We start from the raw sequence: 576716 nt of genomic DNA, 5'->3' as shown, positions 1-576716 counted from the left end.
CTTAAATGTTTTACTTGTTTTATATGCTCTTATGCCGGTCTGGTTGGCCGACCACCATCACCAGTATTTTCTGTGAAAATACTGGTGATGGTGGTGGGTGGTAGATGGCATTGGTGTAGATGATGATGGTAGTTGCGGTTTCATTGTAGTTAATGGATTGAGTGGTGGAGACAGAGAGCTATAGAGTAGGTGCACTCTCTCGATGAGTCTTTGGAATCCTTGGAGGGATCACGTAATAATCATAATAACGATTGCTTCTCCATTCAGAATGTAGTTGAAGTTTTCTTTGTCTTTGCATTTCATAAGTGTTTGGCATTTTTGGTTGCTGATTTTCATGCCTGATTTTCAAGTAGACTAATGTGGGCAAATATGAGAATGGGGAACTGGACAATGAGACTTATTTGTGCCTATGGTCCCACAGAAGGTTCTACTAAGGTAGAAGTGGAGGAATTTTTTGAGGCTTTAGAAAAAGCAACTGACACAATGAAAAATGAAAAGTTGGTCCTTGTTGGGATCTAAATAGCAGAGTAGGAAATGATTATGAGACATACAAAAATATTTTGGGAAAATTTGGAGAAAAGAGCAAAGCTAATAATAATGGCAAATATCTGTTGGATTTCTGCTCAGGATATGGAGTTATTACTAACACCATGTTCCAACATAAAAATGTGCACAAATTCACATGGAGAGAAGGGCTAGGAATAAGAAAAGTCTCATTGACTATGTTATTGTTGATAGTGATGTTTTCTCCCTGGTGCAGGACACCAGACTATACAGAGGATTTGAAATAGGAAGTGATCACTGTTTAGTCTTGAGCAGGATAAAATTGAATTTCATATTGAAAAGAATAACATGTAAGAAAGTTTTAAAGCGAATAAAAGTTGAGCAGCTCTCAGATGTGAGCTGTAGACTAAAATACACAAAGATTATTGAAGAAAAAATGGAAGAGTTTGAGAACAGGAATCAAACCGTGGAGATTCAGTGGCAAACTCTGAAGAAAACATTGATTGATTCTGCCAGAGAGGCATGTGGTGAGGTTGTCTGTAAGGTTAAAAAAATCAGAACTCCCTGGTGGACACAGGAAGTTAAAGAGGCAGCGAAGGAAAAGAAGAAAGCATACCAAAAGTTCCTGTCAAATAAGTCAGCTTGTGCTCTTAGAGAATATAGAGACAAATGCAAGAATGCTAAACAGTGTGTAAAACTAGCTAAACAAAAGTCACGGGAGGACTTTGGCAAGAATATAGAAAATAAATATCAAGAAGGTGGCAAAATATTCTGGAGGTTGTTGAAGAAGCTTAAGAATGGAGGAAAGAGTGCTATAAAAGGAATTAGAGATGAAGGTGACATGAAAACGGGAGAAAAAGATATCCTTGAAGTATGGAGTAATTACTTTGAAAAACTGCTAAATGAAACAAGCAGTGATGACAGCACAGTGGTAAAAAACACTGACCAGGCATGCAGTCAGGAATACATATCCATACTTGAAGTAGAAAAAGCCATCAAAGGCTTGAAATGTGGAAAGGCAGCAGGAGTAGATGATATTCGACCAGAAATGCTGAAGTATGGTGGTATAAGAGTCTTACAGTGGCTGCACTGCATAGTTCAGAAAGCCTGGACAGAGGGACGAATTCCCGATGATTGGAGTAGAGCTCTCATAGAACCCATATATAAAAAGGGAAATGAAACTGCATGTGAGAATTACAGAGGTATTTCCCTACTGAGTGTTCCTGGCAAGATCTATGCAAATATACTTGAGAAACGGTTGAGAAGAATTGTGGAAGAAAAGCTTGGTGAAGAACAAGCTGGATTCAGGCCAAATAGAGGCTGTCAGGATCAGATCTTCACTTTACGACGAATAGTCGAGAAAGCATTGGAATATAACAAAGATCTGTATTTAAGTTTTGTCGATCTGGAAAAGGCATATGACAAGGTGCCAAGAGAGAAGCTATTCAATACGCTGTAGTTATATGGTGTCAATGGGGCATTATATCAAGCAATACTCAGTCTTTCTTTGAGTTGTAAGTCAGCAGTTAGAATTGAAGGAAGTACAGGAAGATGGTTTAATGTTAAATCTGGTGTGAGACAGGGATGTACATTATCCCCTCTGTTATTCGTTATCTATATGGATCACATTATGAAGGAAAGTGGTATTAAACATGATATCAAAATTGGAGATGTTAATGTCAGCTCTTTGCTTTATGCGGATGATGTTATACTTCTAAATAAATCCGCTACAAGTCTGCAAGATTCTTTGACTAAATTGAATAGCTGTTGTAATAGATATGGTAAAATAGGCAGAATCATTGAAAATGTCAACTGTGTTGTGAATGGAGAACCTGTGGAACAAGTAAAACACTTCAGCTATTTAGGCACGATTTTTACTGAAGATGGTAAATTAAATATAGAAATAGACAACAGAATCAGCAAAGCTGGTATGGTGGGAAGTCAATTGAATAAATTCATATGGAATAAGAGAGAAATTAGTCGGAACACTAAATTAGCTGTATATAAGACAGTGTTCAAACCAGTTTTAATTTATGGATCTGAGAGCTAGGTCAGAAGTAAAACACTTGACCAAAGACTAGAGACCACAGATATGAGAGTCCTGAGAAAGGTTATAGGCGTGAACAGATGGCATCAATGGCAGTATCATATTAAAAACGAGGATATTAGGAAAGAACTTGACATTGTCAGCATCCAGGAATGCGTTAGCAGGGCTAATCTCAGGTGGTATGGTCACTTAAACAGAATGGGTGAAGAAAGATTAGCAAAACAAGTGTTCTCTGCCAGGTTGGCAGCAAAACGACCCAGAGGAAGACCAAGATATAGGTGGAATGATACGGTACAAAGTGCTTTAGACGATAGAAATATAAGATCTGATAATGTTGGAGTGTTGACAAGTAACAGACTGATTTGGAGGAAAATTGTAGATAGGAAATTAATAATGATGTAATTTTTTCATGTAGTACTATCATATCCTGTACACCCCTTGAGGGTACATGGCAGGAATTTGATGATGATGATTTTCATGCCACATTTGTTAACAGATATTCAATTTAATAAAATAATCCTTCAATGGGTTTATTTTGATGTTAAGGATTTATTTTTGGAATATAACATCTGCATAAAGTTAAGGGCTCCAATTAATATCTCCAATTTTGATATCAGGTTTAATGCCACTTTCATAATATTGTTTTATATAGATGAAGAATAATAGTGGAAATAATGTTCTCCCTTGTCACACCTAATATTACATCAGTCTTCCTGGTATTAAACCTGATATCAAAATTGGAGATATTAATCTGAGCTCTTCATTTTATGCAGATATTATATTCAGTCAGCAGTTAGATTAATAACTTATAGGCTGTGTGCCACTGAGCACAATGTCCCATTTACACCATAATCATCGTGCATATCAAGGATTTAAGCGTAGTGTGGCCTGTTCCGGCCTTAGAAGTCATCGCTGAATTGTTTAAGAGGACGTCCTGGTTTTCTTTTTTCCTAATAACTTGTACTTTAGGGGTTGTTTTGGTAATCTTTCTATTTTCATTCTTTGAATGTGTTCCATCCATTTATGTTTATATTTTTTAATTTTTTTTATTACTGATTTTTATTTTTTTCATTACTTGGTTTAGTTCTTTCATAATTTTTTCGTTTCTTTTGTGATCAAATAGAATATACTTTGCAGTTTTTCTCATAAACTTCATTTTTGCAGTTATTAATCTTAGTTTGTCTGTTTGTTTTATTGTCCAGATTTCACTTCCATACAATAAGACTGGTAGGGCTAATGTATTGTATACTTTTAGTCTGGTTTGTTTTTGAACTAGGTTTGGTGGTTTAAATATAGAGTTAATTACACCTGTTATTTTTAAATATTTTGCAATTTTTACGTTTATATCTTTTTCATTTTCATATGTGATCATACATCCTAGGTAGTTAAATGAATTCACCTGTTCTTGTTATCTATTACTGTCTTAGTTCTTGCTGGATCTTGTCCTTTAAAGGTCATAGTTTTTGATTTTTCTGTTGATATTATCATACCATAAATTTTGGCTATCTCATTTAGATCTAAAATAGCTTTCTGTAAGTTATCTTCAGAATTTATAATTATTATTTGGTTGTCGGCAAAAAGAAGAGTGTTTATGTTCACAGTAGAGAAAGTTTAATACCTTGATGGAAATTTTTATTCCATTTTATTATTATTTCATTTAAGTAAACATTAAAAAGAGTTGCTGAGAGGGGACATCCCTGTCGGACCCCCTTGGTTTATCTCTCTCGTGTATGATTACTCATGATTTAATCTTATTTGTATTTGATTATTTTCATATATACTTATGATAGCTTTTAGGATGTTATTTGGTATTTGTCTTTTATTTAATATGTTAAATAAAATGCTTCTTTTAACTTCGTGAAATGCTTTTTCAAAGTCAATAAATGCAATATGTGAGTTTCTAAATTGTATTCTCTTCTTTTCTCTATTATTAATTTTAGGCAAAAGGCTGGGTCTATACATAATCGTCCTTTTCTAAACCCATTCTGTACTTCTAAAATAAAGTTTTCGGAATATTTCATTAGTTTGCTATTTAAAATGCTGCTATATATTTTGTAACAGGAATTTAGTATACGTATACCTCTATAGTTTTTTAGGGTCATCTATATTACCTTTTTTAAAGATAGGAATCACAATTGCTTTTTTCCATTCTATTGTGGGGGGGGGGGTTACCAGTTGTATAAATTTTATTTAAAAATAATAGGAGTCTTTCTTTGAATCTTGTTCCTGCATATTTATATAGTTCTAAATCTAGCTTATCTTCTCTAGGTGATTTTCCGTTTCTTGTTTCTCTCAGGCTGATTTCTAATTCTTCTTTAGTTATTTCATTTTCATTAAGTGTTTGCCAGTTGTCTTTTTAAAATATTTGTCTGTCCACATTTCTGTGTAGAAATTTAGAAATTCTTCTAATTTCAATTCGATGTTTAATTTTATGTTTTCTATAGTATCTGCATTTAGGAGTTTCAAAATCTTATATACATTGGGTCTTATTTTATATAAATCATGTTCTAAATTAGAAACTAATTTGTTCCATGATTCTCCGTCTTTTTCTGACTTCTCTTTTAGCTATGGCTCTTCTTTTTTTATATTCTGTTTCATCTTCCAATCTTTTACTGCTTAACCATTTATGATAGGCTTCTTTTTTTCATTTTGATTATTTCTTGGGTTGTATCATCCCATATATTCAGTTTTTTCTTTTTATTGAATTTTTTGGTCTTTCCTAAGCTTTCATTTGCTGCTGCATTTAGTATCATTTTTATATTAAGCCATTCTATTTCTGTTTCTTCATTTTGTTTTATTTTATCTAGATATTGGTTAATTCTTTGTTCATATAGCCATTGCATATTTGTGTCAATTAATTATCTAGTTTTATAAACCAATATTTTAAATTTTCTTTCTGTTCTTGTTACTTGTAGCCATTTAGGTGGTAATCTTAATTTTACTTTAACAAGGAAGTGGTCACTGCTCATTTCATATCCTCTCTGAACTCTAACCTCTAACAAAAACTTTGTCTTTTCATTTAAGATAAAATAATCTAATATTGATTTCCATCCTCTTGCTGCCCAATTATATTTATGTATATCTTTATGTTTATAGAAATAATTCATTTATTTTTAGGTTATTATAAACTACAAAGTTAATCGATTTTTTACCATTCCTGTTTAGAGTATGTTCTCCATATATTCCTATATTATTATTAATTTTCGTGTTTCCGATTCTTGCATTTAAGTCTCCTGCTAAAATTACATAATCATTTTTATTTTTATTATATATATTTTGTAGCTGATCATAAAATTCAATATTATCCTGTTCTCTTCCTTCTTCTGGGGCATATAAACCAATTATTGTTAAATAACCTCTATTTTTATTCTAGCTTCTATTTCTTTCATTCCATATTTTATAATGTTTTAACTGTTTTGAAAGGGAGTTATGAATCCAATCATGACTCCCGCTTGTGCTCTTTGGTCTCTGTCAACTCCACTGTATATCACATTAAAATTTTTGGTTCTCATGGTTCCTTTTAATTTCTTTTTTTGTTTCAGTGATTACTGCTATTTTAAAATTTCTTTCATTTAATATTTGGTCTAATTCTATTTCTTTTTATATTCTATTCCTCTTACATTGCTATATGTTTTATATTTTGTCGTTTCCATTTTTGTTTTACCTTTTCCATTCCAGGGTTGTTTTTCATAGATTCATTTAGGTTACCTTTTTCTGTCAGCTTAAAAGTACAATTATGTTCTCCATGTCAGGTGACTAGCCTGACGATGGAATAGTTCAGACTAGCCTTCTTCCAAATTTAAACCCAAAAGGAGGAATAGGGTATAATGAAGGGGAAAGAGTAGATTATAGGAGAATAGAATAGAATTATAGTAAAGGTTTATAGAGGGGACATAGTTGTAAGGCCAGAAATGGAAAGAGCCCCATGGCCCTTGAGTACTCTAATAGCATAAGGGTCATAAAATAAGAGTTGGCTTAATAAGCCATATAAGAAAGATTAAAGTGAGTGGATCTTCCTCAAAGTAGAAGAAGAAGAGGATAGATCCAGCTAGGGGCCAATGGGAGTGCCACTTCCCTTACAATCAAGATGATTGCCCTGTTGGTCCACGAGTCCTTATTCAGTATATTCAGACCACCACACACACACCCACACACACACATGGTGGGCTCTCCCTATCTGCCACCCAGGGGACACGCTCATGTTTGCTGTTTTATGTTAGCGTGCGCATCCACTAAAACATTCGTTAGCCGAGTCTGAAAAACAGCAAAAAAATCTTCGTGAGCCGAAAAATTCGTTAGCAGGATCACTCGTTATCTGAGGTATCACTGTACGTCTAACATTCCAAGATGCGGTTGTGACTTTCATTTATTTGTCTGTTTTTGCAATCCTTTTGCAAATTTCTTTGGAAGCGTAAGTAATAATAATTCCCCTACAGTGGTTGTTAGTCAGAATGAGGCAAGTCTAGTAAAAACAAAATTAGGTGAGATTGCCACCTGGACCGGTATATTGTCATTGGAATTATTCTTTTTAGAAAGGGTTTGGAAATCTGTAGTACACTTGTACCCTGGACAGGCTAAGGATTTTTGTTTTTACTTTGATTTTCACCACCACCACCTCAGTATATCTGGAGTGGTGGTGAATCTACACTTTGCAATGAGCAGCATGGTTTTACTAAGGGAAAGTCATGTTTGAGCAGTTTATTTTATGCTTCTGTTGAACTAGACCAGGGAATAGATACACTGTGATACTATTGGATTTTGCTAAGGCATTTGATAAGATACAGCATGGAAGACTGTTGGAGAATATGGGATTGGATTATAAAATATTAACATGGATAAGAGGATGGCTGATTGACAGATATCAGATGGTAGTATATGGAGGATGCGAGCCTGCGAGATTTAGGGTGACCAGTGGTGTATCCCAAGGATCAGTCTTTGGTTTATTGTCATTAATGTCTTTACATTAATGACATTGGGAAAAATTTGACAGGAGACATACAGCTATTGCTGATGATGCATAGATAGGTAGGGTAATTAGAATGTAGCTGATATGTAGTTCTTGCAGAATGATTTGAATAAACTGGAATTGTGGGCATGTGAAAATGGCTGTCAGTTAAATGTTAGTAAATGTAAAGTCATGCACTTTGGTGTGAAGAGATATCCAATGTTAAGTATATTGGTGGGATTATGCTAGAAGAAATTGATCAGACTAAAGATCTTGAAGTTTTAGTAGATAGGAAGTTGAAGTTCAAGGATCATATAGCAAAAATTACAAATACGACTCGAGGATAATTGCATTGCTGTAACTTGATATGTAAAGATTAAGGAAGTTGTTTTGCCTCTGTACAAAGACCTTGATACCACCTTACTTGGACTGTTGTCCAAGGAAATCTATCTCCTGGTTTAGTGATAAAGTGGGGAGAGTGTTAAAGATGGTATCAGGATTGTGGAATATAAGTTATGAAAACAGAATTTGTGGATTGCAAACAGAAGAAAGACACGGTGATGTGATCGAGACTTACAGCTTTTGTAAGGTTCATAAAGGATGCTAGTAGAAGAAATTTTTCATTTTATGGAGATTGGGGAGAGGATGAAAGGGCATCCATGGAAATTGAAAATGAATGCAGTCAAGAAGGCTACATGAGCTAGATTTTTCTGTTTAAAGCGGTTCATATTTTGAATGGTTTGCATTTGGAGATGGTAAGTACAGGTAAGGTGAATTAATTGAAGAAAAGGTAGTACCACTAGTTCAGGTGATATGTGGCCTCCCTCAGTGAGTCCCTGATCCCATGGAGATCTCTTTTAATAATGATTTTATATATACCTAAACCTGTAGATTTGCATTGGAAATAGTGTGCTGCCATTTCAGACACACCACTAAGTAATCAGAACCCTGTTCATTCTTTTCCAAACTGTAAAAGTTGACATTTGGTTGGATATATCTGTAAGATGTATTTCATTAACTTGTTAGTAGCTTTTAATGTCTATTAAAAAAAAAAAAAAAAATCTATCTCTTTGAATCGAAGAAAAGGTCAGTGAACAACATACTTGATATCATTTATTAAGACTAGAGAGGTTTAGGATCTCTCCCCACCAATCTAGCTGATATAATACACATGGAAACATTGTGTATACTAAATTCAAACAAAAAAAAAACTAAGCAGCAACTTAAACAGGGTACAGCCATGGGCTCTGCACTCCCCCCCCCCCCCCAATGGAAGACTTTGAGCAATGTGCTCTAGAGACAACATGTCTAAAGCCCAAAATTTGGCTCAGATACGTCGAAGATATTTTCACCATTTGGCCCCATGCCGCAAAGCACTAAATACATTCCTTAGCCACCTAAACAAACAACACAAGTGTATCCAATTCACCATTGAAATGGAAAAAAACAACTCTCTTCTGTTCCTAGACACACTTATCACACACCTTCCTTCTGGCTGTCTCTCTCTCTCCTTCTCAGTCTACTGCAAACCTACACACACACACAGGCCAATACATACACAAAAACTAGGTGTCATAAGCACCCTTAAACACAGAGCTCAAACTATTTGTTCAAATGAACAAGCTCTAAACCAGGAATACAGGATCATCAACCAAACATAAAAAAATGGATACAGTAAAAAAACTACTCACAAGATATTCCACAAAGATACCAGTAAGAACAAAAAAGATTTCAGGAATGCCCATTCCTTATGTTAGAGGCATTTCTGAAAAAATAGACAGAACACTACGCAAATACAACATTCTGATTTTTAGTGGAACCTGTGACATAGTAATTAAATAATAAAGCAACACGTAAAAACCATAGTGATATCTTCAATTAGTAAAAGGACAGATATTTCTTACTAAAATTAATAGTACATCTTCAGTGTCTGTAATAGGAATGGAATACAAGCAAAACTTTCGGTGGATCACCTATTAAAATACAATTGTTACTGCATGCTAGGAAATAATAGAAATAACAAATTTCATCTATTAAGATAAATGGTTTTTACATAAGATAAAAGTGTCCCAGATCTTTGAGAGAGACATAGTTATTTCTATTTAAATTAGGTCGGTGTTAGATAGTTTCACAACTTTCTTTGAATGAGCGTTCATATTTGAATCTGCATCTATGGAGGAAAACAGCTTTATCCCATTAGACACTGAGTAGAGTCAATACTGTGCTGTGCCAGACCAGACTTCAGAGGTTTGTTATAATCAATATAATATTGATGTTCTTTTATTCTTTTTTCCAAAGAACGGCCAGTTTGTACAAAATAAGAGACATCGCATTCGCAAGGTATTTGGTAAACGCCAGCCAAAGATAGAGAAGACAGTTTTGTTGATAGGAATATATGTTGGAATCAATTGATACTTTTTCAGAATTCTACTTATAGGTTCTGAGATTCCTGGAATGTATGGAATAGGAACTGTGGACTGTTGAAGAAACTGTAGGTGTTGGAACATAAGAGTCAAGTATCTGTTGGATTTGATTGGAGTTGTAATCATTTGATTCCATTAACTTTTTAATGATGGAAAGTTCTTGTAAGATTATTGGGGAAGAGCAAACTTTATGTGCTCTATGAATTAGAGATTTAAGAATGCCAAATTTTTGAGACATGTGGTGTTCAGACTTTTGTGAATGTATCTGCCAGTAAATGTGGGTTTTCGAAAGACACTTGTAGATAAGGTACCAGAAGACATTCTAGTAAGGAGGATGTCCAAAACTGGTAAAGTACCAGAGTTTTCTTTTTCCATAGTGAATTGGATGAGTAGGTGAAGGTTATTTATCCGTTGTAGAAAAGTGGAAAGTTCATCTTCAGTGTGTGGCCAAACAGCAAAAACATCATCGACGTAATGGTGCCAAAGAGATGGTTGATGATGATGAATGGATGAGAACATAGTATCTTCGAATTGTATCAAATAGTAGTTTGCCAAAGGTGGAGACAGAGAGCTACCCATGGCAGTACCTTCAATTTGTTTGTAGATTTCGTTTTTCTAACTGAAATAACCTGAGTGGATGACATATTCGAATATCCTTGCGATATCTGGAGGGTAATCTTCATATAAAGAATTGACTGTGTCGGTTAATGGGATATTGGTGAACAGAGAAATAATGTCAAAACTGACTAATATTTCAGAATCTGTAATTTTAATATCCTTGATTTTTTCAAGAAAATCTGTTAAGTTTTTTATATAGGATCTGGAATGACCAGTGAGAGCACTTAAGGAACATGATAATACTTTTGCAATCCGATAAGTTGGAGAATCAATGCAATTTATAATAGGTCGTACAGGACAGCTTTAAGAAAAGATAATACAATATCCATTTCTAAAGTCGATAAAGGAAAAGCTATTGTAATCATGAATAAGACTTAAGTATAATTTCTGGGAAATTCCCATGCTACTCCTCTAAAACACTATTAATATAATTAACGGCTATTTTAGCCTGTTTTTGTTTAGGAGTGTCCTTTATATTTAATACATTGGCTAACATAACTCAAAAGGGGTATATATATAATTTAGGACATTACGGGCGAGTGTAGAAGGCAATTATGGCAGAATAAAAAATGTTGAAAAATTATGTACATACCTTGATTTTGGTTTAAAGATGCCTTCTAAATCCAAGCTCTTGTGGAAGGGGGGGGGGGGAAAGAGAGGGAAAGAACATGGGGATGTACTTGGGACACGGGAAATAAGTTTGGGAACCCGGGTTACTATTAATAATATATATATAAATATATATATATATTATTTTGTTGTGGGAAGAAGGGGAGGGAAAGAAAGGGGAAGGGTATCCTTATGTGGAAACTGGGGCAAGGGTTTACGGGGTGTGGACCGTTTCGGTCATCGTCGGAACTTTGTGGGAATGACTTAGGACTATGTCAAGGCTACAAGATGTATCTGCCAAATTTGGGCATTTGTTGTCGCTAAGTAATATATATATATAGTGTCGCTAAATAATATATATATATGTATATATTTATATATATATTATTAATAGTAACCCGGGTTCCCAAACTTATTTCCTGTGTCCCAAGTACATCCCCATGTTCTTTTCCTCTCTTCCCCCCCCCCCTTCCAAAAGAGCTTGGATTTAGAAGGCATCTTTAAACCAAAATCAAGGTATGTACATAATTTTTCAACATTTTTTATTCTGACATAATTGCCTTCTACACTCTCCCGTAATGTCCTAAATTATATATATATATACCCCTTTTGAGTTATGTTAGCCAATGTATTAAATATATACCCCTTTTGAGTTATGTTAGCCAATGTATTAAATATAAGGGACACTCCTAAACAAAAACAGGCTAAAATAGCCGTTAATTATATTAATGAATAAGACTGACTATGAGACAAAAGGAAGTTGTTTTGCCTCTGTACAAGACCTTGATACCACCTTACTTGGACTTCTCCAAGGAAATCTATCTCCTGGTTTAGTGATAAAGTGGGGAGAGTGTTAAAGATGGTATCAGGATTGTGGAATATAAGTTATGAAAACAGAATTTGTGGATTGCAAACAGAAGAAAGACACGGTGATGTGATCGAGACTTGCAGCTTTTGTAAGGTTCATACAGGATGCTAGTATCCAGCCTATTAGAAGACACCACGATCTACCAAGAGATTACACGTAATCCTACTAATTCACAAATTAAACAACTAAATAAATTACTTGATGAGGTTATAAGTTGGGATCCTAACTATGTGGATAAAATATGCACCTACTTTGGAAGAACTCCTCTTCTTTATAGACTCCCCAAAATCCATAAAGAAGGCTGTCCTGTATGACCTATTATAAATTGCATTGATTCTCCAACTTATCGGATTGCAAAAGTATTATCATGTTCCTTAAGTGCTCTCACTGGTCATTCCAGATCCTATATAAAAAACTTAACAGATTTTCTTGAAAAAATCAAGGATATTAAAATTACAGATTCTGAAATATTAGTCAGTTTTGACATTATTTCTCTGTTCATCAATATCCCATTAACTGACACAGTCAATTCTTTATATGAAGATTACCCTCCAGATATCGCAAGGATATTCGAATATGTCATCCACTCAGGTTATTTCAATTGGAAACACGAAATCTACAAACAAATTGAAGGTACTGCCATGGGTAGCTCTCTGTCTCCACCTTTGGCAAACTACTATTTGATACAATTCGAAGATGCTATGTTCTCATTCATTCATCATCATCAACCATCTCTTTGGCACCATTACGTCGATGATGTTTTTGCGTTTGGCCACACACTGAAGATGAACTTTCCACTTTTCTACAACGGATAAATAACCTTCACCTACTCATCCAATTCACTATGGAAAAAGAAAACTCTGGTACTTTACCAGTTTTGGACATCCTCCTTACTAGAACGTCTTCTGGTACCTTATCTACAAGTGTCTTTCGAAAACCCACATTTACTGGCAGATACAAAAAAGTCTGAACACCACATGTCTCAAAAATTTGGCATTCTTAAATCTCTAATTCATAGAGCACATAAAGTTTGCTCTTCCCCAATAATCTTACAACAAGAACTTTCCATCATTAAAAAGTTAATGGAATCAAATGATTACAACTCCAATCAAATCCAACAGATACTTGACTCTTATGTTCCAACACCTACAGTTTCTTCAACAGTCCACAGTTCCTATTCCATACATTCCAGGAATCTCAGAACCTATAGGTAGAATTCTGAAAAAGTATCAATTGATTCCAACATATATTCCTATCAACAAAACTGTCTTCTCTATCTTTGGCTGGCGTTTACCAAATACCTTGCGGATGCGATCATTAAAAAGTTAATGGAATCAAATGATTACAACTCCAATCAAATCCAACAGATATTTGACTCTTATGTTCCATCACCTACAGTTTCTATTCCATACATTCCAGGAATCTCAAAACCTATAGGTAGAATTCTGAAAAAGTATCAATTGATTCCAACATATATTCCTATCAACAAAACTGTCTTCTCTATCTTTGGCTGGCATTTACCAAATACCTTGCGAATGCGATGTCTCTTATTTTGGACAAACTGGCCGTTCTTTGAAAAAAAAATACAAGAACATCAATATTATATTGATTATAACAAACCTCTGAAGTCTGGTCTGGCACTGCACAGTATTGACTCTACTCATAGTGTCCAATGGGATAAAGCTGTTCTCCTCCATAGATGCAGATTCAAATATGAACGCTCATTCAAAGAAAGTTGTGGAACTATCTAACACTGACCAAATTTAAATAGAAATGACTGTATGTCTCTCTCAAAGATCTGGGACACTTTTATCTTATGTAAAAAACCATTTATCTTAATAGATTAAATTTGTTATTTCTATTATTTCCTAGCATTCAGTAACAATTGTATTTTAATAGGTGATCTACCGAATGTTTTGCTTGTATTCCATTCCTATTACTGTTACAGACACTGAAGATGTACTATTTATTTTAGTACGAAATATCTGTCCTTTTACTAATTAACGATATCACTGTGGTTTTTACATGTTGCTTTATTATTTAAATACAACATTAAAACCACCTTTAAACCCTCCAATAAGTTAAGACACCTACTCAGTTCTTCTAAAGATCCTCTTCCACACCTAGTCCACCCAGGGGTTATACAAAATACAATGCACATGTAACATACCATACATAGGGGAAACAGGGCGAACTATCCCAATTAGACAAAACGAACACAAATGACTCATTAAATACCTCCATTTTTGAATAACCGGCTTTTCTGACCACACACTCCAAACATACCACAGAATTGATTGGAAAAATACCAAGTCCCTATACCGCACCAAAACCTGTTTTGAGAGGAAATTTAAAGAGTCATGTGAAATGCTCAAACATAACCCAAATCTTAACAAAAATGATGGCCTAACCATTCCAAGAATGTGGAGGACCCATCTACAACCTGTATAACAACCTAAAGAAGCCGAAGAAAAATCCCACTGCAAGAAGACAACCTAGTGAAGTGTTTGTAACATTCAACAGCAACTGAAGGAAATCATAACAATCAGAACTGTACAAATCCAGAAGAATATTAATACATGAGGACTTTAGCAGTTTAATGTAGTTGTATATTTATTATTTTTTTAAAATTTTTTAATTTAATTTTAGTTTTTTTATTTTTAATCGCTAGAGGTCAGGCTAGGAAAAAGGATAAACTACGTAGATTTAGTTTACCGGTATGTAGGGCTAGAGCATATAACTTAGATCCTTATATGCATGTATCCTTCTGATGATGACCTCGATACAGGGGGTCGAAGCGTCAAGTGTTATTTTATTAATAATTAGTAAAATAATCTTTTCAACATGTGTGTTTTTGTGTCCCTAAATTTATAAATATGAATGCTGATCACCGTGTAACCTTAAAAGAAAGTATCTGTATATATTTATATATCTTTTTCTTATCCTAGATATAAAAGTACATACCAAGCATGTTATATTTCTTTGTTTACTATATTAGGTTATACTCTGTCCAAGGAGGACTGCACCGAAGGTCTTACAGTTTTCAGTTCCGTCACAATTCAGACCTATATACATTTATTGGAATTGATGCATGTATGGATCCTGGACCAAAGTGGCCATTTAATTTTTTAGGTGTGGTGGATAAAGTAAGTTTACACTTAGCTTTATTATCCAATGTTCTCTGCTTAATTAAAACTGTATTGTGTTAAAATGTAATACCTATAAGTTTTAAATGTATAATTATTTTATTTACAGATTTGCAAGTCAGCTAGTAATTTTATGATTAGGCATTCATAAAAATGGAAATGAATCTTGATTTATTTTTTGTTTTCTTAAGCAAGAAAGGGTTTAAATTATACATATTTGGCCATAAAATACTTAAAATACTTCCAACCATGCAATTGACTAGGAAAATAGCTCTATGCCATATTCGGATAATGATTATGGTTACAGAATTTTCAAGGAAGCGGCAGTGGTATTAAGAACGGGTAACAACCTCAACAGAAATCAGGATGCCATACTGAAAGATAGTTGAAAAAACTTAATCAACTCGCTCAGTTTAACAGAACTACAATACGCGAAAAATCATGTAGCACGTGTGTATACGACACGTATCCATGATACTGACTGAAGCTTCTCAACACATGAATGCATTGTCACGCATAGTTTCAAACTTAACTGCCTAACAGTTAGCAACGTTTCTGTATTCTCTCATATTTTTTTTGTGTGTACCGTTCAGCCTTGATAAAGTACCGATGGTCTCATAACCAAAAAAGTCTCATTTTCAAGAAAGGGTTTGTCATTTCTTGAACTATTGCATCTTGTCAGTATTTGTTTTACTGTATCTAATTGTATATACCACTTAACTTTTAGATTCTCATTCTTTCATAATGAGATTTAGGGAAAATAATCAGTACCTGGTAGTCATTAAATCATTACCGATATTTGTTCATGGATAATCTCTTCTGGTTTGTGATTTAATGTAAATTTTTGTTGAGTTCTTTATGCTGAAAAAACCATGTTGGTTTCAATTGTCTAGTGCAGAGCTTGCATACTTTTTTACACCCATTTTTTACTTATTTCTTATTTTTATTTTTTAAAATTATTATTTCTGATACTAGCAAAACAAAGTTTAAAAAAAAAAGTGCCAAGTTATTTTCAGAGTTTACTTGATAATTTTGCTGAAGTTAGCAGTCTAAAAAAATCAAAATTTATCAAATTGATAGATTTACATATATTTTATATGGTAATTTTATTCTGATGTCTTAATTTTTACAAATTAGCGTATGATGAAATTTTTATATGAAATTATCAAAAGCAAATCCGAACATGTCTATTCCACCATCTGATAATTTTAGTATACCTGAACTTGTACATCTGATGTTATAAGTACTCGTAATCATTTGATGATTGCGAGTACTTCTCTATGGAGCATGTGAGTCTCTTGGCCTATTAGTCTCACTCATTCTTGAATCAACTCCTAAAATTATTCTCTTCAACAAGAATGAAAAGTAAAAAAGATATTTCTGTATTCATAAATTCTTCATCCCCAAACATTTCAGAGGTTCTAACAAAGTCCCAACCAAGTACTGATACTATAGATACAACATTTGGTAATAGAAGTAAGAAACAAAAGATATATAATACTAGTATAAATGTACCAGTGTTTTTGATCATTCATGCAACAGATGAAAAGCCACTAGGGAAAATGTCACCATTCTTTATTCAAAAGGGTTTAGGACTGGCAGGACCTCCCAAAAAATGTTAAGAAATTGCTTTCTGGTGATATCCTTGTGGAAACATTGTGTCAGGAACATTCCAAGAAACTACTGGGAGCAATGTCAATGGATGGAATACCAATCACAGTAATACCTCATAAGACACTCAATCAGAATGCTCCATGTTTCTGATGAGATTATGTTCAGAAGTTAATGATCAGGGAGTGATTGATGTGAGGTGCATCCTGATATGTAGGAATGTTGCCTGGATTCAACTAGAAACATCATCCTTACTTTTGATACACCTAAGCCTCCAACATCTGTAAAAGTAGGGTATCTCTGCTGTCCTCTCCTTCCCTAATTGAGTGTACATCCCTAATTCGCTAAGATGCTTTAAATGTCAGAAATATGGGCATGCCCAAACTGCCTGACGTGGTTCTACTACCTGTGCCTGATGTGGTAGTAAAGAGCATGATAACAAATCTTGCTGTGCAAAAAAAAAGCTATATGTGTCAACTGGCAAGATCATCCAGCTTACTCTTGTGTATGTCAGAAGTGGAAAGATGAAAAAGAAATACAAAAAATGAAAACAGAACAAAACATGTCATATCAGATGGATGCAGAAAGAAAGCTAGCCACCATCACAACTGAGGGGACTTGTATGCTTAGAAGGTAAAAATTAAGAAAATGTCAACAGCAACTCAAACTCACATGTCTATTCCACCTTCTGATAATTTCACCATACCTGAACTTTATGATCGAGAGTGCTTTTCTGTTGAGTGCATCAGTCACAAGACCTATAGCCTTACTCCAAAGACAACTCCAGAAATGGTCACATTTGATGAGGATCCACTTGTCAAAAAAACTATGGCAAAGAGAACGATTTTTTTCTTGGGCATGTCTGGTGGTTTATCACTTAAAGATAAACCACCAGACATCTTCACAGAAAAAAACTGATACTTCAGTATCCACGGAAAGTCAATTAAACTTACCAACTGACCCTAACACATGTATTGAATCATATAACATCAAATGTATTAAATATTTTACCAGATGAAGAGATGTACGCTGGCCATCCATACTTACCAAAAACAACTGATAAATGTAAACCCTTAACTTCCCAAAAACCAGACAAGTCTGTAAAGCCAAAACAATAGGAAAATTTTTACAATGGAACCGTTATTGATTTCACCAGAATATCGATATCATGATTTTATTGCAGAAACACAAACCTTTCTTTTCTGTATACAATAAACATACTTAAGACCGAATTGAAGACCCTCCCTTTAGGAATTTTGCTGTTGTATGCAAGGACAGAAACTTGAGATGGTCCATGTAGAATGATCTACTAGATCATTCTATATGGACTAGTCTCTTTTCTCTGCATTGCAAAGCTCAATATCACACACATCAGATTGCCATGTGTCCTTTTGATATGTATGTTAAAGAGACTGAGCAAGCTGTTGGTATGAATGACAACATTGTCTACACTAAACATAACAGCATTCCTCCATGGCAACTTTATTCTCCATCTGCAACCTCTCACTTTATCATCTACAGAAATCTCATACTCCATCTGTCTACCTGCAATTGCTTAATGCACACAGAGCAGCCCACTCTGATTTCTTGTCCATCTATACTGATGGTTCAATACTGATATCTCTGTTGGCTGTGCTGCTGTGTTTCCTGACATTATTATCTCACCAGATCCTACCTGATTGCAGCAATTATACAGCAAAGTTGCATGCCATTCAGCTTGCACTTGTGCATATAAAAGAAAACCATTACCAAAGTGTGTTATACAGATTCATTGAGCTCTTTACAAGCTGTCTCCTCTCCTATGTATAATCCATATCCAGTACTGTATGAGGTATTACACTTGTTGTACAAAATGAAAATCCTTAATTTTGATGTCCAGTGGTGCTGGATTTCCCAGCCACATTCGAAGTAAGGGAAATGAGGCTGTAGATGTAGCTGCTAAATCAGCTCATACTTTCTCCACATACTGTTTGACAGTACCATATACTGACTACAGACAGTTAATAAGATCAAAGCTAATTGCTCAATGGCAGTCATCATGACAGGAAGCATTGACAAACAAATTATGACATTAAGCCTGATATTAAACATTGGCATTCTAGTCAGTATGTAAAGAGAAGAGAGGAAGTTGTTCTTGCTAGGCTCTGCACATAGGTCATGTGTAAGATGACCTATGCCCAGACCCTTAGTAAATAAGAATTGATGACCCTCCCATGTGTGAAAAATGCAATACACATCTCACTATTTGTCATATACTGGTGAAGTGCCAGCACTTTACATAAGAAAGGAATGAAATTTTTACCTATCTACCTAAGCCATATACACTCAGGCAGATTGCATGTTGTTTCTAACTTTTTGCAAAGAATTAATTTGTACAAACACTTTTGACTAATTTTGTTTATATGTAGATACTGCATTGCTTAACTTTTGTACATATTATTCACTAGGTTATTTTCTGACTAATTATGTATTGCTATAGCCTTTGACCTTGTATATTTGTGTAAACTTAATTTTTATGCATGCATATTGTATAATAATTCCTTTTTTGCTTATTTATGTACTGCTGTAATAACATTTGTTGTAATTTTATCTATATGTAGATACTCCATTCCTTGACTTTGTTTTGTACATGCATTTTGTTTATTATCTTGTACTGTTGACGAACTGCTGTAATTTTAACCTTGTGTGTTGCTGTGACCTCTGCAGTAATTCTGTTTATATGTAAATGCTGCATTGTGGAACTTTATATTTGTATATGCATATTGTTTACAATTTTCTTTAACTTTTATGTGTAGCTGTAACATTTACTGTGGCACAGTATGACCTTTGTTGTTTTTGTGCCAAATAAACTATAAACCAGACCTTATTTTGCACTGGTACAGCATGAGGCATGTCCTGAATTGGATGTGTTAATTTTAAAACTGATTACAAAATATCTTCAAATCAGATATGCTCAGCATCAAAGGCTGTTGACTAATCTTCTGTTTAAGAGGCTTCAGTCTCATTAATTCTTCCTGCCTTCACTATTATTGTATTTTTAAACAGCCAGCATCCAACAGTTTTCTCTACTATAGAAAAAGATTAACTGTTTTATTTATACACTTTTTCTTTATATCACATTTATAGGCAATGTGAGATTCCCAAAAACTGGTCAACTAATCAGTGACCAAAATTTATATTGGTCATTGATTAGTTGACAGTTCTCCTGGTGTCCAAAGAAGTTGGCTATTGATGACCTCCCCCATCATTTTAGACATTTAACACTGAGGTGATAGCAGTATTGCCAGCCTGGTTGGCCAAATGGTTTATCATACTCTCTCTCCAACCAATAAGCCACAGGTTTGAATCTTGCCATGGGTGTGGATGTTTGTGGTTGCCTTTAGGTGTGAGATGAATTTCATTGTCTAGTGCAGGGTTTCCCAAATTGTGTTCTGCAGAAAACGGGTGTTCTGCAGAAGGTGAATAAGTGTTTCAATAAATAAGTGAATAGGTGAATTTTTCATGAATAAATATTTTATAGTGGAAATATTCTGAGGAGAATAATATTCGTGAATATGTCGAAAAGCTCAGACCCAGAACGCCTAATAACATCTGTGTAGCAAATGTTAGTGACCAAGCCATGTATTTTTAAACTTGGAAGTATTCATGAATTATCATTAATTTTTACACATCGAAACCTTTCAACATTTGGGAAAGGGAATACCGCTGTTTATGACCATTCATAAAAATTGCCTGCAAGTGGATTATAACAATGGGTGGCATATTCTCTGTTCTCAAAACTGAAAGAAATAACATCTGTATTGCAAATGTTTGTGACTAATCAGCAAAGAAGTATAAAGAACATTTTTCTACTAAAATTGAAGATCAAGGTAGTCTGTATCCAGTTCTCAAATCTAGTAATTCTGAATGCTTTCTTTGCAAGTTTGTATTGTAGGATGAAAGTTTCGAAACCATAGTGCCGTGATTTTTTAAAAGTAATAAGTCTGCAGATTTAAATTTTAATATGAATAAGAGACAAAGGACTTTGTTTAATTTTGGTATTAAGAAATCTCTTATTGAAGGTGTTTATGACTCAACAGATAGTGAGTCATCCACCACCAATCTACAAAGCGATCTTCAGGATGTACAAAAGGAGGAGAAAACTACCAGCACACAGGAGAAAAAGTCTGCATTCACTCGTAAGTACAGGTAGCCCTCGTATAATGCGGATGTTAGGTTCCATAGAAATGGTGCGTTATATAAATCGCATTATGTGAGACTCAGATCACATAGAAAAACTAGGGTTAGGTTCCGAAAATTTTTTTTTTTTAAGATTATATAAACAATGACATATCCAACAAAAAATATTTTTATTTAATTCAGGTAATTCATGTAAGTTAAGAAAACATAAACTACGAAACAAATACATAGTATAAAATTGTATATTGTACATAAACTTCATTGCATATAATGCATGAATGTTTTAGGCAAAATAAAGTGTATAATTTCATAGATGTTCTTTATTTATGAGTGGTCGGACGTGGTCATCACTTGAAATCTCTTGGACATCATTTGTATAATTCTCATTGCATAGTTAAGCTGATTTAGTTATCAAGAAGTCAGTAATAAGATCTTGCTTCTCACTATGCTGCATTTTTTTTTTATTAAGTTCTTAATATGGAGCTAAACAAATATCCAGTTGTCTCATGAATTTTCCGAAGCACTCCATTGAGAGAGATCATTATCCATAAAATAACTTTCTTGCAAAGTTCAATCCTTCTGCTAATTTCTTAAACGGAATTCTTTAACGGATTCATCGCAATCAGAATCTTCGGCAGAATTTTCCCTGCCATTTGGTTCGACATCATCTATTAATTGTACCAGTTCCTCCTCATTTAAATCTATTTCCCCTTTAATTAATTCACTAATTTCGTTTTAAACCATGTTGCAAAAGTGCTCTAAGTGGCCATTACTATAAAAATAAATTTTTTACATAAAAAAAGCATTAATATTATATGTAGCTCACCAAAAAATAAAGTGCTCAGCTTGAGATTAACACATGATTTTTAATGAGCTATCCTGGCAGAAAATGAAGACAATTTTTAACAACAAACACTTTATATGGTAAGCAATTGACGTATATGCATGCTAAAGGGTTTTTCCCCTAATATAAATTTGCTACCTTTTAACTGCATGCACGATGCAAATTTCACTAAGATAAAATTTGATTTTTAAGTCTCGCATTGAAAAATATATGAAAAGATAAAGGGTATTACAGTTTGTAGACCATCTTATATCGAAACTGCGTTGTATAAGCACCGCGTTCAACAAGGGATACTATAATTTGTAGACCGCGTTATATCGAAACCACGTTGTATAAGTATCTCATTATACAAGGATTACCTATACTTATAATAATATACATTTTTGGTGATCAGAATGGGATATGTCAATGAAAATCAACACAAATTATTTAATGATGATGTTTAATTGATAATTATTATCCTCAAGGGCTCACTTTAGTGAGTACGGGCATGGCAAACCCAAGGTACCTGATGCTGGACCATGCCTTACTTCATGTAATATATATCTGTTATATTATTCTGTAGACTGGTCCCTCCTCTTCTTTCTTTGCTTCTTTCTCCTCTCCTTGCTCCTTCCCCCTGATGCTATTAGAGTATTCGAGGGTTAGGGGTGAGTCTTTCCTATCTTGCTAAGTCATTTCGTCTTATGCAGCCACCGAAGGAGGCAAGCTAGCCTCAATAGGTGCCGGTCCCAAGCCCGGATAAATGTGAGGGTTGATGTCAGGAAGGGCATCCGGTCGTAAAACTTCAGTGCCAACTCAAACTATGATTATGAGTCTAAGAGAAAATGATATAAGGGCTAGGGCGTACCCCTTAAGCGACGCGCAGCCACATCGCCCTACAGCTGTGAGAAGTGGACGAGGGCTACCGCATCAAGGGCGGGTGCGGTTAAAGAAGCGAGCCCAGCAGGTGGAGAGGATGTTGCGAGTGGGAACACTGAATGTTGGAAGCATGACTGGAAGGGGAAGAGAGGTGGCAGACATGATGAGGAAGAGGAAGTTGGACATTTTATGTGTGCAGGAGACAAGGTGGAAAGGGGGAAAGGCAAAGGAACTGGGAGATGGATATAAATTGTTCTACTCTGGAGCGAATAACGAGGGAAGAAATGGTGTAGGAATTGTGGTGTGTGGTAGAATGAAGGGTGAAGTACTGGACGTGGGTAGAAGGAACGACAGGATCATGCGAATGAAATTGGGTCTTGGAGAAGAGCGGGTGGTCGTATTATGTGTATATGCCCCGCAAGTTGGTTGTACAGCAGAGGAAAAAGATGAGTTCTGGAACGTGTTAGATGAAGAAATGAGGGAATTGGAAGAAAATGAGATGGTGATTGTCGGAGGAGACTTGAACGGGCACATAGGAAGACAGATGGGGGGGTGGGGGGGGGGGGGGGTGGGGGGGGGGGGGGGTGGGGGGGGGGGGGGGTGGGGGGGGGGGGGGGTGGGGGGGGGGGGGGGTGGGGGGGGGGGGGGGTGGGGGGGGGGGGGGGTGGGGGGGGGGGGGGGTGGGGGGGGGGGGGGGTGGGGGGGGGGGGGGGTGGGGGGGGGGGGGGGTGGGGGGGGGGGGGGGTGGGGGGGGGGGGGGGTGGGGGGGGGGGGGGGTGGGGGGGGGGGGGGGTGGGGGGGGGGGGGGGTGGGGGGGGGGGGGGGTGGGGGGGGGGGGGGGTGGGGGGGGGGGGGGGTGGGGGGGGGGGGGGGTGGGGGGGGGGGGGGGTGGGGGGGGGGGGGGGTGGGGGGGGGGGGGGGTGGGGGGGGGGGGGGGTGGGGGGGGGGGGGGGTGGGGGGGGGGGGGGGTGGGGGGGGGGGGGGGTGGGGGGGGGGGGGGGTGGGGGGGGGGGGGGGTGGGGGGGGGGGGGGGTGGGGGGGGGGGGTCTTTTAAGCATGATATTAATTTTTATTTTACTTAAAACTAAGTGATTATCACTTCCAATTTCACAATCTCTGCATCCTCTTGTAAAGTTGTGGCATCCTCTTTCGTAAAGCATTTTAATTTCACAGATGTAGGCCATGATGAGTGATATGTATTCTAAATCCACAATTTGTTACATAGGCATCATGATATTTATTATTGCTTTTTTTTTTTTTAATGTCACATTCTGTTAATGTGACAACTGTTTTAAACTTTTCTCTTTCACCTTTCGTGTCAATCTTTTTAATATTCCTTAAGAACTACGTCAAAGTGTGTGAGAACCTAATTGAATAAACAAATTTATTCTTTTTTCATGATCAAAGCATTTATTAATACTCATAACCATAGAAGCAGATGTTAAAAACTGTAATTTTATTTGCTCAAAGAATATTGTCTAACATAATTTCGTAATATTTTTATCTTTCTTTTATTAGGACGAGTATACTTTATTGCAACAAATGTTACAGAAAAGTAAAGGCAGTAATATGACAATTTGGTTTGGTCATTATCCTACCTCCACAATAGTTGCTCCAAATCCTGGTGCTAGGGAACTTATGAGGTTAGTGTGAAAAAAAAAAAACCTTTAGTTGGGATGTTCAACAATGATTTAAACAAGTGATGTATTTAAAAGTTTGAAGAGAGAATTTACCTCTAAAACAGTTTACTATAATTTCAGAATTCAAATAGTTTGATCACTGTACGTAACCATCCTGCTTGTTGGAGTGTTAGACTGTTCACCTTATGTTATATAAGTTTTCATGGATGGGATTGTCATTAAAAAAAGAAAAAAGAAAAAAAAAAGCAAAATATTGTCAGAAATATCATGTAATATTTCTGTACGGTATTTTTTTTATGTGATACCCATCCAGAAAAGGCTGTGAACCTTTATAACACATTATAATAAAATAATTTTTATTATTTGTTTTTTTTATTCTTTTTTTTTTTTTTTTTTTTTTGTATTTTATGTAGTCTGGAAATACTGCTCTAGAGACTAAATATGGAACTTTTCAACCACTTCAGGCCTCCATTAAGCAAAGCAATGGTTTCAGTCTGTTAATGAAATTCATCTATCACCTAAAGATAATCGCAAACTCCATGCCTACTATAATAGGATTTGAACCCACAGCCTGTTGGTTGGAGAGTGGATTCACCAACCACTCCTGCAAATATTTTTGCATATTTTTTTGAAAAAAAAATAAATGTTTGCATCAAAAAAACTGATTAATAATAGCAAAGTCACTTTTGTGGCAAACTTCCTTGATATGCACTATTATACAGTCATCTGATTATACCACATTCATTCACCCTAAATTATTACAAAGTCCTGACTAAATCTCTAAAGCAGCAATGCTGTTCTAAAGGAAATTTATTATAGCAAACTTGCACACTGTATACAAACTATTGCAGGATTTGAACCCGCAGCCTTTTGGCTGGAGAGCAGATACGCTAACCACTCGGCCAACCAGGCTAAACACATTATTCCACAAAAAAAAAAATTGGATTGGAGGTGGTGTTCAAATAAGTTTGACGTCTAGTAGAAAACAATGCCCAATAAGGTTTCACACCTAATTTATGGGATTATTACTGAATAGGAATGGAATGTTGAGAATTGCAACGATATCAGAGGATAATACATGCAAAATTGATATCTGTTAGACAAAATAGAATGAAATTTTGATGTAAGAATCAGATGACCTTATATGATGAAACAGCAGTCATAGAAGTATTTATAGAAGATGCAAGCAGCAGAAACTGAGTACCTATGTGAAAGAGAGAGATCATTAATTAATCTGACTGACCTTTTCTGTATAAAATCCAGTACTTTTAGGGAGCTCTTTGAGGCACCACTCGAGGTGTAAGAAAAATATTCAGTGGTTGGGTAGATTTGTGATTTGTATTGGGTTAGGAGCTGGTTGGAGTTAAAGTGAAACCTCAAATGAAAGAGAACCTAGTTTTTTTGGATGCAAAGGAGGCAGTATTTGTAATACACCCTCTGTTCAAAAAGAAACCAAACTTTTGATAGAAAATAAACCACAGGCCAATTATAATTATTCAAATTATTTATTTCAATCAATATACTCTCCTTCATCTTCGATACAGCATTTGGCACAGTCAATTAATTCATTAAATGAGTTTTTTTATATTGGTTTTTGGGATACTGTTGAGGGTCGTGGTTACGGCCGCTTGCACATGTTCAGTGGTGTCGTATCGCTTTCCTTTCATCGGCAAATGAAGTTGGGGGGGGGGGGGGGGAAGAAAGAAGTCACAGGGTGCTAAATCAGGTGAATACAATGAGTGATCAAACACACAAACTTGGTTTTTGCTCAAAAATTGTCTCACAATGTTCGAACGATGAGATGGTGCATTATCATGCAAAAGTGACCAGCTGCCTGCATCACGATATTCATGCCGTATGCAACGAATTCTCGCTATCAATCGTTCAAAACTTTGAGATAAAATTCACCATTGACCGTTTGGCCAGGCAGAACGAATTCTTTGTGGATAATGCCTTTGGAATCTTAGAAACAAATCAGCATTGTCTTTACTTTTGACTTCTCCAAGCCAAAAGTAAAGGCAATCACTTTTTTTTTCGGATGCCCCTCATCTGGTGGTCTCTAGCACTTTGTTTCGGGCTTATACTCAAAATACCACATTTCGTCACCAGTAATGATCATTTCAAGGAAATTTGAGTCCTTACGAGCGGTTTTAATGAGGTCCTTGCAGCGTTCAATTCGATACATTTTTTGGTCGTCGGTTAACTTGTGGGGAACAAATCGTGAATTCAATTTACGAAGGTCCAAATGCTCGGTAAAAATGTTGTGCACAGTTGATTTTGGAATCCCCAATTCATCTTCAATCAAACTCACGGACGATTTTGGGTTTTCTTTGATGAAATCACGCACTTTTTGGATGTTAACTTTACTCAGTCCAGTTTTTGGACAGCCCGGGTTTTCGTCGTCCTCAAGCATCTCACGACCACTTTGAAATCGCTTAAACCACTTGTAAACTTGAGTATGGAATATGCATTCATCACCGTATGCTTTCTGAAGCATTTCATACGTTTTGGTAAAACTTTTACCAAGTTTAACACAAGTCAACTGCAGCTCTCTATTTGAAACTCATTTTCTGACCGTTTGTCAAAACACTGTCACTCTTGGCACTATAACCCAGCTTCTAATGAAACAAATGTCATAAACAGTTGACACAACACTAATGAAGGTTGCCACTTTTGACAACAAAAAGATACAACAGGTGGCGCCACTAGTTTCTTCTATTTTCTAAGAGTTTAGTTTCTTTTTGGACAGAGGGTGTACATCTGTTCCAAGAGAGATTTGAGGTTGAGTTACCCCAAGATGAGTAATCTCATCTCGAATAGAGATTTGAGTGTTTTCAAAGGGAAGGCTGGAAGAAAAAGTTTTTTTAGTTAATAAAGATTATCGAAATCACAGGGTTTGTCTGAAAAGGTGGACTGCGTATTGTCCACTGTCATCAGCATATATGCTGTTGATAGATGATTGATATATGGAGAAAGAAGAGGGTGAGAAAAGAATAGAGCCTTGTGGGACTCCAGCATTAGTTGTATAGTTAGAAGATCAGGAGCTATCTACTGTCACTTAAAGTGAGTGTCAGTCAGAAAGCTAGCAACCCAATTTGTACAAAAGTTAGGGTTGACTGAATGATGGGAGTTTGCTTAACAGACCGGAGTCAAAAGCTTTGGAGATCTTTGGAAACAAATCAGCATTGTCTTTACTTTTGACTTCTCCAAGCGACTTTTTTTTTTTTTGGATGCCCCTCTTCTGGTGGTTTCGGGCTCATACTCAAAACACCACTTAAAACTGAGCTCAGGGACCTTTGCAACACCTAAGCCAATGGCTACATCCTGTATAAAATTGATAAAATACTACATGCACTCCCCTCCTCCTAATCCTCCTTGCAACCATCTCACAGGATCGCAGCAAAACTAAAATGCTCTACAAATATGGTCTCCATGCCACTTTTAAATCATTCATGCAATTAGCTACCTTAATCTGCTCTCCTAAAGAACCTCATCCTCTTGCACATTCTGGAGTGTATAAAGTCCCTCATTCCTGCAGTTTGGCCTACTTTGGACAGACTGGTAGATAAGTTAACAGCCACGTTAAAAAACACAAAATTACATTCATGATCATCTTTATGGCAAGTCAGGACTAGCAGACCATGCTCTGGATACTCTTTAACATAGGATTAAACTGAGGAAAACATTGGTTTTACACAGACATCACTATAGCTCCAAAAGACTTTTAGAATCAGCATCTGTTATGAAGCATTCTTCCTACTTCGATAATATGGTTCCATTAATTTGCCAAAGATCTGGGAGACAGTCATTCTGACACCAGACAGCCTGACTTCTCCAAATTAATTTTACTGTTAACTATCCCATAATGGGCACCTTTATCGGGACATTAGTTCTGTGTCACTTACAAACTGAATTGTTTCTAATGCTTTAGTGTAGTGCCTATGTGCCTTGTCCCAGTTATAATTTGTGCTCTGAAGATGCCGAGTAGAAAACCAGCAAAATATTAATTGATGTAAGTTCAATAAATTAATTTATTTTTTCCTCTCTTGGTGGTGTTTATACTGTGAAGCACTATTATGAATAATCAACACCTAAGTCTTTCAATATGAATGAACGAAAGAGGTGGAAGCACAGATGAGCAGAAGTTATGTCCAATGGCTTTTGCAAGTATAGTTTCATTAGCCTTAGAAAGATGTTTGGTTAGCTAAACTGTCCTTTTCAGGACAGTATCAAGAAATTTTTAGTTGTTTTGCTGCACCAACCAGATGAATGATGAGAGTTTACTTAATAGATCCTTGTGCCAAACTCAGTCAGAAGCTTTGGAGACATCAGGGGCAGCCACTTGAGATTCGCCAAACATTTCCATGGCGTTTGTCCAGAGATGGGCGACGTAGGTTAGTAGATCCCCTGTAGTGATGATATTCATACTGTAGATTATTTATTGGATGAGTCTTCAAGGTAGTGTAGAAGTTAGGTTTATTGGATCTTTCCATTACTTTTGAAAGAATTGACGTGAGAGAAATTGGACAGTAGTTTGAAGGTAAAGATTTGTCACCCTCTTAGGAATAGGTTATATGTGGGCTACTTTTCAGACTGCAAGGAGAGATGCATTGTGGAATAAAGTGTAAATAGTTGGTATTGAGAAGGAGTCAAATATGGAGCACAGACAACTTTAGAATAATCAGAGGAATGCCATTGATGCCAGGAGACTTTTTAGTATCAAATTTGAGTAAAATTTTTCTGGTGAAAGGTGAAATACAGTGTTTGGAATGGTTGAGGGGATATATACCAAGATCAGCTATGCAAGAAATGGTGAAGTAGGAAGCTAGGAGTTTTTTGTTGATGATAATGTAATTGTATCATCTGGGTGTAATAGTTGTGGGAGTATACAGGAGAAGGGTCTTAATGTTTACTATTTTGTTTAAAAATTGTTTTTTGTAATTCTTTGTTGTAATGCCAGTGGACTTAATAAATTAAAAAAAAAATCAAATAAATCCTCTATTGCCTTTTATACCCTAAAAGGGAGTAGGAAGTGTAAAAATCCCTTAGCAGGTGGGCAGCAATTCTACATCTTTCAAGCCTTCTAGAATTGAATTTAAGAGTGAATTTTTTTTGTGGGGGGGGGGGATGCTTAATACTATAGATGCAATTGCTATTTCCACAAAACTACGCAGGTGGGCAGCAATTAATTATTAATTTCTTAATCTTTTTTGTTAGATTTAGTAAAGTTGGGTGGGGGGGGGGGGAACATTAACATCAAATTAGTTTGAATTCAGTACATAAAAAGTACTGAATACAAGTTAGCTTATGAAGCGTTGAAAAATAAATGATAAAGGAGCATGTTGATAAATATTTAATTTGATCTAAAATATCATTTGTGGGAATTTTTGTTATAATGGAGATGATTTCTGTAATATTAATACAGACAACCTTGCTATTGCAAACCTTCAGGGGGCCACAGGAATGGTTTGTTACAAAGGTTTACTATAGTTATTATTCTTTAGAATCGCATAATATCTATGGGGATTAATTTTCATCCTTCATGCTTTGTTATAACAGTAGTCACTGCAATGAGAATTTACTATCATATGTAATGATGCAGTTATTTATGTTTACTGAAATGTTCATATTCTAATGGTGCAATCACATTTAGCTAAAGTTTACTGGAAATATATTTCAATTGATGGTTTTAACTCCCACCTATAAACTGAGGTTATAGACTGAGTTTAGATATTTTAAATTCATTTTTTGACAAGAAAAATTTTTACATGTATTGGGTTGTCAAATAAGTTCATTCGGTTTTTCAGAATGGAATGAAACGCATTTTATTTACTATATATAATACATACTAGTCAGTTATATATTGACCCTCTTTATTAATGACCTCTTGCCATCTGTCCACCAACTTCATTATGCTGCATTCATAAAACTCCCGAGGTTTACCAGCAAAAAACTGATTCAGGTGTCTTTTGACAGCCTCCTCATTAGCATAGGTTTTCCAGTTCAGAGAATTCTGCAACAATCTGAATAAGTGGTAATCGGAAGGTGCCAGATCCGGTGAATACGATGGATGTGGCAAAACATCCCAGTCAAGACGTAACCGTTTACTCCTGGTTGTTAACACTGTGTTGTGGTGAAAGACAACTCCCTTCCGATTTGCCAATTCAGGTCGTTTTGGGCTAATTGCACAGGCCAGTCGCATTAACTGTGAGCAATAGCCAGTTGAATCAATCGTTCTGCCTGATGGTAACATTATCAGCAAAAAGCGTAGTGGACAACACCTTTTATAATCCCACCAGACAGAGAGTATGATCTTCTTTGGGTGCAATCCCGCTTTCGAGGTTGTTTGCGGTAGTTCGCTCTTGTGTCCCCATGATCTTTTACATACCACATTATCATACACGACCCGTTTTTCATCTCCCGTAATCATCCGCTTCAAAAATGGGTCGTTTTCTTGGCAATGTCGCTGCAAATCACAGATGGATATGCGAGCAGTTCATATTGGCCTCAGTCAATTCATGCGCCACCCAAACATTGAGTTTTGAAACATATCCCAGCTTGTGCAAATGGTTTTCAACGCTTGGATCGGATATGTTCAGTACTACAGCAATCTCCTGCACTGTTTGCGATGGATTTTTGTCAACAATATCCTTCACAACACTTGAATCAACCTCAGTCGGGCGACCGGCACACAGCACATCACTGACGTCGAAATTTCCAGAACGGAATTTGGCATACGCATTCTGTTAAGGCACTATCCCAATATACGCTGCATATTTTTTTATGGGCTTCAGCAGTTCATTTGCCTTTTTTGAAATAAAAAAAGCAAAATATGTCGGTAATGTACGTTATTTCCTTCCATTTCTAAAAATATGTTACAAACATCAACTGAAGTAGGCCAAACGAAAATTCACTGAAAGGTTATGTGAAATGTTGCCTTTCAACTGTGCAATAGCGTTGCGTGGTAGCGCAACAATAGTGACAGGCGAAGCGGCGTAAACTTGTACTAACTCATAAACCGAACGAACTTATTTGCCTACCCAATATTTATGCAGGGAAACTTTCTACAACTGTCTCTGATCAAGAGTATTTTAATATTATGTTATTATACTATTTCATTACTTGTATATGAAAAATATGACTTGTGCATTGATTTATCTTCCTGGTCTAGCACCCACTGAAGAGAACTCAATAAATGTTAAACTTGTCTAGCTAGTATGGGCCTTCCCACAATGCTTTTGCATTATAATAGGATACTGAGGCAATTGGAGTGAAGCTAGCAGCCTCTTTATGCAAGCACACTATACATAAAGATATTTCACATGCAAACTTTGGGCATATTTGGGTAAAAGGATTAAAACAAGATTATAAATTCTTGCCAAGTATAATATACTTTTGACCAAACAGAAAAACTTTCTAAACTATCTTTTCTGGACACTGCTCTAAGATGAAACATGTAACTCAAGCCAATTCACCGAGACTACTGCCCTTCTAGTAAGCAGGGCAGTAGTCTCACACCAGATGATGAAATTCATCCCACTTACTGACATCTGAACATCCATACCTATGGTAAAATTTATGGTTGGAGAACAATTATGATGAACAACAATGAAATTCTCAACCAGGCTAGTGAAATGAGGACAAAAAAAAAGTTTTTTTTTGCTGATAATTGAGACACTTATAAGTCTGGACAAGTACACGTAAACCATGGGTAAAGAGACCTCATAATAATTGTCTTATAAGATGCTACCTGGAATTTTCTATACTTCTGAACAGTGACTTTAATTTTCTCAAAACTAGGTTTTTGTTACTTGTGTACCCCTTGGTTTCTAATGCCTCATTTAAACTAACATATCTGATTAAAAATAGAAAATGCTACAATAAATGTTGCATGTGGTATAACCATTGTCATATACATAATTTCTTTTTAGTATCTTCTTATCAGAAGATGAACTGCAACAGTTGCTTTTTTTTTTTCTTCAAATTTATTTGGTTTATGGATGTGCATATAAATTTAGAAAATAACACTTGATTAATTGCTTATTTAGCTCTATACATTTCATGGTAGTGGATTTTGAAATAAAGTTCATTTTCATTCTTGTGAAGTACATAAATGAATCCACACGATGCATGGTGATTCATGTAAGATTTAAACTCGAAGTTAGTTTTTTTGTGATGCCCATCCATGAAATCCAAAGTACATTAGTATACTGTAGGTGGATGGTCGGAGGGTTTCTTTATTGAATTTCTTTTTTAAATGTATATTTATTAATCTAGAAACTCTCTCGTAGAGATCAAGCAGGAACTTTTTTTAAGCCACTTCAGACCTCCATTAAGTGGTGCATTGATCTTACACCAGACAATGAAATTAATCTTCCACCTACATTCCTAAATAGCCATGCTAAATAAAGCCTGTCAGCTGGACACTAGATCTGCTTGACCAACCAGGCTGGTAGTGGGAAAAAAAAACTGTGTACCCTTATAACAGAGTAACTGAAGCAACTGAAGGGCATTTTCTTATGTCTAGCAACATTAGAAAAATCAGGTATACATGTGTGGATCATTCAATGCAGCTCCTATTCTCCCACTGAACTGTGTATTCTTCTAGATGGTTTTGTATTATGTTAAACTGTTTAATGACATCATAACATGATTCTGCAGGAAGGAAATTTAGTTGAAATGATGTAATTGTTGAATTCTGTCTCAAAATTTGCATGACATGAAAAATGCTGAAATAAACTTAAAAAAAAAAAAGCATAAACAATGAAATTATTTGTAATTATAATTTCTCCATGAATTGCAGTTGCCATGTTTTCTAGTGTAGTGAACATCCTCAGAAAGTATCAATGGAATGTTAGTATGAATATCAAAGTAATACTCCATTGAACTCTCCCTTCCCTCCCCTCCCTCCCATTTGCATTAAAAATGTACATTTTGATTAGTGTGATTTAACATTTCTATTAGGAAGGGATAAATTTCAGCTTTTTATGACTCCGTTGCCCCTGTGCAGGAATTTGAAACGGGATCAACTTTGTCTTTAGGTGCAACCCTTTAAGGGAGAGAAGGAATGTCAGTAGTTGCATAATAAACTTTCAGATAGTTAAGGCAATACAATGGAAAGTAACAGCAACAGCTAAGTTGAGAATTGGCTGAGAGCAGAATCTTTAAAAAAATATAAAAAATCTAAAATTTTCACAAATGCATAATTTTTACAGATATATATAGCTAGTAACAAAATCAACACTGTTTCAGATACACATATTTTGTTAAATGTTGTTTACTTAAACTACATATCATTAATGCGGAAAAATTTTTAATTTTATAAATGAGAAAAAAAGAAACCATTCATAAATAATGCCTGTGCTTGAATACCTTCTTTCCTCCACACTTCCAGTTTGTAGTATGGAAAAATGCTACTTCTGAAGTCTTGATGCATGTTCTTAGTCCGTCAAAAAATAGACATCATCATTATGCAATTGATGAATTCGTGTATAAATATTTTAGTTGTTAAAATGGCTGTAAAAAACAATAATTGAGAACCTCTTGTTTTAATATTATGGCAAAACTTTCTTTATTATACTGTTATATTCGGAGTATCATCAAATTCCTGATATACCTCAGGGAGTGTAACATGATATACCTGTACACACATTGATATGATAGCACCACACGTAAACTCATACTTCATTACTGACTTTTTATGTACCGTTTTCCTCTAAATTAACCTGTTATCTGTCAGGACGCTAGTTACAGATCTTATTTCAGTTTTCTAAGGTGCTTCTTGCTGTATCAATCTGCCAAGATTTTGGTCTTTTTCTGGGTCTTTTTCATATCATCCTGGCAAAATACACTTGTTTTGCTAACCTTTCATCTCATGCCTTCTCCCCATTCAGTTTGAGTGACCATACCATCTAAGATGAACTCTGCTCACATGCTCCTGAATGCTATGATGATGATGGTGGTATCTGTTCACTACCCTAATCTTTCTCAGAAGTCTCATATCTATGGTTTCCAGTCTTTTATTAGGTGTTTAATCTAACCCAGTTCTCAGTTCCATAAATTAAAATTGGTTTGAACATTCTCTTGGTTGTAGCTAAGTCAGTGTTTTCAAAATTTATTCAGTTGATTTTCTACCATACCAGTTTTAATTCTGTTCTATTTCCATATTTAATTTGTCGTTTTCACTATCAATTGTGCCTGAATATAGTTGAAATGTTTTATTTGTTCTGAGATGATAATGTTTTAAGATATAGTTGATGTTTTTAGTATTCTTCCTGCCTATTTTCATAGTATTGTTTTTCTTTTTATTATTGATTTTCATTCTTTTCAGTCTTCAGGTTTGTTTAGTCAAACAAACCTGAAGACTCGATGAATTTTAACATAACGGCATCTATAAAGAGCTGAAATTAACTTCTATTTTGATATCAGTTTTAATGCTGCTTTTCTTCATAATATGATCCATATTGATGAATAACAGTGGAGATAACATGCACTCTTGACTCACACTTGATTTAACATCAAAATATCTTCCTTTACCCCTTTCAATTCTAACTGCTGACTGATAAGTCCGATATAGACTATATATATTTCTTGATATAATGATCCATTTACATTATCTAACTAGTGTTTTGAAGAGCTTTTCTCTTGACACCTTGTCATGCCTTTTTTTTTTTTTCCCTTTCAGGTCTACAGATCCCTGTTATATTCCCATGATTACTCAACCATTTGTCTTGAAGTGAAAATCTCATCTTTGCAACCTCTTTTTGGCCTAAACACTGTTCTAACCCAAGTTTCCTTTCTACAGTTTTCTTAGCCTTTTCTTATTAAGAAACATAAGCATTAAATTTTTTTAAAAATCATATTGATTTTGTTTACTAATGACTTTTGCATATGATCTTTTAAATAAAAGCTCTAACATTAATTTTTTTTTTTAATAAAACTGTTTTAAGTTGCATGGTTTTGCTTATTTTTTCCATATTTTCATATTTAATGTTATATATGAATTATTTTGTGAATTCATATAAAGTGACATGGCTTAGTCAACAGTATTTCTGAAATAACAGTGTCAAGTTAATGACTTTTCCCATAAGGCAAATGATGGTATAAGTCACATAAATAGTATTATAAAGTTAATGACCAACAGTCTGAACATTTATTTAGATTTTTCCACATATTAATTAAAATGCATATTCCACATTACTTGTATATTATGTACATTACTGGATCATATATATTATGCCCACTTGGATATAAAATTATTTATAATAGTGCCATATGAATGCTGAGAATCGTTGATTTTGCTGTCAGTGTCTTTGTTTGCTAAAATAGAAGCAGTCCTCTGACTTAGTTATCAGATTAATTTCAGTATATTTGGGTTTGGTCTACTTTGATTTTTCATCACTTTTATTCCTTTTCAAACACTTAATTTCAGTGTGGATGACAGAGCTTTTTTTTTCCCCTCTCACTTTCTTTGCTTTGTTTACTTTTGTCACTAGCTAATGTGATTCCTTTCTGTTTATAAACATAAATATATTTCTATTTTAACTGCATTAACTGAAAATTGTATAATGTTCCATTTTATGTTTGTATTCCTCCAAGCTCAGCTGTAATGAATATTCTGTGCATCTTTATAAAATTTACTTGATTATGAAATGATTGGAATATGCAATATTCCAGTTGTTTCATAAATTGAAATAAAAGCTAAATAACAAAGTATTATAGTAAATGCAGATCATAATCATGTAATAAAAGTATTAAAATAAATTTTAATAACAAATATTTATCAGCTGAAATTTTGTATAGAGAAGGATGAGTGTGTATATATATATGTGTATATATATATATATATATATATATATATATAAAAACTGTTGTGAATGCATTTTTTATTTTATTTTTTTAGAGGTAGTGGACCATATGTATGTGGTCACTTTCACACTGCAGGAGGTTTAGTACCTCAGATGTATACCTTGCAATCTACAGGGGCACTGGAACTTGAGTTAGGAGACTGGAAAGATAATCGAAGGTAAGTGAACTATTCTTTTGCAGTAGTGATTACAGTTATCTCCTGGTATAGCAGACATTGTTCACTCTAACAAATTTTCAAAGTCCCAGTCATGATTCAATAGCATTGCTGTTATTCTCAAGGAAATTCGCTATAGAAAAACTTTCTCTGTATTATGGATGCATGAATGGATAGCATCCCCACTCTCCAACAAGCAGACTCCTCTCTTGGTTCTGATCTGACTGTAGCATAGTAACTGACTGTGAAAGCATTTAGGGGACAAATGATTTCTGTTGCCTGGCATGAAACCTAACTCTGCTAATTTGAATGTTTGAAATAATTTGAAAAAGTACCACAGCAAGAATATTGAATTATCTTTAACCAACTCTCAATGCTAAAAAACACTAAAATAGGTTTACAACCATTCTTCAGCCAAGATTCACATTATAAAAAATAGAAAGCAAAAACTATTTTGAAATTTATGGCTTGTTTTTCGAGAAAAACAAGCAAGTTGAGTGTAAGTTAACAAATGTCAGTTTTATTTTCAGCATCTCCTTGACTAATACATTAATATATATACACAAATACCATAAATTAATATTTTGAATTTTCTGAAATCTTCATGTAGTAGCTCTTAATATTAGATAAACAGAAAATAGCAAGCCTTTTTTTTGTGATAGTGGAGCTGTCTCCTTGCATTCCAGTAATATTCCTATAGGCTAAAAATAGTTTTACTGATTAAAATTATTAGAGTAGTTGTTTGACATATCTGAGTTTTTTTTTGAAGGTAAGGATGATATAGTATTCAGTATAAAACTTAAATGATTGAGCCAAAATAGTATGAGATAAAAGTTCATCTGTTACCTGATATTCAGCTAGGTGTGTATAGGATACTGTGAGAGAGTACTACATGATGTCTTTCAATTTAATTAGTCACTTCTCAGCTGCAGTATTCTTAGATCTTATATTTCTGCCTTCTGGCTCACTTCTGACTGCATCAAACCACCTAGATCTTGGTGGTTCAATAAGGTCTTTCTACAGACATCTACAGGAAATCTACAACTTATGGAAATTATCTTGAAAGGACCATGAAAACACATTCCGTTTTTGTACTTATGTATTACTATAGGTTGATCAACCGACCTCTCATATATGGGCTCAAATTAAAAAAAAAAAAAAAAAGTACTCTCAGGGGTCTACAGGATAATTGATAGTGTGTGTGCACGTGCGTGCGTATGTGTTGTATATATGTGGTGTGTGTGTGTGTGTGTTTCTGCATTTTTCTCCCAATAAACATACGAAAAGGTAATTTATTTCCTATGCGCTCAATTGCATACAGTAGATATATGTAATTTTTCAGGTACTGATTAACACTTATATTTTTTTTTGTATCGATATTCATATTTACATTTAGATTTTTACTTCTATCTGTAGTATTCTGACCTTTACATCCATGTTTATTTATTTACACTATCATTCATACAATATCAATAATTTATGTTACAATGACTGGAAGTTGATCTTGTGACAAAATTAATCAATTCTAAGTAATACTTCTGGATTAGTCTCTGTTTACACACTGGCCACTTGTCTCCATAAGTGATGTGTTATATTAGGGCACCTGGGTGGAATACAGTAGCTGAGAGTCATGAAATATGTGATTGACAGTCTGTTGAAGGTGCAATCAACAAATGCATGATGGGGATTCCACGATAATGGAATCTGTAGGTAGTCTTAATTTTCCATGTTCCATTAGTAGCGTGGTTAAGTGGTATGTTTTTCCAGCTGGAGTCTGCTTCTGATACTTGCCAAGAATACTTTTATTTGATCCATTTTTTGATGTTTTCCATTCTTCTTACTGAAAGTTTGGGCTTATTTTTTCTGCAAATTCTTTTATAGCAGATTTCTAGAGCTTTTGGTAACTTATTTCTAGTCATTCATTTATAGCTGTTTCTTTAGCCAGTTGATCTGCTGTGTGTGTTTAGGGTGTGCTAGGTATGCAATTTCATTAATATTATATTTTTGCATTTATTCCTATTAACGACTACCCTAACTGTTTGCTAGCCTCGCATGATTCCTAAAACTAAACATAATATACTAATGCTCATGATGAGGAGACGTTTTGATGCACACCCAGACTATTATCACGTGTTAATAGCCTAGGTGTGCAGTCAAAATACGGATACCTTTTGAGTCCTTTAAACAGACTTGCAGATGTCTCGGCATGTCAAATTCATTACGTTCCAGCGATTTTAAATGGCTCAGAAAGCCAGGCTGGGTGTGTGCCTGAGACAATAGCACTCAGAAGTCATTAGTGGCTGTGATTAGTGATTGTGTGAAGCAATCCAATTGAACATTGTCTTTTGTCATGAGTTGCTGTTTTTGTTGTCTGAGTTTCGTCTCTTTTGCGTGCGTGAAGTGTGAACCAATGCATTTTACGACACCAAGTTTTTAATATATTTCTAATTTTATAAATGTTTTTAAAAAGTTATAAATACTTCATAACTTTTTGGTCCATATTTACAATGGAATTTCACAGTGTCCCATTTTCTGCCAGAGTTTTTGCAGATTGTATGATTATAGTCGGAGGTTGGAACTTGTGTATAAATAAGTAAAACAAGTTATTTCAGACTTTCTTCGGAAAGTTATTTCGGAAAAATAATAATTTCCTAGGTGATTACTTTTTCCAATTTCTGTGTGTATTATATGGCTGTATTTAAAAATCATATGAAAATTAAAATTATCCATGTCTCACTCTAGTATTTGCAAATATTAAGCATATTTATTGTTCATTTGACCTTTATGTTTTCCACATTTAAAATTTTATTAATTGATAACTTAAATTATTCGAAAGTATCTTGTAATTAATTGCATTGGGCTAATTAAGATGGATGTTGATGTCTTTCATGCATCTTTCATACATAAAGCTTTCATACATCAATAAAAATGCAATCACCCACTCAAATTGACGTGAATTTTGTAGTGCATGATTCATAAGCCACACGACAGCACACCCAACCTAAATGGGCACTCTTAAAGCATGCTAGGAAAAAGTTCCTGAGACCAACACCACCTCCACTAGAATGTTGAACCCCCAACTCGATGCCACTGGGGTGTGTATACATTGAGTTAGTTTTGCATTAAGAACACTCACCTAAGAACGCTTTAGCCCACCTCTGTCTGCAGTCAGCTCGCAGACATCTAGGAACAGATTCAACATGGTTTCGAAAAACCTCCATAACTAACTCGACCTATGTCTGCTGCAGCAACTCTGTCAGTTCACTCATTCCGTGGAGCAGGATCAGCAGTTCTCACACCCCACTCTAGCATATCCCACACGTATTTAATTGAGTTACAGTCAGGAGAATTTGTGGGACAAGGCAATGTGGTACTCAAAATTGTTGTCATGTCCCTCCAACCTCTCAGTAGTTTTACAAGCCCGATGACAAGGTGCCTTGTCCTGTTGAAAGATGGCACTGTGGCTTTGGTAAACCTCCTGCATATATGGATGGAGATGATTGGCTAACAGGTCCTGTAGCATTCACTATTCAGTGTATGTGGGATAATAAGCAATGGACTTAAAGCATGCTAGGAAAAAGTTCCTGAGACCAACACCACCTCCACTAGAATGTTGAACCCCCAACTGTGCAACCAGGGAATAGGACTTCATGCTGTTTATTCCAATTGTGAGCCCATCCATCAGCATGGTGCAGCAGGAAATGGTACTCATTACTCCAGATGGCCTTCTTCCGTCATCAGAGGCAGTTTGATCCATTTCCACATGCATCGTGCGAAATGTTCCCGATGCCTGGCTGTAATCATAGGTACCCTTGTTGGTCTCTGACTATGGAACTGCAGGAAAAGCAAGGTACAGTGCATGGTACATGTGGGAATGAGTTGAACTGCTCCACTGTTGTTACTGGTGGGTGACCTGTGTGACTGTTTCTTGATGTTGTTGTTGAGATACTAGTCATGACACTTAACACGCACTTCTATTATCAACCATGCATAGCTGACCAATGTGAGCCCTTCTGCTAGATGTCTGTTCATGTTTAATCCAGTCGGAAACAACCAAGAAGTGCAGCTGTTTCCTAAATACTGGCACCTGCCCTCTGGGCCTTAATTATCTGATTGTGGTCAAATTGGCTTATCTAACTATGTTCCCCATTACTGATAAACATTTACTGATTACACAGTCCAACACAATTTTTGCTGACTTTTATATGACACTTGTTTTTTACTAATTTGGGTGTGCTGATTTCAAATATCAAACCCATTTTTCTCTATCATGTCAGGTTATTCCTCTATGGCATTTTCTTTTTGCTAATTTGTAAGTTTTTGATAGTTTTAAGGAGGCAGTACTATTTAGAGGATCAAAAAAATCGATTTTTTAATATTATTTTCTGAAAGTATGTACTTTTAAAAATCTGTTCCTAACTTTTTATCAAGAAATTCAAAAAATTCCCGAAGATATAGCCTATCATTCAAAGCGGTGCACAGATCAGAATCGAAGCGCTCACCGCTCTCGCTTGTTAGTAAACAAATAAATGCGTAAGAACCTGCAACAGCACGTACTGGTGCTTTGAATGCGAGAGAGGCCGATAATTAGATACATAACTACTTAACAATATTCATTAAAAATTACAAGAATATTTATAAAAAAATAACAATTTTACTTACACATGAGTTTCAAGGAATAAATTTTTGTTTGTAGCAATTTCTGCTGTGTGATCGCCTACTTTTCATCACCTAAATGTATTAGGTCGGTTATCGGCCTCTCTCGCATTCAAAGCACAAGTATGTGCCGTTGCAGGTTCTTACGCATTTATTCGTTTACTAACAAGCAAGAGCGGTGAGCGCTCCGATTCTGATCTGCGCACCGCTTTGAATAATAGGCTATATCTTCGGGAATTTTTCGAATTTCTTGATAAAAAGTTAGGAAAAGATTTTTAAAAGTACATACTTTCAGAAAATAATATTAAAAAATCGATTTTTTTGATCCACTAAATAGTACTGCCTCCTTAAAACTATCAAAAACTTACAAATTAGCAAAAAGAAAATGCCATAGAGGAAAAACCTGACGTGATAGAGAAAAATGGGTTCGATATTTGAAATCAGCGCACCCAAATTAGTAAAAAACAAGTGTCAGATCATGATCAGCAGAAAAAAAAATTTTTTTTTGTTGGCCAGTGTTATGTTCAGAGGATAGGAGTACTCATTTATAGTATCCGCATGTGACTTTGATATCACATGGTACATTATCGCTCCGAATATGTAAATCAGTGGAGTATTCCTAATGAACAACTAACTCAGTGTATATTTCTGTGTGTGTGTGTGTGTGTACATGTATATACATGAGTTGAGACCTATGACTGCAATACTAATAGGTTTTTCATGTGCCCATGAGTTCGAAGCCATGTGGTGTGAGGTGGAGTCTAACAAAATCATATACATAGTGGGATGTTGTTACAGACCTGGTAGATCAGTTGCTAGCGATGAAGAATTGCATCACTAAATAAAGACAAAGAGCATGAAAAGAGTATCATAATGGGGAACTTGAATTATCTAAACATTGATTGAGTATCAGTAAAATCTCATGAGAACAATGAAACTGAATTTGTTGTGCTGTTGCGAGACAACTTCCTCTAGCAGCATGCTAGAAGAACTCTGTCAGTGAGGGTTAGATTTGATTGTAGTGTCAGAGGGTGTTTCAGTTAAAGATGTAATTATTCTGATTCCAGTTGGTGACAGTTGCTACTCACTTGGGATATGGCTAAGTTTATGAATATTCCATTCCAGAAAGGTTACACGCTGTACTACAAAGTAGGAAATTATGACCAACTGAAGCGTATACTGAGTTTAGTTGCAATGATATCAGTTGCTGGATGGGAAGAATATTGACAGCACATGGGAAACATTTAAAATATACTTAAATGTTGTTGAATGTGTCCCGAGAGTTCGAAGAATAAATAGGTAGGAATCGAATGGATGTGTAATCTTATCAACCAAGAGATTCATAAGAAAAGGATGGAAAAGGAATTGGCTGCAAGGAAAAGTAAGAATGAATATGAAAGAAAAACTCTACTAGATGCAGATGGTGTGAGGGTGATGGATGCAAAAGAAGGTTTTTGTTAAAGCTATTAACCTGGTGTAGCAGTGAACTCAATGTTGCATACTGGTTTGAGTTTATTGCTACCTCTTCACTGGGTGGAGAAACCCAGGTTTACGAGGAAGAGGTACTAAAGCTGTTGTACAAACTGAATAATAATTCAGCAATATGAACTGATGGGATATCAGCATGAGTGCTGAAAGAGTGTTCAGCTGAACTAACTGTTCCATTAATGAGGCCATATTATGATTTAAGTCTCTGAACAGGGAAGATTCCACAGGGGTGGAAAGAATATATGGTCATCCCATTGCCCAAGGGCAGTTCAAAGACTGATGTATCCAGCTATCGACCAATTAGTATCTCATGAGTGGTGGTGAAGATTTTTGAAAAGTTGGTTAGAGCTTGCATTCAAAAATAGGTTGATAGAGAATTCTCTACTTTGCAATGAACTACATGGGTTTACTAAAGGAAGATCATGTTTTAGCAACTTGTTCACATTCTATAATAATGTACCTGGTCTAGTTCAGTGGTACTAGACAAGTCTAGTACATGATACTTCTGAATTTTGCTAAGGCTTTTGCCATACACAATGGAAAACTATTGCATAAATTGGAGAATATAGGATTGGATTATAAAATCTTAGCATGGATAAGAGGATGGCTGACTGACAGATATCAAAAAGTGGTATACAGGGTATGGATGTCTGCAAGATTTAAGGTAACCAGTGGTGTACCATAAGGATTAATCCTTGGTCCACTGTTATTCAATCCATAAAGCTTGAATCAAATCCTTCCCAATGACATTGGGACGGATTTGACAGGTGACATACAGATATTTGCTGATGAAGCAAAGGTAAGCAGGGTAATCAGGAATGCTGCTGCTGATATGCAGCACTTGTAGGATGATTTGAAATAGGCTGGAATTGTGAGCATGGTAAAATTAATGTCAGTTCAATGTCAATAAATGTAAAGACATGCACTTGGGCATGATTAGATATCCAATGTTGTATTATATTAGTGGGATTATGCTAGAATAAACTGATCCCGCTTAGGGATCTTGGAGTGTTAATAAATACAAAGTTGAACTTCAGGACCATGTAGCAAAGATTGCAAATTCAACTCAAAAGATAATTGCAATGTTGAAATGAACTTTGACATGTAAAGATATCATTTTGCCTCTTTACAAGGCCTCGATAAGACCTCACTTGGACTATTGTGTGCAGATCTGGTCTCATGGTTTCCATTTTGATTTTATATAGTGGGGGGGGGGAGTGCAAAAAAGAGTGCTAAAAATGATGTCAGGATTGTGGAATACTGATTATGAAGACAAAGTGAGAATTTGTGGACTGTAGATATTAGCAGGAATGTGCAACAAAGACCAAATTTGACCAGGCTGAGGAATAATGATGTCAACAAGACTGATGACAATCCCAGCCCACAAAATCACCAATCAGATCATCATAAAATAACTCTCAGAAAGACCTTCAAGATAGGAACATGGAATATCAGAGGACTCCTGCAACCTGGGAAACTAGACATAATACAGAACAAAATGGAAGACAATAAGATACTAATCTTAGGGGTTGGGGGAAACTCACTGGAAAGAAAAGAATGTGGTCATTTTACAACACATAAGGGAAACAAGGTGTTTTTCTCTGGTCCAGACAATAACAGTGAAAAGGGAAGTTGCCATCATTGTTAATAAAAACATAAGTAAAGCAGTAAAAGGATACAACCCAGTCAGTGACAGAATCATAACAGTAAGATTAACCACTAACCCAATTCCAACAACGCTAATACAAGTTTGTTTATGCATCCACATCAAATGCAGAAGATGAATTAAGTGAGAAAATCTACAAAGATCTAAATGAAACTATGGATACAATACCAAGAAAGGATATTAGAATAATTCTAGGCGATTTCAATGCTAAAGGTGAGATCCAATGTACATGATCACTTAAATGGAATCATTGGAAAATATGGACTGGGAATTAGAAACGAATGAGAAGAAAAACTATTGGAGTTATGCATTGAAAGGGAATTAGCAATCACTAACACAATGTGTTAGTGATAGCACAAGAGGAGACTATACACATGGGTAGCACCTGTGGATCGATGTGAGAATCAAATCGACTATATTTTAATCGACAGAAAATAGAGGATACTAATCAATAACACTAAAACACTGCTAGGTGCAGACTGTGGATCAGACTATCAATTATTAATCTCTAATTTAAAGATCCATCTGAAAGCAAACAAGAATAACAGCAACAAAAGATATGACTTTTCACAAATGGACAACAAATTTACGATGGACATTGAAGCAGAGCTCAAGAAACAAAGCATTGAATCACATTGGACACAGCTAAAACAAACCATTGCAAATCTGCAGCCAAAAACATCCCAATAAAAAAGAATGGCAGTCCGTGGATTACAAAAGAAACCCCAGAACTAATTGATAAAAGGAAACAAATTAAAACAGATTGGCAAAACCCAAATTACCTGAATAAAGATTAAGAAATCTTGTCAAAAAGATAAAAATAGATATATCCAAAACATCTGTAAAGAAATAGAAAGACACTCCAACGCTAATGAAACAACAGATTTATTCAAGAAGGTTAAGGATATAACCAAAAAATTCAAACCAAAACTTAATATAATTACAGAGGAAAATGGCAAGATCTTAATTGACATTAATGACATAGCCAGAAGATGGAAAGAAACGTTACACTGAGCTTTACATGACCCAGCTATTCAACAAGAAGACGAAGGAGCTATGGAAAACACAGAAATGGAGATCCTCAAAAGTGAAGTAGAACAAGCAATCAAAAAATTAAGGAATAACAAAGCCCCAGGTCCTGATTGAGTACCAGCTGAAATGTTGAAAAACCTTGGAGATAATGCGGTCAACTGGATACATGATTTATGCAACAAAATCTGGAAGACTGGAAGCTGGCCAAATGACTGGACTAGTTCCAACATTATCCCAATTTACGAGAAAGGCAATCACAATAAATGTGAAAACTACCACACCATTGTCTTTATCCCACATACCAGCAAGATTTTACTACACATTAAGGAAAGATTACAAAGTTTTATAGACCATCAGATCTCAGAAGAACAAGCAGGATTCAGAAAAGGTCGAGGAACTGGAGATCGTATATCTAATATCAGACAAATAATCGAAAAAGCAAGGGAATTCAACTTAAGCCTTTATCTATGCTTTATAAATTACTCCAAGGCCTTTGACTGTATGAGATGGGATATTTTATGGGATGTCATGCAAGAATCAGGAATACCAAACCATCTAGTAACCCTCATAAAGAACTTATATCAACAAAATCAAGCAACAGTAAAAATTGAAAACCCAGTGTCCCTTGCATTCTAATTTGAAAAGGTTCAAGAGCAAGGATGCATACTCTCACCATTACTATTCAACCTTTACAGTGAAACTATAATGAAAAGATCTCTAGAAAAGTGGAATGGAGGCATTAAATTAGGTGGCCGAACAATCACTAACCTACAATAACCTACAGATGACACAGTGATAATAGCAACAAATGAACAGGAATTAAAATTCATCCTAAATCAATTAGAATGGGAAAGCTTAAGCCATGGTTTACGAATAAATCAAGACAAAACCAAAATAATGGTTTTAAACAATGCAGAAGAGATAGATGTAGAAGGAATTGAAATTGTCAACAATTTCAATTACCTTGGAGTGATAATAACAAAAAAAAGATGGATGTAAAAAAGAGATAAGAAGAAGAACAGCACTAGCTAAAAAAGTAATGACTGATTTAACTATGATCTGGAAAGACAGGCACATCTCCAAAAAGACCAAAATTAAGCTTGTAGAAACCTTAGTTTATTCGATCTTTCTCTATGCTTCTGAATCTTGGACAATGATAAAAGATGACAGAAGAAGAATAGAGGCATTCAAGCTCTGGTGCTGGAGAAGATTGTTAAGAGTGTCTTGGACAGAAAAACGAACAAACAAAAGTATCCTAGAAGAACTGAATATTCCCACGACTGATAAACATAATTGGAATTGTTTATTTTATGGAGGATAGAGAAGGAACGAGGGCATCCTTGGAAGTTGAGAATGAATGCTGCTAAGTATGGGATGAGATCTAGATTTTTTTTTATTGAGTGGTGCATGGTTTGAATGGATTGCCATTCAATGTTGTGTGTGCAAGTGGTGTGAATGAATTCAAGATTAAGTATGACAGCTGGTGCATAAAGGACATACAGAATGATCACTAATAATTTTTCAGGATTATTGTGCTCTGCAGTATTTAACTGTTTCATCCCACACATTTTCCTGTCTCTCTCTTATGTATTTTGATTCAAACACTTATGCCTATAGCTTCCATTCTGTGTTTAAATTATCATGCCATCTTAGATTAAGATTCTAGAATGTAGATTAATAAATGTCAAGTTTTTTTCTGATATTTTTATTTTCATATAGTTCTGTCATTGATACCATATGTCTCTGGTTTCCAGGGTTTTATCATCTGTTTAACTTTTAAATCAACTTTCTGATCACAATGATAAAATTGGTTTAAAGATGTCTTGTGTACTGCTACTAGGTCTCCTGATTTATCTCTTCTTTATAAACTGATTCACTTGACTTCCAATAATACTAGCTTTATTTATTCTAGTATCTTTCCATATTTAATTTATCTTCACAAAAAATTGTGCTTAAAGAGTTAAAATACGTAACCTGTTCTATAGGAATATTAATAAAAAGTTGATATTTTTCATGTCTACATATTTTCAGAATTTTTATCTTTATTGCAGATTTTGCCAAGTTTGTTTTAGTAATTATTTAATTTGGCTAAAGATACTTGATGACTCATAGATTTATCATCACATTTCCTGACATCTCAAGAGATGTACAGGTCATTACTAGCTTCCTGTTTTTTTTTTTTTGTTTTGTTTTGTTTTTTCCCAGATTAATCTGATTTGTCAGGATTCTAGTATAATTTTGGTCTTCTAAAGCAGGTCTTCCCAACCTTTTTCATGTCACGGCACGCCTCACAAGCATAAATAATTTCACGACACACACTATGAAGGAACATTTTTTTATTAAGATGATTAATTTCTTCTATTTCATACAGGGCTTCAATTAATAAGATCTTTCTTTCAAAAATTTTTGCATTATAATACATAAACATTCCAGCTAGACATTCATTTCAGATAAGTCTTCTTATGCAGTCATAAGCACGAAATAAACGAAAAAAATGGAATGAAAATACCTAATCCATACATCCTCAGTGATTGATATTTGACATAGTTTTTATATCGCATCTATGAACTAAATTGTCAGATTTGACTGAATGAAACTGAGATTAAATTTTTAGAACACTTATTTTATAAAATTATGTGAAAATACAAAAGTAAAATTAATTATACACAAAAGAATTACATACTATGTATAAATATGCTAATAATAATAATTTAATGACAAAATAAGCATTTTAAATATTAATATAAATATCTACAATATTCTTTTGCCACAGTTAATACACATAATTCCTTCTCATTTCAGTGAGATGCTTGGGCTTGTTTCTGTGAACACAACTTTTTTATATCTGGGTCTATGGTTGAAAGAGCTACATGCAATTCATGATCAAGACTCTTCAATGATGACCTCTTTAAATTCTTGATAGTGAGCATAGAAGAGAAACTTTGTTCACACATGTATGTTGTAGCAAATGGTAAAAGAATGTTAATAGCTTTTTTGCCGATGGATGGAAACTCCATTTTTGCAGTTACCCAGAATTGAGATAATGGAACATCCTTAAACTCAACTTCAAGGGTACAATCACTTTTTAAATCTAATAACTCCTCCTTTTCTTTCACTGATAAATCGAATGGCATGTGATCTAATGAAGATGCAAATGGATTTCGAACCCAATCGAATTTCTTTGTCTCCGTTAATTCAAAGTAGTGATGAAGCTTTCTCTCAAGCATGCATAGGTGTCGATCTACAAGTTCTTGTAGTTCTTTTTTAGGATTCGAACTACAACACCGACTAAACATTTCAAGGGAACCATTTTTCACCACATCTTTCCAAAGTTGAATCTTGTTTTTGAATCTATTAATTTTGTCAGTGCAAGTTAATATATTCTCAAGCAGTCCTTGCATTTTTCGATTAAGTTCATTTAGGTATTCAAATATGTCAGCTAAGTAGGCCATTTTTTGCAACCAGTAATCGTCTTCCAACTTAGCTGAATACTGAGAGTTATCTTCAAAAAATACTTTTAATTCTTCTTTCGACTCTCCATCTTGACAACCAACGAACTTCAGTATGGAACAACAAAGATTGATACTCTGATCCCATTTCATTGCATAAAATTGAAAAAAAGATCCGATTGAAGTGGTCTACTTTTGATGAAATTCACCATTTTTACAATGTCATTAAGTGTGGACTTTAATTCTAGAGGTAAACTATTTGACATGAGAGCTTCTCTATGAATAAAGCAGTGTATTATTTGAACATCAGGGTTTTCAGACCGAACTTCGGATGCCAAGCCTCTGACCCCTTACTGTCGTTGCAGCCGCGCCATCAGTACATAAACTTGCGCAATTTTTCCATGAAATTTTGTTTGTATCAAAGTATTCATTGATCACTTTAAAGATTTGCTTCCCAGTTGTTTGTTTCTGAAGTTCTTTGCAGAATAAATAATGCTTTTTCAACCCTTTCTCATCAGGAACAAGTGCAATTAGCTGATAACAGTTGCTAACATCTGTTGCTTCATCAACCTGTAAGGAAAATTTCTTAACTTCGCAAATTTTCTGGATTAGTGTTCCTTCTATGCTAACTGACATGTCTTCAATGCGCCTGCTGATCGTATTATTTGAAAGCAGTACGTTTTCAATTTCTTTTACTTCATCGATTCAAAGCATAGTTTTGACAATTTCCACACACGCTGGTAAAATGAGTGATTCAGCAATTATGTGAGGCTTCTTGGCTTTAGCTATCAATCTCGCGACTTTGTAACTTGCTTCTAGAGCTCCATTAGATACCATTGTGACTGATCTCATGAAAGAACTTGCATTTCAATTTGAGTTCGCAGACGTTTAAAATAGTTAAAATCCTTATCTATGTATGAAGGATGCTTGGTAGAAAGGTGTCGATGTAGTTAACTTGACACCATCGCTTCATTTGACAAATTTTCCAGGCATATGAGACATTGAGGCACAGAAGAATTATCGGAGCACATGAAACAAAATTTCAGATAATCCTCTTTATATGGTCTATGACTATGTTGCGCCTTAAATTTTTTCTTTGGTTCACTTTCTTGGGCTCACAAATTTGATGGATTTTCTGATTTTTTTAAATATTTGTCCATTATTGTGGGTAACTGAAAATTAAATTTAATAGAATTAAAATATATGGAAATAAACAAGCCATTGAATAGAAAAATATAAATCACATGAAACTAAAAATACTACGTTATAATCGAGGATATCAAATAGGCATTGTAACTAGGGCATCCAAAATACCGGAACATGCAAAACTGTGTTAGGAAAATGCCGATTAATGACAGAAAGTCTACATTTACCAAGCTTAAGCTATACAAATTACACATTAATCATTTTGTAATTCATGTCAGCATCATTGTCCAAAAAATATCTCGGATACCTTTTGATTCCGAAGAAAATACATTACGAAAAAATGGTTAACTATAAGAAAAAAATGACTCACCAGTGTTTATTTTATCATGCGAAGGTACTTCTTTCTTGTATTACCATTATAGCATAAGCTAAAATGAATATTATAAATTGACAGTAACAGGAAAAAGCGTCTTTGTCAGCAAATAATAACAATTCGACTTATGTTCACAAACTATCACATTTGTTAAAACACAAATTCAGAAAAAGACGCAATAAGACATTCCTGCTAAGGTGTTTTACACAGACCACTTAGCAACACTGAATATCCACTTGAACGCAGTTCTTACAACAATGATATTGAAACACTCGACTGGTACTCTCACAACACAACAGACGAGTTGAAACTGAAGCAGAGTAATGATCTTCTGAGTCGTAGATGCAAAATGTGAGGAAGAGAGTAATGGGAGGAATGGCACCTATGACATTGTGGGAGGTCGCCTTCACATATACCTAGCTAGAAAAGAGCAATAAAGAGAAAAAGGAACCACTTGGCAGCCTAGCCCTCCGGTACCGTCGCCCCATAATTAGGACTTTGCGGTTAAATTTTTCACGGTACACCAGTGTGCCACAGCACGTTGGCTGGGAAGCACTGTTAACCGTATCAGTCAGTCTACATCTGTGTTTAATCTAACAGATAAGCTTAGGCGTTGATGGTTATTCATGACTTATTTTTCACGGTATTAACAACACCACAAACACTTTTATCAACAAAGATGTTTTATTAACGCTAATATTTCGCTGATTTTCAACTCAGCATCATCAGAGCACAACACACATGTAAACGCGACAGTGAGTGAAACAATATAATTGCAAAAGACAAAAGATCTAAAGTCCTATTTTTGGCGCCCTCTAACGGAAAAAAAAAAAAAAAAAAGCAGTTATCCAGGAGTTTTACTTAGGATAACCGTCTCCCAAATTTTTGGCAAATTAATGCAACCATATTTGTTAAGGTTGGGAGAATTCTTCAAAGCCATTGCTGACTCAAAAAATAATCTTTCAGATCTATAACGACTCCTAAATAGCACATTCGTTTTCCTCCATCTAATCCTGTGTGAAAGAGTGTCCAAGGCGTGGTCTGCCAGTCCTGACTTGCCATAGTAATAGTAGCGAATGTATCTTTCATGTTCTTCCAGGCGGATGTTCACTGATCTTCCTGTTTGCCCATAATAGGCCAAGTCACAGTCACATGGAACTTCATACACTCCTGGGTGTGCTAAAGGGTGAAGTTTATCCTTTGGCGAGCGGATCAGAGTTGCCAGCTTGACATGAGGTTTGAAGGTGGTGCGAAGGCCATGTTTCAACAATACTTTGGCTATCTTTTCCGATGTACCTCTGATATAGGGAATAGAAATGGTCATGTTGTATTCTTGTGTATTAGGGGAGGGCAGAGTATTGGGCCTATGTAGTATTTTATCTATTTTGTAGGGGAGCCATTTGTTCTAACGATACAGCTCTGACCACTGAACTCCAATACCTGCACCATACGTTCTTAGCCAACGGCTACAATCCCTACAAAATAGATAAAATACTACATAGGCCCAATACTCTGCCCTCCCCTAATACACAAAAATACAACATGACCATTTCTATTCCCTATATCAGAGGTACATCGGAAAAGATAGCCAAAGTATTGTTGAAACATGGCCTTCGCACCACCTTCAAACCTCATGTCAAGCTGGCAACTCTGATCCACTCGCCAAAGGATAAACTTCACCCTTTAGCACACCCAGGAGTGTATGAAGTTCCATGTGACTGTGACTTGGCCTATTATGGGCAAACAGGAAAATCAGTGAACATCCACCTGGAAGAACATTGAAGATACATTCGCTACTATTACTATGGCAAGTCGGGACTGGCAGACCACGCCTTGGACACTCCTTCACACAGGATTAGATGGAGGAAAACGAATGTGCTATTTAGGAGTCGTTATAGATCTGAAAGATTATTTTTTGAGTCAGCAATGGCTTTGAAGAATTCTCCCAACCTTAACAAATATGGTTGCATTAATTTGCCAAAAATTTGGGAGACGGTTATCCTAAAAAAAACTCCTGGATAACTGCTTTTTTTTTTTTTTTTTTTCCTGTTAGAGGGCGCCAAAAATAGGACTTTAGATCTTTTGTCTTTTGCAATTATATTGTTTCACTCACTCACTGTCGCGTTTACATGTGTGTTGCGCTCTGATGATGCTGAGTTGAAAATCAGCGAAATATTAGCGTTAATAAAACATCTTTGTTGATAAAAGTGTTTGTGGTGTTGTTAATACCATGAAAAATACATCTCTGTTGTCCTGAGTTTCTTTCCTGTCCTTTCATTGCCTGTTCTTACCAGCATTTTACTCTCCCATTCTGTTTGTACGACTACGAATAATGCAGATTTCTTTCTGATATCATTATTTTCGACATCAATTTATATCATCTGCTCACTCCTAATTTTTCTCAGCAATCATATTTGTCCTTTAGTCTTTTAAATGTAATTTCTAATCCATCTATCATGATGATCAAGAAGGTAACATTGGTTTGAATAGTCTTGTGTATTGCTAGTTTAGTGTTTTGACTAATTTCTCTTATTCAGTATAAATTTATTCAGCTGACTTCCCACCATATCAGCTTTGCTTATTCTATTACATATTTCCATATTTAATTGGCCATATTATATTTTAAATAGCCAAGAGATTGTTCTATGTGTTCTCCATGGGAGAACAGAGAACTTCTTTGAGAATGCAGTTGGTTTTTCATGTTCCTGCCTGGTTCATAGTTTTATCTTGTTTTTGGTTTTCTTAAAAAAAAATTGCAATATCAGTTATTCAGTTTGGGTTAGTCCTGATGACTTCTATTCGATGTATTAAATCATTTGTATAAGGCAAAGAGCTGAATCGAATATCAGGTTTAATGACACTTTCTTTCATAATGTGCACTGTCTCTGTATACAACAGATAGTGCATGCACACACATCCCTCACCTTATTTTAACCATCTTCCTGTATCTCCTTCAATTTTTAACAGCTGACTTTCAACTTAAGTGCAGGCTATGCATTGCTCTGTATAATGTTTCATTTACATCATATAACTGTAGCATTTTGAATCAGGCGCATCACTTGAATAAGGTTCCTATAGTTTTCTTAGGGAAACCAAACAACAATTTTTTCACGTAACTAACACCAAATCCATTCAAGCATGATGATTCTTTTTTACCATCATAAATATTCTATATATCAACATGGTGCACACCATTTATTTTAGACAAATTATGGACCCTGCAACCATGTTAGAAAGAAATAATTATTTTAATTTCCCAACGTTTTGACCTTCATAATGAGGTCATCATCTAGAGTATGCACATGCACACAGATACATATATATATACAGACAAATTATATTACATTTCACAAAGTATGCTAATGAGACAATGATTTGATCAAGTTATTCTACTGGCCTGACCTATATTGAAAATAAAATAAAATTAAAATAAATAAATGAATTAAAATAAAACTACATCAAAGCTATATTCTATTGAAGATAACATCAGAGAAACATTCTTTCATATAGATAGTTTTATAGTAAAAATGATGTCCTAATTGAACATGACAATTGTTATATTAAATGTAAGACCTTGGATTACCTTATGGTCCTGTTTATAATTAACTCTTAGGAAGAAAGGTTAAGTGAGTAGAATATGTGCCTTCCATATTCTTGGGATTTTTTAGACCATCATTATTGTTAAGATTAGGTGGTTGATAAGAATCTCACAGGCCTCCTTAAATTTACATTCATACCATGTTTTGGTGTGCTTATTTTGGTGTGTATTTTATTTCATTTATTTATTTTAATTTAATTTTATATTTTCACTTGAGGGCAGGCCAGTAGAATACCCGTTGATCAAATCATTGTCTCTTTAGCATACTGTGTGAAATGTAATATAGCTTGTCTCTCTCTCTCTCTCTGTACGTGTGTGTACTCCAGATGATGACCTTCATATGAAAGTCAAAACGTTGGGAAATTAAAATAATTATTTCTAACAGTTGTAGAGTCCGTAATTTGTCTAAAATGAATACTGATCACTGTGAAACACTACAGAAAAGGATGCACACTTACACAAATCCGGAGTTACGCGGTTTCTTATATGTACATAATCCCATCCTGCTTAATGCCTCGCCACTAGTCGTATCTTTCAGGCGCTGGCTGCATTCGCCAGTGTCGCACATGCTGTGAACAAGCACTGACGTGTTTCGCGTGGTCTCCATTCATACACGATTTTTATAGTCTACAAACCTTACGATTGTTTAATGTTATGTTCTTGATAAAAATTTTATCACATAAAAAATAATAATGTCATCCAAAAGAAGCAAGTCCGATTCTTCTACAGCTAGCAAGAAAAGAAAAGCATCGACTTTGGAAACAAAACTCAACATTATTAAGGATTTTGAAGGCGGAATGAAAATTTGTGAGCTAGCAAAGAAGTTCGATCTACAGGAATCCACAGTAAGAACAATCACAAAAGAAAGATTTACAGATTTTGGAGGACATAGATTCTAACGAAGAACAAATTGTAGCCACAAGGCAAGGAATAAAAAAATCATTAGCTTGCTATGAAGAAATTTTGCATGACAAGAAAAAGACATTATGCTGTCAGACGAATCTATTAGATTTTATGAAACCATTGACATCGAAATAAATTCCTTTTTTTTTATATAAGAAAAACTACAATTACGATTATATTTCTTAAAAAATATAGGTGTTTTTGTAAACCTTTGGTCCCAATCGTATGTTTGTGTATATAAATTACATGCAAAATTATACCCCGAGTTACGTGCTTTTTCCCACCTACCACGTAACTTCAGGGGTTTACTGTACATTAAAAGCAAGCATTTTTATAAATTTTACATTTTCAAAAAATTATTAGTAGTATTATTATACGGGCACCTCCGCAGATCCTGAAGACCCATCACGAGAGACCCAGTCTATCATACCTCTCCTTGAACCCATTAACAGACAAAGCAGTCACAGCTGACTCTGGAAATCCATTCTGCTCATTCACAACTCTCTAAGCAAAAAATCGAGTAATCATACCCCTACTAGCCACACCTTTATTCAACTTCCAGGGATGACCCTTTATTCTGGTCCCTCTAGGCAAGTGCTGAAACACTTCTCCTGCACCAATCCTGTAAAACCATTTAAGTAACTTAAATGTTTCTATCATATCCCCTCTTTTTCTCCTGTCAGCCAACTTCTGCAATCCACACACCTTCAGTCTATCCTCATTGGTATCATTTCACAGGCCACTCACCATCTTGGTCACTTGTCTCTGAATCATCTCCACCGCTTCCTCATGCCCAAGAAACCCAGGGGACCAGACTTGAGCACAGTAATCCAGATGTGGGCATATCAAGGCCTTATAAAGAGGAATTACAATTTCCTTATTTCTACTTGTTAATGTGTTCTTCACTAGCCAAGTAATCTAATGGGCTAATTTAGCAACCTTAGCAATATGCCCTCTAAACTTTAATTCTCTGTCTACCACTACCCCTAAATCCCTGGCTTCATCTGTTTCCTGGAGTACAGTGCCATCAATGTGATACACAGCTTGTAATCTATTTATCCCAAAATATAACTCTACGTTTCTCGACATTAAACTGACACCATCAACTTTTGCCCATACTGACAGCCTATTTAAATCTTTCTACAAGCTCTCCACATTACCTTGATTGACTATTATTCTACCTAATTTCGCATCATCAGCAAACAACTGATATATTTCCTATCAGGTTATTTCCTATATCATTACTGTATAAATTTATGTACAGCAATGGTTTCAGCACTGAACCTTGTGGCACACCACTAGTCCTGTTTTTGCCTCGATTCTGCTTCTCCGTATACTACTATTTGATATCTGTCCAGCAGCCATTCCTTTTCTCCAGCTGCATTTGTTCTAATCTGTGTAACAGTGTTTCATGTGATATTCTGTCTAATGCCTTTGCAAAATTCATCAAAATCCAACTCAGCTGTTACTCTATTATAAAAAGATTGTAAATTTTGTAAATACTAAGGCATGAACAACCCTTCAAAAAGCCATCTTGACCCTTGTACAGTATCATATTTTTTTTCTCTATTCATTCTTGAATTCTCTTTTTGACCATTTTTCTAGGTATACTTTTACTACCACACCTTTAGATACTGATTGATCTATAATTTACTACTGTAGTCTTAGAACCTCCTTATGCAAAGGAATAATTTTACCCTCTTTCCACTCCATTGGAACTCTGCCAGAGCTGAGACAAATGAAACAGCTTAGTCAAAGGCATTTGCCAGTTCCCTTGCACATTCTTGCAAAACCTAGCTGATATCCCATCTAATCCCACAACTGTATTTACATTTGAGATTCTGCAATATCCTAAGAACCTCCAATTCATCCACATCTGTTCCCACATTTGTGTCTGTCACATGAATTAAAGCAGTAACCTCACTAGGACAATATATGCTTACAAAGTGGTCACTCAGTAACTCGACTGTTTTATCTGCTTCTGTCTCCTCGTGACCATCGTCACTTATTAAGGTTAATCTTCCATAGTTATTCTTTCTCTTACTTGCCACATAACGAAAGAACTCTGTGTGATACTGATTGGTCTGTAATTTGCTACTGCAATCTTAAAACCTCCCTTATAATTCCCTTGCATTCTGTGCTCTTTCCACTCCCTTGGAACTCTACCAGAGCTGAGACTTAAAGAGCTTGGTCAGAGGCATTGCCAGTTTCCTTGCACATTCTTGCAAAACCCCAGCTTGATATGTTGAAAGACAATCAATAAATATTGCTAAACAATTTTATTGAACCATAAAACAATATAAAGACAAACATAAAACATAAAGACAAAAATGAACCATATTTTTATTTATATAAACAAATTTTATATTTCAAAATATAAATGGGAACTTTAATGAAAATGCTAACATACATAACACAAAAACACGTATTTTCAACATGTGTGTTTTTGTGTCCCTAAATTTATAAATATAAATACATAACTTTTTTTTATTATCAAGTGTTATTTTTATTAACATTATCATGTAGAAAACAAATTATCAAGCCTGTCCTGAAAATGTGACCTAATTTTTGTACAGAATTAATCCAGTGCAAAAAGCTCTCTCAGATCTGACGCTTATTGTTCATTAAGCAATTAAAAGCCACTTTAAAATATTTCTGATTATACAATGCAATAAAAATCAAGGTTTAATTCTCCATCAAGTGTGGTCAGCTCTAATAAAAAATCTACCTCAATCTGAGCTCGGACTGTATGAACGAGAACAAGAACACATGACATCGTCCAGTATTGTTTAACGTCAATAACGTTTTATATCTGCATTCTGTTATTTGAGTTTTATGAATAGCCAGACAGTTATGATTTGTATTTATTAATTCTCTTGTTTAAACTTTAAGTTATACTATTTACCCCCCTGAAGATGTAAATCCTACGATTTACGAAACTTGTCAGGAACTATTATTTCAATGTGGTGTAATCACCGAAATATATCTTTTGAACCAATTAGCCCCAGAAGTCTACGCCTGCAATTTTTGATTATTTTTTTCTTTTAAATATGAGGGTATGCTGGAAAGTGGTGAAAATCACTATGAAGGAATTGAGGTGGAACCATGTAACTACACATTATTCTACATATTCCCCACGAAGTGTTATACGCTTGTTACAATGCTGCTGCATCATTTGCAATCCTCTGAGAAAAAACGTCTTTTCCTTTGTCACTAAAATTGATCTATCCTAAAGACATCCATAGACATCGAAGTGGATGGTGTGTTCCTCTCCAACCATTAAGTTGTGGATTTGATGAGTGACTGCAGGCATTGATGTGCATAATTGTACAAAATAAGTTTCTCTATTTAAGAACAGAGGGAAAAAAAATTCAAATGCCATTAACTGTTACTGTAACATATTAATTTTGGGGGAGAACTTTAGAGAATAAGCAATTGTTACGTTACACTTCTCCCCTTTATGTGTATATTTGTCTACTCAAACTTTAGTTTCATTCCAAAAAAAAAAAAAAACATTGAAATTTACTTGATATTTTACATATAAATGTGCTATGACATGTAAATTACTAAAAAAAATTATGAAACTAATTTCAGATTTCGTTTGATCGCTGTTGATCATGGTTTGTTTTCTTTCATTGATCACAACCTCAATAGATGGCCACTTATACTTGTCACGAATCCAAAGCATGCATTCTATACAATGCCTACACTGGAACCTTTATTACGCATGAAAAAGTCAACACATATACGGTAACTTAAGTTTTCTTTAATTTTAATTCACTTATTGTTATTTACATATGTTTAAGAGGTGTATGAAAAATATCAAATTGTCTTCGTAAAGTTGAAATTATCCAATAGATAAATATTGGATGCTGAGATGTTAGTTACTTCATTATTTTGCTGCAGAGTAACTACAGTGTCACTTCCACTCATAAAAGGTTGTAGGATATCTATTATATGCTATTATTATAGATTTAGGTAGCTATTAGGAAAGAAAGATTACTTAACTATTTGGAAAAATTAATGGTAATCTTGGAAACATAATAAGAATACCTATTTGAACTTCATTACTTCATTGATCTTGCAAACATATAGAACTTACCAAGGAATCATTAAACCATCATTCAGTTTGTTATTATGTGTTGTGCCTATTTCCATTAAACTGTCCACAGGATAATTTAAAGGAAATGTGAACAGTTTTCTCCTTGACCCATAGAGGATCGATCCCCTTCACAATCTTTGTCTCAAGTCCTAGGAAGAGCACTCCTGATGGCTCCAAGGCTAGGGTCCTAGAATTAATACCACCCAAGTTTCCTCCCCATCCTGGAATTTGATACATCTATATATAGACTAAAGGTTTTAAAGAGCAGCTAATTTCAAGGTCATATTGGTATATGCTACAATCATGCATAGCATCCCCCCCCCCTTTTTTTTTTTTTTTTGATTTTGTGAGTAGTGATCATGTAGAAATTACCTTTGTAGTTGTGACTTGATGCTTTTTTATGTTCTTCCAGATGTTGTTAGATCTTTCAATTCATCTGCAGTAGGCTAGCTTGCAGGTAAGCAAAGTGTTTATGCATCTCAAGCTGAGAGGTGAAAGAGAGAGAGAGAGAGAGAGATCATTTTCATGATACCAGATAAGGATATTAGCATGATATGGAGTTAAAAAATACTGTTCATAAATTGTATTTCTTTAAAGTTCTGCTTATTTCAAAAACTAGCACATTTGGAAGAAGGATGGGACCTTGTGCACTTCAGTTGGAAAAGATCTGAGTTGGATTCTCAATGTGACAGTAATGGCTTTTTCAATGGAAGGTGTGTTAGTGTGAGGTAGCAGGTTCCCCCCCCCCCTCCTGGAAACTTAGGTATTTCATCCCACATAAGCAAATCAAACAGAGAATATACACACAATTTGCACACAGAAAATATTAATGGATGGTAGGTAGCATTGTAAGTTGGCAGATAGTGGCACTATGTGATAAAGCAGTAAGTAGTATGAACAATGGGTTATATGGAGTAGTGTCCTTCCACAGTGAGTGCTTGAACTTCTTGGAGGTGTCAAGTAATAATCATATATTTGTTTACTCTCTCCTGTCCATTCTCAGTACATGTCCATTTCCATCTGTTTATTTTATTTATTTATTTTGCTTGTGATACACTTTTGCTCATTCCATTTATATAATTCATTTGCTATGTTGGAGCTGAAGCATTTTTAATATTTTATGCAACCACTTTGTGTTTGAAAGCTATTTAATTTAGCTTCTTCGGTCACTTTCCATGTCTATGATCCATATAATAATAATATGGCCTTAACAGTGCTGTTGAAAATCTTTATTTTGGTTTTATTATAATATTTGGATGATTTCCATATTTATTCAGTTTTCTGAAATCAGTATTTGTTTTTGTCATTCTTTGCATTATATTCCCTGTTAATTCCAGAAAAATGGTTTAATGTTAAATCAAATATAAGTAATGGTTGTACATTATTTCTGCTGTGACAATACACTTATATGTGGACCACATCATTAAGGAAAGTGGTATTAAACCTAATAGCTGATTCAGATATCAGCTGTAAATTTTGAAGAGTTTTTAGGACAATGAAACAGTTTTGTTAAAATTTATTATAAAAATCTGCAGTGGAGAATGACTGTACGAAAACAGTCAAGAAAATTTCAACTCCCTTCTCAGTAGCAAATGTGTAACTGAAATGTTGTTTAGGTACACTTAAGTGAAGATGGCAAACTAAATACAGAAAAAGATAACATAATGAAGGATATTTTGTGTCCATTCTTGTTATTGGCAGATGTATACACTTTTGTGTATACATCTGCCAATAAAATCTGTCTATAAAACTGTCTATGAAACTTACCCATGTATACATGGGTAAGTTTTATACATCTTTATTTACCTGAGTATACATCTTCTTATAACAGATGTATACTCGGTAAGTTTTGAAAGTTACCTGAGAGAGAGAGTTTATGATAATATGACCTTCAGCATTGCAAGTTACTTTAGTTTGCATTATGTAAGACATGGATGAAGAGTAAGACATCAAGGATGAAGGGATCCTTGATGGTGAATTATATTTTTTAATTTGATAATTATCAGATTGATTTTAAAATAATTGGTTTTCAAATATAATTTGTTTTAAAGTAGCATTAAGATTGTAATGGTGTAAAATTCTATTTATGTTATCTGATAACAGTTTAATGTATGCTGTGGGCTAGCTATAATCTTTACTATAATTTTACTGTAATCTATATTTGCATTTTTTGACAGTTTTATGAAGAATTTTATTGATGGCCATTATTTATAAATGCATTGCTAATAATATATAATTCTTGTTTTAAGAGCTTGTTCATTAGATCAAATTGTTATAACAAATAAAAGTGACTTTCCTGTCACTTGAAAAAATATCAAGATCTCTTCATCCTCCCAAACTCCCACATCACCCAAGGAAAAAACCAGGGGTTTATAATATTCATTGTTCTTGTGGCATCTGCTATGTGGGCCAGACAGGGAGATCGGGGAAAATCCGCATGAGCGAACATCAAAAGGACGTACAAAAGAAGAGAGAACATAAATCTGGCTTAACATATCACACAGCTTTTACCAGTCATGATGTACTTTGAGATAGAACAAACATGTCCTATATTGATAAGAATTGTTTCACAAGAAAATTCAAAGAGGCAGCAAATATTAAAATTCCTATGCAATGTAACAAAAACTAAGGTTTAATTTTAAATGAAGTTTGGTAATCGTTTATTAAAAATTTATCCAAGACCTCGGACAGAGTGAGCACGAACTGCAGAACTCGAGAACAAATAACATTGTCTCCAATTAACATGCATTGACAGTTGTGTAGATCTGTTATTCAGTTTTTTAACAAACTTTTTTTGATGTTCATAATACCAGCAAATGAACGTGTTTTTCATAATTTCTTATAGTTTGTGCTTTAAACTGTTAGTTCTCTTTACCCCCTAAAGATATTAGTCTTATGACTAATAAAACTTGTTGGATTATTTTTAGTACTTGTTTAGTTTTTTAAAAAAACAGTTCTCTAATAAACATGTGGTCACAAAACCGGAATATTTCAATTGAACTTCTTAACCCCAGAAACCTACACATGAAAATAGAGGCCTGCTTTACCAAAATTATTAATGTGTCATTTGTTCTTTTTTCCACATTGGAATTGTGTGTCCAGTTTCACCAATATAAGGTAAGTGAGACGTGCACTGGATGCAATATACTCCAGGTGGGCCATGGCATTAGGGGAAGGTATCCTTGGAGGAGTTGAGTATGTTTGTAATTTTAAAGGTGGTTTAAAAGTAGCATTAAAGTCATAATGGTATAGCATTAGATTTATTTTATCAGATATACCTTTAATATATGAAATAACTATGGTTTACTGTATTCTATAATATTTTTTTACAGTTTATTTTGTTTTTTATAGTTACACACACACACACGCACGGACAAAGAAATTAGCGCACCTGGAAGTAAACATGGTACAATGGCGAAACTAAGCAGATAGCTAGAGTGCGAGGTGGTATGGAAATGATCCAAGTTTGGTGTGATTGTGCAGGTCTGCGCACCCTGCAGTGGTGCTGCAAGCACGAACCAGCAGCCTTATAGAGCCGGTGTGTAGTCAATAGCCGATTAAAGCGAAAAGCACCGGCCGACGCAAGCTGGAGTACAGAGTGACAATGCCGAGTAGATGCCAGAGATGTTGATTTTAGCAACTTGCGGACTTTGACAGAGGCATGATCATCGGCCTGAAAAACAGAGGGTGGTCGGCACGCCGTATAGTCTTACACATGAACCGTTCTGACCATACCGTCCAACAGTGTTGGGAGCTGTGGACACGTTCTGGCACTGCTACACGGCAGAGCGGCACCAGTTGGATCAGGAGGACCAACGCTAGAGAGGATCGACGGATCGTGCGGCAAGCATGGAGGATCCATGCTTGCCACATGATCTATATTGCATGGAAGAAATTTAATACTTCTTTCAGTGTGGTATATAATATCTAGTTTATTAACCGTTTTAGGTGCTACTGGAAAGTTTATGGCTTTATTAACACCCCAACCTGCAATGACGTCTATAGACGTCCAGCTAAATCTGGATACGATTCTGTAACACCATGTTGAATAACATGGATAAGAAGTGGAATTTGGTCTCACTGTTTCGTCCACCTCGGCCAGTAGGAAGGTTAAATAGCTCTTAATGATTTGCAAGTGACCAAATAACAGAACGCCAGATTTAATGTAGTAACTTTAAATTTTTCAGGAAATGACAACTTATACTAGAATATTAATTAAAATCTTTAATCAATACCTTCTTATAATTTGGCAATCTTACATTGCCATTTTCAGGTATCACAAGACAATATGCAAGCACTCACACTAGCAAATGAGGCTGAAGAAAGGCAACTGAAGTCAATCCTAGTCTTAAAGGTGCTCCCTATTTGACTAAATTTTGTTTTCTTGACTGTTGGTCAAATGATCTTAGAATGCAAGCTTCCGAAATTTGGGGCAGTCTGATGCACCCAAATTTCTTGAGGTTTGGGAAGATTTTCAGAACTGAGGCTGATTCAAGGAACAATCTTCCGTACTTATACTTGCTGCAGTGTAATAAAGTGGCCTTCTTCCAGCGTATTCTCTGGTGGGTGTCCAATGCATGATCAGCAAAACCTGAGTAGCTGTATTGGTGGAACTGGATGTAGTCATGTTTAGATATCCTGATATTTGCTGTCTTGCCTGTTTGACTGTAATAGGACAGTTTGCAACTGCAAGGGACCTGGTATACTCCAGGTAGGTCTAGGGGAAGTGGCTGGTGTTTGGTTGAGTGGATAAGAGATGCTAATTTCTTATGTAGTTTATAACTAGTTGTGAGATTGTATTTTCTTAGGATTTTTGTCAGTTTTTTGGATGTACCCTGGATATATGGAATAGTGATAGATATAGAGTAATCTTTCTTATGAATGGGGTTGTGGTTTACTGGTAATATTTTTATATTACCAGTAATATAAAATAATATTAATATTTTTTTGAGAGTTGTACCCATTGGTTAAGGTGTTAAGGATATGGCTAAGTTCAGTAGTTAGGGCATTGTTATCTGAAGTGATTAATTTTGCTCTGTTATATAGGATTTTTATAATCCTATATTGTTGGGGAGGGGGGGATGACTGCTAGTGAAAGCCTGTATGTTTAGGTTTTCTGTAAACAGAGAAAGCCAGGGATCCATCAGGCTGGCATGTAATCAGAGTGTCTAGGAAAGGGAGACTGTTTTCCTTTCTAAGGTAAACTGGAACCTGGGTTATTGATTTTTTTTAAGTGTGGAGAAATTGTGGAGTGTATCCAGACCATGCAGCCAAAAAGCAAACATATCATCCATGTAGATTAGCCAAACAGTGGGCTTATGTGGGGCAGAGTTTAAGGCTTTTTTTTCAAAGGTCTCCATAAAGAAGTTAGCCAGGGGGTGGAGAACCCATGGCTGTCCCCTCTATCTGTTTGTAGAATTTTCCTTACTAAACTCTACTAATCTCTCCTCTACTGCTAGAAGAGTGAATAGCAGTAGAGGAGAGGGAATGAGAGAGACCTATAGGAATGAAAGAAGAGGAGAGAATGGAAACAAAATACTTCATTATTTTGCTGCAGAGTAACTACAGTGTCACTTCCACTCATAAAAGGTTGTAGGATATCTATTATATGCTATTATTATAGATTTAGGTAGCTATTAGGAAAGAAAGATTACTTAACTATTTGGAAAAATTAATGGTAATCTTGGAAACATAATAAGAATAGCTATTTGAACTTCATTACTTCATTGATCTTGCAAACATATAGAACTTACCAAGGAATCATTAAACCATCATTCAGTTTGTTATTATGTGTTGTGCCTATTTCCATTAAACTGTCCACAGGATAATTTAAAGGAAATGTGAACAGTTTTCTCCTTGACCCATAGAGGATCGATCCCCTTCACAATCTTTGTCTCAAGTCCTAGGAAGAGCACTCCTGATGGCTCCAAGGCTAGGGTCCTAGAATTAATACCACCCAAGTTTCCTCCCCATCCTGGAATTTGATACATCTATATATAGACTAAAGGTTTTAAAGAGCAGCTAATTTCAAGGTCATATTGGTATATGCTACAATCATGCATAGCATCCCCCCCCCCTTTTTTTTTTTTTTTTGATTTTGTGAGTAGTGATCATGTAGAAATTACCTTTGTAGTTGTGACTTGATGCTTTTTTATGTTCTTCCAGATGTTGTTAGATCTTTCAATTCATCTGCAGTAGGCTAGCTTGCAGGTAAGCAAAGTGTTTATGCATCTCAAGCTGAGAGGTGAAAGAGAGAGAGAGAGAGAGATCATTTTCATGATACCAGATAAGGATATTAGCATGATATGGAGTTAAAAAATACTGTTCATAAATTGTATTTCTTTAAAGTTCTGCTTATTTCAAAAACTAGCACATTTGGAAGAAGGATGGGACCTTGTGCACTTCAGTTGGAAAAGATCTGAGTTGGATTCTCAATGTGACAGTAATGGCTTTTTCAATGGAAGGTGTGTTAGTGTGAGGTAGCAGGTTCCCCCCCCCCCTCCTGGAAACTTAGGTATTTCATCCCACATAAGCAAATCAAACAGAGAATATACACACAATTTGCACACAGAAAATATTAATGGATGGTAGGTAGCATTGTAAGTTGGCAGATAGTGGCACTATGTGATAAAGCAGTAAGTAGTATGAACAATGGGTTATATGGAGTAGTGTCCTTCCACAGTGAGTGCTTGAACTTCTTGGAGGTGTCAAGTAATAATCATATATTTGTTTACTCTCTCCTGTCCATTCTCAGTACATGTCCATTTCCATCTGTTTATTTTATTTATTTATTTTGCTTGTGATACACTTTTGCTCATTCCATTTATATAATTCATTTGCTATGTTGGAGCTGAAGCATTTTTAATATTTTATGCAACCACTTTGTGTTTGAAAGCTATTTAATTTAGCTTCTTCGGTCACTTTCCATGTCTATGATCCATATAATAATAATATGGCCTTAACAGTGCTGTTGAAAATCTTTATTTTGGTTTTATTATAATATTTGGATGATTTCCATATTTATTCAGTTTTCTGAAATCAGTATTTGTTTTTGTCATTCTTTGCATTATATTCCCTGTTAATTCCAGAAAAATGGTTTAATGTTAAATCAAATATAAGTAATGGTTGTACATTATTTCTGCTGTGACAATACACTTATATGTGGACCACATCATTAAGGAAAGTGGTATTAAACCTAATAGCTGATTCAGATATCAGCTGTAAATTTTGAAGAGTTTTTAGGACAATGAAACAGTTTTGTTAAAATTTATTATAAAAATCTGCAGTGGAGAATGACTGTACGAAAACAGTCAAGAAAATTTCAACTCCCTTCTCAGTAGCAAATGTGTAACTGAAATGTTGTTTAGGTACACTTAAGTGAAGATGGCAAACTAAATACAGAAAAAGATAACATAATGAAGGATATTTTGTGTCCATTCTTGTTATTGGCAGATGTATACACTTTTGTGTATACATCTGCCAATAAAATCTGTCTATAAAACTGTCTATGAAACTTACCCATGTATACATGGGTAAGTTTTATACATCTTTATTTACCTGAGTATACATCTTCTTATAACAGATGTATACTCGGTAAGTTTTGAAAGTTACCTGAGAGAGAGAGTTTATGATAATATGACCTTCAGCATTGCAAGTTACTTTAGTTTGCATTATGTAAGACATGGATGAAGAGTAAGACATCAAGGATGAAGGGATCCTTGATGGTGAATTATATTTTTTAATTTGATAATTATCAGATTGATTTTAAAATAATTGGTTTTCAAATATAATTTGTTTTAAAGTAGCATTAAGATTGTAATGGTGTAAAATTCTATTTATGTTATCTGATAACAGTTTAATGTATGCTGTGGGCTAGCTATAATCTTTACTATAATTTTACTGTAATCTATATTTGCATTTTTTGACAGTTTTATGAAGAATTTTATTGATGGCCATTATTTATAAATGCATTGCTAATAATATATAATTCTTGTTTTAAGAGCTTGTTCATTAGATCAAATTGTTATAACAAATAAAAGTGACTTTCCTGTCACTTGAAAAAATATCAAGATCTCTTCATCCTCCCAAACTCCCACATCACCCAAGGAAAAAACCAGGGGTTTATAATATTCATTGTTCTTGTGGCATCTGCTATGTGGGCCAGACAGGGAGATCGGGGAAAATCCGCATGAGCGAACATCAAAAGGACGTACAAAAGAAGAGAGAACATAAATCTGGCTTAACATATCACACAGCTTTTACCAGTCATGATGTACTTTGAGATAGAACAAACATGTCCTATATTGATAAGAATTGTTTCACAAGAAAATTCAAAGAGGCAGCAAATATTAAAATTCCTATGCAATGTAACAAAAACTAAGGTTTAATTTTAAATGAAGTTTGGTAATCGTTTATTAAAAATTTATCCAAGACCTCGGACAGAGTGAGCACGAACTGCAGAACTCGAGAACAAATAACATTGTCTCCAATTAACATGCATTGACAGTTGTGTAGATCTGTTATTCAGTTTTTTAACAAACTTTTTTTGATGTTCATAATACCAGCAAATGAACGTGTTTTTCATAATTTCTTATAGTTTGTGCTTTAAACTGTTAGTTCTCTTTACCCCCTAAAGATATTAGTCTTATGACTAATAAAACTTGTTGGATTATTTTTAGTACTTGTTTAGTTTTTTAAAAAAACAGTTCTCTAATAAACATGTGGTCACAAAACCGGAATATTTCAATTGAACTTCTTAACCCCAGAAACCTACACATGAAAATAGAGGCCTGCTTTACCAAAATTATTAATGTGTCATTTGTTCTTTTTTCCACATTGGAATTGTGTGTCCAGTTTCACCAATATAAGGTAAGTGAGACGTGCACTGGATGCAATATACTCCAGGTGGGCCATGGCATTAGGGGAAGGTATCCTTGGAGGAGTTGAGTATGTTTGTAATTTTAAAGGTGGTTTAAAAGTAGCATTAAAGTCATAATGGTATAGCATTAGATTTATTTTATCAGATATACCTTTAATATATGAAATAACTATGGTTTACTGTATTCTATAATATTTTTTTACAGTTTATTTTGTTTTTTATAGTTACACACACACACACGCACGGACAAAGAAATTAGCGCACCTGGAAGTAAACATGGTACAATGGCGAAACTAAGCAGATAGCTAGAGTGCGAGGTGGTATGGAAATGATCCAAGTTTGGTGTGATTGTGCAGGTCTGCGCACCCTGCAGTGGTGCTGCAAGCACGAACCAGCAGCCTTATAGAGCCGGTGTGTAGTCAATAGCCGATTAAAGCGAAAAGCACCGGCCGACGCAAGCTGGAGTACAGAGTGACAATGCCGAGTAGATGCCAGAGATGTTGATTTTAGCAACTTGCGGACTTTGACAGAGGCATGATCATCGGCCTGAAAAACAGAGGGTGGTCGGCACGCCGTATAGTCTTACACATGAACCGTTCTGACCATACCGTCCAACAGTGTTGGGAGCTGTGGACACGTTCTGGCACTGCTACACGGCAGAGCGGCACCAGTTGGATCAGGAGGACCAACGCTAGAGAGGATCGACGGATCGTGCGGCAAGCATGGAGGATCCATGCTTGCCACATGATCTATATTGCATGGAAGAAATTTAATACTTCTTTCAGTGTGGTATATAATATCTAGTTTATTAACCGTTTTAGGTGCTACTGGAAAGTTTATGGCTTTATTAACACCCCAACCTGCAATGACGTCTATAGACGTCCAGCTAAATCTGGATACGATTCTGTAACACCATGTTGAATAACATGGATAAGAAGTGGAATTTGGTCTCACTGTTTCGTCCACCTCGGCCAGTAGGAAGGTTAAATAGCTCTTAATGATTTGCAAGTGACCAAATAACAGAACGCCAGATTTAATGTAGTAACTTTAAATTTTTCAGGAAATGACAACTTATACTAGAATATTAATTAAAATCTTTAATCAATACCTTCTTATAATTTGGCAATCTTACATTGCCATTTTCAGGTATCACAAGACAATATGCAAGCACTCACACTAGCAAATGAGGCTGAAGAAAGGCAACTGAAGTCAATCCTAGTCTTAAAGGTGCTCCCTATTTGACTAAATTTTGTTTTCTTGACTGTTGGTCAAATGATCTTAGAATGCAAGCTTCCGAAATTTGGGGCAGTCTGATGCACCCAAATTTCTTGAGGTTTGGGAAGATTTTCAGAACTGAGGCTGATTCAAGGAACAATCTTCCGTACTTATACTTGCTGCAGTGTAATAAAGTGGCCTTCTTCCAGCGTATTCTCTGGTGGGTGTCCAATGCATGATCAGCAAAACCTGAGTAGCTGTATTGGTGGAACTGGATGTAGTCATGTTTAGATATCCTGATATTTGCTGTCTTGCCTGTTTGACTGTAATAGGACAGTTTGCAACTGCAAGGGACCTGGTATACTCCAGGTAGGTCTAGGGGAAGTGGCTGGTGTTTGGTTGAGTGGATAAGAGATGCTAATTTCTTATGTAGTTTATAACTAGTTGTGAGATTGTATTTTCTTAGGATTTTTGTCAGTTTTTTGGATGTACCCTGGATATATGGAATAGTGATAGATATAGAGTAATCTTTCTTATGAATGGGGTTGTGGTTTACTGGTAATATTTTTATATTACCAGTAATATAAAATAATATTAATATTTTTTTGAGAGTTGTACCCATTGGTTAAGGTGTTAAGGATATGGCTAAGTTCAGTAGTTAGGGCATTGTTATCTGAAGTGATTAATTTTGCTCTGTTATATAGGATTTTTATAATCCTATATTGTTGGGGAGGGGGGGATGACTGCTAGTGAAAGCCTGTATGTTTAGGTTTTCTGTAAACAGAGAAAGCCAGGGATCCATCAGGCTGGCATGTAATCAGAGTGTCTAGGAAAGGGAGACTGTTTTCCTTTCTAAGGTAAACTGGAACCTGGGTTATTGATTTTTTTTAAGTGTGGAGAAATTGTGGAGTGTATCCAGACCATGCAGCCAAAAAGCAAACATATCATCCATGTAGATTAGCCAAACAGTGGGCTTATGTGGGGCAGAGTTTAAGGCTTTTTTTTCAAAGGTCTCCATAAAGAAGTTAGCCAGGGGGTGGAGAACCCATGGCTGTCCCCTCTATCTGTTTGTAGAATTTTCCTTACTAAACTCTACTAATCTCTCCTCTACTGCTAGAAGAGTGAATAGCAGTAGAGGAGAGGGAATGAGAGAGACCTATAGGAATGAAAGAAGAGGAGAGAATGGAAACAATAGGAGAGAGGGAATGGTAAGAGGTATAATGTATGGTGACTCAATGATCCGTAGTGTTCAAGATAGGATGCGTGAGGAGTGTTTGCCAGGAGGAACAATAGAAAGGGTGGCTATGGGAATTAAGAGAGGTGAAGGGTGGATGAGATGATTGTGATGGTAGGAACAAATGACTTGAGTGGTAATGTAAGTTGGGCAGCGAGAGATATGAGATTTTTGCTTGAGGCTGTACGGAAGAAGACAGAGAGAGGAAAAATAGTGTGCGTGTTGCCTAGGTATGATAATGATGAGCTGAGCAGAAGAGCGGCGATATTGAATGGCATAATAGCGAGAATGTGCGACAAGAGAGGACTGGTATATGCGGATGCTTGGAGTGCATTTGAGGAAAGAGGAATTGAATGAGGACGGACATAGGCATGTGGAGAGATTGCTGTTCTGAACGAGTCAGTGTGTCCCAGGGAGGATGATAGCAGGGGTGGCCTCTTGTGGGAATGGATACTTTGGAGAAGGGAGACGATTTCAGGTAACGCCGAGCCCAGTGGAGTCTAGAAGGGATAATGCTGGGTATAGAAACAATGGCATTTATATGCTTTATACTAATGCCAGGAGTATCTGGAATAAGGGAGAGGAATTGATGGCACAGATAGCATCAGCCTGGCCAAAAATTATTGGGATCACTGAGACGTGGTTGTTCTTTCGCTTGGTTGAACAGCAGGAGGGAGTGATAACAAGAGGCCATCCCTGGAAGTTACGAAAGGAAACTGTGAGCAAGAGGATGAGGAGTGGTTTCTTTGGGTGGAGGGTGGTTGAACCGTGGAATGCATTGCCTGATGGAGTGGTGAGAGCGAGAACGGTCAATGAGTTTAAGGAGTGGTATGATAGACTGTGTTTCTTAGGAAGGGCCTCCCACGATGAGTCTTTTGACTCCATGGAGGCCTGAATAATAATAAAATAATAATAAACAAAATAGTCTAAATTCATGGTGAATTAAAATAGGGCCAAAATATCAGGAGGAAATTTGGCTTGGATGAGGGCTAAGGTATCTTTGAGTGGGACATTGGTGAATAACTACACTGCATGCACATATTGTTTTGTGATCCCTGAAGATGGCAGTGTAACATTGCTGAAATATAGGAAGGTATTGATTAAAGTTTTTAATTAATATTCTAGTATACATTGTCATTTCCTGAAAAATTAAAAGCTATGTATAACCAACATATAATCTTATCTACAAGAATATAATGTAAGATTTTTTTTTTCCCCACCAGTGCTCAGACTTCTATTGTTAAGGGTTGACCAAATTAGTACGACTTTTGCATACTATGTAGAGATTGTAACGTAGGTTGTTTTTCTATATTACATGAATGCTCAAGAAATGTCAAATAATTATTTTGGTTTATATAAACTGAAGTTTTACTATAACATGGCAGTTGTCTCCATAATTTTTTAATAATGAATGCTGATTGCTGTGTAACTATGAAAGAAAGGAAATCCATGGAAATCTAACTCTCAAGTGGTGCATCATTACAAAATCTAAAGTTACAAGTTTTACTTTTGATCAGTCAGCTGGCTTAAGAGGTGTAGAGACTGCAAATTTTATTCCTAACTGCATCAAGCTTAAAAAAAAAAAATACTTTGACCAAAGCACTTTAAATCTATGTCCAGACAAAGAAAGTAATACTTAGGGAACAAATTCAAACAGCCTGCAAACACCTAGCAATGGCCAAAAATCAAGTTACAAATTTGAAATCTGAAGTTTCTAGTTATATGGATTCTTCTTGAAAAGCTCATTGATAACTCAGCTGAACATTATTATCTGTGACCTCTAGGGAGTTAAGAACTCATCAAGAGAGGCTATAAATCATCCAAACCAGCTGCCATACCTTCCCTTAAATTCATTCACACTAGATGCATTCACATATTCCTGAAGACAAACTATTCCACTCACTCACTACTCTATGAGAGAAAAATCTAGCTCTTAACCCTTTACCCAAACTTAACTTCCATGGATGTCACTGTTTTCTCCCCATCTTATATATAATGAAAAATTTCATCAGATGATATCCATTCAGAAGTTTATTGACCTCTATGATATCTCTCCTCTTTTTCCTGTTAACCAGAGTCTGTAAGCTATATACTTGCAATTTGTCCTCATAATCTAAATCCCATAATCTTTGCACCCTTTCCACAGTTTCCTTTATCCCCTTGGAAATTGGAAGACCAAATCTGCTCACATTAATCCATGTGCGGTTTTATCAAGTCCTTACAAAGAGGCAAAATGACTTCCTTATCATTACATGTCAAGGTTCACTTCAACATCTCAATTATCCTCTGAGTTGTATTTGCAACTTTTGCTATATGACCTTTGGACTTTGAATTCCTATCCACTATTATGCCAAGATCCATAGCCTTATTAGTTTCTTGTAGCATAACCCTGCTAATATAATATACTACTGGAAATTTCATCACACCAAAGTACATACATAGCTTTACACTTATTGGCATTAAACTGACAGCCATTTTCGTTGTCCAAATTTCCAGCCTATTCAAATCATTCTGTAAGTGATGGATATCAGTAGTAACCCTGATTGCTCTGCCTCTCTTCATATCATCGGCAAACAAATGCATATGTCTAGTCTCATATGACTATCACTAATGTATAGATTGAACAGCAATGACCTAAGGACTGAATCCTGAGGTACCATACCACACTAGTCATAGTTTTTCCTCCTGCAAAGCAGGAAATGGTCTAAAGAAAACACAACGCTTCACAGACAATTACACATGGTTGAGCTTGGGGGTAACAACCTCACCTCATAGTGAGCTGAGGCCCAAAAATGGGAGGCCACAACCCTACATGGGACTGTAGTGCCGAAGAAGAAACCTTATATTGGTGAAACTAGATACAAAATTTCAATCCATAAAAAAAGAACACAAACGACACATTAAATTTAACAGTTTTGCTAACTCAGGGCTCTCAGATCACACTCTTAACACCTACACCAAATTGATTAGAAAGGTGCCTGTCAAATTTTGATCAACCATCCTAATTTAAACACTAATGGTGAAATAAAAATCCTAAGAATTTGGATCGCATGCATTCAGCACACCTAAGTTCTTTGTTGTTCTCTAGCAAACCCTTACTTTAATACTCAAAGCAATAATTTCAACCCTATTGGCCACTATCTATACTATTTTGGTACTAATGTATCTGTGAGTAATTATTATTATTACATAGCACCTTCAAAGACTCATCGAGGGAGGGGGGGGGGGACCTACTCTATAGCTCTGTCTCCACCTCAATCTGCCAACTTGAACCGCAACTACCATTATCATCTACACCAATGCCATCTACTGCCCACCACCAATAGTATTTTTACACTCGCAAACATCCATGCCCACGGTGGAAATTGAACCCGCAGCCTTTTGGCTGCCGCAACATGCTGCAGCCCGCGGCATGTTGCTCTCTTGCTTTGATGTACTGTATGCCCACAGATACGAGACCACCCTTCGACACCTCTGCACATGTCAGAATTAGGAGAATCAATTCCACTAATAGAGTAATCAATCCATCATGTGAGATGAGTTGTTTATTATTACACCTCAGAAAATTAACTTTTTTTTATGAACATTGTAGTTTTTAAAGTGGTAACTATTTTGTTTGTATAACAGTTGGAAAACTTTACGTATAAAGCATGTGATTTCGTGTTTTAATGACCAATTCACACATCCTTTATTTCTTTTACCCAAATTAAATTAGTGTGACTTTATATGCTATGTGTAGATTGTAATGTACTTGGTTTCTTTGTGTGTGTGTGTGTGTGTGTGTGTGTGTGTGTGTGTGTGTGTGTGTGTGTACACACACACACACGTATATATATGCGTGTGTACTACAGATGATGATAACCTTGATATGAAAGTTGAAACATCGGGTGATTATTTTAGTTTATACCAAACTGATGTTTTACCATAACATAGTAGTTGTTCCCATAATTTTTTAATAATGGATGAAGAATGAGTTTCTAAGGCAGAAAGATAAAACCATTATGATTTTGTTGAGATTATTGCTGGAGTTACTAAAGCTATGAGGCCAGTAGTTTTTATTAATTGCATCTGTTCTCAAGCTCATATGCCTTTCTGCAAAAGGAAAAACTCAGATTTAGAAATGCAGGAGAAAAAAACTGCCACCTCTGTATGGGACCAGGTAAATAACCTTCAGTTTAAAAGTCCCTCATAGAGTTGAATAATCCTAGACTTGATTTGAATCTAGAATTTGAATTTGAATCTTTTCCAGTGAAAGGCCAAACATCATGTTCTTCAAGCAGCTGCTCTTACAAAGGTACCAAACATCTATATCCTTCCAATTCCTTTTTGTGAGGGGGGGGGGGGGGAGGCTTTGTTTTACTTCAATTTTTCAAGCATTTTCACTGAGTTAACTACAATCTACAGTCTTCTAGATTGATTCAGCATATGCTTTCACAGCTGTTGAAATTACAGCAATTCCCCTTTTTTTTAGTTTTTCTGAATTTATTCTGAATGATAAGACCACTGCTCTTAACTTTTTGGACCAGTTCTAATATTCCATCCTATTGGTGTGACCATGTCTCTGAAGAATTTTTCTTTCAGTTCTCTCTTTTATATTTTCACCGTCTTCCTTCTGATGTCATCTCTTCTGACTCAATATCTTTTGATATTCAAGAACTTCTATTCTATTCTATGAATTTAAATTACTTTCAATCTGGGTGGAATTGTCTTATAGCATTTCATGATCAAAGGCAAGAATGTGTTCATGCAGATGTTTAAGTTCCATAATACAAAATTTAGTTACGTAGTAAGTAGCCATCTTTAACTCTTTATTTTTCATTTCCTTTGCTAACATTTCACTTCTCTGGAAATCACAGCAGAGATCTTTATATATTTCTAATCTTTGTTTCAGATTTCCATAAACAACTATTTCTCTCAGTACATTATATTCATGTCAGTCTTCATGTAACAAATGTGTTATTTGTTTCATCTGTTCACCATTGCTAGTCATGACTATAGCTGCAGAAAATAGAAAATATACTTGATTTCTCAAATGGAAGTCCATAATCTCTTAGACTTTCATGTGTTGAGGTTTAAGTGCTGTGAGAACATCATGTTTGGAGGCTTAATGGAATATATACAGCACTCGGAAAGGATTAAAACTGATATTAATACTTCCAGTATTTTGTCTCAGTCACTGAGACATCTTCAGGGATTACAAAAAACTAATGTAACACACACAAATGCAACACAATACTAAGCTAAACACGTGGGTGACTCTAAAGTCCTGTCTAGATGGTTCACCCTCTATGGGTGATTGTAGGTGGCCTAGAATGTGAGGGGTGGGATCTCCGATAATTAATGTTTCCCAAATTTTTTGAAGTGTAATGCAACCATATTTATTTAGATTCAATTGATTTCTGAGTGCTGCTGCAGATTCTGAAAATAGTCTTTCTTTTTTTTGAATTTACTGTGGTGGAGCATGGTGGTTTCTTTCCAGGACCACCTGGAAAGAAACTACCATGGGTTGTATCCAAAACATGGTCTGCCGGGACAAACTGACCATAGTCATGATTGAAGATGTATGATTTGTGTTCTAAGTGGACAGTTGCTGATGTACCTGTCTGTCCAAAGTATACCAGCTTGCATGAACAGGGTACTTTATAAACTCCAGGCACTTAGAGAGGAGGGAACCGATCTTTGGTAGAAAAGATAAGGGTAGCAAGTTTACAGTGGGGCTTAAATGCAGTGTGGAGGTGGTACTTTGTTAAGGACTTGCTGTTTTTTTTTTCTGATGTGCCATGGATGTAGGATATGGTGATGGCATTTCTGAACTCCTCCTGAAGAGATGGCCAGGGAATGGGGGAAGAACTGATTATTTTTTAAATTCTGTAATCACTGTAGCCATTGGAGATGAAGGTGTGTGTGTATGTGGTTGAGTTCGGTTGAAAGGGCAGTTCCACCGGAACAAAGATTGTGGGCTCTCTTGATTAGAGTTTTATGCCATATTGTTGAGAGGAGTGGTGGTGGGAGAGTTTATGAATGTATCTGCATGTTTGCATAGGTTTGCTATATACAGTGAAGCAAAGTTTACCATTAGGAAGGCGTGTAACTTAGGTGTGTAGGAATGGTAAACTATTGTTATTTTTCTTTTCCATCGTAAACTGGATTCTTGGATATAGGCTGTTGAGGTGACTGACGAAGGAATCTAATGTGTCTAAAATAAATATGGTTGCATTAAACTTCCGAAAATTTGGGAAACATTAATTATCAGAGATCCCCACCTTACATTCTAGGTCACCTGCAATTGTCCATAGAGGGTGCACCCCCCCCCCCCCAGACAGGACTTTAGAGTCACCGATGTGTTTAGCTTAGTATTGTGTTGTATTTGTGTGTGTTACATTAGTTTTTTGTAATCCTGAAGATAGTGACAGACGAAACATTTGAAGTATTAAAATCAGTTTTAATCCTTTGCAAGTGCTGTATATATATTCCATTAAACCTGCAACGTGATCTCTTAGACTTTCTTATTCCAGTTCTTTCTTTTCATAAATATTTTAAATAGAACAGGTGAAAAGCACAATCCCTTTTTCAAATGCAATCAGTACATGAATTGGCAGTGTTCACTGTTGTCATGTTTAATTTAATCTTGCCAAAAATGTGGTTCTCTTTACTATTGCTTTTTAGCCACTGGCCACAACCCTTTTAAAATAAACAAAATACATTACCCTTGCTTTATCCCTTCATTACCTGAGAAAAATCACAACAAAACAATTCCAGTCTCAATATCCAGGATACATCTGAAAAGATATTTAATAAATAAGATTTAATCAAGCTCTGGTATGTATTAAGCTGTTAATATTATAATGGATTTCAAACCAGCATCTTCAAAGCACACATTAAGAATAGAGCACTTAACAGGTTTTAGAAACAATTTGAATCATATTTTTTTTAAAAACAGTTACCTATAAAGGCTGTGACAAGCTGTCAAGACTAACACAAAAAGGGAAAATGGAAACTTATATTGCCAGATGAAAGGAATAGAAATTAGGTTTGATATGGCTTAATATATTTCTAATGTTTTAAAATTTTTAAAAAACTGTCTCTCATATCTCCTCTTCTCTTCTCAGACTAGCCTGCATGTTATTCTGTTCTTCAACATTTTCATGTGTAAGAATGATATTAACAAAAGAAAAGAAAACTCTAGATGTACAGAAGTTAATAACATAATTTATCATATCTTTTCATAACATTTACCTGACTAGACTTAAGTGTTGTTGTATATGTTTAATTGGGAACTCTTTTAATCAATACTTAAGTATAATCAGGTAAATGTTCTGAAAAGCTATGCTAAATAGCTTTTCATAACACCAGAAATTGTCACTATCATTTTAAAGTATAATGAGATTTAAATTATACCTGAACTGTTGTTTTCTCCTTAGGGTATTAGTGTTTTCTCCACATTCCATAGCACTTGTGCAGTTAAGTATAAATGGGGGTAGCTGGAACAATCTATCTCATGTGGAAGGGCCACTTTTTATACGTGCTTGGAAACCTGCTGATTATCCATCAGGAATACATAACATGGAAGTATATGCAAGAGTAAGTCTCTTGTTTTAAAATTAAAATTGTTTCTTGTACAAAGCTGTTTATTCTGTGTTAAAAGGTATACGCATTTCAGTCAAAATGTGAAAACCACCATCACTGTTTCATAATTGGACATTCCACCCTGCCAGGTGATACCCATCATGATGAAAGCTGGTATGACATACTAATTGTTTTAAAGTTAATGATCGTCATGAGCAAAAGAATGTTATCTGATGGGCTTGGAGAAAAGACATGGCTATAGAGACTAGTGGAGGGTAGTAGTGTCTTGGGAACTGCCAATATTGTAAGCCATTTTGTAGAATGCTGTAGTTATGGTGTTCCAGAGTGGAAGGATACTGGACAGAACAGCATTTGCTGGGTTAATGTTAGGTGTCCACACATCAGTGCTTGTGTAAATACAGTTTGTTCCATGTTGTGCAAGCTTGTAGATGAAAAGCTATGGAATTTAATTAGGATATGAATGGTAGTGTTTTCCATATCACAACTTAAGGTATTTCCTTCATATTAGCACCAGTCAGTGTATCTTATGCCTAATCATAGGCATCTGCAGTTTGCATCTGAGAGATGTCTTTGGACTATTGGAGATTAAGAAAAAAGTGCCTTTTTGGGCAAATTTCATTTCCAGCTATGTGGATGGTAGGTAGAGAGTTAGGTGAAAACATGGATAAAGAATTGCTAGATCTCATGGTCCAGTGAAATAGGCAAGAGGTGGCAGAATTATATGGGGAGATGTTTTCCTGGGAATCTTTTGGAGACTTGATACCCATAGATCATAATATGAATGCTACAAAGTACCTATCCATTGTGGCTGATCAGCCACAGTGGATAGATATGGAGTATTCCAGAAAGATATTGCACCTTGCTACACAATTGAACATTCACGAATGGTTTATTGATCACAACAGCAATTTCTAGTTGGTACCATCTCTGCTGAATTTCACAAATTTGAATCCCTTAGGACATCTCTGGAATTAGATGGATTTGAAAGTTTAGGCATTCAAATCACCTACCCAAACCCTCACAGTTCCATGGGAAACAATCCTGACATTGTGGTGCAGAATACCTCCAGCAATGTTCAAATCTCTTAGTTCATGCTATGCTGCACAGTGGTAATTCTGGCAACAAGAGGTCCTGTGGCTTATGAACTATTATGATGGTGGTCATAATATTTTGACTGGATACTGGTGTAATAGTTTAGACATTTACTTTGTGATTGATGTGTGGTCTAATATATGTCAAGTTATTTACAAGGTTTAAAGTCTAAAGCATTTGTTTTCTTATTGTAATCCCAACTTATAGTAACAACGATAGTATTGTTTGTGGAAAGTTGAGAAGGAAATTTCATATTGGACTTCAAGATTTGCAGATTAGGGTTAATGTGAAATTATTTACATGTATATAATGTGAAAGAATTTTTTTCCCACACAGAGGCAGTCAACTTATGGCACTTGGATAATGTATTGAGCAGGAAGAGAACAAACTTTTCAATCTTGGATTTGAAGAGATGCAGCTTTTTTATGTTGATCCCATGATTTCATGCATGTAGTTTTGGTCAATCTATAGTACATTAATACTGTTGTGTCCTGAATAGTCAGAAATTGAAAATTAAAATTTTATTTATTCAGGAACAACTATCTTTAATTATAGGCAGACGGATGTTGTGTTTTTGCATAGATATTGAAATGTACATTATAACTTTAAGGCAAAACTGAAGAAATGTTTAGTTTAAGAAATGTGAGGCTTAACCAGTTTGGTACAGAGTAAAGGAATAAAGGAATTTATTTGAGGTTATTATTTAATTAGAGTTTCCCATTCTATGTATTGTATGAAAGCAAGTTGAGTGTAAGCTAAAGTCCAAGGGTCACACTTTAGCTGTCCAGTATAACGTATGGCCTAAGGGAAAGAGAAATTATAAGGAAAGCGAAGCGAGAACGCATTCTCGGAAGAACGCCACGCACACGTGGATGAGTGCCGTGCGGTAAAAAAACGTAGCTAAGCGTGAGAATTTCCGAGATAAAAAAGGAAGAATATAAGGGTAAGCCCCCCCCCCCCCCACACACACACGGGGCTTTTTGGTTCCTGTTTCCTGTGCTTGCGCTCTCCACTAACATGAAGATTCCGGGTCAGCCGTAGAAATCGTGAAAGGCCTATCGATGTTTGCGAGGCAAGACTAGTTATCTCTTCATAACGGAGTAGCTAAGCCATATCGAGTGACCAGTAATCCAGATGTGTGACTGCAGAACCAGAGAAAGTCCAGAGCGGCACATCGCCTTATTGGGGAACCAGGCCGTGCTGTTATCGTAAGTGATCCAGAGAATCGCAGACCAAAGGTGCCTTGATGTCCAGACAAGGCTGATGATAGAACAGAAAGTCATTACATGGGATGGTAACATAGAATGTTAAAGTATCTGATTTCCAATTAAAGATTTGAATGAACTCTATAGGTTAATTTGTGTATGGACATGCTGTAGAGAACTTTAGAGATTATCCCAATTTGGCAGTGACCTGTCCCTGTTTTGAAGAATGTCTCCCCAGAAGGGATCTGTATGTGAGATAACTGAGACATATTGTGAGATATGAGTAGTGATCAGAGAGTGATTGAAGATAATGTTAAATTAAGCCAGAAGTTTGTATGTTTATGGAAAAACTCTGGGATCTAGTTATTATGCATGTATTCTTGTGTTAGTAATGATATCAGAATTTTACTAGGAAAGTGATTAAGTTAACCATGTACTTTAATTTTCTCATGTATCTCTTAAACCTAAATAAATATGTTTTATAGCATTCGCCTGAATCTAGCCTGTCTTATGAATTCAAGTAGCCACTCATAAAATTATTATCGAACCTAGCGGGAGGGATATATAAATGTAGTGTGATTTTCCAGACCACGACTGCATGCAAAGACAAAGTGAATTGAGATTAGTTGAATTAGTGTTAGAAAGTTCATCACTGTGTAATACTCTGAGAGAGCCACCTTGGATAAGAGTCTCATCTATCCTATGTATTGGCTGGTGCAGCAAAATATAAATTCGTCAATATTTAACAGGCGGACTGTCTCAGAGGTTATATTTTAAGGCCTTGTCCCATACTTAGACAAAGCCCTTATGAATGAAAGAATTACACATGACTAAACTTAGGAACGGTCCGAATCATAGTTTGTTTAAGGATAGGAGGGTGATAGCTGATTTGCTAAATTTATTGGAAAACTATTACAGAAGCTAGAAGTGAAATAACTGTGTATGAGTGAGGAATAGTGAAACATACAAATATATATATACAGGGTGTTCGGGATAAATTTGACAGTTTCGTAAGGAAAAAGAAAATCTTCTTTGTATCTATTAAATTTAATGAATTGACAAAAAAACATTACAGGCAGAGTTAATTACAATACTATCAACAAGATTTACTCAAAATAACCACCATTAGCATCGATCACAGCTTCAATTCTGCTTCGGAACCTCGAACAAGCTGATGCTACAGTCTCCCTGGGAAGGGCCGCAAAAACTGTTTTAATTTTATCCATTAACTGGGCTTTTGTATTACTGGAAGTGCGATTGGTGTCTTTTTCAACTGCGCCCCATACAAAATAATCCATGGGGTTAAGGTCTGGGGAGTTTGGAGGCCAAACATTTGGACTGGTGAAGTCGTAGAAATTTTCAGACAACCATTTTTGACTTTTCCCAGAGGTGTGGCAAGGGGCCGAATCCTGCTGCCATACATACGGCCTACCATTGGCTACCCTTGTTATCCAGGGCTTGACTACAGTTAGCAACTCCACGAACAAAGCCCGAATTCCAATGCCAGGGTTCTTCAACACCTGTTCCTGCAGATTTGCGAGGAATTCTGCTGTACGAACGCAATCAGATCGTCTGCTAGGGATCTTTCTTCTTGCTACATCTTCATAGTCACCATTGCAAGTCTCTAGTTCATGCCTGATTGTTTTTACTGTATTCAGGGAGCATTGGGCAGCAGTCGTAATATCCTTATTTTGATGGCGGGCACGAATCATCATGATACAAGTTATTCTCTTCCATGATTCAGGTGGGTTCCAGCTATCCATCCTTTCTGACATCTTGTATATGAATGAAGAAGGGTCCAAACTTTTAAATGAAGAGAAGTGTGTGTTAATACATGTAACTTACGGAAAAATATAATTAATTATAAATATGTCAAATTTATCCCGAACACCCTGTATATATATAAAATAAAAAGAGGAAGTAAAGGCGTATAACAATACCATGGATAATTGCTACTTAAGGAAACTTTAAGAAAGAGTGGTTGTTCCAAAAACTTATTCTCTTAGTTGTGAGTTAAACTATGAAGTGGTAGCAATGATCTGATGCACAGTCATAGAGATTTAGAGGAGAATGGAAAAATTATAATTTCTCCATTACAAATTGCATCAATAATTATTGATGCAATTTGTAATGAATTGTAATCAGAGAAATCTGTAGAAAATGCATACAGCAGAAATTGAAGGAGGGCAGAGTGAATTAATAAGAGACTGTCATTGATCAACATAATTGTTTTCATCTGTACTGAATTAAGAAAATTACAAGATTATTAGCGACACATCCCAAATGTGAGAACAGTATTCAGCAGTTAGATAAATTTGATTTGTGTAGACTTAGCTAATGCATAAAGTGAAAAATTAAACGAAATTTCTTGGAGGTTCAGGAAGAATGTCATTTTTTTTGTGACAAGTAATGTAGAAGCTTACAGGGGGTTTCAAAAGAGAAATTCTGAGTAGAGATTTGGATATTGCTAAGTGAGACTAAAAGTAAAGAATTCTTTATTTTTTTTTTTTTTTATAAGAAATGAGAAGATTGGGTTGTTTTGGGTTTATGGCTGAAGCAATTCAGGCTATCAGCCCAGTGTATCATGTCTATAAATTCCATGTGTTGATCTGGCTGGTTTGCTGTTTGTGGGATGAACAGGGTTAAGTTTGTTGTTAGCATAGAGATTAACAAGTTTTTCAGAACTCACTGAAGAATGGTTTGGAGATCAGTATTTATGTAAAAGTATAAATTGTAGAATCTTTTTCCTTTAGTGTTACACAATGATCAACATTCAATTCAGACAAATTATGGAGACTACAACTGTGTTAGAAATAATTACTTCAATTTCCCAACATTTCGACCTTCATATTAAGATCATTATCTGGAGTATACACACATATATTAAGAGACAAGATATATTACATTTCAAACAGTATGCCAAAGAGACAATGATATAATCAGCTGTTATTTTTACTGTCCTGACCTCTAGTTTAAAAAAAAAAAAAAAAAAAAAAAAACTACATTAAAGTTATATTCTATTTATAACATCAGAACAAATTCATATAGATAATTTTATTACAGCAAAAATGACGTCCTAATTTAACACGAGCATTGTTTTATTATTATATGAGCACCTCCATGGAGTCCGAAGACTCATCGCAGGAGACCCAATCTATCCACACATTTCATACCTCTCCTTGAATCCATTAACAGACAAAGCCATCACAACTGACTCTGACAACCCATTCCACTCATTCACAACTCTCCAAGCAAAAAATCTAGTACTCACACCTTACTGACCACACCTTTATTCAAGTTCCAGGGATGATCCCTTGTTCTGGTCCCTCTAGCCAAGTGCTGAAACATTTCCCCTGCATCTGTCCTTTAAATCCTTTAAGCAACTTACATGTTTCTGTCATATCTCCTCTTTTTCTTCTATCAACCAACTTCGGTGCTACACACATGCCTTCAATCTATTCTCATAGGAAACATTCCACAGGTCACTTGCCTCTGAATCCTCTCCACTGCTTCCTTATCCGCAAGAAACCCAGGGGACCAGACTTGAGCACAGTAATCCAGATGTCAGCATATCAAGGCCATATAAAGAGGAATAACAACCTTGATATGCCCACATGATATGGCTATCTCTACTTGTTAATGTGTTCTTCAATAGCTCAGTAATCTTATGGGCAACCTTAGCAATATGTTCAACTCGCTGTCTACCACCATTATTAAATCTCTAGATTCATCTATTTCCTGAAGTATTTCACCCCTGCTTAGCAGCCTTCATTCTCAGCTTCCAAGGATGCCCTCTCGTCCTTTTCCCACCTCCATAAAATGAAAAATTCCATCAATTGAAATCCTGTATGATTCTTTCAGAAGTTTGTAAGTCTCAATCATATCTTCCCTCTTTCTCCTGTTTGCTAGTGTCTGCAGTCTACAAATTCTCAATCTGTCTTCATGATCAGTACTCCACAATCCTGATATCATTTTTAACATCCTCCTTTGTACTCTCTCCAATATATCAGATACTGTGTGAATGTTGAATAGTTGTTCTTGACATGATGTTTAGGGCCTCCCTCAATGAGTCTAAGGAGTACTTGGAATTGCCCGTAATAATAATAATAATAGGGCGGCAAGGAGAGAGTTGAATTTAGAATGGAATGGTGTGAAATTGGTCAATTATTCAAATCCAAGTTACCTAGGTGTTACACTAGATAGGACCTTAAATTATAAGCGACACATAGAGAAGACAGCAGCTAAAACTCAAACACGTAATAATATTCTGTGCCAATTAACATCACCTTATTGAGATGCAAATCCACAAGTACTGAGTATCTCTGCACTGGCGCTGTGCTTTTCAACAGCTGAGTATGCTAGCCCTATTTGGGAAAGATCATCACATGTCAAAATTGACAAGGTTCTTAATAAAACATGTCGGCACATTACTGACTGCCTTAAGCCTACAATAATTGACCATCTATACTCACTGTCTGATATTGCACCTCCACACATCAGAAGGACTACACAGAGTAGATATGAGCAGAAACAACTAAATGATGAACGGCATCCTTTGTATGGACATGTTGCAGTTCATCAAGGAAAAGTTTTATTCACTCAGTGGAACTGTTGATTCCATAAAAGCTACAAGGTCAACAATGTGGCAAGAACAATCTTCAGAGGCTCTGAACTTAAATGAATCTCTTCCTTCTGACTTGCATCTAGACTAGCAAAAATGGAAGACATTGAATAGACTTCATTCTGGAATGGGCAGATCAAAGCAGAATATGGCCAGATAGGGCTACACAGACAATGACAGCTGCTCATGTGGTGAAACACAAACCATGGATCATCTTTTGCAATGCTGCTTAATAGACATTAATAATATATGTACCTAAGAAGATTTAATGCAGTTTAATGAAACAGCTTTAAAGTATATTGGTCACTGGATGAGCAAGAAACATGTGCTAAGAATCAATTACCAGCTAAGATTAATTTTACTGAGGTATCAGCTTTGCATATCAGAACTAAAAATATGAGAAGAGGAAACAATTACAAGGATTTAAATAATTGCAGAAGGAAAACCAGAAGAATGGATTACCAATATAGAAGATATACTACACTGGAACGTGATAACAGTAGGAATTTAAGTAAAGACGTGGAAGATAATACATGCGTTGTAGAAAACACAGGAAGGAGTTTTATTCAAACGAGGTATAACCTAAGACCCAGAAAAAAGGTAGTAGAAGTCTGATTCCTCCACCAATGAGTTTAGTATAAAAAAAAAAAAAAAATTTAAAGAAAAATTTTTTAAATGAAAGAGTAAGCCTTTGTTGGATTCTAATTATGTAGAAAATAGAATAAATGTTATTTGATTCAGAATCCAACATGAATTTCCATTGCAAAGGCTGCGTTGTAAATATTATTTAATGTAAATAACGTAAATATAATTTGATATCATATAACTACCTTAATTATATCAATTATTTAATCAAAGAAATGTGTTAATGGTAAATAGATTCTGTATTAATTATTATTAAACTATTTTATTTATTGTTATGTCAATATTATAAAAACTTGTGTTTGCAATATTAACTACGCATTTATTGAAAAGCAAATATTCTAATTATTCCTATTTGTGTATAAAGCTTAACGTATTAACGACTCAATGTAGTAGTATAGCCTTGTCTAACATTGGCGAGAATGTTTGTTTGTCTGTTGTCATGGAGAGCGTGAAATAAAAGAGCGTGAGTGGAACAGAGCGTGGGCTGAAGAGAGAATAAAAAATATATATATATGAAGTAAGGAGTTGGGACGGAAACTGGGAAGTGAAAGGAAGCAGGGTGATAAAATAAAGAAGTAGAAGTAAATAAAAGGTTCTTAAGGGTAGAAGTTAAGTGGATAATTTTTTATAAGTGAGCAAGAACGTAACGAATTTTATAGTTAGCTGAAATTGAAATCAGCAGTAATAATAGAAGGAAAATTAAAGCTACGATCGGATAAGGTAAAAAGCTGAACATTCAAGGAAGAATTCTGAATAAACCCAGCTGATCTAGTATTGCAGCTTATTTCCGATTTGCCCAAAAGAGAACCTCACGGTGTTTTAATTAATTTATGAGTGGTAATAAAGAAAGTTGAAGTGCCCTAATTGATGTCAAGAATTCTGAAGCGTAATTGATAGTGCTTTAAGTATAACTGCGGATAAATTTTTGTACATGTGTTTTTATTCTTTAAGTGTGATAAGTAAATTCCAGAAGTTTGCTCACAACATAATAGATGTTCTAGGAACCATTTCCGGTAAGGTCTATCATAGTGAATTATTAACTTTAACTGTGGAAACCCTTCGTGATTGAGAGTTGGAGATAGGAATTGTTTGAAAGATATTTTCAGCTATTAGATCTTGTAATATTTTGAACTCATAGCATGACTGAAAAATGTGGGAAAATTAATTAGATTGGATGTTCTATTGTATTCATTTAAGTGTAAAAACTTTATAACCCAGTAGCTAAGAAGGTGTATGTGAAGACTTGGAAGATTGTGCTAATGTAATTGACTTGATTTAATGTTTGACTTATTTCTATTGTTTAAAATTAGAAGTAAAATTTATGTAAGTGTTATATGACCTATATTAAATACTTTATTTGTTAACCTAACTGTTGTATTTGCCTGAAATTCTTTTTACTGCACCGTTCACAAAAATTCGAATCTAGCGGGAATCCCAGAGAGAGAAAATAAATACTTCGGCCTGAATGAATGAAAAGACTGCTAACTAATTTTGAATTGATCCTACTAATTCATATAGACTTATCTAAGGATAGAGTGGCGCAGTATAATAGAAATTTCTCTACCCTTAGATCAGTGATTAATTTACAGTTAGTTTTCCTTTATTTTATGAAAGTGACTTTTAGCAAGATGGCGGATTCGAACATCAAGAGAATACGTCACGACAATATGTACCTAAGAAGATTTAATGCAGTGTAATGAAACAGCTTTAAAGTATATTGGTCACTGGATGAGTGAAATTTGACATTTTGTTTTCGCTTAATATTTTATGCAAGTGGCATTTTTGTCTTTTAATGTATGCTTTTAATGTATGCTTTTAATCTCTATTCTTTTAATGTCTATTTCTTGAAATGTATGCTTTTAATAATGTATATGTATGCTCTTACATTTTCTGTAGTTCACACACAAAATAAATAAAAATAACCATTTATATTCCCTGTTCTGTAGCAACAGAACAGGGAATAAAGATGGTTATTTTTAAATATCTTGTCTTATAAACATCTATCTCATATCATGTACTCTCAAACCATTAGTGTTATTAACACTGAGATTCTCTGCTGCCATGTTAACCTCCCCTATCCTGCCAAGTTAACCAAGTTTCACTGATATCAACAACCTTTGGAGAGACTGAGTTAGTATCTCAAACTCAGTCTACACATTCCCTTTATTCCTAATACTCCTAGCATTAATATACAGAAAAACCACTGTATTGCCAGTATTCTCATAGCCCCCCCCCCCATAACTCCATCTAGCTCTGTAATAATAGTGTAACACCCCCATTTCTCAAGCCACTATTTCCACATGAGTCTATTCCTACAACATTCCACCTGTACATTTCTAGTTTCCCTGTCCCAACACACTTTTTTTGCCCAGAAAACAACAGTCTTTCTAAATGGCTGCGAGATGTAAAACATCTTTTGCATACAGCTCTTTTCTGTCTTCAAGCATACTCGTCACATCCACATATTCCAGACCCTTTTTTCCCCTGCACGTTCTTGCTATCATTGCTCTTCTCATCCACTCTACATGATCATTCCGAGGCAACACACTCACTGTCTTTCCTTTGACACATTTCTGTTGCACTATATCTAACATCAACCTCAAATTTCATGCTTCATAATTCATGCTACATCTTGGGTCATCCGTTCGAACCATTACTATCATCTCCTCCATATTTTCACCTCTCTTTTCACTACCATTGCTGCTCTCTCTCTATTGTCCAACAAGGCAAGCACTCCTCTGACACTTTAATCTGCATATCCTGAATCATCGAATCTCCATATGGCACTTTGAACAGATTCATTCATCATTCTCTCACTGGCATCCCTAACTATTATAGTTTTCAATCTCTCCCTCCTTTCTCTCTCACTCTCCCTCTCTATCTATAGAGGAGTTGACCATGGCAAATCGCATCCTCCTGTGTCCAGGACATTGCATCTCATGTCTCCTATGACCTTCTATCAGAAGAATCTTGAATAATTTAGATACCACAAAGGCAGCCAGTCCTGATGGGATCCCATCCATTCTCCTGAAGAGATTTGCTCCTGAACTAACAATTGTTCTATATCATCTATTCACTACAACATTATTTTATTCACATGGACTTTCTTCCATGCTATTAAAATAATGTTGTAGTGAATAGATGCTACAAAATCAGTTCCCAAAAAAAAGGAGATGCTATCAACCTATTAGTTAACTTCAGCACCTCGAGAACGGCTACCTAATTAGTGACAAATATGGATTTCATCTTTCTAGATCCTTGCCTACATCATGCTTCTCTGAAACCATTCCTCAGAAAGGTTTGCAGAAACCTTTGGCATCTTCAAGGCTTTTGATAAGCTTTTGGACCGAGGGCAGCCCAAATGATTACCATGATTTGGACTGCCCTCATCCTTGTTTGCGTAATTGAATTGCCAGTTTTCTCTCAGATCAATTCCTATGTTTAAAAGCAGGTGTTCTCTTTTCAAACTTTCATATTAACGCCAGTGTTCCTCAGGACTGTCATTTCTCCCACCCTCTTCCTAATATCTGGAGCTTCAAGATCATCTGTAATAAATGCCCTGAACACTGATCTCCACAGTATCCTTGATATCAAGATGGTATTTCTCTTCTGAACAGTTACTTTGTGTATAAACCTCAAATCTGACCATCCTTGGAATGCTGCTTTCATGCTTGGGGTGGTGCTTAGGTGCACCTCCCTAATGATGCTATTCAGAAAAGGGCAGTTCAGTTGATTAATGACACTTCTTTTATAGATGCTTTTCAACCAATTTACCATCCACACAGTTAGCCTAGTGGCTTTGCGCTTCGCAACCATATGCCTGAGGAAGGAGTGTCCTGGGCTCGATTCTCATCGGCGACATGAGGAGCTTAAGGATCTTCCTCAGCCATAGCCTAGTTAGCCAGTCTTGGGCGTGGACACCAGGCCCCCCCCCCCCCCAGTTTATCTGGGGGTTTTCATCCTGCATGCAGGCAAACTGGCCCCATGAACACAATAGGGATGGGGGAGAAAAGGGAGGAAACTCCATATGAATAAATAAATAAATAAACCAGTTTACCATAGAGGATCAGTTTCTGTTCTACAGATATTTGACCATTTTTCAGTGGAACTAGCATCCATTATGCCTCCCATTTCTGTCAGAATTGCTGGAACTCGAGCAACAGCTTCTCAGCATTACTTTACAGTCGAACTGCATACTCATTGAACCTATTACTCTCAGTTACCTTTCATTCCTTCCATCTCAATTCTGTTGAATGGCCTCCCTTGTGAAGTATTTCCAAAGGACTATGGGTCTCCAACAGTTTCAAGAAGAATATCAACAGATTATGTTATTTCTTATCTTTCCCACATGCACTGCATTTGCTTACTGTATGGTCTTCTGCCTTAAATAAAGAGAAATAAAGATCCGTTTAGGGAAAATCCAAATGAAACTTGATCATTGAGCTGACACTTGTCATATTACTGACTATCTAGCAGTGCTGTTTTGAAAAACTTTTACTTCTAATAGTGTATACTATAATTAGTAGTATGTTAACATAAAATAACTGCAAAACTATTATTAGATTTAAAACTGAACTTGCATCAAAAACTTGACATTACTCCACAAAAGATTATTACACCTATCCTTTAACAGTACAGTTCACTACATGTATATTTTCCATCTTACATTTATTTCTTGGAAGTAGTAATTAATAGTTGTATTGAAAATAGCACCTAATTCTTTGGTATACAATGTACAGCAAATTCTTAGTTCAACTAATTATTTATACAAATTACAGCAGTTAATTATAGATATTTCTGTAATTTTTATCATTATATGTTTACTTTGCAGGATGAAAAAGGTAATGAATTGACAATCAACCACCAATTTTCTCTAGATGGGACCAGGCCAACATTTCCTTTAGGTGCTAGATTTGCCTTAATGGGACATATTTCTGTAGTGAGTATTTTTATTTTTTCATCATCATCAAAATCCTGGTATATACCCTCAAAGGGTGTACAGGATATGATAGTACTACATGAAAAATTTACATCATTACTGTTACCTGTAACCCGTATCTTACCTGTTACCTGTAAAAGACTCCAGTATTATCAGATCTTATATTTCTGTCTTCTAATGCACTTTTTACCGTATCAATCCACCTATATCTTGGTCTTCCTCTGGATCTTTTTTTCCTGTCAACCTGGCAGAGAACACTTGTTTTGCTAATCTTTTCTCTCCCATTCTGGTTAAGTGACCATACCACCTGAGATTAGCTTTGCTAATGCATTCCGTTATGCTGACAATGTCATGTTTTTTCCTAATATCCTTGTTTTAAATATGATATTGCCATTGATGCCATCTGTTTATGCTTTTAATCTTTCTCAGGATGACTCTGTCATATCTGCAGTATCTAGTCTTTGGTTAAGTGTTTTACTTCTGACCCAGCTCTCAGATCCATAAGTTAAAACTGATTTGAACAGTCTTGTATACAGCTAATTTAGTGTTTTGGCTAATTTTTCTCTTATTCCATATAAATTTATTCATTTGACTTTCTACCATACCAGCTGTATTGATTCTATTGTCCATTTCCATATTTAATTTACAATCTTCACTAAAAAATCGTACATAAGTAGCTGAAATGTTTTACTGGTTCTATAGGTTCTCCATTCACAATGCAGTTGACATTTTCAATGTTTCTGCCTATTTTCATTGTCTTTGTCTTTTTAATGCTGACCTTCATACCATATCTATTATAACAGTTATTCAATTTAGTCAAGGAATCTTGAAGACTTGTAGCGGATTCATTTAGAAGTATAACATCATTCAAATAAAGCAAAGAGCTGACATTAACATCTCCAATTTTGATATCAGGTTTAATACCACTTTCCTTCATAATATGATCCATATAGATAATAAATAACAGAGGGAATAATGTACGCCCTTGTCTGACACCAGATTTAACATTTTAACCACCTTCCTGTACTTCTTTCAATTTTAACTGCTGACTTACAACTCATATAAAGACTAAGTATTGCTTGATATAATGCCCCATTGACACCATATAACTGTAGCGTTTCGTATAACTTCTCTCTTGCCACCTTATCATATGCCTTTTCCAGATATTCAAAACTTAAATACAGATCTTATTATATTCCCATGATTACTCAACTATCTGTCATAAAGTGAAAATCTGATCCTGACAGCCTCTATTTGGCCTGAATCCAGCTTGTTCTTCACCAAGCTTCTCTTCTACAATCCTTTACAACCACTTCTCAGGTATACTTCCATATGTCTTACTAGGAACACTCGGTAGAGAAATATCTTTGTAATTCTCACATTCAGTTTTATTTCCCTTTTTATATATGAGTACTATGAGAGCTCTAGTCCAATCATCTGGAATTCGTCCCTCTGTCCAGGCCTTCTGAACTATGCAGTGCAGCCACTGTAAGACTTTTATACCTCCATACTTGAGCATTTCTGATCGAATATCATCTACTCCTGCTGCCTTTCCATATTTCAGTCTTTTGATGGCTTTTTTTCTACTTCAGGTGTGGATATGTATTCCTGACTGCATGCCATGTCAATAGTTTTTACCACTGTGCTTTCAACACTGCTTGTTTCATTTAGCAATTTTTTGAAGTAATTACTCCATACTTCAAAGATATCTTTTTTCTCCTGTTTTCATGTTACCTTTACGATCTCTAATTCCTTTTATGGCACTCTTTCCTCCATTTCTAAGCTTCTTCAACAATCTCCAGAATATCCAGAACCACTTGATATTTATTTTCTATGCTCTTACCAAAGTTTTCCCATGACTTTTGGGAAGACTTTGGTAAGAGCAATTTTTTAGCTAGTTTTACACAGTGTTTAGCATTCTTGCATTTGTCTCTATATTCTCTAAGAGCACAAGCTGACTTATTTGACAGAAACTTTTGATATGCTTTCTTCTTTTCCTTCACTGCCTCTTTAACTTCCTGTGTCCACCAGGGAGTTCTGATTTTTCTATCAATGCAGACAATCTCACCACATGCCTCTCTGGCTGAATCAATCAATATTTTCTTCAGAGTTTGCCACTGAATCTCCAAGGTTTGATACCTGTTCTCAAACTATTTCATTTTTTCTTGAATAATATTTGTATATTTTAGTCTACAGTTCACATCTGAGAGCCGCTTAACTTTTATTCACTTTAAAACTTTCTTACAATGTTCTTATGTTCAATATAAAATTCAATTTTATTCTGCTCAAGACTAAATGGTGATCAATTTCAAATCCTCTGTACACTCTGGTGTCCTGCACCAGGGAGAAAACATCACTATCAACATAACAGTCAATGAGACTTTTGTTCCTTGCCTCATCTCTCCATGTGAATTTGTGCCCCATTTTTATGTTGGAACATTGTGTTAGCAATAACTAGTCCATGCCATTATTATTAGCTTTGCTCTTTTCTTCAAATTTTCCCAAAATATTTTTGTATGTCTGACAATCATTTTGTACTCTGCTATTTAGATCCCCAACAGGACCAACTTTTCCTTTTTCATTGTGTCAGTTGCTTTCTCTAAAGCCTTAAAAAATTCCTCCACTTCTACCTTGGGAGAACCTTCTGTGGGACCATAGGCACAAATAAGTCTCATTGTCCAGTTCCCATTCTCATATTTATCCACATCACTCTAATTGCCTGCCATTCAAGAAGAGTAGCTTCGTATTTAGTGTTGAATACTATGGCTACTCCTTCTTTTCCTTGATTGTCATTGCTGAATGTAACATTTTGTATTTATTGCTCAGAAAGATCTCGCCAGTTTTTGCCTTTTTTTGTTTCAGTCATCCTTATTATATATCGATCTGGTACTTATCCAATTTTTCATCTAGCTTTATTTCTTTGCCATTCAGACTTCTTATTTTGATAGTACTGATCTTTAACTCTGGTGATGTTGCGTTTTAGGATTTATTCCAGTAGCTAACTATTCGCTGTTTACTCTGGTTCCTTGGCGAAAACAATGGGGGGGGCGCCTTGTTTAAATGGGTGATGCCCCAGCTGGCATGAAATTCTGTCATGTTGTACCATCATTTGATATTTGGATTTAAGCCAATAAGAATACAATTTTTTGGCTAAATGCCAAATTTCCAGCCCATCCTCATTCGTTTAGTATCTAGGTAGATACCTAACAGGGTGCACCATGAGAAGGTGAGAAATGGACATTAGGTCAGAAGCAGTGGTCGGTTCTCCACATAGCCATTAAATTCCTTTAAAAGGCTATGTGGAGGTCTCCTCTCAGTTATATAGCTTTGACCATAAGCACCCCTTTTTATTTTTTTAGAATTGCAAAAAGTTTTGTCGATTCCATAATTGAAAAAAAAAAATTTTTTTTTTACCATATGTAAATATAAACTGTTTTTGATTCCTCATTTAAAACATGCTTCATCCAAGTATCAGTATAAATTTAATATAAGTCATTGGGTATACTAAAAAAAATTTAAAAACGATGTCAGCCTGTTTTTAAATAATCCTCAGTTCTCTATTTTTCAGATCTTTGGATTGCCTGTTGTTGTATAATCAGATCTGTTGAGATTTCTTAGCAGCAGGCTGATGGTGTTCAACCTGCTGCTGTAAAACATAATAAAACACAATATTCTTGGTTAACTGTGTATATTTTGGTTGTATGCTACTGAAAACTGATAGATATAACGGTTTTTCCCAGTAACTGACAATCTTAGTGCAGGCAGTTGTTTTAATAATAAGAAATAGTCTTAAAAGCCCCATCTTTTTTTTTTTTTAATGAATAATTATATGCACTATAAGTTGGAAATCTATAGCGCATTAAATACTGTGGTAGTTTAAGAGTCAAATAAACCAGGTAATGCATTTCTTAGCATAGAATATATGCTTAACTATGTCTCTTCTGCTGTCCAAAATAATTTAAATTTAGCTTACAGTTTTTGATTATAACTGATATCCACTAACATTTGTTCTAAACCTGTAATAATAACTCAAAAAATGGAGTTTATTGGGTGATGGAGCTACCCTACTCTCTCCAGCCAAGGACTAAATTAAATCTACTTTTTTTATTAAAAAAAGTAATAAAAGAAAGACATCCAGCTTGAGTTGAAAAGTATAATAAGAGAAAGGTGTTGAGAATGAAGCTCAGTTATGTGAACTTAAATATGTATATACAGTAGTTGAAAATGAAACATAAATCAATAAACAAGGAAGATGAACTTTACTATATATGGACTATAGATTTTAAAAGCTTTAAGAATTAAAATTATTATTATTATTATTATTACAGGTGACTCCAGAGAGTCCTTAGACTCGTCGAGGGAGGCCCTAAATATCATGTCCACACAACTATTCGATATTCTCACGGTATCTATCATACCTTGCCTTGAACTCACTCACTGTCATAGCACCCACAACAGACTCTGGCAGCTTATTCCACTCATTTACCACTCTAAAAGTAAAGAACCCAGCTCTAACACTTTTTGCCCAGCTTCCGTAGATGTCTCCTAGTTCTCCCACCAATAGTCCTGATCTCAAAAATATCCTCTGAATTAATCCTATAGAAACCCTTCAGCAATTTGAATGTCTCAATCATATCTCCCCCTTTTCTGCCTATCAACCAATTTCTGCAACCCACAAATCTTCAACCTTTTCTCATAAGGTTCATTCCATAGACCTGCTATCATCTTGGTCACTCGTCTCTGGATCCTCTCCACCTCCTCCCCATCAAGAAACCTAGGTGACCAAATCTGGGCACAGTAGTCAAGATGAGTCTTATCAAGGCTCGGTACAGAGGAACAGTAAGTTGCTTATCTCTGCTTGTTAAAGTATTCTTCAGTAACCAAGTGATTTGATGAGCTGATTTAGCCACTTTTGCAATGTGCCCCCTAAACTTCATCTCCCTATCCACCAATACTTCCAAGTCCCTGGCCTCATCAATCTCCTGGAGTACAGTTCCACCAATGTGGTATACTGCTGTTAATCTTTTCACCCCAAAATGCATAACCTTACATTTTGTCACATTAAATTGACATCCATTCTCCTTAGCCCAGAACTCCAATCTATCCAAATCATCCTGCAAGATTTTGACATCTTCTGCATTCACTATTGCCCTACCCAACTTTGCATCATCAGCAATGAACTGTTCCTCTTATTAGATCCTTCCCTGTATCATTAATGAACAAATTAAACAGCAGTGGTCCAAGAACAGAACTCTGCGGCACACCACTAGTCATAGGCCATCTTTTGGACTCTACTCCTGAATAAACTACTCTCTAATATCTCTCTATCAGCCACTCACCTATCCATCTCACCAACCCTATTATGAAAAAACTAAAAATTAAGGAACAAAAACTAGTTAAGTATATTACATAACCAGTAACATGGTGTGCTGGCCATGGAAAACCTTATTAGATAATAAACAATACAAAACTGACCTCAGTTTTGCACAGATTATAAATAGTGCATAAACATAAACTTTTCTCTTAACAGCTCTCTCTCTCTCAGAGACATGAACAGTTACTGCACTTGGAGATAATACTGGAAGGAAGAGATAAATATTCCAAGAGTGATGTGAATTATCTGATATTTTGGTTAGAGTAGGAACAATAAAGACATTGGCTAGAGGAAATGTTTTAACATCTCTTCTTACTAGGTCTGGAATTGGGAAAAAAAGCCATTCACTGTTGTGGACAATAAAGTTATCAAAGAAGATATTTTTGTTGTTCATATAGTTGAACTGCAGAAAACAGATTTAGGCATAGAAAGTCCAAGAAGTCAGTTATTTTCAGACTCTAAGAAGCAGAGGTAGCAAATAAATGACAATAATAATAATACAAGGAAATATTGGACCATGACTTGGCACAATGAAACACATAAATGCTACCACTTAAGGTTTGATGGAAAAAATTGCATGCTCATAGTTCAAGCATTTCTTTATGGTATCTGTAGACTGAGGCAGTTCTATTGAGAATAGATTAGCTTGCATTGTATTAAATGGTAGTGTACATTTATATTTGTTAATACCATATGTATTTATATTTATGAAGTGGAAAAGTTTTTTTGTTGGATTTTTTTTTAAATCATACATTAAAGTTATATTTTAATAATTTAATATATAATCTATAATAATAATTAAAAATTATTATTATTATAGATTATATGATATGCTATCCATATAATGCACACTAGTTTTCTCTCCAAGGCATACCCTTAACATTTCCTATCATTATATTGCCTGGCAGGGTATGTGGCAATGAGATTATGCACTAGATGGTTGGAATACTTCTGACACATTTGATCATATAAATTGCCAATTTACAGAAATGTTTTATTGCTATATCCTTGGTTGAAGAAGACAGTCTCTATAGTATGTTTTGCATCCCATGAAGAATCATATGTAAGAAGAGAGTTAAGAAGTCATTTTATAGACATGCTGTGGAAACCAGATAGGTCATTATCAGCTTCTCATTTTTTCACAGTGTAATTCACAGTTCATCTGCCATTTACTATTAGTATTACTTCTAAGCCTCTATACCAGTGGTTCTTAACCGGTGTATCCCGGAACACTGGTGTTCCGCGGAAGGTGAATAGGTGTTCCGCGAGAAGTTCTGGAATTTGTCATTTTTAAATTAATTTGTCAGCACATATTAATTTAATGATGGTTTAATTGATGTTTAATTAATTATTAATCAATAATTATCAATTATTGATTAATAAACAATCAACTAAATTACCAATTATTAATTTATACATTACAAAATAACCAAGGTGTTCCGTCAAAATTTCAGAATTTGTGAAGTGTTCCGTAGTTGAAAAAAGTTTGAGAAACACTGCTCTATACAATCCAACAACTTATTGCAGGAGAGTGAACTTACATACTGCAATAATTATCATAACTTGCCTTGAAAACATTCAATGTTGGTGCACTTACCAGCAGTGTATTGCACTCATTCACCTGCAATACAAAAATTTTCCTTTTCATTTCCATACTTACACTTTTCAGAGATGACATCTTGTTCTTTCATCACCCATTAACTTGTATAATCATTCTCCTGTATCTATCTGATAGGCTCCTCTCACCAGCTTATATCATGTCCTCTATTTTCTTGACTATTTTCTTCATGAGAAAATAGTCAAGAGGAAAATACAAGATTGGATAGATGAAAATGGGATACTGTATGGGGGGACAGCATGGTTTCGTGAAGGGTAGATCATGCCTCAGTAACTTGCTCATGTTCTATAACACAGTGACGGCTGAACTGGGTAACAGGTTTACAGTGATTCTACTGGACCTTGCTAAAGCCTTTGATAGGATACCACATAGAATTATAAACAGTAAACTGCAGCATATGATAATGGATATAGGGTTGGTGAGATGGATAGGAGGGTGGTTGATGGAGAGATATCAGAGAGTGGTTTATTCAGGAGTAGAGTCCAAAAGACGACCTGTGACTAGTGGTGTGCCGCAGAGGTCTGTTCTTGGACCACTACTGTTTAATTTGTTCATTAACGATATAGGAAAGGATCTGAGAGGAACTGTGCATCTGTTTACGGATGATGCAAAGTTGGAGTAGAGCAATAGTGAATGCTCAGGATGTCAAAATTTTGCAGGATGATTTGGATAGTTTGGAGAACTGGGCTAAGGAGAATGGATGTCAATTTAATGTGGAAAAATGTAAGGTTTTGCATTTTGGGGTGAAAAGATTAGCAGCAGTATATCACATTGGTGGAACTGTACTCCAGGAGATTGACGAAGCCAGGGATTTGGGAGTGTTGGTGGATAGGAAGTTGAAGTTTAGGGGACACATTGCAAAAATGGCTAAATCAGCTCATCAAATCACTTGGTTACTGAAGAATACTTTGACAAGCAGAGATAAGCAAGTTATTGTTCCTCTGTACCGAGCCTTGATAAGACTCATCTTGACTACTGTGCCCAGATTTGGTCACCTAGGTTTCTTGATGGGGAGGAGGTGGAGAGGATCCAGAGACGAGTGATCAAGATGATAGCAGGTCTGTGGAATGAACCTTATGAGAACAGGTTGAAGATTTGTGAGTTGCAGAAATTGGTTGATAGGTGGAAAAGGGGTGATATGATTGAGACATCAAATTACTGAAGGGTTTCTATAAGATGAATTCAGAAGATATGTTTGAGAATAGGACTAGTGGGAGGACTAGGGGCCATCCATGGAAGCTTGGTAAGAGTGTGGTTAGCCAAGGGTGTTAGAGCTAGGTTTTTTACTTGGAGAGTGGTAAATGTGGTAAATGAGTGGAATAAGCTGCCAGAGTCTGTTGTGGGTGCCATGACTGTAAATGAGTTCAAGGTGAAGTATGATAGATACTGTGTGAATGTTGAATAGTTGTTCTTGACATGATGTTGGGCCTCCCTCGACGAGTCTAAGGACTGCTTGGAGCTGCCTGTAATAATAATAATATCACCTCGTGTTCTTAGATCTATCTTACTAAACTCCTACTGACCACATTCCCTTAAATCTCTCCTTGTACTTAAATTCCAGAGTTTTGAGAAAGTCCTTAGTTTTTCACCTCTGCACTTACTCTGTCCCCGTTGTTTTCCTATTGCCAGTGTAGCTATTTGATGAGATTTGTGCATAGAAATTCAAATGAGTCCTGATTAGTTCCTTATACAGTGAAATTATGACCTCCCTGCACCAGTGAGTGTTCTTCACATTAAGGCAGCAATTTTTTTGAGTAATCCTTACAACTTTAATGATTTGACCCCTGAACTTCATCTTCCTTGATCCCTTGCCCGAAAGTTCCTCCAATGTGATAAACATCATTCCATATTATCTGGCCAAAGTGAATAACTTATCAACATTGAAGTGACATCTCCATTTTTCAGCACAAATCACCAACTTGTTAAAATCCTTTTGCAACATCATGTCAGAACTTCCCGACATTGCTCTTCCAAATTTAGTATCATTAGCAAACATCTGAATATCTTCTCTCACATCCTGAATTCATAAATTAAACAACAGAACTCAGTGATAACTCACTTATCACTTTCCTTTTTCTGGACAATGCACCCCATATACACTGACTCCTATTAGTCAACCATCCCTGTGTAAGGAGACTATCAATTGACCATCCATCCTTCTCATGCTCAGTTTCAACAGTTTATCATTGTGGTACTTTATCAATGCTCAAAGTAAAATAAATCACTATATAAGTATCTTCTCTGTCAATACATTAGTTACCCTGTTATAAAATGTAACCAAATTACTAATTCAAAACTTCTTAAAAAATCCCATGCTGCTCTTGAAAGATTTCCATTCTCATCATTTTAGCCTTTCTAATGCCTGACTTACGCAGTTGCACTATTTTTCCATCTTGCAAACATCTGGAACACATTCCATTGGTTTGAAACACTGTCCAGAGCCTGTATGCAAAGCTATGTGAGATTCCAAACTCTCTGGCAATATCAGTAATTCTGTGGCTTTCTTCAAGCTTTGTAACAATTCTTCCCCCCATATGAAATCATCTAGATCAGGGGTGTTCAACCCTCATGCAGCCCCCACAAGATCTTAAAAAACTTTTAACATTATTATGTGATGCGAAGAATATGCTGTCTTTTTGTTTTGATACAAGAATTGGAGAATAGGTTTCAAGATTTTTGGGGAAAAAAAATCAAATTTTTTGTATATTTGCGACTCCGTTTTCAGTCGACTTAAATACATTACCTTCGAATTTTCAAATGGAACGTATAGTTGCAATTAGATATTCAACTCAAAGAAAAATTTTATCATATCTCTTTGCTAGATTTTTATAAGACCTATCTTCCCAGAGAAAAATATCCTTTACTTCACAATCACACTTTATTCATGTCATCGCTTTTTGATAGTACATACATTTGTGAACAACTATTTTCAAGAATGAAGCATACGAAGAGTAAAGTTAGATCAAAAATTTCTGATAACTTTCAGAGCTCACTACAAATTGCAACCACTATCATCAAATCAGACATTGATGTATTGGTTTCACATAAACAAGGCCAAATATTTTGCCCAGATATGGGTGCCAGGGTTTCTTCTTGATGGGGAAGAGGTGGCGAGGATCCAGAGACGAGTGACCAAGATGATAGCAGGTCTGTGGAATGAACCTTATGAGAACAGTTGAAGATTTGTGGGTTACAAAAATTGGTTGATAGGTGGAAAAGGGGTGATATGATTGAGACATTCAAATTACTGAAGGGTTTCTATAGGATTAATTCAGAAGATATTTTTGAGAATAGGATTGGTGGTGGGAGGACTAGGAGCCATACATGGAAGCTGGGCAAGAGTGGTTAGCAGGGGTGTTAGAACTAGGTTATTTACTTGGAGAGTGGTGAATGAGTGGAATAAGCTGCAAGAGTCTGTTATGGGTGCTATGACCGTGAATGAGTTCAAGGGGAAGTATGATAGATACTGTGCGAATGTCGAATAGTTGCTTTTGACATGATGTTAGGGTCTCCCTCGATGAGTCTGTCGACTCCTTGGAGTTGCCCGAGATGATGATGATAATAATAATGTCACTAGTTTTGTATTTATGCAGCCCTCTTTTTTTTAATGTTATAATAAAGAATTTTAAATAATAAAGGTTTTCTTACTTATATACATTAACTACAATATGTTATACATTTTATATGGGGCCCAAGACAATTCCTCTTCACTCAGTGTGGGCCAGGCAAGCCGAAAGGTTGGATACCCATGATCTTGATCAGTGCTTCCCAAACTTATGGATGTAAAAGCCCCCTTGGAAAAATTTAAATATTTCACGGCCCCCTATCGGAAAAAAAATTGTAATACAGACACATATTATTATAATATTTATTGTATTTATATTCAATACAAAACATACACAGCGAATATTGCAAAAATCAAATGCAAATATTACATTTTTAGCATCTTACATACACATTTGACATGGTACACTTAGTCTTAAAACATTTTAAATTTGTTTTCATTATTTCACGGCCCCCAAGGGGGCCACGGCTCACAGTTTGGGAAGCGCGATCTAGATCAAGGCTGTCCAAAACACTGCTTACGGGCTGGATGCAGACTGCAGGACGATTTTGTGCTTCCTTCCAGTGAGTTTTGATTTTCACAAGCGAAAAGATAAAATAATAATTTGAATCTAATACGTATTAGATATTGTAATTCTATCATTAATTGATAATCTCAATGTTGGTAATTTTATGTGGTGTTTTTACATCACTATATACCAGAGGTGGCAAACTACACATCCTTTTGGAGCAGAAATAATTCTGCGAAGACTTAGAAGAACCGCAACCTTTGACCAATGTGATGGTACGGGAGTAAGTGAGTGTTCGCATGGCGAGGTTGTAACGAGCTTGTAAGAACTACTTTGACTAATTACACACCTACTTTTAAGGGGCTTACTAAGAAAATGGATACAAGGAAGGCCTCTGCTAGTAACTAACTAAAATTATTTTTTCGACTTTTAAATTATTCTAATTGTTCAAAGTAAACTTTATTCAATGTGTTTAGAATTAAACTTTTTTTATTGCAGTAATTTTTATTAACCCTGTTTTTCTCTCTCTCTCTCTCTCTCTCTCTCTTTTTTATTTTATTTTTTATTTTTTTATTTTGTTCCTCTTTTGTTGTCTCCTCTTCTCTTTTTGTTTATTTTTTCCTGGTAAAGCATAAAGAGCCATGTGATGCATGTATGCGAGCCACGTGTGGCTCACGAGCCATGTTGTGGCCACTCCCTTCTATATACCCATGTGTTTTTCAAATATTAGATGTGTCAAAGAAGCGTTCTTACTCTGTTTTGTTCCAATGTGCATTCTCTGGGCGCTCACGCGGAACCTGAGAGCGCAATTAGTGTTGTTCGTTTATTCAGCTTTGTTCGTTTATTCAGCTTTCGAGGTTATACACACTGCTGTGATGTGACCCTGGAATAAATCTTTTTTTTAATGCATCCTTCGGATTACCTAAGGTTGGACAGTCCTGATCTAGATGATGACTTTGAGACATAAGACATCCAAGTTTGAAACTTTATTCCTTCACGAAAAGAGCTTCCTTCAAACACAATTCACTTAGCACTGCCTTTTATTCTATTGAGTGATGTCATGTGACCCTTTTGTGCATGATTCAAGAATTTGAATGTGTACCCACTCTTTACTCGAACTCATCAGTTATACAAATTGACACAAGGTGATTTGTTTGAGTTTGCAGTTGTAATCTTCAGAAATAGTATTCATACTTAGGTTTTGGACACCAGCATATAATGTTTGTCCTGAACATATCACCAAAACAATTCTTATTGTTAAGGAGACATTTTCCATTCCATTTTAAGTTCTCATTCTTTATCTAAGTTTGTTCTCTAAGAAATCTGTCAAGGCTGTACTGTAGAATTGGAGAATTTGATACTTTCCCATTTGAAGCTCAACTTCAAATAACTACAGTACAGCCTTGATACACTTCTTGGAGAACTAAAGCTTAGATAAAGGATCTGAACTTAAAGTCAAATGGAAAATAAATGTCTCCTTAACAATAAGAATTCTTTTGATGATATGGTCAGTGCAAATATATCAATCTGAAGACTGAAAACAATCCAACAAAAGAAATGAGTCATATGAAGATTTTACTACTTTTCACTCTTCCCTGGATTTTTTTTCTTGTCATTGGACACTATTTTTATTTGCTAGTCAATTTTTCCTTCTCCATTTTAAGTGAACATAGCAAATTAGATTGATTTTAAGTGGCTGTTGGATTGGTTTTGGGGTCATAAACATAAGCTAAATGTTGTATCCCAGTATTAATATGAATTTGGGTAAATTGGACAATATATACAATACAATATTGTATTGTATATATTGTCCCAATTATACCACATAATTGTTAATGATTTGAAAAACTTTTCTGTTACCACATTGCCGTATGCTTTTCTAGATTTGCAAAAAACTTAAATGCAGGTTCTTGTTGTATTCCCATGTTTCTTTGACTGTTTAAAGTAAGAATTGCTCTCGACAATCCCTGGAGGTACCAATCCGTGTTTTGCTTGAAGTTTCACAATATTTTCAGCTTATTCTCAAGTCAAGCATCAATCTTATCTGAAACACTCAGTAAGAAGACTTCTTTTTAATTAGATTCCTTAATAATTCACACATTGCTTTATTTTCCTTTTTGTAGATTAATACATTTAACTGAAATGTGAGAACTCAAATCAAATGGAGCCTCTGTAGCTCAGTCAGTATACACGAAGCCCTTTGGTCAGAAAGAACTGGGTTCGATTCCTGTCAGTGATGTGAGGAACCTTTATCTGGTCTTGTTCGACTAAAGGTGAGTTAGCCTGTCTCATACGGAGGTAGGAGTTTTTTTGTTCTCCAGAACAGGCAAACTGGTCCGTGAACACATGCATCTACGGATGTAGGACACACCGTGAGACATAGGGCTAATCGTCTTATCCTTGATACAGTAGTAGTTAAATCTAGAAAAAAATCCTCGACACTGCAAGGTAAAAGAGGAGGGAAGGAATTAGAAAAGAAAACTCAAATCATCCAAAATTCAACCTTCACCAAGGCCTTCTTAATTATGTAGTGTGACCATGGTAAAATTTTTATACCTCCATATTTGAGCATTTCTGGTTGAACATCATCTACATTTCAGGTTTCCAATACTTGATGGCTTCTCTGACTCAAGTATATTGATATATACTCCTGATTTTATTCCTCCTCTATATTTTCTACTGCTTCTGTCATTGCTTATCTCATTTAAATCTTACAGAATGATTGGTCCAGACATACAGAATTTCCTCATTTTTCAATTTTTTATGTTATCTTCATGATCTCCAATTCATTATATATATATATATATATATATATACTCTTTTCACCATTTTGCTTTTTCCCAGTAGTTTTCTGAACATGTTTTCCATTAACATTTATCTCTTTTATGTTTCTATTAAAATCTTTCTATGACTTGTTTATCTGTTTTTACACACAGCCTAGCATTTTTCTGTTTTCTATGAGTCATTATTGGTTGGACTGACTTACTAGAAACTTTTGATATGATTTATTCTTTTCTAGAATTGCCTTCTTTAACTTTTTGAGTGCATCACTACTCAATAATTAAAAAAACTTTTTTTATCTTTGCAGAGTTTCACCACCACATGCTTTCCTTGTTGTATCACTAAACATTTTCTTCGGATTTTTCCAGTGAGTCTACATGGTTCGTTTTTATTTTTAAAGTTTCATTTTTTTTTTTTCCTCCAGTAATAATTTGTATATTTGAGCATACAGTTCAACTCTGAAAGCAGCTTGACTTTGATTTCTTTTTAAAATTTTCTTATCTTATTCTACTCAAACTAAATGGTGATGACATCCAATTTCACTTCCATATATCTCTTATCCTGAATGAGTGTAACAATATCACCATCAACAATAATATAGTCAGGAAAAATATTTCTTGTTCTCTCCTTGTGCATTTATGCACATCTTTGTGGAATATGGTGTGAGTAATGAGTATTCTCTGTCCTGAAAGAAATCCAGCAATGATACTGTTTTTTTATTTTTTCCAAAACATTTCTACGTCTGATATTCATTTGTACTCAGATCTCCAATTGAGGCTTTCTCATTCTTTACTCCCTCCCTTCCCCTCTTCTTTTGTCATCTCTCCACTCTAATTACTGTCCACTGAAAATTACTCTTTCTTGGACCATTAGCAAATAAATTCTCATTGTCCATTTCCCATTTTGAGATTTTCCTCGTATTTCTCTGCATGAAATTATATGTAATTCAAAGGTTTATCTTCATATGTAATGTTGAATACACCTGCTCTCCTTTATTTCACCCATTACTCTTGCATGAATATAACATCTGATTGTTATTTAGGAGTATTCAGAGGATTACTCTTTTTGAGTTCTATTAAAGATTGTTTTTCCTATTTATGCCAGTCTTGATGAACTAAAAGTATCTGGCTAGCTATTGATCATTTAGCATACAATATACAAATGATATACAAATACAGATGGTCCCCCCAGGTTACAGACGACCCCCAACTTAAGGCATTCTGCACATACAAACGAGCTCCCCATAAGGATAATTAAATTAATAATTCAAGAACTAGTTTCTTTCATGTATTTAAATAAACGTGCACTTCGCCACATTATTAAAGCAACTCTTAAGGCCTGGGTCACGCTTGCCATGTTTGAAGATTGTTCTTGAATTGTTTTATTTCTGCTGTGGAATGTTATTGTTTATAAAAGAAAATTCCCTTTAAAATTCTGCTTGTGCTGGACATCCAACATTTTTAGATGACCTTCACCCTAATGTAAAAGTCGTACTTTTACCACCCAACACTACATCGTTACTACAGCCAATGGACCCTGGAGTCATTTCTGCATTTAAGGCTTATTACTTATGGAGTACATTCCTGCAAGCATTCAGGGCTACAGAAGATGATGTGATGGCCTTGAGAGAGAGTTCTGAAAGAATTATAACATCCATGATGCCATCAAAAACACTGCTGATACTGGGAGGGAGGGAGTGAAGCAATCAATTAAAGGGGGTATGGTACAAACCGTACCTTCAATTCTGTAATGATTTTCGTGGCTTCACAGACATTGCTAAAGTCAGAGAAGCTGTGGTGGTTAGTGGCAATGCACTGCAATTGGGCATCAATGAAAATGATATTATTGACTTACTAGAGTCCCATTCACAAAAATTAACCAATGAGGACCTTATGGAGATAGAGAAGCAGCTGATAGAAACACAAGAGCATGAAGAATCAGGAGATCCAGAGCTAAGAAAGTTTATGACAAAAGAATTAGCTGAAGCCTTTCATCTCATTGAAGCAGGATTTGCTAAGGGTCTTGAGGAGCAAGATCCTAACATTCAGCAGTTTACAAAGGTTTACTGTGCAGTTAGTGAGAACATCAACTGCTACAAGGCCATTTATGATGAAAAAAAATAAAGGCTATGCAAACAACCCTAGATGCTTTTTCAAGAAAACAATTTCAGTGGTAAGCTCCCCTCATCCAGAAACAGAATCAAATCCTGATTTTCCAGCACCAGGTCCATCCTCTCTAGCACAATCTCCATCATCATCTTCCAATTAATGTTAGCCTACCTTCTTGCCTCAGAAATGCTCCTTCCAGTAAGCAAGACATTGATGCAACCTTTAATATTCTTTTTTGAAATTTCCACTATACTTTTTGTATGAGTTTGTTTTTATGTTCTGTTTGTTTGAATTAAAAGAAAGAGCACAATAGTTTCTGTAACTTATTATTACAGTACTACACTGTATTATTATTGCTACATATGAGCCATTATAGTATTATTATTATTACTGCATATGCACTGTTCATCAGGGATCCGAGTTACATACATACCAACTTAGAGACTTTCTCAGAAACATATCTTGTTTGTAACCTGGGGACTGTCTGTATATGAAAAGAAAAGAACATAACATGCCCAATATGATTTGCTCCTCCATCAACCCACATGTATTCCTACCACACCCACATGAATCATTTAGCATACAATATGAATGAAGATTGTTCTTGAATTGTTTTATTTCTGCTGTGGAATGTTATTGTTTATAAAAGAAAATTCCCCTTAAAATTCTGCTTGTGCTGGACATCCAACATTTTTAGATGACCTTCACCCTAATGTAAAAGTATATCATAGGATAAGCCCTTCCTTATAGTTATTTACTGAGCTAGCAATGTATACAGTTGCAGTTTCTTATTGGTTAGTAATTTATATTTTGCAAACAAATCCCTTTCTATCTATTCATAAGTTATTTTTTCTTTAAATTATGTCCATAAATGTAAACATGAAAGTCTAGAGTTCATAAGATCATGTATTCTTCACACCATCCCCCCAGATACTTATAACACAAGCACATACATAATATCACAGATGTAAATTATTCATAATGCATTTTACAGTACTGAAAGTATTTTTATTCACCTATTCTTTCTCTTCCTTATATTCATTATTCTTTACATCTTTTTAGTAAATCAAGTATAGTAACTAATAATCAAATATATAATTTTCTTTAATTATTGTTTTTTAATATATTACTCCCTCCATGTGGGATTAGTTACAATTGAAGAAACTGTCATGAAAAGTGGTGCATATGACAACACAAGAACGAAATTGCCAGTTGCTGCCATAATTCCGCTCACTTTTCCAGATGTTTAGGTTTGTGGAAAGAGAGAGAGAGAGCGCTACTATCACCCTCACATGAACATGTTAAGACCTGATGAGGACCCTACCTTTAGAAATTTCACCGTTGTACACAAGGACAGAAAACCGAAGGTGGTCTTGCTCATGGAGGAGTAGCTATCCTAGTGGTAAGTCATACCCCTTTCCATCATGTCCAACTTAATACTGGATGCTGTAGCGATTTCCCTATCCATGGGATTTCTTACTATAGTATGTCCAATTTATTTACCACCGAGTGCTGAGTTAAATGAAATCGATCTTGATAACCTTATCTTGCAACTGCCTGAACCCATACTACTTATCATCATCATGAACCATGAACACACTGCCTGTTGGTGCCTGATGCCTCCTCCACTATCTTCTTCCACCTTTCTTTGTCTAGTGCAGTGTCGCAGTTTCTGTAACCCCATTCCACACTACTCCTTTGTCGTCTATCCATTCTCTGTATGGTCCACCTCATCTGTTTACACCATCCATAATACCAAACATGAATGTCTTTATCTTCCTATCCTCTCTCATTCTGCAGACATGTCCAAATAATTGTAGCTTCCATTGTATAATTTTCTGCATTAAATTTCCTTTTGTATCTTCTGATAGAGCTTTTCATTTGATTTTCTGTACTCTTGCTATTCTTAGAATCTTCCTGTAAATTCTTTCAAATGCTAAAATTGCTTTTCTTGATTCCTTATTTATTACCCATGTTTCAGATTCTTGCAGTACACCGCTAAAGATGCATGTTTCTAGTTCTCTTAATTTCATTTGCAGGCTAATCATTTACTTTACCAGATGTTATCCATAGCCTTCAGATAATCCGTATGAGACTGGCTAGCTCAGTTTCATCAAAAGAGACCAAATAAAGGTTCCTCACATGACGAATGGGAATGGAACCCAGGTCTTTCCAACCAAAAGGCTTCGTGTATACCGACTGAGCTACTATTCATATATCCTCTCACATATCCTTAAAGACATGTATTATGCTATGTATAATGGGAAGGGCTACTACACACACACCGGTTTTGACCTTTGAGGTCTCATCAGTGGGAGCCAGATCCAGAAATGATACCAAGGTTGAAGTAATACAGAAGTCATATTTCCACATACAAGTAGCCAAAAAATGTCACACCTTATTATTAAAATACTCTGGATTGGAGATAGATGTTGAACTTTTTCTGAGTCTGGCTCCCATTGATGAGACCTCAATAAAGGTCGAAACCAGTCTGGGTAGTGGTACTTCCCATTATGCATAGCATGAGATACTAATTGAAATGACGTAAAGTCATTAGTCTCTATATACAAATAACCAATCGTGAAGTGACATCATGCACGAACCTTGTTTTCTTACACTTGGATGAGGGATGAAACCAAGAGTATAATTTCTTGGCATCTTTAATTTATAGTATAACCAAATGAAAAAACTTTCAGCAGCTCACCATCCCTTTAAACATGAACTATATACTCGATAAACCTGCTGCTCACTATCATCTTTCATTCAATCCGCCTCAATCCTGCGGAATAGTCTCCTGTGTGAAGCATTTCCAAGGGACTACGATCTCCAACAGTTAAAGAAGAATATAACAGATTACTCTTGACCCCAACCCTACAGCCACACATGCACAGCATTTATTTGCTATATGTCTTTTGTATGTATCTCTCAAGTTTGAAGAAGAAATAAGGTAGAGGTGATGGATATTCAGTTTTATTAAGCAAGAGATTCTTAAGGTCCTGTGGAAGAAATGCCATGTGAATAAGCATGTCGGTTATGAAATTATAAGGTGCAAGTTAAAGGAGGCACAAGTATTGTATGAAAAGTTAGTCTCAGTTTGAAAAACTAGCTCTGCAAGCTAAAGGACAAACCAAAAGAATTTTATGATCATGCTACAAGTTAATGAAGAAATGAGTGCCAAAGAATAACTAATGAATATAGATGGTGTGCTTATGGCTGATGCAAAAGAGATTGGTCAGATAATGAGTGTCCATTTTGCTAAGAGCTATCAACCTAGTGTAAGCAACTTTGAGCTTAATGGTACCTCTTCAATGGATGAGGAAACTCAGATGTATGAGGAGGCACTAGAGCTGTTGTTTAAATAAGAATAAAGAATTTAATTTAAGCTGTTGCTGAATTCTTACTCACTTTATGCAACAGGGAAGATTCCTCAGGAGTGGAAAGAATGTATGATAATCCCATTGCAGAGGGATGGTGCAAAAGCTGTTGTGTAACTATCAACAACAGATGAAAAATGGACACTCTTTAAAGACATTGTACATGAAGCAGCAAGAGATGCATTAGGAGGGAAAAAAACAGGTTAATCAGTAAGCATTTGAATGGGTGAAATATAAGGAGAACCAACTCTTTGCTCTTTTCAGTTATAAGTGGAGATCATGTACTAAATTTGATGGTTCTAATGGATATCATTTAGTAAAAGTCGAAAGATTTTTAGCTGACGGTTGGGGGAGAGAGATGTAGCTTACATTACAGTCCTTACATAACTTCAACACTAGAACACCTTTTATACACCGAAAAGACATAATTACATCATAAATAGTTAAAGAATGAAAATCAAGAAGAACAAAAGTATTCATTTTTGTAAACTGCAATTCAGAGGAGCTTAATGCTCATTTCTTTCACGTGATCTGAAAATAGATAATAATGTTAATGCATGCATTCATGTTAGTAACGAAAATAAAATAATGTACTTGGGTTTATTTTCAGAAACTCTGGAAAAAATATGAAAAAAAATTTTTTTTAATATTTTTCACTGACTTTTTTATTGACATTGAAAAAACATTTTGACATTTTTTCAAAAAAACATAACTTTTAATGCTGTCATTAATAGGATATAATGTGACATGCAAGTGCCTTAGTAATGCATTTCTGAGGACAATCTGGCATTTCCTCTTTGCAATCCTGTCTCATCTCATTTGGAGTACAGTAGTAATACCTCCCTAGAAACTTTTTTTTTTTTTTTAAATCATACAAGACTGGAAACAATGAAGAGAAAACTTCTTCATGTGTCATCCCATAGAAGGAGGTTGGCAATCATGTCACGGAACCTTTTTCTTTCTTTTGCTGCTCTGGAACATTTATGGTAATTCAGTCCAGTCCTTAATGTCATCAAACCACATTCTCCTGGGTCTACCTCTCCCTCTTTTTTCATCCAATTTCCCTTCTAATATTAATTTCTGAATGCCTTCTTGTCTAGTTAGATGTCCAAAATATTTAAGTTTTCGCTCTTTATTTATTTTCATTAATGTTCTTTTCATTTTTGCTTTCTTTAAAACATTGTTTTTCATTTTCTCTGTCCATGGTATTTTCAACATTCTTCTGATGGTTTTGAAAGCTTCTAATTTTTTCTCTGCTTCTTTATTTAGAGTCCAAGTTTCACTGTAGTAGAGAAGGCTTGACCAGATATAGCATTTTATTAATCTTTTTCTTGTGTCTATATTAATGTCTCTGGATGTTAGAACAGTTTTCATATCAGTAAAGGCTTTTCTTACTATCTCTATTCTTCTTTTTATTTCTTTAAGGGAATTTCCTCTGTCTGTAAACATTTGTCCCAAATATATAAAAGACTGAACCTGTTCAATTTTCTTTTTGTTAACAGTTATGTTCAGTTTCTTATTTATTGGTTCTTTTGATATAATCATGCACTTTTTCTTCAGGTTAATAATTAGTCCCATGTCTACGCTTCTGTTGTAAATTCCTGTGATTAAGTTTTGAAGTTCAGATTCAGCTATAAGAACTGTGTCATCTGCATACCTGAAGTTGTTGAAGTTCTTACTTCCGACTTTTACACCCTTCAGTTCTGAAATATTTTTAAAAACTTGCTCACTATATATATTGTTCAGTAAAGGTGATAAGACACATCCTTGCCTTACTCCTTTTTTGATTTCAAAGTTGCCAGAATATGTATTTTTATATTCTTGAAGAGAAAACTAGACTAAGAAAAATTACAAATTACTCTTTCAATATCTTATCAGAAGGGAAGGGGAGAATCATTTGTTAACCTCTCTTGAACAGCATCAAGGATTTTTGGTGCACCACCTAAAATGTGAGGAAAGTATTATAAAGTTGGACAGATTATAGATTGGTATAGAGTGTAATTCAATATAAATGGCCAGCCTTCTTGCCATAGTAGTAGCATATCTGATCTCCAACCAACAGGATGTGGGTTTTGTTGATTGGTGTGAGACAACCACACTTTTTATTGGAGACATGAAGTAGCTCAAAATGTTTTGTTTCTCTAGAGCAGTGCTTCCCATACTGTGGGCCTCGGCCCCCTTGGAGGCCTTCAGTTTTGTTGAATGGGACCGTGAAATAATGAAAACAAATTTAAAATATTTTAAGACTAAGTGTGCCATGTCAAATGTGTATGTAAGATGCTAAAATATAATATTTGCATTTGATTTTTGCAATATTCACTGAGTATGTTTTGTATTGAATATAAATACAATAAATATTATAATAATGTGTCTGTATTACGATTTTTTTTTTTTTCCAATAGGGCCATGAAATATTTTAATTTTTCCAAGAGGGCCTTTACATCCATAAGTTTGGGAAACACTGCTCTAGAGCAAGGATGAATCATTGAATTTATTCACCGAGTCTTCCAAAGTACTTACAACTGCCTTTGGTGATCCATTCCATGCATTCACTCCAAGCAAAAAATCTGAACCTCAATTCTTTGCTAACCACACTCTTACACAATTTCCATTGTGACCCCTTCTCCTTCCCCACCATATATTGAGAAAGAGTTCAGTATCAGTTCTATAGAACCCTTTTAATAACTTGCATGTTTCTATCATATTCCCTCTTTTCTATCAACTAGCATTTATACACCATCAACCTTCTGTCCTCAGAGAGAGAGCATTCCTCTGGATCATCTCCACCATTTGTTCATCCCCAAAGAATTCACATCTGTGCTTAATACAGAGGAAAAGTTTAAAGGAAAAATGAATTGCTCAATTCATTTTTCCTTTAAAAATTCTTTTCATTAAATCAGTTTCTATATCATTGAAGTACAAATTAAATAGCAGCAACAATCCATTAGTCCTGTGGTATGCTATTAGTCACTTGCTTTCTAGATTCATTCCTCCATATACTACACTTTGTTTGCCCATCAGCTTCTATTTTATCCATATCAGTCACAGCTGTATATTATTATTTTTATGGACAACTCCAAGGTGTCCTTAGACTCATCAAGGGAGGCCCTAATCATCATGTTAAGAACTATTACATTTGCATATCTATCATACTTTACTTTGCTTTGAACTCATTCACAGTCATGACACCAACAACAGACTCGGGCATTCCATTGATTCAAATCTCTCCAAGAAAAAATCTACTAACACCTTTGGTAACTACACTCTTGATCAGTTTCCAATGATGGCCCTTAGTTCAACCACCACCATCATACCCATTCTGAAAAATTTCCTCTGTATTAATCTTACAAAAACACTTCAGTGATTTGTATGTCCAATCATATTGCACCATTTTCCGCTTGTCAACCAATTTCTGTAACCCACAAATCTTCAACCTATTCTCATAAGGTTCAATCCATAGACATGTTACCATCCTGGTCATTTGCCTCTGGATCCTCTCCACCTCTTGCTTATCACCAACGAACCCAGGTGACTAGATCTGCACACTCTAGTCAAGAATGGGGGTCTTATCAAGGCTCAGTAAAGAGGAATAATAACCTGCTTGTCTCTGCTCATCAAAGTATTCTTCAGTAACCAAGTAATCCAATGAGCTGCTTTGGCCACTTTTACTATGTGCTTTCTAAACTTCAACTCCCTATCCACCAACACTCCCAAATCTCTGACTACATCAATTTCCTAGTGTACAGTTCCATCAATGTGGTATACATCTGGTAATCTTTTCTCCTCAAAATGCATAATCTTACACTTTGCCACATTAAACTGACATCCATTCTCCTTTGTCCAGACTGCCAGTCTATCCAAATCATCCTGCAAAATTTTGATATCTGTATTAACTATTGCTCTACCCAATTTTGCTCATTGACAAACAACTGAACACTTCCTCTCAGATCCTTTCCTATATCATTAATGTACAAATTAAACAGTAGCAGCCCAAGAACAGTCCTGTGACAAGCCACTAGTCACAGGCATTCTTCTGGACTCTATCCTGAATAAACTACTCTCTGATATCTCTCCCTCAACTATCCTCTTGTCACCTCACCAACCCTATATCCATCCTCATGTGCTGCAGTTTAATGATTATAATTCCATGTCAAAAGCTTTTCCAAAGTCCAGAACCCATAACCTTTATCCAGCACTACTTTGCTACTGTTACTGTATTATAAAATGTGAGCAAATTACTGAGGCACAACCTACCCTTCACAAAACCATGCTGTCACCATACTGTATTCCATTTCCATCTATGCATGCTTGTATTTTTCTCTTGACCAACTTCTCCAATATCGTGACAATAATTCCTGATATGCTGATCAGTCAGTAATTTGCTGCATCACTCTTGGCATCTCCTGTATGCAATGGAACTATTTTTCCCTCTTTTCATCCCTTTGGACTAACCCAGAGCTGAGATTTTGGTTAAAGGTACCAACAATTTCCTAGTATCACATAAAATTTGAGCTGGTATACCATCTAATCCCATAGCTGTATTCACATCAAGGTTCTTTAATATACTGTGCACTTCCATTTCATTTACCTCCATTCCCATGTAAGTCTTTGGTTCTCTCGTTACTGCAATATCACCACCTGGATGATATACTCTTGCAAAGTGTTCACTTAGTCTACTATTTCGACTGATTCAGTTACCTCCCTACCATCAGCATTCATTAAAATCATTCTGCTATAAACATTCTTCCTTTTACTTGCAACATATCAAAAGAACTGTTTGGGATTATCTTTTGGCTTGCACTGCTAATTTCCTTTCTTACCACACTGGTTACCCTTCTGGCCACTTTTCTACTTGAATTCTCTCCACAAATAAGAGGGGGATGTTTTCTTGTTTTTTTTTTCATTTTTTCTTCATTAATGTTTATATAGTTGAGTCTGCAATTTACTAATAAAATTTGCTCAACTTTAATTCTGTTTAATTAACACACTGGTTACCCTTCTGGCCACTTTTCTACTTGAATTCTCTCCACAATTTTTTCTTTTTCATAACTCTAGCTTCATGGTAATATTCATCCATTTGACTCCAATATCCATCTCAATGTGTCATATAGATGATGAATAAGAGGGGGGATGTTTTCTTGTCTTATCCCTGATTTTACATCAAACCATCTTCCTGTATCTCCTTCAATTCTAACTGTTGACTTATAACTTAAGTATAGACTGTATTGTCCTGTATAATGCTACATTTACCCCTTATAATCTCTCCAGCCAAGAGGCTGCAGGTTTTAATCCCATCAAGGGCATGGATGTTTGTGATTGTCCTACTAACCAATTACCATATGTACTACTGTGACCTGTGTCCTGGCACAGTATGATCCTTGATGTCTTTATGCCATTAAAAAAAATCATAATGAAATCAAACCATTTATAATTGTAGTGTTTTGAAAAACTTTTCCCAGGGCACCTTGTCATATGCCTTTTCCAGATCTGCAAAAGTTAAGTGAATCTCCCTGTCAAATTTTTGATTTTTCCGATCTTTACAACCTCTATTTCGCCTGAATCCAGCTTGTTCTTCTCTAAGTTTCTCTTCCACAATTTTTCTCAACCTCTTTTCAAGTATATTGCATAAATCTTACCAAGAACATCATGTGTCCACCATGATGTTTCAGTGGCAGTTTGCCACTGAAACTCCAAGGATTAGTTCTTGTTTTCAGACTGTTTCATTTTTTCTTCATTAATGTTTGTATAGTTGAGTCTGCAATTTACTAATAAAATTTGCTCAACTTTAATTCTGTTTAATAAGTTTTATTTTATTTATTTTTTAGTCTTTGAGCCTTATTTTTTAATGTCTAATACTAATTAAATTTTATTTTGCCATATACTAATATATTATTAGTATTTAGTACTAATGTATACTAAAATGTATACATTAGTACAGCATTTTATCACTAGAATTATTACATGTTATCTCTATGGAGTTCAGAGACTTATTGTTGGGAGACTTGCACTGACATTTACACACACACAAAATCTGTCATACCTCTCCTTAAACTCATTCATTGTCAGGACACTCACAACTAATTCTGGCAGTCCATTCCACTCATTTACAATCCTCCACACAAAAAATCTAGTCTTGCACACCCTTACTGACTACACAGATGATCCCTAGTTCTTTGGTTGTCATCATCATCATCATCATCATCAAATTCCTGCCATGTACCCTCAAGGGGTGTACAGGATATGACAGTACTACATGAAAAAATTACATCATTACTAACTTCCTATCTACAATTTTCCTCCAAATCAGTCTGTTACTTGTCAAGACTCCAACATTATCAGATCTTATATTTCTATCGTCTAAGGCACTTTGTACCGTATCAATCCACCTATATCTTGGTCTTCCTCTGGGTCGTTTTCCTGCCAACCTGGCAGAGAACACTTGTTTTGCTAATCTTTCCTCTCCCATTCTATTTAAGTGACCATACCATCTGAGATTAGCTCTGCTAACGCATTCCTGGATGCTGACAATGTCAAGTTCTTTCCTAATATCCTCATTTTTAATATGATATTGCCATTGATGCCATCTGTTCACGCCTCTAATCTTTCTCAGGACTCTCATATCTGTGGTCTCTAGTCTTTGGTCAAGTGTTTTACTTCTGACCCAGCTCTCAGATCCATAAGTTAAAATTGGTTTGAACACAGTCTTGTATACAGCTAATTTAGTGTTCCGACTAATTTCTTTCTTATTCCATATGAATTTATTCAATTGACTTCCCACGATACCAGCTTTGCTGATTCTGTTGTCTATTTCTATATTTAGTTTACCATCTTCAGTAAAAATTGTGCCTAAGTAGCTGAAATGTTTTACTTGTTCCACAGGTTCTCCATTCACAACACAGTTGACATTTTCAATGATTCTGCCTATTTTCATTGTCTTTGTCTTTTTATTGCTGACCTTCATACCATATCTATTACAACAGCTATTCAATTTAGTCAGAGAATCTTGCAGACTTGTAGCGGATTTATTTAGAAGTATAACATCATCCGCATAAAGCAAAGAGCTGACATTAACATCTCCAATTTTGATATCAGATTTAATACCACTTTCCTTCATAATGTGATCCATATAGATAATGAATAACAGAGGGGATAATGTACATCCTTGTCTCACACCAGATTTAACATTAAACCTGTACTTCCTTCAATTCTAACTGCTGACTCACAGCTCAAATAAAGACTAAGTATTGCTTGATATAATGCCCCATTGACACCATATAACTGCAGCGTATTGAATAGCTTCTCTCTTGGCACCTTGTCATATGCCTTTTCCAAATCGACAAAACTTAAATACAGATCTTTGTTATATTCCCATGCTTTCTCGACTATTTGTCGTAAAGTGAAGATCTGATCCTGACAGCCTCTATTTGGCCTGAATCCAGCTTGTTCTTCACCAAGCTTTTCTTCCACAATTCTTCTCAACCGTTTCTCAAGTATACTTGCATAGATCTTGCCAGGAACACTCAGTAGGGAAATACCTCTGTAATTCTCACATTCAGTTTTATTTCCCTTTTTATATATGGGTACTATGAGAGCTCTACTCCAATCATCGGGAATTTGTCCCTCTGTCCAGGCTTTCTGAACTATGCAGTGCAGCCACTGTAAGACTCTTATACCACCATACTTCAGCATTTCTGGTCGAATATCATCTACTCCTGCTGCCTTTCCACATTTCAAGCCTTTGATGGCTTTTTCTACTTCAAGTATGGATATGTATTCCTGACTGCATGCCTGGTCAGTGTTTTTTATCACTGTGCTATCATCACTGCTTGTTTCATTTAGCAGTTTTTCAAAGTAATTACTCCATACTTCTTTGGTTGTTTGTTAATATATTAAAAAATGTCCTTTGCATCAATTTTATAAAACCCTCTTTAATATCTTATAAGTTTGTCATGACCCCTCTTTTCTGCCTATCAACTAAACTTTGTAACCCACACACCTTCAACTTCTTCTCATAAGAAACATTTCATAGCCCTGTAACCAGCTTGTCACTTGTCTCTGAATCCTCTCTACCATCTCCCGATCCCCAAGAAACACATGTGACCAAATCTGTGCACAGTAGTCAAGATGCAGTTGAATCATAGCCTTATAAAGAGGGATAATAACTTTCCTATCTTTACTTGTTAGCATGTTTTTTGGCATTCAAGTAATCCTTTGACCTATTTGACCAACTTTTGCAATATGCCCTCTGAACTCCAACTCTGTCCACCATTGTCTCCAGTTCCTAGCATTATCAGTATGTAACCTTTTCAGCCCAAAGTGCATAACCTTACATTTTGCGACATTAAATTGACAATCATTATCCTTTCCCACAATACCAATTTATTTAAATCATCCTGCAGGATATCTACATCACCTTTATCAACTATTGCCCTCCCCAGATTTACTTCATCAACAAATGACTATATATATTTTTCCTTAAATCATTCAACATATCATTAATATACAAATTAAAATACAAATATATTAATATACAGTAGCCCTAGTGCAGAATCCTAAATTACTTCACTAGTTGCCCTCATTCCCCCTAGATTCCACTTCACCATATACTACACTATCAGCCACCTCCCTATCCATGATACCAACTTCATATTCATTCCCATTTGCTCCAACTTTTGTAATAGTTTCCATGTGGTATTCTGTCACATGCTTTTGCAAACTCCAACAGTATCATGATGTAACCATTTCCACTATCACTTTATTATAAAATGCAAATAAATTATTAAGACAATACCTATTAAAAAATGGTGCTGCCCACTATAGAGTATTATATACCTATTCACCTACTGTTTGAATTTAGCTTTAACCAAAGCCAATACCAACTACTCCTGATATATTAATTGGTTTGTAATTTGCTACTTTTGTCTTTGAGCCACCTTTATATAATAGAACTATCTTACCCTCTCTCTCCACTCCCTTGGAACCTTGCCAGGGTTGAGCCTGATTGAACAACTTCATTGCACATTCACATAGTACATAGGCAGACAATGCCATCCAGTCACACTGCTGTATTCACATATTTTTTCAATATACTGCACACATGTTCATCTACCTCAATTTTGACATGCATCTGTCACATCAACTTCAAAACTTCCACATGGGATGATACACCTTTGACAAATGATCACTCAGCAACTCAATTTTTTTTTTCTCTGTCACCTTCCAGCATTGATTAAAGGTCATCCTACCATAGTCATTTTCCCTCTTACTTGCTACATTAAAAAGAAAAAAAATTGTTTTGGATTTACTTTGACCTGCTTAGCTAATTTTCTCTCAATCTAATTTAGCCTTTCTTAGCATATTAGTCACCCTTCTTGCTTGCACTTTGTATTGCTCATGAATATGATGAACTGATCTCCTTTTACTTTATATTTCCTTCACAGTGTTTTCTCTTTTTGCAGCTCTTGGTTTATATCTTTACTCTTCCACTTGGTTTATCCTCGGGACCTTGAGTATGCAGTCTGATAATGCTTCTCTTAAACAATCTGACCACTTTCCATGCACTACAGATTTTCTTTCCTTGTAGCTTCTCAACGATAACACTGTTCCAAGATTCCTAAGTATGTCATAATTACCAGCTTTAGTTTTACATAAACCCTTTCTTGACAGTGAATTCCACATATTGAGCAACTTCCCAGAATAAGATGGCATGGTCACTCTTTGATTGGAGATAAAGGGGTCTCTCTCTCGCACACACCATATTTTTATTTTTTTTTTCTATTTTTTTATATATATTTTCTAGAAAAAATATATAAAAATATATATATATATATATATATATATATTTCAAAAAATAGATTTAATGACTCCAAGACCGAGATAACATATAAAGATTTTAATGATAAATACTACTAGTTTCGGCATATAGCAGCCTTCTTCAGGTATTTATAAAGGAAAGGAATACTAATAAACATTGAATTATTTAAATAAACAAACTGGAAATTACAGGTACAAATTGCCTCACATAATCGATACATAAAAACGTTGTATTTTTCAAGTTGTTCCAACTGGCGTGCCATTGTTTGTTGCAATTGTGCGTGCAAGTTCACGTGAACGCCAATATTGAATAACTGCAGCATGGCTATCTGGGATGTTATAACTTAAATTATTATTTAAGTGGACCGGGTTCAGTAGGATTTCCCTTGATTCTACGATTTTTCTTTCAAACTCATCTTCACAGCGAAAAATATTATAAAAAAAATATAATATCAGGACCTTCTTCACCACACTTCCAAAAATCCGCTCTCTAATCAGCCATCCAAAACCTACTCATCACAACCTTAAGTACCCTGGAGTATATAAATTGTGGTGTGATTGCAATATCCCATACTTTGGTCAAACTAACAAATCTATTGAACAACGCATAGAAGAGCATAAGAGATACATCTCATACAAAAGATCTCATGCAACTGCGTTATCCAGTCATGTTCTTTTTTCAAATAATCCTAATGATGAGCAACAAAGCCACTCTGTATGCTGGAATAGATCAGAAAATATTTTTCGCTGTGAAGATGAGTTTGAAAGAAAAATCGTAGAATCAAGGGAAATCCTACTGAACCCGGTCCACTTAAATAATAATTTAAGTTATAACATCCCAGATAGCCATGCTGCAGTTATTCAATATTGGCGTTCACGTGAACTTGCACGCACAATTGCAACAAACAATGGCACGCCAGTTGGAACAACTTGAAAAATACAACGTTTTTATGTATCGATTATGTGAGGCAATTTGTACCTGTAATTTCCAGTTTGTTTATTTAAATAATTCAATGTTTATTAGTATTCCTTTCCTTTATAAATACCTGAAGAAGGCTGCTATATGCCGAAACTAGTAGTATTTATCATTAAAATCTTTATATGTTATCTCGGTCTTGGAGTCATTAAATCTATTTTTTGAAATGTATAACAACCGAGTAAAAACTAATCGCCACATATATATATATATATATATTAATGTTCATTATTTACTCGGTAGAACTGTATATAAAAAAGGAAATTAAATGACTATACCGAGAATGACAAGTTTAATGTTAAGATGCAACTAGTTTTGTTGAATACATCAACTTCTTCAGGTATCACAGGCAAAGAATTAAATAAAAAATAACAGTCATGATAAAATACATTAGCAGATCTAGTATAAAACACACAAGTACATTTACACGAATGCGTGCTTGAGTTCCAACTGACGTTGACTATGTGCGAGAGCTGGCGTAAGTGCACCAGTATTGGATAGTGGCAACGTGTGCATCAGAGATATTATAGCTAAGGCTATTGTTAATATGAGATGAATCAAGCAATATTTCTCTAGATTCAATTATTTTTCTTTCAAGTTCATCATAGCACACATGGATATTAGAAGTTAGTGGCCAGTCTACGAGGTGTTGGCGGCCCTAATCTGAGTTGATAGAGAAGAGAACATGGCTGGAGAGAGTGCTGGCTCTGGTTCTGTTGTAGGAAATGTCTATTTTGTGTTCTTCCATGCGTAAAAGGATGGATTTAGCTGTCTGGCCATAGTATGGTCTGCCACAATCACACAGAATCTTGTAGACTCCTGGATACTGAGCAGGGAGATGTTTCATTTTAGGTCTACTAAGTATGGAACGAAGTTTAGGAAACGTAGCGAAGCAAGTTCTAATGTTGAATTTCTAGAGCATTTTAGCAAGTTTTGGGGAGAGAGAGCTGATGTATGGTAATGAAATAAAAGCTCTTGGTGGAGAAGAATCTTCAGCAGCAGTTGAGCGGTGGACAGAGAGAAATTTATTAATCTTCTTAAGAGAGAATCCATTGTTAACAAAAGACCTTTTGAGAAAATTCAGTTCATAATCAATTTCTGTTTCATCTGTAAGTAACGATCTGGCTCGATGTGCCAGGGTTAAAATGATACCAAACTTTTGTGGAGGGTAGTGATGGGAAGAAGCATGAAGGTCTGTATGAGTGGGTTTCCTAAAAATGGAGATTTTGATATTTTCAGCGCCTCTCATAAGTTTTAAATCCAGAAATGAGAGACAGTCGTTGGATTCAAGTTCACAGGTGAAATTGATTTTCTGATGAAAATTGTTGAGGTGGTCTAGAAAAAGGTTGAGGTTGTCAACGCCATGTTCCCAGATGAGGAATACATTGTCAATGTAATGATACCATATTTTAGGTTTAAGACTCGAGGAATTAATAGCTTTTTCTTCAAACTCCTGAAGAAATATATCGGCAAGAATCGGAGAGAGTGGACTGCCCATAGCTAAACCTGAGTTTTGTTTATAAATTTTGTTATCATATTTGAAGTATCCTGAGTTCACACAGAGAGCAAGAAGAAAAATTTTTTGGATAGTTTCATTCTGGATAAGGTTAAGAACCTCTTGAGTAGGTACATTCGTAAAGAGGGAAACAATATCGAAACTTGCTATTAAATCTGATGTGTAGAGTTTGATGTCTTTTATTTTGGAGACAAAATCAGCTGAGTTTTTTATATGACAAAAAGGAAGTACCACAAAGGTTTTTTAAAAAGGAGGCGAGGTATTTTGAAAGGCTGTAAGTAGGGGAGGTTATGCTTTCGACGATTGGTCGTAGTGGAGAGTTTAATTTATGGATCTTATGGAGTCCATATAACCTAGGGATTAGAGGATGAATCGACCTAAGGGAAAGACGAATGTTTCTTGGTAACTCAGAGGTGGTTTTCAGTAAATTGTTGGTTTTATTATGTAGTTCTTTTGTAGGATCACTATTTAGTTCAGAGTAAGTGTCAGTGTTAAGTAGTTCAAAATTTTGTTATGGTAATCCGATCTATTTAAGATGACAGTAGTATTCCCTTTGTCTGCAGGGAGAACAATGATGTCATTATTATATCTGAATTTTTGATAGCTGATCTCTCAGAATGAGAAATGTTGTCAGAAGGTGGTCTTGCATGATTTATGGCAAAAATAGCTTCCAATCTGAATTCTGCATTCATAAAAAAAGTTGTTATAAATAATTCTTCCCATCCACTCTCTACGGCAGAAGAAAGTGTACTTGCTAAAGGTCTCAATTTTGTTATCGGCCCTACTTCAATACCTAAAGAACTATTCTTAACTAAGATAGAAAAAGCAGCATCCTCATTACTTATCCACGAGGCAAACCTTCGTATGGAAGCTATTTTCGCCATAAATCATGCATTTTTAGGGATGAGGCTGATTCTATGAATAGTCTTTCAAATTTATAATTGTCACGGTGTATTATTGTGGCTTTCTTCCAACGTATTCTGTGGCGAGTATCCAGAGCATGGTCTGCAAGCCCAGAGTGGCCATAATGGGGAAACCGGATGTAGTCCTTGTGTTCTGATATTCGCTGTCCTGCCTGTTTGGCCAAAATAGGACAGTTTACAGCTGAAAAGGAACTGGTAAACACCAGGTAGGTCTAGGGGAAGTGGTTGATCTTTTGTGGAGCGGATAAGGGATGCCAATTTTCTGTATGGTTTGTAACAAGAGGTCAGGTCATATTTTTTAGGATTTCGGTTATTTTTTCAGAGGTGCCCTGGGATGTAGAGGATAGTGATTGATTTAGAGTAATCTTTGTGTAGGTGGGGGGGGGGGGGTTGTGGTTTACTGGTTTTAGTAATTTTTGGATTTCTTGGGAGTTGTAGCCATTGGCTGAGAACATGTTAAGGATGTGATTTAGTTCAGTGGTTAGGGCCTTGCCATTTGAACAGATTCTTTTAGCCCTGTTATAACAGAGCTAAACTAATCTGTTCAAATATTTAACCAAAAACAGTCACTCTTTTACTCCTTCCTTTTTCAAACTAACACTTCTCTAACATCTTTGATCTTCACACCTGGGAGACATGCTTTTATCGCTTAAGTATACCGCTTATTATTGGATCTCCATATAATACCGTCTCCTTATTTCCAGTGTTTCTCACTCTTTCATAATTTCTCCATTCACTTTTTCTTTCATTCTCCCATGATAGCTGTTTCTCCAGTCATTTTAGCTTCCATTTTGTCCAGTGAAGGACACCATATAAGCATGCTATTTCACTCTTTACATCATCCACATTACTTTCAGCCACGTCTTTCATGCTTTCATTTATATATTTCACTCACTAGCATTCACTACTTCCACTTTCTCCAGAGCACTTTCGATTTTTTCCTTATACAGGTAACCCTCTTATAATGCAGTTTTGATATAACACAGTCTACAAATTGTAGTAAGCCTTTATCATTTCACGTTTTTCACCGTGCGACTTGAAAATCAAATTTTATCTTCGTTATATTTGCGTCTGCCCGCATCGTGCATGTATCACACGTTTATATTGGGGAAAATACCCTTTAGCACACATTTGTCAATTGTTTACCGTGTTTTTTGTTGAAAATTGTCTTCGTTTTCTGCCAGGAAAGGGCAGTAAAAATCATAAAAATGTTAATCTCAAGCTGAGCACTTTATTTTCTAGTGAGTTACATAATTAATATGTTATCCTTTTTTATGTAAAAAAATTATTCTTATAGTAATGGCTGCATACTGTTACCTGTATCATTTCTCTCAAAGAAAAAATTAAAATCATGGATTGGTTGAAAAATGGAGAAAAACCAGAAGTTGTTGCAAGGATTTTGAATTTAAATGAATCAACAATTCGAACAATCAAACAAAATGAACATAAAATCCGAGAAAGCGTTTATTGCTGGGTCAACGATAAGTGCAAAGCTCGTTGCTCATATACGTGATATTCTAATGGAAAAAATGGAGAAATCTAATGATTTTGATAGAAGATTGTACTTAGAAGAAAATTCCTTTGGATGGAAATCGTATTAAACAAAAAGCTCTCAAAGTTTATAAACATTTATAGTGCAGACCAGGTGTTCAATGCGGATGAACACCTGGTGCATTCCAGGTATTGAATCCAGGTTGTATCGGGGAAAAAAATAAAATGCAAAAATGCACCTATATTTCTAAAAATGAAAGATCCACTCCTGGATTCAAATTTTCCAAAGATAGAATTACTTTACTCTTTTGTAGTAATGCATCAGCATCCATCCTGATCCTCGCATCCTTGTGCTATGAAAGATTAAAATACTGTATGCACTTTATTTTACCTAAAACATTTATGCATTATGTGCAAATAAAATTTACATACAATATGTAACAATTTCGCCAGGGAACCAGGGCGAACAGCGAAAAGTCAGCTACTGGAACAAATCTGAAAACAAACCCCAACTCAACATCACCAGAGTTAAAGATCGGTACTATCAACGTAAGAAGCCTGAATGGCAAAGAAATGGAGCTAGCTGAGGAATTAGATAAGTACCAGATCGACATAATAGGGGTGACTGAAACAAAAAAGACCAAAACTGGTGAGATCTTTCTGAGCAATAAATACAAAATGTTATATTCAGGCAATGACAATCAAGGAAAAGGAGTAGCCATAGTATTCAACACAAAATACGAGGCTAATCTTCTTGAATGGCAGTCAGTCTCAAGTAGAGTAATGTGGGCAAATATGAGAATGGGGAACTGGACAATGAGACTTATTTGTGCCTATGGTCCCACAGAAGGTTCTACTAAGGTAGAAGGGGAGGAATTTTTTGAGGCTTTAGAAAAAGCAACTGACACAATGAAAAAGGAAAAGTTGGTCCTTGTTGGGGATCTAAATAGTAGAGTAGGAAATGATTGTGAGACATACAAAAATATTTTGGGAAAATTTGGAGAAAAGAGCAAAGCTAATAATAATGGCAAATATCTGTTGGATTTCTGCTCAGGACATGGACTGGTTATTACTAACACCATGTTCCAACATAAAAATGTGCACAAATTCACATGGAGAGAAGAGGCTAGGAATAAGAAAAGTCTCATTGACTATGTTATTGTTGATAGTGATGTTTTCTCCCTGGTGCAGGACACCAGAGTGTACAGAGGATTTGAAATTGGAAGTGATCACTATTTAGTCTTGAGCAGGATAAAATTGAATTTCATATTGAAAAGAATAACATGTAAGAAAGTTTTAAAGCGAATAAAAGTTGAGCAGCTCTCAGATGTGAACTGTAGACTAAAATACAGAAACATTATTGAAAAGAAAATGAAAGAGTTTGAGAACAGGAATCAAACCTTGGAGATTCAGTGGCAAACTCTGAAGGAAACATTGATTGATTCTGCCAGAGAGGCATGTGGTGAGGTTGTGTGCAAGGATAAAAAAATCAGAACTCCCTGGTGGACACAGGAAGTTAAAGAGGCAGTGAAGGAAAAGAAGAAAGCATATCAAAAGTTCCTGGCAAATAAGTCAGCTTTTACTCTTACAGAATACAGAGACAAATGTAAGAAAGCTAAACAGTGTGTAAAACTAGCTAAACAAAAGTCATGGGAGGACTTTGGCAAGAATATAGAAAATAAATATCAAGAAGGTGGCAAAATATTCTGGAAGTTGTTGAAGAAGCTTAGGAATGGAGGAAAGAGTGCTGTAAAAGGAATTAGAGATGATAAAGGTAAAATGAAAACAGGAGAAAAAGATATCCTTGAAGTATGGAGTAATTACTTTGAAAAACTGCTAAATGAAACAAGCAGTGATGACAGCACAGTGATAAAAAAAAACACTGACCAGGCATGCAGTCAGGAATACATATCCATACTTGAAGTAGAAAAAGCCATCAAAGGCTTGAAATGTGGAAAGGCAGCAGGAGTAGATGATATTCGACCAGAAATACTGAAGTATGGTGGTATAAGAGTCTTACAGTGGCTGCACTGCATAGTTCAGAAAGCCTGGACAGAGGGACGAATTCCCGATGATTGGAGTAGAGCTCTCATAGTACCCATATATAAAAAGGGAAATAAAACTGAATGTGAGAATTAGAGGTATTTCCCTACTGAGTGTTCCTGGCAAGATCTATGCAAGTATACTTGAGAAACGGTTGAGAAGAATTGTGGAAGAAAAGCTTGGTGAAGAACAAGCTGGATTCAGGCCAAATAGAGGCTGTCAGGATCAGATCTTCACTTTACGACAAATAGTCGAGAAAGCATGGGAATATAACAAAGATCTGTATTTAAGTTTTGTCGATTTGGAAAAGGCATATGACAAGGTGCCAAGAGAGAAGCTATTCAATACGCTGCAGTTATATGGTGTCAATGGGGCATTATATTAAGCAATACTTAGTCTTTATTTGAATTGTGAGTCAGCAGTTAGAATTGAAGGAAGTACAGGAAGATGGTTTAATGTTAAATCTGGTGTGAGACAAGGATGTACATTATCCCCTCTGTTATTCATTATCTATATGGATCACATTATGAAAGAATGTGGTATTAAACCTGATATCAAAATTGGAGATGTTAATGTCAGCTCTTTGCTTTATGCGGATGATGTTATACTTCTAAATAAATCTGATACAAGTCTGCAAGATTCTCTGACTAAATTGAATAGCTGTTGTAATAGATATGGTATGAAGGTCAGCAATAAAAAGACAAAGACAATGAAAATAGGCAGAATCATTGAAAATGTCAACTGTGTTGTGAATGGAGAACCTGTGGAACAAGTAAAACATTTCATCTACTTAGGCACAATTTTTACTGAAGATGGTAAACTAAATATAGAAATAGACAACAGAATCAGCAAAGCTGGTATCGTGGGGAGTCAATTGAATAAATTCATATGGAATAAGAAAGAAATTAGTCGGAACACTAAATTAGCTGTATACAAGACTGTGTTCAAACCAATTTTAACTTATGGATCTGAGAGCTGGGTCAGAAGTAAAACACTTCACCAAAGACTAGAGACCGCAGATATGAGAGTCCTGAGAAAGATTAGAGGCGTGAACAGATGGCATCAATGGCAATATCATATTAAAAATGAGGATATTAGGAAAGAACTTGACATTGTCAGCATCCAGGAATGCGTTAGCAGAGCTAATCTCAGATGGTATGGTCACTTAAATAGAATGGGAGAGGAAAGATTAGCAAAACAAGTGTTCTCTGCCAGGTTGGCAGGAAAACGACCCAGAGGAAGACCAAGATATAGGTGGATTGATACGGTACAAAGTGCCTTAGATGATAGAAATATAAGATCTGATAATGTTGGAGTCTTGACAAGTAACAGACTGATTTGGAGGAAAATTGTAGATAGGAAGTTAGTAATGATGTAATTTTTTCATGTAGTACTGTCATATCCTGTACACCCCTTGAGGGTACATGGCAGGAATTTGATGATGATGATGACAATTTGTAACTTTTATAATTTTATACTATGTATTTGTTTCATACTTTGTTTCCTTAACTTATATGAATTACCTAAATTAAATTAAAATATATTTTTGTTGGATATGTCATTGTTGTTTATATAATTTTAAAAAAATAAATAAAATGATTTCGTAACATAGTCCCACTTTTTCTATATGATCTGAGTCTCACATAACGCGATTTATATAAAGTGGAATTTCTATGGAACATAACATCCGCGTTATATGAGGGTTACCTATATCATTAATATTTGTTACTTAATTTTCCTGCTTTCGACGTGACTCACATTTTTTGCCATCACACACACACACACACAATACATTTATAATAAATTTAGTTTAATCCATTATCCAAGTGTGAGCAAACAAAGTTTGCACCTGAAAGTATCTTCAGGACTGGGGTAAGGTGGTACAACACCGGGCAACTCGTTGCAAAGGTGGAGCAAGCTGACATCACTCCTATCTCAGTATCTTCCATAATGCAAAGCACATCTCCTTGCGGATATGTATAATGCTATGCATTAAGGGAAGGGCCACTACCCAGACTAGTTTTGACCTTTATTGAGGTCTCTTCAGTGGGAGCCAGGCCCAAGTGGAGATACCAGGCAGAAGCATTAGCAAGGTCATCTCTACCTATAGGAGTTGCCAAACGATGTGCCACCTTTTTATTAAATTACTCTGGATTTAGAGAAAAATGTTGAAAGTTTATTTCCCACTGAAGAGACCTCAATAAAGGTCGAAACTAGTCTGGGTAGTGGTCCTTCCCTTAATGCATTATACATATCTGCAAGGAGATGTGTTTTGCATTATGGGAGATACTGAGATAGGAGTGATGTTAGCTTGCTCCAGCTTTGCAACAAGTTGCCCTGGTGTTGTACAACCTTACCCTAGTCCTGAAGATACTTTCAGGCAGCACAAACTTTGTTTGCTCACACTTGGATAAAGGATTAAACTAAATTTATTATAGTCTAACCAAGTGGAAAATAAACTTTCAACAATACATTTATGCATGCTCTCTCACTTTCACACATCTGCTTCCATTTATAAGTAGTCTAATCGTAAAGTTTCTTCAAATACAAATTTAGTTTACATTTCTATAAAGAAATATTTTTTGTTGCAAGTGTAATTGACTTAATGGTAATCATTGCTCACCTAGTATAGAAAAACTATTTTTAGTTGACTAGTGTAATATACATTGTACTAGAAATCAGTAGTGCAAGGGACTTTTTTTAGGTTATTTATTGTATGTATTTAAAAAAAAAATCACTTTGTTAGTAATTTTTTTATTTATTAATTTTTAGGGACAAATAGTATTTGGTGTCACCCTTTTGATTGCAGTACTTCCTTTGTGTCTTCTCAGGTCATTGCATTGTATGGGCAAAGGTATGTATTCAAATCAAAATGAAACAACCTGCTGCACAGTTACATTATGCACACAAGATGCTTCCATTTCTTTGGCATTCTTTTTCTTTCCATTATTTTTTAATTTGTACTTTTTTTTAGCACATATAAAGAGATACTTTCTTTTCTTTTTTTTTTAATCTTTTTCTGCTTTGATGAATGCACAAGATTGGTAGAAGGGATCAAATAATTAAAAGATTAATCTGACAGCCTACCAATCCTTGGTAGAAGGGATCAGAGGTAGGAAGAAAATATCCATATTGAAAAGGTGAAAAATATAGATATAACTATCATCTTGATAGTTATGTAGAGAATAAAGTAAAAAAAACAGTGAGTGGCATATGGTATAGGGAAAAGACTAAAAAGACCGAACAAGATGGTAGAAAAAAAGATATGAATAAATCTAACTTGAAAGACCAAGATTTTCTTGAAATGTGCTATCATTGTCTAGTGTGTGCATGTCATATGGTCAGTCAGTGTCTGCTTTTTTGTTTTAATAATATGGTGTACTAGTGCCTAAGGAGAGGGAGGGACTGATTCGAATAGTACAATATGTCAAGTCTAATGCTGTGTGCAGGTAGTGTCATGTCTGATTTTAGCAGTATTTGTCATCATGTAAAAGTCAGTTAGCCTGAGAAAATATGCAGTAGTGAAGTAATATTTATGGAGTTTGAAATTCATATTTAATGCACTAGAAGTAATCAGAATGGAAGCTATTCAGTAAGCCTAACCAACTGTATGATAATGACCTTCTGTGAGAGTGGTCGACATTTTGCATGTTGAAGTTATGTGCAATTTCCAGGAAATGTGTATTTTCAAATTTCATTTATCCTGCATTAATCATTGTATCCACTAGAGCTATAATATTACACTCTTTCTCTCTAATCATTGTAAATATTTCATAACCATAAGTAAACTCGTAAAATGCGAAGCTCTTCATTTTCATTGTAATCGCCGAGAAAAAAATCAGTGTACTTTTATGCTGCTCATGTACAACAGATTTATTAAGATTAGCATGACTTCACAGCTTATCTCATGCCTACCTTCTGCTTATGGTTTATTACAATTATTAAATACCTCGTGTATCCCTTAAGGGAGTGTACAAGATATTATGATTCAATTTTGATCCAAATTAATTGTCAACTATGAGCACTCCGATATTGTCAGATCTTATATTTTGGTTTTCTATGGTATTTTTCAGTGTAAACTAGATTGTGATTTCCTGTGGAGCTTTTTCCTGACATTACTCTTTTTAATATATCAGCTTCACACACACAAACACGAGATCCCCAAGACAGTGTAGAAAAGAAGAATTTGATGTTTTTTGAAAACGTGAAGGTTGTAATCGAATGGGAAGACTGCTTCCAAGAGCCAAGGTAGGAAATGAGGGCAGAGGATGAGAAGTTGGTTCGATGAATTTGGAGTTGAACTATAAATGGGTGTTGACTGGCATCGTCTTGTGTTTGTATATGAGTACAGGAAAGTGGCGGGGATGCAATGGTCAGTTCAGAGGAGCTGTGCCCGTGAAAATACCTTTAGAAAAGACATAATGCAGCAACAATAGAACATCTATAGGAAAGTGGCTGGAGGGAGGTGTTGAGGAAGGGGTCATCAGTGAAGTGAATTGCTTGCTTACATATTCCTGAAAGCCAGCAGCATTGATGTCCTTTCTAATACTTTCATTTTTTAATAGGATTCTGCTGTTCAAGCCATCTGTTCACTCCCCCTAATCTTTCTCAAGTCTCTCATATCTGTAGTCTCCAGTCTTTGATCAAGTGTTTTATTTCTGATTCAGCTCTCATCAGATCCATGAGTTAAAATTGTTTTGAACACATTCTTGTACATAGCTACTTTGGGGTTTTGACTAATTTCGCTTATCCCATATGAATTTATTCAGTTGCCTCCCTGTCACACCAGCTTTTCCAATTTGCTATTTCCATATTAATTTCTCATCTTCATTAAAATTGGGCCTAAACAGCTGAAATGTTTTTACTTAATCATATGTTCTCATTTTTAATCTGATAGCCCCTTTTGAAGTCTGTCCAGCCTTCTCTTTCCAATTGGTTGATATTTATTAATGCTAAGGGTATCGAGTGTTGGTCATTTGACTTGCATGTTCTATCCAATTTTGTTTACATTTGTTTAGTTTTTTTCTTCTGTTGATTTTATTTTAGTTCTTTTAAAAGTATCTTTGTTTCTTTTTTTTTTTATCTATAATGTATATTTTGTGGTTCTTCTCATGGATCTCATTTCACTTGTCTTTATCTTGTTTATTTATTGCTTGAATTTCAGTGCCATTTAATAACGTGGGTACTGCTAAAGTATTGTATATTTTTAAGCATGTTTTTTTTTTTTACAAGATTCAGATTGAGAGTTCTATTTATCAAGCCTATAACTGTAAAAATGTCGAAGTTTTTAATTTGATGTACTTTTCTCCTTCATATTAGATATTTTACATCCAAGACAAAAGTATTGGGGTGCTTAAGGGTCAAAGCTGTATAACTGAGAGGAGACCTCCACATAGCCTTTAAAGAAATGTGGAGAACTGACCAAAGCTACTGACCTAATGTCCCATCCTCACCTTCTCGTGGTGCACCCTGTTAGGTATCTACCTGGATACTGAACAAACGAGGAGGGGCTGGCAATTTGGGATTTAGCTGACCAAATTGTATTCTTATTGGCTTAAACCACAATATTAAATGATGGTGCAACATGATAAAATTTCATGCCGGCTGGAGCATCGCCCAGTTCAACAAGACCCCTGTTGTTTTTGCCAGGGAACCAGGGCAAACAGCGAAAAGTCAGCTACTGGAACAAATCCTAAAACACACTCCAACTCAATATCACCAGAATTGAAGATCGGTACTATCAATATAAGAAGCCTGAATGGCAAAGAAATGGAGCTAGCTGAGGAATTAGATAAGTACCAGATCAACATAATAGGGGTAACTGAAACAAAAAAAGGCAAAATTGTTGAGCTCTTTCTGAGCAATAAATACTAAATTTTATATTCAGGCAATGACAATCAAGGAAAAGAAGAAGTAGCCATAGTATTCAGCACTAAATACGAGGCTAATCTTCTTCAATGGCAGACAATTTCAAGTAGAGTGATGTGGGCAAATATCAGAATGAGGAACTGGACAATGAGACTTATTTGTGCCTATGATCCTACAGAAGGTTCTCCCAAGGTAGAAGTGGGGGAATTTTTTCAGGCTTTAGAAAAAGAAACTGACACAATGAAAAATGAAAAGTTGGTCCTTGTTGGGGATCTAAATAGCAGAGTAGGAAATGATTGTCAGACATTCAAAAATATTTTGGGAAAATTTGGAGAAAAGAGCAAAGCTAATAATAATGGCAAATACTTGTTGGATTTCTGCTCAGGATATGGACTGGTTATTACTAACACCACGTTCCAACATAAAAATGTGCACAAATTCACATGGAGAGAAGAGGCAAGGAATAAGAAAAGTCTCTTTGACTATGTTATTGTTGATAGTGATGTTTTCTCTCTGGTGCAGAACACTAGAGTGTACAGAGGATTTGAAATTGGAAGTTATCACCATTTAGTCTTAGCAGGATAAAATTGAATTTCATATTGAAAAGAATAACATGTAAGAAAGTTTTAAAATGAATAAAAGTTAAGCGCTCTGAGATGTGAACTGTAGACTAAAATATACAAACATTATTCAAGAAAAAATGCAAGAGTTTGAGAACAGGTATCAAACCTTGGAGATTCAGTGGCAAACTCTGAAGAAAACATTGATTGTTTCTGCCAGAGAGGCATGTGGTGATGTTGTCTCCAAGGATAAAAAAATCAGAACTCCCTGGTGGTCACAGAAAGTTAAAGAGGCAGTGAAGGAAAAGAAGAAAGCATATCAAAAGTTCCTGGCAAATAAGTCAGCTTGTGCTCTTAGAGAATACAGAGACAAATGTAAGAAAGCTAAACACTGTGTAAAACTAGCTAAACAAAAGTCATGGGAAGACTTTGGTAAGAGCATAGAAAATAAATATCAAGGAGGTGGAAAGATATTCTGGAGGTTGTTGAAGAAGCTCAGAAATGGAGGAAAGAGTGCTGTAAAAGAAATTAGAGATGATAAAGGTGATATGAAAACTGGAGAAAAAGATATCCTTGAAGTATGGAGTAATTACTTCAAAAAATTGCTAAATGAAACTAGCAGTGATGACAGCACAGTGATAAAAAAAAAAAAAAAAAAAAAACCCTGACCAGGCATGCAATCAGGAATACATATCCATGCTTGAAGTAGAAAAGCCATCAAAAGTCTGAAATGTGGAAAGGCAGCTGGAGTAGATGATATTAGACCAGAAATGCTCAAGTATGGAAGTATAAAAGTCTTATAGTGGCAACACTGCATAGTTCAGAGGGCCTGGACAGAAGGATGAATTCCAGATGATTGAAGTAGAGCTCTCATAGTACCCATTTATAAAAAGGGAAATAAAACTGATTGTGAGAATTAGAGGTATTTCTCTACTGAGTGTTCCTGGTAAGATTTATGCCAGTATACTTGAGAAACGGTTGAGAAGGATTGTGGAAGAGAAGCTTGGTGAGGAACAAGCTGGATTCAGGCAATAGAGGCTATCAGGATCAGATCTTCACTTTACGACAAATAGTTTAGAAAGCATGGGAATATAACAAAGATCTATATTGAAGTTTTGTCAATCTGGAAAAAGCATATGACAAGGTTCCAAGAGAGAAGCTATTCAAAACGCTACAGTTGTATGGTGTCAGTGGATCATTATATCAAGCAATACTTGGTCTTTATGTGATTTGTAAGTCGGCAGTTAGAACTGAAGGAAGTACAAGAAGATTGTTTAATGTTAAATCTGGTGTCAGACAAGGATATACATTATCACCTCTGTTATTCATTATCTGTATGGATTACATTATGAAGGAAAGTGGTATTAAACCTGATATCAAAATTGGAGATGTTAATGTCAGCTCCTTGCTTTTTCGGATGATGTTATACTTCTAAATAAATCTGCTACAAGTCTGCAAGATTCCCTGTCTAAATTGAATAACTGTTGTGATAGATATGGTATGAAGGTCAGCAATAACAAGTCAAAGATAATGAAAATAGGCAGAAGCATTGAACATATGAGCTGCATTTTGAATGGAGAACCTATAGAACAAGTAAAGTATTTCAGTTTCCTAGGCATGAATGTTAGTGAAGATGGTAAATTAAATATGGAAATAGACAACAGAATCAACAAAGCTGATATGGTAGGAAGTCAGTTGCATAAATTCAGAATTTAGTCGGAATGCTAAATTATCTGTATACAAGACATTGTTCAAACCAATTTTAACTTAAAACCAATTTTAACTTATGGATCTGAGAGCTGGGTCAGAAGAAAAACACTTGACCAAAGACTAGAGACCGCAGATACGAGAGTCCTGAGAAAGATTAGAGGCGTGAACAGATGGCATCAATGGCAATATCATATTAAAAACGAGGATATTAGGAAAGAACTTGAAATTGTAAGCATCCAGGAATGCGTTAGCAGAGCTAATCTCAGGTGGTATGGTCACTTAAACAGAATGGGCGAGGAAAGATTAGCAAAACAAGTGTTCTCTGCCAGGTTGGCAGGAAAACGACCCAGAGGAAGACCAAGATATAGGTGGATTGATATGGTAAAAAGTGCCTTAGAAGATAGATATATAAATATAAGATCTGACAATGTTGTAGCTTTGACAGGTAACAGATTGATTTGGCAGAAAATTGTAAATAGGAAGTTAGTAATGATGTAAATTTTTCATGTAGTACTATCATATCCTGCACACCCTTTGAGGATAAATGTCAGGAATTTGATGATGATGACAAAAGTATTTATCTGTACTGTTATATTATTAACTTTTACTTTTAACTGGAGTTTGTCCTTCCCAAAATGCCAATATTTAAGTTTTATCTGTGGATATTTTCATTCCAGACTGTTCTACTATAATGTTAAAATTATATATTGCTCTTTGTAAATTTTCTTCCTTATCTGATATTATTAACTGATTTTTGAACATAAGGTATTTATTTTATTATTTTGGGGAATTTCTGTATCTGGGTTATATAAAGTGTTTCACTATATTAGTATTAAGAGACAGGGAACCTTGGTTTATGATTTTTTTCCAGATAATTTTTAATTTATTTTTATTTCATTACTTTGTATATATATTCTATCGATATGCTACAAATAAAAGAAAGAATGAATATGAAAGAACTTTAGAAGAATAACTCTTCTAAATGCAGATGACATTAGGGTTACAGATGCAGAAGAAATTGTTCAACTAATGAGCGCCCATTTTGTGAAAAGCTATCAACCTGGTGTATGCAACATTGAGCTCACTGCTACTTCTTCACTGGATGAAGAAACTCAGGTGTATGAGGACAAGGTATTAAAGCTGTTGCACAAACTGAATAAGAATTCAGCAATATGAACTGATGGGATATCAGCACAGATGCTGAAAGAGTGTTCAGCTGAACTGGCTATTCCTTTGACAAAGCTGTTTAATGAGTCTCAGAACAGGAATGGAAGAAATGTATGATAGATTTCACAGGAATTGAAGAAATGTATGGTAATTCCATTGCACAAGGGTGGTGCAAAGACCAATATACTAACTAGCGACCAGTTAGTATCTTAGGAGTGGTGGTGAAGATTTTGGAAAAATTGGTTTGGGCTCGCATTCAGGATTGACAGTGAATCTCTATTTTGCAATGAGCAACATTGATGCCATCCTCTTATTATGTTTTAGCAACTGGCTAAAACATAATAAGAGGATGGCTGACTGACAGATGTCAGAAAATAGTCTTGGGGGGGGGGATGTGGGTCTGTAAGATTTAAGGTAACCAGTAGTGTACCACAAAGATCAGTGCTTGGTGTATTGTTATTCAGTCTGTACATTAATGATTAGGAAGGATTTCACAAGTGACATACAGCTATTTGCTGATGATGCAAATATAGGTAGGGTAATCAGGAATGCTGTTGATATGCAGTACTTGTAGAATGATTTGAATAGGCTGGAATTGTGGGCCTGGGAAATAGATGTCAGTTCAATGTTGGTAAAAGTAAAGTCATTCACTTCAGCATGATTAGATATCCAATGTAGTATTATATTGGTGGTATTATGAAGCTAGGGATCTTGGAGTGCTAGTAGATCGGAAGTTGAAGTTCAGGGGCCATGCAGCAAAGATTGCAAATGCAACTCAAAAGATAATTCCAATGCTGAAACGAATCTTCATGTGTAAAGTGTCATTTTGCCTCTTTACAAGGCCTTGATAATACCTCACTTGGACTATTGTGTGCTGGTCTGACCTCCTAGTTTCTGTTGTGATTCTGATATACTGGAAAGAGTGCAAAGGAGAGCGTTAAAAATGATATCAGGATTGTGGAATGCTGATTATGAAGACAGATTGAGAATTTGTAGACTGCAGACGCTAGCAAACAGGAGAAAGAGGAGTGATATGATTGAGACTTGCAAACTTCTGAAAGGGTCGTACAGGATTTCAATTGATGGAATTTTTAATTTTATGGAGGGTGGGAAAAGGATGAGAGGGCATCCTTGGAAGCTGAGAATGAAGGCTGTTAAGAAAGGGTGAAATGCTTCAGGAAATAGATGAAGCTAGAGATTTAATGATGGTGGTAGACAGTGAGTTGAACATATAGAGATACGAGGTATCTCTAGCGCCCTCCTTCACCCAAAACTTTCTGTCCGACACTTTCTTTTTTTGCACCCGGCTCCTATTTTCATTCCTATCTTCCTGGAATACTTCGTATGCGTGCCGCATCTTCCCAGAAAACACCGTGCATGTGCCGTTCGCACGTAAGCAGCAATTTGCCGTCGGCTATACAATTTATTCAAAGTTGTCATTAATTGACTTTGATCCTTCGCTTTGAAACTTCTAACATTATAATCTTTTTACAAATAAATGACATCTTTCACCTTTAATTAATATTACAAAATTTGTATTAGCATAATTCTTTAAACAAAAATTGGTATCTTCACTTATTTACAAGCATTTTCGTTATTGTTTTAGCTAAATTTGTTGGATCTTGAAACAAAAATTAATTTTCCAAGGAAATCCTTTCATTCAAGATCCAACACAGGTAAGTGGAACTGTCAGTTCAATGTTGGCAAGTGTAAGGTTTTGGGATTTGGTAAGCAACGATGGGATGCAAAGTATACACTTGGTGGGGAAACTTTAACGATATTAGAGGAGATGAGAGATCTAGGAGTGATGGTGGACAAGGACCTGAAATTCACGGGCCACATTACACAAGTTGTGAAGATCATATCGAATAATGGCAATGATGCAGAGAACACTGGCATGCAGAAATGGAGAGGTTATGATTCCATTATATAAGGCCTTGATCAGGCCTCATATGGATTATTGTTCAGAGATTTGGTTGGCGGGTTTTCATGGTGGCGAGGATATATTGAAAAGGGTATAGAGAAGATTCACAAAGGTAGTCAGTGGTCTTTGGAATGTGAAGTACGAGGACAGGTTGAGAAAATGTATGTTGCAGAGCCTCGTGAATAGGAGGGATATGATTGAGACATATAAACTGGTCAGGGGTGGGTTGTTATCAGGTAGACATAGAAGAGATTTTTCATAGAATGGGAGAGGGGAGTAGAACAAGAGGCCATTGTTGAAAACTGTAAAAGAAGGGTGTGAGCAAGGGAGTGAGAGGCAGGTTCTTTGCATGAAGGATGGTTGGTGAGTGGAATTCATTGCCTGAGTGTGCTGTGGATGTGGACACATTGAATCAGTTTAAGATGCAGTTTGATGAGCATTGTATGCAGTAATGAGTACCTCCCATGATGAGTCTGACTCCATGGAGGTCAAATGTTAATAATAATTTTTTTTATTATTATTATTAACATAAAACACCAATAAGAATACATTTTATCACCCATATGCCTGGGGAACGAGTGTCCTAGGTTCAGTTCCTGTCAGTGATGTGAGGAGCTGAAGGATCTTCCTCAGCCATAGCCAAGTTAGCCGCTCTTGGACATGGGACAGTAGGATTTTTTCCCCAGTTTATCCTGGGATTTTTCATCCCACTAAAGCAGGAAAACCGGCCTTGAGAACTCAACACTACAGGATAGGATACACCGGGGCATAAGATTGACCACCTTATCCTGTGAACAGTTTGAGGTCCAATGATTAATAAACCCTCGACACCGCAAGGCAAAAGGAAGATGAGATGACAAGAATAGAGTTTGGTTGGTGGCTAAATCCCAAATTGCCAGCACGTTCTTGTTTGTTCACTATGTGAACAAGTAATGAGGGTATGCCACAAGAATGTGAGGATTAGACATTGGTTCAGAAGCCCTAGTAAGTTCTCCATATTCTTTAAAAGGGTATGTGGAAGTCTCCTGTCAGTTATTTAGCCTTGTCTCTATGTAAATAGTTAAGTTTGACTTCTCCTTTTTGAGTTTGCTTATTGTTGGGTGAACAAAAAACATTCAAGGATTAATGTTAGTATATGAAATTAGTTTCACAATTATATGTAGCAGTAATTCTTATAAGGTACCTCGCTTTGAATACTTGTACATGGCATACTTTATTTACTCGAATATTACTCACCCTTGTGTATATCTCACATCCCTGATTTTACTTGATAAAAAAAGAAATTAAAAATTTTTGCATGTACCTCGCACATGAAAAAAGTTTAAGAAATAGATAGTGAATGTTGTTATGTCAGTTTCAGATATTTTGGAATTGGTTGAAGAGAATCAGCATTTTAACTCGACAATTGTTGACTTACCTTTGTCATCAAGTTGCACGATCTTTTGTTAATACCGCACCAGTCATATACATGTTTTCATAGCTACACTATTTCTACTGGCCTACCTTTGCTATCTGTTTCATACTCTGCTTTCACTTCTCATTAGTCATTCGTGAAGGATTGTTCATGGTGTATCTCAAGTCTTTACTAGTAATTTTTACTTGAAATATGGAGAAACATTCTAGTTACATGCTGGTTTTAAACTCAAAAAGCATATGATTCTGAAATGATTTTCAGAATCATATGATTTTATTAGTATAAAAAGATAAGTAATAATGAAACTGTTAGTTTTAATTTAATTACAGAAGCATTGTCGCTAAAGATACAAATATATCGTGTTATGAAGGTGAGCGGCTGATAACATAAATAACATTGATAATTAAAATTTAAATGCATTCATTTTATAAATGTGTGGAATTATAAATTATAATGAATATTTGGGATTTAATTATAAACATCAATTTAATTTTTTTCCTGAAAAACTTTAGTTTCCAGAAATCCCTGCATATATCTCACACCATTATTTTTTAACTTTAATTTTTGGGGAAAAATGTGCAAGGTATATTTGAGTAAATATAGTATTTCTTTTTTTGTTTTTGCTGCATTTGTCATTTTTGACTTTTCATGATGCAGCATTTACCTGCTTAAAATTTTAGATTTAATATCCAGACAGTGATTAAATCCACATTTTGTCATTCACATTGTTAAAAGTATTTTACAGTTTGTAATTCATTTCTTTCATATATGCTTAATGCATTGTAGGCTATTGCATACTGTGGAACCCATGCTTAGAACGTGTTGATTATTTATGCTAGAAATATGATATTCAAGAATGCAATGTATACAAGTCCTATCTTATTCTATAAATTACCCGTGCAATGAGCTGAAATCAGTTTACCACTTAAATAAATAGCAAATTTATTTTGAAAATATAGAACAGAATAAGCAAAGCTAGTGTTGTGGGGAGCTAGTTGAATAAATTTATTTGGAATAAGAAATAAATTAGCGAAAACACCAAACTAGTAGTATACAAGACAGCATTCAAGCCAGTTTTAACTTATGGATCTGAGAGTTAGTTTAGAAATAAAGCATTTGATCAAAGACTAGAGACCATGGATATGAGGGTTCTGTGAAAAATTAGGAACTGATGGCATCAATGGCACAATCATATTAAAAATAATGAATGGAGAAAGGAAAAACTGATAAAAATGAAGGAAGGAACTTGACTTTGTTAGCATTCAAGAATGTGTGTGAGCAGAGCCAATCTGGGGTGATATTGCTACTTAAAATAGAATAGTGAGGAAAAATTAGCAAATCAAATTTGATGCCAAGAGGCAGGAAGGAGACTCAGAAGAAGACTGAGGTCTAGGTGGATTGATTCAGTCAGAAGTGCCTTAAAAGCATGAAATGTTAGATGCAACAATATTGGAGTTATGACAAGTAATAGACTAATTTGGAGGAAAATTGTTGAGAGGAGATTAATAATAATGTAAACTTATCATGTAGTGCTGCCATAGCCTGAACACCCCTTGAGGGTACATATCAGGAAGTTCATGATAAATAGCCAAATGAAACTTAAGCCTTCGGAATCGTCTTAACAAAGCTGTGTTTTAATGTAATACAGTGTAGTCAGTTGCACAATGTGATAAAAACACAACTGTTTGTAGAAAGTTTTTTCACTTGGTTATACTATACAAGGGTTGTTTGAAAAGTTTGGTATAAAAAAAATAAGGTAAACACATTTTTTTGGAAAAAATCACCTTTACTTCTCAGCATAGTCTCCATCGAGGTCTACACATTTGGTCCAGCAAGTTTCCAATTTTTTCATCCCATCGAAAAAGTAGGATTTGTCAAATTGTGCAAAATAGTCATTGACAGCCTTGATGTCCTCGTTCGAAGAAAAGTTTTTCCCACAGAGCCAAATTTTTAAGTTTGGGAACAAGAAGTCGCACAGGGCTAAGTCTGGAGAATACGCTGAATGTGGATCCATTTTGAACCTCATTTCATGCAATTTTGCCAGTGCGACGGCTGATGTGTGAGGCAGTGTATTGTCTGCATGAAAGAACACTTTTTTGTGTTCCAATCTTGACTGTTTTTTCTTCAGTTCTTTTAAATGGTCCAGCAATGATGCGTAATAGACTCCTGTTATTGTCTTACCCTTTTCCAAATAGTCTATCATGATAATTCCTTGGGAATCCCAAAAAAGTGGCCATCACCTTCCCAGCTGACAAAATGGTCTTCGCTTTTTTCGGTGCCCTTTCACCAGGCATTGTCTACTGTTTTGACTGCTACTTGGATTCAGGTGTGTAGTGGCGGATCCAAGTTTCGTCTACAGCCACGAATCGATGCAAAAAATCCTGCAAATTGCAATTAAACATCTCCAAACACTGCATTGAAATTCTTTTCGCATGCGTTTTTAATCGACACTCAACAAACGTGGCATCCATCATGCACACAGCTTTTTCGTGTGGAATGTTTTGTGCAGGATATTATACACCCGTTCAATTGAGATGCCTACAATCTCAGCAATCTCACACACTTTCACTCAGTGGTCTTCCATAACGATACCATGGATTTTGTTTATCATTTCTTGATCTCAGTTGGGCATCTGGAGTACGTTTCATCTTTGATGGACTTACGACAATGTTAAAACTCATTTATCCAAAAATAAATAGTCTTTAATGCTGGTGCAGAGTTCCCATGAACTGCATCTATCTCTGCACGGCCATCCACTTCAAATAAGTGTTATCACTGCACAAAACTAGTTTTCTCCATTTTTATGAAAAATGCGAACACAGTCATTTTAAACGTTTGCCAAATGAGAACTACGCATTGCACGTGGCTAAAATTTTGCCAGCGGTCATGAAAAAGATATATGCCGACACTGGTATGAATGAATGAATTGTGTCGTCTATTGGAAATTTACCAAACTTTTCAAACAACCCTCATAAATTAAAGATGCCTAGAAATTATATTCTTGGTTTCATCCTTTTTTCAAGTGTAAGCAAAAGTTTTCATGTGAACGAACTTCACAACTGGGCTACTTGCATGTAGTGGCTAATTAACTTTACATCAATTGCCTAAGTATCCCATAATGTAAGGCACATATCCTTATAGACATGTATAATGCTATGCATTATGCGAAGAGCCACTGGTCATGGCCCTTTCCATTTCTATGAAATGGAAGCAGTGTAGTAGATGAATCTTAGACTAGAAGATGCTTTGGTCAATGTCAACTCCATGCTGTGCTAGACCAGGCTTCTCACTTATTGTAGATGACATATGACTAGTGTTCATGTAGTGTTTTTTTAAAAAACAAAAGTCTACAGGAATGTGTTCTACCAAAAACCATAAAGAAAGTGATCCTCTTAGACCCATTGTTGATTGGCTCTGCTGCTTATTGCCTAGCAAAAACTTAAGTGCTCTGACTAGCTGTTCCCACTCTTATTTTAAAAAAAAAAAAAAATTTTTTTAAATAAAATAAAAAAAAAACTTTACAGCCTACATAATATCATGGCAATTGCCGTTCAAATCCTTATATGAAACTCTAGTTATTATCACAGACAATTTTTTTATTCCAGATAAAGTCGCATTGTTTGATTTCATCATTCACTCTGGCTGTTTTGTCTGCAAAAGTGAACTACAAACTTTCATGGAAAATCCTCTTTCTCCAGCCTTATACAGTGTCTACTTTGACATCTAGAAGACTCCCTATTCTCTTACACATCCCTCTCCCCATTATTTTGGGTACACTATTTTGATTTTTGTCTTATGGCCTCACCCCAAAGCTCTACCCTTTTTCTTAACAAAAAAATTAACATCCTGAAACTCTACATCACATTTATCATGGAGATAAAAAGGTTGGAAAATTAACTTCTTTCAATCCTACTCTTTTAGTAAATCTACTTTATCAGCCATTATGTACAGCAAGATGTGGCATATCATCTGTCTCAAAAAATGGATATCATCAAAACTTTGCTGAATATAGCTCATATTGTTTTCTCCAAACTTCATACTAGAACTTGACATCTCTTGTATTATTATGCAGCAGAATGGCTTCCGTCCCCCCCCACACACCATGAAGTATTCAGCTCATTCTTGACTCTTAGAAGCCTGTGTACAGAGTTCTTTCTTATATTGCTGAAATATCTGAACGAATTTCAAAGATCCTCTAGAAATATAATTTAGTGCATACATTTTTTCCTGTCAGCAAACTTTTCTTTGTTACCTTCCAAGAATAAATAAATGGTCTCCTTCATCCCTGTCCAATGTTTACCATGTTCCTTGTCATTGTCATCTTTTACTTCAAACAGGATGATCTGTTGAGAGAAGAATACAGGAACAACAATCTATCATCTATAAATAAACCTGAAAAGTCTGGTCTAGTGTACCACAGCATGGAGTTGGCAATGACACTGTAACAGACGAATCATAATGAAGATTATTCATTTATCACACTGTTTTCAGCACTCTTTGAAGAAGCATTCAAGTTTGAATACTTCAAAAAGTGCTGAAGCACTACTACATAATCTCAACTTGAACTGTAATGATGGCCCTTAACCAAAATTTGGTGGTCTTATTTTCTTTTATATCATTTCCCTGTCACGAGAGGATGCAAGGCCTTTAGCAAATAATCCGTGGGCCAGGCTCAAGAACAAAATAATTGGTTACTCTTCCTCTTAAAAAGCAATGGGTGCAGTCTTGGAGAAATACTTCATTGGAAAGGCTGTTTGACAACAAGGTGGATGGAATGGTGACTTGAAGTAGCGAGTTTGTTGGGCCATTGTTTAACTGTAAAAGAATGTTGTGTTGCTGTAGGTGTAACAGAAATGGAGAGCATTATGGGTGATAGTTTGCTGAACAACACCCATGATGGAAATGCCTGTAGAAGATACATTGTGTAAACTGACACTGTGAGTTAGTATGACTGTGTGAGAGAGGAGTCATTAATCAGCTGAACTGCAGTTTTGAAACGCATTAAGAATTTTTACAAAAGTTTTAGGGGTCAAAGCTGTATAACTGAGAGGAGACCTCCACATAGCCTTTAAAGGAATGCGGAGAACCGACCAGTGCTTCTGACCTAATGTCCAATCCTCACCTTCTCATGGTGCACCCTGTTGGGTATCTACTTTGATACTGAACGAACGAGGATGGGCTGGCAATTTGGGATTTAGCTGACCAAATTGTATTCTTATTGGTTAAACCAAATTAAAAAAATGATGGTACAACATGACAAAATTTCATGCCGGCTAGGGCGTCGCCCGGTTAAACAAGGCCCCCGTTGTTTTCGCCAGGGAACCAGGGCGAACAGCGAAAAGTCAGCTACTGGAACAAATCTGAAAACAAACCCCAACTCAACATCACCAGAGTTAAAGAATTGTACTATCAACGTAAGAAGCCTGAATGGCAAAGAAATGGAGCTAGCTGAGGAATTAGATAAGTACCAGATCGACATAATAGGAGTGACTGAAACAAAAAAGACCAAAACTGGTGAGATCTTTCTGAGCAATAAATACAAAATGTTATATTCAGGCAATGACAATCAAGGAAAAGGAGTAGCCATAGTATTCAACACAAAATATGAGGCTAATCTTCTTGAATGGCAGTCAGTTTCAAGTAGAGTAATGTGGGCAAATATGAGAAAGGGGAACTGGACAATGAGGCTTATTTGTGCCTATGGTCCCACAGAAGGTTCTACTAAGGTAGAAGTGGAGGAATTTTTTGAGGCTTTAGAAAAAGAAACTGACACAATTAAAAAGGAAAAGTTGGTCCTTGTTGGGAATCTAAATAGCAGAGTAGGAAATGATTGTGAGACATACAAAAATATTTTGGGAAAATTTGGAGAAAAGAGCAAAGCTAATAATAATGGCAAATATCTGTTGGATTTCTGCTCAGGACATGGACTGGTTATTACTAACACCATGTTCCAACATAAAAATGTGCAAAAATTCACATGGAGAGAAGAGGCTAGGAATAAGAAAAGTCTCATTGACTATGTTATTGTTGATAGTGATGTTTTCTCCCTGGTGCAGGACACCAGAGTGTACAGAGGATTTGAAATTGGAAGTGATCACTATTTAGTCTTGAGCAGGATAAAATTGAATTTCATATTGAAAAGAATAACATGTAAGAAAGTTTTAAAGCGAATAAAAGTTGAGCAGCTCTCAGATGTGAACTGTAGACTAAAATACAGAAAGATTATTGAAAAGAAAATGAAAGAGTTTGAGAACAGGAATCAAACCGTGGAGATTCAGTGGCAAACTCTGAAGAAAACATTGATTGATTCTGCCAGAGAGACATGTGGTGAGGTTGTGTGCAAGGATAAAAAAATCAGAACTCCCTGGTGGACACAGGAAGTTAAAGAGGCAGTGAAAGAAAAGAAGAAAGCATATCAAAAGTTCCTGGCAAATAAGTCAGCTTTTACTCTTACAGAATACAGAGACAAATGTAAGAAAGCTAAACAGTGTGTAAAACTAGCTAAACAAAAGTCATGGGAGGACTTTGGCAAGAATATAGAAAATAAATATCAAGAAGGTGGCAAAATTTTCTGGAGGTTGTTGAAGAAGTTTAGGAATGGAGGAAAGAGTGCTGTAAAAGGAGTTAGAGATGATAAAGGTGACATGAAAACAGGAGAAAAAGATATCCTTGAAGTATGGAGGAATTACTTTGAAAAACTGCTAAATGAAACAAGCAGTGATGAAAGAACAGTGATAAAAAACACTGACCAGGCATGCGGTCAGGAATACATATCCATACTTGAAGTAGAAAAAGCCATCAAAGGCTTGAAATGTGGAAAGGCAGCAGGAGTAGATGATATTCGACCAGAAATGCTGAAGTATGGTGGTATAAAAGTCTTACAGTGGCTGTACTGCATAGTTCAGAAAGCCTGGACAGAGGGACGAATTCCCGATGATTGGAGTAGAGCTCTCATAGTACCCATATATATAAAGGGAAATAAAACTGAATGTGAGAATTACAGAGGTATTTCCCTACTGAGTGTTCCTGGCAAGATCTATGCAAGTATACTTGAGAAACGGTTGAGAAGAATTGTGGAAGAAAAGCTTGGTGAAGAACAAGCTGGATTCAGGCCAAATAGAGGCTGTTAGGATCAGATCTTCACTTTACGACAAATAGTCGAGAAAGCATGGGAATACAACAAAGTTCTGTATTTAAGTTTTGTCGATTTGGAAAAGGCATATGACAAGGTGCCAAGAGAGAAGCTATTCAATACGCTGCAGTTATATGGTGTCAATGGGGCATTATATCAAGCAATACTTAGTCTTTATTTGAGTTGTAAGTCAGCAGTTAGAATTGAAGGAAGTACAGGAAGATGGTTTAATGTTAAATCTGGTGTGAGACAAGGATGTACATTATCCCCTCAGTTATTCATTATCTATATGGATCACATTATGAAGGAATGTGGTATTAAATCTGATATCAAAATTGGAGATGTTAATGTCAGCTCTTTGCTTTATGCGGATGATGTTATACTTTTAAATAAATCTGCTACAAGTCTGCAAGATTCTCTGACTAAATTGAATAGCTGTTGTAATAGATATGGTATGAAGGTCAGCAATAAAAAGACAAAGACAATGAAAATAGGCAGAATCATTGAAAATGTCAACTGTGTTGTGAATGGAGAATCTGTGGAACAAGTAAAACATTTCAACTACTTAGGCACGATTTTTACTGAAGATGGTAAATTAAATATACTATAATTAAATAGACAACAGAATCAGCAAAGCTGGTATGGTGGGAAGTCAATTGAATAAATTCATATGGAATAAGAAAGAAATTAGTCGGAACACTAAATTAGCTGTATACAAGACAGTGTTCAAACCAGTTTTAACTTATGGATCTGAGAGCTGGGTCAGAAGTAAAACACTTGACCAAAGACTAGAGACCGCAGATATGAGAGTCCTGAGAAAGATTAGAGGCGTGAACAGATGGCATCAATGGCAATATCATATTAAAAATGAGGATATTAGGAAAGAACTTGACATTGTCAGCATCCAGGAATGCGTTGGCAGAGCTAATCTCAGGTGGTATGGTCACTTAAATAGAATGGGAGAGGAAAGATTAGCAAAACAAGTGTTCTCTGCCAGGTTGGCAGGAAAACGACCCAGAGGAAGACCAAGATATAGGTGGATTGATACGGTACAAAGTGCCTGATAATGTTGGAGTCTTGACAAGTAACAGACTGATTTGTAGGAAAATTGTAGATAGGAAGTTAGTAATGATGTAGTACTGTCATATCCTGTACACCCCTTGAGGGTACATGGCAGGAATTTGATGATGATGATGATGACAAAAGTTTTAGAGGCATTATTCCCAATGTGAGAGCAGTATTCTCTAGAGTTGTACAGAGTAACTAACTGAATGAAAAGTAATCTCTTCAATGAAAGAGGATGCTATGAAGTGATGTAATTATACTAGAAAAGATAGTTAAGATAGTCACTTGTTGGACTTGCTGGCGGCAAACATTTTGTGAATGACCAGTAGGTTGAAAATGAGGTGCAATGTTGTCTGAGACAACAGACAAAAGAATTCTATGCTACTGGTTTCGAAAGACTTATAAAGTAATGAGATAGGAGTATAAATGTTGAAGGGGATTATGTAGAGAAATGTTATTCTGAGGTTTGTATTTCACTTCTTTTATTTTTTTATAACCATGTGTAACTTACTGACATTCCCTCATTTCTGAAGTAAAAAAAAAAACCTGAACTTGCTCCAACATATGTCAAATACTGCAGATGGCATGTTTAAATGTTTTTCTAGAAGATACAGACACCGGCTGTCCATACTTTCCTAAATCAATACATACATACATATAAGCCTGACAAAGGTAAGTCCTCAACATCTTGAAAATCAGACAAGTTTACAAAGCCAAAACAATAGGAAAATTTGTACATTGGAACTGTTGTGGGTTTGCCATAATATTGATGGCAAAGGTTCTGCTGCAGAAACACAAATCTTTCTGTCTGCAGGAAGCCTATTTAAAACCAAGTAAAGATCCAACCTTGAGACATTTTATTGTTTGTAAGGGCAGAACTGGAGATGGCCCAGTGCATGGTGGAGCAACTATGCTAATGGGCAGTCATACTCCTTTCCAACATGTTCAGCTTAATACTACTTTGGAAGTAGTAGTAATTTGCATATCTGTGGGATTTCTTATTACAGTATGTTCCATTTATTTATCACCCATGTTATGAGTTAAATTAGATTAAATTTGATAATCTTTTATTGCAACTGCCTCAGCTCATACTTCTCATGAGTTGACTTTAACGGACAACACTCTTTGGGGTAGTTCCAACATGAATGGACAAGGTTATCATTGAGTGAATGTTTGACAATCATGACCACCTCCTTAATAATAGTGGTGATACTTTTTTCCATATGCCTCTCTGCTTGTATTCTGCAATAGATCTTAGTCTGCTTCCCTGTCATCTTTCTACTGCTCATTTGGGATGTTGAGAAGATCTATGGAAGCGATCATTTTCCTGTTTGCACTATAACTTTGCAGGAACCACGTTCTACATGGATGCCTGTGTGGAAAGTTGGAACAGGCTGATAGGAATGTTTTTTCCACCTTGCAAAATATAATGCTGAAGATGTCAATCAAATACCTGTGAACTGTGAATGAAACAGTGAAGTATCACAGATTGTATTGTCCATGAAGCAACATCTGCAATTCTAAATACACTATCTCAGTTTCCACTCTACCCAATCCTTGGCGGAACCCAGAAATGCCAAGCAGCTAAAAAATATCAAGACAGCATAGATTATATTTTGTATATAATGTATATCTCACATAATGTACTTGGGCCAAAGTATATTATGTGAGATGTCATAGTCAAAAACAGGCTTGGATCCAATTTACATCATCGATTAATCAAACCAAGAATTGTATGGAATAAAATCCAGAAAATGAAATAGAATGCACAAGAGAATGGTAGATGTACAACAAACCATTTGTCTACCTTAGAACTTAATAAATGTGTTGTTGCTGATCCTAATGATCTTGCATACACTTTGGGAAATAATTTTGCTAGAATCTCAACAACACCATCCTATCCTCCTGAATTTTTAATATTGAAAGAGCAACAAGAGAAACAGCAACCAAACTTTTCTACCAATGTGCGAGCTGTACAGTCAGCCTTTCATTACAGAGGAACAAAAATGAGCTCTTCTAGTTTGTCATGCCAATGCAGTAGGTCTTGATGACATCCATTGTGAGATGATGAAAGAAATCTTCCATCATCTTCCATGGATCTCGTTCTCTTACTGTACAACAAAATACTTACAGAGGAAGAGTTTCTGAATGCTTGGTATAAGTCAATTGTCATTGCTATCCTGAAACCTGGAAAGGATCCAACACAAGCAAACAATTGTTGATCTATTGCTCTGAGCAGGTGTCTTTGTAAGATATTGGAAAAAATTGAAAATGCAAGGCTTCTTTGGTATTTAGAAAAGCAACAAACTCCTTTCCAACATATATGGCTTTCATAGACACTAATCAACATTGAACCATTTGGTCTGTTTAGAAACACGTACGAGATGTTTTCCTGTAACAAGAACATCTCATACGTGTTTCTAAACAGACCAAATGGTTCAATGTTGATTAGTGTCTATGAAAGCCATATATGTTGGAAAGGAGTTTGTTGCTTTTCTAAATACCAAAGAAGCCTTGCATTTTCAATTTTTTCCAATATCCTCTTTCTGTCCAGCCAAGTCTTCTGAATCTGAGTGAGAGGTATGTTATCTCAGCCATATCATTGAGAAGGTGTTCCTCAAGGTTGTGTCTTAAGTGTGGTAACAGCTTCCTCCCACAGTAAGCAATATTCTTTATGTCAGTGACTTCACAATTTACTGTCGCTCCTGCAATTTGAGGGAAATTGAAAACAATTTCAACAAGCACTAAATCATATCTCTTTATCAGCTCTTAGTAACGGGTTCAGGTTTTCAGCAGAATACGGTGTATACTTCTGCTGGAAACATATTCTTCACTCAGATCTTGATTTAAGAAGAACAAAGCATTATTCCAGTATCACCTTAGGCCAAGTTCTTATCTTTGACAGAAAGCTTACATTTTTTATATGCATTTATCAACATAGGGTCAAATGCAAAAAAGCATTAAATCACCTTTGCACTCTATCCTCTACAAAATAGGATTGATCGATATTCCTTGCTCCTCCTTTATCGTACACTTGTATGGTCAAAACTAGATTATGGGTCCCAGACTTAGTTCTGCAAGGGAGACCCCACTCTGATAGTCTGACCATATCCATCATTCATAATGCTAAATGGTATAAACAGCAGGAATTTTTTTTCCCAAGAAGGATAAAATACATTTATTAAACTCACTAATATTTTGCTGGTTTTCTATTCAACATCATCAGAGCACAATGATAACTGTAACAGGCACACAGCGCTAAACTAAGTAATTGTAGAAAAAATGTAAATTGTAACTGACACCTAATGTCCTTATGTAGTACCATCTGTGGGTCAGATAACAAAAAAAGTTAATTTAGAGAAGTCTGGCTATTAGGTCTTAAAAGTATAGTCTCCCAGATCTTTGGTAAATTAATGCAACCATTCTTGATGAGGTTGGGGGAGTGCTTCATAGCTAATGCTGATTCTAAGAATATCCTTTCAGACCTGTAATGACTTCTATGTAATAAAGATGTTTTTCTCCATCTGATCCTATGCGAAGGAGTATCCAGAGCACACGGTCTACCAAGCCTGACTTGGTATAAAGATCTCTGATGTAATTTTTGCATTCTTCAAGGCAAATGTTAACTGATCTACCAGTCTGTCCAGAGTTTGATAAACTGTAGGTGCAGGGAACGTTATACCCTCTCAAAGATGTTCAAGAGAGTGTGCTTGATCTTTTGAAGAGCATGTGAAAGTAGTATGGAGATCATATTTGCAGAGAACTTTGACTATTTTTTTTTGATGTACACTTAAGTCATCCTGTAAGCCCTCACTTCAAGTACAGAAGTCTCATACTCTGTGATCTGTTTACCTGAAGTTTAATGCACACAGAACAGCTTAATCTTCTAATTTCTTGCCCATCTCTACTGATAGTTCAAGATCTGAGATCTCTGTTGGTTGTTCTGCTCTGTTTTCTGACATTACTAGGAGTATATCCCTCCAGATCCCACATAATTAGTAATTATACATCAGAGTTGCATGCCATCTAGCTTGTGCATATAAAAGAAAAATGCTACCAAAAGTATTGAATTCTTTACAGGTCATCTTGTCTCCTATGTATAATCCACATCCCATGCTTTGTGAGGTTTTACAACTATTATACAAAAATGATGACCCTAAATTTTGATGTTTAGTTGTGCTGGATTCCCAGCTGCATTGGAATTAAAGGAAATGAGATTACACCTTTTTGATCAGCTCATACTTTTTCCATTATCTGTTTGACAGTCCCATACAGACTTCAGACAGCTTATGAGATCAAAGCTTAGTATAATGTTTTAAATAAAGCTTCACATGTAAGAGAAAACTAAATAGAATTTATTACTCATAATATATATTTCACTCGGTGTCATAAGCTTCATTCAGGGAGAAGGCAGAAGAATTGGTAACATTTGAATTATGAATACAAGAATGAGTCTTATAGCATACATATAATATCATGTCTTGGTTGTAGCTGTGCAGTATAAGGAAACTTAGTGATGTGGATATAGATGCATAAAAATTATAAAAAGAAGTTTTTCTTGCTAGGCTCTGTATAGGTCACAGTCATCTTACATGTTCTTATTTATTGAGAGCTGATGACTCACCTGTGTGTGAAAAATGAAATGCACATCTCACCATTTGTCATGTTCTGGTGGAATGGCAGCACTTTATACGAGAGGAATGAAATTTTTAGTAATCTAGCTGAGGCCATATATACTCTGTCAGATGTTATCAGACTCAGACAAATTGCATGGTATGTTTAACTTTTTACAAAGAATTAATTTATTTAAACACATTTCATTATGAATTCTATTTTTGTATAGATACTGAATAGCTTAATTTATAAATTTGTTTTTTATATAGTATATACTGTTTACTAATTTATCACTTTATTACTATTTATTGTTGCATGCTATTCAGCATGCAACTTTTGTTTTGGTAAAATGTGACCTTTGCTGTCCTTGCACCAATAAGCCATAAATCAATTAATCAACCTCAGGAAGTGCAGAATTATCATAGTGAAATAATTCTCTAATTATGGCTTACGAGAATGGCAGGCCCCTCCCATTCTCGACTGCGGCCCATGCCAACATTTGACAAATATTTAATAAATTATAAAAGAAATAAAATACTCAATTTTAAAATTAAAATTCATAACTTTGCTTTTAATTTAGAAATATATTTATTGTCCATACAATCAAACACAACTTAATGTATTTATTTATCTTTATTATATCCTACTAATTCCATACAGTTTTATGATTACATATGTGCATAATTTACTACATTTATTAAATTTCACTTGTCAGCATCTTTTAGTATGGCAAAAAATATGGCAAAGTTATTGTAAATAAAATCAGAAAAGTGGCTACCCGAATGTCGGGGAAAATGTTTTGAGTAATGCTTGACATGCAAGCTGTTGGCACCACCAGTGATGTCGAGCACCACTCGAGACCCAAATAGAAAAAGGTTAAAATCCATGTGTTTTTCATTAGTGCATCACGAAACTCTATGTATGCAATAATATACATATAACTATATTCATTGACGATTGAGGTTTTACTGCAATTTATAGAAGGTAAGAAATTTATAAATTAAAATATAAATTTGAAATTTATTTGTATTCAAACTTAAAAAAAAAAATATTTTGTTTAATTTGTAGACACAAAATTAGTGTTTTCAAGGAATATAATTTGATGTGTCATTATGAAACACACCACTGAGTGTGAACAATACTGAGGGAAAATAAGTAGTAGTATAAATTGAGAAGGAAGCTTAAAATCTGCACTTCAAAAACAACAAAATGTATATACAAAAATCTGTAATGACAATGTGAATGTGGTTAAAATTATCTGTTATTTCAGAACTAACAGCTAAACATTCAAAATGTTTTACTGAAGGTGAATTTGTGAAGCATTACTTAGTGAAAGCTGCTAAAATTCTTTATCCTTAAAAGTTAAAACTTAACTTTTTTTTTTTTTTTTAAATTTCATTATACAGAAATAGTTGCAGAAAGAATTAACAAAATTGCTGCTGTATCGGTGACAAGTTTAAAGAAAAAAATGAAAACTAGTTTGCATTTTGCAATTGCATTCAATGAAAGCATGGATATTAGTGGACTTGTTTGATTAGCTATATTTATTCAAGCTTGTAAGAAAAATTTTACTGTAGTAGTAGTAGTAGTAGTAGTAGAATTGTTTGTTCCTTCCCTTAAGGATACAAGTGAAGATAATTTTATGGAAGCACATGGACTTTTAGAAAAGTTTCATCGGCCATTATCTAAATTAGTGTGTGTGTGTGAGGTTACAGATGAAGCACTGGCAATGACAGGCAAAACAAATGGAATTTAACATATAGTTTAAATTGTTAGCTAATCAGCATGAAAAGGCTCCTGATAGTAAATTTCATCATGTTCGCTTCATAATGCATCAGGAAGTACTCTGCTCAAAAGTAGTGAAAATGGAATATGTGCTGAAGTTTGTTGCAAAAAAAAAAAAAAAAAGTGAATTTTATACATTTCCAAGGATTAAATCAACAGCAGTTTTCTTCGTTGCTTTCAGAAATTGAAAGTGAAATGGAAATGGAAAGCTTGCTATATTATACAGAAGTGTGCTGGCTCTCTTGTCATAAGGTTCTGAAGTGATTTTGTGTACTACACCAAGAAATCAAAATCTTTTTAGAAAGAAAAAGTGAGGTGCATGAGCAGCTTTAACGATAAGAACTGATTGCAAGATTTGGCTTTTGCTGTTGACATCATAAGGCATTGTGATTTAACATATTTTTTGAATGCAAAAACTCTCAAGTCATATGGTTCATATGATTTCAACAAATATGCTCCAAATATTCAACAATTATTTGATTTTGAAAAGTGTTTTGAAAGATTCTAAATTTATGAAGATAATTTTTTGTATTATTTAGTGCCCCATTTTCTTTTGATGTTGAGAAAGTAAAAGGAAATATTCAAATAGAACTTGTTGAGATTCAGTGTGATACATTACCAAAAGAAAAGTATAATGAAATTAGTATTCCTAATTTCTATTCTTGTTTGCCATGTCATTTTGTTGAAATGTGCATGTTTGCTACAAGTATCTTAGTTATGTTTGGTAGTACATACCTTTACGAGCAGTTATTCTCATTCTTGACAGCAAATAAAACTTTGCATAAGGCAAGATTGAAAGGTGAGCACTTATTATTTGTACTGAAGACTGTTTTATCACAAAAATTAGAAGCCGATATTAATGAAATAATTTCTCACAAAAGATGTCAAGTTTACTAAATCAATTATAAATTAGATTTTTTTTATGTAACAATTAGTGATATTTTGGTATTGATATGTTGACATACTTATTTTAAAGTGTATAATTATGTTATGCATTTGATTTTTCTTTGCCTGATTTGGTCATGCCATTGTCAAAAATTGTTTTTGAGTTTTAAACAAAGTTTCATTAAAATGAGTTAAAATACACAAAGTTATGCACTTAATATTTAAAAATTTTACAAATTGATTTGTCGACATTAAAATATATTATAGAGGTAAAATTAAAACCTAAGGTTAAGAAAAAGTAAGTAAACATTTAGAAGTATTTTAAAATTTTAAGTTTTTTTTTACATGCAACCCACACTATTTCAAATATACGCTTAAGTGACCTGTGTTCCTATTTGAGTTTGATACCACTGATGTAATGTATTTCCACATTGAAAACATTTCTTAAATACTAGTTATGTTTAGAATGTGTAACTGATTTTTTTGTCCTATATACAGTATGGTGCAAAAAAAAAAAGTACTAAACAACTACAATGATATATGTTATGAAGTAAACAGGTTTATTAACAAAGAAATATATGTTTATACATATGTACATTCACAAGTATCGGTGGAATCTTGGTCGAATAAAGCATTAACAATGGTAGATTACTTGCGCAAAATGGGCACCTTGTCTTTCAAGACAGGTTTCATAGCACATGCAAAGGGTTCTCTGTCATCTTGAAGAACAAGGATTGGGACATCTGCTGGACATATCATGCAATTTTAACCCTTACTTCATCAAGGTTTGAAGGCGTGTCATGGTGGAATACCCATTTTTTTCAACATATAACCCAAACAAAGGCATTAAGTGATGTGAAATCAGGAGAATGTGAAGGGTAGGAATTTTGTAAACCTTGAAATGAACACTTACCAGGTAGGTGTTCTGATAAATAGCTATTTATTGGAGCTATTTAAAGGACAGTAGAGCTGTAGAGCTCCTTCTAACAGGACAGAGCACCTGTTGCTCCATCCTGTTGGAAGATCTGTACACGAACACGAAATGGAACGATTTTGCATGATGCATCCTATGCAAATCCTTGGGGGGGGGGGGGGGACACAACCAAAACATCCTTTAATGGTGATTCATGGTTATACCATCATCTTCAATGAAGTAGGGCAGAATTATGTCATGGCTGGAAACCGCACACCATGCGGTGACCTTCTCGCTGTGAAGAGGTTTTTCCTGGACAAATTCGGGCCTCATGAAACCAAGAAACCTGTAGGTTTGTCTGCTTAGATGGAAATGCCCTTTGTCCAAGAACTAGACATTATAGAGGAATTGCGGATCTTCATAAACATTGGCCATATGTGTGCATAGTATTCCCGCCATGCATCGTAATCCGTTGCTGACTCACCTGAGTGACACATGAAAAGACACCACGTTCCTTTAGGATTCTCTGTAGTGACTGCCTCAGTGTCCCAAGTTTTACCACTGTTCTGTGTTGACTGTTTCGGAGACTGTAACACTTTTTCCAGCACGTGTCCATGATTCTTATTTGTATCGACAGTTCATTCTGTTCCCGAATGCCCTTTGCATTGCAGTTCTGGTACGTCAAAACATCTCAATTAAAGCAATGATGACACTATTGCCTGGAACACACTTATGAAAACAATAAACAAACTGTTCACAAACATTAAAATATATCACAAACATTAAAATCACAGGCTTGTGAGCAGGTCCAAGCCTATATATATGTTATATATAGGCTTGGAGGTCCAAGCCTATATATGTTATAGGCTTGGACCATTTGCTCTACCAACTCCGTATGAGCAAAAGAGTAAATGTCTTTTCTTCCAATGTCAACATCATTGCTACAGCTAAATATAATGGCATAGACTCTAATTGAATAGCATATCTCATGGTGTGTGTGTGTGTGTACTGAATGGGGCATCTGTATTATTTTCAACATACTGTATAAAGTATAGGATAAATGTTTTATTCTATACTATATTAATAAATTATCACTCATATATTAAAAAAATATTTTTGACACGTTTTTTTTCATTTAAGTAGAAATGATTATGCAGTTTTATGATCTTTCTTTTGTTACTGCAGATCGTAATATTCGTGTAAAGTCAGAGCAAAGTAGTTGCAGAAGATGGTTATTTAAACTCTATTTGCTTTCATGTATAGATCGGTTGTTTTGGCCTGTAATACTAGCTGCAGTATATGTGGCTTTTGGTAAGTACTGCATGGAAATAATTATGAATTCACACATTTAAGCTTTAAATACAAGAATATATTAATTGGGTATTTTCATTGCATATTTAGAAGCAGATACCATCATTACTCATGTGGTTTAATGTAATGAATACAGCACATATAAGTTTAATTGATTAGTAAAAATTCATAAACCCAATAAGCCTCTCCATCCCATAGTGGAAACTACTGACCCCACCCCTCTTTTAAGTTAGCCAAACAGTTAGCTAAATCCTTAATCCCACTTACTTCATTGTATTTAGAAAATTCCACTCATTTCAAATCTTTAATCCAAAATATAGTTTTAAGCAATAATGATATTACAGTAAATTTTGATATTAGCTTTGTATTAAGAATATTCCTCTTTCTGTTTAAATTAACAGTTTTAAATTTTCTAAAAAATGTTCTCTCCTTTCCCCAATATCATTGATCTTTTTAATTTTACCATTCATTTTGTGTACTTCACTTGAAAAGAAACCATTTATAAACAGATTGTGAGGGTACAGCTATGGGCTCTCCCTTCAATCAATGATTATATAAAGCATTTTGAAAAACATGTTCTTGATGCTATCCTCAAACCTTCCATCTGGCTAAGATACAGTGATAATGTGTTCTCTATTTGATCACTCAGACACATGATGCCTTCTACTCCTTCATCTCAACAGATAGCATCCCAGAATCCATGTCACTACAAATAATAGCTTTCCTCCCTTTTCTAGATAGTCTAATCACACATTTTCCCAATGGCACCCTTTCTTTCTCAGTTTACAGAATACCCAAACATACAAATAGATACATACACACTTTCCCATCACCTCCCCCCAACCCTCTCAACAATGTGGTATTATCAAAACCTTTGTTAATAGAGCCTTCAATCTCTGTTTTACTAACATCAAACTTGCAGCTGAACTGTCCTTTATTTGCCAGATCTTGTCCATTGGTTACAATGTCAAAAAGATCAACAAATTAATTGTTCCTCCCATCTCTTCACATCCCTCTCAACATGCAGACTATAATAATGGTATTGTTGTGTCCCAATTTAAGATTATTAGGCTTTCAACTATCCTTACATGTGAAACTCTACTTGTCTTTGTCCAAATCTTATTTATATACGAGATATCACCCAAATACAAATATTCAAGCTTCTTCTCCCCTTAGTGTCCCTAAATATTTATTTCATACTGTGCCTTTCAGGACATTTAGTTTAAGATATAAAATTCAAAAACAAGGAGCAATTACCAGAACATGTCTGAGTGTGAAACTAATATGCAGTCGTGACCTTTATCTTGTAACTTAACACCCCCCCCCCCCGTGATTAGGTTCATACGTTGTTACAAGTGATGCATTGAGCGGCAATCTCAGATAACTGTATTTTCAATGAACAAAAGTTTATTGAACTCTTAAACATGGTATAATTCATTCTTTATCAAATAAAAAACTCAATTCAATACTAAGAATATATATAATACAAATTTTCACTAGCTAAACACAAGTACTAGGTTAAGATCCTACATGAGAATTGTGATCATATCACCATGACAGATTCTATACATATAAACATGTATAATCCTAGAACTAGTTGATCTAGTTCTAGGATTATACATGTTTAACCCCTTACTGGTTTGATCACGCTATAATTCTGTATTTTCTAGGACACATACAATCAGTTACTCTAATTTTCTCACTAAGACAATATGGATTAAAATTATCCTTTCACTGAGCTAATACACACTTTTGACCTTTAAAACTCTCTTAATTAAAATACAATGTACATGCATAAATCTCTAGGCACATGAATATGTATTAATTAATAGTAACAAGCTCATTTTATTCTAGTTTGACATGTACTCAAGTCCTAGTATAATTCTCATTAATCCTTTCAACTGTTCTGTAATTGAACAATGACTACAGTTACATATGATTTGAATTGACATGAGATTTTACAGTACCTTTTGACTTGGGTCTTCTACACTGGTCTCTACCTTTTTCCGATATTTTACCTTCCTAGGACGAACTCTTCTATAACTTATCACTCCTAAGTTCTTTTGGCACTAAGATGGGCTTTCACAATCTTTACCTTACATTCTTCAATCAAGGACATACATAGGGATCGTCTATTCTATGGCTGTGAAATTCACCATGTGGGCACTGACTTCTTTATAGAATTTTCTTTCTCTCATTATGATCACTGGATGATGAAACACACTATTATCTTCTTTCTTTTTAACTAAACGGCATCCCTCATTTCTTACAATAGGAACACGGAATTGTAATCCCACACACTTTGTTTCCTTATTGTGTAGGATGGAGAAATCTTCTAACCTGTCACTCAGGAAACCGCGTGAGACCTATACGAAGACTCGTGAAGAAAACTCCGAGGAAAAAAAGCCATGTGGGGGGGTCCTAACCCTTTTATATGATGACCCCCTACCGGCACCTTCTTCAATTTCTTTTCTTCTCCCCTTACTGGAGTCGATTTCACTGACCAATTAGAGTGGCGTTTTTCTGCCAAAACATCATGCGGTCCATGTGCACGCGACTGACACGTGACGAAGTCTCAATTCGGGAATTATGACCTTGAGCTTTGGTTTTTGTTTAAGCTAACCTCTATGTAATCTATACCAAATTAATCCCTTTTCCAAAATTTTTTAAGAATTAATTCGAATCTTTAATCTCTTATTTCAAGTGTAAAAAAACTAGCCTCTCACATAAAAAAATCCTATGACTAATCTTCTTTGCTTTATTTAACCTTATTTATCATATCACAACTGTAATAAAATTCCCTTCTTTTTTCTTATTTAGTTCAACAATGTCAGCTATATTTTTCACTTGGATGCAAGCATGTTTTTCTTTCTTTATATTTTTTGTATTCGTTACTTTCAAAGGCTTTTAAAGATATCTGCTTAGGAACAAGCTTGCTTACTTAGTTATCTATACAGGGGGTTTATTTCTTCTCTTGTTACATCATGATAACTGAAATTTTTACATTCTTAAGTTATCAGGGTGTAACAGTATCATTGTTCCTTATATCCAGGACACCTCAGAAAAAATAGCTAGAACTCTAAAAAAGTAAATCTCTATACTTCATTCAAACTTCATTTGAAGCTGGTTCTCCTCATCCATTCTCCAAATAATACTCTATCTCCTCTCTCTGTTCCAGGTGTTTACAGAGTTCCTTTTTCTTGAAACTTATATGGTCAGATTAGAAGATCTGCCAGCATTTACCTGTTCTTCCAGGTAAATGCTAGCATTTACCTGGAAGAACATAAATACATCTATCACCACAAGTAGGGCCAATCAGGTCTAGCTGGCCATACTTTGGATAATTTGCACAGAATCAAATGGAAGAAAACTACATATACCAGCCACTGAATTAGAAACCTTTATGCAGATGTACGTAACATCATGCAGCATACATGAAAATACTAGGTCACATGCATCACCAATGTTCTAGCCAACTATTTAAGAAGGCAGCACTGGTCAGTAATCGTCAATAGTGTTGATCACAATGGGAAAAACAAAAGATCTTTCAGTTTGATAAAGGGCTTATTGTGGGTGCCCATCTGGCTCTAGACATGATTTTGCAAACAGCAAATCTGACTGGTTTCTCAAAAGGTGAGATATCCCGAGTGTTTAATCAGTGGAAAATAACCTACATTGCTTGTCTAAGAGGCATAACTCACTGAACTAAGCACAGGAAATTGAAGAGATTTGGTATTAGCAGTCACATGCTTAAATGGAAACCACTAATTTTTGTGAAGAACCAGAAAGTTTGTCTCTACATCGGTGTCAGCAATACCATGACAGCACTAGAAGAATAAAAAAAGAGAAAACATGCCTTGTCATGTTTTCTCTTTTTTTCAACTTTTTTTCAGTCTTCCAGTGGCAGTTTGGAGAGGAGCCCATGAAGCAATGAACCCATCTTGCCTTGTAAATCCAACTCAAGGTTCCAACTCAAGTTTTTGAAGGTGGTGTCATGGTGTGGGGCATGTTCTGTTGCTACAGAACTGGTCCTCTGATATTGCTTGAAGGTCACATGTCCTCCAAGAAATATGTGAACATTATTGCCATTCAAGTTCATACTGTAATGTTGACTTTTTATCCAACAGGTGACAGTTGTTTAATGGATGACCATCATGCAAGAATTGTTCAGCAGTAGTTCAGCAAGCATGACAGCAACTTCTGTCTTCCCTGGCTACACAAATCCCAGATCTGAACCCCATTGAGAATATATAGGACATGTTAGAAAAACAGATTCAAGAACAAAGTCTTCTTCTTCCATCAAACCAGAGCTAGTTAAAGGACTTTCTGGCGAATTCCTAGTATATTGTAACATTAATACAGTCCAACGCCTTGTGGAATCTATGACAAAACATACACATATGCTGTAATTCGGGCTAAAGGAGGTCCAGCACAATATTAAATAAAAGTTTTTGATTCAGTGGCCGGTATATGTTCTATACTTCACCACAGCAAATACGAACTTGAAAGACTCTTTGTTTAGAATAAGCAGCAAATTTCAAAAAACCTAACCAAATCTTAATAAATATGGTTGTATTAAACTTCCCAAGGTTTGGGGAAATTTAATTGCTAAGGCTAACCAACAACAACACCCATAGAGGATGCCCCTCATAAGACTTCAAGCTTTCAATCTAATTTTTTCTATTTATTGTTTGGAGCATTTTTGTGTGTGTGTGTTTTTTGCAGTTTTAATATTGTTTCCTTGACACTGTCTCAGTGACTGAGATAAAATGTAGAATCAATTAAACTTGTGTTTAATTATTTACACTATGCTGTATTCATTCCATTTAACCTTATAAGTTCAAACCGGCACTTATGTGCTGGTTTGAAAGGTAGTCAAATACCATCATTAGACATTGTATAAGTTATTTCATTACTATAAAAATAGCCCAATGTCCAAATCGGTCATACCGCTTAATGAATTTGTATTTATCATATCATTTTATTAATTTGTTTTGAAAAAAAAAAAACAGTTTTAAAAAATGCATTACTGTTAATCATAGAAAAAGTACTGCTATGTCCCTGTGGACCAATTCTACATGAAACATTAAAAAAAAAAATTCCAATACAGTGTCTGTTTAGCTATCAGATCGAGATATATCAATTATGTGTTCTCTAATTGGGTAATTCAAATACATGGAACACGTTCCTCCACTACCTAAACAGCCAATGTCCTAGAATCCAGTTTAATAAACAAAGAGAAAACAAGCTCATACCATATGCATTCACTAGCAAATCCATTCTCTCCAATACAGAGAGTATAACAACAGTATAGCATTATTAAAACAATTTGATTATATAGAGAAACCTGTGGAGAATTCATGACTAAAATTAACACACGTGAACCACAGTAGTAGGTTTTTTATTACATAAATATTTCGTCCTAGGTATCTTAGGACATCATCAGTACAGTAGAACAATACTAGGAATGACACAAAGGATAGAGTGCATACATACAATGGAATCCAAATCCAAACTGATCTGCCTGTCTGTCCATAATAAGAGAGTTTACAGGAGCATGAAACCTTTTATACACCAGGTAGTAGCATAGGTGAAAGTTTATCTTTGGGCAAAACAGGTTGTGGATCTGGTTGATGGGTTTGTAGGTAGCAGTAAGATTGTATTTCTTCATAATTTTCAAGAGCCATTCGGAGATGCCTTTGATATAAGGTATGGGAATCCTATGGGCTTGTTCTTGTCTAGGTTGATGTGTAGAGAAGTTGCTGATGATTTTTGAGTTGTTTTGAGATTGTATCCATTTAGAATGGCTGTGTTTTTGATTATTTCCAATTCTTGTTTTAGAGAATCCTCGGAGGAGCAAAAGCAAAATCAAATTTACATTAGGAAAAGAATCCCCACAGGGCATCCCCTTTCTGGATTTACACATCCAAAGAAAAGAAGACGGTTCCATCTCCACCTCTGTCTATCGCAAGCCAACATTTTCAGGTTGCTACATTCACCATACTTCTGCTCACCATCCCTCTCAAAAATTTGGCATCATTAAATCATTGGTAACCAGAGCACACAGATTTTGCTCCTCCGAGGATTCTCTTAAACAAGAATTGGAAATAATCAAAAACACAGCCACTCTAAATGGATACAATCTCAAAACAACTCAAAAAATCATCAGCAACTTCTACACATCAACCTAGACAAGAACAAGCCCATAGGATTCCCATACCTTATATCAAAGGCATCTCCGAACAGCTCTCGAAAATTATGAAGAAATACAATCTTACTGCCACCTACAAACCCATCAACCAGATCCACAACCTGTTACGTTCTTCCAAAGACAAACTTTCACCTATGCTACTACCTGGTGTATACGAGGTTCCATGCTCCTGTAAACTCTCTTATTATGGACAGACAGGCAGATCAGTTTTTAAACGCATTTCGGAACATCAAGACCATATCCGCCTCATCAAACTGCTAAAATCAGGCCTCGCTCAACACGGAGTTGAAAACTCAAACCACAAGATCCACTGGAAAAAAACAAAACTCCTACACAGATCTTCATATAAATATGAACGCTTATATAAAGAAAGTGCTGAAGCCCTACTTCACAGACCAAATCTAAACCACAATGATGTTCTTACCATCCCTAAAGTATGGAAATTGTCATACAAAATTGTGTAAAAATAACTTAATTGTAATTTAATCTAATTTAAGTTCAGGCTGCAACTCGCCACTGCATGCAAATTTGGATTCCATTGTACGTATGCACCCTATCCTTTGTGTCATTCCTAGTATTGTTCTACCATACTGATGATGTCCTAAGATACCTAGGACGAAATATTTACGTAATAAAAAACCTACTACTGTGGTTCACGTGTGTTAATTTTAGTCGTTAAAACAATAGCTAACATTCAGTCAGTAATCTGTTCCAAGTTAGCATCAACCATAGATGAATGCAATCATTTCTGCCATATCCTCTTAGTCAGTGGGTACATTTTCAACATAACAAAATGCTGAATTTATCCCTCCCTCCCATTGTGTGCACATAAGAGGATGGTCTGAAAAGTTCTTGGCCTAACAATGAAAAAACAAATTTATAATTTCAAAATTATTTTTATTTTTCCACATAATCTCCCTTAGGGACACGGTCAGCTGGGCGACGGAATAAAAGATGAAATATGCAATTCTATTCTGTTGATCTATTATCAGATAAAAATGAGTTAAAAGAATGATATAAACAAAAAAATTGAAAAACTTGCTTATAATTTTTATTTCTGAGCTTTACTGCGTAAGGTGTCTTGTTTGGCAATTTTTCATTTGGGCGTTTTGTGTGCGGTTATTTAGTTTAATACGCATTCGCAAGATATTTTGACTTCTATTAAACAGTAAGACTAGTTAAAATATCTTGCGAATGCGTATTAAACTAAATAACCACACACAAAAAGCCCAAATGATAAATTGCCATACAAAAAAATTGAAAAATCTTATAATTAAGTTTATTTAATTTTATTTTTATTGTGTAGAATTATTACGAATTGTATTGAAGTTATATTGAAATTTCCCATAGAATTACGGTATAAACATAAAATTTGAAAAATCTCGCTTATAATTAAGTTTATTTTTATTGTCTGAAGAAGTATTTCTGAGCTTCACTGCATAAGGTGTCTTGTTTGGCAATTTATCATTGGACGTTTTTGTGTGCAGTTATTTAGTTTAATACACATTCGCAAGATATTTTGACTTCTATTAAACAGTAAGACTAGTTGTTTGTTTATTACATCGTTTCCAATATTTGTGTCAACGTTACAGTTACCACGTGCAAAGAACAAGTTTCAGTAAATAAAAGGTATGTATTCAAAATTTATAATCTTAATTGTATACGTGACATCTAAAATAAGAAAGGTTCAATTCAATTTTGGCGATGTGAAAATAAAAACAAAGGATGCAACGGCAGAATCTGGACAAGTGTCAGTGATGGATCACTAATTTCTGGAAATGCAGCCAGAGTAATAATGCAAGAAGTTAGTACAACAGCCAAAAAATTAGCTGATGAGCAACCCATCACAAATCAGAACTCAAGTTCTACAAAATGTTTCTTCTGCAGTAGAAGGAATGCTTCCAGTTCATAGCAGTCTGTGCAGAAATATTCAAAGAAGAAGATTAAAAAATTTAAAAGCCCAATTAATCCTGATTCTAGGGAAACAATAATTATTCCTGAAGAATACTTAAATTATGAATTCAGTCCATCACAATTTGAACTTTTTTTTATCGGCTGATTCTGGATCAGAACAGGTCGATCCCATGAGAATATTAATTTTTGGTCATGAAAGCCATGCAGTGTGGAGCCAAAGCATGAATGAATTATTTATGGATGGCACATTTTTACTTTCTCCCCCTCTTTTTGCTCAAATTTTTGTTATTTTGGCTAGAAAGGATGGAGGTCCTGTTTTCCCTATTTTATATTGTTTATTACCTAATAAGACTCTTGAAACATACACAAAATTATTTTATATGATGCATGAAATGTGGCCATTACTAGATCCCGAAAATATAAATGTTGACATTACTTAAATTAAGGGGATATTAAATCCCACATAGTTTTAAAACCGAATAAGAAACTCAAAGATTGGAATCAGAGAGTTATCTGAATCAACTCTCTGATTCCAATCTTTGAGTTTCTTATTCGGTTTTAAAACTATGTGGGATTTAATATCCCCTTAATTTAAGTAATGTTTTCATTGCCGAAATGAAGCTTATTAGCTCTTTATACTTAAGTAACTTAATGGTTGCACCTGTTTGGAAAACTCGTTCGCAAAGTACATAAGTTCTTTTCGCTATACACTTTGGTATTAGGTCTAGCTACTCACTGATGAAGCCTCAAAAAAGGCTGAAACCGGTCTGGGTAGTGACCTCCCTCCATAATGTAATAACAGCATACATTTCCTAGGAAATGTGTTTTTACATTATGGAAAATACCTAAGAATAGCGATCTGAACTTCTTCCTCCACCTTTGCAACGAGCCGCCCAGTATTGTACTACGTACTAGGATCACTTGCATTGGCTAACGCTAGTGTTCGCCGATACTTTATAGTTTACTATATTCGGCAAGTAACTCTCTGATTCCAATCTTTGAGTTTCTTATTCGGTTTTAAAACTATGTGGGATTTAATATCCCCTTAATTTAAGTAATGTTTTCATTGCCGAAATGAAGCTTATTAGCTCTTTATACTTAAGTATAAATGTTGATTTTGAAATTGCCATTCATCAAGTGTTACGTATAGTATTTACACAAGCTAACATAAATGGTCGCTTTTTTTTCATCTCGTACAAAATCTTCATAAGCATTTAGCTTCATGCAGTGTTTTAACCAGATATAATTCTGATGCGCAATTCGCTTTAAATTCAAAAATGATCACTTTGCTTGCTTTCGTTCCAGAACAAGATATTATTTACGCTATTTCTGAACTTGAGAATCATTTATCCAATGAATTTGAACCAATTTTAGAATGGTTTACAAACACATGCATAGGGCGTCTAAGGAATAACAGAACCAGGGCTCCACCGATTTTTCCCTTAAACGTTTGGTCTGTGTACCAAAGAACAGTAAATGGAACTGATAGGACAAATAATTTTGCAGAAGCCTGCCATCGAAAACTGCAATTGAGCTTTGGCAGCAGCGCGAGTCATCCAAATTTATGGATTTTTATAAATGGACTACAAAAAATTCAAAAAACATATGTTGATTATGAAAGAGCAGTAGCAGGTTTTCAACGTGAGCACAAACGTTGATGTTACGATGAAGCTGACCAAAGAATTTTGAAAAAAGTTATTAATTACGATACGGAAAATATAATAAAATATTTACATGATATTGCATATAACTAAAATATGAATTAATAAATTCAAAAAAAATTGTTTTGAATTTCATATACTTTTTTGTTTTAGTGTATATATGTAACATTTGTAAATATGTTTATTAATTACAAAATAATATTAATAAATGAATTTTAAAAAAAACTATTTTTTCTTTATTTAATACTGTGCAATTATACCTTTCATTTTTAAATTATTTTTGGACCACTCTTTTTAACCATCTCTTTCTTAAACGATCCTACAAATTTTGATATATGATATAAACAAAAATATATAATATAAATATTAACTAGCTGACTCATTTTTTTGTATGGGAAATTTCACTATAACTTCTATACAATTCGTAATTCTACACAATAAAAATAAACTTAATTATAAGTGAGATTTTTCAAATTTTGTTTATACCGTTCTTTTAATTCGTTTCTCAAAAAAAATTTTAATTTACCTGGTAATAGATCAACAGAATAGAATTGCATATTTGATCTTTTATTCTGTCGCCCAGTTGTCATGTACCCTTCCCTTGAGACTAATACATTTATTTCAGCGATGCTCCAGTGCCATTATCCCATCATTGTAGTGGTTCTCAGTAAGATCTGCAAAATGCCCCTCTACAGCTGCAATCACCTCTTGATTTGAAGAAAAACGCTGACCATCGAGGAAGAGTTTTAGTTTTGGGAAGAGAAAAAAAAGTCAGAGGGAGCCAAATCTGGGGAATAGGGCAGATGTTCCAACAATTCATCATAGTGCAGATCCCTTAATTTTCCCATTGCCAAGATACTTTTGTGGGCAGGTGCACTGTCCTGATGAAAGATGATTTTTTTTTTCTTCTGCATACCTAGTCTTTTCTCACGAATTTTTTTATCTAGTCTGGTTTAATTCAGGAAATATTATTCGCTGGTTATGGTTTTACCCTTTTCAAGATAATAAACAAAATGCCTTTAGCATCCCAAAACGCCGGTGCCATGACCTTTTCTACTGATGGAACCAACTTTGTCTTCTTCTGTCCACTGTTTGGATTCTGGTGTGTGTGTGTGTGTGTGTGTGTAATGACGAATCCAAGTCTTATCCATAGTAATAATCGATGCACAAAATCAGGTTTATTCTTGTTAAAATGCTCCAAGCACTGTTCAGAGATTTTCATGCGAGTGCGTTTTTGATCTGCTGTGAGCAAGCGCGGCACCCATCTTGCGCAAAGCTTTTTCATTTGCAATTCTTCATGCAAATATATCCTACATGTTCTTTTTGAAATGCCTATAGTCTCAGCAATTTCACGCACATTGACTCACCAGTTATCCAATACCATATTGTGCACTTGATCAATGATTTCTGGTGTTATTACACTTTTTTGGACGTCCTCCATGTGGATCATCTTCAAGGCTGGTATGGCCATGTTTAAACTCGGCAGCCCATTTCTTAATTGTCAAACGAAGGAGAAGAGTGCCCATAAACTTTTATGAACTTTAAATGAATTTCTTTTGCCGTTAAACCTTCTTTTAGAAATAATTTTATAACCGCACAATACTCAATTTTATCCATTTCAAGGGATACAGACAACTCTTTTGCTTCAGGCAGCTGTATAAAACAAACTACTTGTGTTACACCTGATATTTTAAGAATGTAGAATTCTCAGCTATCATGGTGTAACATGAAGAGAAATAAATTAAAAACCCTGCATAAAGGCTAATAGCTAATTTAAATGAATTATTTAAAAGAAAAAGAAATATTCTTGCATCCAATAAAATATATAAAATATAAAGGTGTTTGTTAAACTAACTAACAAAAAAAGAAAAGAATATATTAATGTTGTAATATGGTATAAATGAGAAAATTTAACTAAATAAGACAGAAAAGGATTAGTCATAAAAGATGGTATGTGAGAGGCTAGAGATTAAATTCATATAAAAATTTTGGAAAGGGGACTAAATTAGAGGCTAGCACAAGAAAAACAACAGACAATCGCTTAGGGTCAATTCCCGGATTGAGACTTCGTTACGGGCTCGCCGATCAAATGACGTTTGGCAGAAAAACGCCACCCTAATTGGTCGGTGAAGTAAAAACAAGTATGGGGCAGAGAAAAGAAGTTAAAAAAAGGCGCCGTTAGAAGAGCAGGTATAAAAGGGTTGGAACCCCCCCCCCCCCCACAGGAGGCTTTTTGGTTTTTGTTTTGGTTCTGTTCCCGAGGAGTTCTCTACGAGCTCCGTGGCATAGGTTTCATGCGGTTTTCCTGAGTGGAGATTGGGGTTATATCTCCGTCGTCACAACATGGAAACAAAAGTGAGCGGGATTTCGATTCCAAATTTCCTATGTAAGAAGCAAAGAATGCCATAGAGTCAAAGAAAAGGAAACATATTCTTTGTGTTTCAACTTCAGTGACAACCATGAGAAAGGGAAAGCTATAAAGATATCGATATCCACGTCGCGAGTCGCACAGCCATCATATAGATGATTCCTGAATTACGAAAGTTTAAGACCATGTAAGCATAGTTCAACTCCAAAAGGAACGTAGGAGTAGCAAATTATCGGAGAGGTTATACCAAGCTAGTTCAATCGGAAAAAGGTAAAGGCCCATATAAAAAACTCAAGAAAGAAAGGTACTGTAAAATATATCTAATGTTAACTAAAATTTGTCTGTAATAGGTATCATTATTCTAATACGGAACTGTTGAAGTGACCAAGGAAAATTTATACTAGGACTTTAGTATCTGACAGAATATATTAAAAGTAAGCTGGCTAGTGTTAATGTTATATGAATAATTAAGTGTCCTGAGAATTTTGCATGTCTATTGTAATGTATAGGAAAGTTAAAATGTCATAGTTGTGTGTTAGTGCAGTAAAAGGTTTATTTAATCTACTTAAGTTTTGATAGTTAAATAGTGTGAATTAATCTTATATGTCCGTGTCAAATGAATTTGTGTTGAATGTGTATGGCGGCATGATCGTAATACCCATTATTGGATCATAGCCTAATTACTTATGATAAACTGTCAGTTTGTAAATATTTAGTATAGCACTGAATTGAGTAATAACTAATATTTGAATTGTACCATGTTAAGGAATTTAATAAACCTTTTCTCCAATGATAAAACAGTTGTCTGAAATTGCTGTCCAATGCACCACTTGAAAAATTACGAACCTAATCATGTGGGAAATTAATGTGTTGAGAAACGAGATAAAGTGTCATGACTGCAACATAGTTACACTTTCAGACATATTTTAGTTCTTTCTCCTTGTTTTTGTATATAATATCTTAAACTAAATGTCCCAAAAGGCGCAGCATAATACAAATATTAGGGATACTAAGGGGAAAAATAACTTTGATATTAGTAAAAATTTTTGGTGATATCTCGTGCGTAGATAATAGAACATAGATAAAGGGGAAATAACTAGATAGAATAAAATCATAAAATGGGACATAACACTTGATAGAATTACTTGCAGTTTCACATGGATGCTTATGACAAATGTGACAACTTAGAAAAAAAAAATCTTGCTGATAGTGTTGCCATCTATGGTTGAGGCCGAGAACTTTTCAGACCACTCTCGTATTACAGTAATCAGGCCTAAAATCATGCCACCTCAGAAAATATAAAATTTTTCAAATAAAAAAATTACAATTTCCATACTACCGTTATTGTTCTACTAAAGATAAGCCACTTACTTTCTCAGTTTCAGGAGTATACAGAATTGCTGGTTCCTACAGCCTGCCTCTTATCAATAAACTGCAAAAAAAAATAATAGTGGTATCTGCCTAGAAGAACATAGCTATATCTCCTGCTATAGCTAAACATTCATGCCTAGGCACTACTCAGAGAATCGAATTTAAAAAAAGTCGATTTTTTTAAAAAAAAAAAGAAAAAAAAATAGCTGCCATACTTCATCATTGCAAGTTTAGACACAAGACAGTTATTATTATTTTTTTTTTTTCATGAAATCTATAGATGTTCTAACTGCCAGCAACGTTAATAAATACAGATATGTCATACTTTCAAGGATATGGGCATTTGTAACTTTAAGGCCTCTTGCTTAATAATCAGTGCTACTGACTATCATCCATGAACTTCACAATCTAATAATTTCCACTTCCATCGTGTGACTTGCCTGCATGCATGTTACAGTTTAGTTGTAGAAGATACAATTAGTCATGAAGATACTTCGTGTGCAAACTTTGTTTTGCTTATGCTTGGATAAAGGATTAAACAAGAATATAATTTCTAGGCAAGTTTAATTTAGTTACAGTTTAGCATATGATATATGTATGATATCAATGAAATGTTGGAAGCATTAAACTAACATTTTAATTTTACTTCTCTGGAATGTGCCATGTGTCTATTAAATGTACAATATAAGTTATAACCAATACTCAAATGTATATATATGCTTGATCACGAAACCTTTTGAAAACTTAGCTATGAACTGACAGCTTCTTTCAGTGAATGCTGTGCATGTGTGTGTGAGAGAGAGAAAGAGAGATTGTCCTTTGTATAGCATTGTAATAATATGTTGCTGAAACCCACAGATACAGTTTGTGTTAGATCACGGATAACAGTAAAGAATTTGGCAATTCTTCCACCTTGATCATTAGAATTGGAAAAGGGAAGCCAGTTTTTGTTGACATTAAAGTCAACAAGGCAGATAGCATTCATTGTTCAGGCAGTTAAACTTTGGAGATAAAAGTCTGAAAAGCTTGGAGATTGAGAAAAACAGAAGTGTAGCAGAATGATGCAAGGATAATATTCTAAGTTTGTTATTATGGCATGTTATGAATACATAGCCATTGTTGTGATGAAAAATCATGGAGAGTTGTTTAAGCAGTTAAGGACTTGGGTTGTTGCAGCTACCAGTTAGGAGTTTTGTTAGAAATAAAAGATCGAGTCAGGCCAACGCGCGCGCGCGCACACACACACAGAATGGTCTCCCAGCCATAATATGGGCTCAATAGTGCTTTCCATTTACCACTGTATATTGATTCCCTCTAGGCATATGACTTAGCAGATTAAGGTTTCAGTAATTATTTACAAGTTGTTGGTTGATTGAAGCTTCTTGATGCATTACCATTATCGGGTTTATTTGTAGCTACTGTCTACCAGACAGTCTGCAAAACTTTACTACAGTACCTTTTTGGCATGCATTTGAAGGATGTCACCTAGATTATGAGGTAGGGAAAAAAACTAACTAGAAGCTTTCTGTGGAAATCAGATGTGGCAACAGTCATTTCAGGTCCTCACCTGTCTCCCATCACCCATTAATCAGTGTAGAATTTCACCAAATGATAAATCATCTGGCATGTAAAGTCTCATGACAAGAGTGTATTGCATAAGTCATGGAGATGAATAATAACCTAGTCACACAGATAAGAGGGTAGTGGTCCTGAATTATTATAAGAATATATGAAGGAACTTTTATAGGAATGCAATCAGCTGATAGTGCTTTTCTTTTGTCTGATGTTTTAATTTCTGTATGAATAATACCTTTAAGGGCATAGAGGGGAATATATAATTGTTTGCTGATAAAAAGTTAAAAGGAATCTTAAATGATTATAGTATAACCTTAAGAATTTAAATAGACTGGCATTATGAACATGAGAGAATGAAGCCAGACCAGTGTCTTGCACAGTATATAATTTTATATCTGAAGTTCTGTGTTATGATAGTCATATATTCATACAGTCAAGATATTGATAGTGGACAGGAAATTGAAATGCAGGAGACATTCTCTAAAGGCACTGAAGACAAAAGAATTACTGAATGTTGGTTCATTTTATTTGACTGCATCTGAAATTCTGTGCATGATTGTAAAGAAATATTTGGAGAGAGAGAGAGATGATGAATTGTTGGTATCATCTTAGAAATAACTTCTTCCTATTTATGTATTAGGCCTAGTGGCCTGTTACAGGGCTGTCCTTAGCCCTTCCAAACCATATCCGTCCCGAGGATAATGTGGTTAGTCATGTCTGTAGATGCATGTGTTCACGGGGCCTATTTGCCTGTTCTGGGGGATGAAAAACCTGAGTTTCCATGTAAAAAAAACTCCCTACCTCCATATGAGACCAGCTAACTCACCTTTTGTCAAAAGAGACCAGATAAAGGTTCCTCATGTCACTGACGGGAATCGAACCCAGGTCTTTCCGACCAAAGGGCTCTGTCTATACCGACTGAGCTACCGAGGCTCTTTTAGAAATATCATTATTGTTACCAGACCTCCATGAGTCAAAAAAGACCCATTGTGGGAGGAACAAACACTGTTACACATAAAGCCCATAAAACCATGCTTTAAAACTCATTCAGTATATTTCATTCAGAGTGTATTCTCATTCACGACAATGTCAGGCAATTCATTCCACTCACCAACCACTCTCCATGCAAAGAACCTACTCCTTATGTCCCTGTTCACACCCTTCTTATTCAGCTTCCATAATGCTTCCTTGTTCTAGCCCTTCTCCCATTCTATGAAAAATTTCTTCTGCTAATTCAGTAACAACCCTTTTACCAATTGGGTATATGATTCCCATATTAATGGAATCATATCTCCTCCATTCTTCCTATTCACATGGTTCTGTCAACTACATTCACTCAATCTGTGTTCATATTCTACATCCCAAAGACCAGTTACCACCTTAGTTATTCTTTTCTAGATCCTTTTCAACATATCCTCATCACCATGAAAACCAGAGGCCAAATCTGTGTGCAGTAATCATATGTGGCCTTATACTGTATAGCATGGCACAAAAAAATAGTACTGAACTTTGACACCTTTACTAACATATATTGTCATTATAGTTATTCAGTACTCTTTTTTTTTTTTCACTATACTGTACAATGGAACCAGAACCTCTTCTTTATTTCTGCACATTAAGATCCTCCACATCATTGCTATAATAATAATAAATAATAATAATAATAATAATAATAATAATAAAATTCAACCGAACATGTTAAAATTCGTAAACGTGTTAAAACTAAGAAATATATATATATATATATATATACAGGGTGTTCGGGATAAATTTGACATATTTATAATTAATTATATTTTTCCGTAAGTTACATGTATTAACACACACTTCTCTTCATTTAAAAGTTTGGACCCTTCTTCATTCATATACAAGATGTCAGAAAGGATGGATAGCTGGAACCCACCTGAATCATGGAAGAGAATAACTTGTATCATGATGATTCGTGCCCGCCATCAAAATAAGGATATTACGACTGCTGCCCAATGCTCCCTGAATACAGTAAAAACAATCAGGCATGAACTAGAGACTTGCAATGGTGACTACGAGGATGTAGCAAGAAGAAAGATCCCTAGCAGACGATCTGATTGCGTTCGTACAGCAGAATTCCTCGCAAATCTGCAGGAACAGGTGTTGAAGAACCCTGGCATTGGAATTCGGGCTTTGTTCGTGGAGTTGCTAACTGTAGTCAAGCCCTGGATAACAAGGGTAGCCAATGGTAGGCCGTATGTATGGCAGCAGGATTCGGCCCCTTGCCACACCTCTGGGAAAAGTCAAAAATGGTTGTCTGAAAATTTCTACGACTTCACCAGTCCAAATGTTTGGCCTCCAAACTCCCCAGACCTTAACCCCATGGATTATTTTGTATGGGGCGCAGTTGAAAAAGACACCAATCGCACTTCCAGTAATACAAAAGCCCAGTTAATGGATAAAATTAAAACAGTTTTTGCGGCCCTTCCCAGGGAGACTGTAGCATCAGCTTGTTCGAGATTCCGAAGCAGAATTGAAGCTGTGATCGATGCTAATGGTGGTTATTTTGAGTAAATCTTGTTGATAGTATTGTAATTAACTCTGCCTGTAATGTTTTTTTGTCAATTCATTAAATTTAATAGATACAAAGAAGATTTTCTTTTTCCTTACGAAACTGTCAAATTTATCCCGAACACCCTGTATATATATAGTGAATGTTGTTATGACAGTTTCACATATTATTGGAATTCGGTTAAAGAGAGTTAGCATTTCAACTCAATTGTTGGCTTGCTTTTATCTTTCTGTTGCGTGATCTTTAGTTAATGCCACACGAATCATATTAATAATAATAATAATAAATAATAATAATAAAATTCAACCGAACATGTTAAAATTCGTAAACGTGTTAAAACTAAGAAATATATATATATATATATATATAGTGAATGTTGTTATGACAGTTTCACATATTATTGGAATTCGGTTAAAGAGAGTTAGCATTTCAACTCAATTGTTGGCTTGCTTTTATCTTTCTGTTGCGTGATCTTTAGTTAATGCCACACGAATCATATTCACGTCTTAATAACCTGCCATTGCTGTCTGTTTCGCGTTAGGCTTAATTACCGTAAAGGGAGATGTGATAATCTGATGTGATAACTTCCCAACTTGTGCAGTGTGACCTCTGAACTTCAAATTTTTGTCCATCACCACTGTCTTCTCCAAAATTTCTCCACCAACTTAATATTTTGCATCCCATTGTAGCCTATCAAATTTCAGAACCTCACACTTTGCAACATTGAACTGACAGTTCCCTACTGTTGCCCACTCATATAATCTATTCTAGTCCTGTAAGGCCACAACATCTGTTTGGTTCCTCAACACTTTCTTCAGTTTGCATCAAAGTGATCAAACCTGGAACCTTTCACACATAAAACAAATGTGATAGCCACTACACCATGGAACCTGCTTGTGAATATCACTACTCTTGACTGTTGATTGTGAAGGTAATTTAACCTGTATTTGTTGTGTAGATAGAATGAGGACTTGGGTTGAAAGAATTTAATAAACATAGGAGAGTTGTTTTGTACATAAGATGGAAAGAACAAGGGAAAGTTTATTCTTTCAAGCTGAGTTAGTGGTCAGTGAAATGTTGCCAGAAGAAGCAGTGTGTTGGTGGCAAATTTTAGTAGTAGTATCATAATAGATATTATGTAAAGTGTTGAGTCTTTTCAAGATGAGCCATGGGACATCATAGTAGTGTTCAAGTAATAACATTTTCAAGGCATTTTCAGTTACATGTCTAATCTTAAACAAGGCTAATGCCCCCCCCCCCCTTCCACACACACACACACACACACACAAGAAAATTGGATATTTTTCATCATGCAGCATACTCCATAAAAACACACAATTGATAGACATTAGACAACTTTTTGTTTTATGTGCTTCGCTATTAATTATGAATAACTTTGCTTATTTTGATCTTTTACAAACACTGTCAGTTCAGGTCTACATATTATTCATTTATTGTATCATGCATTAATATAGTGTCTTGTTTATGAAATAGGTCCATGGTTCATAGGAGAAATAATAGATCATCATATTGGTGCCTGTTTTGTATGGGGTATCTTTATTGCAGGAACATTTTTACCTGGTGGGCTAACTTTTTTTGCTGGTACTGCATATGTAAGTGTCCTTTGTTAATTTTTTATTATTTGTAATTTTAACAATTTCAGTAATTTTTGGTGGCTTTTGTGATGTGACACCTTCTTTAGCAACTTGTATGGTAAAGTATAAGTTCTGCACCACTTCAACCTGAGTATCTGGGTCTGGCTTCCACTGATGAGACCTCAAAAAAGATCGAAACTGGTCTGGTAGTGATCCCCCCCCTTCCCATAATGTATAACATCATACGTGTCTGCTAGGAGATGTTTCTCATTATGAGAAATACTAAGGATAGTGATCAGAGCTTACTCCGCCTTCACTACGAGTTGCCCCTCATGAAAGGTTTGCTTATGCTTGGATCTGCCAAAACTTTTATAGTTTCTATCTATATTCAGCATGAAACCCTTGTAGTTTCTCTATTCGGCTTTGAAATAATGTTGGATTCCATATCCATTTAATTTGAATAATTTTGCATCGCCAAAGTGAAACCTTTTGGCTCTCTTTTTCACTAGTTAACAATTTCATTTTGTTGAAAGAGGAGAGAAGTTACAATTATTTTTTTTTTTTTACCGTAATGTCTCAAATATGAGATTCAACATGGGTAGTTTATGTTGATCATAATAAAAATAGATGTGCAAATTCATGATTAGTATGTATGGATTAAAGTTACTTCTACATCTCATCTAGAGCAGGAGTTCTTAATATTGTCATTGAAATTCTCTGTTTTCCCTCCCCTTTTCTGTTCTTGGCAAATATCTAATACTGTAATGTAATAAGATTCAAATTTAATTGAAGTGCTGGAAATATTATGCTGATTTCATGCACATTTAATGTGATATTTAAATAATTACAATCTGATTATTCATAGAAATACACAAAGCACACCACTTCTTTCAATCTTTGGCAAGTACCTTGACATCATTCCGATCTACTTCACTATCTCTTTCAACGTGTTTTGGATGCTTCTCTCCTATGTCTGCTTACCTCTGCTTCTTCATCTTGTCAGGCTCATTTTCCATTCTTTGAATGTGTCCACACTATCTGAGTTATGCTTCCTGGATAATTGTTTTCAGTGGTTTTACTTATTGTTATTGTTTTTTCTTGTTTCTTCTGATTTTATTGTCTTTTCCTAAACATTCTCAATTCAGTGGCTGGCAATTGGCTGAAGTGGCAGTTGGTCACTTCTTTCTTCCAATAGAGAGAATGACACCTTCTAGATTCTCAAGCAAGAAGAGAATTTTTTCTCCCTCATAAAAGAAATTTGCAGTTACTTTTAGCATAAATATCACACAATGACTTTTTTTGGTATGAGAAAAAACATTCATAGACGCTCTAGATATTAAGGTGGTGGGCAGTGTTGCACAGACACCATCAATTATACTATGGCTGTGACATTCATACATATCACTTGTTGCTTTTCTTTCTGCAGATTACCCAAATATTCCACCCCTCCTGCTGTCTACCAACAGGAGGGGGTGGAATGGAATTCTCTGATTTTGTGCTTGTACAGATGATTCAAGATCGAGGTTCTAGTGGGATCTGCTGTCTTCCCAGAGAGCATATCTGCTCAGATAGATCCTCTGGAATGTAACTTCACTGGTGAGCTCTATGGAATAAGAGCTGGCCAACTATATAACACTGCAGTGCATTATATATACTGATTCACAAAGTTCTCTACAGGCAATAAGATATCTAGAGCTGCAGAAACATCTGGACTCTCTTATATTCATGTCCTCCCTCAGTTATGGAAGCTATATATGGACATGCATCTCTGTTTGATCCCAAGCCACGTTGGGATTAAGGAAAATGAGGCTGCAAGCAATGCAGCTAGGTCAGCTTTTTTTTCTCAAGCTTTCATCAAACTGCATATCCCCTACACCAATTAAAGGCAGATCATCAGACAAACCTTTATTACAGTGGTACTCATGGAATAGAGAGACCATAAAGAGGATGTTGTTCCTGCTCGGCTTCATTACTTGTTTTAATTGTAATTATTACTTGTTTTAATTGTAATTATTACTTGTTTTAATTGGCTGTCCTTGTTTCATCATTGAGTGCAGTGACTATTTTAGTTATATTAGTAATGTCTGAGCCCTATACAGTTGGGGATTTTATCAGATTCATCAAGTGTTATTTTCATTTTTAAATGTTTATGGTTAAATTTGCATATCGTATACATTTGTTTTGTTGAATTTTTATGCATGTTTTTATGAATTTCTTACTTGGTATACTTGTTTTTTTACATTTGCTTTTGAATGCACATATTCTTACATCTGTTTATGCTATTATTTGTATGTATACTTACTGTGTATTTATTACCTTGTGTACTGCTGTGACATGTATTGATACAGCAATGATATTATCGATCCTTGCACAATAAACCTTAAACCAAACGAAATCTTATATACAGTAATACTGTACATAAGATTATTGCGTCGTATGAGCGGATCATCATTCATACGATGATTTTTCAACTGTGTTCAATGTCCATTTATACTAAGCTGCATTTGTTCACACATGGTATAGTGGCATGATGATACCATAAATCGACCAATGTGAAGGTGTTTATTTACGACATCATTGCTCGCTACAACATTTCTGTGTTTGGCATTTTTCTGTGAATTATAAACTGCTTATAAATTATTTTAATAAAATGATGGCAGATAAATCGAAAGTAAGGATGCTGTTGCATCCAGTGAATAGAATAAGAATAAACATATTGCATTGCATTCTAAGATTCAAATTATTAAAATTAGTGATAATGGTGTATCCAACACTGAGATAGTCTATAGACTGAACTTGCCTCACACTATTGCTGTTACATTTCTTAAAAATATAGATAGTGATTAGTGCTGCACTAGTTAATACTACAGTTATCTATAAACGTGACAGTTTTATTTCTAAAATGGAAAAACTTAATTTAATAGTATAGATTGATGATCAAACTAGTTGGCATGTTCATTTAAGTCAATCTATTGATCCAGTTTTTCATTTCCAAAAATTATTTAACATTTTTGGTTTGCATAACCAACACAAATTAATGCTTTATTTGCATCGTTTATGTACACACTGCTTGGAGAGTAGTCGCAGACCAATGGGCAAAGCGTGTTGTGCCATGTAACAAGTCATGTTTGTAGTCAGTATAAATTGGTTGATTATGCTCCAAGTCAGCGCAGCTGTGTCCAGTTGAAATGGCTGCAAGAAGGGAACCGATGGAGTTTGAAGGAGGCATTGTGATAGGATGCCATGTTGCAGGCTTATCTGTTCACAAATTGAGTCTTCCAAGGTCAACAATCAGTGATACCATACTGAGATGGAAGTGCAGGATGTCAACTGCAACCCACAATGGATGACTCACTGAATGTGACCGTAGGGTGCTACAAAGAATACAGTGAAGAATATTGTCCTCTGAATACTGAACAATACAGTGCTTCCTAAATTATGGCATTTCTACAGAACTGAACATTGTCCTGTAGGATTATGGTAGGAAAGTATGTCCTGCATCTTATTAAGGTGACTTCCATGGCTGTTTGTTCCTCGCACTATGGTGTCTGTTGACTTCTTTCTAAGCAGTGTATATGACCACTTAAAAATGTTTTTAAACTATTACATGCAATGACAAGCTGGAAAGCTGTGTTATGGAATCAGTGATTCACTATACAAAAAATTCAGTATATGAAAATGGTCTTGGAACTTAGTGTGCCTTATGACCAAGGTAATACTTGTAGTTCTCACACTGTGTGCAACTCGTTTTTTTTTTTTTTTTAATAATAGATGCCATTGTATTTCTGGTAGCCTCTGAAAGCTTAAAAAAAAAATATTTCACAATCTCAGTCAAAATCTTGAACATTTTCATACCTTGTCATGATCTTGCTCTTGAGTATTGCTTTATTTTTCTTTTAATGACTTCATTCCATTCTCTCTCTTCCTAACTTACTAGCAATTGCATATAATTCTTTGTGATTCCTCCCCCCCCCCATATGAGCACTTGTTTGTTGTAGAGTAGAGCAGACCTCCCAATTGCATTGCTGATACTTTTTGTTTTTTTTTAAATGCTTTCTTCTCATATTCTTCACTCCCTTCTCCTGAGTTTTTTTTCTATTGTATCATCCAGACCATCATCACCCACTGGGATCTAACACCTTACCACTGCATTTGCGGTGCAACTAGTGTACATCCAGAAACCGGGTTACTGATCATCTCATTGATTGGAGTGAGGAGAGGACACACGGGAGGAAGGAATTGGATTTTATGCGGTTATTAAGGGATAACTATCTGCGACAGCATGTAATGGAAAATACTAGGGGTCAGAGAGCGCTTGACCTAGTAATTACATCTGAGGATTTGGCTGTAACAAATATGACCATATTGCCACCAATTGGTGAGAGTGATCATAGGGTCTTGACTTGGGAGGTGGCTAAAGGTGTAGAATTTTCAATTAAGACGGGGTACATGTGGAATTATCGGGCTGGAAAGTATGACAAGCTTAGGAGTTTGATTGGTTCGGTGCCATGGCATGTACAACTGCAAGGACTAGAAGTTGATAATGCATAGGAGGTAGTTAAGAAGTGCTTGCATGAAGCAATGGCTGACTGTATACCTAGAGTCCGAATAATAAATCAAGTAGGGGATAAATGGATGAATAACACCATTAAGCTTGAGCTGCAAAAAAAGAAACAACTATGGAGGGAATTTAAGGAGAAAGGTGACCGGCAGGCACATGAACGGTATAAAGCGCAGGCCAGAAGGGTGACGAGTGTGGTAAGAAAAGCAAAAAAGGATTACAAAAGAACATTGGCCATATAGGCTAAAGAGAATCCTAAACAGTTTTTTAGATATGTAGCAAGTAAAAGGGAAAATGTACATTCTCCTGAGAATGAAGACTTCATCATCTTTATTATCAGGGCCTTAACAAGCCCCCAACATGTCAAGAAACCATCATAATATCATATGAAATAATAAGAAAATAAAACATCAGCAACAGCAACAAGAGTACCAATAGTTAGTTGAGGGGATAAAAATCCCTTATTGTTTTTCAGCCAGTAAGCGAAACTAAGATCGAAAACTACGATCTGTAACGTTTCATGCCGACGAACTGTCGGCGTATCCAAGCGTAAGTGACCACTTGGTAGTGCCACACCACGGCAACACATTGCAAAGGTGGAGCAAGATCCCTCACTGTTCTTGATATTTTCTCATAAAGTAAAACACACAGCTCTTAGGTGATGTAGTACTGTTTTACATTATGAGGAGCGGTCACTACCCAGACCGGTTTCAATCTTTTTTGAGGTCTCATCAGTGAGTAGCTAGACCTAGAATATCAGAGTTTAAGTGAAAAGAACTTACATGTACTTTTGCTATACGATTGCCAGAAAGGTGTGTCACTATATTATATTACATAGTATAACTAAGATGAAAATCCAAACGGCTATTTTTTTCTGGCGAGGTTGATAAGTTGAGGGGATAAAAATCCCTTATTGTTTTTCAGCCAGTAAGCGAAACTAAGATCGAAAACTATGATCTGTAACGTTTCATGCCGATGAACTGTCGGCGTATCCAAGCGTAAGTGACCACTTGGTAGTGTAGTGTGAAGGTAGTGTCCGCTCCTCAAAATGTAAAACAGTACTACATCTCCTAAGAGCTGTGTGTTTTACATTATGAGAAAATATCAAGAACAGTGAGGGAGCTTGCTCCACCTTTGCAACGAGTTGCCGTGGTGTGGCACTACCAAGTGGTCACTTACGCTTGGATACGCCGACAGTTCGTCGGCATGAAACGTTATAGATCGTAGTTTTCGATCTTAGTTTCGCTTACTGGCTGAAAAACAATAAGGGATTTTTATCCCCTCAACTTATCAACCTCGCCAGAAAAAAATAGCCGTTTGGCTTTTCATCTTAGTACCAATGGATTTTAATACGAGTGATTGTGGTTTACACTTAACTGTGATGGTCACTTTGGACAATGTCATCCTTTTTCATTTAGAAGAATTTGAAAGAGAGTTGGCAGGATCCTCAAAAATCATGAAGACACTCCATTTGGGGGATATTCTGGTAGAATTAACATCACAAACTCAATTGTGGCACCTCCTCTGCACAATGTTTATTGGGGAAATACAATCATGTTCACCCCCACAAAACTTTGAATTATTCTCAAGAAGTAATTTTGGAGTGGGAGCTCAGTGTTCCATACAATGAGATATGCTCCAAAATGGAAGATGAAGTGATAGCCACGAGGAGAATACTTATACGTAGGAATGGTCACCTGATTCACACCAAGAACATTATCCTTACTTTCATTACATGTAAATTACCATCATCTGTGAAAGTGGGATATCTAAACTGTTCAGTTAGGCTCTACATCTAAAATCCTTTGCATTGCTTTAAATGTCAAAAGTTATCATTCTCAGTCTGCCTGTAATGCCTTTGAAATCTGTTCTCAGTATTGCAGTAAAGATCATGAAACAAGAACTGTAAGAGCACGAAATTAATGTCCTAATTGTGAAGACCACTTTGCTTACTCATAAGCATGCCAAAGGTGGAAGGATAAAAAAAAAAAAGAGATCCAAAACATAAAACTGAGCAGTGCATCCCATACCAGGAGGTGATGAAGCAGTATCTCATGAACACATGAAAATCCATCAAAAGTGTGCAAAGATGTCTACATGTATAAGGCACTAGAGAAGAATACAGATCTGCAAGTTGTCCAACTGTGTTATGTAGGCTGCAGACAAGAGTATACAAAAGAACATGCAGGTATATTATTATGTCTGTACATGAATGCTAGGAATATCAGAGACAAAGGAGGTAGAGTTTGATAAGTTGGAACCTCAGATTGTAGGTATTAGTGAGACCTGAATCAGACATACTAACTGGTATCGAGTGTAAAGGGTGCACTATTTTTAGGAAGGATAGAGGGGATAGGAGAGGAGGGGATGTGCTGCTAATGAAATCGGATGACTTGAATCCAGTTAGTTAAGACCTATGATTGTAGTACCACTACTAACAGTGTTTCATGTAGCAGTGAGTTTGAAGCCATCTGGTGTGAGGTGGAATCAAGCAAGATCAATTATATAGTGGGGTGTTGTTACAGACCTGGTGGATCTGTTGCTAGTGATGAAGAAATGCAACACCAAATAGACAAAATGAGCGCAAAAAAGAGCAATCATAAGGAGACTTTTATTATCTAAATACTGATTGCATAGCACTAGAATCTCGTGAGAAGAATGAAAATGAATTTATTGAGCTGTTGCAGTACAACTTACTCAAGCAGCATGTGACAGAAGGAACTTGAGGTCAAAGAGAGTTACATTGATTATAGTGTCAAAGGGGGTTTCAGTTAAAGACATAACTATTCTGCCTGCAGTTAGTGATAGTGATCATGCAGTACTCACTTGGGAAGTGACTAAGTTTATGAATGTTCCATTCAAAAAAGGATACATGCTGAACCACAAAGCAAGAAATTATGACCAACTGAGGAGTTATACAGAGTTCAGTGGAATGGGATTGGTTGATGGATGGGAAGAATATCGACAGTGCATGGGAAGCATTTAAACACTACTTAAATGATGTGATATCCGAGTGTGTCCCGAGAGTTTGAAGAATAAATAGGATAGGAGTTAAATGGATGTGTAATCTTAAGCAAGAGATTCATAAGAAAAGGATGATGTGGAAGGAATACCGTGTACATAAGGATGATGTGCATTAAAAATTATAAGCAACAGGCTAGAATAGTTACAACTGTTGCACGAAAAGCAAAGTCTGAGTATGAAAAGAAACTGGCTTTGCATGCTAAAGACAACTTACAAGAATTCTATCAATACTGCAAGTAAAAGAAAGAATGAATATGAAATAGTAACTCTTCTAAATGCAGATGGCATGAGGGTTACAGATGCAAAAAAAGTTGTTCAACTAATGAGTGCCTGTTTTGTTAAAAGCTGTCAACCTGGTGTACACAACATTGAGCTCACTGTTACCTCTTCACTGTATGAAGAAATTCAGGTATATGAGGGTGAGGTATTAGAGCTGTTGCACAACTGAATAAGAATTCAACAATAGGGATTGATGGGATATCAGCATGTGTGCTAAAAGAATGTTCAGCTGAACTTGCTATTCCTTTGACCAGGCTGTTTAATATGAGTCTCAGAACAGTGGAGATTCTGCAGGAGTGGAAAGAATTTATGGTAATTCCATTGCATAAGGGTGATGCAAAGACTGATGTATCCACCTATCGACCAATTAGTATCTTAGGAGTGGTGAAGATTTTCGAAAAATTGGTTAGGGCTTGCATTCAGAAATAGGTTAACAGTGAATCTCTACTTTGCAATGAACAACATGGGTTTACTAAGGGGAAGGTCATGTTTTAGCAACTTACTCACATTCTATAACAATGTTACCATTGTACTTGACAAGAGGAATGGATACATCATGATACTTTTGGATTTTGCTAAGGCTTTTGACAGAATACAGTATGGTAAACTGTTGCATACATTGGAGAATATGGGTTTGAATTATACAACATTAGCAAGGATAAGAGGATGGCTAACTGACAGATATCAAAAAGTGGTTTGTGGAGGATGCAAGTCTGCAAGATTTAAGGTAATCATTGGTGTACCAAAAGGATCAGGCTTGGTCCATTGTTATTCAATCTATACATTAATGATATTGGGAAAGATTTGGCAAGCAACATACAGCTATTTGCTGATGATGCAAAGATAGGTAGGGTAATCAGGAATGCTGCTGATATCCAATGTCATATTATATTGGTGGGATTGTGCAACTTACTTTGAAGAAACTGATGAGGCTGGGGATCTTGGAGTGTTAGTAGATAGGAAGTTGAAGTTCAGGGGTCATGTTGTGAAGATTGCAAATACAACTCAAAAGATAATTGCAATGCTGAAACGAATGTTCACATGTAAAGATAAGGATGTCATTTTGCCTCTTTATGAGGCGTTGATAAGACCTCACTTGCACTATTGCGCACAGGTCTGGTTTCAGTTGTGATTCTGATATATTGGAGAGAGTGTTAAAATTGATATCAGGATTATGGAATACTGATTATGAAGACAGATTGAGAATTTGTAGACTGCAGACACTAGCTAACAGGAGAAAGAGGAGTGCTATGATTGAGACTTATGAACTTCTGAAAAGGTCATACAGGATTTCAGTTTGATGGAATTTTGCAATTTATGGAGGGTGAGGAAAGGACAAGAATGCATCTTTGGAAGCTGAGAATGAATGCTGCTAAGAAGTGCTAGATTGTGGTCTAGATTTTTCTCTCATAAGATTGTGCATGATTGGAATGGATTGCCATTGGATGTTGTGAGTGCAAGCAGTGTGAACGAATTCAAGAATATTGCATTGGATATGAGGTGGGAGCGAGCAAAAGAGTTAATAGTATTAATTGGTACAAATCATTTGAGAGAGAACAAAGAGCATGTCAAAATGAATATCAGGAGGCTGCTTGGAAAGATAAAAGAGAATAGTGTGACAAGAAGGGTAGTCAGTGTGTTGCCTAGGTATGATTGTGGTGAAATGAGGCAGAGAGCAAGGATTATGAATGATATTCTGGCTGAAATGTGTGAGGAGATGGGAGTACAGTTTGTTAATGTGTGGAATGAGTTTGAAGGACGAAGTGAGCTGTATGGGAACGATGGACTGCATTTGAGTGGTTATGGTGTGAGTCGCTTGGAGAGACTGCTGCTGCAAGGTAGAGAAGTGAATACAGAGAATGAATCAGATCGAGAGGGGAGTGATGTGGAAGAGCAGGAGAGTAAGATAGGAGAGATTGAAGAAGTGGATATGAATGGGGAAGTGAGTGGTATGAGTATAGAAAATGAGAGAATGGGTGTGCAAGAGGAGCTGGGAAACGGGGAGGCTCAGGGTGGACAGGGGTACACAGCGTGAGAAAGGTGGATGCTCCAAGAGGAGGTGAGAGCATATGTAGGCAGGAAAGAAATGGGATGACCAGGGATCAAAAGGAAACAGATGGAATTGCAAAGGGTTCTAAAATGAAGAAGCAGAAAGGGAAATGGCCCCAGTCCAGCATGGAGAGATCACATCGAGTGAGTGGTATCAGTGGAACTAGCTGTAGATCCAGAAATGAGCTGTTGTGTTTGTATACCAATGCTAGAAGTATAAGAGGTGGATGAAATAGTTGCACTAATTGCGTCTGTTCACCCAAAGATTGTCGGAATAAGTGAGACACGGTTAGATGAGGACGACATCCTGACAGGAACAGAGATGGAAAGGTATGATGTTTTTCGTGAGGATAGAAGGGGTAAAAAGGGAGGGGGTGCTATTGATGATAGAGAAAGAGTTATGTCCATACAAGGTAGAGATGCAAGAGGGAAATAGGGCCAGTGGTTTTGAGGCAGTATGGTGTGAGATAGAGGTGAATAGAATCAAATACTTGGTGGGATGTTGTTATAGGCCTGGTAATGTGGATGGTGGTGATAGTGAAATGTATAGTCAAATAAGCCAAGCAAATAAGAAAAGGGTGATCATTATGGGTGATTTTAATTATGGCAATATAGACTGGAATGAAGAGATAGCAACTGGAAGTAAAGAAAATGAGTTTATTGAGTTTTTGAGGGATAACTACCTCAGACAGTATGTAACAGAGGGGACACACGAGGATTAAGGATCTTGGATTTGGTCATCTCATCAGAGGATGTAATTATAAATGAGGTGTCAAATCATCCACCAATTGGTGAAAATGACCATGAGGTGATTACCTGGGTGGTTGCCAGCAGTGTGAGGATCTCTGTAAGAAAAGGGTATATATGGAACTAGAAGGGGGGGGGGGTGATTATGAAGAGCTTAGGAGACAGCTTGCAAGTGTAGCATGGAATGAGGAGTTAGCTGGAAAAGAAGTCAATGCAGCTTTGGGGGATTTTCAAAAACTATTTAGTAGATGCAATGTCTAAATGTATTCCACGGGTGAGAAGGTTAAATAAGGTAGGTGTGAGATGGATGAATAAAGAGATTAAGCATGCGATACAGAGAAAAAGGGCATCGTGAAGGTAGCATAAGAGAAGTGGAAGTAAGTAACCAATTTCATGAGGTCTACAAAGACCAGGTAAGGAGGGTGACTTGGTTGGTTTAGAGTAGCTAAAGACAGGTATGAACAGCAGTTAGCTAATGAAGCCAAAAAGAATCCTAGGGAGTTCTTTCGATATGTAGCCAGCAAAAGAAAGAATGATTATGGAAGGATGACATTGATTGGAGGAAATGGTATAAAGACAGCTGTTGCAGAATGTGTGGTGGAGATACTTAATGAGCAGTTCATAAAGATCTTTCAATCTTGTGAATGTGACTTCATGGAGAGATTGAGAGCAGTTGATGATGGGGAGGAGAGACTGACTGTAAGTGAGCAAGAGGTGTTTGGGGAGTTGAGTAAACTAGATATAAATAAGGCTGTGGGACTTGATAGAATATCACCGCATATTCTGAAGGAATGTGCCAGAGAGTTGACACCTGCCTTGACATATTTTTTTAATACGAGTCTTGCACTTGGTCAAGTTCCTAAAGAGTGGAAGGAGGGCAAGATTGTGCCACTTCATAAAGGAGGTGATCGAACTCAAGCATCAAACTATAGGCCTATCTCTGTGTCAGGTGTTGTGGTTAAGTTGTTGGAGAAGCTTGTGAGAACTAGGATCCAGAGTTGGGTTGACAACAATGGTATAATCTTTGATGGATAGCATGGATTTGCTAAAGGGAGGTCGTGTTTTAGTAATCTACTTATTACAATAAAGTGACTGCTTCCTTGGACAGAGGAGAAGGATACACAGTAATATACTTGGATTTCGCAAAAGCTTTTGATAGAGTACCTCATGATAAGTTGACAGTCAAACTAAAGCAGTTGGGGTTGAATATTAGATTAGTGCATTGGATTGGAGACTGGCTATCTGATAGGTATCAACAAGTTGTGTATGGGGGTGCGATATCCAGGAAAAGGAAAGTCACTAGTGGAGTGCCTCAGGTGGTCTGTTTTAGGACCATTACTATTTAACTTGTATATTAATGATATTGGCGAAGATTTGGATGGAGATATTCAGTTGTTTGCAGATGATGGGATGAACCATAAAGTGTAGTGAAGATGTTGTGGCCTTGCAAGAAGACTTGAATAAATTGAGTGATTGGGCAAGCAAATGGGGATGTGAGTTCAATGTTGCAAAATGTAAGATTTTAAAATTTGGAAAACAAAGATGGGATGCAGAATTTATGCTTGGTGAGAATATATTGTTGGAAGTAGAGGAAATAAGAGAACTGGGGATGATAGTGGATAAGGATCTAAAATTTAGAGGACGCATCGCCAAAATTGTGAAGACAACACAAAGACTTCTGGGAATGATGCGGAGGACACTGATGTGTAGAAGTAGGGAGATTCGTGTTCCATTGTATAAGGCTTTGATTAGGCCACACATGGACTATTGTGCCCAGATTTGGTCACTGGGTTCTCAGAAGGATGAAGAGATGTTGGAAAGGGTCCAAAGGCAACTGACTAAGGTAGTTTCTGACCTCTGGAATGTTGAGTATGAGGAAAGATTGAGAAGACGTAATTTGCAGAGTCTGGTGGAGAGAAGGAAGAGGGGGAGATATGATAGAGACCTACAAGTTGGTAAGGGGTTGTTATAGGATCAGTGGTGGTGAAGTTCTACAGAGAATAGTGGGAGATCAGGGGAGAACCAGAGGTCATCCCTGGAAACTGTATAAAGAGGGTGTGAGTAGGCGAGTGAGAGGCAGGTTTTTTTCATGCAGAGTTGTGAATGATTGTAATGCCTTGCCTGTGAGTGTGGTGTCTGCATGGAGTTTGAGTGTGTTTAAGACACGATATGATGAGATGTGTGTGTGTGTGTGTGTGTGATAAAAGGACCTCCCAGATGAGTTTTTGACTCCTTGAGGTCTTCTTTGATAATAAGTATAATAGCTGGTGCATGTAGTATGTAGCCTCCCTTGATGAGTGCCAGACTCCCTGGAGGTCTCTTATTAATAATAATTATTGGTTTACACAGATAGCATCTGTGTAAAACAGATGCTATATGTGCATCTCTGAGTAATCATATTATCACAAACTTCGGAAATTAACATAAAAAATAATTTATACAGTGTTTTAAGTAACATCTTCCAAAATGAATATACAGGTATCCCTTGCTTAACGTGGCGAAATTAATTGTGGCAATCCCTTGATATACGCGGCAAGAGTTTTGATTAACGCACCTTTAACCCTGTGGAGCTCGCAGCTGGTCTGACAGATACACGCAAAATGTTTAATATAAATATTCTTACACAATTCAGTATATAGCTTGGAAGTCATGAGTAGCTGTGCATTCATATGTTACGAGTGATATTCCGCACTGTTTTTTTTTTGCTGTCAGTTTGGTTTAACACGTTATGTACAGGTTTGTGATATTTGACAGTAAATTGTATCTGAGATACCGCGACCTCCGATGTCAGTATAGTATGGTTTATTTTTGTTGTTTTTTATTCTTTGTTCAATAATTTCTAGATTGTAACTGAAAATAAATAAACCATCATGTAATACTGAAATAGAGAGCCAAAGACTTATTTATCAGACATGTCCTCTAGGAGATGTGCTTTACATTTATGGAAAATACTAATTAAAGTGATCTGGAGCTTACTCCACCTTTACTACGAGTTGCCCATAAGGTTGCTTATGCTTGCATCCGCCGAAACTTTTAGTTTCTATATATTCGGCACGAAACTCTTGTAGTTTCTATATTCAGCTATGAAATAACGTTGGATTCAATATCCACTTAATTTGTACCATCATGCATTATATTCGCAGTGTTTTTCCTATGTTTTATTGCTTGTTTGCCCGGGTCTAGAGAGTCATTTTACTTGTTATCGTAGAATTCATGCTGATAAGAAAAAACTAAAATTGTTCAAATGACTCTTGATAACTTCTTTTGATAAAAAAATTGCAGTAAATAATATAGTTACAATTATTTATTAAACATTTACTTTGCATTAATTTTTTATCTTTCCTAAAGGAGTACCATATAAAACGAATTATTAATACAGTAATTGATCATGGATGAATTGTAATTTTTACCATTATTAGATTTGATTAATGCGATTTTGATATACGCGGTAACATGGTAACATTGAGGGATTAATTAACCATGTTAATCGAGGGATACCTGTATCTCAAACAACCAAAATATTGACTGGGAATTTCCTAATAGAGGAAATTCCAGATGACACAGTTCACTCTTCTAATCAAGAGGTTATAAAGGTTGAAATTCTGTTATAGTTAATGTCATTCTATGATTATTTCTGATGTTCATTTGGCTAAAATAGTAAGAAAATAATGTGCACTTTCTTTTGAAAAACCAAGCAAAGAAAGAACGTTTTAAATAACATTTTGTTCTAAAATAATCACTCAATTAAAAAAACAAAACATATTTTCTTATTATTATATGCTATTTTCTTGTAGTACAAAAAATAAATCACTTCACATTTGAAAAAATACATTTACCCCTAGTTTAGATATGGTGTACTTTTGAAGTAGCTATACTTTTACTACTATTTTACGCTAAAATGCGTGAGCATGCTCCCCAAGTAATTTACGTTTATAATAATAATTGTCTTGTGAATGTTTGTGAAAATAAATTATTTGAAATATCTGCAGGATTAATAGTTGGGCAAACCCCCCCCCACCCAAAAAAAACAGTACTTATGTAATACATACGTATGCACATTTTTTTAACACATCAAATCCTTCCTTTCCTATATAATTGTATTAATTAATTTATAAAGTTTCTATAATAAAATTAAAACTGATTTATTATAAATTAAGAAATTATTTTGATATAAATACTGAATCAGCCTCTTAAGGGTGTGGGGAATCAGTATTTCTGTTTAGAAAATAATTGAAAACAAAACAAGACGTTGCTGCGGTATTTTGTACTACAGCTTGAAGCGCCTTAGTGTAACTTCTGGGGAAGTGTTCTTTCTTTCTCAATAGCAGTGAGAGTAAGCTAAGAATTTAGTCCTTGACCTTCAGATAAGAGGATTATTATCTAGTATTTCTAAGATATAGCTTATTTGAAATGACAATCAGCAGCAGTAAAAGTAGCAATATTTGGAATTTGGGGGGGGGCTTACACTACTGAATTTCTTTAGTTGTACATACATAGTTTTTATATGGTGAAAATATAGTATATTATTTTTAAAACCTAAAATAATTTCAGCAGACAGTTGAACAACTGATTGTAGATTGCAAAGAAATAGTCTAATCTTTAGACGTACCTGTGGCATAATTAAAATTAATAAGTTAACATATATAAAACCAATAAAACAATTCTTGAATGAATTAAAGGTACAAATATTTTGTACTGAAAGTAACAGTACATCATCAGTGTAGAACAAACAGTTAAAGGAATGGAATACAAAGTACAGAGCAATTAAAGCTCATGCAATGTATGTTCGTGCAAGTTTTTCCTTGATACGGAACCAACTTCGGGTGACTAAAAAAGATTTAGCATCTAACAACATTCATTCATTCATTCATTCCATTTTGGATCTTGAAAGAAAAATTTCAGCTGTCCTGGATGATAAATTACTGGATATCGTTCTTCTGGGTAATTTAAACAAACACAATGATCTGTGGGATAGTGTTCAAATAAACATCAAGGGAAACATTATTGCATGTATGCTTGACAACAATCTCTCCCTCTTAAATACAAGAAGCAATACCTTCTGAACATTCACTGTTTGACAAAACTATCAGCTCACCCTCCCTTTTTCCACTCTTCAAGTGGGAAACTAATGAGAATGTATTTGGGAGTGATCACTTTCCTGTGATATCCCCTTTTCTGCATGAGCAACCATGCACTCCATCACAGATATCATATTAGAAAAATTTGAGAGGTTCGAGAGGAAATTTAAATTTAAAGAAGCATGTGAAATGCTCAAACACAATCCTAACCTGAACAAAAATGACAGTCTAACCATCTCAAGAATGTGGAGGACCTATTTGCAACCATCATAGTAACCAGAACAAGCCAAAGAAAAATCTCAATACAAGAAGAATTGGTGAAATGTTTTTTAAATTAATATTCAATTGCAACCTAAACTGTACAAATCCAGAAGAAAATCTTAGTACAGGAGGACTTCAGCAGGATTTATTTTTTATTTTTTCTTGTTTGTTTGTTTTTACCATTAGAGGTCAGGCTAAGTAAAAGATCAATTAACAGCATAGATTCAATTTACCTTTGTAGAGTGCAAGAACATGTAGCTTGTTTACATATACTCGTATCTTTTTGATGATGACCTCAATACAGGGTTCGAAACGTCAGTTATTATTTTATTAATAATAAGTAAAATAATCATTTCAACAGGTGTATTTTGTGTCCCTAAATTCGTAAATATGAATACTAATCACTGTGTAACCTTAAAAGAAAGAGATAATAGAAAAATGAGCAAGCTGACTGGTCCCCCCTTCTCATCATTGGCAGAATTTGATTCTGCAATTGTTAGCTCCTCTTCCATGAGCAGTGTAGTGAATTGTATTACACAAGCTGCCACAACTGCAATTCCTAAAACTTCTAGTCAATTTCAGTGTCTCCCTAAGCCATTGTGGAATAGCAATTGCATAGCATCCAAAGAAGCTCAGAAGAAAGCTTGGAGTATCTTCCAAAGAAGCCCCCATGACAACAAACTTATTGCTTGCAAATGGGCTCGAGGAAGACACGTCTAGCATTAGTCAGATATGTCTGCCTCGTCATAGTCAGATTTTAGTCAAAAGGAATCTTGGATCCAAAATATATCCTCCATAACAAGAAAAACTTACACTAAAGAATTCTGAGACAAACTCCAGAAAATGAAGGGAAGACATACCACCCTATCAGACTCGCAAACTTCTCTTTAGGCAATAAAGTCTAGAGCTATACTTAAATGTACACATGTACACTTCTGTTAAATTACAAGTCACATTGGAATCAAGGGAAACGAGGCTGCAGATATTGTAGCTTAGGTCAGCTCATTTCTCAAGTATCCACCATTTGCCTGTCGCACTGATTACTGGCAGATTATTATTATTTTGGTAACCTCTGTGGAGTCGATACTCTTCATGGGAGGCCACTCAACCAGCATGTCTGTCATGATGACCTTTGAAGTTATTTACACTACCTACATTGACAATACACTCCAACAATGCATTCCACTGACTAACAACTCCCCACATTAAAAAAATAGATCCCTCACACTCTTCTTCATCACATCATTATACAATTTCGAGGGATAGCTTCTCGTTCTTCCCATCTTAACATCCACTTTTTTTTATAATTCATTCTGTATTAATCTAATAGAATCCCTTAACTAACTTGGTCTCTATCATATCTCCTCTTTTCCTTCTATCCACCAACCTGTGTAATCCACATTCCCTCAAATTATAATCAACATTCCACTGTGTCCTGATATCACTTTGGTCATTCGTCTTTGGACCCTCTATAGCATTTCCACATCATAATGAAAACCAGGTGACCAAATCTGAGCATAATAGTCCATATGTGGTCTGACCAGTGTCATATATAGCAGCAGCACCACCATCTTATCCTTACATGTCTATGTATGATAATTTTTATCATAGCATCAATACAATATGCAGTCTTTGCAGCACTTGCAATGTGCCCTAGGAACTTCAGTCTGCTGTCTACCATCACTCCAAGATCCAGAATCTCATCCACTTCCTGAAGTACAGCTTCAGGAAGCGGATGCATATTCTTATATCTCTGTATCCCAAAGTGCTACGCCTTGCATTTATTAATATTAAAACTAAACCCCACTCATTTGTCCAAATTTGAATAGACCTAAAAAGTCTTGTTAAAATCTTCCTGTAGAGAATTAATTATCTGCATTACTCTTGATAATTCTACCTAACTTTGCAGCATTGGTAAACATTTGAAGATTCTTAGTCAATCCACATGAAATATCATTAACAAACAAGTTAAACAGTAGGGACTCAATAACAGAATCCTGAGGCATGCCACTGGTCAACTTCCTTTTCTAAGACGCTGCTCTATCATACACAACTTGCTGGTACTTTTTAGAAAGCAATCTTCCTATTATCTAATCCCATCTTCTGCAGCTTATACACTAATCTATCATGTGGTAATCTATTAAATGCCTTTGCAAAGTGAAAAAAAAAAAAAAAAAAAAAATCTGTATATGAATCTCCCGTATCTAACACATTTGTCACCTTATCATAAAACATAGATGATTGCTAAAACAAGACATGCCTTTCAGAAACCCATGCTCACCATTGTAGAGAATCTTATGTCCATCAGTCCAATCCTGTATTCTATTTCTAATTTTTCCAACACTTTGATCCAACTCCAGAAATACAGCCTAAGCTATAATTGGAAATTTCTATTCTCAAACCATGCTTGTGGAGAGGTGTTATTTTGCCTTCTTTCCACACCTTAGGAACCTTCCCCACTACAAGACTTGCAAATAATAGACTAAGTATTTATGTGCATTCTTTAAAAATATGTGGTGATATGTCATCCATTCCCACAGCCTTATTAGCATCTAACCCAAGCAATCCTTGTTATACCTATCATTCTTTCACCTGTAATTTTCCTTATACTTGCTTCCCTTCTAGATATTGCACAGCATCATTCAGAAAAGTCATAACCATGTATTCCAGCGATTTTTCAAAAATTTTCTTTCCTTCTGTGTAAAATTCTTCAGATTCAACTGGAAAGAAAAATTTTGAAAGGTCATTGTTTTTTTGTTTGTCAGGGCCTAGCAAAGTCACTCCTCCAATCACAGGCATGTGGCAGTAACCTATCATCTGATTCCCTTTAACTTAAGCAACTTAAACTCTGATTGTCAATAACACATCATATCAGATATTAGGTACCCTTTGCATGTGCTTACTCAGATTGATACAGAGGGACACAACTGCTTGTCTTTCACAAGGCCTATCAGTGCAGCAATGTTTATCCAGATCTTGCATTGGAAACCTTTTAACATTTTTGAAAAGCATTTAATTATTTTCATTTGTTTTAGTTGCAGGTTTTGTTTATGATCATAACATAGTTTCATATTGAAAGTTTTGGTATATATTGATAATTTATTACAGTTTTGAAAAAAAAAATTAATTTGTTCATATTTATTTCAGCTTGTGACATTCTTTATTCCATTAACTTTGTCAATATCCCATTGTCTTTATCACCATCATCGAAGTCTTTTAGATGGTGGAGCACCATCATACAGTCTGTTGTCATATATGTGGTGCCACCTGCTAATGCTGCTATTTATTACTTGGCAGATGTTATGTGCTGTTGGTTATTATTATATGTATGGCACTCTGGCATTTCTCCTAGGAATTACACATACATGGTCAGTAATACTGGCTTTGATTTTATGGAGGGTGGCAGTTACAGTTCCTAAATCTCAGTTTACTCAATTAAGTACACCTGCTTTAGAGGATAGACAAGTTATTGGAGAACCTCTTATGTCAAGGGAGACTACTAACAGGCATGAAGCTGGACTCGAAAGTGATGGTGTAAATCCTAGCTGATATTGAAAATACATTGATGTACATAAGTATTTCCAAATATTAAAAACACTATTAAATTTATGTGATTTTTGCTGGTATTATATATATATATATATATATATTAATACCTATGCTTTGGAATAACTTAAATGGAATATATATATATATATATAAATTAGTCGGAAAACTAAATTAGCTGTATACAAGACAGTGTTCAAACCAATTTTAACTTATGGATCTGAAAGCGGGATCAGAAGTAAAACACTTGACCAAAGACTAGAGACTGCAGATATGAGCGTCCTGAGAAAGATTAGAGGCATGAACAGATAGCATCAATGGCAATATCGTATTAAAAATTAGGATATTAGGAAAGAAATTGACGTTGTCAGCATCCATGAATGCGTTAGCAGAGCTAATCTCAGGTGGTATGGTCACTTAAACAGAATGGGCGAGGAAAGATTAGCAAAACAAGTGTTCTCTGCCAGGTTGGCAGGAAAACGACCCAGAGGAAGACCAAGATATAGGTGGATTGATACGGTACAAAGTGCCTTAGATGATAGAAATATAAGATTTCATAATGTTGGAGTCAAGTAACAGACTGATTTGGAGGAAAATTGTAGATAGGAAGTTAGTAATGATGTCAATTTTTCATGTACTACTATCACATCCTGTACACCTCTTGAGGGTACATGGCAGGATTTTGATGATGATGATATATATTCCATTTAAGTTATTCCAAAGCATAGGTATTAACTTTATTTGCAGTAATTTTTAAGTCTGATTTATTGTACTGAAACAAGATTAAGTTTTAATCAAATTTACAAATTAGAATTAATTTTATATTTTAACTCCTTATAATTCCGGTTTATCAGAACATAATTTGTGCCTTTATATTTTTTTTTATAGATTTAATGTTATTACTAAATGCTTCCATTATAAAATTTCCAGTATTTAAACAGGTGCATAATTTAATCTGTTATCTTATGTAAGATAACTCATTGCTAATAAGTTTCAAAACCATGTTTTAAAATGTTGTTTATTGAAAAACTATACCTTGCCAATGATATTGCTGATGTCTAAAAATATTTTATATGAAAACTATTATGCTAAGAGATTATTCCAGTTTAGAACTGTTTTCACCACTTTTATAGGTACTTTTGGTGTTATAACTTGGTGAATTTATTATATCTCTTGTTTTTTAAGTATTTTTCGGAATTCATTTCCCCCTCTTTTTTTAACATATTGACTGTTTTAGTAAAAAGTGGGAACTTTGTGAGAGTCCAGTTATTTTTAGCAGAGTTAAAAGCATCTGCTCTAAATTAAAGTGTGTGCAGGTTGTGCACATACTATTATTTGTGTTTTCAGATATTTTTATATAATATAGTATATTTAGTTACGTTGTTTGCTACTTGTCTTCTTCCATAACAAAGTGGTTGTCAATGGAATGCAGTCTAAAATAACTTCTTTCAAAGATGTCTACTTTTTTTTTCATTACTTGTCATTATAAGGAAAGCACTAGACTAATGTTACCCATGTCACTGAAAAGATATAGTGATAACAGACTTTGAGACCTTTTAATTATGAGGATGTATTATATATTATCATAAATGTAGCTGTATCATTCAAAGTGCTGTCAAAACTATCATTATTTGTTGCCATCATCATATTAATATTTTTCTGGTCTAGCTAATGAAAAGCTTCATATAATTCAGCTGAAGAAAACTATTATATGAACAGTTGACTTGCATACATACATACATTCATTAGATTGTTAATCTGGTAAACATATTAGAAGCATTGGCACTTAAAATAAAGTTTATAAATAAAGACCAAAAGGAACTTTTCTTTGTGTCTATTTAAATCATTTCTCTTTCAGAAAATTAAAAGCATTAGAGAGAGAGAGCTGATAATTTTCTTATGACTTTCTGGCAGAGGGAGGCTTTTTTTTTTTTTAAATAGTTTGTAAAATCATACCCTTCCCATTTTAGTCTTTTTTGATAAGCTAAAATTGGAAGAGTATGATTTACATCATCAAATTCCTGCCATGTACCCTCAAGAAGTGTACAGGATATGATAGTACTACATGAAAAATTTACATCATTACTAACTTCCTACCTACAATTTTCCTTCAAATCAATCTATTGTCAAGACTCCAACATTATCAGATCCTATATTTCTATCATCTAAAGAACTTTGTACAGTATCAATCCACCTATATCTTGGTCTTCCTCTGGGTCGTTTTCCTGCCAACCTGGCAGGGAACACTTGTTTTGCTAATCTTTCCTCGTCCATTCTGTTTAAGTGACCATACCACCTGAGATTAGCTCTGCTAACGCATTCCTGGATGCTGACAATGTCAAGTTCTTTCCTAATATTCTTGTTTTTAATATGATATTGCCATTGATGCCATCTGTTCACGCCTCTAATCTTTCTCAGGACTCTCATATCTGCGGTCTCTAGTCTTTGGTCAAGTGTTTTACTTCTGACTCAGCTCTCAGATCCATAAGTTAAAACTGGTTTGAACACTGTCTTGTATACAGCTAATTTAGCGTTCCGACTAATTTCTCTCTTATTCCATATGAATTTATTCAGTTGACTTCCTACCATACAGCTTTGTTGATTCTGTTGACTATTTCCATATTTAATTTACCATCTTCACTAAAAATCGTGCCTAAGTAGCTGAAATGTTTTACTTGTTCCACAGGTTCCCCATTCACAACACAGTTGACATTTTCAATGATTCTGCCTATTTTCATTGTCTTTGTCTTGTTATTGCTGACCTTTATACCATATCTATTACAACAGTTAATCAATTTAGTCAGGGAATCTTGCAAACTTCTAGCGGATTTATTTAGAAGTATAACATCATCCACATAAAGCAAAGAGCCTGACATTAACATCTCCAATTTTGATATCATGTTTAATACCACTTTCATTCATAATGTGATCCATATACAGGGTGTTCGGGAAAAATTTGACAGTTTCGTAAGGAAAAAGAAAATCTTCTTTGTATCTATTAAATTTAATGAATTGACAAAAAAACATTACAGGCAGAGTTAATTACAATACTATCAACAAGATTTAATCAAAATAACCACCATTAGCATCGATCACAGCTTCAATTCTGCTTCGGAACCTCGAACAAGCTGATGCTACAGTCTCCCTGGGAAGGGCCGCAAAAACTGTTTTAATTTTATCCATTAACTGGGCTTTTGTATTACTGGAAGTGCGATTGGTGTCTTTTTCAACTGCGCCCCATACAAAATAATCCATGGGGTTAAGGTCTGGGGAGTTTGGAGGCCAAACATTTGGACTGGTGAAGTCGTAGAAATTTTCAGACAACCATTTTTGACTTTTCCCAGAGGTGTGGCAAGGGGCCGAATCCTGCTGCCATACATACGGCCTACCATTGGCTACCCTTGTTATCCAGGGCTTGACTACAGTTAGCAACTCCACGAACAAAGCCCGAATTCCAATGCCAGGGTTCTTCAACACCTGTTCCTGCAGATTTGCGAGGAATTCTGCTGTACGAATGCAATCAGATCGTCTGCTAGGGATCTTTCTTCTTGCTACATCCTCGTAGTCACCATTGCAAGTCTCTAGTTCATGCCTGATTGTTTTTACTGTATTCAGGGAGCATTGGGCAGCAGTCGTAATATCCTTATTTTGATGGCGGGCACGAATCATCATGATACAAGTTATTCTCTTCCATGATTCAGGTGGGTTCCAGCTATCCATCCTTTCTGACATCTTGTATATGAATGAAGAAGGGTCCAAACTTTTAAATGAAGAGAAGTGTGTGTTAATACATGTAACTTACGGAAAAATATAATTAATTATAAATATGTCAAATTTATCCCGAACACCCTGTAGATAATGAATAACAGAGGGGATAATGTACATCCTTGTCTCACACCATATTTAATTAAACCATCTTCCTGTACTTCCTTCAATTCTAACTGCTGACTTACAACTCAAATAAAGACTAAGTATTGCTTGATATAATGCCCCATTGACACCATATAACTGTACCGTATTGAATAGCTTCTCTCTTGGCACCTTGTCATATGAATTTTCCAGAGCGACAAAACTTCAATATAGATCATTGTTATATTCCCATGCTTTCTCAACTATTTGTCGTAAAGTGAAGATCTGATCCTGACAGCCTCTATTTGGCCTGAATAAAGCTTATTCTTCACCAAGCTTTTCTTCCACAATTCTTCTCAACCGTTTCTCAAGTATACTTGCATAAATCTTGCCAGGAACACTCAGTAGGGAAATACCTCTGTAATTCTCACATTTAGTTTTATTTTCCTTTTTATATATGGTACTATGAGAGCTCTACTCCAATCATCGAGAATTCATCCCTCTGTCCAGGCTTTCCGAATTATGCAGTGCAGCCACTGTAAGACTTTTATACCACCATACTTCAGCATTTCTGGTCAAATATCATCTACTCCTGCTGTCTTTCCACATTTCAAGCCTTTGATGGCTTTTTCTACTTCAAGTATGGATATGTATTCCTGACTGTAGGACTGTTGAGTGTTTTTTACCACTGTGCTATCACTGCTTGTTTCAATTAGCAATTTTTCAGAGTAATTACTCCATACTTCAAGGATATCTTTTTCTCCAGTTTTCATTTCACCTTTATCATCTCTAACTCCTTTTACAGCTCTCTTTCCTCCATTTCTAAGCTTCTTCAACAACCACCAGAATATCTTACCACCTTCTTGATATTTATTTTCTGTGTTCTTGCCAAAGTCCTCCCATGACTTTTGTTTAGCTAGTTTTACACAGTGTTTAGCTTTCTTACATTTGTCACTGTATTCTCTCAGAGCACAAGCTGACTTATTTGTCAGGAACTTTTGATATGCTTTCTTCTTTTCTTTCACTGCCTCTTTAACTTCCTGTGTCCACCATGGAGTTCTGATTTTTCTATCCTTGCAGACAACCTCACTGCCTCTCTGGCTGAATCAATCAGTGTTTACTTCAAGGCTTGCCACTGAATCTCCAAGGTTTGGTTCCTCTCTGGCTGAATCAATCCGGGTTTTCTTCAAGGCTTGCCACTGAATCTCCAAGGTTTGGTTGCTGTTCTCAAACTCTTTCATTTTTTCTTTAATAATCTTTGTGTATTTTAGTCTACAGTTCACATCTGAGAGATGCTCAACTTTAAAACTTTCCTACATGTTATTCTTTTCAATATGAAATTCAGTTTTATTCTGCTCAAAACTAAATAGTGATCACTTCCAAGTATGACTTACATACTAAATTTTATTATTATTCAGGACCTCTATGGAGTCACAGGACTTATTGCAGGAGGCCCATCCTAGACAACACAGTCTATCATGCCACTCTTTAAACCTATTCACCCTCTACACACTTACCACTCTATCAGGCAATGCTCTCCATGGAAAAAAAAAAAAAAAAAAGCCACTTCTTACCCTCTTACTTACCACCTCCTTTCACAACTTACAAGAATGCTTCCTTGATCCGTCCTGTTATTCTAACAAACGAAAAATCTCCCCAGCATCAATCCTGTAAATACCTTGCAGCAATTTCACTAATTATGTTAGCCTTCATCTTCCATCTACCAAATTCTGCAATTAGAATGTTATCGGCCAGTGTACCCTTTTCATGGTTATTCCTCTTGTTCAAATCCTGGTGATCAGATTTTAGCACACTGATATGTTCTGATCAGATCATTATATAATTGAATAACCACTTATCTCTGCTAATCAGAGTCCTTCGCCACCGTCTTGAAATGTTTTCTAAACTTCAGATTTGCAAACGTTTTATAAACAGGAATGGGCAAAAGCAGAAGAAAAAGTATTTTTTAAAAAAATAGTTTGACAGAATATGAAGGACTTAACTTTTTTTTTTAATAATGCATTTCCATAATATTTTTGAACTTTTCTATACATCAGATTTTATTACATCACTGCAATGTGCACTGATAAAGAAAATGACTAAAACAAATTACCCGATAATCATGGTAATTAACTTTAATGAAATGAAAGTTCAGATATTTCGTACTGAAAATAACAGTACATAATCAGTGCATAGAAACAAGCAAATCAAAGAAACGGGATTATAAGGTATATATACAACAATCGGTGGTTTGCCAATTGAAAACTGTTGCTGCATGCTATAAATAATAATAAAACTATTTTTGATGATTGCATAAAATGAGAATCTTCCAAACTTTTGGAGGAGAGAGACAATCGTTCCGATTCAGATTTGGCCAGTGTAAAAGGGCTTTGTAACTTTCTTTGTAAAGGCATTCATATTTAAAACTGCTTCTATGCAGAAGATGAGTTTCATCCTACTGGATACTGTGTTTAGTGTCAGTATTGTGTTGTACCAGACTTTTGAGGTTTCATGTATTTAATATAATATTAATGATCATTAATTCTTTTTCCACAGAATGGCCTGTCTGCCCAAAGTATGTCAGATTACATTCACAAGGTATCTGGTAAATGCTAGCTAATGATAGAGGTGACAGGTTGTCTTTTGTAAATGGCAAATGAGAGAGTTTGTTGATAGGAAAATATGTGGGAGTAAGGTGATACTTCAAAGTTCTCATTGGTTTAGAGATACCAGGAATATAAGGGATAGGAACCCTGCAATTATCTGCTTCTTTATGAAGCAGATAATTGACTCATATGTTGGAACATATGAGTCAATTATCTACTGGATTTGATTAGCGGTTGTAACCATTAAATTCCATTAAAGTTTCGATAGAAGTTCTTGTTGTAGGCTTGAGGGAGAGGAGCATGCATTGTGCTCTATTAATTAAAGACTTTATAACACCAATTTTTTGAGAGGTGTGATAAGCAGACTTTAGATGAATGTATCTGCCAGTAAAGGTAGGTTTTCGATAAACACTGGTTGATAAATTACTGGAGGCTATGTGCGTAAGAAGGATGTCCAAGAATGGTAAACTACCAGCATTTTCTTTTTCCATGGTGAATTGAATGCATGGATGAAGGCTATTGATCCATTGTAGGAAAGTGGCAAGTTCAATTTCGGAATCAGGCCAAACAGCAAAAACATCAACATAACGAAACCAGTGAGAGGGTTAGGGATGAATGGATAAGAACAAGGTATCTTCCAGATGGTTCAAAAAATAGTTTGCCAAAGGTTGGAGATAGAGGGCTACCCATGCCTTCAACCTGTCTATAGATCTTGTTTTTCCAATTGAAATATTGTGATTCTATAACATTAAAAAATCCTCGCAATATCAGGAGGGTAATCATCATATAGTACAGGGGTTCTCAAACTTTTTCTACGACAGAACACTTCACAAATCCTGAAATGTTCACGGAACACTTTGGTTATTTTGTAATGTATTAATTAATAATTAATTGGTAATTTAGCTTATTTTATTGTTAATAATCAGTAATTAATTATTAATGGTTGATAATTAATTAATAATTAATTAAACCATCATTAAATTAATTTGTGCTGATTTTCATTGACATATCCCATTTTGATCACCAAAAATTTATAATATTATAAGTACTTATGAGTGAATGCAGACTTTTTCTCCTGTGTGCTGGTTTTGAGATTAGGTAAATATAAATAAAATAAATGAGTAAATCTAAGCGTTAAGAAAAAAACAATCATTTATTGTCAAATGTTAATTACTAAAAACAAAACACATAAAAATAGTAACACATATATAGCAAATTAAGTTCTTAATGACTCCGATGTTTTTGGGTCTTTGAATTACAAATTCTTTTGATATCAGGCACAATATTAGAAAGTTGAATTCTCATATTTGGTGTAGCGTCAAATATGTTCCTGGACTTTGATTTGGTTGCAGCATAATATGAAAATCCTGCCTCGCATAAATATCTCATCGTAAAAGGAAGTAAAACAAGAATAGCTAGTTTTGGCACGCTTGTCCAGAAATCATTTATTGGCAGTTCCTTGTATTTTTGTTTTAAATCAGAGTCGCTAATTAAGTCAATTAGATTTTCCTAGTCACTTGTGCTCAAGCCTGCTGGCTTAGCTGTCACTGTAAATGGATTCAGAACCCAGGAATTGTCCTCACCGCATTTTGGAAAATATTGCAAAAGGGTTGATTGCAAGTCATGCAAGTGTTCTAAAATTACGTTAGATACTTCTTCATTTACATCAGAATTTATTTCAGTCAAAAATTCATGCAAGGTGGGAAAACAATCAAAATTAATCTGTTCAACTGTAGAAATCCAGAATTGCAACTTCCTATCAAAAGATGCAATTCTATCTCTTGTATTAAAATTGTAATATTCTTTCCTTGTAATGATAAGTTAATTTCATTGCACTTTGTAAAAATATCTGCCAGATATGCAAGACTCGCAACCATGAAGAATTTCTTAATAATTCAATAAAATTTTGTCGTGAATTATGTGACATCAAGAAGACCATTAACTCACTACGAAGATGTTCCTCTGGATAGCCATCTCACTTCAGTATGTAATAAAAGTGTGTTATGTGCTCTACCCATTTCAATGCACAACATTTTAAATAATCTGGATTGAAGTGTTCGAGATGTTACATAGTTGATCAATTTTACGGCTTCATCCAAAATAGTTTTTAAATATGTAGGAGTTCTTTTTGTTACTGGTGCTTGTCTATGCAAAACACAATGACTTTTGGTGATGTAGCTACTTGCAGAATATGGGTTACAACTCCCTTTATCTTTCCTACCTTTGCTTGAGCACCATCTGTACAAATATCAATACACTTCTCCCAACCGATTTTCTGTTTTGTAATATAATTATTAATACAGTTGAATATATCTTCTCTGGTAGTTTTTTCTTGTAGATGTTCGCACATTTCTTCAATATTTTTATCAAATATGTAACGAACAAACACTAGTAATACAGCGAGTCCTGCGACATCTGTAGATTCATCTATTTGGAATGAATATTCACTGCAGTCTAAGTCGATGAATTAGCTCTTTTTCTATGTCAGCAGAAAGATCTTTGATGCGGCGTGAAACAATATCATTTGATAATTGTACTGCATCTATTTTTTTAACAACCTGCTCGTTTAACATGCATGATACAATGTCTTTCACACAAGGCTTAATGAGCGTCTCACCAATTGTATAAGCTTCACCATGAAGTGCAATGCGGTAACTCACGCGAAAAGACACCTCTGTTGCATTTTCAGTTGAAGCAATTGTAGCCATTTGAAGTTTAGATTTTTCTAGCGAGTCGCGTCATCTCTTTAAAAAATGTATATCTTTTCCTTTGTAATCAGTGTGTTTCGTTTCGAAGTGCCTAAGAAATTTAGCTGGAGCCAAAGAACTGTTTACTATTATTTTATTACACAAAACATCAGGAGCATGTGTATTGCCAATACACATAAATCCATAATTTAAATAACTTTCATGGTACTTCCATTTTGGTCTGTTTTTAGATGACTCTTGTTCTTTTATATTAGCTTTTGAAGAAACTGCCATTTGCAATTCCATATCTTCTCCAATCATATGAGTAGATGTGTCAGCAGAAGTACTTGCTCCTCCTTGTGTTAAAGTTCCTGTCTTTAAACAAGAATTATTATTGTTGTTGTTCCGGGCAACTCCAAGGAGTCGACAGACTCATCGAGGGAGGCCCTATCATCATGTCAAGAACAACTATTCGACATTGACACAGTATCTATCATACCTTGCCTTGAACTCATTCACGGTCGTAGCACCTACAACAGACTGGATGCTTATTCCACTCATTCACCACTCTCCAAGTAAAAAACCTAGCTCTAACTCCCTTGTCAACCATGCTCTTGCCCAGCTTCCATGCATGGCCCCTAGTCCTCCCACCACCAGTCATATTTTCAAAAATATCTTCTGGATCAATCATATAGAAACCCTTCAGTAATTTGAATGTCTCAATCATATCACCCCTCCTTCACCTATCGTCCAATCTCTGCAACACACAAATCTTCAACCTATTCTCATAAGGTTCATTCCACAGACCTATCATCTTGGTCACTCGTCTCTGGATCCTCTCCACTTCCTCCCCATCACGAAGAAACCCTGGTGCCCATAACTGGGCACAGTCCAGATGGGGTCTTATCAGGGCTCGATACAGAGGAACAACAACTTGTTTGTCTCTGCATGTTAAAGTATTTTTTCAGAAGCCAAGTGATTTGATGAGCTGATTTAGTCACTTTTGCAATGTGCCCCCCCTAAACTTCAATTCCCTATCCACCAACACTCCCAAATCCCTGGCCTCATCAATCTCCTGGAGTTCCACCAATGCGATATACTGCTGCTATTCTTTTCACCCCAAAGTGCATAACCTTACACTTTGCCACATTAAATTGACATCCATTTTTCCTAGCCCAGTCCTCCAAACTATCCAAATCACCCTGTAAAATTTTGACATCCTGTGCACTCACAATTGCTCTACCCAACTTTGCATCAGCAAACAAGTGAACACTTCCTCTCAAATTCTTTCCTATATCATTGATGAACAAATTGAAAAGCAGTGGTCCAATAACAGAGCCCTGTGGCACACCACTAGTCACAAGCCATCTTTTAGACTCCAGTCCTGCATAAACCACTCTCTGGTATCTCTCCTTCAACCACCTTCCTATCCATCTCACCAACCCTATGTCTATCCCCATCTGCTCCAGTTTACTAATTAGGGTTCCATGTGGTATCCTGTCAAAGGCCTTGGCAAGGTCCAGTAGTATCACTGTAAACCCATTACCCCTATCCAGTTCAGCCGTCACTGTGTTATAAAACGTGAGCAAGTTACTGAGGCATGATCTACCCATCACAAAACCATGTTGTCCTCCATACAATATCCCATTTTCATCTATCCAATCCTGTATTCTTTTCTTGACTAATTTCTCTAAGACCTTGACAATGATTCCTAATATGCTAATCAGTCGGTAATTTACAACAGCAGTCTTGGAACCACCTTTATGCAGTGGAACTATTTTCCCCTCTTTCCGCTCCCTCGGGACTAACCCAGATCCGAAACTCAAAATAAACAAAATGGTCAAGGGTACTGACAATTCTTTAGCTGCTTCTCGTATGACACAAGCTGCTATACCATCCAATCTCACGGATGTATTGACATTGAGGTTATGCAATAGACTACTCTCCTCCACTTCATTCACCACAATTCCCATATAATCTACTGGTACATTCGTTTCTGCAATGTCACCACCTGGATGATATATACTTGCAAAGTGCTCACTCAGTAACTCGACTATATCAACTGATTCGGTTACCTCCCTACCATCGGCATTCTTTAAAATCATTCTGCCATGTACATTTTTCCTTTTACTTGCTACATATCTAAAAAACTGTTTAGGATTCTCTTTAGCCTGCATGGCCAATGTTCTTTCGTAATCCTTTTTTGCTTTTCTTACCACACTCATTAGCCTTCTGGCCTGCGCTTTATACTGTTCATGTGCCTGCCGGTCACCTTTCTCCTTAAATTCCCTCCATAGTTTCTTTTTTTTGCAGCTCAAGCTTAATGGTGTTATTCATCCATTTAACCCCTACTTGATTTATTATTCGGACTCTAGGTATACAGTCAGCCATTGCTTCATGCAAACACTTCTTAACTGCCTCCCGTGCACCAGCAACTTCTAGTCCTTGCAGTTCTACATGCCATGGCACTGAGCCAATCAAACTCCTAAGCTTGTCATACTTTCCAGCCCGATAATTCCACATGTACCCTGTCTTAATTGAAAATTCCACACCTTTAGCGACCTCCCAAGTCAAGACCCTATGATCACTCTCACCAATTGGTGGCAATTTGGTCATATTTGTTACAGCCAAATCCTCAGCTGTAATTACTAGGTCAAGCACTCTAACCCCCCTAGTATTTTCCATTACATGCTGTCGCAGATAGTTATCCCTTAATAACTGCATAACATCCAATTCCTTCCATGTGTCCTCTTCTCACTCCAATCAATGCGACCATAGTTGAAATCTCCCATAATAATTACCCTCCTTCCACTCATTTCTTCTATTTGTTTATGCATACTATCTCCACCATCTATTCCATCAACTGGTCTATAGCAGCACCCAATTGTATATTTAGTTCTGCTGCCACAATCTCACACCAAATGACCTCAAATGTGCTCTTTTCTCTATCCTGCAATTCAACTTCTATTCTCCTTGGCTGTAGCTCATCAGCTATCATCAACAATACTCCCCCCCCCCATTTTATTCTCCCTGTCATTCCTGAACACACTATACCCATCACATTTAATCCCACTAGCTATATCATCTACAGTCAGCCATGATTCACTAATACCAATAACCTGTGTTCTGGAAGTGCCAACCATGGCCAAAAACTCTTCCTTCTTGTTCCTAATACTCCTAGCATTAGTGTACATAAATTTAAGACCTCCATTAGCCCCATCCCTACCTTGATGCCTTATATTAACTATCCCACTCTGATTTCTTGTCCTTATTCGCTCAGGTGTATTATATTCATTCATACATTCAACTGCCTCCCTAAGGACTGTATATCTACCCCGCCCCCTTAATAAATCTAGTTTCCCTGAATTTGCACATCCATTACATTCAGCAACACTTTCTCAAGTCTCCTTACACCGTAACCAATCAAATGTAAGCTATCCATCTTATATACAGGGTGTTCGGGATAAATTTGACATATTTATAATTAATTATATTTTTCCGTAAGTTACATGTATTAACACACACTTCTCTTCATTTAAAAGTTTGGAACCTTCTTCATTCATATACAAGATGTCAGAAAGGATGGATAGCTGGAACCCACCTGAATCATGGAAGAGAATAACTTGTATCATGATGATTCGTGCCCGCCATCAAAATAAGGATATTACGACTGCTGCCCAATGCTCCCTGAATACAGTAAAAACAATCAGGCATGAACTAGAGACTTGCAATGGTGACTACGAGGATGTAGCAAGAAGAAAGATCCCTAGCAGACGATCTGATTGCGTTCGTACAGCAGAATTCCTCGCAAATCTGCAGGAACAGGTGTTGAAGAACCCTGGCATTGGAATTCGGGCTTTGTTCGTGGAGTTGCTAACTGTAGTCAAGCCCTGGATAACAAGGGTAGCCAATGGTAGGCCGTATGTATGGCAGCAGGATTCGGCCCCTTGCCACACCTCTGGGAAAAGTCAAAAATGGTTGTCTGAAAATTTCTACGACTTCACCAGTCCAAATGTTTGGCCTCCAAACTCCCCAGACCTTAACCCCATGGATTATTTTGTATGGGGCATAGTTGAAAAAGACACCAATCGCACTTCCAGTAATACAAAAGCCCAGTTAATGGATAAAATTAAAACAGTTTTTGCGGCCCTTCCCAGGGAGACTGTAGCATCAGCTTGTTCGAGGTTCCGAAGCAGAATTGAAGCTGTGATTGATGCTAATGGTGGTTATTTTGAGTAAATCTTGTTGATAGTATTGTAATTAACTCTGCCTGTAATGTTTTTTTGTCAATTCATTAAATTTAATAGATACAAAGAAGATTTTCTTTTTCCTTACGAAACTGTCAAATTTATCCCGAACACCCTGTAGATCCTTTCGCTCATCGAACTCCACAAATTTCACACCACTCATACGCAACCCACGCATAGTCATTTGCAATTATGGTCCTCCTTTTAAACATTTCACTGTCATACAGTGGCAAAAGACTAATCATTCTAACTCTCTTTTCTTTTGCTACCGCAAACAATTCATTCAGGTCTTCTATCATTTCCATTTTATCTCCTTTCAAATCATTCATACCTGCTACAACAATCATTTCTTTCACCCTTTCCTTTTGCTCTCTAATAGACTCAGTTACATCCTTTATGGTCGCACTAGGTTGGTACGATTTTGTCAAATCCTCTACTAACGCACCTCATACTAACGAGTCTCCATACAGCACTCTATCCTTCATTTTGTTAATGTTCACACTCGTACGCCTATTTTTCCTGTCATACTTTTTATTATTGGTTGGTTCATTCAGTCGACTTTTGCTTATACGCTCTAGCTGTTGTTTTGCCCTTTGTATCGCACCATTCAACAACGCGATCTCACTCATTGCATCTATCTCTTTTTTATTCTCTGTAAAACCATTAATACTATCATTCACACTCACAATTCTCTGGTACAACCTTGCCGTTTCTTGTCATATCCCTATTTACTACATTCTGAAGTTTGACAAAAATATCACACTCACGATCCGAAATACACTTCAATTCCTCATTCTCCCTACATTTTCTACACACATTCACTCCTTTATTATCATCTAACCGCACTCCGTGAAGCGTACATTTCGCAGATAGTACACTGAATCATCTCTTTTACATTACTGTTCTTGAAAGAAGATGGCAAACCATCATTACTGGCCGCCATTTTCCTTCGTACTGCAGCCATACTAGTAACGTATTTTATCAAATTATAAATTATAAACACATAGACGCATTAAGATACGCAAGGCAAACAAAACTACGCAATACTAAAGTAACTTTATGAACGATAACTGAAAATAACGCTTAACTTATCTGGAGTTTTCACGAACACTACACACTACGAATCCCTCTAGCGGCGACTTCCCGACATAGATTATGTTATAAAACACTTTAGTACACTAATGAAACTACAATAATATACTAAAATTACACAATTAAATCTAACAAAATATTAATAAATCACAACTTTCAGGAGCTCTCTGACAGTACGTCCTTTCTCCAGCTAGCCTCGACACCAGTTCGAGAATCCATGGGTATTTTTTCAATAATGTTCAAATTCCAATATTTGTCAGAGCTATATAACAAAAACAAATAGAATTGTGTTGTAAAGGTAACTTTAGTATGAAAAACTAATTATAAATAAATGTCGATTAATATAAAAGTAAATGAATGCAAAATAGGAAAAAAAGACCAACACAAAAGTAAATATGAATTGTAACAATACTTGTAAGAAAAGTACTAAACTGTATCAAATAATGTAAAAGCAATTGTTGACAAATATAAATTACATTTAAATTGGTTATCAATCACTGGACTAATGAAATCTTGCAGCATGTCGTAGTTTCTTCAGGCAAACATTAAATTAATTTGTGCTGATTTTCATTGACATATCCCATTCTGATCACCATATATAATTATAAGTACTTAAGAGTGAATGCAGACTTTTTCTCCTGTGTGCTGGTAGTTTTCCCCTCCTTTTGTACATCTTGGAGATTTTTGTAGACTTGAGGTGGATGACTCGCTATATGTTCCATCACAAACACCTTCAATAAGAGATTTCTTAATACCAAAATTAAAGTGCCTTGTCTCTTATTCATATTAATTTTAATTCTGTATTCCTATTACTTTTAAAAAAATCATGGCACTCCGATTTCAGAACAAGCACTTACTGCAATACGAACTTGCGAAGAAAGTATTCAGTATTAATAGATTTGAGAACCGGATACAGACTACCTTAATCTTCAATTTCAGTGGGAAAATTTTCTTTATACTTCTTTGCTGATTGGTCACTAATATTTGCAATGCAGATGTTATTTCATCAGTTTTGAGAACACGCCTCCCATTGTAATCGGCTTGCAGGCAATTTTTATGATCGTTCATAAACGGCGGTATTCTCTTTCCTGATTGTTGAAAGATTTCGATGTGTGAAAATTAACGATAATTCATGAATACTTCCATATTTAAAAATATGCTGCTTGGTCACTAACATTTGCTACACAGATGTCATTTCCTTCAGTTTTGAGAACAGAAGATACGACACCAGTTGTTGTAATGGGCTTTCGCCCAATTTTTATGACCCATCATAAACAGTAGCATTCCCTCTCCCAAATGTTGAAAGGTTTCGATGTGTGAAAATTAACGATACACAGATCTGGGTCTGAGCTTTTCGACATATTCACGAATATTATTCTCCTCAGAATATTTTTACTATATAAAATATTTATTCATGAAAAATGCTTAGAAAACTGAAATGACAAATTTCAGAAATTCTCGCGGAACACCTATTCACCTTCCGTGGAACACAGTTTGAGAAACCCTGATATAGTAAATTAACAGTGTCAGATAATGGAATATTGGTAAAGAGGGAAACAATGTCAAAGCCTGCCAACAGATCACTCGTATTTGAATACCCTTGATTTTCTCAAGAAAATGTGTGGAAATCTTGATGACTGATCTGAATTGTCCAGTATGGGCAGTTAATAAACGTTACAGAAATTTAGCAATTCTATAGGTGGGAGAGTAGATACAATTCACGATAACCTTTATAAATTTTTGGGAGGCCATATGAAATGAGTTCTTCCAAAATGAATCTGCAACTTGTCCAAAGTATTTTGATCCCAACTAACAACTTATTTGTGTTTTTGTGGGGTTATAACTAATTTCTTGATAGGTGCAGGTATCCTGTAAAAGGCAGTCTATCTTCCTCTCATAGTAGGCCTTATACATTATCACTACAGCTTTTCCTTCATCTGCTTTCGAAATAGATATGTTGCTCTTCATTAAGACAAAAGAGCAACATATTTATTTCGAAAACGGCGCACAGGTTTCAGCACTACATAAATTACACGGGGGTAATTTGCTTTTATAGAATAAAGCAGCAACTTCAAAGTATAGTATATTAGCATCTTTGCTTGAAAGTTCCGACCAATTGCGTCGATGTTATTGCAACAAAAATTTTTCAAATTTAGCGAGCCGGTTAATATTTTTAAGTCCGGCGAGCCGGTATGATAAACACATTTATTATTATTATCATGAAAAATAAATGCATAAAGGAGAATTCACAAAACTCAAACTCAATTTACGAACGGGAATTTGGAAACGATTTTATTTACTAAACAATGTCTGTATTCATTAAAACACAAACACGTTATCAAAATTCCCTTGCTGGTTATTTGAATAAACAACGCCTTATTTTTGGTAAATTTTCAAGAACTTGTAACATTAAGTTCTTGGAAATGCAACAATTTTGCACTATTGATAAAAATTCGTCGCGACGACTACAGTCTCTGGTCATTTGATTGACTACTCACAGTCAATGTTTCCTCTAAGCTGTGCGTGCGCACACGTTTTACAACTAGTGCACAAAGCAAAAAATATGCGCACACTAGATTTTCAAGATGAAATTAAAATTTATTAAGTTCCACCTAAACATCAGCAAAAAAAATCAGCTAACGCCTTTTTATTCCCGTATACGGGGAGTAGGCGAGGCCATTTAGCCCTATCTAACTTTTGGAGACTGAGTGGGCAGTTCAATCTCCACTGGTACCAATCAGAGATAGATGGCCCAAGGCTATCACTAATTAAGTGGTACTCAGTGAAGAGAGACGGCTCAAATGTGCCGCCATCTCGTGGTCTCTAACCCTAACACAACATATTTATTGTCTGAAATAATGTGGGTTCTACGGTCGATTTTCTTGACTTTACAGGACGAAAAACCCGAGTTTCCGGGAGGAAAAACCTGCTTGCCCGTGCCAGAGATCGACTAACTCGGGAACCGGTCGAAAAGAGGCTTAGAAAAATTTCCTGTAGTCGCTGACTAGACTCGAAACCAAGTCTTCCTTCGTGTGGCCAAGCACCGTGTTTGGCAAACGCCACATCCACTGAGCTACACAGGCTCTCCACCTAAACATTAACCTATAAATTTAAAAAATACGCTTACTCAGCAACGCTCAAGCCTATAACAGCATTTTTTATTACGTTCTTGAAGTTGCACAAAACTTATAAATTATTAACAGTTACCCTATATGATGCCAAAGTGAAAGGAGTGTGGCTTAAATGTGTACTTTTTTAAGTAGCATGTAGAATGGCACGTGGTTTGTTTACATCTCAGGCCTGATTCATGGAAAATTCCCAAACGTGATTGGCTGATCAAATTAGTTCAAGATCAAGACGAATTAAAATAATGGTTTCATAATTTTAATAAAAATAATTAAATACTTTTAAAAATTTAAATTGGAGTACAATTAAAAATATTGTATTTCAAAATTCTCTAATTTTTAAAAGAGTAGACTAAATAATAACATTCGTGTACACGCATTGAGATACAACCAAGTTAATTAAATCTAGCCTCTAGGCATATCTTTTAGTTCTTGTGTTGCCCTCAACAATGTTTATTGTTGGTTCAGCTTTTGCCTTGCCAAGTTATTCAGTGAATAGTGTACATTTGTAAATTTATAAAAACAATAAAAAACATTCTTCAAATAACAAAATTGCAAAAAACTGATGCACCATGTCAAATTCATGTGAAGCGAAAACGAACTGCTAGCTGCTTTAAAAGTGAATGGCTGGATGAAATAGTGAAAACTGCTACGCCAAAAGCTCATGAGTTGATAAACATTCAGCTGCGTGAAATATTTATGTATGATGCTACAATTGGTATTGTTTGTATTTATTGTCGTGATGCAAAGAAGTTCAATGTCACTTGGACTTTTTGAAACGCCATTTGACAAGTAAAATACATCTGGATGGTGTACACAAACTGGCAACAAAATTGTTCATTGCCAGCTACAGGAGTACTGCATATGCTATGAAAGTTCAGATGACCGAGAGAGAAAACGATCCAACCCACAGCAGATTAAAGTTCTTATTGACAGTGTCTTATTAGTTGTTAAGATGAATAACTTTACTTTCAGTTCAGAATTAATGAACATACTTTTCCATATGTTCATTAATATGTTCATATTAATGAACATATGGAAAAGTATGTTCAACTCCCAGACAGCTGGTGAGGCAAAAATGCTGCATTTGAATTTCTGGAAACAATCAATTTAATTGTTGAAAATGACATGTTTCAGCAAATTGCATCTGCAAATTTCCACACGTTAACCATTGATGAAAGCACTGATATAACTTAACAAATGTCTCATTCTCTATTTTAAGTTTAGACCTAAAGATTGTAATGAATATAAAATATTTTGGCGGAATAATTCAGTTGCAGCCATGTGATGCCTCCTCCATTGTGTTAGCTATTAAACAGTTTTATGAAGAAAAGAAACCTAATCTCCAAAAAATGGTGATGTTTACCTCTGATAGAGTTGCAGTGATGTTGGGCAAAGTTAATGGTGTCGCTGCAAAACTTAAATTAGAAGTTCCACATCTTGTCCAGCAACACTGTGTAGCTCACCGTGAGGATCTGTGATACGTGGAAGGAAATTAAACTAATCAGAGATATTGATACATTAATGAGAACAGTGTACACTTTTCTTGTTCCACAGTGAAAATACATGAATTTAAAGAAATTGTCGAGGCGTCTGAAAATTAAGCTATTGTCTTTCAGACCACTCAATGAAGTGCGGTGCTATCAGACATTTTGCATTACATTCAATAAGAAACTATGAGGGACTAATCACATTTTGAAAACGACAAATCAAATGATCCCGTGGTGTTTACCTCTGATAGAGTTGCAGTGATGTTGGGCAAAGTTAATGGTGTCGCAAAACTTAAATTAGAAGTTCCACATCTTGTCCAGCAACACTGTGTAGCTCACCGTGAGGATCTGTGATACGTGGAAGGAAATTAAACTAATCAGAGATATTGATACATTAATGAGAACAGTGTACACTTTTCTTGTTCCACAGTGAAAAGACATGAATTTAAAGAAATTGTCGAGGCGTCTGAAAATTAAGCTATTGTCTTTCAGACCACTCAATGAAGTGCGGTGCTATCAGACATTTTGCATTACATTCAATAAGAAACTATGAGGGACTAATCACATTTTGAAAACGACAAATCAAATGATCCCGTGGTTAATTATTGTCACAATAAATTAACTAACGTGACATTCAAAGTAGCTGTTAATGTTTTAACTGATGTTTTTGAAGAAATGGCTTCCCTGTGCAAAATCTTACAAAGGAGTAACCTTACACCATTAGATAGTCATCATTTTGCCAGAGGGAAGATTAACAAAATCAGGAATCAGTATTTGGAAGATGACGATTGCTGGAGTGACAGAGTAAATGCTTTACTTAAACAAGAAGAGACTGAACCGGTAGATACTAGGCCCTGTTAAATTTTATAAATTGTTTATGTGCACATTTAGAGGACAGATTCCCTGAGAATGAGATACAAGAATGGTCAGTGTTTGATATCTCTATTTCACATTGTGATTTCTCATTTGGTTGTGAACATGTTAATGCCCTTTGTCTTAAATATCATGATTTTCTGGATGTTACTACAGAAATAATTAGTCAGTTTAATGATTTCAAATTTTCTGTACAAGAAAAATTAAATGCAAAATGATATAAAATTTTACACAAATGATTGAATTTGCTTAAAATAAAGAGCCAATAGGCTTTATTTAAATTAATAAATTAAATTAAAATAAAGAGCCTATTGGCTCTTTATTTTATTATATTATATAATATATTTATTTTATTATATTATATTATATTATATTATATAGAGCCTGTGTAGCTCAGTGGATGTGGCGTTTGCACACTACCGCGCTAGGCCGCACGAAGGAAGTCTTGGTTTCGAGTCTAGTCGGCGACTAGAGGAAATTTTTCTAAGCCTTTTTTCGACCGGTTCCCGAGTTAGTCGATCTCTGGCACGGGCAAGCAGGTTTTTCCTCCCGGAAACTCGGGTTTTTCGTCCTGTAAACTCAAGAAAATCGACCGTAGAACCCACATTATTTCAGACAATAAATATATTGTGTTAGGGTTAGAGACCACGAGATGGCGGCACATTTGAGCCGTCTCTCTTCACTGCGTACCGCTTAATTAGTGATAGCCTTGGGCCATCTGTCTCTGATTGGGTACCAGTGGAGATTGAACTGCCCACTCAGTCTCCAAAAGTTAGATAGGGCTAAATGGCCTCGCCTACTCCCGTATATACGGGAATAAAAAGGCGTTAGCTGATTTTTTTTTTTTTTTTTTTGATTTGGCTCTTTATTTTAAAAAATTTATGGGTGCACCTTTTTGACAACTCGTATAGCAGAGTATATATAAGTTCTTTTCGCTATACCCTTAGTATTATACTTTGGTCTAGCTACTCACTGATGAGATCTCAATAAAGATCAAAACCTGTCTGGGTAGTGACCTCCCACCATAATGTATAACATCACCCATCTCCTAGGAGATGGGTTTTACATTATAGAAAATACTAAGACTAGCGATCAGAACTTTTCCACATTTGTAACGAGTTGCCCTACTTTGAACTACGTGCTTTAGCTTACGCTAGTAGTCGCCGATACGTTTATAGTCACTATATTCTGCATGAAACTTTGATTCCGACCTTGAGTTTCTTATTCGGTTTTAAAACAATGTGGAATTTAATATCCCCTTAATTTAAATAATGATTGTATTTGCTGTTCAAAATGAGCAGTTTTGTGATTTGGCAAAGTTGATGGATATTGGAGGAACCTTTGCATCTAGTGCAGACTGTGAGCGAGGTTTTAGTCTAATGAATCAAATAAAAAACCAACTTAGAAACCGTTTAGGAGAATGTCATTTGGATATGCTAATGAGAGTGAAAAGTTACCAATTATATGGAAATTCAATTAATTTAGATAGTGTGTATAAAGAGTGGGTGAATGCCAAAGACAGAAGAGAAAAAATAAAGAGAACTAAAGATGAGAATTAGTAACGGACTTATTATGAATGTTTAACAAGGTGACAACTAGTAATGGGAATATTTTATTATGTATGTTTAGAGTTATTTGCAAAGTTAGAAAATTTAATTAAAGGCAATCAGTTACTAATGTTATCTTTTTTTTTACTTTATTTCTTACTTCTAATCAGATCAATATTAAATACATATAAAATATGTATGTTAGCTCTGTGATTGTCACACAACTTACTTGGTGATGGTAATAATACACATGCTCAGAATCCTATTTAGTACAGTCGGTATCGTGTTGGCCTCGCATGCGTGAGGTCCCCAGATCAACTCCTGCCCAAGGCTTGTGAATCGTGATTTCTGACTGTTTACTGGGGAGGCTACTGCCATGTGTGGGAACACGGCGGGGAGTTGGGGGTGACCTGGCTGACATCCCATTGACACCAGAAGGTAAAGAGAACTAAAATCTTTTAACTTTTTTGCTTAAATGATCAGTATGGTGACTCGTATGGTGGGTGTGCACATACTTTTCAAAAGAAGGCAAATTTTGCAGACGCAAATTTCTGCGCACACTCACAAGCAAAAAATTGGAGAGAGCATTGCTCACACTGTATAATTGTACCAGTCATAAACGAGTCATAATATTAGTGTTAAATTTTTTTATTTTGATCAGGAATTTATTTGATAATACATAATGATTGTTGTAGGTAAGCTATAGGATAGGTAATATAGGAAAATTTTCTTTATATGTTTTTATTTCGGTTATTTGTTTTTTTTTTTTTTTGTTTATAATTAAAATAATTTTAATCAGGGTTAGAGTTTTGCAGTCGAAAAAGTGGATAGTCGTTAGTTAAAAAAAATGAAATAGAAATAAGCGACAATAAATATTCTGTTTTTTAATATATGTATGTAAGAACAACATAATGCCTTTCCATTAGAAAAATGTTAAGAATATTTTTTTCCAGCCCTTGCTATTCAAAATGTCGAAGGGGCAAACCGATTTACGAATTTTTAACAACCGGCTCGCTTTATGTGACCGTCACATGAAGCAAGCCGAGTAGTAGGGTGGTCACTTCTGACAAGATCAAGATAAGATAAGGAATCGTGACATGATTGGCTGTTGGGATGATGCCGTCATGAGTTTGGAATGTTAGGAATTTTTCTGGGGACCATCTGTGTGTGTGACGTTACGTTTTGTTTTGTTCGCACATGGAATTATAGGTGATGGTAGAGATAAGGATTCATGTCGTGATTGGTGGGGCAGTTTGATCAAGATAAGGAATTGTGTCATGGGTGTGTATTGTTTTCAGATGTAGATAAGTGACAGTATTGTTTTGAATGGAAAAGGGAGATATATTAGTGGATAAGGATTCGTGTTGTGATTGATGGGACACTTCTGATAAGATCAAGATAAGATAAGGAATCGTGACATCCATGTGTGTGTTGTTTTCAGATGAAGATAAGTGCTGTAATTTGTTAGTTGTAAATAAGTGACGTTATTGTTTTGAATGGAAAAGGAAGATATTAGTGGATAAGTATTCGTGCTGTGATTGATGGGATACTATGAACAAAATAGGAGTAGGGTGAATGAGGGAAGCAACATCAGTGTCTTTGATGTGTATTGTTATGAGTTGTAGATAAGTAAATGGTTTGCATATGGCATAATGGTGATGGATAGTGATAAGATAAATTTTGGAATGTTTGGAATTTTGCTGGGGAGCCCCCCTTCTGTGAGGGACATCACGTGGTGTGTTGGGTTTGCATAAAACATTGTGTGTGTTATTTAGAGATAAGTAATCATGACATTATGTGTTTGGAAATTTCTGGGGAACATATGTCTCTCTGTGATGTCACATAGTGTTTTGGTTTGCCTATGGAATTATGGGCGATGTTTTTGAGATAAGATATCTTGGAATTTTCCCAGGGTGACACACATCCATCATTGTCGTCAAGTTTTATTTTTGGTTGTCTATAGATGGCTGTACTAATTTTCCAATGCATTTTTGGGTATTTCTTTCCTGTTAAAGGGTGGGAATTCTTAGAGTAGAGTCGTGATGGCTGCATTGATTAGGCTTTTCTGAATAATTTAATTATATGCTGGTGTCCCTCAAACACACTTTTTTTCTCATATACATAACTCATCCGATTATTTTGAGTTGTCTACATTTAAAATCTTAAAATTCATTACTTTTCTTATTAACGTTATCTTTTTTGCAAAATGTTTGGCTATTAGTATTTTTTACTTTACAGTCAAGAGAAAAACTAAATGACATTTAAAAAATAAATTAAAATAAACAGACAATTAATGGATTACAAAACCTTTTGTATGTATTCTAGAAATTCTAATGATAATTTCAATTATTTAGTCTTTCCAGAATGGCTTTTCTAAATGTGAATATTACAAATAAGATATTCCAAAATAGTTGTATTTTATATCCACAACACAAACACTCACACATGAGTTGAAACAACAATATTTCTCTAAATAACTAGAAAATATAGTTGACTACATCGTTTAGATTTCCACCCGTTTGGTTCTGTTCGTTTTCCTGAAGATGAGTCATTAATTTCCATTCTTCGTTTTCGCTCCTCTTTTCAGACTATGGAACTATAGTTAGTCATTTTGTATACAACTAATTACATCCTGTATTAGATGACTTGCAGTATTGTTCATAAGGTATAATTTCCCACGTTTCTTTTTTCCCGTGCATATGGAGCTTCTCTGATTACCGACATCATGGAAGAAAAGTAAACTCAATGCTTGCCTTTCTGTTAATCTCATTTATTTTCGGTCTTAGTCTGTATTAATCACATCCTGTAATATATGAGTTACGGTATTGTTCAAAAGGTATCATTTTCCCACGGTTGGATGTTTCTCAAACTTACATATGACTAAGTGATTAGCATTCATAATTGCGTTGACACATATCCTAAACTTATTCATTCCTCATTAAGGATTTTATGAACTTATTGTTTTCAAGTAGATGACTTGTTTGTTTACATTTTGTGTAGCTAGGAAACTGGAATTTATTTCGAATGAATATTAGCTCTGTAATATATACTTTGTTAATTTCTATGTTACCTTTTATTTGACTAATATTATTAACAAATTGTATTTATTGCATCTAACATACAGAAATTAAATAAAGTGAAAAAGACAGTATTTTTTTTTTATTATTCTGATTTAACATTTGTGCTGATGTTCATAATGTATGATTTGCCACTGGTGCTTACGTGTAATTCACGTGATTTTTCTCCATGTGACATTTCAAAACAAGTTGAACTATGGTTTTTACATAGTTCAACTGTGTAAAACTCATTTCCGTTAGTCCCAATTGACTGTTGTCCTCTCAGCCCGACATTTATTTCACAGTAAGGATATTTTTATATATATTTTGACACAATTATTATATTAGATATTCTTTCCCATACAAATAAATAATTATTTATTCTTATTTCAAATGAAATTAGCTCAGAAAGAAAAATTGTAAAGGAAAAAAAAATGTTTACCCTCAAATCAATATTTATGGTCACAGCAAACAAGAAATTCATCAGCTTTTTCAAAGTTTTGAAATTCATTCACATATTGTTTTCATCATTTGGTATCATTTAAATGAAGAACTGATCTGGCTATTAAGTTTAATGTTTTTTTTCACTTCCAATGACGAGTATTAATTGATATATGCATGTTGATTCACTTGATTTTATCTGCACACTACGATACCTTTTTTCTACAGCAATCTTTTTAAGAGGTTTAGTAACATGTTGGGTTAAAATATCTAATGTCTCTCTATAAAACTACCAAATTCTAACAGGTCGGATTTTCGAGTATGTGAACGAAATGTCTGCAGTCTCTAAAATTCTTATCTTTGTGTGGGGAAAGGTAAAATTTGTATTTGTGTTATCTGGAGAGTACAAACCTTTTTTTCTATACCAAAGTTTGTCACATTTTGGGTTAAATTATCTGCTGTCTGTAAAACCACCAACAGAAATTTCACAAGAAAAAAATTAATTTGTACTTTATTCATTTCAAATGACCTAATTACATTATTAGCTATCACATCTGTTTTTTGTTCTCCTAATGAAATAGCATGTGTTCTCAAGTTTTGAAAAAAAAACTTTCAACTGCTAGTCATATGTTTTTAAACTTTTGTCATATACAAATGTTTGAAAAGAAAAGAAAAATGTACCTTCTTTTCTTTTCTACACCAAGCTTTTGTAACTTTGATAACGTGATGGGTTAAAATATCTGCAGTATCTCTGTAAAATAACCAAATTCTTATCTTACTTTGTGGGAGGAAAGGTAAAATTTGTATTTGTGTTATCTGGAGAGTACAAACCTTTTTTCTATACCAAACTTTAAAAGTTCGTCAGTTTTGGGTTAAATTATCTGCTCTCTCTCTGTAAAACCACCAACAGAAATTTTACAAGAAAGCAATTCATTTGTACTCTATTCATTTCAAAAGACAATTACATTATTAGCTATTGCATCTGTCTTTTTTTTTCTTTTTTTTCGTTCTCCTAATGGAATAGCATGTGTTGTCAAGTTTCGAAAAAAAAAAAAAACTTTCGACTGCCAGTCATATGTTTTTAAACTTTTGTCATATACAAATGTTTGAAAAGAAAAGAAAAATGTACCTTCTTTTCTTTTCTACACCAAGCTTTTGTAAGTTTGGTAATGCGATGGGTTAAAATATCTACAGTCTCTCTGTAAAATGAATTCTTATCTTACTTTGTGTGAGGAAAGGTAAAATTTGTATTTGTGTTATCTAAAGCATACAAACCTTTTTTCTATATCAAACATCAAGAGTTTGGTATAGAAAATAATAAGTCGCGTTTTGGTTAAATTATCTGCTGTCTCTCTGTAAAACCACCAAATTCTAACAGGTCGGATTTTCGAGCATGTGAACAAAATGTTTACAGATAACTCGAACAATGTCAATAAGTAGCATTAGACAAATTTCTAAATAATTAATTACAGGATATCAGGTTTCCCATGTTCCTGGCATTAATTTCACAGTAGTGATATGTTTTTACAATAATTAAACAGAATTGCATTAAATAATTTGTTTCAATATGGAATCGCACTGAATTTTGATTAATTCCAACTGTAAATTGTCATCAACAGTTTCACCATCAATCGATAGAGAAGTAAATAGGTGAAACTGATTTTCATATTTCTTAAAATCTAAAAATCTTCTTTCGAATTTATTTTCTAATAACTTCATTTGATTGACATTCAGAAAATTTCAATTTCGGTAATTTTTGTAATAATGATTGACAACATTCAAAATGGGATAAATTTTCTTTTCGAATTTGTTTTTGCCAAAATAATTTCTGTTTGAAAATGTTAATATTGTCAAATAACATGGTAACTACTTGATGTTTGCCTTGTAGCTTAAGAATAAGGTGACTTGTAATGGCGACTGAAAAACCAGGTCATTTTTTAATATTTCATTAAAAATTTTTCGATTAAAAAAAATGATAATTCGTCCAGCAATTCGAAGAATCGTTTTAAAACTTTGACTGGAAAGCCATCTAATTTCTGTGTAATAAGGTAGATCGCTATATTCACTTTCTATATCTTCTAGAAAGTTACTAAATTGGCGATGATTAGGCCCATGTGCATGAATATAATTTACAGTTTTACTGACAATTTTTAGGACATGTCCAATATTTAAAACTTTTGAGCATAGTGTTTGCTGATGAATAATGCAATGAAAATGTTGAAAATTATTATTATCTTGCTTTTTGCATTTTTCTTTTAAATTTGTAGCAACTGGTTTAACAACACCAGTCATGGAAGGAGCACCATCAGTTACAAGACAAACTAACTTTTTTAACGGTAAATTTTATTCATTCAAAACTTCCATAGGGGGCGTCAAAAATATCAACTCCAGTAGTTGTATCGTGCATAGGAATAATTTCTAAAAGTTCTTCACTTTTAAGTTCATATCACATCCACGAATAAAAACAGCCAGCTGAGCGATATCCTGTACATCTGTACTTTCATCAATTGCAAGGGAATAGGTCTGAAATATTGGAGTTATTGATTTTAGTTGATTCCTTAAGTTCCCGGCTATATAATCAATTCTGCTAGCAATGGTATTTCGAGATAAGCTTATATTTTTAAATTTCTTTAATTGATCAGGATACAACACTTCAACTGCTTTAAAAATACATTCGCGAATAAATTCCCCTTCAGTTGAATGGTTTCGACTTGCTTGCAATTTAATGTGATAACAAATAACTGGTTTTTACCATAGCTCTATTATCTTCAATAGGTTTGATAAATACATTTTGTTGATTTGAAGTGTCAACTTTAATTCTGGCATTTAATTTCACGAAGTTTCATAACATATTTGTCATAGTTTTCTTTATGATTTGTATCGTAATGCCTTTTACTATTATATTCTTTGCAAACTGCAATAGTTTCTACATATCAGGCGTTTTTTTTCCCTCTTGAATACAAAAATATTGTAACTCCCATTTTTCTTGAAAACTACGATGTTCTTCAATTAATCGTTTTTTTAAATCATACTGGCTGAAGGTTTCGACATTATTTTTATAAATTCTTTATTAATTATAAAGAAAACACTATACTTTCTTATGACTTGACAATTGCTAACAGCTAGCCTCCAATTGCTGTGGTCAGCAGATGTAGCCGCGTATGAAGACCTGCTTGGTAAAATTCGATATTTATGCAGTGGTGTAACAAGATTTTTTGAAATGACGAATAGGACATTATTTCCATTAGAAATTGCAGAGTAGTTTGATGTATAAAATAATCTTGAGTTTAAATGTTAATATTTTAAATATGTTTATTTAGTTCGGTGTTGTTAAAAGTTAAATAACCATATTGGTTACAAAGTTTGGTGGGCCACATATTATTTGTCACAGGCCGCGTGTTTGACATGCTTGGTGTATAACATTAATTTCATATTTATAATTCACTAATACCACTGCCCATTGTACAAATTAACAGCTTCTCTTCATTCTTTGGAACAGCCAACAGATGTTAGATCTTCCAATTCCTAATATATACTTTCATTGGATGTACAGCGTACTATGATGGCACTTCATGAAAAATTTGCATTATTAGTAACTTCTGTCAACAATTTTTCTCCAAATTAATCTGTTAAGATATTAGTCTAATGCTAATAAACTGCATATTTTGATCATCTAATCCAGAGTACTTTTTGTTATATTAAAATATCATATTAAAGTTGAAAATAATGAATCCTTTCTTTCATGCTTACATGGTGATCAGAATACATTATGAAAAATTATGGAGACAACTACCGTATTAGAGCAAACCTTAGTTTAATATAAACCAAAATGAGCATTTCGCCTTTCATAGCAAGCTCATCATCTGGAGCATACACATATATACAAAGAAATTAGCTGCACTGCAATCTACATGGTTTGCTAAAGTTACTGACCAGCTGTTACAACAATTATTGGTCTGACCTCTGGTGAAAAAAAAAATATTAAATGAAAACTAGAGTCCTATTATTATCTATTAGGTTACAAAATTAAATTGGGCTGGAGAGCAACATGTTACCTTTATTGAGATGTCATCAGTGGAAGTTAAACCTGTGGAGTTATACTGAACTAACTCAGTATACAATGGCAGAAGTCATTTCTGTATGTGAGTAACAAAATAATGTATTGCTGGATTTATTGCAATACTTTGGATTAAAGATAGCTGAAAGAAGTTTTTCTTCTCAGAAGAAGAAAGTGGGGGAACTTGCTATTTTGGTATGCTGATCAAATTCAGTAGTAGGATTGTCATTTTCCCATTGTTCTTATATGCAGATTACTTCTCATATGAAAAAAAAAAAGTCTTTGGTAAATAGTTTTATATTTTTGAACAAGATTACAAAATGCAATTGCTCAATAGTATCTAGAGGTGGTATTTCAGACTATTTTTCTGTCAATCTACTCATAAAATGTTTAGTAGCTATAATATAATATATTACTACAGTGAATAGACCAGGAGTTAGCAGGGAACTATTTTGGAGACCAAATATGGTTTTATGCCACTTCAAATCTCCAATAATAAATTTTGTGTAGTCATACTTGGCGACAAAAATCTTCTACTGCCTGGTTCATTATTTTTATTTTAGTTTTTAGGCAGCTAATAAATTTCAAAGCAGAAAAGTGCTTCACAAATATTCATGCTGCAATGGAATTTAAACCCATAACTTATTGGTGGAAGCAGAAGCTTTATTTATTCAGTAACAAACTTGCACTCATTGACTCAGGTTGATTCTGAAATGAATCTCTCTCTCTCACACACACACACACACACACTCACACACACACACTCTTTCAGCTTTTATAATATAAACTTTTGATGTGATCTGATCTTCAGTTATTACTACTTTAATCCAACTTCTGTTATTTAGAACAACTTGCTTTCACATGTATTTCCTAATATAATATAATCTACTTTTATCAAATTTGTTTATTTCTTTTTGACCTTCAAACCCTGAATCAAAACTGAGTGAAGTTTTCAATTGAACTTAATTATTTAATATTTAAAATGTTTATATTATATAAACTTACATTAGTCTTTCTCAAATCTTTAGGTTTTTTAACATTTCTCTGGCATGTGACAACAGTTTTAATTGATATACTGATTCTTTTATTTACTTTGTATTCCTGTTCTTTGAATTGCTTGTTTTCACAAAAAATCACAGATATTTCATATGGAAATTAACACAACTTGATGATGTACTGTTAATTTCAGTATGAAATATCTTTGCCTTTTTATTAAAGTTTATTACTGTGGTTATGATGTTTTTTCAGTGCTTAAATCTCTGTGTTAGCTATTACTGTTGGTATTTGAACAAAACAAGTATCCAGGTTTTTTTGGAATAATGTCAATGTCGATTCCTGCCATTGGTGCCCTTTTCAGGCTTATGTGGTCCTATGGAAATGTTTACATCCATAGCGCTAGGCCACCAGAAGAAAGACCATTCTAAGTTCGATTCTAGTTGCTAACTACAGGAACATTTTATAAACCTTTCTTTGGCAGTTCCCAAGTTAGTTGATCTCTTGCATGGGTGAGTTTTTTCTTCTAGAAACTCAGCCTTTCATTCCACAATATCAAGGGAATTGGCATTATTCCAAACAATAATATATATAGTGTTAGAGACCAGAAGACAACAGTGGTTATCTGTTAATCTTTGATCCCTGGATGCAAATTGAAATTACTGATAGTCGTGGGCTAGCTTAAAAAGTTAGGGATAAAAGCCGTAGCCTCATCTATTCCTTTTGAGGAATAAAGGCATTATCGGATTAATTAATTTTATATATATATATAAATTAAACATTTAAAAAAAATATTTTTTGAGTATATAATCCAAAGAAAAGGGTCCGTCTGTGTTTACTTTAATTACACTGCTCATTTTCTTTTCTCTGCTACACAATGTTCATTTCTACTTGTCTATTCCGTGCTGTCAAAGACGGTACGTTTTTTATGATTTTTGAAGAAATTAGAAAGGAAGGAATAAAGATATGCAAATTTATATTTGGTATGGTATAGTATAGCACTGCCTTAGGCTGGTGGATGATTTAGGCATTTACTCAACTTTGTTTGGGTAAATGCCTAAATACTAAACTGTGATTAAAAAAAGGTTCGACCCTGCTTTTTTTCAATCACCTCTATGCACCCACACCAGAGAGGTTACAAAACGTGAGTGTGGTTACAGATAAAGAAAGATTTGGATAATGTGTTGCTTGAAGGACTGAGTGTTATATTCATTAGGGTATGGGAAGGCAATTCCGAAGAAAAGATTAATTTGGAGGAAGAAGATGAACATCAAGGTTGTTGTCCCCATTAGTTCAATACAGTCGGAGTTGGACTATGTTTGATGTTGACCAGTGGCTTCTTAGAAGATTGAACTGAAAGAATGGTATTGGCCAGTTCTGCGGTGAAGAGTCCATGAACGTACTTTAAATAAAAAAAAATCATGCTTCAGAAATGTTTTATCTATTAGAAAGCAAATGAAAGGGTAAGTCACTACTACTACACTGCTATCCATAAATTAAGAAAAACAGAACAATCACTATAACTCCAAAATTGTGTAATGAATTTTTATGCAATTCACTGAAAAGCAGTATGATAAATGAAAAAGAAACGCCTACAAAAATTATAAATAAATAGTTTAATTCACTAACAAATAGTAATACCAAGACACTGGTCAAAATGAGGTTTTCAACTGCAGTAAGGTTAGCAATACATGCTCACGTTTCATTCTGTTTATAATGGTGTCCAGGAGCTCTGTCAGTAATGACAACCATTGTTCCTGCAAAGGTCTCATAGGTCTGTCAAGGTTTTGGGAAAGGAGATTGAAAGCAGCAACATGTCTACCTAGAGAGTTCCAGACATTTGTCCATGAGCCTCACTTGAGGAAGTCGACCATTATTGTTTTGTATATCCTGCCACCCGCATACAAATATACATAAGGGCCAGTATAGACATCGTTTCTATAAGTTGCAGTATTCATGGTTCCGCTACGAAGCCCATCAAGGTTGTTGTCCTCCCCCAATGAGATGCCTCCCCAAATTATCACAATACTTTCACCATAAGTATCCCTTTCAGGGATAGTAACGTGTCCCTGGTTCTCTTCAGATCAGAACACATCTGGTATCACTTTGTAATACTAGAAAGGGACAAATATCAGAAATATTAGAAAAGCAAACGATTAATCGTCATCATGGATATCAAGGATTTAGGCCTAGCTTGGCCTGTTCTGGCCTTAGAAGTCATCGTTTAAGAGGACGTTCTGGTTTTCTTTTTCCTAATGGCTTGTACTTTAAAACTTGATTTGGTAATCTTTCTGTTTTCATTCTTTCAACGTGTTCCATCCATTTATGTTTATAGTTTTTAATTTTTTTTCTATTATGATTCTTAGTTTAATAACTAATAATAATAATGTCCTGTTTGTTAATAAAATAACATCAAGAATTGCTGAACTAAGTCTCTTCATAAATAAAAGATACCAACTGAAAATTATATAAGCATATTCCCCAACTACAGACCATCCAGATGAAGAGATAAAAGATTTCTATGAAACATTAGAATCCACATTAAATAATTCTAAAGAATTATGCTAATTATAATGGGTGACTTTAATGCCAAGATTGGAAGCAGAGATGAGCATCTAAACTTCATCGGTGGATTTGGACAGAGTAATGAAAGAGGAGAAAGACTTATGGAATTTGCAGAAGAAAACCTCTTTTTTATGAGCAGCTTTTTCAAGAAGAAAATCAACCGAAAATGGACTTGGAGAAGCCCAAATGGACAAACTTACAAATGAAATAGACTTCTTCCTCTCCAATAGAAGATATATAATAAATAATACCGAAGTGCTTAATAGGTTTAACACAGGAAGTGACCACAGACTAGTAAGGGCAAAAGTATAGATCAACAAAAAATGGGAACGCAATAAGCTCATAAGGAAAAAGTCCAATTTAGTGAATCTACAAAACCTCTACCACAATAAAAGCTGTTATAGAGAATCACTCAAAAATGAACTAAAAAAGTTAAACACAGCTACTACCATCGATGATGCTACTGAAATATAAAAATCTATCTTGAATTGTGCATTAGAAATAGGATGTGAAAAAAGGCACCAAAAGACAGGAACACTTAGATGTGATGAAGAAAATAAGAGATATGAAAAGAGATTTGAATGACACCAATTAAATAGAATATGCGGAAATTTGTAAAACTAAACGTAAAAGGATGAAATATGAACTTAGATCATATAATACTAGGAAAATTAAAGAAACAATAGTAATATGAATTATTACTAATAAAAGAACATTATCAGTTGGAACAAAGGAAATAGCTGCTGTAAGAGGAAAAAATAGAGATGCAATAATCAAAACAATTCAGGAATTTTATACTGAACTCTATGAAGACTAAGACCGTGCCATCCAAGAATCATCTATGGATAACTCGAGTGAGGAAGAACAATGCGAAGTGGAAATGGCACTGTGAGAAATGAATGGAAAGGCCACAGGAAAAGATGGAATTATGGTAGACTTAAAACTGGGAAGAAGCCCTGTCATCAAACAGCTGACTAAACGCTTTAATAAATGCCTAAAACAGAAAAATTCCAAAAAATTGAAAGAATTCACTTTTAATATTAATTTTTAAAAAGGGCAATAAGGAAGAAATTAAAAACTACAGACCTACAGTATAACCCTACACATCATATATAAAGTTTTCACAAAAATTATAAATAATAGAATAAAATCTAAACTAGAGGGAATGCAATCCTGTGAACAAACTGAATTAAGAAAGAATTACAATACTTGGGTTGGGACCATATTCACACATTAAGGCAGCACATTGAAAAATCAATTGAATGCAATAAACCCTCATGTCTGGCCTATATATATATATATATAGACTACGAAAAATCATTTAATTCAGTTAAAACATCTGGAACACTAAAAGCACTTGAAACCCACTGAACTGAGAAACCATATATTGAAAGACTAAAACATATTTACAATAATGCAACTTCTGTAATTAAATTATATAAAAACAGCAAAAAGTTCCCAATACAAAAAAGGCATCCAGCAAGGCAACACCATATCTTCTAAATTATTTACAGCTGCACTAGAGGAGTCTTTAGAAGCCTTGACTGGGAAACAAAAGGAATAAACATAAATGGAGAAAAACTGCATCTGAAATTTGCAGATGATATTGTCCTAATAGCAGATGATCTGGAAGAAAGGCTAAATCAACTAAATGAAGCCTCCAGAGTAATTGGATTCAAAATAGAGAAAAAACAAAAATAATGATGAATAAATATATTAACCATAGAACTGTCAAAGTTGAAACCATGAAATAGAACAAGTTACTTCATATGTATATTTGGGCCAATTGTTATCCTCTGAGAAGTACCAAAGAAAAGAGATTGAACGAAGAATTCACCTTGGATGGCTTATGGGAAAATGAGAGACATATTCAGAAGTGATATCCCTATAAGTCTTAAAAGGAAAGCTTTCGACCAGTGCATACTTCCTGTCCTAACATATGCAGGAGAAACATGGACTTTAACAGAAGCCCTAAACAAAAAGCTGAGAACAACACAACATCGCATGGAAAGAAGTATGCTAAAAATAACATTGAGAGATAGGAAGACAAATACCTGGATGATCAGATCTCAAACAGGTGTCATGGATGTTGTAAAATACATTATACAGGCTAAGTGGAGATGGGCTGGCCATATTGCTAGATGCAGTGACGGGAGATGGACTAGAAAAACAACAGAGTGGAGACCAATGGATGGAGCAAGACCGAGAAGAAGGTGGAGGGATGAACTGGAACAAATTGCAGGAGTTAGATGGATAGGAGAGGAAGAAAACCGAGTGATCTGGAAAAACCATGGGGGAGACCTTCGTCCAGCGGTGGACAGAACCAAAAGGTTGAAGAAAAAGAATAACAACCGACTAAAAATAACAATGCAAAGAAAATAGTGTGATTGAGAATGTAGCAGGAGAATTGAAGGTTAGTTGACAAAATATGAATGAGATTATGAGAAGTGGCTGAAGGTAATGTCGATTGTGAGTTTAAATAAATGATGATGCCGGAAAAAACGCACGTAAAATATTTTATTATAATTTTCGCCTAATTATCAAAGGCATCTTCAGTACATGTAAAAAGCTAATCGAACAATAACTGACAATTTCAAAAGGTGCCACCTAAGTAGCTAATGTAAGATAACTAAAAAAATCATTAAATTTCCTAACTTATATGTGTTTGAAGATTTACTCGGTTTGGTATATTTAAAAAAAAAATAACTAGAACCGAGGTTAAAATAAAAAACTTTAATTATACTACTAGTTTCGTCTAATATTAGACTTCATCAAGTGTGAGATAAAGATATATATGTATATAAATATAAATTCCAGTAACCAATCTAAAGAAATTGATTTTTCAAAACATAGAGTAACGTACCTAACAGTGAAAGGAATAAATGCTAGAGTTTAAATAGAACAATGAACTCTGACTTCATTATGCACATGCGTGTGTATGAGGTCTCGAGAGTGCCAATATTGAAGGGTAGAGCTGTTAGAGTCTGGCAGGCTGTAGCTTAGGTTGTTATTAATATGGACGGGATTGATAACTATCTGACAGTTTCATCCCAGAGTATCTGATGTGGAAAATCACCATTTGAGTTCGCTGAAAATAACACATGACTGGACAAGGCACTGGCTCGATTTCTGTTGTAGGTAATGTCTCTGGTGCTCCTCTAACCGGGGTTCGATAGATTTCTCCGTTTGTCCAAAGTCTAGCTTACCGCAGTCTCAAAGGAATCTTATAAACACAAGGATATTTAAGATTATTGTGTTTAGTTTTAGGACGACTTAAGATGGTACGAAGTTTAGGTAGAACGTCTTGATATTATATTTCATTAGAATTTTAGCTAATTTTGGAGATAAAGAACTGATATGTGGCAAGGAAATGCTGCCCTTAGAATTGTTTCTTCATACTATCGTGGATGAGGGTTGAACAGTAATCTGTCTATAGTTTTCTTGGAGTATCCATTATCTTGAAATGTAACTTGAAGATGATTAAATTCATTAAGAAGTTACTCTTTGTCCAACAGAACCGACCAAACTAGAGTGGACATGATACTCAACTTCTGTGGAGGAAAATGGTATGAGTTAGCATGGAGGTACCTGTCCGTATGTGTCAGTTTTCTGAAAATACGAAATTTGAGATGTTCAGCCATCTGGGTTACTTTGATATCTAAGAATGCGATAGAGCAAGGTTTCCCAAACTTTTTTTTTCCGCGGCCCGGTTATTGTAATACTTCATCTTCGTGACCCACTAAACTTTTTATGACCAATAGGTAAAATAAAACAGATTTTTCATTTATTATTATTATAGAGAAGCATTTACTCTTACAAAAATATAAAGACTGACCGCGTTTTTCGTTTCTGTTAATTAAATTATTTATTCATTAGTCCAGATTAAACGCTTTTTTCTTGTATTTTCGTTTCGTGAAAAAAATAAAACCCAAATACGAAACACCTAGGTTTTAGAGAGTTTTTTTAGGTGACCTGCCATTTAGATTTCGTGTCCCAGTCCCAGGTGTGACCCACCATTCAGGAAACGCTGCGATAGAGCCATCAACCTCCAGTTCAGATGTGAACTTAATATTCGTGTGTATATCATTCAAATGTTCTTGAAAGAGTTTGAGAACTACCTAGACCATGTTCCCAGATAAGGAAAGCATCATGGATGTAGCGAAGCCATATCTTTGGTTTTAGGGGGAGAAGATGAAATTGCTTTTTTCTTCAAAATTCTCTAGAGAAATGTTTAAGAAGATGAGACAAAGGATTTCCCATCGCTAGCACTGAATTCTGTTTAAAAATCGAGTCTTCAAATTAAAAATAACCTGAGTTAAAGCAGTGTGACAGTAATGCGAAGATCTTCTTTGAAACTTTGTTCTTAAAAGAGTAAGAATTTCTTCAGTGGGGACATTAGTGAATAAAGACGCTACGTCAAAACTAGCCATAATATCTGAGTTAGTGACTTGAAAGTTTTTTAAGTTTTGATATAAAGTCTGTTGTGTTTTTAATAAAGGAAGTACAATTTCCGGTAAAACATTTCAGAGAAGATGCAAGAAATTTTTAAAGTTGGAGAGTTGATATCCTCTACTATAGGTCGAAGAGGAATATTCTCTTTATAAATTTTAGGAAGACCATACAGTCATGGTATTAGAGTATGTAGTGATCGGAGGGAAAGGTGGTCACGAAATCTAAGTGGCAGGTCACCTAAAAAAACTCTCGAAAACTTAGGTGTTTCATATTTGGGTTTTCTTTTTTTCACGAAACTCTAAAATACAAGAAAATAGCGTTTATTCTGGACTAATGAATAAATAATTTAATTAACAGAGACGAAAAACGCGTTCAGTCTTTATATTTCTAGGTAATTCTGATGTTCTTAGTAGATTATTGGTGTGGTTGTGGAGTTCTCTGGAGGATCTCTATGAAGAAGTGAATAGGAATCAGAACATAATTCAGAGATTTTCTGGCGGTAATCCGTTTTGTTCAGGATTACTGTGTCATCTTTGTCTGCTGGAAAGATAATGATGTCTTGGATGTTCTTTAAATGTTGGACAACCTGTCATTCAGAAGGTAGAATGTTATCCGACTGAGGTCTAGTACTGTTAATTTATTATTTATCGTATGGCATGTACACATGGTTAAAAAGCAATAAGATAAAAGACACATGAATATAGATAAGATACGCATATACAGGGTGTTCGGGAAAAATTTGACAGTTTCGTAAGGAAAAAGAAAATCTTCTTTGTATCTATTAAATTTAATGAATTGACAAAAAAACATTACAGGCAGAGTTAATTACAATACTATCAACAAGATTTAATCAAAATAACCACCATTAGCATCGATCACAGCTTCAATTCTGCTTCGGAACCTCGAACAAGCTGATGCTACAGTCTCCCTGGGAAGGGCCGCAAAAACTGTTTTAATTTTATCCATTAACTGGGCTTTTGTATTACTGGAAGTGCGATTGGTGTCTTTTTCAACTGCGCCCCATACAAAATAATCCATGGGGTTAAGGTCTGGGGAGTTTGGAGGCCAAACATTTGGACTGGTGAAGTCGTAGAAATTTTCAGACAACCATTTTTGACTTTTCCCAGAGGTGTGGCAAGGGGCCGAATCCTGCTGCCATACATACGGCCTACCATTGGCTACCCTTGTTATCCAGGGCTTGACTACAGTTAGCAACTCCACGAACAAAGCCCGAATTCCAATGCCAGGGTTCTTCAACACCTGTTCCTGCAGATTTGCGAGGAATTCTGCTGTACGAACGCAATCAGATCGTCTGCTAGGGATCTTTCTTCTTGCTACATCCTCGTAGTCACCATTGCAAGTCTCTAGTTCATGCCTGATTGTTTTTACTGTATTCAGGGAGCATTGGGCAGCAGTCGTAATATCCTTATTTTGATGGCGGGCACGAATCATCATGATACAAGTTATTCTCTTCCATGATTCAGGTGGGTTCCGGCTATCCATCCTTTCTGACATCTTGTATATGAATGAAGAAGGGTCCAAACTTTTAAATGAAGAGAAGTGTGTGTTAATACATGTAACTTACGGAAAAATATAATTAATTATAAATATGTCAAATTTATCCCGAACACCCTGTATATATATATATATACAGTATATTATAATATAAATAAAAAGTAAAACATCTACATTCAGACAAAATACAAACACGAATTTTATGACAAGCATTAGACAGATGATTAATCATATTTTAACATTTAGGTTTTTAATCCAATTGATCGCCTCTAGGGATAGGTCAAAGATATCCTTAAAGTCACCTGGATATGCCATCAGCTCATATTGGAGATGTATATATGGCGATTGGAGATGTATATATGGCGAATGGTTTGGGTCTCTGCTCCACAGGGACAGTGGAGAATTGATATCTTACCCCACTTTGAACGTAAGTCTCCATATACACCATGGTCTGTATAAACCCTGTTAGCTGTCGTCCATATATATTAATGGGCAGGTCAAATCTAGATGGTTTTTGGAAAATGTTTATGTAATTACGAATTTCAGATGATACCGCTTGGGACCACAGTACATCCCACTTGCTCACTGTACTGTCATTCTGGCTAAGAAGATTACGGGCGGTTTTTATGAAATGTAGTCTATTAGATAAAGCATCTGGAATAAATTCATGTAATGGGAGATTCTGGTTATTTAAAATTCTTTTATATTCACGAAGCAAGACTCTGTTGTCGCAGTTCCGGAGGAGCAATATGGCTCAAAGTGAAGAGCCATTGTAAGAGTGTACTTCTAATGCAACCCGTTATTAAACGCATAGTCAGTGCCGGCGGAAGCGGGCATTCAGAGCATGCGGTGCATGCGCGCGTGCTACGAAGGGGGCGCCGCTTCCTGGGCATGGTTCATACATTTTTAAGAAACAAAATTTTTATCATAAAAACAATAGAATGATCAATATTAAAATAAATAAGGCCGGATACGCCGAATAAAAATTTTAAAAAATTGTATATAATTTGTATGTTTACAATTTTGCAGCAAGAGCAGGGTAAATGCTTGTCTGCAGAATGTTGTGTCTACTGCAGTCTATCTGAAGTGAAACAAAACGGATTTCTGTGTAGAAACTAATTTTCATACAAAAATTTTGTTGCTAGGTAAACAGTCATATGATATGACTGGTTACCTAGCAACAAGAGCCTACTGACAGTAGCGCAGTGCGCACTATAATTTCGTCTCTGTGTCGTGTTGTGTAATAATTTTTTGTGGGTATAAATAGAAACGGAATCAAAAATTTGGAAAAAAAAAGTTATCCGGTGCACAAAATCGTAAGCGTCATGCTGCGAAAGAAGCAGATATTAAGAAACAAACTGGGGCTCTTAATAAATTTGTTAAAATATTAAAATATTCTGATGCAAATTGTAACCAACTCGATACATCAGAAATCAGAGTTGACGAACCATGCACATCATCCAATTTGCATGAAAGTACTATTGCAACTATTGAACAAGATAACAAGACACATGATTTAAGTGAAAAACAGAAGATTTAGTCGTAGTTGACCACGAAACTAACACATTGCTAGTCTCTGTAAATTTAGAAGATCCAGGTGAATGGGAAAATATTGATGAAAAATTACGAGTTGTTTTAATTGAGATAAGGCCTGTTCAAAAGAAAAATATAATATATCCCAGAGATACATATGGTCGTAAATTTGGCGACACGTATTGTAATAGAAAAATGGAAAACGAGGAGCTCATGCCAAGAACATGGCTCATTTATTCCGAAACTTTAAATTCTGTTTTTTGCTTTTGTTGCAAACTTTTCCCACCTACTGAATCAAGTAGTCTTGTAGAAGGTTATAACGATTGGAGAACTGTAAGTACAACTTTGCATAGACATGAGACTAGTTTAACTCACATGAAAATTTCTTAAAATAGAAGGAACTTGATAAAATTTAAAAAACAAAACTACTATTGATTGCCAGACTCAAAGCATGTATGAAATGGAAAAGAAACATTGGACGAGTGTTTTAGAACGCTTGATTGAAATTATAAAATCCTTGGTAGCCAAAATTTAGCTTTTCGCGGATCATCTGATAAATTATATGAAAGGAATAACGGCAATTTTTTAAAATTAGTCGAACTATTTGCGAAGTTTGATCCCGTTATGGAAAATCATGTTGAAAGGGCCCTACAGCTAAACAATAGAGTACACTATTTGAGTAAAGACAGTCAAAATGAAATATTGGAAACTTTAAGTAACTCAATTAGGGATACAATTTTATTATCAATTCGAAAATCTAAATATTATTCCATAATTTTAGACTGCACACCTGATGCAAGTAAAACAGAACAAATGACCATTATTATTCACTTTGTTTCTTGTGACAACGGAATTGTCAAGATCAGGGAAAACGTTTTAGGTTTTGCAGATATATCACATTCCACAGGACATGGTTTATGTGCAACAATAATGAAACAACTGGAAAAATTGAACATTCCCGTTGAAGACACGCGAGGTCAAGGGTTATGACAATGGGGAAAATATGAAAGGGAAAAAATATGGGCTCCAAAATTGGCTTTTGAACAAACATCCTCGAGCTTTTTACATGCCATGTGCTGCTCATACTCAAATTTAATCATTAACGATGCAGCCAAAGTGAATGCAGATACAATTAGTTTCGTTGCAATTATTCAAGAAATATACAATTCATTTTCATTCTCTCACAAACGTTGGGCAATCCTTTTAAAGTTCGTAAAAATTTAACATTGAAACAGCCATCAGAAACGCGATGGGAAAGTAAAATTAATGCAATCCACCCTCTACGATATCAGTTATGAGAAAATTACGATGCACTTTTTGAAATTTTAAATAATGAAAATTTTAATAAAGAAACTCAGCATGAAGCACAAACATTATGTACTAAAATAAAGGACAAATTTATTTGCTCTCTAATAACTTGGCATGATTTACTTAACAGAATAAACCCTGTGAGTAAAATTCTTCAAGACAAAAATATGAACATTACACTTGCTTTAGAATCTATCGAAAACTCTTGTATCGATACTCTTGAATCGATACTCTTGTATCGATCTATACAAATTTTAAAGAGGTTCTAAAAACGGCAAAAGAACTGAGTGAAGAGGTGGGTGGAGAACAAGAATTTAAAACTGGTACGGAAGTTGTACGACGAAAGAAGACACGACAATTCAATTTGACTACGAACACCATGACAAAATGCCACAATCGCCAGAAGATAAATTTAGAGTAAATGTGTTTTATACACTTCTAGACGTTTCATTGTGTTCGTTAATAGAACGTTTTGAACAACTAAAAACATATAATTTCAATTTCTTATATAGATTACCACAAATTAATAACGAAGATTTACGAAAACATTGTGACGATTTAGAGATTCTCTTGAAGGACGGCGACAATAAAGACGTAAATGCAATAGAACTGTATGACGAGTTATGTGCTTTCCGGGATATTTTTCGGAAGGATAATTTAAATATTGAAAACCCTTTCGATAATCTTAATTTTATTGTGTCCAATAATTTATCTTTCCCTAACTTTTCAATTGCTTTAAGAATACTATTAACCTTACCTATTACTGTAGAGAGCGGTGAACGTTCCTTTTCCAAGTTGAAAATTGATTAAAACCTACTTAAAAATAAGTATGTCACAAAAAAGGGTTGTTAGTTTGGCGTTAATAGCTATTGAAAATGATCTATGTGCGGAATTAGACGTTAAGATCATTATTTCTAATTTTGTGAATATGAAATCAAAAACCCTAAAATTTTAATTTAAAAAATTTCAAGTATATTTATGTAATTTAATTTATTTTCTGTTATTCTGTAAAGATTGTATTTTTTGAATACTTATATTAAATGTTCTAATTATTTCTGAAATCTTTTCTTATTTTCTCATCTATCTTGAGTTTCTTTTATTTTCCTAAAAGATAGTTCCACTTATAAAAATTATTTAAAAAAAAGTTACTAAGAATTTAGTAACTTGTAAAATGCAAGAATTTTTTAAACTTTGGTTCAAATAAATTTTAACTTTAATTAAAATTCATTTTAATTTTGTTAGCGATTTAACGATTAGCCTGCCTAGTCAACGCCCTGGGTTCGTTATATTTAGCGAATCAACGTGTAGCTGTTCTATCAAAATTTATTTAAGAAATTTTAAATAATTAAAATTTTTATTGTCGTAAATGAACCACATACGCCCGGATCGTTACAGGAGCGCTTAGATAGAAATTGCATGCGGGCGGCAAAGACCCTATCGCTGGCACTGCGCATAGTGCAGGTAAGTTGAGCATCTTGCTTATTGACATGGTAACTATTGAGCCAGACAAAAGCACCATACTCTGCTGCACTGTAAACTAGTCCCATGGCGGTGCACCGCAGAGTTGTGGCACTTGAGCCCAATATAGTACCACAAAGCTTCTGAACTATGTTATTTCTGGTGCGAACTTTAGTAACGATAATAATCATATGCTGTTTATATGATAGAGTTATTCCCAAATATTTAGGTGTCGGATTAAATAAAATTAATGGTCCATCAGCATATATCTCTGGTTTTTGATTTACAAGTCTGTTATTGCGGTGAAAGCAAGAACTTTCGGATTTACCAGAATTTGGTGTTAAACTCCATTTTTTTTATAGAACTGGCACAAAGCAGACAGATTATTTGTCACTATTTCTTCAGTTCTTTTTATAGACCTGTCTCTGATCACCAAAGCTAGATCATCTGCATAAGCAAACTTCCCGCTGGCTGTTTCAAGAATATCTGCTATGTAAAGGCTAAAAAGCAGTGGTGTGAGTACCGAGCCCTAAGGTAATCCATTCTTAACACACTCTGTTTACTGATGCTTCCTCTGGTGACTACCCTGAAAAAGGAGATGACCCAATATTTTACGTGGGATAATCTTAAGAAATTTATATATATTAGGCCTTCCCTCCAAACAGTATCGTAAGCCGCTGTTAAGTCAATAAAAACTGCAATAGTCTTCAGGTATCTTTGAAATCATGTTTCAATGTAAGTTGCTAAGCTAAGAACTTGATCTGTGCAGCTGCGATCTTTTCGGAACCCCGTTTATCCTATTGGAACATGTTCCAAACTTTTCTCACTGATCCTATTCAATATTAGGCTCTACAACAATTTATAGGTTGTACTTAAAAGGGCTATGGGGCGATAGCCTTCAGTTCTGTCTACTGGCTTACCTAGTTTTAACACAACAATGATTTTTGTCCTTTTAAATTCTTTAGGAACGCAGCCACTTTCAAGTATATCGTTAAAGAACTTAGCCAGCCACAATCTTGCATAAGATCCACAGTGTATCAGGAATTCATTATGAATAGAGTATTGTCAAATCCAGGAGCCTTCCCCATTTTGATATTTTGAAACGCGGAAGATATTTCTTCATGGGGAAAAGGCAAAGAGAACTGTTAATTATTTTGAGTTACAGACTTCATAGCCTTTAGTTCGTGTTTTACCTCTTTAGTATGTTCTTTATCTATCGGAGCTCTAGAAAGCGAAACAATACGAGTAGTTATCTGATTTGGATCGACAAAAGGAGATTTGTTTGGTACAGAGGGGCTTGTACCAAGCTTTTTTTTTTAAGTAGCGACCAGGCTTTCCTACTAGAGTGTTTGAAATCTATGTTTTCAGTTATTTGAACCCACTTTTCCCTACGAGCAGCGTTGAGACTATGGAGTAGTTCTTCTATTTCGGGATCCTTACTTTCAAGGAATACCCGATACAGGAATTCGCTTTTATTGGTCCATCCATACACGTATCTTTTCGGTAGCCTCGAGGAATGTGTATTTTTGCCACCGCTATAACCACTCCAGTGAAACGTGTATAGTTTATGTAAGTTGGAGGAATTCTTCTAAGGTACGTCTAGATCTGCAGTGACGTTTTCCCAGTCCTAGACCAAGATGGAAATTCCATCTTGGTCTAGGAAATTATGTTATCATTGGAATTTGGGCTCCTAATTTTATAAAGATGGGACGGTGCTGGCTGTTCGGAAAAATCTCAAGAATACGTCGGAAAGTCTGTAGAGGTTGATTTTCACTATAAGTGGAAACGAATGTCAAATCTAAGTTATATTCCTTATTCTAGCTTCTTGATTTAAAGGTTCCTTTTTCCTTGGCATCAAAAACCAAGTGGAAACGGTGTTGATGTGCCCATTCAGCTAATATTTCCCCGTTTTGATCATTCTAATCGTATATTTCCAAGAAGTATGATGCCTGTGAAAGTTCTCCAGAGTACACCGTTGGGTGGTGTAGAACATCATTTGGCCAAACAGTTGCAGGTGTTTATATACATTCACAATCGTAATGTCCGCTATTTTAACAGCGATCTTATGGATTTCGTCGTCAGTAGAAGAAGATATTAACACAGCATTCTCAATATCATTTCAGACATATGTTATGTTGCCATAGTTACAACTGCAAGTAATCCCAAAAATGTCGTAGTAGCCACAAATTATTGCTCTAGATTTAACTTGATATTCAGTTTCGATATATGATTTTTGAATGAGAAGTAGATCGACGTTTTTTTCTCGTAGAAGTTTAGAAAGACATTGACATTTTGATGCGCTAGTAACCTCAACATTTAACTGGCAGATACGGATATTATGTCCAACATCCCTTATCAGCTGGTTCAAAGAAGAACCGTTGTGAAGGTTTTGAGTTTACATGTGTAAATATGTTCAGGAGATTGCACAACGGTCTGGCCGCCAGTTGCTCTAGCTATTTAGCATGACCCAAGGTGAACCACGAAGAGGCGAGCTAGAATTGCATCCTAGCAGCGGGGGCTCGTCCATAGGCACTGCAGCACCCCAGTTTTTCTCGATATATAAATATATGTATTAATTTATTTATATTTGATTTAATATTTATTTGATTTAATATTTAATTTTATCCTCAACAATCCTATACAATTCTCTTATTTTGTAAAAAGAAATAATAAAAATCCATCTTGTAGCACTTAGGAGGGCGAAGGACGTTAGCGGCACTGTGTTCTCCACAGTGCCATATTGCTACGCGCACAAACATACATACGTCATAGTGAGATGCGGGCTATTAGTTTATTTATTCATCTATAAGGTACCCAATAGTTATAATTATTTGCAGAAATTTATAATTATCCGAAAGAAAAAATAAAATATTCCCTAATTATTTTGAGCAGTGTATTAGTTTTATTAGTCGTTTGTTTATAGCCCCGATTTGCTTTCGTAATATTTCTGATATTTCTCTCTTTCTGGTATTACAAAGTGATACCAGGTGTGCTCTGATCTGAACAGAACCAGGGACACGCTACTATTCCAGTAATGTGCATGAAAGGGATACTTATGTGAAAGATTGTGATGATTTGGGGAGGCATCGCATTAGGTGGATGCACAAATCTTGATGGGCTTCGTAGCGGAACCACGAATACTTCGACTTATAGAAACGATGTCTATACTGACCCTTATGTACATTTGTATGTGGGTGGCAGGGAACACTCAACAATAATGGTCGTTTTCATCAAGTGAGGCTCATGGACAAATATCGTTAAGAAGACTATTGTACATATGGACTGGCTAACCAGGTCCTGATTTCCATCCTACTGAAAATGTCTGGTACTCTCTAGATAGACATGTTGCTGCTTTCAACCTCCATCCCCCAAACCATGACAGACCTATGCAGGAACAATGGTTGTCATTACCGACAGAGCTCCTGGACACCATTATAAACAGAATCAAACATGAGCATGTATTGCTAACTGAAATTGCAGCTGAAAATCTCATTTTGACCAGTGTCTTGATATTACTATTTGTTAGTTAATTAAACTATTTATTTATAATTTTTGTGGACGTTTCTTTTTCATTTATCATACTGCTTTTCAGTGAATTGCATAAAAATTCATTACACAATTTTTGAGTTATCATGATTATTCTGTTTTGTGATATGATATGAATTCATGATTTTATTTGCTTACCATTTCATTTGCTTTCTAATAGATAAAACATTTCTGAAGTATGACTTTTTTATTTAAAGTACGTTCATGGACTCTTCACCGCAGAACTGGCCAACACCATTCTTTCACTTTAATCTTCTAAGAAGCCACTGGTCAACATCAATCATAGTCCAACTCTGACTGTATTGAACTAATGGAGACACCAACCTTGATGTTCATCTTCTTCCTCCAAATTTATCTTTTCTTCGGAATTGCCTTCCCATACCCTAATGAATATAACACTCAGTCCTTCAAGCAACGTATTACCCAAATCCTTTTTTATCTGTAACCACACTCACGTTTTGTCACCTCTCTGGTGTAGGTGCATAGAGGTGATTAAAAAAAGCAGGGTCAAACCACAAAGTTGGATAAATGCCTAAATCATCCACCAGCCTAAGGTTTTTTATTTTTATATTTAATTTATAGCAGATTTATATTTATACCAAATATAAATCTGCATATCTTTATTCCTTCCTTTCTAATATTTCAAAGAAAAGACGGAACAAAAAACATGATCTGTTGAAATGCCTACTTCAAAAACCATAAAAACGTACCGTCTTTGACAGCATAGAATAGACAAGTAGAAATGAACACTGTGTAGCAGAGAAAAGAAAAATCAGCAATGTAATTAAAGTAAACACAGACGAACACTTTTCTTTGAATTTCATGCTGAAAAATCCACAAAAAATAAAAAAAAAATTGCTTAGTTTATATATATATATATATATAATAAATTTTCTAACTTGGGGATATTGTATAATTGTCTGGAAACCCTGATCTAGAGACGAAAGATAGAACTTTTTCAAGCCACTTCAGACATTCGATAAGCAGGGTGGTGTGCTCATACAGGCAATGAAATTCATCCTAAAAAGAAATCACAAACACCCACCTGTGATGGGATTCAAACCTGCAATCTGTTGGGTGGAGAGCAGATACAATAACCACTCGGCAGACACCAAATATTTCTTTTCCTTTCTTTTAGTGTTGCAAGGTGATCAGCATTCATTTTAGAAATTATGGGTTTTACAACCGTGTTATAAATAACTATTTTAATTTCTCAACGTTTCGACCTTCATAATAAAGTTATATTAAGCCAGAATTATCACCTAGCCAAGAAATTAGCAGCAATGCTCAAGGAGTTTGTAGGTCATTCCCCCTCTTATATCAGAAACACACAACACTTCATAAACATAATCAAAGACATTACATTAGAAAAATATGATTTATTAGTCAGTTTTGAAGTCTCTGCCCTCTTTACGAATGTCCCAATCAATGACACAATTCTTCTTTTACAGAACAATTCCCTCCAGATATCACGGCGATCTTTGCGCATGTATTACATTCTGGTTATTTTGTACAGCAAAACGCTTTCTTCCTACAAAAAAGAAGGCACAGCCATGGGCTCGCCATTATCCCCCCTATTAATAACTTTTAAATGGAACATTTTGAGCAATATGATCTAGATTCCTCTCCTTTAAAACCCAAAGTCTGTTTAGATATATTGACGATGTTTTCGCGATCTGGCCCCATGGCTGCCAAACACATTCCTTAGCTACCTAAACAAACAACGCAAACAGTTCACAATTGAGATTGAAAAACAGAACACACACAGCCATTTCTAGATATACTTGTGACACCTTTTCCTTCTGGCAGTCTTTCCTTCATTGTTTACCAGAAACAGACACACATTGGCCAATATATACACATAAACTCCTACCACTACCCAACACAAAAACTAGGTGTCATTAATAGTCTAAAAAAAAAGGGCTTTGAAAATCTGCTTCAATGAACAAGCGCTGAAAGATAAATTTAAAGTTATCAGCAATACTTTTCTAAAAAATGGTTACAGCAAAAACACTATTAACAAAATTCTCTACAACACCTCAATAAAAAAAAAACAAAGATAAACCAGACTACAATAAAACTATAACCATTCCTTACATTAAAGAGACATCAGTTAAAATAAACAAAACGCTACAAAAATACAACCTCAAATCACCTTTAAACTTCCTGCAAAATCAAAAAGCTTACCATCTCATCCAAAGACCCCATTCCCTCTGCTGGCCCACCCTGGAGTATACCGTATTTATTGCACCTGTAATATACCATATATATAGGGAAAACAGGACACACAATTCCTATCAAACAAAAGGAACATAAATTACACATTAAATATAATAACTATGGTGAAGCTGGCCTTTCTGATCATGCCCTGAACACTTTACATAGAAAAGCACCAGTTGTTTACATCACACCAAAAAATTATATAAACACAAATTTAAGGAAGCCTGTGAGATTCTTTTCAACCACCCCAATCTGAACAATAATGATGGTCTAAAAATCCCAACCATATGGAAGGCACATATTCTACCCATGGGACCTTTCTCCCTAAGAGTTAACTATAAACAGGACTGTAGATAATCCAGAATCCTAAATCTAATCTAATAATTGTCATGTTAAAAATAAGACATCATTATTGTTACTGTAAGAATACTATCTATATGAAAAAATGTTTCTCTCATGTTATCTTAAATAGAATTTAGCTTTGATGTAGTTTCTAAATAATTAATTTTTAATTTTATCTATATTTTTTTTTTTCACTAGAGTTCATGCCAGTAGAATAAATGGTGTAACAGTAAGCTAGAGAAACAATGATCAAATCATTGTTTCTTTAGCTTACTGTGTGAAATGTAACTCAGCTTGTCATTGTATATACACCAGATGATAACCTTGATATGAGGGTCGAAACGTCGGTAAGTTTTTTATAGCATGGTTGTAAAGTCCATAATTTGTAAAAAGTAAAATGAACACCTAGAATATCTTTATATTCAGTTTTAATGTCACCTTTAGCACCTTGTGCAAAATAAATGGATTGATTCCTACCAAGTATATATAAATATCTAGTGATATTTCTATTTTATGGTTATAGTATGCTATCTACAAAAATCAAAAATAAAGACAATAATGGAAATGAGCATTTTTCCCTTCTTATCTCTAGAAATATTGAGTTGCACTTGTCATTATTTTATATACTAGTGTCAAATATTACTGTTTACAAATATATAAACATATGTATATGGTGTTGTGGGCTGAATTCATGTCTTTTAAGTAGTGCAAACCAGGCAACTCTGATGCCAATACAAACCAATAGGGCACATAAACGTCTGTGAATTGAGAGGAAACTGAAAAACATACTCATTACAACAGGGATTTCAAACTAGAATGCCAATATTTTCAAATTCTTCAACATAACTCAATTTAGAGGTTTTTAATTTGGATTACTGCAATTCTGCAAATGATATTCTGATTTTGAATGTAACATGATTCTGCAGTAACATCACAACAAAATTTAGCCTATTTTTCTTTTTCTTTTTTTTCAGCCATCTGTGCATTTTCCAGACTGAAATTCAATCATCCTTCTACTTTGTAACAAAAGCATTTTTTCACTTCAAAATGGTTCACTGATGTCTGGTTTCTGCTCTGTTGGCAAGAACTTGAAAATGATGCTATAAGTTTATAGTCACAAAAATGAGAAGTAGCTGACTTTGTGTTCTCTAAACAAAGTTGAAAAGCTGTAAACCGTGAATAATTGTGATTTTTATACAATAACTATAAAACAAATTTAAGATCTTAAATGAATGCAAATGTGGATGAAAGAAAATTTTACAGACTATGTACAACCTGCTATACTAAAGCAGTGGCATAGCTAGGGGAGGGGGGGGCGGTTTGAACTTTTACAGTTAAGTCTAAAATACAGTCTCGAGAACTCATTTCCAAATATTGTAATACTACTGCGAATTTTCCTCACAATTGCTGTAAGTGTTGCTAATTGTGATTTCTAAATAAAACTTATTAAGAATTACCTACATTACTATGAAATAGACATCGCTAATGTCGTCGATGATTTTGCTAACAGAAGAGCAAGAAGTATAACATTTTAGAATGTTGAAATTAAAGTTTTACTTCAAAAATAAACAGTGTTTTAATTTATTTCCCTATACATCATTTTGACTTTCTGTAGTATTTTTAGTGTGTATTGAGAGGGTTGGCAAACTTAGGACTGCCCCAGGGCAGCAAAAGCTCTAGCCCACTGGGCTAAAGTTGTTTATTTCTGATGTCAAGTTGGTTTGCTATGGTATTATACATTCATTTAACTAATGAAAGTAAAACATAAGCAATCTTTTTATACTGTTATCTAAAAATTGTTTTCAAAATTATATTTCTTTATATACTGAATTAAACTCATATTAAGGTAAGCTATAGGAGTAAAATTCTGATTATTAAAAATTAATATATGTTATTAATATCAAGGATATTATATATCCATGATTATTATCACAACTAGATTCAAACTTTCCTGAGAGCGTATGAGAACATAACCTTCGGCATCAGCAAGGCCGTCGCCAGATTATATTGCACCCTGATGGATTACAAGACAAAAATATAAGAAAATCTCCAATTGTTATTTTGTTTTTATTACAAGAGAAACACATTAATGCAAAACAATTACATAATAATTAAATGTTTGCTCTATGATGATATTGCACAATAAAACTGTTTATAAGTTCTTCATAATTTAAATTATAAGGTATGTCCGCTTCTATAGAAGTAGTTGCTAGACCAACCAATCTTTCTTGGATCATTGCTGTCGTAAATAATTTTTAATCAGTTTAAGCTTGGAAAACTTCTTTCTTCATTTGCTACACTAACAGGAATTGCTAACAATATCCTTAGGGCAGTGGTTATTACATTGGGATAAATTTCTACAAGATTTTGGTTATATATACATTATAAAATAAAATTTTATGAGGACCACTTTTCTCTTTTATTATTTTTGAGAGGATTTTTAATTCTTCAAATAAATCTATTGCATCTACATCAGATGTTTTGCTACTAAATGCCATATATTTGTAAAATATCTTGTTGCCATATACCATGGTTTGCACTACTTAACAGACATAAATTCAGTCAACGAGCCAATATGCTCATCTTTTATTAGGTGCCTTTAGGTTTCACTGGCCTAACATCTAGTTTTAACTGTTAGTTCTCAATATGTATTATGGGCAGAATTCATGTCTTTTAAGTAGTGCAAACCAAGGCAAATTCTTATGCTAAAGTTTATATTCTGATATGCTCTTGGGAAAATTTGAATCTGGTTATAACAATAGTGGATATATCATCATCATCAATCTCCTACAATGAGAGCACTACATCATTAAGTTTACATTATTATTAATCTCCTATCAACAATTTTCCTACAAATCAGTCTATTACCTATAAGAACTCCAATGTTGTCATATCTAACATTTCGTGCTTCTAAGGATGAATCAATCCACCTAGACCATGGTCTTCCTCTAGGTCTCTTTCCTGCCATCTTGGCATCAAACACCTGATTTGCTAATCTTTCCTCACCCCCTCTATTTAAGTGGCCGTACTACCTTAGATTAGTTCCGCTGACATATTCTTAAATACTAAGAATGTCAAGTTCCTGTCTAATATCTTCATTTTTAATAAGATTCTGCCATTGATTCATTCCCATGATTTTTCTTCTATCTATATGTTCACTGGACATCCACAGATGCCGTATGGTCGCTCTGATGCTCAGTGATGTGCCACACCAGGCCTTGCCATGTAGTCCTTGTTGTTTGCTTTTCTGGAGACTTCAACTCTCTGAAGATTAGTTGCTCCACACACACACACACACACACACACCATCCATCTCCTTGATGGTCTACTCCTTCCTCTTTTTCCAGGAACATTCCCTTCTATTACTGTTCTGAGAAGTCCTTCCATCTTGGGAAAATTTGAATCTGGTTATAATAACAATAATGGATATATCATTATCATCAATCTCCTGATTTTTCTCAGAACCCTCATATCTGTGGTCTCGAGTACCCAACTCTCAGATCCAAATGGATCGAATACTATCTTGTATACTAATAGTTTGGTGTTTTGGCTAATTTTTCTCTTATCCCATATAAATTATTCAGCTGGCTACCGACCATACCAGCTTTGCTTATTCTGTTGTCTATTTCCAGATTTAACCTGCCATCTTCACTAAAACCTGCCTAAATAGTTGAAATATTTTACTTGTTCTATAGGATCTCCATTCAGAATACAGCTGAAGTTTTCTATGCTCCTGCCTATTTTCATAATTTTGGTCTCTTTATTGCTGATTTTCATGCCATATTTGTTACAGCTGTTATTCAATTTACTTAGAGAATCCTGGAGACCTGGACTAGAGGTGTTTATGAGTACATCATCATCATCATCTGCATAAAGCAAAGAGCCAAGTCTGACATCTCCAATTCTAATATCAGGCCTAATGCCACTTTTTTCAAAATTTGAATCATATACGAGCGTGGTCTGAAAAGTTCTCAGCCTCGACCATAGATGGCAACATTATCGTCAAGGTTTTTTTTTTTTTTGTAAGTTGGTACATCTGTCATAAGCATCCATGTGAAATTGCAAGTCATTCTATCAAGTATTGAAAGTTTATTTTTCACTTGGTTAGACTATAATAAATTTAGTTTAATCCTTTATCCAAGTGTGAGCAAACAAAGTTTGCGCCTGAAAGTATCTTCAGGACTGGGGTAAGGTAGTACAACACCAGGCAACTCGTTGCAAAGATGGAGCAAGCTTACATCACTCCTATCCCAGTATCTCCCATAATGCAAAACACATCTCCTTGTGGATATGTATAATGTTATGCATTAAGAGAAGGGCCACTACCAGACTAGTTTCGACCTTTATTGAGGTCTCTTCAGTGGGAGCCAGGCGCAAGTGGAGATACCAGGCAGAAGCGATAGCAAGGTCATCTCTGCTTATAGGAGTTGCCAAAAGGTGGCACACCTTTTGGCAACTTCTCTGAAATCTTCACTACCACACTAGAGATACTAATAGGTCGGTAGTTAGAAACATCAGTTTTTGCAGCACCCTTGTGCAATGGAATTATCATACATTCCTTCCATTCCTGTGGTATCATTCTTGAGCTGCGATTCAAGTTATACAAATGTGTGAAAGGCCTAGCCAATTCAGTTGAAAATTCCTTTAGCAAAAGGGCTGACATTCCATCTGTCCCTATTGACAAATTCTTACCCAGGTTATGCAAGAGCTCTTCAACCTCATTTTCATGAACCTCTAACTCTTCATCCAATGTAGCAGTAGCACTGTGCACCATGCTACATACACCTGGCTGATATATCTTAGCAAAGTGAGTACTCATTAACAGAACAATCTCCTTTGCTTCCGACACGTGTACCATCTGCATTCAATAAAGTTATTCTTCCACATTCATTCTTTCTCTTGCTTGCAGCATAATGATAAAATTCTTTTGGATTGCCTTTAGCTTGCATGGCCAATTTCTTTTCATACTCCGTTTTAGCTTTTCTCACAATACTCGTTACTTCTCTGGTCTGAGCTTTATATATTTCATAACTCCTCTCACTCTAATTCTCACGATATAATATAAGAATTCAAGGAAAAACAGCAAAATAGTTTGATATAAAATCAGGAGTGATAAGGATGCACATTTTCACCACTCTTATTCCTCATCTATATGGATCACATTATGAGAGAAAGTAGTATTATACATGACATTAAAAGTAGAGGTATCAAACATAGCTCTTTACTTTACGCAGATGATGTACTCTTAAATACATCAAGTGAAAGTATTCCAAGTTCTCTAACAAAAATGCATAACATTGTAACAAATTTGGTGAAAATCAGCAATAAAAAGACAAACTATTAAAATAGGTAGAAGATTGAAAACATCAAATGCATTCTGAATGGAGAATCTATAGAACAACAGAGTTGAGCAGAAATAAAGCACTTTATCAAAGACTAGAGACCACAGATATAAGAGTTCTGAAAAAAAAAAAAAAAGAAAAAGGAGAGTGAATAGATGGTATCAGTGGCAGAATCATATTAAAAATATACAAATATAATTATTTACATAAAATTTATTAAAAAAGATTCCATAAGAGCTACACTTTCTCTCACACTAATTTAATTTCAGGAATAAAAAAAAGCCTAACACAAATCAAGGAAAACTTGGAAATAGACAACATAATAATCAAAGCTGGTATAATGTGGAGCCAGATGAATAAATTTATATGAAATATGAAAGAAATGATCCAAAACACAAAACTAGCAATATACAAAACAAAGTTCAAATCAGTTTGAACATATGGATCTGAGAGTTAGGTTAGAGTTCTGAGGAAAAATTAAGGGTGTGAACAGAGCAGTGGTATGGCCACTTAAATAGAATAGGTGAGGAAAGGTTAGCACAACAGGTGTTTGATGCCAAGATGACAGGAAAGAGACCCAAAGGAAGACCAAGGTCTAGGTGAATTAATTCAGTTAGAAGTACCTTAGGAGCATGAAACATTAGATATGACAAGATGAGTGATGGCAAGTTTTAGACTAATTTGGATGAAAATTGTTGATAGGAGATTAATAATAATGTAAACTTAATCATGCAGTGCTGTCACAGTAGCCTGAATATTCTTTAAGGATACATATCAGGAAACTGTTTTGGTTTATTTTATTATGTAGCTCCTACTCACAAAAGATTTATTTTAAAACCTATAGTACAGTCATGCCATTTGTTGGGCTAAGGTTTTTTTTAAGTTTTATTATTTTTTGTATTTTAAGTTATTTTTTCACACTGTCTGGAAACCCTGCTCTAGCAGACCAAATAGGACTTTTTTAAACACTTCAGACCTTCAATAAGCAGGGTAGTGGTCTCATAACAGGCAATGATATTCATCTCCCACCTAAAGACAATCACAAACATCCACCCGCTATGGGATTTGAACCTGTTGGATGGACAGCAGATATGCTAACCACTCGTCCAACCAGGGTTGGACAAGTGGTTATATATAATGATATAATATCCTATATATCAATATCATACTTTTGCCAGAATGAATCCTTTTAGCCTCTTTATTTTAGTAATATATGTTGTTTTGTTTTTGTCATTTTTCTAACTATTATATATGCTTTTATCATTTTTCATAAATATAAATGAACAGGCACTCCATGTACTATATTTTGTTTCTATTTCCTTACTCACCTTCTTTTCTCCCCACTGTAAAATCTTGAATGAAGAGATTTCATTGTGAAATATCTCATTCAGGATTTTACAAGCATCAAAACACTGAGAGGAATACTTGTATATAAGTAGAGATGTTAATTGCTTGAAAAATTTTAAATAAATGCTTTTTATATTGGACTATTCTATGTAATAAAATATTACCTGTTCTTGTAAATTTAACAACGGAAGAAAATTTGATGAGAATTATGTTAGTATGTAAAAGTGATGAAAAAGTCTGGTAGTGGCCCTTCCCTTAATGCATAACATTATACATATCCGCAAGGAGTTGTGTTTTGCATTATGGGAGATACTGAGATAGGAGTGATGTTAGCTTGCTCCACCACTGCAATGAGTTGCCCGGTGGCAACTCGTTGCAAAGGTGGAGCAAATCCTGAAGATACTTTCAGGCACAAACTTTGTTTACTCACACTTGGATAAAGGATTAAACTAAATTTATTATAGTCTAACCAAGTGAAAAATATACTTTCAACATCTTTCTCTAAATCCAGAGTAATTTAATAAAAAGGTGGCACACCATTTGGCAACTCCTATAGGTAGAGATGACCTTGCTAATGCTTCTGCCTGGTATCTCCACTTGCACCTGGCTCCCACTGAAGAGACCTCAATAAAGGTCGAAACTAGTCTGGTAGTGGCCCTTCCCTTAATGCATAACATTATACATATCTGCAAGGAGATGCGTTTTGCTTTATGGGAGATACTGAGATAGGAGTGATGTTAGCTTGTCCACCTTTGCAACGAGTTGCCCAGTGTTGTACTACCCTACCCCAGTCCTGAAGATACTTTCAGGGTGCAAACTTTCTTTGCTCACACTTGGATAAAGGATTAAACTAAATTTATTATGTAAAAGTGAGTTGAAAGTTCACAAATGAGACACTCGAATTAGTAACATGCCCCACAGCAGTCACGTACGCACGGAGTAAGTTGCATGCAGGAGTTTCCCGGGAGACGCGAAGAGAAGGACTGGAACTGTGTGCAAAGGAGTAGTATGATGCTGTAGGAGCGATGCTCAAGGTACGATATAAAAAGCTTGACACCACTAGCTTGTGCTCTCTGGTAGGCTTTTTTCTTCTCTCTCAACTTTGGCACAGGTCACGTGAGGGGTCAAGCTCGAGTAATTCCCTGAGATGAATACATGAGAGCGGTCAACAGAATGATGTCTAGACGCAGTTACGGGGCCGAGTAGCAAGCCAAGTGCGGGCATTTCGTCATTAAAGCAGGAGAATCAATGCAAGCTGATCGTTATGCTAGACCACATGGACCAACTTAAGCAGAGCTGTTCTCATCTACATCGCAGAGGATAACTCATGATTGTGAGTTCCAGGCTGGCCCATCGAAAAAACAACTGTGAAAAAGAAGAAGGAATGATCTGTGGAAAGAATTATAAGGATCGAGAGATAGACCTGATAAAGTCCGAAGGTCCCGGTAACGTACAAATCTTTTAGTTTCCTTTGTGTGTATAAAAGAACTTTGGGTGTAATAATGTGCAAAATTATTCACAAACAGGACTTCAGAGCTTAGCCTGATACCAGAATGTTTTACCTCTGAGAATGAATTCTGATATGGTGTGGTGTTAATTTGTATGTACTATGTTATAGCTTAGTAATGCTTGAAGTTTGATAAGTTAAGCATTGAGAGAAATTGTAGTCCAATTATTAGAGATCAGTGAATTGATTCACAATTAATATTGTCTCGTGGTAGAATTCAACTAGGAATACTGAAGTTATGTATAATTAAGTCTATTAACTTAGAAGAAAGATTTACTTTAGTTATGTGACAAGTCTTGTAAAATTGTATTGTGATAGTTTGATGAAACCATTTTTCTTTCACCTAACAAACTGCCTGATGAATGAATCCAATGCACCACTCATCAAGTAGAACCTGAGCAGAACTAGCTAATTGGGGAAGACCATGACTGCAATGAGAATTTAAAATAAGGGATTTAGTTAACTTAGTAACTGATATTATATAGATTGTATAATCGTGTGTCACTCTGAGAGTTCACTCCTTGATTAAGAAGCTTTTTCCTAATCTTCTGGATGGTGCACCATTAACAAAGAAATTTTCCAGGACCCAATGAGGAAACAGCTCCAGATTTTCAAATAAAGGAATTGGCTCAATCCAGGGGCAGTTTCTTATCTGTTTATCGAATTCGCACATGGGAGCAATCTAAGTGACAGCCACAGAATTGATAAATAGTTTGAGTATTGATAGGACATATAAAGAGGAATCAAAAGGAAATGTCCACTACCTAAATAATGACATCTTAGATCATAACAATAAAAAAGAACAGGAAACAACATGTATAACACCACCCCTCCTAACCTTAAAAAATTAAATAATTTCTACAGTTTGCTACAGCATCCATTTATTGCTTACTAACTCAATCTGGACCTTGCCTCCAATGTCAACCTACTTGTTGGAATTTTCTATGCATACTGTAAAAATGGTTACATTGTTGCTACTTCATGTGCACTATCTCACAGTTGCAAATACTATCATTAGGATATTACTACTACTGGTTTGATGTGGCTAACGTTTCCATGCAAGTGATATGTTTAAATTGTCATGTAACTTTATATTTCTGCAAAATATGAATTTCTGTAGTAGATCGTATAGACTTTCTTTCCATTTCTATTTATACTCTTAATTCCAAAGAGCAAACTGAACAATTAATGCTGTTAAATAAACAAATGCATCAAAACATGTTTTCTTTCATTATTATTAGAAATAAATGCATGTTCAGTATTTTTATCAAATATGGAAACTAAACACACCACAGAAAAACTGTCTTCTAAAATTTCGTGCAAGCTATTTCAGAACTAACATTTCCAAGTACTATTTAATCATTACTCTTTGTTATCAAAGAGTATAAATTTTTCTATGACTAACTATAAGAAAGAATACTCACACATTAATTTTTTTTAAAAAAAACTTTACTGTGGACTAAAAGTTTAAATAAAAACTTTACTGGAAAACATCATTACAATGTCTGCCCAAACATAACTAGATAATTTCATCGTAAATACATTTCCTAAAAATGCAAAATCAACGATATCTGATGATAATTATGAATGCAATGAGAAATGGCAAAATAAAATCCATTTCCTGAAAATACAGTTTTACTACTGCTTCCTCTGAAGTTGAACATTAACAATGTCCCTTCCAGATGCTGTCATGTAGATGATCTCCAGTGAAGTTGCACTCAGATGGTCATGGTTTATGGTCAGGAATCATAATCATCATCATCATCTGCACTACCGGTAGTGTTACAATTTTGCATATATAGAGCCTGGCGGGGATGACTGAAAATAAATAAATTTTATATATACATATATATAGCTTTATCTTCTTATTATGCATAGCAACTGGGGAAACACAGCAATGGTATCAGTTTTAAATATGCTTATCCACTATAACAGTTTTATCACATGACTAAAAGTGAATGATTACTCTAAATTAAAGATACCAAGAAATTATATACTTTTATCCAAGAGTAAGGAAATAGTTTGCACGTGAAGTAACTTCACAACTGGGCTACTTGTATATGGAAGCTAATGACTTCAATATACAAATTACTTCACATCAATCGCCTTAGTATCCTATAATGCAATGCACATATCCTTATGGACATGTATAATTACTTTAATTTCTCGATAACCTTCATATTAAGATCATCATTTGAAGTATAGACATACACACATATATATCTATTCTATATATATAAAAAGATAAGCAGACATTTGAAACGTTTTTATGTCACGTTTTTTGTCTCTTCGTTGTTTTTAAACGTTCAACAATGTGTTTGCCTTCATGAGACAAACACATTGTTGTCTCATGTCTCGAGTCATCAGAATTGAAGGAGAACTGGCTTACCAGCCCGGAACTCGGGGGTTTGGGCACCATAGGTGCCAGGGAGTTGGAGCCCTTCCCCCCGCCCTAGTATGTGTATATATATACACACACACACACACAAAGACAAGCTATATTACATTTCAAACAGTATTCCAAAGTGACAACGATTTAATCAATCTACTGGCCTGAGCTCCAGTTAAAAAAAAAAAAAGAAAAAAAAACTTATAATTAACTCTTAGGTTGTGTGGGTAGAATATGTGCCATCCATATTCTTGGAATTTTCAGACAACCCTTATTGTTAAGATCAGGGTGGTTGATAAGAATTTCACAGGGCCTCTTTAAATTTGTGCTTATACCATGTTTTGGTGTGATGTAAAGATCAGATGCCTTTCCAGTTAATTTTATGGCCTGGTGCTTATAACTATCATAACTGACACCATCCTTATACACATGGTATTCTTTCCACATCATCTTTTTCTTATGAATCTCTTGCTTAGTTAGATTACACTTAATTTCACTCCTACTCAATTTATTCTTTGAACTGTAGGGATACATTTTGATATTGCATCATTTAAGTAATTTTAAACACTTCCCATGCACTGTCGATATCTTTCCCATCCAACAACTGATACCATGGTGCAGAATCCAGCATACTCCTCAGGTGGTCATAATTTCCTGCTTTGTAGTTCAGCATGTAACCTTTCCTGAATGGAGCATTCATAAACTTAGCCACTTCCCAAGTGAGTGCTGCATGATCACTGTCACCAACCAGAGGCAGAATGGTTATGTTGATGGAAGTTTTTTTTCACTTGGCTATGCTACCAATTATATATTTGGTTTAATCCTTTATTCAAGTGTAAGCAAACAAAGTTTACGCCCGATGTATTTTCAGGACTGCGGCAACTCGTGGCATAACTTCTCATCACTTGCCTTAGTATCCCATAATGCAAAGCACATCTCCTTGCAGACATGTATAATGCTATGCATTAAGGGAAGGATCACTACCCATTATTGAGGTCTTATCAGTGGGAGCCAGATCCAGAAGTGGTGATACTAAGGTGGTAGTAATAGAGAAGTCATATTTTACATATATCAGTTGCCAAAAGGTGTCATACGTTATTATTAAAATTCTCTGGATTAGAGATAAGTTGATGGAAGATTTTTCACTTGGCTATGTTACCAACTATATATTTGATTTAATCCTTTATCCAAGTGTAAGCAAACAAATTTGCGCCTGAAATATTTTCCGTATTTTCAGAACTGGGGCAACTCGTGGCAAAGACTTCTCCATTACTTCCACCTTAGTAACACCACCTCTGGGTCTGACTCCCACTGATGAGACCTCAATAATGGGTAGTGACCCTTCCCTTAATGCATAGCATTATACGTGTCTGCAAGGAGATGTGCTTTGCATTATGGGATACTAAGGCAAGTCATGAGAAGTTATACCACCTTTGCCACGAGTTGCTCCAGTCCTGAAAATGCTTCAGACGCAAACTTTGTTTGCTTACACTTGGATAAAGGATTAAACCAAACATATAATTGGTAGGCTGGTTATGTCTAAACCGAAACTCCCAATGACAGTATAATCAGATCTAACATTCTTTTACAACAAGTTCCTTCTGTCACATGCTGCTCATGGAAGTTGTCTGATAACACTTCAGTAAATTCAGTTTCATTCTTCTCATGCAATTTCACAGCTACCCAATCAATATTCGGATAATTAGTCTCCCATTATGATTACTCCTTTTGCACCCATCATCTTTATTTGGTAATGCATTTCTTCATCACTAGCAACCGATCCACCAGGTCTGTAACAACGCTCTACTATGTATTTGACCTTGTTAGTCTCCACATGTTGGCGGAGACTAACAAGGTCATATACCAGTGATTCATTCATTTGAAGACTAACAAGGTCATATACCAGTGATTCACTCATTTGAAGCCATCAAACTCACTGCTATATTTCATATAGCAGTGAGTTTGATGGCTTCAAACTCACTGCTATATGAAAAACTGCTACTAGTATTGCAGTCAGAGGTCTCAACTCTAACTGGATTCAAGTCATCTGATATCATTAACAGCACACTCCCTCCTCTCCAATCCTTTCTAAAAATGCTATACCCTTTGCACTAGATGCCAGTTAATATGTCTGCTTTCAGGTCTCACTAATGCATAAAATGTGAGGTCCCAATATATTAATTTGTTGCCCAAGGCAACAAACTCTACTCCTTTGTTTCTGATACTCCTAGAATTCGTGTATAGACATAATAAGTTACCTGCATGCTCTTTTGTATATACTCTCATCTGTGGTCTGCATGACACAGTATGACAACTCAGATCTCTGTTCTTATCTAGTTCCTTACAAATACAGACATCTTTACACATGCTTGATAGGTTTGAATCAGATGAACACAGAATTGTTCTCTCATCATAATCATTTCCATAATAATAACCACTCCCATCATTAACACAGTTACCTAATATTGTCGCTCTTACACATATAGAGATTCTCATGATTCATCAGAATTCAGTTTTCCCAACTCTGTGTTAGGTCTCATATCAGTTAATCTTTTTTATTTCGTATGGGGTCCCCACTTTTAGGAGACCTTGTAATGAGGGATTAAGTATGTTTTTTATGATTGTAGATCAATGTGCATTCTGGGGGACGAAAAACCAGAGTTTCCAGGTGAAAAAAAACCCCTACCTCTGTAGACTGGTTAACTCACCTTTAGTGGAAAGAGTCCAGATAAAGATTCCTCACATCTTGGAGAGGAATCGAACCCAGGTCTTTCCGACCAAAGGGCTTCATCTATACCAACTGAGCTATGGAGGCTCTATATCAGTTAATAATTTTTTGAGACTCCTGATGCCAAATGGATTCAGGTGTAGGCCATCCTTCTTATACAAATCCGATCTTCCCTCAAACTCACATCCATTCCTTCTTCATTCCTCCATCAATTCATTCACATCAATTGCATAGAATCGTTTGCTATCATAGGCCCTTCTTCGTAATTCATTTCCATCATATCTAGGGAATATACTAACGATTTTTTACTTTTCTCACACACTTCACACTCACTTCTTCCAACAACCTTTCATATTCCCTCACATACTGAATTTATCACATGCTAAGTCACCAGAATTATGACTTCATTTACTTTGCTTTTCTGTTTTTCAATTGCTTGCATTATATTTTTAATTTTTGCTCTGGGAAAACTTTAAATTATAACCCATTCATTAATGGCATATTTTATGAAAGAGTCACAATACCAAATAGCATCCTTCTTTTTACAATCAACCTTACTAGATTTTTGTTATTACACAATAACTTACTTGATTCTATGCTTTGTTGTTTTCCGTTTTGCTCTTCCTGTGTTGCTCTAAACGCTACTCGACTTTCTTTAATTCCCTCATTCTGTCTAATAATCTGCTTTAACCTCGCAATTTCGGCGGTTAAATTATTTTTAATATCCTCTTAGATATTGTCTTTAGTGGAGAAAACCTTGTTCACTATTTCTCTGTTCTTGTTAGGTTTTCATTTCTTCTGCATTTCCATTATATCTACGTTTGATATTGTAATAAACATAGATGTAAAATATCACAATATAAAAATATGTTATAAAGCCACTAAATTCTCTAAAAATGGAAAATCTATTCAAATATACTATAAAATATTTCCTTAGAGAATATTAATTTTCTAAGGAAAAAAACACAATATAACAGACAAAAATTACCAATTTTAGATGAGTGCTAAATTACACAGACAACTTACAATATCTATGAATTACTCACGATGAATGATATATTGGGGGGGGTGCTTAAGGGTCAAAGCTGTATAACTGACAGGAGACCTCCACATAGCCTTTAAAGGAATGCGGAGAAATGACCAGGGCTTCTGACCTAATGTCCAATCCTCACCTTCTCGTGGTGCACCCTGTTGGGTATCTATCTGGATACTGAATGAACGAGGATGGGCTGGCAATTTGGGATTTCGCCGACCATATTGTATTCTTATTGGCTTAAACCAAAATACAAAATGATGGTACAACATAACAAAATTTCATGCCGGCTGGGGCATCGCTCTGTTAAACAAGACCCCCCCCCCATTGTTTTCACCACGGAACCAGGGCGAACAGCGAAAAGTCAGCTACTGGAACAAATCTAAAAACACACCCCAACTCATCACCAGAGTTAAAGATCGGTACTATCAACATAAGATGTCTGAATGGCAAAGAAATGGAGCTAGCTGAAGAATTATATGAGTACCAGATCAACTTAATATGAGTTACTGAAACAAAAAAGACAAAAACTGGCAATATCTTTCTCAACAATAAATACAAAATGTTATATTCAAGCAATGATAATCAAGGAAAAGGAGGAGTAGCCATAGTATTTAACACAAAATACGAGGCTAATCTTCTTGAATGGCAGGCAGTCTCAAGTAGAGTGATGTGGGCAAATATCAGAATTGGGAATTGGACAATGAGACTTATTTGTGCCTGTGATCCCACAGAAGGTTCTACTAAGGTAGAAATGGAGGAATTTTTTGATGCTTTAGAAAAAGCAACTGACACAATGAAAAAGGAAAATTGGTCCTTGTTGGGGATCTAAATAGCAGAGTAGGAAATGATTGTCAGACATACAAAAATATTTTGGGAAAATTTGAAGAAAAGAGCAAAGCTAATAATAATGGTAAATACTTGTTGGATTTGGACATGGACTGGTTATTGTGAACACCATATTCCAACATAAAAATGTGCACAAATTCACATCGCAAGGAATAAGAAAAGTCTCATTGACTATGTTATTGTTGATAGTGATGTTTTCTCCCTGGTGCAGGACACCAGAGTGTACAGAGGATTTGAAATTGGAAGCTATCACTATTAAGTCTTGAGCAGGATAAAACTGAATTTCATATTGAAAAGAATAACATGTAAGAAAGTTTTAAAGCGAATAAAAAATTGAGCAGCTCTCAGATGCAAACTGTACACTAAAATACACAAAGATTATTGAAGAAAAAATGAAAGAGCTTGAGAACATGAACCAAACCTTGGAGATTCAGTGGAAAGCCTTGAAGAAAACCCTGATTAATTCAGCCAGAGAGGCATGTGGTGAGGTTGCCTGCAAGGATAGAAAAATCAGAACTCCATGGTTGACACAGGAAGTTAAAGAGGCAGTGAAGGAAAAGAAGAAAGCATATCAAAAGTTCCTGAAAAATAAGTCAGCTTTTGCTCTTAGAGAATACAGAGACAAATGTAAGAAAGCGAAACATTATGTAAAACTAGCTAAACAAAAGTCATGGGAGGACTTTGGTAAGAACATAGAAAATAAATATCAAGAAGGTGGTAAGATATTCTGGAGGTTGTTGAAGAAGCTCAGAAATGGAGGAACGAGTGCTGTAAAAGGAATTAGAAATGATAAAGGTGACCTGAAAACAGGAGAAAAAGATATCCTGAAGTATGGAGAAATTACTTTGAAAAATTGCTAAATGAAACAAGCAGAGATGACAGCACAGTGGTAAAAAACACTCAACAGGCATGCAGTCAGGAATACATATTCATACTTGAAGTAGAAAAAGCCATCAAATGCTTGAAATGTGGAAAGGCAGCAGAAGTAGATGATATTTGACCAGAAATGCTGAAGTATGGAGGTATAAAAGTTATACAGTGGCTGCACTACATAGTTCAGAATGCCTGGAAAGAGAGACAAATTCCCAATGATTGGAGCAGAGCGCTCATAGTATCCATATATAAAAAGAGAAATAAAACTGAATGTGAGAATTACAGAGGCATTTCATTACTGCATGTTCCTGGTAAGATATATGTAACTATACTTGAGAAACAGTTGAGAAGAATTGTGGAAGAAAAGCTTAGTGAAGAACAAGCTGGATTCATGTCAAATAGAGGCTGTCAGGATCAGATCTTCACTTTACGACAAATAGTGAAGAAATCATGGGAATATAACAAAGATCTGTATTTAAGTTTTGTTGATTTGGAAAAAGCATATGACAAGGTGCCAACAGAGAAGCTATTCAATATGCTACAGTTATATGGTGTCAATGGGGCATTATATCAAGCAATACTTAGTCTTTATTTGAGTTGTAAGTCAGCAGTTAGAATTGAAGGAAGTACAGGAAGATGGTTTAATGTTAAATCTGGTGTGAGACAAGGATGTACATTATTGCCTCTGTTATTCATTATCTATATGGATCACATTATGAAGGAAAGTGGTATTAAACATGATATCAAAATTGGAGATGTTAATGTCAGCTCTTTGCTTTATGCAGACAATGTTATAGTTCTAAATAAATCCGCTACAAGCCTGCAAGATTCTCTGACTAAATTGAATAACTGTTGTAATAGATATGGTATGAAGGTCAGCAATAAAAAGACAAAGACAATGAAAATAGGCAGAATCATTGAAAATGTCAACTGTGTTGTGAATGGAGAACCTGTGGAACAAGTAAAACATTTCAGCTACTTAGGCACAATTTTTAGTGAAGATGGTAAATTAAATATGGAAATACACAACAGAATCAATAAAGCTGATATGATAGGAAGTCAAATGAATAAATTCATATGGAATAAGAGAGAAATTAGTCGGAACACTAAATTAGCTGTATACAAGACAGTGTTCAAACCAGTTTTAACTTATGGATCTGAGAAGTGGGTCAGAAGTAAAACACTTGACCAAAGAGTAGAGACCGTAGATATGAGAGTCCTGAGAAAGATTAGAGGCGTGAACAGATGGCATCAATGGCAATATCATATTAAAAACGAGAATATTAGGAAAGAACTTGACATTGTCAGCATCCAGGAATGCGTTAGCAGAGCTAATCTCAGGTGGTATGGTCACTTAAACAGAATGGGTGAGGAAAGATTAGCAAAACAAGCATTCTCTGCCAAGTTGGCAGGAAAACAACCCAGAGGAAGACCAAGATATAGGTGGATTGATGCGGTACAAAATGCCTTAGACGATAGAAATATAAGATCTGGTAATGTTGGAGTCTTGACACGTAACAGACTGATTTGGAGGAAAATTGTAGATACGAAGTTAGTAATGATGTAAATTTTTCATGTAGTACTATCATATCCTGTACACCCTTTGAGGGTACATGGCAGGAATTTGATGATGATGATGATGATGTTAGTGGAAAAGTGTGAAGAGAAAGGTGTGCAAATTTGTTAATGTGTGGAATGAGTCTGAAGGATAAACTGAACTGTAAGAGTGCTTGACTGCATCTGAATGGTTTGGTGTAAGTCATTTGGAGAGACTGCTCCCGGAAGGTAGAGTAATGAGTGTACAGAATGAATCTGAGAAAGGTAAGAAGCAATGTGAAACACCAGAAGAGTAATGAAGGGGAGATTAAAGCGGTCCTTATGAATAGACAAGTGGGCAGCAAGAGGGAAATAGTGGCAGTGGTTTTGAGTCAATATGGTGTAAGATACAGGTGAATAGAATGAAGTTCTTAGTCTGATGTTGCCATAGACCTGGTATGTGAAATGTAGTGACTATGAAATGTATATGCAAACAGTAAAAGGGTGATTTTAATTAATGCAATATAGATTGGGATGACAGGATGATAGCAAATGAATGCACAGAAATTCTCAAGTTTTTGAGAAACAACTACCTCGGACAGTATGTAACAGAGAGCATATGAGGACTGAGAGTATTGGATTTGATCACCTCATCTGAGAATGTTGTTAACTGAAACTACCAATAACACTATAATCGGATCTAACACGAGGTATTAAATCTCCCTCCAGTTGGTGAGAATGACCATGAAGTGATTACCTGGGTGGTTGCCAGCCATGTGATTATGAGAAGCTCAGGAGACATCTTGCAGCTGGAGCATGGAATGAGGAGTTGGCTGGAAAGGAGATCAGTGCTGCTTGGGTGCTATTTAAAAACTATCTAGTAGAAGCAATATATTCTAAATATATTCTAAGGGGATTAGAAGGTTAAATAAGGTAGGTGTGAAATGGATGAATGAAGAAATTAAGCAATACAGAGAAAGAAGTCATTATAGAGGAACATAAAATAAGTGGTAATAATCAATTCTGTAGGATATCTGTATTAAAATTGACATATCCCACAAGTTTAAAATATAATTGATTTAGAGATAAAAAGTTAATAATACAATATTTGTAAAGAGATGTTAGTTAAATGTTTCTTTTTGTATGTCACGAGCTAGATGTTTTTTTTTGTTTGTTTGTTTTTTTATCTTTGGCTACTGAAGTCTTGCTTAGTTATAAAATAAATGTGTTTGGATTAAATATTGGAGGCAAACTATAATTTTGCATGAGTTGTCAAAAGTTGTAAGGGTCATGTTTTTATCTAAATAAATGTTTATGATATGTTGTCAATAGCGAATGAAGTGAAAGTTGACTGCTGTATTATTGAAAGTGATTAAATGATCTCACCTCAGTGCATTAAAGGTAGAGAAATGAAGAAATTTATAATTTCTGGCTGTTTCATTATGAAATGATAATTAAATAAACTTTTCTGCCCTGTGAAAAAAGAACTTCGTTATTTCGAGCCCAACACTGGAAAGCAGTAATGGCAGCACACAATGGTGGACTTGAGCAGAAATTTCTCAGTTGCATTTCTGAGCATGCACAGAAGTAAAAAGAACATTATGGAACGTTACCAAGTGGTCAGCTATCCATGGAGTAAAAAAAGAACGCAGCAGAAGAAACCTGTGGCATTTCTGCATCTTCGATATATGAAGACTGGAGAAATAAATAGACAAGTTAGAAACAGAAGACTGATGAGGACATCTTTGTATCAAGAGATAAGTGTGAAGTTTTTAGTAGTCATTAATCCATATTGGATTTATTTCAGCTGAAGGTGAAAGGAACTTTATTGATTTCCAGTTCATATAGAATGGGCCCAGTAAAGTTTGTTTTATGTAGGATTCTCTGTCTTATAAGCTTATCCACAGTAAGATTTCTTACTGTAGATAAGCTTTTCTACCCACTTAACCTTTTGGTCTAAAAGTTAATTATAATTAGGACTGTAAGCAATCCAGGATCATCACTCTAATATAGCATTCCTGTTAAATTATGGATTATGCTACTACTTTGCTGTATGAAAACTATCTATATGAGTGTTCTCTGATGATGTTATAGAGTATAGCTTTGATGTAGGTTTTTTTTTTTTTTTTTTTTTCACTAGAGGTGCCAGTAGAATAATGAATGATCAAATCATTGTCACTTTGTCTTACTGTTAGAAATGTAATGTAGCTTGTCTTTGCATATGTGTGTGTGTGTACTCCAGTTGATGACCTTAATATGAAGGTCAAAATGTCGGCAAATTAAAGTAATTATTCCTAACATGGTTGTAGTCTCCATAATTTTACTACAATGATTAATTTTTAACAGTTAGTCATACTGTTAATAACAACAGTTAATCAATTTAGTCAGAGAATCTTGCAAACTTGTAGCGGATTTATTTAGAAGTATAACATCATCCGCATAAAGCAAAGAGCTGACATTAACATCTCCAATTTTGATATCAGGTATAATACTACTTTCCTTCATAATGTGATCCATATAGATAATGAATAACAGAGGTGATAATGTACATCCTTGTCTCACACCACATTTAACATTAAACCATCTTCCTGTACTTCCTTCAATTCTAACTGCTCACTTACAACTCAAATAAAGACTAAGTATTGCTTGATATAATGCCCCATTGACACCATATAACTGTAGCGTATTGAATAGCTTCTCTCTTGGCACCTTGTCATATGCCTTTTCCAGATCTACTAAACAAGAGTTGTCACTTGTGTTGCTATCATGTAGAATTGTGGCATTCTCCTGCATGAAATCAAGAAAGAATAAAGGTTCTGTAGGAGGCAAGAGACTAAGGTTACAGGAGTTTTGTCCGTATAGGACAATATTTGTTGGTTTATGTGATTGTAAAGAAATTGCATAGTTATAAAATTTTTCTTGTGATTTGAGGAAACTACACTGGTGCTTATGTAATAATAAAGTAGTTGATTTGATTATGTTGAATTTTTTCTTGACAATTATTCATAAGACTATTACACTTTTTTATAAAATGATTTTTATAAGATGATTTAGAACCATCCGTTATAACCTAGTCTGTAACCTTCATTTTGTGCTTACTGATTTGTATTCCCTGAGGATGCCAATAGAAACAGATTGGCGAAACATTTAGGAGGATAAAAATAAAGCTACTTGATAAAGATTTTATAAAAAAGTGTAATAGTCTTAGTTGATTTGATGTTGTATATATTTATGTTATGTGAAAATTAAAGATTTTTATTTTGGTTAAAAAGTGTTTGAAGACTCAATCTCTTAATAAGTTTAATGGGTGTAATGGGATATTTAAGGTTAATTTAGTTTACATACAAGATATTCTGAAATACGAACCTTTGTGCAAGCTAGATTTGAAGTTTAGTTTCAGTGTTTTCTTTTTATTTTGAATTTAGGAGTTTTAACCACTTGGAGTGTGTGTGGGTGTATATTTACTTATTTCTCTCACAGATGAGTGCAAAGAACAGGTAAAGGGGGGAGGACTCGGTTAGTAAGGGTAGCAAAAGTACAGTACGAGCAGCAGTTAGCTAATGAAGCCAAAAATACTCCTAAGGAGTTCTTTCGATATGCAGCCTGTAAAAAAATAAAAAAGATCATGGTAGGATAATTTTGATTGGAGAAAATCGTATAAGGACAACTGCTGTAGAGGATATAGTTGAGATATTTAATGAATAGTGCATAAAGGTTTTCATCCTTGTGAATGGTGAATGTGACATTATGGAGAGTTTGAGAGCAGTGGATGAGGAAAGACTGACTGTGAGTGAGCAAACTTGATGTTAATAAGGTTTTAGGACTTGACGATATCACCACATATTTTGAAGAAATGTGTTAGGGAGCTGATATAGTTGTTTGGGAGTTGCATATTTGTTTAATATGAGTCTTACACTGGGTCAAGTTCCAAATGAGTAGATGGAAGGGAAGATTGTACCACTTTACATGGGGGGGAGACAGAACTCAAGCATCAAATTAGGCTAATCTGTGTGTCAGGTATAGTGGCTAAAGTGTTGGAGAGGCTGGTGAGAACCAAAATCCAGAATTGGGTTGACAACAGTGGTACTATCTTTGATGGATAGTACAGATTTGCTAAAGGTCATGTTTTAGTAATCTACTTAATTATTACAATAAGCTAACAGCTGCATTGGATGAGGGAGATAGATACACAGTAGTGTATTTAGCTTTTGCAAAGGCTTTTAATAGATTACCACATGATAAGTTAATAATCAAACTAGAGCAGATGGGATTGGATATTAGACTAGTGCATTGGAGTGGAGACTGGCTATCTGATAGATGACAGCAAATATTCCATAAAAGGAAAGTCACTAGTGTGCATCTCAGGGACAGATCTGTTTTAAGGCCATTGCTGTTTAACCTGTATGCTAATGAATGGTATTGGGGATATTCAGTTGTCCGCATGATGCAAAGGTGGGAAAAACCTATGAGGCGTAGAGTAGATGGGATGTAGAATTTACTCTTGGTGGGGATATATTGTTGGAGGTGAAGGAAATAAGAGTTTTAGGGGTGACAGTGGATATTGATCTAAAACTGAGAGGACATACTGCCAAAATTATGAGGAAAACACAATGAATTCTGGTAATGATGTGGAGGACACTGACTTGTAGAAGTAAGGAGATTCTGGTTCCATTGTATAAGGCCTTGATTACGCCATATATGGTAGAAGTGGAGGAATTTTTTGAGGCTTTAGAGAAAGCAACTGGCACAAAGAAAATGGAAAAGTTTTTCTTTTTCTTGTTGGGGGATCTAAATAGCAGAGTAGGAAATGATTGTCAGACATACAAAAATATACTGGGAAAATTTTGAGAAAAGAGCAAAGCTAAGCTAATAATAATGGCAAATACCTGTTGGATTTCTGCTCAGGAAATGGACTGGTTATTACTAACACAATGTTCCAACATAAAAATGTACACAAATTCACATGGAGAGAAGAAGCAAGGAATAAGAAAAGTCTCATTGACTATGTTATTGCTGATGTGGTGTCTTCTCCCTGGTGCAGGACAAGAGAGTGTACAGAGGATTTGAAATTCGAAGTGATCACTATTTAGTCTTGAGCAGGATAAAAATGAATTTCATATTGAAAAGAATAACATGTAAGATTTAAAGAGAATAAAAGTTGAGCAGGTCTCAGATGTGAACTATAGACTAAAATACACAAACATCATTCAAGAAAAAATGAAAGAGTTTGAGAACAGGAACCAAACCTTGGAGATTCAGTGGCAAGCTCTGAAGAAAACACTGATTCAGCCAGAGAGGCAAGTGGTGAGATTGTCTGTAAGGATAGAAAAATCAGAACTCCATTGTGGACACAGGAAGTTAAACAGGCATTGAAAGAAAAGAAGAAAGCATATCAAAAGTTCCTGGCAAATAAGTCAGCTTGTGCTCTTAGAGAATACAGAGACAAATGTAAGAAAGCGAAACATTATGTAAAACTAGCTAAACAAAAGTCATGGGAGGACTTTGGCAAGAATATAGAAAATAAATATCAAGAAGGTGGTAAGATATTCTGGAAGTTGTTGAAGAAGCTCAGAAATGGAGGAACGAGTGCTGTAAAAGGAATTAGAGATGATAAAGGTGACCTGAAAACAGGAGAAAAAGATATCCTGAAGTATAGAGTAATTGCTTCAAAAAATTGCTAAATGAAACAAGCAGTGATGACAGCACAGTGGTAAAAAACACTCAACAGGCATACAGTCAGGAATACATATCCATACTTGAAGTAGAAAAAGCCATCAAAAGACTGAAATTTGGAAAGGCAGCAGGAGTAGATGATATTCGATCAGAAATGCTCAAGTATGGAGGTATAAAAGTTATACAGTGGCTGCACTACATAGTTCAGAATGCCTGGAAAGAGGGACGAATTCCCAATGATTGGAGTAGAGCTCTCATAGTACCCATATATAAAAAAGAGAAATAAAATTGAATGTGAAAATTACAGATATATGCAAGTATACTTGAGAAGAGAAGCTTGATGAAGAAAGCTGGATTCAGTTCAAATATAGGCTGTCAGGATCAGATTTGCACTTTACGACAGATAGTTGAGAAATCATGGGAATATAACAAAGATCAGTTTTAAGTTTTGTAGATCTGGAAAAGGCATATGATAAGGTGCCAAGAGAGAAGCTATTCAAAACACTACAGTTATATGGTGTCAAAGGTGCAATATATCAAACAATACTTAGTCTTTATTTGAGTTGTAAGTGAGCAGTTAGAATTGAAGGAAGTAAACGAAAGTAGTTTAATGTTAAATCTGGTGTGAGACAAGGATGTACATTATCCCCTCTGTTATTCATTATCTAATATGGATCACATTATGAAGGAAAGTGGTATTATACCTGATATCAAAATTGGAAATGTTAATCTCAGCTCTTTGCTTTATGCAGATGATGTTATACTTCTAAATAAATCCATTACAAACTAAAGTGGATAACTGTTTCAATAGATATGGTATGAAGGTCAGCATTAAAAAGACAAAGACAATGAAAAATAGACAGAAGCATTGAAAATATCAACTGTATTGTGAATGGAGAACCTATAGAACAAGGAAAACATTTCAGTTACTTAGGCACGATTTTTAGTGAAAATGGTAAATTAAATATGGAGATAGACAAAGGAATCAACAAAGGTGGTATGTTAGGAAGTCAACTGAATAAATTCATATGGAATAAGAGAGAAATTAGTCGGAACACTAAATTAGCTGTATACAAGACAGTGTTCAAACCAGTTTTAACTTATGGATCTGAGAAGTGGGTCAGAAGTAAAACACTTGACCAAAGACTAGAGACTGCAGATATGAGAGTTCTGAGAAAGATTAAGGGCATGAACAGATGCCATCAATGGCAATATCATATTAAAAACGAGGATATTAGAAAAGAACTTAACATTGGCAACATCCAGGAATGCATTAGCAGAGCTAATCTCAGGTGGTATGGTCAATTAAACAGAATGGGAGAGGAAAGATTAGCAAAACAGGTGTTCTCTGCCAAGTTGGAAGGAAAATGACCTAGAGGAAGACCAAGATATAGGTGGATTGATACAGTAAAAAGTGCCTTAGACAATAGAAATGTAAGATCTGATAATGTTGGAGTCTTGACAAGTAACAGACTGATTTGGAGGAAAATTGTAGATAGGAAGTTAGTAATGATGTAAATTTTTCATGTAGTACTATTATATCCTGTACACCTCTTGAGGGTATATATCAGGAATTTGATGATGATGATGATGATTAGTTCATACCTTCCTTGTTGTACACCTGAATTTACATCAAACCACTTCCTATACTTCGTTCATTACTAACTACCAACTTACAACTCAAATACATAATATGCAATGCTCTGTATAATGTTTTATTTACTGCATATGATTTTAGCATTTTGAAAATTTTGTCTCTTGTCACCTCGTCATATGCTTTTTCTAGATTGACAAAACTTAAGTACAGATTCTTGTGATATCCTCACAATTCTTCAATTATTTGTTATAAAGTGAAAATCTGATCCTTACAGCCCCTATTTGACCAGAATCCAACTTGTTTTTCTCCAAATTTCTCTTCCACAAATTTTCTTGGCCACTTCTCAAGTATGTTTGCATAAATTTTTCCTCTGTAATTCCAACATTCAGTTTTATTTCTCTTTTTACAGACTGGAAGTATAAGAGTTCTGCTCCAATCATCTGGAATTCAATCTTCTGATTAGGCATTCTAAATTATACAGCTGTAAAACTTTTATATTTCCATATTTGAACATTTCTGGTCAATTTGGAAAATGACTTGCTTTTGGAGGTGATGGATGCAAGCAGCAGGAATGAATTCAAGAAAAGGCATAACAACTGGTGGAGGTGATATGTAGCCTTCCTAGATCGGTCCCTGACTACCTGAAGGTAATAATATCATCTTCAGCTGCCTTTTCATCAGAAACATCAAATAGGGTAAGGCAGCTAAAGCAAATTATTATTATTAGGTCCTCCTGATTGCATTCAACTTGAATATTATCTACACTTCTTGTTTCATTTAGCAACCTTTCAAAGTAATTACTCCAGACATCATGAATATCTTTATCTTTGTTTAAATTACCTTTATCATATCTTGTTTCCTTCATAGTATTCTTTCCTCCATTTTGAAATAGTGTATGGAATATTTTGCCACATTGGTGATATTTTTCTTCCATATCCTTACCAATGTCTTCCTGTGACTTTTGTTTAGCTACTTTTACATTTCTCTTATATTATTCTGTGTACTTGCTCAGCCGCCTCCTGACTTACTTGAGGAATTTTTGATACACTTTTTTTTTTAATTTCTACAACTGCCTGTAACTTTTGTGTCCACTATGGCTGTCTGATTTTTCTATCCTTGCACACACTTCACTGCTTTCTACAGAGTTTGCTAATGAAACTCCTATATTGAATAATATTTGTACAGACAATTAGTGTTTTTCTTTTCAATTGTGAAATGAATCTGTGAGGGAGATGTTATCAAAAACACAAAAACAACACATCCTTGATGCCTATAGTGGACAGTATTGGTTCCCCTACTTATAAAGCAACTAAACCTTTAGCCCAAGAGATCTCTCTCTCATTACTGCCAACACTTCTTCCCATATTAAGCTGGCACTTCAAATCTTAGCTTGTCAGATATGATTCTCAAAGACATTGACATCATGGTCAGTTTTGATATAGCTTCCTTATTCATTAATGTGTCCCTAAAAGAAACCAAAGAATTCATTCATACATTTTATCTTCCTGCCCCAAAACATCACCTCATTTACTTTTACTATGCACCCTGGCATTTCATTTAGAAAGGAAAAACTTATAAGCTGATTGAAGGCACAGCTATATCTACCCCCCCTCCTCTCCTCCCTTTAACAATCATTTCATGGCACTTTTTTTGAAAATAGACCCTAAACTCTGCCCCCCCTCAAACCCATTCCACATTTGGCCAGATGGTGGACATATATTAGAAACGTTTTAGCACACTTCAACAGCTAATACCCATGGCCCCATTTCACCACTGAAAAAGAAAAGAGTAATTGTTCGCCTTTCTTTAGCACTCTAGTTACCTGGCTAGCCACAGATACTTATCCATTTAGGTGTAGAGAAAGCCTGCCCACACTGGAAAATACATTCTAACATCTATCACATCACCACCCATCCCAACAGTATGATTTTTATCAAAACCTTAGCAAATCAAGCTGGAACCATCTGTTTGGATCACACTAGCCCCTCTGCCAAAATCAATCAAATTCTGACTATGGCTTAACCTCTCTACCAGCTGAGGTGGATGAAATAGTGAGACCAACTTGCACTTCTTATCCATGTTATACATAGGTGTTACAGAATCGTATCAGATTTATCTGGACATATATATATGTCCTGGCTAGTTGGGATGTTAAGAGAACTCTCTGCCTATCCTCCAGAAGAAAATCTCCCTATTATACAGAAGGAGATTTAAATCAGAGACTATTTTTTTTTTTTTTTAATTTGCCATAGCATAATAACATGCTCCAAGCTTAAATAAATTCAACTGCATCACATTACCAAAAATCTGGGAGACCATCCTTTAGGGACTTTCAGCAAGATTCCATTATCACAACTCCAGAGGGTGCCAATCAACACTGTAGCAGCCTGTCATTCACAATCGCTCTCTGTTTTCTTACCTGCTGGTGTGCCTGCATGCACATGGCTTGGTGACCAAGGCAAAACATTGGATTAGTAATCTAATTAGCCATATAAATTTAGTCAGTTAACTTTTCTATTTTCTTTATATCAACTGCTTTCTCTAATAATTCAAAAAAAAATTTCTCCACTTCTTCCTTAGGAGAAGAGAGAAGTGGAGGAATTTTCTGTATGACCATAGCCACAAATAAGTTTCATTGTCCAATTACCCATTTTAAAATGTGCCTATAAGAATAATCATGCCCCAAAAGAAGTTTGTCTTCATGTTTGATCTCGAGTGTTATCACTACTCCTTTCTTTACCTGATCGCTACTGCCTGAATATGACATCAGATATTTATTATTAGCAAGATTTCATGTTTTGGTTTTCTTTATCTTAGTAACATCAATTATGTTCACATGATACTTTTTTAGTTCTTTCAATTTAATTTCCTTTCCAGATGGTGCATATCTTCAATTCTTCTGATGTTGAGCGTGTTCTGGTAGCTTTTCACTGCAATCTGCCCTGATGAAAACAGTTGGGGGGGGAGGGGGGTTGTTTAATGGGTGTGTGTGGGGGGATTCCTCAGCTGGCATGAAATTTTCTTATGTTGTACCATCATGTTTATTTCTGGTTTTAGCCAATACAAAACATAATTTGGTCAGCTGAGTCCAAAACTGCCCTATCTTCATTCATTCATTCATTCAGTAATCAAGTGGGCACCTACTAACAAAACATACCACATGAAAGTGCGGAATGGACAGGTCAAGTCCAAGTTGGTTCTCCACATCCCTTAAATGCTATGGTTTTGACCTTTAGGTGATTCAAATATTCATAATAACCAATATTCAATAATATTACACTTGACAAGAAATTATATTCTTGTTTTAATCATATGCGTAAGTCTCGTTGTATATAAAGGCTGCTGACTTCACATCTTCTGCTTTAACTCTGGTATGTTTTTTTTTGGGTCTGGCTACCCCCTGATGTGACCTCAATAAAGATCAAAACAACCTGGGCAGTGACCCTTCTCATAATGTTTTTGAATTACAGGATACTAAAGTAATAGATATGAAGTCAACAGCCTCCATATATAAGTAGACTAGTTATGAAGTTACTTCATGCTTATAGGATTAAAACAAGAATATATATATATATATATATATATATGATATATGAAAATGAAAACGATATAAACGTAAAAACGGATTAAAACAAGAATATATATATATATATGAAAATGAAAAAAGATATAAACATAAAAATTGCAAAATATTTAAAAATAACAGGTGTAATTAACTCTATATTTAAACCAAAAGTTCAAAAACAAACCAGACTAAAAGTATACAATACATTAGCCCTACCAGTCTTAATGTATGGAAGCGAAATCTGGACAATAAAACAAAAAGACAAACAAAGATTAATAACAGCAGAAATGAAGTTTATGAGAAAAACTGCAAAGTATACCTATTTGATCACAAAAGAAACGAAGAAATTATGAAAGAATTAAACCAAGAACCAGTAATAGAAAAAATTAAAAATCTAAATATAAATGGATGGAACACGTTCAAAGAATGAAAAACAGAAAGATTATCAAAACAAGCCATTAGGAAAAAGAAAACCAGGACGTCCTCTTAAACGATGACTTCTAAGGCCAGAAAACAGGTCATGTTAGGCCTAAATCCTTGATACGCATGATGATGATGATGATATATATATATATAATTAATATACAGTATCTTGAGGATACTGTATATTAGGGTTACCAAGTAATTTTATAAGCTTGGTTATTTAACTCCTAATCCCAAGTAAGCAAACAGTTAAGTTTGCGCCTGAAACATAGTTCAAGTCTAAAGATGGTACAACACTACGGCAACTCATTGTAAAGGTGAGTAAAGCTCTGATCATTATTCTTAGTATTTCTTATAATGTAAAGCACATCTCACTAAAAGATGTATACTGCAATACATTATGGGTGGGGTCACTACCCAGACCGGTTTCCACCTTTTTTGAGGTCTCCTCAGTGAGTAGCTAGACCCTAAATACCAAGGTTTTAGTAATACAGAGATTTATTAACTTTACCTATACAAGTTGCTATAAGGTGTTTTTATTTTTAATAAGAATCTCTGGAGGAGATATATATGTAATTAATTTTTTAACTTGGGATACTGTATATTAGGGTTACCAAGTAATTTTATAAGCTTGGTTATTTAACTCCTAATCCCAAGTAAGCAAACAGTTTTGCGCCTGAAACATAGTTCAAGTCTAAAGATGGTACAACACCAGGGCAACTCATTGTAAAGGTGGGTAAAGCTCTGATCACTATTCTTAGTATTTCCCATAATGTAAAGCACATCTCACTAAAAGATGTATACTGTTTACCCACCTTTACAATGAGTTGCCCTGGTGTTGTACCATCTTCAGACTTGAACTATGTTTCAGACGCAAACTTAACTGTTTGCTTACTTGGGATTAGGAGTTAAATAACCAAGCCTATAAAATTACTTGGTAACCCTAATATACAGTATCCCCAAGTTAAAAAATTAATTATATCTATATCTCCTCCAGAGATTCTTATTAAAAATAAAAACACCTTATAGCAACTTGTATAGGTAAAGTTAATAAATCTCTGTATTACTAAAACCTTATATAGAGGAGGGATGAATTCGGTGGGGATTGATTCATTCAATCCAATACCCTTGGAGGGTAATGGATGGCAATGCTGTAGCCAATGAAGTTCTAACTGAGGCTCGGCTATTGCTGTTACCCTCCTGCCATGATCAGAGCTTTAATTGCTCAATAACACCTTATCCTACACTGTCCTCTACAGATAACGGGGAATATGAAAAGCATTCTTGCTTCGCCCCTTTAAGCCAGTCCTTATAAGGACTATAAGGACCTTATATATATATAAGGTTTTAGTAATACAGAGATTTATAAATATTTATAAATTTATAAATATATATTTATAAAAAAAAGATTTATATACTAAAACCTTATATATATATATATATATATATATATATATATATATATATATATATATATATTGTTGGATTTATATATATATATTGTTGGATTCTGATTATATAGAGATTGGAGTAATTATTATTTGTTTCAGAATCCAACATGATCTTCCATCACGTAGGCTAGACCTGTAAATATTATTTAATGTAAACAACATATTTTAAAATTTAATATTCATATAACTACCTTTAATTTTATCTAATATTTAATTATTTAATCAAGAATATATGTATTAATAGTAGAAAAACTCTGTGTTAAAATATTATCAAGCTATTTAGCTTATTTCTATGTTAATATAGAATTTATATTTGATAATTTAACTGCGCATTAATTGAAATGTAAATATTCCTTATTTATTCCTATTTGTAGAAGTTTAGCGTTATGCAATACCTCAATTTTATTATATTTTGATTTATTGTCATGGAGACGTATGTAAGTGAGCGAGCACGTTTTGGAACACCACGTGAGGAGAATTTTATTGAAAAGAATTTTAGAAAGAAATCACGAGAATAATTTAGGCAGGAAGGATGGATATAAGAAGGGAAGAAACGTTGGAATTAAGGGAGATAGATTAGAGATTTATAAGAGAGAGATTGGCATTAGGTTGGAATCGGAGCATTCGGGAATCACAGTGTGATAATAGCGAGTCGGCAAGTCACTCAAGCAGCTAAATAAAGTCTACTAGTCGAGAGGCGGTTAGCTAATAAGTTGTAGAATAACAATTATAGCTATGGAAAACAGCTGAGTGACTACTAAATAGACTAGCAATACTTAAGTTGAGATTTAATTTCAGGGCCGACCTTTCAAGGACACACGGAAACTTGAAGCATAGCACGAAGTAACTAGAGAATAATTAGAGGCAACAAAGTTGAGTTTAATGATAGTGGTGTTAAGAATTATGTACCTAAAGGATTAAATTGATGTTGAAGGAGTAGGCAACTGTGCATATTAAACTTCAAGTTAAGGAATTATTGTGTGTTACCTTAGTACAAGAGTTGTTAGTAGAACACTGAATTAGCTAAGTGATGTCAAATGTAGTGCATGCGGTTTGATCTATGCAAGAACGTTTGATTGTGTGTATTGTGACCGTTAATTAATCCAGTTATTTCTAAGAAGATTTTTTTTTTAAATGAGTGCCGTTAATTGATTAAAGTGTATACAGTTATAAAAAGTGTTTACGTATAAGTAGATGAAGGAAAGAGATTATCGGTAAGATTATTCCAACCATTAATATTTCTATACAGAGAAGTGTGTGCGTTTCATCCTAGAATTTCCTCATATTAACAGTAACTATTGGTGAGAATTAACTGAAGTGTACAATTAAAAGTGTTTGTTTGTGAAGAGGTGTATTACTGCAAATCTTATTGTATTTATTGTATTTGGAACTTAAGGAACTGTGTGAAGACTGTATTTCAGATAACTGACCAATGCCTGAGTTTGTATGACTGCATTATCAGAAGAGCTAAAGCGTTTGTAATATCTTAATTACTGATTTGAATTTAAGTGTAAAATTTATGATTCTAAAATTAAATGTTTGTTTTTGTTAATCAAAAGATGTATTTTGCCTGAATCTCTTTTACTGCACCATTCATAAAATATTCGAACCAAAGCGGGTAAATTAAGTAAGATAAATATTCTCGGCCAGTATACATAATATTAACATCTAAAAGGAGTGATAGTTGTGAGTTGGTTTTTCTTCAGTTCTTGAACTAATTCAGATATAAAGTGGTGCAGTCTTTAAATATAAATTTTCTTTATATTTGAATTAGAAATCATCTTACAACTTATCAATTTGTTAAGAACATCGTAATAGTAATCATGTCGGATCCAAAGTATAGATTGAGAAGAAGTAGGATCCAACAATATATATACTTTTCATGTCAAGTATAACAAACATTACAACTAGGCTGAAAAGCTTTCCACAACCAATGTTCGTATGAATATTCATATTGAATATGCATAATAACCAAGCCTCTATCCTATATTTCCAATTAACTATGTTCGGAAACAGTTATCATCTGTTCATCTCACTAATTTTACTCAGAACTCTCTTTTCGGTCCAGTATCTGATCAATGACTTTATTTTTAACTCATCTTTTATATACATATCTTAAAAATGGCTTGATCATGATCTTGCAGTGCTAGTGTGTTTTGGTTATTCTGTTTAGTGTGTCTCCCATAATCCGCTGGTGCTTAATCCATTAGATACATATGCTAAAACTGGCTTGATTGTTATCTAGTATAATTCTAGTTGATTTTGGTTATTGTGTTTAGTGTTTCTCTCATCCATATTTTTTAATTCAACTAGTTCTCCACTAGACCAGCTATGAAATTCTACTATCTCTTTCAACAAATCTCAAAATGTATGTAGTTTCAAAAAAAAAACAAAAAAACTCTTACCCAACTGGAAAAGGAATATTACGTGAGGAGTCTAACAAATGAAGTGGAGATGGTTGCATCTGTAATGCTATGTGATGGTCTGATGCAACTTCACTACTGCTATTTTCCGATTCCTATAACAGAAAGAGAATAAGTAACGTTCAGCATACATTAATTACATAATTAATAATGATAAGTTATCTATTTAAATGGTTAATAAACAGATGTAATATGATTTTTTTTAAATCATAAGATTAAAGAATGCTAGTTGAAATTCTCATTATGTTATCTAAAGATACTCAGAATGTTTCAACAATTCTGGGTACTTTTTACATAATTACAATATATCAGGTCATGCTAAAAGTAATTTCATTTTTTATACTGTACTTGTTCGAACATGTCTCAGTTTCAAAGTGAGGTGAACTTAATCTTGCAAGAACTTAATACATAAGTTATGGTTTAAATAACCCTTTATTACTATGGAGGTCACTGAAGAGTATGTTAGGGACATCATGCTTTGAGTTCAAAAAAGGAAACAATGCTGCTAACACTGTAAAAAAATATACAAGAAGTGTGTATGGCGATAATGTTTTGAATGTGCAAAAGTGCTAGCAATGGTTCCAAAAATTTTGACAAGGGAACTTAAGCCTGAAAGACTCCCCTCCCTACGGGTGCCCTGTCTCTCTCTCTCAATAATGATATGCTGGAAGCCACTATTGCAAGAAATGAAAATGCAACTATTGAAGATTTAGCAAAAGATCTTAATTCATTGTCATCGACCATCCATTGCAATTTGCAAGAACTTGGAATGGTGACTAAGCTCAGCAAGTGGGTTCCTCAGGAACTGACAAACAACAATCAAAGAGAGTGAGTCAACATCTGTACTGCTCTTCATTCTCAAAAGGTTCAATCTCCGATTTTGAGTTGTGTAGACCCCGGTGATGAAAAGTCTTCACAAAAATATTAAGCGTCATAGGCAGTGGGTGTTCATTCAGAGGAAAAAGCTAAACCTCAGCTAAAACAAGACTCCTCAGAAGGTTTTGTTAAGCATTTAGTGGGATATCGCTGGTATTATACACTCTGAACTCTTGTCACAAAACCAAACAATCACAGCTGAAATATACTGTGAACAACTTGATCGATCGAATCAGTTGAATAAAAAACTGAAAAGAAAAGAGGTGTTCTCTGGTCAATCGAAAGGATGTTGTTTTACACTATGATAGCGCATGCCCTCATAGTGCAAGAATCACCTGTACCAAGATCGAGGAATTCAGCTGGTAAAAGCTTCCACTTTCCTCCATATTCTCCTGATCTGGCACCTTCAGATTACCATTTATTTCAAAGTTTGCAACATTTTGTTAATGAAAAACAATACAATACATTAGAGGCACTGAAATTGAGCCTATGCGACTTCTCTGCCTCCAAACTTCCTGAATTCTATAGATATGGTATTATGAAGCTTTCATAATTTTGGAAGGGCATTACTGATTCAAATGGAAAATATATACTTGATTAAATTAGCAAGTGATTTATCTTTTATATCCTTTCAAAACTTAATGCTAAAATCGACATTACTTTTGGGATGACCATACGGTCATATATATGGATAATATATATATATATATATATTATAATCTCAAACTTACACCACGTTAGTAATATGAATGAGTTCAGTAGTTGCATAATAAACCAGGTTATCATGCAAAATACACATCCAAAATACTAACTAAAATCAAACATCAAAAGGACCAAAAGTAAAACTTGTCTTTCAATAAAATGTCAGTCATTAAGTCTGAGGCTAATTATCTATTACTTTACTAGAAAGGGTGCACTGCATGTTTCCTGTACTCTTTCACTACAATATATAATATAAAATAAAATAAAACATTATAATATAATATAATATACAATAAAATAAAAATATTGAATAACCTAGACAGCAAACCATCTTCTGTAACTAATGGAATCATCTGTTTACCACACATGCAATTATAATCAGGTATGGATTCATTATAAAAATTATGGAAATAACTACCGTGTTAGAGTAAAACATTAGTTTAATAAAAACCATAATAATCACTCGACATTTCGACCTTCACATTAGGTCATCACCTGGCCGCATATAAAAAAATCACACAAAAAAGACCTAACTAACATTGAAAAATTAGGGATACGTTCCATAATTTTCTAAAATCGCATAAAACCAAAGCAATGAATTAAAATAAACCTAAAAGGTTTATAAAAATTCAGGAAAATAAGAATGCCTAAGTTTGTTTTAAAGTTTTATTCGTTTAATTTTATTGAAAAGTAACAATTTTTTTTACATTTTTTCATCAGAATTATTGTCGCTATTAGACAATATTTGGCAATATTTGCGAACTGGTGCAAAATCACTTTCATCACCAGAAGAGATAGTCAGGGCATCAAAACTGCATGGTAAAGGTAATGGTTCTTCACAAACAGAATTAGCTTCACCCTTGTTCTGTGCTGATTTTTTCTTCTGACAATGTAATCAGTGATTAAACTTTGTGATGATAATTTTACAATTTTTTATATAGCTTGCAATATCCAGACATAGAGTTCTTCAGATCACATTGGAATTTATATGCTCGTTCAGAATTTGTGTCATTAACAAGAAAATAATTTTGCAATTTATTGCACAATTCAAGACCTTCTCAAATTATATTTGCAGGGAGGGGACAGGTTCTTCCACTTCACTATCGTTTTCTGGATCTTCGACGATATCTAAAGTTAATCGATATCCAATATCATCGTCACTTAAGGCATTATCCACATGCAATTCGTCTACATCGTTCTGGCTAAATGTATCAAAATCTTCTCCATCAATTTCATGTGCCAAAGTAATGATTTCAGCTGATAATGTAGATGTTTGAATGGTTGCACTGCTTGCAACACATCCACAGGCCAAGCTGCTTTCCAGCAGGCATTTAAAGTATGTGCTCTTATTTCAGCAATAGCAGATGCAACATGATTTAAGCAGTCCAAAATACAAAATTTTTTCCAAACGTCAGTTACTGTTAATGATTCATTTTCTAGTTTATCCAATATAAATTGAAAAGTGTGCTTAACATAATATTTTTTAAAAGTAGCAATTATGCCTTGATCTAACGGCTGAATAATGCTTGTTGTATTGGATGGATAAAACATTACCTGCACATTTGGATGTTCTAAATGCGGATACTTGGTGCATTGTAAACAATTAATAAAACTTTAAAATCGAGAGCTTTTTGCTTCATATATGTTTCCACTTCTGGTACAAAGCAATTATTGAACACAAAGTAATTATTAAATACAGCAGTTGTTACCCAGGCCTTTGTATTAGCCATCCATTGTACCGGCAGCTGTTTTAAATTTTTGCCTTTTAGAGCACGTAGTCTTAGAAATCGATTTACTAGGAGGGGTTTCAACATTCGATCCCCTGATGCATTGCTACAAAGTAACAACGTTACTCAATCTTTGCTTGCTTTAAACCCACTTGCTTTTTTCTCAGACTTTGTGATGTAAGTTCGATTAGGCATTTTCTTCCAAAACAATCCTGTTTCGTCAGCGTTAAAAACTTGATCGGGACAATATCCACTATCTTCAATAATTTTGGCTAACTTCTCTTGAAAATATTTGGCTGCTTCTTCATCTGCTGCTGCAACCTAGCCTGTAATCTTCATGTTATGAAGTGCATTCCTTTTTAAAAACCCGGTTAGCAATCATTTGCTAGTCGAAAGTTCTTTATCAGCCTGGGAAGCTGAAGTAGATGGATCCAATTGCTTCATCTGTTCATAAAACCGAAGAGCTTTTTGTTTCATTAAATAGCCACTTATATGAATTCTTCTTTAAGTTAATTCTTCAATCCAAATTACGAGCGCTAGTTCCGTTTTTTCTAATAAGTACAACGATAATTTGGCACTTAGTTTTTGTGCCAGAAATGATTTTCTTATTGCGACTTCATTCTTTTTAATTGCTCTTATAGTAGATTCACCTAAATTAAATGTTTACCAATTGGCGTAAATCCCTCTCCTTTTGCTAAGCGATCTAAAATTGCAATTTTCATTTCCAAAAAAATTGCTTGTTTTGGTGCTTTTTTTTTTCTCCATTGGGCCAAAAAATTAAATCTTTAAAATAAAAATTAGCAAAATTTAGACTTATGATAATGAAAAGACAAACAATTACTCACATGCAAAATTAAACTTCAAGGACACTCACTGCTTACACATTACTCACGTTACACCAGAATGTGTTGCAACACGTTTATCATTATGTACAACGGTACATAAGTTTTGAAGTTATGCACCACATAACTTCAAAACCACATAAAAAAGATATGCATAAAAAGAGACCCGAGTGTGTGTGTGTGTGTGTGTGTGTGTGTGTGTGTGTATACACACACACAAAGAAACAATCTGCATTACAATCTACATGGTATGCTAAAGTTACATTGATTTGGTCACCTGTTAAAACCACTGGCCTGACCTCTGGTGAGAAAAAAAATCTTACTACATCAATGCTCACATAAAGTTACTCATGTAAGTATGCATATAAATTCAACCAAAACAGTATGGATGGTAGCTAATAAAAGCTGAAATAATTGCTTGGAGTCAGGGTTTGCTGAAAAACACGAAGAACTAAGTGGGCTAAATGTGTGCCATCCAAATTCTTGGGATTTTTATGCCACCATTATTAAGATCAGAATGGTTAATCAAAATTTCACTGGCTTCTTTAAATTTGCTTTCATACCAGGTTTTGTATGATGTAAAGAACAGGTATTTTTCCAATCAGTTTGGTGTAGGGTGTTAAGAGCATGATCTGAGAGGCTTGCTCACCAAAATAGTTAAATTTAATGTGTGGTTTGTGTTCTTTTGTTATGGATAGGGATAGTACATCCAGTTTCACCAATATAAGGTAAGTTACAGGAGCAATAGATACGATAAACTCCAGATACGATGATCTCAATGGAGTGAGATCATCGTATCTGGAGTTGAATATTTAAAAACATATTCAACTCCTTAGAGGAGTTGAATATGTTTTTAAATTTTATAGGTGGTTTAAAAGTGGCATTAAGATTATAATGGTGTAGAATTCTATTTATTTTTTCTGATAATCCTTTAATGTATGGGATAGCTTTAGTTTTATTGTAGTCTATATTGCATGTATTTTTTTATGAAGAACTTTATTGATAGTATTTTTGTTATAGCCATTATTTATGGATGTATTGCTAATAATTTGTAATTCTTGTTTATGGTGGCATAAAAATCCATAAACAAGAATTTGGATGGCCCAATTCAGCCCACTTAGTTCTTCAAGTGTTTTCCAGCAAACTCTGACTTCAGGACTAAGCAATTATTTCAACTTTTATTGGCCACCATCCATATTGTTTTATTTTAATATGAGTAACTTTGTGTGAACATGTTGCTCTCTAATTGTAACCAAATAGATAATAATAATAACAGGACTCTAGCATGTGGTAAGGTTTTTTTTCACTAGAGGTCATGCCAGTAGTTTTAACGGTTGACCAAATCAATGTAACTTTAGCACACTATGTGAATTGTAGTGCAGCTTGTTTCTTTGTATATATGTGTATACTCCAGATTTTTATGCGTTTCAACACACAAAAATCGATGTTTCATAACTCGACGTTTCAACCTTCATGTGAAGGTTGAAACGTCGAGTGATTATTTTGGTTTATATTAAACTGAAGTTTTACTCTAACACGGTAGTTGTTTCCATAATATTTAAAAATGAATTCTGATCATTGTGTAACTGTGAAGGAAATGAATCAGGTATGGATACTTAGATGCTAATTATCACTCATGCTGATGTTATTTAGAGGAGAAAATACACACCTCTAGAGATAATAATAAACCAACTTTATTAAGTTACTAAATTACTAAATCAATATTTTGATTTCACTGTCATGTCATCTTCATAGGCACAAAGGCACACACACACACACTACCCGTGCACTACTCATGTGTTTAGAACATCTTAGCAGTCAATGGCCTAGGCTTCATTTTACTACTGAAAAAGAGGAATGGATATGAAGGAGGAATTAATATATTGTAATTCTTTTTGTAAAAGTTCTTCTGAAGAACAAAAGGAGTTGGCTCTATGAACTAGTGTTTTTATACCTGCCTTTTGGCTGGGATGGTGATTCAGCGTGGATGTACTGGCCAGAAATAAAATTTCGAATCTGCATCTAGACGATTCGGAGATTATGATTAGTCTAGATGTTGTTTCGCTATTTACGAATGTTTCGTTGGTGGACAGCATAGAATTACTACACCAAGAATTTCCTCCAGACATTGTCAAATTATTTGAATTTGTAATAAAGTCCGGTTATTTTTCCTTCAAAAACCAGTTATACCAACAAATCGAAGGGACAACAATGGGTAATCCAATATCTCCTGTTATTGCCAATTACTTCATGGAGCATTTCAAACAGCGTATCTTTGACAACATTACACCCAGACCTAACATTTGGTTCAGATATGTGGACAACATTTTTGCCATATGGAAGGGCACCTCAGAAGAACTACAACAGTTTCGCTCAAAAATTAATGCACTTCATCCAAGGATCCAGTTCACCCTAGAAGTAGAAGTAAATAAGCAGTTAGCCTTTCTAGACCTCTTGATTCTTCGCCAACCAGATGGTTATCTACAATTCACAGTCTATAGGAAAGAGACTCATACAGGCCAGTACATCCACGCTGAATCACATCACTATCCCAGTTCCTAGTTCATAGAGCCAACTCCTTTTGTTCTTCAGAAGAACTTATACAAAAAGAATTACAGTATATTAATTCCTCCTTCATATCCAATGGCTATAAGAAGTCCTTCATAAAAAGAGCTTTAAGTAGTCGTGCTCCAGCATCCTCTTCAAGAACAGAAGAACCTACATGTATACCTATCCCCTATATACATGGGGTTAGTGAATGCATAGCTAAGGTGCTAAAAACCACTAAATATCTGTGTGGCTTTTTGACCCATCAGAAAAATCTCCACATTCCTAATGTCTCCAAAGGACAAGCTCCCACATCTCAGCTATCCAGGTGTCTACCAGATTCCCTGCTCGTGTGGATTATCATATTTCGGACAATCTGCTCAGGTCCGGTTAGAAGAACACCAGTCATACATCCAGTACCTTGAACCCGAACAATCTGGAATTGCAGAACATGCCATCAACACCAGACATAGAGTTAAGTGGCACAAGACAAAAGTCATTCACAAAAGTCGGTTCCTAATGGAAAGGCTATACGAAGAAACGTGAAACATTACTTCACTCCCCTAACCTAAACAGATCCGATGGTCTATGTCTTTCCCCCTTGTGGGAGTTTATAAAGCAGCAAATCTTTCCTAACATATAATTGTATACACATATATATTTATATTAAAAAAATTTAGATGAGATGAGATGAGACGAATAATTAAATAATTATTATTTAATAATTAAATAACTAAATAATTAAATTTAAATTATTAAAAATAAATAAATAAAATAAATAAATAATAATAATAATTAAATAAATTTAGGAAATTTAACCTTAGCTACTTAGGTGGTGCTTTGTGAATATAACAGTTATTGTTTAATAAGCCTTGTACCTGTATTGATGATGCCTGTGATACCCAGGTGAAAATTCTATGAATAAAGAATAATTTACATGTGTTAATTCCGTTATTATAATAGTTAGTAACTAAGTTTTATTGGATTATTACACAATATTTTCTATGGCCGATAGGCAACTTCACAGGCATAACGATAAGAATATGCAGATGCATGCAGGTATACATATAGAAAAATGGATTAAAAAAGAGATTGAGCACTAAATGGCATAATCTTATAGTCCTAACTGCACTCCCTATGTATATGTGTACAGTTCAGGAAAACTTGATTGGAGGGCTTCAAATCTCATAACAACAGTCTTCCAAGATGGTAATACTGTTATTTTTGACCACACGAACTATAGGAGAGAATAAATTACTACTATTTGGCTTTTTTTTTTTTTTTTTTGGTCAAATTTATTTTAAAACAAAGTTATACCAACTAGTTTCACCAACTGTGGCTGCAGGCTTCATCAGGATAAAAGACGTATAAAAATAGTAAGAAAACTTAAATACTAAAAACTGTTAACACTAAAACCAGAAAATAAACCGAATACAATTGTATTTTTTATAAAAGCAGAAGAACGCGTACATCACACGCATAGCGCATGTATGATCTGCTAGTTGTTGTGTAGGAACGATTTGTAGTTGGTGGCAAAATTCAGTTCTGGCATGTTGAAGGATCTAATAAGGGTCTTCCAGATCTTGGGCAGAATCAGTCCTTGGTTTCTATTAAGGTTTTGTTCTGAGCGGAGAACCGTTATGGCTTCTTTTATAATTCGGGAGCGAAAGTCTTCCTCTAAGTAGGGAATTGAACTTTTATCCCATTCTATAATGTGATTAGTCCTAGCAAAAATGAAAGGCTAACCCTGATTTGTCTTCTCTATTATTATTGACATCTCCTATATGCTCCTTATTCCTGATTTCAAAACTTCTTGAAGTCTGGCAAATATAGTTCAAGCCGCACAAGCAGGGGATGTTATAAACTCCAGCATATTTAAAAAATGGATGACTGTCTTTTGGAGATCATAAAAAAATTGGCAAATGGTCTGTGCAGGTTTAAAAGCTACTCATATACCACCTGGCCTGAGGAGTCTGGCAATCTTATTAGAAATTGTCCCTACAAACAGAATCCCAATGGTAGAATTATAACGTATATCTTCAGGTTGTCTTTGTGGGGGGGTCACAGAAAAGTATCTTGTAGATCAATTTCTTAGGATAACCATTCTTTGTAAGGGCATTTGATATCTGGGAAAGATGTGAATGGTGTGAAGAAGTGAAGTGCAAGTACCTACCTGTATTGGTGGGTTTGCAATAAACTGTAAGGATGATACGTCCATCTATTGATTTCTTGATTAAAATGTCCAGAAATGGTAATTGGTTATCTTTCTCAAGCTCTAGAGTGAATTTAATTTTTTGATCCAAAGAGTTAATCTTGCTTAGAAAATCAAGCAAATCCTTTTCCGTATTTTTCCAATCAATAAAAATATCATCAACGTATCTCCACCAAACTGTGGATTTGGGGTCTAGTTGAGATAAAATTATATTTTCAAATTTCTCCATAAAGAGATCCACACAGGGGGTGAAAGAGGGCTTCCCATTGCAAGACCTGTTAATTGCTGATAAATAGTTTTGTTCCATAGGAAAAAGTTAGATGTTAAATAATGATGTAACAAAGAAGTGATGTCTTGAGGGAATAAGCTTCCAAAAATGTCGAGCACTTCTTCTACTGGAATCTTGGTGAATAAAGATATAACATCCAGGCTTGTCAGAAGATCTGTATTGGAGATCGAGATGTTTTTTAATTTCTCCACGAAATGTTGTGAATTTCATATATAAGTATCCAAATTGTGGTTGTGTGCTTTGAGGAGATCTGCAAGGTATTTTGATAATAAATAGGTAGGCGAATTAATACCATCAACAATTGAGCGTAACAGTATACCATTTTTGTGGACCTTTGGAGAGCCATATAGTCTCGGTGTCAGTGAATACATAGACTTCAATCTTTGTTTAATTCTGTTGGCCAGTTATCCATATTACGCAATAAATCATTGGTATCATTATGATTCTTTAAAGTGGGGTCTGAATCTAGAACACGATAAGTAGATGTATCAGAAAGTAAGATGGCAATCTTATCTTTGTAATCACTGGTGTTTATGATAACCGTACAGTTACCTTAAAAGCAGTATCATTCTCTCTTCTTCAAGAGCTCCGCATCAAAACATCACTCTTCCAGAGAAAAAAGCCATGTTTAGGTTAAAGAAAGATATCATCATATTAAAAGTTGATAAAGGTAACTGTACGGGTATCTTTAACACCAGTGATTACAACCCTTGAAATGGCTGCAGTGTAGATACAGAAAATATGCTTTTTTATGTTCATCACTGTATTCAGAAACATTAAAAAAATGCAAAGTGACAGTTATGGATGTATTTTATTTTTATTTATTTTATTTAATTTATATTTATTTATGTTGGAAACTGCATGAAAAAAAAAAAAAGTCATCATTGTCATCATCATCATCATTCCTGCCATGTACCCTCAAGGGGTGTACAGGATATGATATTACTACATGAAAAAAAATTACATCATTACTAACTTCCTATCTACAATTTTCCTCCAAATCAGTCTGTTACTTGTCAAGACTCCAACATTATCAGATCTTATATTTCTATTGTCTAAGGCACTTTGTATGGCATCAATCCCCCTATATCTTGGTCTTCCTCTGGGTTGTTTTGCTGCCAACCTGGCAGAGAACACTTGTTTTGCTAATCTTTCCTCGCCAATTCTGTTTAAGTAACCATACCACCTGAGATTAGCTCTGCTAACGCATTCCTGGATGCTGACAATGTCAAGTTCTTTCTTAATATCCTCGTTTTTAATATGATATTGCCATTGATGCCATCTCTTCACACCTATAATCTTTCTCAGGACTCTCATATCTGCGGTCTCTAGTCTTTGGTCAAGTGTTTTACTTCTGACCCAGCACTCAGATCCATAAGTTAAAACTGGTTTGAACACTGTCTTGTATACAGCTAATTTAGTGTTCTGACTAATTTCTTTCTTATTCCATATGAATTTATTCAATTGACTTCCCACTATACCAGTTTTGCTGATTCTGTTGTCTATTTCTATATTTAATTTACCATCTTCAGTAAAAATCGTGCCTAAGTAGCTGAAATGTTTTACTTGTTCCACAGGTTCTCCATTCACAACACAGTTGACATTTTCAATGATTCTGCCTATTTTCATTGTCTTTGTCTTTTTATTGCTGACTTTCATACCATATCTATTACAACAGCTATTCAATTTAGTCAGAGAATCTTGCAAACTTGTAGCGGATTTATTTAGAAGTATAACATCATCCGCATAAAGCAAAGAGCTGACATTAACATCTCCAATTTTGATATCATGTTTAATACCACTTTCCTTCATAATGTGATTGATCCATATAGATAATGAATAACAGAGGGGATAATGTACATCCTTGTCTTACACCAGATTTAACATTAAACCATCTTCCTGTACTTCCTTCAATTCTAACTGCTGACTTACAACTCAAATAAAGACTAAGTATTGCTTGATATAATGCCCCATTGACACCATATAACTGCAGCATATTGAATAGCTTTTCTCTTGGCAACTTGTCATATGCCTTTTGCAAATCAACAAAACTTAAATACAGATCTTTGTTATATTCCCTTGCTTTCTCAACTATTTGTTGTAAAGTGAAGATCTGATCCTGACAGCCTCTATTTGGCCTGAATCCAGCTTGTTCTTCACCAAGCTTTTCTTCCACAATTCTTTTCAACCGTTTCTCCAGTATTCTTGCATAGATCTTGCCAGGAACACTCAGTAGGGAAATACCTCTGTAATTCTCACATTCAGTTTTATTTCCCTTTTTATATATGGGTACTATGAGAGCTCTACTCCAATCATCGGGAATTCGTCCCTCTGTCCAGGCTTTCTGAACTATGCAGTGCAGCCACTGTAAGACTCTTATACCACCATACTTCAGCATTTCTGGTCGAACATCATCTACTCCTGCTGCCTTTCCACATTTCAAGCCTTTGATAGCTTTTTCTACTTCAAGTATGGATATATATTCCTGACTGCATGCCTGTTGAGTGTTTTTTACCACTGTGCTGTCATCACTGCTTGTTTCATTTAGCAGTTTTTCAAAGTAATTACTCCATACTTCAAGGATATCTTTTTCTCCCATTTTCATGTCACCTTTATCATCTCTAACTCCTTTTACAGCACTCTTTCCTCCATTCCTAAGCTTCTTCAACAACCTCCAGAATATTTTGCCACCTTCTTGATATTTATTTTCTATATTCTTTCCAAAGTCCTACCATGACTTTTGTTTAGCTAGTTTTACACAGTGTTTACCATTCTTGCATTTGTCTCTATATTCTCTAAGAGCACAAGCTGACTTATTTGACAGAAACGTTTGATATGCTTTCTTCTTTTCCTTCACTGCTTTTTTAACTTCCTGTGTCTACCAGGGAGTTCTGATTTTTTTATCCTTGCAGGCAACCTCACCACATGCCTCTCTGGCTGGATCAATCAATGTTTTCTTCAGAGTTTGCCACTGAATCTCCACGGTTTGATTCCTGTTCTCAAATTCTTTCATTTTTTCTTCAATAATCTTTGTGTATTTTAGTCTACAGTTCACATCTGAGAGCTGCTCAACTTTTATTTGCTTTAAAACTTTTTTACATGTCATTCTTTTCAATGTGAAATTCAATTTTATCCTGCTCGAGACTAAATAGTGATCACTTCCAATTTCAAATCCTCTGTACACTCTAGTGTTCTGCACCAGGGAGAAAACATCACTATCAACAATAACATAGTCAATGAGACTTTTCTTATTCCTTGCCTCTTCTCTCCATGTGAATTTGTGCACATTTTTATGTTGGAACATGGTGTTAGTAATAGCCAGTCCATGTCCTGAGCAGAAATCCAACAGATATTTGCCATTATTATTAGCTTTGCTCTTTTCTCCAAATTTTCCCAAAATATTTTTGTATGTCTCACAATCATTTCCTACTCTGCTATTTAGATCCCCAACAAGGACCAACTTTTCATTTTTCATTGTTCAGTTTCTTTTTCTAAAGCCTCAAAAAATTCCTCCACTTCTACCTTAGTAGAAACTTCTGTGGAACCATAGGCACAAATAAGTCTCATTGTCCAGTTCTCCATTCTCATATTTGCCCACATTGCTCTACTTGAGACTGACTGCCATTCAAGAAGATTAGCCTCGTATTTTGTGTTGAATACTATGGCTACTCCTTCTTTTCCTTGATTGTCATTGCCTGAATATAACATTTTGTATTTATTGCTCAGAAAGATCTCACCAGTTTTTGTCTTTTTTGTTTCCGTCACTCCTATTATGTCGATCTGGTACTTATCTAATTCCTCAGCTAGCTCCATTTCTTTGCCATTCAAGCTTCTTACGTTGATAGTACCAATCTTTAACTCCGGTGATGTTGAGTTGGGGTTTGTTTTCAGATTTGTTCCAGTAGCTGACTTTTCACTGTTCGCCCTGGTTCCCTGGCGAAAACAACGGGGGCCTTGTTTAACCGGGCAACGTCCCAGCTGGCATGAAATTTTGTCATGTTGTACCATCATTTATTTTGGTTTAACCAATAAGAATATAATTTGGTCGGCTAAATCTCAAATTGTCAGCCCATCCTTGTTTGTTCAGTATCCAAGTAGATACCCAACAGGGTGCACCACGAGAAGGTGAGGATTGGACATTAGGTCAGAAGCCCTGGTCGGTTCTCCGTATTCCTTTAAAGGCTATGTGGAGGTCTCCTCTCAGTTATACAGCTTTGACCCTTAAGCAACCCACCCCCCCCAAAAAAGTAGTTATTTGAAATGAACTACTTAATCATGCCATTTGTTATACTACTAATCTACATTATACAGAATGAATTATGGAGAAAGCACCCAAAACTACGAAGAGTACATCAGGTACAATGATGTATTTTTTGGCTTGTTTTCCTATTTTGTAGGAAAACGTGATTTTCTGAAGGAAAATCCTGCCACTACTGCAGGGGACTGCCTCACTTACTAAAATATCTTTATAAGAGTCCCTATTATCCTAGACAGAATTTGAACCCAGGTCTTTTCGATAGAAATGCAAATGTTGAATTGTCCTCAATAATAAATTACAGAGGCATTGTCTTTCGGAGGAAAAATTTTCATATGAATGTGAATCAAATAGTAAAAGAGTACAGAGCTACAAGTAATTGAATTTAAAAAAAAAAAAAAGCTATGAAAGTATCAACTGTATGAAATAAAAATAAATATGAATAAGCAGACACATACCTAATAAAGTATTTCTTCAGGAATTTGTAATTCATATTAATACGTTCATACTGGGCAGTGCCTGCCATGTGTAAATTCCTGAAGGGAACTAGCTTTAGCATATGTATGCAGCTTTCATGTCAAATGTTCACATTTTCACAAAGCTTATTACCTTGATGGACCTGTGATTTCAGTCAGGATTTCTCCATGACTGCAGGTCATAAAGAGGCCAGCTATTTCTGTCTTGGGCCTTTCTTCTCCATTTTCTTCCAACTTTCTTAATTATTGGGTCTTCCCACTTTCAGGCTGGTCTTCCAGGTTTCCTTTTTGTATCTCTTAGATACCAGTTTATTACTTTGACTGTCCATCTGTTGTCTCTCATTCTGGCGAAATGTCCTGCCCATCTATATCTACTTTTGCTGCTGTAGATTGCTTTTACTACATCTTTGAGTCCAGACTTCTTTCCGATTTCTCTGTGTCTTACGCAGTCTATTTTATTTATATTGCATATTCTTCTTTCTATTGCACATTGAGGTGTTATTAAGCTATGTTCTTCTTTTAAAGTTGTGTTCCATGTTTCACTGCTTAATTAATGCTGTTAGGAGGATGTGACTATTGAAAAGATGGGCTCTTATTTCTATATCTATGTTTTGGTTCGTGATTGCTGATTTTATTTTATTGAAGGCTATCCAAGCAGCTCTTTTTCTCCTTGCTTTGATATGTCGTTATTCATTTTTATGGACTGTCCGAGGTAGATGTAATCTTCAACTTTTTCGATGGTGTGGGATTCTAGAGTGATTGTATAATCTTTACAGTATTCGTTTTTCATCCATTTTGTTTTGTCCAGATGTATTTCCAATCCAATTTTTGACAGTTTTGGCTTATGTCATTCAGCATTGATTCTAGGAGTTCGGGGGGATTAGATATCAATACCACATCGTCAGTGAATAATAGGACATTTGACATTTCACCATCAATGTTTATTCTGCCTTTCATGTTGGTGATAAGACATCGCCCTGATGTACTCCCCGACTTAAGTTAATTTTAATCGGGTGATTTGTAGATATCTTTTATGAGGTGGATGTATGCTGTAACAACACATTCATGTCGGACAATGCAGTCAAACAATTATGCTGTGTTTCCAATTTTTTCTGACATATCAGCTCTCATCTACATTAAAAAAATAAAAAAATAAATAAATAAAAAGGTGGAGAAGTTTAAATACCTTAGGTCCATATTCATGAATGATGGAAAATGGGATGTAGAGCTAGATACTCAAATTGGCTTAGCAAGCTCAATATTGTGGGAGCTTGGCCGTTTGGTAGTATTGAAGCAGGAATTAAGCCAGAAGGCAAAGCAGGCTGTCTTCAATACCGTCTATGTCCCCATCCTCACCTATGGTCATGAGAGTTGGGTAATGACCGAAAGAATGCGGACACGAATCCAAGCGGCTGAAATGAGGTTCCTTCGAGAGGTTGCAGGGCTGACAAGACCCAACAAACTGACTGTAGAGGATATCATACCACACAATGACACTGAAGTGATAATGAAAATAACTTTCCACAGCAGCATGAGGATTTGTTTCTGAGCAAGCATTTTTCACACTAACATCATCATCATCATCAAATTCCTGCCATGTACCCTCAAGGGGTGTACAGGATATGATAGTACTACATGAAAAAAATTACATCATTACTAACTTCCTATTTACAATTTTCTTCCAAATCAGTCTATTACTTGTCAAGACTCCAATATTATCAGATCCTATGTTTCTATCGTCTAAGGCACTTTGTACCATATCAATCCACCTATATCTTGGTCTACCTCTGGGTCGTTTTGCTGCCAACCTGGCTGAGAACACTTGTTTTGCTAATCTTTCTTCGCCCATTCTGTTTAGATGACCATACCACCTGAGATTAGGTATAAAAATAAGCTTCATTGCAGAACAAGAAGTTTTAATACAAACAAATGTCACTGTGATAATTACAAAATTTCACATACTTTCATTTCAGGGAATATCAATATATGGAAATGCTTCAAATATTCACAGGGGGCTCCATTGTACTTCCACAATCATTTTTTCTTGTTCAGCCATATCTTATTCAACTGTATATGGATGAAATGAAAATACTAGAAAATGTTCTGTTCTTTCACAATTTATGGAAAGTCTTCTAAATACATATTCTGACTCTGAGTGATAGCAACAAACACATTTCCACTGCAAAATCCATTAAAAAAAAAAAAAAAAACCACACATACAAAAAAGTGAATGGCATACAGAATTCAGTATAAAAACATTAACTGTATGATCTGAGTAAAAATTAAAATACATAAATAAAATTTATTTGCTTCAAAGTTGTAAACAAAATGCACAGCAGATAGACATGGTGCATTGTGTGCTCAGGATAAGGAAAGCATTTTTAAAAACCTATTGTCAACATGAACAAAAACAACAAAAATCAATTTTAAAAAATTTCGCACCTCATCTCCATCTTCTTGATCACTACCCGATTCTGAATCTTCAGCTGTTGACTGGCTTGGACCAGCAGTTCTATCAGCTAAGCCTTTGTCCTTAGGTTTTCTACTCCTGGGAAAAAAAAAAAAAAAAAAATTACACCAAAAGTGGCTGATTAGTTTATAAAATACAAGAATTACAGATAAGCAATGCAATATGCAATTTTGTTACCATTATAAAACATGCTTTCCCCTTACAAAATCTGGTGCATATAAGGAGTTTTGTGTATAGTTCTTATTTATTTATTAATGGCAAAACCCTACATCTGGTATCTTAGTTAAAAAAAAAATTTTATGTGCTGCTGCTTCTTCTTTTGCTATGCCTTATCCCGTGTTAAACGAGGTCGGCGTTCCCATCTTTAATCTTCTTCCAGATTCTCCGGTCCAGGGCATCTTCCCGACTCCATTCTTTCTCCCTAAGATCCTCTGCCACCTTATCCCTCTATCTGAGTTTGGGCCTGCCTCTTTTCCTCCTTCCCTCCACTTCCATACGCTCCACTCGTTTACCAACATACTCCTCACTTCTTCTCTCTACATGACCAAACCACCTCAGCCTGCTTTCTTGTACCTTCTTACCGATTGGTCCACCTTGATTGTCCCTCTGATGTAGTCATTCCTTATGACTACATCAGAAGGAGGCACCAGGGAGCAAACATCATGCTCCCTGACACCTCCTTCTTGATGTCCTCCACTAATACATCCATGACCAGATCAAAGAGGCAGGGGCTCAGAGTTGATCCCTGATGGAGCCCTACGACAATGGGGAATCCCTCTGTCATGCTGACACTAGACATGACCTGAGTTTTCGCTCCCTCATACATCTCCTTCACCAACCTCCCATACTTTTCCGCCACCCCCCCCCCTTCTTCCTCATACACCTCCATACCTCCTGCCTGGCCACTCTGTCGTACGTCTTTTCCAGGTCTATAAACACCATATGTAGCTCCGCCTGCATCTCCCCATATTTCTTCATCAATCGCCTTAGGGCAAATATTACATCCGTTGTCTTTATGTGCTAATGATGGAAAATAAAATCAAATTAAAGCAATCAGAAAGTGATTATTATTTAACTATTCAACAAATGAACATCATCATTATCATCAGGGGGAGGTGTACAGGATCTTATGACAGTACTATATGAAAAGTTACATCATTACTAAGTCCTATCAACAATTTTGTTCCAGATTAGCCTGTTATCTATCAGCATTCCAATATTATCAGATCTCATATTTCTGTCTTCTAAGGCATTTTTTACTGTATCAATCCACCTACATCTTGGTCTTCCTATGGGTCTTTTTCCTGTCATCCTGACAAAGAACACTTGTTTTGCTAATCTTTCCTCTCGCATTCTCTTTAAGTGACCATATCACCAGAGATTGGCTCTGCTAACATATTCTCAAATGCCAACAATGTCAACTTCTTTCCTAATATCCTCATTTTTAATATGATACTATCATTGATACCATCTGTTCAGTCCCCTAATCTTTCTCAATACTCTCATATCTACGGTCTCTTATCTTTGATCAAGAGTTTTATTTCTAACCCAGCTCTCAGATCCATAAGTTAAAATTGGTTTGAACACTGTCATGTCTAGTATATAGGTAGTTTAGTGTTTTGATTAATCTTGCTCTTATTCCATATAAATTTATTCAAGTGACTTCCAATCATACTAGCTTTGCTAATTCTGTTGTCTATTTTCAAATTTAATTTGCCATGTTACTAAAAAATATACCTAAATAGCTGAAATGTTTTACTTGTTCTATAGGTTCTCCATTCAGAAGATGCGGCTCATGTTTTCAATGTTTTTGCCTATTTAGGAGTATAACATCATCTGCATAAAGTAAGGAGCTGAGATTAACATTTCCAATTTTCATATAAGGTTTAATACCACTTTCCTTCATAATATGATCCATATAGATGATGAATAAGTGGAGATAATGTGAATCCTTGTTGCACACCTGACTTAACATCAACCCATCTTCCTGTATCTCCTTCAATTCTAACTGCTGATTTAAACTCAAACAGAGACTATATGTTGCTTGATATAATCTCCCATTTACATCATATAACTGGAACATTTTGAACAGCTTTCCTCTTGGCATTTTGATATGTCTTTTCCAGATATACAAAACGTAAATATAGATCCTTGTTATATTCCCAAACAAATGAACAACCAAATGATAATCAGCAAATCAATTATAGAAATGGATAATGTTCACAATACAGACTGATCTGTCAATGGCTATCAGTAAAGAATGAAGTGTTATTAATAAAGAAATGGAATGACGCTTAACAATTCAGAATCAAAATTTGAGAGGGAGGGAGAGAAAACTGATATCTGAGTATTGAAATGATTGATGATTATTTCATGGCTATGGATTTTTTTTAATACCAAAAATATTTTTGAACTGGGAAGGATTGTTGAATAATTGCTGGGCATGTTGAAGTAGATTTAGAGAAGAGTGGGGGAATTAAAGATATCAATAGTGATGAACAGCGAGCATAGAAATATTTAAACAAATTACATAATAACCACAGCAGTAATGCAGTCAGGATTTAATCTTGGGGGGGGGGGGAGTTGAGTATGCAATTTGAGAATACACACTACGCATTGCATAGTGTGACTGATGCCTATGACTGAGCATCTGCAATGATCGCTAATTCATAAGTAGTATAGAAATAGAAGACACAACACAACATAAATAAAAAAATGAATTTTAATTAGGAAAAGATTTTTCGAAAATTTTCTAGTGTTTTTTTTTTTTTTTCCTTCTTTTGGGGGAGCCAGGGCCCTGACTCCCCCCTCTGGGTGCACCATTGAACCACAGTAATTAACTTTAATGAAATGAAAATACAGATATTCCATACTGAAAATAACAGTACATCATCATAGCATGGAAACAAGCAAATCAAAGAGCCAGGAATACAAGATACACACAACAATCAGTTTACCAATTAAAAATAGTCATTGCATGCTAGAAATTAATTTAATAAATAATATAAAAATTATTTTTGATGGTTACATTTCATTTCATTAAAGTTAATTACTGTGGTTATCATGTAATTTGTTGTTTATAATCATGCCACAGGTACCTTTAAAGAATAGAAATATAGAAATGCAAGCAGCAGAAACTGAATGTTTGTGTGAAAGAGAGTGGGTCACTAATCAACTACTCTGTTAAGTACTAATAGAGTAATTAGGTATATCAGAACAGTTTTAAATAATTGGACGAATTTTTGATTTGTACAGAATTAACAGCTGGTCAAAAGTAATGTCTTCAACAAAAAGAGAAAACCCAATTTTTTAAATGCTGAGGAAACAATATTTATAATGTACAAGATTGGAGGTTAGAGTTATACTAGAAGAGAAATCTTACCTTGGCTAGACACAAAACCAAAGGTGCTGTCAAAAGTAAGATAAAAATAAAAAGAGTTCTGTAGTTCTTTTTTTGAAAAACGACCATAGAACAATCTTAGTTAAACAGATGGCAAAAAGGTATCAGGAAAGAGGTGGACTAGATGCTAGGGGGGAAAACTGAATGACAGAATAAAAGGTAGATGAGTTAGAAGCTGTTATAAAAGCTTGATCAAACATGGCAGTTGGACTGGATGGGATATCAGCAGAGGTGCCAAAGAATTGTGCAATACAGTGTAATGTCCCTGACCTGATTCAACTTGCATCACAAGCACATGCAACATTCCATGAGTGGAAGGAAAACAAGATAATTGTTTAAAGATAAAAAAGATAAAACAAGGTTGGAGCTAAGATGCAGCAAATTATACACCAATTAGTATGTCTAGTGCAGTCATCAAGGTATATTTGAAAAGAATAGCACAGGAATTGCATTGAGGATCCTCTGCAGAGGACAGCATGGTTTTGTAAAGGTAGATCTTGCTTTAGCAATTTGTTCTATAACAGAGTAACAGAAGAGAGCTGGATAAGGGGAATGGATGTAACACAGCATTTCTGAATTTTGCCAACACATATGACAGGATTACACAATGGAGGATGTTACATAAACTCAAAGGGATGGGCTTGCAAAGTAAACTTATGACACGGATTGAAGGGTAGCTGACTGAAAAGTGTCAGAAAGTGATGTACTGTGGTTCTCAGTCTGTGAGGAGGTTGACCAGCAGTGCACCAGAAGGTTTGGTACTTGAGCAATTATAACTTAAAGGGTCTTTAGTGTAATATTCAGTTTTATGCTGGTAATACTAAGTTTGGGAGTTTCAAGAAATGTAGTGATACAGAATTCCTGCAGGTTGATTTAGAGTTTGGTTATATGGACAAATGCCAAAAAATATTGTTAAATGTTGCCAAGTGTAAACGCGTGCATTTTGGATGGATATCATTACAGACAGAGTATTATATTAATGGGAATTTGTTGGTGGAAGTCAACAAATCTAAGGATGTAGAAATTATTGTAGAGAATGAGTTAAAGTTTAGGAGTCACACTGCTACAGTGGTTAATTCATCACATCAGATAACAGTGCTGTTATAAATAACACTAACTTTTTTGGAATAAGGAAGTTATCTTCCATTTTAAAGGCTTTGACAAGACCACATCTGGATTACTGTGCACAGATATGGTCATCAGGGTTACAAGGAGAGAGAGAGAGGGACACACACACACACACACACACACACACACACACACACACACAGTTGAAAAGATTCAACAGTAATGAACCAAAATGATAACTGTGCATATAGGAAAACACCAAGAGAATGTGGTCTTCAAAGAGAAACATATAAACTAGTGAGGGGATCTTGCAGTATAAACGTAATGAGATTTTTCAGCTTATGGATGGCAGAGATAAAACTTGATTGATGTCATCCTGGAAGGTGTCTAGGTATATTGTTAAGGAAGCATGTGAGGTTCTAGGTTTTTCTCATGGTGGGTGTGTGGAATGCTCTACCATAGAGGAAGAAATAGAAAATTTCTATGAAGAACTACAACAAGAAATAGATAATTCCAAAAATAGAGAACTCATGATAGTGATGGGAGATCTTAACACTAAAATAGGACAGTTCATAGCAGACAAAAAAGATGTGATGGGGAAATTTGGATACGGAGAGCTTAACGACAGAGGAGAACAATTACTCCAGTTCTGTAAAGCAAATGTTCTAATTACTGCAAACACACTGTTCTATCAATACCCTAATAATAAATTATTATTATTATCTCGGGCAACTCCAAGGAGTCGACAGACTCATCGAGGGAGGCCCTAACATCATGTCAAGAGCAACTATTCAACATTCACACATTATCTATCATGATAGATACAGATGAATGACAGTAAAGAATGTAAGCGAGCCGATTAGGATGCAAAAACAGCGGGTGAAGGAATTGATAGTGGTAGTGGGTACAAATGATTTGAAAGGAAATAAAAAGGTTATGAGTGAGGATGTAAAGGAATTGCTTGAGGTAGCAAAAGAAAAGAGTGAGAGAGTTAGAACGGTGAGTCTGTTGCCATGGCAATGACAGTGAAGAATATAGAAGGAGGGCCATAATTGCTAATGACTTTATGCGTGAATTATGTTTGATGAGTGGTGTGGAATTTGTGGATGTGTGGAATGAGTTCAAAGGGCAAAAGGATTTATATAAAATGGATGGATTACATCTGAATGGATTTGGTGTGTGGAGACTTGAAAAGGTGTTGTCGAATGTGGTGGAAGTGAAGTTAGAGAAACAGGGAAACTAGAGTTGTTTAGGGGGGGGGGAAGTAGATTTGCAGATTTTAGGGAGACAGTTGAGTGTGTGAATGTGTGTAATATGCCCAAGCGAGTAGGAAGGACTATGAATCAGAATGGGATAGTTAGTATAAGGCATCAAAATAGGGATGGGACAAATCGGCTTTTTCAATTCATGTATACAAATGCCTGAAGTATTAGGAACAAGAGGGAAGAATTTTTAGCATTGGATGGCACTTCCATACCACAGGTTCTTGGCATTAGTGAAACATGGCTGACAGAAGATGACACAGCTAGTAGGATTGAATGTGAGGGGTATGGTGTGTTCAGGAGTGACAGGAAGAATAAAATGGGGGGAAAAGTGTTATTGATGATAGCTGATGAGCTACAGCCAAGAAGAATAGAAGTGGAACTGCAGGATAGAGAAAAGAGCACATTTGAGGCTATTTGGTATGAGATTGAAATTAGCAGAACTAAATATACAATTGGGTGCTGCTACAGACCAGTTGATGGAATAGATGGTGGAGATAGTATGCATAAACAAATAGAAGAAATGAGTGGAAGGAGGGTAATTATTATGGGAGATTTCAACTATAGTAACATTGATTGGAAGGAGGAGAGGACACATGGGAGAAAGGAATTGGATTTTATGCGGTTATTAAGGGATAACTATCTGCGACAGCATATAATGGATAATACTAGGGGGTCAGAGAGTGCTTGACCTGGTAATTGCATCTGAGAATTTGACTTTAACGAATATGACCACGTTGCCACCAATTGGTGAGAGTGATCATAGGGTCTTGACTTGGGAGGTGGCTAAAGGTGTGGATTTTACAATTAAGACAGGGTGCATGTTGAATTATCAGGCTGTTAAGTATGACAAGCTCAGGAGTTTGATCAGTTCAGTGCCATGGCATGTACAACTACAAGGGCTAGAAGGTGATAATGCATGGGAGGAGGTAAAGAAGTGTTTGCATGAAGCAATGGCTGACTGTATATCTAGAGTCCAAATAATAAATCAAGTAGGGGTTAAATGGATGAATAACACCATTAAGCTTGAGCTGCAAAAAAAGAAACAACTATGGAGGGAATTTAAGGAGAAAGGTGACCTGCAGGCACGTGAATGGTATAAAGCGCAGGTCAGAAGGGTAACGAGTGTGGTAAGAAAAGCAAAAAAGGATTATGAAAAAACATTGGCCATGCAGGCTAAAGAGAATCCTAAACAGTTTTTTTGATATGTTGCTAGTAAAAGAAAAAATGTATATGGCAGAATGATTTTAAAGAATGCCGATGGTTGGGAGGTAACCGAATCAGCTGATATAGTTGAATTACTGAGCGAGCACTTTGCAAGAATATATCTTCCAGGTGGTGACATTGCAGAAATGAATGAACCAATAGACTATACGGGAATTGTGGTGAATGAAGTTGAGGTGAGCAGTCTATTGCAAAACCTCAATGTCAATACATCTGTGGGATTGGATGGTATACCAGCTCGTGTCGTACGTGAAGCGGCTAAAGAATTGTCTGTACCCTTGACCATTTTGTTTAATTTGAGTCTCGGGTCTGGGTTTGTCCTGAGGGGGGGTTGGAAAGAGGGGAAAATAGTTTCACTGCATAAAGGAGGTTCCAAGACTGCTGTTGTAAATTACCGACCGATTAGCATATCAGGAATCGTTGTCAAGGTTTTGGAGAAATTAGTCTAGAGAAGAATACAAGACTGGATAGATGAAAATGGGATACTGTATGGGGGACAACATGGTTTTGTGAAGGGTAGATCATGCCTCAGTAACTTGCTCATGTTTTATAACACAGTGACGACTGAACTGGATAGGGGTAATGGGTTTACAGTGATTCTACTGACCTTGCCAAGGCTTTTGACAGGATACCACATGTTACTCTAATCAGTAAACTGAAACAGATGGGGATGGATACAGGGTTGGTGATATGGATAGGAGGGTGGTTGATGGAGAGATACTATAGTGGTTTATTCAGGAGTGAAGTCCAAAAGACGGCTTGTGACTAGTGGTGTGCCGCAGAGTTCTGTTCTTGGACCACTACTTTTCAATTTGTTCATTAACGATATAGGAAAGGATCTGAGAGGAAGGGTTCACTTGTTTGCTGATGATGCAAAGTTGGGTAGAGCAATTGTGAGTGCACAGGATGTCAAAATTTTGCAGGATGATTTGGAGGACTGAGCTAGGGAAAATGGATGTCAATTTAATGTGGCAAAGTGTAAGGTTATGCATTTTGGAGTGAAAAGATTAGCAGGAGTATATCACATTGGTGGAACCATACTCCAGGAGATTGATGAGGCCAGGGATTTGGGAGTGTTGGTGGATAGGGAGTTGAAGTTTGGGGGGGCACATTGCAAAATTGGCCAAAACAGCTCATCAAATCACTTGGTTGCTGAAAAATACTTTAACATGCAGAGACAAACAAGTTATTGTTCCTCTATATCGAGCCTTGATAAGACCCCATCATTGGCGCCCATATCTGTGCCCAGATATGGGCACCAATGTTTCTTCTTGATGGGGAGGAGGTGGAGATGATCCAGAGACGAGTGACCAAGATGATAGCAGGTCTGTGGAATGAACCTTATGAGAACAGGTTGAAGATTTGTGGGTTGCAAAAATTGGTTGATAGCCAGAAAAGGGGTGATATGATTGAGACATTCAAATTACTGAAGGGTTTCTATAGGATTAATCCAAAAGATATTTTTGAGAATAGGATTGGTGGTGGGAGGACTAGGGGCCATACATGGAAGCTGGGCAAGAGTGTGGTTAGCAGGAGTGTTAGAACTAGGTTTTTTACTTGGAGAGTGGTGAATGAGTGGAATAAGCTGCCAGAGTCTGTTGTGGGTGCTATGACCGTGAATGAGTTCAAGGCGAGGTATGTAGTATATAAATGGTAATATAAAGAACTGCATAGACTATATCATCATAAACAAACAATGGAAAAGATCAGTAAATAATGTACGAACATTAACAAGCTTTGATTTCGACACTGACCACAAAATATTAACTGCCAAAGTGAAGATAAAATTTAACAGGAAATACAATATCAGAAAAAGAAGAAAACATCAACCTATCAAAACTAAAAAATAGCTCAAGCAGAAGTCGATTTTTAGAACAGATGTGCTTGAAATTAAAACCCTCCATCTTCCAGAACAGCGGAAAATACTGGGAAGAAGGAAAAAAAACAGTGTTATCAATTGCAAAAGACACTCTAGGTACCAAACCCAAAATAAACAAAAACGGTTGATAACCCAAGAAATCGTTGCTACAATAGAAGAGAAAAGAGAGGCCAAGATACTTGTAAACCAACAAAACAACGAAGAGAATAGAGAAATATACAGAGCACTAAAAAATAAAGTTGATAACCTATGCAAAAGAGCCAAAGAAAAATGGTTAGAAGAAAAAGCTAAGAAATGCCAAGAAGCATACCAACAAAACAACCTAAAAGTCTTCCATGACACTATAAGAGAAATTACAAAGGAATTCTCAGCAAAAGCAGTAACGATGATAAACAACAAGATGACTGAAACAGGGAATATTGAAGATATAAGAAAAATCTGGTCAAACCATTTTACAATTATCTTTCACCAAGGAAACAAAACCACAATGCCAACAATAGAAGAAAATAATGACCACCCAAAAATTTTACAAGTAGTCAGATACGCAATAAAACAGATGAAAAACAATAAAGCACCAGGCATTGATACTATCCCTACTAAACTGTGGTCATATGGAGGCAGCACATCAACAGAATCGTATCAACAAAAATATTTAACAACCCTATTCAATAAAATACTACAAACAGGAGAGATCTTTCCAGTTCTCCAGATGACTGGAGAACTGGAAAGATCATCCCAATATACAAGAAAGGAGACAAAAGAGACCACAGAAATTACAAACCAATCAATTTACTCTCCCACACCTATAAAATAATCGTAAGAATTATACAAAATAGATTAAAAAACACCTATGAAGAACTGATAGGCATAGAACAAGCTGGTTTCCGAGGAAACTATTCAACAATAGACCAGATTTTCACATTGTACCAACTAGCAGAGCTCAGCTAGGAAGACCTAAAGAACTATATTGTTGTTTTGTGGACTTTAAACAAGCTTTCGATAATATCAATAGAGAAATCCTTCTTAAAGTTCTACTAGAAAAAGCAATAGATAAATACATAATACAGTTTCTGATAAAATATTACTCTAAGATAAATGCAGTAATTAAAAAGGACACACTCACAACAGAACCCATAGAGATCCAAAAAGGAGTAATGCAAGGATGCCCATTATCCCCATGCCTATTCAACATATATCTAGACGAAATTGTAAAGGCGATAGACAATGAGCCTGGAATCAATGTCAATGGTTTAAACATAAATAATATCAAATATGCAGATGATCTCGTCCTTATTGCAAGAACCCCAAATGAACTACAAAGGTTGATAAACAAGCTAAACGAAAGCTGTAAAACATATGACATGACAATAAATATACAAAAGACAAAAGTGATGAAAATAGAGAGGAACAGAACTACCATCTCAGCTGCCCTAAATGGAGAACAAATAGAACAAGTAGACAACTTCATATATCTTGGATCAAAACAGAAACAACAGATGAACTCAAAACAATCAAACACAGAATAGCGATAGGATGGACCACTATGGGAAAATTACAGAAAATCTGGAAAACAAACAAGATATCAAGCAATCCAAAATCAAATTACATGAATCAATAATTATACCAACAGTCATCTATGGAACAGAAGCATGGACAGTTAAGAAAAGAGAGAAGAAAAAAATGCTGGCATTTGAAATGAAATGCTTAAGAAAAATAAATAGAACAAGTTGGACAGAAAAGAAAACAAACAGCACAGTCAGACAAGAATTATTATATAAAAAGACAATAATAGAAAAAATTAGAAAACAACAACTGAGACGGTTTGGCCACACTGTACGTATGGATGCAGACAGACTTCCTAAAGTACTAATCAATACTTTTCCAACTGAAAAAATAAGACCCGGAAGACCAAGAATTACCTGGCTGAAATCAATAAAGAACATCTTGGGATGCAGAACATATAAGGAACTTTTTCGGACAGCAAGGAATAGAGAAGACTGGAAGATCCTGCTCAAGAGAAGACTCAACCCATCTTAGACTGAAGAGAAGAAGAAATGATGTTGGAAGTTTATTTTGCACTTGGTTAGACTATAATAAATTTAGTTTAATCCTTTATCCAAGTGTAAGCAAACAAAGTTTGCACCTGAAAATATCTTCAGGACTGAGGTAAGGTGGACCAAGCTCTCATCACTCCTTGTCTCAGTATCTCCCATAATGCAAAGCACATCTCCTTGCAGACATGTATACTGCTTTGCATTATGGGAGATACTGAGACAAGCAGTGATGAGAGCTTGGTCCACCTTTGCTATGAGTTGCAAAGGGGTGTACCACCTTACCTCAGTCCTGAAGATATTTTCAGGTGCAAACTTTGTTTGCTTACACTTGGATAAAGGATTAAACTAAATTTATTATAGTCTAACCAAGTGCAGAATAAACTTCCAACATTCTTCTCTAAATTCAGAGTAATTTAATAATAAGGTAGTACACAGGTTGGCAACTCATATAGGTAAATATGGCCTCTCCATTGCTTCTGCCTTAGTATCACCACTCCGGGTCTGCCTCCTACTGACGAGACCTCAATAAAGGGCGAAACTGGTCTGGGTAGTGGCCCTTCCCTTAATGCATAGCAGTATACGTCTGCAAGGAGATGTGCTTTGCATTATGGGAGTTACTGAGACAAGCAGTGATGAGAGCTTGGTCCACCTTTGCTATGGGTTGCCAAGGGATGTACCACCTTACCTCAGTCCTGAAGATATTTTCAGGCACAAACTTTGTTTGCTAACACTTGGATAAAGGATTAAACTAAATTTATTAAAGAAGAAATGATAATAAAATTATGAGATAAAATAAAAAAAAATTTGTTAGTGATAAATGGTAATAAAGAATGATAGATGTGACTAAGACAAAAAAAAAGAAGTTATGATATACAAAAAGAGAGTGCAGTATCTGGAAATAGACACGTAACCAGGGGTTAACACTGTCATAAGAATAAATATAATCTTTAAGGATATAAGCACAAGGACAATGTTCTATAGGTAATATCAGTTAAGGTAATGTGACCTGGATGTTAAATGTTGTAATAGGAATATAATTTGGCATTATAATCCCACTGTCTTCAAAGCTAGATTAAGCTTTTGGGAAGAGAGTGGGATTATTGTTTTCCTGCTTGCATTTTGGTGTATATATGCATCTGGTATTTTCCCCTTTAATCTCCTTGAATGATCATGTTTAGCCTTTTGATAGGATGAGTTGTTATAATTGTGGTGAGACCACTTTCACAGTTCTTGTGAAGTTGTGTGGAAGATCATGCTTATTATTTTAGCATCTTGTAATGTAGAGTGTAGTGGTAGGCCACACCATGCAACATGTGTCTCTATGACTATGGCAATATATATATATATATATATATAAAATCATTACTGAATTGTTTAATATGATTACATAGTGTCTCAGGTTTGACATGCTTAACATTTTATGTGCAACCGTTTATGAGTTAATAAGTGTTTCATGAGTAATGGGCAAAGCATCTTCAGGACTGAGGTAAGGTGGTACACCCCTTTGCAACTCATAGCAAAGGTGGACCAAGCTCTCATCACTGCTTGTCTCAGTATCTCCCATAATGCAAAGCAGTATACATGTCTGCAAGGAAGTGTTTGTGTAGACTGTTATATCATATCTCAGCAGTGTTTCACAGATACAATGGTAAAATAATTCTTCTATTTAGGTACAGTTTTTAGTGAAGATTATTATTATTATTATTATTATCATCCAGGCCTCCATGGAGTCAAAAGACTCATCGTGGGAGGTCGAAGATGACAACTTAAATTTGGAAATAGACAACAGAATAGACGTCATATGACGAAGATACCTTAAACCCTCCAGAGAGGGTATCTACTGTCCTTCACGTCTAAAAACAAGAATCTTCTCTTAAGGCTTGCAACTTGGAATGTAAGGACCTTATATGAAGCTGGGAAGTTAGATAAACCTTATACAAGAACTTGAAGCAATGAAAATTGACATTGCTGGTATCAGTGAAGTCAAATGGACTAATATTGGAAAAATAAACAGAAAGAGTCATTCAATTATATACTCATGTGGAGACAGTTATACGAATGGAGTAGCATTTGTACTAAAAAATAAGATTATGCAATCCTTACTTGGATTTTGGCCCATAAGCGACAGGATTAAATTTTATTTAATTAAATTAAATTTTTATTGTCCAAATATATGCACCTACTTCTGATTACCCAGATGAAGATGTAGAATGTTTCTACGAAGACATTCAAAATGCACTAACCAATGCTGAATCAGATGACATGCTGAATCAGGAAAAGCTATAAGATCACTGACTGACATATGTAACAAAATAAATAAAAATTAAATTTTTATTGTCCAAATATATGCACCTACTTCTGATTACCCAGATGAAGATGTAGAATGTTTCTACGAAGACATTCAAAATGCACTAACCAATGCTGAATCAGATGACATAACTATCGTTATGAGAGATCTAAATGCTAAAGTAAGCTCAGAAAAGATCTCTTCCTGCATGGGAAACCAGGGCCTGAGACATAGAAATCCAAGTGGAGAAAGATTAATATAGTTCTGTGAAGAGAACAATCTGGTAATAGCAAATACTTTATTTAGCCACCCTCCTAGAAGACTTTACACATGGAAAAGTCCCGGAGACAGCTGTAGGAACCAGACTGACTATATAATGATTAATAAAAGATTCTGGAATAGCATTTTACAAGCCAAAACACACCCAGGGGCTGATATTGGATCAGACCACAAAATCAATGAAACCGCTAAACATAGAAAAATATGATCTTGGCTCCCTTAAAAATCAAGAAATACTAGATAAATTTTTAAAGGAACTGGCACAATCCACTGCTGTTAATGTTCCTGATCCCACCAAGTATCCGTATCCTAAAGATGAGATTGAGATAGATGGCAGAAATTTAAAGAGGGCATAAAGTAAAACAAACAATTCCCCAAATTTGTGAAGAAAATGAGTAAACCCTGGATGAATGACAAGATACTGAAAATGATGGAGGAAAGAAAGAAAGAAACACAAAAATCGTCCTGAATACAAGCACTTAAACAAGGAGATCAGGAAAGAATGTAGGATTGCAAAAGAACTGTGGCTCAACAACAAATGCAAAGAAATTGAACTTCTGGAGACAAAAAAAAGCACAAAACCAGAGCACTTCATGAAAAAGTAAGGGAGCTAACTAACAAATCTTGCAAAAGGTAGGCTCTCACTGCATTGAAGATACCAGTGGAAACATCCTAATGGAGAAAGACAAAATAAGGGATAGATGGGTAGAGTATTCAAAGGAACTCTACAATCATGATAGAATAGATAAGTCAATGCAAGAAGATTTGGAGGGGCCTACTATTCTTACCTGAGAAGTAACAAATGCCATTAGAAAAATGAAACCAGGAAAAGCTCCAGGAATGGATGGAATTATGGCAAAATATTTAAAGGCTTTAGATGATAAAGCTATAAGATCACTGACTGACATATGTAACAAAATATACAAAACTGGACACCTGCCAAAAGATTTTAAGCACTCAATGTTCCTACCAATACCTAAAAAATCGAAGACAATCGAATGTGAAGAATACAGAACAGTCTGATCAGTCAGATAGCAAAAGTTATGTTATATGTCATCCTAGAAAGAAATAAACATAAAATAAAAATGGGAATTGATGAAACACAACCTGGTTTCCAGAAAATAAAAGAACTAGAGAAGGACTCTTGAATATTAGAACTATTATAGAAAGATATCTGGAGAAGCAGAAAGAAGTCTACTTATATTTTATTGACTACAGAAAGGCCTTTGACAATATACAACATGAACAACTAATTAAATGCATCAGAAATTTAGGAGTAGATGGTAAAGATACCAGATTACTGATAAATCTATATTGGGAGCAAACTGCCTCAATAAAAATATCATGAGAAATCTCGAAGGAATTCCCAGTAAAGAAGGATGTCAGACAAGGCTGTGTTCTTTCTCCTATATTGTTTAACCTCTATACTGAAAATATCTTCCAGCAATTAGAAGAATTTAAATGAGTCAACATAGGAGGCAGGAATATAAACAACTTAAGATATGCAGATGATACAGTACTGCTAGCTGAAAATAAAAAAGATCTTCAAAACCTACTAGAACAGATGTTGAAGCTAAGTGAAAATTATAGACTTAATTTCAACTTCAAAAAAACCCAAACCATCCTGATAACAAGAGAAAAAGGGAAAATACCCGATATAAATAGGAAATACTTTAGATCAAGTAGAGAGTTATAAATATTTAGGTCAACTAATTACAGAGAATGGAAAGTGTGATAAGGAAATATTAAGAAGAATAGAAATTGCTAGATCAACCTTCATTAGCATGAAAAACATTGTGACCTCAAGGGAAATTCATACAAAAACAAGAATTAGGCTGTCCAAATGCTAAGTATGGTGAATCAACACTGCTATATGGAGTGAAAACCTGGACAATATCAAAATATTGTGAAAATAAACTAAAAGCCTTTGAAATGTGGATCCTCAGAAGAATTCTTAGCATCCCATGGACCGCCAAAAAAAAATAATTTAGAAATATTAGAGATGATTGGAGAAGATAGAAATCTATTGAAAACCATTAAGAAAAGGAAAACCACCTACCTTGGTCATATACTAAGGCATGAATCCCTAGAAAAAAAAACATTTCTAGAAGGAATGATACAAGGAAAAAGAAGAAGATGAAGACAAAGAACAAATTGGATGGGAAATATTAAGGACTGGAGCTTTTTGTTCTATGAAGAATGAAAAAGAAGAGCACAAAACCATACATGGTGGAAGCTCATGGTAGTCAACCTCCTGAAAGGAGATGACATCTGAAAAGAAGAAGAATGGTCATCATGTTGGAGGCTTAATGGATTTTTTACAACACTCAAAAAGAATTAAAATAGATTTTAATACTTCCTATATTTCGTCCTAGTCACTAGGACATCTATGGGGATTACAAAAACAATTAATGTAACATATACACAAATAACAAACAATACTAAGCCCAACCACGTGGGTGACACTAAAGTCCTATCTAGGTAGAGTGCCCTCTAAGGGCAGTAGTAGGTGGCCTGGAATGTAAGGTGGGAACTCTGGTGATGAGTGTTTCCCAAATCTTCGGAAGCTTAATGCAACCGTATTTATTGAGATTTGGTTGGTTTTTGAGAGCTGCTGCTGCTGCTTCTAAGAAAAGTCTCTCTTTCTTGAATTTGCTGTGGTGGAGCATGGTGGTTTTCTTCCATGATACCCTGTGGGTGGTGTCCAAAACATGGTCAGCCAAGCCTGAATGGCCATAGTTGTGTTTAAAGATGTAAGACGTGTTCCTCTAGATGGATGGATGCTGATTTGTCTGTCTGTCCAAAGTATGCCAGCTTACAGGAACAGGGTACTTTGTAAACTCCAGGCAGAGAGAGAGGAGGGAGATGATCTTTCGTAGAACGGATAAGGGTAGCAAGTTTGCGGTGGGGCTTATATGCTGTGTGTAGGTTGTACTGTTTTAGTATCTTGGCTATTTTTTCGGATGTGCCACGGATGTAGGGTATGGTGATGGCATTTTTAAAATCTTGTTGACGTGAAGGACGGGGAATGGGGGAGGAGTTGATTATTTTTTTGATACTGTGATCGCTGTAGCCATTGGAGAGGAAAGTGCTGTGTATGTGGTTAAGCTCAGTAGTGAGGGCGGTTCCACTGGAACAAAGATTGTGGGCTGTCTTGGTAAGAGTTTTAATAATGCCATATTGTTGAGAGGGGTGGTGGTGGGAGAGTTTATGAATGTATCTGCCTGTGTGTGTGGGTTTTCTGTATACGGTGAAGGTAAGCGTATCATTAGGCAGGCATGTGACTAAGGTGTCTAGGAAGGGTAAACAATTGTTCTTTTCCTTTTCCATAGTGAACTGGATTCTTGGATGTAGACTATTGAGATGACCGAGGAAGGAGTCTAACGTGTCTGGGCCATGTGGCCAAATAGAGAACACATCATCTACATATCTTAGCCAGATAGAAGGTTTGAGTGGGGCTGAGTCTATGACTCTTTTTCAAAATTTTTCATATAGAAATTGGCAAGGGGGGGGTGAGAGGGGGGAACCCATGGCAGTTCCCTCTATCTGCTTGTAGATTTTTTTGTTCCAAGAGAAATACCCAGTTAATGGCAAAGGAAAAGAGATCTACGATGTCAGGGGGAAAAACGTTTTCTAAGAGAGATAAGGTGTCAATTAAGGGAATATTGGTAAACAAAGAGGAGATATCCAAGCTTACCAATATGTCTGTCTTATTCAAGGTTCAATTTTTTGTGAGGGCTTTAAAGTGGGTAGAGTTTTTTATATAGGAAGGGGACCTTCCGGTGAGGGGGATCAGAGAGTTGGCCAGCTGTTTTGATAGTCTATAGCAAGGTGCATTGGTGGCATCTACTATAGGCCTGAGTGGGGAATTGGGTTTGTGGATTTTTGGTAAACCGTATATCCGGGGGGGGGGGGGGGAGCGGAAAGGTTTAAGTTTTTTCGTGACGTCAGGGGGCCAGGAAGATACTTTTTTGAGTAAGATTTTTAGTTTCTTAACTTGTGTTTTTGTGGGGTCGTGTTCTAGTGGGATGTAGGTAGCATGATCGCGGAGGATAATGTTCCTTTTTTACGATTGTATTCACTGGTATTAAGAACGACTGTGGCATTACCCTTATCCGCTCTGGTGATGACGATACTTTTTTCTTTACGTAGTTTCAGGAGAGCCGTGCGTTGGGTATATGATAAATTACTTTTTGGCGGTGAAGAATGAGCGAGGATGTTGGCTACGTCAAGTCTGATGTTGTTAGCTATCTCCGACTATCACTTAAGCTATCATAGTCTTCACTTAAGCTATCACTTAAGCCTCTACACACGTAAGAAGAATGGTAGAAGGTCAGTTGAATAAATTTATATGGAATAAGAGAGAAATTAGCCAAGACACAAAACTAGCTGTATACAAGACAGTATTCAAACTCATTTTAAGTTACTGATCTGAGAGTTGGGTTAGAAATAAGCACTTCATCAAAAGGTAAGTGAACTGATTGCAGCAACGGTGGAATCATATTAAAAATGAAAACATTAGAAAGGAACTTAATATTGTTAGCATTTCAAGAATGTGTGAGCAGAGCTAATCTAAAGTGGTATATGGCCATTTAAATAGAGTGGGTTAGGAAAGGTGTAGTAAAACAAATATTTGATGCCAAGATGGCAAGAAAAGAGACCCAGAGGAAGACGAAGATCTAGATAGATTGATTCAGTCAAAAGTGCCTTAGAAGCACAAAATGTCAGATATCACAGTACTTGAGTGCTGACAAGTAAGACTAATTTGGAGGAAATTGTTGATAGGCGATTAATAACAATGGAGATTAGTTATGCATTGCTCTCAATAGTAGCCTGAACATTCTTTGAGAGTACATATAAGGAAAATGATGAGGTTAATTGGTATCATACTTTTATTTGGAACAATTTAGCTGCAGTAATGCAAAGTTTCTTATGAAGGTATTTAATGTGCTTGGTCCATTTAAAGGTGGCAGTCCATGTAAAGGTCCAGGTATTTAGCATGCATTACAAGTGCAGTTTCAAGATAATGGGAATAGCTGGCAATGAAAATGCAATAATATGTGTGACCATGCAGTGTAACTGATGCAGAATATGCAATCCTTTGGGTTTTGGTATTGTTTATTATGAGTGAATTATTATGAAAATAAGTCATTAATGCATTCAGGTCTTGTGTTTTGAAGAGGGGCTTATAATGATTACTTTATGGACTGTTAGTGGTACAGTGTCATCTGCATGTGGATATCTGTTTCTGTATGAGGAGACTATGAATATCGTTTATGTTGAAAAGGGTGGGTGATAATATTGCAGAGGGACTCCATGTTCAGTTTGAATATCTGTACTATGGTTGGAACCTAATTTTGTTACCTGGGTAATTTGGCAGGTAATCCTGAACTAGAAGTGTAGCTTTCCATGAATTCCAATGGAGTGTAATTTGTTCAGCAATATTCGATTGTTGGGAGTATTGAATGCTTTGATTAGATCTAAGAGTATAACTATGGAGAGTTTGTTGTTATTGAAAGCGCTGTATACAATGTCAGTAATTTCTTCAAACATGAAGGTGCTGTTGTTGTTTTTTTTTGGAGGGGGGGGGGAATATATTTCTGTAAGTAGTTTTGTATTATTTTGTCTACAGTTTTGAAATGACAGATAAAGCATCAACAGGTCTGTAGTTCTGAATTGGGGATAACGCCTGTAATTTAGAGACCGATGGAAAGAATACAGTTTGCTGTTGATTGCTGTTGTGTTAGGCATAATTAGTGGGATGTCTCTTTTGAGTAGTATAATGGGTTGCAAACATAGTTTTGCAACATGCACTGGGTTACAAAAGTAGTTTTGTAACCCAGTGTATGTTATTTTGCTTAGGCATATTGTATTAGGCATAATTAGTGGGATGTCTCTTCTGCGTTGGGTTGCAAATGTTGGGTCTAATAGGTTGAAATTGTAGTTTTGTAACATAATAAAACTACTTTTGTAACCCAGTGCATGTTATTTTGTCTACAGTTTTTGAAATGACAGGTAAAGAACCAAGTCTGTAGTTTAGTTCTGAATGTCGTTTCTTTTTACTCAGACCTCTTTGTAAATCAAACCTATTAATAGGTTTGATTGTTCTGGCTCCTCTAGCCAAGTGCTGAAACAGCTTCCCTGCATCTATCCTATGAAACCCTTTAAGCAACTTAAATGTTTCTATCATATCCCTTCTTTTTCTCTTATCAACCAACTTCTGCAATCCACACACCCTTAGTCTATCATCATATGGAACATTCCACAGACCACTTACCATCCTAGTCACTTGCCTCTGAATCTTCTCCACAGTTTCCTCATCTCCATTGAGCACAGTAATCCAGAAGTGGACGTATCAAGGCCTTATAAAGAGGAATAAAATAAAAACTTCCTTATCTCTACTTGTGTGTTCTTCAATAGCCAAGTAATCTTATGGGCTACAATCATTAGCAACTTGAACAATATGTCCTCTAAACTTTAACTCTAACTACCACCACCACCACTACTATTAATCAGCATATTACTGAGTAATGCTATGAGGATGAACCAGTGTATTTTTATACTTCTCATACTGTTATGAAAAATGGGAATTCAGAGTTTGCATATAGATTGTCTTTCTAAGTGTTTGGTTTTTCATAAACATTGGCTTAATCGAGTTCTGCACGGACATGTTTATCCTGGTTTGTGTTAACCATGACCATGCATGGCATACTTTACAGAGTTACTTTTTATAAGGGGAGGAATTACTAAGTTAAATTGGCAGGCTAGTTAAATCAGATGGGGATAATATTACATATACTTGACTCTAATCTTCTTTACAGATAAATATTTCAGAATCTTTAGCCCACAGATTCTTTTTTCTCTTCTTCTTAGAAGAGTAGGTTCTTATAGTATGGGATCCAATGTTTTGTCACTTATACAGGTGATGGGGGATTGATGTAAATCAGGCACTGCTGTTGTTCGCATAAGTTTTTTATATGTGATCTATCAGGTTTTTGCTACTTAAATGTGTGACTATTGGAGCTGGTATTTGTTTATTACATTGCAGTCTTTGGCTTAGTGAAATGATATCTGCTGCAGTTACAGAAATTCCAATGCTAGTGCCTATCATCTCATGGTCAAATATTGCTGCCTTCTCATGGCCTTCTACTGATAATTCTTTCTTTTTCTATTATGTTTCATTTGTGTTTTTAGAAGTTTACTTCATTTTGTAATTCCATGCCCTCTCATTTTAAGTTTCCCTGTGTTCTATCACTTCCATCAGTTTTGATTTGATGTCAGTGTTCCTAGTAGAATGATATATTCACGTAAACACAAGAAAGATATTTATTTAACCAAATATTTCGGTCTGGAAATAGCAGACCATCTTCAGTGGTATTACAACAGTTTAAAAAACAAAAAAAAATATATATATAAGCTAGAATACTAACAATAGATCGTTAAAAATAGAACACGCCATGTGATGTTATATCACTAAGTATGAAACAGAATATTTTGAAGTAGAGACATGATTGAAAAAAAAAAAAAAATTAATGAGTAATCTTGATTAGACTTTCCCAGATTTTTGATATAGATATACAGTCATTACGATTCAGGTTGGGATGATGGAGCAAAGCCTCCATGATTTCCTTGAACAAACGTTTGAACCTATAACGGGATCTATGTAAGAGGCAAGTCCTGGACCAAAAGATGCTGTGGTAAGTTTCAATCCCGTGTGGAGCCAATCCAGACTTTTCAGGTTTGTTGTGAAGAATGGAGGATTGATATTCTTGGATTCTTTTTTCAAGAGAATGTCCAGTCTGTCCAAAACAAGAGAGATCACAGTTGCAAGGAATTTGATAAACTCCAGGAAGAGATAAAGCTGGGCGTTTGTCTTTAGGAGAAGGAAAATGAGAAGACAATTTGTTAATAGGTGAATACGTAGTTGTTAAATCATATTTCTTTAAAATTCTTGCGATAGGTTCTGAAATACCAGAGATATAAGGAATAGGCACTCGACGTATTAAAACTTTGAGTTTCATGTGTTGTTGTATAGTAGAAAGTTCTTTCTGTAGATAATCAAAAGTAGAACAATTAGTTTTGGCTCTTCTGATGGGCTGATTCTTTAAGAATATAACGACCTGTGAATGTTGGTTTCCTGTATGCTGTAGTTGTAAGAATATTTGAAGGTGACTGGATGAGGAGAACGTCTAAAAAAGATAACTGGTTGTTTTCTTCTATTTCCATAGTAAACTTATACGATGATGCAAGGAATTAATACTGTTTAAAAAAGAAGGTAAAGAGTTTTTGCTGTGAGGCCAAATAGTAAAGATATCATCTATATATCCCAAAAAAGATGGTTGAGGGAAAATAGATGGGAAGAGAACTTTTTCTAAATGTTCTAAATAAAAGTTGGCTAAAGCTGGAGAAAGAGGACTTACCATGGCCGTTCCTTCTACTTGACTGTAAAATTTATTTTGACATACGAAATATCCAGAATGTATTACGAAATTGAATAGTTTTATAATGTCTTGAGGAAAGATGTCAGCAAGTAATTTTAAAGTTTCCTTGAGAGGTACATTGGTATATAAAGATTCTATATCAAAGCTAACAATAAGATCTGTAGGTTGTAATGAGACATTTTTTAATTTTTCTAAGAAATCTGAGGAGTTTTTTTAAAAAAAAATTAGAGTTGCCAATGTAAGATTTCAATAATTTAGCTAGATATTTGGCTATACAGTAAGTAGGAGAATCAATACAATCTACTATTGGATGAAGAGGATAGTCAATCTTATGGATTTTTGGAAGGCCATAAAATCTAGGAGGTCTTGCAAAATGAGTTTTAAGTCTTTCAATTGTGTCTTTATCTAAACTGATGACTTCATCTAAGAAAGAATTTAATTTCTTTAGTTGTCTGTTGGTTGGATTATAATCAATTTCTTGATATGTGGAGCGAGCTCGAAGCAAAAGAGAAAGTTTTAATTCCTTAATTAAAACTTTAATTAGAACAGTATTAATTCCTTTCATCATCGTATAAAGTTTGCTATGGAAATAGAAGAAAACAACCAGTTATCTTTTTTAGATCCGGTCACCTTCAAATATTCTTACAACTACAGCATACAGGAAACCAACATTCACAGGTCGTTATATTCTTAAAGAATCAGCCCATCATCCATGTCAAAAAACAGGAATTATAAAATGCCTCATCAGAAGAGCCAAAACTAATTGTTCTATTTTTGATTATCTACAGAAAGAACTTTCTACTATGCAACAACACATGAAACTCAATGGCTTTTCTGAAAAAAGTACTCAACATCTTCTCAATTCTTATAATCCTCCACAAAACAACAAAGTTTCATTACATCGAGTGCCTATTCCTTATATCTCTGGTATTTCAGAACCTATCGCAAGAATTTTAAAGAAATATGATTTAACAAACTACGTATTCACCTATTAACAAATTGTCTTCTCATTTTCCTTCTCCTAAAGACAAACGCTCAGCTTTATCTCTTCCTGGAGTTTATCAAATTCCTTGCAACTGTGATCTCTCTTATTTTGGACAGACTGGATGTTCTCTTGAAAAAAGAATCCAAGAACATCAACTCCATTCTTCACAACAAAAATGAAAAATCTGGATTGGCTCAACACGGGATTGAAACTGACCACAGCATCTTTTGGTCCAGGACTCGCCTCTTACACAGATCCCGTTATAGGTTCGAACATTTGTTCAAGGAAAGCGTAGAAGCCTTGCTCCATCGTTCCAACCTGAATCGTAATGACTGTATATCTATATCAAAAATCTGGGAAAGTCTAATCAAGATTACTCATTAATTTTTTTTTTTTTTTTTCAATCATGTCTCTACTTCAAAATATTCCGTTTCATACTTAGTGATATAACATCACACGCCGTGTTCTATTTTTAATGATCTATTGTTAGTATTCTAGCTTGTATTTTTTTTTTTTTGTTTTTTAAACTGTTCTTGTAATACCACTGAAGATGGTCTGCTATTTCCAGACCGAAATATTTGGTTAAATAAATATCTTTCTTGTGTTTATGTGAATATATCATTCAATCTTATGTCACAAGTATCCTTAAAACAGCAAAGTGTTCCTAGTACTTCTTTTTCTACACTATTTTTACTGAATTTTAAATATACTCTTTGTATTCTTCTTATTTTCTCTCTCTCTCTTATGGGAATTCAGTAATTTATATCATGCTTTGCATTGCATCTATGTTACTGGAATAGAATAAGTCAAGAAGTGACTTACTTTGTTGGTTTTTGCCACCTTTGCTGTGTTGCCTTTTTTTTTTCTTCTCCCTATCTGCACTGTGGGCAATGCTTCCATACGTTTGCTTGCACTTTTAATCTTCCACATTGATCCTGATGTTCTGAAGTGCTGGTAATGGAATTCACTTTTGCAACCATAGCAATACACACACACAGTTTCCTTCAGCACTCAGTGGAATAGGGCACATGTGGCAAGACATCCTTAGGCACTTTAACATGCCCTTTACTGGACAGCAGCAGTTTCCTTATAGAATTAACTTCTGTGGTCAGCAGAAGGTCAATAATGTAGTTGAGTGCTCACTGTTGCACAGCTCTATGTGCAACAATGAGCACTCAGCTAATGCACAAAATGTATAACTTTGGTACAGGCCTATTCTATGCATCTAAATGATGAGTTGTTTCACTTATGACTGCTCTCTGAAGTGCTTGAACATATCCACAATAGAGAGACTATATACTTTCTCATTAATTTTGGCTGAAATTTTCAGTGATGAAGTCATGTGGGGGGATGTTTTACATTGTCTGTTAAGTAAAGGCTGCAGGTTCAAATCCTGCCGTAGGCATGGATGTTTGTCTGTGAAAATACTAGTGATGGTGGTCGGTGGTAGATAGCATTGGTGTAGATGATGAAGGCAGTTGCGATTGGTGGAGACAGAGAGTTGTAGAGTAGGTACCTTCCCTCAATGTGTCTATGGACCCCTCCTGGAGGTGTTATGTAATAATAATAGTAATTCATTGAGTGTCAACCATGTTTGTTTCGTATTGCCACAGTATGCTGAAAATTTCTGTAAGTAGTAATTTCATTCACAACACAAAATAGAAAATAATCAAGATATCCCATTCCATCCTACCTTTTGTGTTAAGCTCAATAGCCTATCATGGTCAAGCAACTAGGCTTTTCTTAAAACCCAATTCTACTTAAGATATGTTAATCCTATCTGCATTGTCTGTTATGGCTATAAATTGTACGTGTTGTTCTGAATTCAAACCCAGGTAGGTGTTTTCAACCAGAGAGCTTTGTCTATACTGAATACTGAATGAGTTAAAGATGCTTATTTATTTCATTATTTAGTTACTAATATTTTACTAGTTTTATACCCAGCATCTTCAAAGCATGCATGCGTGTGCACATACACACGGTTCATCACAGCATACAAACAACAATTAGTTAATAGTGGGAATGGTTAAAAACTATAACAGACAAGATAAAGAACTAAAGTTCTATCTAATTTAGTAGTGCCATCTATTGTTTGACAAAGAGATGTTTACAAGTTATTAAGATGATTTTAAAATGACAAAGAGATGTTTACAAGTTATTAAGATGATTTTAAAATGATCGTCTCCCACATTTTTGGTAAACTGATACAGCCATATTTCTTGGAGCTGAGAATGTTTCTACCTGATTCCAAAAACAGTTTCTCCAACTTGTAATAATCGTTATGTACCATTTGTTTTTTTTCCCCCCAATTAATCCTGTATGCAGGAGATACTAAAGTATGGATTGCCAATCCTAATTTGTCGTAACATTGGTAGCAAACATATTTCTTACGTTCTCTGAGGGGTTATCAACAGCTCTGTCTGTCTGTCCATCCACAGTAAGTCAGGTCATAGGGTACTTCATATACTCCTGGACATGATAAAGGATGTCTGTCCAACACAATCGCACTATCACTCAGCCCAACAGTATGATGCTCTAAAAACACTAATGCACAGAGCCAGGACTGTCTATTCCAATGATACTGCTCTTACTACTGAACTTACATACTTTGCCATGCATTGTGAACTAATGGATACAACTTCCCAAAAAACAGATAAAATACTAAATGCCCCCCCCCATCCACCCCTTCCCTAATACACAAAGATCACAGCAAAACTGCTACTATCTCATATATTCAATGTCTAAAGGGATATCTAAAGTGCCTAATAAATGTAAGATAGGAAACTGAAACTGCATGGGCTAAACAGGTTAGCTGATGCTGAGATATTAATACTACCCCTAACTATGTCAAATTTAAACAAAACGTTTTGTTTGGCAAGGTCCATATTTGCAAACAGGCTAGGCTAGCACTAATATGTGAACAAATCAGAACTACTGTGCAGCTGTCAAAAATAAATATAGCTATTGATGCTCTACAAGACAAACTAAGTGAAATTTTTAATCCTGTACTGTGGATATTCCTTCTCAACATCTCCAAAGCTGCAACAGATAAGAAATTCAAAAAAGTTAAAAGCCAGCACCTGAAAAAATTTGAAATTCTCCATAATATAATGAGTTGACGAAAATTGTCAGATTTATACTGTCATCTTAATGGAAGAAGCTGCCGACATATTAAGTCAAAATCATAATTTTGTTGTTACACCTAGGCAAGTGCCAAAACTGGAAATAATGACATCTGTTGAAAGTAGGATATATGATTTACCTACTGCAACAGCCAATAGCATTCACTTGGATGTAGTAAACATCCTAAATCTAAACCTCCCAAAAGAAATATTCCGCATAAAAAAAATTACAGCCTTAAAAAAACTATACAGAAACAAGAACACCATTATAATCAAAACAGATTAAGATGACACAACTATTATCATAAATCAAATTGGCACCTTAAATGCATATCTTCCCTAATTGTGAGGAAATGCCAACTACACCTATAGGTGGTAGATGTCTTTCGTTGCCACCACTGCTTTTTGTACATGTAAAGTGGCTTCTGCTAAGTTTTATCCCCACTGGTTTCTGTCTCCCCCCCCCCTTCCTTCTCAAATGCAGTTTAGGTGATGGCCTTGCTGGGCATACTCATTACAGAGTGATCATTTTCAATTAGGGACCCTGTTTCTGCTCCATTTGAGAGAGTATAGTAGTAAAACAATTTTCTACAGGCTGGCCACTAGATATGGGACTGAATCCAATGGTAATACATTTGTTGAAAGCTTTCCGATCAGCTGGTGAATAATCCTGCTGCAGCTTACAATGCCAGGCCATGCCAAAAGGGAGACAGGGTCAGTGGTATGCAGGGAGCACTCTCTTTCCAAGATCACATTTGGACTGGAGTCTGGGCACTTCCTGTGTGTGAGTTATGTTCACAAGACCCTCACTCTGGCTACACATGCCCTTCTCTTTGTTTTTCAAAATCAACCACCATACAAATGAAAGTCAATCATAAAAATACTAGCATTTTAACCACCTTACCAGCCATTATGGATCAAATACGCATCTGCATACGCTTTGTATCCATCATATATTTCAGTAATATCACAATTTTAATATGCACTTTGCATCCATGATAACCTTGACGTCTATAGACGTCTTGGTTGGTAGAGTGGTGAAACTACAGGGAAAAAAAAAAAAAAAAAACCTCTCACGAAAAAATAACAAAAAAAATTTAAATATGAAAAATATAACAAAAAAATTAGAACAAATAATAAAAATACACCCTAACCCACCCAAAATAATACCAAAACTTTTTCCAATAAGAAACGTTTCCATATTCGTTTCACCAACATTCGAGGCATTAATACAAACATTAGTGACATATATTACCACTCGTTGTTATGTGCCATCCAGTTGTTTTCCACTTAGGTGATCTTGTGCGAAAAGGCTCTCCATCCCACTCAGCATCTTGTCTTTACTTTCAGCAATTGTAAGTTCAAGTTGGTAAGTTCTTTTCTGTGGTCCATCCAACTCTTTTGTGGTCTTCCTCTTCTTTTCATCCCCTCAATCTTTCCTAACATAACTGTCTTTTCCAATGATTCATCAGGTTGCATGATATGTCCAAAGTATGAGGGTGGTCTGAAAAGTTCTCAGTCTAACAATGAAAAAAAAATTTTATAATTTCAAAATTATTTTTATTTTTCAACATAACCTCCCTTAAGACTAATACATTTATTAGTTTTAAGGGAGGTTATTTATTTATTTATTAGGTGTTGGAGTATTCCAGCAATACTCCAACACCATTATCCCGTCCCTGTAGTGATTCTCAGCAAGATCTGCAAAATACCCATCTACAGCTGCAATCACCTCTTGATTCGAAGAAAAATGCTGACAGCAAGAAAAAGTTTTAGTTTTAGGACGAGATAGAAGTCAGAGGGAGCCAAATCTGGGGAATAGGATGGATGTTTCAACAATTCATAGTGCAGATCCCTTAATTTTCCCATTGCCAAAACACTTTTGTGGGCAGGTGCATTGTCTTGATGAAAGATGATTTTTTTTCTTCTGCAAACCAGGTCTTTTCTCATGAATTTTTTCATCTAGTCTGGTTAAAAGATCGGAATAATTTTCCTTGGTTACTGTTTTATCCTTTTCAAGATAATTAATAAACAAAATGCTTTTAGCATCCCAAAACACCGATGCCATGACCTTTCCTGCTGATGGAACCAACTTTATCTTCTTTGGCTTCTGTCCATTGTTTTGACTGCTGTTTGGATTCTGGTGTGTTATGGTGAATCCAAGTCTCAACCATAGTAATAAATCGATGCTCAAAATCAGTTTTATTCTTGTTAAAATGCTCCAAGCACTGTTCAGAGATTTTCATGCGAGTGCGTTTTTGATCTGCTGTGAGCAAGCGCAGTACCCATCTTGAGCAAAGCTTTTTCATATGCAATTCTTCATGCAAAATATATCCTACGCATTCTTTTGAAATGCCTATAATCTCAGCAATTTCACGCACTTTGACTTGCTGTCATCCACTACCATATCGTGCACTTGATCAATGATTTCTGGTGTTATTACACTTTTTGAATGTCCTTCACGTGGATCATCTTCAAGGCTGGTACGGCCACGTTTAAATTCGACAGCCTATTTCTTAATTGTCAAAAACGAAGGAGAAGAGTGCCCATAAATTTTTATAAGCTTTGAATGAATTTCTTTTAGTGTTAAACCTTCTTTTACAAAGAATTTTATAACCACACAATACTCAATTTTATCTATTTCAAGGGATACAGACAACACTTTTGCTTCAGACAGCTGTATAAAATAAACTACTTGATAGAATGACTTGCAATTTCACTTGGATGCTTATGACAGATGTACCAACTTAGAAAAAAAAATCGTGCCGATAGTGTTGCCATCTATGGCCAAGAACTTTTCAGACCACGCTCGTACATCAACTTCAGTTTCAGCGATCGTCACCTCCAAGGAGCATTCTGTCTTTATACTCCTCAAATCTTCTTATTGGTCATTCTTGCTGTCCATGAGATTTTTAATAGTTGACTCTATATCCATAATTCAAATCAATCAATTTGCTTTCTGCCTTTCTTCTTAATAATCCAGCCTTCACTTCCATACATCACTAATGGAAATACCATTGCTCTGACAATTCTAACTTTCATGGCCTTACTCGCACCTCTATCTTTCATAATTTTTGTCAGGTTTAACATAGCTTTTTTTCTCACAACTATCCTTTTAACTTCATCTTCAAATTTACCATCATTTCTGATTCTGGACCCCAATAAATCACAACTTTCAACAATTTCTATTTTATCTTCCTATAAATTCATTTAAATTGCCAGAAGCCATCACTTTTGTTTTGCTAATGTTTAAATTAAGCTTGGCTTTGTTACTTTCCCTCTTAACTACAGCTCCAGATCTTCCTTAGTTTATACTATGAGGTTTGTATCATCTGCATATCTTAAGTTATTTATTTTTCTGCCCTATCTTAATTCCAGCTGGATCTTTGTCTAAGTTAACCATTCTCATAATATATTCACTATAAATATTAAAAAAAAAGGTAATAGTACACAACCCTGTCACACCCTTTTTTCCACTCGAACACTGTCTATTTCTCCAAAAACTGTTTTTACTGAAGCTTCTTAGTTGTCATACAGCTCGCTTATGAAGAGAATTAGATGCTCATGTATTCCCATTGATCTCAATACAATCTACAGTCTGTTGTGATCCCACACAATCGAAAGCTTTCTTATAATCAATAAAACAGATGAATACTTCCTTTTGAAATTCTCTTGTTCTTTCCATAATTCATTTCATGTTTGCTTTTTGGTCTCCAGTTCCTCTACCTTTTCTAAAGACTGCCTGTTCTTGTGACATTTCTCTATTCACATATGGCTCCAGCCTTTGTTGGATCACTTTTAGCATAACTTTACTTGCATGTAAAATTAAAGTGATGGGTCTATAAATTCTCACAATCTCTGGGATTTGATTTTTTTTGGAATTGGGATGAATACTGATGTTTTCCAATCTCTAGGCCAGTATATTTTCTTCCAAACCTGCTGACAAATTTCAGTGAATATATTCACTATATCTCCAGATGCTCTCAGTAATTCCAATGCTCCAGGAGCTTTTCCTTTTGGCAGCTGTTCCATTGCTGATATCATTTCACTTTTCATTATCATGGGTTCTTCAACAAATTCTCTTTCAATATTATTATCTTTCTTGTATAAATCCTCTACATACTCTTTCCATCTTTTTTTCACTGCTCTGGAAATCTGCACTCAGTTCTTTCCTTTCTTTGTTTCTCTGAAGTTTCATTTTTATTCTTCTTTCCTGTGCTATTTGATTAGCTTCATCTTCCATCTGACATTTTCCCAAATTACTTTTTACAACTCCTAATCTAGGGATAAACATCCTTGTAACATCATTTATATTTCTAAACAGATCACTTGTTCAACCCATAATATTGCTTTCTTCAATTTTATTGCATCTTTTGTTTAGATGTTTTTCCTTATCTTTTCCTAGACTATCTCTGGAAATCTGCACTCAGTTGTTTACTTTCTTTGTTTCTCTGAAGTTTCATTTTTACTCTTCTTTCCTGTGCTATTTGAATAACTTCTTCCGACAACCAATTACAAGCTTTATTTCTTGTTGTTTTACTTACAGAGTGTTCTTAGCTGCTTCTATGACTGTACATTTTGTTTCTTCCCACAGTTCTTCTAATACTCTTCCTATCTTCTACAACATTTTTAATTTCTTTCTGACTTCTACTTTAAATGCTTCATTTATATGATTTAAATCAAATCTGATACTGTCATTTTGTTTCTTCTTAGCTCTTAATTTCAATTTAACTTCCGCTATCAATAATTCGTGATCTCTCCCATAGTCTGCACCAGGTAATGTTTTTGCTGCTTGGATAGCACTTCTCCACCTTCTGCTGGCAACAATATAATATATCTAATTTCTATATTCTCCATTTGGTGCAGTCCATGTGTACAATCTTCTTTTATGTCATTGAAAGCAAGTGTTTGCAATAAAGCAACTGTTCCCAACACAAAACTCTAACATCCTGCTTCTCCTGTTTCATTCCTCAGTCCTAAACCAAATTTTCCAGTGATATCTCATTCTTCTTTTTAACCTACTTTTGCATTCTATTCACATAATATCAAGAGAAAATCTGTTTTATCAATATTGTATACTACTTGTTGCATGCTTCTGTAAATTTTTTTTTTATCTCATCTTCACTTGAATCTATAGTGGGTGCATACACCTGTGAGTGTGACATTCACTGGATATGCCTTTATTCTGATTAGAATTATTCTATCAGACACTGGGTGGTGTCAAAATGTATTTTCCGTATTCTCTTCTAACTATGAACGGTATTCCATTTCTTTGAAAGTTTCATATTCAGAGTAATACTTCATGAAATCATCAGTATCAAAGTGACCCATTCCTGTCCATCTCAGTTCACTGATTCCTAAAATCTGAACTCTAGTTGTTCTCATTTCTTTCTTTACCAGTTCCAGTTTTCCTTGATATATGCTTCTTACATTCCATGTTCCTATTTTATGTAAATCAGTAAAGTGAAGGCATCTTCTTCTGAGATTAACTCTATCAGAAGTTGAACTTCCAGAACATCACCACATGATTTCTTTTTTTTAACAGAACTATCCTAGCTACACAATGCATTTCACAAAAAAGGGTAGAATGTGTCCTTTTGTGAAATCTGATATCCCCTGTCAAAGGCTATCCAACTCAAAATCCCCACTTTTCGATCTGCTCTAGCTTAAGATTTCCCTTACCTCATTTTACATCCTTCATTTGCTGCCTTTACTGCTCACCTAACTATGGCAATCCTGCTGCCCTTTTTGACTACCTATCACTAAAAACTGATTTCTTATAAACTAATTACCCAAACTGTAAGATTGCATTGGGGACTTTAACATCCATAACACAAAGTGGCTCCCCTACTCCAACTTCATAGATGAAGCTGGCAGGGAAACTGAATCATTTGCCATCACTCATGACCTAACACAAATGGTCAATCTACCAACCAGAATACCACACAATCCTCATAATTCTACCAATGTTTTTCACCTTTTCTTAACCAATTCTCCCTCCAAATATATCATGGATATCTGTTCTCCCCCAGCAACTCTGACCACAATCTTATTCAAGACAGTTTCTCTACAGTTCATCCTCTGCCCAGCCAATTCCAGCCTCATATGCTATGGCACTATAATTGTATGCTGCTTTTCCATGTGTTATTTTTTATAATTTTTTATATATATTTATATTCCCTCTATAGTATATTAACTTTTTAGTCTACCGGCTGTGCCTTTGTTAATAATTATACTATATACTTATGAGGTGATTTATTATATAAATCTCTTTTACTAACAATTATTTTTATTTTGACTCCGAGTGTCCCTATATGTTATTGTATTGCACAAAAGTTCACTCCAATTGGTGCAATGACTTTAACTCTCTCTTTCAGAATCCAACTAATCATTAACTCAAAACCTAGTATAAAATAAACACATTTAATAAAACTAAAACAATATATATACACTTCTAGCAATAATACATAACTATAACTACAGATTATATGGATCCAAGGCCTTATTTAAAAATATAAACTTACTCTTAAGACTAAACACTTTTTCTTTCACAATCACAAAAAAATGTTCATAGTCTTTTTCTCTTTCTGTTAAGGCTCTTTTCCAGAAGTTATACAGCTCTATACTTCATTTTCAGGATCCTTTTCAACAATCAATGTAACACACATAAAAGTCTTCTTGACTAAATCTTGTTTCCTTTTAGTAGCAATACTCATCAGATCAGGCATCCTTAATACCTATAAATCTTCTTAATCAATATATTTTCTAAACATTCACTTTCAAGCATCCTTAATACTTATAGAACTTCCTTATCAATATTTTCTCTAAGAAAAACATTCACTTTAGAATGTAAGCAACAAGTTCTTCTTTCATTCACAATACTAAATGACAGTCTTAACTTTTTCCACCTTAAAAACTTACAGTTTCAAGATTTCCTTTTATTCTTTACTTATTTCTCCTTGAAACATATTATTTCCACTATTCCTTTTTCTCGGAATACACTATAAAATATCTTCCGATTGCCACACACAAAAACAAATATCAAGTTTCTTCTAACTTGAATATTTACTGGCCAATTTATATAAAACTTATAGTTTCAAGACTTCCCTTTTATTCATTACTTATTCCTGCTTGAAACCTATTATTTTCACTATTCCCTTTTCGGAATACATTATGAAATTTCTTTTGACTGCCGCACACAAAAAATCAAGTTCCTTCCAACTTGAATATTCCTCGGCCAGTTTATAAAAACTTACAGTTTCAAGATTTCCTTTTATTTCTTTACTTATTCCTTCTTGAAACCTATTATTTTCACTATTCCTTTTTCGGAATACAATATGAAATTTCCTTTGACTGCCGCACACAAAAAATCAAGTTCCTTCCAACTTGAATATTCCTCGGCCAGTGTTCTAAAAAACTTCCGAACGCTCTCTTGTTTACAACTGTAACTTGGATACGCAACGCTTTCCTTGTCAGCTGTCAATCACGCATCAAGTTCTCTCCGGGAGCATGTGCACTTCACAAAAGTTAGAAACTACGCACTGCAATAAAATGGCTGACTCGCTGTATCCATCAGCGCTAAAAGAAAGTCTTTCACAAACACAAAATTCAACATTTTAAAATACAACAAACTTTCTTATAAGTAACACAAATAATCAGTTTAGTAAGTACTTCAATATTTTTACTTCTTTACATGTTACTTCTAATATAACATTTTCATAACGAGCACATCACAAGTGCAGACACTGCGTGTATGAAAACAAAAACTAACAAGCATAATTAATATGTAAAAATATTCAGAATTTTTAATATGATTATTTTTACACATGGTCAGATTATTTTTGCTCTCATGATCCAAACACCAGCACTGAACTAGTAACCAAAATAATTCCCACTGGAATAAGAGTTTTCATTCCTCAATCCCCTGCAAATCCCCCCAAACTATATCCAAGCCCTGGTTCTGTAAAAAATATGCCTCTGCCATCCATGATAAAAATGCAGCTTATGTTCAATGGTTTAAATTAAAAACTCCAGCTTCTTATTTAGTTTACACAATAGCTAGAAACATGTGTAAAAAAGTTATCAATGATTCCAAAGCAGACTTCGTAAGCATGAAATGCAAACTCGCCTCCTTGTCTGGCAGTCAGTTAAGCAGGAGGCGAGTTTGCATTTCATTCTTAAAAAGTCTGCTTTGGAATCATTGATAAGGCTGTTGGGTATAATTTCTGCCCTTTCATGTTGCCACCTCTCTCTCTTGCATCCTGATGGCACTATAGTAATTCTCACCCAAGGAAAAGAAGGACCTCTTGGTCAGTTTTTTTCTCCATCTCCTGCCTGGATGACCAATGCAAATCACCTCCCATACTTCCACAAACTGCCCACTGCATGTCTGCTCTGAACTTTTGCTAAAAGGACATAAAAAAAAAAAAACATTCCTCATTAATTTTGATACTAATAAGGCTCCTGGAACAGATGGGATTTCTCCAGTTGAGCTCAAGATTTGTGTTTCAGAATTGTCATCCATTCTGTATCATCTTATATAAATTTTCATACATATAATTTCAAAGCTGATTACGATAGACATGTTTCTGGTTGAGGAGAGCCTCCTATAATGAGTCTGTTGACTTGGAGGTAACCAAATAATAATAACGATAATATTCCACTAACATCTACCCAACAGCATGGAAGCAAGCCTACATCCAGCTTGTATCCAAAAATGGAGACAAAAATCAGCAATCTAGCTATTGTCCAATTGCTCCTACCTCAGTACTTTCAAAAGTGATAGAGCAGGTTATCAACAACCAGTTTCTTCATTACCTGGAGACTTTCAGTTTAATCAGCAATCACCAATATGAATTCTGACATTCTTGTTGTCAGAATGTTGTCTACAGCCGACCTCCTAGCTAATCTCACCTAGCTTTGGACTTAGGCCATGGAAAAATTTGGAGAAACTCATGTTATCACTCTTTTATTTCTAAGGCATTTGATCGTGTCTGGCCCCTGAATAAACTGCCATCTTATGGCCTCCTCCCTACACTCTGTGATTGGAAGTTGTGCTCAAGACTTTGTGTTCTAGAATTGTCCAAAAAGGAGGTTATTGATGTAAAGGAGGAAGAGCACAGGTGAGAGCACAGAACCCTCCAGTAACCTCCTTTCTCTGAATTCAAATTCTATTCACAGCTTTGCTGACGACAGTGCTCTTCATTCCTCTTCATCATTCAATAAACCCAGCAGTACCCTAATGTTAGTTGCCTCAAGATCTTCCATAACCAGTGACTTGAACACTGACCTCCTCAACATCCTGAAATGGGGTAAAGACACCTTAGTAAATTTCAATGCCAAAAATTCTCAAGCTTGCCTTATTACTCATAAGAAAAATCCTAATTCATTGTCTCTCATTTTTAACTTCCAGTGTCCTTTGAAGATCTACTTTCTCTTCTTGGGATGACTGTCACAAATATTTTACTCACACAGCCTCCTTAGCCTCTAAAAAGATTGGTGTTCTTTTCCGTTCTAAGCATTACTTCTCTTCCTCTCAACTCCTAACACTTTATAAGTCTCAGATCTTTTCAACATTGGAGTACTGTTCCCACATTTGGGGTAAAGCACCCAACCTCTCTAAAAATTCTTCATGATGTCCAGAAGAGGGCAATCTGCTTAATAGATGACCCTTCCTCACACACTCCCTTCAGTCACTTTATCATAGGTGTTCTGTTTAAGTGCTATGACTTTTCTATAGGTATTTTCATGGGCATTGCTCCTCTAAATTGGCTGCTACAATTTCTCCACTTTCTTCTAAACATAGAAGAACCAGAGCAGCCACTGGCCAACACCCATACACTCTGTGGCTTCTCATTAGTTTCCTTCCTTCCATTCATCTCTATTCTTTGGAACAATTTCACCCGTACTGCTTTTCCCACTAAGGTATAACCTTACAATCTTTAAGAAATGTATCAACAGGTTACGATTTTTTGTGTCTTTAATCACTTGCCCATGCATGGCACTATAGTGTTATAGGTCTTGTGACCTTTCATGTGTGTGGTCAACATAAAAATATAAAAAGTAAAATAAAATAGAATAGAATATGACTGACAGTCTTGTTCAAGGCTATTTTAAGTGTAGATGTGTTATATGGAGCTCTTGTAAAATAGGTAATTTTTTTTATTTATAGTTTGGTTGATTAATTTTGATTTATTAAGTGTTTTTTTAGATTAGTTACTATATGTTTAAGTGTTATTGTGGTTTTTTTTATTGTTAAGAACATGAAAGAAGTGTTATTGTGATTTTTTTTATTGTTATAGAGAACATGAAAGAAGTGTTGTGTTTTTTTTATTGTTATAGAGAACATGAAAGAATATGTTCTTTCTTAAGAGATGCTGTGCATAATTATGTTGTTTTTTTTTTTTCAACAAAAATAAAAATATGATTTTAATTAATTAGACTTATATGGCCACTATTGAGAGAGGAAGAAAATATGCTTGATAAGTTTGAAATTAACTGATTTTACCTGTTTGTTCTCATAAGATCCTATGATCTTGAAGAGAAGAAATAGGAAGAAATCTTATGTTCTTTATGCCTGATATTAAATTTATGAGCCCTTTTCTCTTTAGAATATAAGTTTTTAGCTATAATGCAGATTTGTATATAGTGCTTGCAAACCAAGCATTTTATGAGCACACACACACACACACACACACAGTTACACCCATGTAATACCATACTTTATACTAATATTATTTGTTTGTAAATAAGCACATTAATTTGAATTTATTTTGTCTCTCACTCTTTAATCTTTTTAGTTAACTTTATTTTAGAACAAATATCATGGATATGAATTTGTATTATTAACCGGGGAAAAAGAACTAGTTAATACACTCTACCATACAAGATTCTCCATTTTAATAATGTGCTACATGTTATGCAGCCTCTCGTTTGCAAGATTGGTAAAAAAAAAAAAAAAAAAAAAAAAATATATATATATATATATATATATTTCAATTTTAAGGAGTTACAAAAACCAAAAATTTATAAAGGCCTGAAAAAAAAAAAGTGCATTGAAAATCTCTTAGTCTCTCTTAAGAGAATAGAAATTTCTTCATAGAAAGTCTTTCTCTAGTAAGATGGATGGCAGTTGCATATAGTTCAATACCAAAGAAATTGTAAAATTACATGAAAACAGCATAAGTATCAATATACAAAATTTGTGTTTCAACTATGCACATTTCTTTTATCCTGGTTGTAAAAGCCGTTTAGGGTAGATCATTGAAGGCCTGGTTGGCTGTGTGGATAGCACTTCTGCTCTCTCCAGTCAACAGGTTGTAGGCTTCAAATTTCAATGTGGAGACAAGAGCATTTTGGGGAGTCTTTTAGATGGCAAATGAATTTCATCATTCAACGTGAGACCACCACTCTGCTTACCAGAAGCCTGAGTGGCATGATAAAGTTCCATGTTTTTTCTCCCCTATATTATGGATTATTTTTAATACTTAGTTCACCTATGGAACTAATAATCATAGGTTTACAATTACAACCTTTTTGTAGGTAAGATTCACAAAAAAAATCCTTTCTAGTTTGAGACCACAATCCTGCTTAGTGGCCTGCTTTCAAGTCTGAAGTGGCTCGGGGAAAAAAAAAAATACCATGCTTAGTCACTAGAGCAAGATCATGCAATTTTTAGTTCATCCACAGTACTAAACGTACAATATATTGTTTAAAACCTTACAAGTGGTGAAGAATTTATGGAGGCATAAATACATGCGTTGGAGTAATTACTTTACTTATAATTTAAAAAATAACACTCGGTGTTTTGATCTCTATATCAAAGAAATTATCATGAAACATACATATACACAGAATACAAGCTACATGACACTACACAAAAGTAAGATAAATCTAAATATTTTGTTAATTGTTTACCCTAGCCTGGCCTCTGGTGAAAATAATAATCAGAAATAAAATATAGACAAAATATAAATTAATAAAATAAAATAAATTTGTATACATATCAGTATACAAAGAGAGCAGCGCAATGGTTGTCTAATTTAAAACTTGATTTGTAAGAGATGTAAATATCCCATCTTGCTGTATACAGATAATAGGAGAAAAAAATATTCTCTAAATAAATAAAACTAAAGTTTCATAGCTAAACTACATTAAGTACATCTCTACAGTCCTCTTATATTAAGGTTTTCTTGCATTGGATTCTACCATAATGTTCTGGATGGCAGAACCTTTCCAGTTGATTCTGTGAATTTTGTAAACTTCTTGATGCGCAAGGAAGGGGATCTTTGGATGAGCTGAGCACACTTCTTAATTTTGTTTGCAGTAGATTTGAAGGTTGCCTTAGTGTTGTATTTATGTAGTGTTCGATCTATTTTTCTGATATTCCCCTAATATATGGTATGGCATTCTTGTGATCTTTTTTGCTTTTAATAATATTGAGTATCTTGTACTGTTTTTTTGTTGTAGTAATTTTTTATAAACATTTGGCTAATAATTTCATATTCTTTGTTCAGCACCTGCTCAATGGAGCAAATTTTTAGGCTTCTATATTTGAGGATGCTGATGATTCCTAGTTTTTGTAGTTCGATGATGGCATTTTTGTGTGGCAAAATAATTTCTACCTGCAAAAAGAAGGTACAGCTATGGGCTCACCATTCGCCCCCCCCCCCCCCCCCCCGCTCCATAGCCAACTTTTACATGGAAGACTTTGAGCAAGGAGCTCTAAATTCAGCAAGCCTAAAGTCCAAAGTCTGGCTCAGATATGTTAATGATATTTTCGCTATTTGGCCCTGTAGCCGTGAAACATTAAATACATTCCTAAGCTACCTGAACAAACAATGCAACACATATCCAATTTACCACCAAGAACCTACACACACACACACACACACACACACACACAGGCCAATATATACATAAAAATTCATACAATCCAATGAGCAGGTGGTGAACTTATTACTATTATTACATGACATCTATAAAGACTCATTGAGGTAGGGCACCTACTCTACAATTCTCTGTCTCCACCACTCAATCCACCAACTACAGTCAACTGCAACTACACCAACGCCACCTACTGCCCATCACTATCACTAGTATTTTCACAGACAATCACAAACATCCATGCCCATGGCAGAATTCGAACTCGCAACCTTTTGGCTGGAGAACGGATACACTAACCACTCGGCCAACCAGGCTAGTGTTAGCCAAATGTTTATAAAAAATGACTACAACAAAAAAACAGTACACAAAACATAATAATACCATTAAAAGCAAAAAAAGATGACAAGAATGCTATAACCATGTCATGCATTAGGGGAATATCAGAAAAAAATAGAACCCTACATTAAGGCAACTCATCCAAAGATCCCTCCCTACCTTGCACATCCAGAGGTTAACAAGATTCAGTGCACCTGCAGCCTACCATAAATAGGGGAAACAGGGCATACCATCCCAATAAGAAAAGATGAACATAACTGACACATTAAATTTCTCCACTATGGTAAAACATGCACTCAGACCATGCACTTCAAACATGTCACAGAATCAACTGGAAAGACATCAAGTCCATATATGCACCAAAACCTGGTTTGAAAGAAAGTTCAAGAAATCTGAATCTAAACACCAATGATGGATTAGTAATTCCAAGAATCTGGAGGACCAATCTGCAACCTATATAGTACCCAGAATATGATGGCAAAACTCCAACTAAGAGCACTGTAGAGATGTGTTTAATGTAGTTTGGCTATGAAACTTTATATTTATTTATTTAGTTTTTTTTTCTATTCTCTGTATATAATTATACTGAGATATATATATATATATATATATATATATATATATATATATAAATTTCTTTTATTTTGTTAATTATATATTTGTATATCTTTTATTTATTATTATTATTATTTTCACTAGAGGCCAGGCTAAGGCAAACGATTATCAAAATATTTAAATTTATCTTACTTTTATGTAGCTTGTGTTCTGTGCATATGTATGCTTTCCTGATGATGGCCATGATAAGAGGTTGAAACATTGCATGTTATTTTCTTAATTATAAGTAAAGTAATTACTCAAACTCGTGTGTGTTTGTGTCTCCATAAATTCTTTAATACGAATACTGACCACCTTGGTAACCTTAAAAAGGAAACTTACTTACTGGTGGAATTCACATAAGAAAAAAAAAATTTTTTTTTCAAAATCAATCTTTCTAAATTTAATACATTTAGTTATTCACCAAGGCTAAAGATTTTCTGATCGTATAATTTTCAAAAAAAAACATTGCACAGGTATGATTTCCACAGGCTTACCTTTGTTGTCGAGTATGAGATGGCAATAAGTGGCTTTCTGCAGCACTGAATGTTGGTGATTCTTCATCTCCTTGAACATCTGGGATAGCTGCTACCAAATCTTTGAGGAAGTGGAAGCTATTGTCTGCTAAAATACAAGCTTTGCTACATAAGAAAGAAAAAGATAAGCAAAATGAAAATATTCACATCTGAAAACAAGTACTTTAAGAAAACTATATGGCCTTTTCTGAGGTGAAATAATCTCACTTATGTTGAAGTTTTCTGGGAAAAAAAATAAAAATAAAAATAAAATTGTAATAATTATTTTAATTATTCAATAAACTAAATATTTACAGGACAACATTTTGCTACTTTTATGTAGATATTTAGCATGGATGTTTGGGAATGTCTTTAGGTGGTAGATGATTTTCATCACTTAACCACTCAAATGGCCATGGATAAAACATACCATTGTTGGATATGAGGAGTAAGTGAGCAAAAGAATTGGTGGTGGTAATAGAGAAAAATGACTTGACTGGGAACAATTAGAATGTAAGAATGGATATCAGGAGGTTGTTGAGAAGGATAAAAAGATAATAGTGTAATAGAAAAGGTAGTCAAGTGTGTTGCCCAGGTATGACTGTGATGAGATGAGGCAGAGAACAAGGATTATAAATGATGTGTTAGTGAAAATGTGTAAAGAGAAAGGAGTGCAGTTTGCTAATGTGTGGAATGAGTTTGAAGGATGAACTGAACTGTATAAGAGTGAATGACTGCATTTGAATGGTTTTGGTGTATGTTATTTTGAGAGACTGCTGCTGCTGGAATGGAGAATCTGTAAGTCTCCTCTTTCACATCACTGATGTGAAAGAATGAGAGAGTAAGGAAGAAGAGATTGAAGTGGTGCTTATGAATGGAGAGGTTGATAACATGAGTGTAGAGAATGACAGAACAAGTGTGCAAGACAAACTTGAAGAAAGTTCTGGGATGAGTAAGGAGAAAAAGAATGGCTCAAGGAAGGTATGGAGAAGACAAATCTAATAAGTATAAACTGACATCAATGAAGTAAGCATGCTTCATACCACAGGATGTTGTGGTCTGTATCTATTCTGTGCTGTGCCAAGCCAGAGTTTTCAGATTTACTGTTGCTAAAATGTAAGATTGGTGGTCTTGTTTTCTCTTTTCTACAAAGTGTCCAATTTATCCATAGTAAGAACGATGACAGTCACAAGGAACTTGGTAGACACCAGGGAGAACAAGAGGAGACCATTTATCTTTTGAAAATGGAAACCATGCTGATTAATTTCTTGACAAGAAGAAAAGTACCCACTAAATTGTATTTCTTAAGAATTCAGGAAATGGGTTCTGAGATGCCAGAAACGTTACGAATTGGAACTTGTACTGTTTCCTTATTATTTGAGGATTATAGGAATTAAAAAGCTGTTGTGTGGTCCTTTCTGAGAAGCCATTGAGTTTCATATATCGTTTGATGTTTAACAGTTCCTGCTATAATAACTGAGGTGTAGAACAAACAGTATGAGCATGTTGCAATAAAGTTTTTATAATTCCAGTCTTCTGTGATGGATGGTGATCTGACTGCTGTTGAATGTAGCAGCCAGTGAAAGTAGGCTTTTGATAAATGGAAGTAATTAATTCACCTGATGAATGAATGAACGAAGGAGTAGAATATGTAAAAAGGAAATTTGTTGACGTGTTCCATTTACACAGTAAATATAATTTGTGGGTGTAGATTATTTATATTATATGAGAAAAGAATGTTTTCTTCTAAATGTTCTGAATAAAAGTTAGCAAGGGTAGGGGATAGTGGACTTCCCATTGCGGTTCCTTCAACTTGAGTGTAAAACTTATTCTGACAAATAAAATATCCAGAGTGCATAACAAAGTTGAATAATCTCACTACATCCTGTGGAAATGCTTCTGAAAGTAAATGTAGTGTGTCCTCAAGAAGAATATTTGTGAAGAGAGAGATTCTACATCAAAGCTAACCATTATATCAGTGGGTTATAAGAAACATTTTTTACTTTATCTAGAAAATTGAAAGAATTTTTTTACAGATAGATATATCAAGAAAATTCAGAATAGGTTTTACAGTCAAGTTGAAAGAACCAAAATGAGAAGTCCACTCTCCCCTACACTTGATAACTTTTATTCAGAACATTTAGAAGAACATCTTTTTTTGTCTATACACCCTCAACTTTCATTTTGGGTTTGTTATATAGACGACGATAGCAAACAAAAAATGAAGACACATTACCAACTTTTTTTAAATATATGGTCTTAAATAAATAAATAGTATTATTCATTCCATGTGTGTGTTTCCATTTTAATTGAAGGAACCTCTCTTGCACAAGCATCTCTCAAACAACAATATACTTTTCTATTTAAAGAAATAAAACACACACACAAACTAGAAGATGCTCATATATATATATATATATATATATATATATATATATATATATATACGAGGGCTGTTCAATAAGTAATAAGACAAATTTTACTGTTGTGAAACCACTCATCACAATATTAATTTCTGTGGAATAAAGAAATGTTGCTGTCTGTATTAACAAAAGAGGTTGATAGATGGCATATACGGGCTGATGTGCCAGAGTGTCACGTGACTAAACGCAAGCTTGTTCTGACGCGCCTATGAGCCGCGACCAGTCATCGAAATGGAAGCGTCCTTGGAACAGCATTATGCAATTAAATTTTGTGTGCGTTTGCAAAAACAACATCGGACACTTTTAACATGATACGCGAAGCTTTCCACGATGAAGCAATGTCGAGGGCAAGTGTTTTTTGCTGGCATAAAACTTTCAGGGAAGGAAGGCAAAATGTGGAAGATCTTGAACGTGAGGGAAGACCTTCAACGTTCATCACAGAGACAATGATCAACACAGTAGCGATTATCATCAAGGAGGATCGCAGAATTACAGTACGCCAGCTACATGTTGTCCTGAATATTTCTGTGAAAAGTGGTCACTCAATCATGGCTGAACATTTGGAACTGAAACGTGTTTGCGCCAGATGGATTCCCAAACTCTTGACGCCGGAGCAAATGCAGCATAGAGTGGATGTGTGCACAGAATGGAAAGAAAGACTGAAACAAGAAAGCGACAACTTCTTAAAATGCATCATTACAGCAGATGAAGCTTGGTTGTATCACTATGACCCTACAATGAAACAGCAAAGCAGTGAATGGAAGCATCCATCTTCGCCTACCCCAAGAAAGCAAAAACTGTAAAATCGGCTGGTAAAGTTATGACCATAATGTTTTTTGACTACGAAGGCATTGTTTACCAACACAGTAATTACTGTGTTGGAATACTGTAAATGGCTCATATTATGCAGATGTTTTATGGACAATGTACAGCACGTCAAAAGGAAGCATCCATTGCTGAAGAATGGCTTCTTATTGCACCACGATAATGCAAGGCCACATATTGCTGGTGGTGTAGTGGACGTTTTGCAGAAGAACAACACAGATATCCTACCACACCCTCCATACAGTCCTGATCTCGCACTGTGCGATTGCTGGCTGTTTCCTCAACTCAAGAAACCACTAAGAGGCCGCCATTTCGAAAGCAACAAAGCATGTGTAAAAGCTGCGGAGGTGGTTTTGAAAGAACTCTCAAAAAAGGGACTTTCACATGTGTTTAAGAAGTGGATGCAACGTTGGGACAAATGCATCGCATCTCACGATAGTTACTTCGAAAAAGACCATGTAAATGATGACGATTAAAGGTAATCTGTTTTCTGTATAAATATAGTCTTATAACTTATTGAACAGCCTCCGTACATATATGTGGTTTCACAATTATCTTCAGCATAATACTATATAGTATTCTTAGGACACTAACTCATACAGGCTATTTACTCCAATGATACAGTTCTTACCACTATTTTTTTTTATTTTTTTTTTTAAGTCAATGATGGCTACAACCACTATAAAGTATATAAAGTACTTAAAATACTGCATGTCTCATTCCCCACTTCACTTGCATATAAGATAACAGCCAAACTATTTTTATCTCCTATATCCAAGATATATGTCTTAAAGCATAGCAAAAGTATTAAATAAATAAAATTTTCATAACACTTTTAAGCTATATGTCAACTAACATGTTTATTAACTGCTTATGCTTCACTGAATTTCAAACCAGCATGTATACACAACAGTGAGCAAGTGAAACAATACAATTACAACAGACAAAAGATCAAAAGTCCTATTTTATACATGCTATGTTGTGCTCTGAAATTCAGTGAAATATAAGCAGTTAATAAAACATCATTTTATAAAATAGTTCATTTGGTATTGCTAATAGCATTAAAAAAAGATCATGAACAAAGAATATCACACACCCCCTTGTACTCATTCATCATTCATGCTCTTGCCACTCCATCAGACAATATTTCACAGTACAAACACCATTTATGGAAAAAAAAAGAAAGCCAATTCTCACTCTCTTATTCATCACTTCCATGGATTGCCTTTGTCCTTGAATTAATCCCATAACTACCTCTCAACAGTTTAAATGTGTCAATCACATCACCTCTTCTCATTCTACCCACCAAACTTTGCAGTATGCATGCAATTGGTCTATCCAGATGTAATCTAGATTATAATCGATTGAATCTTTATACAATGGAATCACCATGCTTTCATCTCTGATGGCCAATGTCCTCAGTATTTCAGAATTGTCTGGATTACTTTAATTGCATTTGCAGTGTCCTCTAAATTTCAGATTTCTACTGACTATCGCCCCAAGATCCTTTGCTTCCTCTAGTAAAATTCCACCAACAGAGTATGCAACTTTCCATTGATGAATTTCAATACCTTATATTTCATTGCATTATACTGAATCCTCATTCATTTGCTTACTCATCCAGCTTATCCAAATCCATTCCAAAGGGCTGGAATGGATTTGAACAAGCACACCCTTCCCAAGCTTCACATCATCTGCAAACAACTGGATATCCTCATCCCTACCATGCAACCTCTGACAATGTCATTAACATAAAGGTTAAACAGTAAGGTCCCAGTGCTGAGAGGTCCCTCTGGAACTCCACTCATGACCCTCTTCTTCCTGGATACCACTCCCATGTACACAATTCTGATATCAGACAGCCAATCTTCAATTCAATATATGAGCTTATCATGTGGGACCCAGTCAAATGTCTTTGTAAAATCCAAATAAATGGAAGTATAAATATGCTTTTTTAAGCTTGTTCATGTTTTATCAGATAACTGAAACAAGAGTACTCCATTAAAAAATCCATTCATTTTTAAAAATTATGGCAACAACTACCATGTTATAGTTTTGGTCACCCATTAACACTACAGTTGACCAAATTAGTGGGACTTGAGCATACTATCTGGATTGTAACGTATCATGTTTCTTTATATCAAAATCAACTGAAATCCATCTGGAAACATTGGATAATTATTTTGGTTTATATTAAACTGAAGTTTTACTATAACACAGTAGGTGTTTCCATAATTTGTAAAAACGAATGCTGATCACTGTGTAACTATGAAAGAAAGGCTTAACAAATCCATGCTAGCCCTCACAGATAACATTATCCCAATCTGCCCAATTTTGTATATCATCTCTCACCAATTTCCTTATGATGGTGCTATCTTACACTCTTTCCACTATTTGAGCACCTTTCCCAATCAGACATTCACTGAACAGCCAGGAACTGTCAGTTCCTTAAACCATTCTCTTAAAACACATGGAGAAATTCTATCCAGTCCTACTGCCTTACTGACATCCCAAATACTTAGTATTCGAAACACATTCAGCTCATGCACTTCTAAGCCATGAACCCTTCCCTATCCCTATAGTAACAAAATCTACTTTTCCTGGATGAAATGAACCAATAATGTAATCATTAAACAACTCGACTGCATCATCTGCATTGGTCACTCTGCTCCCATTTTCATCTAACAATGTCATTCACAATCATTTCATCTCCTACTAGCTACAAAATGAAACAGTCATTAGGATTTTATTTGGATTGCAGGACTAATCTCTTCAGTTTTTTCTTCCTTACTATACTAGTCACTTTTCTTGCCTCCATTATATTCTTCAAGCAGTTGTTCCTCTCCTTTTCCATCACCTCGTTTTCATCTACAGTTCTCATTTGATTTCATTAGTCATTTCACTTTACAAATCATGTTATCTTTTTCACTTGTTTGCCATTGCTGCTGATAAATATTTCTTCACTAGCTGCCATGCACTGCTGATATCTCCCATTTTCAATTCTTCCATCTATAACACTACTCCCAGTTAATGTCTAAGATTATTACAGTCACCTGCATTATAATTTCACATAAATTCCTTTCTCAGTGTTACTTCTGCCTCCAAGTCAAAGCTACATGGTCACCCTATCCAAAGGGTAATGATAATATCTCTGTTGCAATCAGATCCTCTGATGCTATAACCAACGGAAATGCCAGGTGGTATGCACTACATGGACCACGTGATTGTAGGCTCGCAGCTAAGTCATTGTTTTAATATTGATTTAATGATATTCTGATAATTATTGATTGTAGTATTTGTGTGTATGACTGTGTAGGTGAGAGTATATTTATTTTTGGTATATTTATATCATGTGCGATAGATAAACTGTGTTATTCATGGCACCAATGTGAACAATGGCAGCCGAGACATAGTTGTGCAGGGGATTTAATGTGGGGGATTTGTGAAATGTAGTGTGTGTGTGTGTGTGTGTGTGCACGCATGCTATGCATTTGCTGCCAAGAGAAAATGGATTCTGGTATGAGAGGGGAAGTGGAGAGAGAGAGAGAGAGAGAGAGCCATAGATGCTTTAAAAGCCAGAGAATAAAGTAGTGGAAGTTAGTACTGAAAGCCGTGAAACCGAAAATAATGAAGTGAATGAAGTTCCAGGTTTAAAAAATGATGAAAGAAACAGTAAAGTGGTGGATGTTCAGGACAACATAGAAGACCTGAATAAAGATATAGCTCACTTGCAAGTAGTCTTTTACTGGACAAAGTACAAGACTGAAAGGCTGCAAAAACAGCAAGAGATTAGTCAAATTGAGAAAAAAAAAAAAAAAGTGGTCTGAACCCAAAAAAGAAACGCGTAAGAATAAATGAGAGAAAGAACGTAAGCAGATAATTTTTTTCAGTGATTTTATGATGGGGGGGGGGAGAGAGTACTTCACAAAAGCATTACAAAATCTTGTTTCCCTAGTGCAAATATTAATAACATTAGTAACGCTGTCACACTGCATAAAGGGAAGGAGAAAGAATTGATTGTTTTGACTGGAACCAATGACCTGAGGTGAGAAGTATTGCATGAGCAAAGATGTGAAAGAGTTATTGGAAGAAGCAAAAAAGAAAGGCAAGAAGGCAAAGTTTTAAGTCTGCTGTCATGTTGTAGAGGTCAAATGAGAAGGATGATGATAGCTAATGAATCAATATGCAGGTTGTATTGAAGGAACAGTCTAGAGTTTGTGGATCTATGGCCTGAGTTTGATGGACAGAAAGAATTGTACAATGCTGATGGACTGCACTTAAATGGATTCAGAGTTAGGTGTCTAAAAAGTGCTTTGTTAATTGAGGGTAAAAGTGCAAAATGAGGAAAACTAAAGAAATTAGGGTGGATGCAGACAAGTGTGTGCATGAATTTGCTCATGAGGCAAATAAGTATGAATAACAGGAGCAGAATCTAGTCTCTCAAACAAAAATATTGAAATTTAGGAAGCAAAGGTGGTTGGGGCCTAAAGGGATGCTCAGTTGCTTTATACTAACACCAGAAGTATGAGGAACAAGAGGGAGGAGTATTTGGCATTGGTTAGTACAACCTCGCCCAACATTATAAGCATTAGTGAGACATGGCTAACAGCAGATGATGTAGTTACAGGGATTGAATGCAATGGGTTTATTATTTTCAGGGAAGATAGAGTAGACAGGACGGGGGGACAAGGTACAGCTTATGATATTGCAGCCAGATGAATTGCAGCCAATAAGAGAATAAGTAATTTGGGCACATGACAGTTCTTTTGAGTCAATCTGGTATGAGAGAGGCCAACAGGACAAAATATAAAACTGGTTGCTATATAGACCAGGGACTGTTGCCAAGGATGATATGGAAGACAAACATCAGAAGATTAGTACAATAAGTGCAAGTCAAGTAATTATTATTGCCATGAAATTCCATTTCCTTCCTGCCATGAAAGGTCACATGGCAGGAAGGAAATGGAATTTAAACACCTACTGAGAGATAATTACTTGAAGCAGAATGTGTTGGATCTGGTTATAGAATCAGAAAACTGGTCGATGACTAAGTGGCCACATTGCCTCTGATTGGAGAAAGTGATTATGTGGTCTTGACTTGGGAGGTAACAAAATATGTGGAAATTCCAGTTAAGGAGGGGGTATATGTGAAACTACAAGGCTAGTGATAATGATAGACTTAAGAAGCAGCTTGAAGTAGTACCATGGCATAAAGATCTATAAGGGAAAGATGTTCATAGTACATGGAGATAGTCAAGGAGTATCTGGAAGAAGACAAGAGTAAATCAGGTAGGAGTTAGATGGATGAGTAGTATAATTTATGCATGAACTGCAAACAAAGAAAATGTTGTTGGGGTATTTTTATTTATTTATTTTTTTTTAATGTGGCAAGTAGGAGGAAGAATGACTGCGGAAGGATAGCTTTAATGAGTGCACATGGTAGAGAGGTAATGGAAACAGATAAAATTGTTGAGTTACTGAGTGATCATTTTGAGGGTATATCATGCAAGTGAAAATACTTTTATGCCAGAAGTGACAGGGACTAAAGTGAGAACACAAATTGAAAAACTGGAGGTACTTAATATATTGCAGAATATGAATGCAAATACAACTGTGGGGTTGGATAGGATATCAGCTCACATTTTACGAGAATGTGCAGGGGGGAAATGGCAATGCCCTTGACTATGCTGTTTAATCTAAGTCTCAGCTCTCACAAAGTCTCAGGAGAGTGAAGGAAGGCAAAATAATTCCTTTGCATAAAAGAGGAAAACTAAGTCTGTGGTAGCAAATTATAGACTAACCAGTATCTTAGGAGTGGTGGCAAAAGTAGTGGAAAAGTCAGTTAAAAAGAGAATTCAGGAATGGGTGAATAAGAATATGATACCCTGAGGGACAGTACAGCTTTGTGAAGGGTCGGTCACTCATACCTTAGTAATTTACTAACTTTTTATAAACAAGTGACAGCTGAGTTGAATAAAGGGTATAGCTACACTATGATACTGCTGGATTTTGCAAAGGCATTTGTCAGGATACCACATGGAGCTCTCTTATGCAAACTGCAACGAATGTGGGTGGATGGGTGGATAGAAAACTGGTGATATGAATAAAAGGGTAGCTAATAGATAGATACCAAAAAGTAGAATATTCTTCTTTAGCCTCCTCATGTCTGAGGTCTTGTGACCTTGTTAACAATGTTCTTCCATTTTTTTAGAGGTACCTGTGGCATAGTATAATTATTAAAAGAACACGTAAGACCACAGTAATAACTTTTTAATTAATAAGATACAGATATTTCATACTAAAACTAATAGTACATCTTCAGTGTCAAAACAAACACAAACAGTTATAGGAATGGAATACAAGTAACGAACATTCGGTGGATCACCTATTAAAATACTAATACAATTGTTGCCGCGTGCTAGGAAATGATAGAAAATAATAATTAATTAATATTTAAGATAATTGTTTTTTTTTAATGATTACATAAAATAAAAGTCTCCCAGTTCTTTGAGAGAGAGAGAGAGAGAGAGACAATCATTTCGGTTTAAATTCAGTCGTGTAAAATAGCTTCACAACTTTCTTCAAAAAGGCATTCATATTTGAACCTGCATCTATGAAAAAAACCAATTATCTTAAATATTAATTAATTATTATTTTCTATCATTTCCTAGCACGCGGCAACAATTGTATTTTAATAGGTGATCCACCAAACATTCGTTACTTGTATTCCATTCCTATAACTGTTTGTGTGACACTGAATATGTACTATTAGTTTTAGTATGAAATATTTGTATCTTATTAATTAAAAAGTTATTACTGTGGTCTTACGTGTTCTTTTAATAATGTTCTTCCATCTTCTTTCTGCTGTGGCAGCTGAAGCTTTCTCCATTGAAATACCTAATATTTTTGGGATTTGATCCAGCCATCTTGACCATGGATTTCCTCTTTTTCTGTTTCCCCTCCACCTTGCCCTGCATCATTGTCTTCTCCAGATTATCATTCTCCCTTCGAATATGTGGCCAAAGTATTGAAGTATTCTCTTATCGACAATTTCACATAGCCAATTTTTGATGTTCAGTTGTGAAATGATGTTAGCATTAGTTCTTTTTTCCATCTATGAAATCCTCAGAATCCTTCTCCAACCCCATCTCAAAGGAGCTGAGTCTTTCTTTATTCATTTTATTTAGTGTCCATGACTCTGAACCATATAGAACAATTGGAAATATGAGGCTGCTAACCAGCATAGTTTTGGTGGTCAGAGAGATCTTTCTGTCTTTCCAGATCTTCTGTAGTTACGTCATTGCCTCTCTCCCCATAGCAATTCTTCTTTTAATTTCAGATCCGCAGCCTTCTTTATTTTTTATTAGTGCTCCAAGATATACAAACTATTCAACTTTATCTAGATCAATTTTGCATCGAGTTCTCTTCTCTTCCATCACCATATATATTGTCCATGACTCTGAACTATATAGAACAATTGAAAATATGAGCCTGGCTGGCTGAGCAGTTAGCGTATCCGCTCTCCAGCCAAAAGGCTGTGGGTTCGAATCCTGCCATGGGAATGGATGTTTGTGATTGTCTTTGGAAATACTAGTGGTGGTCGGCAGTAGATGGCATTCATGTAGTTGTGGTAAGTTGGTGGATTGAGTTGTAGAGAAGGTGCCCTCCCTCGATGAGTCTTTGGACTCCATGGAGGTGTCAAATAATAATAATAATAATATTAATAATAATAATAATAATTTGGTGTTAGCGCTGTTGATTTTTAGCCCACATTCTATGCTCTCCCATTAAACTCTCATCATGAGTGATTTTAGTTCTTCCATGCTAGTGGCCATCAGTACTGTGTCATCGGCATATCTAAGACTGCTTATTTTTCTTCATCCAATTGAAATTTCAGACTTCCATACATTCAAAGCTTCCTCATTATATGCTCTCCATAGATGTTAAATAGATCAGGGGAAAGGATGCTGCCTTGTCTCACTCCTTTTTACTCAGAAACATCCTGACATATTTTTGTCGATTTTCACTGCTGCTGTGTTCATTTTGTAAGGTTGTTTTATTAAGTGCTCCACGTATTCTGGAATTCTCATTTTTCTTAAGATTTTCCATAGAGTATCCCAGCTAACCAATCAAAGCCTTTGTTTAATCCACAAAGCACAGATACATAGGGACGTTGAACTCATGCTTTCTCTATTAGATGTCTCAAATTTGCAATTTGGTCTCTGGTTCCTCTATTAGCTCTGAAACCTGCCTGTCCATTTGGAATTTGATGTTCAATAAATGTTTTTTAATCTTTTCTTAATTACATATAACAAAAGTTTACTTGCATGAGAGATTAAGGAAATCATTCTACGGTTGTTGCAATCACCGAGTGCTCCCTTTTTTGTGAGTGGCATAAATATACATCTGGCCCAGTCTTCAGGCCATTCAGCTGTATTCCAAATTTTGTTACAAAGTTTATTCAAAATGTCAATTCCATTATATCCTAGATTCTTGAGAAGTTCACTTCGTATTTCATCAAAACTTTGAGCTTTTCCATTCTTGAGTTTTTTCAGTGCCAACTCAATTTCTGTTTTTAAGATGTATGATTCTTTTTGTATATGCTTTCCATTCGGTTCTTCATCAAATGAGAAAGAGAGAGAATTATCTTATATAGATCAGCACAGTAATTTTTCCATCTACTGAGATAATCATTAATTTCTGTTAGAATTTGGTTATTGGTATCAGCTATATTAAAGTATTGGTTTAAAGTTTCTATTCATAAGCTTAATCTTATTAAAGAGGTCTTTTGCTTGATTTTTCTTAGCACGTTCTTCTAGTTCTTCACACATCTTACTTAAAAAAGTTTTCTTTATCTTTTTTGCAGAGTTTCGTGATAAGTTTAGACTGGTTTGAGTAGTTCTGTCTGTTCACTTTTGTTGATAATCCTTTTGCCTTAATTGCCCTTCTGTTTTCAATTTCTGTTAATGTGCCATTAAATATCCATGAGCTATTTGGATATTTAATGGCACATTAAATATCCAAATAGCTCATGGATATTTAACTCTTCCCAAAAGAAGAAGAATCTCCTTTGCTTTTTCTAAGATTATTTCTTTTATTTTATTCCAGAGTTCTTCAGGAGTTCTTTCATTAGCAAAGTTTCTTAATTCAGAAATTCTATTTTATACTTCGATGCAGAAGTCTGTCAGCATTTCTCCTCTATGATTTTGAGGACCAAAGGAGCCAAGAACATTTCTATTGTGACTATCTACTAATTTTCCAACTTTTGTATTAAAGTCACCTTTTATAATTAAAATATCTTTTTTGGATACTGCTTAAATGCTAGCATTAAGTTGTTCATGGAAAGTTTCAATTGTTTCTACATCTGCATCACATGTTGGTGCATATATATAAAAGAGAGTGACAGGAATAAGCTTAGTTGAGATCATCTTATCATTAATTGGATTGATGGACTGCTGACTATTATTGTAACCCCATTTCTACTTGATGAATCAGATCCAGCAAAATAATTACAATTTCCCATTTGAGATGAGAATTGTCCTTTGTTCCTTTGTTTGTTGGAAGAGCAGAATCCAGAAGAAAGCAGGTAACTAGTGGTGTGCCACAGGGCTCTGTGCTAGGACCACTGTTGTCTAATTTGTTCATAAATGATATAGGAAATAATTGAAGAGAGATAATCAGTTGTTTGCTGATGATGCAGAGTTGGGTAAGGTAATAGTTAATCAAAGAGATGTAGAGAACTTGCAGGATGATATAAATAGGCCGAAAGTATGGGAAAAACATAATGGATGGGATACAAAGATTACAAGCTGCTAATATCTACTACTACCCCCTAGATAGAGAGCTGAAATTTAGAGAGCATATTGCTAAAGTTGGCAGGATAGCTAATAGGATTACTCAGTTATTGAAAAACACACTAACAAGAAGAGATAGGGACGTTATCATAAGGTTCATTCCATAGATCTGATACCATTTTGGTCACTTACCTCTGGATCCTCTCCACCTCCTTCTTATCTCCAAGAAACCCAGATCTGTGTACAGTTGTCAAGATGAAGTCTTATCAACACTCTATAAAAAGGTATAATAACCTGTTTGTCTCTCCACTTTTTAAGGTGATCTTCAGTAAAAGTAATCCATGATGAGCTGTTTTAGCCACTTTTGCGATATGTCCTCTAAACTTTAACTCCCTATCTACTAACATCCCTAAACCTCTGGCTTCATCAATTTTTGGAGAAGAGTTCTAACAATTTGGCACATTGGCAATCTTTAGACCCCAACCTTATGCATAACCTTGCACTTTGCCACACAATATGTTATTTCTTATGTTATATTTATAACATAAGAAAATAATCAAATTAACAATATAAAAACAGAAATTAGGAAATATTTTATTTAATGTGATGATTTATATATATATGTATATACAGTAGACCCCCTATCCAAAGGGTTTGGTTCCATTGTCTTCTGCAAATAGTAGTGAACCACTAGTGAGACCCAGATTTTTGCACATATATAGCAAAATTGAAGCAGGAAATTATTAGTAAATTGACTTAGTCTCACGCGCTAGGACTGTAGGGTTCTTTAGTGAATGTGTTATGCAGTTAATATATAATGTATACACTAAATTGTATGGCTAAATAAATAATAATAAAAAGAGTTATTGTTTTATTAAATGAGGTAATTTCTAGACTACCACTTCACCCATATTATCCAGGGATGCTATCTACCGCATTTGGGCACACATTCCATTGCTCCTCGAAAATATGTAATAATAATATTACATATTTATTTAACATTATCATGAAACAATTTTTACGTCTTTAGAATCTACAAGGAGCAATGGAATGTGTGTCCAAATGGTAGAAAGCCCCTGAGTAGTACGGGTGAAGTGGCAAAAATCCAAAAAAAATTGCCTCATTCAATAAAACTTTTTTTAGACAAATAAAATTTAACCCACATAATAATTATGTAGAACAAAATGAGAAAATATGCTAATGAAAATGTAACTTAATAAAATCGTAACATTTTTATTCTTATTAGGAGGAATCAACTGAGAACAGAACACCTTGTTATGTTCAGCTATATATTTATTCATCTTCCGAATCTTTGGTAGCCGGCTGTTTGCTTGCCTACTGAGCAAATTATGTGGATGGCTGAGGATCATCAATAGTAGAAGCTTTCTCGACTTTTTTAAAAAACATTGTTATTGGAAGCTGCCATTTTTGTCTCTTCAATTCAGTAAACAGGTTCTGCAAAGATTCTGTTATTGTGTGAGTAATTTTTATGCTGCGCTCCATCATTGAATCATAATCCATTATCTGTTCCTTTAATGTTTGAGCTATTCTGTCGTGGCTAATTTTTCGAGTGTCCATGCTGGTGGTTCTTGTTCACTTTCATCCTCATCGTCATCTTCTTCTGTAAAAGATTTGGCAAGATCTTTCAACTCCTCGTTAGTGAGCACCTCACGATGTCCATCTATGTAAATTATTCAATTCTTCTTCTGTCATATCGTCAAATCCCTCTCCACCTATTTTCCGTGCTGTGTTAATTATTGTTGTTATCTGCAAGTTAATGTGTGAATTATGAATGGCATCACTCCACAAATTCTTCCAGCATGCAGTTACCGTTTCTGGTTTCAATTCGTCCATTGCTCCCTTGATGAACACGATTGCATCTGCAATTGTAAATGATTTCCAGCATTCCATGACTCCAACATCAGCAGAACCCTCAACCACTGCATGAATCATATCGAAAACCTGCCAAGCATATGAGGCTTTGAAGCATCTAATGACACCGTGATTGAGTGGATGAAGCAATGAGGTCATATTAGGTGGGAAGAAAACCACTTGAACATTTTCATCTTCTGTGACTAGTGACTCAGGGTACCTGGGAGCGTTGTCTATTATCAATAAAACTTTAAATGGTAATCCTTCCCTCTCCAAGTATTTTTTCACCTCCGGAGTAAAACATCAATGGAACCATTCTGTAAATAACACAGCCGTGACCCACACTTTCGGATTTGATTGCCAAAAAACAGGCAGACAACTTTTGTTTTTGTTTTTAAGGCCACGTAGATTCTGTGCTCGGTAAACAAGGCCAGGTTTAATTATGTGACCAGCTGTATTGCCACAAAGTAGCGTCAATCTGTCCTTAAATGCTTTAAAGCCTGGTGCTTGCTTCAGTTTTATGGATATAGGTCCATTGGGGCATTTTCTTCCAAACAAGGCCGGTTACATCACAATTAAAAACTTGCTTAGGATGATAACCTTTCTTTGCAATAATTTTTTTAACATTCTGCTGGGAACAATGCAGCAGCTTTCTCATCAGCTGATGCAGATTCTTGTGTAATTTTTATGGGTTTTAGATTAAACCTAGCTTTGAATCTATGCAACCAGCCCTTGCTTGCCGTAAATGACTTTTCTTCCTCTTCTGTTTCATCTTGCAGCCGCATGTCTTCATATAGGATCAATGCTTTTTGTCATAACATGTTACCATCAATAGGAATCCTTTTTCTTGTCATGTCTTCCACTCACAAAAGCTTTCTCTAAGCCTTATTGAGTAACACCTTATCACGCCCTGTACCAGTAACTTTTGCATATTTGGGCGCAATGGAAAGACTGACACAAATTTTTTCTTTGTTCTTCAACACTTCGTGTATCAAAGATTTGTTTTTATTATAGATCTTGCAACGGTTGCAATTGACTTTTTTTCTATTTCAATCATATTGATAATCTTTGATTTTTTACTAATACTGAGCACTTCACATCTTTTCTTCGGTTTTGATGCTATTTTTAAATTTTTCATAATTTATTTGTATTCAAGCAAATAAATTGTGAATGCAATTAAACACAATTTTTAATTGCAATGACAGACAATTGACTGCTTTTTTCGACAATTTGTGTAAAACTAAACATGAACAAACACGCATGTTTAAGTCCATGCGCCTAGCAAAACAAGCTTGTTTTGACAAGTTCAGTCTGCGCATATGCATGTTTCAACCAGCGGCGCTCGACCATTTTGCGTGCTTTTTTCGAACCGAGATACAGGGGGCCTACTGTATTTGTAAACTGTGCATCAAAAGCACACACAAAATTCTCCGAAATATGCATTTTTAGGTAGCACACAACATGATTTAAAATTCAACCTTAAAAATCTGTTTGCATATTTCAGTCTTTAAATAAATAATAAATTTCTTTAATTATAAAATAAAAAAAACAATACTCATTTATTAAGAATGCATGCATGCAGGCAAATAGTATTCTTAAAATAATAAGGTCCTTACAGATGAGATGTAGAAAGAGTCTTTGCATTTCTGGATTTTGTAATGTCACTGGCTTTTTTTACTAAAGACTCTACAAACAGTTCCAAAGCTCTAGCTATTTATAATTAAGGATATTATTTCATTAATATAAATACATAATTAAGATAAATGTCTACTAATGATTTCTAATTTTCCACAGGCAATAACTATATTAATCAAATGTTTGAGTTATTGTATTTTTTTGAATAAATAATAAATAACTTTTCAAAACAAAAATATTTAAATATCTTTATTATTAAAATTAATCAATAAATGATTATTATACTATACAAGAAATTCTGTTTTTTTTTTTTTTTTTTTCTAAAACAGTGAAAGAAGATACAAAAGAGATGTCACATCTAACAGCTAATGATAAACAATATCTTTTGAATAAAAAAAATTAATATGAATACAACTAACTTTCTTCAAGACTAATTCCAGTCTTCTTGTTGGGTGACAGTTGTTCCATAGCAAAGGAAACTCAGATGTGGTTGTGTTCAGAGTGGTGTGAGTAACCAAGAGGAGGAAATGACATCCACAATATATTAAGAAGTCAAGGGTGGTGGAGAGGACTGTTGTATTCTGATAGGAAAAACTATTTATGTTATGACATTACTAATGGCAACTAACTCAGCCTTCCTCCTTGCCTGATCAGTGGAACTTAAGAAGGGAGGTCAGATCTCTAGAGCTGGATTTCTAACTTATCTAACAGTTGACCCACAGTAATAACACTAATGTACTATAGGCCAATAGCTTTTCATGGATGGGATCCACATAAAAAAATATATAAAGTCCCTTGACTTACGTAAGAATTACATACCACAAACTTTATGGAACTCACATTTTATGCAAGACTCCCTTCATCTGTTAATAACATCATGCTGCTTACATATTTATAGTTCTTGTATGCTGTAATGCATTAACATGTTTAAAAAATTTTCTCTGCTAGTTTCATTCACAGGATATATTATTATTATTATTATTCGTGACACCTCCAAGGAGTCTGAAGACTCATTGCAGGAAGACACCTAGCGTACAACTCTCCATCCACTACTACACAGAACCTCTACTACCAGTCACCTACATCAATGCCATCTACTGCCCACAACCACCACCACAGCTGGTATTTTTTGTCTGTAAATTGTGTGTGTTCTGAAAGGCCGATTTGTCTGTATGTGGGATGAAAAACCCAAGTTTCTGGGAGGAAAAACCCTGCTACCTCCGTATGAGATCGGCTAACTCACCTTCAATTGAAAAAGTCCATATAAAGATTCCTCCCATCATGACAAAAATCGAACTTAGGCCTTTTCTAATTGAAGGGCGCAAAATACAAAAATAAGATTTCGGTATGTAATTATTATTGCAAAGTAATAAAATAAAGTATAAACAGTATGAAAAAAATAGAAAAAATATTTAATTTGAATGAGTTAAGGTTTCCATGGTTTGATATTTCCATGCTTTTGTACCTGGCAATACTACATGCAACTTTTTAAAGAAATTATTATTGAATAATACACCATTTTCGTGTTTTCTCAGATTAAAAAAACAAACAAAAAATAAAGAGACTAATTATTAATTATGAAGTATTAAAATGAGTTTTTAATTCTTTCCTAGTGCTGTAAATATTCTATTAAACCTCCAACATGATGTCTGAGATGGTTGGCCGAGTTGATGGCCTGGTTAGCATATCCGCTCTCCAGCCAAAAGGCTGTGAGTTCGAATTCCACCATGGGCATGGATGTTTGTGATTCTCTGAAAATAGTAGTGGTTGGCGGTAGATGGCATTGGTATAGTTGCGGCTCATTGTAGTTGGTGGATTGAGTGGTGGAGACAGAGCTGCAGAGTAGGTGCCCTCTCTCGATGAGTCCTTGGACTCCCGGAGGTGTCAAGTAATAATAATAATAATGTCCTCCCAGCACTCAAGTCTTAACACGTGTTCCTTTATTTCATGAACTGACAAATTCCTGTAAGAAGTACCTTAAAAATATCACATATACCAATTGCCATTAACAGACCAGAAATTCTGGATCCATAAATTTATCTCTCTCTCTCTCTCCACTATTTTGTCTATCAGCTCCTATTTCATAGCATTCTTTGTTGCTAACCAAAGAAATACTATATGATGTCATGCAGCCGCATCAGTCACATCCAGGTTCTAAACTCTATGCTTTATGACAAGGTTTCCCAAACTTTTTTTTCCGTGGCCTGGTTATTTTAATACTTCATCTTCATGACCCACTAAAATTTTTATGGCCAATAGGTAAAATAAAACAGATTTGAATGTTCATAGAGTTTTCATTTATTATTATTATAATAAAGAAGCATTTACTCTTACAAAAATATAAAGAAATTAAACTAAAGCCAAGTAATTTATTAATGAGAAGTGTGATGCTGTTGTTTGTTAACTAGAAACTTCAGGTTTGGTGGAAAAGGTGATATTCTTAAAACCGGTTCGACTTTCAATCGGTTTCTCAAAGGAAGGCAACCTTGTTTAACCAATTGACATCATGAAAACCGTCTTTGAATTCAAATATTACATCCCTAGCCATTGGGGGATGTTGGTCTACGAATATTAAAACTTCATCCTTCATTTCAATAAGCTTCTTAAAACATTCCCTCTTGACAGCCATCGCACCTTGCAGTGTAAAAGAAGATGTTCACTCCCCATTTCTTTGCACAGCGCAGAGAATATTCTTGAATTCGATGGACGAGATTTTATAAAGTTTATAAATTGTACACACCCTTGCATAGCTGCATTTAAAAGTAATGGCATTCTTTTGACGGCCAATGCTTCCCTATGAATGCTACAAGGCACCCATACACGGTCTGGTGCTACAGCTTTGATCTTCGGAAAAAGTCCAGTATGTGCACCTGCCATTGCGCATGCTCCATCGCTAATCAGTCCCACACATTTCTTCCATTCAATGCCCTTTTCATTGATGTAATTTGCAATCAAATTAAAAATTTCTTCAGCTGTTGTTCTTGTTGCCAGAGGTTTACAAAAAAGAAATTCTGTGCGAGTTGTATTGTCACAATCGTATCTCACAAAACACATTAAATTGGCATTGTCCAATATGTCTGTACTTTCATCGACTTGCAAGGAAAAAAAATTGCACTCTTTTAAGTGACTTACAACAGTTTCTTCGATATTATCTGCCATCTCTATGATTCTACACTTCACTGTGTTATTGGATAGCAACAGCATATTTACTTGGATCTCCTGTTTTTTATCACATATTCGAGATACTAACATTTTCATTGCTGAAACTATTAATTTCTCGGCAACTGTGTGAGGATAATCAGTTTCAGCAATTAATTTTGATATTTCATAAGAAGCCATTACAAGGTTTTCAGACTGAGCTTCCTGAGAAAAATTCGAAGACAGTCTTCTTGGTAGCTATTAGTTCTCTCTTTTTATTTATAAAGAAATCTATTGGCTTATTACTGTAGTTCGGATGTTTCAATTCCAAATGTTGCTTCAACTTTGATAGTCTCATGTCATGGACTCGTTTGAAAGTGCCGCACAACAAATAATACATAATGGTTTGTCATCAGCACCCTCGATGAAACCGAATCGTATGTAATCCTCAGAATACTGTCGGGTCCAGTGCATCTTCTTTTTTGTAAGGCCATTGTTAGTGCTGTTCTCAGAACTTGTGCCCAGCTGCACGTCACTCGATTGTTCATTGGTGCTAATTGAAGAGTTTGTAACCGGCACATTGTTTGTTTGTTGTTTTATTACAAACCTAAATAAATTATTTAGAAACAATTATAATAATAAAGGTTGTTCAGCGGAACCCACTGGGCAAGGTACATGTAATCAGTAAATACAAAAAAATATGCTCTCTCTCTCTCTCGTTGCTTAATTCAAACTGAACAAAGCAGAGTGAGAACATGGTGGGCGAGTAAAACAAACAGCAGACCGCCAAACGATTTGGCTGGTGGCGTGGCTGCTGTCACCATAATTGAGCTACTTTACATTGAACAAAGAGACTGTGAAATGGCAATGCAGATGGAGTGCGTTTTTCAGCTCTATTAATTAATTTATTTATTCATTAGTCCTGATTAAATGCTATTTACTTGTATTTCAGAGTTTTGTGAAAAAAAGAAAACCCAAAAACAAAACACCTAGGTTTTCAAGAGTTTATTTTAGGCGACCAGGCATTTAGCTTTCATGACTCGGTGCAAGGTTGTGACCCGCCATTTGGGAAACGCTGCTTTATGATATGGTTGTCAACATGTATCATTGTCCAGAGGTAAATATCTTCTAAAATCTTCACTGAAATATTATTATTTGCAGTTCTCTTTCAGTATTTTCTTGCTCCATGCATCCCCAAATTTTCCATGTGCTAAGGAAGTTAGTTGAGTTTCATAACTGCTTGTCAAGATGTAAACTAGCCAACTGGCAATTACATAATGCTGTAATGTTCTAAATACCTCCATATTATTATTATACAAACACCTCCTGGAGTCAAGACTCATCAAGGGAGGCAACAGTAAGATGCATTCTAACATTCTATAATAATACTGAGTTTGTTATCTGCCTCTGAACTTTTTCCAGATCCTGCTTCTTACCAAAAAAACACAGGTGACCAAATTGGTGTGCAGTAATCCATGTGGTCTAATCATAACCTTGTACAGTGGAATGGCCACATCCTTATCAGTACTTGTCAATGTGCTTCTTAATATACTGGCATTTCTTTGTGCTGTTTTTATCACTTTTGCAATATATCCTTTGAAATCAATTTTCTATTCACCATTCTTGGCCACTTTTATGCTATCAACATTTTACAACACATATATATCACAATAAAATATTGATAAGTATCAGGTCATCCCAAAATTAAAGTCGTTTTTTATACTGTACTTGTTCAAACATGTCTCAGCTAGTCTAAACATAAATTTTTAAAGCTTTATAAGTACTGTTAAGCTGATGTGGCCTCATTCTAAGGAATGCAAGAACATCATACATAAGTTATTGTTTAAATAATCCTTTATTACTATGGGGGTCACTGAAGAGCATGTTAGGCACATCATGCTTTATGAGTTCAAAAATGGAAACGATGCTGATAACACTGTAAAAAATGGGCAAGAATTTTATGGCGATGTTTAGAATGTGCAAAAAGTGCCAGCAATGGTTCCAAAAATTGTGACAGAAGTCTTTAGCTTGAATTCCTTGCTCTAGGCACCCTGTCTCTCTCTCTTGATAATGATATGCTGGCAGCCACTATTGCAAGAAATGCCAATGCCACTTTTGAAGATTTAGCAAAAGATCTTAATTCATCATCATTGACCACCCATTGCAATTTGCAAGAACTTGGAATAGTGTCTAAGCTTGGCAAGTGGGTTCCTCACAAACTGACAAACAACAATCAAAGACAGCGTGTCAACATATGCAGTTTTTGAGTTGTATAGTCACCAGTGATGAAAAGTGGATACTTTACAAGAAGTTATTTACTTTTGAAGCCAGTGGGTTCATTCAGGGGGAACAGGCTAAACCTCAGCCAAAACAAGACCTTCACCCTCAGAAGTTTTTGTTAAGTGTTTGGTGGAATATTGCCCTCACATAGTGCAAGAATCACCTGTACCAAGATTGAGGAACTTGGCTGGGAAAAGCTTCCGCATCCTTCGTATTCTCCTGATCTTGCACCTTTAGATTATCACTTATTTCAAAGTTTGCAACTTTTCATTAATGAAAAATAATATGATACATTAGAAGCATGGAAACAGCCTATGAGACTTCTTTGCCTCCAAATCTCCTGAATTCTATAGAAATGGCATTATGAAGCTTTCACAATGTTGGAAGAGCATTATTGATTCAAATGGAGAATATATACTTGATTAAATTTGCAAATGATTTATCATTTATATCCTTTCAAAACTTAATGCTAAAAACAGCATTACTTTTGGGATGACCTGATAACTGACACAATGTGTTCTGTACTTGATTACTCAAGAAATACACATAGTTTTTGCATCAAATGGGGAAAGGAGTGTATATGTATTTAATGGTTTACAGCAGACATGAACAGAGCCTAAAGAAGACAAGTGTATCAAGAAATAGAAGTGCATTATGCTTTTAATTTCAATGGCAAATTTAAGTGATTGTACTGTTTGTTCAGTTGACAGGAAACTTTAATACTTAAAAGCCTTCATCAATCACCTGAACATTCCAATTCAGAAGTGAAACTGAAAATCAGAAAACATTTCCATTTTTGGATACACTTGTCACATTATCCCTTCAAATGTGTCTTTCACCATCTACTGTAAACCTAAACATACAATCTAATACATAACACATAGACCTCTTACCACCAAAAACAAAAACTAGGTGTTATCAGCACCTTCAAAAATAGGATATTAATGATTTGCTTCAATGAGCAAGCTCTTAATAATGAATTACAAATTGCTTCAAGATAGGTATGTAAGCTGTCATGTTTGTAGAAATTAAAGATGGAAAACTTATCGTAAATTAAACAGTAAGTAAATTTAATAGATGTAAAATTTTCAGCTATCCACAGTACATAGTACCAGTGGTGTAGCTAGAGCAGTTGCCACCTGAGGCGATCCCTGAGTTTGCCGCCCCTCTCAATACACACTAAAAATACTACAAAAAGTGAAAACAACGTGTAGGGAAATAAATTAAAACACTTTGTTTATTTTTGAAGTAAAACTTTAATTTCAACATTCTAAAATGTTATTTTTCTCGCTTTTCTGTAGCAAAATCGTTGATGACATTGACGAAGTCTATTTCATAGTAATGTAGGTAATTCTTAATCAGTTTTATTTAGAAAAACTCCTCTCACAACTAGCAAAACTTACAGCAATTGTGAGGAAAATTCCTAGTAGTATTACAATATGTGGAACTGAGTTCTCGAGACTATATTTTAGAATTAATTGCAAAAGTTCAAAAAGGTTCAAAGTGCTGCTCGGGGCAGACCACCCCTCTGCACCCCTCCCCCCAGCTATGCCACTGCATAGCACCACTACAGTGTAAGACAGTCAAAGGTCAGTAAATTCCTAAAAAGTTAATATAATAATAAATAATCAGGAATTTACATATGATTGATACAATAATATTTCCCATAAAGATGATAAATGAAGGCCATCAGATCTGTTAAAAGTACTGATAACATAGAAATGCTTCACAGCTCTTTTTGTATAACCGCTTTACAAGGAATCTACTTTTATGTAGGGGTTTAATTTTCTTCAAAAAGAACCCTATGTTTAATCAAGATGCATGTTCTGCTACGCCAGACTGCTCAGATTCGTGATACTGGATACAGAATTTATGTTCCTCATGACGGATAGCTGCAGATTTAAATCTATTAAATTTACTTCAACATAAGGTGAAGTTTCCATCTTTAATTTCTACAAAAAATTACAAATTATCATCAAGACAGTCATAAACACTAACTATAACAAAAAAATAAATAAATACATAAATAAAATAAAATAATTAAAATCACAACAAAGACTAAACCTAAAAATAAAAAGATTACAATAAAACCAAAGCCATTTCACACAATAAAGAAATATCAGAAAAAAAAAAGCAGAATTTTATGTAAAATCAACTTTAATGCCATTTTTACAACTCACACACAAAATTAAAGAATTTATTCAAAACCTCTGATATGTCTTCTTATATATCCTAAAAGAAAAATAACAAAAATTATTATAATTTGATGAAATATGGTTGTTAAAAGGGTTTTAAGATATGTTCTTTCTTGTGGTTATATCAGTTGCTTTAATATCATTTTTGTTCTAGGTGTTTATCTATCATTTTTGTTCTAGGTGTTTATCAGAACTTTCCAGATTCCCCCCCCCCCCGTAATAGCATTGCTAACTAATTCTTACACAATTTCTATGGGTGACCCTTCATTCTCTCCCTTCCTGTTAGGTCATCAGTGCTAATCCTATAATGTCCCTTAATAACTTATATGCTTCTATCACATCTCCTCTTTTTCATCCACCAGCTTGTTTTTGAAGCATACAGGCTTTCAACCTATTCTCATAGGGTGCATTCCATAGACCTGCCACAATCTTTGTCACTTACTTCTGGATCCTGTCCATCATTTAATCCCCACAGAATCCAGCTGACCAAGTCTGCTGGATTCTGTGGGGATGATGTCCGGATGTAGTCCAGATGTGGCCTTATTAAAGTCTTCAGACCAAGTACTAAGCCCTATGGTACACCACTGGTCACCTCCCTTTACCTGGACTCAATTCCTCCATAAATCATTCTCTGATATCTGTCAATCAGCTACCATCTAATCCAAATAACCGGATGCACATCCAGCCCCATTTGCTCCAATTATGCAAGAGAGTTCTATGTGAAATCCTGTCAAATGTCTATCACTGAGTAGCCATTTCCCTTATTCAAACTCCACTGTCTCACTTTATTATAAAAAGTAAGCAAATTACTAAAGCAAGATATACCCATCACAGTCTTGTCTCTGATAAAGCATCATACTCCTATCCTGAATTCTGCATTTTACCAATTTCTCCTATACCTTACACCACAACTCCTGAGATGCTGATTGGCTTATAATTTGCTACTTCTCTCTTGGAGCTTCCTTTATGTTGTGGGATTATTTTGCCCTCTTTACTCTATTTGCATTTTTCCAGTGTTAAGGCTTAAATTAAACAGTTAAATTAATCTGGGAAGTTACCTAACATGTCGAGTTCTCTATCAAGAATGTTCGATTATAAGGCTGGTGATTATGAGAGACTCAGGAGTCAACTTGGAACAGTGCCATGGCTTGAGAATAGACAAGGAGAGAATGTCAGTAGTGCATGGCAAGTGGTCAGAGATTGCTTGAGGGTAGCAGCATCAGCAATGGTGTAGCTAGAGCTTTTGTCGCCCCTCTCAATACACACCAAAAATACTAGAAAAAGTCAAAACGATGTATAAGGAAATAAATTAACATGCTATGTTTATTTTTGAAGTAAAACTTTAATTTCAACATTCTAAAATGTTATATTTCTTACTTTTCTGTTAGCAAAATCATCGATGACATTGGCAAAGTCTGTTTCATAGTAATGTTGGTAATTCTGAATCAATTTTATTTAGAAAAACTCCTCTCACAACTGGCAACACTTACAGAAATCCTGAGGAAAATTTGCAGCAGTATTACAACATTTGGAACTGAGTTCTCGAGACTGTATTTTAGAATTAACCGTAAAAGTTCAAAAAGGTTCAAGGTGCCGCCTGGGGTGGACTGCCCCCCCCCCTCTAGCTATGCCACTGAGTATCAACCACATATCCAAGGTCAGGAGGCTAAACCAAGTTGGAATTAAGTGAATGAGTAGCAATATAAAGCAAGAGCTGCAAAAAAAAAAGAAAAGAAAACATTGTGGAGGAAATATAAAGAAAAAAAAGTGATCAGCATACTCATGAACAGTACAAAGTGCAAGCAAGAAGGATGACTAGTATGGTAAAAAAGGCCAAATCAGACTATGAGAGAGAATTAGCCAAACAGGCTAATCCTCTAAAGTAAACCCAAATTCTCTAAGGTAAAGTAAGAGGAAAAATGACTTTGGTAGAATAACTTTAAACGATACACACATGGTAGGAAGGTGACTAAACCAAAAGAAATAGCTGACTTGCTGAGTGATCATTTTGCAAAGGTGCATCATTCAGGTGATGATTTTGCAGTTATAGAGATGTATATCAACATTGAAGTAGATGAACAGGCTGTGTTCAGCATATTAAAAAATATGAATGTGAACACAGCAGTGGGACTGGATGGAATATCAACACATGTACTACGTGAATGTGCAAGAGAAGTGGCATTGCCTCTTACGAAGTTGTTCAATCTAAATCTCATCTCTGGCGGGTTCCAAGGGAGTGGAAAGAGGGTAAGACAGTACACCATTGCATAAAGGTAGCTCCAAAACAGAAGTAGCAAACTACAGGCCAATTAATATATTGGAAGTGGCTGTTAAAGTTTTGGAAAAGTTGGTGAAAGGTAAAATACAACAGTAGGTGAATAGGAATGCAATACTCTATAGTGGGCAGCATGGCTTTGAAAAGTCTTAGTAACTTATTCACATTTTATAATAAAGTGACAGCAGAATTGGATGAAGGTAATGGCTATGGCCATGGTAATGGCCATGATACTGCTCGAATTTACCAAAACATTTGACAGAATACCACATGGAAAACTATTACAAAAACTGGAGACGATGGGAATGGCTATGAGGCCAGTAGCATGGATGGGAGGGGGGGATAGCTGACAGATAGACACCAGAGAGTAGTATTTGGTGGAGTCTAGAAGAATGATGGTGAATATTTATAGTAAATATAATGCAAATGGATGATTTAGATAAAGATCCAGCTGGAATTAAAATTGGTGGCTGATAAATAAATAATTTAAGATAAGCAGATGATACAACCTTCAGAGCAGAAACTAAGAAAGATCTGGAGCGGTCGATTCTATTGGTTAAGATAGAAAGAAACAAAGCCGGGCTTAACTTAAACATCAGCAAAACAAAAGTGATGGCTTCTGGCAATTTAAATGAATTTATAATAGAGGGAGATAAAATAGAAATTAATGCAAGTTATGATTTACTGGGATCCAGAATCAGAAATGATGGTAAATGTGAAGATGAAATTAAAAGAAGGATAGTCATGGGAAAAAAAAAAAAGCGATGTTAAACCTGACAAAATTTATCCATTTTTGAAATCATGTACTTTACAAATGTGCTATAAATAACTCTTTTAATTTCCCAACATTTCAATCTTCATATTAAGAGCATCATCTTGAGTATATACAAATATACAAGGACAAGCTGAATTACATTACACACAATAAAGAAGCAATGATATGATCACTGGTAATTCTACTGGCATGACCTCTAGTGAATAAAAAAAAAAAAAATACAAATTAATTAATTTTTTAGAAACTATATCAAAGCTAAATTCTATTTAAGATAACATGAGAAAAACATTCTTTCTTATAGATAGTCTTCTTTCAGTAACAATGATGTCCTATTTTTAACATTACAACTGTTATTTTAGATTTAGGATTCTGGATTACCTACAGTCGTGTTTATAGTTAACTCTTAGAGAAAAAGGTTTTGTGCGTAGAATACGTGCCTTCCATATGCTTGGGATTTTAAGCCCATCATTATTGTTCAAATTGGGGTGGCTGATAAGAATCTCACAGGCTTCCTTAAATTTGTGTTCATACCATGTTTTGGTGTGATGTAAACAACTGGTGCTTATGTTCTATGTAAAGTGTTCAGGGCATGATCAGAAAGGCCAGCTTCACCATAGTTATTATATTTAATATGTCATTTATGTTCCTTTTGTTTGATAGCAATTGTGCATCCTGTTTTCCCTATATATGGTATATTACAGGTGCAATAAATACAGTATACTCCAGGGTGGGCCAGCGGAGGGAATGGGGTCTTTGGATGAGATGGTAAGCTTTTTAATTTTGCAGGAAGTTTAAAGGTGATTTGAGGTTGTATTTTTGTAGCATTTTGTTTATTTTATCTGATGTCCCTTTAATGTAAGGAATGGTTATAGTTTTATTGTAGTCTGGTTTATCTTTGTTTTTTATTGAGGCCGTGTAGAGAATTTTGTTAATAGTGTTTTGGCTGTAACCATTTTTTAGAAAAGTATTGTTGATAACTTTAAATTCGACTTTCAGTGCTTGTTCACTGGAGCAGATCTTCAAACCCCTGTTTTTTAGAGTATTAATGACACCTAGTTTTTGTGTTGGGTGTTGGATGCTAGTTTCTTGGCTAAGTGATAATTGGGACTACCTATACCTTCAACTATTGGCCGGAGAGGTACAATGTGTTTGCGAATCTTTGGTAAACCGTAAATCTCGGGGAACGCGCGTATTGTGGATAGCCCAAATTATCACCTAGCCAAGAAATTAGCAACAACACTCAAGGAGTTAGTAGGTCATTCCCTCTCTTATATCAGAAACACACTTCATAACCATAATCAAAGACATCACATTACAAAAAGATGATTTATTAGTCAGTTTTGACATCTCTGCCCTCTTTATGAATGTCCCAATCAATGATACAATGACACAATACTTCTTTTACAGAACAAATTCCCTCCAGATATCACGGTACTCTTTGCGCATATATTACGTTCTGGTTATTTTGTTTGGCAAAACGCTTTCTACCTAGAAAAAAGAAGGCACAGCCATGGGCTCGTCATTATCCCCCCTATTGATAACTTTTATATGAAACATTTTAAGCAACATACTCCAGATTCCTCTCCTTTAAAACCCAAAGCTGGCTTAGATACGTTGAATGTTTTCGAGATCTGGTCCCATGGCCGCTAGACACTTTCCTTAGCCACCTAAACAAACAACACAAATGCATACAGTTCACAATTGAGATTGAAAAACAGAACACACTTCCGTTTCTAGATATACTTGTCACACGTTTTCCTTCTGGCAGTCTTTCCTTCACTGTGTACCGGAAGCCAACACATACTGGCCAACATATACACATAAACTCCTACCACCACCCAACAGGAAAACAAGTTGTCATTAATACCCTAAAAAACAGGGCTTTGAAGATCTTCTCCGGTGAACAAGTGCTGAAAGACGAATTTAAAGTTATCAGCAATACTTTTCTAAAAAATTACAGCAAAAACACTATTAGCAAAATTCTCTACAAGACCTCAATAAAAAAAAACAAAGATAAACCAGACTACAACCATTCCTTACATTAAACGGACATCAGATAAAATAAACAGAATACTACAAAAATACAACCTCAAACCACCTTTAACCTACTGCAAAATTAAAAAAGCTTACTCAACTCATCCAAAGACCCACTCCCTCTGCTGGCCCACCCTGGAGTATACCATATTAATTGCACCTGTAATATACCATATATAAGGGAAACAGGATGCACAATTTCTATCAGACAAAGGGAACATAAATGACACAATATACAGGGTGTTCGGGATAAATTTGACATATTTATAATTAATTATATTTTTCCGTAAGTTACATGTATTAACACACACTTCTCTTCATTTAAAAGTTTGGACCCTTCTTCATTCATATACAAGATGTCAGAAAGGATGGATAGCTGGAACCCACCTGAATCATGGAAGAGAATAACTTGTATCATGATGATTCGTGCCCGCCATCAAAATAAGGATATTACGACTGCTGCCCAATGCTCCCTGAATACAGTAAAAACAATCAGGCATGAACTAGAGACTTGCAATGGTGACTACGAGGATGTAGCAAGAAGAAAGATCCCTAGCAGACGATCTGATTGCGTTCGTACAGCAGAATTCCTCGCAAATCTGCAGGAACAGGTGTTGAAGAACCCTGGCATTGGAATTCGGGCTTTGTTCGTGGAGTTGCTAACTGTAGTCAAGCCCTGGATAACAAGGGTAGCCAATGGTAGGCCGTATGTATGGCAGCAGGATTCGGCCCCTTGCCACACCTCTGGGAAAAGTCAAAAATGGTTGTCTGAAAATTTCTACGACTTCACCAGTCCAAATGTTTGGCCTCCAAACTCCCCAGACCTTAACCCCATGGATTATTTTGTATGGGGCGCAGTTGAAAAAGACACCAATCGCACTTCCAGTAATACAAAAGCCCAGTTAATGGATAAAATTAAAACAGTTTTTGCGGCCCTTCCCAGGGAGACTGTAGCATCAGCTTGTTCGAGGTTCCGAAGCAGAATTGAAGCTGTGATCGATGCTAATGGTGGTTATTTTGAGTAAATCTTGTTGATAGTATTGTAATTAACTCTGCCTGTAATGTTTTTTTGTCAATTCATTAAATTTAATAGATACAAAGAAGATTTTCTTTTTCCTTACGAAACTGTCAAATTTATCCCGAACACCCTGTATATGATAACTATGGTGAAGCTGGCCTTTCTGATCATTATCTGAACAATTTACATAGAATTGACTGGGAAAAGCTCCAGTTGTTTACGTCACACCAAAACATTGTATATATGCAAATTTAAGGAAGCCTGTGAGATTCTTATCAGCCACCCCAATCTGAACAATAATGATGGGCTTAAAATCCCAAGCATATGGAAGGCACGTATTCTACGCACAAAACCTTTCTCTCTAAGAGTTAACTATAAACATGACTGTAGGTAATCCAGAATCCTAAATCTAAAATAACAGTTGTAATGTTAAAAATAGGACATCATTGTTACTGAAAGAAGACTATCTATAAAAAAGAAAGAATGTTTTTCTCATGTAATCTTAAATAGAATTTAGCTTTGATGTAGTTTCTAAATAATTAACCAATTTGTAATTTTTTTTTTCACTAGAGGTCATGCCAGTAGAATAACCGGTGATCAAATCATTTTTCTTTAGCTTACAGTATGTAATGTAACTCAGCTTGTTCTTGTATATACTCCAGATAATGATCTTAATATGAAGATCGAAACGTCGGGAAATTAAGAGTTATTTATAACACTTTTAATTTTTAAAAGTTGTAAAGTCCATAATTTCTAAAATGAACGCTGATCACCGTGCAACCCTAAAAGAAATGACAAAATTTATGAAAGATAGAATTGTGAGTAAGGCCATGAAAAATTGTCAGAGCAATGGTATTTCCAGTAGTGATGTATGGATGTGAAAGCTGGATTATTAAGAAGATAGATAGAAAGAGAATTGATTCATTTGAATTATGGGTGGAGGAGACTATTAAGAATCTCACGGACTGCAAGAATAACCAATAAGGTTTTAGAGAATATAAAGTCAATGCTCCTTGCAAGTGATGATCACCAAACAGAAGTTAATGTATTTTGGTCATATTATGTGAACTGATGAATCATTAGAAAAGGCAGTTATGTTGGGGAAGATTGTGGGAATGAGAAGAAGAGGAAGATCACAAAAGAGCTGGATGGACAACATAAAAGAACTTGCCAACTTGAACTTACAATTACTGAAAGAAAGGACAAGAGGCCGAGTGAGATGAAGAGCCTTTGTTCACAGGATCACCAAGAGTTGAAAATACTTGGATGGCACATAACAACAGCATTCAGTTGTTTGCTGATGATGCAAAACTGGGGAGAGTAATAGTTGATGAAGTTGATGTAGATATCTTGCAGGATAATTTAAATAAACTGGCATTGTGGGCAAAGGATAATGATTGATAATGAAGGATAATGATAATTTCAATTTAATGTTGAAAAATGTAAGGTTATGCATTTCGGGTTGAAAAGATTACATATGGTGTATCATATTGATGGTATTGGTTTGCAGGAAATTAATGAGGCTAGGGACAATGATGGACAAAGAGTTGTTAAAGTCCAGAGAGCATATTGCAAAAGTTAGTAAAAGAGCTCAGCGAATTACTTGGATGTTGAAAAACGTGCTGTCAAGTAAAGATAAGGACGTTATTATCCCTCTTTATAAGGATATGATTCAGCCACATCTTCACTATGATGCACAGATTTGGTCACCTGGGTTTCTTGGGGAGCAGTAGGTGGTCGAAAAGATTCAGAGACGAGTGATCAAGATGGTGACAGGTCTGTGGAATACTCCCTACAAGGATATGTTGAAGGTTTGTAGGTTACAAAGTTTAGATGATAGGCAAGAAAGAGGGGACGTGATAGAAACTTTTAAGATATTAAAGGAGTTTTATAAAATTGATGCAAGTGAAATTTTTCAATATATGACAAATAGAGAACTATCCGTAGAAGTTGTGTAATAGTGTCGTTAGCAAGGATGGGGGGGGGAGGTGCAGACCAGATATAATATATTATATATAATATTATATATAATATATTATATATATAAAATGTTATATATAATAAAGTAATATAACTGATCTACAAACAAGAAAGTTTAATAAAAATTATTTTCCCCATTTACTGAAGTTTTTCTTTTTTTCTTTCTCCTTCAGAAACTGCATATAATATAAACATCTGTATGCACTAGGGGAGACTCTGCAAGTTTTTGCAGAATCATAGGGTTCCACGGAACAGTTTACAAAACACTCCTCTAAAGATAAAATTATGCACACATATCCTATCCTCTCATGATCTTATTCCATTATGAAAAAGTTGATAATAATCGACAAAGAAGGCATTTGTAATGATCAGCATTTTTCAGTAGATGCGATAAGTTAAACATATTAAAAACTATGTACAGCATAAAACAGAATAGGCATTAAGTAAATAAAACCTTTGATTAAACTGAACCTCCTCTTTTGATTTTTTTACTCAATTAAAAGTTCTCACTCATCATGGATGAGCAGATGTGTGCATTTTTCAAGCCCTGGCAATATCAGAACTCTGGAGTGATGGTTACAGGAAGACATTGAGGAAATGTAAATTTCAGAGTTTAGCAGACAAGCAAGAGGATTTAAATGAATTAACATAGACGAGATTATACACAGAATGAAAAGTAAAAGTGCAAAAGACCATCCCTAGAAGAGACATGTAGAGTGTAAACTGTATAAAGTAGTTGTGAAGAGTAGATTTTTTTACATGGATAATGGTGATTCTAGTAGCAAGGCTTATACATTGATCATACATAACTGGAAATTAGCTTACAGAATTAACAACGCATATAAAGGATATTAATTAAAGGCAACTTTAATGAATAACTTCAATATTTCAGCAACGTCATGTTGCCATCTTCAGGAACATAAAAATATGGTATGTGCACGCAGGCACTAACAAAAGCAAATGAGGAAGAAGGCAAGAAACTAATATTGTTCTTAAAGTCCTAATGGTGCCCTTTGGCGGGCTAATTGGGTTGTCTTGACCGTTGGGCTGAAGTTCTCATAATGTAAGTCTCCCAAATTTGGGGTAGTTTCATGCACCCAAATTTGTTGAGGTTTGGAATGTTTTTTAGAGCTGCTGATGATTACTTGAATAATCTTTCGTACTTAAACTTGCTGCGGTGTATTATTTTAGTTTTCTTCCAACGAATTCTATGGTGGGTATCTAAGGCATGGTCTGCCAGCCCAGAGTGGCTGTACTGGTGAAACCGGGTGTAGTCTTTGTGTTCTGAAATCCTGATATTTGCTGTCCTGCCTGTTTGGCCAAAGTAGGACAATTTGCAGCTGCAAGGGACATGGTATACACCAGGTAGGTCTAGGGGAAGTGGTTGGTTTTGGTAGAGCAGATAAGGGATGCCAACTTTTTATATGGTCTATAACAAGAAGTCAGGTCATATTTTTTGAGGATATTGGTTATTTTCTCAGAGGTGCCCTGGATGTAGGGGATGGTGAGAGATTTGGTGTAATCTTTATTGTGGAAGGGGGGGGGGTTTGTGGTTTACTGGTTTTAGTATTTTTTTGGATAACGGTGAATGAGTGGAAAGCAGTGCTGGAATGTGCTTTCCATGCTACATGCTAAGAGGAGCATGAATAAGTTTTTAGGGTTTGATATGATAGATGCAAGACTTTCACTATGAATGTGTTGACTCCAGGGAGGTTTGCTATTATATTAATGTGTCAGTGTGTAGATTGTGTAGGAGGAACAGCATAGTGTTTGTGGATGTGTAGAGTGAGTTATGGAAGGAAGGATTTAAAAAGGTGGATGGGTTACATCTGAATGGATTTGGGGTGAGTCTTGAGAAAGTGTAGAGAGACAGTTCAGAAGTGCAGAGTCAGAGAAACTAGTATGTTTAGGGAAAATGCATGTGAGACCATGTCCAAGCAACCTAGAGGTTAGTAAGTGGGAGAGTGATCACATGATGTGAAATGTAACACAACAGGTTCTTATTTTTAGTGGACTAAGCAATATAAGATGTAAGGGAGGTTGTGGGATGAAGGGGTATTGTACTTTATGTATACTAATGCCGAAAGTATTCAAAATAAGGGTGAGGAGTTTTGGCACTGGTCAGTTCAACTTGGCCAAAAGTTATAGGCATTAGTGAGACTTGGTTGACTGAAGATAATATAGTCACAGCAATAGAATGCAAGGGACACCATATGCAAGGAGATGAGTTCAGGAGAAGGCAGGTGACCAGTGGTGTACTACAGGGCTCAGTACTTGGTCCACTGTTGTTTAATTTGTACATCAGAAAATAATTTGTGTAATTTGTACTGACAGAAAATATTCAGTTGTTTGCGATGATTTCCTAAACTGTAAGGGCAATGGTAAATGAAGGTGATGCAGAGATCCTGCAAGAAGACTTAAACAGACTAGCAATATGAGCAAAGGTAATAATATTACCTTTGCTCACATTGTTATTGTTATTATTACATGACACCTCCAGAGAGTCCAAAGACTCATCGAGGGAGGATACCTACTCTACAACTCTCATCTCCGCCACTCAATCCACCAATTACAACTAACTGCAATACTCCAATGCCATCTACCACCACCACTAGTATTTCCACAATCACAAATATCCATGCCCACGGTGGGATTCGAACAGCCTTTTGGCTGGAGAGCAGATAATATGCTTAATGGCTGCCAGTTGAATGTGGCCAAGTGTAAGGTGATGCACTTTGGGGAAAAACAGATTACAAGCTATATTGATGGAATCAACTGCAGAAAACTGATGAAGCCAGTTACTTGGGAGGTGATTGTGGACAGGTAATTGAAGTTAAAAGATGTATTGTGAAGGTAGCCAAAACAGAACATCAGACTACAGGGAAAGAGCAGAACAAGCAGGGATGGAGAGGATACAGAGGTGAGTGACAAAAATTGTGGCATGTCTATGGAATGTTCCATATGAGAATAGTTTAATGGTCTTTGGGCTTCAAAAACTAGCTGATAAGTATAAAAGAAGAGACATGATAGAAGCACAGAAGTTATTAAGGGGTTTTATAGTATTGACACTGAAGACGTTTTTTTCAGTACATGGCAGAAAGAGAGAGAGAAAATAAAGGGTCATCACTCATGGAAATTGTAGGAGTATTTTTTTTTTAACAAGGATGTTAGGAACTAGATTTTTTGCTTGATGGTAAATGAGTGGAACAGGTTGCCAGAGGTGATTGTAAATACTTCCTCAGTGAATGAGTTTATGGAGAGGTGTGATAGGTACAGGGCCGGTCCAAGAGTATCTGATGCCCCTAGGCAAAGAAAATTTAGGCGCCCCTATACATTGTCTCTCTCTATATATATATATTTTGTCATACTCACACAAACATAAGCCCCGAAGTCTTAGCGCCCCTAGGCGATTGCCTTGGTTCGCCTAATGATAACACCGGCCCTGGATAGGTATTGCGTGAATAACGGATCTCCTGCAATGTCTTCTGACTGCATGGAGATACCTTTATAATAATAACTTATTGGAGTTTTCATTGCTAAGTGAACATACACTAATTAGATGTAAGTCAGTCAGATAGTTGTGTAAAGTTTCTTCACTTTGTTGTGTAGTATACGGTGGTACCTTGGATTGTGAGTAACTTGGTCTGCGAGTGTTTCGCAAGACAAGCAAAAATTTTTAATAAATTTTAACTTGATAAATGAGCGACGTCTTGCAATATGAGTACTGTATTACCTATACCCTTTGTTTGCCAAGCGTCGCCGCTCGGGATTGTGGGTAATCATCTTGCACGTGCAGTCTCAGTCGGCGTACCTCATTCGTATAGTCAACATTCGTGCTAGCATTGTGACCACGTGTGTGTGCGTGAAGCAATTTTTTATTTTATGTCCAAATGTAGTGACTGTTCTTTATTAACTGTACTACGACAATGGCTCCAATGAAGAAAAGGGTTGAAAAGGAAGTGGTAAGAAGAAGGAGATGATTACAGTGAAAGTTAAGAAGGAAATCATCAGGAAGCACGAACAAGGTATGCAAGTGGCCACCATCGCAAGATTTTATAAGAAGTCTACATCTAAGAAGTCTAGGGAGATGTGTAAAATGTGGGAAACGGTGCAAAATTTTGTAGAAAAGCACCACCTGAGTGAGGCTGTGGCAGTGCGAGTGATGAATCTGTTTAACGACAATGCAGTGTCATATTTCCGTGAAATCCTCAAAAGGAGGTCACTGGATAGGTTCCTTGTTAAAGTCGCACAAAAAGAAAAAGTCAACAGATAGCAGTGATTCCGTTAGTGACAATGAAAGTCGTCCTATCCAATACAATTACTGTAATATGTAATTGTAATGTAATTAATAAATTCGATTACTTTATGTATTTTGTATTAATCATTTTTATATGAATATTTTTGAGTTTTGGAATGAATCATCTCAGTTTCTATTATTTCATATGGGGAAATTCGCTTTAATATACGAGTGCTTTGGATTATGAGCACGTTTCCAGAACGAATTATGCTCGCAAACCAAGGTACCACTGTATTAGACTTGATAAGAAATTATATTCATATTTTTGACCATATTTAACAATGTACACTTGCTTATGAAGTAAACCTAAGAATAAAAAAAAATTTCATAACTATCTCAAATTCAGAAAGATGTTAGAACAAAAGATATACAATTTTGGTTTTGTGCATCAATACCAGCTTTCTGCTAATCAGCTAGATCTGAAGGCTTATTCATGTAATAATCAGGATTCCATTTTAAGGCAAAATACATCTTAATGATAAATCTCTTAACAGAGAAAGCTCTCTTAACAAGACTACCTCCTATGAACAAATACACTGCTTTGACAGAAGTCAACGGACACCATAATGTGAGGAACAAACAGCCATGGCACCCACCTTAATAAGATGCAGGGCCTCTTTTCACCGCAATGACTGCAGCAGTCCTACAGAAGAGACATAGAAGCATATAAGTTATTAAGGGGTTTTATAGGGTTTTATAGGATTGATGCTGAAGGCTTTTTTTTCGAGTACATGGCAGGAAGGGAGAAAATAAAGGGTCACTCAAAATTGTTCTGAATGTTAAGCGCCACAAAGGAGAGCAGCATACGACAGTGATCAATGGGAAGTTTGGACCATTCTTCCTGTAGACATGTAATGAGGTCCTGGACTGCAGTGGGGCAGATGTCCCTTGACCTCACCTGATGCTTCAGTTCAACCTACAGATGTTCAACAGGGTTTAGATCAAGGCTCTGTGGAGTTAAGTGTGGTAATGTACGTGTCCACAAACCACGCAGTTACAGCAGCAGCCTTATGACGGTGCATTTGTCTTGCTGAAAGAGACAATGGTCAGTTCCGTAGAAGCACCACAAAGTAGAGAAGCATTGCATTGATCAGAAAAAACAGGGCCATACCTTTACACTGGCACTTTGACCTACATAGCGTTATGCACTCTGTAAAGGGATGTTCACTGGGCATCTGCTACACCCACACCTGTCCATCTACTTGGTAGAGGGTATGCCATGATTCTCACTCCATAACACAGCTTTCCAAGCTTCCACATCCCACTGTACACACTCTTTGCACCACAGAAGATGACACTGCATGTTGGTTTGGGTAATGTGGGACTTGCATATTGTGGTCCTACCATGGAAACCTATACTGTGAGCCTTTGTTCTGAATGTTATTATTATTACATGACATCTCCAGGAAGTCCAAGGACTCATCGTGGGAGGGCACACTACTCTACTTCACTAATACAGCTCATCCTCTCCAACTACAACACTACTACCATCAATACCATCTATTGCCCATCATCACCAACAACAGTATTTTTTGTCTGTAAATTGCGTGCATTCTGAAGGCCAATTTGTCTGTGCGTGGGATGAAAAACCTGAGTTTCCAGGAGAAAAAATCCTGCTACCACCGTATGAGATTGGCTAACTCAGCTTCAACTGAAAAAAGTCCATATAAAGATTCCCCTCATCACAATGAGAATCGACCCCAGGTTTTTTCCAATTGAAGGGCACAATGTTCCGCTATTCTTCCAATTGCACTACGGCAGCTATAAAAAGACCGCCACAGGTCCCACTGAGACTTGAACTCGGATCACTGGATTCAAAGTCCAGAGTGCTAACCATTACACCATGGGACCACACAACATTCCATCGGGAGAAGTGCAAGCTACTGAGTCGCGACAACAGCTTCCACAGGTTCACCTACGGAAACCTTGTTACGACTTTTACTTCCTCTAAATGAACAAGTTTGGTCATCTTTCCAGCATGCCCGCACAACACGATGGCCGCTCTGAGCGGCAGTTCGAAGAGCTCACTAAATCATTCAATTAGTAGTAGCGACGGGTAGTGTGTACAAAGGACAGAAACGTAATAAACACGAGATTATTGACTCGTGCTTACTGGGAATTCCTCGTTCAAGGGAAACAATTACAAGCCCCAATTCCCATCACGAAGGAGGTTGATGAGTTACGCAGTCCTTCTGGACAGCGATGAGCACGCTGTCCAGAAGGATATATATATATATATATATATTTTTTTTTTAACAGCATGATCATAAAATGAGTGCAATAGTGCAAATTAAATTTTCATCAATTAAAATTTATTTATAAATGTAAATTAGACTTTTTTAGATTTTTTTAGATTATTATTTTTTAGAGTTCTATCGAGAAAATTGAATATGTTTTTATATTTAATTCAATAAAAGGAATATAAAAAGTGCTAATCGTTTTTAATTACATTTTTAATTCTGCTCATAAATAATGACATTTTATTTTTATTCAAATTTTTTTTTTTTAGTTTATGAAATAAAATAATTTCTGTAACTTTTTAATCTTGGATTCATCAAGTTTCAAAATATTGAGTCTCCCCCCCCCCCCAGATAAAACAAGAATATAATTTAGTATTCAGAGATACAAATAAATTAGAAATTACTTGTTTTTGAAAATAAAAAAATGCAATGAACTGTTTTATTAAATACTTTACTTCAATTTTTATGCATTTAATAACATTTAATGCAGATTAATAATATTTACTTATTTTGGAGTTAATATAACACTAAAAGATTCAATTATATTTTCTTGTTTTAAACCAGTGCTCTTCAGCCTTTTAATACTTAACACCCACTTTTGTAAGTTTTGTGAGGGTGAAATTTCCTTACTGCCCACTTAAAAAAAAAAAAAGGTTACATACTCTACATAAAACAATAAAATAAATTGAAATTACCTTTAATTTAATGAGATCCTTGAGCCTGATGATGAGAAACTAAATGTTGGATAGCTGGTTTGATTTTCACAATGAACAAGCAAGCAAAGGTCACCTCTTTCACTGATTTTCAGACAGTTTCTCTCTTTGGTGACAATATGATTCACAGCACTAAAGCTTGATTCCAATAGATATGAGGTAGGGAAAGGTAGCAGTAAATTATATACTTTCCACATATTTGGATATAAAGCAGGCATTTTTTTATTTTGACAAAGTTTTTGGTATCCACCACTATTGAAATTCAATTTGCTCTCTTCATCATATTTAAGTTCTAATAGTTCTTCAAGTTCAAAATATCACAATCATTTTTCCATATCTAATTTAAGTTTAATGGGGATACTACTGAACCTTTTGATCTCTTCTGGAGTTACATCATCTTTTATCATTGGCAATTCCAGAAACGATGAAATTCTCTCTTCAAAAGATTACGAAGGAAAAAATAAAGTTTTTTGATAAATAATGACACATCTTTGCAAATGCTAAATGTTATTTACTAAAATAAAGAGCCAAAAGGCTTCAGGTCGGCAATGCAAAATTATATAAATCAAGTGTATATTAAATCCAACATTATTTCAAAGCCGAATGTAGAAACTATGAAAGTTTCATACAAAATGGCCATAAAGCTTAAGGGAATACACTCGCAGGCATTTACGAGTTGCTCTAGCGCAGACCTTATAGAAGACATGATCACTTGCAAAGTTTGTAGAATGTAGAAAATATGAAAGTTTCATATGAAATGAGAATCATTTCATATGAAATCACCATAAAGCTTATGGGAATACACTCACAGGCATTTACGAGTTGCTCTAGTGCAGACAGAATAGAAGACATGATCACTTGCCCAAGTGTCCATATATTTGCCTTCTATTGGTCCATTTTGATAAGTTTTCACTGGCATGACAGCTGTTTAGAATTGGTAGGTTCTCCTCAGAGACCAGACAGAAACCTTAAGAGAGCAAAAACTCTTGTTCAGTACTAAGGGACTTGAAGTGTTGGAGAGGTGTATTTTTCGTAAGTGAACTCTCGGTCAGTGCATAAAGTATTTACTAAAATAAAGAGCCAAAAGGCTTCAGTTCGACAATGAAAAATTATATAAATCAAGTGGATATTAAATCCAACATTATTTCAAAGTCAAATGTAGAAACTATGAAAATTTCGTATGAAATTTGACCAGAGAGCTTATGGGAATACGCTGGCCAGCATTTATGAATTGCCCTAGCACGTACCTTATAAAAGACATGATCGCTTGCCCAAGTGTCCATATATTCGCCTTCTATTGGTACATTTTGATAAGGTTTCACTGGCCTGACAGCTTTTTCGAACTGGTTGGTTCTCCTCAGAGACCAAGCAGAAACCTTAAGAGAGCAAAAACTCTCATTCAGTTTCTCATAACATTTATTCAACAAGAATAAATGTTATATTGGCTCCTTGAAGCTGCAAATTTATTTCATTAAATTTCTTAAAAATGATTGCCAAATAAAATGCATCATGCTTTATTCTTAATTGTTGACAGAGATCACCCTCATTTTCACTTTCAAAAAATTGTATGACACTCATATAATTCAACAAAACATGTCAAGCATGCACCCTTTGAGAGGCAGCAAACTTCTATGTATAACAGTAATCTAATAAATTGCTCATTATTGTCCTGGCACAGCTGTTGAAACATTCTATCATTTTTGGCATTCGATTTGATCTTATTCATAGCCCTACTTATTATACTTAATGATGAATGAGGGCTTGTACTCAAATGTTTTCCTACAATGAATACACAAAACATTTTGCACTTTCTCCTTCAAATAAACAACAAAACCATGATAGCAACCTATCATTGATGGTGCTCCATTAGTAGTGCATGCAACAATATTGTTGAAGGGGATATTATTTTTTTGCCAAGTACGTTTTCACAGCAGTAAATATTGATAATCTTTTTGTATCTGTAATAAGATTTAAAGTGAATAACATTTCTTCTTGCAATGTACTGTTTTCATCAAGGTAACGTACCTATCAGAGTGACAAATTGGTATCCGAGAGATACCAAAAGGAAACCTGAAAGACCAGCCTTAAGGTGGGAAAACCCCAACGATCATGGAAGAAAATGAAGAAGAAAAGCTCAAGACAGGGATAGCTGGACTCTTTACGACCTGAGGTCATGGAAAAATCCTGACTGAAATCACAGGTCCATCAAGGTAAACTGTACATATGCCATCAATAAAGCATTATTATCTGCAATTGTAGACATGTCCAACTGCATGGAAAATGATGAGTTTTGGAGTATAGTTATAAGCTTATTTTCAACATTAACCGCCATAACATCAATGTTATGCCTTACTCTGGTATCGTTAAAAAGTAATGTTTTTATAACTTCAGTTGGATCCTAATGCATTACTGCTGAGATAAATTCTTTGATAGAGGGTATTATCAAAGTTTCTCCAATGTTATAGCTTTTACCACTTTTGTGATTAATTGTGATATGTGATAAGCTACAGTTAATCCATCTTTGTTCTTTGCATTTTGTTTCTTGAATGATGCAGTTATTGTAAAACAATTTTGAAATCTTTTATACAGTTCTTGAAAATATTCAATGGGCTTATCTTTGGATGTTTTGTAGCAAGATGTTCTCACGATCAACTTGATTTCACTGCTTCGTTAGAAAGTGTCTTGTGGCACAGTAAACACATTGAAAGCTGTTTCTTTGTAATAGATTCAATGAAACCTATCTTCAGATACTCTAATAAACAGCCACAAGCATATTTCTTTTTTTTTTTGAGACATGGTTTCAATATTTGTTGCACTAATTATTCAAATCACAACACAATAATAATAACATGAAAAAAATCAGAAATCTCATCAATGGCAATACCACGAATCAGCAATATATGTTTCGACTGAGTAATAGAGGCTATGTGCACCAGTGAACCAATATCGTGGCATGTTGAATGAAAACATTTTGGCACATTCTTGTTTTATGCATATTCAGATGTATGTACTCCGAGTATTCAACCAATAGCATGGCATGACAAATAAAATCGTTTTGGAACAATCTTGTACTATATTATTTGCCATATCTCACAAATATTTTTTTTAAACTTTTTATTTATAATAGTAACTTTTTCTTTTCACATACATTCTCTCACAAATTTGAGTTTGTATATTTTGGATGTTTTTAATACAGCATGTAATTATTCTGCCACCCACTTCTCTCTCTATGTTCACTGGGCATCTACAGATGCCGTATGGTCACTCCGATAAATGGTAATGTGCCACACCAAGCCTCGCCATGTAGCCCTGTTGTTTGCTTTTCTGGCAGCCTCAACTACTCTGAAGATCAGTCACTCCATACACACCATCCACCCATCTCATTGATGGTCTTTTCCAGGAACTTTACCTTCTATTACTGTTCTGAGAAGCCCCCCCCCCTTTCCACCCTTTCTATGTGTCCAAAATATTTTAAATTTCTTCTGTCAATATCCTTAAGGAGCCTTAAAGTTCTACTGATCTTTTCTAACACCCATTCATTTGTAAACCTTTCAGTACATGATATCCTCAATAGCCTTCTGTAACACCACATCTCAAAAGCAGATATCTGTTTCTTATCTGACTTCTTTAGGTTCCAAGTCTCACATCCATAAGTCCCTGTTGGAAAAACAACTGCATCCAAAATCCTCAGCTTTGTTCCCATGGAGATAGATCCATCCTTCCAGATTTTAGACAGGTCTCTGACTAAAATCTGGAAGGATGTTTTAGCCATTCCTAACCTTTTTCTGATGTCTTCTTAACAGCAATTCTTCACATTAATAATGGATCCCAGGTACTCAAACTTGCTGACATACTCAATTCTTTCTCTATTAAGGTATACTTGTTTCTCAAGAGCTTCTCTGTTTGTATTTCCTTTGAGAGCCATAATCTTTGTCTTTCTAGGATTGAGTTGAAGTCCTCTGTTATTACTGATCTTGTTAACTTTGTCAAGAATTAGTCCTAGTTCTTCCATGTCATTACAAAGGAGTACTGTATCATCAGCATACCTCAGATTACTGATCAATCTACCTCCTATCCTAATTCCTGTCCTGAGCTCATCCAATGCTTCACGCATGATGTCCTCTACATATATACTAAACAAGTGAGGAGAAAGTAAACATCCTTGCCTAACTCCTTTTCCACCCACCTGAAAGCTTAAATCACCCACTAGCAAGCGGTACTACTCAGGTTGAAGAGCACTGTTTTAACAGATGAACAAAATGGAACATAAGAAGAGAAAATGCAATAGCAGTTAATTAAACCTTTGATGACTAACCGAAGAAGCTACAAACTAATATTTACCAGATCTATATTTTGATTAATCAGAATTCCATATCTGAAAATCTTATTATTTCTGATTGCCTCAATAAAATGCAAAGTCACCTTCTGAAAAGGATGGTATGTAAATAACTTCACCGATTACCAATATAATCTGTTAGATTACATCTGTAATTATTGTAGTAAATGTACCTATTTGTATGCACTTAGACACAATCATGCCAATATAAGGATACATATTATAACTGGTACTGCAGCTGCAACTTTACCAACTTCTTCATCAGTCTGCATTATTTTTTTTATTCGTGCCTAAACATAAGATACAAAACAGCATATTAATTTAAAGGTAAAAACTTCCTTAAGTGGCATATAATTCTCTCAGTTTAAGGACTATTTCTTATACAGTGGATTATCACCAAAGTGTACTTCTAAAGAGTAGAAAAATAATTTGTCATCGTGGATAATTTGCTATAGCACTGTGACTACTATTGGAGACTTCAGTTATATTGAGAGGTAACTATCAAAATATTCAGTACTGCGTATAATTATTTAAAGTATACAAGAAAATAAAAATTAATAAACAGAACAAGGTAGCATTTCTAAATTATTATTATTATTACTAACAGACCTCCATGAATTATTATTACTAACAGACCTACCTTAAAGTCTTCAAGTATTCACAACACATTTTGGCAATGCATTCTGCACTCCCATCACTTTTCATGTAAAAAAAAAAAAGTATCACCGTGTTTACTCGAATATAACTCACACTTTTTTCCCAAAATTAGTTAAAAAATCATTGTGTGTAATATATATGGAGATTTTTGGAAACTAAAATTTTTCAGGGAAAAATTAATTGACGTTTATAATTAACTTCTCAGTATTCATTATAATTTGTAATTGCTCACATTATTTATGAAATGAATGCATTTATTTACGTGATCTGCAGCTTGCCTTCATCATGCAATATATTTGAATCTTTAGCAGCAATGCTTCTGTAATTAAATTAAAACAAAGAGTTTCATTATTTCTTGTCCTTTTATCATTCCGGAATCATAAGATCACCATGATTTTAAGAAACTGGAAATGGGTATGACTTACCAAAAATCTACTATTCACTATTGCCACTTCATAAGATTGATGCAGTATTCACAAAAGATTGCATGACTCAAGAACAAAGGCAAGCTGATGATTGTTGAATTGAATGCTGATTCTCTGCAACCAAATTCCAAAATATCTGAGACTGCCATAACAACATTCACTATCTATTTCTTAAATATTTAAACTTTTTTTCATGTGAGAGGGTACATGCAAAACTTTTTAATTTCTTTTTTCATAAAGTAAAATCAGGAGTGCGAGATATATATATGAGGGCGAATTATATTCAAGTAAATATGGTACTCATTTCTTTGCAATGACTTCTTGTTCTTCCTCTACTATAATCTCTTCCATATTAATGTGATAAAAACATCCCCTCCAACTTAATTTATCATATTGCCTCTTTTAACAATCCAGTGAGTTCTCCAACTTACATTTCAATCTCGCCTCATAACCAATTTTCCACACTCTCGATACATTACAAATAGACCAGGTATCCAAATTTGGTGCAACAGTTCCAAGTTGGTACATGTACCATGTTTTTCTTAACATGAAATATTATCCAGGTATGGTGTTATAGCTATGTGCCTCTGACCATCAGATCTCTATCAAGCATCATCTCCAGATCCAAAATCATATTTTATTATTATTATTTGGGCACTTCCACTGAATCCTTGTAGTTATCACAGGAAGCTCAATACTAAGTTACCATGCCAATCATTTTTTTTTCAAAGTCATCCACTCACAATGCATCACTGCCAGCCGAGCAAAAATTTGTCTTTTCAACTCTTGCTAATCACGTTCTTACTCAATTTCCAGGAATGATTCCCCCCCCCCCCCCTCCCAATCCTTCTGTTCTATTCTCATCTATTCTTTACTGACAGTTCTACATCCATCCATTAAAATCTATGGTTCTATCAATCATACTCCACCACTCTTTTCCATCTCTCTACCAAAGTTTGGTAGAGAGGCAGGTAGTCAAGACAGTTTCAGGTCACTGAAATGTGCATTATGAAGATTTTTGACAGTATAATCAGAGTTTGTGAGTTCTGTCTATAAATGTTCTCTCTCTTTCTCACTTCCATTTTTTTCAATGACTAAATCCAGACTAAATCGGAACATAGTAGTCTAGATTTGGTCAAATAATATACCCACTTGTCATCATTTTTCTCAACATTCCTGTAATCCTGTCTGTTTTTACCACTTCACAAAACATCCACTGAAACTTCAAATGCCAAGGCACACTAGTTTATTATAATGCATTCCAATCAATGTATAATCTCTTTAATCAAAAATGTATAATCGTACACTTTACAAACTGAAGTGGAAGAAATTATCCTTTGTCCACAGCATCAGATTAGTATAAATATCACTCTTTGGACTCCAAAGACTTATTGCAGGAAGTCGAACTCTTACAGACCGCAATATCTATCATACTTTGCCTGAATACATGCAATGTTAACTCACCATCCATTCCAACAATGCATTTCACTCACCAAGCAAAAAAAATCTCCTTTTCACTTCCTTACCAGCACGACTTTTGTACAGTTTCTAGGCATGACCTCTTGCTCTCTCACATTAACCATTATCCTATGCAACAATTCCTCTTTATCTATCTGATAAGGCTCACCAACTTATATGTCTCAATCATATCAACTCTTCTTCTCCTCCTATCCATGAAGCTCTGAAGATTAAGATTACATTCCTTCAATCTGTCCTCATACTTAATTTTCCAGGGTCCTGAGACAGTCTTAGTTATTAGCATCTGCACTCTCTCCCATGTTTTCTTGATCACCAATATAACTAGGTAACTACATCTCTGCACAGAAATCCAATTGAGGCCTAATTATTGCCTCATCATTATAGCAGCAATTTTCTGGACAATCCTAATAATTTTTGCAATGTGTCCCCTGAACTTCAGTTCCCTATCCACTCAGATTCTCAGATCCTTCTAGGATTGGGATCTTGGTGGATAAAAAATGAAGTCAATCTAATCAAATCCTCCTGTAATGAACATTACTGACATTGCTGTTCCTAATTTAACATCATTAACAAACACTGAATATCTCCCCTTTTCACACCACGAACTATATCACCAATATATAAATGAAACATGAAACGACAGTGGTCCCAGAACAGAATCCTGTGGTATCCACTCATCATCTTCCTTTGGGGGGAGGGGATACACCCCCATATACAACTCACTAGTTCCTATCAGTCAACCATCCCTGTAACCAAACTACCAAATGACTATCCATTCCTATCCTGCTCAATTTAACAGTAGTTTATCATTTGGTAATCAATCAAATGCTTTAGAAAAATCCAGATAAATCATTGTATAAGCATCTCCTCTGTCCAATACACTTCTTCATCTCATCCATCTGGTGACGGGTTGAGTACCCTTTGTACAATCTCTCTCCAAATGGTTCTATTTCTAGTCTTCTCGAACATAGTAATGAAGTTGGAGAATTCGCCTCTTTCTTTTTAAGGATCTGAGCCAACTTTTCTTCAGTCTTCCAGGTAGATGCTATTTTCTTGTTCTTCCATTTAGCACAATGTTTGGAAGTCTGTGAGGAGGCATTTTCTTGATATGGCCAAACCATGGGGCTGTTGCTGAAGAATAATGTCTGTGAAGTTGTCCTGGTAGTTGAGATCCTGCTTTACTTGTTCTGTGGTTTTATGTTCAGTCCAGTCTGTTTGTTTATTTTTCTTAGGCACCTCCCCTCGAATGCACTTATTTTGAGTAGTTCCTTCTTAGTGAGTCACCATGACTCACTTCCATATGTTGCTGTAGGGATGTTCATGGCTTTGAATAGTTTGATTTTAAGATATTTCGAGAGTTTGTTAATCTTCCGAATTTTGTTTAGTTTGTTTTCATGTTCGACCATCCAATGTTAATTATGTGTTTTGAATGTTTCAGTGCTATCTAAATTGTGTGTAATGGTGCTTCCTAAGCAGACAAAGGATTTTACTTCTTCTAGGGTTTCATTCTCCAGAGTTATTGAGATGTTCTCAGCTTCTCTTCCTTTTTTTTCATTATTTTGATCTTATTGCTGTTGATCCTCATTCCAAAGTTTTTACATGCTTCATTTAAAAGATGGATTGATTTTTCTAATTGCAGCTTGGAAACTGCCAGTATTACTATATCGTCTGCGAATTTGATGTGAATGATGTTTTTTCCATTTATATTTATCCCTGGTTCGTTTGAAGATTTCTTTGCATATTTCCACTAGGTATATGTTGAATAAGTGCGGTGAAAGTGGGCAGCCCTGCATGACTCCTTTTTCTATCTTGAATTCTTCTGTTTTTATATTATTAAATTTGATGAGTGCTTTTGTGTCTATGTAAAAGTTTGAAATTAAGGTCAACAATTTGGAGTTATTGATTTAGAATTTAGGATGTTGATTAGTTTGTCTCTGTCTGTGGAGTCAAAGGCTTGTTTAAAGTCAATGAAGCTGCAGTACAGTGGCGAATTGTGTTCCCAGCACATTTCTGCTATAGTATTAATTGTGAAGATTTGATCAATTGCAGATCTTGTGGGTCTGAAACCAGCTTGTTTCTCCTCAGCAATTTCTTCCATTAGTTTACACATTGTTTTGTATAATTCGAACGACTATCTTGTAGCTATGATTTAAAAGGGTGATAGTTTTCACATCCCTTTTTTTTATGGAAAGATATTATGATCCCAGTTTTCCAATCCTTAAGTATTTCTCCTTCTCCTGAGAATAAAATTTGATTAAAAAGTTCAATAAATATTTTATGGTTACCTGGCCTCCGTGTTTCCAGAGTTCAGTAGGAATTTGGTCAATTCCAGGAGTTTTCAATGTTTTCATTTGGTTTATTGCTTTAAGTAGCTCATCTTTAAGTAGCTCGTTATTATATTCTTTGGTTAGATCTTTTATTATTTTGTAAACAGTTTTAGTGTCACGCTTTTCATTTGCTTCCTCACATCGTTTTACTTTTTCTTCTAACCATGATTCCTTTGCCACTTTGCACATTCTATCAATTTTATTTTTTAGTCTATTATAGTGGTGTCTGCTTTCTTCAGAATTATTCTGATTTAATGTGTTTTTATCCTCTCATTTTTCTTCAAGGAGTTTTAAGATTTTTGGGGTGATCCAATTGTTATTTGGTTTAATAGCTGTGCCTAGAATTTTGATAGCAGTGTTTTTGACTATTGTTGTAACCAAATTACTAAAGCATGACCTCCCATTAACAAACCCATGCTACTTTCTCAAAAGATTTCCATTTCATCAATTCAGGTTTGTATTCCCTCTAACCAGCATCTAACACCTTCATCATCTGATATATATACACACTGGCCTATAATTTAACACTAGTAATTTGGATTCTCCCTTATGCACTATTTTTCCATCTTTCCACTCTTCTGGAATTCCTTGCCATACTCTTGAACAACCAAGTCAAGGGCAATTCCATCTCTTTTGCACATACCCATGATATACATGGTGACATTCCACCAGTCCCACAGCCTTATTAGCATCAAGGCTAATATTATAAACACTTCCCATTCTTGAACAGATGGTCTTGTGTCCTCCTTCCTATTTAATTTTTTTTAAATTTAATTAATTAATTTACACTACTCCTAATCCTACATGAAATACACTAATAAAATACTCAGTGAACATTCCCACTATATCGTCAGCAGATGTAACACATGTTCAATCTTCAGCAAAGTCAATCTTCCATATTCACCCTTTCTTCTACTAGCAACATAATAAGATTCTCTAGGATTTTGCTTTACTGCTTCTGCCAATCTCCTTTTATGCATCAATTTCTCTTTCTTCACTACACTCATCACCTTGCTAGCCTTCTCATGCTGCTGTGGGGTACTACCCTGTTCTTTATATCTCCTCTGTAATGTTCTCTTTCTCAGAAGCTCCTGCATAAACAACAGCTGATAAAGGTAATGTAGATATCCTGCAGGATGATTTAAATAGACTGAAATTGTGAGGAGGGGATAATGGTTCTCAATTTAATGTTACAAAATATAAGGTTAAATATTTTGGGTTGAAAAAATTACACATTATATATAATATTGATAGTACAGGATTGCAGAAAATTGATGAGGCTAGAGACTTGTAGATAATGGTGAAGAAAGCACTGAAGTTCAGATGGCATATCGCAAAAGTTAGCAAAACAGCAAAGAATTATGTGGATGTTGAAACACACTAACATGTAAAGATAAGTGGCTATTATCCTTCTTTACAATATTATGATTCATCCACATCTTGAATCTATGCACAGACTACTTGGTCACAGGTTTCTTGAGGATAAAGAAGTGATAGACAGGATTCAGAGACGAGCAATCAAGGTGGCAAAACAGATCTGTGGAATACTCCCTATGAGGACAGGTCGAAGGTGTGTTGGGTGGCAAAGTTTAGTTAATAGGCAGAAAAGAAGGGACATGATCAATGTTTCCTATAAGATGTGCATGTGCACACTGGTCAAAATGGAAGTGTACACACAAAATTTCAGCTTTCAGAATTTCTAATTTACAATCAATAATTTTTTAATGTACTATAAAAATGAATTACATGATAAATCATACTTGTCACTTATTTTATTTAATAATTTCCCCAATGTTTCCACTGCAATCTTACTCTAACCCTCTTCCAACTCAATACACTAATTAGTTACTTTTAGGCTGCGCTGTGAGGACAAACTGATGCTGATGTCAGCAAGTTGGAGAAGTATATTTGTTTAGTGTCTTCTGTCTAGACAGTACAGTCACTTGAACTCATGCAAACAGTGATGGATTTTTGTACCTACATGGATTTAAGCAAAATTAATTTAATCATTTTTAATATTATACGTATTATAATAAACTACAACACATAGTATTGCAATAAACTATGTTTAATTTCAAAAAAATTAATTTAGTGCTCACAATTTTGCAGGTTCCTGTCCTGTCAGGTGTCTTTTCCTCTCCAGGAGAATGGCTATCATGTGTCTCCACCATGTCCTATTCTGCACCTCTGTGCTGCATTCCTCATATAAGAGATAGGTCCAGTCTTCTATATTTTTCATCCACTCCAATCTTTGTCTTCCTCTCCTTCTCTTTCCCTCAACAGTTCCTTCAAGAAGTGTCCTTTGTAGGCAGTTATGTCTCAGAATATGTCCAAAATAGCTGACTTTTCTCTTTTTAATTTCTTTTATCTTTTACTTCTTCATTTGTCTTTCTATGATATCTTCATAATTCTTCACAGCATCCACATTTCAAAGGCTTCCAGTTTTTTCACACTATGATTGGAGACTGTCCATGTCTCTACTCCGTATAATAATGTGGACCATATGTAACATTTGGATATTCTTAGTCTTGTTTTCAGATATAATTCTCTAGATGTCAGTAGATTTTTCATATTGTTGAAAGTTGACCTTACAATTTCAATCTGTTTTCTAATTTCATCTTCTGTCCGGCCATTCTATGTGATCAAGTGTCTGAGGTATATGTATGTTTGCACCTGTTCTAATTTATTTCCTTTTATATTGATGCATATTTTTGATATTTCCTTTTCTCTTGAAATTATCATGATTTTTGTCTTTTTAAACTGAGACCACACTGTTCACTGTACTTGAGGATTTCATCTATAAGAGTCTTGAGATCATATTTGTTTTCAGCTAGAAAAACCATGTCATCTGCATAATTTATTAGGACACCTTCTTAGCAATTCTCATAGTAGGATATATGTAAGTTATGTTTGCTACAAACTTGGTATTTCTAGGTCTACCTACTCACTGATGAGACCTCAATAAAGGTTGAAACCAGTCTGGGTAGTGACCGGTTTCTTCTCTCACTCATAATGTAGAACAGTAATACAGCTCATAGGAGCTGGGTTTCACATTATGGGGGAAATATCAAGAATAGTGATTGGCACTTGCTCCACCCTTACCATGAGTTGCCTCAGTGTTGCACTCCCTAAAGGGTCAGTTGTAACATTATCCAGGTATTTGCTTACGCTTGGACTCGCCGAACTTTATATATTTACTATATTCGGCATGAAACTCTTTGAGTTTCTTATTCGGCTATGAAACAATATGGGATGTAATATTCCTTAACTTAAATAAGTTTATATGTTGCCAAATTGAAGCCTTTGGCTCTTCATATAATTAATAATTTATTAGGTTATTAATATTTCTGCCCCTATGGTGATTCCTTTGAGGTTACTAATTTTATTAAATATTTCTTCTGTGTACAAGTTAAAGAGAATGGGAGACAAGACACAGCCTTGTCTCACACCTTTTCTGAACTAGGAATTCTTCTGAGGTCTCTCGCTCTCTATTTATTCTCAAAGATGAAGCCTGTTCCCAGTAAAGATTAGTTATTAGCCTAATGTCTTTTCCATCCATGCCTATTTTTGAAAGGATTTCAATTAATTGCTTATGTTGAACATTGTCGAATGCCTTTTGGTAATCTATGAAGCAGAGGTACACATCTTTTTGTTTTTCTAAATATCTTTCTATGATGGTTCTGACATTGAAAATACCTTCTCTTGTACCTACATTTTCTTTGAAGCCACTTTGTGTATCATTTATTTCTGTTTATTTTTCTTTTATTTCTTTCAAGAATAATGTATAGGAGGACTTTTGATAATTGATTAATGAGGCTAATTGTCCTGAACTCTTCACATCTTGTAGCTTTTGTTTTTTGGGGAATTGGAACGAAAATTGATTAATATCTTTGGGTAGAAATTCAGTCTGGTATATCTTATTGCATAATTTTGTTAGAAATTTCAGTCCTCCTTCATTGAGAGCCCTCAACCATTCTGCAGAGATAGTATTTATTCCCGCAGCTTTATATGGTTTTAGTTTTCTGATGCCGTTTGCATGTTACAGCCAGATTTTTAAAAAAAAAGGGCAGTATTAATATGAGAAATATTATGTGAGCAGTTTTAGTGTTCAAAATGCCACTGTAGAAGTTAAAGCAGAAAAGAATCGCAAAAATTCATTTAAATTTGAGTAGCTGGATAAAAGTGTTGAAATGGCAACATCAATGTTGCCATCAAATTAAGAGTTTATGGCTTGTGACTTTCACTATTGTGAGCACAGTCAGTGACTGGAAACTTATGCACAAAATGTTTTTCATGTGCACATGGGCCATCAAAAATTAGAGAAAATATTGGACATGATAGATACTTATACATTTTGAAGAGGTTCTATAAGAGTTATATAAAAAATATTTTTCAATACACAGTAAATAAAGAGAACTGAGGTCATCCCTGGAAGTTGTTTAAGAGTGTGTGCGGACACGATTTTTTGCTTGAAGAGAACAGTGAATGAGGGGAATGGATTACCAGAATTAGTTGCGAGTATCCTGCTCTATTGATGCAAGTAGTATATGGTGAAGCAGAGAGTTCAGTCTTTCATCCAATGTCTTTTGATGTCCAGCCATATCGGGATGTGACCATTTCCATTTTGCAACACAACTATTACAATGTAAATTAAGGAAGAAATCATGATGATTTCATGGAAGACAACACCAGTAGTATTATAATAAATTACAACACATAGTATTATAATAAATTACAACACATAGTACTGCAATAAACTATGTTTAATTTCAAAAAAAATTAAAATATTATTACTATTATTATTATTTAGAACATCAATGGAGTCACAAGACACACCTTAGGCAACACAATGCTGATCATACTACTCAAACTTATCCATTGTCAGCAGGTTCACCAACCTATTAGACAATGCATTTCATGGTACATTTCACCTCTTCTCTCTACCAAATCCTGAAGCTGGCATACTATCAGTCTATCCTCATAACAGATATTGTACAGTCCTGATATTATTTGTGTTATCTGCCTCTATAGTCTTTCCAAGGCTACTTCACTTTCAAGTGCTGGTGACCATTTAAGCACAATAATCAAGATGTAGTTTGATCAATGCTTTATACAATGGAATCACCACTCTTTTATCTCTGCTGGTCAAAGTCTTTCTTAGTATTCAGCAATCTTCTAGATCAGTGTTTCCCAAAGTGTGGCACACTTATCCCCAGGGGGGGGGTCTACAAAAGGTCTTTAGGGGTTACGAGACTTTTATATTTTTGTTGCCATATTACCACAAATAAATGCAGGTCTCTTCTATAAAAGGTTAAATTCAAATAATTCAGACAAGATCATTTGAACTCATAGCTAAATTTCATTGGTCTCATTTAAACTGGATTTTATTTATCACCATCATCTTCTTCTTCATGGTAGAAGAAGATGATGGTGATAAATAAAACCCACCTTATGCAGATTCCTCATCTGCATAAGGTGGGTTGAGGCTACCATGAATAATAGCATTTCAGGCCAATCTATTAGTAGTCAAGTTATTTAAATTTCTGTAAGAATTCGGACCACTTATACTCTTGATCGGTGGTTCCCAAACTTTTTCAGTTCACAGCACCTTTAATGTATCAGGATTTTTCCACAACATCCAAAGTCAGACCATAGGTCTACCTAACAAAAGCAAAATAGTTAGTGGTTTGTACAGTGTCTGTTAGATGTACTTCCTATCATCGCATCAACGGTCCGATTCTAAAACCACGTAGGCTAAGTGCCATTTCAGTGAAAATATTGGAATATTTCGCAGCACCTCAGGGTATCATTGCATGCAATTTGGGAACCACTGCTCTTGATATTTACTATCCATTTCCTTTTAGGTTTTCCCAGCAATATCTTTTCTTTTACTCTCCTGTTTTGGAAAATATAGAGGGAATCAAATGTTTTGGATTTGATTATCTCTTCTGAGGATATTATTGTAAATGAAGGGTTGAATCTTCCTCCAGTCAGTGAAAGTGACAATGAAGAGATCACATGGACAGTAGAGTGCCATATCAGGACTTTTGTGAGAAAAAGTTATATGTGGAACTTTTTATATAGGGCAGGTGATTATGACAAACTCAGGAGGCTCACTGATGATGATGAGTGAGCAGGCAGTATATGAGGAATCGAGTAAACGTGATGTTAATAAGGCTATAGGGCTTGATGACATATCACCATGTGATTTGAAGGAATGTTCCAGGGAGTTAACAATGCCTCTGACATACCTTGTTAACATGAGTCTTGCACTGGGCTAAAGGAGTGGAAAAAGGGTAAAGTTGTTCTTCCTCATAATGGAGGTGATAAGAATAAAGCTTCGAATTATAGGCCAATCTGTGTGTCTGGAGTATTTGAGAAGTTAGTCAGGGCCAAGATTCAAAATTGGATTGATAACAGCAGCATTCTCTTTGATGGTCAGCATGGGGTTATTAAAGAAAGATTGTGTCTTAGTAATCTGCTTACTTGCAATGAGATGACCAATGCATCAGATAAAGATGATGCATACACAGTGGCATATTTACATTTTGCAAAGGGCTTTGATGGATTGCCACATCACAAGTTTGTGATTAAACTAGAATGGATGAAGTTGGATAGTAGATTAGTACATTGGATAAGGGACTGGCTGTCTGATAGGATCAGCAAGTTGTACATAGAGGAGTGATATCTCAGAAGAGGAAAGTTACTAACGGTGGGCCCCATGGGCCAATGCAGTTAAATTTGTAAGTAAATGACAATGAAAAAGGGTTTGAATGGTGATATACATTGGTTTGCAGACGATGAAAAGTTGGGGAGAGCTATGAGACATAGAGCAGATCTTGTAGCCTTGCAAGAGGACTTCAACAAACTAAGTGAATAAGAGAGTGTGGAGGATGTCAGTTCAATGCAGCAAAGTGTGATTTTAAAATTTGGAAAGCAAAGGCTGGATACAGAGCATAAGACTGGTAGGGACGTCTCAGAGGGGATAGAGGAGATGACAGATCTGGAAGTGAAGGTAGACAGAGACCTGATCGTGGGCACTCTCTGGAATGTGGATTATAAGGAGAGATTGAGAGAATGCAAATTCCAGATCCTAGTGAATAGAATGAGAGGGGGGGGAGACACACATGATCAAGACATATAAGTTGGTAAGGAATAATTACCAAATTAATGTGGATGAGATTGTTCATACAATAGGAGAATAAGAAACCATTCCTCAGAGCTGTATAAGGAGGGAGTGAAGGGGGGGGGGAATTGATTTTGTGCACGGAGGGTAGTACGTGAATGAAATGCATTTAATTAGGGTATAATGAGCTGTGCATGTGAGACAGTGGGACCTCTTGCAATGAGTCTCTTGATTGCATGGAGGTCTGATGATGACAATAATAGTTCACTCTACTACGTGTTGCATAAGACATTTGTCCCTTGAGAATTCCAGAAATTCCATTCCTTTACTAGTATATGTTGTTTCTTCTACCCACCATAACTTTGCAGCTTAGTTCAAGCTACCTAAACATTGCCTGCTCTGTAGCAACATTCTACTAAATATCTTGTCCTGTCCAACTCTGCCTCACACCATACACTCTCAAATACATTAGAATCATTTCCTTTAATATTCCATTCTGAGAAGACAACTCATCTTATAAGTAACATTCCACCACACTCTTTACCCTTTCTATCCTACTAAACTATGCTATACCCTTCTGCCTTTAATCCTGTGAAGACATCTGTCAACCACATTTCACTCATTCCAACTATCTTGGAACCAAAAAAAAAAAAACTTTGAACAACCTGGAGTTATTAATGCCGCCAATTCATGATAACCCACACACATCTATAGAGAGAGAGGCATCAGCACATTATTACTATTCCTATACCTACTATTATCTCCCATCCCTCTCCAAACTCCATGGAGTCTAGGGGAGGGGAGGAAATCTGTGATGTACCATACATTCTCCCACCTCCTAATTGACTCTCTCTCCACAAGAGGCCATTCCTGCCACCATTTCCCGATAACAACTAGTTTTCGTCCCTAACAGAAGAACAATCTCTCCAGATGCTTGCATCCTTTCATGTTTGGCCCATCTCTCGCATACAGCTCTTTTCTATTATCAAATATGAAGGTGGTGTGAAAAGTTCTCGGCCTCGACCACAGATGGCAACACTATCGGCAAGTTTTTTTTTCTAAGTTGGTACATCTGTCATAGGCATCCATGTGAAACTGCAGTCATTCTATCAAGTAGTTTATTTTATATATTGCTGTCTGAAGCAAAAGTGTTTCTGTATCTTTTGAAATGGATAAAATTGAGTACCATGCGGTTATAAAATTCTTTGTAAAAGAAATTCACTCGAAGTTCCTAAAAGTTTATGGGCACTCTTCTCCTTCATTTTCAACAATTAAGAAATGGGCTGCTAAGTTTAAACATTGCCGTACCAGACATGAAGATGATCCACGTGAAGGACGTCCAAAAAGTGTAAGAAAACCAGAAATCATTGATCAAGTGCATGATATGGTATTGGATGATCAGTGAGTCAAAGTGCATGAAATTGATGAGACTATAGGCATTTCAAAAGAACATGTAGGATATATAAATGATGGTTAGGCTTATGTGTTCGTCACACATGTTGAATTGGATTTAAATGGTATTGATGTGAACACACAGATTGATAAGAAAATAACTATTTACTAACTTATTAATAACTTATCACACCATCACCCTTCTCAACAATATGGTATCTTAAAAACACTAACCCATAGAGCTAGAGCAATCTGTTCCAATGACATTGCTCTCACTGCTGAACTTTCTCACCTGTACCACACCTTCCTAACCAATGGCTATAATCCCCATAAGATAGAAAAAATACTAAATGCTACTCAGAAATCCTCCCCCCCCCACTATCTACCACAGAAGATTACAACAAAACTATCACCATCCCGTACATTAAAGGCACATCTGAAAAGATATCTAGGGTGCGTAACAAACACCAACTGCACACTGTATTTAAACCTTATGTGAAATTGGCAACTCTCATCCATTCACCTAAGGACAGATTCACTCCTTTATCACATCCAGGAGTCTATGAAGTGCCCTGTTCTTGTCATCAAGCCTACTATGGACAGACAGGAAGAACTGTGGACATCCGTCTCAGTGAACACAAAAAATATATCCGGCACTTTCGCTGTGGCAAGTTGGGTCTGGCAGACTATGCTTTGGATGCCCCAGCACAGAGGATCAATTGGAAAAAAACAAAAGTATTGCACGGAAGCTTCTACAAGTCAGAGCGGTTGTTCCTGGCATCCACAGAAGCCTTAAAACATACTCCAAATCTTAACAAGTATGGCTGCATAAATCTACCAAAGATTTGGGAGACAGTCACCCTAGGATTAAATTAATATTTATTTATTTCAAAACTTTGGACTACTGTTTTTTTTTTTTTTAAACTTAGATGGCACCGTATTAGGACTTTAGTCTTGTGTTGCACACTGCAATTACTTATACTAGCCCCACTGTTACACCGAATTGTGGTTGTCTCGCATTTGTAACAAACTTTGTTTGTGTGCTCTGAAGATTTGGATATAATACCAGCGAAATATTAGCTTTTAAGTTAATAAATAGTTATTTTCTTATCAATCTGTATTGCATCAATACCAGTTAAATCCAATTCAATATGCAGGATATATTTTGCACGAAGAATTGCATATGAAAAAGCTTTACGCAAGATGGGTGCCATGCTTGTTCACAGCAGATCAAAAACGCACTCGCATGAAAATATCTGAACAGTGCTTGGAGTGTTTTAACAAGAATAAAACTGATTTTCAGCATCAATTTATTACTATAGATGAGACTTGGATTCACCATAACACACCAGAATCCAAACAGCAGTCAAAATATTGGACAAAAGCTGGTGGTTCAGCACCAAAGAAGACAAAGTCGGTTCCCCAGTTTTGGCTCCCTCTGACTTCTATCTTTTCCCAAAACTAAAACTCTTCCTTGCTGGTCAGCGTTTTTCTTCAAATCAAGAGGTGATTGCAGCTGTAGAGGGGTATTGTGCAGATCTTACTGAGAACCTACATGGATGGGATAATGGTGCTGGAATAAATGTATTAGTCTTAAGGGAGATTATGTTGAAATTATAAATTTGTTTTTTCATTGTTAGGCTGAGAACTTTTCAGACCACCCTCGTAGAGTCTAGCTATCCATATATTCTAGATCTCTCTTTTGATGTTTTCTTGCTATCATGTCATTCATTATTGCTACTCTCCTCCTAAATTCTGCATTATCAGATCTTGGCAATATGCTTATTCTCTTATCTTTCACACATTTCTGCTGCACACTTCTGAACATTAATGTCAAATCTCTCTTCACCTGATTCATGCTACTTCTCAGACCATTCTTATCTTCTCGTCCACATTCTCACCATGCTTTATTCCATAGTCTAGTGATTACCCTGCAAATATTAACTATTTTACAATAACCAGACAGAACAGCCAACAACAGAAACATGGAGCATGAAGACTACATCCGATACCACCAAAATGGCCACTTAGGATTGGAGAAAGAGCCAATTTTCATCCAATGCCATCACAGATAATGTGATGGCATTGGATGAAAATTGTCCCTAGGCTATCACTGATTTTAATAAGCAACTGATGGAAAGGGGTACAGTGAACACCTGCCAACATCTCATGGGCCCTAATATTATATATTACTATCTGTAACAGTGCACATTTTTTACTTATTCCTCTTCACTCCACTAGTAGCATAGGGTTTCAATAGTGCAAATTATATGGTTGATTTTCTTGAGTTGCAGGATTAAAAACCAAAGTTTCTAAGAAGTCAATACTGCCTCCCATGCTAGAGATTGGAGACTGACTAACTCAAGAAATTATTGAAGAAAGGCTTTGAAAAAAGTTCCTCTAGTTAGTGACTAAAATTGAACTTATTATCATTCCATGAAGTACGAGGGTTGTTCGATAAGTCTGTGTAAAGTCTAAGAGATGGCGCCACCAGTACATATCGAGGTTATTTTTAGTTGCTGGCAACTGTTGGAGGATCACACACTATTATGTTTCAGTCAGATAGATCTATTACTCTGTGTTTGGAGTTCATTTGAATCGATCAAGTATCGTGATTTGTGAAAAATGGATGAGAAAGAATTTCGTGTAGTGATTAAACATTGCTTTTTGAAAGGTAAAACAGCTCAGGAAACTGAAGCTAAGCTTGATAAACATTATGGCGAGTCTGCACCTTCGATTAGAATGGTTTATAAGGTTTAGTAACTTTCAAAGTGGCCATATGAGCACAAGTGACGTTGAACGTTCTGGATGCCCTGTTGAGGTCGCTACTCCAGAAATTATTTCATAAAATCCCTGACATGGTGATAGATGATAGAAGAGTGAAGGTGTGTGAAATTGCTAAGGCTGTAGGCAAATCAAATGACCACGTACATATTTTACATGAACATTTACAAATGAGAAAAGTATCTGCAAGATGGGTGCCGTGTTTGCTCAAACTGGATCAAAAGTATCAACGTATGAACTATTGCAAGGACAGCTTGAAGCTGTTTTAACGGAATCCAGAGGAATTTTTGCATTGCTTCGTAACAGTGGACAAAACATGGATTCATCACTACCCTGAGACCAAGGAACAATCAAAATAATGGGTTGCAAGCAGAGAATCTGCACCAAAGAAAGTGAAAACCATTCCTTCAGCAGGAAAGGTTATGGCCAAAGTCTTCTGGTATGCTCGTGGCCTAATTTCCATAGACTTCTTGGAAAAGGGCAAAACAATTACCGGAGTGTATTATGCATCTTTGCTGGATCGTTTAAATAATGAAATAAAGGAAAAATAACCGCACTGGGCGAAAAAGAAAATTCTTTTTCACCACAACAACGCACCTGCTCACTCTTCTGCAATTGTACACTATGAAGTCCTTTGCATCCCCCTACTCTCCAGATTTGGCTCCCTTGGACTACTATCTGTTTCAAAACATGAAAAAATGACTGGCAGGAAAGAGATTTTCATCAAACGATGAGGTGATTACCGAAACAACTGCCTATTTTGAAGAGTTGGACAAATCATACTATATGGACAGGATCAAAAAACTTGAGCATCGTTGGACTAATTGTATAGATCTCAAATGAGACTATGTTGAAAAATAAAAAATGTTTGTCCCAAAAAAATTATGTTCTCTTCATTTTTGAAGAGAACATAATTTCTAACTAGAACGTAACTAGTCCTTGACTTATCGTACAAGGACTAGTTACAGGAGGACACACCATCTCCAATACTTAATTCTCTACCTACATGCAGCAGAATTATCCACCATCATTCAAAAACCATCTTCTACCCACTAATATTTTTTATCTCTATGTGAGAGTTTTCTGGTTGGTTTGCTGTAGGCAGTGCCCAAGTTTCCAGGAGAGAAAAAATCCTGCTACATCCCTACTTGAAGATAGGATGGGGATAGGAGTACTGCTGATGATAGCAGATTTATTGCAACCAAAAAGAATAGGAGACAGGTGGGAGGATAGCTGTTCATTTGAAGCAGTCTGGTGTGAGGTTAAGGCCATTTAAGACAAAATATACAGTTGGTTGTTGCTATAGGCCAGGGAGTTCCACAGATGATCTAGAAGACATGCATCGGCAAATTAGGACGTGTACAGGTCGAGTGATGATTATGGTGGGACTTCAACTATGGAGATACAGACTAGAAGGAAGAAAGATCATATGGCAGGAAGAAAATAGAATTTATACACCTGCTGAGAGATCATTACTTAAGGCAGCATATAATGGAGAGGGACTAGGGGTAGAAGAGTATTGGACCAAGTCATAGGATCATAAGGGCTATCCATAACCAAGATGACAACATTGCCTCCAATTAGTGAAAGTGATCATGTGGGCTTGACTTGGGAAATTGCAAAGCATGAGGAATATTCTATCAATAACATATATTTGTGGAACTACAAGGCAGGTAGGAGTTAGATGGATGAGTAATATCATTAAGCACAAGCTGCAGAAGAAAAAAATGCTGTGGGGGGGGGGGGGGGATATATAAAGAGAAAGTGACCAACAAACTCATGAACAGTACAAGACTCAGGCAAGGAAGGCAAAATCAGATTATGAGAAGAATTAGCCAAGCAGGAAAACAAAATCCCACAGAGTTCTTTCGTTATGTGGCAAGTAAGAGGAAGAATGACTATTGAAGGTTGAATGAGTGATGATGATGATCATGAGGAGACGGAAGCAGATGAAATAGATGAGTTACTGAGTGACCACTTTGCAAGCATATATCTTCCTAATGAAGTTCCTGCTTTAATCTATGTGACAGACACTAATGTGGGAACAGAGGTGGATGAATTAGAGGTCCTTATGATATTACAGAATCTCAATGTAAATACAACTGTGGGATTAGATGGGATATCAGCTAGGGTTTTGCAAGAATATGGAGAACTGGTAATGCCTTTGACTATGTTGTTAAATTTAAGTCTCTGCTCTGGTAGCGTTCCAAGGGAGTGGAAAGAGGGCAAAATAATTCCTTCGCATAAGGGAGGTTCTAAGACTACAGTAGCAAATTATAGATCAAATAACCTAAAAGGAAATATTCAGTTGTTTGCTGATGATGAAACATTAGAGTAATAGTTAATCAAAGTGAAGTGGAGAACTTGCAGGACAATTTAAATAGGCTATCAGTATGGGCAAAAGTTAATGGGTGTCAGTTTAATGTCAAAAAATGCAAAATTATAATTTCAGGATAAATAGATTATAAGAAGTGTACCACATGGATGGCACTATATGTCAAGAAATAGATGAAGCTAGAGATTTAATGGTGGTGATAGACAGTGAGTTAAAGTTAAAAGGATACACTGCTAAGGTTGCTTATAAGATTACTGGGCTATTGAAGAACACATTAACAAGTAGAGATAAGGAAGTTGTTATTCCTCTTTATAGGGCCTTGATATTCACATCTGGATTACTGTGCTCAAGTCTGGTCTCCTGGGTTTCTTGGGGGATGAGGAAGTAGTGAAGATTCAGAGGAGAGTGACCAAGATGGTGAGTGATCTGTGGAATGTTCCATATGAGGATAAATTGAGGGTGTATGGATTGCATAAGTTGGTTGATAACAGAAAAAAAGAGGGGATATGATAGAAACATTTAAGTTACTTAAAGGGTTTTATAGGATAGATGCAGGGAAAATATTTCAGCACTTGGCTAGAGGGAAGTTGAATAAAGGTGTGGCTAGTACAGGTGTAAGGACTAGATTTTTTGCTGGGACAGTTGTGAATGAGTGGAATGGGTGGTTGCCAGAGTCAGTTGTGAGTGCTTTGTCTATTAATGGGTTCAAAGAGAGGTATGATAGATCGTGTGGATAGATTGGGGCACCTGCAATGAGTCTTTGGACTCCATGGAGGTGCCCATATAACAATAATAATAATCCATGACATTGGCTAAGATCTTTTCCAATCAAAGTGAACAATATCCCATCAGTCTTCCAGTTGCACTACATAGGAACAATAGGAAGAACAGACTTTCTTTGGGCAGCCCAGCCCAGCCCAGCACTATGGTTACAAACATCATTTCCACGGGACAAGCCTAATAATATATATCAATATAAAATAAGCTTTTAATGTCATCCTCTGGAAATTTTTCATAAATATATGTTTAATTATCATTATTAGTATAAGACCTCAAGGAGTGTAAGAGACTTAGAGAACAATAGACTGTTCTAGGTGTTACAAATCAAAGCATAAACTCATTCAGTGTCTGTAAGGTCAATAACCTCTCAGGCAATCATTCCACATATTCTTTACTGTAAATGTAAAAATTCTACTTATGCAAAAAAAATTTACAGGATATCCATGAAGTCAAGAGACTCATCATTAGTCATTCTCTGTCTACCCTCTTGAAAATCTCTCAAGCAATCCACAATTTTCTATTTTCTTTTTTAAACTAATGTGGCTGAGAGATGATCCAGAGTTTGGGATAGTATTTTCAGGAAAAGACAGAGCAAACACTTCATATATGATTTGGCTGCAGTATGTATATATATATAGAGAGAGAGAGAGAAAGTTTTTTTACTTTGGATTTATTATATTAACGATACCAAGAAATTATATACTTGGTTTTAATCCTTTTCCCAAGGAAGCAAAACAATGTCCTGCACGTGAAATATATTCATGTCTGAGCTACTTGTATATAGAGGCTAATGACTTCATATCACTTGCCTTAGTGTGTATCCCATAATACAAAGCACACCTCTTGGATGTGTATAATGCAATGCATAATGGGAAGGGTCACCAGGAAGACCAGTTTCGACCTTTACTGAGGTCTCATCAGTGGAAGCCAGGCCAGGAGAAATACCAAGGTTAAAGTAATGCATCAATTAAGGGGTGGTCTGAAAGGTTCTCGGCCTGACAATGAAAAAACAGATTTATAAATTTCAAAATTATTTTTATTTTTCAACATAATCTCCCTTAAGACTAATACATTTATTCCAGCACCATTATCCCATCCCTGTGGTGGTTCTCAGTAAGCTCTGCAAAATACCCCTCTACAGCTGCAATCACCTCTTGATGTGAAGAAAAATGCTGACCAGCAAGGAAGAGTTTTAGTTTTGGGAAGAGATAGAAGTCATAGGGAGCCAAATCTGGGGAATAGGGTGGATGTTCGAACAATTCATAATGCAGATCCCTTAATTTTTCCATTTCCAAAACACTTTTGGGGATAGGTGCATTGTCCTGATGAAAGATGATTTTTTTCTTCCGCAAACCGGTCTTTTCTCACGATATTTTTCGTCTAGTCTGGTTAAAAGATCGGAATAATATTCCCCAGTTACTGTTTTACCCTATTCAAGATAATTAATAAACAAAATGCCTTTAGCATTACAAAGCACCGACGCCATGACCTTTCCTGCTGATGGAACCGACTTTCGTGCTGAACCACTGGCTTCTGTCCACTGTTTTGACTGCTGTTTGGATTCTGGTATGTTATGGTGAATCCAAGTCTCATCCATAGTCATAAATCGATGCACAAAATCAGTTTTATTCTTGTTAAAACACTCCAAGCACTGTTCAAAGATTTTCATGAGAGTGCGTTTTTGATATGCTGTGAGCAAGTGCAGCACCCATCTTGTGCAAAGCTTTTTCATATGCAATTCTTCATGCAAAACGTATCCTACACATTCTTTTGAAATGCCTACAGTCTCAGCAATTTCATGCACTTTGACTCGCCGGTCATCCAATACCATATCGTGCAATTGATCAATGATTTTTGGTGTTGTTACACTTTTTGGATGTCCTTCATGTCTTGTATGGTGTATGCCCATGTTTAAACTTGGCAGCCCATTTCTTAATTGTCAAAAACAAAAGATAAGAGTGCCCACAAATGTTTATGAACTTCAAATAAATTTGTTTTGGCATTAAACCTTCTTTTACAAAGAATTTTATAATCAATTTTATTCATTTCAAGGGATACAGACAACACTTTTGCTTCAGACAGCTGTAAAAAATAAACTACTTCATAGAATGACTTGCAATTTCACATGGATGCTTATGACAGATGTATCAACTTAGAAAAAAAAAACTTGCCAATAGTGTTGCCATCTATGGTCAAGGATGATAACTTTCCAGACCACCCTCGTAGAAGGATATACAATTTCCTTAAAGGATAGAAATGTGAAAAGAGAAGGGGGAAGTGCTGTTAAAGACTGCAGAGGATTTGTGTCTGCAAAATGTGGAAGTTGACAGTGTTACATCCTGAATGAAGCACTTTATTAAAGAAACAATTCATTCAGGATTTAACAAGTCAGAAAAAATCAGCTGAGATAAAAAACTTGTACTCGAGCAGAAGAAATAAAGTACTAACTGTAAATAGAAATAGAATTACCTCCTTTTAGTAGAATTGTAATACCACGTAAAGAACTTCGTGTATAAATTAGTATTATATGAAATCATGTATACAGTGAATGGGTAAATTAGACGTAAACATTAGTTCAAAGGTCACGGGCGGGCCTGAGGCATTGATAATCTTGGAAAGTGACACACATTCGTTTCCCGGAAGACGCTGCTATGATCTCACGATGTGCCGAAGTTGCCGCGGATGAAGAAAGTAGCGGGCGGGAAAAGATCGCAGAAAGGAAAGTAAGAGGGCGCTATCGCAGCTAGTAACAGGGTGCTAAAAAGGGGAGAAATGAAGGGAGAATAAAAAGGGTTTGTACCCCTTTCTCAAAGCTTTTTTCGCCTGTTTTGCTGGATGATGATTTGACTTCTCCCGTGGACTGGTAGTTCCTGATGGTGTTTCTTGGCAATAGTTCGATATCGGAAGGTGCGCCTTTCCCTTCGATGTCTGAGTTTCTGCCGGTACTAAAGCGTGAGATGTCGGCATATGCCGCCTTCGCAGAAAGTTCTGACAGAATAATATCGCAGACGTATATTATGAACCGGCAGCCAGAAATGAGGATGGCCCAAAACAGATCAAGAATAGATGAGGGAAAAACACCAGGTGTAGAGCATAGTTTAATCTGATGACCATAGTGACCCACCACGTGGATGTAGATTTATGGAAGTATCGAAAGGTAATTCAAACAAAGGACAGTTCAGACGGACCTGGAGATCCTGCCCCAAGAAATGGTAAAGTACAGATTTTGTCGTATAATTACCCAGTCAGTAAAAGGGAAAGCTCATTGTAATCTAATAATCGAGTATGGACAGTATTTAAGAACTTTAAGTGATTATTTAGCAGCGGCTAATATCCATAAGACAAATTCTATGGAATGATTATAGATGATTGTGACTAGTTTAATATGCAAAACTAACATAGTAGATAGAATATTGATTAGAAGTGTATAATGTGTATATTATGTGTGTTAAATCTCTAACTCAAAAGAAGGATTTATTGTTCATGCATTAGAGTATTAATCAGTTTGATACAGTTTGATTTAGCATGTCATTGAACTAATTGAAAGTGAGATTGGTCTAAGTGTATATTATGTCTTTAGATTCCAATAAATAAGTTTTTTCTTCTATACCTGAGTTTTGCCTGTGATATGAACCAAAACTACCACTCATTAATCTGAACCATAGCGGGGGGAGGGGGGGGGGATTGAAAGAAAGGTATAACATGTTGTTATAGAGGTTATGACTGCAAACCAGAATTTACTTAGCCACAGTAAAGCGTTTGATTTATGAGTATAAGGACTAAATTTATTCACCTGTGTGCACCAAGAGTCTGGAAAAGTCTCCCTGAATAAGAGTCCCCTCTATTCTAAGATATTGGCTGGCGCAGCTTTAAAAAATAAATTTGTCAATATCTGAAGAGGAGACGGCCCCAGAAAGATATTAGAGGTATTCATTTCTTTTAGCAAGGAATAACCTTTAACAGTCAAGGTAAGCATGTGAGTAAAATTAGGAATCGACTAGAGATATAGAATTTACTTTCCTTATAGAATGAACATGTAAGAAGTGATACAGATATTAGAGTCAGGGAAATTTTGTAAGTCTTGTAGTTATTGTACAGAGGAAAATTCATAAGGGAAGTAAATTATTTAAGGAAGAGCAAATATTTAACAAATGGCACAGAGTAAATATATAACAACAGTGCATGCATAGATTTGAATCTATGTGGTGTGAAGTTGAAATAAACAGGTCAATATATCTGATAGGATGCTATTATAGGCCAGGAAATGAAGAGAGTGCTGATTGTGAAATGTTTAAGCAAATTAGCTGGGCATGTAAAAAGAAGGTGATCCTGATGGGCGGCTTTGATTACAGGAATAAGGAATGGAAGGCAGAGATAGTGTATAGGAACAAGGAGAGTGAGTTTGTGGAATTTCTGAGAGAGACGTATCTGCCCACTTTCACCACACTTATTCAACATATACCTAGAGGAAATATACAAGGAAATCTCCAATGAACCAGGGATAAATATAAATGGAAGAAATGTCAACCACATCAAATACGTGGAGGCTTCTCAGATCATGCTCTCAACACCAAATTGATTGGAAGAGTACCTGCTCTTTACATCATACAAAAACCTGGTATGAATGAAAATTTAAAGAAGCCTGTGAAATTCTGATTAACCATCCTAATCTCAACAATAATCGTGGCATAAAAATTCCAAGAATTTTGATGTCACATATTCAGTCTACTTAGTTATTCCAGCATACTTTAGGACTTTAAGCAATTTTCAGCTTTTATTGGAAACTATTCCATACAAATTGGTTGGAATTTATATGTATACTTAAATAGTTTATATATATATATATATATATATATATATATATATATATATATATATATATATATATATATATATATAACATGTTGTTCTCCAGCCCAATTTAATTTTGTAACCTAATAGACAATAATAGGACTTTAGCTATATAGTCAAGGTTTTTTTTTTTTTTTTTTTTCCACCAGAGGAAAAAAAAAAAAGAAAAGGTCAGGCCAATAATTGTTGTAACGGTTGGTCAGTAACTTTAGCAAATCATGTAGATTATGGTGCAGCTTGTTTCTTTGTATATACAGGGTGTTCGGGATAAATTTGACATATTTATAATTAATTATATTTTTCCGTAAGTTACATGTATTAACACACACTTCTCTTCATTTAAAAGTTTGGACCATTCTTCATTCATATACAAGATGTCAGAAAGGATGGATAGCTGGAACCCACCTGAATCATGGAAGAGAATAACTTGTATCATGATGATTCGTGCCCGCCATCAAAATAAGGATATTACGACTGCTGCCCAATGCTCCCTGAATACAGTAAAAACAATCAGGCATGAACTAGAGACTTGCAATGGTGACTACGAGGATGTAGCAAGAAGAAAGATCCCTAGCAGACGATCTGATTGCGTTCGTACAGCAGAATTCCTCGCAAATCTGCAGGAACAGGTGTTGAAGAACCCTGGCATTGGAATTCGGGCTTTGTTCGTGGAGTTGCTAACTGTAGTCAAGCCCTGGATAACAAGGGTAGCCAATGGTAGGCCGTATGTATCGCAGCAGGATTCGGCCCCTTGCCACACCTCTGGGAAAAGTCAAAAATGGTTGTCTGAAAATTTCTACGACTTCACCAGTCCAAATGTTTGGCCTCCAAACTCCCCAGACCTTAACCCCATGGATTATTTTGTATGGGGCGCAGTTGAAAAAGACACCAATCGCACTTCCAGTAATACAAAAGCCCAGTTAATGGATAAAATTAAAACAGTTTTTGCGGCCCTTCCCAGGGAGACTGTAGCATCAGCTTGTTCGAGGTTCCGAAGCAGAATTGAAGCTGTGATCGATGCTAATGGTGGTTATTTTGAGTAAATCTTGTTGATAGTATTGTAATTAACTCTGCCTGTAATGTTTTTTTGTCAATTCATTAAATTTAATAGATACAAAGATGATTTTCTTTTTCCTTACGAAACTGTCAAATTTATCCCGAACACCCTGTATGTGTATGCTCCAGACGATGACCTTGATATGAAGGTCGAAACGTTGAGTGTTCATTTTGGTTTATATTAAACTAAAGTTTTGCTCTAACACGGTAGTTGGCTCCATAATTTTTCATAATGTATTCTGATCACCGTGTAAGCATAAAAGAAAGAATAACAGCTACAAAGGATATATCGAAATTATTGAACGAGCACTTTATCAGCATATATCATACTGATGTAAATGATGCCGTGCAATATATAGAAGAAAGGCAAGTATCAGGAGAATTGGAAGTGAAAGAATCAGAGATGTATCATATATTGGTTGGGTTAGATATTAATCAGGAAGTGGGAATGGATGACATATTACTACATATTCTTAAGAAATGTGCACCACAATTGGCAATACCCTTGACCTGGTTATTTAATTAATGTCTTGCATTGGGTATGGTTCCTAAGGAGTTGAAAGAAGGCAAAAAATAGTACCACTTCGCAAGCATGGTTCTATAACAAAAGTCTCCAAACATAGATCAATCCATATAATTGCAGTTGTGGTAAAAGTGTTGGAGAGATTGGTAAGGAATAGAATAGAGGATTGGATTGATAGACATAGCATTCTTTATGATGGTTACCATGGATTGGTAAAGGGAACGTCCTGTCTTAGCAATTTACTTGCATTTTATGATAAGGTAACAAGTGTGTTGGATATGGGAGAATCATATACAGTAAAATTCTTGGACTTTGCAGAAGCATTTGAAAGATTACCACATGATAAGTTAGCGTACAAGCTAATTAATCCAGTGGATGGGAGTAGATAGTATACTGGTTAGACGGATCAGAGATTCTCTGTCTGAACGATATCAGTAGGTTGTGTATGATGGAGCAGTGTCTCAAAAAAGGAGGGTAACCAGTGGCATTCCCCAGGGTTCTATTCTTGCGACCCTGCTGTTTAACTTGTTTGTATCTTCAGTTGTTTGCTGATGATGCAAAGTTCGGAAGGATTATAAGTAGCACTGCTGATGTTAATTCCCTTCAGGAAGAATTGAATAGACAAAGGAGTAGGGTTGCAGCTTTAATATCAATAAGTGCAGGGTGTTGCATTTTGGAGTACAGAAAAATAAGGCTGTGTACTATGATGATGATACAGTACTGCCGGAAGTGGATGAGATTAGAGATTTGGGAGTGATGGTTGACAGTAGACTGAAATTTGGAGAGCATATTGCTAGTGTTGCACATCATAGTGCCGTTATGAGAAGTACTCTAACATGCAAGGATAAGGAAGTGGTTGTGCCACTGTATAAGGTATTGGTCAGACCACACTTGGACTATTGTGTTCAAATCTGATCACCTGGTTTTCATTGTGATGTGGAGACATTGGAGAGGGTCCAGAGGTGAGTGACTAAGACAATGTCAGGACTCTAGAATGCTGGCTATGGAGAGAGGCTGAAGAAATGTGGATTACAGAGTTTGATGAATAGAGGAGGAGAGATGATATGATAGAGACATTTAAGTTAGTGAGAGGATTTTATCAGATTAATCCAGAGGGGGATTATAAAAAGAATAGAAAGTGAGAGGGAAAGAACCAGAGGTCATCCCTGGAAGTTATGTAAAGGTGTAGTGAAGAGGGGTGTAAGGAGTAGATTTTTTACAAGGAGAATTGTCAGTGAATGCAACTTATCACCAGAACGTGATGTTAATGCAAGGAGTGTTAAGGATTTTAAGATTCTATATGATAAATATGTTATCAGTTGAATGAACCTCCCACGATGAGGCTGATGACTCCATGGAGCATGTAATAATAATAATATCTTCATTTTTTATATGATTCTGCCACTGATTCACTCCCCTAATTTTTCTCAGAATCCTCATATTTGTGGTCTCTAGTCTTTGATGAAGTGCTTTATTTCTAACCCATCTCTCACATCCATAACTTAAAACTGGTTTGAACACTGACTTGTATACTGCTAATTTAGTATTTTGGCTCATTCCTCTATTATTCCACATAGATTTATTTAGCTTGCTACCCACCATAACAGCTTTCCTTATTCTGTTGTCTATTTCCAGATTTAACTTGCCATCTTCACTAAAAACTGTGTATAAATAGCTGTAATATTTTACTTATTCTATAGTATCTCCATTCAGAATGCAGATTAAATGGCTCTGCATTCTGAATGCAGATCAGAATGTCTTGTTAGAGTTGTTATTCAATTTAGTTAGAGAATGCTAAAGATTTGCACTAGAGGTGTTTATGAGTTCATCATCATCATCTGCATAAAGCAAAGAGCTAAGTTTTACATCTCCAATTCTAATATCATGTCTAATGTAATTTTCTTTCATAATTTGATCCATATAGATGATGAATAAGAGTGGAGATAATGTGCATTAAGCCAACTTCCTGAATTATCTTCAATTCTAACTGCTGACTGACAACGTAAATATAGACTATGTACTGTTCTGTATAATGTTCCATTCACCCCATATAATTGAAGTGTTTTAAAAAGCTTTTGTCTATGCACCTTGTCATATACCTTTTTCAGATCTACAAAACTTAAGTACAGATCCTTGTTATATTCCCATGATTTCTCAGCTATTTGTCTTAAAGTAAAAATCTGATCTTGACAACCTCTATTTGGCCTAAACCCAGTTTGTTCTTTTCCAAGATTCTCTTCCACAGTCTTTCTCAGCCTCTTTTCCAGTATGTTTGCATAAATCTTATATGGAACAGTTAGTAGAGAAATTCCTTTGTAATTCTCACATTCAGCTTTATTCCCTTTTTATATAGATGAGTACCATGAGAGTGCTGCTCCAATCATCAGGAATTCAACCTACTAAAAAGGCCCTCTATATGATGCAGTGTAGCCACTGCAAAACTTTTATACCTCCATACTTATGCATTTCTGGTCGAACATCATATACTCCAACTGTCTTTACACAGTTTAAGTTTCTGATGACTTTTTCTACCTCAAGTATTGATATGAGCTCCACTTTGCATTCCTCTTGAAAATTTTCTAGTATGGTTCTGTCAATGTTTTTAACAGGCATTCAAAGTAATTACTCCAGATATGCTGAATATTCTTATCTTCAGTTTCCATGTCACCTCCATCATCTTTGATTGTTTTTACAGTACTCTTTTACAGTATTATACTTTTTACAGTACTCTTTCCTCCATTTCTGAGCTGCTTCTTTAATAGCCTCCAGAACATTTTGCCACCTTCCTGATATTTATTTTCTATATTCTTACCTACTAAAAAGGGTAGGTTTACATCCTGGCTCTCCAGCGCGGAAGACAAGCATCTCTGATGTGCATACTTGTCCTGGAGCAAATTGTGGTACAGACCATCAGCTAGTAAGAGTCAAAGTAAGACTAAGACTCCGAAAACTTCCAGGTCAGGCACATCTCACTAGATTGGATGTTAGAGTAATTCCTAGTGGATTCACAGAAGAAACATCAACTTGGTTGGATGATTTTTTGGAGACCGATGAGGAGAACTCACCAGAAATGCTTTGGGAAGGAGTCAAGGTGATAATACAGGATACAGCGAAGAAGCATTTGGCCCAATAAGAAGACCAAGAGATCCATGGATATCAGATTCAACATAGGAACTAATCAAAAGAAGGTGGTTGGAAAAACAAAAAGACACAGGGACTGAAGAATACAAGAGATTACATAGAGAAGTCAGAAGAGCCATCAAGCTGGACAAGGAAAAGTTCTATAGTAATAAATGTGAAGAAATCGAGTTCCAGATGAGAAGGCACAATTATAAAGGATGTTTTATTTAGTTTGTGACTTAAAGCACAAGTTTAAGCCTAAATTGTATGTCATCAAAGACAGGAATGGACCACTACTAACAGAAGAATTGAAAATCAAAAACAGATGGAAAGAATACTGTGAGGAACTGTACAGCAGAGTGGATAAAGAAAATGTGGAGCCCTCTCACCAGGAAAATTTTGATTTCGAACCTCCTCCTCTACTTAGGCATGAAGTTGAAAGAGCAGTTAAGCAGCTTAACAGCAATAAGCCAATGACCTACTTCAGTTGACCTCCAACCCAATATACAGTTTTGCAGATGACAGCACATTGCACTCCTCCCTTTCATTTGGTAAACTTACCCTACACAACTCACTTCAACCCAGAAAACATCAACCACAACTTCCATTAACGCAGACCTCCAAAACATCCTCTGATGGGGGCTCAGATAACCTCGTCAACTTAAGCACCAGTAAAACCCAGTTCTGTCTTATTTCTTCCCACAAAAAAGAACCATTTTCCCCCAGTATTATTTTTAATAACACTCAAATCCCCAGACAAGATGAAATTTCTCTTCTCGGAATTACCATGACATCAGGCCTCTCCTGGCGTCAACACATCACAACCATTGCATCCTCAGCTTCCAAAAAACTAGACTTTATCTTTCGCTCAAGACGTTACTTCACTTCAAAACAGCTGTTAACCTTATACAAATCGCAAATCTGCCCAGCTATCGAATACTGTTCTCCCATTTGGAGTGGCGCTCCTAAAAGCTCCCTCAAAATGCTTGACTCAATACAGAGGAGAGCAATTAGACTGATAAATGATCCATCTCTTACTGACTCACTTCCCCTACTTTCACATAGATGTTTAGTCTCTGCAATTTGTATATTCTACAAATATTTTCATGGAAAATGCTCATATGAAACAACATCAATAATTCCCCCACAATGTACTAAACCCACTGGAACACGTACAGCCACCTCCAAATATACCTTCACAGTACACCTTGAAACCCACAGAACAAGTTTCTTTTCCTCCTCCTTCATCACTGCTACTGCTGTACTGTGAAACAGTCTTCCCCCTGAGGTATTTCCCAAGAAATACAATATACAGGCTTTCAAATCGAATGTTAACAAGTTCCTCCTTTCTCATCCCACTACCCATATACGGGCCCAACATTAAAAAATAAATAAAAATAAAAATAAAAAAATAAGGCCCCAGGTGCTGATGAAATTCCAGAGAGTTAATTAAAGCCACAGGGATAAGAGTGTTTCATAGGTTGATTACAAGAATATGGAAGACAGGACCATGGCCTAGAGCAGGGTTTCTCAAACTGTGTTCCACGAGAAGTTCTGAAATTTGTCATTTTAGTTTTCTAAGCATTTTTCATGAATAAATATTTTATAGTAAAAATATTCTGAGGAGAATAATATTCGTGAATATGTCGAAAAGTTCAGACCCAGGACACCTAATAACATCTGTGTATCGTTAATTTTCATACATCAAAACATTTCAACATTTGGGAAAGGGAATAACGTTGTTTATGATATGTCATAAAAATTACTTGCAAGCCCATTACAACAATTGGTGTCATATCATCTGTTCTCAAAACTGAAGGAAATAACATGTGTTGCAAATGTCAGTGACCAAGTAGCATATTTTTGAACATGGAAGTATTCATGAATCATTGTTAATTTTCACACATTGAAATCTTTCAACAATTGGGAAAGAGAATACCGCCGTTTATGAACGATCATAAAAATTGCCTGCAAGCCGATTACAACAATGGGTGGCGTGTTCTCAAAACTGAATGAAATAACATCTGCTTTGCAAATATCAGTGACCAATCAGCAAGGAAGTATAAAGAAAATTTTTCCACTGAAATTGAAGATCAAGGTAGTCTGTATCCCATGGATACAGACTACCCATGGATTCTTGTTTAAAGACAGGGAGGAGCAAGTACTTCTGCTGACACATCTATTTGTATGATTGGAGAAGATATGGAATTGCAAACTATGGTTTCTTCAAACGCTAATATTAAAGAACAAGAGTCATCTAAGAACAGACCAAAACGGAAGTACCATGAAAGTTATTTAAATTATAGATTTACGTGTATTGGCAATAAACATGCTCCTGATGTTTTGTGTAATAAAATAATAGTAAACAGTTCTTTGGCTCCAGCTAAATTTTGTAGGCACTTCGAAACGAAACACACTGATTACAAAGGAAAAGATATACATTTTTTTAAGAGACGATGTCACCCGCTAGAAAAATCTAAACTTTAAATGGCTACAATTGCTACAACTGAAAATGCAACAGAGGCGTCTTTTCGTGCGAGTTACCGCATTGCATTTTATGGTGAAGCTCATACAATTGGTGAGACGCTCATAAGCCTTGTGTGAAAGACACTATATCATGCATGTTAAACGAGCAGGTTGCTAAAAAAATAGATGCAGTACAATTATCAAATAATACTGTTTCACGCCACATCAAAGATCTTTCTGCTGACATAGAAAAAGAGCTAATTCATCGACTTGGACTGCAGTGAATATTGCAAATGGATGAATCTACAGATGTCGCAGGACTCGCTGTATTACTAGTGTTTGTTCGTTACACATTTGATAAAAGTACTGAAGAAGATTTACTCATGTGCGAATATCTACAAGAAAAAACTACCGGAGAAGATATATTCAACTATATTAATAATTATATTACAAAATAGGAAATCAGTCGGGAGAAGTGTATTGATATTTGTACAGATGGTGCTCAAGCAATGGTAGGAAAGATGAAGAGAGTTTGTAACACGTATCCTGCAAGTAGCTATAAGAGCCACCAAAAGTCATTGTGTTTTGCATAAACAAGCACTAGTAACAAAAAAAATTCCTACATATTTAAAAACTATTTTGGATGAAGCCATAAAAATGATCAACTATGTAAAATCTCAACCACTTCAATCCAGATTATTTAAAATTTTGTGCATTGAAATGGGTAGTGCACATAACGCACTTTTATTACATACTGAAGTGAGATGGCTATCCAGAGGAAAAGCATTATTGAGGCTTTTTGAACTTCGTAGTGAGTTAATGGTCTTCTTGATGTCACATAATTTAGGACAAAATTTTATTGAATTATTAAGAAATTCTTCATGGTTGATGAGTCTTGCGTATCTGGTAGATATTTTTACAAAGTGCAATGAAATTAACTTATCATTACAAGGAAAGAATATTACAATTTTTAATACAAGAGATAAAATTGCATCTTTTGATAGGAAGTTGCAATTCTGGATTTCTACAGTTGAACAGATTAATTTTGATTGTTTTCCCACCTTGCATGAATTTTTGACTGAAATAAATTCTAAAGTAAATGAAGAAGTATCTAACATAATTTTAGAACACAGCTAAGCCAGCAGGCTTCAGCACAAGTGACTATGAAAATCTAATTGACTTAATTAGTGACTCTGATTTAAAACAAAAACACAAGGAACTGCCAATAAATGATTTCTGGACAAATCGGTCAAAACTAGCTATTTTTGTTTTACTTCCTTTTACAATGACATATTTATGCAAGGCAGGATTTATGAAAGTCCAGGAACAGATTCGACACTACACCAAATATGAGAATTCAACTTTCTAATATTGTGCCTGATATCAAAAGAATTTGTAATTCAAAGACCCAAAAACTTCAGAGTCATTAAGAACTTAATTTGCAATATACGTTTTACTATTTTTATGTGTTTTGTTTTTACTAATTAACATTTGACAATAAATGATTATTTTTTCTTAACGCTTAGATTTACTCATTTATTTTATTTATATTTAACCTACAAAACCAGCACACAGGAGAAAAAGTCTGCATTCACTCATAAGTACTTATAATAATATTATAAATTTTTGGTGATCAGAATGGGATACGTCAATGAAAATCAGCACAAATTAATTTAATAATGGTTTAATTGATGTTTAATTAATCATTAATTAATAATTAATTATCAATAATTAATTGACAATTATTGATTAACAATAAAATAAGCTAAATTACCAATTAATTATTAATTAATACATTACAAAATAACCAAGGTGTTCCGTGAACATTTCAGGATTTGTGAAGTGTTCCGTCATAGAAAAAGTTTGAGAAACCCTGGCCTAGAGACTGGAAGAAGTCAGTTTTCATACCACTACATAAGAAAGGTGATATGAAGGTGTGTGAGAATTATAGAACTATTAGTTTGATATCTCATGCAAGCAAAATTTTATTGAAGATCATGCTAAATATAATTGAGGCAAAAGTTGAGGCAGAGATGCCCGAGGAACAAGCAGGTTTTAGGCAAGGTAAGGGCACCAGAGATCAGATTCTTTGCCTTAGACAGATCATAGAAAAATATAAAGAATTCAGACTCCCTCTTGTAATGTGTTTCTTAGACTACTCTAAAGCCGTTGACTGTCTTGAGCATGTGAGAAACCCTGTTTGAGAAACCCTGGCCTAGAGACTGGAAGAAGTCAGTTTTCATACCACTACATAAGAAAGGTGATATGAAGGTGTGTGAGAATTATAGAACTATTAGTTTGATATCTCATGCAAGCAAAATTTTATTGAAGATCATGCTAAATATAATTGAGGCAAAAGTTGAGGCTGAGATGCCCGAGGAACAAGCAGGTTTTAGGCAAGGTAAGGGCACCAGAGATCAGATTCTTTGCCTTAGACAGATCATAGAAAAATATAAAGAATTCAGACTCCCTCTTGTAATGTGTTTCTTAGACTACTCTAAAGCCTTTGACTGTCTTGAGCATGTGAAACTGTGGGAAGTAATGAAAAGAATGGGCTTTCCTCAACGCACTATCAGGTTGATAGCCAACTTGTATAAAGAGCAAGAAGTCACAATAAGAACAGGTGTTGGACTAACTGACTGGCTTCAAGTTGGAAAAGGAGTTAGGCAAGGATGTTTACTTTCTCCTCACCGGTTTAGTATATATGCGGAGGACATCATGCATGAAGCATTGGACAGGAATTAGGATAGGAGATAGATTGATCAGTAATCTGAGGTATGCTGATGATACAGTACTCCTTTGTAATGACATGGAAGAACTAGGACTAATTCTTGACAAAGTTAACAAGATCAGTAATAAGAGAGGATTTCAACTCAATCCTAGAAAGACAAAGATTATGGTTCTCAAAGGAAATACAAACAGAGTGCCTTAATGGAGAAAGAATTGAGGATGTCAGCAAGTTTGAGTACCTGGGATCCATTATTAATGTGAAGAATTGCTGTTCAGAAGACATCAGAAAAAGTTAGGAATGGCTAAAACAACAATCAGAGACCTGTCTAAAATCTGGAAGGATGGATCTATCTCCATGGGAACAAAGTTGAGGCTTCTGGATGCAGTTGTTTTTCCAACACCGACTTATGGATGTGAGACTTGGAACCTAAAAAAGTCAGATAAGAAACAGATATCTGCTTTTGAGATGTGGTGTTACAGAAGGCTGCTGAGGATATCATATACTGAAAGGCTTACAAATGAATGGGTGTTAGAAAAGATCAGTAGAACTTTAAGGCTCCTTAAGGATATTGACAGAAGAAAGTTAAAATATTTTGGACACATAGAAAGGATGGAAGGGGGACTTCTCAGATAGAAGGTAAAGTTCATGGAAAAAGAGGCAGGGGTAGACCATCAATGAGCTGGATGGATGTTGTGTGTGAAGTGACTTGCTGTTCAGAAGACTTGACGTCTTCTGAATAGCAAGTCACTTCAAGGAAAAAGGTTAGGAATGGCTAAAACAACAGTCAGAGAGACTGTTACTTCGGAGAATTGAGGCCACCAGAAAAGCAAACAACAGGATTACATGGCGAGGCCTGGTGTGGCATATCACTGAGCATCGGGGTGATCATACGGCATCTGTAGATGCCCAGTGAACATAGATAGATAGATATTCTTACCAAAGTATTCCCATGACTTTACTTTAGCTACTTTTACACATAGCTTAGCTCTCTTACATTTTTCGCTGTATTCTTTTAGGGTATCTGCCTACTTATTTGCTAGAAATTTTTGGTATGCTTTCTTCTTTTCCAGGACTGTTTCTTAAACTTCTTGTGACCACCATGGTGTTCTTATTTTTTTTTCCTTGCAGACAACTTCACTACATATCTCCCTAGCTGAATCAATCAAGTTTTCTGCAGAATTTGCCATTGAGACTCCAAGGTTTAGTTCTTGTTTTCAATTTGTTTCATTTTTTCTTCGATAATGTTTGTATAGTTCAGTCTGCAATTCACTTGTAAAAGCTGCTTAATTTTAGTTCTTTTTAAAACTTTCTCACATACCATTCTTTTCAGTGTGATATCCATTTTTATCTTGCTTAGTACTAAGTAATGGTCACTTTCAATTTCTCTCTTGTATCTTGAACAAGCATGACGATAGCACTCTCAACAATGACGTGGTCAATGAGGCTTTTCTTATTTCTCGTATCTTCTCTCCATGTGAACTTGTGCACATCTTTATGTTGAAAAATAGTGTTAGTAATGACTAGTCCATGCCCTGAGCAGAAGTCCAATAAATAATATTATTATTAGCTGTGCCCTTTTTTACAGATTTTCCCAAAATGTTCCTATACATCTGGTGGGATTCATTTACTACTCTGCTGTTCAGATTTCCAGCATCACTTTTTTCCCTTTTCTTTATGCCAGCTGCCTGTTTTAATGACTCAAAAAACTTCCTCCACTTCTTCTTCTTCTTTAGAAGACCCTGCTGTGAGACAATAGGCACAAATCAGTTTCGTTGTCAATTTCCCCATTTTGAAATTTGCCAAGATAACTCTACTTGACACTGCCTTCCAATCAAGAAATTTATCTTCTTGTTTAGTGTCGAATGCTATCACTACTCCTTCCTTTCCTTGATCATTATTGCCTGAAAATAAACCTATACTTATTATTTAGTAAGATCTCACCTGTTTTTATTATCTTTGTTTCAGTAATGCCATTGTGTCCATCTGATACATTTCCAATTCTTCTGCAAGTTCAATTTCTTTTCCATTAATACACTTTATGTTGTTAGTTCCTATCTTCAGTTCTGATGTTGGGTTCATTGGCGCACCCAGGGAGGGGGAGTCAAGGGGACCTGCCCCCCCCCCCCCCCAAAAAATGAAAAAGGAAAAAACACTGGAAAAATTTCCAAAAATCTTTTCCTAATTAAAATTCATTTTTTTTTTAAATTTATGTTGTGTTGTGTCTTCTATTTCTATGCTACTTATGAATTAGAGGTCACATAAGGTGGGAATAAATACCCTATAGTGCTCAGAAATCCTGGCTGCTGTGAACGCAAGGCGAACGAAGTAGTGCTTGCTACTTCGTTTGCGCAAGCCAGGCCAAAGGAGATCATGAAGATCATGAATTGGCGATCACTGCAGATGCTCAGTCATAGGTCATATGCAATGCGTAGTGTGTATTCTCAAATCGTCTACTCAACTCGCCCCCAAAGATTAAATCTTGAGTGCCCCCCGCACCACACCCAAGATTAAATCTTGAGTGCTGCCCCCCTCCAAGATTAAATCTTGAGTGTGCCACTGGTTGGGTTTATTCTTCTTCTTCTTCTACTTCTTCTAGATGTTGATTTGGAGCCTGTTCCAGTAGATGACTTTTCACTGTTTGCCCTGGTTCTCTGATGAAAACATCTGGAGTGTTGTTTAACAGGGCAATGCCCCAGCCAGCATGAAATTTCCTCATGTTGTACTATCATATGAATTTGTGGTTTAAACCAATAGAGTACAATTTGGGTTAAGTCCCAAATTGCCAGCCTATCCCTTGTTCGCTCATTACCTAGTAGATACCTACTAACAGGGCACACCACACGAAGGTGAGGATTGGACATTAGGTCAGAAACCCCAGTCGGTTCTCTTAATTTCTGAAAGGCAATGTGGAGATCTCCTCCCAGTTATTTGACTTTGATCCTTTAGCAACCCTTATATGTTCTTTTTTTTGTATTTTTATTCATCACTGGGAAGCAGAGATAAAGTTATTATACAAGGCCTTGATACAGTCCTACCTGGACTATAATGCACAGAACTGGTCAATGTTTTTTGGGTATGTGGAAGAAGTGGAGAGAATACAGAGATGAGTGACTGAGATAGTGACCCCTCTTATACTATTCCAAACACCGGATCATCTCATAAGTAATATTCTATAGACCTGTCAAGGTCTATGGAATGTTTTCCTTAGGAGGACAGATTGATCTTCAATCTGTCTTTCAAACAATTTCTGTAATTGCTAGTTATAGAAATTGTTTGATAGTCAGAAAATGAGGGGATATGATAGAGAGAAATTACATAAAGAGTTTTATAAGAGTGATACAAAGGAAATTTTTTAGTGCATGACTATTGTGAGAACTAGATCACCCAAGAAATCGAATACAACCGCAGTTAGAGAGAGTGTGAGAACAAGATTTTTTGCTTGGAAATTAGTTAACTAGTTGAAAATGTCAGCAGAGTCGGTTGTCATTGCATTGTTGATGAATAAGTTCAAAGCAAAGTATGACAGTATAAATTGATTTGTGCAAATGATTTTTAGCATCATTGTGTGTGTTGTGTGCTGTTGAAGGATCAAGTACGGCAGATGGTAAGTTGGGTGGAGTGGACACTTCCTGGAACTCTCAGGAAGTGTCATGTAATAATAATAATAATAATTTCAGTGCTTGGAGAAATGTCAGTGGGCCTGTCACAATGAGTCTAAAGACTCAATGAAGGTATCCACATAATAATAATAGTCTAAAATTTCTCTCTAGTTTACTAATTACTATTATATTATTTATATGATATAGTATTAAAAGCAATGGGAATAATAGCAAACAAATTATCACACATTATCTTCTAATTATTACTGTATTCTGAATTAAGAATATCACACACACTACTGTAACAAGTAGTGTGTGTGTGTTGAGTGATATTCTTTGATAATCTATCATTATATAAACATAAGTTATATATAATGATAGAAACCAAATAATATAACAGAAAATTTGATTATACCTATACAGCTGGTTGCATATTCTTATTATCAAAAACATTTACTTATCCGTCATTTTGTGAGTTATTTCAATAAACAAATAAGATTCAAAAAAATATTGATTGATAAAAAATTTAATCACATTAATCCTAACAAAAATCGAAGTCACTAATTTAATTTCCAGAACTAAGTTCACTGCATAAAAACATTTTTTAGCTCATGCTTCACACTGATGTATTGTTAATGGAGGATATTTTATTATTATTATTATTTATGGATCATATAATAACACAACACGGATTAGTGTATGGATTCCATGTTGATTCCCGCGTAATAATAATTTTTGTAAGCATATCGAGGGTGCTGAAATGAAGAAAAATAAACTCACTAATTAGAAAGGGGGGATACATTTTTCTGTCATACTGTTTACGTTAAGTGCAATGCAGTGAAAGTTCTCAGCACTTCGATAGTGAACATGATTGACGGTAAGTTACTAAAGAAAATATTTGCTTTAGCTATAATAGGCTGCTTTCGCGACAAGCATCTTTTGCTCAATTATTATATAAACGGTATGCATCCGTTAACATTTTATAATGCATCTATTTCCGCCATGAAACATATCGAAACCGAGAAATTCAGAAATGTATACCGTTATAAGATTTATAAATTATGCTAATAACACTCCAAGATCAGTTTTAATTACTCACCGGAGGAAATCGTGCATTGTACTTCTTTTTTTTGCTTGGCATTATAATTTCTTAGCAAAACGCTACTTTTCACGTAATTACAAGTATGATTACAGCAAGTGTATGTATATGTATATTTTACTGTAATGCATTACAATCTTCAGTATATGTGTATATATAAATAAAACGCACAAACAGAACAATTAATAGCACCCTTCTTTCTTAAGAAACAGTCCATAAATCGAAGAGAAAAAAAAAACTTATTTAAAAAAATACTTTATTTCGCTTTTTACTTTTGACACACCAACCAAGAAAACAACCAACATCAAAAGTATTTCTGAGACTACCAGCACCCTCTTGTGGATACGCTACAAGAGGTCTTATCTGATACTCCTACTTTCATATGTCTTACAGGTGAAATTTAGAGATGTTTAACTCCGTTTTTTGATAACTAAATTAAAAAAATATTCAGTTTTTCTTCTCGTTTCTTTTGGCATTCCATTTTTATCCATATTATGGATGATTTAAATGCCCCTTTCATATTGACAATTGGAATTAAATGTAAATCGGAGCATGAAGAAGTATACTATAAGGTTTGTTACTAGTGATTTCTTATGCGAAAAAAAAAAAGTATTTTTTGTAATTATTTGGATTTTTTTTAAAAAAAATAGTAAAATTCTCCGCAGGTGAAATTGATTTTGCTTCTTAAGTCGTTCAGTTCCATGTTCTTTTCGTACATGTGATGATACTTAAATGTTATGTTTATTATAATGCTGACTTAATTCCTACTTGTAGAATGGGCGGAAGCGACACTTCACTTATTAGAGATTACTTTATTATTTTAAATGTGTTTTATTATGTTCATTATTCTGTAAAATATTCCATGAAATGATGGAAAAGATTCTATCAAATTCAGTTAAGTCAAATTTATACATAGCAGACCAGCGTTACTGGTCTGCTATGCATAACTTATTAATTAAATCATCTGGAGGGAAGAAGGAAAAACGGGACAGCAACTGAAGAACACTGCCAAGTGGAAAACACAGTTATGCAGAAATGAAACATAAAAAACAATCAGTAATTTGTTTTACACTCTAGTTTTTATTAACAACAAAAAAGCAGTTGAAAGAATATGTTTGTTTGCCTTTTACATCAACATACATTTGGTCGATTGGTAGAGCCTCTGCTACTAATGGCTCGCAAAAAGTTAAGCAAGTTTTAGCGCGGTTAATAGTTGGAAGGGGTAATTTCATTCAATGCTGTTGGCACACTCTCCCTCGATGAGTCTTTGGGCTCCCTAGAGGTGTCACATAATAATTATTATTATTCATTTCGCAGGCATAAAAACTTATGATGCAATAGTTTATAAAGAAATAGTTGCATCAGTAACATTTTTATTTGTGCTCTTTATTATTATTATTATTATTAAATAGCCATTCCATGGAGTCCAGTAATATGGCACAGAGATCCATATCTCATTTTTATGTACATAAATAATATAGGAAATAACATCTCCAGTAATATGGCACAGAGATCCATATCTCTCTCTCTGCCATATGCATAAATCATATAGGAAATAACCTGAAAGTAAATATTCAGTTGTTTGCTGATGATGCAAAATTAGGTAGAGGAATAGTGAATCAAAATGATGTGGAGAGGGTGTAGGATGATTTAAATAGGTTTTCAGTATGGACAAAAGATAATGGATGTCATTTTAATGTGGAGAAATGTAAAGTTATACATTTTGGGATAAATAGATTACAAGCTGTGTATCACATTGATGGAACTATACTCCAGAAAATTGATGAAGCTAGGGATTTAGGGGTAGCAGTAAAAAGAGTTGAAGTTTGGAGGACATATTGCTAGGGTAGCTCATAAGATTACCTAGCTATTGAATAATTCTCTACTTGTTAGTGTATTCTTTAATAGCTAAGTAATCTAAGGAAGCTCTTATTCCTCTTTATAAGGCTTTGATACACCCACATCTGGATTACTGTGCTCAGGTCTGGTCTCCTGGGTTTCTTGGGGATGAGAAAGTGGTGGAGAGGATCAGAGGCGAGAAACCAAAGATAGTGAGTGGTCTGTGGAACATTCCCAATGAGGATAGTTTGAGGGTGTGTGTGGGGCTGCAGAAGTTGGTTGATAGGCAAAACAGAGGATATATGATAGAAACATTTAAGTTGATTAAGGAATTTCATAGGCTTGATGCAGGGGAAATGTTTCAGCACTTAGCTAGAGGGGAGACAGAACAAGAGGTCATCCCTGGAAGTTGAGTTAAAGTGTGGTTAGAAGCGGTGTGAGGACTAGATTTTTCACTTCGAGAATTGCAAATGAATGGAATGGGTTGCCAGAGTCGGTTGTTAGCATTTTGTCTCCTAATGGGTTCAAGGAGAGGTATGATAGATTGTGTGGATAAATTGGGTCTCCCGGATAGCTGCTTTTGAGATGTGGTGTTACAGAAGGCAAGGATATCATATACAGAAAGCTGGACAAATGGATGGGTGCTAGAAAGGATTGGTAGAAGTTTAAGGTTCCTTAAGGATATTAACAGAAAAAAAGCTGAAATACTTTGGGCACATTGAAAGGAATGAAGGAAGACTTCCCAAAACAGTAACAGAAGGCAAAGTTTCTTGGAAAAGAGGAAGTGGTAGACCCTCAACGAGATGGATGATGTGTCTGGAATAACTGATCTTCAGAGTGTTGAAGCCTTCAGAAAAGCATACAACAGGACCACCTGGCAAGGACTGGTGTGGCACATCACTGAGGAACAGAGCGATCATACAACCTCTGATGTTGTTCATTGAATAGTTGAATGGATGGAATCAAATGCCATAAATCGTTCTAACTGTGCTATTTAAATGCAAAAATGTTTCAACATCTATTGATATCTTATCAAAATAGGTAGTGAAAAAATTTACCCTAACATAGTCTCTCAGTCAGAAACCAGAAGTACCCTTAACTGTCTAATATGAAACACTAGGAACTTCATGTTGGAAAATTATATCAGTGTTAAGTGAGATAGAAAACATTGTAATGATTTGAGAGAATAATGGGGGAAAAAGGGGGTGGGGAGTGGATTTTTTTGCTTCTGAGCTTGACCTTCCATGCCATAATATCATATGGCATGGAAGGTCAAGCGGCTAATGAATTATCAGTGCCCTTGACCATGTTGTTTAATCTGAGTCTCAGGTCTGGCTTAGTCCCGAAGGAGTGGAAAGAGGGGAAAATAGTTTCACTGCATAAAGGAGGATCCAAGACTATGGTTGCAAATTACCGACCGATCAGCATATCAGGAGTCGTTGTCAAGGTCTTGGAGAAAGTAGTCAAGGGAAAAATACAGGAATGGATTGATGAAAATGAGATACTGTACAGAGGACAGCATGGCTTTGTGAAGGGTAGATCATGCCTCAGTAACTTGCTCAAGTTTTATAACAAGGTGACGGCTGAACTGGATAAGGGAAATGGGTTTACAGTGATACTGCTGGACCTGGCAAAGGCGTTTGACAGGATACCACATGGAATTCTAATCCGTAAACTACAACATATGGGAATGGATAGCTGGGTGGTTGATGGAGAGATATCAAAGAGTAGTTTATTCAGGAGTAGAGTCCAAAAAACAGCCTGTGACTAGTGGTGTGCCACAGGGTTCTGTTCTTGGACCACTGCTGTTTAATCTGTTCATTAACGATATAGGGAAGGGTCTAAGTGGGACAGTTCATTTGTTCGCTGATGATGCAAAGTTGGGTAGGGCGATAGTGAATGCAGAAGATGTCAAAGTCTTGCAAGATGACTTAGATAGATTGGAGTTCTGGACTAAGGAGAATGGATGTCAATTTAATGTGACAAAATGTAAGGTTATGCATTTTGGAGTGAAAAGATTAGCAGCAGTATACCACATTGGTGGAACTGTACTCCAAGAGATTGATGAGGCCAGGGACTTGGGAGTGTTGGTGGATAGGGAGATGAAGTTTAGGGGGCACATTGCGAAAGTAGCTAAATCAGCTCATCAACTCACTTGGTTGTTGAAAAATACCTTGGCGAGCAGAGAAAAACAAGTTATTGTATCTCTGTACCGAGCCCTGATAAGACCTCATCTCGACTACTGTGCCCAGATTTGGTCACCTCGGTTCCTTCTTGATGGGGAGGAGGTTGAGAGGATCCAGAGGCGAGTGACTAAGATGATAGCAGGTCTATGGAATGAACCATATGAGAACAGGTTGAAGATTTGTGGGTTGCAGAAACTAGTTGATAGGCGGAAAAGGGGAGATATGATTGAGACATTCAAATTGCTAAAAGGATTCTATAGGATTAATTCAGAGGACATTTTTGAGATCAGGACTGGTGGTTGGAGAACTAGGGGGCACCCATGGAAGCTGGGCAAGAGCGTGGTTAGCAGAGGTGTTAGAGCTGGGTTCTTTACTTTTAGAGTGGTAAATGAGTGGAATAAGCTGCCAGAGTCTGTTGTGGGTGCTATGACAGTGAGCGAGTTCAAGGAAAGGTATGATAGATACTGTGAGAATGTTGAACAGCTGTGTGAACATGATGTTTAGGGCCTCCCTCGATGAGTCTAAGGACTCCTGGAGTAGCCCGTGGTAATAATAATAATAATAATATTGTTTTTCGTTAGACTTATCAGTTGGCTGATTAGTTTAGTCAACAAACAATATCATTATTGTATTAGCATTAGTTATTATCATAGTAGTTTATCCCAGATCTGTTTTTAGCCTATCTTACTATAGACACTGTTGATTTATTTCTTTGTAACTTATCGTTTTTTTTTTATAATTTCAAATTATTTTGCTTAAAATTGGCCAGATTTAAAGCATAGTTATTATGACTTCACAAATTTTAGTTACGATCCCAAACACCATATTTCATTAAATTCTATTCAGAAAGAACAGAATAGTTATATGCATGCATAGTCAAAACAAAGCTATTAAGAGCCATTAGAACCTTACTGGAAAAATGAGCTGTTATTTGCCCCCCCCCCTCTATGTCATGAGACTCATCACTGGAGGTCTGCTTGAGATAATACATTCTATTGAACTCATCCATAAACTCATTTACTGTCTGTAAATGAGTTTAAGGAGTTGCCACCCTCTTAGGTAATGTATGCTACTATGCACTTACTGCTATCCACGTAAAAAAAACAACAACTACTACTACTTGTACTCTAAACCTTTATTTGCAAAACTTCTCTGGAAGTTGCAAATTGAGGTGGTGAGTAGGAAGGTGAGAAGTGGTTTTTTTTGCAAAGCAGGTTGTTAGGTCATGGAATTCATCACCTGATAGACTGGTGAGTGTGCGGATGATAAATGATTTTAAGGAGTGGCATTATAGAGTGTGTTGTCCAAGGCAGACCTCCCATGATGAGTCTTGTGACTCCATGGAGGTTCGGAATAATAAATACTCCTCCTTGCCATCACCTATGCAGCTTCCAGTGATAGTTTCTTGTCCTATTTCCTTGTTGTACTATATGAAAAGCTCTGCAGCGTCTGTTTAATAAAACCTCTTAACAGCTTAAAGTATCTTGATTATATCATGACTTTGCTGTCTATCAGACTGTGTAGATGACATCAGGAGGTAATAAGCAGATTCAGAGATGAATGACCAAGCAATCTGTAGAATGCTCCTTATGAGGAGCATAAGGAGCATTCTTTTGCAAGTAAGATTGCAAGTATGCTGAGTTACTGAGTTTAGTTGACAGGCAGAAGAGAGAGAGGACATGATGGAAACTTTTACTAAATGGATTCTGTAAGATTGACACAAAGAAATTTTTCAATACATGACTAGCAGGGAGAGAACAAGGAGTCACCCTTGGAAGTTATGCAAGAGTGTGATTAGTAAGGGGAAAATCTAGTCAGCATGATTGTATTTTTAGGATATTGTTCCCAGCACAGAATCTCTCCAAGATGATTCAAATGTTTCATGCTATTAGCACACAACGAGTGTAAGCTGAATGTTACCAAGTTCAAAGTTATGCATCTAGACTGAAGAGATTATAGACTGAGTACTGACAATGAGTGTGGTGCTGAAATTTAGGGCCTACACATTGTAAAAGAAAGTCATTGAAATGGATATAACTGTGTTGTTTGAGTGAATAATGGATATATTCTTCCTTCTCAGATATAACTACCTAATTCATGGGAATGAGGAGAAGGTTTAGAGATAAGTAAAGATAATACTAAGCCTGTGAATATTCATTAAAAGAGCAGCTGATGGCATATGGACTTCAGTGTTTGCTAAATACCCCCTCACACACAAACGTACATTCATGCAATGTGAGGTAAAAACTGAGGGAGTAAGAGTGTCTCTTTTTGCAAGCATGTAATATCTAGATTTTTCTTGCCAATTAGAATATGTTACCAGGAGATCTGGTTTAGTTGGAATTATAGCCCAACTAAGACTATGAAGCAGGGGCATGCCTGTGTGCAAAACTTTAGTTGGTGCCCTATACACAGTAGTGTCCGGCACCTGTGTGCAAAACTTTAGTTGGCGCCCCATCCCCCCCTCCAATAAAAAAATCACTTTAAAAAAACGTTTTTTTTTTTTAAGTATTTCCTCCTCTTTGGTGCCTGTGTGCATTGCACACATTGCACATATGGCCAGCACGCCCCTGCTATGAAGCAAGTATATTATGTATGTTAACTGTGCATGTTGTGTCAGGAATACGATACTCCATGGAGGGCTGCATGGTTTTTGTGAAGGATAGGTCTTGACTTGTTAATATGCTCACTTTTTAATAATAAAGTGATAACTAAATTGGATAAACAATATGACTATTCAATTATACTGCTAAGTTTTGCAAAGACATTCCACATGGGTACCATGGGGAACTTAGTTACATAAATCAGAGCAAAAGGAGAGGGATATCAAACTGGTGAAATGGACAAGAGGATGTCTGATGAACAAACAGACATCCAAGAGGATATCTGTTTGTGCATCTGGGACTGAATCCAGGAGAACGCAGGTAATTAGTGGTGTACCAGAGGAGTCTCTACTTGGGTTACTGCCTTTAATTTATACATCGGTGTGATAGGAAATGATTCGTTTGTATAATAAATTTAGTTTAATCCTTTATCCAAGTGTAAGCAAACAAAGTTTGTGCCTGAAGTATCTTCGGGACTGAGGCAACTCGTAGTAAAGATGGACCAAGCTCTCATCACTCCTTGTCTCAGTATATCCCATAATGCAAAGCACATCTCCTTGCAGACATGTATAATGCTATGCATTAAGGGAAGGGCCGCTACCCAGACCGATTTCTACCTTTATTGAGGTCTCGTCAGTGGGAGCCAAACTCAGAAGTGGTGATACTAGGCAGAAGCAATGGAGAGGTCATATCTACCTATACGAGTTGCCAAAAGGTAAATATGACCTCTCCATTGCTTCTGCCTTAGTATCACCACCTCTGGGTCTGGCTTCCACTGACGAGACCTCAATAAAGGTTGAAACTGGTCTGAGTCGTGGCCCTTCCCTTAATGCATAACATTATACATGTCTGCAAGGAGATGTGCGTTGCATTGTGGGATATACTGAGACAAGGAGTGATGAGAACTTGGTCCATCCTTTACTATGAGTTGCCTCAGTCCTGAAGATACTTCAGGTGCAAACTTTGTTTGCTTACACTTGAATAAAGGATTAAACTAAATTTATTATAGTCTAACCAAGTGGAAAATAAACTTCCAAGATCCCTTTGTATGTTTTGTTTTGGCTCAAGATTTCCATGCTTTATTTCATCACCTTCATTTACTCCTAATTCTGATAATTATACTGACCTTTTTTGATGACCTATCTCTGAAAGTTGATCCCACACAGTCTAATCACTCAAACGGCGAGATAATCTTTCTTGGGCACTTCAGTATCCACAATTTGATTGGTCCTGTCTCTAAATTCAGAGACCTCTAATTTCACTGCATGTTAATGTGGGCACCACCAAAAGTGAATCGCTTCGGGTTTTTTTCTGATGTGTCAATTTTATTATTATTATTATTATTGCAACTGGTATGCATACCTTTTATTATTATGTGACACCTCCAAGGAGTCCAAATACTCACCGAGGGGAGGGCATCTCTGCTCTACAGCTCTGTCTCCACCACTCAATTCACCAACTACAACAAACCATCACCTACACCAGTGCCATCAACCACCCAACACTGGTATTTTCATAGACAGTTACAAACATCCATTCCCATGGCTGGGTTCGAACCCACACCCTTTCAGCTGGAGAGCAGATATGCTAACCACTCAGCCAAGGCATCAACAAGCACAATAAGGTGCTGCTCTAGGCTGTCATGTGCTTTCCAAGATTTAGAAACTCTTTAACAGAGGGGAGGCACATGGGACAAAAGAATCTGGCCAGGAGTTTTATCGTTGATTCCTCAATCTTTACATTTAGCATGCATCGATTGGCAGCAAAAAATGCACCGAAGGCTCTTTTTCTTATCTGTAATCTCCAGCTTATAGCTAATAAAATGGAATGTCACTCACTTGCACCATTAAAATTTGCTCACTGGGCTCCGTTTTTTTTTTTTTTTAGTGTCAAAAATTAGCAAAATTATTTAAAGCGATAGTGATAAGTTCTCTCTGACTGATCAAATCAAATTAAATTTAATAACTAGGATCTCTGATATAACTTGTTATCTTCTCAATTTCAACTTCACTCAGTCATTTTTAATGACAAAAATTAAGCAGTAATATTATTATTTTAATTATGTAAACCCAAAATATTTTCATTGTTGAAAAATTGTTGTTGAATGATGTCTCTCTACCAATAATGTTATTAAGAAATGTCTGTAGTCAGTCGTTTCCATCATCATCATCATTTTTATTATTATTATTATGTGAACTCCTTCAAGTAATTAAGGACTCATCAACAGAGAACTGCTTTCAATTCACACACTCCCTAAATACCTGTCATATCTCTTTTTTGAAAACATTTCACTGAACATTCACTCACAGCATCCAGTGGTACCCATTCTACTCAATCCCCATAACGCGAGAAGAACCTGTACCTTGATATGCTTCTCAACCTCGCTCTTATTCAGTTTCTAGAAATAACCCTGTATTCTTCCCCATCTGCATTGAGCTATAAAATTTCAGTAGTGTCTACTTTGACCAACTTACCTGCTTATTGTCGACCCGAAGTTCCATGTTTGGTCTTTAGAGAAGGGTTTTCAGATTATGCAAATAAATAAATAAATACATTACAAAAAAATATATAAAATTGATAAAAATGGGGAGGGAAACCCATGGTACAGATGCACTATAGGTTTGCTAATAACCTTTCATGGGTGGGAACTACATTAAAAAAAAAAAAAAACTCACAGGTGCTTCAGGGTGAGAGATAGAAGAGAGGAGATATGTTTCTATCATATCTCCTCTCTTCTATCCCTCACCCTGAAGCACCTGTTTATGGTGGAGAGGACATCCCTATGATGGTAATGGCCCTTTTCATTCTTACTCTTTTTCTTTGCTTTTCATCCCATATCCTTCACTCTACTTCTCCTGGGTCTTTTTTTTATTATCCTTTCTTCCAGACCATCATCACTGCTATCCAACACCATGTCACTGTGTCTGTCATGTGGTGTAACCCATGGACATCTGAGTCCCCCTTTCCATGGGTCCATGGAAGTGGGGGGGGGAGAAACCTTGGTAGTCTTGAACTACTTTGGCCTCTGCTTCTGCAAGATGGGCAGTCCTGGATGGCTTGGCCAGGATTAATGGGCTGGTGGGCTTGACTACTAGAGTCAATAGTGTTGCAGTAAGCCTTTTGCTCCAGGGATGGGGCTCAAGGCTTGCTGTGATGCTGGTATAGCATCCAAGGTAGCTCTAGTATTCTACTCTCGAGTGCAGTCAGTTGGTGTCCATGTGTTGCTCCTTTGAGCGTGGGAGCTCTGTTGCAGAATAAAAAACCTCAAGCATGAATTCTTCATCCTTGTATGTTTCAGGGCCCTAGCCCTAACACGGTCCCAACCAAGTACTGATACCATAGATACATCATTTGATAACAGAAGTAAGAAACAAAAGACATGATACCAGTATAAATATACCAGTGTTTCTCATCATCCATGCAACAGGTAAAAAGTCAATAGAAAAAATGTCACCCTTCTTTATTCAGAAGGGTTTAGAAGGACTAGCAGAATCTCCCAGAGCAGTCAAGAAACTGCATTCTAGTGATAAACCTCTAGTCAGCAACACTCAGAAAAATTATTAAAGGCTACATCAGTGGATGGAATATCAATTTCACTGACACCTCATACAACACTAAACTTCCAGTTAAGAAAATATCAACAGTAACTCAAACTCATATGTCAATTCCACTATATGATAATTTTGCCATAGCTGACCTTCATGATCTGAAGTGCTTCTCTCAGAAGCACATCACATCAGTCTTACGACCTGTGGTCTCATTTCCAAAACAACTCCAATAATGGGACGTTCAATGACAATCCACTTGTCAAAAAATTATGGCCAATATATCACTGAAAGATAAATTGCCATATATCCGAATACAACCAGATTTCCCTTCTCAGACTAGCCTATACTGCCGACATTTCCAGGTACGAACATATTTCAACAATAGCTTCTGTAGCTGCCAAAACCTAGTGTACCCTTTTCTCATAAGACCCTACTTCACTGCTAATTCCATACAAATCCTTCCAACCATGGAATATTGCTCCCATGTTTGGAGTGGTGCATCAGAAACTAAAATTGCTCAATTCTATCTAGAAGACGGCAATATGACTAATTAATGATCCCTCCCTCACATATCCACTTCAATCCCTTTCTTACACACATTCAGTTTCTGCCTTGTGCCTCTTCCACAGATACTTTCATGGACAATGCTCTGCTGAATTGGCCACTATCATTCCTCCACTTTCCTCCAAAATCATTAGAACAAGAGTCACTGCTAACAACACCCTTTTACAATCCATCTTGAAACTCACCGAACCAACTTCTTCCTCTTTCATTCCATCAACTTTTGTTCTTTGGAACAGTCTTCCCCACTTTGCCTTTCACAAAGAAGAATACAACCTTTAGCCTTTCAAACAAAATGTGAACAGATTCCTTCTTTCTTCTTATCCTCTTGCCCACATGGTACTAATACTGTAGGTTTTGTGACCTTTCATGTGTGGGTCAAATATATATGTTAAAAAAAAAAAAACTCCTTCCATAGAAAAAAAAATGGATACTTCAGTATCCTCTAAAAATAAAAAAATATTATTATTATTAAACTTACCAAAAATTAAAAAAAATACCAAAAAAATTAAACTTACCAAACGATAAATTGGATGATGTATTTAGCATTTTTCCAGAGGAAGAGATGGGCACTAACCACTTCCTAAAATCAATTGATAAATATAAACTCAAAAAGGCTAAGCTCTCAGAAATCAGACAAGTTTATAAAGCCCAAAACAATAAAAAAAAAAAATTTACAGTGGAACTGTTGTGGTTTTGCCAGAGTTATTGATTATATAATTCTGTGTAGAAACAAAAGCCTTCTGTTCTCTCTGCAGGAAGCATATTTAAAACCTAGTGAGGACTAGCAAGTTGATACACCACCTTACGGAATAGAACTAGAAATGGTCCTTCACTTGGTGGAGTAGCTATCCTAGTCAGCAGTCATATGCCTTTCCATCATGTCCTGCTTAATACTGCTCTCAAAGCAGTAATGATTGGCCTATCTATGGGATTTCTTATTACAGTATTATTATTATTATTTGTGTGGAGTCCCCCCCCCCGTTCCTCGACCACCACCTTAGGACTGATTGAGCCCTCCTAATGAGGAATTAAGTACTGTATCCTATGACTGTAGCCTGTGTGTTCACAGGGCCGGTTTGTCTCCATGGAGTCAGAAGACTTATCATAGGAATCCCTATGTTGATACACTGACCATTACACAATACCTATCATACCCCCCATTGTTAAACTAATTCACACGTGAAGCACTCACAATCACCTCTGGCAACACATTTCACCCATTCACTATCCTTCAAGCAAAAAATTAGTCCTGACACACTTGTTAGTCACTCTCTTACACACAATTTCCAGGGTTGACTCCTTTTCTCTTCTCTCCTACACTGTATCATAAAATGTCATCAGAGTCAATCCTATAAAATATATAACTTATATAACTTATATGCTTCTATCATATCTTCTCTCTTACACCTAGTTATTGGAGCCTTCGGTCTATTCTCACATTCCAAAGACCTGCCAAAATCTTTGTCGCTCATCTCTGAATCCTTTCCTCACCACTTCATTATCACAGAATCCAGGCAATGAGATCTGAGCATAGTAGTCCAAATGTGGTCTTATGGATGCCTTATAAAGTGGAACAGTAACTTCCCTATCTTTGCTTGTCAGTGTGTGTTCTTTAACAAGCATATAATTTCATATGCTGTTCTGGCCACCTTTGCAATATGCCCTCTAAACATCAATTCTCTATCCACAATCCCCAAGTCCCTTGCTTTGTCAACTTCTTGCAGTTTAATTTCATTAATATACTACACAGCATGTGATATCCTTCCAAAATGCATCATCTTACACTTAGCCATGTTAAACTGCTAGCCATTTACCTTTACTGATGTTCATTATATTTACTAACATGTTTTGCGTTAAATGAGATTAAACTTGATAATCTTATATTGCAACTGCCTTGGCACATACTTCTGATGGGTCACTTTAATGGTCACAACACTCTGTAGGATAGTGCCAACATGAATGGACAAAGTTGTAACATTGACAAATGCTCGACAATCATGATCTCTCACTTATTAATAATGGAGTCAATACCTTCTTCCATATGCTTATCTGCTTGTATTCTGCATTACATCTTACAGTCTGCTTCCCTGCCATTTTCTGCTGCATCCTGTGGGATAAAGAGAACATCTATGAAAGCAATAATTTTCCTGTTATTTGCACTATGTTTTCACAGGAACCATGTTTTCCAACATTGATGACGAGGTTGACTGGAATCTTGCAATATTTAATGCTGAAGCACTCAATTAAACACCCATCAATGAAGCAGTGAAGTACACTGCTTGGAAAGAAGTCAATGCATACTCCAATGGGCAAGGTACATCATGCCATGTAACGAGTCATGTGTTTGTAGCCAGTATAAACTGAAGGAATATGATGCTTCCAAGTCAGTGCAACTGTGTCTGGGTGAAATGGCTGTGAGGAGGGAACTGGCGAAGTTTGAAAGAGGCATTGTGATCGGATGCCATGTTGCAGGCCTATCAGTTTGGCAATCATTGACAAATTGGGTCAATTGCAGTCAATTATGCATTCAGTTATGCATCAAGCTTTTGTGTCCAAAAGCTTGATGCATAACTCTTTGCATCCAGTGACTCCCAGAAGAACATATTCTGGGAGTCACTGGATATACACATATTACACACCATTCCTCTTATATGACTTCCACATGAATTCAGTTGCAGTCATTGTCCTTCTCATCTCATTCCTGTTGTACAGCATCCACAAACATTCTTACAATCTCGACTCCTTTATTTTATTATTATTATTTGACACCTCCAGGGAGTCCAAAGACTCATCAAGGGAGGCACCTACTCTACAACTCTCCATCTCCACCACTCATCCACCAACTGCATCATTTACACCAACACTATCTACTGTCCACCGTCACCACTAGTATTTTCACAGACAATCACAAACATCCATGCCCACGGCAGGATTCGAACCCACAGCCTTTTAGCTGGAGGGTGGATACTCAAACCACTCAGCCAACCAGGCTGAGTGGTTGGCTGAGTGGTTTTTATTTTCATTTTCAACTTATTTTCAGTTTTTATTTTCAACTTATAACAGCTTTTTTTTTTTCAGATCTTTCTTATAATGTCTATATTATACTATACCAGTGGTCTCCAAACTTTTCGCCATGAGGGCCACATTGGGTACTTCATGTTCAGCAGGCTGTAGTAATAAAAAACTCTAGAACTAGATATATGAGTTTTATTGAAAGCAGATAAAAACTGATTACAGAGTATGTGAGATTGAATTATCGTATATTAATGACAACGAACACTATCAGCAAATTCTCATATTTTTATCACAAATTATAATAAAACCATTAATGTGAATGATGTAACTGTGTTTGTGTTTTTAAAATCTTATTAAAATCAGGTTCAAATTTTGAAGTACTAATTACAAGTAGCGATTTCAAATGTTCATCAGATAAATTTGCCCTGTATTTTGACTTGATATATTTCATTCGGGAAAAAGTTTGTTTGCAAAGATACGTTGTTCCAAAAATACAGATAAATTTACAAGCAAATTTCTTCAAATTTGGGAACTGTTCAGAGTTCAAAACTTTATAAAAATCGATCAAGTTTCCTTCCTTGTATTTATCTTTAATATGTTCATTTGCCTAAAGTTCAATAATTTCCATTTGAAGTTGACTTGGGACATCAGTAACAACACAGTCAAACGGATTTTGAAACAATCTTATTTTTCTAGCATTCATGTCCAAATCAGCAAATTGCTTCTGAAATTGTTGTTTAAGATCTGAAATAACTAAATTTGTAAACGAGAAAGGAAATTCTGCTTCACCCTTTTTATGCAATTCTGCACAGTATGGCATATGAACCAAGTTACAATTTTTCACCTGGCCTTCCAGAAGTATCAACTTTGCTCTGAATGCCTTGATATGGGATAATAAATCACAAACTAAGTTATTTTCACCCTGCAACTTTAAATTCAAATTGTTCATGTGATTCACCAGATCTGCAAAAAATGCCAATTTCCAAACCCACTTGGTATCTGATAAAAGTGGTTCATAACGGTTTTTCTCGGTAAGAAATATATCCTTTCATTCCTGAGATGAAAGAAGCGTGAAAGAACCTTTCCACAGCTAAGCCAAGCGAACTGCAGTATAATATGTCAAGTCAACATACTCAGAATCACATTCCTCGAGAAAAGACCTAAACTGGCAATGATTAAGTGCATGAGAGCGAATGAAATTTACCATAGAAATAACAGGTTTCAAGACACAGCTCATATCAACGTATTTTTCACAAAGTGATTGTTGGTGGATAACACAGTGAAGAAACATTGGTTTTGATATTTCTGCATCCTCACAAGCTTTTGTGATTTTCCCAACCAACTCCATTTTTATACCAGACATGTCTTTTCCTCCATCAACTGGCACGCACTGCAGACGATTCCAGTCCAAATTATATTCTGTTAGTGTTTTTTGAATTTCTTTGAAGATATCTTCTCCTGTTGTAGTATACCATGCATGCTGATTGCAGGGGGATATTCAGTTGTTTGCGGATGATGCAAAGCTGGAAAGGATTATTAGTAATAGCGCAGATGTGGTAGCCCTGCAAGAGGATTTAAATAAGCTAGATAGATGGGCAAATGAATGGGGGTGTCAGTTTAATGCAGCAAAATGTAAGGTCTTGAGGTTTGGGAAACTTCGATGGGATGCTGCATACTCTATGGGAGGAGTTATACTGGAGGAAGTAGGGGAGACAAGAGATCTGGGGTTGATGATTGATAGAAATCTGAAGTTTAGGGGACATATTGCAAAGGTGGTGAAGGTAACACAGAGGATTGCTGCTATTATGAGAAGGACACTGACCTGCAGAGATAAGAGGGTTATCATTCCGTTGTATAAGTCTCTGATCAGACCACACTTGGACTATTGTTCTCAGATTTGGTCCCCAGGATTTGAAGGGGATAAATTAACTGTGGAAAGGATACAAAGACGGATGACAAAGATGGTTTCAGGACTGTACAAGGATAGTTATGAGGATCGGCTGAGAGAATGTGGACTGCAGAGTTTGGTGGATAGAAGAAGGAGAGGTGATATGATTGAGACTTTTAAACTGTTGAGAGGTGGTTACAGGGTTGACACTGGGGAGTTCTTTCGCTTGGTTGATCAGCGGGAAGGAGTGATGACAAGAGGCCATCCCTGGAAGTTACGAAAGGAAACTGTGAGCAAGAGGGTGTGGAGTGGTTTCTTTGTGTGGAGGGTGGTTGAGCCGCGGAATGCATTGCCTGATGGAGTGGTGGGAGCGAGAACGGTCAGTGACTTTAAAGAGTGGTATGATAAACTTTGTGTTTCTCAGGGGGGGACCTCCCCTCGATGAGACTTGACAGACTTTATGTCTTAGGAAGGACCTCCCTCGATGAGTCTTTTGACTCCTTGGAGGCCTGAATAATAATAATGCTGCGAAGTGACGCTAATTCCTGTGTGACATTAAGTTCATTGTCAATGCCACATAAAAATACTACAAGTTGTGAGGTATTACAAACATCAGTTGATTCATCCAGCGCGAGAGAATACCGACTAAAACATTGTGCTTTGCCTTCAACTTGCTGTAGGCAAAGCATAATGTTATTTCCCATATGGGAAAAAATGGGAAATAATGTTATTTACCATATTTTTGACCTGACGAGCAATAGTATTTGGCGAAAGACTTATTATTTTAAAAATATTAAGTTTTTCTGGGCATAACTCAGCCACTGCTTCCATCATACATTCTTTGATGATATTGCCATCGATGAATGGTTTTCCTTTTTTAGCCAACACATAAGCAAACTTGTAACTTACGAAGGTAAAGGCTTCATTTTCTAAGTTTTCTTTCGTAAATAAGCCTTGCTGAGAATGCAAACAACGACATAATGATTCAGATTTATCTGAACGTTCCTTTTCTCTTAATTGCAAAAACGTTGAAGCGTGTTTTGTTTCACAGTGGCAGCTTATATTGTATTCTTTCAACACAGCAACAGTGTCTTTACAAATGAGACATACAGCTTTATCCTTTAAGTTCAATTGTATGAAGAAGTATTTTATGCCCCATTCTTCATTAAACACACAACATTCATGGTCAACTTTTCTTTTCTTTTTCCCATCCATGTTAACCCTATAAAAGAGAATAAATTAAACAATTCTAATTTTTTTTTTATTTATTTAAAAAAAATTTGTAAAAATTACCAAAAAAAATCTTATCACGACAATTTCTATGTGCAAACTGATACTTTTTTTTTTTTGAAATAGCCGAATTCATTTTTTTCCGTTCAGGAAACAATTTGTTTACATTTTTGCTAGTCGTTAGTTTTTTAACCAAATATACACCGACAATTTACATGAAACTTTTTTTTTTAATTTCGTATAACTTCGAGTTTTTTGTCAATGAATACAGATCGGGAAATTTTGTTTTTATTTATTTTTTTTCTCATTAGTTAATTTTAACCGTGTTTTTAAAAAAATTTTTAAGTATTCTTATTTTGTGCGATAATAATTTTTTTTGTTGATAAAAAAAGTTTATTCGGATATAACTTTTTTATTTCATTTTGAATTCTTTTAAAATTTTTTTCTTTGTTAGTCCATTTTAACCAACCTTTTACAGTCAGAAAGACCGTAACTTGGATTACAGTTACTTTTTGCTATTCAGGAATATATTTTGAACACAATTTTAATTAATGCATTTGAAATCTATCAACACCTCGTGTGTTTTTTTGTGGATTCTTATTGAAAAATTAGTCCAATTGGCGGGCCAGATAAAATCATAACGTGATAACTATGGCCCACATCTGACCGTGGGCCATAGTTTGGAGACCCCTGTACTATGCTATCACTTTTAGATATATAGATTTATAGATTTCACATTTAAACAATTTGTCTTTATAAGAAAGATTCCGGTAATTGGACCACATGTTTATTGCGATAAATAACAATAAAAAATAAAAAACAACCCAACAAGTTTCGTAAGTCGTATGACTTACATCTTCAGGGGTCAAAGGTAACTAAAAGTTAAAACACACAAAATGAGAAATTACTCAAAATAGTTCATTCCATCAGTTTTCTAACTGTTCATTAAATTGAATATCCGAATGTAGATTCTGTGCAATGCTAAGTTTGAACAATGTTGGATGCTGTCACGTTCTGTTGTTCACGTTCACATTGTCCGAGATCTGACTGGGTATATTTTTTATCAATGCTGACCAAACTGGGTGTAGAATTAGGCCCTGGTTTTTGTTGCATTGCATTGGAATTCTAAGCATGTTTGTAGCTTCTTTAAATTTCCTTATGAAATTTAAAGAACAATTTTTTCAATGTAAGATATGTTTGTTTTTTGCCAGAGTACATTATGGCTGGTGGAAGTTGTATGGTATGCTAAGCCTGATTTGTATTCTCTTCTTTTTTTGCACGTCTTTTGGGTGTTCGTTCATGCGAATTTCCCCTGATCTTTCCGTCTGGCCTACATAGCAGATGCCACAGGAACAATGAACATTATATACACCGGTTTTTTTAAAGGACTATGTGGAGGTTTTGGGGGATGTAGAGATCTTGAAATTTTTTCCAACAGTAGAAAAGCCACTTTGATGTTATGTTTGTTTAGTAATTTAGCCATTTTGTCTGTAACATTCTTGATGTATGGAAGTGTGATGCTTTAAACGTCATTATAATTAAGGCAGATAAAGGGAATGCAATGGTAGTTTTGAACTCAGAGAATTATAACAAAAAAAAAAAAATTAAAACTCTTCTTGAAGATACTAATACCTATACACCTTTAGACAGAGATCCCACCTGGTGAGCTCACAATAAAACCAATGATCTAATTAAAAAGATACCCAATTGCACTGAAGAACTAAAAAATAACTCTACAATCAAAACACCCATTAGTTCCTAGAATATATGGTGTTCCAAAAATACACAAGATAGATATTCCTTTAAGACCGATAGTGGATGGAAGAGACTCTCCTCCCTCCAATCTGGCAAAACACCTAACCAGCATGATCTTACCGCACATAGGAAAAACAACATCTTTCATTAAAAACAGTGCACATTTTATTGAGAAGGTAAAGGATGTATGCATAGGACCTTCAGACATCTTAACAAGTTTAGATGTAATCAACCTGTTTACAAATGTTCCTAGAAATGAAACAGTAAATCTCCTTGAGGACCTTTTTCCTCCGGACATCTTTATAAACATTGCATAAAAAATACTTTTTTCATGTATCAAAATAAATTTTTCATCAAAAGGAAGGACTGGCTATGGGCTCTCCCTGGCTTCAGCTAACCTATATATGGAACATTTTGAAAATAATGCTTTAAACAGTTATCATAAAAAACTGAAAATCTGGCTACGTTGTGTAGACGATATTTTCATCATATGGCCACGAACAACAGAGGAACTAACTGCTTTCAAAGATTACCTGAATAATATACACAATAACATAAAATTTACTTTGGAACAAGAGCATAAAAAACTTCCCTTTCTTGATATCCTAATAGAAATCAATGAAAAAGATAATAAATTATCCTTCTCCATCTGTAGAAAACCCACCAACACAGGAAGATTTCTTAATGCGGCCTCACACCACCATCCCTTGCAAAAGATAGGTTTAATTAAAACCTTGAGGGACAGAGCTTATAATATTTCAAGCACAAAAAAACAAAGAAATGAAGAACTTCAACATTTAACACAGATCCTCAAAAAAAAATGGTTATGAACCGAAGACTATCAAAAAAATCCTGAACACACCTCCTGCAATTATCTCACAAAAGCAAGATTTCAAGAACACAATCACACTTCCATACATCAAGGATGTTACAGACAAAATGGCCAAATTACTAAACAAACAGAACATCAAAGTGGCTTTTCTACCGTTGGAAAAAATTTCAAGATCTCTACATCCCCCAAAACCTCCACATCATCCTTTAAAAAAACCAGGTGTATATAATATTCATTGTTCCTGTGGCATCTGCAATGTAGGCCAGATGGGAATATCAGGGGAAATTCGCATGAACGAACACCAAAAAGACGTGCAAAAAAGAAGAGAACACAAATCAAGCTTAGCATACCATACAACTTCCACCAGCCATAATGTACTCTGGCAGAAAACAAACATATCTTACATTGAAAAAATTGTTCTTTAAATTTCATAAGGAAATTTAAAGAAGTTACAAACATGCTTAGAATTCCAATGCAATGCAACAAAAACCAGGGCCTAATTCTACACGAAGTTTTGTCAGCATTGATAAAAAATATACCCAAGTCAGACCTCGGACAATGCGAACATGAACAACACAACATGACAACATTCAGCATTGTTCAAACTTAGCATTGCACTGAATCTACATTCAGATATTCAATTTAATGAACAGTTAGACAACTGCATAGAATGAACTATTTTTAGTAATTTCTGATTTCGTGTGTTTTAACTTTTAGTTACCTTTGACCCCTGAAGATGTAAGTCATACGACTTACGAAACTTGTTAGTTGTTTTTTATTTTTTATTGTTATTTATCGTAATAAACATGTGGTCCAATTACCGGAATCTTTCTTATGAACTGATAAACCACAGAAACCTTCACATACAATTTGTCTTTGTCAAAACATGCATATAGTTGTATTGCATGTCCTCACTAGATAGCACGCTTTCATTTCTTGCTCAAAGTAGGACACCCTTTATCAAAGAATCCTATGCATTGTCCTTCTTTCATCTTTATTGCTTTTCTTACTTTTCACTTTTCCATTTTCTCAGTTTCACAGTTTTCAATTTTCTGTTCTCTCACTTTCCTGCACTTTGGTACTTGCACTCAAGTTTTGTTCTTCCACCTACCACATGTTGCCACTTCTCATACTAATTTGATCTGTTACAACTTCTTTTGCTCCTCCATATCTTAATACACTTACTATAAATACCTGTAAATTTTATAAGTATTACATGTCATATTGTAAGTAAAGTTTGATTTGTTTTGTAGTTCTATGAAAAATAAACGATCACTTATTTTTACTTGCAATCATGAAAATTTCTTTTGGGGGAAAACATTAGAAATCTCTATAGTTATGATAACTTTTGTTCATATTCTCTGTCAGAGAATCCATGATGTGAAGCTGTGCACATATTATATGAGACATACTCTGTGTGCGTGCGTGCGTGTGTGCGTGCTGACATATGTACAGCTTCGTAAATTAAAAATTTAGTGGATCTATCAAAATAGTTGTATTAAAGATTCTGAGTAAAACTTAATAACAAACTAGGTATAAAACTATTGCCTGGATAAAACTGAAAGTTCCCTCTCTCTTTCCTCTCTTTCTCTCATTGGTGATAATTATATTATTGAATTTCCAGCCAGATGGTCATCGATTTGACACTCATTGTACAGTTAAAATGACAGTTGATGCTGAGTACATATTTACCCTGACATTCAAGCCTCCTCAAATTTTACGGTAAGTGTTTTTTTTTTTATTATTATTCTTTATGGGAACTTTGATCTCTTTATGCTAAAAACATACTGAAATAGCAAAAAAACGACAAATATCTTTACAAGAAATTTATAACTATGGATGTTTTTGGTAGTTCAGTAATTAGAAATAACCCACTTAAATGATGAATGAAGTATTATGCTATTATCTTGATAAATGACCTGATTACATCTAATTGGAAAGGAGATGGGAAGTAGCTATTTGTTAACTTCATAGGCAGGATTCATATAAAAATAATAATAATAATAAAATATGTATTTAAGAATCACTGCTAATTAAATATATTAATCATAGATTTGTTTTAATGTGGTGAAGTTCTGATGTTTCCAGTAGAATAATATCATTTCTCTCTGCCATATAATCTTTATTTGTTTTGTTTATATGTTAAGTGGGAGATATATTTCACCACCCTATGTGAGACCACCACCCCACTTACTGAGCCCAGAAGTGGCTTGAAAAGTTTCTTGTTCCGCCTCTAGAACAGAATTTCTGAATTATGTAAAAAAATCAATAAAAATCGAAAAGAAAATCCTTAGTCTACCAACAGTGCTCGTGTAATATAGGTTTACAACCTTTCACGGGTTAGAGTCACATTAATAAAACTATTCAGAAAAGTTCATACCACACTGAATGTAGAGAACTAGCTTTGTCTAAAAAACTCTAGGTTTCATTTTATTCTTTTAGAAATTATTACTGCATTAATACTGGTAACTGAAGAAAAATCTTAACCAATTCCATATTGTGAATAATTATTTTCAAACTTATATATATGTATATAGTTGCTTCAGTTGATAATGCTGATTCTCCAACTACACTTGAGTTCAGTTCCCATTGTGGCATGGATGGGTTGTAAAATCGTGCAATGTTCTCACAATTTTAAGCAGTGTGTTGTCTAAATTTTGTCAACCATCACCCCAGATCCCTTATCTGATCCACCTTCTGCAAGATATCTCCATCAATTGTTTACTCTGTATCTCATCCTTACTTTCTAAATTTTGAATGCTTACACTTGGCAGTACCTACCCACTTACACAGTCCATTTAAATCCATCTGTAACATTACAACATCTGCTATACTCATCTTAGTTCTTTCCAGCTTTACATTATGGAGATATACCTCTCAAACATCATTAACATATAAAGTTAGTAGTTGCCTCAAAACTGGAGACCACTTCTAGTGACTGTCCTCTATGGAGATATTTCTTCCTTTCATATATAGCTTGCTGATACCTATCTGACTGGCCAATGTTCTGTCTAATGTACTAATTTGTTATTTAACACCACACATTTTAATTTAATTACCAACTTGTCATCTGGTAACCATCAAAGGCCTTCACAAATCTACATACAGTATACCACTTATGTGCATCTCCCTTCTCAAATGCATTTGTAAAGCATGATCCTTCCTTTAGCAAACCCATGATGTCATCAAAGAGAATGCTGTTATTATCAACCTAATTCTGGATCCTAGCCCCTCAGTGGCAAATTCTCCATACTTGCTGCGCAAGCTCATTAATTGAGAAAGAAGTACTATTTATTTGTTAATAAATGCATGCATTTATTATTATTATTATTATTATTATTATTATTATTAAACAAGACCTCATGGAGTCAAAGACTCATCTAGGAGGTCCTTTTATCTCACACACATCTCATCATACCGGGTCTTAAACACATTCAAACTCCTTGCAGACACCACACTCTCAGGCAAGGCATTCCAGTCATTCACAACTCTGCACGAAAAAAAACCTTCCTCTCACTCCCCTACTCACACCCTCTTTATACAGTTTCCAGGGATGACCTCTGGTTCTCCCCTGATCTCCCACTATTCTCTGTAGAACTTCTCCACCATTGATCCTATAACAACCCCTTACCAACTTGTAGGTCTATATCATATCTCCCCTCTTCCTTCTCTCCACTAGACTCTGCAAATTACATCTTTTCAATCTTTCCTCATACTCGACATTCCAGAGGTCAGAAACTACCTTAGTCAGTCGCCTTTGGACCCTTTCCAACATCTCTTCATCCTTCTGAAAACCAGGTGACCAAATCTGGGCACAATAGTCCATGTGTGGCCTAATCAAAGCCTTATACAATGGAACAAGAATCTCCCTATTTCTACACGTCAGTGTCCTCCGCATCATTCCCAGAAGTCTTTGTGTTGTCTTCACAATTTTGGCGATGTGTCCCCTAAATTTTAGATCCTTATCCACTATCACTCCCAGATCTCTTATTTCCTCTACTTCCAACAATATATTCTCACCAAGCATAAATTCTGCATCCCATCTTTGTTTTCCAAATTTTAAAACCTTACATTTTGCAACATTGAACTCACATCCCCATTTGCTTGCCCAATCACTCAATTTATTCAAGTCTTCTTGCAAGGCCACAACATCTTCACTACTCTTTATGATTCGTCCCAACTTTGCATCATCTGCAAACAACTGAATATCTCCATCCAAATCTTCGCCAATATCATTAATATACAAGTTAAATAGTAATGGCCCTAAAACAGATCCCTGAGGCACTCCACTAGTGACTTTCCTTTTCCTGGATATTGCACCCCCATACACAACTTGTTGATACCTATCAGATAGCCAGTCTCCAATCCAATGCACTAATCTAATATCCAACCCCATCTGCTCTAGTTTGACTGTCAACTTATCATGAGGTACTCTATCAAAAGCCTTTGCGAAATCCAAGAATATTACTGTGTATCCATCTCCTCTATCCAAGGAAGCAGTCACTTTATTGTAATAAGTAAGTAGATTACTAAAACACGACCTCCCTTTAGCAAATCCATGCTGTCCATCAAAGATTATACCATTGTTGTCAACCCAACTCTGGATCCTAGTTCTCACAAGCTTCTCCAACAACTTAACCACAACACCTGTTGTGGTTAAGTTGTTGGAGAAGTTGTTGCCTATAGTTTGATGCTTGAGTTCGATCACCTCCTTTATGAAGTGGCACAATCTTGCCCTCCTTCCACTCTTTAGGAACTTGACCAAGTGCAAGACTCGTATTAAAAAAATATGTCAAGGCAGCTGTCAACTCTCTGGCACATTCCTTCAGAATACGCGGTGATATATTATCAAGTCCCACAGCCTTATTTACATCTAGTTTACTCAACTCTCCAAACACCTCTTGCTCACTTATAGTCAGTCTCTCCTCCCCATCATCAACTGCTCTTAATCTCTCCATGAAGTCACATTCACAAGATTGAAAGATCTTTATGAACTGCTCATTAAGTATCTCCACCACACATTCTGCAACAGCTGTCTTTATACCATTTCCTCCAATCAATGTCATCCTTCCATAATCATTCTTTCTTTTGCTGGCTACATATCGAAAAAACTCCCTAGGATTCTTTTTGGCTTCATTAGCTAACTGCTGTTCATACCTCTCTTTAGCTACTCTCACCAACCAAGTCACTCTCCTTGCCTGGTCTTTGTAGAACTCATGAAATTGGTTACTTCCACTTCTCTTATGCTGCCTCCACAATGCCCTTTTTCTCTGTATTGCATGCTTAATCTCTTTATTCATCCATCTCACACCTAACTTATTTAACCTTCTCACCCGTGGTATACATTTAGACATTGAATCCACTAAATATTTTTTGAAAATCCCCCCAAGCTGCATTGATCTCTTTTCCAGCTAACTCCTCATTCCATGCTACACCTGCAAGCTGTCTCCTGAGCTCTTCATAATCACCCCCCTTGTAGTTCCACATATACCCTTTTTTCACAGGGGTCCTTGCACTGCTGGCAACCACCCAAGTAATCACCTCATGGTCACTTTCACCAATCGGTGGATGATTTGATACCTCATTGATAATTACATCCTCCGATGAGATGACCAAATCCAAGACCCTTAATCCTCTTGTACCCTCTGTTACATACTGTCTGAGGTAGTTATCCCTCAAAAACTCAAGAAACTCATTTTCTTTACTTCCAGTTGCTATCTCTTCATTCCAGTCTATATTGCCATAATTAAAATCACCCATAATGATCACCCTTTTCTTATTTGCTTGGCTTATTTGACTATACATTTCACTATCACCACCATCCACATTACCAGGTCTATAACAACATCCCACCAAGTATTTGATTCTATTCACCTCTATCTCACACCAGCATTTATAAGCATTCCATTTAGGCTTTTATTTTTGTAGACAGAAGACGTCTTAAGCTTGCACGGCAATAATTGAGCTTTGCGTTGTGTATCGAAGACGAGGCCTGCTCGTCTAGTCAAAGCTATCTTGGCTTGCTCGGTTGTAGGAGCTTACAGGTCCTTGCAGTGGCACTGTGATTTCATGTGCACGCATAGCCATTTCACGCGTCTCACTCTGTTGCTTAAACCACAGGCCATACGCAGTCAACGTAGCTCTAGCCAATGAGCTTCAGCAGCCTTTATAAGTCTGCATGTTGCTTGGGAAAATTAAGTTACAACCAGCTTTTTATGATGATGTTTTTGACCAGTTCATAAAGAAGAACCGTAAGGTAGAATTATTTTTTATTTTATTTTTTATTTTTTTAACTAGTAAAATTTATTTGTAAGCTTCTATAATAGTACAAAATGTTGAAACAATCATATGCGTAACCTAAGAGCAACAGCTCATATGCATAAAGTTACAAAAATTTATATAATTCATTTTCATTATATACATATATGCACATTCATATAATATACATATTACATATTATTATAATATAATTACATAATAAAATTGCAGGAGACATGCTAATATGTACAGAGAAAGTTGCATAACAATTAATTAGGAACAAAATAAAACAAAATAAAAATTTTAATGCTATTTAAATAGCATTAAAATTTTTATGACCTTTGAATACAAATATGCTAAAAAAGCAATAATTTATACAATTATTTTGAATAGAGATTCCTCATTTCTGTGGGAAAATAAATACTCTCTGATTTGAGTTTTGTATTTGTTTGGGTTAGTTTCATTTCTTATTGTTAAAGGTAGTGTGTTGAATACTTTTGTCACTAAATAAGTATAACCTGTATATTGCTTCTTTATTTGCTTTTGGAACTATATATTTTAGGCCTTTATGTCTACTAAGGGAAGCATCTTGTTTGATATTTACGTATTCGTTGTCGTTTTTTATGAATAGTATCCTATAGTCGTATAAATATCTAAGGGATAGTATGTTTAGTATGGTGTATTTATTATACATTGCAATATCCTTATATTTGTTTCTAGTTAAGATTTTAATTACTTTATGCTGAGTCGAGACTGAAGGTTTCAGCATAGTGCAATAGATTCCTCCCCAACTTAATATATCGTATTGTAGTGCACTTTGAATCCAGGCAGAATATAATATTTTTAGCATATTTTAATTTAAGAATCTGTTTAGATAGTAAAGTCTGTTTAACATAATCCTTACTTTATTTATGACATCAGTAATGCGGTTTCCAGCTTAAACTACTCTCAATTTTTAATCCCAAGTAAGTTATTACACTGACCTTTTCTATTTTCTCGTAGTTGCGATTTGAATTTGTCCTGCAATTCCAATCATGCAAAATTAATTGTGCAGTGAAGTTCATTTAGCCAGTTGTATTTCACAAGTTAAAATTTACGTATTTAGTTTTTGAGACATTCAGACTGAGTTTATTTGACTGGAACCAATTTGTTACTTTCAAAAGATCAGCATTCATGATGGTTTCCATTTGCTCAGCTGTATCTGTAGAGAAGATTAGTACTGTATCATCTGCAAAAGTATTTATTTTACTGTTTAGTTTAAGATTGCAGAAGTCATTGATATCAATATTAAATAAAATTGGTCCGAAGACAGATCCTTGTGATACACCGCAGTCTACTGTTTTGGAGCTGCTATAGCTGTTGCTTATTTTTACAATTTGTGATCTGGCATTTAAGTAATTTTTGAACCAGTTTAGGGTAGTACCTCGTATTCCTATGACTTCTAATTTTTTTTATTAAAATTTCATGTGATACAGAGTCAAAAGCTTTGTGTATGTCTGGAAATAGTATATTGTGTATATCTAGAAATAGTAAATTTGTATTCAGGTAGCTAAATTGAAAAATATAGAATATCACTTGTAAAATAAATGTTGTATTTGTATGATTAAATGTACATAAATTTCTAAATATATAGTTTTAATTGGTCAGTACAGGTAACTCTCATATAACGCGGTTTCAATATAACGCGGTCTACAAATTGTAGTAACCCTTTAATAAACACAAAAACTTATTCTGATTATAAGACCATCAGTTTAATACACATATGTACAAGAATGTCGGCTAGTTTCACTAGCATACTGTCTAGCTTTGTCAAGACTAAAAAAGGTGAAAAAATAATAAATGCAAAAAAAAATAAAATAAAATAAAAAAATACAGAACCTTTTATAACGGTTAGGCAACCAAATTTGACAGCTCGCGTGTCAATGTGTGCATGTAGTGAGATGCTTCAGTCATTATTGTGAATACACGTTACATAGTTTTTAGCATACTGTAGTTCCGCTATACTTAATGAATTAATCACATTTTTCCATGTATCTTTCAATACTACTCCTTGATTTCTGTTCATAGGACCACTGCTGCTTCTTTGAATATTCGGCATCTGTAATCATCCTCTATATATGGCATTGATCTGTTTTCCCAATCTATTGCATGGTTAGAAGTTGAGAAGTGATGCACCAAACTTGAGGTATCCAATCTGTTGTGATTTACATCTCCAACGTGTTCCTTCTGTCTAATTTCCAAGCTTCTTGAAGTTTGGCCTATATAGGAAAGTCCACAAGTGCATGGTATTCCATAAACACCACAAAAATTATAAATAAATAGTTTAATTAACTAACAAATAGTAATATCAAGACACTGGTCAAAATGAGATTTTCAGCTGCAATAAGGTTAGCAATACATGCTCATGTTTGATTCTGTTTATAATGGTGTCCAGGAGCTCTGTCGGTAATGACAACCATTGTTCCTGCATAGGTCTGTCATGGTTTGGGGGATGGAGGTTGAATGCAGCAACATGTCTATCTAGAGAGTACCAGACATTTTCAATAGGATGGAAGTCAGGACCTGGTTAGCCAGTCCATATGTACAATAGTCTTCTTAACGATATTTGTCCATGAGCCTCACTTTATGAAAACGACCATTACTGTTGAGTATTCCCTGCCACCCACATACAAATGTACATAAGGGTCAGTATAGACATCGTTTCTATAAGTCGAAGTATTCGTGGTTCCGCTACAAAGCCCATCAAGATTTGTGCATCCACCTAATGCGATGCCTCCCCAAATCATCACAATCTTTCACATAAGTATCCCTTTCATGCACATTACTGGAATAGTAACGTGTCCCTGGTTCTGTTCAGATCAGAGCACACCTGGTATCACTTTGTAATACCAGAAAGAGAGAAATATCAGAAATATTACGAAAGCAAATCGGGGCTATAAACAAACGACTAATAAAACTAATACACTGCTCAAAATAATTAGGGAATATTTTATTTTTTTCTTTCGGATAATTATAAATTTCTGCAAATAATTATAACTATTGGGTACCTTATAGATGAATAAATATTTCTTACTTATGAATAGGGTATAATTGATGAGGTATTGTTTAAATAATCGATATTTATTACAAATTTAGCAAATTATAAATTTTAGCATGAAATAATTTTAATAAGAATAAAAACAAGAATAGCCAAAAACGCTTTTGTTAATTTTTTTAATAGGACGTATGGTCTCCATTAACAGCTTTCAAACAGCAGTACATCTTGATTGCATGGAGCGGATAAGATGATCAAACAGTCTTTTGGGATATTTTTCCACCCTTCTATGAAAGCAATTTCGAGCACTTGAAGCGATCGTGGTGCTACTAGTCGAGCAGAAACGCACCTACTTAAAGCATCCCAGACATGTTCGATTGGATTACAATTCAGTGAACAGGCAAGCCAGTCCATTCCTTTAATACCTTCTTCATCAAACCACGCTTGTATCAAATTTGAACGGTGTAAACCAGCATTGTCATCCATGAAAATGAATTCTTGGGCAATTGTAGTAGCATATGGACGAACTATAGGTTCCAAAATCTCATCGCGATACCTTTGAGCTGTTAACGAACCGTTTCTGATAAAATAGAGATCAGTATGACCATCTTGATGTTGGGGTCTTTCACGAACAACCTGTCGATTATTTCTTGTTCCACTTTCACGCCATATCAAGTACGTCGGTTATCTGGTTGCAGACTAAACCTGGACTAGTCACTAAAAAGTACACGGGTCTAATCCTCATTTGACCAACTGCGATGTTCCTGTGTCCCAATTCTTTGGACTCTTGTGATTTGTAGTAAGTGGAATGCAAACCATTGGTCATCGAGTATATACACCTACGTCATGAAGACGATTTCGTACTATCTGTGTCGATACCAGCCTCCCTGTTGCTGTGGCAAGTTCACTTCAAAGCAGAGGCGTAGATAGAGGATGGCTGCACTTTGAACCTTTTTGAACTTTTGTAGTTAATTCTTAAATGCAGTCTCGAGAACTCATTTCCAAATATTGTAATATTACTGCGAATTTTCCTCACAATTGCTGTAAATGTTGCTAGTTGTGAGAGGAGTTTTTCTAAATTAAAATTGATTAAGAATGATCTATATTACTATGAAATAGACTTGGCCAATGTCATCAACGATTTTGCTAACAGAAAAGCAAGAAAAATAACATTTTAGAATGTTGGAATTAAAGTTTTACTTCAAAAATAAACACAGTGCTTTAATTTATTTCCCTATACGTCGTTTTGACTTTTTGTAGTATTTTTGATGTGTATTGAGAGGGTGGCAAACCCAGGGACTGCCCCTGGCGGCAAAAGCTCTAGCTACACCACTGCTTCGAAGTTGTATTGTGACAAGTGTTCGATTTCATCTGGTAAGTAATGACAAATACTGATCGTCTCTTGGAGTTGTTGATGATGGGCGACCTTGACCTTGCCTTCGGCAAACATTTTCCTTCTCTAGAAAGCGATTCCAAAGTCGCGAAATTACGCTTGGAGATACACGACATGCTTTTGCGAAAACTTGCTGCGTTTGTCCAGCTTCTAATGGACTAATGGCTCTCCAAGCCATGGATTCCCTGATATTATGTTGCTCTGCCATTTTTAACAAAATAATGGGTGGTAGGTGACACAAGTTTACAATTGAAGTGATAATTATGCACTGTGGAAGCGAGCGCAACAAGCCACGCTTTTATACCCTTACATGCTAATATGGCTAAGATACGTTTTGACAAGTCTTAAAATGATTTTGTACGCAATTGTGTGTTCTACACTGATGTATTGTATATTAAGAATATTTTAAAATAAATATGTTACATTTGTAAATTATATTTATAACTTTATAATTTACAAGAAAACCAAAATATCCCTTAATTGTTTTGAGCAGTGTAATATCAATGTAAAGAAAAATACTGTGATAGAGAACATAGCAGAAGAATTGAAGGTTAGTTGACGAAATATGAATGAGATTATTATTATTATTATTATTATTATTATTATTATTCTCAACATTTGACCTCCATGGAGCCAAAGACTCATCGTGGGAGGTACTCACTATTGCATACAATGTTCATCCAACCATGTCTCAAACTAATTCAGTGTGTCCGAAGTGGCCTAAGGTAATGTCAATGGTTAGTTTAAATCAGTGATAATGCTGGAATAAACTCACGTAAAATATTATTTTATTAGAATTTTTGCCTAATTTTCAAAGGCATCTTCAGCAGATGTAAAAAGCTAATCGAACAATAACTGATAATTCCAAAAGGCGCCACATAAGATAACTAAAAAAGATCATTAAATTTCCTAATATATATATATATATAAGTGTGCGTGTGTGTGTGATTGAAGATTTACTCGGTTTGGTATATTTATTATTATTATTATTATTCCTGACACCTCCAAGGAGTAGGAGTCCGAAGACTTATCACGGGAGAACACCTACAACTGCCTCAACCACTACACCGAACCTCTACTACGAATCATCTCCATCAACGCCATCTACCGCCCACCACCACCACAACTAGTACTTTTTGTCTGTAAATTGCGTGTGTGTTTTGAAGGGCCGATTTGTCTGTATGCGGGATGAAAAACCCGAGTTTCCGGGAGAAAAAAACCCTGCTACCTCCATGTGAGATCGGCTAACTCACCTTCGATTGAAATCGTCCAGATAAAGATTCCACCCATCCCGTCTAGTTATTAAAAAATTAATAACTAGAACCGAGGTTAGAATAAAAAACTTTAATTACACTACTAGTTTCAGGTGTGAGATAAACACACACACACACACACACACACACATATATATATATAAATACCAGTAACCAATCTAATGAAATTGGTATTTTAAAACACAGAGTAACGTATCTAACACTGAAAAGAATAAAGGCTAAAGTTTAAATAGAACAATGAACTCTGTGAATGTGATGAAGTCTAAGTTTAGACAAAACTAGAGTAATTAAAGTTTTTTTTTATTTAAACCTCGGTTCTAGTCATTAAAAATTGTTTTAAATATATCAAACCTAGTAAATCTTCAATCAAGCATTTGTAATCCTTATGACAAGGAAATCCACCATAACATTAAAGAGTTCCCGAAGACCATGATAAGAATTGGACTTTTTATCAACAGACTGATACACCACAGCGCTTGGCCACACGAAGGAAGACTTGGTTGTTTCGAGTCTAGTCGGCGACTAGAAGAAATTTTTCTAAGCCTTTTTTCAACCTATTCCTGAGTTAGTCGATCTCTGGCACGGGAAAGCAGGTTTTTCCTCCCGGAAACTCGGGTTTTTCGTCCTGTAAACTCAAGAAAATCGACCGTAGAACCCACATTATTTCAGACATTAAATATATTGTTAGGGTTAGGGACCATGAGATGGTGGCACATTTGAGCCGTCTCTCTCTCTCTTCACTGTGTACCGCTTAATTAGTGATAGCCTTGGGCCATCTATCTCTGATTGGTACCAGTGGAGATTGAACTGCCCACTCAGTCTCCAAAAGTTGGATAGGGCTAATTGGCCTCACCTACTCCCCGTTTACGGGAATAAAAAGGCATTAGCTGATTTTATTTATTTATTTTTTTTTATTCTCCATTCTTCTCATCACTAAACCATGTTGTTTTCCCCCACTCGTTCCTGGATTTTCCTCTTAATCCCTACTCCTGATATGATGATCAGTAATTTGCTAGCTCAGTCTTAAATCTTCCTTTATGCAATGGAACTATTTTCCCTTCTTTACGCCCATATGGGACCAACCCAGAGCTGAGATTTAAAATAAACAATATGGTAAGAGGCACTGCCAATTCCCTAGCACCTCCTTATAATACTTGTGATGGCATACCATCTAATCCCATAACTGTATTCACATGAAAGTTCTATAATATCCTGTGCACCTCCAGTTCATTGATCTCTATTTCCATATATAAGCTCTTGCCTGTCTTGTTACTGCAGTATCGCCATCTGGATATTATACCCTTGCTCATGTGCTTGCAGAGCCGAGCAGGGAGAGTTTCAGGTCATCGCCAGAGAGAGGGGAAACAGATTCGGGAGTCCATCAGTTGGTGGCAATTACGGTCATTGGAGGCGGCAGATAGAAAAGCCAGTCGTCCAGGCCTTACGGCAAGCCCAAGAAGGGGAAATAAGGCGATGTAAATTACCCGAAGCAACTTCTCTCAGAAGATTTTCTTTTTCACCATGGGAAAACAACCTTTTTCCGGTTGCAGTCCACAGCCCACTATTTTCCCGATGAGATGCTGCTGAATGCCGGACATTCCTGAAGGAAACTCGAGATCTGAGATGAAAGAAATGCCATAAGACTGTAGTGAAAGACTTTTGACTGAATGTGCGATGCAGAGTCTTTTGTAAGTTCAAACTTTTTGTATATTCCCTCTCATAGTAGTTTGTAGATGGATTTTTAAGAGATTGTTCAGTAGTAATAAGGTGTCTTTAAGAGAATCAATTGGCATGTTGGAAGTTGATATAAAATTTGTAAAATTAACTTAACAGAGAGTAACTAACCTCTTTGCGAGTATACTAGAAGTTTAATAAGCTGGAATTGTAAGCAGAGAGTACGTAAGTTTTTGAGTTAAAGAGATTATTTAATGTTGAAGTAAAAGGGTTCTAATTTCATGCTAAAGATTTTATAAATGGATAGAGAAAACAATCTCCCTATTGTTTAATTCATGTATTATATGTAAATAAACGTGTTTTAATTATTTGTTAAAAGAGTGTTGCCTGATCCTTTATTTTTCAACTGCACTGTTCCTAAATAAATCAGACTTGTGAGCGGGAAACAACTAAGGCATTAAAAGTGCAGTTTTATTACTTAAGAACCACGACTGTTTATGTAAACTTTGTTGAAGGAAGTTATGCTAGTAAGAGAAACAGAGAGAGATCTACCGGAAGTTTTATTGTCTTATGCTGAATATTTGATACACTGATAGTGCAGTCTGACAAATAAATTTTTCAGCGTTCATAGGCATAACGACTAAGAAATACGGAAGGTGGATAAACATAGTACGCAGTAGAATAAGTGAGAAAGGTTAAGAGAGAAAAAGCACACTAGAATAAAGATCTTAAAATACAAGTATAGGAATAGTATAGGAAAACAAACAACACAAAATTATTACAATGGCGCAGCAGTGACAGGATAAAATCCACAGTATTTAAAATAAGAAATAGTGGATTGGAACAGTTTTGTAAATAAAGAACAGGCAATTAAATAGAAAGTGTGTATGTATATATATATACACATATATATATATAGTGTAAGAAATTTTTTTAAGCACCATGAATGTGAACAAAAGTAATTCAGAAGCCATTAACAAGATGGAGGATATAGAATTTTTTAGAACTGTAAATCCTCACCTCATTATCTCTCAGTTCTCTGGAGAAGACCACAATGATATGTTGTCTTTCTTCAAGTTTGTAGACAAGCTTAGGAACATTGGAAACTGGTCAGACTTTCAGCTTCTTATAATACTAGGAATAAACTGATTGGCAGGGCCAAGAATTTCTTGTATTCCTCTCCCATACTGAGAGACACCTTGGAATACAATAAATTCAAGGTACCCTGATATCCCAGTTTTCCAAAGTTAGAAGCGTGGGTCCAAACCTGTGGAGGCTCCAGAAGTGCAGACAGGAGAAAAAAAAAAATCTATCAATGATTATTACAATAGACTTCTCAATTTAGCTAATAGCTTGAGCCTATCCATTGAGGAAAAAAGCCATCTTGAATGGGTAGTCTTCATTCAGTTTAGAATGGGAGTAAGAGAGGAGTTCAGGAAAGCAGCATTCAAGAAATTAGCCCCTCCCTTGACTGTAGACAAGAAAGACACCCCAGATTCAACTAAAGTTTCATTCAACAGCTTAAAGAATGTAAAAGCAAATACTCAAACAGAAACTGGAAATAGAAAGGGTTTCGAAATTTCACGCCTCACTGCACAAAAATCAGTGCAAAAATCACAAGAACCACCCAGCATAGAACAGATACAAGACCTAATTAAAATGGAACTGAAACCCCATGAGGAGAAAATAAAAAAGAAGTTGGAACAGATAGCAGAGAATTTAAGGGCACATAAGAGAGAGAAACAAGGGGCTCAATAAAAAAACGAATTGGTGCTAATTTAAAAGGAAAGCAAAATTTTACTAAATTAAATGTCAGTAATAAAACAAGGAGAACCTGCACAGAAAAACATAGGCAACATAGAATGCTAAACGTGAATGGAATGACTCAGGGGCAGGAAGAGTTACTAATGACCATGCATGGCCTAATAAAAGATACACCCTGTGAAGTTTTCCTTGACACAGGAGCCCATGTCCCTGTTATCTCTTGGCCATTATTTTCCTAAAATAAAGAGCCTAATTCCCAGCCAGGTCATTTAACTAGCTCATCCAATCAAACTTTCGGGAGTGGCAAAAACAGAGCTTCGCACTACTACAAAGTTAAAGGTGGTCATCACTCTGCCTAGGTTTAATTGAACTTGTCTCACAAATTAATTGTTCACCCTAAAACCACGAGCACAACTGATCACGTAATCTTAGGCATTGATTTCCTAAAAAAGTATCAGTTTGCTTGCAATTTTGCACAGGCACTGTATCTCTATGTTAGGTAGAGCTTAGACCAAATCCCAGTCTCAGGGAGCAACAACATCAGAATGGAAATGAGACAGGTGTAACACTGGAGATTAAAGCAAGAAAGCAGACGGAGGGAGGAGTTAATAAGAAATGCCACTGATCAAACTACTTCTAATGGAAGAAAAGAGGGTGTTTGAGGAGTTCCTACATACAGCATTCCAAAAGTACAATGCCGTCCAAATCACTACAGAAAATCCCGTTCACATTAAACAATATCAGACACTAATTAAACAGATGGAGAAATTCCAAGTGATGCTGCAGGAATACGAAGAGGCAAGGATAATTGAAAAATCAAACTCTCAGTGGAACAGTCCTTATATTCTGGTACAGAAACCCAATGGCAGTTTTAGATTCGTTCTGGACTTGAGAGGAGTGAACAAGGTCACTAGGCCAATTGACTTCCCCTTATGCAAAATAGAAGAGCTACTGATAGGACTGGAAAATGCAAAATACTTCTTGAAACTAGATTTGGATTCAGGATACTATCAGATTCCCATTAAGGAAGGAAGACAGGAAGTATTTTGCATTCACAACGAGATGGCAGCAGTACCAACTATGTAGGCTCCCACAAGGTGCACGAAACTCTGCCATGTCATTTCAGTCACTTATGAACACAGTCCTCGTTGGCATCAAGGGTAAGGGGGATCATCTGCTTTCAAGACGACCTACTGATCTATTCACGAGACCTACACACACACACACACACACAAGGAAATACTATCAACCATGTTAGCAAGATTGCATCAAGCCAAGCTGGCTTTAAAATATTCAAAGTGTCAATTTTATTTGAGGGAAGTAGAATACCTGGGTCACAAGGTTAGCAAACAAGGAATAATTCCTACTCAAAGCAACAAATGTGCCATTCTTGATACAAAATTTCCAAGAATGGTGAGGCAAGTCCGATGATATATAGTAATGATAAATTTTTATAGAAAATTTATTCCAAATTGTTCCATACTGATGGAGCCTGTTGTCAAATCAACAAAAAAGGGGGTAAAATTTAATTGGACCAGTGAGCAGCAAAGCTCCTCTGAATCTCTAAATTTAGCTCTAACGAGATCCCCTGTCCTTACATACCCTAAATTTGGGGAGACTTTTTTCTTTCGGCAGATTCCTCACACGATACATTGCCTCAGTGTTAGAGCAGAAGCATGGGGATGATTTCCGGCCCATAACCTTCATTAGCAAAAAGCTCTCATCCTCCGAACTGAACTATTCAGTCATAGAGAAGGAAGCCTTGGCAATCATGTTTTCATTTAGGAAGTTAAGATATTTGCTTTTAGGACAACGTATAATACTGAGGTCGGATCACCAGCCACTGTCTTTCCTGTTCTCTATGAAGAATAAGAACCAAAGAATAATTAGGTGGGCCCTGGAACTCCAAGAGTACGACATTAGCACACAGTATATCCCAGGAAAGAAAAATGTGGTGGCTGACTACTTATCGAGATCTCTAAGAACAAACAATGAAAGAAATAAGCCTAGTGACAGTGATATTCCCAATCCCATACACAAGATCAAGGATTTGGAAGAGAACAAGAATAAGCCCCCCCTCCCTCAGTCATTGGAGAAACATCTTATTATCGCAGCTCAGTGGAAAGACCCCATGTGGAACACAGTTTGTAACACAGCTGGAAAGGGAGAGCCACTACCCAGTGAGTTTTCATTCCTAAAAACCCTGTGTTGGATTCTGATTATATAAAGATTGGAGTAATTATTATTTGTTTCAGAATCCAACATGATCTTCCATCACATACATGTGTATGAAAACTCACTGGGTAGTGGCTCTCCCTTTCCAACTGTGTTACAAACTGTTACAAACTATAGTAGATGCCACCAATGCACCTTGCTATAGACTATCTAAACAGCTGGCCAACTCTCTGATCCCCCTCACCGGAAGGTCCCCTTCCTATATAAAAAACTCGACCCACTTTAAAGCCCTCACAGAAAATTTAACCTTGATTAAGACAGACATATTGGTAAGCTTTGATATCTCCTCTTTGTTTACCAATATTCCCTTAATTGACACCTTATCTCTCTTAGAAAACGTTTTTCCCTCTGACATCTTAGATCTCTTTTCCTTTGCCATTAACTCTGGGTATTTCTCTTGGAACAAAAAAATCTACAAGCAGATAGAGGGAAATGCCATGGGTTCCCCCCTCTCAATTTCTATATGGAAGATTTTGAAAAACGAGCAATAGACTCAGCCCCACTCAAACCTTCTATCTGGCTAAGATATGTAGATGATGTGTTCTCTATTTGGCCTCATGGCCGAGACACGTTAGACTCCTTCCTCGGTCATCTCAATAGTCTACATCCAAGAATCCAGTTCACTATGGAAAAGGAAAAGAACAATTGTATACCTTTCCTAGACACCTTAGTCACACGCCTGCCTAATGATACACAGAAAACCCACATACACAGGCAGATACATTCACAAACTCTCCCACCACCACCCCTCTCAACAATATGGCATTATTAAAACTCTTACCAAGAGAGCCCACAATCTTTGTTCCAGTGGAACCGCCCTCACTACTGAGCTTAACCACATACACAGCACTTTCCTCTCCAATGGCTACAGCGATCACAGTATCAAAAAAATAATCAATTCCTCCCCCATGCCCCGTCCTTCTCGTCAACAAGATTTTAAAAATGCCATCACCATACCCTACATCCGTGGCACATCCGAAAAAATAGCCAAGATACTAAAACAGTACAACCTACACACAGCATATAAGCCCCACCGCAAACTTGCTACCTTTATCCATTCTACGAAAAGATCAGCTCCCTCCTCTCTCTCTCTGCCTGGAGTTTACAAAGTACCCTGTTCCTGTAAACTGCCGTACTTTGGACAGACAGGCAGATCAGCATCCATCCGTCTAGAGGAACACAAGTCTTACATCTTCAAACACAACTATGGCCATTCAGGCTTGGCTGACCATGTTTTGGACACCACCCACAGGGTATCATGGAAGAAAACCACCATGCTCCACCACAGCAAATTCAAGAAAGAGAGACTTTTCTTAGAAGCAGCAGCAGCTCTCAAAAACCAACCAAATCTCAATAAATACGGTTGCATTAAGCTTCCGAAGATTTGGGAAACACTCATCACCAGAGTTCCCACCTTACATTCCAGGCCACTTACTACTGCCCTTAGAGGGCGCTCTACCTAGATAGGACTTTAGTGTCACCCACGTGGTTGGGCTTAGTATTGTTTGTTATTTGTGTATATGTTACATTAATTGTTTTTGTAATCCCCGTAGATGTCCTAGTGACTAGGAAGAAATATAGGAAGTATTAAATTCTATTTTAATTCATTTTAAGTGTTGTAAAAAATCCATTAAGCCTCCAACATGACTTCCATCACATAGGCTAGACTTGTAAATATTATTTAATGTAATTCACTTGTTTATAATTTATAAATTTATAAACTTGTTTATAATTCATATAACTACCTTTAACCTTATTTAATATTTAATTATTTAATCAAGGATATATGTATTAATAATGAAAAGACTGTATTAAATATTATTAAGCTATTTTATTTATTACTATGTTAATATTATAAGAATTTGTATTTGATAATTTAACTGTGCATTAATTGAAATGTAAATATTCTATTTGTAGAAGTTTAGCATTATGCAATACCTCAATTTTATTATATTTTGTTTTGTTGTCATTGAGATGCATGTAAGTAAGCGAGCGCGAGAATTGGAACACAACGTGAGGAGAAAGTTTATTGAAAAGAGTTTTAGATCACGAGAACAATTTAGGCGGGAAAAACAGATATATAAGCGACGAACACTGGAATTATGAGTTAATTAGGAAATTAGAGATTTATTAGAGAGAGATTGGCATTCAGGAATCACAGTGCGATAATAGCGAGTTGGCAAGTCACTCGAGCAGCTAAATAAATTCTACTGGTCGAGAGGCGGCTAGCTAATAAGTTGTAGAATAACAATTATAGCTACGGAAGACAGCTGAGTGACTACTAAATAGACTAGCAATACTTGAGTTGAGATATAATTCCAGCGCCGACCTTTCAAAGACATACAAAACCTTGAAGCAAAGTACGAAGTTACTAGAGAATAGTACAGGCTGTAAAATTGGAGTTTACCATTAGCTGTGTTTGGAATTATAGTGCCTAAAGAATTAATTGAATGCCGGAGGAATGAACAACTGTGCTTATTTTATTATTATTATTATTATTATTATTATTGTTCCGGGAAACTCCAAGGAGTCGACAGACTCATCAAGGGAGGCCATAACAGACTCTGGAAGCTTATTCCACTCATTCACCACTCTCCAAGTGAAAAACCTAGCTCTAACACCCTTGTCAACCACGCTCTTGCCCAGCTTCCATGCATGGCCCCTAGTCCTCCCACCACCAGTCATATTTTCAAAAATATCTTCTGGATCAATCTTATAAAAACCCTTCAGTAATTTGAATGTCTCAATCATATCACCCCTCCTTCGCCTATTGTCCAGTTTCTGCAACCCACAAATCCTCAACCTATTCTCATAAGGTTCATTCCACAGACCTGCTATCATCTTGGTCACTCGTCTCTGGACACTCTCCACTTCCTCCCCATCACGAAGAATCCCTGGTGCCCATAACTGGGCACAGAAGTCCAGATGGGGTCTTATCAAGGCTCAATACAGAGGAACAACAACTTGTTTGTCTCTGCATGTTAAAGTATTTTTCATAAGCCAAGTGATTTGGTGAGCTGTTTTAGTCACTTTTGCAATGTGCCCCATAAACTTCATTTCCCTATCCACCAGCACTCCCAAATCCCTGTCCTCATCAATCTCCTGGAGTACGGTTCCACCAATGCGATATACTGTTGCTGTTCTTTTCACCCCAAAGTGCATAACCTTACACTTTGCCACATTAAACTGACATCCATTTTTCCTAGCCCAGTCCTCCAAACTATCCAAATCATCCTGTGCACTCACAATTGCTCTACCCAACTTTGCATCATCAAAAAAACAAGTGAACACGTCCTCTCAAATCCTTTCCAATATCATTGATGAACAAATTGAAAAGCAGTGGTCCAAAACAGAGCCCTGCGGCACTCCACTAGTCACAAGACGTTTTTTTGACTCCACTCCTGAATAAACCACTCTCTGGTATCTCTCCTTCAACCACCCTCCTATCCATCTTACCAACCCTATATCTATCCCCATCTGCTCCAGTTTACTGATTAGGGTTCCATGTGGTATCCTGTCAAAGGCCTTGGCAAGGTCCAGTAGTATCACTGTAAACCCATTACCCCTATCCAGTTCAGCCGTCACTGTGTTATAAAACGTGAGCAAGTTACTGAGGCATGACCTACCCTTTACAAAACCATGTTGTCCCCCATACAATATCCCATTTTCATCTATCCAATCCTGTATTCTTGACTAATTTCTCTAAGACCTTGACAATGATTCCTGATATGCTAATCGGTCGGTAATTTACAACAACAGTCTTGGAACCACCTTTATGCAGTGGAACTATTTTCCCCTCCTTCCACCCACTCGGGGCTAACCCAGACCCGAGACTCAAATTAAACAAAATGGTCAAGGGTACTGACAATTCTTTAGCTGCTTCTCGTACTACACGAGCTGGTATACCATCCAATCCCACAGATGTATTGACATTGAGGTTATGCAATAGACTACTCACCTCCACTTCATTCACCACAATTCCCGTATAATCTACTGGTTTATTCGTTTCTGCAATGTCACCACCTGGATGATATATTCTTGCAAAGTGCTCACTCAGTAACTCAGCTATCTCAACTGATTCAGTTACCTCCCTACCATCGGCATTCTTTAAAATCATTCTGCCATGTACATTTTTCCTGTTACTTGCTACATATCTAAAAAACTGTTTGGGATTCTCTTTAGCCTGCATGGCCAACGTTCTTTCATAATCCTTTTTTGCTTTTCTTACCACACTCGTCACCCTTCTGGCCTGCGCTTTATACTGTTCATGTGCCTGTCGGTCACCTTTCTCCTTAAATTCCCTCCATAGTTGTTTCTTTTTTTTTGCAGCTCAAGCTTAATGGTGTTATTCATCCATTTAACCCTTACTTGATTTATTATTCAGACTCTAGGTATACAGTCAGCCATTGCTTCATGCAAGCACTTCTTAACTACCTCCCATGCACTATCAACTTCTAGTCCTTGCAGTTGTACATTCCATGGCACTGAGCCACTCAAACTCCTAAGCTTGTCATACTATCCAGCCCGATAATTCCACATGTACCCTGTCTTAATTGAAAATTCCACACCTTTAGCCACCTCCCAAGTCAAGACCCTATGATCACTCTCACCGATTGGTGGCAATGTGGTCATATTTGTTACAGCCAAATCCTCAGATGTAATTACTAGGTCAAGCACTCTCTGACCCTTAGTATTTTCCATTACATGCTGTCGCAGATAGTTATCCCTTAATAACCGCATAAAATCCAATTCTTTCCTCCCGTGTGTCCTCTCCTCACTCCAATCAATGCGACCATAGTTGAAATCTCCCATAATAATCACCCTCCTTCCACTCATTTCTTCTATTTACCTGTGCATAATGTCAGCACCATCTTTTCCATCACCTGGTCTATAGCAGCACCCAATTGTATATTTAGTTCTGCTAGCCACAATCTCACACCAAATGGCCTCAAATGTGCTCTTTTCTCTATCCTGCAATTCAACTTCTATTCTCCTTGGCTGTAGCTCATCAGCTATCATCAGCAATACTCCTCCCCCCATTTTATTCTCTCTGTCATTCCTGAACACACTATACCCATCACATTCAATCCCACTAGCTATATCATCTATAGTCAGCCATGTTTCACTAATACCAATAACCTCTGGTCTGGAAGTGCCAACCATGGCCAAAAACTCTTCCTTCTTGTTCCTAATACTCCTAGTATTAGTGTACATGAATTTAAGACCCCCCCATTAGCCCCAACCCTACCTTGATGCCTTATATTAACTATCCCACTCTGGTTTGTTGTCCTTATTTGCTCTAGCATATTATATTCATTCTTACATTCAACTCTGCCTCCCTAAGGACTGTATATCTACTCCCCCCCCTTAACAAATCTAATTTCCCTGAATTTGCTCATTCACTACATTCAGCAACACTTTCTCAAGTCTTCTTACACCATAACCATTCAAATAAAACCTAAAGTTAAGGAATTATTGTATTGCTTTATTTCATGAGTGATCAGTAGTACTTTATGCAACAACGTTTGTTTATGTGTGTTGTGACTGATGATTAATTCAGTTATTGCTTAGAAGAATTATTTTAATGAGTGCCGTTTACTGTTCAAAGTGTTTACAGTTATAAAAAGTGTTTACGTATAAGTAAATGAAGAAGAAAAGATTATCGGTAAGATTATTCCAACTTTAATATTTCTGTACAGAGAAGTGTGAGAGTTTCATCCTAGAATTTCCTTATACTAACAGTAACTATTCCAGAAATTAGCTAAAGTGCAAATTTATAAGTGTTTGCTTGTGAAGAAGTATTACTGTAATTTTTATTGTATTTAAAACTTAAAGAACTATGAGATATTGATGTGAATGATCATTAAGGAACTTTATTAAATAGCTAAAAGGAACTGTGAGAAGACTGTATTACAGATAACAGAATTACCATTGTCTGAGTTTGCATGACTTTATTATCAGAAAAGCTGAAGTGTTTATAATAACTTGTTTAGTATTTTGATCATAAGTGTATAATTTGTGATTATAAAATTAAATGTTTGTTTTTGTTAATCAAAAGTTGAATTTTGCCTGAATCTCTTTTACTGCACCATTCATAAAATATTCGAACCAAAGCGGGAAAATTAAGTAAGTTAAATATACTCGGCCAGTATGTATAGTAATAACAACATATAAGGGAAAGGTGGTTAAGAGTTGGTTTATCTTCAATTCTTGAACTAATTCAGATATAAAGTGGCGCAGTCTTTAAATATAAATTTTCTTTATATTTGAATTAGAAATTAACTTGCAACCTATCAACTAGTTAAAAACATCGTAATAACCATATATCGAATCCAAAGTATAGATTGACAAGAAGTAAGATCCAACACCTGCATGTGGATGATGACGGGCTTCTATTGTCCAAGCAAGAAGGGATGAAGAGACAAAATACTGGTCCCGGCAGTCATGATCCCATGGGTGCTTCATACCTTTCATGACTCTGACCTAGCAGGGCATCAGGGATTCGAGCATATGTGGCAACGCATCTCTGATAGATATCTGTGGAGAGGTATGAGGGGGGGAACGATAGAGGTATGCTTTCATATATGTCCTTCTGCCACATCTGCCAAAACAAAGCCGGTTTTAGAGGAAAGGCCTCATGCAACCTTTTCCTATCCCTATCTGACCCTTTCAGACAGTGGCAGTAGACATAATCGGGCCCCTACCCACCTCGCAAAAAGGAAATAGATATATATACTGGTTACAATAGACATGTTTACCAGATTCCCTGAATCAGTGGCAATAAGAGACCAGACTGTAGCTAATAAATTCTTAAAACTAATAGAATCCATGTATGGGACACCACAGACTCTTCTTTCCAACCAGGGTGCAAACTTCACAGCAGAAATTATACTGCAGTTATGCAAGATACTCAAAATAAAAAAAAATATTCACTACCCCTTATCACCCCAAGGGAACGGAATGTGCGAAAGGCTAAATAAGACTCTAAAGCAGACACTGGCCAAGCTAGCTGACAACAAGGTGACTAGTTAGGATACGTATTTGCCGCAAACGTTATTCGCCTGTAGGACTGCCTTCATTCAGGGATAAGAGAGAGCCCCGCAGTTGCCCTTTACGGATATGAACCGAGTTTCCCTTGTGATTTGAAATACTCTCACATCGACTCTGGCTTTACAGACATAGACGAGTATTTGAATGATTTGATTGAGCTTAATAAGATAACTCATGATATGTTAGCAGAATCCAGCAGACACAGTTTGCAAAAAACCAGAGCATATGTCAATAAGCTTAGAAAGTATAAGGAATTGATCCCTGGAAACCTAGTTCTCCTTGAGCAAAAATCAATCCGGAGAAAAGGAGGAAAATTTGGAAGAAGTGCACTGGGCCTCTACGAGATCCTGGAGAAACTTTCTCCAGTAAATTTCAGAATTCGAGACATGAAAAACCCTGGAAAGGTCATTATAGTGCACTCAGATAGAATAAAAATAGAGTTAAAGAGATTATTTAATGTTGAAGTAAAAGGTTCTAATTTCATGCTAAAGATTTTATAAATGGATAGAGAAAGCAATCTCCCTATTGTTTAATTCATGTATTATATGTAACTAAATGTGTTTTAATTATTTGTTAAAAGAGTACTGTCTGATCCTTTATTTTTCAACTGCACTGTTCCTAAATAAATCAGACTTGTGGGCGGGAAACAACTAAGGCATTAAAAGTGCAGTTTTATTACTTAAGAACCACGACTGTTATGTAAACTTTGTTGAAGGAAGTTATGCTAGTGAGAGAGAGAGAGAGATCTACTGGAAGTTTTATTGAGTCTTATGCCGAATATTTGATATACTGATGGCACAGTCTGACAAATAAATTTTTCAGTGTTCATAGGCATGCAACTAATAAATATGGAAGGTGAATAAATATAGTATGAAGTAGAATAACTGAGAAAGGTTAAGAGAGAAAAAGCACACTAGAATAAACCTGTAAGAGAATAAACATATTACAATATGTTTATTCTCTTACAGGAAAATTACAGGAAAACAAACAACACAAAATTCTTACAACGATGCTAAGCAAGTATCATCAAACCACTTCTGGAATAATTTTAGTTTTATTTTATGAATCAGTGTTATTTTGTCCATCATGGAATTAGTTCATCAGAGAATCTAGCCCACACATGGCACTTATTTACTATAGTCCTTGCAATCTGTCCTGTGTGGAAATGATATAACAATAAGAAAAAAAAAAAAAAAATTGTGTTTAGCTGAGTTATTAAAAAATGTGTAAAAGTTTATTATAAAATTGAAATTTCTCAATGAGTTAGCCAGTGTCATTCCTAATGACATATTCCTAGAGATGTGAATTAGCAGAGAAAAGTTCTATTAGATGAATACCAATCTCATTCATGTGATCTGTCTCTGCTGGGCTTCTTTTTTCTGAGGAAATTATAAGTGTATTTTACTCATGAAATCCATTTTCTTTAAGAAAGAACATATGATCGCTGTTAGTTGGGATCACTCAACATGTGCCTGACAAGTGACAGTCGTTTTAAATTTCAGAAGTGAATGTGATGATTATGCTGACTGTCATATTATTAATTTTCTTTGCAATAATCTTACTCACAAAACATCACAAAGTACATTTTGAAGTGTGGATGGTTAAGAGATAAGCTTGGAATCCTATTCTTCAGAAACAAGCAGGAAGTACCTTCCAGTAAGCAGTACAAACCTTGCTTATTAGAAACTGCTTCAGTCTTCCAATGAATATAACAGTAAAATCATTTACTAAAATAAAGAGCCAAAAGGCTTCACTTCGGCGATGCAGAATTATCTAAATCAAGTGGATATTAAATCCAACATCGTTTCAAAGCCGAATACAGAAACTATAAAAGTCTCATGCAAAAATTGACCAGAGAGTTAGTGGGAATACACCGCCGCCATACTATGAGTTGCCCTAGCCTAACCGTATAGGTGACAACAAACGCTGTGAGCATCCATCCTATTGGTACATTATAAGGTTTCACTAGCCTGACAGCTGTTTCAAACTCATTGGTTTTCGTCAGAGACTAGGCAGAAACTTTGAGAGCAAAACTCTCTGTACTAAGGAACTCGAAGTGAAGCCTTTTGGCTCTTTATTTTAGTAAAAATTTTATGCACCAACCAAGAGTTCACTTATGGAAAATACACCTCTGCAATGCTTCAAGTTCCTTGTTACAGAGAATTTTTGGTCTCTAGGTTTTTGTCTAGTCTCTGATGAAAACCAATTTGAAACAGCTGTCAGACTAGTGAAACCTTATAATGAACCAATAGGAGGCGAATATATGGATGCTCACAGCGTTTGTTGTCACCTATATGGTTTGGCTAGGGCAACTTGTAGTATGATGCGGTGTATTCCTGCTAACTTTCTGGTTATTTTTGCATGAAACTTTAAGTTTCTGTATTCGACTTTCAAATGATGTTGGATTTAATATCCACTCAATTTAGATAATTTTGCATTGCTGAAGTGAAGCCTTTTGGCTCTTTATTTTAGTAAAAATTTTACACACCGACCAAGAGTTCACTTATGGAAAATACACCTTTCCAACGCTTTGAGTTCCTTAGTACAGAGAGTTTTTGCTCTCTCTCTAGGTTTCTGCCTAGTCTCTGATGAAAACCAATGAGTTTGAAACAGCTATTGGTTCATTATAAGGTTTCACTAGCCTGACAGCTGTTTCAAACTCATTGGTTTTCATCAGAGACTGGGTTCATCGTCACCTGTATGGTTTGGTTAGGGCAACTCGTAGTATGGTGATGGTGGTGTGTTCCTGCTAGCTCTCTGGTCAATTTTTGCATGAAACTTTTATAGTTTCTGTATTCAGCTTTGAAATGTTGATAAAATCATTTACTATTAAAAATGTCCCTGAACATTCATAAGATAGTGGGATTTGACTCTACAACCTGTTAGTTGCTTGTTTAGATACTGTGCATTCATTCATCCAGGCTTGCACTTTTATACTTGTAACATCATCTAAAAATTTAAAGAATCATATAGATTTCACAAATACCTTACAAATTCTTGTGAGTACACGTGTACATGCACATGTACTCTAGAATGTGAGGAACAAGAGGTTTTTATATGAAGGTGGATTAGCCAGTTTCATTCAGTGGCAGTTTTTATCTGTTTCAAATAGCCTTCAGCATAATGATAATTAGTCTTCTTATTAACAGTGTCAAATTCTAGCATTATTGAGCTAGCTGATCTACTGTCTTTCATATTCCATTTTTGCTTTATAATAGCAGACCATACTTGATCAAGGATTAAACCTTAACTCTTATCGCATTGAGGAGTGAACAAATCATTTGTGATGCAGCTTTAACTTTTTTTTTCTTTTTAAATCCAGTTTATGTAAAGTTGTAAAAAAGAAAGAAAATAAAAAGAAAAATATGCACACACACACACACACGTTTAAAAACTAAAATCAAACAAGACCAGAAAAGTGTACTGTTTACTTCTATTTTAAAATAGAAACTAGTAGAATGTTCACAAATGATCCAGAAATACTACTATTTCTTGACAAATTAATCTCCTTCTCTGGCCAGAATAGAACAAACTATGTGGCATATAGAAAGATAAGAAATAAAGGAGCAGAGCATACACCATAACACATTATGATCATGGAAAAGAAAAAAAAAAACGAGTACTTGAGCATCTAAAAACATATCTTAATTTTAAAAAGGAATATACAGTACAAAAGTAAACACATATTGCAATAAGAATCCCAGGCAGCCATTTGGTAGGTGGAGAAATCAAGCAGTAGAATTTCATTCACCCTAACTTACTTAAAAAATGTGACTAAAAGAGTAGTTAGATCTTAAGACAACCTAAAAGTTCCCTACAAGCAACCTAATTCTATCTTAAAGAAGACTGGAATTTATAAGGTATATTATTTTTGTAGAATTTGTTACATAAGATAGCCACTTAGGAGGAAAAAAAAGTTTATAAAATAAAAAGAGGGAGGAAAATATGAGAGAGAGAGAGAGAGAGAGAAAGAGAGAGTAGGTATATATGAAGTTAAGTTTTTCACAATGGGAGAGAAGCATAACATTATTTGGCAGCAGCAAAAATGACTTACATCTCATATAATAATTACATCTGGAAGGAGCATTAGCAGGTTAACTTTACCAAGATGGAACATAAAAAGCAATACATCGGCAGATCAATAGTAACACTCACATTTGACATAATTAAAATGAAGAAACTAATTACTATTACACTGGAAGATATCTGTAATGATCTTTTATCTTTTTGAATGATGTAGAAATTGCTCTGCATATTTCACACTTTTTTTAAGTGTATTTTTTCATCTTAATTATGGAAAAGCATACTAGAAAGTTTTGAAGAAGCACATGATGAAAGTTTGCCATCATTAAAATTTTCAGTCGAAATTAAGTATGACAACTTCCTCTTTCATACATGACCTTATAACAAAACAAATGGTATCCTCATTGGTTCTAAACAGACCCATACAAACAAATATCTGTGTCAAATCAGACCACAACTAGAACCAAAAAAAAAAGGATCAAATTGCTGAAGTATAGTATCAAAAGCATCATCTCAAAGGATATTTCTCTTTGAGATGATTAAGCCTTATACAATCTGCCTTTGCCATTCGAGAAAGATATCCACTAAATATATAAAAGTCATCTTTTACAAGCTCACTGTCACAGGGTTCTACTCTGCTCGCACTGTTCCTTTAAACAAACAGAGAAATTTAAAAGATTCTGAAATAACAAAATATTATTGTATCTTCTGACCACAAACAGGCTCGCCATGTTTTTTTATTCTCCTAAATCAGCACCCAGTGAAGAAGAAGAAGAAGAAGAAGAAGGGGGGGAAAATAGGAGTTTGTCCTATACCATACTCTTTTGGAAAAATTTACATAGGTGAAACTAGACAGTCCTTAATGATCCATTGTCCTGGCCTGCCAAACAGCAAATAAACTGAAATAGATTTCTGTATTTATTTATTTTATGTGGTTCCTATTCACATAAAATTCCATTTTTATCACTTTTATATTATACTTTGTAATTTTTTATTTATTTTTACATAGTAAAATTAAATAAAAAATTACAAAATTACTTGAAAAGTTACCAAACATGTAACTTTTCAAGCCACTTCAGCCCTCCAATAAGTTGGATGGAGACAAAGAAATTCATCTCCCAGCTAAAGACAATTACAAACGTCCATGCTCACAGCAGGATTTGAACAAGTGACCTGTTAGTTGGAGAATGAGTACACTAACTACTCAGAAAACCAGTCCAGCAATTAAAACTTTGGTATCTATATGGATATTGAAAAACATTTTAAAGGATCCATGCCATTTAGGTTAGCAGTCACCAGTAAAACTTTGAACAGAAATATGAGAATGATTCTGTCACAAGTCTAGCATAGAATTATAAAAAAGCTGTAATACAAAAATGAGTTATTAAATTACAATCAGCTTACATCATTAAGAAATTATCATACATTACAAGTGAAATACTTGATTATCATAATATGAATATCAAACAGTGGAAAAGGTTCAAGATGAATTTTTTTAAACTCGAGAAGGTATGCAAGCATCTCCAGAGCTTTTATTAGTATCCTTGCTTAAACTGTGATTCACATCACAGGCTTGCAGTAAATAGACAGTGATTTTTTGTCAACTACTTAGGTAATTCTCTAATGAAAGTTTGAAATTTATCTAGGATAATATTTATGCATCTCTTAAAAAAAAAGGCATATATTGAATGAAATAGGGTGAATAATCCTTATTTCCATAGTTTATTATTATTTGGTAACCTCCATGGAGTCGGTCAACAGACTCATCATGGGAGGCCTACTCTCTACATAATGAGCTTTGAAGTTATTTACACTACCTGCACTTAGGCAATGCATTTCACTCACTAACAACTCTCCACTTAAAAAAAATCTACTCCTCACTTCCTTCTTCACCACATCCCTATACAACTTCCAGGGATGCCCCCCCCCCCTCGTTCTTCCCATCTCAACATCCACTCTTTTTATAATTTCTTCTGTGTGTCTGTATACTGGGTGTGTTCTGGCCAGTTTGCTTAAAGGTAAGGCCTAATAAAATCCATCTGCCCACCACATTCTTTTCTGGCTGAGCCATTCTGCTTTCTTCATATTCCTTTAAGATTTGGTTCTTGTTTTTGAACTGTTTCACTTTTTCCCTCATTAATATTTATAAACAGGGTGTTTGAAATTAAAATATCTCTATTTGGCACAATCTGCAGAGAGAACCAGTAAACGAAATATCCTCGAACTTGGTGGGTACCCTATCTAGATCATGGGGAAGATATTTTGACAATAAAAAAATTAGTTCAAAAATTAGTGGGGGGAAACATGGCACCATGATCAAGAAAAGTTACATTAATGTGAACCAGATAGTATGAGGTTGTGAAATAATTCAGAGACAATGACGAATGAAGTTATTCATCGACTTTTATTTCACTCATTTCATAAAATAATGTGATACAAAAAACATATCACCAAGCTGACATGCCCTATGGAACTGTCAAGCAAATCCAGATGATCAATGAAGGTGAGGTTCAGTGTGTTGGCATCTGTGCAGGAAAAATAGCTGATACTGTCATACAGAATGTAACTGATCTGTTGAATGATTTTGCACATTATGTGCAGTTTTGTCTTTGAAATCTTCCAGGTAAAGAACTTTTCCCCAATACACCATGCTTTCGAGGTAACCCCAAAGTCAAAAGTCACAGGGATTAAGGTCTGGTGAATGTGGTAGCCATTTCATGGAAAATGAGCAACTGATTATTCTATTCTATGTGAAATGTTGATGCATCATATTGAACTTCAAGCCCTTTGTGGGGAGTTGCTTCATCTTGCATCAATGTTGTTGCATTCAGGATTTCATTATCCCATAACTGCAGCAAAGGGGCTGCAGTTATGGGATAATGAAGCTGCTCAACATGTCCTGATAACTTGCAGCCGTGACCATGTGAGCTACAGGTCCCGTTCGATGGATTTCTTCAAAGAAAAATAGCTCAATAGTGAACTTGGCTGTAAATCCTATTCATAACTTTGACCTTAAGCAAATATAAGAAAACTTGTTGCGATGCACAGGGATTCTCTATAGCCCATATGCTACAGTTTTACTGTTCTACAAACACAAAAATGTGCTAGGCTGTACCAAGGCCAATTCTCGCTTACCTCCATGTGTGCAGAAATGTCAGTGCAAACATTTCACAGATGCTTGCATCTCTCATTTACAACGCTAGGCTGTGGCTGAGTTTATATGGGTAGCATTGCAATGCTTCATGCAAAGTTCTCCATACAATTGTGTATGCAAATCTAATTGTCTTACTATGCCATGTGCACTGATGAACCTAAAGCATTCTCATTTGACTGCTCAACAACTGCAGTTACAACATCTTCAGTCATTTGTGGAATTTCAGATTTACATCATCTTCCTGACTGGGCTGTCAAACTACCTGTCTCTTCACATTGACAAACCATGTGTCAGACTGACTGCATTTGGTGTCATTGGGCCTTTTTGCAAAGTCTTTAAGCATCTGTAATTGTGAAGTGCTGCTGCAGCATTTTCCCCATTTCTATAAAAACACTTCACAATCAAGCCACATTTAGACAAAGTAAGACCTATTGCACAAGCTTAATGACTGCAAAGGCAGTCTTGCTCCGGCATTTATATCACCTTACAGCTCATTTGGTATGCAAAATTCACTGTCTTTTCTTGCTCATAGCACCATTTTCCCCTATTTGTCATTTTAGAACTAATTTATTTTATTGTCAAGTCTCTCCCCCCATGATGTGGTTGGGGACTCAGCAAGTTTGAGGACATTTTGTCTACTGATTTTCTCTCTATATATACAGATTGCTCTGAATAGAGGTTCTTTAATTTGAAATACACCCTGTATATTTGTCCAAGTTCACACACATTTGTTTTACTGATTTTTTTTTTTTTTTTGGCTTACAAGGGAATCACCCTTGTGAGATCTCCTAGCCATCTCTTTTATATCTGTGTTGTAAGTTGATCCAATGAATGTGATTTATCATAGGCAGTCATTAAACTAACTTGTTTCTAATTCTGTGTTAAACAGATCTGTATATCTTCTAGACGAAATGGGGCGTTTTTATGTAAAATTTTTAAAATCATATCCTGCATGGTATAGTGTGGGTCTGTACATAAACATAAAACAGAACTCTCCACAGTACTGACTTAATGGTCAGTTTTGATATCTCCTCATTATCCATCTCATTCTCCACCTTCTCATTCTGCTTAAAGAAACTTTTGACCTAATCCATGCTGAATCTTCTTGTGATAACATGTTTTGTTTCAGTTCACCATGAACTTAGGCCTATTTTGTTAAAGGGTATGGCCATGGGCTTCTCCTCCTCCTCCTCCTCCTCCTCTGTTGCAGCCAACTACAGAATGCACCTTGCCCTTCATACCTATCATCTTGCTATGCTATGTAGACAGTTTGCTCATTATTTGGCCACATGGCTTGAACACTCTAAACAGTTTACTTTTCCATCCAGTATCTAAGGATCCAGTTTGCTATAATAATAACAGCACTCTGCCATTCCTAGATATACCATGATTACACAGTGACCAGATAGATCTTTAGCTTCCACTGTCTATAGACCCTCCTCCTTCCGCCCACCCACCCACCCACACACACACACACACAAATACATCCACCAACAAAACCATGTCAACAAGAAAAAATTTATTTGCTCTGATAATAATGCACGCGCACACTTCTGAACTCGCTTACGTACACAATACCTGTTTAGCCATTAGCTACAATTCCCACCAGATTAAAAAAAATAAATAAATACCACTCTATACCCTTCTCTCCAAATGTAGAATTACAATAAATCCATCCATCCCCATTCCATATATCTATGGCATCTTTGAAAAGTTGGACAAGATTCTAAGGAAATACAAACGTTTGACCAGCTACACCCTCCAGGTCTGTAATTACACTTTTCCCCAAAGGCTAGAGTGCTCTGGGACCCTTCCCTTATTGTTTGGGTACTTAAATTGGCCCTAATTTTTGATCCCCCCCCCCCCCCAGCTAGAGCCTGACAACCTCTGGATTTACCCAGGATCTTCCAGAGATACCCTGCAACTACAATCTTTCTTACTAGGCCAAAGAGGCAGAACAGCATCAGGATCCCACAGCACTTCCAAATTCTACCACAGTGGCCATTCAGGATTAACAGACCATTCCTTGGATATCCACCACAAGAGCCATTGAAAAATGGCCACCCTACTTCACCAAAGCAAATATAAATATGAGAAACGTTTTCCTAAATCTGCTTCTTCCCTCACAAACTATTCTAAAAGTTATACACAAAAGTTATTTTTTACTTGAAAGACTATGTAAGCCTATACAGTCTCTATAACTTAGGATGATTCCCCAATTTTGGGAGATCATCCTAAGTTATACTCCTCATTTCTGTGTCTAATAAATTAATAATTGTTATTTCTTGCTATTTTATTAGAACCTTAATACATTTAGGCCTTATCACTCCATATCACTCAGTTCATGCATTTTCATTGTTGAATCTTCCAGATGAATCTTTTTTAATTTGAAAGGCATATTGAATATATAATCTTCATGCCAGGGTAAAAATTCTATTCTAATAAAAAATTATGCAAGTAAAATTCATATTAAGTTTAATTAATTATTTGCATACTAGTGTACTGTTCTAGGGGAACTAGTGTATTGTTCCCATGATGATTTCAGTTTAACTTTAGTAACATTTTGGAAATAATTAATTCTATTTAGTTATTATGTCTTCTATATTATAATTTCCTAAAACAGTAAGATTTATTCTTACTGTTTTAGAGAAAGAGAGAGAGAGAGAGAGAAAGAAAGAATTTACAAAATTCTCAAAGCTGTCTGAAGACCTTAAGAAAGTTGAAACTGAATGAATTATGTCCCTGTTCTCAGGTGTATGGTGGTACTTGTTGCAATGTGGCATTGTGAGGCTGCATGCACACACACACAAACACACACACACACACACACACACACACACACACGTGTGCAACAACTTAGAAAAACTCAGTGAAGAAAACACATTGTTGAAAGAGAGAGAAAGATCATGTTGAGAGAGAGATTTATTGATCTCATACATGAGAGGTCAAAAGACCTATAAGCACATCATCACCATTTCTGGGTTGTAGGCAAGAACCCAAGAAGATGTTTATTGACATTTTTTTTTAAGAGTTATAGATTGTAATTTTGGAAATACTTCTTGTGATAGGCTCTTCCAGGAGATGGAGATAGATGAAATAAAAGCAGGTTCAATGTGTGTTTGCAGTTACACAGTAAAGGGGTGCTGGGTAGCTGCAAACAGAAGACAGCGAAGGTATGTGAGATGGATGCGGAGGGATATTTCTTGGCCACTGGCTATAACTTCTACATGGTCAATAAAACATTGATGTACTCCTTCCCCCCCAATCCAACGCGCACCCCCCTTCTCTCTTCTACTCTTAGATTACAGTTAATCTGTAATTATCCGATACGTTTGTGGAATAATCTCTGAAAAGGTGAGAAAAGTCCTAAAAAATACAATCTAGAAGCTAAATTAGACACAAAAAATATATCATGTTTTCTCTGACAAATATCATCTACAACTCTTAGATATTCTTCTTGTTTTACCAGAAGATTATCTAAGATATTAGATAATCTTCTGGTAAAATTAAATAATCTTCTCTTAGATATTATCTTGTTTTCAAACCAGTTTGGAATTTGCCATTCTGCAAAAGACAACATTCCTTTCTGAAAACACCCTGGTGAACAAAATTTTTTGTTCATGCTATAAAGTCACATAAATCAAGCTGGGAGAAGTTTCGAAATCCAAAAAAAAAAAAAAAAAAAGAACACTTAAAGATAAAGCTCATCTCACTTCCCACATCTTTAAGAATATCGTGAAGTGAATTTGTCATCCACTGTCATGCCAGAAGACGACTTCCTGTTAAGGACTTCAAGGAATCATCTGAAGGCATATGCTTTCAAAGCACCTTGAACAGGAACATTAGAATTGGATAAGAAGCAGTGAAGTAAACTGTATGCTGCATGACAGACTATGGAAATTTGATAAATTGTGGATAATGTGTATCTGGTAATGTACTGAAAAGTAAAGCAGAAAGACAGGACTGCACTCTTCAGACTATAATACAGAATTTCCTTTACTATTAGAGAATTTCCTGAACTAGAGCCTATGTTGGCAAGCATGAGTACAGTAGACAAGCCTTCTAACAGAAAAGCTTAGATGTTGATGATTTATTATTCATTACTTATTTTTAATGGTATTAACAACACCACAACAATTTTATCAAAAGATGTTTTATTAACTGCTTATATTTGTTTTTTTTTTTACATATTTAATAAAATATGCTTTATTAACTGCTTAGATTATTTTTGTCAGCCATAGCTTTGAAGAATTCTCCTAACCTGAATAAATATGGTTGCATTAATTTGCCAAAAATTTGAGAGACTGTTATCTTAAAAGCAAATCCCACATAGCTGTAGTGTATTTTTTAAAACATTAAAGGGTGCCAAAAATAGGACTTTAGATCTTTTGGGCATTACAATTGTATTGTTTTACTTACTGTCACGTATACAAGCTGTGTTGTGCTCTGATGATGCTGATTTGAAATTCAGCAAAATATAAGCAGTTAATAAAACATCTTTTGATAAAATTGTTGGGCGTTGTTAATACCATTAAAAATAAGTCATGAGTAGACAAGCCTTTCTGTTTATTTGCTTACTTTAGCTAATAAAGAAAACTTCCTTTAGCATCATGTGGCTGATATACCTGTTTATGTACTGCAAGGTGACTTCAGCTAACAGTTTTAGGGAGCAATCATATCTTAAATATACTGTAATGAAAGGCAGTGTATATTCTTTCTAGAAGACGTAATAATCTTTTTCACACTTTCATAAATCTGTGTGGGTTGGGGGGGGGTTAGTCTATATAAAAGAAGAGTAGGTAATGATCATCATCTTGAAATTCCTGACATATATCCTCAAGGAGTGTACAGAATATGATAGTGCTACATGAAAAACAACTTACATCATTACTAACTTCCTATTTACAGTTTTCCTCCAAATCAATCTGTTACCTCTCAAGATTCCAACATTATCATATCTTATATTTCTGTCTTCTAAGGCACTTTTTTACTGTATCAATCCACCGACATCTTGGTCTTCCTCTGGATCTTCTTCTTGCCAACCTGGCAGAGAACGCATTTTGCTAATCTTTCCTCTCCCATTCCTGTTTAAGTGACCATACCACCTGACATTAGCTCTGCTAACACATTCCTGGAGGTAATGCTATAAAATGATATGTTTACAAAAATTTGGCAATTTCTTTTTATAAAAAATAGACATTTTAACATGCTGATTTGTTTTTGAACAAATTATAAACACTGGTTATAAAAAATTTTAGAAAGACTTACATGAATAAATATTTCATAGATGTAAAATTTTCATATTTTTCAGTATAGTTGAAATATATATAAGAAAAATTAGGAATTAGGGGTTGCTTAAGGGTCAAAGCCAAATAACTGGGAGGAGACCTCCACATTGCCTTTCAGGAATGTGAAGAACCAACTGGGGATTCTGACCTAATGTCCAGTCCTCACCTTCATGTGGTGCGGCCAGTTTTTTTTTTTTTTTTAAACGTTGGGCCCATATACGAGAGGTTGACTGGTCAACCTATAGTACTTTAGTACCGTATATGGGTAGTGGGATGGGAAAGGAGGAACTTGTTAACATTCAATTTGAAAGCCTGTATATTGTATTCATTGGGAAATACCTCGGGGGGGAGACTGTTCCCCAATACAGCAGTAGCAGGGATGAAGGAGGAGGAAAAGAAACTTGTTCTGTGGGTTTCAAGGTGCATTGTGAAGGGATGTTGGGAGGTGGCTGTACATGTTCCAATGGGTTTAGTACAGAGTGGGGGAATTATTGATGTTTCAGATGAGCATTTTCCATGAAAATATTTGTAGAATATACAAATTGCAGAGACTAAATATCTATGTGAAAGTGCGGGGAGTGAGTCGGTACGAGATGGATCATTTATCAGTCTAATTGCTCTCCTCTGTATTGAGTCAAGCATTTTGAGGGAACTTTTAGGAGCCAAAATACTGAGCACAGTATTCGATAGCTGGGCAGATTTGCAATTTGTATAAGATTAACAGCTGTTTCGAAGTGAAGTAACGTCTTGAGCAAAAGAGAAAGCCTAGTTTTTTGGAAGCTGAGGATGCAATGGTTGTGATGTGTTTATGCCAGGAGAGGCCTGATGTCATGGTAATCCGAGAAGAGAAATTTCATCTTGTCTGGGGATTTGAGTGTTATCAAAAATAATACTGGGGGAAAATGGTTCTTTTTTGTGGGAAATAAGATAGAACTGGGTTTTACTGGCATTGAAGTTGACGAGGTTATCTGAGCCCCATTGGAGGATGTTTTGGAGGTCTGTGTTAAAGGAAGTTGTGGTTGATGTTCTGTAAATGAAAGGGAGAGTGCAATGTGCTGTCATCTGCAAAACTGTGTATTGGGTTGGATGTCAACTGAAGCAGGTCATTGATGTTAGTAGGTATCTACTAGATAATGAATGAATGAGGATGGGCTGGCAATTTGGGACTTAACCTAAATTGTACTCTCTATTGGCTTAAACCACAAATTCATATGATGGTACAACATGAGATAATTTCATGCTGGCTAGGGCATTGCCCGGTTAAACAAGACCCCAGATGTTTTTGTCAGAGAACCAGGACAAACAGTGAAAAGTCAGCTACTGGAACAGGCTCTAAATCAACATCTAGAAGAAGAAGAAGAAGAATAAACCCAACATTAGAAGAAACAAAAATAGGAACTATCAATATAAGGAGTATTAATGGAAAAGAAATTGAACTTGCAGAAGAATTGGAAATGTATCACATGGACATAATTGGCATTACTGAGACCAAGAAGGTGAGATCTCACTAAATAATAAGTATAGGTTTATTTTCAGGCAATAATGATCAAGGAAAGGAAGGAGTAGCAATAGCATTCACCACCAAACATGAAGATAAACTTCTTGATTGGAAGGCAGTGAGTTATCAAGGAGTTATCTGGGCAAACTTCAAAATAAGGAAATGGACAATGAAACTGATTTGTGCCTATTGTCCCACAAAAGGGTCTTCTAAAGAAAAATTGGAGGAATTTTTTGAGTCATTAAAACAGGCAGCTCACATAATGAAAAGAGAAACAGTGGTGTTGGAGATCTGAACAGCAGAGTAGGAAATGAATCCCATCAGACGTATAGGAACATTTTGGGAAAATTTGTAAAAAAGGACAAAGCTACTAATAATGGTAAGTATTTACTGGACTTCTGCTCAGGACATGGACTAGTCATTACTAAGACTATTTTTCAACATAAAGATGTGCACAAGTTCATGCAAGGTCAATGCGATGTGCTACGGCATGCCTGTAGTGTGCGCTGTCACATTTTTGTGATGCGATACAGCCTGCTTCAGCGATAGTGTGCATTTAGCTTTACATTGAATACGAGACCAATGATACTCGACTCTAACCAAGGCGTTCCGTTAAAATTTCAGGATTTGTTAAGTATTCTCTCATTGGAAAAATTTGGGAAATGCTACTTTAGGCCATGATTCATTATTCCACACATCTTGACAAATATTGAGCAGGGTATCCATGATAGATTCTCCCCCCCCCCTTGCTTTCATTAGTTCTGAAGTTATTTTGCCTATTCCTGGCAATTTTTCCATCTTCAAACAATTAATTGCTGCTTCTACTTCTCTTAAAATACGGAAGTCTCCTTCATCCAATGTCATTTGTATTATGTCTTCAATAATCAGCCTTAATAATCAAGATTTTGATTATTAAGGCTGTCTTCTGAGAAAAGGTTAGCTGAGTAATCATGCCAATGCTGCAGGATTTCATCCTTTCCCCTCAAAAGCCTAGCCTGTCATTTTCATCCTCATTTGACCAGTTAGTATTAGTAAAGGGTTTTGTTAATGTACTTATCATTTGCAAAGCATTTCTAGGATTGTTTCTTTGTAGTTACTCTTCGATCTCATTAATTCAGAATTCAGTTAGCTTTAGCTGTTATGTCTTATTATTTTATTTAGTTCTTTATATTTTCCCCTGGTATCGTTATCCTTCTTTATACAGGATTTTAAAGTTTTCCTTTGATCACATAGTTGTAAAATGTCTTTTGTAATCCAGAATTTGATTATTATTATTATTACATGACACTACCTCCAAAGACTCATTGAGGAGTGCGCTCTACTCTACAACTCTTTATCTCCACCATTTAATCATCAACTACACTGAACCTCTACTACTACTATCATTATAACGCCCCCTACTACACACACGTGCACACACACACACACACACACACACACACACACACACACACACACACACACACAGTGCCATCTGCTACCCACATCCAACACTAATATTTTTTTTGTCTGTAAATTGCATGTGTTCTCAACACTGATTTGCCTGTACATTGGATTAAAAATCCAAGTCTCTGGGAGGAAAAACCCTTTTACCTCTATATGAGATTGGTTAACTCACCTTCAATTGAAAAAACTCATACAAAAATTTCTCTTGTCAAGATGAGAGTCAAACTTATGTCTTTTCCAACCGAAGGGTGCAACATACCGTCGTTCTTCCAATTGTGCTACAGATACACTTAAATTCTGCAAAAGATTTTCCTGGTATGGTGTCAGTTGCTTATAAAATTGCTTTGGAAAATAGTTTGTATTCATTTTCAATACTTCTGAATTGTTCTAAGAAGGTATTCAAGGAATTAGTAATGTGAGATATATGTTGTACTCTGATGTGAGGTGATTCCAACTTCTCAATGCTATATCTTTTTCTTTGTTTTTGGTTACCTTTTCTTTGTTTTAATTTTAGATTTAAGGTAGCAATGACCATGTTGTTGTCACTGCCAATATCAGCTCCTGGGAAAGATCTAGTCTTAGGAAGATTAACTGATGCTTTATGTGTTGTTGAAACAATTATATATATATATATATTCAATTATTCAATTCCATGTCCACTTTTCTTGATGGTATATGAGGATATAAAGTATTACTAATTGTTAAATTATTTTGAATGGCAAAATCAATAAGTTTGTATCTGTTATTAGTTTCACTAAACCCAAATCATATAATGACATAAGTGCATAGATCTATATTATGATACATTTATTGGTTTTCCTTTAAGAAAGACAGATAATTTGTAGCTCTTTTTGGCATTGTAACCATTGGGCTGGAAGGTTTGGTGAATAAAGGTGAGTTCAGCTGTAAGGGAAAACCTGGGTGGAACAGAGTTAGAGACTCTCTTAACAAGGATTTTGATGACATTATATTGTTGAGAAGGGGGATGATGGGAATGTTTATGTATGTATCTACCTGTATTTAAAATCCCATTTATAGCCATTTAAAGCCATTTATAGGTTTAAAATCCATTGCATATAACAGTTTTATGAATCAAAAAAACCAACTCCTTCTTCTCCTCTTCCTCTTTGTGTTTGAATATGCTGTTTTCTATATAGTTAGAAATTAGTCAAAACACTAAACTATTTTATTCTATAAATTTATTCATTCTTTTGCTTTAATGTTACATGGTGATCAACATTCATTTCAGACAAATTATGGAGACTACAACCATGTTAGAAATAATTATTTTAATTTACTGACATTTTAACCTTCATATTAAGGTCATCATCTGTAGTCTACACACACACACACACACACACACACACACACACACACACATATATATATATATATATATATATATATATATATATATATATATATATATATATATATATATATATACAGAGACAAGCTATATTACATTTCACATAATATGCTAAAGAGACAATGATTTGATTAATGGTTATTCTATTGGCCTGACCTCCAGTGAAAAAAAATAATAATAAAATAAAAAAAATAAAGCTATATTCTATTTATGACAATATCAGAGAAAAAATTTTCCTATAGATACTTTTATTACAGCAAAAGTGATGTCCTAATTTAACATGAGAATTGTTATACAGTCATACCCTGACTTACGCGAATCTGGAGTTACGCGGTTTCATATACGTACATATTCCTGTCCCGCTTCATGTCTCACCACTAGTCGTATCTTTCTGGTGCCGGCTGCATTCGCCATCTATTAGATTTTCTTATCTAATATCGATCTATTAGATTAGAAATCTAATAGATCGGAATCTATTAGATTTTATGAAACCATTGATATTGAAATAACTTTCTTTTTTTTTTATGTACGAAAAACTACAATTATGATTATATTTCTTAAAAAATATAGGTGTTTTTGTAAACCTTTGGTCCCAATTAACTAATATTTTGTATGTTTGTATGCAAAATTATACCCGAGTTATGCGAATTCAACTTGCCCGCTTTTTGTTGGTCCCACCTACCACATAATTTCGGGGTATGACTGTATTAGATTTAAGATCCTGGATTACCTATAATCCTATTTATAATTAAATCTTCGGATTTTTAGACCATCATTAATGTTAAGATTAAGGTGGTTTATAATAATTTCACAGGCCTCCCTAAATTTACATTCATACCACATTTTGGTGTGATGTAAACAACAGTATCTTTTCCAGTCAATTCTATGTAAAGTATTCACAATTGAGATTGAAAAGCAGAACACACTTCCTTTTCTAGATACACTTGTCGCACATCTTCCTTCTGGCAGTTTTTCCTTCACTGTTTAGCGGAAACCTGCACATGCAGGCCAGTATATACACATAAACATTATACCTTGTTAAACTGTAACCCAACTAATCGGTTAAAAAAGAAAATGGAAAAGCTGTTTAAATCAGTCACTTCTTCACCTGAAGACACACTTAAAAAATTACTTCCGCAATACGCTCATTCCCCAAGATTTATGGTTTACCAAGGTTCACAAACACATTGTACCACTCCGGCCAATAGTTGAAGGTATAGGTAGTCCCAATTATCACCTAGCCAAGAAACTAGCATCAACACTCAAGGAGTAGGTAGGTCATTCCCCCTCCTATATTAAAAACACACAACACTTTGTAAACAAAATCAAAGACATCACACTGGAAAAAGGTGATTTATTAGTCAGTTTTGACATCTCTGCCCTCTTCACAAATATCCTAATCAATGACACAATCCTTCTATTATAGAACAAATTCCCTCCCGATATCACAGTGCTCTTTGCTCATATACTACGTTCGGGCTATTTTGTGTGGCAAAACACTTTTTACCTACAAAAAGAAGGCACAGCCATGGACTCACCATTCCCCCCCCCCCCCAATCGCTAACTTTTATATGGAATATTTTGAGCAATATGCTCTAGATTCCTCTCCTTTAAAATTCAAAGTCTGGCTTAAATATGTAGACAGTGTTTTTGCTATCTGGTCCCATGGCTGCCAGTTAGACACTTTCCTCAGCCACCTGAACAAACAACACAAATGCATACAATTCACAATTGAGATTGAAAAGCAGAACAGACTTCCTTTTCTAGATGCACTTGTCACACATCTTCCTTCTGGCAGACTTTTCTTCACTGTTTATCGGAAACCTACAGATACTGGCTTATATATACACGTAAACTCCACCACCACCACCCAACACAAAAACTAGGTGTCATTAACACACTAAAAAACAGGCCTTTGAAGATTTAAAGATGAATTAAAAGTTATCAGCAATACCTTCCTAAAAAATGGCTACAGCCAAAATACTATCAACAAAATTCTTCACAAGACCTCACTTAAAAACAAAAATAAACTATACTATAATAAAACTATAACCATTCCATGCATTACAGGGATATCAGACAAAATAAACATAATACTACAGAAATACAACCTTAAAGCCACCTTTAATCCCCCCTGCAAAATTAAAGAACTTACTCAACTCATCCAAGGATCCACTTCCTCCACTGCAACAAACACAGTATACTCCACCCTGGAGTATACTGTATTTGTATACTGTATTAATTTGTCCTATATAGGGGAAATAGGATGCACAATTCCTATCAGAAAAAAGGACATAAACAGCATATTAAATTTAATAACTATGGTAAAGCTGGCCTTTCTGATCATGCCCTGAATACTTTACATGGAATTGACTGGAAAAGCATCTGTTGTTTTACATCACACCAAAATGTGGTATGAACATTAAATTTAAGGAAACTTATGAAATTCTTATCAACCACCCTAATTTTAACAATAATAATGGTCTAAAAATCCTAAGAATATGGAAGGCACATATTTTACCTGCATAGCCTTTCTCCATAAAAGTTAATTATAAATAGGACTATAGTAATCCAGGATCTTAAATCTAATGCAACAATTCTCATGTTAAATTAGGACATTGCTTTAATGTAGGTATTTTATTTGATTTATTTATTTTATTATTATTTTTTTCACTAAAGGTCAGGCCAGTAGAATAACCGTTTATCAAATCATTGTCTCTTTAGCATACTATGTGAAATGTAATATAGCTTGTCTCTGTATATATGTGTGTATACTCCAGATGATGACCTTAATATGAAGGTCGAAATGTCGGGAAATTAAAATAATTATTTCTAACATGGCTGTAGTCTCCATAATTTGTCTGAAATTAATTTAATAATTTTAGAAACTTTTTTTTAATTTAGAAAAAAAAAATGAATTTATTCATTTCACTCCCTACCATACCAGCTTTAATAATTCTGTTGTCTATTTCCATATGTAATTTGCCATATTCACTAAAACATTATGTCTAAATAGCTGAAATACTTTACTTTTTCAGTAGGTTTTCCATTTCAATACATATTATAATATGTAGTATAATTATCAATTGTTTATTCTGTTTTATCTTTTCTTTTTAAACTGTATGCTCTGAAAATGGTCATCAAACAAGACTGCAAATTCTGCTGTCATTAAATATTTTGTTTCCAGAGTAGGTGAATTTACCAATTTGTAGTTATTTCACTTGAGTGATGATATAAAAAAAAAAATTGATTTTAAAAAAAGTGCATGCCCCCATATGCACACCAGGATTATTTCACGCTGTAGGGGATAATATTGTGACTTAGCAAATTATAAAATGTTTTTTTATTATTATTATTATTATGATATCCACAGATGACCTCCACTGGACCCTGGATAGGTTTGTGGCTGTTTGTGCAGAAGCCGGAATGAAGATCAGCAAGACCAAAACTGAAACATTTGTGGTCTCAAAACACCATCCCAGTGCACTCTACATGTGAGTGGAGTCCCACTGAGACATGTGGAGAAGAAGTTTAAATACCTTGGGTTCATATTCACGAGTGATGGAAAGTGGGACGAAGAGCTAGATACTCGGATTGGCTCAGCAAGCGCAATATTGCGGGAGCTTGGCCATTCGATAGTATTGAAGTGGGAGTTAAGCTAGAAGGCAAAGCTGGCTGTCTTCAATACAGTCTATGCCCCCCCATCCTCACCTATGGTCATGAGAGTTAAGTAATGATCGAAAGAATGCAGACACGAATCCAAGCTGCTGAAATGAGGTTCCTTTGAGGGGTTGTGGAGCTGACAAGACTCGACAGAGTCAGAAGCTCTGCAATTCAGGAAACCCTCAATACTCAACCATTGCTTCTCCGTGTTGAGAGATCACAGTTACGTTGGTAAGGGCACCTGGTCAGAATGCCACTAGAGAGGCCCCCCCCCAGCAGGCCCTCTTTGCCAAGCCAGAGGGTGGGAGGCCACGTGGAAGGCCAAGGAATCACTGGATAGATTATATCCAAAACCTTGGGTGGACACGTTTGGGAGTCCCACCAGAACACCTGAGCTTGGTGGCAGAGAATCGTAACCATTGGAAGTTCTTATTGCAGCTGCTACCCCCACAATCCAATTTGGAAAGGTGGGCCTTGAAGATGAATGAAAAATGAATGAATGAATTATTATTATTACAGGCACCTCCATGGAATTGGAAGACTCATTGTGGAATCCCTAGACTATCCACAGAATCTATCATAATTCTCTTTGAACTCATTCACTGATAAAGCACTTACAACTGACTCTGGCAACCATTCCACTCATTCGCAACTCTCCAAGCAAAACATCTAGTCCTCACACACCCCTACTAACCACGCCCCTATTCAACTTCCAGGGATGATCCTTTGTTCTGGCCCCTCCAGCCAAGTGCTGAAACATTTCCCATACATCAATCCTATAATATCCTTTAAGCAACTTTAATATTTATCATATCCCCTCTTTTTGCCCAGTAATCTTATGGGCAACCTTAGCAATATGTCCTTTAAACTTTAACTCTCTGTCTACCACCATGACCACTAAACCTCTAGCTTCATCTATTTCCTGAAGTACAGTGCCATGAATGTGATACACAGCTTGTAATCCGGTTATCCCAAAATGCATAATTTTGCATTTCTCGACATTAAACTGACAAACATTAACTTTTGCCCATACTGATAGCCTATTTAAATCATCCTGCAAGCTCTCCACATCACCTTGATTAACTATTACTCTACCTAATTTTGTATCATCAAACAACTAAATATTTTCTTTCAGGTTATTTCCTATATCGTTTATGTACAAAGCTGTTTTTGTACACCTGTTATGTATCCCCATTTTTGCCTCGATTCTACCCCCTCTATACAATTTCTGATATCTGTCCAGCATCCACCCTCTTATCCACTTAACCAGTGTATCCATTCCCGTGTTCTAATTTGTGTAACAGAGTTCCATGTGGTATTCTGTCAAATGCCTTTGCAAAATCGTGTAGCCATTTCCTTTATCCAACTCAGCTGTTACTCTATTATAAAAAGTTAGTAAATTACTAAAGCATAACTGACCCTTCACAAAACCATGTTGATCCTCATGCAGTATCATATTTTTATGTACCCATTCTTGAATTCCCTTTTTTTACCAATTTTTACCACCACTCCTGAGATACTGATTGGTCTATAATTTGCTACTTCAGTCTTAGAACTTCCCATATGCAAGGGAATTATTTTGCCCTCTTTCCTCTCCCTTGGAACTTTACCACAGCTGCGACTTAAATTAAACAGCCTGGTTCAGAGGCATTGCCAGTTCCCTTGCACATACTTGCAAAACCTGAGCTGATATGCCGTCTAATCCCAAAACTGTATTTACATTGGGATTCTGCAATATCCTAAGAACCTCCAATTCATCCATCTCTGTTCTCAAATTAGTGTCTGTCACATATGTTAAAGCTGTAACCTCACTAGGATTATATACTTTTGCAAAGTGGTCATTCAGTAATTCGACTATTTTATCTGCTTCTGTCACTTTGTGACCATCACCACATGACACAAGAAATCTTTGATTTCCTTTGGCCTGCTCGGCTAGATTCTTCTCATAATCTGATTTTGCCTTCCTTGTCATGCTGATCACCTTTCTTGCCTGAGCCTTGTACTGTTCATGTATTTGTTGGTCACCTTTCTCTTTATATACCCTTCACAGCATTTTTTTCTTCTTCATGCTTAATGATATTAGTCATCCATCTAATGCCGACCTAATTAATCCTCCTTACCTTAGGTATACAATTTAATATTGCTTCCTCTAGATGGCCCTTAACTATCTTCCCATGCACTACTAACATCTTTACCCTGCAGTGTTTTATGCCATGGCACAGATTTAAGCTTCTTCGTAATTTTGTCATAATCACCTGCCTTGTAGTTCCACATATTACTCTACCCACACAATGGCACCATACTATATCATAATATCATATTTAAACAAAAAAATACAAGATTTACTTACAAACTTTTTAAATAACAAAACCTGTAGTGAATTCATCGCTAAAAAACACGTATTAACCACAGTAATGACTATTTAATTCGTAAATATTTCATCCCAAGTATCTTTGGACATCATCAGTACAGTAGTTCAAACAATACTAGGAATAACATACAGTTAGGGCGCATGATTACAATGGACTCTCAATATGCATGCAGTAGTTATAGAAGTAATTTAAATATAACGAAAAAAAAATACAGTAGAACTCGGTTATAACGATCACGGTTACAGCGAATTCACGTTTATAACGAATCATTTTGACGGTATATTTGAATTACATTTGATTTAATGCATGTATTTCATGTTTATTATGAATTCGTTTCACGGAAATAATGAACGAATGATTCATGTTAGTCGTTCCTTTACTGATATTTCATACGTACACATTTTCTGGTTGTGGAAAAATGTCGGGAGTCAAACGGAAAATTTTATTGGTTTCCAAAAAAGTAGAAATTATACGGGAGGTGGAAAGTGGCCAATCAAATCTGACAGTAGCAAAGAAGTATGGTTTGTCCCCATCTACAATATCAACAATTTGGAAGAATCGCGAGTTGACTCTGAAAGCTTTTGAAAACAATTTATCCATGTTTAAAAAACTTAAAAAGTGTAATAAAAGTGACGTTGATAAGGCACTTCTTTTGTGGTTTAAAGTGCAAAGAACTGCTGGCTTACCTATTAGCAGACCAATTTTGAAAGTTCAAACCAAAAAATTTGCTGTTCAACTTGGTTATAGCGATTTTAAATGCAACAATGGGTGGATTGATCACTTTAAGAACAGAAACAATATTGTCTACACAAAAGTGGCGAGGTGTTGTCCATTGACAAAAACGTTGTCTTGGAACTCTGTTAGTCTTGGAACTGATAGAACGCAGAGAAAAATCTGCGGAAAATGCTTATGCTTATGACTCGAAGATCAGTTTACTTCACGCAATACATTTAATGAGTGATGCTTGGAATTTGGTGTCATCGTCTACGATACAAAACTGTTTTAAGAAAGCCAGCCTTGCGGAATATGAGTGCGAATCTGAAGAAGATGAAGAGGATAACTTACCGTTATCAGCGTCGCAACTTCGGATATACCGACAGACGCTGCCATCTTAAAACAAATCTCGCATACACCAAAAGAAGATAATAGTAGTGGTGACTCCAAGGAAGAAAATAGCAATGATGAGAAAATCGTTACCTGGTGTGAAGCAGAAAGTGCTTTACATATTTTAACAAGATTTATGGAATCGCAATCTGTAAGTTCAGATGACACATTCAAGCATCTTAGTGGTATAAGGAACAATTTCAAATGTATGAAATATGCATCTTGTGCAAAGCAAAGCATGCTTGATGATTTTTTATGTAAAAATGTGAAGTTTTAAAAATAAATTTTTGTTCTTTATATGTATGTATGCACATATGTATTTATATTATCCAATATACCTGTGCTGAGAAAAATCTGAAAACATTTTTAATTCCCTCAAATTATGACCTTCTTGGATATAATGAATAACGATTATTACGAACAAATATATGCAATCCCGTGGAATTCGTTATAACCGAGTTCTACTGTATATATATATATATATATATATATATATATATATATTTTTTTTTTTTTTTTTTCTTCTGAAGATTCTCTAAACCAAGAACTGGATATAATCTTAAAACAACTCAAAAAAATCATCAGTCACCTTCCCACACATCAACCCAGACAAGAAGAAGGTCCATAGGATTCCCATACCTTACATCAAAGGCATGCATCTCCGAACGCCTTTCAAAAATTATGAAGAAATACAATTTTGCCATTACTTATAAACCTATCAACCAAATCTATAACTTGTTACCTTCTCCTAAGGACAAACTCTCACCTCTGATGTTACCTGGCATTTATGAGATCCCATGCTCCTGCAAATTGTGTTACTTTGGTCAGACAGGTAGGTCTGTTCAGAAACGCATCTCGGAACATCAAGACCATATTCGTCTTTTCAAACCGCAGAAATCTGGTCTCTCCCAACATGGAGTTGAAAATCCAAACTATAATATCCATTGGGAGAAGTCGAAACTTTTACACAGATCTTTATATAAATATGAATCTTTATATAAAGAAAGTGCTAAAGCCCTACTACACAGACCAAATTTAAACCTCAACGACGTTCTTACTATTCCTAAAGTATGGGAAATTGTCATACAAAATTGTCTAAAATAATCTTTATATATATATATATATATATTTTATTTTATTTTTTTCTCAGTTATATTTAATTTACTTCTACAACACGTTACTGCACGCATATTGAGATTCCATTGTAATCATGCACCCTAACTGTATGTTATTCCTAGTTTGAACTACTGTACTGATGATGTTCCAAGATACTTGGGATGAAATATTTACAAATTAAATAGTCATTACTGTGGTTAGTACGTGTGTTTTTTTAGTGATTACTTACAAACTAAATAGCTTATTCATTTACACACTTCTTTAAAACAAAAACTACAATAAGCTGACCTAATCTTATGAACCAAAATATGAAAAAGTTACTTATCCTTCAGGATCGATAAATCCCAGTTTTGTTTATGGACTTTATTGAACTCCATGATTAACTAGCACATCCTGTGGAAATATTGGGAGTGCAGTGGTACACATGCAGATACGCTGTATAAATTATATATTGTGGCATGGAAGAAGCTTTAATAAAATGCACTGCGTTTTAATATCTTGCTAAGTTCTGGTACAGAATTAAGCACACAAGTGTATATATGTACTACACACAAGTATATATGTGGCATGTATTTGTATGGGAGTACTATTAAATAGAATCCATTCTGATATTTGAATTCCTGTAACTGTCTTAATTATTTATAGTTATGCTACTTATATTTCTCAATATACTAAAGTTTCAGTTATAAGTATCTTCTAAATATAATTTTATTGCAAAATGTCCTGTACTTTATTTAGGAATGCTTATATAATGGAGAGCCCATTATCAGTAACAGAAGTATCTGCAGATAATTTAGCTTCAGTGTACACTATTCATTGGTCTACTCTAGGAGTTAATATTACAAAGAAAGCAAAAAGAACTAGTGTCAGCTTGGAATTAAACGTAAGTGCTTTCTTCTTCAAAATACTGCAAAAGGTGTTCAAAATAATCGAAACACTAGTCTGTAGTTCCCCCCCCCCTTCCTTCTATAATAAAACAATGTAATGTATTATTATATTATGTTAAATTATATTATATTATTTGTTCATGCAATGCCTGTCATATTTCTCCTTAAACTCATTCATTGATGAAGCACCTACAACCACCTCTGGCAATCCATTCCTCCTAATCACCACCCTCCAAGAAAAAAACCTAGTCCTTACACCCCTGGCTAACTACACTCTTACACAACTTCCACTGGTGACCCCACTTTTTTTTTTCTCTCTCTCTCTCTCCTTGCCATGTATTGAAAAAAAAGTCTTCAACGTCAGTCCTGTAAAACCACTTCAGTAATTTAAATGCTTCTATCATCTCACCTTGAGTATCGTCAGTGTGTACGCTATCCAGTCTTCCAACCCAAAAATGTGCACGGAACGTATCACCAAAGTAATTCTCGCTGGCATGGAAACATACATTCCCTACGCTACTCTGTACTGCCATTCCCCCAAACTAAACCCTGGTTCTCCAAAAGATGTGCCAAGACTGTACAAATGAAAAATCAAGCATACCACAAGCAGACCAGATATTTTGCGTGGAGAGTGGTGAGTGAGTGGAATGGATTGCCATAATTTATTGTAAGTACCCTTGGTGAATGGATTCAAGGAGAGGTGTGATAGGATTTGTGTGTATGATTGTTGATTTGGGTCTCCCGCGATGAGTCCCCAGACTCCATGGAGATGCCATAAAATAATAATAATAATAATAATGGAGTCCAGAGGCTCATCACGGGAGACTTTGAGTTCCAGGGATATGGGGCGAAACAGTTGAAAAGATTCAGCGTGAATCACCAAAATGATAACTGGCCTATAGAAGTGTGCATATGAGTTTGCAAGAATGTGTTCTTCAAAGTTTGAGGAATAGACAGAGGAGTAGAGATATGATAGAAACAAGTTAATAAGAAGAAATGTTACAATATAGACAAGACAAGTGAACTTTTACAGCTTATGAATGGTGGAGGTAAAACTTGGGATCATTTCCTGGAAGCTGGCTAGTGGTAGGATCATTCTCCAGAATGATCTTACCACTATCCATTATCATAGCATATGAAGTCTAGGTTCTTCTTGTGGTGTGTAGCGAGTATGCGGAATGGACTTCTATTGGTTGTTGTATGTTTTCAGTAAATGTGTTCAAGGAAAGGTGTGATAGGTATTTAAATATTAGTGTACTGGACCCTCCCTGAGTGAGTGCTTAGAAGTGCATTCATAACAAGAATGAAATGTATTTCTTGACTAGTACCCAAGCAGCCTTGATCCCTCTTCCACCTAGTACCTGATTTCACTAAAGTCCAATCTGTTTCTTGAGCTTTCTGTAATTACTGGCCTTGTAGTTCCACATATATATCTTTTCCTGTCATTTCCTGGCCACTACCCATGTGTTACTCCAAATGAAGTATCAGTAACATCCTCTTGATGAGATGAACAAATCTAAGACTCACAGTTCTCATGTGTTCTCCATTACATACTGCTCAAGGTAGTTGTACTCCAAAAACATGAGAATTCACTTTCTTCATCCACAGATACCATCTCTTCATTTCATTCTATATTATCATAGTTACAATCACCCAAAATGATCATCCTTTTCTTATTTACTAGACCAGTTTTTCCATACACCCTCAGTTCTGATGAGAATGGAGGGTGGTCCTCAACACAACCCTTTAAAATATCCATGAGTTTACTGTGATGTGATTGCAAGACACCATGCTGCAAACAGGCTGGGAAATCCATTGAACAGTGCACTAGCCTGCGCAAAAAGATGGCAAGTTTTATTAAATGAATCCAAATGGTTAAACCAGTTATGATAAAAGAAAGGAAAATCAAGGAACCTCTAGAAATGCCATCCTATTACGATTAAATATAAATCTTAGTATTAATTTATCAGAATGCCTCCTAGTTGTAATGACCAGAAACAAGCACATTCAAACATACACACACACACAATGTGTACAACAATAAATGCATGTTCACAAAAAATTTTAAATCATCAGAATCCTACATAATTCTGTAGTGGATGTCATCTTATGTTGGAGGCTTAGTGGAGTAAAACTAGCACTGCAAAAGGGTTAAAAACTTTAATTCTTCCAGTCCAGTATTTTTTCTCAGTTACAGAAACATCTTCAGGGAGTGCAATATAAAACTTGTGACACACACACACACACAAGCAACACAAAACTAAGTAAAACACACCATGCAGCATGAAACTAAGTGAAACACACTACAGGTATCCCTCAATTAACGTGGTTAATTAATCCCTCGATGTTACCGCGTATATCAAAATCGCGTTAATCAAATCTAATAATCAGTGGTAAAAAGTACAATTCATCCCTGATCGATTACTGTACTAATAGTTCGTTTTATATGGTACTCTTTTAGGAAAGATAAAAAATGAATGCAAAGTAAATGTTTAATAAATACTTGTACCTACATTAGCTACTGCAATTTTTTTAATCAAAAGAAGTTATAAAGAGTCGTTTGAACAGTTTTAGTTTTTTTCTTATCGGCATAAATTCTATGATAACAAGCAAAATGACTCTCCAGACCTCGGCAAACAAGCATTCTTTGATTAACATCTGGATTCATATCCATTACTTGCTGCTTAAGCGATTCTAAAACTGCGAAATATTCCATCCAGTTCTTTGACTGTTATTTCCTTTGGAACCTCATCTTCACATTCCATTTGTTCGTTGTCTTCATATGTGTGTTGTTTAATTTCAAGAAGATCATTATCACTGAAATCTGTTGAATTTGAATCCAATAATTCTTTAACATCTTCTGTATCAACACCATCAAAACCGAGGTCTTCACCAATTGCAACAATTTCTTTGACCACATTATTCACAGGATTTTGAAAACAGTCTAAGTCATTAGCATAATCTGGCAGAAGGTTTTTCCAAACAGCTTTCATGCAACTAGAAGACACTTGCTCCCACGAGTCACGAATGTTTTCAATTGCGTGTTTAATGTTAATTTTTTTCCAAAATTCGTGGAGTGTAATCGCATTTTCTCCCATTGTTATTTCTACTGCCTTTGAGAATGTCATTTTAAGAAAATAGGCTTTGAAAGTTGCAATGACGCCCACGTCCATGGGTTGTAGCAATGATGTCGTATTTGGTGTGGAAAATAAAACTTTCACATTCTCATACAGATCATTAAGAGAATTTGGATGACCACGAGGCTAGCAGCCTCGTGGCATGAGCATGATTTTGCATGGTAAATTTAAAGGGGAGTTAATCAAAACTCTTGCTGCGTATATCAAGGGATTGCTGCGATAATCAAATCCGTGTTAAGCAAAACTGCGTTATGCAAGGGATATCTGTATATTGTTTTTAATCCTTTTGCATTACTGTTTTATCTCCATTAAACTCTCAAACGTGAGTTCCTTTCAGCTCTTCACCATTAACACATGGTTGTCATCTTATTAATCTTTTACGGTTTATTTGTCTATTAATTTTCTTTTCGTACACATAAATGCTTATGTAATTAAGAAGTCTCTTAATAAAGTAATTATTTCTATGCTTCGACGAGGGTGGTCAGAAAAGTTCTCAGCCTCGACCATAAATGGCAACACTATCGGCAAGATTTTTTTTTTTCTAAGTTGATACATCTGTCATAAGCATCCAATTGAAATTGCAATTCATTCTATCAAGTAATTTGTTTTATACAGCTGTCTAAAGCAAAAGTGTTGTCTGTATCCCTTGAAATAGATAAAATTCAGTATCGTGCGGTTGTAAAATTCTTTGTAAAAGAAGGTTTAATGCCAAAAGAAATTCATTCGAAGTTCATAAACGTTTGTGGGCGCCCTTCTCTTTCATTTTCGACAATTAAGAAATGGGCTGCCGAGTTTAAACGTGGCCATACCAGCCGTGAAGATGATCCATGTGAAGAACGCCCAAAAAGCGTAACACCAGAAATCATTGCTCAAGTGCACGATATGATATTGGATGACTGGTGAGTCAAAGTGTGTGAAATTGCTGAGACTATAAGCATTTCAAAAGAATGTATAGGATATATTTTGCATGAAGAATTGCAAATGATAAAGCTTTGTGCAAGAGGGGTGCCGCGCTTGCTCACAGTAGATCAAAAATGCACACACACGAAAATCTCTGAACAGTGCTTAGAGCATTTTAATAAGAATAAAACTGATTTTGTGCATCAGTTTATTACTATGAATGAGACTTGGATTCACCATAACACACCAGAATCCAAACAGCAGTCAAAACAGTGGACAGAAGCCAGTTGTTCAGTGCCAAGGAAAACAAAATCGGTTCCATCAGCAGGAAAGGTCATGGCATCAGTGTTTTGGGATGCTAAAGGCATTTTGTTTATTAATTATCTTGAAAAGACTAAAACAATAACCAGGGAATATTATTCCAATCTTTTAGCCAGACGAAAAAATTCATGAGAAAAGACCTGGTTTGTGGAAGAAAAAATCATCTTTCATCAGGACAGTGCATCTGCCAACAAAAGTGTTTTGGCAATGGGAAAATTAAGGGATCTGCACTATGAATTGTTGGAACATCCACCCTATTCCCCAGTTTTGGTTCCCTCTGACTTCTATCTCCTCCTAAAACTAAAAATCTTCCTAACTGGTCAGCGTTTTTCTTTGAATCAAAAGGTGATTGCAGCTGTAGAGGGGTATTTTGCAGATATTACTGAGAACCACTACAGGGACATGATAATGGCGCTGGAGCATCGCTGGAATAAATGTATTAGTCTTAAGATTATGTTGAAAAATAAAAATAATTTTGAAATTATAAATTCATTTTTGCATTGTTAGGCTGAGAACTTTTCAGACCACCCTCATACTGTTTGGTACCTTATAAACTGTCACACACACACAGTGTATATATGTATACATATTATGGCTTAGTCATGAAGACTTCATGTGTCGACTTTTGTTTTCTTATGCTAGTAAAATATGGATAAAAACAAGAACATAATTTGTCAGATATACTTTCCAATCCAGTGGGGTGGGGCAGGGTTGCCAGATGAACTTAACAGCTTATGGCCAAAATTTAAAGAAAATATGGCCAAAAATATGGCCTAACACTTTGGAAAAGTATTAGGCCAAAAATATGGCCAAAGATATAAAATGATTGAATTGTGTGAATTAACATACCAACAATTAAGTGTGCATAAATTATGCCTATATATTCGATTACATATCAAAAATACTTTTAATTAAACTTAAAATACTTACAGTGAAACTCAGCTGTTAATTTGACAGCACTTCCTCAAGATATTGAATATCTTGCTCTTCTTTTTCTGCAGTCGAGTCGTGAAGGGTTTTGCTGTTGTGCATTTGTAGCATTTCAGGAATACATTTCAAGTTTTGGCAGCACATATTGTTATCACTTAAGAATGAACGGATTCTTACAATTGAATCCAGCAGTTTAATTTGCATCCTGTTTCTGGGTTTAGTTTTGATAGATGTGACATAAGAAAAAATTCGTTCGACTATTGCGTTACTTGCTGGCACGATAAGACATGTTAGGGCATAATTCGACAGTTCTTTAAAATTATTGTGTTTGGATACTGCTTGCCAAAATTCTAAAGCTTCCTTAGGGATTCCATCTTGTTTGAAGTTTTCTTCTTCATTCCACGCAACAAGGCTAATTTTTCTGTATTGGTCTACATCGACATCGTTTATTAGGTGGAATAATGGCAGATCAGAAAATTTTCCCTTTTCTGTTTGCTTAGAATAACAGTAGGATTTAAAAGTGACAGACCTTTAAATATATCAGCTGACTCAGGGAGCTGCTTGTTCACTTGATTCAACGATTCTTGAAGCATGGCTTGGCACCTAAATTTCACAGACTTTATTTTATTATTTTCTTGTTCCATATTAGGAGAAGTGCTAAAGCTGATCAAGTACGTCCTAATTTCTTGATCAAATTTAATTCCAAAGTCTACATTTTCTACTATTTTGCATGTTCCATCTTCGTTGTACAGCCTTTGATAAAGACTATCTCTGTGTGTGCGCAGTTCTTTGGCAAGATCGTAAGGATCAGCATAGGTTTGCTGGAACAAAAATATTAAGCGTTTCAAACTCTTTAACAATGGGAGTAGCAAATACAAAGTAAAAATAATTCATCCTATCTTGTAACATTTCTTTTATCAACCATGCCTTATACCTTGTATCCTGACCTCCAGATTGTTCACAGCAGGTGAAGTAGGCAATTAATTCTTCCCAGTTTAACAGTATGTTATTGAAGACTTTACCTCTCACTAACCACCTTGTCTTGGACAATTTCATAAATGGAAGGGGTGCATCTCATTCCTGGTCATCTTCAACTGCTGAATTCATCACTTTAAAAAGAACCTTAAAATCTTCTCTTCTCATATTGCTATTTGAATACCACGAAGGAATTTCAGTCAAAATGAATCCAACATTGGATGGCAGCTTTGAAAATGCATGCTGTATACAAATTGCCAGAGAGTAACAAATGCACTTCATTTAAATACAGTTCATTTCTAATCCTAGTCCACAGAGAATTGTTACTTCCAACCATAGCAGGAGCACCATCACTAGCAAACCCAATACAGTTCTTAAGAGTTTGATTATATGAAGCTAACACTTCTGAAATTTTATTAAATAAAACCTCTAGTGTTGTCTCTACAACAGGTATAAGACCCAAGAAAGCTGAGTGAATTTTATTTGTTTCATTGCAAAAAAATCTAAGAACTATGCACAAATGCTTTTGTATTGCAATATCTGTAGATTAATCTACTAGTAATACATACTTTTTACCTTCTAAATCATGCTTCAATTCTCTTTCAATGAAGCAGCAAAATTATATTTTCTATAATTGCAATACATTTGGTTCTGTGCAGTTTAATGCTACCAAGAACACTATTTTGGCAATGTTCCGTAACTACTTCACCTATATGATCTACAGCATGAATTGAGGAATGACATGCTATTGCAAGGCTAAGTTCTATTTCTGCTTGTTTTTCCTGGTCATTCATGGACGATTTGATAACTTTATCTAGAGTTGTTTGTGATGTGCTGGGAGATTTATATTGGTGTTTCTTTGATTTATCGTGAACAGATATAAAGTTATAAAGTTTTGGCAGCACATTAGTTTTCAATACGTGCAATATACATGTTGTCCATCATTAGAAGATTTCAGCCACAAATATTTTACTTCCCACTCTTTTTATATTTTCTTCCACCTCTATTATCACTTTTGTACTTAGGCATTTTAAAGGGCTTGAAAAAAAAAAAAAATCTCAATTCAGAAAATGAAGAAACAAAAAACAAATTATAGATAATAGTACTACAAAATTTGTAGTACAAATACTAATCTGGCACAGCAAACACCAGTCTGGTAAAGGGAAAATAACAAAAATATAAGCAAGATAAAGATCGAGTTTATAAACGATATTAAAAAATTATTCATTAATCATACTAAAATCACTTTATTACCATTCTTATGAAATTGAACATATTACTTGTGTATTGTCACAATGCGGATAAAATTTATGCAAAATATTCCAGTATGAAAGCTTATGAGATAGAACTATCACCAAAGATCTCCAAATGTCTGATATCATGCAACGGAACAACACTTGCAACACAAAGTCTACGGCATAACTAACTAGTAACTAGAGACGATCAAAACAAACATGGACCCAAGCTGGTGTGGCTGTTGCGTACATGTTTCATATGAGTACAAAACAAAACTGCATCGTGTTTGGTGGTATTTATCAATAGAACTGGATCGAGTTTATAGCAACAATAGCGAGCGGACGCTTTGTGTACTTGTTTTATACAAGTACAGAATGAAGCTCAAGCATGCTTGGTGTTATTGAGGGAGTCATAGTAACAAACTATAAGCCAGTTACCAAAGGCTCATTATGACATCATCGAACAAACATTTTCAGTAACAGTCAATTTGCATCAAGCACGTCACTGCCAACCAAACGCCGTGTAAAGGGGGTACCAACAGCTAGCCTTACAATGCGACAACAATATTAAACTAAGTAAATAATGCATATGATTTGAAATCTTTGTGAAAATGGCCAAACCGATTTTTTCATGGCCCCAGAGTTCAAAAAAGTGCCAACTTTTTGAAATTTGGCCATGAAATGACCAATCTGGCAACCCTGGGGTGGGGGGATGTTACAATTATTAGGACAGAAAGATATGCAGAGGTCAAAAATTGAGTATTCAAACCTTCTCTTAGTTGTAACACTAGTACATTGAACTGAACATTGCATCTGTGCTTAAATCTTCAAGTTCTTCTGTTTTATGAACTGATTACCAGAGTGAAAAGAGTATAAGTTAACAAACCGAAGTTGAGAAGAAACAATAATGTGTAATAATTGTGCTTGAATCTTTAAGACTAAATACAGGTAGCTCTTACTATACATTTCACTCCTATAGTGAATTCTTTGCTATAACAAACTACTAAAAATTCCTAGCCAAAGCACCAGTGTCAGTGCCATGCTAAATGAAATTTCACTGTAGCAAATCATTCACTGAAATGAATGATTTGCTACAGTGAAATTATCCTTTGTTCCCTATGAAATTCACTATAGGTGACAGTTGACTATGGCAAATTTCTAAATAATAGCTTCTCAAAACAGTGACTATTTGGTTAAGATTTTTTGTCTCTCTTAGCTTAGAACTTGTTCTGTAGAACATGATCATGCTTCTTGCAGCCACAGATAGAGATTAATGAAGTCTGATTCATTCAAGATCACCCCTCTTAGTGACAAATAGGTAGCCAGACAAACAATGATAACTATTTTCTTTAAATTAGGAATAAGATATAAATTTTTGTACATCACTTAGGTAAAATGTTCATTCAATATCTAATAAAAAAAAAACTGGAGAAGTAATGATATGATAAAAATGTACGCTGCCATTTCAGCATTCATAACTGAATAATATGAATATATGTGTGCATATTAGATGTCATTATACTGTAAATATAAAAACATATGCACAAACGTTAATGACTTCCGGAAAAGGTATCTTCTGTAGTATATACACATCTGAAGCATCTCTAAAAGCAAAATTCAATTTGGCAGTTATATTACTGAGAATATAGCTAAAATTCCCATCGCTTGGAAATGAAAGGGAAAAAAATTGCAATAGAGAATAATTCTACTGAAAGAAGACAAAGTGGAATGGCAAGGACTCTTGATATCTTATGGAAATTGTATCTGCAGATAAATGAGCTGTGGAAAATATCACTGCATGTAATCATGACATCCTTTCGTTTAAGAAAATTAACTATTAAAAAATAAAATGTTTACTTTAAAAAAAGATTGTTCTTATATACAGTGCTAAATTCTTGTTCTGTTCACATTGTTTTTCTTTTACTTTTCAGCTGAAAGACGTAGGTGCCCTTCGTATCACATTTCAAGTAAAATTCTATAAGGCTGCTGATGCAAATCATTCTAGATGGGGCAATACCTTGCACCATATTGATTATGAATGCAGAGCATTATCTGGACAGTCGTTCATTGAAATTTTGAAAGAAGTTTATCGATAACTCTCATTTAAGTGAATATCTTAGAACTTTTGAGATACCGAGACTACAGTTTGGTTATCTTTTACAAATTAAGATAGTAATATTTGTTTTCCATAGTTATAATTATGGGTTTTATTAGATCCCAACTGAATCCTTTAATTACTAAGAAATTTTGTTCATTTATGTTCTGTTAAAATGGTGTGATTGAAAAAAATAATTCTCATTCTCAAAGTTATGTTTTAAATGTTGATAACATGAGGATAACATTTATAATTTGGAATTAATTCTGTGAAGATTAATTTTACTACAATTTATATTTAGTAACACTGTTGTAAGAACTGATTTTTGTTCTTTAATGTGATGCTGCTTTTGCATTCAGATAAATTTTTTGAATTTGGATGCATAAAAAAAAAATGAACCATTGCCATTAAAAAAAAGTCATTTATAATGTAAAGGAATTTTGATAAATGTTAACTGTCATAAATGATGCCATACACATCATAGTTACTCTGTTACAGTGATATGACAAATTCATCCTATTCACTAATTCGTTATATTCATATAAAGCTTAAGTCCATAAAAATTTTTTAATAAATAATAATTGACACTATGCAAATATCTGTGCATCACTTGTATAGACATATCCTAATTATATCATTTATAAGAATATTTTTATTATTTTTCTGCTATAACACTAGTATTCAGAGACTTTATTTTAATTTTGTTTTTAAATGTAATGATACACTCCAAATGATTTGGGAATCTGTGTTCTTATATACAGTGCTAAATTTGCTAAGTGTTTGCAAGATTGTAAAATATTTTTCACTCTACATTCCTGCTTTTTAATTAAAGAGATTAAGTGCAAAGGATCATTGTGCCATAGTTTGATTGATCCAGGATGTTTTCTATAAGCATATTCACTCTTTATCATTCACATTTTTTTTTATTATTATTCCTAAAATGCATGCAATTTGATATAAAGACATGAAAATGCAAATTATATCTGAGAATTTTTTATTTTAATTATTTATTTTTTATATATATATAGAGTCATCCCTTGACTTACGTCCCTTTGAAAATACATCCGTGATCCCATTTTGAAATAAATAACATTTTCGACCATATGTTCGAACAAGGCGCAAGGGAGCGTAAAGTAAAAAGGTTTTTATTTAGCAATAGTGCATTCAGTGGCAGCCTCTCTCAGCAGTCGGCACGTGGCTTCAATAATTCCTATGTTGATTTTGTGTTTAAAAAATAGGTTATTTGTGTATTTATCATTAAATATTTCATGATATTTTGTGCAACATGGCCCCTACACACCCAATTAAAAAAACCTAGTGAAGAATCACAGAAAAAGAGTTGAGCAATTGATCTTGAAACGAAGTTGCAAGTTCAATGATAGTGACAAAGAAACGACAAGGTCTTATCATTGATTGGAAAAGCTACTTCCATCATGTATAGAGGACCTGAACCAAAAGCGCATACTTCTTAGCAGTATGACCATAAACGGTAAGGCACTAAGTCTCTTCAACATGTTGAAAGCAGGACCCGATTACAACTACGAATTCAACACTCCTTCCGGTTGGTTCATGAGATTCAAGCAGCATTTTGCACTGCATAATGTGAAAACGTATGGTGAATCTGTGAGTTCTGATGAGAAGGCTGCCAAGGAGTTTGTGGATAAAATTATAAAGGAGGAAAATTATTTGCCACAGCAAATATTTAATATGGATGAGGCCTCTTTGGTTCAGAAAAAAATGCCTGAGTGGACAATTCATCCACAAAAAGCTAAAATCTATGCCCGGTTTCAAAGCTCTTAAAGACTGTGTTACGATTCTGTTAGAGGATAATGTGGCTGGATATAAACTGAAACCATTTGTGATATGGCACAGTGAGAATACATAAGCCTTCAAAAACATTAGGAAGCATACTCTTCCAGTTCATTAGCAGAGATATAAGAAGCCAGCCATGGATGACTCAAAAATTGTTTGTGGATGCCTTAATCAACTGTAATGCAAGTGAAATGGAAAGCTATCGTGTGAAAGAAAATGTAGAATTTAAAATTTTATTAATTCTAGATAATGCTCCAGGTTATCCATCTTATATCGGTGATCTTCACCAAGTGCAAGGTCATGTTTCTCCCTCCAAACACTACTTCATTGATCCAACCAATGGATCAGGGAGTTCTTGTAGTGTTTAAGGCTTATTATATACGGAGAACTTTTTCACAAGCCATTTCTGCTACTGAAGGAAACAACCAGACTTTCATGCAATTCTGGAAAGCATTCAATATTTATCATGCTATTAAAAATATTGCTGTAGTTTGGAATGAAGTGATCTCTCAATGTATGAGTGGTATATGGAAAAGACATTAAAAAGGTTTGTGCACAATTTTGGAAGTTTTGAAAAAAAATGAAGACCTTCGTAAATTGAGTGAAGAAATAGTAGGCCTAGCAAACAATCTAGAAGTGAATGATGACAGCATAGTTCAATTCATAGAAAGTGCCCCTGGCAAGTTGACCAGTGAAGAATTGGTCGAACTGGAGGATCAGCGTGTTGCAGAAGAGGAAGAACGAAAAAAGGAAGAGAAAAAGAGAAACAAGAAGAGGTGGTTAAACAATTCACAGTGAAGAGTCTTGCAGAAATGTTCTCAAAATGGCTGAAGACATGGATCCCAATGTTGAACACTACGTATTAGTAGAAAGAAAAGTACACGATGCGTTTGCCTGCTGTAAACAAATTTATAATGAAAGAATAAGAGGATAATCAGAGCACATTGAACATTTTCATCAAAAAAAAAAAAAAAAACAGGTTACGCCAGAAGAGCTGCAGCCTTGTCCTTCATAGGGAAGGCAATGAAGATGTGATTGTGGAGGATGATTTGGGTGATTATTCTTCTGTTTTCTAGTGGCAGTAACAGACAGTACAGTTTTATAATAAGGTTTAAAAATTAAAATGACAGTATACTTATTACTGCTAAGTCCCTAACTCCTATAACTCTGTTGATTTAATGTATCGACTTATATCCGAACCGACTTACGTCCTGCCGGATGGAACGGAACCCCGATGTAAGTCGAGGGATGACTGTATATATATATATATATATATATATATATATATATTTATTTATTTATTTATTTTATTTATTATTATTTTATTTTTTTGCTATTCTTGTAAATAAAAGAGAACCTCTGTTAATATGAAAGCCATTATTCACTTAAAAATTCAGATTATGTGAAGTGACAGTCATGGCAGTTTTAGGCATATAAATAGTACTATCATATTGTTGTTGTGACAATTAAATTTAGAAATAGACAACAGAATAAGCAAATTATGGTGGGAAGCAAGTTAAATAAATTTATATGGCATAAGAGGAAAATGAGCCAAAACACTAAACGAAGTGCTTTAGTGTAATTGTATTTGATCAGATGTTTTATTTCTAACCCAATGCTCATATCCATAACTTAAAACTGGTTTGAACACTATACAAGGCTGTGTTCAAACTAGTTTTAAGTTATGGATATGAGCGTTGGGTTAGAAATAAAACATCTGATCAAATACAATAACACTAAAACACTTCATTTACTGTTTTGCTCATTTTTCTCTTATTCCATATAAATTTATTTAACTGGCTTCCCACCATAATTTGCTTATTCTGTTGTCTATTTCCAAATTTAATTTGCCATCTTCGCTCCTAAATAACTTATTTACTTCTTCTTCTTCTTCTGTAGGTTCACTGAGCTAAAGTTTTCAGTGTTTCTGCCTATTTTCATAGTTTTGGTCTTTTTATTGCTGATTTTCATGCTAAAATTGGAACATTATCAAAAGTAAAGCAAAGCAGGATCTTTCGTCTGAGTGATAAGACAGGACTATGTTTTAATAGCACTGAAATTCACTAGACTATATTCACCCTGCTAGACTTGTAAGAAGATCAGTGTTTAAAACATTGGTTATGAAAGATCCTGCATGTTGAAACATTTCAGTACTATAAGATTTCTAGAATGGAGAAAATAAAGAATACTTTTATTGTTCATTTTATTCTTTTATTCTTTGGTCCTCAGTATAACCACTTTAATAACTTGTAGCAAGGTTTTTCACTGTATTAGAGAATAAATTAAATTATAATTCTCATAGAAAGGCTTATACATTGGTTGCACATGATTACTAAATAACTTAAGGAATTCACAACGTATACTGAAATATAAATTAAAATAAACTTTAATATATACTTCCTATATTTCACGTTGCCATCTTCATGGGAACACATAAGATTAAGACATGTGCACGCAGGTACTAAAACAGCAAATGAGGTCGAAGCAAGGAAACTACTGTTTTTCCTAAAGTCCTCATGGTACCCCCCCCCCCCCCCAGCAGGCTATATTAGGTATTCTTGGCTGTTGGGCTGAAGTTCTCAAGATGTATGTCTCCCAAATTTGGGGCAGTCTCATGCATCCAAATTTGTTAAGGTTTGGCATGTTTCTTAGAGCTGAGGCTGATTCTATGAATAGTCTTTCAAATTTATACTTGCTGCGGTGTATTACTTGGCTTTCTTCCACCGTATTCTGTGGCGTGTATCCAGAGAATGGTCTGCAAGCCCAGAGTGGCTGTACTGGTGAAACCGGATGTAGTCCTTGTGTTCCAAACTTCTGATATTCACTGTCCTGCCTGTTTGGCCAAAGTAGGACAGCTTACAGCTGCAAGGGACATGGTATACACCAGGTAGGTCAAGTGCAGGGGTCGTCAACCAGCGGCTCCATAGCCGCATGGGGCTCTTTGAATGAATAATTGCGGCTCTTTTTGTTATTAAACAATCTATTTTTGAATAATGCAGAATGAATGTTATTTATTAAATTAGAAACTAAAACCCTAAATTTAGAATTTACAATTGAAAATAGTACATGCGATGCTAAAAAATTTAATACTTTCATGTTTGAACTCTTTGAAATCATACGTGATAATCCTTCTTTACATTCTATTTGCATTTTACAAAAATTCTACTTTATGGTGGATATGACTTCCCATTTATATGGGAAGGATATGCACTAAATAAGAAACTGCAGGGAAAGGGAAATACACCAGTTTTGCTTTTAGAAGTGATTTTGTTTGAGCAAAAATTATATTTGTTTGCGACAGACTTAGAGAAAGGCACATTATTACATTTTCCTACGTTGAAGAAATATCAACAATAACAAGCTGATAATAATTCCATACATTTAACCTTTTTCAAAGAAATTGTGGTAAATATGCAATCTACATTTAATGGGAGATTTGAGGAATTTAGAAAGAACAAGGCAACTATGTCATTTTTATTGCAACAACTTGAAATTAATCCTGCCGAATTAAATTTTTCACCTTTTGCTGGAATTGATGAGGCTGTGTTTCAACTTTAGTTAGAGGACCTGAAAACTCATGATTCATGGAATTCAAAATTTAGAAATCTTAAAGCTGACCTGGAGGAGTTGGAAAGACAAAAAATCTACCCTTGCAATACAAAAAAATGGTCTGAAATAGAAGATCTTAAAAAGCAAGATCAGATTGTGTTTGACACGTGGAATTGTTTGCTGGACACTTACATTCGGTGATTTCAAACATACGCATTTGGACTTTTATCGATTTTCGAATCGACATATTTCTGTGAGCAAATATTTTCTAATATGAATTTTTTTAAAAGTAAGTTGAGAAACCAACTAAACAACGTGAGTTTTCGTCATGTTTGAAAATGAAAATTACGGCGTATTCGCCGCATATTGAAAAACTATTCCAAGAAGTTCAACAGCAAAAGTCGCACTAAGAAGATATTTTAAATTAAAAAAAAAAAAAATTAAAGAAATAGGTGTGTTATTGGATTTCATACATGTTTTTGTAAGGAGGAGCAAATCTTTGTTTTATTATTTAATATTTAAAAATATCATATAATTTTGTATGACATGCCACCCCTGTGTTTTACAAGTATGATAATGTGTTACTGTTTAAAAAAAAAAAAACCTGAATAAATAATTTAATTATAATATTTTTCAGTATAGTTTCTAAATTTAAAGCAGTGATGAGCAATTAAATAGTAAATCAAATACTCGGTTCGATCTGCATAAAGAATATTTTCTTTTTCTTTGATAAGAAAGTAATTTATTTTCCATTATTTAGGTATATTTTAATTTTTTAACCTGCACAAATAAATCCACATGTAAAAATCAACATTCATAAAATTGATTTTTAATTAAAATATACTAAGTCTGCCGTACAAAACGAACACCGTGGACCACACAAGAAACCTGAGAGGGCCACATGCAACCCATGGACCATTGGTTGCTTATCACTGAGTGCGGCTCCTTAAATTTTTTTTTAACAGATATAATTTTAAAAATGGCTCTTCAATCCAAAAAGGTTGCCGACCCCTGGTTTAGGGGAAGTGATTGGTCTTTAGTGGACTGGATAAGGGATGCCAATTTTCTATATGGCCTGTAACAAGAGGTCAAGTCATGTTTATTCAGGATTTTGGTAATTTTTTCCGAGGTGCCCCCCAATGTGGGGAAGGTGATGGATTTAGAATAATCTTTTTTATGAGGGGGGGGGGGGGTTTACTGGTTTTAGTATTTTTTGGGAGTTGTAGCCATTGGCTGAGAAAATGTTAAGGATTTGATTTAGTTCAGTAGTTAGGGCATTGTCATTTGAACAGATTAGTTTAGCCCTGTTGTATAGTGTCTTAATAACTCCATATTGTTGGGGGGGGGGGTGAATAGAAAGCCTCCAGAAAAGCATGTAACAGGACTACATGGCAAGGCCTGCTGTGGCACATCACTGAGCATCGGCATGACCAGTGCAATTTATTTGTAAGTAGCTTATATGTTTCTGTCTTATTCTCTTCCCCCCCCCCCCCTCCTATTGACTGGGTGCAAGTGACCAAAATTGCATCTGGATTCTCTCCACCCTTCCACATCTTCAAGAAACCTAGACAACTAAATCTGTACACAGTAGTTCAGATGTGGCCATATTATTCTCCTCCTAAAGAAAGATGATTGCTCACTTATTTTTTCATATGATTGGAGTAATACTGTACTACTACTGCTTCTTCTCTGTGAAAGAATCTGTTTTCCTCCCTCCCTGCTTTTTTTTTTCCTTTTTCCAATCACTGATTATTCTTCATTGACATGATAAACAGCTTTCACTATTTTTTTTTTAATTTCTAAAATGAAAGAAAAGACTAATCTTTACTTGTATAAACATATCAGAATATAACGTTTTTGTTTTATATAATTTTGTAGAAAATGTTTGAAATATATTTTAGTAGCCTTTGTTGTCTAGAATCCATTTTTTATAAATTAAAATATTAATTTTTACAAAAATAAACTTATATTTAATAATTTGCTGTTTGTAAAGGATTAATAATGGGTGGTGCACTTAATATGCTGTATTGACTGATATTCGATACCATATTTGAATAAGCAAGATAAAAAAAAAGTATAGTAGTGATACTTCAAAGTTGAGGTAATAAGCATACAAGCTTAATTAAAAGTAATAATCTGCATAATACTGTAGTGTCTATATGTTTAAAGTTACTAAGATATTTTTGTAGTGCATTAACAAACATTCTGGTATTCTAAAAACAGCTCTGACTATACACTATCTGATCAAAAATACCCAAATGGCTGCTTATTCTAACTCTCACTGTAAATATGAAAGGCATTAATGTGGAGTTGGTCCATCATTTGTTGCTGTAACAGTGTTCAATATTCTGAGAAGGCTTTCCTCTAGATTTTGGTATGTTGCTGCAGTAATTCTTTTCCATTCTTCCAGAATTGCATTAGTGAGATTGGTCACTGGTGTCAAGCAATTCATCCTGCTCATAATATTGAGATCAGGATTCTATGCAGGCCAATCAAGTTCTTCAACACCCATCTCATCAAATCATTCCTACACAGCCCTCACTTCACAGATGGGAGCATTGTCATGTTGATACAGAAAATGACCTTTTCCAAACTGTTGCCATAAAATTGGAAGCGTAGAATTATCTAGAATGTTGTTATAGGATGCAGCATTAAGATTCCCCATTACTAGAACTAGTGGCCAAGCCCAAACCATGAAAAACAGCTCTATACCATGATGTTTCCTCTGATAAACCCAGACTCATCTGATGAACTGCGTGATGGACAAGACTGTGTTCTCCTTTTATACCTGTATGAACTGTAGTTGCGATGTATATAGCATATTCACTACTATAAAGGGATGTCTGGATGTTTTTGATCTGCATTTTACAAATAGAAAATCAACTATTTTGAAGAATATAATGATAATGAAATATTTTTAACTCCACGATTTCCTCTTAGTTCCATACCAAAGTTCATCATTGAATTTTACATGGTTCAATACTGTCTGATATTTCATCAATGAATTTTTGATCAGTTATGGTTTTAAGAAAACTTGCAGATCAAGAACTGCATATAGGGTTTCATATAAATACTATACCTCATGAAAGATTACTTCCTGAATATTAAATGCTGTTTCTCATTTTGGGTTCTAAGAAATAATTGCACAATATGTAACTAAAAATTCAAAATGTTAATTTGGTTTTGGTTTTTGAAATGATATCATTGTTATTATATATGTAATGGACTAAATGATTAATACGGACATTATTTTTAATTCCTGGCCATTATGAATAATGACAAACAAAATTGGGCACTGTAATAAATTTCATGTTGTTTATTGTAATTTATCACATTGACGGGTCAATATGAATACTGCTATCATCTTGTCAGGTAAAGTGAAAATAATGATATTTATTTGGGTCATGGCCAAGCAGCCTGATAAATATTGAGGGCGATTTTGATTTTCAAAAAAAAAACCACTTTTTTTCATTAAGAATTATTTATTCAGGTCATATTAATAAAATAATATGTTTCTAAAATGTCAGAAAAGTTTAATCATATTTCAGTAAAGCATTGATTATCCAGACAACTCTGGTAACAATTAGTCTGGATAATTGACGCTTACAATAAAATCATAAAAATCAATTAAAGGAAGCTTCCAGAATGTCATTTTTGGTATGGTATACTAAAAATGAAATATTTTGTCTGTTATTTATTCAAGCAATTAAAACTTTGATGGCATTTGGAATTACATAATTTTTTTTCTTTGTGACATTTGCATCTATTAGATTTGCAACCACCTTTGCAGCAGCAGCATCGACTATAACTGTGGCCTCCAGAAATAGATGACGTTCTTGCACAGTCTCTAAGCAAAATTTCCATCCAGTACTTCTCCAGCAGAAATGAAGTTTTCTGATTTTCTTTCTTTCTTCTTTGAGTGCCATCTCCTATCAGAGGTCGGTGACCACCTTGGCAAATTTTGAGCGATTCTCAGCCACTCTGAGCAGTCTCTCAGAGTTCATGCCAGTCCACTGTCTGATGTCTGCCAGCCAAGATTTTCTTCGTCTTCCTTGTCCTCTTCTTCCATTTATCTTCCCTTTTATAATTAATTGCAGTATCTTCTATTTTTCATTATGAAATATGTGACCAAGATATGCAGTTTTCCTTCTTTTTATGGTATCTAAAAGTTAACGTGATTTCCCCATTTGTTCCAGTACTTCCTGATTGGACGTTTTTTGCTGTCCATGGGATTTTTAACATTCCTCTGTATAACCACATCTCAAAGGCTTCAAGTATTTTTATTGATGTTGTCTTCAAGGTCCAAGTTTCTGCACTGTACAGCAGTACAGACCACACATAGCATTTAACTATGCATGCTCTAAGCTCTAAATTTAAACTCCGGTTACAATATTGATTTCATCAAGAGAAAATTTTTTCTTACCATTTCAATTCTAACTTTTAATTCTATTTCTGGATTGCAATCTTCATTTAACCAGCATCCAAGATATTTAAACTTTGCCACTCTTTCTATTTGTTTTTCATTTAAAGAAAGTACTGAATTAAGAATTGGTTTCTTGCTTATGACCATGAGTTTTGGTGATATTTATTTTTAATATCATTTTTTGACTCTCTTCATTCACTAGTTCCAGAAGATTTTAAACATCCTGAATATTGTCAGCCAGGAGACTGGTCGGATGTTACTGATGATTTCACCATTTACATTAATCCCTTCCTTTCTTTCAAGACTTTTTGAAATATGGCTTCTGAGTATATGTTAAAAAGAAGAGGTGACAGTACACCTCCTTGCCTTACTCCTTGTTTGATGTTAATGGAGTCTGTAATAATGTCATCAACTTGAACAGATGCCTTTTGGTTCCATATAAGTTTTCAGTGATCCTGATGTCTTTACCATCTAATCCAATATTAATAGTGCAATCATTTTAGCTTGTTGGACTTTGTCAAATGCTTTCTCGAAGTTGATGAAGTAAATGAATATTTCCTTGTTTTGGTCAATACATTTTTGGAATAAGATCTGAGAACAGAAAAGAGCCTCTTTTATTCCCAAACTGTTTCTAAAGCCGAATTGGGTAGTACCGATGGTGTCTTCACATTTTCTGTATATTCTTTTTTGAATTATTTTCAGAAACATTTTGAGAACGTGATTCATTAGGCTGATCATTCTGTAGTCATTACAAGTTTTCGCATTTGCTTTTTTAGGTAGCATGATGAAGGTCAACTATAACCAGTCTTGAGGGATTATGCCTGTATCGTAGATCTTATTAAATAGCTTTACTAATATATTAATGTTGTCACCTTCTAATAACTTTACTATTTCTACTGGTATTCTATCCGGGCCTAAGGCTTTACCATTTTTAGCTGAGTTTAGTGTACATTCTACCTCTGATCTTAGAATACATGGATCTTCCATATGTTCATAAGTATTTGCTGGGTTCTGTCTGTTATCAGTAAAGAGTTCTTCTATATATTTCACCCATTCTTGTATTTTGTCATCCTTTTCGGATATTATTTCTCCCTTTTTGTTTCAAAGAACACATAGTTTGTTTTTTCTTAAATATACCTGAGGTCTCTTTCAACTTTTTGTGTAGATTAGAATTGTCATACTTTTCCTGTAGAATTTCTATTTCTTTACATTTTTCATTCATCCAGATTTCTTTTGCTTCTTTTGTCTTGCATTTAATAATTTTCTGAACCAATTTATATTTTATGGGACTATGATTTTTATATGATCTGCATTGATCCATGAGAGAAAGAATTTCATCAGTTATCCACTCTTCTTTTTTACTACTCTATTAGGACACAAGGTATTGGTACATTTCTCTATGAAGACAGATTTTAATTTTTCCCATGATTCATCAACCCTTATGATGTCATCATTCTTGATAAGTGCTAGCTCTTGATTCAGATCTTGACTCAATTTGTGTCTTATCTCTGTGTTCTTGACTCAATTTGTGTCTTATCTCTGTGTTTTTTTTTAATTTTCCTAAATTAAACCTTTTTTGTTGATGTTTCTTAGGTATAGCTTTCGGTCTAAGTTTTAACTCTGCCACCAGTAGGTTATGATCAGAAGCAATATCTGCACTAGGATAGGTTTTTGTACTCTTTATAGAACTTTGAAATTGTTTTCTTTACAAATAGTAAACTGGTTTCTGGAATATAATAGGTTCAAAATGCCATGTTTGGTACCCAATTTGTAAAGTTCTTATCTTCAGTCGCAACAACGATACCTAAAATATTTCTTCCATCACATCGGGCTCAATCTATGTCTGATACATAAACCTTTACCGTATCTCTGACATTAGCTGCTGGGTATTTAGAATTCAATGTATCAATCATTTTTTTTGCTTGTTTTTTAAGATTTTTAGACACACTTCTTATTTTGTCTTCTATTTTTGAATCAACTGTTTGGATTTTTTCTTTGTCATTCACCAACTCTGTAGTACTAACAATGTTTTGGTTTCCGGAAATCAGCATGGTTAAATCATTTTCATACGAAGACGATGTAGGTCTCGGAACTTCATTATTTATATTGCTATGTGAAGATGCAATTATCGAAGAATCTTTTATAATGTTATCTTGAATGGTACGTGATCTTCCAGAGTCTGAGCAACTTTGACTTTCTTCATTGCCATTACTTTTGGTCAATAATGTTGGTCACTGCTTCATCAGGTATAGAGCTCTTTAGGACAGCTTTTAACTTTGTTCCAAACATGGCTTCATAGGGGGCTGCAGTTTATGCCAGTATGATACACTCCATTTTTTATCAGTTGTACAAAACATATTCCTTCCAACCATTTGTTAGTGTTGTAAATCTCCAACCAAGAGCTTAGCATATTTTCTACGTCTTGATTACATCTTTCTACTGAACTCTGACTTTGTTAGTGCCTGAGCTTTCCATGCACTATTTTTAACTCAGACCACATGCTGCAAAGTTCTTTGATGACATTATTCTGATTACTCTGCCATTATCGCTTTATAGGATACTCGGGGCACTGAAAATTCTAAAAATGTCTAAACGTCTTCAGCCGTTTTGGTTTTTAATGGTCGTAGTTGATCGAATTTAGTTAGATGGTCTTGGTACATGAGTATAAATTTATATTGCTCATCAGCTTGCAACTATAAGGTCAACCTGACATCCTGAGTTCATTTCATTACTTAAAATTAGATTAACTACCAAGAATTTCTTAGGAACATTCTGTTTTTTATGACCGATTTCACATAAGTTCAAGTAAATTAAGATCATCTCCCTTGTAATATTTTTATATTTCCTATTCCCACGATGAGTCCTTGGACTGCCTGGAGGTGTCATGTAATAATAACACTAATTCTTTTTCCATGCTGTTTCTGATGCCATGGCCAGTAGCAATATGGGCATCGTGCAATATCTGAAATATTTCTTCAGTGTGAATGTAATATTTAATCAAATTGCCTTCTTTTTACAGGCACAATTAATTTTTCTTTTTCTCCTATACATATAACATCATATCTATGTAAACGCTGATATTCTTCTATAACTTAGAAGTCACTTTTTTTTTTTTTTTTTTTTCTCTTTCACTTTTTGTCATCATCATCATCAAATTCCTGATATATACTCTCAAGGGGTGTATGGGATATGAGAGTACTACATGAAAAATTTACATCATTACTAACTTCCTATCTATAATTTTCCTCCAAATCAATTTGTTTCCTGTCAAGACTCCAATATTATCAGATCTTATATTTCTATCTTCTAAGGCACTTTTTACTGTATCAATCCACCTATATCTTGGTCTTCCTCTGGATCTTTTTCCTGCCAACCTGGCAGAGAACACTTGTTTTGCTAATCTTTCCTCTCCTATTCTGTTGACCATACCACCTGAGATTAGCTCTGCTAATGCATTATTGGATGCTTACAATGTCAAGTTCTTTCCTAATATCCTCATTTTTAATATGATATTGCCATTGATGTGATCTGTTCATGCCCCCTAATCTTTCTCAGGGTTCTTATCTGCAGTGTCTAGTCTTTGGTCAAGTGTTTTACTTCTGACCCAGCTCTCAGAAGTTAAAATTAAAAAGACCCATAAGTTAAAATTGGTTTGACACTGTCTTGTATACAACTAATTTAGTGTTTTGGCTAATTTCTCTCTTATTCCATATAAATTTATTCATGTTGAGAGGCTTATACGCTGGTTAAACATGATAACTAATAATTAAGGAATTGACAGCATACACTAGAAATATAAATTAAATAAACTTTAATATATACTTTCCGATATTTCGGCAAACGTCACGTTGCCATCTTCTTGGGAACTTAATACAAAGACAAGTGCACACAAGTACTACATAACAGCAAATGAGAACCGAAGCTAGAAAGCTAACGTTTTCCTAAAGTCCTGATGGTGCCTCCCCTGGCAGGCTATATTTGGCCTGAGTCCAGCCTGTTCTTCAGCAAGCTTCTCTTTCACAACCCTTCTCAACCGTTTCTCAAGCATACTTGTATATATCTTAACAGGAACATTCAGTGGAGAAATATCGCTGTAATTCTCACATTCAGCTTTATTTCCCTTTATATATATATATGGGTACTATGAGAGCTCTACTCCAAATATCTGCAATTCGTTCCTCTGTCCAGTCCTTCTGAACTTTGCAGTGCAACCACTGTAAGACTTTTATACCTTCATACTTCAGCATTTGTGGTTGAATATCATCTGCTCCTGCTGCCTTTCCACATTTCAGACTTTTGATGGCTTTTTCTACTTCAAATATGGATATGTATTCCTGACTGCATGCCTGGTCAGGAATGTTTTTTACCACTGTGCTGTCATTATTGCTTGTTTCATTTAGCAATTTTTTGAAGTAATTACTTCCATACTTCTAGAATATCTTTTTCTCCTGTTTTGTCACCTTTATCATCTCCTTTTACAGTACTTACAATTCTTTTTACAGCACTCTTTCTTCCATTTCTGAACTTCTTCAACAACCTCCAGAATATCTTGCCACCTTCTTGTTATCTGTTTTCTATGTTCTTACCAAAGTCCTCCCATGACTTTTGTTTAGCCAGTTTTACACATTGTTTAGCTTTCTTACATTTGTCTCTGTATTCTCTAAGAGAACAGGCTAACTTATTTGCCAGGAACTTTTGATATGCTTTCTTCCTTTCCTTTCCTTCACTGCCTCTTTAACTTCCTGTGTCCACCGTGTTCAAATTTTTCTATTCTTGCAGACAACCTCACCACATGCCTTTCTCTGACTGAATCAATCAGTATTTTCTTCAAAGCTTGCCACCGAATCTCCAAGGTTTGGTTCCTGTTCTCAAACTCTTTCATTTTTTTCATGAATAATACTTGTGCATTTAAGTCTACAGTTCACATCTGAGAACTGCTCAACTTTTATTTGCTTTAAAACTTTCTTACATGTTCTTCTTTTCAATATGAAATTCAATTTTATCCTGCTCAAGACTAAATGGAGATCATTTCCAATTTCAAATCCTCTGTACATTCTGGTGTCCAGCACCAGGCAGAAAACATCAGTATCAACAATAACATAATCAATGAAACTTTTCTTATTCCTTGCTTCTTCTCTCCATGTGAGTTTTTGCACAATTTTATGTTGGAACATTATGTTAGTAATGACAAGTCCATGTCCTGAGCAGAAATCCAACTGGTATTTGCCATTATTATTTGCTTTGCTCTTTTCTCTAGATTTTCCCAAAATATTTTTGTATGTCTGACAATCATTTCCTGCTCTGCTATTTAGATCCCCAACAAGGACCAACTTTTCCTTTTTCATTGTGTCATTTGCTTTCTCTAAAGCCTCAAAAAATTCTTCCATTTCTACCTTAGTAGAACCTTCTGTGCAACCATAGGCATAAATAAGTCTTATTTTCCAGTTCCCTGTTCTCATATTTGCCCACATCACTCTACTTGAGACTGTCTGCCATTCAAGAAGATTAGCCTTGTATTTAGTGTTGAATACTATGGCTACTCCTTCTTTTCCTTGATTGTCAGGAATGTCATTGCCTGAATATAACAATTTGTATTTATTGCTGAGAAAGATCTCACCAGATGAAAAAAAAAATAATTAAAATGTCGCACAAGATTAACCACTTGTCACACGAATTTATAATTTGGTACTAGCGAGCAATGCATGTGATAATACGACTGATATACGTGAGCACTGATTGTCTAGCATCTGTTTGATGTTCCCTCCTTTCATCCCCCAATCCCCTACTGCTTCTAATACTGCCCAAAAAGGTATCATTAATATCACTTTGCCTGACCGGATGATAGCAGTATTCATATTGACCCCCCCCCCCCTCAATGTGAACAATTATGATAAACAATGTAAAATGTATTACAGTGCCTGATCTTGTTTATCATTATTCATAATGGCCGGGCATTATAATAATGTTCATATTAATTTTAGTCCATAACATATATATATATTTTTATATATACATATTTACTATTTATTTATTTATTTCCGTAAGTTCAGTATTGTTAATTTATTGTTAGAAAAATTTTATCAATTAAGTATTTTTATCAGATATTATAGTTTCATAATATGCCATTATATTCTAGATTAAGAAATATCCTTATGTGTTTATTTATTTATTCAGTTATTTTCAGTTTATTATCACTTCTGAAAAATTTTATCATTTGACCAAAGGAGAAAAACAATAAAGTGGTAATAGAAGTATATCTGCTTATTATTAATTTTATTTTCTTTCTTTTTTTTTTATCTGGACTCAGATCTCATCAGAGATGAGGGAAATATTTTCTGGCCTTTTTTTTTTTTTTAGGCTAAGGAGCACTTATGCTCCCCTTGCCTCATAGCTATTCTAAACAACCATTCCTCATTCTTAAAGCAAAACAGCATTATAGCAGTATAAGTAAAAATGTATTTTTATATTTTTTTCTTCAGAATACCATTATGTGAAGTTGAAACCTTTCAATCTAATCATGGTTACAGTCTTTCACCAAAATCACGTATATTGAAGCTTATCAGGCTGTGGATTAGATAATACAGAAAGTTTGCTCTAGAGACTCAACATGGAACTTTTTTTAGAACTTTTTATTGTTCACACTGAGCAGTCAAAATCATATACCATCTGAGAGACATTGGATGAGAGAAAAGGAGAGAGATGAAAATCATCGGCCACTGAAGGAGAATCCTATATGGAACTCCTACAAAACCAAACAATTAGTCAATACCTCAGAAAATTAGCTGCCTAAAACTAAGTACCATACTATAATGTTGATGGAGATGATTCGTAGTAGAGGTTCGGTGTAGTGGTTGAGACAGTTGTAGGTGTCCTCCCGCGATGAGTCTTCGGACTCCTTGGAGGTGTCAGGAATAATAATAATAATAATAATATAACATCCTGTGACTCCTAGGATATTTGGACTCCCAAAGAGCACAAGACTGGTGTATCCTTCACCCACTGTGCACATTAGAAATCTCTAAATGTGTAGCCTTTCCAAGTTCTTATCACAACTGTTAATCTCACTGTGATTAGACATGCTCCTATATCAAAAACCCAGAAACTCACACCTAATTATCAGTTAAACAAGGCTGGATAACAAAATCTGTTTTAAAAAGGAAGGTGTAGCCAGCATCATCTATCTCACCACAGCTAGTGAACCTTTTTACAGACAACTCAGAAAAGAAAGTGTTAGCATATCACCATATACAACTTAAGACTTGGCTGGGATATGTTGATATCTTTCTAGCATGGGCAGCAACAAAAGACATACTGCAAAGTTTCCTACAGTATATGAACAGCATCATCTCCAAGATAATACAGTTAATACTGGAATTGCGAGTTAACAGAACCACTCTTCCCTCATTTGTTAGTCACTGTCACAGATGAACAGACTTGTTTACAATAATCCCTCAATTATCCAACCACAGTAGAAGAGAAACTTTCTGATCAGATAACTGAAGGTGCAATTACATGGTACTGTACTAGAAGTCAGTTGCCACACTAACCCATTTAAACATTGGTTAATGGAAGGTTTCATTTGAAGGTCAGATAATTGAGAGATTACTGTATTTGATCTTCAGAATGAAGATTCACATAGTATGTTATTGCTATTCTTGTTTGCATCATCTCATAGAAGAGAAAGATTATTCACACTCAGAATGTTTGTTAGCTTCATTAGTGATGAAGCTAACAAAGATTCATTCTTGAAGAAGAATGAATTTTGACATCTAGTTAATCTTTCTGTGAATGATTATCAGCCCAAACCAGTTCAGATTATTACACATATTTTACACTTTTGTGAGTGTTAAATGAGTAGTGCTACCAGTTCAGTGTTCCAAAGTGTAGGGCCTTGAAATTTGGTTGGCTAGGATGGGGATGCAGTGTATTAATGGAGAAATTTTAAAGGAGGTGGAGGTGAGAAATCTGAGAGTGGTCGTGGACAGAGATTTGAAGTTTAGTGGTCACATTGCTAAAATTATAAGAGCATCACAATGGATTATGACAGTGATGCAAACTATCTTAACATGTAATAGCAAAAGAGGTTATGGTTCTCTTGTCAAGTCCTTGATCAGGCTGTATATGGACTACTGTGTGCACATCTGGTCACGTAATTTTCAAGGAGAAGAGCCAAAGAAAAGAAGATTCACTAAGTTGGTGTTATGTGAGATATGAAGATGGATTGAGGAAATGCAATTTGCAGAGCCTTGTGAATAGAAGAAAGGGAGGGAATATGATTGAGGCATGTACCTTGGTAAAGGATAGTCACCAGATTAAGTAGATAAATGGTCTGAGTGTGAATAATCTTTCTTTTCTGTGAGATTAATGATGATGTGAATCATCATAGCAATAAAATTCCATATGAATCTTCATTCTGTAAATCAAATACGGTAATCTCTCGATTTGGTTATCAGATAAATGGTCCCTCCATAATTTATTATAATGACTTATATAAATATATAGTCAATACAAGAGTTATTTATTTATCAAATTAACTATAAATAAATCACTTATGAAAATAACTTATCATATTCACTTGAGATTGTAATATAGAAAAATTGTGTAGCTTTACGAAAATGATCGTAGATGAACAATAGTAAAGTTCAAAAACATTTCTTGTTTACTTGTGGTCTCATTTTAACTCTTAAATTCTTTATATTGCAATTATAAACTTTGAAAATTTTAACTCTTTGAAGTATATGTACACATTGTAGTTTTAGCAATGATGCAACACATGCATCATTGCTAAAAACTAGTATAAGGAAGTTTTATTTTCCATTTTTAGTCATATTCTAGCAATATTTTATTCAGATTGATTACTTCTATAAAGTATATAAAAGTTAATTAAAAAATAAATGCAATTATATACATTTATGAATATAAATTCATAAAAAAGAAACATTTATAGAATAGGTGACGTAAAAGGTAAAGTAGAAATAAATGGTCCCTCTTCCTCATCAATTGCAATAAAGAACTTGTGTCATTTAGTGAATAACATTTTATAAGTCATCCCATCTCAACAAGCTACCATCTTATGGTCGCCCTCCTGTTCTTTATGATTAGATTGCCAGCTTTTTTCTCTAATCATGCATCACTAGTAATGGTAAACGGCTTCCTCTGATCAGTTTCTTTAATCAGTAATGAAGTACCCCAGAGTTCTGTATTCTTACCCATATTCCATCATCCTGATGGAACAATGGCAGTATCTCCTAAAGATATGCAGACTTTTAGCATCAGTCTTCTCTTTCAACTCTTGTTTAGGAACAATGGCAGTATCTCCTAAAGATATGCAGACTTTTAGCATCAGTCTTCTCTTTCAACTCTTGTTTAGGTAACCAAGGAAAATCTTCCCCTTACTATTTTACAAACCATCCTTAGTATGCCTTCTCTGATCTTTCATCAGAAAAATAATAGTCAAGTCCTCTAGCTCAGATGGCATCTATTACTCTAGATATGTAAAAGCTTGTACTTCAAAACTAACACTCATTCTGTATCATCTATATAAGCTGTCTTAGTCATTTATCTAACAGTATGAATATCCAGCCTGTTTCTAGAAAGGGTGATAAAAGTCAGTCAATGAACTATTCTCATTGCTCTCACCTCAATACTCTCAATAGTGATGGAGAAGATCAACAACCAGATTCTTTACTACCTTAGAGGTCCATTCATTAATTACTGATCATTAATATGAATTCTGTGCTTCTCATTCTACAGCAGACCTGCTTGCTAACTTTATTGACGTTTAGACAGGCCAGGGAAAGATTTGGAATATCACTTGTGGTCACTTAATATTTCCAAGGTATTTGATTCAGTCTGCTATAGCACCCATCTTTCCTAGCTGCCTTCCTGTTGTCATTCATTGTATGTCATTGTAGATGATTTCTTTTAATGTGATTTTACTTACTCTTTTTCCTGTGCATCAGTGATCTCTCACAGATATTCAGTCCTGTTAATAGCTCTGTTGACGATAGTACACTCTATTCCTCCTTGTCATTCACAAAACCTTGTAGTACTCAGATGACGTGAGCTTCAAGCTCTTTTGTGACCATTGTCTTAAACACATTCTTCCAACCATTCTCAACTGGGTTGAAGATAATTTTGTTTTTAATGCTGCTAAAACCAGTTCTACCTTATTTCCTGGAAGAAAGACCACTCTCCTTCACTTTTGATAACATTCTGCATACCAGTGGATCAGTTTTCTCTTCTTGAGTTGACTTTCACATCTAGTTTGTCCTGGTATAAATATATTAGATCCATAGCCTTTTCAACCTCTAAAAGGCTTAATATTCTTTTTGTTCTTAACATTTATTTATCTTCTTCAGTTATCCTAGTATTCATAAATCCGCATATCTGCCCAATCTTAAAATGTTGACACATCTGGGTTGAATACTTTCATTTCATTAAAGTTAATTACTGTGGTTATCATGTAATTTGTTGTTTACATTTGGGTTGGCAAACCACAACCTCCCTCAGAATGCTTTTATTGTATCCAGAAGAGAGCCATTTGCTTAATAGATAAATCCTCTCTCACTGACTCCCTCCACTTCCTATAGGAAGCAGTGTCCATGTAAGTAATTACATGGATGCTGCTCTTGAACTGGCCACCATTTCTCCGCTTCCCTCTAATTGTGTATGAACATAAGCAGTTTCTGGTCAACGTCTATATACTGTTCAGCTCCAAACTCAGCAAATCGAGTTCTGCCCTATACCATTTTCTCCAATGAATACAACTTCCATTCCAACTAGAAATCACTTGCCAACCCCCACTACTGTCATGTCATAGGTCTTGAGACCTCTTGTAGGGGGGGGAGGGGTGATATATATATCTAAAAAAGCATGTTAATTACTGTTCATTAAAAAATATAGTAAACTTTAAAATTTTTTAGGAAATATTTTTATTGTACAAATTTTTGCTTTTATCCAAAATATCTGGAATGAAATTCTACAAAAAAAAAAAGGAAAATTCCAGTATATTACATTTAGTACTACTATAATCATGCTGCAATTTTATTTTCTCCATATCTGAACTAAGTAGTGAGAAATTTGTAAATGTAATTAGATTATGAAATGCTTTTTTTTTAAATCATTCATTTGAAACCATTTCATATTACCATCTAAAATTTTCTCACTAGTTTTGATCATTTTTTTTATTTGTTCATATATTTAAGTGAATCATCTAAATTTTTGCATTATCTAAATGATTATATTTAATACTATCCATTTTTACTTAGAAAAGTTATTATTGCTGTGAATTACTTATATGTAGATAACCTGAAGAACATATCATTTTGGCAGATACCAGATATAGAACCATTCAATTACCATTATAACATATTTTTATTAGAGTGTGTGTATATAATATCTTTTCCCTAGCACTTTTTATATATTATAAACTTAGAATATGTCATTTTTATAGTCAAAATATCTTTTATTCTGAAAACATTAGGAGCCAACATTATTAGTAGTAATATAATGTGTAGCATAATATAAAACCAGGAAATAATTAACTGTCATAATGACTGAATAAATCTTTTAGAAAGTCCTACCAAATTCACGATATAATCTGCATGATTATTAGCTTTGTGGATTTGTTACTGACTTTTTTATTGAATTTTTTGAATCTTGAATCAGTGTAGTAAAAAATGGATAATATGTGGATAATAGCCTAAGCTACTCCATTTTATTAATGTTTCATATATTTACTTGCCTCGTTTTTATGTTGTATATAAAAACTTGATAGTACAACTCCATTTGGCAATTATCCTGGTTATCACTTAAATCCAGCTCTTCAATTTACTTGGAGTTATAGCATATGAAAAAAAAGAATAAATTTTACCTCCAAGCCAACCAACAGAAGGGACTAGATCAATGAATTAGCTAGTTAATTGATTTGATGTATGGATGCCAAATAATCCAATTTTCACTGTATTTCTTTTATTAACAGTCATTTCTCACTATATCAAACTCACTCATTCCCTATGAAAAAATCATGCAAAGTCTCAAAAAAGCCTATAGAATTTGTCTTTAAATAAAATTTGTTACAATAAGCCTTCTTTACTAAAATATGTCTTGAGTTTTATATATATATATATATATATATATATATATAATACTGATTTTAATAAATGCTTAGGAGCGACATTGAGATAGCTTGTGAACAGCAAAATAGTTTACACACAGTTTCACTTGATAAAGGTTATATATCATGGAGATCATTTTTGTCAAATATACCTGAAAATAGGAAAATTAGCATGACTATTTTTGAGTTTATACTGTGAGTGTTTGTTATAGACTTTTAACTGAAGTGTTTTAAATAATGAAAGCTATAATTATAGCTTCATTAGTGATGTGAATTCTACATGCATTTTAATTAGCTATATCACAATAAAATGTGCTTCAGAATTTCCCCTGTATGACAAATACATATAATGCACAGTATAGATGTAATAATTTTCTAATGCTTCACTAGTCATTTCTTAGCATTGTACAGTTATATTAATAAATGTTAACAGGGTGCTCATGTTTCTGGTGCAAAACAATAACTTGCTAATGTAAAAGTAATTGATATCTTATAAACTGTAGATATTGTTAAATGTATAGATTTGTTAACATTGTAAAAATATTTTATACAGTTGTGTTAAAATTTTATACACTTTTTATCATGCACAGGGCATAAATTCTCTAAATGTATAGTGCTGTAACTTAGAAATCTAGTGTATTGCAAATATTCTTGCATATGTATATACACAACTTGTACACATTTTATAGTAGAAATAAATGTTTTTCTATTTATATGACAGTTATTTGGATGACACTTGTTTAGTAAAGTATATACACATATTACTATACAGCAATCCCTCGATTAGTGCACCTAATGCGTTCTTTAAAACAGGCGCATTAATCGAAAATGCACTAATTGAATACAATAACCTATGGGAAAAAGTATAATTCGTTCCTCAAATTTCTTTCCTTAATTTTTTTTATAAAAGAATTAAGGTATGTCTCAAGGCCTAGTTAAAGGAAAACTATGAAGCTGAAAAGACAATAAAACATATTCAGAATACAAATTTTATTATTCTACTTTTTAACAAAGAATTGAGCTAACGTAGTTTGGCGGGCATTTCTTTTCTTTTTTTCATGTTTTTCATGTTTCTTTTTTTCATATAACTGATGATATGGCCCTATTGCCTCTTCTACTATTCTGCAAATTTTACTGCTTCTCTCTTCATCAGGGTCAGCCTCTAAGCATTGCTTCTTAAAAACTTCGATTGTATGAAAAATATTTTCAAATTGTTTCTGTGAAATCTCTTTTGTCTGACTATCAGTGGTTAAATTTTCTTCGTATTCTTAGAGATCTTCTAGCTGTGCATCTAAATGTAGCAGGTTGGAATCACTCAATTCTTCAGAATGAGATTTAATTAACTCTTGGAAGTTATCATTGAAGGGGAGAAAGAAATGGAAATACAAATTGGTCGCCAACACGCGAAATCACGTGCTTTATAGATAAAATTTCCCAACTGTTATACATGCAAAATAGTTACCACTTGTAAAAACTACAATGATCATAAAAGAAAAGTTAATTTTCCGACGTGTAATAATAAACAACTCATCCCAGAAGACGGATTGATTACCCTATTATCGGAATGGATTCTCCTTTTGAGACATGCGCAGAAGTGTCAAAGGGTCTTGAATCTGTATAGCAGATGACATAAATTTTGACAGTAAAAATTTGGAACATAGTGTACATGGAAATAATGTGCTTAATATTGGTAAAGAGCTCCAGAAAATATGTGCTGTTTTGTATAATAATTGGTGATATTGCTTTCATTTTAGTATACTATTGTTTATTTTTAATAACTTAGTGTGTCTGCATTATTATTGGCCTTGTGGGTTTGTTACTGACTTTTTTTATTGAATTTTTGAATCTTGCTTGCCTTGAGTGGAACACAATGGCAGTACACATGAGGTTAACTAGGCAAGCTATGAGCAGTGCAACTAGGGGCATTAATAATATTGATTTTTCAAAAATGGTTCAATGTTGTGAGTGCAACATGTATGCATGGTGAAATGTGAAAGATGTGTTTGTGGAGAGACGGAACAGGAGACGAGAGAAAGTGTGGATTTGTAGAAAGTGCGATATTTTATTAGACTACAAGTGAAAGAATGCAAAACAGACTGAAGGAATGAAAGCTAGTGAGACTGAGGGAGTGAAAGGAAGTATGAATGAGAAAACGGAAGTAAGTCTTACCAGAACGAGATATAGTGAGACTAGGAATGACAGAAAGTGAAATTGCTGGAATGCAAGGTTTGAGGAAAGAGTTATTTAAAATGAGGAATATGCAGAGTGATATAAGACATTTAGTGAAAACAAATGAAATTGTGCAAAAAAATAGAATGAAAGAAAAAGGTGTAAAAGAAGTGAACGAGTGATTCGAGAATAGCATTGTATGGAGATTCCATTATTATTATTATTATTATTATTATTCAGGCCTCCAAGGAGTCAAAAGACTCATCGAGGGAGGTCCTTCCTAAGACAAAGTCTGTCAAGACTCATCGAGGGAAGGTCCCCTCCTGAGAAACACAAAGTCTATCATACCACTCTTTAAACTCACTGACCATTCTCGCTCCCACCACTCCATCAGGCAATGCATTCCACGGCTCAACCACCGTCCACACAAAGAAACCACTCCACACCCTCTTGCTCACAGTTTCCTTTCGTAACTTCCAGGGATGGCCTCTTGTCATCACTCCTTCCCGCTGTTCAACCAAGCGAAAGAACTCCCCAGTGTCAACCCTGTAACCACCTCTCAACAGTTTAAAAGTCTCAATCATATCACCTCTCCTTCTTCTATCCACCAAACTCTGCAGTCCACATTCTCTCAGCTGATCCTCATAACTATCCTTGTACAGTCCTGAAACCATCTTTGTTATCCGTCTTTATATCCTTTCCACAGTTAATTTATCCCCTTCAAATCCTGGGGACCAAATCTGAGAACAATAGCCCAAGTGTGGTCTGATCAGAGACTTATACAACGGAATGATAACCCTCTTATCTCTGCAGGTCAGTGTCCTTCTCATAATAGCAGCAATCCACTGTGTTACCTTCACCACCTTTGCAATATGTCCCCTAAACTTCAGGTTTCTATCAATCATCAACCCCAGATCTCTCGTCTCCCCCACTTCCTCCAGTATAACTCCTCCCATAGAGTATGCAGCATCCCATCGATGTTTCCCAAACCTCAAGACCTTACATTTTGCTGCATTAAACTGACACCCCCATTCATTTGCCCATCTATCTAGCTTATTTAAATCCTCTTGCAGGGCTACCACATCTGCACTATTACTAATAATCCTTCCCAGCTTTGCATCATCCACAAACAACTGAATATCCCCCTGCAATCCACTGGCTATGTCATTGATATAAAGGTTAAACAATATAGGTCCTAGTACTGAGCCCTGTGGGACCCCACTTGTAACCCTCTGCCTCCTGGAAACTGCTCCACCATACACAACTCTCTGATACCTATCAGACAGCCAATCCTGAATCCAGATGACCAATCTGACATCCAGACCCATGTGCTGCAACTTAAATATCAGCTTATCATGTGGTACCCTGTCAAATGCCTTCGCCAAGTCTAAGAAAATTGCAGTGTATGCCTTTCCCTCATCTATAGCATATTGCTAAAACAAGAGCGTCCTTTCACAAATCCATGTTGATTCTCACAGATAGCATTACCCTCATCTGCCCAATGCTGTATACGGTCCCTTACTACTTTCTCCAAGATCTTAACAACTACTGATGACACACAGACTGGCCTATAATTAGACACTTCCAGTCTGTTCCCACCCTTATGCAATGGCACTATCTTACCTTCCTTCCATTCCCTGGGCACCTTTGCCAAAGCCAGACTTTCATTGAAAAGCCACGTTAAAGGCACTGTCAATTCCCTAGCACATTCTCTCAAAACTCGTGGTGAAATACCATCCAGTCCCACAGCTTTACTGACATCCGGAGTACTCAGTATCTGAAACACACTCTCCTCCTGTACCTCCAGACCTTGAACCAGTCCTATCCCTCTAGCATTAAAACTGACTGCTCTAGGATGAAATACTCCAATAAAGTGTTCATTGAACAATTCCACTATGTCCTCTGCATCAGTCACTCTATTCCCATTTTTATCCCACAATATCATTCTTCCACAGTCATTTCTCCTCCTACTGGCCACATAGCTAAAAAATTCCCTAGGATTTTCTTTGGATCTTAGGGCCAATCTCCTCTCATATTCCAGTTTCGCTTTCCTTACCACACTAGTCACTCTTCTGGTCTGTGTCTTATATTCCTCATGCATCTCTTCACCTGTCTCCTTATATCTCTTCCATAGCCTCTTTTTCGCATGCAATTCCTGTTTAATATTGTTTGTCATCCACTTTACTCCAAATTGCGTCCTCTTCTTCACTCGTGGTATACAACTTACCATTGCTGATAACAAATATTCTTTCACAATTTCCCATGCACTAGTGATATCCTGGCCTTCCAATTCCTCCCTCCATGAAACTTCCCGAAGTTGACGTCTAAGACTATTATAATCACCTGCCTTATAATTCCACATAAGTTCCCATCTCTTTGATACTCCTGCATGTCTATTCATTTTCCAACTGGTAGGAGAGACGTCAACTCAGTTATTATCAACTCTTCTGATGCTATAACCAAATCCAAAACTTTTGAACCTCTTGTTCCCTCTATTACATGTTGCCTAAGACATTTGTCCATCAAGAATTCTAGAAATTCCATTCCCCTATTGCTACATGCATCTTCCTCTCTCCAATTTATACTACTGTAGTTAAAATCTCCCATAACAATCATTCTTCTTGCACTTGCCAAACTTAGCTGTCTAAACATCTCCTGGTCCCCATCGTCTGTGCTCCTGGGTCTGTAGCAACACCCCACTAAATATCCTGTCTTGCCTACCTCTACCTCACACCATACGCTCTCAAAATCATTTGTCTCACTTCCTTCCACATTCTCCACTCTTAGAGGACATAGGTCATCACTTATCATAAGCAGTACCCCACCACCACGCATTCCCCTCCTATCCTGACGAAAAATGCTATACCCAGCGACTTCTATTCCTGTTGTTATATCCCCTTCTGTCAACCACGTCTCAGTGATCGCAATAATTTTTGGCCAGGCTGATGCTATCTGCGCCACCAATTCCTCTCCCTTATTCCGGATACAATGGCATTTATATGCTTTATACTAATGCCAGGAGTATCCGGAATAAGGGAGAGGAATTGGTGGCGCAGATAGCATCAGCCTGGCCAAAAATTATTGCGATCACTGAGACGTGGTTGACAGAAAGGGATAAAACAACAGGAATAGAAGTCGCTGGGTATAGCATTTTTTGCTCCCAAGTATCCATTCCCACAAGAGGCCACCCCTGCTATCATTCTCCCTGGGACACACTGACTCGTTCAGAACAGCAATCTCTCCAGATGCCTACATCCTTCCTCATTCAATTCCTCTCTTTCCTCAAACACACTCCAAGCATCTGCATATAGCAGTCCTCTCTTGTCACACATTCTCGCTATTATGCCATTCAATATCACCGCTCTTCTGCTCAGCTCATCATTATCATACCTAGGCAACACGCACACTATTTTTCCTCTCTCTGTCTTCTTCCGTACAGTCTCAAGCAAAAATCTCATATCTCTCGCTGCCCGACTTACATTACCACTCAAGTCATTCGTTCCTACCATCACAATCATCTCATCCACCCTTTCACCTCTCTTAATTGCCATAGCCACCCTTTCTATTGTTCCTCCTGGCAAACACTCCTCACGCATCCTATCTTGAACACCACGGATCATTGAGTCACCATACATTATACCTCTTACCATTCCCTCGCTCCTATTGTTTCCATTCTCTCCTCTTCTTTCATTCCCATACCTCTCTCTTCTACTGTTTCCATTCTCTCCTCTTCTAGCACTCCCATACATCTCTCTCATTCCCTCTCTCCTACTGTTTCCATTTTCTCTACTTCTAGCACTTCCATATCCCTCTCTCATTCTGTCTCTCCTACTACTGTTTCCATCCTCTCGTCTTCTAGCATTCCCATACCTCTCTCTCGTTCCGTGTCTCCTACCGTTTCCATTCTCTCCTCTTCTAGCACTTCCATATCTCTCTCATTCCGTCTCTCCTACTGTTTCCATCCTCTCGTCTGCTAGCATTCTCATACCTCTCACTCATACTCCCTAAATTCTCTCTCTCTCCTACTCTGATTCGCCTTGCATTTATCTCTTCCATGCTCCTAATCTTATCTTTCATACTTCTGCTCTCATTCACAAGACATTCCACCTCCTCTTTCAACTCATCTATCTCCCTCTGCAGGTCAGTCACTCTTAATCTAAATTCACTCTCCCAAACAAAACCATCTCCTAAACTTTCACAGTCACTCACACCTTCCACACTATCAACTATTATTTTCTCATTCTCTCCTATCACACTACTTGTCTTCCTACATTCATTCCCCGTTCCTGGAGCAACAAAGTCGGATATTGATATATCTAATGTACTTATTTCCTCCAACTGCCTGCATTTTGCGCACGTACGCTCTCCACTCTCTTTAACAAGCCACATATGTAATTCCCGAGACGCATACATGCCGCAAGTACTGCATGCCACAAAGTCCCTTATGATATTGCTAATAATTGAGTTCTTAAATAGCGGAGGACTTGGCGTTACGCCACTTGCGACTGCTGCTGAATCCACCATCATTCCTTACTGCCGAGTAGCGTAATCTTTAATAATTATTCAATTAATAAATAAGACGAAAAAAAAAAAGTACAAACATCAGTACTAAATATAATTAAATAAAATGAAATATAACTAAATACAGTAACTTAGCTTCGTTTTGTCTTCCACTGTTATGCGTTCGATTCCGACGGTACCAAAATATATTATATCGCGACAGCAACTAACTTCCAAAACACAACCACTGAAGTACACTCGTATTCAGAGAACAATTTAACACTCAAAAACGTAGAAAAACGGGGGGAAAAACGGACTATTCACCGATTAAAAATCACTTTCCAGGATTGGTTAATGAGAGAGTCCATAAAATGTGCTATCTAGGAGGGAGAATAAGTAAGATAATTCATGCTTTGAACATGAGGAGAAAATGAGCAAGAGAATTACTGGTGGTTGTGGTGACAAATGATTTAAGTGGACATAAGGAGAATGTAAGAGTTGATATGAGGAGGTTATTGAGGACAGTGAAAGTTAACGAGTGGAAAAGGTCTGTGTGTTGTCAAGATATGATAATGACGAGTTGACACACAAAATCATGAACAGTAATTTATGAATAGATATGTGGCGTGTATTTGAGGGAAGAATGGAATTATACAGACGTGATGGATTACATTTGAATAGCTTGGAGTGAGTGAACTGGAAAAACTGTTGCTAGATAGAAATGCATTTTGTGTGTGTGTGATGCAAACAAGAGATATGAAGTAAGAGGTAAAGTGAAAGATCAGGAGAGTGGTATTGAAGAGACCAAAGTGCTTGGCAATGGAAACAATAGTAGTTGTAGTGTGAAAGATAAAGAGAGAACAGGAATGCAGGAGGAACAGAAAAATGAAGAGAGTCCAGATGGATGGGGAAACATGGCATATGAAGAGTGAAGGTATGTATTGGTATGATCAGCATAAAAATTGAATAGATTGGGATGTGGGTGGAGAAGTTAACACAGAGTGGTAAGTATATGTGCGTTGCATTATGGGATACTAAGGCAACTACTGATGTGAAGTCATTAGCCTCTATATACAAGTTGTCCAGTTGTGAAGTTATCACGTACAAACTTTGTTTGCTTACACTTGGATAAAGGATGAAACCAAGAATGTAATTTCTTGCCATCATTAATTTATAGTATAACTAAGTGAAATAACTTTCAGCAATATCTACACATGAACAAAATTACAGCAAAGATCACAGCAATACACAAACTCAAAGGCTACAGCAGTGCACAGTCAAAAATAAAACTAGTAAATAATATGTATGTACAAAAATGAAGTTAAACAATGAAATATCTACATATAAACAAACTTACAGTCAAATGTGTTTGTGCAAATTAATTCTTTGTAGAAGGTTAAAAACATCATGCAATCTGTCTGAGTCTGATAACATCTGCCTTGAGTGTATATGGCTTGGCTAGATAGGTAAAAATTTAATTTCTCTCTCATGTAAAGTCCACCAGAATATGACACATAGTAAGATGCATATTGCATTTTTCATCAGCCCTCAGTAAATAAGAATGTGTAAGATGACTAATCTATGCAGAGCCTAGCAACTTCCTCTCTTTTTCTTTCTACATTAACTAGAATACCAATGCTTCCTACCATGATGACTGCCACTGAGCAATTAGCTTTGATCTTATAAACTGCCTGTATGGTATACTGTCAAACAGTACGTGTAGAAAATATAAGCTGATCTAGCAGCTGCATCTACAGTATCATTTCCCTTAACCACCTTACCGACCATTATGGATCAAATACGCATCCTCATACGCTTCATATCCATCATATATTTCAATGTAATATGAATGGTATTACAATTTTAATATGCACTTCGCATCCATAGTAACTTGGATGTATATATATGTCCTGGCTGGTAGCGTGGTTAATCCCAATGTAGCTGGGAATTCTGCAGAACTGAACATCAAAATTAAGGGTTTTCATTTTATATAACAGGTGTAACACCTCATACAGCACTGTAGGTGGATTATACATAGGAGAGGTGATAGCCTGTGAAGAGTCCATTGAGTCTATAAATTATACACTTTTAGTAACTATTTTCTTTTATTTATATGCACAAGTGCAAGCTGAATGGCATGCAACTCTACTGTATAATTACTGCAATCATGTGGGATCGGGTTGGAGATAGTAATGTCAGGGGAAAAAAGCAGCACAGCCAACAGGTATCAGTTCTTGAGCAATCCATATAGATGGGCAAGAAGTCAGAGTAGGATGCTCTGTGTGCAATAAACAATTGCAGGTAGACAGATGATGGAGTAGGAGACTTCTGTAGTTGACAAAAGTGAGAGTTTTTCAGGATGGAGTACAAACCTGCCATGGAAGGATGTTGTTATGTTCGGTGTAGGGATTGTTTTCAAGATTTGTTCCAACAGCTTGCACAGTCTCTTTAACATGCATACCAAAAGGACGTATGGCAGTCTGATGTGCGTGATATTGAGCTTCCCAATGCAGAGAAAAGAGATTAATCCATGTAGGATGCTCTGGAGGAGACTTTATCTTTAGGACATAAATAATAGACAACTGTTTCCATCTAAGTAATAGAGCCAGTTCATTTGCTTCAACATAAAGACTGAGTGGGTGATGTGTGAAAGGCACCAGAAGCTATCTGTATACAGTGATGATGATGGATGAGATCCAACTATTGCAAGTTATTCTGCCTTGCAGAACCATAGACTTGAGAAGACCATAATCCAGTTTTGAACATATGAGTGCACAAAAAAGACAAAGTAATGAAGATTGATCTGCACCCCCAATCAGTAGAGGATAGAGTGCAAAGGAGATTAAATGCTCTCTTGCACTTTTCTCTTAGTTGACGAATGTGTGCAAGGAATGTAAGTTTTCTGTCAATGATGAGTCCCAAGACCTTGGCTTCTTTTGCTACTGGAATAACAGTTCATCCCATTCTTAATTCAAGATCTGGAAAGAGTGCATTTTCGAACAGAAGTGTACACAAACACTTTATTTCTGTAGAAAACCTTAACCTGTTACTAAGAGCCCATAGAGAAACATGATCAATTGCTTCCTGAAGTTGTCCTCATGTTACAAGAGTGATAGTCAATTGTGAAGTCATCAACATACAGAGCATTGGAGGAAGCTGTTCAGTGAGTGAGTTAACGTTAATAGCAAAAAACATCATACTTAAGATAGAGCCTTAGAGAACACTACTCTTGATGATATGGCCGAGATAGCATACTTTCCACTTGACTAGGAAAGTTCACATGGACAGAAAGTTTTTAATAAATACAGGAGGAAGGTGTCCTGAGACCTGGGGTATTAGAGGTCTTTTAATATGACATATCTCCAGGCTGTGTCATAAGCTTTTTCCTTGTCAAAGAAAATTGAAACCAGATGTTTTTACTTCAGAAATGCATCTCTTATACAAGTTTCTAAGCATTTGAACAATGTCTATGGAAGCCACATTGGAGAGAAGATCGTTGCTTTCTAAATACCAGAGAAGTCTAGCATTAACCATTTTCTCTAATATCTTACAAAGCTAGCTGGTTAGAGCAATAGGTCAATAATTATTTGCTTCTGTTGGATCCTTTCCTGGTGTTAAGATAGCAGTGACAACTGACTTATGCCAAGAATCTGGAACGTCTTCCTCTGCAAGTATTCTATTGTATATATTAAGAGAAAGAAATCCATAGATGTTTTATCATTTCAAAATGGATGTCATCAGCCCCCACTGCACTAGGATAAAGCAGTAAAAGAGCTCTTTTAAAAGTCCTCCTTAACAAATGGCTAAATGTATGGCTCAAGCCCAAGAAAAATTTAGCCTTTGTTTCTTTTGCTGCTCTTTCAGTATTAAAAATTCAGAAGGACATGTAGCTGTTTCCAAGATTCTGCAAAATTTTCCCCCAAAATGTGTGCAATAGCTTTGGGATCAGCAATGACACTTTCATTATAGTCTAGGTAGACAAATGGTGTATTCTATATCTACCTTACCTTTCATTTTCTGGATTTTATTCCATACAATTTTTGCACAAGCATTTGATTAATTGATGGGGTAAATTGGATCCAACATTGTTTTTGATTCTGACATCTCACATAAACATGCTCAGGCCAAATCATGTTAAAAGCTATTAAGTTTGATGTGGTGGGATATCTACAACATATATCCCATGTTGTATCTGTGTTGATCGTTTTTGGCTATCTGGCATTCTGAGTTCCACCAAGGCTTTGGATAGAGTGGAAATCAAGATGATGATCTTGGAATGGAGGCTGTTGCTGCCTGGACTTTGTAATCTGTTACATACTTTACTGCTTCATTGATAGGTGTTTGACTGATGCTATCAGCATTATATTTTCCAAGATGGGGAAAAGTGTTCCAGTCAGCCTGGTCCATTTGCCATATGGGCATCTGTGTAGGGGGAACATGGTTCCTGTGAAGACTTTGTGCAAAGAACAGGAAAGTGATCACTTCCATATATGTTCTCTACAATGTCCCATGTGAGCAGTGGAAGAATGGAAGGAGAGCAGATTGTAAGATCAATTGCAGAATATGAGCAGCTAGGTATATGGAAGAAAATATTGAGTCTATTATTCAAAAGGGAGAGGTCATTATTGTCAACGATTCTTTCAGTGATTCGACCTTGTCTATTTCTGTTGGCACTACCCCGCAGGGCATTGTGACCATTGAAGAAATATGGTTTCAGACAGTTGCAAGAAAAGTTATCAAGATTGATTTCATTTAACTCAGCACTCTCCAGAGCCAGAGCTCTCCACCCACCCACCCACCCACCACAGAGCTACATGTGTCAATAGACACATGGATGCCCACTGACTGGCAAGCAATGACTGTGCTTGGGAGTGGAATGCCAGGGCTTTCCAGACACTATACCAACACAACAGCAAGCCTTGGATCCTGACCTTGGACCATGAAGTGAGAGACTTACTGCAACACTGTTGACCCTAGCAGGCAAGCCCAATAGCTGATTGATCCTGGTTGGGCCATCCAGGAGCAGCTGTCTTGCCAAAGTAGTTCAAGAATACCAGAATCCTCCCTTTCCAGATGTCCATATGTCACACTGCATGGCAAACATAGCAGCCAGGTGTTGGATCCCAGTGATGGTGGTCTGGAAGATAGGATAGTAAAAAAAGACAGGAGAAGTACAGCAAAGAATATGGAAGAAAAGTAAAGAAAATGAGGAAGAATGAGAAGGGCCAATACATCACTGGGATGTCCCCTCTACCCCCCAAAAAAGGTGCTCCACATGAAGGGGAGTAAAACATGGCTGAATGAAGAAGATATCCTAACAGGAAATAGAAATGGAAGAGTACAGTGTTTTTCATTTGAATAGAAAGGACAAGAAGGAAAGGAGAGTGCTGCTATGATAATAGGGGAATTATGTCTACATAAACTACACATGAAAGATGAAAATTGTGACAGTGGTTTTAAGGCAGTGAGGTGGAGGTCAACAAGAAGAGATATTTAGTTGGATGTTGCTATAGGCCAGGGAATATGGAGGATGGTGATGAAGAAATGTATAAGCAACTTCAGTTAGCAAATAAGGAAAGGGTGATTATTATGGTGGTATATAGATTGGAGATGGCATTTGGGAATAAAGAAATTGAATTTCTCTAGTTCCTGAGAGACAACTATCTCAGCCAGTATGTAATGAAGGGCATGTGAGGATCAAGAGTTTTTAATCTGATCCTTTCATCAAAGGATGTAATTGTGAATGTGGTTTCCCTCCAGTTGGTGAGAGTGATCGTGAAGTGATCACATGGGTTGTTGCTGGCCATATGAAGACTTCTCTGAGGAAAGAATATATGTGGAAGTATAAGGCTGGTGATTATGACAAGGTTTGGAAACAGCTTGGAACTACAGCATGGAATGAGGATGAGCAGTAAGGAAATGCTGCTTGTGAGCTGACAAAGAAATACATAACAGCATCAATGTGAATGTATTCTTAAGGTCAAAACGGTGAATAAGGTAGGTGTAAAATGGATGAACAAGGGAATTAAGCTCGAATGGAAAAGACACTTTGGAGGCAGCACAAGATGAATAATGGCTATAATCAGTTGCATGAAGAGTATAAACAACAGGCCAGGAGAGTGACTCAGTTGGTAAGGACAACAAAAGTGCAGTATGAGAAGAAATTAGCCAAGAAAAACCCTCATGAGTTTTAGAAGGAAAAATGATTATGGTAAGATTCTCTTAATGGATAAAAGTGGAAGATTGGTAACTGCTGCAGATGACATAGTTGGGGTGTTTGGTGAGCAGTTCATCAGGGTGTTTTTCATCCTCAGTGTGAAATCAAAGAAGCTCAAATATAGAGAATGAAATTATTATTATTAGCCGCCTCCAGGGAGTCCAAGACTCATCAAGGGAGGGCACCTACTCTACAACTCTGTCTCCATCATCATCTACATCAACGCCATCTACTATCCACCACCACTACTATTTTCATAGACAATCACAAACATCCATGCCCATGGCAGGATTTGAGCCCGCAGCCTTTTGGCTGGAGAGCAGATGCTCTAACCAGGCCGGCAAATGAGAGAAGACTCAATGGTGAACAAGCAAGAGTTGATGGAGAAGTTGTTAAGTAAGCTAGATGTCAGTAAGGCAACAGGACTTGATAACATATCACAACGTATCTTAAGGGAATGCTTCAAGGAGTTAGCATTAGCCTACTTGTTTAACATAGAGTCTTGCAACAGCACAAGTCCCAAAAGAGTGGAAGGAAACTAAAATTGTTTAGCTTCCTTCCACTTCACAAAGGTCACTAAGGCAACAAATTATAGGCCAATCTGTATATCTAGAGTGGTAGTGAAGGTATTGGAGAGGTTGGTGAGATATAGGATACAAAAGTGGGTTCAGAGTACTGTCAACAGGGTGTAGCATAGAGGCAGCCTGCCTCATGGCGTGGCTTAATAAGGGCACTCATTCAGCCATATTGCAGTAGGCGCTGTCACTACTGTAACAATTCCTGTTAGCATAGCAAGTGCAGAAAGAAGGTTTTCCAAGCTTAAAAATTATTTGTAAACAGCAATGACCTAAGAAAGATTGGTTGGTCTAGCAACTATATCGATAGAGGCAGACATAGCTTATAATTTAAATTTAGAAGAGCTTATAAACAGTTTTATTGTGCGATATCCCCTTAGAGCAAACATTTAATTAATATTATTATGTGATCATTTTGCATTAATGTTTCTCTTGTAATAAAAACAAAATAGCAATTGGAGATTTTCTTATATTTTTGTCTTATAGTCCAGGGGCGATATTTATTACTTTGCCTCAGGGTGCGATCTAATCTGGTGACGGCCTTGTGGGTTCATAACAGTAATATTCTTTGTGCTTTGTCAACATGGGTTTGTTAAAGGGAGATCATTTTTTATCAATTTACTTATGTACTATAATGAGATAACAAATATCTTGAACAAGGATTGAATATCTGCAATTCATTCCACTCATTCACCACTCTCCGAGTAAAGAACCTAGACCCTACATGGCAAACCTATGGCAGGTCGACAATTTACAGGTGATATCCTTTTATACGCTTATAAATTATTCAACCTTTTTTTTTTAATTGTTACAATACATACAGGTTAAATTTTGTTTTACACGAGAGAGCAGCTATGAAGACTTGCATATGATTGGTGTGGTATTAACAAAAGATCGTGTGACCCAAAGACAAAGACAACCGACAATTGTTGAGTTGAAATGCTAATTCTCTTCAACTGAATTCCATAACATCTGAAACTGTCATAACAACATTCCCTATATATTTCTTAGTTTTAAAACATTCACGATGGGTGTCGTTTTTCATTCCAACAGAAGTTCTCATTAACTGCGGGCTCAACTCACACAAAGTTTCAACCAAGGATTGAAACTTTGTGTGAGTTGAGCCCGCCGGTCATGGAATTGAAAAATTGGACAATAGTTTTTAGTTAGATACTGTGCTTCCTGTGCAACATATGGTTTTGCTTGAGTTTATACAGTATAGTTTCTATGAGAGGGGATGTGATTCATTAGTTAGCACCATTTTTATTCCAGCTGTCTCTAATTGCATTATTTGTTGAGAAATATATTTTATATAGACTGCAAAAGGCTCTGTACCTTATTCAGGAATACAATAAAACTACTTGTTTTTCTTGCATCTGCAGTATAATGGCTGTTGGGGAGGGCATGTTGTTAACTGCATGGAGCGAGTTACTGTCGTCTCGACGTGAACATGTTTAAAAATTTTTCGTGTGCGAGGTATATGCAAAACTTTTTAATGTATTTTTTCGTAAAGTAAAATCAGCGGTGCAAGTTATTCACAAGGGCAAGTTATATTTGAGTAAATACGATAAGCGTTTCGCCAACAAGTTGACATCCTTCTGCTTCTTTCCCTGCTCAGCTGACTTCTATGCTGAGTCACAATGCATAAATATTTTTCTCACTGCCGTTTTTTTTTTAAGACCAACATCATTAAAATCAATTTAATAATACAATAATCAATTTTACACTGAATAATATTATAAATATATGTATAAATAAATATTATAAAATAAAATATTATTTTTAAAATATAAATAAATAAATACACACACACACACACACACACACACACACACATATATATATATATATATATTATAAATTCATAAATAAATTAAGTTTCTTAAGTTAATCTAATTTAGATGAATCTAGAAAGTTAATCTAACTTAATTAATTTATTTATAAATTTATTTCATCTCATATTCCTTTCCCTCTTTTACCTTGCGGTGTCGAGGGTTTTTTAATCATCGGACCTCAAACTGTTCATAGGATAAGGTGGTCAGCCATGTGTCCCGGTGTATCCTCTGTCCGTAGTGTTGAGTTCGCAAGGCTGGTTTGTGGGATGAAAAACCCCAGGATAAACTGGGGAAAAAACCCTACTGTCCATGTCCAAGACCAGCTTACTTGGCTATGGCTGAGGAAGATCCTTAAGCTCCTTACGTCACTGACGGGAATCGAACCTAGGACACTCCTTCCCCAGGCATATGGTTGCGAAGCGCACAGCCACTAGGCTAATCATGTGGACTATAAATTTATAATATACATAGGCTGTTCAATAAGTTATGACTATATTTATACAGAAAACAGATTACCTTTAATCGTCATCATTTACATGGTCTTTTTTGAAGTAACTACCGTGAGACACAATGCATTTGTCCCAATGTTGCGTCCACTTCTTAAACACATGTGAAAGTCCTTTTTTTGAGAGTTCTTTCAAAACCGCCTTCGCAGCTTTTGCACATGCTTTGTTACTTTCAAAATGGCAGCCTCTTAGTAGTTTCCTGAGCTGAGGAAACAGCAGGAAACCGCACGGTGCGAGATCAGGACTGTATGGAGGGTGTGGTAGGATATCTATGTTGTTCTTCTGCAAAACGTCCACTACATAACCAGCAATATGTCGTCTTGCATTATCGTGGTGCAATAAGAAGCCATTCTTCAGCAATGGACCTTTCCTTTTGACATGCTGTGCTATTGTCTGTAAAACATCTGCATAGTGTGAGCCGTTTACAGTATTCCCGGGTTTTACAGCATGTCGGTAAACAATGCCTTCGTACTCAAAAAACATTATGGTCATAACTTTACCAGCCGATTTTACAGTTTTGGCTTTCTTGGGGGTAGGTGAAGACGGATGCTTCTATTCACTGCTTTCTTGTTTCATTATAGGGTCATAGTGATACAACCAAGCTTCATCTGCTGTAATGATGTGTTTTAAGAAGTTGTCGCCTTCTTGTTCCAGTCTTTCTTTCCATTCTGTGCACACATCCACTCGATGCTGCATTTGCTCCGGTGTCAAGAGTTTGGGAATCCATCGGGCGCAAACACATTTCAGTCCCAAATGTTCAGCCACGAATGAGTGAACACTTCCCACAGAAATATTCAGGACAACATGCAGCTGGCGTACTGTAATTCTGTGATCCTCCTTGATGATAATCGTTGCTGTGTTGATCATTGTCTCTGTGATGGATGTTGAAAGTCTTCACTCACGTTCAAGATCTTCCACATTTTGCCTTCTTTCCTTAAAAGTTTTATGCCAGCGAAAAACACTTGCACTCGACATTGCTTCATCGTCGAAAGCTTCGCATATCATGTTAAAAGTGTCCGATGCCGATTTTTGCAAACGCACACAAAATTTAATCGCATAACGCTGTTCCAAGGATGCTTCTATTTCGACGACTGGTCGTGGCTCGTAGGCACGCCGAAACAAGCTTGCATTTAGTCACGTGACACTCTGGCACATCAGCCCATATACACCATCTATCAACCTCTTTTGTTAATACAGACAGCAGCATTTCTTTATTCCACAGAAATTAATATTGTGATGAGTGGTTTTGCGACAGTAAAATTAGTCTTATTACTTATTGAACAGCCCTCGTATATATATATATATATATATTAGGGGGGACTATGCCACCCCTTGTTCCGGACTGGTATCCCGGTTCTCCTTGAATTCTGAAGACTTGGCACTCAGGGTAGCCTCTGAGTGTCGAGTCTTCAAAAGTGGGGATCCCCCCCCCCCTGAGTTCCGGACTGATAGGCTGGTTTTCCTTGAATTCTGATGACTCGAATTTTGAAGACTCGACACTCAGAGTAGCTCCTGAGTTTCAAAACGTTTCAAATAACTTGACAAAAAACGTGACATAAAAATGTTACATAAAAAGGCTTATCGTTTTATATATATATAGGGTAGATATATATATATATATATATATATATATATATATATATATATATATATATATATATGTCAGATTAATTTTCTATTAATATTTCCTCTATTAAAAACTGCCTGGCACATCAGCAACTCGACTGGTAAATTTTTGGCATGCGTTGGCATGTCAGCAACTCGATTTGTAAAGTTTTGGCATGCACACAAAAAAAGGTTCACCACTACCACTAGACCATACACCCTTACTTACCAAACTCTTTAAACAACTTCCAACTGTGATCTCTTTTTTCCCCCTACTCCCCATGTATTGAAAAATTTCTTCTGTGTCAATCTTATAGAATCCCTTTAGTAACTTATAAAGTTTTATCATATCCCCTTCCCTTTTTCTCTGTATCGCATGCTTAATCTCTTTATTCATTCATTTCACACCTACCTTATTTAACCTTCTCACCCTTGGAATACATTTAGACATTGCATCTAGTAGATACTTTTTGAAAATCCCCCAAGTTGCATTGATCTCTTTTCCAGCTAATTCCTCATTCCATGCTACACCTGCAAGCTCTCTCCTTAGCTCTTCATGATCATCCCCTCCCCCTTCTAGTTCCATATATACCCTTTTCTTACAGAGATCCTCACACTGCTGGCAACCACCCAGGTAATCACCTCATGGTGACTCTCACCAATTGGTGGGTGATTTGACACTTCATTTATAATTACATCCTCTGATGAGACGCCCAAATCCAAGACCCTCAATTTTCATGTGCCCTCTGTTACATACTGTCTGAGGTAGTTGTCCTTCAAAAACTCAAGAAACTCATTTTCTTTACTTCCAGTTGCTATCTCATCATTCCAGTCTATATTGCCATAATTAAAATCGCCCATAATGATCACTCTTTTCTTATTTGCTTGGCTAATTTGATTATACATTTCATAGTCACTACCATCCATATTTCCTGGTCTATAACAACATCCGACCAAGTATTTCATTCGATTCACCTCTATCTCGCACCATACTACCTCAAAACCACTGGCACTATTTCTCTCTTCATCTCTACTTTGTATGGACATAACTCTTTCTCTATCATCAATAGCACCCCCCCCACCTCCCTTTTTACTCCTATCCTCACAAAACACATCATATCCTTCCATTTCTATTCCTGTCAGGATGTCGTCATCATCTAACTATGTGTCACTTATTTCAACAATTTTTGGGTGAACAGACTCAATTAGTGCAACCATTTCATCTGCCTTGTTTCTTACACTTCTAGCATTTGTATATAAACACAACAGCTCATTCCTGAATCTACAGCTAGTTCCACTGATAACACTCATTTGATGTGATCTCTCCATGCTCAACTGGGGCCATTTCCCTTTCTGCTTATTAATTTTAGAACCCTCTTCAATTCCAACTGTTTCCTCTTGATCCCAGGTCATTCCATTCCTTTCCTGTCTACACATGCTCTCACATCCTCTTGGAGTATCCACCTTTCTCACACTGTGTACCCCTATCCACCCTGAGCTCCCCGTTTCCCTGTTCATCTTGCACACCCATTCTCTCATTTTCCATACTCATGCCACTTACTTCCTCATTCATAACTACCTCTTCAATCTCTCCTGTCATACTCTCCTCCTCTTCCACATCACTTCCCACTTGATCGATTCATTCTCTATACTCACTTCTCTACCTTCCAGCAACAGTCTCTCCAAATGATCACACCATAACCACTCAAATGCAGTCCATTGCTCCCATACAGTTCACTTCATCCTTCAAACTCATTCCACACATTAACAAATTGTACTCCCCTCTCCTCACACATTTCAGCCAACATACCATTTATCCTTGCTCTCCACCTCATCTCACCACAGTCATACCTAGGCAACATGCTTACTACCCTTCCTGTCACACTATTCTCTTTTATCTGTCTAAGCAGCCTCCTGATATCCATTCTAACATGCTCTTTGTCCTCTTTCAAGGTCATTATCATACCTATTAAAACCATCAACTCCTTCACTCACTCCCTCCTCATATCCAATGCCTCAATCACTCTACTCATTTTACTGCCTGGAAAACATACCTTGTGCACCCCTTCATCCAGCACACCTTTAATAATGGAGTCACCATACAATGCCACTTGCTCGTCTTTCGTTAACTCTTTCATACCTACTTGATTTGTTTTAATCGTTTTCACCTGAATTTTCTTAATTTCACTCTGCATCCATTTCATCTCTTGCCTCATCCAACCCAATTCAACTTTCAAATCTCGTGTCACATTCTCTCTCTCTATCATTCAATCTTTCTAATTTTCGAACTCTCGACTCCCGCTTCACATTTTCACTCCCATTCATCCTTTTGGGATTCTGTACTTTCAGTCCATGCGTCCCACTTTCGCTTTCATTCATTCTTTCCATTTTTCCCACTTTCGATCCTTTTGTCATGCTATTTCTGGTATCTTTTGCTCTCTCAATTTTGTTTCCTTCTGCCACATTCGCCTCGCTTTCATTCTTTTTACCATCCATTACGGTTTTCAAATCACTCGTTTTCTTTTTCAATGCTTTCTTTCATGCCATGCTTCACTTTTGAACAAGCACTCATCTTTCCCACGACCACTACTAACATTTTCTGTCATCAAATTCATATTAACACTCATCCTCCTTCCATCAGCCCTAAATGTTCACAAACCATCTATGTAATCAAAATAATACATGTAGCACACCTCGCACCTTACGAAACGACTGAAGTCTAAGTTAAAGTCAGGCACTGACAAAGCTGCCGCCAACTACTCTAAGGGCCAAAAACAATGAATTTGTAATTAAGTTTAAGCAAAATATCCCCCACACTAATAATAATACTAGTAGTGCACAACTTTTACAGCAGCTCTTACTTAAACAATCACTCATATACAATTAATTATTTCAAGAATAACTTATCTGAATCCAGAGCACTTCTTACACACCGCTGCTACTGTACTAAATCGAGCACTGTCAAACTCTTCATATATTTCACCATATGCTGTCTCAGGTAATTATCCCTTAGTAACTGCATAAATTCCATTTCCTTCCTCCCAAGTCCTCTCCTCCTTTCAATCTATGTTTCCATAGTTGAAATCTCCCATAATAATTACGTGCCTTCCACTCATTGAGCTTATTTGCCAGTGCATACTATCCCCATCACTCTTTCCATCCCCTGGTCTATAGAAGCATCCAACTGTATATTTTCTGCTGGCCTCTATCTCGCACCAGATAGCCTCAAATGTGCTATTTTCACTGGCCTGCAGTTGAACTTCTACTCTCTTTGTTGGTTCATTGGCTATCAACAATAACACTCCTCCCCCAATTCTTTTCTCTCTCTATTCTCCCTGAACACACCATATCCTTCACATTTTATCCCACTAATTATATCATCTTCTGTCAGCAATGTCTCATTAATGTCAATAACCTTTGGCCAAGGTGAACTAACCAATGCCAAAAATTCCTCCTGCTTGTTCTGAATGCTCCTGGCATCAATGCACATAGAGTGCAAATGCCCTTTAGGCCTACCATTATCCTGACACTTTATTATTATTATTATTATTATTATTATTATTTCGAACAACTCCAAGGCGTCGACAGACTCATCGAGGGAGGCCCTAACATCATGTCAAGAACAACTATTCGACATTCACACAGTATCTATTATAGCTAGCCTTGAACTCATTCACGGTCATAGCACCCACAACAGACTCTAGCAGCTTATTCCACTCATTCACCACTCTCCAAGTAAAAAACCTAGCTCTAACACCCCTGCTAACCACATTCTTGCCCAGCTTCCATGTATCACCCCTAGTCCTCCCACCACCAGTCCTATTCTCAAAAATATCTTCTGGATTAATCTTATAGAAACCCTTCAGTAATTTGAATGTCTCAATCATATCATCCTTTTTCCACCTATCAACCAATTTTTGCAACCCACAAATCTTCAACCTGTTCTCATAAGGTTCATTCCACAGACCTGCTATCATCTTAGTCACTCATCTCTGGATCCTCTCCACCTCCTCCCCATCAAGAAGAAACCCTGGCACCCATATCTAGGCACAGTAGTCTAGATGGGGTCTTATTAAGGCTCGATATAGAGGAAGAATAACTTGTTTGTCTCTGCTTGTTAAAGTATTTTAACAAGCCCCCTAAACTTCGACTCCCTATCCACCAATACTCCCAAATCCCTGGCCTCATCAATCTCCTGGAGTACGGTTCCACCAATGTGATATACTGCTGCTAATCTTTTCACTCCAAAATGCATAACCTCACACTTTGCCACATTAAATTGACATCCATTTTCTCTAGCCCAGTCCTCCAAACTATCAAAATCATCCTGCAAAATTCTGACATCCTTTGCACTCACAATTGCTCTACCCAACTTTGCATCATCAGCAAACAAGTGAACACTTCCTCTCAAATCCTTTCCTATATCGTTAATGAACAAATTGAAAAGTAGTGGTCCAAGAACAGAACTGTTACGTCACTGCCTCATCACTTTTACTTTTATTCTTATATTATATTATTCTGTATGTATTATTTATCTCTCATGCATATCAGTTATTTCATTACTGACAAATTTATATTTTGTTTAGAACGAGTGCACCAGCCGGCAACTAAATTCTGATACTCAAATATATAACGCTAAACAACAAAGGGATCACGTGATGTGCAGTCGTGGCTCCCCCCCTTTCTTTCTTACGTAAATTGCTTCCCCCTTTGCTCATACAGGTCCAAAAGTTTTATAAGTGGTAATTCAATCTCAGAGACAACAAACTCATGAACTTTGATATAAAGAAATACATTTATTATAAACACTTGCATAGATACACTTTAAGTAATAACTTCAATGCTAGAGAGTCTGAACCCCCCCCCTTTAGGTTAAGATATCCAAAATTTCAATTCTTATGTTTAAATGAAACAATCCTATATCTCTGTTGTATTATTATGTTCACACTCGATTATTCCATACAGGTTTACTCACTGCTCATTTTCTAAGCACAATTATATACAAACTTTATACAAAGTATGTCAGACGCATTCCGTCTTGTATTTTAACATGGAAAATTATTCTAATTTGTGCTCAAGCGCTATCCCCCCCCACAACTTAATTAAAATTCAGGCTAATATCTAACATTATATCATATAGCTTCTTCCTGACAAATAGTTCAAAGGTTAGGTTCCTTTCTCAGCACAAGCTTAGGGTGGCACCAGCTTATTTGACACAGACAGATCAGTCCAAGCAGTCTTTTAGGCACTATGGGTAAGTTAATATGTGGAGCTCCTTAAATCCTTCGCTCCTATTCCTTTTACGATTACAATTCTATAATGAGCATGAAAAATTGTACATTACCATCTTGTTCTTTTCATGGGGTTTCCGTGACTTCCCTCCATGCTTTCACTTCCGATATGCAAGACTTCTGTATTTTCTCACCACGTGTTTCTGTGGCATCAGCGACTTACTTCCACTATCTTCGAAGGTTGCCATTCGCTGACTTCATGTTGGCATAGCTTACCAACGGCTCTTTACTGGAATTCTGACTTCATTCCTTTGGTGGCTTTATTCGACTCGGTACAACAGCAACCGCGAGATTGTTGCTGGGCACTGGCGACAAGCTTCCATAGCTATCCAGGATTGGACGGGAATACAGGAACAGAAAACGAGAGAGCATTTGAATCTCGCACCGCGCCTTATATTACAAATGTGAGCGCCCTCTCTCTCGGGGACTACATCATACTCTTAGCCACAGCCAATTGGTCACCCCAACTCCGAACTGTTTTGACATGGTTCTAATACATAGATCTCTTATGCACATTTAATAATAACAATTTCAGTCCTGAGACACAATTTCCCTTTGCTTATCTTACACAGACATTATCAATTCTAAATACAGATTTCTTAAGTTTATTTAATATTAACAATCTCAGTCGCTTTGATATACTTTTGTGTGAACATATATACAATACTCTAGCCCTTTCTCTGGAGGCATAAGCATGTCCTTATCCTTAGGTCTAATCATCATTGTGTGTTGGGTCGGAAACAAGATGGCTTACAAATAGTGAGTCAGCTCATTTTCCAACACAACAGAACCCTGTGGCACACCACTAGTCACAAGCCGTCTTTTGGACTCCACTCCAGAATAAACCACTCTCTGGTATCTCTCCATCAACCACCCTCCTATCCATCTCACCAACCCAATATCCATCCCCATCTGCTCCAGTTTACTGATTAAATTTCCATGTGGTATCCTAAGGCCTTGGCAAGGTCCAGTAGAATCACTATAAACCCATTACCCTTATCCAGTTCAGCCATCACTGTGTTATAAAATGTGAGAAAATTACTGAGCCATGATCTACCCTTCACAAAACCATGTTGTCCCCCATACAGTATCCCATTTTCATCTATCCAATCCTGTATTCTTCTCTTGACTAATTTCTCCAAGACCTTGACAACGATTCCTGATATGCTAATCGGTCAGTAATTTACAACAGCAGTCTTGGCACCTCCTTTATGCAGTGGAACTATTTTCCCCTCTTTCAACCCCCCTCAGGACTAACCCAGACCCAAGACTCAAAATAAACAAAATGGTCAAAGGTACTGACAATTCTTGAGCTGCTTCAAGTACGACACGAGCTGGTATACCATCCAATCCCACAGATGTATTGACTTTGAGGTTTTGCAATAGACTACTCACCTCTACTTCATTTACCACAATTCCCATATAATCTATTGGTTCATTCATTTCTGCAATGTCACCACCTGAAAGATATATTCTTGCAAAGTGCTCTCTCAGTAATTCAACTATATCAACTGACTCGGTTACCTCCCTACCATCGACATTCTTTAAAATCATTCCACCATATACATTTTTTCTTTTACTTGCAACATATCGAAAAAACTGTTTAGGATTCTCTTTAGCCTGCATGGCCAATGTTCTTTTGTAATCCTTTTTTACTTTTCTTACCATACTCGTTACCCTTCTGGCCTGCGCTTTATACCGTTCATGTGCCTGCCGGTCACCTTTCTCCTTAAATTCTCTCCATAGTTGTTTCTTTTTTTTCAGTTCAAGCTTAAAGGTGTTATTCATCCATTTAAACCCTACTTGATTTATTATTCGGACTCTGGGTATACAATCAGCCATTGCTTCATGCAAATACTTCCTAACTGCCTCCCATGCACTATTAACTTCTAGCCCTTGCAGTTGTACATGACATGGCACTGAACCAATCAATCTCCTAAGCTTGTCATACTTACCAGCCCAAGAATTCCACACATACCCTGTCTTAATTGTAAATTCCACACATTTAGCCACCTCCCAAGTCAAGACCCTATGATCACTCTCACCAATTGGTGGCAACGTGATCATATTTGTTACAGCCAAATTCTCAGATGCAATTACTAGGTCAAGCACTCTCTGACCTCTAGTACTTTCCATTACATGCTGTCACAGATAATTATCCCCTTAATAACCTCATAAAACCCAATTCCTTCCTCCCATGCATCCTCTCCTCCTTCCAATCAATGTTGCCATAGTTGAAATCTCCCATAATAATTAACCTCCTTCCACTCATTTCTTCAATTCGCTTATGCATACTATCTCCACCATCTATTCCATCACCTGGTTTATAGCAGCACCCAACTGTATATTTTGTTCTGCTAGTTTCAATCTCACACCAAATAGCCTCAAATGTGCTCTTTTCTCTATCCTGCAGTTCCACTTCTATTCTTCTTGGCTGTAGCTCATCAGCTATCATCAATAACACTCTTCCCCCCCATTTTATTCTCCCTGTCACTCCTGAACACACCATATCCCTCACATTCAATCCCACTAGCTGTGTCATCTTCTGTCAGTCATGTTTCACTAATGCCAATAACTTGTGGCAGGTTATTGGCATTATAATCTTGTTCCGATTTGTCCCATCCCTATTTTGATGCCTTATACTAACTATCCCATTCGGATTCGTAGTCTTTCCTACTCGCTTGGGCATATTACACACATTCACATACTCAACTGTCTTCCTAAAATCTGCATATCTACTCCCCCCCCTTAATAACTCTAGTTTCCCTGATTCTGCACATTCACTTCCACTACTTTCGACAACACCTTTTCAAGTTCCAGTACACCAAATCCATTCAAATGTAAACCATCCATTTTATATTAAATCCTTTCGCCCATCGAATTCATTCCACAAATTCCACACCACTCATCAAACTTAATTCACGCATAAAGTCATTTGCAATTATGGCCCTCCTTCTATACTCTTCACTGTCACGGCAACAGACTCACCATCCTAACTCTCTCTCTCACTCTTCTCTTTTCCTACCTGAAGCAATTCCTTCACATCCTCACTCATAGCCTTTTTGTTTCCTTTCAAATCATTTGTACCTGCTAGCACTATTAATTCTTTCACCCGCTGCTTTTGCATTCTAATTGACTCGCTTACATTCTTAACGTTCACACCGGGTTGGTACGATTTTGTTAAACTTTGTTGTACTAACTATTCCATTCTGGTTTGTTACCAGTGGTACTAGCTTAGGCATATTATACCCATTCTTACGCCAACTGCCTCACTGATGTCTGCATATCCACTCAACATCTTCCCTCAGCCTAAAAGCTTTAGTTTCCCTGATTTTGCACATCCACTTTCACTTCATTCAACAGCACTTTTTCCAGTCTCCGAACACCAAATCCATTGAAATGCAAACCATCCTTCTTGTAAGTCCTTTTGCCCGTCAAACCTCACTCCACACATCCACAAACTCCACACCACTGCCCCTGCATAACCTACAAATTGCGCCATTCACTATTATGGCCCTTTTGCTACTTCCAGTAATTATTCCATGTCGTCCCTCATGCCATACTTTTCTCTTTTCAAATAATTCATTCCAGCTAAACTATCATATTTACCAGCCCTGTAATTCCACATATACCCCCTCTTAACTGAAAATTCCACACATTTAGCAAAGAGTGATAAAAGTTCACTCTTTGTCATTATTTGTGGATGCCTGGTGTATATAGAAGCTTTAACATTCTACACTATCTGTAATTTGGTATTTATAATGTTTTTTGTTATTATTATCTGTTTTGTTGTTGAAATTTTTTTTCACTTGATTATACTATAAGTTAAAGATGTCAAGAAATTATATTCTTGGTTTCATCCTTTATCCAAGTGTAAGCAAGCAAAAGTTTGTACATGAAGTAACTGCTTGTATACAAAGGCTAATGACTTCACATCAGTTGCTTTAGTATCCCATAATGTAAGGCATCCATCCTTACAGACATGTATAATATCTTAATTTCTGTGGTAATACAGAGTTTGTAGAAATACATAAGGTTATAAATTATTACACTAAAGCAAATAATTTATTGTTAGTTTATTGTTGCTTTGTGGAATATTTTTAATGAAAATTATTTTGTGATTATAGGATATTATATTAATTAAGTCAGAGAAATGCTAGCAAAGTATTCTCATTAAAGGACTATACTATTCAGATTATATATATCTGAATTACATGCCAGATTTATGTACAATAAATCTTAAAAAACATGCAATAACTTAACCGTAACAATTACACTGGCAATGCCTAAAACAATAACAGAAGGTAACAGCAAATGTTTTGCAGCTGTCCAAATACTTGGCATTTCGCTTGCCTTTTCAGCAACTTCTAGTTCACAGCGAAGTTTATTCATCTCATCTTGGACAAAGTTGTACTTTTGCTGTAAGTCACTTACAAATGCCCTTAAGCAATCAGGTGCTTTATTCAGTTCATCCTCTATACTTGGAGGACTCTCTTCTCTGTAAATGGAGCTGTTTACTTCTCTAGTAAATTCTATTTCTGGTGGTGGTAGTGGTGTTGCTGATGAAGTATCCTCATTTAAGTTGTACTTTTGCTGTTGATCACTTACAAATGCCCTGAAGCAATCAGATGCTTTATTCAGTTCATCCTCTATACATAGGAGACTCTCTTCCCTGTAAGTGGAGTTGTTCACCTCCCTAGTAAATTCCATTTCTGGTGGTGGTAGTGGTGGAACTGCTGAAGTACCCTCATTTAAGCTGTACTTTTGCTGCAAATCACTTACAAATGCCCTTAAGCAATCATGTGCTTTATTCACTTCATCCTCTATATGTGGAGAACCTTCTTCTCTGCAAGTGAAGCTGTTCACCTCTCTAGTAAATTCTATTTCCAGTGGTGATGCTGCTGATGAAGTACCCTCAATTGACCATAAAGAAGAATACATGGTGTAATTCTCTAGCTCATTTCCATTGAAATTTCCAATAGTTTGTTTTGGTGATTTCTTAAAAGCTGCCTGAGGAATATAATGATCTTGTTTTCTTGGAGGAGGAATAGCCGACCTCCAATTTATTATTTTGTTGTTTAATTGGTTATTCTTTTCTTTGTTAGAATTATTTAAACCACATGTATTTGTATTGGAAGCGGAAGATGTATTTGCATCATTCTCATCAGGTAAATTTATTTCTAGAAATAAACAGTCTTCGACATCTGGTAATGAGAAAGACATGGGTGGAGAAAGAAGTGGTGGAGTAGAATCTCTATATCCTAGCATTTTCTGCATCTCTGTATCTGCTGGTTCTATTTCAGATGAAATATTGCTGAACATGCGGAGTGATTGAAATTTTTCGCTGCCTTCAGAATCTCTTTTAGTTTGCTGCTGACGCAAAGTCGATAGTTTTATCCTCTCTCTAGCTAGAGCCCGATATAGTTGATTGTTTTCATCCCTGTAAGTATGAATTTGATTAAGAAGGTTATGTTTCTCTTCTATTAATTTATGCATCTTTTCTTCCCTTAGCCTGACAATTGCTGAGACCCTTTTTAATAAGACAGCTACTCTCACTTTAAGGCCATGTATATCATGTCTTTGTACTTTCATATCACTTTCCATCTGGTGTGCTAGTTTCTTCAAGTTTTCATCTCTTTCTTGGTAAAAATCCAGCTCTTGATTAAGTAGTTGCACTATTTTTTCTTTCATACTTAGAATCTTTTCATTCTCTTTAACAATGTGATGGAAGACATGTTGATCTTCTTGGTATTTTATAATCTGCAAGAAAAGAAACTGGTAATATAACATTTTGAATATGCTTTGGGTGTTCAACACTTCATAAGTGTTGTTAGTTGAAAGCTATTTTCTGATATTAGTAAATATTCATCAATGAAATCTCACAAAAGAACTACTGTAGTTCTTGTGCTAACCACAATGCTATAGCATAATAAAGTCTCTTAGACCATACCATGTCTGAGAAAAAATGCAAGAAGTATTCTGTAAAACTGCAGAACACCTCTTGCTAAGAAAATTATAACTATAATTAAGTATTCAGAAGGATAGCCAGTCAAATATCTTATGTCCTCCAATAAAATTTCAAAATGACCATATTTGTGTGGCCTAATTCAGATTACATGTGATCTCTAAACATCTTCATTATCAACCTCTTTTTTGCTTTCTCTAATGGAGATTCCAAAATAAAATCTTAACAAACCTCCCAGATGAGTCTTTGACTCCATGAGCCTGGGGTAATAATAATAATAATAAACCAAACCAGCATTTTCCCACTCATTTGCAAGAATTTTTGAAAAGATTAACCAGAATTTTTTATTATTATTATTATTATTTCGGGCGACTCCAGGAGTCCTTGGACTCATCGAGGGAGGCCCTAAACATCATGTCCACACAACTATGCGATTACATTCTCACAGTATCTATCATACCTTGTTTTGAACTCGTTCACCGTCATAGCACCCACAACAGACTCTGGCAGCTTATTCCACTCATTTACCACTCTAAAAGTAAAGAACCCAGCTCTAACACCTCTGCTAACCACACTCTTGCCCAGCTTCCATAGGTGTCCCCTAGTTCTCCCACCACCAGTCCTGATCTCAAAAATATCCTCTGAATTAATCCTATAGAATCCCTTTAGCAATTTGAATGTCTCAATCATATCTCCCCTTCTCCGCCTATCAACTAGTTTCTGCAACCCACAAATCTTCAACCTGTTCTCATATGGTTCATTCCATAGACCTGTTATCGTCTTAGTCACTCGCCTCTGGATCCTCTCCACCTCCTCCCCATCAAGAAGGAACAGAGGTGACCAAATCTGGGCACAGTAATCGAGATGAGGTCTTATCAAGGCTCGGTACAGAGGTACAATAACTTGCTTGTCTCTGCTCGTCAAGGTATTTTTCAACAACCAAGTGAGTTGATGAGCTGATTTAGCTACTTTTGCAGTGTGCCCCCTAAACTTCATCTCCTTATCCACCAACACTCCCAAGTCTCTGGCCTCATCAATCTCTTGGAGTACAGTTCCACCAATGTGGTATACTGCTGCTAATCTTTTCACCCCAAAATGCATAACCTTACATTTTGTCACATTAAATTGACATCCATTCTCCTTAGCCCAGAACTCCAATCTATCTAAGTCATCCTGCAAGACTTTGACATCTTCTGCTTTCACTATTGCCCTACCCAACTTTGCATCATCAGTGAACAAATGAATTGTTCCACTTAGATCCTTCCCTATATCATTAATGAACAGATTAAACAGCAGTGGTCCAAGAACAGAACCCTGCGGCACACCACTAGTCACAGGCCGTCTTTTGGAGTCTACTCCTGAATAAACAACAAACCACTCTTTGATATCTCTCCATCAACCAACCACCTATCCATCTCACCAACCCTATATCCATTCCCATATGTTGTAGTTTACGGATTAGTATTCCATGGGGTATCCTGTCAAACGCTTTTGCCAGGTCCAGCAGTATCACTGTAAACCCATTTCCCTTATCCAGTTCAGCTCACCTTGTTATAAAACTTGAGCAAGTTACTGAAGCATGTTCTGCCCTTCACAAAGCCATGCTGTCCCCTGTACAGTATCTCATTTTCATCAATCCATTGCTGTATTTTTCCCTTGACTACTTTCTCTAAGACCTTGACAACGACTCCTGATATGCTGATCGGTCAGTAATTTGCAACCGTAGTCTTGGATCCTCCTTTATGCAGTGAAACTATTTTCCCCTCTTTCCACACCTTCGGGACTAAGCCAGACCTGAGACTCAGATTAAACAACATGGTCAAGGGCACTGATAATTCTTTAGCCGCTTCACGCAAGACCCGTGCCGGTATACCATCCAATCCCACAGATGTGTTCACATTATGGTTCTGTAATAGACTAGTCACCTCCACTTCATTCATCACTATTCCCGTATAAACTAATGGTTCCTTCATTTTTCAATGTCACCACCTGGATGATATGCTTTTGCAAAGTGCACGCTCAGTAACTCCACTATATCGACTGATTCAGTGACCTCCTTACCATCGTCATTCCTTAAAATCATTTTGCCGTGTACAGTTTTTTTCTTGCTTGCAGCATATTGAAAGAACTGTTTTGGATTCTCTTTTGCTTGCAAAGCTAGTTTCCTTTCATAATCCGCTTTTGCTTTTTTTACCACACTCGTTACCTATCTGGCCTGCACTTTATACCGTTCGTGTGCCTGCAGGTCACCCCTTTCTTTAAATTCCCTCCACAGTTGTTTCTTTCTTTGCAGCTCAAGCTTAATGGTGTTATTCATCCATTTAACCCCTACTTGTTTTACTATTCGGACCCTAGGTATACAATCAGCCACCTCCTGTAAATGCTCCTTGACCACTTCCCATGCTCTATCGACATCCAGCCCTTGCAGTTGTACATGCCATGGCACTGATCCAAGCAATCTCCTAAGCTTGTCATACTTGCCAGCACGGTAATTCCATATACCTTGTTTTAATCGAAAATTCCACACCTTTAGCCACCTCCCAGGTCAAGACCTTATGATAACTCTCACCAATAGGTGGCAACATGGTCATATTCATTACAGTCAAATTCTCAGATGCTATTACCAGGTCAAGCACTCTCACACCCCTAGTATTTTCAATTACATGCTGTCTCAGATAGTTATCTCTTTATAATTGAATAAAATCCTTTTCCTTCCTCACATGTGTCCTCTCCTCCTTCCAATCAATGTTACCATAGTTGAAATCCCCCATAATAATTACCCTCCTTCCACTCATTTCATCAATTTCCCTATGCATACTATCTCCATCATCTATTCCATCACCTGGTCTATAGCAGCACCCAACTGTATATTTTATTCTGCCAGTCTCAATCTCACACCAAATAGCCTCAAATGAGCTCCTTTCACTATCCTGCGATACAACTTCAATTCTCCTTGGCTGCAGTTCATCAGCTATCATCAACAATACCCCTCCCCCCATTTGATTCTCTCTGTCCCTCCTAAACACACTATAACCTACACATTCAATCCCACTAACTATATCATCTTCCGTCAGCCATGTTTCACTAATGCCAATAACCTGTGGCCAGGAAGAGCCAATCAAGGCCAAAAATTCTTCCTTCTTGTTCCTAATACTCCTGGCATTAGTATACATGAAAATGCAGTGATCCGTTAGTCCCACCCCTATATTGATACGTTATTCTAAATGACCCATTCCCATTTTTTGTCCTTAGTGCTGGCTCGGGTACATTATATACATTCTTACACTCATCTGTCTCACTGATGTCTGCATATCCATTCCCCCCCCCCCCTCCTTGGTAGTTCTAGTTTCCCTGGTTTTGCACATCCATTTTCACTTCATTCAGCAACACTCTTTCCAGTCTCCGCACACGAAGTCCATTCAAATGCAGGCCATCCATCTTGTATAAGTCCTTTCGCCCTTCAAACTCATTCCACACGTCCACGAATTCCACACCACACCGTCTGCATAACCTACGCATAATGTCATTTGCGATTATGGCTCTCCTCCTAAACTCCTCTCTGTCATACCGCGGCAACAGACTCACCATTCTAACTCTGTCACTCTTTTCTTTCGCTACCTTTAACAATACTTTCAAGTCCTCTCTCATAAAAAATTTATCACCTTTCAATTCATTCGTACCCGCCACAATTATTAATTCTTTCACCCTCTGTTTTTGCACTCTAATACTCTTACTTACATCCTTAAATTTCGCACCCGGTAAGTACGATTTAGTTACACTGCCATCTATCACCCCTCTTAATAACGAGTCACCATACAACACTCTTTCCTTCATTTCAGAAACTCTCTGACCATTGACGTTACTGACAGGATGGGTGAAGCACAAATGCTTTTCTTATTCCCCTTTATCTGTAATGAGAGTTATTTGGGAATGGGAGATTTGTGAGCAATTAAGCTCGCCCCCTGAGGGCAGTAGTGTTAGCTATGATCGGTTGAGAGAAGAATAGCCTTCGGTCTTTTGTGTTTGTAGTAATCAGTCTTGTTGTAATTAACAGCTTGCACGATTAGTGGGTTTGAATGTGAACTTGACTTCACGAAGAATTTTTCTGCAAGATCACGAAGAACGGAAGAGATGCATGGAGTGCCGGTTTCTCGGTGAATTTTTGAATTTCTGATGAACCACGGTGCATCCAGGATCATCCTAAGGCATTTGTTTTGGATTCTCTGTAATTTTGAAATGTTTGAAGTGTGACTCCATGCTGGTGTGGCATAGGTAATGATTGGACGTATTACCATCCGGTAAAGAAGCAATTTATTATGTAGGTTCAATTTGCTCTTGCGGTTGATCAATGGGTAGAGCTGAGCTATGACTTTGGAAGATTTGGAGCAAATGAGATTGATGTGTTTGTTGAAAAGGAGTTTCTTATCCATCAATACCCCAAGATATTTGGTCTCTGAATGCCATGGTATCTTTTGACCAGAGAGCAGGATGTCTTCTTTGTTGCAGATCTTTCTTCTTGAAAACATCATGGCTGAGCTTTTGAGGGGGTTTACTTGAATTCTCCAGTTGGTGAACCAGTTTGCTAGCTCATTGATACTTCCTTGGAGTCTAGTGATTGCTAGGTGAGGGCTGAGCGATCCATCTAGAATAGCGGTGTCGTCGGCATAAAGAGCCGTAATAGTTGTTTTTGGGTTGAGAGGAATATCTGCCATGTAAGTTGTGAAAAGTATTGGGGCCAGAAGAGAACCTTGAGGTACTCCCGCCAGGATTTTGCGCTTTGAAGAAACAATTCTGTTGAGTTTTACTTGCATGTATCTTTCATTGATATATGAATATATGAGTTTCACTAGTTTAATTGGGATATTGTTTTCAATTAGTTTGAAGATAAGGCCTTGATGCCAGACCTTATCAAAGGCCTTGGCAACATCCAAAAATACAGCAGCAGTATGAAGGTGCCAGTTAAAGCCATGAGTGATATGTTCTGTTAGTCGGTGAATTTCTTGCACCGTGTTGTGAGCTTTGCGAAACCCAAATTGCTCATTTGGGATTATTTTCTGTTGGTCCACTGCTGATTGTAGTCTTGATAGGATGACCTTTTCTATTACTTTGCCAAGACAGGAAAGAAGACTGATGGGCCTGTAGCTTTGGGGAAGTTGTGGGTTATTACCTGGTTTTTTCAGAGGTATAATGTCTGTGATTTTCCAATCAGAGGGAAAGTATTGGAATCTTAAAATGGAATTGGTAATAATAACTAGATGAATTATGGCTTTCCGTGGGAGTAGCTTTATTATTCTATTGGTAATGCCGTCAGGGCCGGGGGCCTTTTTATTCTTCAGACGGGAAATGATATTTATTATTTCTGTTGGAGATGTGGGGGTGATGGTTTCTGAATCATCCTTAGGCTGACTTAGTGCATATCTAACTTTACGATGAACTTTGTAAATAAGATTGATATTTAAGTTTGCATAAGATGGGCTGCATTGATTTTCCAGATTGTCAATTAGGGCTTCTACTTTTTCTTCATCTGTGTGTGCAACTCCAAGATTGGTCTTTAAAGGGGGAAGAAACTCTCTCATTCTTGCACTGTTTTTTTACGTTAGCCGAATCACTCTGGAAAGAGTTTTGCAGGTGCTCTAATTGCCGCTGCGCATTTTGTATCACTGCGCGCAACCTAGCGATATCACTTCCTACAAATAATTCCTCATTATTTTTATCATTTAAACCATTTTCTCTCTCAGTATGGTTGCTTTCACTCTTTCTTAGATCACCGCTCTCATTGCCATCTTGTACATCGCAATTCTCTATCAAGCCACTATTTTCACTCACATTCTGGCTTTCTTCAACCATAACTATCTCACTACCTGACACATACTTCAACTCTTCACTTTGCTTACACTTTCTGCACATTCTCCCACCACTATCACTTTCAATCCAAATTCCAGCCTCATTCGGGAATGCATACATCCCACACACATCACATTGGACAAACTCTCTCACATTATAGTTTTTGTACAATGCCGTTATATTTTTGGACGCCATTATCTTACGTCGCATTGCCGCCATATTCAAATCTATGAAACGTAACGTTATATACTAAATTAAATAACGTAATTCACACCAAAATCCCACAGACACAACAAGCTACCAAAATTAGGCAATATTACGTTATGATTTTAACCTATATTCTAATTTTTACTCAAAATTGTACTTAGCTTTCGGGAGCTCTCTGAAAACACAACCAGCCCATTATCAGTTATAAGGTTAACTCTATCAAACATTGTGTCATTAAGAAACAACTAAATATTCCTTCAAATCCTTCATACTGCTTATAGGAAGGGAGGGGAGAAATGAATAAGTAAATAAATTCTTTGAAGTATTTTCATTCCTACAAGAAAATGCAGACAGCAAAAAAAAAAAAAAAAAAAAAAAAAAGAGATTTTTAAGAATAATTAAAGGACACGCTAAATTAGACCATATGAAAAATGAAAACATTAGAAGAGAGTTGGATATTTGTAGTTTAAATGAAAAGATTATATAAAAGGAAAATAACGAGAAATAGAAAACAGTACTTATAGGATGGAAGCATATTGGCTACCAAAAGAAGTAGATAAATATAGTGCAAAGAGAGAAAGAGAGGAAGCCCAATTGCAAGATAGAAAGATCAGTGAAGACAGAACAGGCAAATGCCTAATTTGCCTGTTCCTGAGCTTTAGTACCTGCTGAACATTACTTGCAATCTCCTGACTTCTGGGGGGGGGGGGAATATAATCCTTCAAGCTCATCTTGTTTGGTGCTACCACACTCTTTATAAAAAATATAACGTGGGAAAGGGATAACTTAATGGATATTATTATTATTATTACTTTATTATTCGTGACACCTCCAAGGAGTCCAAAGACTCGTCGTGGAAAGACACCTGGTGTACAACTCTCCGTCTTCACCACTACACCATTATTATTATTACACCCTCCATGGAGTTGACAGACTCATCGTGGGAGGTTCATTCAACTGACAACATATTTATCATATTATTATTATTATTATTATTATTGCCCAAGACCTCATGGAGTCAAAGACTCATCTGGGAGGTCCTTTTATCACACACACATCTCATCATACCATGTCTTAAACACACTCAAACTCCTTGCAGACACCACAATCTCAGGCAAGGCATTCCAATCATTCACAACTCTGCACAAAAAAAACCTGCCTCTCACTTCCCTACTCACATCCTCCTTATACAGTTTCCAGGGATGCCCTCTGGTTCTCCCCTGATCTCCCACTATTCTCTGTAGAACTTCTCCACCATTGATCTTATAACAACCCCTTACCAACTTGTAGGTCTCTATCATATCTCCCCCTCTTCCTTCTCTCCCCTAGACTCTGCAAATTACATCTTCTCAATCTTTCCTCATACTCAACATTCCAGAGGTCAGAAACTACCTTAGTCAGTCGCCTTTGGACCCTTTCCAACATCTCTTCATCCTTCTGAAAACCCGGTGACCAAATCTGGGCACAATAGTCCATGTGTGGCCTAATCAAAGCCTTATACAACAGAACAAGAATCTCCCTACTTCTACACGTCAGTGTCCTCCGCATCATTCCCGGAAGTCTTTGTGTTGTCTTCACAATTTTGGTGATGTGTCCCCTAAATTTTAGATCCTTATCCACTATCACCCCCCAGATCTCTTATTTCCTCTACTTCCAACAATATATTCTCACCAAGCATAAATTCTGCATCCCATCTTTGTTTTCCAAATTTTAAAACCTTACATTTTGCAACATTGAACTCACATCCCCATTTGCTTGCCCAATCACTCAATTTATTCAAGTCATCTTGCAAGGCCACAACATCTTCACTACACTTTATGGTTCGCCCCAACTTCGCATCATCTGCAAACAACTGAATATCTCCATCCAAATCTTCGCCAATATCATTAATATACAAGTTAAATAGTAATGGTCCTAAAACAGACCACCTGAGGCACTCCACTAGTGACTTTCCTTTTCCTGGATATCACACCCCCATGCACAACTTGTTGATACCTATCAGATAGCCAGTCTCCAATCCAATGCACTAATCTAATATCCAACCCCATCTGCTCTAGTTTGATTGTCAACTTATCATGAGGTACTCTATCAAAAGTTTTTGCAAAATCCAAGTATATTACTGTGTATCCTTCTCCTCTGTCCAAGGAAGCAGTCAATTGTAATAAGTAAGTAGATTACTAAAACATGACCTCCCTTTAGCAAATCCATGCTGTCCATCAAAGATTATACCATTGTTGTCAACCCAAGTCTGGATCCTAGTTCTAACAAGCTTTCCAACAACTTAATATAGAATCTTAAAGTCTTTAACACTCCTTGCATTAACAACACGTTCTGGTATACGTGCAACAGTATACCAGAACGTGTATACCAGTACTTTGCAACACTATCTTTGCAGCTAGTGTTGCAAAGGATGAGTCTACTATCAACCATCATCCCAAATCTCTGATCTCATCCACTTCCTGTAGTACATCACCATCGATATAGTACACAGCCTTATATTTCTGCACTCCAAAATGCAACACCCTGCACTTATTGATATTAAAACGACAACCCCACTCTTTTGTCAAAGTAAAAAGTCTATTCAAATCTTCGTTAAGGGATTCAGCATCAGCAGTGCTATAATTCTTCCCAACTTTGGCTAACTTTATCTTTTCTTTAACAAGCTTTAGTGCTAAATAACACTAAATAATTTAAATATAAATTTATATTTAAATAACTTAATAGTTGCACCTGGTTGACAACTCGTATAGCAAAGTATATAAGTTCTTTTCACTATACCCTTTGGTATCGTTTGGTCTAGCTACTCACTGATGAAGCCTCAAAAAAAAAAGGCTGAAACCGGTCTGGGTAGTGACCTCCCACCATAATGTAATAACAGCATACATTTCCTAGGAAATGTGTTTTTACATTATGGAAAATACCTAAGAATAACGATCTGAACTTCCCCCACCTTTGCAACGAGTTGCCCGAGATTGTACTATGTACTAGGACTACTTGCATTAGCTCACATTAGTAATTCGCCGATACTTTATAGTTTTCTATATTCGGCATGAAACTCTCTGATTCCAATCCTTGAGTTTCTTATTCTGTTTTAAAACAATGTGGGATTTAATATCCCCTTAATTTGAATAACTAAATAATTATTGAGTAAACACCTTAAAAAGGTGTTTACTCAATATATTTTCATAATGTATAGTTTTTATAAACATTTTAAAATGTTTTTAATCTAGTAAACACAGGACTAGATTTTTTTTTTTTTTTTTTTTTATGCTTGGAGAGTGGTGAATAGGTTGCCAAAGTCAGTTGTGGGTGCATGACTGTGAATGAGCTCCAAGTATGATAAATATGGAACAAATATTGAATAGTACCTGGTATAATGTTGTAGGGCCTCCCTCAATGAGAGGAGTGTGGATTCTATGAAGTATTGCCTGTGAAATAATAATTATTATTCTTTTGTCATCGATTACAGTGAATTAATTGAGTTTAAACTCTTGCTTATAGAATTAATCTCATAATCTTAGAACTGTTGCAAGCAAATGGATTGACACTGATTACCATTTTCTTTAAGTGGTTTGATAGAATGTGTAGTGACTCTGCAAAGTCAGATTTAAAAAAAAAAAATTTTAAAGTTCAGGTAATTATTATCCAATTTGTTTTAGCAATGATGTATATTTTGAACACACTTCATCAAAATTAATTTTCATCTAACTGTTTAACAGCACGTTGTGTAATGCAGGGGTCGCCAAAGTTATTTGCCCGTCAACCCCTTCAAGAGTTTCTTGACTTGTTATCGACCCCCCCCCAATATTTTACTATTACGTAATTATAATAGCACAAGCAAAAAAGGTGCTTATGTGAGTTTTTAGATTGTTTATTTTATTACTACAGTTAAAAATACCAAGCAATTTTAAACCTGGTTTATTCCATTTCCCAAGAAGCAAACAGACAAACAAGTCAAGTTTGCACCTGCAAATGATGCAAGTCTAGCTGATCCTGCAGGTAGTGCTAGACCAAGGCAACTCGTGATAAAGGTGGCATAAGCTCTGATCACTAATCTTAATATTTACCCTTAATGCCAAAACACATTTCCAAGAAGGGGATGCATGATGTTTTGTATTAAAGGCAAGAAGCCACTACCCAGACCGGTTTCGACCTTTATTGAGGTAGAATGGGAGTTCATATCTCTTCATCATTGGCCTCTTTAGAGTCAAAAAAGTTGTGCTGAGATTCAGCTTGATAGTGAGAGAGGAGGAGAAGGATAGAGTGGATAGTAGTAGATAGTTAAAAGAGGCCTCAGTCGATCTACTTGGCCTGACTTAAATGCCAGCACCAAGCAGATCTTCGATATTATCTCCCTCCATCCATTCTTTTCTGCATTCCCCGGCCAGCCACCTCTTCAGATGTCTTGCCGATGAAAGAAGTGAAAAACAAATGCAGGAAGACACACATAAATTGAAAAGCAAAAGGAACTAGGACACACAGAAAACACACCAATAAAAGAGCTAAGACACACATAAAATAAGACAACAAAAGTCAGTGAAATAACAGAATAGTATTGTAGGAACGGGGGAAGAGCCTGGCCTGAGTGATGCAGCCCACAGGGAGCTGCACCGCCTCGCTGTAAGCCTTCGCCGCTCGGGTTCTCAGGTCTGCCCCTCCTGTGAACTAGATATGAATGAGAAATTCTAAAAATGAACGAGAATTTTTTTTTTTTTAATTTGATCCTTCCCTGATTTTCTCGAGTACCTTTTCTTCAAATAGTTTTGCAACGTTTTCTAGAAATTTGACAAATAATGTCGCCTCTTCATCCGTTAGATTTAATAGTTTCTGCATATCGATTGGTTTCCAGTGCAGTCTGTGGTAAATATGGTCTTCCCATTTTATCGATATCCGATTGTTATTCATCTCGTCCACATATTGTATTTTAGGATATCCCAATTCCGTTAGTGCCGTAGTCACTTTTTCCAATAACTCGGGATTTGTAATATATGTCGAATTGATGGCGGGTTTGAGATCCCAATTGAACAGTATGTTTTCTTCAGATTTTTCGACGGCTGTTTGGTTTTCTTCAGATTTTTCGAGGGCTGTTTCGTTTTCCTGCTCGTCCTCAGAACTTGACATTTCTATTGGACTTTCGGTGTTCGGCTTAGTTCTTTTATTTTCTTCTTCTTCTGGTGTGATAGGTCTTTTCGTTGTATTGGTACTGGTTTCCATTTCCTCTGATTCTGTGCTGTTAATGTTGCCTTCTGTTTCAGTGGTGTGAGATGTCTTGGCGTTCCGTTTCTTTTTCTTCTTAGTTTTGCCTTCTGCGTTTTTACCTCTTATTGCCTGATTTTCTGTCGTAGTGGTTACGATAGTTGGGGGATGGAGGGCTGGAAAATCTTTTGAGTTAAGTGCTTTTGGTTCGTTTAAAGTTTGGCCGCTATTTTGAGAGTCCTCTGTTGTGAGTTCCGGACTGAGTACTGGAATGGCTAAAGCCGCAGGTGTTATGGCACCTCCTGCTCTTTCAGCAAGCGTCCTGTTAGGGCAAACATTAACTTTGTGAGTTTCGTCTCTGCATTTCCGGCAAGATGCTTCGCATTGCGCTAAGGCATGTCCTGTCAGCATGCAGTTCCTGCACTTATTTGTGGGGCAGCCAGCACCCAAATGCTCAGGTGATCCGCACTTAAAGCATAGTCGCTTTACGCCAGGGTAGCTAACCATTACCCTGGCTGATCCTATCTGAACAAAATTCGGAATTTCTGCCTTCATCATGACAGAAAAGGTGACTTCTCCTGACTTCCATCGAGGGAAGTCAGCGTCCGTGCCACTTTTTATGTCACGCACGGCTCCCCATTTCGAGAAGACTTTAGGTATGATGTCAGTGTCTTCTTCGAGATATTCTAGCGGGAACCGATCTATTCTTACTCTTTTGGAAAGACTTCCCACTACAAAAGGGTGAAAAATTTTACCATGGCACTCGACTCCTTTCAGTAGTTTTTCTCTAGTTGCAGCGTTTTTGCAGACAAGTTGAAACCGTTCCCCCCCCCATAACTGGTAAAACCAGAAATGTTGTCTGCCCCGACATAGTTAATTATAGTGGTCGCAAACGTTCTCTTCACAATGTTAGCATCAATTTCAAACCTGAGGGTTCTTACCCTCGGTAAAACCGAAGACATTACTTAAACAAAGAAAGGAAGAAGACGTTCCAAGGATAGTCTAATCCTATAAAGTAGTGGTATGCCGTGTATAGGCATAAAAAAACCACAAAAAGAACAAAGGAATCTTACCAAGGCAGGACCCTGTTGGTATCGGAGCTCTCTTTTCGGTTCTCCTAAACTGTTGCTGGAATCCGCTGGAACAGGTTTGAAGAAGGACTGGAACATGGAGCTTTCTCTCGGGGGCCGCTCAAAATGGGTCTCATCAGTGGGAGCTAGGCTAGAAATACCAAGATTTAGTAATACAGAGCTTATAAGTATTTTACCAGAACAAGTTGCCATAAGGTGTTTTAACCTTATTAAATAAAAATCTCTGGAGGAGATATAAATGTAGAAGGTATTTTACCTTGGTATTTTTAACAAATGTTAAAAATACCAAGCAATTTTAAACCTGGTTTACTCCATTTCCCAAGAAAGCAAACAGACAAACAAGTCAAGTTTGTACCTGCAAGTGATGCAAGTCTAGCTGATCCTACAGGTAGTGCAAGACCAAGGCAACTCGTGGTAGACCTCAGTAAAGGTCGAAACCGGCCTGGGTAGTGGCCTCTTGCCTTTAATACAAAACATCATGCATCTCCTTCTTGGAGATGTGTTTTGCCATTAAGGGTAAATATTAAGATTAGTTATCAGAGCTTATGTCACCTTTACCATGAGTTGCCTTGGTCTTGCACTACCGTTAGGATCAGCTAGACTTGCATCACTTGTAGGCGCAAACTTGACTTGTTTGTCTGTTTGCTTACTTGGGAAATGCAGTAAACCAGGTTTAAAATTGCTTGGTATTTTTAACATTTATTATACCCAAGGTAAAATACCTTCTACATGTATATCTCCTCCAGAGATTTTTATTTAATAAGGTTAAAACACCTTATGGCAACTTGTTCTGGTAAAATATTTATAAGCTCTGTATTACTAAATCTTGGTATTTCTAGCCTAGCTCCCACTGACGAGACACGGCATTCCGCTACTTTATAGGATTAGACTATCCTTGGAACGTCTTCTTCCTTTCTTTGTTTAAGTAATGTCTTCAGTTTTACCTAGGGTAAGAACCCTTGGGTTCAAAATTGATGCTAACATTGAGAAGAGAATGTTTGCAACGACTATAATTAACTATGTCGGGGCAGACAACATTTCTGGTTTTGCCCGTTATGGGGGGGGGGGACGGTTTCAACTTGTCTGCAAAAATGCTGCAACTAGAGAAAAACTACTGAAAGGAGTCGAGTGCCATGGTAAAATTTTTTACCCTTTTGTAGTGGGAAGTCTTTCCAAAAGAGTAAGAATAGATCGGTTCCCGCTAGAATATCTCGAAGAAGACACTGACATCATACCTAAAGTCTTCTCGAAATGGGGAGCCGTGCGTGACATAAAAATTGGCACGAACGCTGACTTCCCTCGATGGAAGTCAGGAGAAGTCACCTTTTCTGTCATGATGAAGGCAGAAATTCCGAATTTCATCCAGATAGGATCAGCCAGGGTAATGGTTAGCTACCCTGGCGTAAAGCAACTATGCTTTAAGTGCGGATCACCTGAGCATTTGGGTGCTGGCTGCCCCACAAATAAGTGCAGGGACTGCATGCTGACAGGAAATGCCTTAGCGCAATGCGAAGCATCTTGCCGGAAATGCGGAGAAGAAACTCACAAAGTTAATGTTTGCCCTAACAGGACGCTTGCTGAAAGAGCAGGAGGTGCCATAACACCTGCGGCTTTAGCCATTCCAGTACTCAGTCCGGAACTCACAACAGAGGACTCTCAAAATACCGGCTAAACTTTAAATGAACCAAAAGCACTTAACTCAAAAGATTTTCCAGCCCTCCATCCCCCAACTATCGTAACCACTACGACAGAAAATCAGGCAATAAGAGGGAAAAACGCAGAAGGCAAAACTAAGAAGAAAAAGAAACGGAACATCAAGACATCTCACACCGTTGAAACAGAAGGCAACATTAACAGCACAGAATCAGAGGAAATGGAAACCAGTACCAATACAACGAAAAGACCTATCACACCAGAAGAAGAAGAAAATAAAAGAACCAAGCCGAACACCGAAAGTCCAATAGAAACGTCAAGTTCTGAGGACGAGCAGGAAAACGAAACAGCCCTCAAAAAATCTGAAGAAAACATACTGTTCAATTGGGATCTCAAACCCGCCATCAATTCGACATATATTACAAATTCTGAGTTATTGGAAAAAGTGACTACGGCACTAACGGAATTGGGATATCCTAAAATACAATATGCGGACGAGATGAATAACAATTGGATATCGATAAAATGGGGAGACCATATTTACCACAGACTGCACTGGAAACCAATCGATATGCAGAAACTATTAAATCTAACGGATGAAGAGGCGACATTATTTGTCAAATTTCTAGAAAACGTTGCAAAACTATTTGAAGAAAAGGTACTCGAGAAAATCAGGGAAGGATCAAATTAAAAAAAAAAAAAAATTCTCGTTCATTTTTAGAATTTCTCATTCATATCTAGTTCACAGGAGGGGCAGACCTGAGAACCCGAGCGGCGAAGGCTTACAGCGAGGCGGTGCAGCTCCCTGTGGGCTGCATCATTCGGGCCAGGCTCTTCCCCCCGTTCCTACAGTACTATTCAGTTATTTCACTGACTTTTGTTGTCCTATTTTATGTGTGTCTTAGCTCTTTTATTGGTCTGTTTTCTGTGTGTCCCAGTTCCTTTTGCTTTTCAATTTATGTTTGTCTTCCAGCATTTGTTTTTCACTTCTTTCATCGACCAGACATCTGAAGAGGTGGCTGGCCGGGGAACGCAGAAAAGAATGGATGGAGGGAGATAATATCGAAGATCTGCTTGGTGCTGGCATTTAAGTCAGGCCAAGTAGATCGACTGAGGCCTCTTTTAACTATCTACTACTATCCACTCTATCCTTCTCCTCCTCTCTCACTATCAAGCTGAATCTCAGCACAACTTTTTTGACTCTAAAGAGGCCAATGATGAAGAGATATGAACTCCCATTCTACCCCAATTGCCGCAGGACAGTATTTTATTTATTCATTGTTGAATTTGTTACTTACTGATATTTTGTTATTTACTCTTGTTGTTTAGTTTGTTGTACTAACCTTTTGTATTCTTAGTACTAACTCTACTAACTTGCTGGTAGTGTGCTTATACGCACTACGGGATTTTCTTACGGGAGTCTTAGGACTCTTTAATTTTCTCTTTTTTTCTAGAACGCAGAGACTAATAATGAGCAGAGTAATCCCCGCCCCCCCCCAGGACCCGGACATTAGGAGTGGAGATTCCAGGAATGGAGGATCCTAGAGCACTCACTACAGCCCTTAAGGAGATAATAGGAGTTTCTAACATCTACTCCTTCATCCCGTATGGAGGAGGACGATTTCTTATAGTAGTCAAGAATTTAGCTTCGAGAGATCAACACTTCTAAAGGATTTCCCCGTCCAAGGGAAGCAGGTGACCCCTACCATGGTGGGGTCACAAGTACGTCAAATTAAGATTGACCGCTTCCCTATGGAATATCTAGAAGCTGGAGAAGACGTGCTTGTACAAACTTTTAGTAAGTGGGGGAAAGTGAGTAATATAAAGAAGAGAGTCTCTAAGGAGGACCCTGCCTGGTACTCTGGCGAAGTCACCTTTACCATGGACATGCGACAGCCAGTGCCCAACCTCGTTACCATCGGCACGTTGCGTGTCATGGTTAATTATCCCGGGTTACAAAGACAGTGTCTGTGATGTGGCTCAACTGAACATCTGGGTAGTGACTGCCCCTGAGCCAAGTGTTTCAACAGCATCAGCGTCGGGCACATCTCCAGCCAGTGCCCACACCCCTGCCGAAAGTGCTCCAATACAGAGCACAAAATAACATCGTGTCCTCTGTGCACATTTGCAGAGCTGGCACTGGCACCGATTGAACCGTTGAACCCGCAGCCTGCTCAAGACGCCGGTGAATTTCCGGTACTCCCCAACACTATTGGGGAGAAAACATTCTCTCAAACAGTTCCAAGGAAAATTATGAAACGTCCTGCACCATCAACAGCAGAAGGTACTGTTTCCCCCCCCCCCCAGCAACAACATCAGCTGAGGAAACAGTCCCCCCCCCCTTGGTCGTTCTAACCGTACCACTACCAGCGACGGAGGAACAACGAACAACCGAGGATACAGATGAAGCTAAGGATAACACTTCACCAGCTATCCCCCCCTCAACAACATCGGAGGAGGCTTCGTCTGTAGACGCTTCTAAGGTAGTCAGTGTCCACCCTGCAGAAGAACAGAAGACAGAGGAAGGAAAACATCAACTTCCCCCCCCAAAGAACCTCCTAAGAAGAGGAAGGAGCAGGCTTCCCCTAAAATGGGGAAAAAACATCGAAGCCACTCCAGAAAAAGCATGGACTCAACAACATCTGAGTCCGAAATGGAGGTGGAAACCCCTTCCCGCCATCAAGAGAGCATTAACTCTAAAATTAGTAGACACACCGGCTCCCAGTTCAACTGCTTTGACCATCAAATAGTGAACAATAAATTAGCAAGTTTCAAGATTAAGAACAGTCATCATGAGTTCGAGGTCCTCTCGAGCTCGTATGCAGAACTGGCAGCCGGTCTGCAGGGTGTGGGATATACTACCTCCCCCCCACAAATTGAAGCCTTAATAAAATATGTCCAGCAATTGCGAATCAAGGACCTAGGCCGGGTATAACAACGTAAAACATCATAATGCCACCACCCGATTTTTGCGTTGCCTCGCTCAACTTCAGAGGGCTCCGCTCACCATCAAAACAAGAGGAGGTGTGGAAGCTCATGCTAGCGTTCAACATCCAGCTTTTGTTCCTGCAGGAAACACACTTTTTCCACTACAAGGGCATGCAGGAACTAAGCCATAAGTACCCCGTAACATCGTTTTGGAGCTTCGGCAACAGAAACAGCGCCGGGGTCAGGGTACTTATGCTAGCTCCCCTCCTCGGAGCCTTCCATAACATCCAGAGGGACGCAGAAGGGAGAGTTCTCGCCATTGACTGGAAGTACCGGGGCTGTACCACCAGGTACATTAACATCTACGCCCCGGCAGATCCAACATCAGATCAACTTTCTTCCAGTCACTTTACACTTACTTATATGGCGCCCATCACGTCATTCTGATGGGGGACTTTAACTGCGTGGCGACCCGGCCTACGATAAAGTGGGGGGTAATCCCAATACAGGTACTGCTGGCTACAGGCAACTGGAAATTCACCTCAAGAATCTCCAGCTGACGGATATCTGGAGGGCTCACAACCCCTACTGTCGGGATTATACGTGGACAGGCCAAGGTATCGGCACACGGCTCGACCGGTTCTACCTGTCACCCTCCCTTGTCTCCAGATCTGAAGTCATAAGGCACGTTCAAATTAATTATACCATCTCGGACCACAAAATGGTTGTGCTCACGTATCATCCACTAGAAGCAGTTGAAGTTGGTCTGGGCCCCTGGAAGTTACCACCAGACTTCCCATCTTTGTTCTCGGCTAAGCTTAACCAACTGTGCTCCACTTGAAGCACTGCTGGCTGGGACTGGGACGCGTGGGCACAACTAAAATTTAACATCAAAGAAAACATGATAAAATGGGGCCTAGAACGTGCCTTCCTCAGAAGATCTCGGCTTCGTGATCTATACAAGGAAAGAAGCTGGTTCGTGGCCAGCCAATGCCAAGGCTTTCCATGTCACAATGCCATCTGTGACATTAATCTCGACATTGAAGCGGAGAGACAGAAGCAAGTGGAAGATAAAAACACCAAGATCCGACTCCACCTCCGCTTGGAAGACAGGCAATCAGCTGCTTTCTACAACAGGCGCTATGTCAATTTTCGACAGGAGAGAACCATCACCACCATCACTGAAGGCAGGTGTACTTACACCACAACACCCGACATCCTGAAGGCCTTCTGGGGGTACTACAACAGTACCCCCCAAGATTACTCCTGTTGGAATATTGACCCCTTCCCTGTGCACATCCAAGCAGGGTTGGATGCACCAATTACAGTGGCCGAAATAACATCAGCCTTCAAGCAGTGCCGTACAAAGAAAGTGCCTGGGCCAGACGGACTAAGCACAGAACTCTATCGAGAAGCCTGGGACTACGTCCTTCCCATTCTCGTGGCACTATTCAACAACTTTCTCAACACAGGGAACGTGCCGCGAGAATTCGTGGAATGCCGTACAGTATTCATCCCCAAAGTCAACAGGAATCCATCCAACATCAAAAACTGGAGGCCCATCAGTCTGTCGAACATAGACTACAAGATCCTCGCCCATGTTCTCAATGACAGACTGAAGCTGGGGATGAGATACGTCATCAACAGCACACAAGTGTATGGTATTCCTGGTCGATCGATGGAGTTTAATCTCATCCTCATCCAAGAACTGCTACATCTGGTCAACCTTAAGATGTACTCAATGGCACTGTTGACCATCGATCTCAACCGAACGTTCGACAGCATCCGGCACTCCTTTCTGTTTAACATCCTGCAGAAAGTCAGGGTCAGCAGCGGACTGCTTTCCATCATCAGAGGAAGCTACATGAACAGCTCCACCTGCCTCCTCGTCAACGGACACCTTTCGGACCCCATTAACATCCAGAAAGGGGTCAAACAAGGGTGTCCCCTCAGTCCACTGCTCTTTGCACTAGCCCTTGAGCCATTTCTACGGGCAGTCAACAGCTCACGTGCTGTGAGAGGGATTCCACTACCACTCACCACGGATGACTCCAAAGTAATTGCATATGCGGACAACGTGGTGGGCACCCTCAGGGAAAACGACTCCACACAGAGCTTCTTCAACATCTTAGAGAGGTTCAAAGTATCGAGGTTAACACCCAACCCCGACAAAACTAAGATCAAGACGATGGAGTCTGGGACCTAAACAACATCCCCATGAGTCTCGTCCCTACAGAAGACACCCCTCACCATCCTGGGGGTCCCATTTGCAGCAGAGCCTGTGCTCGACGTTCAACAACTTATCAACACCACAGTCGAGCGTCTCAAGGACTGGACAAACGGACAGCTGTCGCTCTCCTCTAGGGCTACTGTCATCAAGACCATCTTGTGCCCTATGTACCAGCACGTCGCGAATATAACAAACATCAGCGAGGATCAAGAACTTTGGCTTTACAGGAAACCCTTGAAGTTCTTCTGGGGAAGTCTACGCCAGGAGGTTGACATGAAGATCCTCCAACTTCCGGAGAAGCTGGGGGGGCTTTGGCCTCCCCGTCCTTAACATCAAATACCTGAGCAATACCACCTTCCATCTTAGCAGGATACTACAGACCAACCATCCCTGCAGCTATCCTGTGCAGTATTTCTTAGGCTTTAAGCTTCCCCTTTTTGGGATCCCAGCCCACCAGGGTCCCAAGGCGGATATTGTTCCAGAGGATTACAATAGACTTTGCCAGCTAGTACAACAACTCCGCTCGTCGGGTGTCAACACTGCCGGGATCCGGAACAGCAAGGTGTGGTATGATCATCTCCTTAACATCCTTCATACTGACGTTCCGGATCTAGGAATCAACAACAATGACATCCTCTTCGGCCACCTCTCTAAACATCAAGACTACCCGTCGAGAAAGGACCTGGCTTGGAGGATAGCCTATGGACACCTTCCAGTCAATGTGAATAAGTGGTGGTTCAACAACAACTGGAACCCATTATGTAGCTTCTGCTGGAGCCCGGACACCGTAGAGCACACTTTCTACGGGTGTCCCATTTCCATCTTCATCTGGAGGAGGCTAAGCAACGTGATCCGCATCCCCCTCCTACTGCAGGAGCAAGTGATCCTCCTGCAGTTCGCTCCACCAGCCAACAACAGGCAGAAGTTACTAGTATTTATCATCAATGAATTTAAATATCACATCTGGAAGGTTAGGAAAAAATTTTCCAACTATGCTAATCCTCCCAGTCTGTTGGATCTCTCTCGGATCGTTTTCTACATGTTCTATGGCTCCTTAAGGAGGTTTTTACATCTCGAGAGAGAGAGGCTCTGGGTGACACCAAATTTAACAACAAGTGGTGTTCACCTCCAATCCTGTGTACTGTCAGAAACAACACCATCAAGTTCTGCCTGCTGCTGCTTTAAGATCTCCATCTGCTGCAGAAGCTCCACTCCGAGTCATCTTCTTGGTCTCTGCATCCCCCCTCGAGGTCTGTTTTGTTTCCTGGTCTCCCACGGAGGTAGTTCGGAGGAAAAACCCAGGCAGCGCAGGCCAACTCGAGGCGGGCTGCCCTGAAGGGGCAGGTCACCTGGGCACCGGCTACCTTCGTGGTCCTTTTGATTTCTTGAGGCAGATCTCCGAGGTGGGTGAGGAAATATCACTTGATGGCTTTAAGCTAGCAAGATGAGAATAATAAGCTGAGAATTATTTTTCTTCTTTTTCCCTACCCCCACCTCCCCACCTGCCCTTCCCATCCTATTCTGCTTCCTCTCCTCTTTCCCCCCCCCCCCCCCAGCACCCCACCTTGACCTCTCTGTCACTTCCTTACCCCTCTTTTACTTCTCTTCGGCGGCACTCTGACCCCTTTATTTTTCAATAGGCCGATGATGGGTTTATTCTTTACTCTCACCCACCTCAATAAAGGTCGAAACCGGTCTGGGTAGTGGCCTCTTGCCTTTAATACAAAACATCATGCATCCCCTTCTTGGAGATGTGTTTTGGCATTAAGTGTAAATATTAAGATTAGTGATCAGAGCTTATGCCACCTTTACCACGAGTTGCCTTGGTCTTGCACTACCTGCAGGATCAGCTAGACTTGCATCACTTGCAGGCACAAACTTGCTTTGTTTGTCTGTTTGCTTACTTGGGAAATGGAATAAACCAGGTTTAAAATTGCTTGGTATTTTTAACATTTATTATACCCAAGGTAAAATACCTTCTACATTTATAGTTACGGTGTTTATTGTATGTATAATATAGTATATATTATTATATTACTATTACTATCACTAGTAATATCACTGGTATTACTAGTGATATTAATAAACTACTGGTATTACTATCAGCGCTGCTCAACTCTTCAACATAGAGAAGTTTAGTTCGTGAATGAATAACGATTGAATTATAATATGTATGTTGATGAATTTTAGAACATTAACGCTCACTTGTATGTCGATGCGCAAAAATGAGACTGGGATCGAATACTTGTATCAGTAAATAAGAACCACGCACGTGTTGCAATCTCGCTCCCACTGCGCCGGCTGGCAGGAACCACCAACATCCGTTTATTGGTAAATACATCATTTTGGCCTACTTGATTGGACTCAAATTGCGTTGTCATTACCTCCATGTCTTTTGTCATGGAGGTAATCCAAGTTAACCGAATTAAATATTACCCATACAATAATGTCTTATATTTTTCTGTCGACCCCTGAGCCCAAATCGACCCCTATCAATGTCATATCGACCCCTTTGGTGACCACTGGTGTAATGCTTGAAAATCTTAAACAAGTATTAAATAGACAGTTCATGTACACTAAAGTATTTATTTTCTAACCAAGTGAAAAAATTTCTACAACTATCTGTGATCTATAGTACCTTATGATACATCTTTTTTGCCACTTGTATATGGAATACCTAGTTTTCTGCATTGATTCAACTTTGGCATCTTGGCTCCCACTGATGAGACCTCAATAACAGTTGAAAAAAGCATCCTGGGTAGTGACACTTCTCATAATTCATAGCAATATACACACATTCTGAAAGGAAGTATGCTTTGTATGTTTGGGACACTGGCAATTAATGTGAAGTCAGTGACTTCTGTACACTAGTTAGTAGCTTACCCTTGAAGATGTACTTCACTTGCAAACTTTGTTTGCTTACACATTATTATTATTATTATTATGGGAAACTCGAAGGAGTCCTTAGACTCATCGAGAGGGGCCGTAACATATTCAACATTCACACAGTATCTATCACACTTCGCCTTGAACTCATTCGCAGTCATGGCACCCACAACAGAATCTGGCAGCTTACTCCACTCATTCACCACTATCCAAGTAAAAAACCTAGCTCTAACACCCTTGCTAACCACACTCTTACCCAGTTTCCATTGATGGCCCTTAGTCCTCTCACCACCAGTCTTGTTCTCAAAAATATCCTCTGAATTAATCTTATAGAAACCCTTCAGTAATTTGAATGTCTCAATCATATCACCCCTTTTCTGCCTATCAACCAATTTCTGCAACCTACAAATCTTCAACCTGTTCTCATAAGGTTCATTCCATAGACCTGCTATCATCTTGGTCCCTTGCCTCTGGATCCTCTCCACCTCCTCCCCATCAAGAAGAAACCCTGGCACCCAAATCTAGGCACAGTAGTCAAGATGGAGTCTTATCAGGGCTCGATACAGAGGAACAATAACTCTGCTCATCAAAGTATTCTTCAGTAACCAAGTGATTTGATGAGCTGATTTAGCCACTTTTGTAATGTGCCACCTAAACTTCAGCTCCCTATCCACCAACACTCCCAAATCCCTGGCCTTGTCAATATCCTGGACTACAGTTCCACCAATGTGGTATACTGCTGCTAATCTTTTCACCCCAAAATGCATAACCTTACATTTAGCCACACTGAATTGACCTCCATTCTCCTTAGCCCAGTCCTCCAAACTATCCAAATCATCCTGCAAAATTTTGACATCATGTGCATTCACTATTGCTCTACCCAACTTTGCATCATCATCATCAAACAAATGAACAGTTCCTCTCAAATCCTTTCCTATATTGTTAATGAACAAATTAAATAGTAGTGGTCCAAGAACAGAATCCTGCAGCACCATTGGTCACAGGCCATCTTTTAGACTCTACTCCTGAATAAACCACTCTCTGATATCTCTCCATCAACCACTCTCCTATCCATCTCATCAACCCTATATCCATCCCCATATGCTGCAGTTTACTGATTAGAATTCCATGTAGTATCCTGTCAAAGGCCCTAGCATGGTCCAGCAGAATCACTGTAAACCCATTACCCTTATCCAGTTCAGCCATCACTGTTATAAAACGTGAGCAAGTTACTCAGGCATGATCGACCCTTCACAAAACAATGCTGTCTCCCATACAGTATCCCATTTTCATCTATCCAATCCTGTATTTTCCTCTTGACTACTTTCTCCAAGACCTTGACAACTCTTGATATGCTGAGCGGTCGGTAATTTGCAACAGCAGTCTTGGAACCTCCTTTATGCAGTGGAACTATTTTCCCCTCTTTCCCCCCTCCCTCGGGACTAACCCAGACCTGAGACTCAAATTAAACAAAATGGTCAAGGGCACTGACAATTTCTTTAGCCGCTTCACGTACGACACGAGCTGGTATACCATCCAATCCCACAGATGTATTCACATTAAGGTTTTGTAATAGACTATTCACCTCTACTTCATTAACCACAATTCCCGTATAAGCTATTGGTTCCTCCATTACTGCAATATCATCACCTGGATGATATACTCTTGCAAAGTGCTCGCTCAATAATTCCACTATATCAACTGATTCAGTAACCTCCCTACCATTGGCATTCCTTAAAATCATTCTGCCATATACATTTTTTTTTTACTTGCAACATATCGAAAAAACTAAAACTGTTTGGGATTGTCTTTAGCTTGCATGGCTAATTCCCTTTCATAATCTGCTTTTGCTTTTCTTACCACACTCATTACCCTTCTGGCCTGCGCTTTATACCGTTCGTGTGCCTGCAGGTCATCTTTCTCCTTAAATTCCCTCCACAGTTGTTTCTTTTTTTGCAGCTCAAGCATATATGGTTTTATTCGTCCATTGAACCACTACTTGATTTATTATTCGGACTCTAGGTATACAGTGAGCCATTACCTCCTGCAAACGCTCCTTAACCACTTCTCATGCACTACCAACATCCAGCCGTTGCAGTTTTACATGCCATGACACTGAACCAAGCAATCTTCTAAGCTTGATTCCACATGTACCCTGTCTTAATTGTAAATTCCACATATTTAGCCACCTCTTAAGTCAAGACCCTATAATCACTGTCACCAATTTGTGGCAATGTGGTCATATTCATTGCAGTCAAATTCTGAGATGCAATTACTAAGTCAAGCACTCTTGAACTCCTAGTGTTTTCCATTACATGCTGTCACAGATAGCTATCCCCTTAATAATTGCATAAAATCCAGTTCCTTCCTCCCATGCATCCTCTCCTCCTTCCATTCAATGTTATCATAGTTGAAATCTCCCATAATAATTACCCTCCTTCTACTCATTTCTTCTATTTGCTTATGCATACTATCTCCACCATCTATTCCATCACCTGGTCTATAGCAGCACCCAACTGTATATTTTGTTCTGCTAGTTTCAATCTCACACCAAATAGCCTCAAATGTGCTCTTTTCTCTATCCTGCAGTTCCACTTCTATTCTTCTTGGCTGCAGTTCATCAGCGATCATCAGTAACACTCCCCCCCCCATTTTATTCTCTCTGTCCCTCCTGAACACAAATAAAAGATTAAACAAGAATATAATTTCTTGGTAATATAATTCGCTATAGTGTGTTAAAATTAGGTGACATCTCCAAGGAGTCTGAAAACTCATTGTCACGGGCTGTATACCCACTGTCCACATTACTTAATTCTTTGTTTGCATACTGTGCTATCTACCCTTCTACCCCCCCCCCAAGAAGATTTTTGTTTGTAACTGTGTACGGGATAAAAATCTAAGTTTCTGGGAGGGGGACTGCTACTTACATATGAAATTAGTTAACTCACCTTCAACTGAAAAAGCCCATATAAAAATTTCTGTCATCATAATGAGAATCAAGTTTAGGCCTTTTTCAATTGAAGGTGCAATGCCTGTCATTCTTACAGTGCTACAAGCATGCCAATATGGGCACCACACAATCCCACCATCCTACACTAATGTAATCCTCAATCTACACACTATCAATGTTTGCTATCTATATGCTACTCCAACTACCACCAACTAATAGTATTTTTCTCTGTTAATTTTCATTTTCTGGATGATTTGCTCACAAGCTGAATGAAACCCAAGTTTCTGAGAAAAAACCTTCTGCTTCCATTGGCTAACTAACTGTTTTGGGGAGATTTTTTTTTTTTTTTTTTTTTTTTGCATTATTAAAATGGTAGGGTATGTATCTTAGAGTCATCACAAGCTGGTGGTGTTGAAGAACAAAAATTACTCATTTCAAATCGGATTAGTGCAATTCTAGTTTCTGTTTCAGTATTTTTTCTTGTTGCATTTTTGTTTTAAATACTTCTCCATATTTTACTTCATTCTCAACAAGTGCTGCAACAGAAACTGCCAAGTCAGGCAGATCACATTTATTTCTTTCTATCATCTCATATTCTTTCTTTATGAACATTGTTCCAACTCAAGTTTTTTTGTTTTTTTTTTTAATCCTTTAGCTTTAGCTCCACCTTTTCTAAATTTTCATATCATATACTTTTCTTTATATTCTTTTGCAATTCATTCTCATTATATATCCAAACCACTCAAAGTGAGAGTTGACAAGCATTTTCTTTAACACTTATAGTGGCAAAACATTGTTAATATCCATATTTCTTATTCTATCCTTCCTTGTTTTTGCCAACATTGCCCTCAAAACTTTCAGTTGCATTCTAATCGCATTTTTAACAATTTCTTCATGTAGATAAAATATTATAGGAGTTCCTTTTCCCAAATCAGTGAATATTAAATAAGGTCCTCTCTAGCCATTTTTTTTTAATATTTTTTTTAAAAAACAATAAATCATAAACATTATTGGTGACAAGCAGCATAATAAGTTGTTTGGAGAGTAATCCTAAAACGGTAGTGTTGACTATTTATTTCTGTGGCGAGATGGACATCAATCCCTTTGATTTTTTCCCCTTCAACATAAGAATTAATTTTTTAATGAGAGAAATTTGTGAGCACCTGTCTCACCCGAATTAGAGCTGTGTAGAATCGTTGCACTCGTTGATCAGAGTTGCCTTCGGCGTTTGTGTTTCCATCTGTCATTTTCGTCGTGATCTGATGATTGACTAATAACTTGGTTAGGATGAAGTGATGCCTGAGCAAAGTACTTGGCAGCAGCCTGAATGAGAAACGTAGGTATATCTGGCAAGTTTCCGTCTTGGTGGAGGAGAGCGTTTCTTACATACCATAGGGCATCGAAGATCATTCAGAGGCATTTGTTTTGGAGTACTTGTAGTCTATTAGTGTTGCTGGGGGAGGTGTAGCTCCACACCGGTGAACCATAAGTTAGTGTGGGTCTGATGATTGCTTTGTATATATTCTTAGTTTGTTTTCTGTACTGACTTTGCTTCTTCGGTTGATTAGAAGGTAGATTTGAGCAATTGCTGAGTTAGCTTTGTTGCAGGCATGCGAGATGTGGGGGCTGAAGCTGAGTTAGTTATCTCGTTTTATTCCTAGGTATTTTACTTCTTTTTGCCATGGGATATTAGTATTGAACATCGTGACTGCTGCATGATGGGTTGCTTTCGTCCTTGTAAATAGTATGGCCGTGCTCTTATCTGCATTGATGTCTATCCTCCATTTTCGAAACCATTTTTCAAAATTAATTGCTGCATTTTGTAATTGCTGTGTAGCTAGGTGTGGTCTGAGTGATCTGGCTAGTATCGCCAGGTCATCTGTGTAAAAAGCTATGGTGGTTAATGGAGTGCTTGGGACGTCTGAGACGTAAATGTTGAAGAGTAGCAGCGATGTGTGTTGTTTCCAGTTTAATCTGGTAGTTATGAATTCTATAAGTCTGTGAACCTGTTGAGTTGTGCAGTAGCCTGTTCTAAATCCAAATTGTTCTTTTGGGATTAAATCTAATTTCTCCGTTTCGTCTTGTAGGTGTTTCAGTATTACTTTTTCTGCAATTTTTCCCAGACCTGACAGGAGGCTGATAGGTCTGCAATTCTGGGGAAATTGAGGTGCTTTCCCTGGTTTGTGGATGAGGATTATGTCTGCCTGCTTCCAGTGAGTGAGGAAGTAGTTGCCTCTTAGCATTGCATTGATGATAGCCACTAGATGCATAACTGTTTTGTGAGGGAGTGCTTTTATGATTTTATTTGAAATCTGATCAGGACCTGGGGCTTTTCTGTTGTTGAGGTTCTTGATGATTTGGTATATTTCTTTTGGCATAGTATAGGTTGTGTTGTCTCGATTGGTGGGATGATGGAGTGCACAGCATAGATACCTGTGGATTTTTTCAATGAAGCACAAGTCCACATGAGTGTAGTTTGGACGAAATTGCAGCTCCAGAGCATCTGCAAAGGCTTCTCCTTTCTCATCGTCTCGGTAGACTATGCCTCTTTCTCCATGGATTGGCAGTATGTTGTAGCGGTTGCTGCGAAGGGCTTTAGTCGTTTTCCATAACGAGTTGTTTTCAGTGTTTAAGGAGCTTAGTTTCCTCTCCCATAGCTGGTTTTTATGGTCCTTGATTGCATATCAGACTAGGTTTGTTGCCCTGTTTAGCTCTTGTCTATCCTGGGATGATAGTGTTGCATGGTATCGACATCTGATCTTGTTTTTGTTGTGGACAAGCTTTAGAATCTCTTCTGGGAGCAGGTTGGCTTGAGTGGGGGTGGTAACGGTGGAGACTGTTGCCAGGCCAATTTGGATTGTGTTTTCCAGATTGTTGATCGCTATGCCTACTTCTTTGGGTAAGGATATGGTTGGGACAGGGCCTGTGAGGCTGCAGAGAGTTGCATTGAGCTTTTTGAAATTTGTGCAGGACTGCCTGGGGATGATTTCTGTTTTCCCGCCTAGGCTTAGCAGAACTGAGTTGTGGTTGGAGCTAAGATCATTAACAACCTGTAACTGGAATTGATGCGAGGTGTTCCTGAAGATGACTATATCCAGTTCATCAGGTTTGCCCAGTGGTCCGTAGTGTGTTGGTTCTGCCGGACGTGCTATGGTGATGTTTCTTGTCTTAGCGAACTTGTGTAGGCTCCTCCCATTGTTGTTGGAGTTTCTACTGTTCCACGTGGGATGTTTAGCGTTTAGGTCTCCTGCCATTATTGTTGTTTCATTTGTGTCAAGGAGCTGAGAGAGATCCGAGGCTAGGAGTGGTCTGCCTGGAGGGTTGTAAACTGAATATAGTTTTAGTCTACCTGCATTGATGGTGTATATCTCAATTCCAGGTTTGTGGTCATTGTTTTCTTGATCTCATTGTATCTCAGGTCTTTTTTGACAAAGATAGCTGTGCCACCCCCTCTGGCATTGAGCTTGTCATTCCTAAGTAGTGTGTAGTATCTCAGTTTGGGGTTATTACAGGGCCGTAGATGCGTCTCATTGATCAAGAGAATATCAATTTTGAAGTGATCTGCAAACTCTTGTAGTTCCAGAATTTTGTTATTAATACCGTTTGCATTCCAGAATGCGATCTGTATGGAAGTTATTGAGGCCGGATTATCCATTAATCATCGAGAAAATGACTTGGGTATTTTTGTTTGTATGTATCATCCTGGTTTGGATTTGATTTACTAAAAGCTGTTAGCATTTCTTCAAGAGAAAAATGCTAACAGCTTGCAGCAAAACTCTGCTGCAAGCATTGCCACAGTGTTTTAACTGCTTGATATAGTTTCTGCTGATTTGGTGTGTGAGGAAACCACTGAGGCGTACGATCTGTTACGTTACTTGTAGTAGCTCGCAAAGGGTTTTCTGGTGTAGGAGGTGTAGCATGCTTCTGAGTTGATGGGACTCCTGTTTCTCTAGCTTTAGACAGATTAAATGGATGGGATGAGCAACCTTTGTAATTCACCAGGTGCGCATTTAGCGGGAGTAGTGCGTGGTTTAGAACAAGTATGAGAGGGATGATTGCCTCCACATTTAACCCACTTGTACTCTGCTCTACAAATCTTCTGCGCCTACCCATATTTCTGGCAGCGGTGGCATTGACCTGCAGATGTCTTCCTTCTGAGAGGTTCTGTCTTAATCACTAGTTTGCAAACAAATTTTAGGTCATATATTTCTCTCTCGTCTTTACTAATTTCTACTAAAACCAGAGGCATGGGATGTTTATCTGCACGGTACATGTGCAAGACTTTTATATGTTCTAAGTCTTGTGACTTGAGGTCAGTGGCAATCTCCTCTCATGTTATTGTTTCCACTAGACCTTTTGATTACTACCTTTAAATTTTTCTCGCTTTTTAGCTGGAATGCGTGATATGGCTCAGTAGAAGTGGCATTTGCACTCTACGGCGCTTGACCGCACGAAGAAAGGATTTGGTGGTTTAAATCTAGTCTCCGACTAGAGGAAATTTTTCTAAGCCTTTTTTCGACCGGTTCCCGAGTTACTCGGTCTCTGGCACGGGCTAGCGGGTTTTTCTCCTGAAACTCAGGTTTTTCGTCCCGTAAACTCAAGAAAATCGATCATTGAACCCACACTGGTTCAATGGTGAAGAAGGTGGCAAGCTAGTGCCGCCATCTCGTGTTAGGGTTAGGGACCACGAGATGGCAGCACTAGCTTGCCGCCTTCTTCACTGCGTACCGATGAATCAGTGATAGTCTTGGGCCAGCTATCTCTCTAATTGGCTACCAGTGGAGATTGAACTGCCCACTCAGTCTCCAAAAGTTAGATAGGGTAAACGGCCCCGCCTACTCCCTATACGGGAACAAATAGGCGTTAGCTGATTTTTTTTTTTTTTTTTTGCATGATATGGAATTTTCAGCTCGTCCATAAATTTAGTAAGCCGACGGTAGTCCGATGCTCCTTCTGGTTGAATGCGGACACCTTCATCTGAATTTTTAGCAGAGGTAAACTTGATTTCGGTGTTCTTCATCACCTCCGCTAATGTCAACCATTTGTCTTTAGATCTTACAATCTCTGGTGGAATTCTTCCTTTGGGCTGAGCCGTTGTGTTCC

The 576716-nt window shown here is 35.9% G+C and overlaps 3 protein-coding genes and 1 non-coding gene across 6 annotated transcripts in view; 2 read left to right on the top strand and 2 right to left on the bottom strand.

Annotated features, from left to right (window-relative positions):
• Positions 1–197163, top strand: part of LOC150101723 (transmembrane protein 62-like) — a 280792-nt gene extending 83629 nt beyond the window's left edge. Inside the window, exons 5-14 of one of the 3 annotated variants that reach the window (XM_090400376.1) lie at positions 15013–15160; positions 24174–24298; positions 36198–36320; positions 58223–58378; positions 77479–77638; positions 90039–90146; positions 129009–129090; positions 156459–156584; positions 175718–175836; positions 194965–197163. In XM_090400376.1, the coding sequence (XP_090256502.1) occupies positions 15013–15160; positions 24174–24298; positions 36198–36320; positions 58223–58378; positions 77479–77638; positions 90039–90146; positions 129009–129090; positions 156459–156584; positions 175718–175836; positions 194965–195366 (1549 nt within the window). In that variant the 3' untranslated portion in view covers positions 195367–197163. The remainder of the gene's footprint in view (positions 1–15012; positions 15161–24173; positions 24299–36197; positions 36321–58222; positions 58379–77478; positions 77639–90038; positions 90147–129008; positions 129091–156458; positions 156585–175717; positions 175837–194964) is intronic. The other 2 variants (XM_090400377.1, XM_090400378.1) reach the window with 2 other exon arrangements.
• A 56858-nt stretch (positions 197164–254021) lies between these two features.
• NC2alpha (negative cofactor 2 alpha) lies at positions 254022–416705 on the bottom strand. The gene is made up of 7 exons (XM_090400574.1): positions 416409–416705; positions 377876–377948; positions 350359–350452; positions 333811–333954; positions 293470–293575; positions 277084–277196; positions 254022–254379 (listed from the first exon to the last, which is right to left on the bottom strand). Exons 1-7 carry the CDS (start codon positions 416448–416450, stop codon positions 254301–254303), a joined length of 651 nt encoding a protein of 216 aa, XP_090256700.1. The 5' UTR covers positions 416451–416705; the 3' UTR covers positions 254022–254300.
• TRNAQ-UUG (transfer RNA glutamine (anticodon UUG)) lies at positions 372149–372220 on the bottom strand. The gene has a single exon. It is a non-coding gene; the product is annotated as a tRNA-Gln (tRNA).
• Positions 416706–416809: 104 nt separating the features above from the next.
• Positions 416810–496842, top strand: LOC150101720 (CB1 cannabinoid receptor-interacting protein 1-like). Its single transcript, XM_090400669.1, has 4 exons — positions 416810–416980; positions 437493–437590; positions 486322–486466; positions 495900–496842. Exons 1-4 carry the CDS (start codon positions 416903–416905, stop codon positions 496062–496064), a joined length of 486 nt encoding a protein of 161 aa, XP_090256795.1. The 5' UTR covers positions 416810–416902; the 3' UTR covers positions 496065–496842.
• The last annotated feature ends 79874 nt before the right edge of the window (positions 496843–576716 follow it).

Source organism: Typopeltis vanoorti, chromosome 11 (genome assembly GCF_054136105.1).
Source record: "Typopeltis vanoorti isolate ZY-2024b chromosome 11, IOZ_Tvanoo_1.0, whole genome shotgun sequence".
Taxonomy (NCBI): domain Eukaryota; kingdom Metazoa; phylum Arthropoda; class Arachnida; order Uropygi; family Thelyphonidae; genus Typopeltis; species Typopeltis vanoorti.
This window is presented reverse-complemented; position numbering and strand designations above follow the sequence as displayed.

Bases quoted from the DNA above. Each gene is read 5' to 3' on its own strand.
- NC2alpha (XM_090400574.1), bottom strand. From the start codon at position 416,450: ATGCCAAGCAAAAAAAAGAAGTACAATGCACGATTTCCTCCG. The intron at 350,453-377,875 runs GTATCCTTATAT...AATTATAAATAG, and splicing joins TGCAGTACCAGTTATAATAT to CTAGAGCTTTGGAACTGTTT. The intron at 254,380-277,083 runs GTAAGAGTTTTT...ATTTATTTTCAG, and splicing joins AATATTCCTTTTCCAGTTGG to TCATCCCCGCCAGGCTCTAT.
- LOC150101720 (XM_090400669.1), top strand. From the start codon at position 416,903: ATGGATGATTTAAATGCCCCTTTCATATTGACAATTGGAATTAAATGT. The intron at 416,981-437,492 runs GTTTGTTACTAG...TTGAATTTCCAG, and splicing joins ATGAAGAAGTATACTATAAG to CCAGATGGTCATCGATTTGA. The intron at 437,591-486,321 runs GTAAGTGTTTTT...TACTTTATTTAG, and splicing joins AAGCCTCCTCAAATTTTACG to GAATGCTTATATAATGGAGA.